This window comes from Scyliorhinus canicula, chromosome 15 (assembly GCF_902713615.1).
Source record: "Scyliorhinus canicula chromosome 15, sScyCan1.1, whole genome shotgun sequence".
In the NCBI taxonomy this organism is placed as follows: domain Eukaryota; kingdom Metazoa; phylum Chordata; class Chondrichthyes; order Carcharhiniformes; family Scyliorhinidae; genus Scyliorhinus; species Scyliorhinus canicula.
Window position 1 is genome coordinate 20,871,017 of NC_052160.1, and position 550,579 is coordinate 21,421,595.

Sequence of the window (550,579 nt, forward strand, 5' to 3'; positions counted from 1 at the left end):
CACACACACACACATCTCCGGCCCGGCGCCACCCTCCCCGCCCCCCGCGCATCCAGCAGCACCCCCCCCAGGACCATCCGTCCTTCCCTGCCCATGCCCGAGGATGAAGCAGATTTCGGCACGCTCCCGGAGTCACCGAGGATCAGACCACCACCGGAATCGCCGCCACCACTGCGTCCTCCCAACGTCACATCAAGTCCCGGACCGGCTAAACCTGTAATTGGTTCGGGACTGTTAAAGCACCTTGTACTGGACTTCAAAAAAATTTTTTGCCTCTGTATATTAAACTTGCTCTGCGGCTAGCACAATTGCTTCACAGCTCCAGGGTCCCAGGTTCGATTCCGGCTTGGGTCACTGTTTGTGCGGAGTCTGCACATCCTCCCCGTGTCTGCGTGGGTTTCCTCCGGGTGCTCCGGTTTCCTCCCACAGTCCAAAGATGTGCAGGTTAGGTGGATTGGCCATGATAAATTGTCCTTATGTCCAAAATTGCCCTTAGTGTTGGGTGGGGTTACTGAGTTATGGGGATAGGGTGGAGGTGTTGACCTTGGGTCGGGTGCTCTTTCCAAGAGCTGGTGCAGACTCGATGGGCCGAATGACCTCCTTCTGCACTGTAAATTCTATGATAATCTATGATATAGTTCTCCCGCCACCCCCGCCGGACTCAATTTTAACAGGGGGTGAATATTTAATCACCACCATTGTGTATATTAGATGTGTGGTAATACCCTGTACTACAGGTACGGGGGTAGTCCCTGCCTACTGGCTCCGCCCAGTAGGCGGAGTATAAATATGTGTGCTCCCTGTACAGCAGCCATTTCAGCAGCTGCTGTAGGAGCCGCGCATCTTAGAGTAATAAAGCCTCAGTTGTATTCAACTCTCGTCTCTGTGCAATTGATCGTGCTTCACCCCCGTGCCAATTATACCAGCATGTCAGATTCCGGGAAACCGATTATTCTCATTTCAGTGACAGGGAGCTGAAGGATCTACCAGCTTATGGAGTAAATTCCTGATCGGCATTATCATAAATGGCAGTGTTTAAGCAGAGCCCTATTAATTAGCTCTTCTCTAAATAGGGGTATCAGAGGCCACTGAAGTGAAGAAAGGGAGTAGGATTAAATGGATGGGAAAGATAATAGCTTCATTTAACAGAATGAAATAGTAACCTTGAAACTCGATCATCTAACAAATCATTAAACAGCCCCATTAACCAACAATAAACTGCATCATCCTGGGTATTCTTGTTCACCAGAGGAGGGCGCTGTGAGTCTAGTTTACAAATTACTGCTCAGAAAAAGCTGAATAAACTGGATAGCACACATTTCAGCAAAATCGTGAAGTGAGAGATGACTGAATGGAGGGTATATATAGAGAAAACGTTTCCACTTATTGTGGGGGTGGGGGGTGGGGGGGAGTCCAGTCCAAGACATAAATATAAGTTAGTCACAAATCAAACTCCTTTAGCCAGAGAGTACTGAGAAATGGCATTGCAGCTCTCCTCAGAATTGGCAGCTAAATTATTCCAGATAAATACTTGGTTCTTAAAGAAATTCTTCCTTTAATATTAAACTTGTTATGACAGGGAATGGTTGTAGTGCATAGATGGAACTGGCTCGAAGGGCTGAATGGCCTCCTCTTCCTCCTATTTTCTATGTTTTCTATATCAAAGATACACTTAAGGGGAAGCTAGGTAAGCTGTTTTTTTAGAAAGGAATAGAAGGATATGCTATTATGGTGAGTTGAAGAGAGATGGCAGGAGGGTCATGTGGACATTAAAAAGTCATTCAGCTGGTTTGTTTCAGTGCTGCAATCTTGATGTAATATACGTGGAGAGCCAGCACCGACCCAATGGACCAAATGGCCTCCTTCAATGCTGTAGCCATTCTGTGAATCTATATCAGTCCTCAACAGTGTCTGCTGTGGTTCAGTTAGCAGCTGCCTTGCCAGAGTGGCAAGTTCCACGCCAGCATTTCAGCACCAAAAGCAATGCAGACCCTCGGAGGGAGTGCTGCACTGTTGAAGACACTGAGTGGAAAAAATGGCAAAGTGTCAGGTTCTGACTGAAAACCAGTGTGTTCCTCCCCAGAGACACAGCCAGGCGTTCACTCCAGATCTTCTGACACTTTGTCAAAAGAAAGCAAATGGGTGTGTTTTGTCCTCATTCTGGCGAGGCAGGGCCTGATAGAGCCGGCAAGTCCGGCTCCACAGAGATAGGGCACCATTGTAAAGGGCACCCCAATGTCAAACTAAAGGCCCATCTGCTCCCCGCCATGGACATTTGGACCCCCAGCAGAACACCCCCAATCCAAGAAGACAGAGAGCCAACCTCCGCCCCCCCCGCCCCCCCCCCCCCCCCCCCCACCACTCAAGTTAGGATCACCTTCCCCACACCATGCACCCTCTCATCATCGCTGACATCGGGGCATCATTGTCCCATCCCATCTTTGCCACCCCATCCTCCCCATCATTGCCCCCGAAATGGCAGGGGGCTGTGTCAGGGAACTGCCTGGCCATGTCCCTCACCCACCTGGGGGTTATACTCATCTCCTATCCACCAGTGTGACCATCATGACTGGTTTCTGTTTTTGGAAACAAGTAGTGATTTGCCGGCGGGGGCGGGGGGGAACATCTGACAATCCTGAAGCAATAGCATTAAGCTGGTTAAGAATATTTAATATAGCCAATTTTATGGTTATCAGGTTCACGCTATTTATTTGCCGACAGGGAAGATCTTAAACTGAGATCCCGCTGCCACAAATCCTGTTATGGACCTCCCGTGAGAGTTAGCGGCCATAATGGGATTTGCGCCCATGCCGAGCGGGCCCAGAAAATCGCAGCCACAGTCCTCTGGATGAAACATCAAACTAAGATTCCAGCTGCCGGCTTGAGTGGCACTATATTAAAGAAGAATAGGGAAATTATCCCCAGTGTCCTCCCAATAATTATCCTTCAATCAACATCTCAAAAGCAGATTATCAAGTCCATATCACTCCCCTGTTTTGTGGGAGCTCGTTGTATGTAAATTAGCTGCTGTGCTTCCTCCATTACAACAGTGAGTCCACTTAAAAAGTACCTCATTGACCTAAAGCGCTTTGAGATGTCTGGTCGTAGTGGAAAAACACTTTTTAGTGCAAATTTTCTTTCTGTGCCTTGCGCATGTTGCCTTTGGGCTTCCCATTGGTAAATGTTATTACCTAATCACAAGCTGACTGTGGTGAGGAAAACTTTAGATACTTTGAGCACATTATTGCCCAAACAAGAGCTGTTCGGATGGATAGAGGCTGCAAAAAGTTGCCTTATTCGTCCTCATTCCTTCATAGGATGTGGGTATCGCTGGCTAGGCCGGCATTTGTTGCCCATTCTTAATTGTCCTTGAGAAGGTTTCGGTGAGCTGCCTTCTTGAACTCCTGCAATACATGTGGCGTTGTTACATCCACTGTGCTGTCAGGGAGGGAGTTCCAGGATTTTGACCCAGTGACAGTGAAGGAACAGCCGATATATCTCCAAGTCTGGATAGTGAGTGGCTTGGAGGGGAACCTTCAAGTGCTGGTGTTCCCATGTGTCGACTGCTCTTGTCCTTCTAGATGGTAGTGGTCAGGGATTTGGAAGGTGCTGTCCAAGGAGTCTTGGTGAGTTCCTGGTGCCTACAATTAAAGCAGCCTGCTTGATTAGCATTCCAAGTACATCTTGCAGGCAATGCTGCCACAGTACGTCAGTCGTGGAGGGAGTGAATACTTATGCATGGGGTGCCAATCAAGCGGGCTGAATTAATTGGAACCACATCCAATCACAGAAGCAGAGGAAAGATGAAGATAGACGGTGTGGTAGAATGGGTAGGTTGATGCAACCTGTGTGTGTCGTGATCAAAATGCATGGCATCAACTCACAGGGTGTAGGAGATTGTGCGAGAGAGAGAAAGATGTTATGTTAGTCATTGAGGTAAATGTGAAATCAGCCAAGGTGCTGTCCTTTTGACCCTAGACCCAATATATGTTGACGCAGGTTTAGTCAGATATACATAATGGTAGGACCATTTATTTATTAAGTACCAGCTGTGGCTCAGTTGGGGAATGCTCGTACCTTTGAATCAGAAGATTTTAGGTTCAAGTCTTATTCCAGAGGCTTTGAGTACAATGTCTGAAATAGTACTGAAGGAATGCTGCACTATCTTTAGGATGAGATGCTAAACTGAACCTCCATCTGCCCCCTTGAGGTAGATGTAAAAGATTACATGACTCTATTTGAACAACAGGGGCATTCTCCTCAAAGTCATGGTGAATATTTATCTCTCAACCAATATCACAAAAACAGATTTTATCACGTTGCTGTTTACGGAAATTTGCTGAGTGCAAATTGGCTTCTGTGTTTCCTACATTACAAGCTACACTTCAAAAGTACTTCAGTGATTGTCCAGTGCTTTGGGAGAAACACGGAAGGTTTTGAAATGGTTTGACATTCATCTGACAATTGTCATTGTGTTTCTAACAAGGACAATGGCCAAACACGCTGAAACAAAGTTGTGTGCTTCAACATTATATGTAACGCATTCCCTTTACCATATGAAATTAAATGAAAATCGCTTATTGTCGAGTAAAATGTAGATCCACAGTCTTTCCGAACACGATCGCTCTGTCATTTTTCATGTGTCGTGTCATTTGTGCTTTCTTCATTGAAGGCCTGCTTAACAGGAGGGGCTTGTCACTAGATAACATCTGTACTGATGAAAAGACTGACCCCAGCTTTGCGGCAAGAAGGACATATTGTCATTTTCAAACCTGAAGCACATGGAGATACTATAGTCTTTGACTTTCTGCTGATCTGTCTCAAGAGACGCCAGTTGGCAGTTAAGCCAGTCCACCCCACACACTGTGGAATTGCACCCGCTGTCTAAAATGTGAATGAATTGGCCATCAAAATACTCATCACTGGATTCAAATTCTCGGTGACCAACACAATCCTTTCATATCAGTCCCCTTATCATTTACAGCCTCAGAATTCTCTGCTTCATGCGTCATTTCAAAAACTTGGGCCGGGATATTCCGAAAATGGGGCTATGTCGCCACGCCCGCCTGAAAACTGGCGTGAAGCACTCCAGACTTTTTTCAAAAAGTCCGGAGTGAGTCTCCGGTTTGAAGAGGGATAGCAGGGCCCCGGCACGCGCCGCGCAGCTCCTGCACTTCCGGGCGCGGGTCCGCGTCTGCACGCGGCGGCCGGCTGCAGGTCGGTACATGCACGCGGCAGCCGTTTCCGCGTCGGCCCCCACACAACATGGCGAAGCCACAGAACGGGCCAGCACGGAAGAAGGTAGTGTCACCCCCCCCCCCCCCCCCCCCCGATCACGGGCCTGTCCATCGTAGAGGCCCTTCCCAGAGTCTCATCCCCCCCCCCCCCTCCCAAACCAGGACAGCAAGCATGGCTGCGAGTCCGAGCTCCTGCCGGGTGGAACCAGGTTGGAACCACGCCGGTGGAACACGGCGGGAACTTGGCTGGCCGATCGCGGAGAATCTCCGCAGAGACCACTTTCAATAGTCCCTGACCGCGTGCGGCTGACGGCAATTCTCCGGTCCATGGAGAATCGTGTCCCGGTGCCACGGGTCTGAGACCCCATTCTCCCCGCCCCGTGCCGAGTGCAATTTCCGCACGGAGGATTCTTTTACTGTGAGCAACACATGACATAATTACTTGGAATTACACCAATAACATTGATTAACCACTCTCTAGGTGCGATCTAACCGGAAAAAAACCCCTCTCTGGGCAGGATTAACGGGGTCGTTCCTGCACTTATAGCAGGAACACTATAAGCATTTATAAAAGGAAAAGACTACCTGAAAGAATAATTGGTCCTCCAGAGAGAGAGTCTGGGGAATTAAGATAATGGTGGAAGTTTTGAACTTTGCTGCTGTCTTCACTTTAGCAGACTCAAATGGCATCCCAGAAATACTTAATAATAATCTTTATTAGTTTCACAAATAGGCCTACATTAACACTGCAATGAAGTTACTGTGAAAATCCCCCAGTCGCCACACTCCGGTGCCTGTTCGTGTACACTGAGGGAAAATTCAGAATGTCCAATTCACCTAACAAGCACGTCTTTCAGGATTTGTGGGAGGAAACCCACGCAGACGTGGGGAGAACGTGCAGATTCTGCACAAACAGTGATGCAAGCCGGGAATCGAGCCTGGGACCCTGGCGCTGTGAAGCAACAGTGCTACCAAGCTGCCCTTTATCAATCAAGAGGTGAAAGGGAGGTGGGAATTTAAACCAATAAAATCACTAGGTAAATGTTACTGGGTTAATTATTAGAACAAAACACTGACAAGTCCCCAGAATCTCTTGGCCTGCATCCTAGGATCTTAAAAGAAGTGACTCCTGAGATGGATGCATTCGTTACAATCCTCCAAAATTTCCCAAATTCTGAAATGGCCCCATCAGGTTGGAAAATAGTGAATGTAACACCTCGATCCAACATAATTGGATAGAGCAATGTAGCTGGAACGACTTCCCTTAGCAGTACGGCCCTTCCTGTGTTCTCACATGTTTCTCTAAAACATAAAGGCCATGGAGTTAGAAAGAAAATATAAGGCAACTGAGGGAAAAACTATTCGGAAACTTTTGATCACTGGAACCAGTTTATGTTAAATGCTCATTTGTGGAAATCACATGTTTCTTGGTTGTGGTTACTAGGTCAGAAAACCAAGAACCTAAGTTGACAGAACTCTAGTTGTGAGGGTGTGATGTTGCCATTATCTGATCGAGTAGGGATAGCTAAACGACAGCTCATGACCCATTTTCAACTACAGGCACCAGAGAAATTCAGCTCTTCCAACACTGCCAAAACTGTTCTCTTTACACTTTTATCTAATGTCCTGACTTGTCCTGTTGTATGCTGATGTTTCATCAGGTGAATACATTCCCACAACTGAACTGTTCAGTTTATGCAAATGTGGACACTGATTTGTTCTTTATACGTGGCCCCTGAGGGTCTATGAAAAGCTATATGATCTCTACCAGGGCAGAAATGTAAGACTTGGCAATTTCCAGTGACACAGAAGATGAAGAATAGAAATGAACTTTACACACTTTTATTGGTTCTTATATGCAGAGACACACAATACAAACGTTCAGCTCCTAATTGAACCACAATTAAACACAATTAATATACAGCTAACAAGCAGTCTCAAAATGTAAAACCATTTTCAAGCTGCTTACACTTGGAAATGGTACTTTAAAAATGCCTGAATTGTGTCAGCCTTCTTTTCTACACAGAGTGCAACAGAATCTCCCAACTTCTGTAAGCTCCTCCAGCCCTACAACCATCAAGAACTCGACTTTCCTTCAATTTTGGCACGTTGAGCATCCATCATAGCCTATGCTCCACCAAGGCCATGAAGGCAATGCCTTCAGCCGTTCAGATCATAAGCTCCACTATTCTCTCTCACTTTAAGACAATCTTTAAAATATTCCTCTTTAATGTCAGAATGGCTAGAATTTTCCACCCGTTCCTCATGGTCGGAGCTTCCCATCCCTCTGCCAAAGAACCCTTTCCGCGGGTTCCCCAGGAGTCGGGGGGGGGGGGGGGGGCACTCAACAGGAACCCCCATTGGCCAATGGTGGGCCGTCTCCACTGCCGGGAAACACCCGCGGGGGCGCGGGGGGAAATCCACTCAGTTTCCACCATGACTTGTGTCCAACTTTGTTTGATAACATTCCTCTGAAGCACTGGGGAACATTTTAACGTGTTACAGCCACAATATAAATGCAAGTTGTTTTTAGCCGTTTTCTACTAAAAATGTTACTAGAAGTATGATGAAATGTAACACTCCCAGGTTAAACATTCTGTTCACACAGTCTTCAGATCTATAAGTCCCCCGATGCTTCTAATATTTGAATTTTGTTAACAAGAGAAAACTGATAATAGACAAACTGGAGGATAAAATCCTGCCTTGTAATTTCTGGCTGTGGTGTTTCGACCAGTCAGTGCTCAATCAATACTGTAAAAACAATTTCCTGTGGCTGATCATCCTTACGTGTTCATATAAGGCCAGACTTGCAGGTTGTGCCACTGTCATTCATTAGTGGATCAGGACCATGTGCAGCTCTCTAAGATTTTACAGTCATATCTGCAGTGGAGAGAACACTTTCATCCACGTTTGATGTGCTATTGGCAAGCGGCCCAAAACTGACAGAACCACATTGATTAGGTTTGGATCTAAGATCAATAGCTTTACCCCAAACTCATAAACACATAAACTTAAATCCAACAATAAATACACTAAATGTAACAAACCATAAAGCCAAGATCATCGCAAATGAAAGAAAGACACGCATTTATAAGGCACCTTACAACACCTGGGGCCCATAGCATCTTGTCCCATCTAAGGCCAATAGCACTTTACAACCAATGACTGGGCACAACAAGATTGCATAGCAATGAGATAAATGTCCAGATAATCTCTTTCAGTGGTTTGAATGATAAGTACTGCCCAGAACACGAGAGAGAATTCGGGTGTGATTCTCTAGAAAGATTTCTAAGTGTTGTAGCGAGCGGGAACGGCCACGAGCTTCCCGGTGCTCGACCCAGCGACGACGGCAATGCTATTAAATGTTAATTGGTCCACTTAATGAGGCCCCACGGGCTTCTCGCCGCAAATGAAAGCTCGCCAGCTGATTCGGCGGCACCATGTTCACCAGCCCCCTGTTAACAAGGTCCAGCAGCACTTAAGAAACACTTGCAAGGCAGCACAGTGGCACAGTGGTTAGCATTGCTGCCTCACGGCGCTGAGGTTCCAGGTTCGGTCCCGGCTCTGGGTCACTGTCCGTGTGGAGTTTGCACATTCTCCCCATGTTTTGTGCGGGTTTTGCCCCACAAGCCAAAGATGTGCAGCATAGGTGGATTGGCCATGCTAAATTGCCCCTTAATTGGAAAAAATGAATTGGTTACAGGGGCTGGTTTAGCACACTGGGCTAAATCGCTGGCTTTTAAAGCAGGCCAAGCAGGCCAGCAGCACGGTTCAATTCCCGTACCAGCCTCCCCGGAAAGGCAACAGAATGTGGCGACTAGGGGCTTTTCACAGTAACTTCATTGAAGCCTACTCGTGACAATAAGCAATTTTCATTCATTTTCATTTCATATTTATTTTTTTTAAAAGCACTTGGAAGGTATCGGAAATTTATAAGGAGCTGATGGACTGGGAGGGAGCCCCGATAGGGGAGGTGAAGCAGAAGTGGGAGGAAGAGTTGGGTCGGGAGCTGGAGGCTGGGTTGTGGGAAGATGCCCTGAGCAGAGTTACTGCATCCTTGTCGTGCGCCAGCCTTATACAATTTATTTTTTTTATAAATGTTTTTTACTTGGTTTTTGAACAAAGTATGGGGAGGTGAATATGCATTTGGGTACCGGAGAAACAATTACAGTGGGTAATGCTCGAATGGGTTTGTTGTTGGTGTTGTCTCTTGATTCTCCTAGACGGATCTCGCTGCCATCTCGTGCTCACCTCCGCTTCTGCCGTTCTTCCCGTCTTTCATCTTTATTCTCCTTGTTCCCTACTCCTGGAGATGCCATGTTCGTTATTGTATCCCGTGCCTTCCTTCCGGCTCTCATTTCCCTGCCTCTCCCCCCCCCCCCCCCCCCCCCCCCACCTCCCTGGTTCTCCTCTCTTATTCCCTATCTCTTCCCCCTCTCCCCCCTCCCCCCCGTCCTGTGATTCGCCTTTCTTACCTCTTAGGTTTGCCTGATAGAATTTAAGGTGGTCCACAGGGCACATATGACTGTGGCCCGCATGAGCAGGTCTTTGAGGAGGTGGAGGACAGATGTGCGCGGTGTGCAGTTGGTCTGCGAATCATGTCCATATGTTTTGGGCCTGTCCAAAGCTTGGGGGATTCTGGCAGGGGTTTGCCTGACGTTAAGTTGGAGGTTCTAAAAGTAAGGCTAGTCCCATGTCCAGAGATGGTGGTTTTTGGTATGTCAGAAGACCCGGGAGTCCAGAGGACGAGAGAGGTCGATGTCTTGGCCTTTGCCTCCCTGGTAGCCCGGAGACAGATCTTGCTAGAATGGAGGGACTGGAACTCACCGAAGTCAGGAGTGTGGGTGAGTGACCTGGCGGGGTTTCTTAGGCTTGAGAAAATTATGTTCACCCTGAGGGGCTCGATGGAAGGGTTTGCTCGGAGGTGGCATCCGTTTATCGATTTCTTTGGGGAAAATCAAGCTGTTGGCGGGGGGAGAGGTGGTTGTTGTCCATTGTGTTAAAATTTATAATATAAATGCCTCAATAAAATATTTTTTTAAAAAGCAGTTGCTCAGCCAACTCCAGCCCGCTGGCAACAATGGCTTCAAGGATACCGGCCCCAAGATTCGGGGATGCAGATCTGGGGAGGCTACTAGATGCAGTGGAGGCCAAGAGGGATGTCCTGTTCCCCTGTGGGTCCCAGAGGGTCAGCCATAGGGCAGCCAGTGCTGCCTGGGACAAGGTGGCAGGGGCTGTGAGTGCCAGGAGTGTGACCAGGAGGATTGGCATCCAGTGCCGGAAAAAGGTCAACGGACTATACTGGGTAGCACGAGCGAGTCGACACCAACGCCACCGCCTTCCCCCAAGACCTTTCCATCCCCACGCAAGTGGCTGTTTAGCACAGGGCTAAATCGCTGGCTTTGAAAGCAGACCAAGGCAGGCCAGCAGCACGGTTCAATTCCTGTAACAGCCTCCCTGAACAGGCACCTGAATGTGGCGACTAGGGGCTTTTCACAGTAACTTCATTTGAAGCCTACTTGTGAAAATAAGCGATTTTCATTTTCATTTCCACTCCCCAACTCTCCATGCGACCACAAACCCTCCCTCCACTCCCCTTCTCCCTTCAACCTCCCAACCCTTCCTGCACACAACCCCCACTCCCTTTAACCCCCCCAACACTTACTTCACTGCCCCCCACCACCATCACTGAACTACATGTATGGCTAATGATGCCTTCACTGTGTCTCCTCAGGAAAAGCTCTCCCACAATCGATGGGAGAGGGCCCAGACTGGTGGTGGCATGCGGACATAAGTATCCTCACCACCTTCAAGTAAAGGGCCCTGGAGGTGACTAGAGTGGCAGAGGACAGAGCGGTCACCAACGTGGAGGTTGGCAGTTGCCACAGAGATGAGGGACCACCAGGCTCCACCTGGACGACCTGTCAAACGTGAGCTGTTATTGCCTTACTGGCTGACCCATCCCTCCAACTGACCACACGGCCATTCTCCCGGAGGTCCTCCAGCCGACGGCAACGGTCCATCCCAGGTGGCTCCCTCTCCAGCCTCCCAGGCGAACAGCTTGGAGATGAGCTCCAAGGAAGACACGATCGAGGCATCACAGCCGTCATCTCCACCCTCCAGATACACACATCTCGGTGAGAAATGTTAGTGGTCAGGTTTCTGGGACCCAATCTGGTGAGCACCACACTGCTGCTGATGTACATCAGGTGGAGGCAGGAACCCCCGGGCGACGCAGCAGTCAGAGGTCTGCTGGATCCCAGGACCCAGCTGGGTACCAACCTGATGCAGAGTCTGTGGAAAAGGTCATCCTGGAGCTGATGGAGATGATAGGGAGCAGTCAGGACATTCAGAGGTAGATGTTAGCGACACTGCAGCAGGTCCATAGTTGCCTGGAGGAGTCCCAGAGGCTACAAGTGCAGGAGATGTCGCTGGCAATGTGTGGCACCGAGGCCAATATTGCTCGGATGGCGACCGCCTTGGTGACCCTGGTGCACGACGTCGGCACCATTAGTGAAGGTGTCCAAGGCATTGCACAGTCGGTGGCGGCCATAGCTGAAGGTCTCAAAAGGCAATAAGTCAGGAGTATGATGGAATGCTCTCCACTTGACTGGATGAGTGCAACTCCATCAACATTCAAGAAACTTGACACCATCCAGGACAAAGCACACGCTTGATTGGCAGCCCATTCACTACCTTCAATAGTCACCTCTTCCATCATCGATGCACAGTGGTAGCAGCGTGTGCCGACTCCAAGATTACTGCAGTAAACTCACCAAGGCTCCTTCGACAATACCTTCCCAACCTATAAATTCTACCTTCTAGGAGGACAGGGCAACCATTGCAAGGGAATACCACCATGAGGTCCTGTCCAAGTTACCCACTATCTTGTCTTGGAACTATATCTCCGTTCCTTCACTGTCTGGTCAAAATCCTGAAACATCCACCCTAACAGCACCGTGGCTGTACCTACACCACATGAACTGCAGTGGTTCAAGAAGGCAGCTCACCATTGCCTTCTCAAGGGCAATTAGGGATGGACAATAAATGTTGGCCGAGCCACGCATGAATGAATGATCGATACAGGAAATAACATTGGGGATCTGGGAGGCCAGACCCTGCTTAATTTCTCCAAGGATGGCATCTTAAAATTAATGAGACACGAAAACACAAATGATGCTCCCGAGACTCTTTTCCTGCTAGGGTCAGATGATCGAGTGAAAGTCAGGAGATTGATCATTTCCTTCCCTCATCCGTGACCTTCAAACAAAATCACATTCTTGGAAACCACATGTTTCGGGGCCAAGCTTGGCAGCCGTTTAGTCGGTGTTCTTTTTTAAGCATGAAGGACAATGGGCCGTAGCGTCCAGAGCACATTTGGACACCAGCAGCTAGTACAGATGGAAGTAGACAGGGAAGTGGTTGCTGAGAGTTGGGACTGCGAATTTGGGGGAAGTGGGCATGCATGTGGGGTGGGGGGGGGGGGGGGGGGGGGCGGTTTCAAGCAAGTTTTTAAAGGATTGGATTTGTTTATTGTCACGTGTACCGAGATACAGTGAAAAGTATTTTTCTGCAAGCAGCTCAACAGATCATTCAGTACATGGGAAGAAAAGGGAATTAAACAGAATTCAAGAAAATACAAGAAAATACATGAGAATACATAATAGGGCAACACAATATATACAATGTAACTACATAAGCATTGGCATCGGATGAAGCGTACAGGGTGTAGTGTTAATGAGGTCAGTCCATAAGAGGGTCATTTAGGAGTCTGGTGACAGTGGGGAAGAAGCTGTTTTTGAGTCTGTTCGTCCGTGTTCTCAGACTTCTGAATCTCCTGCCCGATGGAAGAAGTTGGAAAAGTGAGTAAGCCGGGTGGGAGGGATCCTTGATTATGCTGCCCGCTTTCCCCCGGCAGCGGGAGGTGTAGATGGAATCAATGGATGGGAGGCAGGTTCGTGTGATGGACTGGGCGGTATTCACGACTCTCTGAAGTTCCTTGCGGTCCTGGGCCGAGCAGTTGCCATACCAGGCTGTGATGCAGCCCGAGAGGATGCTCTCTATAGTGCATCTGTAAAAGTTGGTACGGGTTAATGTGGACATGCCAAATTTCCTTAGTTTCCTGAGGAAGTATAGGCGCTGTTGTGCTTTCTTGGTGATAGCGTCGACGTGAGTGGACCAGGATAGATTTTTGGTGATGTGCGCCCCTAGGAATTTGAAACTGCTCACCATCTCTACCTCGGCTCCGTTGATGCTGACAGGGGTGTGTACAGTACTTTGCTTCCTGAAGTCGATGACCAGCTCTTTAGTTTTGCTGGCATTGAGGGAGAGATTGTTGTCGTTACACCACTCCGCTAGGTTCTCTATCTCCCTCCTGTATTCGGACTCGTCGTTATTCGAGATCCGGCCCACTATGGTCGTATCGTCAGCAAACTTGTAGATGGAGTTGGAACCAAGTTTTGCCATGCAGCCATGTGTGTACAGGGAGTAGAGTAGGGGGCTAAGTACGCAGCCTTGTGGGAAAGGAGGTGTCAAATGGAGACGAGCAAGGAGAGGATCTGCAAGACTGAAGGGTGAAGGAGGGAATTAATATCAGGCTGGAAGAGGTTGCAGAATCGGGTGGAAAATGGACAGATATGAAGATGAAAAGAACAAAGAACAAAGAAAAGTACAGCACAGGAACAGGCCCTTTGGCCCTCCAAACCTGTGCCGACAATGCTGCCCGACTAAACTAAAATCCTCTACGCTTCCTGGGTCCGTATCCCTCTATTCCCATCCTATTCATGTATTTCTCAAGATGCCCCTTAAATGTCACTATCATCCCTGCTTCCACCACCTCCTCCGGCAGCGAGTTCCAGGCACCCACTACCCTCTGTGTAAAAAACTTGCCTCGTACATCTACTCTAAACCTTGCCCCTCGCACCTTAAACCTATGCCCCCTAGTAATTGGAATAACTGGGGTCAATTTCAAATTTTGGGTGACGACCAAACTGCAGAACGCACTAGTGTGCCCCTTCCGGCAGGCATGAGGTAGCATGCCATTCTGTGGCCCCAGGCCCTCATTTAAATCTGACAACTGAGCTATGGTGAGTTATGGGTAGAAATGGGTCATGATGATGGAGGGTAGGGGCCCTGACAAATCCTGTTCCTCCAGGAGGCCAGAAATAATTCAACCCCTACTTTTGGCCGGGCCTGTTCAGTTCCACTGTCTGTGGAACTAGTCAGAGTGTGCGTGGCACAGGTTTGAACCAGCACTTGTTGAAAGAACAAGTGGTGTCTTGCATCATAAACTACCAGCTTCTGTATTAAAACGAGCCTATTGCCAGAAACAGGCAGGTGCTTTGGATGCCCTGGCCCCTTTCAAAATGGCATTGGCCACATTATTGGTGTTAATAGAACAGAGAAGCAACCGACCCCATATTGAGACCATTACCACCCCATTAATACCAGGCGAGGACACTCAAAATGGCCACCAGTGAACCTAGACATGACAAGAGAATTGCTAAAGATTCCAACAACAGAGGGACTGAGGTAAAGGCAAATATAGGCTATGCCAGTGATTTTGATGATGAATAGGGTGATTTGAGTGGGTGATCAAAGTTCCTTATTCAGGTCTTCTATTTTTTTCCCCATTAAGGGGCAATTTAGCGTGGCCAATCCACCTAATCTGCACATCTTTTGGGTTGTGGGGGCGAAACCCATGCAGACATGGGGAGAATGTGCAAACTCCACACGGACACTGACCCAGGGCCGGGATTCAAACCTGGGTCCTCAGCGCCACAGTCCCAGTGCTAACCACTGCGCCACCGTGCTGCCCTTTATTCAGGTCTTCTTACATAAAAAACAAACTTAATACTTGACTGGAGTATAGCTTTAAAACCTGTCCGACCATCTATCGACACGCAGCTAATCTCTGGCAATAGTGGAGAAGGATTTCCTCAGAAGGAATTGCATGGAAAGCTCTTCTTGTGATCACAATGTTGGTCGTTCTGGGTGAGTGTGCTTAACACTCAATTTGGCTCTGTTTCGTTACTTAGTTCTGGAGTCGTCAGGTATCGTTAAGATACCGCCACAAGTTTCAAGGTGAAGTTCAAAGCAATAAAACCATACACCAATTAGTAAGTTCAAACAACTGAGTTTATTATAATACAATTATAATAACTACCCATGCACACGCTAAAAGGATTAAACTATTCCTACCGCTAAATAAACTAATACTTATCTCGAACGAACTGCCGGGTCAAGGAACAAGGCCTCTTGCTCTGCTCTGGTCTGCAGACTTCAGGTTGGTATAGGTTCAAAAGGGGTCAGGAGTTTCTATCTCTGGTAGCGATCGTTGTGAGACACTTACTTGCTGGCGGCTGCTGTCCCAAACCTCTCCTCTCTCTCGTTCAAGGTCTTCTTGGCAAAAGCTGGTCGAGGTGCTGTTCCACAGGGGAGGGCTGATCAAGAAGAACGAACTATGTGTGGGACCTGTCTTTTATAGGTCCCAGGGATCCGCGCCCCTTTGGGCGGACCCTTTTACCTGCTCAGAATCGATTGGGTCTCTTCCCAATCGATATGTTTGAATCCCCCCAATACTGAGACTGTTCCTTGGCTACTGGGTGGGCCTTCAGGTTCTTTGTTTTCGAACCCCACTGGTGCCGGGGTGTCTGGTTTCCCATACACTGTTGCAGTTACTTCCCCCATTTGTGTCCATTGTCTCTGGTATCGTTCCATTAATATGCTAACTATCCCGGAGATTGCCTCATTAGTATGCGGAATGTTAGTTTCGGTGCTGTCTGCTCTCTTAGCAGACAGAATCCACATTTGCTTGGTGCAGCCTGTTGGTGCTGCAAACATTGTCCATTTTAACCTGTATGCTTTGCGTTCCTCCATTTTGTATTTAGGGAATGGCCAACTTCGGTGGCTACAACAAGATGTCCCAAAGTTCTTCACAGCCAAATGGAGTACTTGTGGAAATGTACTCACTCTTGTTATGTAAGAAACACTGCAGCCAATTTGCACATAGCAAGATCCCACAAACATTAATGAGTATCTGTTAAGACCATAAGACATAGGAAAAGAAGAAATGAGGTCATAACTGTACATAATACATTCACGCCCTTATCCAAGTCATTAAGTTGTTGGTTGCAGGATAAATATTGAGCAGTATGCCAGTGATAACACCCACATCTCTTCTTTGAAAACAGCAGCCATGGGATTTTTACATGTGCACCCAAAAGTACAGAATTTCACAACATTTAAGAAGCACTTGAAACACCAAGGCTGGATTCTCCAAAAATGGGGCTATGCCCCCATGCAGGCGTAAAAACACTGCTGTTTCACGCCGGACTTTCCTTAAAAAGATTAACCCGCTTGAACACCACCCCGACCGCCCACAAGCCCCCCCCCCCTCCTCGGTACTTGATCCCCCCCCCCCCCCAACCAGGGCAGCCGCGGATAGATTGTTGTTTTCAGCATGGGACTGTGGGGAGTCCAGCCCCATAGCACACAAGGCCAGCGGACCAAGTGCTGGAAAGCGGAATTAAAACAGAGAGAGGTGCTTGATGGCTGGCGCAGACATGATGGGCCTCTTTGTGAGCGTAATGACTTAGACCAGGCCTTTGGGATTGGCCAAGTGGAATACGAGTCCCTGATTAGTGGTCCAATCAGGGAACCTCTTCTCTGTATATAACAGTGACTCATCTGAGGAAGGAGCTGCGCTCCGAAAGCTAGTGACTCAAAACAGACCCGTTGGACTTTAACCTGGTGTTGTGAGACTTCTTACTGTAAATAACTGGGAGTGTCAGATTCTCTGCAAGCTGAATGCACCTGCTGTTGGTTTTGTTACTAAAAGGAATTCTGGTGAAGGGCCTTTGCCTCCATGGACTTATTACAGTGAGCTGTAAAACTCGATCAAATCTCCGGAGTTGGGGTTTAACTGAATGGTGATCTTCTGACTAAAAGACCCACTGAGAATTGAAGGAAATCAGCTGAGCTGATAGTGATGGAGGCTGGGGGTGGGGTGGATGAGAGGTGGGTGGGTGGTATGGATTCCCTGGGAGATTAGGCAAAGCCACGGTCTGGAAATCTCCAGAGGAGGTGGCAGGGTTAGAACAGTGTGATCATTCGCCTTTCCAGTGTAGCAGAAAGGAAAGCTTTTGCAGGACTGACAGCGAAGCGCTGACACACACACACACACACACACAAAAGATTGCGGATGAAGATGACTTCATTTCAACCAATAATTGGGATGTGCGGGCGGAGGCGAGTTGACTGGTTCCCACTAGAGGTCGGGCTGGAGCTTTTAAGGCGTATCTCAGGCGGTGGAGGCAGAGAGAGGGTGGGAGGGTGGAAGGGGATGGTCACTTTGGTCGCCGGCGCAAGAATGCGGAACAAGTACAAGCGAGAGGCAGAGTGCAAGTTTGATGTTGCAGCGCTGAGCTATAAAGTGATAGACGCTTCCACTGCAAACCCCCAGGCAAAAAGCTGAGAAGTGGTTCATGATGAAATCCTAGCCGGAGCACAGGATTCTGGACAAATCCATCCTTTAAATTTAGAAAGAACATTAGAGGGGGGGGGGGGGGGGGCACCCAAGGAATTACAGCTGGTTAAGTCTTGCAAAGGAAATCCAGATTGTATATTGAGAGAAGAGTGGAGATCCTGCTGTCTGGGATAGGCATGGCGGTCGAGAGAAACAAGAGACTTTTGCAGGATCTGCTGCTGAATGCTGAGAATCAGGCGTGTGCGGATTGCGGTGCCCCGGGTGAGTACTGGGCATTAGAGACACTGTGTGTGTGTGGGTGGGGGGAGACACCAATGTGGCCTCTGCTTCCCATCTGCAGGCACCTCCACCCTGTCGAGACACCTGTGAGCAGGGAGTGCAGCAGCATAACCATTGAGAATTTCTATCACTGCAAAAAAAAGGGGGGCTTTTTTTTACACATCGTGTGTCTGTGCGTGATGGGGAATCTGCAAAGGATGGACGCAATTAAGCTGACGGATTCATTCTTTTACCCCAGCAATTCTGGGGCGTGCCTTTTGCTTTATTCTCTCTCTCTCTCTACAGTAATGATATTCCACTTTACTTGCTTAAGGTGGCGGACTAGGGTGGGGTACATCGATTGTGTAAGACCTGGGCTGTGCCAGCAAAGGCGTGTGAACCTTATTCCAGGTGATGACCCCCCTCCCACCCGCGACAGTCTCCAGCGCCGGAGGCATTAAACACGATTTTCTATTGCAGTCTATAAAACCTGGCGATGTGGACGTGGACTCTGGCCATGACTGTAGGGTTTCATTTCAAAGCCTCAATTTTCCAAGACATGTGTGTGTGAGGGGGGTGCGGGGGTTCCTTTAGGAATACTTGGACTTCCTAGTTACCCCAAATAAAGGTGCATTTTTATTTGGGTGGGTGTTGCACAAGGCCCTTGGTGTGGACTTGTGGTCAAGGATAGAGATCAGTAAAGAGCTGCCAGGCAAAGAGTAACCCCAGCAACCTCAATACTTAATCAAAGCTGAGCCACGATTCATAAAATTTCATTTGCAGAAGGAGGCCATTCGGCCCATCGAGTCTGCACCAGCTCTTTGAAAGAGCACCCTACCCAAGCCCACACCTCCACCCTATCCCCATAACCCAGTAACCCCACCCTAAGGGCAATTTTGGACACTAAGGGCAATTTAGCATGGCTAATCCACCTAACCTGCACATCTTTGGACTGTGGGAGGAAACCGGAGCACCCGGAGGAAACCCACACACGCACCGTGAGAACGTGCAGACTCCGCACAGACAGTGACCCAAGCCGGGAATCGAACCTGGGACCCTGGAGCTGTGAAGCAATTGTGCTAACCACTATGCTACCGTGCTGCCATTAGGATGAGTTCTTTTGGGGGTGGGGGGGAGTGTGGAGATGGGGAGAGGGAGGAAGCGGAGTCCAGGCAGAAGTGAGTGTTAGTTATTTTTCTTCATGCATTGATTTTTTTTTAACCCCTGGAGAAATTTGAAATACATTTGCAAGGCATGTCACATGGTGATTCTATTAACATCAGAACTGTTTGTATCAAATTAATTGAAAGAGCAAATTCACAATGATTTAATACTGAATCACTGTTAACATTGAAAGAACAATTCTGCTTGCGGAAAGCTGTCGGGGCTTGTGAATTGATGGTGCAAATACAATTCTGAGCACATGGCATACTGGGTGGTTTATTGCAGCTATAAATTCAAAATATCTAACCGGTGCGTTACAAATAGAATTAAAATGTAGTATTGGATAGCCTCAGTGTCGTCTGCTTTATGATCCTCCTCGCCATACCCTGGAGAAAAAGGATTCTCATTATACGATGACCTTGGGCAGAACTCTCCAGTCATCGGATTTCACTTTATCCACTGGCAGCGCACCCCCACCAGCAGGTTTTGAGCCAGCGTGAGGTGGTTTCAATGGGAAATCCCATTGACAAACGATGGACGGATAGAATCCTGCCATCAGTGAACGGCGCGCGGCCAAGAAACACGGGGCTGGGGGACTGGAGAATCTCACTTGTAACCTCTTGTGCATTCGCTGGCCCTTTGAAAGGACTGACCAACTATCCCCATTGATTTGCTGTTCCCAAATCTCAGCAAACTTTTTCCTTTTTGAATTAGTACCATTTCCTTTTGAAAGCTATTATTGAATCTAGCTTCCGCCATCCTTTCAGGCAGTGCATTTGCTGGGGGAACAGGTAAACCAGCAATGCCAATCCCAGCCGCCCTAATCTGTGAGTGAGGTAGTTCAAACATCTATCGCTCAAATTTAGAAAAAAGTGTTTGGAAATTCCTCCAGACTCTTAAGGAAATAAATTGTCCGAGACAGCAACTAATCTTTCAATGTGCACTAGTATCATAGAATTTACAGTGCAGAAGGAGGCCATTTGGCCCGTCGAGCCTGCACTGGCCCTTGTAAGGAGCACCCTACTTAAGCTCACGCCTCCATTCTATCCCCGTAATCCCACCTAACCTTTTAGACAGTGAGGGGCAATTGATCATGGCCAATTCACCTAACCTGCACATCTTTGGACTGTGGGAGGAAACCCACGCAGACACGGGGAGAACGTGCAGACTCCACACAGAAAGCTACCCGAGGCCGGAATTGAACCCGGGGCCCTGGAGTTGTGAGGCAGCAGTGCTAACCACTGTGCCACTGAGCTGCAGGGTATTTTCCCTCAAATTAGAACTGTCCATGCATTTTATCCTTATAGACTTAGGTGAGTCAGATCCTCAGATAACTCAAATAAACCCAAGATCATAAAATTCCAAATCCCCAAAACAGTAAAATTCAAAGAGGACAGTCAGCAAATAAGATAGACAAGTACAAATTGGGTTGCTGAGCTTCAAGGGCATGTATGTCCAAGGTTTCTTTTATAGTAAAATATGTTGGCAATACTGCATTTCATGAATTACAAATTGTTTGACAGTCACCAGCCGAAAGACAAATTATGGTGTTTGATGAGGTGCTCAAGCTCCCATTTGCCCAGTCAAGCTACAAATTATTAACTGTGTGACAAACGACGAGCCATCCACATTTCTAGTTTTACCATTGAGATCTTCAGCTTCTTGCATGCTCTGATTTTCTGGTATATTGCTGTTCTTATTACAGTGAAACCTAGGACAGGGGCCAAGGGCCGTTAAGTAGGATACCACCAAGGTTGAAAGTACTTGGCAGGCTGACAAAAAAAATGGAAGCGTTGTAGTTAGATAACTCCAAGCTCAGCTTGTATAAAGTCTGTCGGTTCTCGGGGGTAAATAGACAGGCCCACGTTTACCCTGCACACACAATATATTCTTGAACCCCTGTTTGATAAGAGGGGCAGGTTTAGCACTGGGCTAAAGAGCTGGCTTGCAATGCAGAACAATGCCAGCAGCGCAGGTTCAATTCCCGTACGGTCCTCCTCGAACAGGCGCCGGAATGTGGCAACTTGGGGCTTTTCACAGTAATTTCATTGAAGCCTACTTGTGACAATAAGCCTACTTGTGACAATAAGTGATTATTATTACCACCGGCATTTGAGGGCAGCTAGCAATAGGCAACAATTCTGGTGACACCTCTAGTGATGAGGATTAAATAAAAACATAACGTGCTGGAAATGCTCAGCAGGTCTGTTTTTAATTCAGTTTTCCAACATCAGCAATATTTTGCTCTTGTTTCTGAAAATGTTTCTTTTGGAAAGAAAATCATGTCTTTGTGTTTTTTTTAAAAACCTCCCAGCCTCTCCACTTTCCCCCTTTTTAGGAGGTCCCTTAAAAATCTCGCTCTTTGACCAGGCTTTTGGTCACCTGACCTACTGCTGCCTTGTGCGGTATTTTGTTTGATAATCACTCCCATAATGCAGATTTTGCTGCGCTGAAGGTGCTATATAGATGCATGTACCTTTTGGATTAGGGATGGCATCACCCATATCTGCCATGTGGGTGATGATGGCAGTGCTGGAGTCATGGGTCAGGGCATGGAAATTGGCAAAGAAAGCTGTTGCCTGTTTTCCACCAATATTGCACCACAGCTCCCCGGTGGGCGGCTAGTCAAGTCGAGACTCATGGTTAATAATAACTGGACAGCCACAAACCCAGGTCTCACAAGCACGCAACATGTGCATTTGAAAAGAGTTATTGACTTTATGAAAATCATTCGCTCTGCTGCTGCCTAAAAGGTTAATTATTGATGTTTTTACCAGGCGAGGTGACAGAGTGCTATGGGAGTATATTTTTGCTTATCTTTTTGCTCTCATCGGTTCAGGCTTCAGGAGTTAATGTGCAAAAATGAATTCGCCGCATACCCTGGGTAAAAGCTATACGATTGATGGCTTCTCTCTCCACGTTTGTTTAATGCATGACTCACTGTCAAATCCTGTAGCTGCTCGTGATGTAAGAATGCACACCAATCACTTGAATCTAAGAACAAGCAGTGTCAGTAGATAATGAGGAGCCTTGCATTTCTGTAGCACCTTCCACAACCTCTCAGGATCCCAAAACACTTTCCAGCCACTGGAGTGCTTTCCGAAGGCCAGTCACTTGCTGCAATGTCAGGGACACAGCAGGAAATTTGCACATGGTAAGCTCCCACAAACAACACTGGGATCACTTGTTTTAGTGATGCTCACTGAAGGATAAATATTGGCCAAGACACTGGGGAGAACTCTATTGCTACTTTTCAAATCGTGCCATGCAATCTTCCCCATCTGAGAAAAGCAGAATGACCTTGGTTTAATACAAAAGCAAAATACTACAGATGCTGTAAACCCAAAATAAAAACAGAAAATCCTGGGAAAACCTGGCAGGTCAACATCGACCTGAAATGTTGACTCTTTTCTCTCCTCACAGGTGCTGCCAGACAGACCACCTGAGCGTTTCCAGCATTTTCTGTTTAATTTGGGCTTTGGTTTGATGTCTGCTATAATCCGACCAGAGGCCACGGGGTCGGCAACATCAGAATCCCCGTGGCCTCCCCTGAATATGATCTCCCCAGATGAAGGGGAAGAGCTACACCCTTAAACAAGGGTTCCTGGGACACATTACCCCGGCACAAGTGTGGGCCAGGTGTGAGAGACCCTCCGGGAAGTAAGAGTTGTATCAAGTAGGTGAAATAAATATTGAGTTTTTCTAACAGTCATTACTTTCATGTGGTCACTCGGCTGGAACTTCACACTGGCAACGAGGGTGGGATTGGCCGGGCCAACTGTGTTCCCGGGACCTTTCCAAGAGCCATGTACTTACTCATCGTAGATGTCCATTCCATATGGATGGAGGTCCACAACATGTCCACGACGACGTCGCAGATACGATTGAGAAGCTCCGACAAACCTTCAGCACCCATGGGCTCCCCGAGGTGTTAGTATCAGGTCAACGGCACAGCTTTCATGAGCACGGAATTCAGCGTTTTCATGAAGATGGACAGGGTCCGCCATGTACGGACCACGCCTTACCACCCATCCTCGAAAGGATCGGCCGAATGGGCAGTATAGACTTTTAAGTTAGGAATGCGAAGCAAGGGCAGCACGGTGGCCTAGTGGTTAGCACAGCTGCCTCACGGCGCTGAGGACCCAGGTTCGATCCCGGCTCTGGGTCACTGTCCGTGTGGAGTTTACACATTCTCCCCGTGTCTGCGTGGGTTTTGCTCCCACAACCCCAAAAAATGTGCGGAGTAGGTGGATTGGCCACACTAAATTGCCCCTTAATTGGAAAAAAATAATTGGGTAATCTAAAATTTTTTAAAAAAGGAATGCGAAGCAGACGTCTGATACCCGGAGAGCAGTCTGGTCCATTTCTTCATCTATTGCTGCACCATGCCTCATGTCACTACTGGGGTAGCACCTTTGGAGCTGTTGATGGGCCGCTGGCTGCGCACACGGTTATGACTCGTCCAGACGGACATTGGAGAATGGTCTGCGAGCAGCAGGAACACTCCGAAGCATGTCGATCCAGGCCGCATTGTGCACCCAGAGAAAGTGGTGCGGCAATCGGGCCCGCTTCATATTCAGTGAGCGTGCAGGGGAACTAATCGAGTAGACATGTGGACCACCTCCGCAGCCATGCCCTACAGGCCCTCGAGGGAAAGCTGAAGTCCCCACACCCAGTGGTGGCCCTTCCTCCAGTGCAGCCACCATTGATACCGGCGAGGCGGACGAGCCCCTCAATCTTGAGATACGGGATGCTGACTCATGAGACTCCAAATCGGACATGGAGACTTTGCCACCCGAGGTCGCAACGGATCCTGTGGAGGCCGCGAGCCCCCACATTCAGGGGTTATAACCTGACCGGAGGCCAGGGGATCTGCAACAGCCCCGTGGCCTCCCCTGAATATGATCTCCCCAGATGAAGAGGTGGAGCTACACCCTTAAGCAAGGGTTCCATGGGACATAAATACCCAGCCCAAGTGTGGGCCAGGTGTGGGAGACCCTTTGGAGAGTATGAGTTGTATCTAGTAGGTTAAATAAATATTGAGTTTTCTACAGTCATTGCTTCCGTGTGGTCACTCGCCTGGAACTTTACAACGGCCTATCTGAAAGATGGCATTTCTAACAGTACACGGGGCAGCACGGTAGCATAGTGGTTAGCATCAATGCTTCACAGCTCCAGGGTCCCAGGTTCGGTTCCCGGCTGGGTCACTGTCTGTGCGGAGTCTGCACGTCCTCCCCGTGTGTGCGTGGGTTTCCTCCGGGTGCTCCGGTTTCCTCCCACAGTCCAAAGATGTGCAGGTTAGGTGAATTGGCCATGATCAATTGCCCCTCACTGTCTAAAAGGTTAGGTGGGATTACGTAGTGTCCTAAAAAGTAAGGTTAAGGGGGAGTTGTTGGGTTACGGGTATAGGGTGGATATGTGAGTTTGAGTAGGGTGATCATTGCTCGGCACAACATCGAGGGCCGAAGGGCCTGTTCTGTGCTGTACTGTTCTAAATCTAAATCTAAATCTAAATCCCTCAGTGTCAGCCTAGGTTACCTGCTTTGGTTTCAGGTGTCTATGGACTTATGGACTCGCTAACAATGTGGCGAGGGTGCTACCCACTGAACCACAGTTGACACCTAAATATGCCACTGTTAATTTGCTTGATAACCTTGCTTGGCAATGTCACAAAGTTGCCAGCCTCCTGTTTGTTTGTCTGACATTTCTTCCCATGCAACACAACCATGAGATTGTGTGGGTGGGGTTGGAATAATTGGGGGGGGCGGAGGACATGGTTAGTGGGTGGGCCAGTACGGTAAGGGATGGAGCACAGGATGTATATGAGGAAAATGTCTCTTGTATCCCATTGTTGGATCTGATCATCCATTTCTGCCATCTTGCAACATGAAAATAAACAATGACAAATGATAATTTCTCCCAGCCAACCCATAAAACCACATACTGTCCATTAAGCATGGGAGGAAAATAAAAACTAGCTATGGAAACGGAATAGAATATGTTTGTTCTAGGAACCTGCAGCTCATTAAGAGCATCTTCTCACAATGACAAATGGTGCTTGTGATTGGTGTAACAGCTGTGTGAATATTTTACATCTATTATGCAAATTCTGCACATTCTGCTGCAGAGTTTATTTTACATTCAGTCATTGGGGATGGGCACCACTGGCAAGGCCAGCTTTTGCTGGCCATCCATTATTGCCCTTGGAAAGATGGTGGTGAGCTGCCTCCTGCAAGGGCAATCCAGAAATTTGACCCAGTGACAGTGAGGGAACAGTGATATATTTCCAAGTCAGAATGGTGTGCGACCTGGAGGCAAACATGCTGGTGATGGCGTTCGCAAGCATTTGCTGCCCTTCTCCTTCTAATTTATAGAGGTCAAGGGTTGTGATGATGCTGTCAAAGAAGTCTTGGTGAGTTGCTGCAGTGCATCTTGTAGATGGTGCGCATGGCGGCCACACTGACACTGGGTGGAGGGAGTGAATGTTTAAGGTGATGCTCTGTTCAGGATGGTGTCGAACTTCCTGAATGTTGTTGTTGTTGTCCTCAAGTATCTGAGGAGTTGGAAAGGGTACTGAACATTGTGCAATCATTGGTGAACATTGCGACTTCGGCCTTATATTGGAGGAAAGGTCGTTGAAGAGCTGAAGATGGTTGTGCCTCAAACACTACCATGACGAACCCCTGTGGTGGTGTCCTGGGCCTGCGTTTTTTTTTGGAAATGTTTTTTATTGAGTTTTCATATTTTATATCCAACAAATTACAAATTATTAGAAAAAAAACACGCAAAAATTAACATGTATATTTACAGGTAAGCATCTTCATAATAACAACTGTGGCCGCCCCCGTTAACCGGCATACATATTTTACATTCCCCAATATGGCCGAGGCACATGTCTATAGGCATTTATTTACAATTTGGTTTTGGGCCTTAGCTTGCCATCAGACTGTCGCTTGCGGCTTTGTCCGTCCTTTTTTTTTGGAATAATTTTTATTCGAGTTTTCAACAACAAATTTTATCACAACAGAGAAAAACAGTAACCCCTCCCCTCCAATACAAAAACAATAAATTAACAAGAAAAATAAATAAGCGTAAAACCATGAGAACAAATCCCCATAACGAACCTGTAGCCCCCCCCCCCCCCACCCCCCGGGCTACCTTCCCCCGATTCCCGTCCATTTTCCCCAGATTCTTGGCCACCCGACTATTCTTCCTCTTGTTCGTTGGCCACAAACAGGTCCCGGAACAATTGCATGAATGGCTCCCACGTTCTGTGGAAGCCGTCGCCTGACCCTTGGATGGCGAATTTGATTTTCTCCATTTGGAGAGATTCCGAGAGGTCGGACAGCCAGTTTGCAGCTCTGGGTGGTGTTGTTGACCGCCAGCCAAACAGGATTCTACGGAGGGCGATCAGGGAGGCAAAGGCAAGGGCGTCCGCCCTCCTCCCCAGGAATAGATCTGGCTGGTCTGAAACCCCGAAGACCGCCACTATCGGGCATGGCTCCACCCTCACCTCCACCACTTTGGACATAGCCTCGAAGAAGGCTGTCCAGGACTCCACAAGTCTAGGGAAAGACCAGAACATGTGGGCGTGGTCGGCCGGGCCTCTTTGGCACCGTTCACATCTGTCCTCCACCTCCGGGAAGAGCCTACTCATACGGTTTCTTGTTAAGTGGGCTCGATGTACCACTTTTAGTTGCGTCAGGCTGAGCCTTGCGCACGTGGAGGTGGAGTTGACCCTATGCAGCGCTTCACTCCAGAGACCCCACCCTATCTCCATCCCCAAGTCGTTCTCCCATTTCCTTCTTGTTGCGTCCAGTACGGTGTCGTCCCTTTCTATCAGTCGGTCATACATGTCGCTACAGTTCCCTTTCTCCATGATACTTGCGTCCAGTAGGTCTTCCAGTAGTGTCTGTTGTGGCGGTTGTGGGTACGTCCTTGTCTCCTTTCGTAAGACGTTTTTGAGCTGCAGGTACCGTAGCTCGTTCCCCCTGGCTAGCCGAAATTTCTCTGTCAGTTTGTCCAGTGTTGCGATCCTGCCATCCGTGTATAGGTCCCTGACTGTCAGTGTCCCTCCCTCCTGCCTCCACCTTTTGAAGGTGGCATCAGTCAGTGCTGGTGTGAACCTATGGTTGTTGCAGATGGGAGCCTTGTCCGACATTTTGGTCAGGCCAAATTGCTGCCGCAGTTGGTTCCAGGATTGGAGGGTGGCTGTCACCACTGGGCTGCTGGAGTGTTTTTTGGGTGGGGATGGGAGTTCTGCCGTGGCGAGGGCCCGGAGGGAGGTCCCCATGCAGGAGGCCTCCTCCGCACGCACCCACTCGGCCTCTGGCTCCTGGATCCATCCCCTTACTCGCTCGGCTGTTGCCGCCCAGTGGTAGAATTGTAGGTTCGGGAGGGCTAGCCCCCCCTGGATTTTGTTTTTTGTAGGACCTTCTTTGGGATCCTAGCATTTTTACTCCCCCCCTCATACAAATGCCATGATAAGTTTGTCCAGCGCTTTGAAAAAGGCCTTGGGGATGTAGATCGGAATGGATCTAAACAGAAAGAGGAACCTGGGCAGTACGTTCATTTTGATCGTCTGGACTCTCCCCGCGAGGGAGAGTGGGAGTGTGTTCCATCTTTGCAGGTCCTTTTTTACTTCCTCCGTCAGGCTGGTGAGGTTCCATTTGTGGATCCCTTTCCAGTCATGGGCTATTTGGATCCCCAGGTAGCGGAATTTGTGTCGGGCTTGTTTGAACGGCAGCCCCTTTAGGGAGCGTTGTATAGGAGCTTTACCCAAGCGGTGAACCCTGTTCCAAGCCCGAACAGCTCCAGTACCTCTATGAGGTATTTCCATTCGACTCTGTCGAAGGCCTTTTCTGCGTCCAGGGAGACGATCACCTCTTGTGTTCTCTCCCCGGAGGGGGTCATTATCACGTTCAGTAGGCGCCTGATGTTCGAGGTAAGCTGTCTACCTTTGAGGAAGCCTGTCTGGTCCTCTGTGACCACCTCAGGTACACAGTCTTCTAGCCTTTCGGCTAGGATTTTGGCCAGTATTTTGGCATCTGCGTTCAGCAGAGATATGGGTCTGTATGACCCACATTCCGTTGGGTCTTTGTCTTTCTTAGGTATCAGCGAGATTGAGGCCTGTGCTAACGTGGGTGGCAGTATGCCCCTAGCTAGCGAGTCTGTGAACATCTCCCGCAGGTGCGGGGCCAGCGCTGTCGCGAATTTGTTGTAGAAGTCCGCCCAGGAATCCGTCCGGTCCCGGCGCCTTCCCCGTCTGCATGGAGCTAATGCTGTCCATGATCTCTGTCCTGGGCCTGCGTTGATGACCGCCAACAAATACAACTCATTTGTGCTAGACATGACTTTAAGCAGTGGAGAATTTTCACCCTGATTTCCATTGACTTCAATTTTGCTACAGCTCCTTGATGCCACACTTGGTCAAATACAGTGCAGGTCCCTTACACAACAGCCTATGCAATTCCTACACATCAGGTATTTTATGGTGCTTCTTCCTGTCCTTTCTTTCCCTAGAAATGCCGACTCTTGCTGGGGTAAGGTCCCAAAGGCATTGGCCGCATTCTGGAGCCCTTGTGTAGCTGTTCTTCATGTATAATTATGTCCAGTGAGTGTTGGGAGCTAATGCCTCACTCTGGGCACCAGGTCGAACTCTCTCTGAACTCGACCAACACATATGTGCATTTTCAACAGGGCATAAGTCAGGAATGGAAACTCTGGCAGATTTTCCCCTCCTAGTTCAGAATCACTGAACTTTTATATACTCACCTCAGCTGTGATCAGGTTAATTGTCAATACATGTAACTGCACATCAACAATAACTCGCAGTTAAGTAGAACCTAATGAAACGTCCCGACGTGCCTCACAGAAGCTTTACAAAACAAAGTATGACCCAGAGAAATGTCAAGTGACCGAAACTTCGATCAGAGATGTAGATTTTGGGAAAAGTCTCTTAATGGAGGCAAGCAAGGTGGAGTGTGTATTCTAGAGTAATAAAAGCAAAACATTGGATGCTGGAAATCTGAAATAAAAACAGAAAATGCTGGATAAACTCAGCAATTTTTGGCAGCATCTGTGGAGAGAGAAAGGGTTTTTATCCTTCTACAGAAGTGTGTTGCAAAGCTCGGGGCTGAGGCAGCTGGAGGCATGGCGACCAATGCTGGAGCAATTGAAAATGGGATTCACGAGAGGCCAGAATGAGAGGATCTGTGGTACCTCCGAGGATTGTAGTGTTGGAGGAGATTACAGAGCCAAAATCAAGACTTTGGCTGACTGGGAGCCAATTATATGGAGCACAGGTATGATAGGGGAACGTCAGCGAGCATGGGGACGATATGGGAATGGGAGTGCAAGTTAAGACACAGGCAGCAGAGTTTTAGATGACAAGGTGTACAAAGAGTGTGGGAGACCAGCCAGGAGTGTGCTGAAATAGCCATGCCTAGGGATCACAAAGGCATAAATATGCATTGAAGCATCATGTGAGCGGAGACCAGGGCAATTTGTTAAAATCATTCAAGGCGTGTTGATTTTATTAGCAAGGCCAGCATTTTATTGTCCACCCCTCATTGCCTTTGAGAAGGTTGAGCAGTGTTACAGAAGTGGAAATAGATGGTCTCAGTGATGGTATGAATGAGATTGGAAGTTAATCTCGTGGATCAAATGTGACACCAAAGTTGTGAACAGACTGGCTTAAACTCCGACTGTTTCTGGGGGATGGATGGAGTCAGTAGCCATGGAACATAACTTACAATGAAGAGTGAAAACAATGGCTTCAGCCATGCAATATATGACTGGGGGAAATTTCTCATGGTGTAAAACTGGATGTGTCACCCCCAGGTCAGTGAATAGCACACTCTCCTCTTGAGTCAGGAAGTTGTGGGTTCAAGTCTCATTCCGGAGACTTTGAGCACGCAATCTAAGATGGCATTCCCAAAGCAGTACTGAGGGAGCACTGCACTGTCGGAGGTGCAGGTTTTTGGGATGAGAAACTGAACTGATAGCCCACGTGCTCCGGGGCATACTCCCACGTGTCTTAGAACCAATATTCACCCCCCCCCCTCCCCCCAGCAAGGTCACAAAAGCAGATTGTCTGGTTACTGTCATTTTTCTATTTGTGGGATCTTCCTGTGCACAAAAAGGCTGCTGTTTATCTGCCATTACAGCAGTGACTACACTTCATGGCATTCGTAATCAAAATGTGTTGCTGTGTCATTTTAAAAATCTAAATGTTGTCAATTTTCATTGAACTGAATCTTTACACGCAGAAGGAGGCCATTTGTTCCATCGAGTCTACACTGGCTCTCTGAAAGAACATTCCAATTACACCCACTGCCCTGCCTTTTCCCCGTAACTGTGGTACATTTTTTTCTTTACAGATAGAAATCCTTTTGAATGCCTCGATCGAACCTGCCTCACCATCCTCAGGAAGTTCATTCCAAACTCCAACCACCCTCTGGGTTGAGGGGGAGGGGAATGATTCCTCACATTACTTTTACTCCTCTTGCTAATTATTTTGGATCTGTGCTCGCTAGTTCTCCATAGCCTCTTGAGCGGGAACAATTTCTCACTATTTACCCTGACCGTGCCCCTCAGGATCTTGAAACCCCCATAAAGTCCTCTCAGTCTTTTCTCTGAGGAAAGAGTCCTAACATCTCCAATTTATCCTCATAGCTACAGTTCTTTATTCCTGGAATCAGGAAAGATGCATTTTTGATTGCGGATCAAATGCTGGCTAGTCCCTTAACTTCTACTTTCTTACTGTTTAATCGTACTGTTTAAGGTTGAGGAAACTACCTCGTGAAGAAGCTGACAACCAGGCAATCATTACGCAGCGAGTCCCGATGGATTCACATGTGTTATGCCCACTTTCTTGTTTTGCTCAATTAAACTGCAATCAGTTTGCTGTCAAATGGAGCTGGCATAACGAGCAGGGAGTAAATTCAATTGATGATGGGTCAGCTCTCTTAATATGACGGCCCTTTCTGAAGCTCAAACAATATTTACACATGAATTAAGAGCAGCTTGCAGCACGAACTTTGACCTTTGTTGGGTCTATCCCACATCCCTCCCTCGCGCATATACGCTCATTTGTATTTTAATTTTTTTTTAAAAGAAGAGAGATAAAATCAGTCTGGTGCTTTCAAATTAAAAGTTTAATCAGCAATTGCTCCAAGATAAAGATCTGTACAAATGCTGTGTTAAGAAGTGATCTGGTAAGCAGGAAAGTTCTGCTGAGTCAGATTTGCTTCACTGAAAATCACCGGGTGGTTTTGATGCTGATGGTGCGTTTAACCAAAGTCAGAACTTCCTTGGAATTAAATCATCTGTTGGACCTCACCCAGGAGAGCTAGTCTAGTGGGCCGAGCCAGTGTTTTCCCACTTTTTCACCTGTCCGTTAAATCGGGATTGTTCTCCTTGAGAGAACCAAGAAGGTTATGGGGAGGTTTAATAGTGGTGTTCAAAATGATGAGAAGTTTTGGTGTGTTTGAGGGTGAAACTGGTTCCACTGGGGACAACAACCAGTTAACAACCAGAGGGAGGGATGTGAGATAGACCCAACAAAGGTCAAAGTTCGTGCTGCAAGCTGCTCTTAATTCACGTGTAAATATTGTTTGAGCTTCAGAAAGGGCCATCATATTAAGAGAGCTGACCCATCATCAATTGAATTTACTCCCTGCTTGTTATGCCAGCTCCATTTGACAGCAAACTGATTGCAGTTTAATTGAGGATCGGATTTAATGATTTAAAAAAACAGAGGTGGGAAATGAGCAGTTTCTTTTTACACACTAGATTACATGACCTGGAATGCACTTCTTAAAGGGTGGTGGGGGCAAATTCAATAATGACTTTCAAAAGGCATTTGGATGTGATGAGACCATCAATTCACGCGACACGTGGTTAGAAGTGAACAGTGGTTTTAATCGTCTTCCACCAGAGCCTGCCTGTGACGAGATGAACTCTAGATGAACTGGCAGGCAGGCTCCGACTGCCAAGCTTTATACAACCAGTGGGGGGGAGGAGTCATGGGCGGAGCCAAGGGTGGAGCCCAGTACAAACTTCCATACATTCCCAGTACACCTCCCCCTAGGGGCAGAGCCGCGCAACTGCTCGTGTGCCGAGCTTACAGAGGCATGGTACAACATGTGTGATAACAGTGTGAATTATGCTATTATGATTCACCACATTCACCCTCTGTAAAAAAAATCAAGTCCGGCGGGGGTGATGGTTTACAGATTGAGCCTGTCTGGTGGTCGTGTTGTCCGTTGTGATTGGCGGAGCACCGGGGTTGCAGTCTCTTCTGGTGGCTGGATGATCACGGTCGGTTGGGGTACGATGGCGGACTCCGGGGGTGATTCTGTCCGAGCTTCGTACCTGTCTGGTTCGACTGGGGAGTGGGGGCGCTGGGAGCTTGCGGGTGCGGGCGCGCGGAACATGTGTAGAGAACTGGTAGGCGCAGGGGCGTGGGGCGCTGCGAGCTGGGTGGGATGTAGTGTGAGGGGTCGGCGGTTGTAGTGGTGGGGTTTGATCCTGCAGGCGCTAGGTCCCGGAGGGATACGGTGTCCTGACGGCCGTCGGGGAACTCTATGAAGGCGTATTGGGGGTTCGAGTGTAGTAGGAGCACTTTTTCCACAAGCGGGTCAGTTTTGTGTGCCCTGACATGCTTCCTGGGGAGCACTGGGCCCGGTGTCTTCAACCATGCCGGGAGCGAAACCCCCGTGGTAGTACCCCTGGAAAAGATAAAGAGCCGTTTGTGCGGGGTCTGATTGGTGGCGGTACACAAGAGGGACCTAATAGCGTGGAGCGCGTCTGGGAGGACTTCTTGCCAATGGGAGATCGGGAGATTCCTGGACCGGAGGGTTAGTAGGACGGTCTTCCAGACCGTCGCATTCTCCCTCTCCACCTGCCCGCTCCCCCTGGGGTTATAGCTGGTAGTCCTGCTCGAGGCGATGCCCTTGTCGAGCAGGTACTGACGCAGCTCGTCGCTCATGAAGGACGAAACCCCGGCCAGGGTGAAGATACTATGCAGGGCCCTGATCACTGTGTGGGAGGTCATGTCGGGGCATGGGATAGCAAAAGGGAATCGGGAGGACTCGTCGATGACATTTAGGAAGTACACATTCCGGTTAGTCGAGGGGAGTGGCCCTTTGAAATCGATAGTGAGGTGTTCAAAGGGCCTAGAAGCCTTGATCAAGTGGGCCCTGTCTGGTCTATAGAAGTGCGGTTTGCACTATGCGCAGATGGGGCAATCCCTGGTGACGGCTTTTACCTCCTCGGTGGAGAAAGGCAGATTTCGGGCTTTAATGTAGTGGGCAAGCCGGGTGACCCCCGGGTGGCAGAGGTCATTGTGGATGGCTTTTAAGCGGTCGCTCTGCGTGCTGGCGCACGTGCCGCGGGACAGGGCATCTGGGGGCTCGTTGAGCTTACCCGGTCGATACATAATATGGTATTTGTAGGTAGAGAGCTCGATCCTCCACCTCAGAATTTTATCATTTTTAATTTTGCCCCTTTGCGAGTTGTCAAACATGAAGGCAACCGATCTTTGGTCGGTGATGAGGGTGAACCTTCTACCTGCGAGGTTGTGCCTCCAGTGACGAATAGCCTCCACAATGGCTTGTGCTTCCTTTTCGACCGAAGAGTGTCGAAGTTCCGAAGCGGAGAGGGTTCGGGAGAAAAATGCGACTGGTCTCCCTGCCTGATTTAATGTGACTGCAAGAGCTACCTCTGAGGCATCTCTCTCAACCTGGAAGGGGACGGATTCATCCACCGCCCGCATGGCAGCCTTGGCGATGTCCTCCTTGATGCAGTTGAAGGCCTGATGGGCCTCAGCTGACAGGAGAAAAAGTGTGGCCTTAAAGAGTGGGCGGGCTTTGTACGCATATTGAGGGAGCCACTGGGCATAATAAGAAAAGAACCCCAGGCACCGTTTGAGGGCCCTGGGACAATGAGGGAGAGGGAGTTCTAAGAGGGGAAGCATACGGTCCGGGTCGGGAGCCCAGGACTCCGTTTTCCACGACATAGCCGAGGATGGCTAGCCTGGTCGTGCGGAAAACGCATTTCTCCATGTTGTAAGTGAGGTTGAGTTTCTGGGCCGTCTGGAGAAATCGATTGAGGTTGGCATCGTGGTCCTGCTGGTCATAGCCGTAGATGGTGACGTTATCCAAGTACGGAAACATGGCCCGCAGCCCGTAATGGTCCACCATTCGGTCCATTGCTCATTGGAACACCGAGACCCCATTTGTGACGCCAAAGGGAACCTGGAGGAAGTGGAAGAGGTGGCCATCGGCCTCGAATGCCGTGTAGTGGCGGTCCTCCGGGCGGATTGGGAGCTGGTGATATGCAGACTTCAGATCCACCGTGGAGAAAATACGATACTGGGCGATCTGATTCACCATGTCTGCAATCCTGGGGAGGGAGTACGCATCGAGGAGCGTAAACCGATCAATAGTCTGACTATAGTCAACGACCATGCGGAAATTTTCCCCGGTCTTGACGACCACCACCTGAGCTCTCCAGGGACTGTTACTGGCCTCTATGATCCCCTCACGTAGGAGCCTCCGGACCTCGGTTCGAATGAACACCCTGTCCTGTAGGCTGTACCGCCTGCTGCGAGTGGCTATGGGTTTACAGTCCGGAGTGCGGTTGGCAAAGAAAGGAGGGGGGGAGATTCGCAGCATGGCTCGGCTGCAGATAGTGAGTGGGGGTAGAGGTCCGCCGGAGCTGAGGGTGAGACTCTTGAGATTGCACTGAAAATCGAGTCTCAGTAAGAGTGGGGTGCAGAGTTCGGGCAGGACGTATAGTTGAAAATTAGAGTAACTAGCGCCTTGGATCGTTAGGGTCGCGACGGTGCATCCTTGGATGTGGACAGAGTGGGAACCCGAAGCGAGGGAGATAGTTTGCCGTGCAGGAAAAACAGGGATCGACAGCATCTTACCAGATCTGGGTGTACGAAGCTCTCGGTGCACCCGGAGTCAAAAGGCACGGTGTACTGTACCCGTTGATTTGGACCGTCGTCATAGAGTTGGGGAGATGTTTTGGGCGCGATTGGTCCAGTGTGACTGCGTTGAGTTGCGGTTAGTCGGCAGCTCGGTCGGCTGTGCTGGGGTGGCCCCGCAATGAGTGCCCGCTGAGGTCGCAGTCTTCAATCAAATTTTCTGAGTTTGGAGAGGATGGAGCCCAAGATGGCCGCCTCCATGGATCGCACGTGGCGGGTGGCGAGGAAGATGGAGTCCAAGATGGCGGCCCCCATGAGTCGCACGTGTTCGGCCGCGTGGTGGGGGTCTGCCAAGATGGCGGCCCCCATGGATCCCACGTGGCTGGCGGGGGCGGAGTTGGGCTATAGGCCGCAGCGTTCCGGGGCCTGCGGGCCTGTGAGTGCGGAGAGCGGTTGCTTTGTGCCACGTGAGGGTTAGGGGCTGGGGCCTTCCTTGCCAGACATACTCTGGCGTAGTGACCTTTTCGCCCGCAGCTGCTGAAGGTCGCGTTGCGGGCCGGGCAGTGCTGCTGCGGGTGCTGGGACTGGCCACAAAAGTGGCAGGCTGGGGCAGCATGGTGGCTGGGCGGCCGCGCGGCGCAGGCCTGGGGCAGTCGCTGGTCAGGGGGCCCATGACGGGGTCGCGCAGTCCGCAGGAAACTAGGTGAAGCTACGAAACAAGACCTCCATAGTTGTAGCGAGTTCAACAGTATCTTCTAAATTTTGAGCCGCTGGCGCACGTAATTCGATCTAAGGCCTGCAACAAAGACATCGCGGACAGCAAGTTCTCTATGTTCAGCAGCATTTACTGCCTGGTAATTACAGTCCCGGGATAAGGCTTTTAAGTCTCTTAGAAATTCTTCTAGCGATTCTGTGGGGCACTGGTGGCGAGTAGTAAAAACGTGGCGCGCGTAGACCTCATTGACGGGCCTCACGTACATTTTATCGAGTAGGGCCAGGGCCTCTGTATATGAGCCGGTACAGTTTAGCTGAGTAGATATACAATGGCTCACCCTTGCGTGCAGTAGGCTGAGTTTCTGCTCCTCCGTCGTTTCATTGGTGCTTGCTTCAGCCAGGTAGGCCTTAAAACATCGGAGCCAACGTGAAAAGATTTATTTCGCCTCTGCATCCTGTGGGTCGAGTTCCAGTCGATCAGGATTTGAGGGCTGATTCCATAGTCGTTCCTTACTGTTTCTTAAGACAATTAAATTGATGAGACCATCAATTCACACGACCCGTGGTTAGAAGTGAACAGTGGTTTTAATCGTCTTACAACAGAGCCTGCCTGTGACGAGATAAACTCTAGATGAACTGGCAGGCAGGCTCCGACTGCCAAGCTTTATACAACCAGTGGGGGGGGAGGAGTCATGGGCGGAGCCAAGGGTGGAGCCCAGTACAAACTTCCATACATTCCCAGTACACCTCCCCCTAGGGGCAGAGCCGCGCAACTGCTCGTGTGCCGAGCTTACAAAGGCATGGTACAACATGTGTGACAACAGTGTGAATTATGCTATTATGATTCACCACAGGATGTATAGTTGAAAAAAATTGCATGGTTATGGGGAACATGAAGGATGAATTGGACATCCCTTCGAGCCAGAACAGGCGTGAGGGAATGAATGGTCTCCTTCTGGGCCGGGTAGTTCTATTTTCTATGAGGGCAGCGCACTAAAATTTGTTAGCTGCTCCCCTCCAATAACAAACTGGATTTTGAATATTTTAGTAGCATGTAAGTGCATGTATTTTATGTTTCTTGGACCATTTTGATTAGTTCTGAATGTCTTTAGCATATTTCTTTATCGTGTTGAAGTGGTGTCCATCGAACTAAGTATCCACGGTCTGTTGTTGAACTGACTCACAAGTGGCAGCAAGGCCCCAGTTTTAATCTGATTGGCTGTAGCAGCAATAGAATGGGTCCTAGCCCTTGGGCGTGGGAGGTGGGAGTGGTAGCCAAGGGTGAAATCAGACATATGGGTTCCTATTCCTGATTGCTATCTGATGTATGGATCTGGACTTGGGGATTTGTGGTGCCTTCCATATTGGGAACAACCTGCCAGTATTTACTGGGCATGAAGAATATCCATTGTGGCTAAGGTGCTGAAGATATGCTGCTGTTCATGGAAAACACAAATCTTTTTCCTGGACTCATCTCTAGACTTGAGGTTCAGCAGAACTATGTTTACAGAAACCCTGATCTCAGGTAGGGTTGTCAACCCTCCAGGATTACCCTGAAGTCTTCAGAAATGGCTGACGCAGACATAATACAATGAAGGGCTTCTTTTTGTGTTATAAAACTCTGACTGTATGACTCTGAGATTACTGCAGTGGGAAAATCCCAGAGGAAAACCATCAGCGAATTTAATTTGCTTTGAACAGTTTTGTTTTGGTTAGTTAAACAGTGGAGTGAGGGGAAATAAATGCCCTTTGCCACAGAAGGCTGTGGAGGCCAAATCATTGAGTGTCTTCAAGACAGAGATAGATAGGTTCCTGATTAATAAGGGGATCAGCGGTTATGAGGAGAAGGCAGGAGAATGGGGATGAGAAAGTATCAGCCATGATTGAATGGCGGAGCAGACTCGATGGGCCGAGTGGCCTAATTCTGCTCCTATGTCTTATGGTCTTCTGGTCTTTGCCTGACGATCAAGCCTTTCCCCACCAGGTAAGGGACGTCGATTCACTTTCCAATTGGCCAAGGGAAGATGGGACCCGGTGAGGATGGACTAGTGGAGGGAGGATGGGATGGGATTGTTGGAGGGAGTGGGTCATGTAATAAATCCTCTTGAAGCACGTTCACCAAGGGTGGGGGCAGCCCTATCAGTTCCTGATGCAAGTCCCAAGATCCTGGTTCTTCCGAGCATCCAAAACTGAAGAAATTGAGGTGGAAGACCTGGAATGATTGCTTTCAATTCACTTGAGTGATTACACTGGATTTGGTCTACACCAAGTGCTATCCCAATACCATCCATTTGGGAAATAGCGTGAGGAAGCTCAGCTGATGTTAAATGCTAGAGTATTCCAAAACCCCAAAAAGGAACTTTGGAACTCCTGCTCTCAACTGTAATTTAGCAATTTGGTATAATGTGAGGTAAGATGTAAAGACCAGTGAAGGATATCCCAAACTCTTGTGTTCATTTTAAACAAAATAAATATTTATTAAACAGTAAGACACAAGTCAACTAACAAATACACTTAGCTAGTTTAATGGTAGTCCACAATACCTTTTAGATTTATCCATGTCCAAATCTCTATTTTCCTAACCTCAGATCTAAACCTCCCCAAGCAAAATCACATAGGTTTGAAAACTATACACAAAATCCAACAATAGCTACCACACCAGGCACCTATATTGTTTGGACTTGCTTCTGATTTAGAAGAGAGACAACTGGCTTCTTAAAAAAAAGGCTTTCTCCAGGCACAGCTTATTGGGAATTGACACAGCTTCCTGCAGTGCGGACTACAATCTCAAACAGTTCCCTTGCATTGGGTGAAATTACCTCTAATATTTATTTCCTTTTGATCTCTACCTATCTGAACTAACCTTCTCAGAACTTACTCTTAGTTACCTTTATTCCATGAGCTCACCTTTTAGAATGTAACTGAAATGCACCCCCCATCTTCGCTATTGAACTTTTACCATCCCTACTTTAACCTTTGGCACCCCATCTCCTGTTGTTCCAAAATTGCCTTGGGTAAACATTTGCTCACTGTTGCTAGGCTAATCAGCATCTCAAAGCCCTCGTTCCATCACACCAGCCAATCTGTCTTTTTTCCAATTTCCATTTTTAAAATAGCTTGTGTTTCCTTTAAACATACAACTACCAGAACATATTCCCAATTATTGGATTTTATTGTTTTCCCATTTTATCATGATGTCTCAACACTTGACATAATTGATCTCCGTCTCTATTTCCACCTCCCCGGTTGAGGGAAATCAATGTACATTTGTGGGCGTGTTACCAGTGTTTTTAGGATCAAACTCCATGTTGTGCCTATCAGCATACAAATTGTAAATCAGTGACCTTGATTTGATTGCATATGCATGTTTACCCATGTACTCAACTTTATCTCCATTCCTTTTAGAATGTACAGGGCGAAAGTAGGAAAGGTGTTCCAGGTTGTAGCTGAGTATAAGGCAGGTAAGAGCAGTGAGGGTGAGTATAGGGGTTCTTGGGTGTCATGGGCTTAGCTGGTGCAGGGGTAGACGTTTAATAGAATGCGTGATTGTATGAATGTGTGATTGTGGGGGTGGGTGCGATCTCCCTGGGGTATCAGGGTACCAGCCAATATCAGTAAGGGGTAAAGGTGGCATTGGGCGGGAGCTGGAGGTTTACGAGTTTTGAAGGAAGAGGCTGATGTGTGGTATTCCACAAGAAAATTCTGGAATGTGTGAGCATTTGAGTGGGTGAGATAGAGCCCAGGACAAAAGTATTTTTCAGCAAATCATGGCATCTGCAGGAAACTGGACCTATTCTCAAGATGGGACTAAGACTCGAGCACTGGGGCCTTGAGGAGAGAGAGTCGGGAGGGAGACCCTGAGGCATCTAATGCTAGGGGAAACTGCCACAGTGGTGCCCACGTAGGATGGATAAAAGGGGGAATGAAGGAAGGTGCAGCAAATGGATAACATTAAGACGTGATGCATTAAAGGTTTGACAGGTAAATGGTACTGGAAGAACTTTACTGTTCCAACAGGCAATATGCGTTATAAACAGGACTATACATGTGGGAGTGTGGGATGTTTTACTATCATGTTCCTCTGTTTTTATGATGTGGCATGTGCACCAGCATAGTCCAGATCATTTCGGAGCAGAAGGCAAAATCAATCGTGGCCATATCTTATTTTCATTGGACTCGAGTGAGTTTTCCCCAAAGTGGACTGGAAAAATAAATCGCCGTTGGAAATATATTTGAAATTATTTCAATCTTTATGTCATAAAATTCAAGATTGAAGATTATCTCTTTGACAGCCCAGAGCCCATCAGTCTGGTGAGGTGCCACCTTTTATACACATAGGTAGTGGAAAGTCTACAACTTGCTCACCAAAAGGTGCTGGAGGTTGAGAAATGTATCTATCAAGGGACATGAAGCAAAGGTGGGTAAATGAGTTAAATTACAGATGGAATGATGGGTTATGTTTATGGGGTTGAATGGACCTCTGTACTTCAATCTTCCAGCTATATTTTTACTTCAATACCCAGCTTTCAAATTATTCCAAACTTTTTCCATCAATTGGCAAGTTAGGGGGAGGGATGTATGCGGCAAGAGTGGTCCACAGCTTCCTTGTAGGTACCAGAGTTAAAATTACAAACAGTTATCTGCTGGTATTCGTGGAGTGTACACCCCTCTCGCCCGCTCAATAAAGAGGGTTAAAATCACAGCCCTCAGGATGTGGTGGGATTGGAGAGGTCGTATTTTACCTGTTTTCTGGCCTGGTTTCTCCAGGAAAATATGGAGATAAAATCAGCTCTACTTGCCATGATAGCATCTGACTTAGACAAAACTAGACTGTTGGCGAATTTGGTGTCATGTTTCACTGCCAAGAGGAATTTCCTCCCACACATCTGCAGCATCACTAAGATTGCCTCTTTCTATCTCCTTAACTCATCTGCTGCTGCAACTCTCATTCCACTCCTTTATTATCCCTTCTGCCTTGGGGCAGAGAACCGAAGAAGGTCTGATCCACCGCACCACGATCTCCACCAAGGCGGTAGGTACAGAATCCACCCAACCGGAGTGGGGATTGAACCCTGTCTGTTACTACCAATCTGACCCACACCAACTGTCCAGCCAACTGAGCCAACAGGAGTCAAACTTTCTGTGGCAACATGCACGTTGTGCCTGGAACTCTGGATAACGATATCATCGACATTGGTACCACCATTACACGTGAGAACACCACCCACCAGGTACACAGTACATACTTAAGTGACTCGGCCAACGTTATCTACCTGATAGGCTGCAGGAAAGGATGTCCCGAGGTGTGGTACATTGGCGAGACCATGCAGATGCTGCAGTAATGGATGAACGGATATCATGCGACAATCGCCAGACAGGAATGTTCCCTTCCAGTTGGGGAACACTCCAATAGTCAAGGGCATTCAGCCTCTGATCTTAGGGTAAGTGTTCTCCAAGGAAGCCTTCAGGATGCGTGCGAACGCAGAATTGCCGAGCAGAAATTGATAGCCAAGTTTTGCACGCATGAGTACAGCCTCAACTGGAATCTTGGATTCATGTCTCATTACATTTAACCCCACACCATCTGGCCTGGGCTTGCAAAATGCTACTAACTGTCCTGGCTTGATACAATTCACACCTCTTTAACGTGTGATTATCCCGCTCTCCAGTCACACCATCTCGACCTGTAAAGACTTAATTACCTGCAAAGACTTGCATTCAAAGTATTATCTTGCATCATTGGCTTTGTCTATATGTGTTTGTGTAACCTAGCTCTTCACTCACCTGATGAAGGAACTACACTCTGAAAGCTAGTGATTCCAAGTAAACCTGTTGGACTTTAACCGAGTGTTGTAAAACTTCTTACTGTGCCCACCCCAGTCCAATGTCGGCATCTCCACATCATGGATAGTGATGGTAGAGACTTTTATTTCTTCCCATTCTCTGGGTGACCAGGAATCTCCCCCTCTTACTGCCTGTCACTGGTGTGAGTTGGAAGGATTAACAAGTTGATATCTGATTGGTTGTGTTACAAACATACTTTCCATGGTTATTGAACCCTGGGGTGAATTACAAGCAGCTCGCGTGGACGCCCCGATCTGGAAGTGCATGAAATCACGCGAGAAGACGTCAGGCGTGCATCCCGATGTCATCGCGCACTTGCTCAATATTTCAACCGGCAGGCGTGAGCGCAAATTGGATGGCCGCCTTCCGATAATTACGAAGTTCATTGAGAGGATTCAAACTCCAACTGACCTGAATTTTATGTTGCCCGTGCATTGTTTAGGTCGGCACATGATCAACATGGGGGGACAAACTGTCGTTACCGTTTTGTCATCCCATGGGCAGGATATGGCAAAGGCGGCTGAGTTGGCCGGAGTTGGTGAGGCCTTTGGCCAATGTTGCATCACTGGCTCAGTAATAATGTTAGCTGCTCCAAACATTTTCAGCAGGCACGAATGAGGCCAAAATCCAACAAGTACACAGGACCCTCTGCATTTGTGAGCAAAGGAGTCATTTTTCTTGATGACATTTAGTGATACAAATGAAAAACATCCAATCTGAACTGATTGGTATCTGAGATTTACAAATAAAAAAGCCGCCTGTACAAATCCATTGCAGAGCTCACGGTGCTTTAAGATTACATTTGTGGGTGTCAACGTCTAGGTGTTTCCTCCTCACTGGTAGCGGCATTGGAGGCAGATTGCGGACTGTGCTGTCTTGTTGGCCCAGATGATTCTGGTGATGGTCTCTGACCAGCAGGGCCTGAGTAAGTTCTGCCTGAGAGGGTGCGCTCTCGTGGCCGGGTATTCCTCAGTCGTCACAGACTCTTAAGGATGCTGCCCTTAGCCGGGTCAGCGACGACAGTCAGCTCTTCCACCATCATGAGGTGTGTCTGAACCTCCCTGCTCACCATTCTTTGCCCACTGACGTGCCCCACCTGCCATTGGCGTCCACTCTGGGGTCAATGGAGAGTCATTGACTTCCTCCCTCAGATGAACCAGCCAGGAAGCTAGTCAGCAATATTAGTCATATCATAGAATCAGTGTCCAGGATATGCCGCCTAGTTCAAGTGATATCAGTGACATCACTGTGACCACGTGATTGGTGCATCACTGGACGCTTTCTCAGAGATCCTTGCAAGGCATGAGAGTGCTCTACATTCTTTTCTCTCTTTGCTTTTTCCCACCAGACTCTTAACCTCTTCAGAAGCCAGCATCTCCACGACCGAAGGGCCTTTCTCCTCACTCGCTCTCGAGCTGCAGGGCTCACAGCTCATGGCTGGTGAGGATTGCCAGGTTAGCCAACCCACCAACAGTGGCAGATCTCTTAGCATTGTTATGGCTACGTTTCTGCTGTAAATAAGTGCAGAGCTCCATTCACTGCCCCACCCTCCACCTCCAGCACCATACCATGCTGTTGCTCACCCCCTTTCATCCTGCGAGATACGAGACATTCCCAATCCATTAGCACACCTAACCCTTTGGTCCTAAGCTTCAGATCTTCTCTCCAGCCTTGACACACATAGGCAGACATGTGTTCTGAGACTCTTTGATTCCTACACCTATGAATGCAACTAGGGATGGGCACTCTTCCTCAATTCTCCACACTGTACAACGCCAATTCAGAACTCGCCCTTGCTGAGTGCAGAAGATCATTGAACCCTTTCTGGTATTGTATCCGCCTGCGCCGGACCAGGACATGCCCGCTGATCTCAGCTGCCACCTTCTTGGTTAGGTGGGATGGTCTTCTCCTTTGATGAGGATGTCCAATCTGGCTGTCACCACCTCCACAAGGGCACGCAGACACTCATGAGAAAATCAGGGGTTTGTTGCTCCCGCCTGCAGTGTCTCCTGTGTCTCCTGTGTCTCCTGTGCGCTGCTGCTATGATGTAGACCTCCTTCTGCCTCCTCTGTTGTCTTCAGCGGCCTCTGGCAGCTGCCTTTAAACTTCACACGAGGGTGCTATTGGGCCTGGCACCCGCCATGCTCCCAGCCCCGCTGGCCCATCCGGACAGGCTTCACATCGACCGACACAAGTGGCCAGCCAGCATAATATAATGTCCGCTGATAGATCACCTGGAAAGGTGGCTGTTTGGGTTCTGCTGGCTGTTGGGCATAACATTCTAACTCTGGAGTGGGACTTGAATCTGGAGCTACTGGCTCAAGAGGCTGGGCCACCACCCACTGTGCCACAAGAGTTAGTTTATTATCTCCAGACTTTACTATTTCCATATAGTTCTGCCTGGCCTCCCATCCCGATTTTCAAACCCCATCATGTCCTTGCCCCCTCTTTATCATTCTGAGCCCCCCACAAGCACCCGCACCCTTCTCCCCGCCCAGATCTGTGTGCTGCAAATTCTGGCCTATTGGGCATTCCCAATTTAAACCATTCCACAGTTGGTGCCTGCTTCCTGCTGTCTAATCCTATGGTCTGGAATTCCCTCTCTATATCTCTCCATTTCTCTGACTCACTTTCTCATTTTTAAGGCACTTCTTAAATCCTGGCTTAATATCTCTATATGTGGCCCGGCGACACATTTTGTTCCATGGTGCTGTTGTAAAGTTGCCTTGGGAGGTTTTATTACATTAAAGCCGGTATATAAATGCAAATGAATGTAGCTGGCCTAGTGCGATTTGGACTTTGGTCCAGTAACATGAATACGACATCACCGTATTCATCGTGTAACTGGAACTCAGTTAAAGGAACAAAGATCCATGTGAAGATCTTGTGGGGTTTGGTGGGTGTTGCGGGGTGGATCGGAATTGGGGGGTTGTAGTGGGAGAGGTGGTGGTCGGGATGAGAATGCCAGGTGAAGAGAGTACAAAGCTGAATGTCCAGGTTTAGACTGATTTACTGACTAGGATAGCATCACATTGTTATACAACAGTTGAAAGTCTGTTCTATATCTTATCACTACAGCTTTTCAACTCTTCAATCTGTGCTACAATTGCAGCCTTACTATTGATGCTATCTAATGGAAATGTCAGCGGGGCTAAATAAGAGTGAGTTTATTGCTCTCATGTCAGAGCTGGCTCCAGACAACCTATTAATGTACTAACCCCTCTTAAAATAGTGGTGTCTGTATCACATCACAGCATTGCAAAGTTAGCAATCCGGCTATTTAAGACTGCAACTTATGCCCCAAAACATGCTTTAAATAGCCCAGCAATGGAACAGGCACAAATGAACTTCAGTTCAGGAAGGTAGCTCACCACTGCCTTCTCGAGGGCAATTCGGGATGGGCAGTAAATGCTAGCCTAGCCCGTGATGCTCACATACCGCAAATACATTTTTAAAAGTTAAATAGGGATTCCGTATGTGATCAACCCAACTCAAGTTTTCCACCCAGCACAGGACAATAAGTACAATTGAGGGCCTGAAAGCTTTAGCTGAGGTCAGTTCTGAAATGCATGCCTACTTCTTTTCCCAAATGACCCTCTGTTCTATTCCAGAAAGCCAGCAGGTGAAGAATGGAACTGGAGCCAAGCTTTTCACCCTTTTGTAGGTCAGAAATTATATACTTTATTTTTGGCAAGCACCTTGATCATGCACCTTGATCATGCACAACATAAAATTATAAGAAAGCAAACCATGATTTAAGAAAAACAATAAAGGTCAGGATTAAGATCATCAGATATTACAGCCCAAAAGAAACATGACTGAAGTAGATTTGTTGCCGACATGCAGCGAGGGGTAGTTGGAGAAGGTAAATGTAGTGTGAATATATTACAAGCATACAGCTCCTAATCCAAGAAACGCACTTTCAGTCTTGTGTCTATTTATAGGGGCTCAAATACTTGCCAGCCACCTGCATAGAATTGGACAAAATTGATGTACAATTGACACTCTTAAAAGGCAGTAGTTCGCACCGGCTTGTGGATCTTGCCATCTCTCGTGTCAAGTGGGCCTTCTTAGCATCAAGAATCGGATATGGATGAGGTGTTTGTGGGAAATCTGCTTCTTGGTTTTTGTTCCTTCTTCTTCCACCTTCCTAAAAGCGAGCACCAAGGTCAATGCTTGTACCACCACCCCCTTTAGCGTTGGTAGTTCAGACCAATTAACTTGGCACACACCAGGGTTTGACCCTCGCTGTATCCAAACCCAGTGTGGTAACCCTGTGCCTGAATGAGCTTGGCTGGTGTTTTCCTTCACAGAGAGAGGGGAGAGAGGTGAGGAAACATCTTGAGGTGTTGCAGTAGTCAAATGTGTGGGCAGTAGCCCACAATTTCCTGTCAACTGGCTTGTTGTAATTGACTCCTATGTCTAAGTGGGAGGGCCCTGCGATGGGCAGTAATTTTCTATAGGGCAGAACGGAAAGTTGGAGAGGTGTAGAGCAACCATATTGGGCTATTCAGCTTACATTACCAAGCTCCAAAATAGTAATCAGAAGGTCATCTGATTATTGTGGTAACTGTCACCCTGACATAGGAAAGAACTCGGCATGTCAGGTGATGTAATTAAAAATAAAATGCGCAAGAGAACAAAACTACTGTGGTTTGACAATTTGTCCTATTTTGATGTGTGTTAGCCTTGGCTTACTGTGTAATGCCCTCTTCTGAGATGGAAGGTTCTGGATTCAAACCTCAGTCCAGAGAATTGAGCGCACAATCAAGGCTACCGCTCCCAGCGCCAGTATTTGGGGAGTGCTGCTCTGTTGGACATATCGTTTTTCAGTAGAGATGTCAACCAATGCCCTGGCTGTTCTCTTCAGGTGGATATAAAAGATCCCCTGACACAATATGAAGAGGAGCAGGGGAGTTCTTCCTGGTGTTTTGGCCATGACTAACGTTCAACTACCGTCCCTATGTGGTCATCTGTTTTGCTGCTCTTTATGGGGCCTTGCTGTGCAACAAATTAGCTACCTTGGCTCTTGCATTGCAACAATAATTTTGCTTAACAGAAAAAAAGCTTAATTGACTGTAGAGCACTTTGGGACTTACTGAATGTGACCACGTTTATTGATCTTTTTTTTAAATTCAAGGATATGAATGTAGTTGTGTTTGCTAATGTTTAAACTTGAATAGTGAATGAGGAAGACACTTAATTTATTCTTCCAGAATGATTGTAAAGTACCCCCCCCCCCCCCCCCCCACCTGTAGAATCTAGTTGTTTTGAAAATGTTGCAAGATTTGGTTTCCACTCCCTATCATAATACCACATTGTGGAAAGAATCTGTGGGCAGAATTTTCTGATATCAGCCCCGAATTTAGAGTTAACTTGTTTGAACCTTTGACCTACTGCCACAATTTCTTTTTTATTTATTTATTTTTTAAATAGAAATTTTGAGGACTCAATTTTGTTTTCCAATTTAAAAAAAAAATCAATTTAGAATACCCAATTCATTTTTTCCAATTAAGGGGCAATTTAGCGTGGCCAATCCACCTAACCTGCACATCTTTGGGTTGTGGGGGCGAAACCCACGCAAACGCGGGGAGAGTGTGCAAACTCCACACGGGCAGTGACCCAGAGCCGGGATTGAACCTGGGACCTCGGCGCCGTGAGGCAACAGGGCTAACCCACAGCACCACCGTGCTGCTTTTTTTTCCCAATTTAGAGTCCCAATCCACCTACCCTGCGCGTCATTTTGGGTTGTGGGGGAGAATACGCAAACTCTACACGGACAGTGACCCGGCTCCGGGATCAAACCCAAGTCCTCAAGGTCGTGAGGCAGCAGTGCTAACCACCTGACAATTTATTTTTTGAAGTGATTTTTCACATTTTGTAACGCCTTATGTACCTCAAAAAATGCAAGCTGCAGCAACTGATAAATCCCCTACCTGTAGCCTTTTGGGAGGGCTGAAATTACATTCACGTGATTCAGAGGTTAGACTTTCTGCAAAGTTCTCCCAATTTCTTACTACAACCAGTGGTCAACCAAACCCCCGAGACAAAGAGCAGCAGCTCCCAACGAAACTGGCAGTGTAAGCTCGGGGGAATGCAACCTCCTCTTTATATTAGCCACTTTACAGTCTTCTGGACTCGATGTTCAGTTCAACAATTTTAAATTGGAATCTCTGCCCCATTTTGTTTTTGAGTGTGGTCCCCCCCCCCCCCCCCCACTTCGCTCATTTCCATTTCTCATTTCCGCCGCCAGATATTTGGGTTCTTGTCATTTTTCCCACGTCCTCCAGTCACATCTTTTGTTTCTATACTCGTCCAATTATCAAGGCCTTGTACCGCAAAACTTCTCTCTTCTGCCTCCTCCACCCTATCGCAGGTCTTCCATTTTGCTCTTTTCCTCCCCACCTTTTCACTTGCTCAAAACCATTGTAACTTTTCCCAGTGCCGATGAAGGGCCAGTGACCTGAAAAGTTGACTGTTTTTCTCTCTCCACAGTCGCTGCCTGACGGGCTGAGTATTTCCACCATCTTCTGATTTTATTACAAGCAGCAGCCTGTGCTGTTGGTCCTCCTTTTCACCATATCTAGAGCCGGACTTATGCAGGAGTTGTACCCTGTGGCTTTTATCTGCATTGCCTCCAACAACAATGGCTTGATAGTGCCCTTAATGTAGTAATAGGTGCTGAGGCACCGCCGACCAGGAGAGGCTGGAATAGTCAAGTGTTGAGGTACCAAAGGGGTAGATGGGGGTTTCGGCAGCAGGAGAGCTAAAGCAGACTTGAATGTCTGGCCACAATGTTCAAGATCCAATCCAATCAAACCCTTATGTAGTTTGAGCCCGACTTCCTCTTTTTTTCTTGTTTCTTGGTCTGGTTGTTTTGACTGAATTGGCGTTGCGTTGATCCTGCTGAATGTGGACTGTAGACTCCAACGTCTCAGGTTTTAGCATTTGCTAATTCAGTACACTCATGGAGTATGCGAGTCGGCCATCTTTTCTTCACTACCATGCACTTTTCTGCACTAGATCTGATCTGCTTTTCTTGTTCACTTTCCATATCTTGCTCATCACTCGTATTGTAACCTCTGAGCTGCTGCTTTTTGGTTTCACTGCCCTGGGGCGGGATTCTCCGACCCCCCACCGGGTCGGAGAATCGCCGGGGGCCGGCGTGAATCCTGCCCCCGCCGTCTCCCGAAGTCTCCGGCACCAGAGATTCGGCGGGGGCGGGAATCGCGCCGTGCCTATCGGCGGGCCCCCCGTGGCGATTCCCCAGCCCGCGATGGGCCGGAATCCCGCCGCTGTCATGCCTCTCCCGCCGGTGTGGATCAAACCACCTACCTTACCGGCGGGACCAGGCGGCGCGGGCGGGCTCCGGGGTCCTGGGGGGACGCAGGGCGATCTGGCCCCTGGGGGTGCTCCCATGGTGGCCTGACCCACGATCGGGCCCACCAATCGGCGGGCGGGCCTGTGCCGTGGGGGCACTCTTTTCCTTCCGCCTTCGCCATAGTCTTCACGATGGCGGAGTCGGAAGTGACCCCCTCCCCTGCGCATGTGCGGGGATGACGTCAGAAGCCGCTGACGCTCCGGCGCATGCGCGGACTTCGGCAGGCCGGCGAAGTATCTTCGGCCCCAGCTGGCGTGGCGCCAAAGGCCGTTCCCGCCGGCCGACGGGCGCCAACCACTCCAGCGCGGGCCTAGCCCTTCAATATTAGGGCTCGGCCCCTAAAGGTGTGGAGACCTCCGCACCTTTGGGGCGGCCCGATGCTGGAGTGGTTCACGACACTCCATCCCGCTGGGACACCCCGCCTCCCGGGTAGGGGAGAATCCCGCCCCTGATTTAGTTTTGCTACCATCTGAAAATTTGGCCACCTTGCTGACTTTCTGGAGAAGATTCATTATGGCAAGCTGGAAAAAAATTTTAAGAAACACTTATGCGTTAGGGGTGACAATTTCAAGGTGAGAGGGGGAAAGTTTAAGGGAGATGTGCGCGGAAAGGTTTTTACGCAGAGCGTGGTGGGTGCCTGGAACGCTTTGCCAGCGGAGGTGGTAGAGGCGGGCACGATAGCATAATTTAAGATGCATCTAGACAGATATATGAACGGGCGGGGAACAGAGGGAAGTAGATCCTTGGAAAATAGGCGACAGGTTGAGATAAAGGATATGGATCGGCGCAGGCTGGGAGGGCCGAAGGGCCTGTTCCTGTGCTGTAATTTTCTTTGTTTGTTAATGCTGGAAATTTGGGGAAATACACAACAGGCCTGGTGGCACCTTGGAAAATGTTTTGTGTGTAGATCCTGTGAACCAGGGTGAGTTAAGCAAATCTTTTGATAGTCCTATAAAGGGACTTCCTTATTTTAGAATCCACAATATTTGCATGTCGCATGGCAGTTGCCAAATGTTTAACAGGAGATAATAAATTCCTACCAGAATACCAATCTAATTGAAGAACCTTTTCATCTCGCTGGACGAGGCTAGAATGTGTAAGCAGAGTTGGCTCTATGGTTAAGCTGTGAAGTAAATTGATTCTTTGGGACGACATTTTAAGAAAAAAAAACGTTTTGATTGTTGCACATTTAAAAAAATATATAGAAACTTTGGGCACAGACAGCTCTCAGAGACAGCCAAGAGATCATTGACCATTAATTTGCCCTGGGTCTTAGTTGAGGGATAAATATTGGGTCGAGATCCTCCAACAGCATTTTCCTGATCAAGTTTGGACTTTTTAATTGTCTCCATTTTGCATGAAATTTTCCGCTCCAGATTTGGAACCAAGCTTCTTGATTTTTAGAAAGACACTTGCAAAGTAATTCCGAGGTTGAAGTTAGATTGAAGAATACTTGAGTGAACATCAGGTGGGTTGCACCCAAATGCTTTTTTGCAACTGTTAAAATGTTGATATTGAAGAATATTCCCAAGATGCTCAGGTTTGTTATACTTCGAACTGGCTGGATAGATTTTAGTGGAGAACCTATGATATGGATTGATGCCTGGATTCTTGGTCAATATTTACTGGCATCTTTAGCGTTAGTTTTCAGCTTTGTTGGGTAATGCCTTTGGTTCAGAAGGTCATGTGGGTTAAGGCCCATTCCAAAGACTTGAGCATAAAACCTAGGTTGACACTCTTGGTGCTGCACTGTCAGAGGTATGATCTTTCAGACATATCATTAAGCTGTGGCCTTCTTTGTGCTCTCACGTGGACATAAACGATCGCATGGTTCTATTTCGAAGAAAGGCTGGGGAGTCACTCCCGATGTCCTGCCAAATATTTATCCTTCAACCAGCATTTGAGCTGAAGAGTATAGATGCATTCAAGGGTGAAATAAATAAGCTGGGGCGATGAGGGGGGTTGCGGGGGGAGGAGGGGGTGCGTGGGAAGAGTAGGACAGGAGCAAACTTCAATGAAGGATAAATAAACACTGATGTAGATCTGTTGGATCAAATGGCCTGTTTCTCTGTTATACTTTCTATGTAATTTTAAATATTCTTATAAGTGGGATGCAAGACTTTAAATATTTCGTATAGATACTAGGGAATATCTTGAGCCAGTGCTGTTAGTGAAGTGTTTTTTCATTAAGGACTCAACATCATACCATGTTAAATAGAATGTAGCTGTATTCCTTTTTAAGGCAAGTAGGTGCAACTGCCCTGCGTTCTAGAGTGTCAGCTGTGTCTCAGTTGGTGGCACTCGCACCTTAGTCATAACAATCTGAGGGCTGATTAGCATTGTTGAGGTGCCGTCTTTCCAAACAGACGAAATAGGGGCAGGAATAGGCATTTTGGCCCCTCAAGCCTGCTCCGCCATTCAATAAGATCATGGCTGATCTGTTTGCGTTGAGTCCCACGTTCCCATCTACCCTCTTAGACTAGGGCCTCTCGTTCTAGAATGCCCCACAAGAGGAAGCATCTGTTCCACATCTACCTCATACCTTTCATCAATTTGTATACTTCAATTTGATCTCCCCTCATTCTTCTAAACTCTAGAGAGTATAGGCCTAAACTGTTCAATCTCTCTTCATACGACAAATCTCTAATCTCTGGAATCAATCGAGTGAACCTTCTCTGAACTGCCTCCAATGCCACTACATCTTTCCTCAAATAAGTGGACCAAACCTGTGCGCAATACTCTAGGTGCGGTCTCACCAATGCCTGGTATAGTTGCAACAACACTTCCTTCCCTTTATACTCTATTCCTTTAGTTATAAATGCCAAAATTCCATTCGCTTTCTTTACTGTCTGCTGTACCTGCATGCTGGTTTTCTGTGACTCATGAACAAGGACACCCAGATCCCTCTGCAACGGACCACCCCGAAGTCTCTCCCCCTGTAGATCAGAAATTGCCTTCCCATTTCTCCGACCAAAGTGCATGATTCACACTTATCCACGTTAAACTCCATCTGCCAAATTTTAGCCCACTCTCCTAAGCTATCTATATCCATTGCTATCCTGCAGAATGTTTGAGGTGAGGGACGCCGTCAGTGTCCCTGCTGATTTCATCTGTGGGAAGTGCACCCAACTCCAGCTCCTCAAAAACCGTGTTAGGGACCTGGAGCTTGAGCTGGATGAACTTCGGATCATTCGGGAGGCAGAGGGGGTCATAGATAGGAGCTTCAGGGAAATAGTTACACCAAAGACTGGAGATAGATGGGTAACTGTAAGAGGGACTGGGAAGAAGCAGTCAGTGCAGGGACCCCCTGCGGTCGTTCCCCTGAGTAACAAGTATACCGTTTTGGATACTTGTGGGGGGGACGACTTACCAGGGGTAAGCCATGGGGTACAGGCCTCTGGCACGGAGTCTGTCCCTGTTGCTCAGAAGGGAAGGGGGGAAAGGAGTAGAACATTAGTAATTGGGGACTCAATAGTCAGGGGCACAGATAGGAGATTTTGTGGGAGCGAGAGAGACTCACGTTTGGTATGTTGCCTCCCAGGTGCAAGGGTACGTGATGTCTCGGATCGTGTTTTCCGGGTCCTTAAGGGGGAGGGGGAGCAGCCCCAAGTCGTAGTCCACATTGGCACTAACGACATAGGTAGGAAAGGGGACAAGGATGTCAGGCAGGCCTTTAGGGAGCTAGGATGGAAGCTCAGAGCGAGAACAAACAGAGTTGTTATCTCTGGGTTGTTGCCCGTGCCACGTGATAGTGAGATGAGGAATAGGGAGAGAGAGCAATTAAACACGTGGCTACAGGGATGGTGCAGGCGGGAGGGATTCAGATTTCTGGATAACTGGGGCTCTTTCTGGGGAAGGTGGGACCTCTATAGACAGGATGGTCTACATCTGAACCTGAGGGGCACCAATATCCTGGGGGGGAGATTTGTTAGTGCTCTTTGGGGGGGTTTAAACTAATTCAGCAGGGGCATGGGAACCTGGATTGTAGTTTTAGGGTACGGGAGATTGAGAGTATAGAGGTCAGGAGCACAGATTTGACTTCGCAGGAGGGTGCCAGTGTTCAGGTAGGTGGTTTGAAGTGTGTCTACTTCAATGCCAGGAGTATACGAAATAAGGTAGGGGAACTGGCAGCATGGGTTGGTACCTGGGACTTCGATGTTGTGGCCATTTCAGAGACATGGATAGAGCAGGGACAGGAATGGTTGTTGCAGGTTCCGGGGTTTAGGTGTTTTAGTAAGTTCAGAGAAGAGGGCAAAAGAGGGGGAGGTGTGGCGCTGCTAGTCAAGGACAGTATTACGGTGGCGGAAAGGATGCTAGATGGGGACTCTTCTTCTGAGGTAGTATGGGCTGAGGTTAGAAACAGGAAAGGAGAGGTCACCCTGTTGGGAGTTTTCTATAGGCCACCTAATAGTTCTAGGGATGTGGAGGAAAGGATGGCGAAGATGATTCTGGAAAAGAGCGAAAGTAACAGGGTAGTTGTTATGGGAGACTTTAACTTTCCAAATATTGACTGGAAAAGATATAGTTCGAGTACATTAGATGGGTCATTCTTTGTACAATGTGTGCAGGAGGGTTTCCTGACACAATATGTTGACAGGCCAACAAGAGGCGAGGCCACATTGGATTTGGTTTTGGGTAATGAACCAGGCCAGGTGTTAGATCTGGAGGTAGGTGAGCACTTTGGAAACAGTGACCACAATTCGGTGACCTTTACGTTAGTGATGGAAAGGGATAAGTATGCCCCGCAGGGCAAGAGTTATAGCTGGGGGAAGGGCAATTATGATGCCATTAGACATGACTTAGGATGTGTTGGTTGGAGAAGTAGGCTGCAAGGGTTGGGCACACTGGATATGTGGAGCTTGTTCAAGGAACAGCTATTGCATGTTCTTGATAAGTACGTACCAGTCAGGCAGGGAGGAAGGGGTCGAGCGAGGGAACCGTGGTTTACCAAAGAAGTGGAATCTCTTGTTAAGAGGAAGAAGGAGGCCTATGTGAAGATGAGGCGTGAAGTTTCAGTTGGGGCGCTTGATATTTACAAGGAAGCGAGGAAGGATCTAAAGAGAGAGCTGAGACGAGCAAGGAGGGGACATGAGAAGTCTTTGGCAGGTAGGATCAAGGAAAACCCAAAAGCTTTCTATAGGTATGTCAGGAATAAAAGAATGACTAGGGTAAGAGTAGGGCCAGTCAAGGACAGTGGTGGGAAGTTGTGTGTGGAGGCTGAGGAGATAAGCGAGATACTAAATGAATACTTTTCGTCAGTATTCACTCAAGAAAAAGATAATATTGTGGAGGAGAATGCTGAGACCCAGGCTATTAGAATAGATGGCATTGAGGTGCGTAGGGAAGAAGTGTTGGCAATTCTGGACAAGGTGAAAATAGATAAGTCCCCGGGGCCTGATGGGATTTATCCTAGGATTCTCTGGGAAGCCAGGGAAGAGATTGCTGAGCCTTTGGCTTTGATTTTTAGGTCATCATTGGCTACAGGAATAGTGCCAGAGGACTGGAGGATAGCAAATGTGATCCCTTTGTTCAAGAAGGGGAGTAGAGATAACCCCGGTAACTATAGGCCGGTGAGCCTAACGTCTGTGGTGGGTAAAGTCTTGGAGAGGATTATAAAAGATACGATTTATAATCATCTAGATAGGAATAATATGATTAGGGACAGTCAGCATGGTTTTGTGAAGGGTAGGTCATGCCTCACAAACCTTATCGAGTTCTTTGAGAAGGTGACTGAACAGGTAGACGAGGGTAGAGCAGTTGATGTGGTGTATATGGATTTCAGTAAAGCGTTTGATAAGGTTCCCCACGGTCGTCTATTGCAGAAAATACGGAGGCTGGGGATTGAGGGTGATTTAGAGATGTGGATCAGAAATTGGCTAGTTGAAAGAAGACAGAGAGTGGTAGTTGATGGGAAATGTTCAGAATGGAGTTCAGTTACGAGTGGCGTACCACAAGGATCTGTTCTGGGGCCGTTGCTGTTTGTCATTTTTATAAATGACCTAGAGGAGGGCGCAGAAGGATGGGTGAGTAAATTTGCAGACGACACTAAAGTCGGTGGAGTTGTAGACAGTGCGGAAGGATGTTGCAGGTTACAGAGGGACATAGATAAGCTGCAGAGCTGGGCTGAGAGGTGGCAAATGGAGTTTAATGTGGAGAAGTGTGAGGTGATTCACTTTGGAAAGAATAACAGAAATGCGGAATATTTGGCTAATGGTAAAATTCTTGGTAGTGTGGATGAGCAGAGGGATCTCGGTGTCCATGTACATAGATCCCTGAAAGTTGCCACCCAGGTTGATAGGGTTGTGAAGAAGGCCTATGGTGTGTTGGCCTTTATTGGTAGAGGGATTGAGTTCCGGAGCCATGAGGTCATGTTGCAGTTGTACAAAACTCTAGTACGGCCGCATTTGGAGTATTGCGTACAGTTCTGGTCGCCTCATTATAGGAAGGACGTGGAAGCGTTGGAACGGGTGCAGAGGAGATTTACCAGGATGTTGCCTGGTATGGAGGGAAAATCTTATGAGGAAAGGCTGATGGACTTGAGGTTGTTTTCGTTAGAGAGAAGAAGGTTAAGAGGTGACTTAATAGAGGCATACAAAATGATCAGAGGGTTAGATAGGGTGGACAGCGAGAGCCTTCTCCCGCGGATGGAGGTGGCTAGCACGAGGGGACATAGCCTTAAATTGAGGGGTAATAGATATAGGACAGAGGTCAGAGGTGGGTTTTTTACGCAAAGAGTGGTGAGGCCGTGGAATGCCCTACCTGCAACAGTAGTGAACTCACCAACATTGAGGGAATTTAAAAATTTATTGGATAAGCATATGGATGATAAGGGCATAGTGTAGGTTAGATGGCCTTTAGATTTTTTCCATGTCGGTGCAACATCGAGGGCCGAAGGGCCTGTACTGCGCTGTATCGTTCTATGTTCTATGTTCTATGTTCTTATTTCAGCAGTGGCGTAGAATTGTTGACAAAATGTCCCTGCATTTTACTGACTGCGGTGTGCAGTTACATTTTTATGTGCCTTACACAATGCAACATGGGCATGAGTAGTGTTCAGTACTGCTGAGATATAGCATCGCATTATCATTGCCACCTCAAGGGGCTAGTTTAGCTCACTGGGCTAAATCGCTGGCTTTTAAAGCAGACCAAGCAGGCCAGCAGCATGGTTCGATTCCCGTACCAGCCTCCCCGGACAAGCGCCGGAATGTGGCGACTAGGGGCTTTTCACAGTAACTTCATTGAAGCCTACTCGTGACAATAAGCAATTTTCAAGTGAATGCACCAACGCATATTTGGACAGATGCTTCTATGACCATTTAGTAATCACAGCAGAAAGGGCTTTGGCATATTAAAATGGGCAGGGATCAGCCCCAGTGTGCACCTGCCCAATTTTACAATCCTCACAGTAACCATTACTGAACTGGTGGGAATGGAGAGGTCAATTCAGGCGCCATTTAATATTTTCAAAATGGACAATTGTCCAACGTCACATGATGCCGTCAATTCCACCTAACCTAGCCTTGGATGCAGGCCACAATTGCCTGACTGTTCCAATATGGCAGGTCGCCACACCCCATCCACCATCACCATGTGCCAACATGGATTGGAAAATTGTAGGAGCATTGTGGATTCCAAAGCTTTACCAAATAATCCTGGACCAGCAATGTATTTAAATATGTTGTTCACAACCTGATACAAGCACAATTTAAAAACTTAATGGAAATCCACAACAGGACTGCATTTTGAATAAAGCAACCTGAGATCATGAAAGGCTCCATGTGAATGCAAGTCCTTTCATCTTGGTAGTTCTGTAGTGATGTCCCCTCCAGTGATGTAGCTACTTGGGTAGGTTGCAGTAGTAGCTGGAGTGTGGAACCAATGGTCATAAACCCACCACATTCTGAGCTAGAGGTCAGATTGTTACCCACTGAGTCCTGGCTGACCCAAAGTCAACCTCCCCCCATGGTGGGTTCCCCAGCGGCAGGGTGGGCGAACCACGCAAAAATCCCATAGATTTTGGTGGGATGGGGAGATCTCGCAAGCGACCAATGGATTGCTACATCTGCTGCAGCAGGGGGAGAGGGGGAAAATTCCGGCCAATATTGCTGAGAGAATTAGCAAAGAATCAAGTTATGTGTATTGAGATAATATCGAGATAATGCCTATTGATGTTCTTCACACTACTGTCTTTGTACTGCTGATATTTATAGTTTCAGTTCATTCCACTAGTCACACGGTTTATAGCCAAAATCTCAACTTTTATTCTGTTATTTTCCAAAGTATAGAAGATCACAGTGTGTGTGTGTTTGTGTGTCGGGGTGACATTGTGGTTCACAGTGGGTAAGGTTATGGGAAATCTGAGGAACCGAGAGCAAAAAACACATGAGGAAACTTGAGAATTTGTCGTAACGCCACCCTTATCACAAAGGAAGCTCAAGTTAGTTTGCTTTGTGTTTTCTGTTTCTACATCTTCCAGGCTGCACTTGGATTGCTGGGTGTGGCTATGGTTCCTGAAAGCGTTGTATCCCTCAATATTTTCATGCTGCTGCTTTGCAATGTACTAAAAGTATTTGTGATTGAAAGAAGGGAGAAATTTTGCATTTATATGGCACCTTCCCTCAACTTCACAACACCCCAAAGCACTTCACAACTAATTAAGTGTTTTTGAAGCATAGTCACAATATTTGTGCACAAGAAGTTCCCACAAGCGGTAATTATATAATGGCCTATTATAATATGTGTTGCTTGAGGGATAAGTCCTCTCCTGCTCTTCTTTGAAATAGCACCATGCGATCTTTTATGTCCACCTGAAAAGGCCAAGAGGGCGTCAGCTTAAAGTCTCATCTGAGAAACTGCATCTGTGGCAGTGTGGTACTCCCTCAGCACTGCACTGGAGTGAAGCTCAATCAGATTGGCTCCATTGCAATTACTGAGTTTTGATAATCAAACTCACTAACAGATTTAAAACTTCTAAGCCCTATAATAATAATCTTTATTGTCACAAGTAGGCTCACATTGCAATGAAGTTACTGTGAAAAGCCACTAGTCGCCATATTCTGGCGCCTGTTCGGGTACACAGAGGGCGAATTCAGAATGTCCAAATTACCTAACAACACGTCTTTCGGGACGAGTGGGAGGTAACCGGAGCACCCGGAGGAAACCCATGCAGACACAGGGAGAACGTGCAGACTGCGCACAGACAGTGACCCAGCCAGGAATCGAACCTGGGACCCTGGCGCTGTGAAGCCACAGTGTTAACCACTGTGCCACCGTGCAGCCCGGTAGCTAGTCTTCATTTGACTTGATTGAAGATTCTTGTGAGTCAGGTCGACTTAATTTTACTTGCTTTAGATTCCTGGGAGAGAAAACAGTGCAGGTGGATCAGAACAATATGATTTGATGTGAGATTTTTCAGTTTGTGCCTGTAATAAGCTAGTCTACACAATACTGGATAGAAATTGCCAAGAAGCTGAACTCTAAAGTTTCATTTCTAATTTGAGCAAAGATAAATTTTCCCAGCGACTTGAATAGAACCAAGCTGTAAATAAATGCAGAGGTGGTGTTGTGCCAACTGTTGATGGTCACAGTATGTTGTGATTGCAAAGCTAGCCAAAGCATCCAGCGAATGCCTCTGAAGTGTAGCTGGTGAGGCAATCCGAAGGCATCAGAATCCAGAGCAATGGGAGCCATTTCGCTTCCAGCTGATCAAGTCTCAATATCAGAGAAATCTGAAATCAAACTTGCACTTTCATTAATTTACAGTCATACACATATACATACCGTACACCAACACTCACACACATATACACACATATACACACAGGTATCACTAAGAATCTGCACTATTTTGGTACAATAGATACATCCCGACACACACAATCCCATCGCACTGAAGGCTTGGAGACAAACAAATAGAGATATAAATGCAGCAATCACGCTGTCTGTTGTAACAGTGATACAGTGGAAATTGAATCCTGGTCAATGGGCTATTTTGTGTGTCTTGTGTGCAGTGCTGTCTTGTCATTCAATTGCCTTGTACAGAGACACCGTTGCTATTTCTCACCCCGTTTGGTGAATAAGGAATATGTCAGTCAAAAAAACAGCAAAATCTGGGTCACTGGGTTCTCGATTCTATCTTTTATGCATCCCCTCTTGAAACATAGAATATTGAAAGAAGGGGTTTGAATTTTTAGGATATGAGTTTAAGTCTCACTATGGAAGTTTGTGAATTTAGATACATTTTTAATTTGTTTTTAAAAAAGTAAATACATCTGGAAATAAAAAGCTGATATTAGTAAAAGCGACTATGAAGATGATAGATTATTGTTAAAAAAAAAACAACTGGATTGCCCGTGCCCCTTTAGTGAGGAAGGAAACTTGCCGACTTTCGCCAGTTATGTCTCCAATTCCACATCACCATAGGTGTCTCTTAATTGCCCTCTGCTTAGTGAGCCAACAGGTCGTATCAAATGGAAGACATAACGAGATCTTCACCACTATGATTGCCCACCATCTTCACAAATAACCTAGCGATGGGCAATAAATGTTGGCCTTGCCGGTCACACTCATAGAATCATCATAGAATTTACAGTGCAGAAGGAGGCCATTCGGCCCATCGAGTCTACACCGGCCCTTGAAAGGACACCCCCCTACTTAAACCCGGTGACTCCACCTAACCGTTGGACACGAAGGGGCAATTTAGCGTGACCAGTCCACCTAACCTGCACATCTTTGGACTGTGGGAGGAAACAGGAGCACCCGGAGGAAACCCACGCAGACACGGGGTGAAAGTGCAAACTCCCAACAGACAGTCACCCGAGTCTGGAAATGAACCCGGGTCCCTGGAACTGGTGGGCAGCAGTGCTAACCACTATGCCGCCCCACACTTGAATTATTATTTTTTGCTTTGTTTTGGTGCAGTTTCCTGGTCAAAAACATTTGTGCTTTTGGCCTGTTATAAAATCCAATGCTCACCTCATTCAGCCTGAATTGATGACTGTAGCTCCGATTGTTTTGCGAGCTCTTCTTCTCGCCCCCGTGTTGTGCAGGGTGTCTCTGATACACACTTGATGCTTTAAAATGTACATGTTTGCCTTTTCCAGTAGAAATTATAAGATACCAGAAGTGCTTGACATTCCCTCAAGTATCATTGATTTAAGAGGGCTATGCATTAAAGAGGTTTGTTGTTCCCCTCAAGTGTGTTTTCTATAAAGAATAAAGCCTTTCAATTCATTGTGTCACAGTGCTAAGTGCAATTTAATTTGCCCATAAAACTTCGATCGGTGTTAAAGAACTTGTAGCAGTGAGGGGAACGCAATCCAACTGAGTCCCCTTCAAACCCGAACTTGGAACATGTGGCCATTGAATAAATGATACAAAGGTCTAGTATACATGCTAGTCGCATGTCTGTATACAGGATATCCCAAAATCTATTTTTTTAATTATGATTCTTTTCTTCTTTAAGTCTGTGATGAATGTAATTCACAATGTAATATATATTATACCATGTCACTGTAAGCTCGACATACGAGCAGTTGCGTTGCCCTACCAATAGGGGGAGTTGCACTGGGAATGTACAGGGGTTTGTACTTGGGCTCCACCCTTGGCTCCAGCCACGGCTCCTCTCCCTAGATTGACGTATAAAGGATGATGCCGAAGAGCCAGACACCAGTTCATCTGGAGTTCATCGTGTTACAGGCTGGCTCTATTGTAAGAAAACCACTATTTACATCCTAAAGCACGTGTCTCGTGAATTGATGATCGCATCAAAGTCTATGCTGTTGAGTGCTGTTTTTGTGTTTCTCACATTTGTTTCCTGTGTGTTATTTCTCCACTTTCCCTGACCTTAATTACATTACATTCCACTTTTCTTCTCGCTCATTTATGTGCATTTCTCGAGCACCATTCATGACTTAAGAGGGCAGAATCTTGTGGAGGCAACGGAGTTCTCGGCTGCTGCCTGAAGAGCCAGCGAGACCCCCTCATTGCCTCTATCCGGGAAGGCCTGCCACATCTTGTGCCATGTCAGGGTCTTAACAGGCCAGCACTGGACCTTCCCTGGGATCAAGGACCCTCACGGGCAGAAGTCCTGCTCACCAAGAGCTACCAAAAAATCAGAGGCTGACAGGTCTTCTGTACATAACAGTGCCACTGGGGAGGTGGTGGCTGCTGCTGGTATTACATCGAGCGGGAGTTGTGGTGTGACTCTCAGCAGCCTCATACCCCCTACCCTTCCTAATGCCAGGTCTCTAAAACGTGCGCTGAGTGCCTTTTTAATGAAACAACCCACCCCAGCAGCCTCAAAGTTTGTTTGTCGTGCTCCACCCCCATGGCTAGCCTCCCAGCTGTCACAGGGTTATTACCAGCTGTGGTGCAATGGCATTAATTGGCATGCATTAATTGCCCATTTAAGAATCTCAGTTGGTGGTGAGCAGGAAGACCCTTCACAGGCCTTCCCATCATGGACTGAATCAGGGTGGAGGCAACTCAAAACTCCTCCTCTTATGCCTCCAGGCTCGGAAAGCCCCCCTCAATGAAGAGATCCCCAAATCTCTCAATCCCTGCCCGCTGCCACCTCCTAAAGCCCCCCTGGAACAAACCGGTGATTATCACAGATCGGTGATAATCCGGGCTTGTGGAGTACCGAGCCAGCGGGAACGGCAGGGGCGCCATTAGCAAAGCCTCCAAACTCGTACCCTTACAGGATGCCGCCTCAACTCACTCCCACACCGACCCCTCCCCCACTACCCACTTCCTAACGATTGATATGTTGGCAACCCAGTAATAGCTCATAAAATTTGGAAGGGCTAAGCCCCCCTCCCGTGCCACCATTCCAAAAGTACCTTCTTCACCCTCTGGGTCTTACCAGCCCATACAAAACCCGAGATTGCCGTGTTCATCTTCCTGAAAAAAGCCTTAGGGATAAAAATTGGAAGACATTGACAAATGAACAGCAACCTCGGGAGGATTGTCATCTTCACAGTCTGCACCCTCCCCGCCAATGACAGAGGGAGCATGTCCCACCTGTGGAAGTCTCTTTTCATATGCTCAACTGCCCTGCCCAGATTTAACTTATGGAGCTGACCCCAGTCCCTAGCCAGCTGAATCCCCAGGTACCGAAAATTCCTACCCTCCACTTTGAACGGTAACTCCCTTAGTCTCCTCTCCTGCCCCTGTGCCTGGATCGCGAACACCTCGCTCTTACCCATATTTAACTTGTAGCCTGAGAACCGACCAAATTCTTCCAGTCTCTCCATAATTCCAGCCATCCCCCCCAGCGGGTCTGTTATGTACAGGAACAAATCGTCTGTGCAGAGCGAGACTCTATGGTCCACCCCACTCTCACTATCCCCCGCCAAACATTCAATGTCTTAAGGCCATTGCACAGGGCTCTATGGCCAGGGCAAACAGTAGTGGGGAGAGCGGACACCCCTGTCTTGTCCCCCGACACAAAATAAAGACTGGACCCGGTTGGTCCTTACATTCGCCGCCGATGCCTGGTATAGCAACCGGATCCAGTCCACAAATCCCTGCCCGAACCCAAACCTTCCTAAGATATCCCACATGTACTTCCACTCCATCCGGTCAAAGGCCTTTTCTGCAACCATGGCTACTACCACCTCTACCTCACACCCCTCCACTGGCATCATTATGACATTTAAGAGCCGTCTAATGTTGGACATCAAGTGCCACACCTTCACAAATCCCGCCTGGTCCTCCCCGATTACCCCCGGGACACAGTCCTCTATACGTGTGGCTAGGATCTTTGCCAGCAACTTCGCATCTACATTCAAAAGAGAGATTGGCCTATACGATCCACAGCTCTCTGGATCCTTATGACCTGGTGATTTATAACAGTCTAATTAAAGGACATGATCTCATTCTATATATGTGACAGCTGCACATTAATATCAATTCACAACTGCCTTGTACTTTTCCAGATGTTTTAATTTATTGACTAACGTCAGAGAGATTTAAATGTAACATTATGGATTTTCATTTAACAAAGGAACTTAGACTTTATCCAAATTTCATGCAAGTGCATGAGAAGGAGTATGCAAATTAAACAGTGGGACTGTACTGTGCTGGAATCAGCATTATTCAGCTCCATTTAACCGTTTGATTGCTGCCGGTTGTTACCTTCACAGGGCTCGATTATTATGCCATGGGTAACCAGTGTACAAGCTATTTAATACATTCTCTCTGCTGTTTTGATGCCGATATCACTTCATTTAAGTTACATTGGTCAATGCCTCTGATGACAAAACAGAGAGTGAGATTTCAGGCCAGTGCGTTAGGTGTCCGTATGTTTGTATCTCAACCTGTCATTTTAAGGCCTTTCTTTTTTCAAATTTCATGAATCTATCTGATGAAAAGCACCCCATCCTGCACTAAATAAGATTATCTACTAATGATTCATCAACCTTCATGACCTTGTCTTTTTGAGCAATTCTGTGCTTGTTGCCAGTCACAATGAAGAACCTTGACACTGTCCGATCTGATTTCCCCTAAGAACCTTCTAGCCAGCACATAAACAGCTTGGTGTTTATTTGGTGTTTTTAATGTAATAAAACATTGTAATACGCTCTACAGAAGCATCATAAAATAAAACTTGACACGGAGACACTTGGGGAGATAATGCAATGTTCAAACGTTTGGTCACAATGGGAGGTTTTAAGACAAGTCTGAAGGAAGGAAATGACAATAGAGAGGTGGAACTCTGTAGAGAGGGAATTCTAGGACTTCGAGCCTTGGCAGCTGATGGCATAACCACCCCTGATGGAATGGTTAAAATCAGGGATGCTCAAGAGAACTAGAGAAGCTCAAAGATCTCGAAGGGTTGTGGGGCTGGAGGAGATCACAAATAGGGAGAAGGGCAGCGTCATGGAGGGATTAGAAAACAAGGATAAGAATCCCAAAGTCAAAATGTTGCTTCACCAGGAGCCGATTGTAGGTTAGTGAGTGTGGTGATATGCATCACTGTAAATACACAAGGGGTTAATGTAGGCACACTGCAACTGAGTAAACACTAGAGGGAGCACCAGAGACGTCATGACACACAGACATTCAACCAATAGATCAGTAAGATATGACACGACCAATGGGCAGTCAAGACACACCCAGAGGTGACACTACCACAAGGGGGCTACCCATATAAAAGGACAGGGCACACATGCTCTTTCTCTTTCCATAGGCGATATTCAGAGAGACAGGGGCAGATCAGGAAGCATCACACCCACCGCATGGATTAGAGCAGACTGGTTAGTTAGATTGAGTTATTATAGTAAGATCAGCAGGAGAGTCGAACTCAAGTAGGAGAATTGTTAACTGTTCAATAAATGTGTTAAACCTATCTCCAAGTCTGAACCTTCCTTTGTCAGAGCATACATCTAGGAAGCAGCTTATGCTATATGAAGCAGCATAAGACAATAGTGATCACAGGATAAAGGGTGAACTGGACTTGCTGTGAGTTAAGACACAAGCAGAAGAGTTTTGAATGACCCCGAGGTTACTCAGGGCCAAAGGCTGGAGGTCAGCCAGGTGGGTGTTGGAATAGTCCAAGTCTAGACGTGGCAGAGGCATGAATGAGAGTTTCGGCTGCAGGTGAAGTCCGACCATGTTACAGAGATGAATATAGGCGATCTGAGTAACTCTGCCAATATGAGGAAACCCAACCTCTGGTCAATTGTAAACAGACTGGCTTAATCTCGGGCTTTTCTCATGGAGTGAGATGGATCAGTAATTAGGGAGGAGAGTTTGGAGCAGGGACTGAAAGAAAGGCTTTAGTTTAAAGGAGATTTTGGTCCTATGAGGTTTGTGTGGATTAGCATGTCACATGCTGAACAGGCTCTGGTTTGATATTGGCAAGCTCTACTTGCACTGAATCCATCTGCACGTGGTATGAACTTTGCTCAATGATATAGAGCTGAGTATGTGTATTATTCGTTCATGGGATATGGGTGTTGCTGGCTGGACCAGTATTTCTTGCCTGTCCCTGAGGGCATTAAAGAGTCAATTGCGTTGCTGTGGTTCTGGAATTATAAATAGGACAAAAGATTTCCTTAGTGAACCAGATGGATTTTTACAACAATCATTAGACTTTTAATTCCAGATTTTTAATGATTTCAAATGTCACCATCTGCTGTGGTGGAATTCATACTAGAGTCCTAGAACATTACTAGTCTAGCAACAGTATCACTATGCCACTGCCTCTCCTTAGGCGATATCAATTTCATTACCTGCATGTTTTAGCCTCCATGAGGATCGTGAGACAACAATTAATGATCTTCCAATGGGACTTACTGAATACGAGCACCCCAGGTAGGGACGGAGACCCACCACCTGGGCCTCGTCAGACTACAGGATAAAAGCAAGCCCAGTCAGGGCCTGGTCAGATCTATCCTCCCAGTAGGGTCTACACTGGGGAGTGAGGTACAGGAATAATGTGTATAAAATATGTAAATAGATCCAGTTTTATTTATGACACCAGCACTTGGTGTAAAGCCTTTTCCCCAAGGCCCAGTGTTTGGGGGCAGCGGAGATCAGGCACCCATAATTGAGTCTGCCCCACCCCAATGCAATAGGAAAATCTACCCTATAATTTACTGAATGAATCATGAATCCACGTCATCATTTATTCAGATTGGTAAACTACCCCAGAATTCTTACAAATTATTAATCTATCTATAATTTAATATGCTGAAAATATGCTATTTTCCCAAAATTCATTCAGATCATTAAATCACCTAAGAATTTATGAAATAATTTATAATTTATTAAATGAACCATTAATCTAGTCCATAAATTATTATAAAAAATGGTACTACATTAATTAGACCTCGAGAACTCCATTACAACCACACTGAATTAGCCAAGAATAGAATGAGATGTGTATGCTGGCAGTGTAAATTACACTGGGGCTATATCTTGGGACTATAACTAAGATTATTCACCGTGCAGCTGATTAAGAAGCAGCAAGCTGTATTACAGGCAATTAAGTCATGTTGAGCATCAGTAGCTGGGGAAAAGGCAATTTACAGCTGGCAAGGAGGACCTCCTTTAGAATGGCAAAATGCTCACTGTTGAGCAGGTAAAGCTAAAAGCTGAATTAGGGTCTGCAAACACATACTTGAATTAGGACAGGTCGAATGTGACTGCTCACTTACTCTCCTGAACAATTGAATACTTTCAGTCTTCCTTGTGACCCTTTGCCCCCAATAGTTTTTTCTCCTCTGCTGGAGGCATTGGCCAACTGTGGAATGCAGATCAATGTAGGCATGTTCACTCACTCATTCATTCAGATGCACACATGCACAATTTTCTTCCAGCACCTCGTTCAGATCATTATTCTTCTAATTATGGCAGAATAAGCCTCCCACAAACAGCAGTGCGATAATGACCAGATTATTTGTTCTTTAAATGTTGATTAGCCAGAACAGGAGGGAGAACTCCCCTGCTCTTTTGAAATAATGCTGTGGGATGTTTTCATCCACCTGAGGTGGACTGCAGTTTATCAAAACATAGGAATTGGAGCAGGAGTAGGCCATTCGGCCCTTCGAGCCTGCTCTACCATTCATAGAACATAGAACAGTACAGCACAGAACAGGCCCTTCGGCCCTCAATGTTGTGCCGAGCCATGATCACCCTACTCAAACCCACGTATCCACCCTATACCCGTAACCCAACAACCCCCCCCCCTTACTTAACCTTGCTTTTATTAGGACACTACGGGCAATTTAGCATGGCCAATCCACCTAACCCGCACATCTTTGGACTGTGGGAGGAAACTGGAGCACCCGGAGGAAACCCACGCACACAGGGGGAGGACGTGCAGACTCCACACAGACAGTGACCCAGCCGGGAATCGAACCTGGGACCCTGGAGCTGTGAAGCATTTATGCTAACCACCATGCTACCCATATGATCATGGCCGATCCTTTATCTCAATGCCTTACTCCCTTGCTCTCGCCATACACCTTGACACCTTTACAGTCTAGAAATCTATCTGTTTCCTTCTTAAATATTTTTCAGAGATGGCCTCCACACCCTTCAGTGGGAGAGAATTCCACAGGTTCACCACCTTCTGAGTGAAGAACTTTCTCCTCACCTCAGTCCTAAATGGCCTGCCCCGTATCACTGCGTGTGAAAGACAGCACTTTTAAAATATTCTTTCATGGATGTGGCCATCACTAGCAAGGCCACCATTTGTTCCCATCCATAATTGCCCATGAAAGGTGGTGGAGAGCTGCCTTCTGGAACTGCTTTTGTCTGTCTGGTGCAGGTACACCCATCATGCTGTTAGGAAGGGAGTTCCAGAAGTTTGGTCCAGCAGCAGTAAAGAAACGGCGATATAATTCCAAGTCAAGATGGTGTGTGGCTTGGAAGAAAACTTGTCGGTGGTGGTGTTCCCATCCATTTGCTGCCCTTATCCTAGAATCACAGAATAATACAGTGTGGAAGAGACCTTGCGGTCCATCGAGCCAGCACCAACGCATGAAAAGCACCTGACCTGCCTACCTAATCACAGTTGCCAACACATGACCTGTAGCCTTGAATGTTATGATGTGCAAAGTACTCATCCAGGTACTTTTTGAAAGATGTGAGGCAGCCCGCCTCTACCACCCTCCCAGGCAGTAGGTAGTACTGGAACAGCTTGACTAGGCTCCAGCACATTCTGGAGCACCACAGCCAGTGTGTTTTCAGGGCCCATAGCCTTTGTAGTGTCCAGTCCTCAAGCTGTTTCTTCATATCAGGTAGAGTGAATCAAATTGAGTGAAGATTGGCATCTGAGATGTCTTTGACCTTAGGAGGAGGCCGCAATGAATCATCCACTCGGCATTTCTGGCTGAAGGTGATTGCAAATGCTTCAGCCTTGTCTTTCGCACTGATGGCTCCCCCCTCATTGAGAGTGGGGGTATTTGTGGAACCACCTCCTCCAGTGAGTTGTTTAACTTTCCACCACCATTCACCACTGGATGTGGCAAGACAGCAACCTTAGATCTGATCCGTCAGGGAGAAAATATAGGGATGCAGATCTGGCAGATAAGCATTTGTAAAGCGAAAATTGTTTGAAGTGGTGAACCTTTGTTCCGCAGTCTCCTTTCATGGATTGTTTGAGCTATCTGACCTGTGTTTGTGTGCTGTACCACACAGCAATCACATCACTGAATTAATGAGGAAATGGCACCCATGACAATGCAGCACCCCTTCAGCAGTGCACCAGATTACATGGCCAGGCCACTGAAGGAGGTCACAAACCCCTGAGAGTAGATTTGAGCATCAGCTTGGCTGAATGGATAGCAGTGTTTGGAATTCTACGAGTGGCATCAGTAACCCCATGTCAGAATAGATGTACATATGTGAACACATTGGACAGCTGTAGGACCAAAGGCAGCTGTGGTATCCTCATGCTGGCATAGTCTTCTGATATCTGTTGGCCAGGTTCAAAATATGAAGAATGGCACCTCCGCACAAAGGGTAATGAAAATTTAGCCTTCCGTTCCCCTAAAAAATCTGTGATCAATGGACGGTTTTAAAACTTCAATCAGTAGATCTTTAGATTAAGGATATTAAAGAATATGAAGCCAGGGTGATGAATGGAGTAGAGATCAGCCATGATCTAATTGAATGACAGAATAAGCTTGATGGGCTGAACGGCCTTCTAAATTCCTAATTACTGAGCTATTGCTTGTGAATCTGCTTCCCATATCCCAGTGCCTTGGGAGAAGGAGAGACTATTGATTTGGGGAAACAAAGGGAAGTATGGTAATGCACCATGGTCCCCACTGATATATTAGATTTAACTTCATGTTTGCTTTACTCTTTTGTTTTTCAGATTGCGACTGGGCATCCTACACTCTTGGAGTTTTTATCTGTTTAAATTGTTCAGGAATTCATCGAAATATCTCTCAAGTTAGCAAAGTGAAATCCGTTCGGTTAGATGCCTGGGAAGATGACGAAGTTAAGGTAAGTGTTTGAGTCAAAATTCAAGTGAAAAATCTGTCTGACTGAGATTGGGGATTCAGAAAGAAATAAATATTGGCCGGGATTCTCCCCTACCCGGTGGGGCGGGGGGTCCCGGCGTTGTGGAGTGGCGAGAACCACTCCGGCGTCAGGCCTCACCAAAGGTGCGGAATTCTCCACACCTTTAGGGGCTAGGCCCGCGCCAGAATGGTTTCCGCTCAGCCGGCCGGCGCGAACGGCCTTTGGCGACCCGCCAGCCGGGGCCGAAAGCCCTTCGCCGGCCGGCGGAAGTCCGCGCATGCGCCGGAGCATCAGCGCTGCTGACGTCATTCCGGCGCATGCGTGGGGGAGGGGGTCTCTTCCGCCTCCGCCATGGTGGAGACCGTGGCGGAGGCGGAAGAAAAAGAGTGCCCCCACGGCACAGGCCCGCCCGCCGATCGGTGGGCCCCAATCACGGGCCAGGCCACCGTGGGGGCACCCCCCGGGGCCAGATCGCCCCGCGCCCCCCCCCCCAGGACCCCGGCGCCCGCCCGCACCGCCAATCCCACCGGCACCAGACGTGCTTTGATTCCCGCCGGCGGGAAAAGATTGTCAGCGCCGGGACTTCGGCCCATCGCGGGCCAGAGAATCGCCGCAGGGGGGCCCGCCGACCGGCGCGGCGCGATTCCCGCCCCTGTCGATTCCTGGGTGGCGGAGAATTCGGGCCACGGCAGGGCGGGATTGACGCCGGCCCCGGGCGATGGGGGGTCGGAGAATTCCGCCCCTGGTATCGAGCAAAACATTTACCAGAGAGCTTAACAGCACACCACAGATTATGATCATCATAAAAATACAATCTGGAACTCACTGCCTGAAAGGGTGGTAGCGACAGGAACCCTCGCAACATTTAAGAGACAAATAGATGAACACTTGAAACGCCACAGCATGTAAGACTGTGCACCAAGTGCTGTAAAATGGGAATAGAATAGATGGCCGGCGCAGACACGATGGGCCGATGGGTCTCTCTTTGTGCTGTAAAGCTTGATGACTTTTTAGCCTGACTATGCGACTGATGTTGATGTCAGATTAATTTCGCTGCTGCATGTCTGACTCACATTCATCCCGTGTAACTATATTGTCCTTCAATCCACTGTCTGTGACAGTGGGATTATGGTTTAGGAATGAATCAGCCATGTTTTCTGACATTCAAGCCTATGGCACAGGGACTATGTAGGAAATGAAGGCACTAATGTTGACCAAAAGGCGGCAAGGTGGCGTAGTGGTTAGCACTGCTGCTTCAGGACCTGGGTTTGATCCCGGCCCCGGGTCACTGTCCCTGTGGAGTTTGCACACTCTCCCCGTATTTGCGTGGGTCTCACCCCACAATCCAAAGATGTGCAGGGTAGATAAATTGGCCACACTAAATTTCCTCTTAAGTGGAAAAAAAAGAATTGGCCACTTTAAATTAAACAAAAATAATAATGTTGACCAAATGTGAATGCTCTGCCATTGAGCATATTCAAAACAGAGGTCGCTAAGTTTTTAGGGACTAAAGGATATGGGAATAGTGGGGGAAGGTGGGCTGTTAAGCCATATCCTTATTGAATGGCGGAGCTGACTTGAAAGGCCAAATGGCCTACTCCATTCCTATTTCTTATGTGTAATGACCTCTAGTTTTTTAGGAGACGTAAAACGAATATGGTTTTAACAAATGGATTTCATCTCGGAGTTAGCGGCTTGTGTTCCCTGAATGTCACATCCTGAAGAATGGGCCTGATACCAGCTCAACATAGCCACTGATATTGAGGTTGACAACCCACCAGGACTGCCCTGGAGTCTTAAGGAGCTGAAGACCAGTCTTCGGGGCACAGCTGCGAGTCACATCCTAGAATTATTGAGACAACTCTAGTATTATTGCTTTTTGAAAACCTTTCTTTGAGTGCTTTTGACTCTTATCGGTTATAAAACTCTTGGATGTGGGAGGGGAAGGAGAAAGACGGTCTGACTGTCCAGAATCGTCCCATTGGGTCAAGAAGTAACTGTTCACTTTCTGATTGGGCATGTTGGTGACCAATGGCAGGAGTGTGGAGCCAGGGTGTTTAACAGCCAGAGGTCATGTGATTGATACCCAGCCAGAGATGGCAATCTATTTTTAAAAAATATTTTTATTCGGGACATTTTCCATTTTACAATGTTCATAACACTCATTCAACTTTATGCAACTTTACAATAGACAAGCAATCCACAGTCCCACCCTGTGTGCCCTGTTTTATTTTTTGCAAACAAATCCCTAAACATCTCTACCCCCTCCTGTTCTCAGAGACTGTACGTTGAGTCCAACCCTGCCGGGGTAAACTGTGGTTCCCACATATCGGCGCCAGCGATGACATCACCTCTAGCTTAAATTGTTGTCTAAACTGGTTCCAGATTCTCAAGGCTACTACCACCGGGCCTGTAGAGTATCTGGCCGGTGAGAACGGAGGAGGAGTCAGCACCAATGCCCACAAACCCAACCCTGACAGGAAGCTGCCACCATCTGCCCCCACACTGACCCTTCCTACACAATCCATGTCACAGCCTTCTCAATACAGTATTCACGCCCAATCGTAGTTCATCTAATTTGGCAGTGCAGAGTTGGCAATCTTAAACTGATGTAGCTCACACACTGAACTATTCGAAGAGCACTTTGCAAAAAGCTGGAAATGGATAGTGTTGGGTACGGTAGCATGCAGTTACGTTACTGGACTAGTAATCCAGAGACTGGGCTAGTAATCCAGAGACTGGGTTAATAATCCAGAGACTGGGCTAGTAATCCAGAGACTGGGCTAGTAATCCAGAGACTGGGTTAATAATCCAGAGACTGGGCTAGTAATCCAGACACTGGGTTAATAATCCAGAGACTGGGTTAATAATCCAGAGACTGGGCTAGTAATCCAGAGACTGGGCTAGTAATCCAGACACTGGGTCAATAATCCAGAGACTGGGCTAGTAATCCAGAGACTGGACTAATAATCCAGAGACTGGGCTAGTAATCCAGAGACTGGGTTAATAATCCAGAGACTGGGCTAGTAATCCAGAGACTGGGCTAGTAATCCAGAGACTGGGCTAGTAATCCAGATACTGGGTTAATAATCCAGAGACTGGGCTAGTAATCCAGAGACTGGGTTAATAATCCAGAGACTGGGCTAGTAATCCAGAGACTGGGCTAGTAATCCAGAAACTGGGTTAATAATCCAGAGACTGGGCTAGTAATCCAGAGACTGGGCTAGTAATCCAGACACTGGGTTAATAATCCAGAGACTGGGCTAGTAATCCAGAGACTGGACTAATAATCTAGAGACTGGGCTAGTAATCCAGAGACTGGGTTAATAATCCAGAGACTGGGCTAGTAATCCAGAGACTGGGCTAGTAATCCAGAGACTGGGTTAATAATCCAGAGACTGGGCTAGTAATCCAGACACTGGGCTAGTAATCCAGACACTGGGTTAATAATCCAGAGGCTGGGCTAGTAATCCAGAGACCTGGCTAGTAATCCAGACACTGGACTAATAATCCAGACACTGGACTAGTAATCCAGAGATATAATCAAAGCCCACCAAGGTAGCTGGGGAATTTTAATTCAATCAATTGATCAAAACTGGGGCAACACGGTGGCACAGTGGTTAGCATTGCTGCCTCACGGCGCTGAGGACCCGGGTTCGAATCCCGGCTCTGGGTCACTGTCCGTGTGGAGTTTGCACATTCTCCTCGTGCCTGCGTGGGTTTCGCCCCCACAACCCAAAGATGTGCAGGGTAGGTAGATTGGCCATGCTAAATTGCCCCTTAATTGGAAAATAAAAAATAAAAATAATTGGATACTCTAAATTTATAAAAAAAAAATAAAAAAAAATTGATCAAAACTGGAATAAAATGCTCCAGTCAGTAATGGCCAGCCATGAAACCACAAGATTGTCCTTAAAACCCATCTGGTTCACTGCTGTCCTTTTTTGAAGAAGAAAACCTGCAGTCCTTACCCACTCTGCCCTATATGTGACTCCAGACTTGCAACAACGTCGTTGATTCTTAACTGGCCTCTGTAATGGCCCAGCAAGATACTCAGTTGTGCTCGAGAAGGCAGCTCACCAGCATCTTTTCGAGCACAATTGGGGATGGGGCAAAAAAGGATTACCAATGATGTCCGCATTCTGTGAATGATGTTCTATGTTGTATGAATAAAAATGAAATGAAAATGAAATGAAAATCGCTTATTGTCACGAGTAGGCTTCAAATGCAGTTAATGTGAAAAGCCCCTAGTCGCCACATTCCGGCGCCTGTTCGGGGAGGCCGGTACGGGGAATCAATAATTCACGTGCCCATCAGAACTGAAATTAAAATCGATTGATTCAAACTCTTGTTTTCTCTCGTAGTTTATGGCCTCTAATGGGAACAGCGCAACCAAAGCGAAATACGAATCAAAGTTGCCGGCATTTTATTACAGACCAACGCTTCTAGATTGTCAGTAAGTAGTGCAGTGAATAAGTAAAATGTTACTCTTAACTGGTCTAGTCGTATCACATCAATGAAAGGGGAAATCTCGTCAGGTCTTGGCTGATTAGTTATCTGTCTTTTGGATAAGATGTTAGAACTGACATCTGTCCCCTGAGGAGGGCATAAAAAGGTCCCATAGAATTATTATTTCAAAGAAGGGTACGGGAGTTCTCCCCAGTGCTTTGGCCAATATTTACCCCTCAATCAACATGGAGAAAACAGATTATCTGTTCATTATATCAGAGCTGTGTATGGGACATTGTGCATAAACTGTGTTTTTGCATCACAAGAGTGACTAGATATGAAAGTACTTGATTGGCTGTAAAGTGCTCTGGGACGTCCTGAAAGGCGCTATATAAATTTAAGCTGTTTCTTCATAAATTCCCTGAACATTCCTTCCTACCGAGAGTAAATTGATAAAGACCATGTTCAGCTTTGCAAGCATCAATTTCTAATAAAGAGACTCCTATTGATTGTTAGACATGTGATATTACCGTACTACTAACACATAAAGACTTAATAGATTGGTTACCATCAGACCTGCCCTCCCTATGCCCTGTGGCTTTCAAAAGCTGTTTTCCTTAATTTAAAATTATTCTTTGAGGATGAGTTTACGGATGAACAGGGAGATTTGCTTCAAAATGCTTTCTGTTAAGTTTCATATATCATTGCCTTTATTTGGGGAGGTGAGATGTTGCAATGACCACAATGGAACTGAGCTGTGCAGAGCAGGAAGATCCCAAGTTCAGTCCCTGGACTAAGTATCAGCTGATCACAGCAGTGGTGGATGAGATGCTGCCATTCATCACATCCCATGCCTGTGTCCCCATTCGTAGTTGACAAACAGCTGGAAAATTATGGGAGATTGTGTTTGCTTCACTGTCATTGTGGATATGTATTGCTGGTCTTGTTTTACCCCCTCTGTAAACATGAATTCAACTAAAACTCTGTAGCCTGTATCCTAACTCACATCCAAGTCCTGTGCACCCATCACTCCTGTGAGCACTGATCTACACAGACTCCCAGACCAGCAACACCTTGATTTTTAACATTCTCAATCTTCCCTTCAAATCCCTCCATCGTCTCTCCCCTCCCTCTCTCCCCTCCCTGTCTCCACAATACCTTCAGCTTTTCTCTCTCTCTCTCTCTCTTCTTTCTCTCTCTTTTCTCTCTCTGCCTCTCTCTCGTCCAAACCTTTGGTTACATGCCTACTAACACCACATGGGGCCCAGTGCCAAATTTAGTTTGATACTGGCCCTAAGATGTTTTATAAATGCAAATTGTCATGTTATTAACACTGCAATCTAAATGGGCTGAATTTTTCATGAGCCTTATTATGATTGCATATAGGTAGATAGCTTAGGTTTTGACAAAATTGCCTATTTCCCTTTTAAAACATCCATTGAAGTTATTCCTGCATTAACACCGGGGCTACTGTCTCTGCTCCCTGTTCAGATTGTTCCGACCCAGTAAACGCTCAGGTTGGTCGTGTAATATCTGCTTTCATTTTGAATTCTGGAGGGGAGTGTAACATGAAGAGCGTCTGGAGTAATTACACTTCAAGTGCACTCACTTCCATCTGCAGGATCTCTAGTATTCAATTCACAGTATACAGATACAGTCCTTAGAATTTTCCCCGAGCTAGTTAACTCAGTTGGCTCGATGGCTAGCAATAGATAACATTCATGCCAACAGTATGGTGTTTGATCCCAATTCCAGCTGAGGTATATTTGAGGCCTGCTCCCTCTCCCTACCCGCAGTAAAATCACGTCACTTTGCTGTGTTTGATAAATAACCACCAAAGGGCCTGTCTTAGATTCCCCCCACCCCAAGCTGAGTGGGCTGGCTTTTGAAAATGAAAAGAACAAAATCCAACAACTATGTGATACAATAAATGTAATGAGTACCTACAGGTCAAAATGTTATGGGGATTTTCTTGACCATTGACAATATCTTTGAGGAGGATTGCCAGTGGGTGAGTTGGGAATAGTAATGCGATCAGTTGTTTGGAACAATTCCAGCCCGTTTCAATATCATCAGGTTTCACACTTTTCTTCGGGATAGGGTAGGAACATAGGAATTAGGAGCAGAAATAGGCAATTCAGCCCTGCCCCGCCATTCAATCAGATCATGGCTGACCTCTTCCTGGTCTCAAAGCCACCTCCCTACCTGTTCGCCATATCCCTTTAATCCGTTTTTTATCAGAAATATATCTATCTCCCCCTTGAAACTATTTAATGATTCGGACTCCACCGCACTATGGGGCTGCAAGTTGCACAGATTCATCACCCTCTGCGAGAAGTAGTTCCTCCTCATCTCGGTTTTAAATCTACCACCTCTCAACCTACATCCATGACCTCTTGTTCTAGATTGCCCCACAAGAGGGAACATTTGGTCTACGTTTACTTTATCGATCCCTTTTTGTATTTTATATACCGTGATCAGATCCCCTCTCATCATTCTAAACTCCAGTGAATATAAGTCCAAATTGTTTAATCTCTCCTCATACGTCAACCTTTCAATCTGGTGAACCTCCTCGGATCTGCCTCCAATGTCACCTCATCCTTCCTCAAATAAGGAGACCAAAACTGGACACAATACTCGGGACGTAGTCTCACCAACACCCTAACCAATTACAACAACACTTCTCTACTTTTATACTCCAGTCCTTTTGCAATAAATGCTAAAATTACATTTGCCTCTTTTATTACATTCTGTACCTGCATACAGACTTTCTGCAATTCGTGAAGACACCCAGATCACTCTGCCCAGATGCATTTTTAATCTGCTTTCCATTTAGATAATAATTTGGCTGACTATTTTTTTGGCTAAAATGGATGACCTCACATTTATCCATATTAAACTCCATCTGCCAAATTTTGGCCCAATCTCCGAGCCTCTCTACATTGTCTGTAAAATCTGTATCTCCTCTTCACTGTCTGCTTTCCCACCTATTTCGATATGATCTGCAAATTTTGCTATGTTACACTCTGTCCCTGCTTGCAGATCATTTATATAAATTGTAAACAGTTGAGGTTAGAGGACAGACCCCTGTGGCACCCCGCTGGTTACAGTTGATGTTTCAAAATTGGCCAGAGAAGGACCCATTTAACCCGACCCTCTGCTTTCTGTCAGTCAGCCAATCCTCAATCCAATCTAGTACTCCACCCCCTACCCCCTGTGATCTCACCTTCTGGATCAACCTTTTATGCGGCACCTTATCAAACGCTTCTGGAAGTTTAGATATACCACATCCACAGGTTCCCCATTATCCACCTTGCTGGTTATGTCCTCAAAAAACTCAATCAAGTTTGTCAAGCATGACTTTCCCTTCATAAAACCATGCTGACAATGGTGGATTGAGCTTTGTCTTTCCAAATGTCCAGTCATCTCCTCCTTAATCATTGATTCCAGCAACTTCCTCACCACATGCTCAAGCTAACCGGTCTATAGTTTCCTACTTTTTGCCCCTCTCCATTTTTTTAATAGGGAAGTTACATTAGCATGTTTCCAATCCCCAGGGACCTTTCCAGATTCCAGGGAATTTTGAAACATCATAACCAATGCATCCACTATCTCTGCTGCCACCTCCTTTAGTACACTAGGGTGCAGGCCATCAGGAGACTTATCTGCCTTTAGTCCCATTAATTTATTTAATACTTTCTCCCTCGTAATGGTTAATACACTAAGTTCCTCTGCATTAACTGCAGTTCTTGGAAAACTTTTATTATCCTCTACCATGAAGACAGAGGCAAAATATTGGTTCAGTGCCACTGCCATCTCTGTGTTCCCCATTATTACCTCACCAGTATCGTCCTCTAAAGGGCCAACATTTATTTTAGCTATTCTCTTCCTCTTTATATACTTATTGAAGCTCTTTGTATCATTGTTTATGTTTTCTGCTAGCTTCCTTTCGTTGTTCATCTTAGCTTTTTACTATTTTTAGTAGCTTTTTACTGACCCTAAAGTTCTCCCAACCCTCCAGCTTACCATTAGCTTTTTCCGTATGGTATGCCCTAGTTTTTGTCTTTATGTCCTCCTTGACTTCCTTGTTGGCCATGGAATGTTTTCTTCCCTTTTACAATTCCTCTTCCTCTCAGGAATATACTTTAATTGAGAGGTGTTTAATACCTCCCTGAACATCCGCCATTGTTCCTCAACTGTTCTGCCCTCAATTATTTGTGCCCAGTCTACTTGGGCCAACTCTTTCCTCAGGCCTGTATAATTCCCTCTGCCCAATGCTAAAACTCCAGTATACCACTCTGTCCTCTCTCGCTTAATCTGAATTTGAAATTCTCGCATACTGTGATCACTCCTTCCAAGAGGACCTTTAACGACAAGACTATTTATCAACCCTCTTTGTTACATAATACTAAATCTAAAATAGCATGTTCCCTGGTTGGCTCCATAACATATTGCTCTAAGAAACAATCCCTCATGCACTCTATGAAATCTTCCATGAGGCTACCCATACCAATTTGATTAATCCAGTCACTATGCATGTTAAAATCACCCATGATTACCGTTTTGCCCTTCTCATAAACTCTCATTATTTTTTGGTTTATGCTATGCCTCACTTTGGAAGTATTGCTCAGGGGCCTGTAAATTACTCCGAACAAGGAGGTTTTTAAAATTTCCACCCATATCGATTCAAAATCTTGACCCTTTGTGCAAAATAATTTCTTAATACAACCTTGATGTCATCTTTAACCAATAAAGGATCTCCACCTCGTGTTCCATTCTGTCTATCCTTTCCAAATACTGAGTACCCTTGGACATTTAATTCCCAGTCCTGGTACTCCTGCAACCACGTTTCAGTGATCCCCACCAAATCATACCCATTTGTCTCTATTTGTGCTGGCAGCCCATTGATCTTATTCCGAATACTGTGTGCCTTTAGGTACCAGGGGCGGGATTCTCCGACCCCACGCAGGGTCGGAGAATCGGCGGGCAGCGGCGTTATTTCCGCTCCCGCAGGGTTTTTAAATCTCCCACCGGCCAAAAACCGGCGTTGTGCAAATCCCGCCGGCAGCCTCTGAAAACAGCTGGCGCCGGCGGGATTTCATTTTTTTTTTAGTGTCCACAAATCTCCGGCCCGGATGGGCCGAAGTCCCGCCGACGTGGCCACGGGTCACGTCGGCGAAAATCACAGTTGCTTTAAAACGGCGTCAACCATTGATGATGGTTGACGCCGTTCAGTGTCAGGGGGTGGGTTGCGGCATCGGGGGGGGGTTGCGGCATCGGGGGGGGGGGGTTGCAGCATCGGGGGGGTGGGTTGCGGCATGGGGGGGGTGGGTTGCGGCATGGGGGGTGGTGGGTTGCGGCATCGGGGGTGGGTTGCGGCATCGGGGGGGTTGCGGCATCGGGGGGGTTGCGGCATCGGGAGGGGGTTGCGGCATCGGGGGGGTTGCGGCATCGGGGGGGGTTGCGGCATCGGGGGGGGTGGGTTGCGGCACGGGGGGGGTGGGTTGCGGCATGGGGGGGTGGGTTGCGGCATCGGGGGGTGGGTTGCGGCATCGGGGGGGGTCATGGGGGGGGTGGGTTGCGGCATCGGGGGGTGGGTTGCGGCATCGGGGGGTGGGTTGCGGTATCCGGGGGGTTGTGGCATCAGGGGGTGGGTTGCGGCATCGGGGGGTGGGTTGCGGCATCGGGGGGTGGGTTGCGGCATCGGGGGGTGGGTTGCGGCATCGGGGGGGGCATGGGGGGGTGGGTTGCGGCATCGGGGGGTGGGTTGCGGCATCGGGGGGGGGTTTGGGGGCAGCGGCGTGCAGATAGGGGGGGCTACGGATGCCCTGGGCCAACGCACCGTCCCCCCCCCCCTCTGTACACCGCTGCCCCCTACCCCAACCACCCCCCCTCACCACCCCTACCCCCTTCACCACCCCCACCCCCCACTAACGCCGCACCCCCCCCCCACTAACGGAGGAAGGAAGGGGGGGGGAGGAAGGAAAGGGGGGGGAGGAAGGAAGGGGGGGAGGAGGAGAGAGGGGGGGGAGGAGGAGAGAGGGGGGGTGGTGTGGGTACCGGCCTTCAGAGGGAGGGGGGGGTGTGGGTACCGGCGTTGGGGGGGGACCCGGCGTTGAGGGGGGGGGGGACCCGGCGTTGAGGGGGGGGGGGGGTTGCGGCGTTGCGCGAGATGGGGGGCGGCGTTGGAGGGGGGTAGGTGTGGTGGGGAGGGAGGTAGGGGTGGGGGGGAGGGGGGTAGGAGTGGTGGGGAGGGGGGTAGGAGTGGTGGGGAGGGGGGTAGGAGTGGTGGGGAGGAGGGTAGGGGTGGTGGGGAGGGAGGTAGGGGTGGGGAGGGAGGTAGGGGTGGTGAGGGGGGGGGTTGGGGTAGGGGGCAGCGGCGTACAGAGGGGGGGGCGACGGTGTGTTGGCCCCGGGCATCCGTCGCCCCCCCTCTCTTCACGCCGCTGCCCGCAACCCCCCCCCCCAATGCCGGAACCCCCCCCCCCCCCAATGCCGGAACCCCCCCCTCCCCCAATGCCGGAACCCCCCCCCCCCCCAATGCCGGAACCCCCCCCCCCCCCCCCCCCAATGCCGGAAGCCCCCCCCCCCCAAATGCCGGGTCTGTCTCTCTCCTCCTCCTCCAAAAAACGCCGGATCTCACCACTTCCGCAGCTGGTGAAACTGACGCGTATCGCGTCAGTCAGCTGCTGGCCCTTCCGGGAACGGAGATTGCCAGCTTAAAAGAAGGCCTGGACGCCGGAGTCATGCACACCGCTTTTTCCCGCCGGAAATGGGCGTCACATCGGTCCGCGGAGAATTTCGCCCAAGGTTTTTAAATATGTCCCACAAATTTGTCTTTCCCTTGCAGGATTTTCTTGGGCACTACACTTCTTACACATTCAGATCTCCTTCATTAATCTCTGATTACACTCAGCCTCATCCCCAACTTTCACTCCCCCAGTCCCCTTACATTTTCATTTTTTTATGTTTTCTTACCCCTCCGTAGTCATTAGACTGGCCCTGCCTGTTCATTCTATTAACTTCTACCTGCTCCTCACATGCAGACCTGCTGCTCTGGTTCCCATTAACCATTATACTTTTTGTAGTTTTACCCTTCCCTTCCCCCTATTTGCTAGTGTAAGGAAGTCTTGTGGTGCACCCCTACCTCTGAGCCCGGGTTTCAGTCCCACTTTGGGACTTGATGGCCATGGAAGGTGCATTCGTAATGCGGCCAAACAGATTGATTATCAAACGAAAAAGAAAATGCTGGAAAATCTCAGCAGGTCTGGCAGCATCTGTAGGGAGAGAAAAGAGCTAACGTTTCGAGTCCGATGACTCTTTGTCAAAGCTAACAGACAGAGAAAGTGGGAAATATTTATACTGTGGAGTGAGAATGAAAGAGGAGAGATGAAAGAAATGAAAGATTGATTATCAACCTGTAACTCCTTCTAACACCTCTATGGCAGGTGGCAAGAGTGTCAGAGTCCACGTCAGTACCTTGCGAAGCATAACCATGAACCAACACATTGAAATCCATGATTGCCAGAGTCCTCTTGGAGAGAGTATTCCAATGTACCTCACTGGTGATCATTCCTTCAAATACCTAACCTTCAAGCTCTGGAATTACCTCCATAAACTCTCTCTGCTTTTGAGATGCTCTTTAGAAACTATCACGTTGACTAACCTTTTGATCACCAGTACTAATATCTCCTTATGTGGCTTGGTGTCAGATTTTGCTCCATAAAGATTAGTTGTTGCTGTTCCAAATCTTGCTGTCTGGACTCCTAAGTAATGACCATGTCCTCGCGTGGGTTAAGGGGAGAGGAAGTTGGCTGAGCATAAACATGTCACTGCAGAACAGACTAAGATGAACCTTTTCAAATCGATGAGAATATCTGTCCACAGACAGAGAGAAGAATATTCCTGGTCACATTAATGCACTTGCTGCGTTATCTATAGTGTGCATGATCTCATCTCATGGAACACAGTTGTTTATGCACTAAATTCCAGAGCTCAGGACCTAGCTGGTTGAAGGCACGGCCACCAGAGGTGTTTTTTAGATGAGGCATTAATACCTGAGGCCCTGACAGACAGATGCAAAAGATCCCACAGCACTATTTAGAAGAAGAGCAGGGGAGTTGCCCTTGGGGTTCTAGCCAATATTTACCCCTGAACCACATCTTTGATAAGAACAGGTTTGCTGGTCATTTTTCTGATTTTGCAGCGAAGAAGTTAATTGCCACGTTTTCAACATGACAACATTGACTCTCGCTTCAGAAAGTACTTCAGTGACTGAAGCACTATGGGGCATCCTGAGGTCATGGAAGGTGCTCCGTAAACGCAAGATCTTCTTGTGGCTATCCTTTTTCTGAAATCTTGTTAGCACCAGAATGGTGCACATATAGAGACGGTGACTGTGTCCAGAGGCTGAAATGTATTAAAATTGAGGCCTGCTTGTTTAATTATTTAGAACATGGGATCATCTATATGAAATGCTTTATCCTGTATTAAAGTATTTCCTGACCAGAATTGTTTGGGGTGATGTCTGGTAAAATGCAAGGGGCCTAATGTGGGTGCTTTGCACAACACCATCTGTCTCTGATTAGCATGGCACTGGGTTTCAGTACAGAATGAAATACTACCATGAGACGCTGTTTGTATGACACGGGTGTTGAAAGAGGAAGTGGTAGAGAATTGTTTATTATCCATTGTTCAGTCTGAGGGAGCAGTCACGGTTTTATATTATTGATGTGAGGCTAAGTAATGTTTGGACGTATTGTGCGAGATTCAGTGCCAGGTTCGGCATTGCCAGAATCGTCAATTTGCAAATTCTTGAACTTGATTCTGCAGTGAATTCATTAGAAACTAGACCACAACTTGGGTGGTAAGATACTGCATACAATGCTGTTTTGTGCTGGTCAGAGATGTTATTCTCTGATAATTGTTTCCATGTGGTTAAGTGATGTAGGCCAACTCTCCATTACCTGGACCTTTCGGCTTCTCGACAGCCCAACACCAGCAGACATTTGCTAAAACAGCTTTTTAAACACATCAAGTCAATAAAGGGTTTGAAATGCTTGCAAGTAAAAATCCAGTTTTATTAAACCTCTCGAGGTTCCCACAGCTCAGGCCTTTTACAGTATTTCTTTTACAAAGCCAATGTGGGATATTAAATGAAGAATGCTCTCTGCAGTGCAGGAGAACTTACACAGGTTATTTAAGACGTTGAAAGGGAGTAGGTGAATTGCAGTCTTCTGGTTGATCATTCTCTGGATACAAAGCCAACCATGAGCTGAGGTTGCCCTGCCTTTACCAGGGGGTGATGAACAAATGGAGCAGCTTTCTAGGATGGGGGGGGGAGGTGGGCAGTGATGAAGGGAAGTGAAATGTTTGGCAGAGCAAGTGGTCGCGGTCACAGGAGATGACTTGTATTTATACAGCACCTTTTTAACATAACGTAAGGAGGATCTTAAAGGGGAGAGTGAGATAGAGAGGCAAAGAAGTTTAGAGAAGAGAATTCCAAAGTCTGGGCCCTCAGCAACCAAAGGCACGGTCACCAGTGATGAGTTAGGATCAGGAATAGGCAAGAGCCCAGAATTAGGGGGAGTGTGTATCTAGACGAGATTTCGGAAATAGTGAGAGGTGAGGTCTTGGAGAGATTTGAAAATGAGGATGAGAACTTTAAAACCAAGGCGTTGCTTGACCGGGAGCCAATGTAGGTCAGCGAGCACAGGTCAGGTAGGTCAGCGAGCACAGGTCAGGTAGGTCAGCGAGTACAGGTCAGGTAGGTCAGCGAGTACAGGTCAGGTAGGTCAGCGAGTACAGGTCAGGTAGGTCAGCGAGTACAGGTCAGGTAGGTCAGCGAGCACAGGTCAGGTAGGTCAGCGAGCACAGGTCAGGTAGGTCAGCGAGCACAGGTCAGGTAGGTCAGTGAGCACAGGTCAGGTAGGTCAGCGAGTACAGGTCAGGTAGGTCAGCGAGTACAGGTCAGGTAGGTCAGCGAGTACAGGTCAGGTAGGTCAGCGAGCACAGGTCAGGTAGGTCAGCGAGCACAGGTCAGGTAGGTCAGCGAGTACAGGTCAGGTAGGTCAGTGAGCACAGGGGTGATAGGGGAATGGGACTTTGTTTGAGTTCGGACACGGGCAGCAGAGGTTTGGAGTTTATGGCAGATAGAATAGCACAATGTAATTCTAAATTTTGAAATTGACCAATTGAAGCTTCTGTCGCCAAAAATCTCAAGTCAGGTTAGACTACTATGATTAATTTGGGACATGATGAGTTTAGAAAGGCTGGAAGAAACATGCACTCATAAGCATATGGTTCCCAAAGCTCCGAGTTTTCCCTGCCTCGTACCTGAATCTGTTGTAGACTCTTTGCTAGAGATGGATTGCGGTGATTAGGCAACAACATGTGATTTACCAGGATGGTCAAAGTGAACAAGGTTTTGCTAGCTGTTAACAGACCCATGTTCCCAACAGAATGGTCTCTCGCCATCCTGTAGATTCCTGAATTCCATTACAGCAAGTTCCTCAGCAGCTTCTATCATAGTTGTTAAAAATAATTTTTGAAAAATACTTGCGATCGCCGACAGTATTCACAGCCCATCTTAACACTTGCTTAAACCTAGAAATTCCAAGGTGTGATATCAGAAAAGGGAATATGTTGGTTGTGTTTCTACAAAACTGCTTTCTTGACTAGTTGACGTTTTAAAGATAAAGACAGCAAAGAAAGACATTTCTTATGAACTTCACGTCAGTGTACTAAAGACTGGGAGCCTGGCATGTCAATGCAGCCTCAACAGGCAACACTCTCCCAAAAACCACTCTGTACAGCCTCACTGCTGACCACACATCGCTCTTTTATCTGAAAGGAAGTTCAAACCCAAAGTACCCATTTTCAAAGAAAAAACCTTCTGTTGTGGAATTGGAAACATCCAGAGGTCAGGCAGCGGCAGTGCCGATTCTAATTATAATTCCTTTGCCGTTTAACACGCACATACTTCTCATTGTGGCTGATCGCCAATATCTGAAATATTTGATGAGTCTGGATTTCTGATGTGTAATCTCTGAGCTGGCGTTAAATAGACAAGATCATAAGAAATAGGAGCAGGGAAGGCCATTTGGCCCATTGAGCCTCCTCCACTATTCACTAATGTCATGGCTGATCTGATTGTGGCCTTAAACCCCACTTTCCAGCCTGCCCTCCAAAACTCTTGACTTCCCTTGTTGATCAAAAATCTGTCCCAACACCTTCCATAGCACCATGTTCGTAGTGTTACAGTTGGACCTAGAACCCAGTCCTCTGGGAGCCATATTCAGGGTGTCAGACTTGCCGGAGCTCCAGACAGGGGCAGATGTCTAAGTCTTTTTCTCGCTATTGGCGAGGAGACGGATCTTATTGGGCCGGAGGTCAGTTTCCCCACTCTGTGCCTCAATATGGCTGGGAGATTTAATGGAGTTTCTAAGGCTGGAGGAGGTTAAATTTAGTTTAAGACGGAATGAGGAGGGGTTTCATGAAAGATGCCGTCTGTTCATATCTCACTTTAAGGAATTAGCCTCAGTCATCTGCTAAAAGGGGGCGGGTAGTTAGTTAGTTAGGTTTGAGGAAGGGATTGTTAAATGTTAGCTAAATATGTGTAATGTAATTTATGTCAAAACATTTTTTGAAAAATGTTTATTAAAACAAACTGTCCAATTCAACTTTGAATACATCCAATGACCACTCCACTGCTCTCTGGGGTAGAAAATTCAAAAGACTCACTACCCTCTGGGAGAAGAAAATCCTCCTCAACTCCATCTTATGAAGAAAATCCTCCTCAACTCCCTTATTTTTAAACTGTGCCTGCAAGTTCTAGACTTCTGCCACGAGGGGAAATATCCTCTCAGCATCCACCCTGTAAATGCCCCATCTGTTCCATCTCTCATTCTTCTAAACTCCAATGAGCACAGGCCCAACCTGTTATTATGGTCTTTATAACATTCAACTATCTGTTCCCGATTCCGTGTCTCTTCCTCCATGTCTCTTCTTTGAAGAAAGAACTAACAAACTAACTAACTACCCGCCCCCTTTTAGCAGCTGACTGAGGCTAATTCCTTCACGTGAGATATGAACATAACCGTTCAGTTTCTCCTCTTTTTTTTTACAGTTCCGAGGGGAGTTGTGGTGTCAGAATCAGGGTAGGAACAACCAGTAGAACTCTAGTTAGATTTACATCAGATAGAGTGTCAACAAGAGTCAGAGAGCAAGAATGGCTAAAAGGCCAAAGAAAGGTGGCAGGTGCATTGTGGGACTGCAGAAAGGCATGACTTGGGTCTGATTGGCGGAAGAAGAAGGTGGGGGGAGGCTGGGTAGTGGGACTGGTACTCGGGCTAAAGGTAATTCACGTCAGCTGCAGGAACAAGCCGTAAAAGGTTAGTCAACGGGAATGGCTTGTAATGTCATTCCTAAGTGCCAGGTTGAGTGGAATGTACAGCACAGAAAAAGACCAACAGGTCAGCAGAGTGAGTTTGCACTGAAAGATTCTGGTAGGTTCCTTGAAGTTGATATTTTGTCTTCCTCTGCCGCTGTTCGCCATGAGCAGCATTGACCTGACAGGGTTTAATGCTTCCATTACACAAATGGAGTTTGTACAAATTTACTTTGTTGTCCATCTTAATTTTAAAATGCTCAGTTGTCAACGGAGATGTTTTGTGGAGACAAATCAAAATGACACCCAGTAGAATTTCCAGTTACCAATCCTCCAGGTTTTCCCCGGCCTCCTGAGACGTCAGAGGTTAAAGAATTAGTGAGTGGAGCTCGGCAACTTTCTGAGGAAACAATGCAACAGCACCGCCTGCTGGCAGTGCAGCTACAGCTGACCTGTCACAGTTGACATAGAAAATTTGACAAAAGGTTTTCCTAATGCATTTTTCGTTAAATCCTGGCAAGTCATAGGTTATACAGGAACTGCGTGCAAATTAGAAAGAGGGAATCGATAGAGACACACACAACACAAAATCTGATGCAATTAGACAACTGATATATTAGTGCAATTATCTCATTTACCAATTGCACTCAACAATGGAGTCCTCGGTAGTCTCCTTTTCCATTTCTCAGACACCTGCTTCCTTGCTTTTCAGAGTGCTTCGGGAACAATGGATTCGTGCCAAATATGAAAGGAAGGAATTTATCTGCATTGAGAAACAGGAGCCTTACTCTGCAGGTAGGAATGGATTTTTATCTCAAAGTAGCAGGATCCAAAAAATACTAAAGGTACCTGTGGTCTACTTAAATGGGTTTAGAATCTACTTGGCCGTCTTTCAAGACCATCCATTTCCCAACGTGTCATGGTACAGGACTGTTCTTTTGCAAAACCATCTCTTGTGTTAAAGATGCATAGAGAGATTTCTGAAAATGCTGGCATTGGAATGAAATACCAACATCGAGAGAATGGTTGGCCCCCAAGCATTTGTTTAGTTTAAAAAGGCACAATGTGTGGCCATGTGCCTTCTGTCTGCAAAGGACAGGACCCTGGATTTTTTTCAGCAATACTCAAGTTCTGTGCTAACAAATGACTAAATTCCAAGAGATTATTACGACTAAATTATTATAACTGTGACTAAGAACTTTAAAAAAATTATGGCTATGTCAAGGGAAATAATTACACAGAAACATAGAATCTTCCATCTCAAAGGGAGGCAATTTGGCCCATCATAGTAATGCAAACTCTTCAAATATGCAATACTATTAGACCCACTCTCCTGTTTTTTCCCCATTAAGTATATATTCAATTCCCTTTTGCCCATCTCTCTCTCTTGCCCATCTCTTTCTCTCTCTGCCGCCCCTCTATCACTCACCCATCTCTCTATCACTCGCCCATCTCTCTATCTCTCACCAATCTATCACTTACCCATCTCTTTCTCTCTCACTCGCCCCTCTTTTACTTGCCTCCCTCCCTCCCTCTCTCTCGCCCACCTCTCCCTTTCTTGCCTGCTTATCTCCAACTTTATTCTGTATCTTTCTCTTATGTTTCTCTCTCCAGCCTTCCCTTCCACTTCTCTCATCCTTCACTGTGGTCCCTCTCTCACGTGTTAATTTTCTCCTCTCCCTTGTGTATCTCTCTCTCTCTTGCTCTCTCTTTTTGCTTCACTCTTTTAACTTGACTCCTCGCTATTTATTTTCCTCTTTTCTTCTCTTTCTAATATCTCTCTTTTTTGTGTGTTCACAATAGTTTATTGTTCTCTGCAGCATCAGAGTTGGCACATGGAAGCAGCACTGAGCAAGGGAGGGAGTCGGACAGTCCACCAATCAGCTGAGCAATAAGATATTAGAGAGCTGGCTGTTTGAATAAAAATAGCAGGCAGTCTTCTGCTAAATGTTCCTCGGGTGGTAATGGGTGGGTTGTGCATGAGGCTCACAGTTACTGTGTAAACCAGGTGACTATTGTGGAGTTCCTATTATTTATTTTTGGGAATTTAATTGTCAGTGCATCCTTTGAATAATTTGACACAATGTTGGAAATTTGGTGGGATTGGCAACTGTGATCAATTTGCCAGTGAAGAAATCTCTCCAGGAGCAGTTATACAACTGTTGGTTATCACGCAAAGGATTTTCTTTTTGACTCTCTGAGATTTCTTTACGCTATAAGGCCTGGTGAAATCTGTGGTGATTTGCAGTGAACGTGAAGTCTCCACCGTTGTATCAGAATGGACCATGGGAACCATTTTGCTCCTCCAGCCAGTTCAATCATTCAGTTGGATCACGGCTGATTTGTATCGTAACCACAGACGGGGTGATCAGCAGCTGTATTTGGGGAAATGGTTGTACTCACAACGTGGTTATGTCCTGACTTTTTTCCCTGCACTTCCTCACTGCAATGAATATCTTTTTCAGGTAACCTTCCTGATCATACTAATTCAATAGTGTACCAAGACACCCGTACAATATTCCATAACTGTTAAATACAACTTCTTTTTATAGTGATCTACTCAACAGCAGGCAACATCAAAGAGCATTACAAAGGGGATTATATTACTGGCTGATCTTTATAAAGACGTACCAGTGTCATATGAGCTGGATAGCAGTGCTCCTCTATGTACTGGAGTTTTACAATGCCAGGCGGCGCTGACTTCAGTTGATTTCAAAAGAGCTATAATTGGTCTCGACATACTGGAGTAAGGAAGGAGAAATGGGCTTCTTAGTGCTATCTGGTGAACCATGCCAGAAAGCCAGGTTTTGGTGTTGGAGTGAGATCAGGCTTGGGTACAGTGTTCCTCAGAGTTGCATTGTAATTTTCTGTTCACACGCTCTGGGCTGGATTCTCCGGTCGCCGACGCCGAAATCTCGTTCGGAGACCGGCAGGAGAATCCGAGTTCCCGCCCAAATCAGCGGCGCGCTGCTTTTGCGCCCTCCGCCCCCTCTAAAGTACAGCGCACCACGTATCGACAGCCTCAGGATGTTCCGCCCCCGACCGGCCAAGTTCCCGACGGCGTGGGTCGCATGGGATCTCACCCGTCGGAACACGGCCTGGCGGCTGCGAACTCAGCCCAGCACCGACACAGTCGGGGGAGGGTCTATCCGTGGGCAGGGTGGGATTTATTCAGGGTTGGGGCAGTGTGTGGGGGGGGGGGTGTCTGAGGCGTGCGAGCCGGCCGAAGGGAGGCACTATTTAGCGGGCTGGGTTCGCGAGCGGCCGCCGCCATGGTGCACACCCGCGGCCATGGACCTAGCAATTTTCTGGGCCGTATCGTCAGCTAGAGCCGGGTGCTCTACGCTACCGGCATGCTAACCCCCAGCCAAATGGGGAATTGGTGGCTGGTTTGCGCCATTTTGTACCGTTCCCACACCGGCGTGGGGGCATAGGCCCAGAATCGGAGAATCCAGCTCGTCTTTATTGATTGTGTGTGGCAACTCATAAAACTACCAAGTGTTTTTAAAAAATGGCCCCTGCTCCATCACCAAACAAAGCCAATGCCTTGTAAATGGCTCTGAATTTAGAGTCATGACATGTGAAGACAATGAGTTACACTGAGAATGCAGTGGGACACAAGCTGGGTGTAACCAGCACTGCAGGCATACCCAACATTCCCGTACTCACTGTCCTCCAATTAGCTGTTGCATTTCCCTACATTACAACAGTGACTGCACTTTGCAAGTATTTCTGACTGTGAAGCACGCTGGGGCATCATGAGGTTCTCAAAGACGCTATGGAAATGCAGATTTTTTTTCTCTTTTACTTTTCATATGATATAGGTGTTGGGCATTTGGAGACTGCTGTTTGGGAAGGTGATTTGAAACCTTACACCTGCTTTGATATATTTACTGTCAATTTGACCCTTCCTGCAAGATCTGAACGTGTATATCATTCACCTGATCCTACTCTCACTTTACGTCATTACGCCAACACACTGTTGTCTTCCTTTTTGTTTCTATAACAACAACAACATCTAATTATATAGCAGTTTTAAAATATACCACGGTGCTTTACAGGAGCATTCTAAAACAAAATATGACACAGAACCACAAAAGGAGATACTTAAGTCATGTGACAGTTTGGTCAAAGAAGGTTTTACGGTGCAGCTTAATGAGGGAGGTGAGGTGGGGTTGGGGGGGGGGGAGGGGGGGCGAGTTTAAGGATTAGGCAAGAAGGCATGACCACCAACAGTGAAGCGAATTTTCTACTCACCCATTCATTATATGGATTCTATTTGCGTCACCCACTTCCTGTAGTGCTGAGTTCTGCATTCTAACTGTGCAGTGTTCTCCTGAATATAGGAAATGTATTTTAACAGTCGCAGCACACCTGTCTTTTCCAGACAGAATGCTGAAGATATGTTTCTCAGGGAGTACGTGGAACCAGAGAGAGCTCGCGTCTGATACGTGAAAGAGGTTTGTTAATGCCAAAGAATATCCCCATAGGGCTACATTTAAATGTGACTAAAGGTGCGGTCTTTGTCAGACTAGACAACTTCTAAATGTGTTCTTAATTTGTACACATATAAATATAGCTAGAAATGTGGGAAGATCTACGCAAGTATTACAATTGCACAAAACAGGAAGTTTTGTGTGGGTGTGCATATATGCAGGTTTGGGGTCAGTAGTGATACTCTCTCATTCTCACTCTTTAGCTCTGTCTTCAAGAACAAGCATTCGGGTTAGCTATCTTGAAGTTCTACTTTGGCAGGGTGTGAGCTGTCGAAAGGACTCAACAGGCTGGGGAGGAATTCAAACAACAAAAGCAATTTTCTGCTACACATATACTGAAAAGGATTTGCAGTCTGCTAAGTATTAATTTACTTTGTGGCACAGGTTCTGGCAGCTTACCTACAAAGTAGATTGGCGGAAACACAACTCCCTCAGTCCAGGTGGTTCTTTACGATGGTGACCAAGGAAGCAAGCTCCCAGCAAGCTATACCCTGCATTCCCTCAGAGATAATTACAGTCAGCCTAACATTCATTCAGACTCACTACATTTGCACCTTCTTCCACTGGAGTTTCTTCCTTGTTAAACTTCCCTTCCATGGCTGCAGTATCTGGTAAACCAGCAATGTGGGCTCATTGGTTTGTCTTGTGCTTTGTGATTGGACTTGCTGGAAGGAAGGTGGTGGGTGAGAGCTCACTCTCAAAGCTGCCAGCTTGAAAACTGATGGCAGATGGGAGCGGAAGTAAAGGGCACTGAATTTTCCAACCAGCAGCAGGCAACGTGGCAGGAAGCAGCGATTTGGGCAAATTATTTTCCAGTTCAGTTTTCTTGAATTGTTTTTGCCGATATCGTCCCCGCTGGTTCGGCCACCATTTATTTCCCCTTCCTAATTGCCCTTGAGAAGGGCGATGGTGAGAAGGGCGATGGAGAGAATGGCGATGGTGAGAAGGGCGATGGAGAGAATGGCGATGGTGAGAAGGGCGATAGTGAGAATGGCTATGGTGAGAATGGCTATGGTGAGAATGGCGATGGTGAGAATGGCGATGGTGAGGGCGATGGTGAGAAGGGCGATGGTGAGAATGGCGATGGTGAGAATGGTGATGGCGATGGTGAGAAGGGCGATGGTGAGAATGGCTATGGTGAGAAGGGCGATGGTGAGAATGGCGATGGTGAGAAGGGCGATGGTGACAATGGCTATGGTGAGAAGGGCTATGGTGAGAATGGCGATGGTAAGAAGAGCGATGGTGAGGGCGATGGTGAGAAGGGCGATGGTGAGAATGGCGATGGTGAGAAGGGCGATGGTGAGAAGGGCGATGGTGAGAATGGCGATGGTGAGAAGGGCGATGGTGAGGGCGATGGTGAGAATGGCTATAGTGAGAAGGGCGATGGTGAGAAGGGTGATGGTGAGAATGGCTATGGTGAGAACGGCGATGGTGAGAAGGACAATGGTGAGAAGGGCGATGGTGAGAAGGGCGATGGTGAGAATGGCGATGGTGAGAAGGGCGATGGTGAGGGTGTGCTGAGAATGGCTATGGTGAGAAGGGTGATGGTGAGAAGGGCGATGGTGAGAATGGCTATGGTGAGAACGGCGATGGTGAGAAGGACGATGGTGAGAAGGGCGATGGTGAGGGCGATGGTGAGAATGGCTATGGTGAGAAGGGCGATGGTGAGAAGGGCGATGGGTGGAAGGGCGATGGTGAGAAGGGCGATGGTGAGAATGGCTATGGTGAGAATGGCTATGGTGAGAACGGCTATGGTGAGAAGGGCGACGGTGAGAAGGGCGATGGAGAGAATGGCGATGGTGAGAAGGGCGATGGTGAGGAGGGCGGCAATGAGGAGGGCGGCGGTGAGGAGGGCGGCGGTGAGGAGGGCGGCGGTGAGGCTGGCGGCGGTGAGGAGGGCGGCGGTGAGGAGGTTGGCGGTGAGGATGGCGGCGGTGAGGAGGGCAGCGGTGAGGAGGGCGGTGAGTTGGGCGGCGGTGAGGAGGGCGGCGGTGAGGAGGGCGGCGGTGAGAAGGGCGGTGGTGAGGAGGGCGGTGAGTTGGGCGGCGGAGGAGGGTGGCGGTGAGAAGGGCGGCAGTGTGGAGGGCGGCGGTGAGGAGGGCGGCGGTGAGGAGGGCGGCGGTGAGGAGAAGGGCGGCTGTGAGGAGGGCGGCGGTGAGGAGGACGGTGAGGTGGGCGGTGAGGAGGGCGGTGAGAAGGGCGGCAGTGAGGAGGGCGGTGAGGAGAAGGGCGGAGGTGAGGAGGGTGGCGGTGAGAAGGGCGGTGGTGAGGAGGGCGGTGAGTTGGGCGGCGGAGGAGGGTGGCGGTGAGAAGGGCGGCAGTGTGGAGGGCGGCGGTGAGGAGGGCGGCGGTGAGGAGGGCGGCGGTGAGGAGAAGGGCGGCTGTGAGGAGGGCGGCGGTGAGGAGGACGGTGAGGTGGGCGGTGAGAAGGGCGGCAGTGAGGAGGGCGGTGAGGAGAAGGGCGGCGGTGAGGAGGGTGGCGGTGAGGAGGGCGGCGGTGAGAAGGGCGGTGAGGAGGGCGGTGAGGAGGGCGGTGAGAAGGGCGGCAGTGAGGAGGGTGGCGGTGAGGAGGGCGGTGAGGAGGGCGATGGTGAGAATGGCGATGGTGAGAAGGGCGATGGTGAGGGCGATGGTGAGAATGGCTATAGTGAGAAGGGCGATGGTGAGAAGGGTGATGGTGAGAATGGCTATGGTGAGAACGGCGATGGTGAGAAGGACAATGGTGAGAAGGGCGATGGTGAGAAGGGCGATGGTGAGAATGGCGATGGTGAGAAGGGCGATGGTGAGGGTGTGGTGAGAATGGCTATGGTGAGAAGGGTGATGGTGAGAAGGGCGATGGTGAGAATGGCTATGGTGAGAACGGCGATGGTGAGAAGGACGATGGTGAGAAGGGCGATGGTGAGGGCGATGGTGAGAATGGCTATGGTGAGAAGGGCGATGGTGAGAAGGGCGATGGGTGGAAGGGCGATGGTGAGAAGGGCGATGGTGAGAATGGCTATGGTGAGAATGGCTATGGTGAGAACGGCTATGGTGAGAAGGGCGACGGTGAGAAGGGCGATGGAGAGAATGGCGATGGTGAGAAGGGCGATGGTGAGGAGGGCGGCAATGAGGAGGGCGGCGGTGAGGAGGGCGGCGGTGAGGAGGGCGGCGGTGAGGCTGGCGGCGGTGAGGAGGGCGGCGGTGAGGAGGGTGGCGGTGAGGATGGCGGCGGTGAGGAGGGCAGCGGTGAGGAGGGCGGTGAGTTGGGCGGCGGTGAGGAGGGGGGCGGTGAGGAGGGCGGCGGTGAGAAGTGCGGTGGTGAGGAGGGCAGTGAGTTGGGCGGCGGAGGAGGGTGGCGGTGAGAAGGGCGGCAGTGTGGAGGGCGGCGGTGAGGAGGGCGGCGGTGAGGATGGCGGCGGTGAGGAGAAGGGCGGCTGTGAGGAGGGCGGCGGTGAGGAGGGCGGCGGTGAGAAGGGCGGTGAGGAGGGCGGTGAGGAGGGCGGTGAGAAGGGCGGCAGTGAGGAGGGTGGCGGTGAGGAGGGCGGTGAGGAGGGCGGTGAGGAGGGCGGTGAGAAGGGCGGCAGTGAGGAGGGTGGCGGTGAGGAGGGCGATGGTGAGAAGGGCGATGGTGAGAATGGCTATGGTGAGAATGGCTATGGTGAGAACGGCTATGGTGAGAAGGGCGACGGTGAGAAGGGCGATGGAGAGAATGGCGATGGTGAGAAGGGCGATGGTGAGGAGGGCGGCAATGAGGAGGGCGGCGGTGAGGAGGGCGGCGGTGAGGAGGGCGGCGGTGAGGCTGGCGGCGGTGAGGAGGGCGGCGGTGAGGAGGGTGGCGGTGAGGATGGCGGCGGTGAGGAGGGCAGCGGTGAGGAGGGCGGTGAGTTGGGCGGCGGTGAGGAGGGCGGCGGTGAGGAGGGCGGCGGTGAGAAGGGCGGGTGGTGAGGAGGGCGGTGAGTTGGGCGGCGGAGGAGGGTGGCGGTGAGAAGGGCGGCAGTGTGGAGGGCGGCGGTGAGGAGGGCGGCGGTGAGGAGGGCGGCGGTGAGGAGAAGGGCGGCTGTGAGGAGGGCGGCGGTGAGGAGGACGGTGAGGTAGGCGGTGAGGAGGGCGGTGAGAAGGGCGGCAGTGAGGAGGGCGGTGAGGAGAAGGGCGGAGGTGAGGAGGGTGGCGGTGAGAAGGGCGGTGGTGAGGAGGGCGGTGAGTTGGGCGGCGGAGGAGGGTGGCGGTGAGAAGGGCGGCAGTGTGGAGGGCGGCGGTGAGGAGGGCGGCGGTGAGGAGGGCGGCAGTGAGGAGAAGGGCGGCTGTGAGGAGGGCGGCGGTGAGGAGGACGGTGAGGTGGGCGGGTGAGAAGGGCGGCGTGAGGAGGGCGGTGAGGAGGAAGGGCGGCGGTGAGGAGGGTGGACCGGTGAGGAGGGCGGCGGTGAGAGGGCGGGAGGAGGGCGGTGAGGAGGGCGGTGAGAAGGGCGGCAGTGAGGAGGGTGGCGGTGAGGAGGGCGGTGAGGTGGGCGGTGAGGAGGGCGGTGAGAAGGGCGGCAGTGAGGAGGGTGGCGGTGAGGAGGGCGGCGGTGAGAAGGGCGGCGGTGAGAAGGGCGGCGGTGTGGAGGACGGCGGTGAGGTGGGCGGCGGTGAGAAGGGCGGCGGTGAGGAGGGCGGAGGTGAGGAGAAGGGCAGCAGTGAGGAGGGTGGCGGTGAGGAGGACGGTGAGGAGGGCGGTGAGGACGGCGGTGAGAAGGGCGGTGGTGAGGAGGGCGGTGGTGAGGAGGGTGGCGGTGAGGAGGGCGGTGAGGAGGGCGATGAGGAGGGCGGTGGGGAGGAGGGCGGCGGTGAGAAGGGCGGCGGTGAGGAGGGCGGTGGTGAGGAGGGCGGCGGTGAGGAGGGCGGCGGTGAGGAGGGCGGCGGTGAGGAGGGCGGCGGTGAGGAGGGCGGCGGTGAGGAGGGCGGCGGTGAGGAGGGCGGCGGTGAGGAGGGCGGAGGTTAGGAAGGCGGTGAGAAGGGCGGCGGTGAGGAGGGCGGTGAGGAGTGCGGAGGTTAGGAGGGCGGCGGTGAGAAGGGCGGCGGTGAGGAGGGCGGCGGTGAGGGCGGTGAGAAGGGCGGTGAGGAGGGCGGTGAGGAGGGCGGTGAGGAGGGCGTTGAGGAGGGCGGCGGTGAGGAGGACGGAGGTTAGGAGGGCGGCGGTGAGAAGGGCGGTGAGGAGGGCGGCGGTGAGGAGGGTGGCGGTGAGGAGGGCGGAGGTGAGGAGGGCGATAGTGAGGAGGGTGGCGGTGAGGAGGGCGGCGGTGAGGAGGGCGGCGGTGAGGATGGCAGTGAGAAGGGCGGCGGTGAGGAGGACGGCGGTGAGAAGGGCGGTGAGAAGGGCGGTGAGAAGGGTGGTGAGGAGGGCGGTGAGAAGGGCAGCGGTGAGAAGGGCGGTGAGAAGGGCGGTGAGGAGGGCGGTGAGAAGGGCGGTGAGAAGGGTGGCGGTGAGAAGGGTGGTGAGAAGGGCGGTGAGAAGGGCGGTGAGAAGGGCGGTGAGGAGGGCGGTGAGAAGGGCGGTGAGAAGGGTGGTGAGGAGGGCGGTGAGAAGGGCAGCGGTGAGAAGGGCGGTGAGAAGGGCGGTGAGGAGGGCGGTGAGAAGGGCGGTGAGAAGGGCGGTGAGAAGGGTGGCGGTGAGAAGGGCGGCGGTGAGAAGGGCGGCAGTGAGAAGGGCGGCGGTGAGGAGGGCGGTGAGGAGGGTGGTGAGGAGGGCGGCGGTGAGAAGGGCGGCGGTGAGAAGGGCGGCGGTGAGAAGGGCGGCGGTGAGGAGGGCGGCTGTGTGAAGGGCGGTGGTGAGGAGGGCGGCGGTGACGAGGGCGGAGGTGAGAAGGGTGGAGGTGAGGAGGGCGGTGAGGAGGGCGGCGCTGAGGAGGGCGGCGGTGAGAAGGGCGGCGGTGAGGAGGGCGGAGGTGAGAAGGGCGGTGGTGACGAGGGCGGTGGTGAGGAGGGCGGTGAGGAGGGCGGCTGTGTGAAGGGCGGTGGTGAGGAGGGCGGCGGTGACGAGGGCGGAGGTGAGAAGGGTGGAGGTGAGGAGGGTGGAGGTGAGGAGGGCGGTGAGGAGGGCGGCTGTGTGAAGGGCGGTGGTGAGGAGGGCGGCGGTGACGAGGGCGGAGGTGAGAAGGGTGGAGGTGAGGAGGGCGGTGAGGAGGGCGGCGCTGAGGAGGGCTGTGGTGAGGAGGGCGCTGGTGAGGAGGGCGACGGTGTGAAGGGCGGTGGTGACGAGGGCGGTGGTGACGAGGGCGACGGTGTGAAGGGCGGTGGTGACGAGGGCGGTGGTGTGAAGGGCGGTGGTGAGGAGGGCGGTGGTGAGGAGGATGGCGGTGAGGAGGGCGGAGGTGAGGAGGATGGCGGTGACAAGGGCGGAGGTGAGGAGGGTGGTGAGGAGCACGGCGGTGACGAGGGCGGTGGTGAGCAGGGCGGCGGTGAGAAGGGCGGAGGTGAGGAGGGTGGTGAGGAGCACGGCGGTGACAAGGGCGGAGGTGAGGAGGATGGCGGTGAGGGCGGCGGTGGTGAGAATGGCTGTGAGCAGGGCGGCGGTGAGGAGGGCAGCGGTGAGAAGGTCGGTGAGGAGGGTGGCGGTGAGGAGGGCGGCGGTGAGGAGGGCGGCGGTGAGGAGGGCGGTGAGCAGGGCGGCGGTGAGGAGGGTGTCAGTGAGGAGGGCGGAGGTGAGAAGGGCGGCGGTGAGGAGGGCGGCGGTGAGGAGGGTGGTGGGCAGGGCGGCGGTGAGGAGGGCGGTGAGGAGGGCGGCGGTGAGGAGGGCGGCGGTGAGGAGGGCGGTGAGGAGGGCGGCGGTGAGGAGGGCGGTGAGCAGGGCGGCGGTGAGGAGGGCGGCGGTGAGGAGGGTGGTGGGCAGGGCGGCAGTGAGCAGGGCTGCGGTGAGGAGGGCGGTGGTGAGGAGGGCAGTGGTGAGGAGGGCGGTGGTGAGGAGGGCGGCGGTGAGGAGGGCAGCGGTGAGGAGGGCGGCGGTGAGGAGGGCGGCGGTGAGGAGGGCGGTGAGGAGGGCGGCGGTGAGGAGGGGGGCGGTGAGAAGGGCGGCGGTGAGGAGGGCGGTGAGGAGGGCGGCGGTGAGGAGGGTGGCGGTGAGGAGGGCGGCGGTGAGGAGGGCGGCGGTGAGGAGGGCGGCGGTGAGGAGGGCGGTGAGGAGGGCGGCGGTGAGGAGGGTGGCGGTGAGAAGGGCGGCGGTGAGGAGGGCGGTGAGGAGGGCGGCGGTGAGAAGGGCGGCGGTGAGGAGGGCGGTGGTGAGGAGGGCGGTGAGGAGGGCGGTGAGGAGGGCGGCGGTGAGGAGGGCGGCGGTGAGAAGGGCGGCGGTGAGGAGGGCGGTGAGGAGGGCGGCGGTGAGGAGGGCGGCGAGGAGGGCGGCGGTGAGGAGGGCGGTGAGGAGGGCGGCGGTGAGGAGGGCGGCGGTGAGGACGGCGGCGGTGAGGAGGGCGGTGAGGAGGGCGGCGGTGAGGAGGGCGGCGGTGAGGACGGCGGCGGTGAGGAGGGCGGTGAGGAGGGCGGCGGTGAAAAAGGTGGCGGTGAGGAGGGCGGCGGTGAGGAGGGTGTCAGTGACGAGGGTGGCGGTGAGAAGGGCGGTGGTGAAAATGGCGATGGCGAGAATTGCGATGGTGAGCAGGGTGATGGTGAGGAGGGCGGCGATGAGCACCCTTCCAGCAACAGTAAAACAAGGGCGATATATTAGTCTGGGCGGTATGTGGCTCGAGGAGAACTAGCAAGTAACTATGTTCCCATGCATCTGCTGCCCTTTGCCCTTCCAGATGGTAGATGTTGTGGGAGGTGCTGTCGGAGGAACCTTGGCCGGTTTGCTGCAGCCCACCTTGTAGCTGGTACACACTTGAGGTGGAATTCGCAGCAGGTTTAAAGAGACATGCACAGAGACTCTCGGGGCCAGGCAACTGGGGCCAAAAAAGTGTTTCAAAAATCCTATTTACTCTCGCTTTGATATTTCGAGCCCCCTGCCCATGTACTTACGCACTAAAATGCTGAAAGGGACGCAGATTTGATCAATTTTGAAAGGGGTAATGGCTAAATAGAAGTCCCGAAAGACGTGCTTGGACATTCTGAATTCTCCCTCTGTGTACCCGAACAGGCACGGAATGTGGCGACTAGGGGATTTTCACAGTAACTTCATTGCAGTGTTAATGTAAGTCACCTTGTGACACTGATAAAGATTATTATTATACTTGAAAAGGAGACATTTTCTATGCTGTGGGGAAAGAGCAGAGGAATGAGAATCATTGTTTAGTTCTTGCAAAGATTCAGTACATGCACAATGGGCCAAATGGTCTCCAGCTCCGATGTAAGATTCTCTGATCCGAATGAAAGTAGCTCCTTTCTCCTTCAGGCAGGCAGAGGGAAAAATCCAGAGTTCCCATCTATTTTACTTCTTAAATTGGGAAGCTTTCTTTTAACATGATGTTTTGTTTTGTTTTAAATTTAGGGTACCCAATTATTTTTCCCAATTAAGGAGCAATGTAGCGTGGCCAATCTATCTAACCTGCACATCTTTGGGTTGTGGGGGTGAAGCCCACACAGACACGGGGAGAAAGTGCAGACTCCACACGGACAGTGACCCAGGGCCAGGATTCGAACCCGGGTCCTCAGCACCGTAGGCAGCAATGCTAACCACTGTGCCACCGTGCTGCCCTCTAACATGATGTTTTAATGACTGGGAACAACAAACTCCCTCAAACTGTACATGTTGAGATTTTTCCAGCAATTTGGTTCCCTTCCCGTAAAGGAGTTTTCTCAAAAACAGCATTATCTGCTTCTGACTGGGATTGTCGACCACAAAATCCACAGCTCCACCAGAAAGTTCTTTCCCAGCTCGGTTTCTTGCTTGGGGCTTATTTATTTGTTATTTACGTCCTCCTGTTCTGCACTCAGAGGTGACCATCAGTGTCAGGTTTCAGGGACAGCTTAGGCCTGAGGCTCCGAAACCGCTAGGAACTGGTTTGGAGATGAGACAATCTTACCCTGTTTACAACCTTTCCAGCAGCCACAGAGAGAAAACATCAGCTTGGGCTGAATTTGGCCAGACAACTGGGGCCAAAAAAGTGTTTCAAAAATCCTATTTACTCTCACTTTGATATTTCGATGAAAAGATGGCCTCAAAATAGAATTTATTCAGTTCATTGATGCGCGATCAATAACCGCAGAAACGAAGGAGTAGTCCGAATTGAAGGCTTTAATCTACAAGATGTTTCCCCAGCAGCTTGAGTACAGAAAGAACGATGGGTGCTCGGAACACGGGTTCTTATACCCCGCCTCATTGGGCGGAGCTACCTTACATCTTGACCAATGAGAAAGCAACACTTGGGCGAATGAGCAGCGAGCCTTCTCCACCAATGGTAGCTCACACTCCCAGGTACCGTAGTATCTCTAGTCATACTACCACATTCATTTTAACAGAACTATAACTGAGAGTACTGGCTCTCCCATCTAAGATGGAGAAGAGGAGGAATTTCTTCTCTGAAGTTCATGAATGTTTGGAATTCGCTGGGAGCTGTGGAGACCGATTCATCAAAAGCTAAGAGACAGATCTTTTGAACAAAGGGATGTCAAAAGATTATGAGCAACAGATAGGAAGTTGGAGTTGAGGCCAAGATCAGATCAGCCATTATCTTATTGAATGTCAGGTCAGGCTGGAGAAGCTGTGTGGCCTACTCCTCCTATTTCCTAATGTCAGCTTTCCGTCTTGTGAGGCGAGGGTTTGTGCCTCAGTGGTCAACTATATTAAACATCACCTGGTGCGGCTCAGGAGCTGCACTCTGACATGAAAGTCTCGGCCATACTTGCTGCTTTTGAAGACAGTGGGCCGAGTCGGTGCAGCATTCACTGGGCCAGGTGGGCTTTCCGTTTCTCTTTGAATCTCCTGATGCCCCTTCCAGAGTGTCACCTCAGAGGTCATGGCCGATGGCAGTTGTCTCCCATTTCCCTGGCCTGTGTCGATGTCTGGGGAGGGGTTAGCAGGTCATGACCCAGTGGCCAGTCCACCATACAAAAGACATTTGTATATGCGGCCATCATCGAGCTGGGGCCTAACCAGTACAATCGTTGTTGGATTAAATCAACATACACGTTCAAAAGCTGCAGCTGTTATGTCCAAGTTGAGTAAGAAACTATAGAAGAGCAGAAGCCTGACAGAGAACAAAAGACCACGGCTGTGTCCTCTGGGAACAGTAATGAGACCTGGACACGCTACGGTAGGCAGGAGAAAGACTGAACAGTTTCCGCCTCTGCTGTCTCAACGTATCCTCAGCGTCTGTCGGCTGGACAGGGTCACCAACTCCGCAACCCTGGAGTGTGCTGATTCTGTCAGTAAACACTCATTATCAAGCGATTGACACCCTGTTTGTTATACCCTTATGAACTTTTAACATGAACTTTTTTTTGCCAATTTCAGACCTCATCACATTGGCTGAGGAAACTGCCAGTAAAAGTCATTCCTGTCAGAGTGACCTTGAGCCTATTGGTAATTTTTTTGTGTGAATTATTAGGCAGGTAGCGAGGCATGAAGGTGCTCTTTTGGAAATAAACAATGACTCACATGAGGAGAGTGAAACCTTTCCAGTGTCAATCTAGTTAATTGCTGGGGGCAAATCCAATTAATGCAACAAAAATAATTTTTATGAATAGTTAGGTGCTGTGCACCCAGAACTGTAAGATTGGCCACGGTATCCAATGAAAATGAGCTGTCACAATTTATCTCCACAAGCAAATGTGACGCACTTCAATGGAATGGGGAGGCTGTCATTCAGCTGGTCAGATCGTGTGCTGTTTGTTAATGGTAGACCAGCTTTCGCTGTCAGACTCTGTTGTCTAGTTCATCTTTAGAGACAAGTCGTGGTAATAGCCAGAGTGCCCATGAGGCGGCAGGTTGTTTTTGCTTTTGCTTTGTTCTCTGCATGGGGGACTGGGTTCGCCTTGTGCTGACCTGATGTAGTTACAGCTCTTATCACAATTTACAAAAGGTGACGCAGACTGATGGACCTTCCCTAAACCTCCCAATTAGCAGAACGCAGGATAGCGCAAATACATCATTCAAATCGCTTTTGTTAAATGGTTGATGTCATTTCTAGGTCTCCAAAGATCCACGCGATCCCTGTTGTATTAGTGAGCATGTTGCAGGCTGTTTAAGTTGGAATGTTGGCACCCTTGGAGAAAAGGCAATTATAATGGCTTACAGATTGAGCTGTTACTAAAGGCAATGTGGGTTCTGAACGCAACGTTCGAGGATAAACTCAATCTTAGTTTTACACATATAGTCCTTGGGTGCTCGTGATTGATCAACAACTTGCATTCACATAGCACCTTTAATGCAGTAAACCATCCCAAGTAATGTCACGGGTACGATTATCAAACAAAGTTTGGCAGGTAACAAAACTTTGGTAAAAGACTTACGTTTTAAGGACTGGCCTAAAGGAAGCAAGAGAGGCCGAGAGGTGTAAAAATGAGATTCCAGAATCTTGGGCGTGGGCAAGTGAAGGCACAGCCACCCATGTTGGAGCGGGGTCGTCAAGAGGTCAAAATTGAGGGAGCTGCAGCGATCTGGGGCCTGAGGAGGTTGCAGAGTTGATGAGGAGGTTGAGGCCATGGAGGAATTTGAGGGGCTCAACTGGGAAGTGCATTATGTGATGTGGTACTGAGCTTCCTTGACCAGAAAAATTTCAGACTGGATCAGTCACTCTGGTATTTGGGTTAATGGCAAGATCAATATACCTGGCTTCCCCCTTGCTGGTGTGCACTGAATATCCTTCCTTCTCAGAATTGTTCAGTTGCTTTCCCATAATCTGATCTCTTTAATATCTTGTTTGGCTGACAATCTTGTTATATCTGAAAGGCAGCCAAGAGTAGATTGTTGTATTGGTTGCACGCAAGCAATATACTGGAGCAAACCAGATACTTCTTCATAAAGGTATAAATTAATCTCTGGCAGCACTCAGGAACAACCAATGCCTGTTGCCATCTTGATCAAAGTCCAGCTGAACACCTATGTCCATCTAAAACAAAAGTCTAATTAGTCCCAGTGACCTGGAGTTAAAAGATGAGGTGACAGGACCAGAGAGTCAGTCTCAATATCTATGGCTTCTCCGAGTTGCTGCTTTTCTGCCGAACTTCACAATGTGGGATTTCCCTCTCGGGCCTGATTGCACTGTTGGGAATTGATGCTGCATTCAGCCGTGGGTTCAAGTCCCACTCCAGAGATTTGAGCACAATATCTTGGCTGACACTCCCAGCGCAGTGCTGAGAGGGTGCTGCACAGTTGGAGATGCTGTTCCTTCTCACTGTACCCCCCCGACCCGACAGCTGACATTGTGTCTTCACTGTAACAGCCTCCTCTGGCCTCTGTGTGTATGGGTTACAGTAATTTTAACATGGATATTGATAGGCTTTACAATCTCTGTGGAAAAACTTTCAACTAAGATGTATGATTTAATGTTTTGCAGACATCAGTGTTACTGTTAGTTCCAGAATAAAGTGTAAAATCCAACTCCATCCTCTTAAAATCACTAACATCAAAACTGACTGATCCCAGCGAGTCTGAGATGTGAGCGGAATATGCAACGTCAATTTCATACAGCTGTGTGGTTTGCTGGGCCATTTCAGAGTCAGCCAAATTGCTGTGGGTCTGGACTATATGTAGGCCAGATCCTGGAAGGATGGCAGATTTCCTCCCCTACGCAGCATGGTAGCACAGTGGTTAGCACTATGGATTCCCAACGCCAGGGTTCCAGGTTCGATTCCCACCTTGGGTCACTGTCTGTGCGGAGTCTGCACGTTCTCCCCGTGTCTGCCTGGGTTTCCTCCGGGTGCTCCGGTTTCCTCTCACAAGTCCCGAAAGACGTGCTGTTAGGTAATTTGGACATTCTGAATTCTCCCTCAGTGTACCCGAACAGGCGCTGGAATTTGGCGACGAGGGGATGTCCACAGTAACGTCATTGCAGTGTTAATATAAACTTACTTGTGACACTAATAAAGATTATTATTATTAAAGGACAGTTGTGAACCAGTTGGGATTTAATGACAATCGATGATAGTTTCACGGTCACCGTTACTCTGAACTGAATTTATATTTCTCCTGTGCTGTGATGCTTGAGCTTGTGTCTCTGGATCACCTGTCCACAACTCTGGAGTTTACAAATCCAGTAACAAAACCACTCTGCTACCTACCAGACAAGATGCCACAATTACTGTGCATTGTGACTGACGACTGGACATTCCAGCCAATCATTTCAGTGGCAGCGTCGGTGTCCGTCAGTTTTGTTTTGGATTTGTTTGAATTAACTTCAATCCGGCCCACTGCACCGTTTACGCATGTCCATTCCTCCTGGGTTTTCAATGCTGCCTGCGAATGACTCACTGTTTTTGTCCGACTGCACTGCCACACAAGACAAACCAGAGGACAGTTTCAACACCTTCATTTGTGACAATTGTATCAGTAAGGATGCTATTTCTTGATGGTCCAGAGGGGTTGCAAGTCATGTGGAAGGCTGCACAATAAAGCAGTTGTATTGCAGAGAGTCATGGGTGTGAGTGACTGTGTTGGTGTGGGGTGCCACGATTCTGTTCAACACAAAACTGTTATTCAAGTTTCCAGGAACAGAGAAAGGATCCTTTAGTTGAAGATTCACAGGACTGATTCAAAAGGAACTTTGTTTGGTTGCCCAGCTGTGTCGGGCGAGGCATAGATGGAGGCCTGTTTCTTGGATTTAAACCCAGCGTTGGCTGAGATTCCAAGAATATTGCATTCATGTATATAGTCACAGCGGCGGTCAAGGTTATCACTTAGCAGTGTCAGCTATGGCTCATTGGGTACCACTCTCGCCCCGAGGCAGAAAATCATGGGTTGAAATCTCCACTGCAGAGGCGGCGGCAGAACAAGCTAGACTGGTCCTCCGAGTGCTGATACTGAGGGCACGCTGTACTGTCACGGATACTATTTTTCAAGTAGATGTCAAAAGATCCAATGGGAGTATTTCTAAGAAGAGCACAGGGCGTTATCAAACCCACCCCATGTCCAGCTCAATATTTATCCCATCACCAGGAATCTGTTCATTGTCACACTGCTGATGGTGGAGGTTTGGTGTCCACAAATTGAACTCTATGATTACACTCGAGAAAGTACTTCACAGGCATTGCAGTACTTTATTGCACAGGGTGCTACAGTAATGCAAGTTCCTCTTTGTTACAGCAAGCAGAAGGCTGCAGGCACAAGCAACAAAACAGTGGGTTGCCCTAACCTCCTGGAGCGAGCAGATGGGAGCATTTTCTGTTTACCCATTGAATTGTTGTGCAGCAGTTTGGGCAGCAGATGGGAGAATGGTGGAATCTATAATTAACATGGTAAATACCAGTTGGCCTGTGTACCCATTCACCCTCATCAGACCTGTGCCTCAGAGGGCGTTCCTTGTTATCTAATCCTTAATGCTCTGTTCTCTAAGTTAACAGGTCCTCTAGGGAGGGCCCACCACCTGTTGTACTCAGTGCCCTAGCATTATGGTAATTTATCAAATTAAAAGCAGTGAGCATCAAGACAAGTTGACCTGCCATTTCTCTATTTGAGCATTATGTCTTTCCCCTATTGATATCATAAAATGATAAAAAGAGGCCATTTGGGTTTCCTGGGGGCGATTCTCCAAAATGGAGATGAAGTGTTCGAGCCGTCGCGTTTCATGACAGCGCAAAACGGGCACGGGGAAGACCGATTCTGTACCCCACAGGGGGCCAGCACGGCGCTGGAGCAGTTCACGCGGCTCCAGCCTCCCTTCCCGGCACCAAATGGGCGCCGCGCCAACCCCGCATGCGCAGTTGGGCCGCGCCAACCTGCGTATGTGCAGGGGACTTCTTAAGCGTGCCGGCCCCGACGCAACATGGCGTGGGGATTCAGGGGCTGGGCATGCAACAAAGGGGGGGGCAGAGGCCGAACCGCCGATCGGTGGGCCCCAGAAAGAACGCTTTTCCCCGCCCCACAGGCTGCCCCCCGACCCTTCACGCAGAGTTCCCACCGGCAGCGACCAGGGGTAAACAGTGCCGGCGGGACTCTGTCGTATCTGCGCGGCCGCTCGGCCCATCCGGGCCAGAGAATCGGCAGCCCCGCTGTCAAACGCGCCGGTGCAGATGGCGCCGATTATCCGCACCTTGGAGTGTCGCGCGCCGGCGTTGGGGTGTCGTGGCGCGGTTGCGCCGATTCTCCGGCCCGGTGCGGGGCTCGAAGAATCCCCCCCCTATCCTTCATTGTCCATTTCCCCCCATTGATTTTTTTTTATAAATGCTTTTTATTGGGCTTTTGAACAAAGTATATTTACCGTCATGTACACAGGATAAGAAACATATACACACATATATATATATATACACATATATAGAAGAGAAGGGCACACCCAAACATACCAAAGAAAAGAAAATAGTAAATAGTAAAAAAAAATACAATAAAAAATAAAATGGAATAACTGGTAGGGTATTGTGCACCAGCTCAACAGCAGCAACTCTGTACACCTGGCTAAATTATTTACAACACATAAGTAGACAACTGTTTGCCGGGGGAGGAGGGGGGGGGGGGGGGGGGGAGGGGGGGAGAGGGGGGGTGGAGACTGGGGAGCTAAATATACATTTGGGTGCCGGAGAAATAATTACAGTGGGCAATACTCGAATGAGTCTGGTGTTATTGTCGCTTGCTTCTCCCAGACGGATCTCGCGCTCACCTCCGCTTCTGCCGTCTTTCGTCTTTATTCGCCTCGTTCCCTACTCCTGGAGGTGCCATGTTCGTTATTGTATCCCGTGCCTTCCTTCCGGCTCTCATTTCCCTGCCTCCCCCCACCTCCCTGGTTCTCCTCTCTTGTTCCCTATCTCCTTCCTCTACCCCACCCCTCCTGTGGTTCGCCTTTCTTTCCTCTTAGGTTTAGCTGTCCCACCCCCTCCCTCCTGGTCTATCTCTCCCTTTCATGCTTTGGCTACTTTCCCCTGATTCTTGGCTACCTGGCTATTCTTCATCATGTTCGTTGGCCACAAACAGGTCCCGGAACAATTGCATGAATGGCTCCCATGTTCTGTGGAAGCCGTCGTCTGACCCTCGGATGGCGAATTTGATTTTCTCCATTTGGAGAGATTCCAAGAGGTCGGACAGCCAGTCTGCAGCTCTGGGAGGTGCTGCTGACCGCCAGCCAAACACGATTCTACGGCGGGCGATCAGGGAGGCAAAGGCAAGGGCGTCCGTCCTCCTCCCCAGGAATAGATCTGGCTGGTCCGAAACCCCGAAGACCGCCACTATCGGGCATGGCTGCACCCTCATCCCCACAACTTTGGACATCGCCTCGAAGAAGGCTTTCCAGTACCCTGCAAGTCTGGGGCATGACCAGAACATGTGGGCGTGGTTGGCCGGGCCTCCTTGGCACTGTTTCCCCCAATTGATAATTTGACCCAACCTTTGGGTTTCCGCTAATGGGATGCAGATGAAAGCTCAACTGGAAACTTCTTCCCACACCCGATTCTTCCCAATGCCAGCAGGAAATCACGCTAGTCCAGGACATGTCTGGAACCACGAGGCGTGCAGATGCTGGGATTCACCTGAACAATGCCTGGGGCTGTGCCAGGGTTCAGGATGGAGGCCACCAGCAACCATGGACCTTGGAACACCGCAGCAGTGGGTCAGGGGAAGCATCTACAGGTGGGCCTTCCAGATTCGGTTTCCTGGAGAGGGGTCCATCTTCCAACCTCCGAATCTTCCTGGAAATCCATCTTCATTTTCTGGAGGCTGATCTTCTTTCTTCAATAGTGGGTCAGTGATGTTAAATGCCGTTTCAATAAGGCGCCTCTTCATACGAAGGGCAAACTGTGTGTCGTCAGGCCTCCGCAGTGGTAAACACCACCCAACCTCCATCTTGAGGCAGCCTCTCTTGCCTGCGTTGGCAGGCTACAGCTTTGTCATCTCGGGAGGACCTCCTATAGGTCCTCCAGGCAGGAGCTCCCCTACCATCCTTCAATTGGCCATTCCAAAACGAAAATTGCACCATGTGGGCTGGGAACACCAAAATAAAAATCCTGCCCTATATTCCAGCCGCTTTCATTCGCCCCTTTTTCCTTTTCCTTCCTTCCTCCTTACTCTCAAAGTGCAATGTTATTCATAAAGGTCATCACAAGACATTGACCTTTCTAGAACAAGTTGACAGGGAAAAGACCATGAAGGATTCAAACACTAGAATTAGAAATGTTAAACTGGTGGTTTTGGAGGAGGCAGAACCAGTGTCAGAGGAGGCAGGACTGACAGGCATTAACAGCGGTTCTTGTTAATCTGGCTGCTCTCTGTCAATCAGTTGGACAAGCAATATGGCTGCACAGAACCCAAGAAGCTTTGGAGTAATGCGGCAAGTGAAAGGAATGTACAGGGAACCTACAAAGGACTCTTGTGATTGCTGCTTTGGCACACACCAACTCCTACCTCATTATTCAGCCCAGCAACCAATACAGTGGAGAGAAAGAAAATAGTTTTGTAACTGGTTTTTATCCTTAAAGTGTCATTGAATTATATCAAAACTAAAGTCCTACTGGTGTACCCAGTGAGTATAAGTCACAGAGACCAGCTCTGACCCTGCACCCCTCCCTCTATTCCCAGTTTCCTCCTGTGAACATCATGCTTCTCCTTAAAAGCCTCAATTCTCTCTGTTTCCCCCAGTACATGTGGCAGTCAGTAAGCATAAGTTCTGTGAACTGTGTGTAAGCCGCCTGTTTAATAGTTCCACTGAAGGTGAAACATGATGCTCAATCTTCACTGTGCAAGCGATGAATTAAATGCGGCTCTGGTTTTACGCACATTACACATTCTGCAGTCCCCGGGTTGTGTCTGACTGATCATGTATTATTGATGAGCCGCAGGCAGTCAGTGGATGAGCTCAGGAGGGATCCTGTGTTATCTCATTCTTGGCAAAATGGCAGTGTGCTGGAAAGAGCTCCAGAGCAGTAATTTCTGCAGCTTCTAAACGGGTTGGAGTTAATATGAAGGTAATACGGCATTGTCGAAGCCTGCCCTATGTTGTAGGAGAGAGGCAAGTGACGCCTCATTCCTGGGGAATTATAACTAATAGACTATCTTGAAAAATCATGCAATTGGGAAAATCCCAGTTATCGTATTTTTAATTCCAGTTTATAATATTCAGGTCTGTAAATATTGATACAGTGACCCTTTATTGAATTTATCTACTCAGAGCCAAAGTATTACTTGCAATGGGTTCTATTCTTGCTTCTGTATGATAACCTCTGGTGCGCCCAAGGATCTATCCATGGCCTCCTCCTATTTCCCTTCCACATGCTGCCCTTCAGGAACATCAGCAACGTCATCCGAAAGCACAGCGTTTAGTTTTTACATGTACTCTGATGATTACTCTTCACCACCACCTCCCTCGACTCCTCCACTGTTGCTAAGTTATCAGACTGTTTATCTGACATCCAGCACTAGATAAGCAGAAATTTCCTCCAGTTAAGTAGTGGGAGATTGGTCATTGTTTTCAGTGCCCACCCCAGATTCTTCCCAAGCTACTGATTCCAGCCTGTAAAGGAATAAGGGCTAGAATATGTGGGATAGTTGCAAGTAATTACTTTTCAGTAAAACCTACAGCAAACTGCATTTTCAAAGAGCAAAATTGACCAAGCATATATACGGTCAACTCCCTATTCATCAATGTGACATCAAGATTACACACATCTGCAAGATGCTCTCATAGGGTTCTTACAATGATAACTAGCACTAAAGCACAATGCTAGTTTGGATAAGAAAAACCACATTCTGATAAAGGAAAACTAGGCCCCAAGTCTTATTATCTTACCGGACGCAATACGTTTACCAAGCAGTTTGACCAACAAGACTATCACCCAGTTTTTCAAGAATAAATTCAGAAAAACATTTCTTAGAAATTAAATAGAACAACCTAACTAAATTGAGAGGGTCTTCTCATCTAATACGGGATAGTGATCAGGGCTGATCTATTATTGAGTGAATGACCATCTTCCATGCCACCTTTTTAAAAAAATTTAGATTACCCAATTATTTTTTCCAATTAAGGGGCAATTTTAGCGTGGGTAATTTTAGAGTGGCCAATCCACCTAATCTGCACATTTTTGGGTTGTGGGGGCGAAACCCACGCAGACACGGGGAGAATGTGCAAACTCCACACGGACAGTGACCCAGAGCCCGGATCGGACCTGGGACCTCAGCGCCGTGAGGCGGTTGTGCTAACCACTAGGCCACCGTGCTGCCCCTTCCATGCCACCTTTTAATAATACAACACCAAAAATTCATTTAAATCTCTCCATGTAATTTGAACAATCAGACTTGGTTAGGGGAGAGTTAGAGGTGACTAGTTGGCTCCATACCCCATTTCATGTCCTAGAATCTAACTCTCACGAGCTAAAGTTGAGGGAGATTAGTTGAATGATACACTGGATCCTATTGACTCCATGTTGCAGTTACAATTGTAACAACACCACAACCGTCTCCCTGGAAACAGTCTGAGATTCGGTCAGTCTGTTCGCAACCTTGGTGTCACGTTTGACACAGAGGTGAGCTTCTGACTTCATATTGGTACCAGACCCAAGACCACCTATTCCCACTTTTGTAACATCGCCAGGCTTTGCACCTGTCTCAACTCATCTACTCCTGAAACAATCCTCCATATCTCCGCCACCTCTGGAGTCAATAATTCCAATGCGCTCCTGGCTGGGCTCCTACATTTCAATCCCCGTAAACATGAGGTCATAAAATAAATCTGCTGCCTGCACCTTACTTCACACCAAGTCTTGTTGCCCCATTAAATCCGCGCTTGCTGACATACATTGACTCCTGGTCAGGCAATGTCTTGACTTTCAAATTCTCCGCCTTGTTTTCAAATCCCTCCATGATCTTGCTCTCTCCCTATCTGTGTAATCTCCTCCAATCGGACAACCCCCCGGGGTATCTGAGCTCCTCTAATTCTGGCCTCTTGAGCATCCTCGATTTTAATTGCTCCACCATTGACAGCCGTACCTCCAGTTGCTAGGCTTAAAGCTCTGGAATTCCCTCTCTAAACCTCTGCACCTCACTCTCCGCCTTTAAGACACATCTTTAGCCTTTGACAAGGTCCCTCATGGTAGACTGGTACAAAAGGTGAAGTCACACGCGATCAGGGGTGAGCTGGCAAGGTGGATACAGAACTGGCTAGGTCATAGAAGGCAGAGAGTAGCAATGGAAGGGTGCTTTTCTGATTGGAGGGCTGTGGTGTTCCGCAGGGATCAGTGCTGGGACCTTTTCTGTTCATAGTATATATAAATGATTTGGAGGAAAATGTAACTGGTCTGATTAGTAAGTTTTCAGACGACACAAAGGTAGGTGGAATTGCGGATAGCGATGAGGACTGTCAGAGGATACAGCAGGATTTAGATCGTTTGGAGACTTGGGCGGAGAGATGGCAGATGGAGTTTAATCGGGACAAATGTGAGGTAATGCATTTTGGAAGGTCTAATGCAGGCAGGGAATATACAGTGAATGGTAGAACCCTCAAGAGTATTGAAAGTCAGAGAGATCTAGGTGTACAGGTCCACAGGTCACTGAAAGGGGCAACACATGTGGAGAAGGTAGTCAAGAAGGCATACGGCATGCTTGCCTTCATTGGCCGGGGCATTGAGTATAAGAATTGGCAAGTCATGTTGCAGCTGTATAGAACCTTAGTTAGGCCACACTTGGAGTATAGTGTTCAATTCTGGTTGCCACACTACCAGAAGGATGTGGAGGCTTTAGGGAGGGTGCAGAAGAGATTTACCAGGATGTTGCCTGGTATGGAGGGCATTAGCTATGAGGAGCGGTTGAATAAACTCGGTTTGTTCTCACTGGAACGACGGAGGTTGAGGGGCGACCTGATAGAGGTCTACAAAATTATGAGGGGCATAGTCAGAGTGGATACTCAGAGGCTTTTCCCCAGGGTAGAGGGGTCAATTACTAGGGGGCATAGGTTTAAGGTGCGAGGGCCAAGGTTTAGAGGAGATGTACGAGGCAAGTTTTTTACACAGAGAGTAGTGGGTACCTGGAGACTTGGGCAGAGAGATGGCAGATGGAGTTTAATCCAGACAAATGTGAGGTGGGGGGGGGGGGGGGGGCACGATGGCCTGGCCCGCGATCGGGGCCCACCGATCTGTGGGCGGGGTTGTGCTGTGGGGACACTCTTTCCATCCGCGCCGGCTGCTGTAAACCTCCGCGATGGCCGGCGCGGAGAAGAAACCCCCTGCGCATGCGCTGGGATCACGCCAGTGGTTCGATGCATGTGCCAGAACACGCTGGCGCTCCCGCGCATGCGTCAACCCTGGCCAGCCGGCGGAAGCCCTTCTGCGCCGGTTGGTGTGGCGCTAACCCCTCCAGCACCAGCCTAGCCCCCGAAGGTGGGGAGGATTCCGGGCGGCCCGACGCCGGAGTGATTCACGCCACTCCTTCGCCGCGTGGTATGGTCCGCCTGCTGGTTAGCGGAGAATCCCGCCCCTGATGTCTCCCAATGTGGCTGGGTGTTATACTTCCTTTTAAAATCTCTATAAAGTGCACTGCAATGTTATATTACATTAGAGGTGCTGTATAAATATGTTGTTGATAACTTGAATTCAGAGGAAAGCTTTCTATAGACATCACCATGACTTACTCGTCAGTGGTTATAGTTAAATGTCGCAACATGGGGTGGCATGGTGGCGCAGTGGTTAGCACTACTGTCTCACGGCGCCAAGGACCCGTGTTTGATCCTAGCCACGGGTCACTGTCCGTGTGGAGTTTGCACATTCTACTCGTGTTTGCGTAGGTCTCACCCCCACAACCCAAAGATGTAAAGGGTAGGTGGATTGGCCACGCTAAATTGCCCCTTAATTGGGAAAAAAAGAATTGGGTACTCTAAATTTTTTTTAAATCCCAACATTAAAAGCGAATCACTGACACACAGGAATAGTCCTGGATCGCCCCAGAGAAACATAAAGTCTGAAGAAGAATTGTAGAGCCTGAAATGTCAGCAATTGTGATTTGCTATGCGTTCCTTTCCTGTTTTTCTTTCCATCGTTCCTTCATTCCCTAGTGTAATGCTGTCAGTGCAGGTTGCCCTATCCAGCTCCAGCTTGATCCATTAGAGTTTCACTGAAGTGATTCCAAATGGGCTGAAGTTAAGCTGAAGACTGTGCAGGCCCACTGAGCCTGCAGTCTGTTCTACACTGGAAATATCGAAGCCTTCCCTTCAGGGCCTGCAGCAATATTTTAAATATTACATCAACATAAGTTTGTTTGTAAAATCGCACAAATCTTTTGTTTGATGTGAACAGTCAATGAACACTGCTCCTGGGTTTTTTAATTTTGCGCGTGCAATTGTGTGAGGAACGTAAAGTATTAATGCTCCAGCCACTGCAGGTACCAATTATGTTCACCGCATAAACAAAGCTGGCCTATTCTAGTGTAGAGCTCTTATCAAGCGTAGCCCTGGGCTACACACACTGGTGTATTGTACTGCAGGATGTTATCTGGTTCCTACTAGGAGTGACAAAAATGTGGTTCCTGTTAGAATACCTTGTGTTAAATTGGGTTGTTGAAGCAGATTTGTGAGACAAACTGTTTTTTTGGATCCCCTCCTTCTATTGTATCTGTCAGTACTGCATCCAGACCTTCGCACCTAGTTTCCGTAGCAACCTGGGAGCAATTCTTTTAGGGGAGGAGTTACACTTGGAAGCAGTTCAGGTTACAGCCAGGCCAAACCTTTCCTGTTATGTCTTTAAATACCCTGTTTAAGGTTGATAGGTGCATGACTGGATACCTGTATGGGAAAGGCTGCCTGCCAAAGGTCAGAACTCTTCTTCTTTACCCAGTGCACCCACTTTGTGCCGTTTTGTTTCCTTACTCTTTCAAGGGATGTGGGCCTTGCTGGCAACACCAGTCTTTGTTGCCGATTCCTAATTGCCCTTGAATTGAGTGGCTCGGCCATTTCAGAGGGTAGTAAGAGTCGACCACATTGGTATAGGTCTGGAATCACATGGAGGCCAGACTGGGTAAGTACGGCAGATTTCCTTCCCTGAGAAACATTAGTGAACCGGGGGGGGGGGGGGGGGGGGGCTTTTACATAAATCAATGATAGTTGCCATGGTCACCATGATTGAGACGAGCATTAGCTTAAACAGTACAGCATCCATGCAGTGAGATTTGAACTCTTGTCCCAGAGCATTTGTCTAGGCCTCTAGATGTCACAGCGACATTACCACTGTGCCATGGTCTGCCCCCATTACCCACCGTTGTTAGTCCTCCTCAGCCCTATCCTGTCCTGACACATTGCTTCTATTTCCATGGCACATATCTCTGCTCCTCTTCTCCTGCAACTGCAGGTTTCCCTTCAGCCTGTCTCCCACTTCCCCATTCTGAGTGCTACAATAATATGCAACTATCAATTTAACAGCGCTTTTAAAAAGTATGCAGTAGACGTTCCTGTGTACTGCTCATGGAGAGTTAGATGATTTGCTGCTTTATGGGAACATGAGACGATACCATGTAAAACAGAATGTGGATCTCTTGAGGTCAAAATTTCTAAGCACTTCCTACCTCTGTATTACTTTAAGAAAATCTGTCTCTTTGAGCAATTTTCTGATCAGCTGTCCAAATATCTTCTCATTTGCCTCAGTGTCAAATTTGATCTTATTCTGTTCTTGTAAAGTGCTTTGGAACATTTAACTACCTTAAAGTGGCTATATAAATGCTAAATGATGCTGCATTATTGAAGTGAATGGTGGTTTTGTTTACAGAGCAGTAATTTTGACATTGTTTATTGACGGGTCAATTAGACAGCGTGGAATCTGTATGTGGGGGAATTCTACTCCCATCCTCCCCGGCAGTGTGCTGGCAGCTGGGGTGAGGGGACGGGGTCTGTAGGATTGGATGCCATACCTGTCACCCATTCACATCCGTTGAGATTTTTCCAATGGTGGAGTAGGTGTCAGCCTTCTGCTTCCTTGTGCGTCAACTGAGGCCCTTAAGTGGCCAATTAATGGACATTTAGCTGTATCCCACCACCAGGATTTTACCTGTGGGTGGGGAATGTACAGGCCGCTTGGCAAGGCCGGCAGGTAAGATCCAGTGACCTTTTCTCAAAGCTGAGGGGGAGATGCTTCGTGTTCTGGCATCCTGTGTCCAATGTTCCCCCCACCCCACCTCCACACCCCACAAAGGAATACCCCTTTCACTGGCAGCTGATGGATTGGCCCCAGAGACCCCATTCCCACTGCCAGCCACCCCCAACTCGCCTTTGAATCTGGCTCTACAGTTTCTTTTTTTGGGGACTGGCTGCAGTTCCAGCATTGGCCACCGCTCCCAGTAGCACTGCTGGGACTAAACGGTTGCCGGCCGTCTGGTTGGCTAGTAGCCTTCACAGGTGGGACTTCCTCTGAACCAACTATTGCCCAAAAGGCCATTAAATTACTGCGAGGTGGCTCAGCCAAGCAAGGCTCTCCCGACTTTTCAGATTTGGGGGGGAGGATTCGGTCTAAAGGAGAGGGGGGAGATGAAACTCTTCAAAATTGTTTTTGCATCTATAACTGCAGGTGGTAGAAAGTCTAAATTATCCTCATTGTCAGAGGCATTTTTTAGGCAGTATTTGGTTATTTTTCGTTGGCTGTTACTTCCTTTTCTGTGTCCTCCAGTTCTTGAGAAAGTGGAAGTCAGGGTTGGGAATCAGCAAGGGACAAAAAAAAAATGACCCAGTCAGGTGCTTTGCAGTAAATCTGTGATGTATTAAATCATTGAAAAAGCACGCGCATCCTGTTTGACAAGATTTACTTCCTGTTGCCATCATTGCCACCACATATTTGTTGATTTGTAATTGGTGCAAAGGTAAACAGCAGGAGCAAATCAGAATGAAAACGGTAAGAAATGTACAAAGCGCCTGGAATATTTCCAGTGAGCGAGAGGTCTGGTGTAGGGCCAATTTCTAACAGCCAAAAGTGAGGAGAGACTGTTTTTAAAAATTCTTCAATGGTGTGTGAGCATCCCCGGCATTTGTTGCTCATTGGCTAATTTCCCCCCGAGTCTCATGCGAGGGCCACTTCGGAGCAAGTATCAATTACTGGGGATCTGGAGTCGCATGTCAGCCCGACCAGGTAAGGATGGCAGATTTCCTTCCCCAAAGGATATTGATAATGAACCAGTTGGGTCTTTTTTTTTACGACAATCGCTGATAGTTTCATAGTGACCTTTCAATTCCAGATTTTATTGAATTCAAATTCCGCCAGCTGCTGTGGTGGTGTTTGGAGCCACGGTCGTTAGCCTGAGTGTCTGGACAACTAGTCCAGTGATCTCATCACCCCTCCAGCACCTTTCCTAGTAGAGGGGTCATTAACCAGAGGACACCCAATTCGAGATGATTGGCAAAAGAACCAGAGAAACCCTGAGGAAAGTTTCGCTCACAGATCCAGTTGTTGCGATCCGGAATGCACTGGCTCGATAGTAACACTCAAAATGCGAATTGGATAAATAGGCTTGTGTTTATTCAAAGAGCTAGCAAGTAAAATGGTGAATGGCCTGCTTCTGCGGTGTAAAGCTTTGTGGTTTTATGATTCCTATGTTTGATCCTTGATCTGTTCTGAAGCATTTAAACATTGGTGCTTCTTCAATATCTTCATTTGATACTGACATGAAGTCTTATTTCCACCATCTCTCTGTTTCATGGGAAAGGGCAGCACGGTGGCATTTATTGTTCCCCATTTACTTTTTGTTTCCGAAAAAGAGCTGAGAGTCTTTATTTAGGGGAATGTGATGTGATATTTATTTTGATGCTTTTTCAGTCAATCCATGGTCTCCCGGGTGTTGTGCTTGGATGGGGAGAGTGAGAAAGAGTGTGATGTGGTTTGACGTCTTCACATTCTGTGTTTAGATCAGATATATGCTAGTCTGCAACCAAATGCATAAACAAATGTTTAACCAAGCTGTTATCGTTGTTAAATGGAGTCCATTTAAACTTGGCAGGAGGTCACACCCATACTGAACAAAGTGGAGCAGGAGTGTATTCTCGTACCACTCCTTTTCCAGACAGTAAACGGGGTTAAGAATGTATCATATTGAAATGTAACCTCTGCCGCCCAGTCTGCATCTGTGTTGCAGCTACTGCCAAGTTGTAAAGGTCGGCTTTGCAGGTGTCCGGGCCGCTGATTGCAGCAAATGCTGTGCCCTTTACTTGTACAGATAAGGCCGCCCTCTTTTGAAGAAACTGATTTGTATCGAATTGTGCAGAAATCCGGTTTTCCCGGCCTGGGATTACCAAGCGGTTGCCGCAGATAAAGTAGCGGTCACCTGAACATGGGAGAAAGCCTTTTTGAATACCTGGGGTGGGTATACAGGGGCGCTTCCTCCCGACTCTGCCATCCTCACTACCTCACCTGTCTGCCATTCCCACTCCCCGCCCCAACATTACCGCTCCAAACCCACCCTCCTTCGACGTATCTTGAGGCCGCTGACTTCGTTAGATCAGCTAGCAGTGGAGGGACAACATAACTCAGAACAGGAACACCAATTTTGGACTAACCAGCCTACTAGCAGTGGTGGCGGGGTTGGGGGGGACCTGATTTTGAAAATCATGCACAAAAAATGGGCCATAAACTGTTTCCACCCCATTCTGTCACAACCAAGTCTCAATAATGTGAGAGCAGATTATCAATCTATGATTCACCTCTGGATGTTTTCCCACCTTAGACGCTATTGTTCTCACTGATACAACTCCCACATTTTAATGACACGTGTGCCACTATTTTAGATTACTTTTTCCTTTTTTGAAATGATGCCAATTAAGGGGCAATTTGGTATGGCCAATCCACCTACCCTGCATATCTTTTGTGTTGTGGGAGTGAGACCCACGCAGATACTGTGAGAATGCGCAAACTCCACACTGACAGTGGCCTGGGGCCAGGATCAAACCCGGGTCCTCGGCACGGTGAGCAGCAGTGCTAACCACTGTGCCACCGTTCCCTGCCCACTATTTTAGGTTACGCACTGGGTTTCTTACCCCGGCGCATCACGGATTTGATGATGTTGCACTGCATCGGAAACCCGCTCTCTGCTATTGCTGTGCCATCTTTACTTGACTACGGGAAACTCCAGCACCTGCTTCAGCCTCTCCATGAAGAGCTTTAGATGGCGGTCCTTAATTGGCATTAGCCTCACAAGAGCTTGGGCACATAGCCACTCAGTAGCATGTTCAGTGCTGGCGGGGCCGTGTGCCAACAACATTCAATTGAGCACAAAGATTTTGTGTTGTCTGCGTCACTTTGAGCGGGGCGAAGGTCAAATGTGGATCGCAAACCCTGCACCTGTTTCCAATTTTGTAACCCTCTATTTGCATTTGAACACCAACCTTGCAGGTCTAATTACTGAATGCGGGTACACGTATCCCTCCTTGTTTGCGTCGCTTAGATAATCTTGTTTCAGTGTAAGTGTCAGCCCTGGCTTAGTGTTAGCACCTCTTGTCCCTGAGTCAGAGGGTTCTAGGTTTAAATCTGTGGTGATTGCCCCTTTAAGGGCAACACAAAATTCTAAACCCATAATCCAGCCTGACACACCAGTGCACAGACTGGTAAGGATGTTACACAATCAGAGGTCCAGTCTTTCAGATGAGATATTAAACTGAAGTCCTATTGCCCCCTCGGACTGACATAAATGATGCTGTGGCACTGCTCCCTGTGCTTGCTTGCTGGAGATCAGCGTGTAGTGAATTACAGTATCTCGTTATAATCCCTATTCAATACTGAACCAATGGTTAGGTCTTGCAATGTTCTTTTGATTAACCTTAATGAATGAATTAGTGAGATTTCATGTATTATTCAGGACTTTTATGAGTCATGAATGTGTGGGGATATTTTAATTAACAATCTTTTATTAAAAATGACTCCTTGATGACTAAAGGAGTATTTCAATTATAATAAAGTTGTAAGAGAAGTCCCTGAACACTCGATGGTGTAGGATGTGTTGAATGTGTCTATCCCGCCCTCCAATGGCCTTCAGACTTGTGCTGCAGGTGAACAGAAGAAGTAGGAGCACAAGTAGGCCATTGGGCCCCTCAAGCCTGCTTGCCAACATTCAATAGGGTCATGGCTGATCCGATTGTGGCCTTACCTCCACTTTCCTGCTTGCCCCATAACGCTGGTCTCCATATGTAGATCAAAGATCTGCCTAAATCAGCTTTGAATATCTTCAAGCCTCCACTGCTCCCTGGGATGAGAATTTCAAAGATGAACTACCCTCTGAAAGAAGAAATGCCTCCTCATCTCAGTGCTTAACGGGAGACTCCTAATTGTGAAATTGTGCACCTTAGTTCTAGATTTCCCCCAGGCGGGGAAACATCCTCGCAGCATCGACCTTGTCAAGCTCTCTCACAATCTTATGTTTAATAACGCCTTTCATTCTTCTAAACGCCAATGAATATAGACCCAACCTGCTGACTCTTTCCTTGTAAGAAAACCCTTCAGCCCAGGAATCAATCGAGTGAACATTATCTGAACTGTGCAGATATATCCCTCCTTAAATAAGGAAACCAAAACTTGATGCATTAGTCTCAGTGTGTCCTATGCAGCTGTAGAAAGACTTTCCTACTTTTATCCTCCATTCCCGTTACAGTAAAGGTCACATTACTTGTTGCCTCCTCAAGTAACTCTAATAATTTTCAAACACTGTATCCTTTATTACGATCCCAGACCAGATCCCAACATTTTCCAGGATATCAGGCAGAAACCCCAATATTTTATCTAATTTGTAAGACTGTGAGGAAATGACACTTTGCTCCAGGAATGATCCACGCACAAATAAGATATGGTATTTTAAAACAAACTTTATTATTAACACAGTATAAAACTACCTTTAACATCATAAATAAATAGCTTACAGTTACTAATCAAACAGTGCTTAACAATAAAATGAAACACTTTGGGCAGGATTGTGCCATAATCGGCGGAATCCTCCGCACCTTCAGGGGCTAGGCCGGCCGGCGGGGAAGGGGCTTGGCACCACGCCAACTGTCGCCGAAGGGCCTCCGCCGGCTGGCGCGAATTGGCACATGCGCGGGAGCGCCAGCGTATGCTGCCGTCATCCCAGCGCATGCGCAGAGGGCTTCGTCTCCGCACCAGCAACGGCGGACCGCTACAGCCGCCGGTGCCCCCCCCCCTCCCCCGAGAACCCCGGAGGCCACCTGTGTCGCCAGGTCCCACCAGTAAGAACCTACTTTAATTTATGCCGGCGGGACTGGCAAAAAACGGGTGGCCACTCGGTCCATCGTGGGCCGGAGAATCGCCGGGGGCTGCTGCCAGCAGCTGCCAACTGGCACGGCGCGTTTCCCGTCCCCGCCAAATCCTTGGTGCCGGAGAATTCGGCAGCTGGCGGGAGCGGGATTCACGCCGCACCCCGGTGATTCTCCGACCCGGCGGGGGGTCGGAGAATCCCACCCTTTAACTCCTAACTGCCATCATTTTTTCATTTCCAGTCAGGCAAAACCTTGAAGAAACTGCTTTGAGAGAGAGAGAGAGATCGATGCTTCAGGAAACATTCTGCAGATTCTTGCCTGTATCACATTACTATTTAATTTCCCAGGATCTGGCAAAAATTGCCTGTTTTGTTCACAGTAAAATCTAAACTGAAACTCAACACCCGACTGTTTCATCCATTGGATCCTGCAAATAGCTACATCATCTCTATCGCCAGGCGAACAACAACCCCGCAATTATCTAAACCCCACGGAGCCTTCTTTCGGTAAACAAAATTCCATTAGTCCAATTTAGGTAAATACTATACATAGTTGGAATTAATGGTGATCTTATGTTAATGATGCTTTAATTACCCCTTCTGTAGCCACAGTGTCTTCCTATTTATTAAACCATAATGTTTAAAATCCTTACTGCAGTAGATACATCCACTAAACCAGGCTTTTAACCATTACAACACCAATTCATTTAATACAATATATCTCTCAAATTCCAACATTCATCACACCTTTCATAAAACCACATTGACACTGATAGAATTATAATTTTCTAAATGCCTACTATTACTATCTTAATGATGGATTCCAGCATTTTCCCAATAACAGATGTTGGGTAAATTGGCCTTAAAGGCAGAAATTTCCCAAGCCCTCGCCAGTGAGTTTGATTTGGGGGGAGGAGGGGGGCAATATGGCGAGAGTTTACAGGGAAATCTTCCGCTGGTTCCCACCATAGTGGGTCGGAAATCCCACTAGAGGCTGATGTAAATCTCATTTACATCCCATTAATGGGATGCAGTTGAAGGCCTGACCCAGCCCCCATGCCAGATTCATCATGATGACAGCAGGAAAATGGGCCAACGTGAAAGACGTGTGCATATGTCAGGACTCATCTGAACAATGCTTGGGGCTCCCTCTGGAGCTCAGGATGGGGGCTCCATGCGGCCCTGGAACACTGCAACAGTGGGTCAGGGGAGTATCTGCAGATGTATGTTCCAGATTAGATATTCGGGGTGGAGTGTGGGGGGGGGTTTCCATCTTTTAGCCTCAGAATGTTCTTGGTGATCTTGGCCTATCTACGACTATTCTTTGCAGCATTGTATGCCTTTTGATGCCATCCTTAACTTCCTGAGTTAGCCATAAACTCTGCTTGAGTTTTTTTCCCGCAATGGAATATATCTTCATTGAGAGTTATGAATGATTTCCTTAAATGTCTGCCACAGCATTTCTTCATCTTACTTTTTGACCTATTTTCCCAGTCCACTATAGTCAACACTGTCTTGACGCGTTTGTAATTGCCTTTATTTAAGTTTAAGACACTAGTTTCAGACCCCTGTTTCGTGCCCTCAATGTGAAATTCTATCATGTTATCACACTTGTCTGGACTAGGATCTTTTACTATGGATAGGATTTTCTATGCAACCCGCCACTGGAAGTGGTCCACCTGTGGTGGGATCTTCTGCTCCCGCCATTGTCAACTGGGTTTCCCGTTAAATGCAACCCTCGGTGGTACATTCATGTTGGCGGGACCGAAAGATTCCACCAGCGTGAACGGCCAGAGAAAGTTCCTCACTCTTGTCTCATTACATATGACCACGTCTAAAATAGCCTGTTCCCTGGTTGGTTCCACAAAGTATTGTTTGAAGAATCTGTCGAAAACATACCCCATGAACTGGAGGACAGCTCTGCTAGCCTTGGAATGTTGACCCCAAGGAGTGAGGAATGGAAGCATAGAGTCTCTCTCTATTTTGCTCAAGTACATACCTGTTTAGGCGAAGATGCAATTGAGAAGGAGAAGCAAAGACAGAGGGAAAGAACTTGGTTGGCTCTTAATTGCCTCCTGCAGTATCCTAGCATGTCAATCGATTGCAGCTGCGGAATTTCCTCCTCAAACCTACTCTCACTTTCCTCCTTTAAGGCATCCCTGAATAAAAGTAAGCAACTTCTTCACCTATCCCGAGTATCTCCTTCTCTGACTTGGTGTCAAATGTTAACTGAAAATGCTCCAGTTGCTTTTAATTCATTAAGGGTGATATAAAATACAAGCTGCTGCTGAGAGACACAGAGTGAGCTGGGCGTGCAGGTCCACAGATCCTTAAAAGTGGTAGCACAGGTGGGACTGGTGGTAAAGAAAGCATATGGCATGCTTGCCTTCATAGGATGGGGTATCGAGTATACAAGCTCGAAAATTATGGTACAATTATATAGAACGTTGGTTAGGCCACATTTGGAATACTGCGTCCAATTCTGATAACCGCATTACCAGAAGGACGTGGAGGCTTTGGAGAGAGTACAGAAAAAGTTTACCAGGATGTTGCCTGGTATGGAAGGTATTGGCAATGAGGAGAGGTTAAATAAACTGGGATTGTTCTCCCTAGAGAGACGGAGGCTGAGGGGTGACCTGATTGAACTTTATAAAATTATTCGGGGTATAGATAGGGTGAACAGATGGAGGCTTTTTCTCAAGGCGGAAATTATAATTATAAGGGGGCACAAGTTCAAGATAAGGGGGGAAAAGTTCAGTGGAGATGTACGGGGACGTTTTTCGCACAGAGGGTGTTGGTGGCCTGGAATGCACTACCAACGTAGTATAGACGGGGTATAGAAAGATACAGGCAGTTGGTCTAGATAGGAAACGTGGGCCGTGGCTTGGAGGGCCGAAGGGTCTGTTCCTATGCTGTATTGTTCTTTGTTTCTTTGTAATAACAACTCACTCCTCGAGCAAATAAAAACTCTGGAAATACTTAGCAGCTCTGGCAGCAACTGTGGAGAGAGAAACTGAGTTAATGTTTCATCAGAGGATCATTCTGAGAACAACCATGTTGGTCTTGCTAGCATTGCTGAACAAGTTCAAGAGAATGCACAAGGTGGTAGAATGAGGGTGTTTAATTTAAGAGATCCCACTTTAACACTTGGCCAAAGTATAGAAATGTCCTTCTTGTGGTTTCCAATTCTATGGTGCAGTTTGCATCAAGGAGCTGTGTCCTGGGCTGGCAATTGCATCAGGCATCACTAGTTAACTGGATAATGACCTATGCTCACTAACCCCAGCGAATATTAAATACTGCATCAGACACAGGTTCACAGGCATTGATTAAACTGATACACTACATGAACACGGCAGTAGGATGAAGGGGCTACAGCATATTGTGATCTGGTGCGGGAGAATTCATAGCTAATTTGATGGTCCTACCAGTTAAATAGAAACTTCTCGTCTGTCAATTGGAAAATGTCAGAGGATTCCTTACTTTGTAGCATTGAACAACAAGCTCGATGCCTCAGAGGACAGCTCTCCAGTCTCAGCAGCTCCGGAGGCTGTAGTGGACAGGTTTGGAACTGCAAGCAGTCCACAATGTCTCAGTCTGAGAGTCCAGGATTGTGTGATCCAAGGTAACATTCCTGTGAGGCATCTTGGCATATTAAAAGCAGAAAATTCTGGAAATGCACAGCAGATCAGACATCATCAATGGAGATAGAAACAAAGAGGGAGTAACACATTTAGACCTTCATTCCATTAAAGGTGCTCGATATATGAAAATCTTTGTTAGCGTTGGTGAGAAGTCATGGTTGAGAAAAGTGTGGGATACAACAATTGAGTCAAGATATAAGACTGTGGCCCAATCACTATTTGTTTGAAGTAGATCATCCTTTTGTGAAATGTGTAAAATATCTATCTCTTGGAATGAAAATGATTCGTCTTAGTAAGATATTTTATGTTTCTGGTTGATAAAAGTGACTTTCTGGTTTTTAGAAAGAATGAATTTAATAGCTTCACCTTCACCTCAGTTTGGATATCTTGTGCAGTTAACCACTCGACCACCGTTAATTAATAAAGCTGCAAGTTGCCTTCTTCCAACAATCTGCCGTCGAACTTAAAATAAAAGAACCTTGATTATGTTGCCTCCACAAGCAGACCAAGCATCCAACCACAAGAGTTTGCCACTCAAGAATAAACTCACTCAGTGCACAGGGCAAGGTTTTATTTCTCAGAAGGCTGGCGGACAATCGAGGGGGGGGGGGGGGGGGGGGGGGTTGGAATCTCTGCTGGCCACAGGAATTTGGACCCAGAACGGAGATTGAAAGATCCCAGAAATATCCAACAGCTGCACTTGGGCGGGAGGGGAAATCATCGAGTTACACCGAGTCCAGTCATTGTTTCTGAAATCTCCGAACCAGCAGAAAAATAGGAACATGTTGAATATCTCCAGTTAGTTAACGGAAAGCCGTGGCTGACTAGAACATCAACCATTTACTGATGTATAGCCCTCAAGTCCAAAGGCTTATTCCAAAATAGATCACAGTCAGAAGACTTTTTCATTTCATTTTATTTTGAACACTGGGAGACGGTGGCATTGGAGGAATTGGCACTGGACTAGTAATCCAGTGGTCCAGGAAAATCCTCTTGGGTCACAGGTTCAAATCGCTACACGGCAGCTGGTGGAGTTTAAATACAATTAATAAAATCTAAAATTGAGAGCTTGTCCATGTAAGAACCCATCTGGATCACCTACCCCCTTTAGGGAAGGATTTCTGCCATCCTTAGTACTCCAGGTGGCACAGTGGCGCAGTGGGTTAGCCCTGCTGTCTACGGCGCTGAGGACCCGGGTTTGATCCCGACCCCGTGTCACTGTCTGTGTGGAGTTTGCACATTCTCCCCATGTCTGCATGGGTTTCACTCCCACAACCCAAAGATGTGCAGGGTAGGTGGATTGGCCACGCTAATTTGCCCCTTAATTAGAAAAAAATAACTGGGTACTATTTTTTTTTAAAGTACATGTGATTCCAGATTCACAGCAATGTTGACCCTTCACTCCCCACTGCAATGGCCAGCAAGCCACTCAGTTGAAGATGGGCAATAAATGCTGGCCTTACCAGCCATGCCCAGCCATGTAGGTTCCTGCCTACCCCCGATAACCTTTCCCCTTAGATGGATTTGTTCCATAAAAGAATGGAAAAAATACAGTCCATTCCTCTCAATTCAAATTCACTCATTTTAAATGAGAATATTTTCCTAAAAAGCACCACATTTTCACTTTTAAAAATTTATCTTAATTCTAATAATTGGAAAGTAATTTTTTAAATAGTGCATAAAATGTCTGGTTTATCGGCAAATTGTAAATACACAGTAAGCAGCAGCTTTTGGAAATGATGAGTACAATGTCGTGGTTGTGAGCTTTGGGTTTGGAAAGAATAAAAATAACATAATTTGACCTCCAGATGCCCCAAAGCACTGAAAGCCAATGAAGTATGAGGGTGGTTAAAAAGACGATGAATGATTTCATAAGAAAATTGGATGGGCGTATCATCAGGTTATCTGCCAGAGAAAGGGTTAATGTGGGACGGGGAAACAGTATCACCCACAGTGTGATGTAAAGAAACACATAACATGAGATTAGGGTCAGTTGCGGACTGGACAGAGACCTGCGTAGGAGCAAGCATGGAGTTAACTCATAGATTGAGCTATACCCGGGATATATGTACATAGTTGTGTAATCAATAAACACTTGATGTTCAACCATACAAGGCTCAGGACCTATTTATGAGACCCACTGAACATAACAATGGGTACTTGATGGAAATAGACCTCCAGGGCTATTGTGATTGGGAAAAAATGAGACTGGCCGACATGGCCTCAATACAAACATTTGATTTAGGAGCAGAGTAGGCCACTCAACCCTTCGAGCCATTCAATGATATCATGGCTGATCTGATTTTACCTCAACTCCACATTCCTGCCTACCCCCGATAACCTTTCCCCTTAGGTGGATTTGCCATGATAAATAACTCCTAAATATCCAAAGGTTAGGTGGGGTCACGGAGTTACAGGGATAGAGCACGTGATTGGGCCTGGGTAGGACGCTCTTTCAGAGGGTTGGTGCAGACTCGACCGGCCGAATGGCTTCCTTCTGCAGTAGGGATTCCATGATTCTATGTTTCAAGGAAGTCACCTCTTATTCTTCTAAACTCCAGGGTATACAAGTCTAGCCTGTCCAACCTTTCCTCATAAAACAACCCGCTCACTCCAGGTAAACCTCTTTTCTTGTTGGAATGTATGGGACGAATGGCTTCCTTCTGTGCTATAATGACTCTTTGATTCCATTGATCAGAACGCAGGAGAAAATTGGCTCTTCTGTGAAATCTTGCCATTGGGATCTGTCTGAGAGGACATACGGGGTCTTGATTTAACACCTCACCTGAAAGATGGCGCCACCAATAGTGCCGCACTCCCTCAGTGCTGCACTCAGTGTGCCAGCCTACATTATGGATTTAAAATCTTCAGGAGTGAGGCTTGACCCCACACCTTTGACCCCAAAACTAGAGCACTGGCATCATGGGTTTGCGTTATGCGGTTCAATATCATTGAGGGCTCACACAGGTCCTTCATTCAGAGCTGGTTTGTACGTAGTGGCTTATGTCACCCAGGAGTGATTACTGGAAGTAATCATCAGTCAGAGTCTAACTGTTGAACTCCAGTGTGTGCAATAAAACAGATCAATAATGCGAGCAGTGGTTTGCCAGAGATTAAATTCTGTGGTAACAACAACACAAATTTGCATTTATATTACACTTTTAAAGTAATAAAACGTCCCACTGCACTTCACAGGAGCAATTGTCAAGCAAAACTGAACACCAGGCAACAGAAGGAGAAATTAGGGTATACCGAAAGAGGTGAAAGAGGTAAGTTTGAAGGAGCACTTCAAAGGAGGACAACGGCAGAGATGTTTACAAGGAATTTATAATGGAATGGCCTGAGAATCTAACGGGAACCGTTGCATCTAAAATCAGCCCTGAGTTGGCAGATTAGGAGCATCCGTGCAAGATCGCAGGAGATGCCTGCTCTGATGGTTGTGGTATTAACTATAGTATCGCGGCAGAGTGGGGATGCAACAGCTGGGCTGAGTATCACCAGCCCTGCTGGACAGAGAGAAAAGAGTCGGCCGAGTTCCTAATGCCTATCCAGTTGATCCATCTGTGGTACGTGTGGACAGCTGAGGGTCATACAGCCTGTGACATTCACCACCGCGGGCTGAACCAATATCTTCCCAGACCTGCGGGATCCGATTCTGGCCAGGAAACCCAAAACCCCAGGCTGGAGGCAGGGCCATCAGGCAGGGAATGAGGAGTCAATCAAAATGATCACTGGAAAGGGCGGGTGAGATTCAGATTAAAGGAAACCAGATATGGAAGAGAGTCAGCTGGATGAGCACAAATAAAGAACTTAATTTTGGGCATTTCTAAACTGCTGGCATTGGAGACAGACAGACTGCCCAATGTGAGGGGTTGATAATTTTGGGATGAACAGATGCAGTGTTGGGTTTCGAACTCCCTTCAGCCGGCATTGTCAGAAATAACTTGGAATCTCTTGTGGTAATACGGTTCAGGGTCTGCATTACTGCAGTCTAGCTTTCACAAAAAATGTGTTGACAGTACAAAAGATAAATGGAAACTTTCACAAACTCAACACGTTGAAGGTGTAAATATTCACTTTGAGAAGAGGGAAGGGGCTGTATCATTATTCCCACTGCTTTTTCCGCACCCCTCATCTCCTCCAGGGTGTGATTCATACAGTAATGCAGTCCCACACTCCCAGCTGTTCTCCACTAGCTCAGCTCAGGGACCTGCCCTTGTGTCTGTAGAGTAACTGATGACAGGCCATTTGACCAGGGGAAACACATCTCAGCAACAACTTACATTTAACAGTAAAATAGATCTTAAGATGCTTCGCAGCAGTGTTACCGAACATAACTTGATACCGAACCACAAATTTACAGACTCATGGGGCTGGATTCCTCGGTCCCCAGCCGCGTGTTCCTTGGTGGCGCTCCGGCGCTGGCAGCGGGGTTTCCCATTGTGCCCACCCCAAGCCACTGGAAAACCCACAAGCGGACGTGCGCTGCCAGTGGAATGGAGGAATCTGCCGACAGAGAATTCACCATATGGTCAGGTTTTTTCATAAGAACTAGGAGCAGGAGTGAACAATTCAGCCCCTCGATCCCAGACCGCCATTCAATATGATCATGGCTAATCTCCTCTCAGCCTCAACTCCATTTTCTTGCCCATTCTTCATAAACCTTCAAGCCATTACTGATTAAAAATCTGTATCTCCTCAAATTTACTTAATCCACTGCATCCACCACACTGTGGGATAGTGAATTCCACACATTCATGACCCTTTGAGAGAAGCAGTTTCGCCTCATCCCTGTTTTAAATTTGCTACCCCTTATCCTAAATCTATGACCCTTTTGTTCTAGATTGCCCCACAAGACAAGCATCCGCTCTATGTTTATTTTGTCACTGCCTTTCATCAACTTATATGCCTCAATTCGATCTCCCCTCATTCTTTTAAACTCGAGATGGTATAGGCCTAAACTATTCAACCTCTCTTCACAAGGCAAACCTCTAATCTCTGGAATCAATCTAGCAAACCTCCTCTGAACTGCCTCTAATGTAACTACATCCCTCCTCAAATAAATGGCCCAAACTGTACACAGTATTCCAGGTGCAGTCTCATCAATGCCTTGTACAGTTGCAGTAACACTTCCCTACTTTTATACTCTATTCCTTTAGCTATAAAGGCCAAAATTCCATTTGTCTTCCTTATTACCTGCTGTACCTGCATACTAGTTTTCTAAGATTCATGCACAAGGACACCCAGATCCCTCTGCACCAAAGCACTCTGAAGTTTCTCTCCATTTAGATAATATGTTGCCTTTCCATTTTTCCAACCAAAATGGATAACCTCACACTTATCCACGTTAAACTCCGGCCCATTCATCTAACCAATCTATTTGCATTTGTAAATTTCTTATATCCTCATTGCAACGTACAATCTCACCTATTTTAGTGTCATCTGCAAATTTGGCTATAGTACCTTCTACCTCTGCATCCAAGTCATTAATATAAATAGTTGGGGCCCGAGGACTGAACTAGTGGCACCCCACTAGTTACATCTTGCCATCCAGAAAAAGACCCATTTATCCCAACTCTCTGCCTTCTGTCGATTAGCCAGCCTTCTATCCAAGTTAATAAATTGCCCTTAATCCCATGTGATCTTACCTTGTGTATTAACCATTTGTGCGGCACCTTATCAAATGCCTTCTGGAAGTCCAGAGAGACTACATCTACAGGATCCCCATTATCCACTTGAGTTGTTCCATATTCGAAGAACTCTAGCAAATTAGTCAAACATGATTTGCCCTTCATATAACCATGCTGGATCTGATGGTTCATGTTTTGACTTTAAGTGTCCTGTTGCGATGTCCTTAATAATGGATTCTAACAATTTCCAACGACAGATGTTAAACTAACTGCTCTATAGTTTCCTACTTTCTGCCTCCCTCCATTTTGAATAAGCATTTTTAATCCACTGGAACCTTTCCTGCATCCAGGGAATTTTGAAATATTACAGCCAATGGATGGGGTATCTCCACTACCACTTCCTTTAACACCCTAGGATGTAAGCCATCAGGTCTGGGGAACTTGTCTGCCTTCAATCCCAATAGATTGTTTAGTGCTTTTTCCCTATCGATGACGGTGGTTTTAAGTTCCTCCCTTTCTATTACCTCTGCATGACCTGTTACTATTGGGATGGTACTGGAGTTTTCCACCATGGAAATTTAGGCAAAATATTGATTTAGTGTGTCTGCCATTTCTATGCTCCCTACTATTAACTTCCTGGTGTCACGCACTGTAGCTACTCTCTTCCCTTTTATATACTTATAGAAGCTTTTACAAACCTTTATTTATATTTTTGGCTACTTTTCATTCATAATTTACCTTTGCCCTTTTTATGACTTTTTTTGGAAAAATATTTTATTGAGGCATTTCTATATTTACACATCAAACATAGCCACAAACCAACCCCCCCCCCCCCCCCCCCCCCCCCCCACCCCCACTGCTGACATCTTAATTACTCTCAAAGAAATCGATGAACGGCTGGCATCTCCGGGCAAACCCCTCCACAGACCCCCTCCACAGACCCTCTCAAGGTTTTTCTTACTTTTTTAGTGACCCGTTGTTGATCTTTTAAAAATTCCCAACCTTCCAGCCTGCTACTGGCCTTTGCAATATGGTATGCCTTAGTTTTTGTCTTTGTTATCTTTAACTTCTTTGCTTAGCCTTGGGTATCTTTTCCCTTCTTACTATTTTTCTTCCTCTCTGGAATATATTTATTTGGGAGGAATTAAATATCTCCTTAAAGAACTGCCACTGCACGGGAGAGTCCTCGAGGAGGAAAGAGAAGTAGAGTGGAGGAGCAGTTTAAGGAGGAAATTCCAGAGCTTGGGCCTAAGACAGCTGAAGGCCTGTCTCAGCAGTTGCGAGCCAAAGGAAAGGCAGAATGGACAAAAGGCCAGAATTGGAGGAGTGCAGATATCTCAAAGGGATGTGCTGATATACACCTTTAATGGACAGCAGCATGACATCAATAGATTACAGAGGGAAGAGTGAGGCCATGGATGGATTTGTAAACCAGAAGGAGAATTTTAAAATTGAGGTGTTGGTCAGTGAGAACATGGTGGGCGATATCATTTACTGGCCAGATGACCAAAATAAATAGTTTTGAAGTGTAGACTCTTGTATTCCAATTCACACCCACCCAGCCTCTTTAAATTGTTGTGCTGAAAATCCTTTCATGAATCAGAACTTCACCAAAGAGTAATTCGTAAGAGTTCAACCTCCATCAAAACCACATAGCTGGTCATTCAACTTGCTGGTTTAAAAGAAACTTGGGCCATACCACATTTGATGCTGTTTGTACCGAGTGATCTGTACCATGAACACACACATATACCGAGGGCTTCCTGTTGAGTTCTGATGGCACAGAATGAATCATAAAGAAGGCACAGGAAGATTCAATTGAGATATTTAATTGTTTGCCTGGCCAGGTGGGCCAACAGGGGGAATGTTCGAACTCCTGTCCCAGATGTGTAGAATCAAATGGGCTACAGGTTTTCCTTATCCCAATCCATGAATAGTTGTGTAGTCCAACAGTATTCGTGATGTGCTGATATACACCTTAGGCAGCAATAGAAGGAAAGTGTGACATATGACCCAGTCTCTGTTTCACTTTGGCCTGTGAGCAGAACACTCAGCACACAGCTCTGCTGCTGATGTCTTCATGCTTTTTAGCCATGGACATAAGTTCTCATGGGCCTAATTTAAGTAAATGAATCCACAATGTGTTTACCCAAACCCTTATGAGTGATTGATGTCTTTCTTTCATTATAAAAACACAAATGACTCTGGAATAACAGTGTCTGAAGATGGCTGTAGGATCCAGAGTTAATGGCGCTATTACATTCTGAAAACTAAACAATATGTGCTTTCCAATTATTAAATGTGGGGAAAAAGGTTAGAAAATAAAGAGTCTTCAACTCCGATACACAGAAATAGGCCAAGCTGGTGTTTAATGCTGTACATGAACCTACTCTTGCCTTACTTCATCTCACCTTATAAACATATCCTTCCATTCCTTTCTCCCTCGTGCTAATCTAGCTCCAACCATCATCATCCCCCCCCCCCCCCCCCCCCCCCCCCCCCCCCCCCCCCCCCCCCCCCCCCCCCCGGTGGTCCATTCATGGTATTCATCGCCATGTGGTAAGGGGTTTGACAAAGGAGAATAAATAATTTCTCTGGAATAATTTGGTTTCCAACACTGAGGAGAACGATTGTCCCAATTGTATTCAGTCTCTTGGTGTGTTTCATTCCAGGTTACAGAGAAGGTTTTCTGTGGAAACGAGGGCGCGACAATGGTCAGTTCTTAAGCAGGAAGTTCATATTATCAGAGCGAGAAGGTGTGCTGAAATATTTCAACAAACATGATGTAAGTCGGCAATCTTGCCTCCTCTGCTAAATACCCTTGTCTCCTCACCCGTGTGGCAAAATCTGAAACCTGCGTTAAACTCTCAGATTTAAGTTATAGTTTGTAAGTTTAAAAATAAGCGTTTCAAAGAGTTTACAAAATTGGGAACAAATGTCAGCATTTCTGGAAGTAACTTATCCCTTCAATAAGTAACAAAATCTAGGAGAAGTATTACCATGCAATGCAGCTACTTCAGGCTCAAATCTGATCTGAACCCCCACTGTTAAATAGACACAAGTATGTTTTTTAATATTCATTCACAGAAAATGTGCATCTCTAAATTGTCCTTGAGACGGCGCTGGGGTGGAGTGAGGTGAGGTGGGGGGTTCACCTTCAATTGGATTATAGCAGGTTTTTTTGTTGCAGTTTTCATGGAACTAAGGCCATTTCAAAGGGCAACTGCAACTCCATTGCAGTGGGCCTGAAATCATGTGTAGGCCAGACTAAAGTTGCTTGATTTTCTTCCTAAAAGGATATTAATGAAACAGATGCGTTTTTTTACAACAATCCATTTGTTACGTGGTCACCACTACTGAAGCTAGCTTTTTAATTCCTGGTGTATTTAATTAACGGGGATTTGAAAATTCACATCGCCAGATTAGGCCTCGGATCGTTAGTCCAGAAACATAACTACAATACTAATCCCTATGGGAATACTGGAGGGAGGGAGTGATTGGATTTAGTTGCACTGGGATTGGGTAGTGCAGTGAATGGAGCAGGTACTGGAGGAGGAAGAAAGTGGAATCAGTTTCCAGGCACTATGTCCAATCTTGTGGGAGTTTTCTGACCCACTGCCATCCTCCCCAAAAATTCCACTGGATACACAACTCCCTTGCTTCAAGGTCAGTGCCAATCCTGTGGTATGATTAGCTATTCAGAGGCTTGCAAGGGTGGCCTGAAATGACTCACTTCCTTCAATCTGATCTATCCCAGCCCCCCATTGAAGATGACTGTGTAGAACTGTGGGCAAAAGCCACATCCTACACTTCATAGCACGGCAGATTGGCACATCAACTGGCACTTCTGCAGTCACACATACAGCCTACATAAACTCACAACCAGCACATCTACTTCTCTCTTCCTCCCCTCAATGCAGCGTCATGCCCTCTGTGGATTATCTTGAGCATTCTGGTTTCTCTATGAAGAAAAGTCATCAGACAGTATTTTATTCAATCCAAACCGTGTACACACAAAAATTAGGAAACAAGAAGTCAGCAAGGATTCACAAAAGTAGGGCATTGCCAGCAGGGCCAAAGAAACTGAGGGATTGGCACCGTTGTACAACCCAGGGTTATAAATCTCAGTGTCATCATGAGGTCCGCTTAAGTATCAAAGCAAAGGCAAATCTAGTATTCGGTGTGTCTGTTGGCAAAGCTTTTGTGTAACTGAGCTAGATCAATCAGGTGAAGATTGAAAAGAAGGAATACAAGTTTAAGATGGGGTTCGGCAACACGGTGGTGCAGTGGGTAGCACTGCTACCCCATGGCACCGAGGACCCTGGTTCGAATCCCGGCCCCTGGGTCACTGTCCGTGAGGAGTTTGCACATTCTTCCCGTGTCTGCGTGGGTCTCACCCCCACAACCCAAAGATGTGCAGGGTAGGTGGATTGGCCACGCTAAATTACCCCTTAATTGGAAAAATAGAATTTTCCCCCAGTTTATGCTGGGGTAACATGGTTAGGTTGGGTCATTGATAAATACTCAGAAGATGCTATTTGTTTCTAGTGCTTGGGTGTTTTGGGTTATCACTAACCTACCTCTACCCAGAGTATTAGCTTCCATTGATAAAATTTACAGTGCGGTAGGAGGCCATTCAGCCCATCGGGTCTGCAACGGCCCTTGGAAAGAGCACCCTACTTAAGCCCTCACTTCCACCCTATCCCCGTAACCCAGTAACTCCACCTAACCTTTCTGACACGAAGGAGTAATTTAGCATGGCCAATCCACATAACCTGCACATCTTTGGACTGTGGGAGGAAACCAGAGCACCCGGAGGAATCCCTGCAGACACGGGGAGGAAGTGCAAACTCCACACAGTCACCCGAGGCCGGAATTGAAACCGAGTTCCTGGAGCTTGAGGCAGCAGTGCTAACCACTGTGCTGCCCTCCCTCCCCTCTCCCCCACCCCTCCCACTCCAACCATTCCTGGTTGCCCTTTGACACATTGATCAACTTTGTTCTGCCATTCATACATTCTAATCTCTTTATGTGCCAATATGAGCACCTGCCTTTGTCTTAGTCACCCCTATTCCCTTTTATATATTTAATGCGGAGCTAAAGTAGATGCCAGTTTGCCAGCAGACGGTGGCAGAAGCCATTATCAACGCACCTTTCTTAAAATAGCCTCTCATTTAACCGTCGAGAATCAGCCCAGAGAGCGAAACCACAGGCTCTGGACAAAACCATCTCTTTCTTTGTATCATTCGTCGTAGCCTGATGCAGCTCCTTATTTGGAAATAAACACTAAATAAACTTTTTTTTAAAGTTTTTTCAGGATAAATAAAACAAACAAGAGCAAAAGAATGCAAAAAATCGTAAGCAAATATGAAAGTAAGAAAAAAAACCCACATAATTAATTAACTTAAATACTAAAACTAACCTAAACCCCTTATCAGCCGAAGGTGACTACCTCCTTAAAAAAGGAAATAAATGGTTTGCCATCTGAGATAGAACCTCTCCACTGACCCCCTGATGGTGAATTTAACTTTCTCCAAGTGTAGGAATGACATTAAGTCACCCAACCAGGCAGAGGCTCTGGGTGGAGTGGGAGACCTCCAACTGAACAATATTCACCTCCAGCCTATCAGCGAGGCAAAGGCGACAACATCCCCCTTGACCCAGGACTGAATCACTGGCGAGTCCGACACCCCAAATATGGCCACCTGCGGGCATGGGTCTAAATCCACATCGAGTATCTCCGACATGGTATTAAAGCCCAGAAGCCTACAAATTTGGGGCAGGACCAGTGTGGGTTGCCGGGTCAAGAGAACAGCGATCACACCTATCCTCAACATGTGGAAAAAAACCCTCATCCTTGCCCTAGTCAAGTGTATTCTGTGCAGCACCTTAAACTGAATTAGGCTCAGCTGAGCACATGAGGATGTGGAGTTAACCCTGTGAAGGAACTCACTCCAAACCTCACCAGAGGCCCAATCCACTTTTGTATTTCATCCTAATCCTCCTTAGCGGGATGGAATCCGACGAGAGAATATGGCCAAATAGGTCCGAAATAAACCCCTCGCCCGGCCAAGCCAGGAACAGGATCCTCTTCAGCAAGGAAGAAGGTGGCGCCAGAGGAGTTGCGAACTTGAAAATACTGAAAAGGCTGGAGTTGAGCAGTTGGAATTTATCAGCTAGCTCACCAAAGTAGCAAATCTCTCCTTCAGGAACAGGTCTGTAAAATTCTCCAGACCCTTCACTTCCCAGGATTTAAATGTTGGATCCAAACCAGAAGGTAGAAAAAGGTGATTGGTGCAGATAAGGACGAGTGAAGACCGGGAAAGGAGCTTAAAATGTTGTCTAAACATTTCAATTCTGGAATATGCATGGTGGACATGAAAAAACAGGACGTCGCTATCGTTCAGGTACAAAATGTCCCAAGAATCCCCCCCCCAATCCAAGTCATAAAAGAAGACAAAGCCCTGGCCATCCAGATGGAACAAGAGATTTATGTTTGAAACAATCCAATCTAGGGTCCAAACCAGAGTTCTCAAATAAGCTGATGTGAATCAAGGTTGGAGAGGGTGGCCAGTAGGGAATTAATTAAATTTGTATCATCCCAGTTGGGGGCATAAATGTTGAACATGACGGCCGGGGTGTTCAATAGGGAGCCACAATCAATAACATATCGACCACTGGCGGCAGCTATAAACTGACAGGAGGAAAACGGAACTCATTTATTAATTGAAATCTCCGTACCCCTGGCCCTGCCGTTGAAACTGGAATGAAAAACCTGCCCAACCCACCCCTTGGTCTGGTGGAGCCTGGTCTGGTCCCTGATACGCAAGTGGGTCTCCTGCAAGAAAACAACATTGGGGTTTAAGCTCTTGAGATGGGCAAATGCCTCAACCTTTTCACTGCGCCATTCAAACCTCTAACGTTCCAGGTGACCTAATGGATTTGAGGTCTCCCACCATCCCTTAATCCGGAGTCAGACATTCCCACCAAGATAGATCAACCAAGGGACACTGAGAAGATATAGCCAAAGGAAACATCCAAAATGGCCACCAAGCCAAGTCAACAGACTGGACAAAGGAAAACCAACAGACACCATCAGCAGACTAACCCCAACCCCCACCCCACCCTCTCCTCTCCCCCTCCCAACAACGCCTTTATCATTTAATGTTACCACATCCAAAAGCAAATAAAAGCGAGGCTACCAAAGGCTTGTCCTAAAACAAAAACCTACATTTAACAAAACCAAACAAAAGCTCATTTTCTAAAAAACTATTATAATGAGCTGCAGCGAACACTCCAAAACCACTACCATTAACTAATTCCCTAATTAGCAGTGGACTCCCAACAGGAGAAAAATAAATAAAGTACCAAAACCCCGTTTAACTTGCACGCTTCACTAGCGACTAAATGTCACTTCAAGCAACAACTTTGAAAAAAGAAAGGAAACCATTTATTTCTGTAAAGAGCTAAACCTCATGTAGTAGAGAACCTCAAATCTTATTAAAGGCCATAAGAACACAACTCTTAACAAGAACAAGAAAAAACAAGAAATACAAACAATACAACATGTCCTTCAACAGATCCATAAACCAAATTACACAGCGCATAATCTGTGCCTTTTAACAAAAGAGTCTACATCTCCCGGCATGTCGAAAAAATAGTCATAGAATTCATAGAATTTACAGTGTAGAAGGAGGTCATTTGGCCCATCGAGTCTGCACCAGCTCTTGGAAAGAGCACCCTTCCTAACTGCACACCTCCACCCTATCACCATAACACAGTAACCCTATCCAACACTAAGGCCAATTTTGGACAGTAAGGGCAATTTAGCATGGCCAAACCACCTAACCTGCACATCTTTGGACTGTGGGAGGAAACCGGAGCACCCGGAGGAAACCCACGCACACACGGGGAGAACGTGCAGATTCCGCACAGACAGTGACTCGAACCGGGAATTGAACCTGGGACCCTGGAGCTGTGAAGCAATTGTGCTAATCACTATGCTACCGTGCTGCCCACCTTTTTCTCAAACGTGACTCTTAAGACGAGCTTGATAGACCATCCCGAACCTGACTCCATTCTTGCACAAATGAATGCAAATATTGCAGCATGATGTTTCACCCAGGAATGAGTTGAGTGAACATTCTCTGAATTGCTTCAAATGCAATTCTATCCTTTTTCAAAATTGTACACAGTATTCCAGATGTGGTCTCACTAATGCCCTGTACAACTGCAGTAAAACTCCAATGCTTTTATATTGCATTACATTAAATGCCAACATTCCAGAGGAAATATTTGGCTTTGCCTCTTTACTTCCTCTGCCCCCAACGCACAATGTTTCACCCAACTTGGCAGGAGGAAGAGGAGAGTGGGAGGGGAAAGAAAATCTTTTACAAAGGGAAAGAAAGAGTCCCATTTATATTGCGCCTTGCAAGACCTCCAGGCATCACAAAACCCTATACAGCCAATGGAGTACTTTTGAAGTGTCACCATTGTTGTCATGTCAGAATTAAATGTAACATCCAGCTTCACACAGTAGGATGTTATAAGTAGCAATGTGATCATGATTTTGTGATTTTAATTGAGGGATAAAGATTCGCCAGGACATGGGGCTTCACTCCCCCCCATCTTCTTCAAAACAGTGCCACGGCACGGATATGATGGGTTGAGACCATGGAGGAATTTAAAAGCAAGGCTGGGAATTTTAATATCAAAACTTTGCTTAACCAGGAAGTACAGAAACCACAGTCGAATGTGCTGTCGATGCAGAACAGAAGTAATCGGGGAAATTACACTCTGGCCATGACAGTGCCAGACAAATTGTGATTGTAAAGTGTTTAAAAATGGAAACCTCAAAAGCCCCTTCCAGTGTTGCCAATTCCAGGGTAGCCCTGCGGTCTCCTGCAATTGAAGATCAGTGTCCAAGACACTGGTGCGAACAAACTGGGGCAGCAGGGTAGCATGGTGGTTAGCATAAATGCTTCACAGCTCCAGGGTCCCAGGTTCGATTCCCGGCTGGGTCACTGTCTGTGTGGAGTCTGCACGTCCTCCGCCTGTGTGCGTGGGTTTCCTCCGGGTGCTCCGGTTTCCTCCCACAGTCCAAAGATGTGCGGGTTAGGTGGATTGGCCATGCTAAATTGCCCGTAGTGTCCTACAAAAAGTAAGGTTAAGGGGGGGTTGTTGGGTTACGGGTATAGGGTGGATACGTGGGTTTGAGTAGGGTGATCATGGCTTGGCACAACATTGAGGGCCGAAGGGCCTGTTCTGTGCTGTACTGTTCTATGTTCTATGTTCTAAACCAGGAGACAAATCATTGGGTAAATGAAAGATATTCCAGTCACCCGCACCGCTGAGATCGTCCAGTCCCGCCTAAAATCGAGTCCCAAAAACCTTGGCCTATATATTTTTTAATTATCTTTGAAAATATTTGTTGATTAATTATTAAGATATTGGCAATCTGGGGGATAATGGCTGTTCAGTTGGGCTGAAGTGTTGCAGGACTTTTGATGATGCCACCAGGACTAACTATGACCAGAGTCAGCACCCATTCTCCCCACCCCCCCTTCACCTTTTACTCCCTCCATTTTTCAGGCAAAAGATCCAAAAGGGGTTCTAAGGCTCGAACAAATCAACGCCACCTTTCAACCAACGAAAATTGGGAATCCTAACGGACTGCAAATCACATATTTAAAAGACAACAGCACGAGGAATATATTTGTTTATCATGAAGATGGAAAGGTGAGATAAAGGCATTGTGCAAATTAAAGCACCTAATTTAAAATGGATCAGTAGTGTTTATGAGGGAGGGGCTGGGTGAAGAAAATTGTATACCCTTGCTTTTTTCAAATTGTGGCTGGAGTGCTTGCAAATGGCTATGGGCCACTGCACACAGTCTAGCTGGCTGCAATGAAGCTATGAAGAGAGGTTGGTTAGGCTGCAGTGGTTTTCCATAGAGCAGAGAAGGCTTGAGGGGGGGACCAGATCAAGGTGCACAAAATTATGAGGGACATAGATAGGGTGGATAGGAAGCAACCTTTCCCCTTTGTCGAGGGATCAATAACCAGGGGGCATAGATTTAAGGTAAGGGGCAGGAGATTTGAGGTAATTTGAGGAAAACCCTTTCCACCCAGAGAGTGGTCAGAATCTGGAACTCACTGCCTGAAAGGGTGGTAGAAGTGGGACCCTCAATATTTAAGAAGTATTTAGGTGAGCATTTGAAACACCGTAGCATACAAGGTTACCGACCAAGTACTGGAAAATGGGATTAGAATAGATAGGTGTTTGAGGCCAGTGCAGACATGAAGAGCCAAAGGGCCTCTTTCTGTGCTGCAAAACTCTATGGACTGGATTATTCCGCCGCGTCTGCCTTAAGAACGCCAAGGTTGAGCCACGTACACTGGAGAACTCCATTGACCTCGGGTGGGATCCGCCGGTCACCGAGCAGACGCGACCGGAGAATCCGCCCTATGACTCAAAAATAGACTGACCATTAGTCATTTGTGATCTCCTCTAGTTGCATGCTATCTCTCAGTGCAGTGACCCACGAGCAGGTTTCACTTTAGCTGCTATTTTTGCATTGATCTGGTTCTGTTTTAACAGCAAAGATCAACAGCAGCCAGCTAGCCTAAACTGAACTGTTCAATAGCCCTGTGTTCCTGGGGCGGTAACCAACTTAAAATGAGGCTATTAACAGTAGTGGTGCCATTATAAATATGCCGCACTCCACTTGAATATCATCCCAGAATATGTGCTGAGCCTCCCAAGTGGGATTTGAATGTCCGGGCTCATATTTGACATAATGCTGTAGGATCTTTTACAATCATGAGAAGACAGGCAGGGCCTCAGCTGAACATTTCATCCAAAAAAACAACACCTTAACCCACAACCAAGGTTGTGTTCACTGAACCACAGCTCATCTTTAATGAGATACAAAATGCTTATTACACAATTTATAATCCACACAGCATTTCAATGTGGACCATGGGCTCTTGGAACTGTTTGTACTATTAGACAGAGATGGACTTGCACTTCTGAGGGCCGCATGCTCTCCCTCTTTGGTGGGGCCCCACGTTATGGCCTGCCCCCTGGTGACATGGCAGCCCGCCCCCCAATGACATAGAACCCCGCCGACAATGACGCCTTTGCTGAACTCCCGCTTGGGTGGCCGGGCCACGAGCCTCGATGACCATGTTTGCTCATGGCTGGCTGCCTGGTGGCTTGTTCTTTTTGGTCGGTTGCCCACCTGCCTTCCTCGCCCCTGGCCTGGAATTGCTCCTCTGCTCCCCTTGGGCGGCATCTGCTTGTCGTCTCGCTGAAGGCTTCACAGACTCGCACCCTGCTGTTAGGTCGGCGACATCGCTTTTACCTCAGGTTGCCCGTCAGACCAAATGGCAGAAACTTGGCTGCTGCTTTGCACTTTTACTCAATAAAAACTCAGAAACTTCACACCAATTCAGGGGATCCGTGTCTGAACTGCTTGAAGCCTCCATTAGATGGGTTTCTAACGACAATGGTTTCATCAGATTTATATTTAAATTTTACCATCTGCCAAGGTGGGATTCGAAACCGGATCCCCAGAGCATTACCCTAGGTCTCTAGATTAGTAATCCAGCAGCAAAACCACTGCGCTACTACCTCCCCTGCTAAAGTGGCATACGCTCAGCAGCTTAAATAAATAACCCACAGTCATTCAGTTCGTCCCACGTGCTAAACTCTAAATGCATCAGCTATAATTATTTTAGTTTAATGGCGCTTTATAAATAGGCTATCAGATGTATAGTGTCAGTAGGTTGCTTGGCCAGCAGATGTACAGTGCTGGTCACTTGCCTGACCAATGGTAGTGTATTTAAATAATCTATTTGCTAATTCATTCTTTCTTGCAAATAGGAAATAGTTGACTGGTTCAATGCAATCCGAGCGGCTCGTTTTCATTACTTACAAGTGGCATTCCCAGGAGCCAGTGACGCTGATGTGAGTGCCATTATATATCAAACTTCTTTACCCAGAGAGTGGTTAGAATGTGGAAAATGGTGCCGGAAGGAGTTGTTGAAGTGAACAGCTTAGATGCCTTTAAGGCGAACCTAGATAAACACATGAAGGAGATAGCAAGAAGTGTTGATGGAGTTGAGTGAAATGGCATTAGATCTCTCCCATTTAAATATTTAGCTTTTTTGTTTGTCCTACCAAAGTCGATAACCTCACATTTTCCCGCATGATACTCCATCTGCCAATGTTTCCCCACTTGTTTAACCTATCCTCTTTGTGTCCCCCTTGCAACTTGTTTTACACCAATCTTTCCATCATCAACAAATTTGGCCACAATACACTTCATCCAGTTCATTAATATAGATTGTTAATGGCTGATCTCCAGCACTGTGGCACTCCACTATTTACAGTTTACCAACTGAAGATGATCTGTTTATCCCAAGTCTCTTACTTCCTTTTAGTTAGCTCTGCCCAGACTAATATATAACGCGCAGCATCATGAGCTCTTATCTTGCATAATAATCTTTAATGAGGCCCCTTATTGTATGCCTTTTGGAAATCTAAATACATTACGGGCGCGATTCAACTAACTGGAAACAAAGTCCCATTGCGAGCGTGTTTAGCTGCATGTCTCTCGGCGCTCACAGCACCAAGAAACACACATGGCTAAACAACACTACTCACATTGCATAAGGGACCTCAGTGGAGAACATGCAGCCAAGGTCACCCATAGCCCCATTTTGTACACTGAGGAGCTCTGCTCACTGTAACCACCGACCCACCCCCTATCCCGAACACACTATGGGAGGGTTTCCAGCCCCCTGCACCCACCCCAACACCCATACAGGGCACCCTCAGCCCGATCTTGCACATGCACACAAAAAATACACAAAAGTACCCATGCCAGCTGACCGTGACTCCTGGGCATCTTGGAAGTACCAGGGCACTACCCTGCCCAAAGCGCATGCAGCTTGGGGCCTCCAAACCCCTGGGAGACCCCCATGAGTGCTTTTTTCCCCAAAAAATATACTTTATTCATAAAATCTCTAATAAACATTACAGAACATTTCAAATTGTCTAGACTGTCCATTTCCTTCAAAGTTACACATTCACTTGTTTTCTTCCATTCAATTGGTATGACATTACACACATATCCCTCTTTACATTACAATTCTTTCTTAAATATTAACATTGTCATGTTTGTTTTATACATTGGAGTGTTGAAGACCCAAACCGAGGGGTTTTACACTGTTAACCCCCCTTGGTGTACATTTGTTGGAAGACCTTACACAGTGGTCTTTCCCCATTGCGCCTTGGCGGCAGCTGCCCCAAGCTTGAGTGCGTCCCTCAGCACGTAGTCCTGGACCTTGGAATGTGCCAGTGTGCAACACTCGGCCGAGGACAATTCTTTGCACTGGAAGATCAGCAAGTTTCGGGCAGACCAAAGAGCGTCTTTCACCGAGTTGATGACCTTCCAGCAGCAGTTGATTTTGTCTCGGTGTGTGTCCCTGGAAACAGTCCGTAGAGCACAGAGTCCTGTGTCACAGAGCTGCTCGGGATGAACCTGGACAAATACCACTGCATCTCTCTCCAGACCTTCTTTGCAAAGGCACATTCCACAAGGAGGTGGGTGACCGTCTCATTTCCCCCACAGTCACTCCGAGGGCAGCGTGCAACGGTGCTGATCCTTCCGGTGTGCATGAAGAATCTGACAGGGAGGGCCCTTCTCACCACCAGCCAAGCTAGGTCTTGGTGCTTGTTTGAAAGTTCTGGTGATGAGGCGTTCTGCCAAATGACTCTGACAGTCTGCTCAGGGAACCATCCAACGTCCTCCACAGTCTCCTTTTCCCTGAGGGCCTCGAGGGCATTACGTGCTGACCACTGCTTCATTGCCTTGTGGTCAAAGGTGCTTTCTTTAAAAAATGTTTCCACGAGGAATAGGTGGTATAGCATGATCCAACTACTTGGAGCGTTCCGTGGCAATGAGGCCAGGCCCATCCTTCGTAACACCGGGGACAGGTAGAACCTCAGTATGTAGTGACACTTGGTGTTTGCATACCGGGGGGTCCACGCACAGCTTGATGCAGCTGCACACAAAGATGGCCATCAGGATCAGGGCGGCGTTGGGTACGTTCTTCCCTCCTTTATCCAGAGGTTTGTACATGGTGTCCCTTCAGACACGGTCCATCTTGGATCTCCAGATGAATTTGAAGATGGCCCGGGTGACTGCTGCGGTGTAGGGTCGGGTAATGGGCCAGACCTGCGCTACGTACAGTAACACCGAGAGTACCTCAGATCTGATGACCAGGGTTTTGCCCGCAATGGAGAGGGAGCGTTGCTCTCACTAGCCCAGTTTCTGTTTTACTTTGGCAATGCGCTCCTCTCAGTTTTTGGTGCACGCCCCAGCCACTCCGAACCATATACCCAGCATCTTCAGGTAATCTGACCTGACCGTGAAGGGAACAGAGGACCGGTCGGCCCAGTTCCCAAAGAACATGGCTTCGCTCTTGCCGCGGTTTACCTTGGCTCCCGAGGCCAGTTCAAACTGGTCGCAGGCATTCAAGAGCCTGCGTACAGACGCAGGATCCGAGCAGAAGACGGCGACATCGTCCATGTACAGGGTGGCCTTGACTTGCACGCCTCCGCTGCCTGGGATCGTCACTCCTCTCATACCCGGATCCTTCCTGATGGACTCGGCAAAAGGTTCTATGCAGCACATAGACAGGGCCGAGGAGAGCGGGCAGCCCTGCCTGACTCCAGATTTGATCTGGAACTTTTCTGATTCCCACCCATTGATTGAGACTGCGCTATAGATGTTTGTGTAGAGCAGTTTGATCCAATTGCGGATTCCCTCCCCAAACCCCATTTTGGAGAGTACATCCATCATGTAGGTGTGCGATAGTCTGTCAAAAGCCTTCTCCTGGTCAAGGCTGATGAGACAAATGCCCACCCTCCTGTCCTGCACGTAGGCGATCGTATCCCTGAGCAGCGCGAGGCTATCGGAGATCTTCCTGCCGGGTACAGCACAGGTCTGGTCAGGGTGGATCACCGACTCCTGAGTAGACTTGACCCGATTGGCGATGACCTTGGCTAGAATTTTGTAATCCACATTCAAAGTGAAATGGGTCGCCAATTTCGAATTTCTTCCCTTTCCCCCTTCTGCTTGTAGATGAGGGTGATGATGCCTTTCCTCATGGATTCTGACATGCTGCCGCCCCAAAGCATACTCTCGTACACTTCCAGCAGGTCTGGGCCCATCCAGTCCCACAGAGCCGGATACAACTCAGCCGGTAAGCCGTCGCTTCCGGGAGTTTTACTCGTCTCAAAGAACTTGACGCCCTTTGTCAGCTCGTCCAGAGTTAGTGGTTTGTCCAGGTTTTCCCGCTCACTGTCGTCCAAGACCTCCGTGATAGACGACAGGAAAGTCTGGTAAACAGTGCTATCTGTTGGCTTCAGATCATACAGTCCAGCCAAAAAGGATCTACTGATCCTCAGGATGTCAGACTGCGATGATTTTACAGAGCCATCGTCTTCATTCGGACTGCTGATCACAGGGGTCTCTCTGTGCACCTTTTGGAAGAAGAAGCGTGAGCACTTTTAATCCTGCTCCACGGAGCGGACTCTGGAATGGAAAATAACCTTGGAGGCCTCCGAGGTGTAGAGCGAGGCTTGCTGGCCCTTCACCTCTTGGAGATCCTCCTTGACATCAACCCCCATTGACTGCAGACCCCCATGAGTGCTATTCCATCTGGTCCCCATTTGTGGAAACCAGTCCAAGACAAAGGAGATGAATCCCAAAGCCTCAGGTACCTGTGGAATCTGCACATTAAAGTGAGACTAGTTGTCTCGTTTTAATATGCAGATTTGCCACAAGTGATCTCACCCATATTGCAACGTCTCGTGAGATTGCGTTAGATCTCGAGGCGCTGCAAGCCAGGTAGTCTCCCGGCTTTTGTCGACCACGCTGCGCCGCGGTGCGCTGCTTTTCGGGTGCCACTTGGTTATTTGATCGTGCCCTACATCTACTGGTTCCCCTTCATCCATCCTCCTTGTTATATCCTCAAAAAACCTGTCAAAAATTATTTCACTTTCTAAAAGCACCAATGTGGGCTATTTGGGCCAATTAGTCAATTTGTTTGTCAGTCATCCAGACTCGAAATGTTAGCTCGCTTCTCTCCCCACAGATGTTGTTAGACGTGCTGAGATTGTCCAGTATTTTCTATTTTCGTTTCAGATTCCAGTTTGCTTTTATATTATTATAGTCAATTTCTGTGCTGTAAATCATATGTCAATTGTTTTTTTAATTGGATTTTTAAAAATCCAACTCTGATATTCTTCAACTTCTTTGTCCTGCTTCACAGTGTTTTGCTCAATAAAATCATTTCTTCATCACCACTTTAATTAGGGGGTGGTCCAAAAGGGAATAAACGGATAGTTGCCAAAGCAGTGATTTCCTATAGTGAAGTGTCTCATAATCTCCAGAAGTTCCCACTGTACCAGAATGGATATGAACGTTCAGCGTGACCCAATGTTGTGACTGTGCTGTCTGAAAATTATGGGTGATAGAGGTACCACAGATCAATTATTTGTGACGAGCTCCTGAGAACTCCTTCTCCAAGTCACATACTAGGATATAGCCAAGGTCACAAACTTCGGAGCCATTCAATTGTTATAAATCAGGCTGGCGTTACAGCGGATTAGGGAGTTAGTTGGGTTTAGCTGTTTGGGAAGGTCGGACCGGGATGGAACACTAGAGGGCTATATGGAAACGGCAAATGGAGATTTCCTTGCTGCTCTGTTGGGGACAAAGACCAGGGAGTGTTGGAGACAGCTAAAAATAGGATAGATATCATAGATTCATAGAATTTACAGTGCAGAAAGAGGCCATTCGGCCCATCGAGTCTGCACCTGCCCTTGGAAAGAACACCCGACCTAAGCCCACTCCTCCACCCTATACCCGTAACCCAGTAACCCCATCTAATCTTTTAGTTCACTAAGGGCAATTTAGTATGGCCAATCCACCTCGCCTGCACATCTTTGGACTGTGGGAGGAAACCGGAGCATCCGGAGGAAACCCACGCAGACACGGGGAGAACGTGCAGACTCCGCACAGACAGTGACCCAGTGGGGAATCGAATCTGGAACCCTGCAGCTGTGAAGCAATTGTGCGAACCACTGTGCTACCGTGCTGCCCCAGTATGATCCAGGTTGGACAACTTGCCCCATGGAAATAGCTTTGTGATAAATTAAATAAGAACATGATGAGAAGGGATGGGAGCCACCCAGTAAGATGATGGTTGATTTTTTACCCAAATTTCATTTTCCTGCTGTATTGCCATGTTGCTTCATTCTGTGAGATCCGTTGGATTGTTGGATTTGTTTATTATCATATGTACCCAGGCACAGTGAAAAGTATTGTTCTGTGTACAGTTCAAACAGATCATTCCGTACATGAAAAGAAAATACACAATGTAAATACATAGACAAGGGCATCGGGTGAAGCATAGGGAGTGTAGTACTACTCAGTAGAGAAGTTGTGAAGAGATCAGGTCAGTCCATAAGTGGGTCGTTTCGGAATCTGGTAACAGCTGTTTTTGAATGTTTGTGCGTTTTCTCAGACTTATGTATCTCCTGCCCGATGGAAGAAGTTGGAAGAGTGAGTAAACCGGTTGGGAGGGGTCTTTGATCATGTTGCCCGCTTTCCCAAGGCAGGGGGGAGGGGGGTGTATAGATAGAGTCAATGGATGGGAGGCAGGTTTGTGTGATGGACTGGGCGGTCTTCATGACTCTCTGAAGTTTCTTCCAGTCTTGGGACGAGCAGTTGCCATACCAGGCTATGATGCAGCCAGATAAGATGGTTTCTATGGTGTACCTGTAAAGGTTGGTAAGAGTCAATGTAGGCATGCCGAATTTCCTTAGTTTCCTGAGGAAGTATAGGCGCTGTTGTGCTTTCTTAGTCGTAGCGTCGACGTGGGTGGACCAGGACAGATTGTTGGTGACGTACTCACCTCGGAATTTGAAGCTGTCAACCATCTCCACCTTGGCCCTGTTGATGCTGGCAGGGGTGTGTACGATACTTTGCATCCTGAAGTCAATGACCAGCCCTTTAGTTTTGCTGACATTGAGGGAGAAATTGTTGTCATGACACCACACTACTAGGTTCTCTATCTCCCTCCTGTACTCTGACTTATTGTTGTTTGAGATCCGACCCACTACGGTTGTGTCGTTAGCAAACTTGTAGATGGAGTTGGAGCCAAATTTTGCCACACAGTCGTGTGTGTATAGGGAGTATAGTAGGGGGCTAAGTACACAGCCTTGCGGGGCCCCAGTATACCTCATATACCCCGGTATACCCGGTCGACCTCAGTCATGAATATACTCATCGACTGAGCAGCCACAGCCCTCTTGGCTTAGAGTTTTAAAGATTCAATACCCTGTAACAAAATTTAACTTCCTCTTCATCCTACATGGCCAACTCCATATCCTGAGACATTGACCTTTAGGTTTTCACTCTCCAGCTAGTGGAAACTGCCTTGGGCCTAGGTAGAGTGCTCTTTTGGAGGGTTGTGCAGACTTGATGGGCCAAATTTCCTCCTTCTGCACTGTAGGGATTCTATGATTCTATGAATGGTACAGATGGTCAGTTAACCATTGATCAATCTTGTCCAGTCCAGCCAACACTGCAGTGGTTTAAAGCACAGTCACATATTCAAGAAATGTCACCTTGAAAGGTTTAAAAAACACAGGCATTTATATTATGTCTTTCACAACTTTGGAATGTACAAGCATCTAAGTGGTGTTTTTGAAGTGTAATGACCACTCTAACGTAGTAAACAGGACAAGCCGTGAGAAATGTATCAGTGACCCGTACTGCCCAGGTTTAATCAGTGAATCTCCAGTGATAGTCCATGAGCATCACCAAGTCTTAGCTCCTGCCAGCCCCGATCCCAAGTTCCCTGGGCTAACGTTGTGTTTCCCTGCACACATCAGATAGACAAAACTTCCATTTATGGCGGCTCCCTCCAGTCTTCTCTTTCCGACACCCCAGCCACAACTTTCCATACACCAAGAGCCATTTCCTCGTTCAGAACTAGCAGCTTTGACATCCTCGTTCTCTGCTGAAGGTAGCAACACCAACATCCACAGTCCCTTCGTCCGGTTAAAAAAAAACACCTCCTCAGCATCACAAGTTTGCAGATTTATACTGTTCCAGTTCCCTCTTCCGTACCTCAACAGAGATCTCTAATGCAGCCTCTAACAAGTAACATTATGGGATCAGCACCAAGTGACGCCCGTAAGGACCTGGCTGTGTCGCCCAGCTTTAGGTTCAGCCTTTGGTTTGAGCTCTCGATGTAGTATTGCCATGTGTCCTGGAAGAATATTAACAACAGTATTTTCCTTTGTGTCTCAGTTGGTACCAAAACTGACGAGAAATTATGGGAAAGAGGGATACATGGAGAAGACGGGACCGAAGGTCAGTCAAACTTTGGCAGTTAAATAATTGAAAAAAATTACTTATCTCTGAGTCATGAGAATAATCTACTGTCAAGCCAGGTACTGTTTGCTCTTCGGGTGCTTCTGTTACCGTGGACATGATCTAAATGGCCTTGTCTTGTAGGCCTCTCCGTGACACCAGTTAGCACTGGTCTCCACAAACGGGAACCTGACATAACGGCGCTTAGGGGGGTCTCACAGACGATCGGCGCCCCGGGTGGTCGGACTCTGGCCAGGGTGGTCCCCTGGCACTCCCGATGCCACCTGAGCACTGCCAGCCTGGAATTCTGGTAGTGCCGCCAGGGTACCACCCTGAAAATGTCAGGGTGCCCAAATGGCACTGCCAGGCTGGAAGGGACACAGCCAGGGTGCCAGTGCCCAGGTGGCACCTTGCTCATGCCAGGGATCGAGCTCGGGGGTGTCCTGTCCTTAAGAGGTGGGTTGCGGTGCTCGAGAACTCCCTAACATGTAAGTTGGGGAGATCCGGAGGCCGCCGTGGAGGGTGGGGGATGGGGGGGGCACGAGATAGGGACACATTTAAAAATGGCTCCAGATCTCTTCCTGCACTGGCGAGCGGAGCTCGTTAGTGCAGGAAATGGGTCCAAGTGCGGCCTCGGTGGGGCGTTCCTCGCAGGAGCCCAAAAAAGAAGCAGAGTCCCATTCCCAGCACTGCAAGCGCCAGGAAACACCCCACCAAATATGCCCAAATGTTTATTTTCCATTAAATCGTGCCCTATGTCTCCATGAAGTGAAATATTAGGTCTGATATGTAGATCACAAGGTAGCCAATCCTTCCAGAATATTCCTGATGGAACCATCAATTCACTAGACTCGAGTTTTAAGATATGAACAGTGGTTTTAATCTACTTACTACAGAGCCAGCCTGTTACCCGTTGAACTCTCGATGAACTGGCAGGCTGGCTCTGGACAAGGGTATTTATACAGCAGTCCAGGGGGAGGAGTCGTGGGCGGAGCCAAGGGTGGAGCCCTGCACAAACTCCTGAGCATTCCCAGAGCTACTCCCCCTAGTGGTCGGATAACGCTACTGCGCTTACAATGGTATTGGTAAATACAGTGTGAATTACTAAATTACATTCACCACAATTCCACCTCCACATCATACTGTCTCACCGAAGGTGCTCCTCTATTTTCTCCCCAGAAAGGCTGTTCCACGTGTTGACTGCTCTTTGTACAAGGAACCTCTCCTCTTTCACCAGTTCTAACCTGACACACTCATTCCAATAGGAGTTCTGTCTAAAAAGTAACCTCCACCCTGTTTTAGAATCCTCAGTGAGAATTGATGTCCCACTCGGTCAAAGGGAACATTTGCACAAGCCCCCCCCCCCCCCCCCCCCCCCCCCGGCCCCTCCCCTAAGTTTTCAAGATTTTGATTAAAGATTTATTTCCAGCACACTGCTGCAACTTGCCCGAGGAGGACAAAAGGGTGATTTGACCCGGTGGGGGGGGGGGGGGGGGGGGGGGGGGCGCAGAGCTGGATGGGCGTGGATGGTAGACTTTGTTCATGGGATGATACCTGCAGGATCACACCCAGCTGCTGTTGGCAATCCTATCTCTCAGCTGCCTTCTTTTCGACTCCATTGAGGTTTTACTGAAGTCTTTGATCTTAAGAGCAGCTTCCTTGTGCTTCCGTGCCCAGTTTTTGTGCCAAAGATACAGTATTCTGGGCACGGTGTGACCAGGGCCGTGTGCTGTTTCATTGTGACATTGTCTCAGTGAAGCACTTTAAAAGGTGCTTTATAAATGCAAGTTGTTGTTGCTGTCCCAGTGATTGGAGCAAATGCCTAATCAATTAAGATATGCCAAGAATCCTTTTGGCTTCACAGAAACAACTTGCACGTATATATGACTTGAAAATGTGGCAAGGTGCTTCTCGAGACTGAACGTGACACCGAGCCACACAGAGACATTGGGCGCGATTATCCGATGTCACGCCGGTTGAGAGAATAGCGTGCTGCACCGTTTTTTCACGCGACGCCGGTCCGACGCGCTCCCGCTATTCTCCCAACCAGCCAAATTTGTGTCATCGTGTTTCGCGCGCAAAAACACGGAGAATCGCCCGTTGCAGCCAAAATGGCAATTCTCCGGCACCCCCACTATTCTCTGGGCCGAAGTCCCGACGTCGTGACGCAAGGTCAAGCCGTCACCGTCCACACCTGCTTTTTAAAGTCGCCAGCCAGTCGTGCTGGCTGACGAGGAGTGAGGAGGAGAGCAGACCTTCCCGGAGTCTCCGTAAACTGGGGAAGGCTTCCCCGAGACTGCAGCGACCAGTCCGGGAGGGGCGGGGGGGGGGGGGGGGGGGGGGGGAGAGAGGGAGAAGTGGGAGGGGGGGAGAGAGAGGAAGAAGTGGGGGGGGGAGAGAGGGAGTGAGCAGGGGGGGGAGAGAGGGAGTGAGTGGGGGGGGAGAGAGGGAGTGAGTGGGGGGGGGGGGGAGAGAGGGAGTGAGTGGGGGGGGGGAGAGAGGGAGTGAGTGGGGGGGGGGGGAGAGAGGGAGTGAGTGGAGTGGGTCGTCCACCCCCGGATGCAACATCTCAGCCGCCCTGCCATGGCAGGACGGTGACGAGGACACTGCCGCTAGTTGCCCTGTGGCTGATGGCCACAGCCCACTGATGGACCGGTGAGGAGGACGTGTTGTTAACTGTCCGTTGGACGCAGAAAGTGGCCACATGTCAGCAGCGCGACCAGGCCACCGGGACACACAGGTATCCCGTGGCAGGCGGCTGCCGAAGTGTCGACTAACCTCCGTCTAACATGTTGTTTCTCTGCCCCCCACCACCCTTCTGTAGGTGACCATAATGTATTAGAACAGAACGGCTATGTTCAGCGCAGTGGTTGGGGCCGCTGCACTGCAGTTGGACATCCAGCAGCGTCCACAGCGACATCCCACAGTGGATGCAGGGGCAGCTGCAGCAGCAGAGGGAATGGCCGCGGAGTGGACCGTCGTCGAGCAGCATGGGGGGTTGGAGGAGGAGGAGGAGACACTGATGGTGGAGCCAGGGCTCCAGCGGCAACAATCGAGGCCGAGGGTGTACCGTGCCCGGCTCTCGAGACAATGCCGGACATCACCTGCAGGAGGAGACTCCGGCTGAGCAGGGAGACGGTCGCATATATCTGCCAACTCGTGTCGCACCTCGCCCCACGTGGAACGGGAGGAGGACACGCGATACCGGTTGCCGTCAAGGTGATGGTGGCACTTAACTTCTATGTGACCGGCTCCTTCCAGTCTCCGAGCGGGGACTTATCCGGGATCTCACAGGCATCGGTGCACAGGTGCATCCGGGATGTGACCGACGCCCTCTATGCCATCGCCGACCGCTACATCACCTTTCCCAAGGACCGAGCAAATCAAGACGCACGAGCCCGTGGATTTGCCAACGTGGCCGGGATACCAATAGTCCAGGGGGTCATTGATTGTGTTCACGTCCCCATGCGCCCGCCTGCAGGCAGCAGGGAAGTGTTCACAAACAGGAGGGGGACATACTCCATGAACATCCAGGTGGTATGCGACCCCCATATGAAGATCATGCACGTGTACGCAAGGTTCCCTGGAAGTGTGCATGATGCGTACATTCTTGCACAGTCATTCATCCCTGCTATGTTTGAGGGACGGCCCCCCCCAGCTGAGGGGCTGGTTGCTGGGCGACAGGGGTTATCCACTGAGGTCTTGGCTGATGACGCCCATACGGAGGCCTCAGACCAACGCGGAGACCCTTTTCAATGAGGTCCATGCAGCAACCAGGGGTGTGGTGGAGCGCTGCTTCGGTCTGCTGAAAATGCGATTCAGGTGCCTGGACCGCTCAGGAGGGGCCCTGCAGTACCAGCCTGACAGGGTCGCTCGCATTGTCGTGGTCTGCTGTCCACTGGTGGTGGAGTCGGAGGCAGAAGCCACTGGCAGTGGTGCCAACACGGAGACGGAGGAGGAGGAGGAGGTTGGTGGTGCGTCGGGCGCAGCACACAGACACGACCCGGGTGCTGGTAATGTCCAGGAGACTGCACGACGGACCCGGCGAGGACGGCAGGCACGCGACGCCTTGGTGGCAGCAAGATTCACGCGTAGCGCGCGACGTCCCCGCTGAACACCAAACCACCACCTGCATTGCCAGTCGTGCAGACGGTCAGCACACAACTTCACCCCCCCCCCTCCCCCCCGCCGCACCGTGTACACTGCTCCACTTCGAGATCACCCTTACCACTGCGGCACAATGGTATGGCACGACATTGATGGCTGTGTCAGCGGGTGTGATCAGTGCCATGTTGAATGATGACAGCCCGCTCTGCGATGAGCTGTGAGCTCAGAATCGTTAGACAAAGTCTGACCCATGGCAATAGCTGAACCATCCATCTCGGTGGTCGCTGTGTTCATCAGGGACACTCCATCACGTGCCTGCGGGGGGTAGCTGTGGGAGGGGGTGGGGGGGGGGGGGGGAAGGGACTGCACACCCGGCACTGAAGTTTCACCGCTCGTCAACCCCAGCGACACTCAGTCACCATCACGATCCCCGTGGCAACAGAAAAATCACAGTCTTACAAGTTAGGTGCAACAGTGAGTTTAATGGTGAATATTATGTACAGATGCCCTAGCCCCTACAACCAATCTGTGCCTTTCACCCGTGCCAACTTACTCTGTGTCCCTCTTCATTGCCTTACGGACCCTACCACTACGTCTAAGTGAATCCCCAGATGGTACAGCAGGAGTGGAGGCGGACTGCTGAGAATCACGCCCCGCGACATGTCTCCCTGTCGGCATTCATTTCATGGGGCGACCCGGCCTTGATGGGCCAGGCTGCTCCGCGGGCATTTCGAATGATGTGGTGCCACCTTGCTCTGCCCGCTGCCCACCTGATGCACCAGGGATGGGACGGGAGGAGGCTGAGAGTTCAAGGACGTCCCGTGATGGAGTTAATGGGACGGGCCCCAGAACCTCCTCCTCCCTCGGGGAGCCCAGTGGCTCCCGGGCCTCACTGCGGGACGGAGGTGCGAGCGGGGAGGTGCCCCGTCGCCCCACCGACACCTGGCGCTGCCAGTCCTGGAATCCTGCAACAGTATCGACCAGGGTTCGAAGGTTCGCTGAGACGGAGTCCAGGGAGTGAGACATTCCCGCCAGCGACTGTGTGACCTCAACCTGTGAGTGCGCGACGCCATCCAGCACGTGTGTCAGGCGGTCGATGCTCTCCGCGACTGACGGGACTGTGCAATGGCCTGCTGGGACTGTGCCATGGCCTGCTGGGACTGTGCCATGGCCTGCTGGGACTGTGCCATGCGTGCTGGGACTGTGCCATGCGTGCTGGGACTGGGCCATGGCGTGCTGGGACTGGGCCATGGCATGCTGGGACTGTGCCATGGCCTGCTGGGACTGGGTCATGGCGTGCTGGGACTGGGCCATGGCATGCTGGGACTGTGCCATGGCCTGCTGGGACTGGGTCATGGCGTGCTGGGACTGGGCCATGGCATGCTGGGACTGTGCCATGGCCTGCTGGGACTGTGCCATGCGTGCTGGGACTGTGCCATGCGTGCTGGGACTGGGCCATGGCCTGGTGAGACTCGGCCAGGGTCCGTAGCGCGCCGGCAATGTCGTTTTGGCTCTGGCACATTGCTGCCTGTGAGAGGCCAGCCCTGTCCAGGGCCAAGGATGACGCGTGCACATTAAGCCCAACGCCTTGCATAACCTGACCCATGGCCGATACCGTTTCACTCATTGCCTCGACCGCGGACGCCACCCGTGCGGTGTCGGCCTGGGTGGCTGCCATGAGCGGCACCACTCCCTGCTCCTGAACGCGGTTTGATTCCTCTAACTGCGTCTGCAGCTGCTGGAAGACGGCCCTTATCCCGTCATTGTGTCCCTGGGTTTCAAAATGCATCGGCTGTCCACGTGGGTCGAGTAAATCCAGGAACCCGGAAAGCGTCTGGGAACCAGCTGGATGCTGGGCCTGGGCTGCCCTCCGACCGTCCAGCCCCTCGGCTGCTCCGACCTCCATCTGCTGTACCGGCTCAGCTGCGTGGTGCACACCAGACCGTGACCCAGAAGGCTCATCACTTAATTGCCCAACCGAGGTGAGTGTCTCTGGGATGGTGGATGATGTGGGAAACAGCAGTGCCGCAAACTCTAGGTTCTCGACCGTCATAAAACCAGCAGTGTCCTCGTCCCAGTCATATCCGAGCGCAGGCTGCACGCAGCCCAAGTCTGGTTCTCCCGCAGGTGACTCTGTTGAGTGTGTCGCCGTCCTGTGTGCGTCCTGCTCGATGGTCCCGGGTTAGGAAGATGGCACTCCTGGCCGACCTTCTGCCACCCTCTGGTGTGCGGCCCTGGGTGCGGTGGTCATGGCAGATGGGCGCGTGTGTGTGGCAGCAGACGGCCCTGGACGTTCATCACCACGCCCTAGGGAACAGAATAATACGGGGTTAATTAGACACGCTCGGCTGGGCGTAGGATGGTCCAGTGGGTAGAGTGTGAGGGGACAGAGGATGGGGGGGTCCAGTGGGTAGAGTGTGAGGGGACAGAGGATGGGCTGGGGGGGGGTCATCATGCAGGGTTGTCTCACTTGGTTCTGCACCTCCAACCTCGCATTGCGCGACCTCCCGGGTGCCAGATCCCCCAGCAAGGTCCAGTGCCCTCTGTTCAAAGACTGTAAGGGGGTGCAGAATGGGTGAACCCCCACCGGTCCTGTTCCGCTCCCGGTTGTTGTGAGCAGTCTTGTCCTGTTTGGGGAGGGGGGGGGGGGGGCATGGATAGATCATCACAATTCAACAGGGAACATCAGGGTGTTCAGATATTGGCACAGGTTGGGGGGAAAGTTGCAGCCACACAATGGCATCTCTCCAGGGGGTCACAGCGCTCATGTGGGTCTGTGACAACTTTGTTAACCACCCTCCACTCACTCTCGCCCCCCCCTCCCCCTCCCCCTCGTGCCTGGGGGGGTGGGGGAGGTGGGTGATGAGGGACTGAGGGACATGGGGGGGGGGGTGGATTGTTGTGACCCGGGGGCACCCTCTTGGCACTTACCCTGGCAGCTCTGGTGAGGTCGTGGAGCTTCTTCCGGCACTGCTCCCCAGACCGAGGGGTCTGCCCCACAGCACTCACTGCCGTGCCCACCTCACGCCAGGCCCGTCGCACAACGCTGGCAGGGTGGCGATGCCCTCTTCTAGGGATGATGATGCCCCTCCGTTGCTCCACCTATTCGAGGAGGGTCTCGAGGTCAGTCTCCCCGAACCTCGGGGCGGCCCTCCGTGGCTCCGTCATTTTCACCCCCTCACTTGTTGTCGTTGCTCGCGGCCTTTTACGACGCGGAGCGGCATCACTCGGGCGTCATTCGGGGGTTGCGGGCTTTTGCCGTCATTCCCCACGTGTTTCCCGCGGCCCCTCTCCTAGCCCATTTCCGGGGCCAGAATCGATCGGGAACAGGGCCGTGTCGAGCCGTCGTGAAACTCGGCCGCGTTCACGACGGCCTTCCCAATGCCGCGCGGGAGTGGAGAATCGCGCCCATTGGGTCAACCATTAGTTTTTCAACACCACCCATGGTTCATGGACCCAAGAAGTAAACTATGTTCTTCGACAAAGTCATTATTTCACAAGAAAGGGAAGTATGTTTTCAGTCCCAAGTTTCGTTCATTTCACACATCTTTATGAGGTTTCTCAGAATTATGTCGGAACTCCTGCAGACAACCACCAATTGTTTTCATTAGAAGAGGAAGCTGAAGTCACAAGCTCCGAAAAATGAATTGACAAATTCAACCAGCTAAAAATGAACTTTAAATGAAGCTCAGCCTGTTGCTTTCAGCCTGTAGGCTCCCCCTGTTGACTGATGTCACTAAATGCCCCAAATCAGTGTCATGATTACAGTCAGATTTGAACTCAATGGTTGGTGGTTCTGAAAGCCAATTCTAAGAGTACTGAATAATCCAAAAACCCTGGACTCCCAAGTTTGAACAAACCCAATACCATCCAGCAAGTCCCAGTTCTTTTCATTTTCCCATTTTAAACTTGATCTGTCATCGCCTAAGTGCCATGCCAAAATAACCATGGTTTTCCAAATGTTATGATCATAGCGAGAATGGGTGACATCGGTGTTGGAGTTGTGGTTAAGCCAGTTGTTCCTGCTGTCCAGCTGTTAATGTTTTCCAGCTAATTCCTTCGCTGATGGCGTCTTGCAATTCTTCCGTTAATTCTTTTGGTGATGATTAGGAACGCTAATCCTTCCGCACGTCCGTCCAAGAGTAAATGTCCTGGTAGCAGAAATCAGAGTAGACACGACTTAACGCCCTTCTCCCGTTCGGCTTCTGCCCTTTTGCAGGCCCCACTCCTTCCAGAAAAACCTACCAGAAAACTTTCTTAAATTGACACAATGGGCGCGATCCAACGGCCACTCTGCGTCCGAAAAGCAACTCGCCGTGCCGCCGTGGGCCGATACAAGTCGTGAGACCCCGGGAAACACGTGGCGAAACGTGCTCGCTGTGCGACGTTGTTCCCTTTTAGTTGAATCGTGCCCAATGTTTGAATCATCCCCTAATGTTAAAAATGTTGACGGTGTGGAAATGGTGTGATAAGTAATAACAGCCAAGTGTACAGGTTGCTCATAAACACATTAAAACATTTTAGAATTTTGAATAAATTCTATTGAAAAGTTTCTTTTGAAATCTCTTGTTCAGCAATCTGATTTGAGGGGCGTTGGCTAGTTCAATTTATTTGAGTTGAATGATTAATCCAGTGATTTGCAATCCATGCATAAAAATAAAGAATTCTAACAATTTGCTGTGTATCCTCAAACTTTCCTAATTTCCTACATACATGCCACACTTTTCCAAGTCTCAAAGGCAAGTTAGGCACTGTTGCCAAAAGATTGAGAGCGATTAGAGTTAGAAGAATGTCCACAAGATAGCGTAAATATGGTCCACAGCAGCAGGCAAATAAAGTATAACAAGTTTTAGGATGGAGAGATCAGGAGGGTTTTTAACCTAGGCACAAATGAACATCTCATTCACCACCTTAAATAGTCATTCCTCCACTCCCGGTGCACAGTGGCTACAGCATAACCATCCACAAGATGTACTGCAGCAACTTGCCAAGACTACTCCTGTCGGTCTCTATCATCTAGATTCTAGAAGGACAAAATCAGCAGATGCACGGCAACACCTTCATTACAAGTTCCCCTCCAAGTCACACCCCATCTTGTCTTGGATGTGTATTGGCCGTTCCTTCACCATTGCTGGGTCAAAATCCTGAAACACCTTCCCTAACAGCACTGTTAGGTGCACCTACACCACATGGACTGCAGTGCTTCAAGAAGGTGGCTCACTACCCCCCTCTATAGGACAATCAGGGATGTGCAACAAATGCTGGCCTTTCCTGCGATGCCCACAACTCAAGAATTAATGTTAATGACAAATCCACAAAGAGTCTGATCAGACTTTATATGGAGACTTGTTAAGACTGTACCAACAAGATCGCAAATGATGATCAGCGTGAATAGACTGCTTTACATTGTTGTCAAATAGATTGCATTCTTTTTTTCAACAGTGATTTGTTCTGCTTGAAAGCTTTTCAGTCTTTCCTTTCTGTTTCAACCTCCTGTGAACATATGGAAGCACTCTTAAACATAATAACTTGTAACGTCAACAAAATGACTTTGTATATTTACTTTACAGAACAGTTTTCATCCCGTCTCTTACATCAGTGCTTTTAACCTTGCTCTGTTTTTCCTCAGCAAACTGAAGGGTTTAAGAAACGATGGTTCACGTTAGACGACAGGAGGCTGATGTACTTTAAAGATCCACTGGTAGGCACAGGACACGTGTCCTCATTTCTTACTTTTAGGAAGTTAGCTGATTCCTTGTTCTAAATGTTCAGGGTGTAATCTCACACAGTGGCACAAGATTCCTCCTCGAATCCAGTACTGGCACAGGAATCATTTTTTCCACCACTTTTTTTTTTAAAAAGGAGCGACAACATTATGCATTTTGAGAACAAGCCACCTGAAAAGAAGGACAAGTGGAATTAAATGACGCCCAAATTCAAAGCAAGCGATGTGTACTAAAGATTCTGTGGTCCGAGCAGGGACAGTGCTTTGGGGGCCAGTGACCTCCAATTGACCCAACTTACAAAATGGGGAAATCCAAGGAAGAAATTGGTCTTGACCATCAATGCAAAATGAGCTCTTTGGTGCCTCACATTCTTTTGTATCAAAGTGAACGGACGCAGTTTAGAACTGGCTGCTGATTCACCCCGAGGTCCGTTTCATACTGAAGCTCATTTCACCCCTTCCCGTTTTGCATTCATACCACTTGCCAGAATAATCAGCAGGAGGCATTTCTCTGCCAGACAGTGATGGCAATAAGCAGCAGTTTGGTCACTATATTTTTAAATTAAATTTTATAAAGGAAGTGTTAGGGAGAATGGCCCCATAATTTTCTATCAGTATGAGATTAACAACAGAGACGTCAGTCTCCCAGTGTGGTGGAATCTATGTTACTGTATTTTGATTGCAGGTAACAAAACTGGTTTTGCACTTTACTTTATCAATTCTGTACCAGGATAATCACTCACCAAAATCTGAACTGGCATTGGATTGTATGACATTGCTTTCATGCTTTGAATGTGCACCTGTAGAAACTGTTTATTAAAAGCCATTGGTGCCGTGGAAGGAACATTTGTTAATTTATTGTATTGTCAACTACCCAAAAGACCATCGGACGTAGGAGCAGAAGTAGGCCATTCAGCCCATCGAGTCTGCTCTGCCATTCGATGAGATCACGACTGGTCTGAAGTGATAATCCTCAACTCCACTTTCCCGCCTTACCCCCGTTACCCTTGATTCCCTTACTGATTAAAAATCTGTCTATCACGCAGCTGAGGATCCGGGTTCGATTCTGGCCCCGGGTCACTGTCTGTGAGGAATTTGCACATTCTCCCCGTGTCAGCCTGGGTCTAACCCCCACAACCCAAAAAGATGTGCAGGGTAGGTGCATTGCCCACGCTAAATTGCCCCTTAATTGGAAAAACAAAGAATTGGATACTCTAAATTTATTCTTTAAAAAAATCTGCCTATCACAGCCTTGAAAATATCCATCCACCGTCCACCTCAGAGACTTGGGAGAGAGTTCAAATAAAAAAAAGAAATATGAGAATGTAGGACTCCTCTTTCACTGTCCCTTTCCAAAGGACCACAATAGCTTACTCCTGTTTGGCACCTTTAACTTAGAGAAACATTCCAAGGCACTTACAGTAATCAAGAAAAATCAGGCTACCCAGTCAAAGTGACAAAAGGCATGGCCAGAGAGGTAGATTTTAAGGATGTTTTCATAAGGAGGAGAGAGGGGTGGTGAAGTGGCAGGGGAGGGAATTTAGGAGCGTGGCACATATGAAGTTGAAAGCACATGGAGCAAACGGCGTGGGGATATGTAAGAGAGGCACAGGAACGGAGGTGGTGGGGGTGTGGATTCGAGGCAGTTTTGCAACACAGATCCCTTTCCTAAATACAAATCTTATCGGTATCGGTCTTGAGATTTTCAAATGAATTCAGCATCCACAGCTTTTTGGTGAAATAGTTTCCATTCCCTTTCTATGACAGAGAGCTTCCTGACTTCACTGATGAATGGCCTGGCTCCAAACGTGAAACAAGGGGAAGAGCCAAGAAGCATTCCTAATCCCAATGCCACTAATTTGGGGAACGCCTGTGGGGGAGTAGGGACAGCTATGTTGTCTTGTACCCAAGCCACAGCCCGAGTTAAAGTGCCTGCTGCCACCCACTATTTAGGCTCAGACACGATGAGAAAGAGTTGCATTCATACAGCACATTTCACATTTAACAACGAATGCAGTCACTATTTAAATGCAGGAAATACAACATCCAATTTGTGTCCAAGGTCTGACAAATGTGATAATGACCACATAATGAGGGATAAATATTGGTCATGGCACAAGGGACAACTCCCTTGTTATTTAAAATAATGCCATGGGATCTTTTACATCCACCCGATGCAGCAGCTCCTTGTCTTAATATTTTGCTTGAAAGACAGCACCTCCAATAGTGTAGCACTCGTTTAGCACTGCCTTGGGATTGTCCACTTAGATTGTTGTGCTCAAGTGGGACTTGAACCCAGGACCTTCTGACTCACAGGTGTGTAGTGCACTATGGCTGAAGACGTGAACATGGGTAAGACACGGAATGGCAGGTGTTAACTGTGGGACTGTACTCCAGCAATGAATGGCCCAATCTTTCAAGGTATAAATCACATTCTTTGGCCTATTTTATACAACAAAGCAGAACAATGCTGAAGAGAGAAAGAGAAAAAACAACCACATTCTCTCATTGCAGGATGCCTTTGCTCGCGGTGAAGTGTTCATTGGGAGTAAGGAAAATAGCTATAGTGTTTTAGATGGTCTTCCTCCAGCAACCCAAGGAAACCATTGGCAATATGGAATTACCATAGTAACTCCTGACAGGAAGTTCCTTTTTGCATGTGAAAGCGAGAATGAGCGTCGCATTTGGATGGAAGCCTTTCAGAAGGTTATTGACAGGGCAATGTTGCCCCAGGAGTACGCAGGTAAGGAACAAAAGCCTTTGCACAAAATGTTTTTCTCTTGTGTGTACAAAGCGAGGAGCAAAATCTGCAGGAGAATCAACACTAAATTGTGTTTATACAGTGACTTTTTCCAAAGACCCACAGCCCTTCACAGGAGGGAGCGATCAATCAAACACCAATTAGCACAGAGCTACATAAGGAAACATAGCGCAAGCAATCTAAAGCTTGGTCAAAGAGGTAGGTTTTCAGGAGATTCTTAAAGGAAGAGGGAGAGTTGGGAGGTGTAAGGAATAAATTCCAGTGTTCAGGACTCAGGCAGCTGTAAACACAACTGTGAATGGTGGAGCGGATAAAATTGAGGAAAAGCACACAGATCTCGGGGGATTGGAGGGTGGGCGGAGGTAACCGAGATTGGGAGAGGCAGAGCCACGGAGGGATTTGGAAACAAAGGTGCAAATTTTCCAAATTTGAGAAGTTGCCAGACCAGGAGGTCGGCGAGGGCAACGGTAAAATATTCTTGAGATTCTGAATACCCTTAGGGTTGTGACAGAATATGGGATTTGCTGTTGTTAGATTCATTTGGAAGTGTTGGGATTAATCTGCCTGTACTCCAACCCTGTAAAGATCTGGAGCAAGGCCATCGTGAAGTGTTAGAATAAAGATTAATAGAGGCACAGTGCTGAATATCAGCTGTGATGGAGATTTCATACAGTACTGGCATTTTCCTTTTGAATAATTCATTCAATTACTCGGACATCAGGCTGTGTCACATTATTTGGTACAAATGCTTCATGCACTGAAATGAAAATTTGCAATAAAGGCTTATTTCTGAAGAATGTTTGACACCCAAATGAACCTTAACTGCTTCTGCCCTGAAGAGGCTGATGTGTTTCCATTGTTCCAGTCTTTCATCATCTGCAACATTCTACTCTTGTGGAATTTATCTTCACTTGTAGTGTTTGTTTCCTCCATTAACTTAACAGAGAAAGGAATTTGATACCAACCTGCTGCAGATTGCGGTGTTGACATCCCATAGCAAAACATCTGAGCTTGTGTCCCTTTTCTGCATTTATTCAGAATGCTTTCTTGAAAAACCTAAACAAGATAATTTACATTGGGTTTCATCTTATGTGCCAACACACTTACCCTTGATGTTTAAAACAATAATATGGTTCTGTTGATTAGCAGGAAATTAAACTTTAATGTTGACTAATTAGAATGCAAAGACATACTCTGTTCGGCTATTAGACCAATCACATTAAAGCAAAGGCAACCAATGGATTCTTATCAGTTTCTTCTTTACATGCCCCATGACCACCCCATTTTACCTTCATAATTTTGGCCCTCAGCAGAGCTCTCCTTTTTCTTCCATTCCTATCCTGTTTTCCCAGCTTAAAAGCTTCTCGGCTTGAACATCTTCCAGTTCTGACGAAAAGGCACTGACCTGAAATATTAGTTGATTCCCTCCCCACAGATAACAGCATTCTTTGCTTTTAGACCACAGGACTTATAAAAAGAATATAAAAGCTTCTTAATGTTGTCAAAAATGGATTTCCAACAAAATAACCTCTGCCTTTTTGTTTTATTTTCTAGTGGAAGCACATTTTAAACATAAACCATAGAAGGATCTTTGGTTCCTGACACCATGGGACATTTAGGACATTGCCTGCTCGTCACTGTTCTTTTTGAAATATGAATTGTTCGGTGTCTGTGCAGCAGCCTATTTACCTCTCCATCTTTGTGCCCCCCAATACTCCCCAACAATTAACAGGATGGGGAGGGGGGAGAGGTGGGGTACAAGCACTAAAAGAAAACTAAACTGTGGCAAGAAAGTGAAGTCGAAAGTGATGTGCATGTCGCTAAATTGTAAAATTGAGAGCATGAGTTTCATCTCAGCATTTCGAACGACTGTCAAAAGTTATGGTTCAATTCACACAACAACACTGCATGAGTATTTTTGTTCATTAATATTTCATCCCAGAATGTTTCCTCTGCAATAGGGCACTATAAACACAATGACATGAAAAATTGAAGTTTCTTTTTTAATTCCATCTTGTTTCACGAACCCATCTATAATTGTCCATTGCTGGTCATGTGCCAATTCTCTGTTGGTCAACTTTGTTCTACAAGTCTTCAAACAACTGTATTTATGTGTATGAAGTATTTAAATGTATGAAGTAAAAATTAAAATGAGCTGTACAGACTTTAACCGGCAGTGATTCTACATCATCAACTTTTTCCAATGGCCATAGATTTTTTTGTGTCTTAGTTGCAAATGTGCACCGACAAAACTTGAAATTGCTTTTTTATCTCTCCTAAATGTGTAATTTTCTGTAGATTGTCAAAGGAAAAAAACATACTGATGTTAGTGTCGCTGAAATTAGTCAGTATGTAGTCTCACAGTGGTACCGCTTTCTTCTGTACAAAATGTACAGCTTGAATTAAATTATGTATCTACCCTGTAGCTGTTTTCAGAGGGTGTGTTCTCAAAGGGATGTGTTCTGTGCTTGAAGTAAATGTACTGCTCAGTTTAAAGTTAAATTTTTGTGATACGTTGTGCTCTGTGATGTCTGTGCCAGATTATAATGTAATTTATAATTACCATGGTAAACAATGTAAAAAGCTTTCCCATTGCAACAACTCTTCCAAAATTGTATCCTCAGCTTTTTAATATGCATATTTTTTAAATGACGTAAAGAAAATCTGAAATTTATTTTGAAAAGTTGTTAATGAATTCCTGTAATTAAGCCACCGAATCTTTTTCACTCCAGTTACAGTGACATTAATATTACACAATGCATTCTTTAAAGTGTACCTCAACAATGGGACCAATAATCTTTTTCTGAGATGCAATCTCAACCCAAACATTGTGCATCCCGAAGGTACCTGACAAAACCGCATCCAAACGTAGAATTTCTATTAATGTACAGCAAGCTCGTTACATACAGAAAGATCTTGAGACTAAACTTGATTGTATGGCGAATGTTGTGTTTTTTAACAGAAAGTCAGTGGAAGCTTTCTCTTGTGACATGCTTGTTCAAATCTTCAAAGGCAAGGCAAATTGATATGAGATTTCCACTGTAATGGTTTGATAGTGTGAAAAGTAGATTATGTTAACTGGCATGGAGAGAAACTGCTTCTGTAGCTGTCATTGACAGCACACTTGGCAACCGGACATCTCAGCTAACCAACACTTTAAGACAACAGACTTAAGATAAGCCTCAGCAAACTTGTTCGGGCAGTAAGTGAATTAAGTGAAGGGGGAAAAAAATGATCTAAGTTATTTTCTTTATTCCAAATACAGAATGTTTTTTTTCAGAATCTAATTTATATATTGCATTCACGTTATATGTGCAATTTGCACTGTTTCAACTTCTTAATTTTCACTCACTTGCACCTCCCTCTCCCTACATAATGCAATATATGCACAGCCAGTATGACAAACTAGACTGTCGCTGAAGAATTATATATTGGAAGTAAGATAACCTGTATTTTGTTTCTTCCTTCTTTCTCATAGTCACTGGGATTTTGCAATTGGTCCTTCTGGTAATTTGTATATGTTTTTTGTAAATATTAAATGTTATGCTGCTAACAATTAAAATGAAGTATGCACTGGTAGCTATAGAGGAGCAGAACTAATATACTCACTAAGTTTTAAGATAGCGGGCAATATACTTGAATAGGAATGTAATCAAAAAAGAAAGAAGTGAATAGCCAAAAATTAAGATCCTGATGGTTAGGTGGAAGAGTAAAATGAAGCATAGGATTAATTGAAGCATAAATGTGTTCATGTTCATTCCATTTGTCTTATTTTAATACGGTGTGCATTTGGTTATGGAAATCATGTATAATGTACAGTGGATAAAATGGTGCTGAAATGAAATACTTAAAAGTTATCATGATGTCCCAGATCAGACTTTGTATGTTGATACTTTCAATTAAAAAGGTCTTGATTGTGTTGCACAAGTGAGATAAGTTGTATTGTGGTAATTGCATGCTACTCCTTCAGGTCAATTTTAATTTTTTCTTTTAGCATGGACAGCCTTTAGATGAAAGGGCGCTGTAGTTAAAACAGACTGTATTCTCAGGACATTTATTCTGCTTTCAGTATCACTGAAACATTTCTTTTGTGAAATGTGTTGCTTAATATTGTATCAGTCGGAACACCATCACCTCCACGTCATGCACCATCCTGACGTGGACATATAACGACCATTCCGTCATCATCGCCGGATCAAAATTCTGGAATTTTCCCATCTACTGGGAGCACCATCGGCACACAGACTGCAGAGATCCCAGAATGCAGCACGTCATTACCCTCTCGAGGGCAGAAAGGGACGGATAATACATGCTGACCTTGCCAATGACACCCAAATCCTACAAATGAATTTTTTTTAAATCCCCCCGATTATTAACTTCTTTAAAACCCTTGATGTAGGGCTAGATACTGTTAGTATAAATGAGACACGGTCAGATTTCATGTAAGAGTATCAAAGACTTTTTTTGTGCATTCATTATCTAGCCCATTTCAGTCACAGTGTCAGTATCAGGAACCCAGTTTGCATATGCCACAGGCTAGTTATACAACAGAATTGATTCGCTGTCTCAACAACATATCCCATGTGCAACCTGCAAATTACAGCATTTCCAACACTCTTACGGTGTCTTCACAGGCCAGTCGTCGGACTATCTGTCTAAATGAGACTGTTCCAAATTATGGCTCACTCTCCCTACAAGCTAGGGAGGCTGGGCACATTCCTGATATCAGAGTAACTTTTCTTTTAAAATGTTAGTGTACCCAATTCATTTTTTTCGAATTAAGGGGCAATTTAGCGTGTTCAATCCACGCACACCTTTGGGTTGTGGGGGCGAAACCCACGCAAACATGGGGAGAATGTGCAAACTCCACACAGACAGTGACCCAGAGCCGGGATCGAACCTGGGACCTCGGCACCGTGAGGCAGCAGGGCTAACCCACTGCGCCACCGTGCTGCCCAGATACCTGAGTAACCTGAGAAAAGATGGTGCAGCACGCTCGGAAGGAACGAGTGACTCTAGCCTTCTGATTCCCAAATCCTTCCATATTTTGGTGGGGCAGGAAGTCCTCGCAACATGCCTGGATATGTAGACAAATGCTGATGATGGCTAGTCAATAAATCCATAATCAATGTATCACGTGACAAGCATGATGCCAGAAGGTGAACTAAGATGGTCCTTTATCTTTATTCATTCATGATGTGGAGATGCCGGCGTTGGACTGAGGTGAGCACAGTAAGGAGTCTTACAACACCAGGTTAAAGTCCAACAGGTTTGTTTCAAATCACTAGCTTTCGGAGCACTGCTCCTTCCTCAGGTGGAAGACAAACTTTTCCCACACAAGTTAGAAATAATCTGATCAGGTATTGTAAAAATGCAAGTCTTCACTGCAATTACAATTGAAAAAAATGGGACTAAAAGAATAGTATCCACTTAGTTGCTGAAGCAAGCCACAAGGGTGGTGGGTGAGAAAAACGTGTGGTTATTCACTTACCTTTAGCAGCTATGATGAAGCATTTACCCTCACAAAAAACATGAACCCCAAAATTAAATTATATAGAAAATAAGGGGCAGGATTCTTCGTTTCTGAGGCCAAGTGTTGATGCCAACGGGAATCCGTGGACTTTTACGACAGAAAAACTGGCACCACAACTGGACCGATTCTGCTACAATTGAGGGGCTAGCACCGGTGCCATGTGGAACACAATCGATTCCAATGAAAAATGGTGTGGGATTCACTGGGTCTGTGATCGACACTCGGGAGGCTGACAAGCTGCAGCCGCATATACATATTATTGATTGCTTTATTGGCACATGTACCAAAGTATAGTGAAAAGTATTTTTCTGTGGCCACAGTAGACAAAAAGAATAATCGACAAAGTACATCGACAAATAGTGATTGGTTACAGTGTGGAACAAGGGTCAAAAAAAGCAAATACATGAGCAAGAGCAGCATTGCGGGGCTGAATAGTGTTCTTGCAGGGAATAGATCAGTCCGAGGGAGAATCGTTGAGGATTCTTGTAGCTGTGGGGAAGAAGTTGTTCCTATGTCTGGATGTGCGGGTCTTCCGACTTTGTGTTTTCTGCCTGATGGCAGGGTCTGGAAGAGGGTAAAGCCTGGATGTGAGGGGTCTCTGACAATGCTGTCTGCCTTCCTAAGGCAGCGGGAGGTGTAGACAGAATCAATGGGAGGGTGGCAAGCTTGTGTGATGTGTTGGGTTGAGTTCACCACACTCTGCGGTTTCTTTCAATCTTAGGCCAAGCAGTTGCCATACCAAGCTGTGAAACAACTAGATAGGATGCTTTCTGTGGCACATCAGTAGAAGTTTGTGAGAGTCGATGCAGACATGCCGAATTCCTTTAGCTTCCATTGGAAATAGAGACGTTGTTGGGATTTATTGACTGTTGCATCAACGCGAGTGGACCAGATCAGACTGTTGGTGAAGGCGACCCCCAGGAACTTAAATCTATCGCCCATTTCCACTTCGGAGTTATTTATGTAGACCATGGGGGGGGGGGGGGGGGGGGGTCGTATTTTGCTTCCTGGTGTCAATGATCAGTTCTTTGGTTTTGCCAATATTTAGAGAGAGGTTGTTTTCGGTACACCATGCAACCAAGTGATCTATCTCCCTTCTGTAGGCTGATTCGTTGTTGTTTGAGATACGACCCACCAGTCGTATCATACGCAAACGTATAGATTGAATTGGAGTTAAATCTTGCCACCGTCATGTGTGTATAAGGAGTTCAGTAGAGGACTGAACACACATCCTTGCAGAGCCCCGGTGTTGATGACTATTGTGGAAGAGGTGTTGTTACTTATCCTGACAGATTGCCATCTGTTAGTGAGGAAGTCAAGGATCCAGCTGTACAGGGAGGGGTCAAGTCCAAGATTGCAGATTTGGTTGTTAGTCCTGACAGGTAATGATGTTGAAGGCGGAGCTGTAGTCTATGAACAGCAGTCCTACCTAGGTGTCCTTGTTGAAGTGTTCGGTTGTTGATTGTAGGGTGATGTGTGGTTGCGGCGATAGGCGAACTGCAATGAATCAAGACCATCTGGGAGGCTGGCGTTGATCCGTCTCATGACTGGCCGCTCAAAGCATTTCATGATAACAGATGTCAGGGCCACCGGTTGGTAGTCATTGAGGTACGCTACCTTGTTCTTCTTTGTACTAGAATTACGGTGGTCTTCTTGAAGTAGGTGGGAACCTCGCAGCGGAGAGGTGAGATGTTGAAGATGTCTGAATACACTCGCCAGCTGGTCTGCGCAGGATCTGAGTGCTCGCCCAGGAACACCGTCAGGGGCCTATCAGTTTCCGCGGGTTCACTTACGGGGTTGGTTTAGTGGGCTAAATGGCTGGCTTGTAATGTAGAACAAGGCCAGCGGCGCGGGTTCAATTCCCGTAGCCAAACAGAAGCTGGAATGTGGCGACTAGGGGCTTTTCACAGTAATTCATTGAAGCCTACTTGTGACAATAAGCGATTATTATTACTTTGAAGAAGGCAGCACTTACCTCTGAGGCTGTAATAGTGGGTATGGGTGTGTTCAGGGCTGTTGGGGAAGGTGGCACTGATGTATTTGGCTCCAACGCCAGAGATTCCGCCTGGCCTTGCTTTGTAGCCCGTAACCTTGAATAAGCCCTGCCATAGACGTTGTGTATTTGTATCATTGACCTGGGACTCTAGTTTGATCTGGTATTTTCTTTTGATGTCCCTGATGGCTTTATGTACGTTTTACCTGGATTTCCTATATAGGTCAAGGTCGTCAGGCTTGAACGCATCCGTCCAGGACTTCAGCAGGGAGTGGACCCTTCAGTTAAGCCAGGGTTTCCAATTGGGGAGCACCCATATGGTCTGCTTTGGTACACCATCCTTGACACACTTACTGACGAAGTCTGCGACGGTGGTTGCATACCTCATCCAGGTTAGCTGCCGCGGCCTTGAATATGGACCAGTCCACAGACTCTAAGCACTTGCGGAGCATGTCCTTTGATGCCCCGGACCAGCACTGCACGGTTTTCTTGACTGGCTCAGCACGCTCGAGTTGCTGTTTGTCAACTGGAAGTAGGAGTACTGACTTGTGGTTGGATTTGTCAAAGTGTGGTCAGGGAATGTAGTTGTAAGCACCTTTGATGCTCGTGTAGCAGTGGTCCAGGGCGTTTGCACTTCTGGTGGGGCAGGAGATATGTTGATGGGAATTTGAGTAGAGCCCTCGAGGTTGGCATGGTTGAAGCTTCCAACCACGATTGTCAGGGCTTCAGGGTGATTTATTTCTTGGCTGTGTATGGTGGAGCATAGTTCGCCAAGTGCTTTCTTCACTTCCGCCTGGGATGGGATATAGACTGCTGTGATGAGTACAGAGGTGAATTCACGTGGGAGGTAGAAAGGGCTACACTTCACCTTAGGGGATTCTAGGTCTGGGGAGCAGTGACACACTAGGGACACCACATCTCAACACCAGGTGGTGTTGATGAGGAGGCAAATGCCCTCGCCCCACACACATATCCCAGCCAAAAAGATGATAGTAGTTGTGCTGGAGCGCGCCCGTAGAGTGGATGGGTCGGCTGGGGCCAGAGGGCACCCAGGGGGTTGCCCTGGGGACACCTAGATGGCCCATTGCAGCAGGTTCAAAGTGGGCTGCTAGCAGTGTGCGTAGCTGCATGGCTGCCTTGCCGGCTGCGGCAGTGGTGCTCCGTGCCCGTCCACCCCAACCCCACAGGCCATCTCATGGCCACCCCCCATTATTCCCCCAGCTCTGGCAGAAGCCCCCCGGCCAGCGGCAGAGCTTGGCGATGTTGGGACACCTTCCGTATCCTCTATCGGCAGCCGCCCCACCGGTTTCACGATTTTTAAAAGCACAAGTAAACCATGCTGTTGAGAGCTGTCCATCGGAGGCAGAGAATCACGGAGGCCCTGGAGAGTACCTGGTTGGGCCAGCTAATGATATGAAAACGGTGCCTTCTGTACATGCAGAGTGAAACACATTGACGCTGTTTTCGAGGTGACGGACAATTGCGATTTGGCGTCAAATCGGCGCCCGTCAAATCAGCACCCGCCGCGATCTTGGGGTCGGAAGCCAATCACATTTCCTGATTTTGGCATTGGATAATGGAGAACCCGGCCCATGATGGCTGGTTCGATTCCCACTGGTCGACAGCTTATTCAGATTGACTAATTCAACAAAACTGCAGATTTAGTAGCAAGGTTATTCCATTAAACAGAGCATTCAAGGAAAAAATGCAGTGAGACAGTGAAACAAAATGCTCAGCAACTATTTAAAAGGCCACCAGTTAATCCCATTGTTTTTTTAGATCAATGGTGTTATCCATTCAGGCTTTCAGAACACATATTCGCTTTGCTGAAATCTACTTCAAATTGAACTGTAAATTGCAGTCATGGAACCGAGTATTGCATATAATTCACTCTGGTTATAAATCACGAATTACCTTAAGAAAATCAACATCAAACCATTTGAAAAGTGATGGAAAGCTTTGGTGGGTTGTCTTCCACTGTATAAGCAGTTTCCTCTTTGCGCAATATTTTAGGGTGACTTGAGCAAAAAAAAAGGTAATAAATGTACTGCACACCATGTGGTCAGAATCCTGTAAAAATTATAAACCAATAAACATTTTCATTAAATAAAAAACACAATTTCTTTATACATCGCCAGTTTTAAAAAAAAACATTTATAATTTGTAAATTACATTTGAAAATAAACTGTTTTGTGTCCTTCTAATGCTATTTACTTCAATTGGATGTCACAGATTTGAATACATTTATACAAAATATATTGTATAATTCCCCTCACCATTCTTAAGCAGCTCCATTCACAACAGCTTTTTGCTTCCTGATTCAGTTTCTGACCCATTCCAAGTTCCTCGCACCACCTTATTAATTATACTCTCATGCATCAGTTTGAAGAGCAGTGCTAAAATCTAAATAGGTAAGTTTTAAATCAAGACTGTGGGGCAAGGTGGCTCTATTTTAGCTGGAAGTTTTGGCTCATTCAGAACTGCTGCCAGATATGGAGTTGGGTCAACTGGAGACACAGTTACATGTTGGCAATGAAAACTGACCTCATACTTCTCAGGTGATGCGTGCAAAGGATGGAGTTGGGCCACTGGTAGGATGCACTTGATACATGCAGTACAATGAGAGGTTGGTAGCATGGAGTTTCAATAGGGCAGGAAGATATTCATGGAGGATTAAATGGTTGATTGCATCAAAAGCAGCAGAGCCCTAGCCGCAACCTAGCAGGATGGTGCTGATGACTTTGGTCAGTGTGGCTGGTTGCGATTGACAGCGCATCAGGATGGCACAGTAAAGGGTTGGTTTGTAGTCTGAAGGTAGCTGGATATCTTACTCTGTATGAATCTGAAGCAAATAGAAGAATAGCTAAGAAGAAACCATTTCCATTGGCTGAAGGATCAAGAACTGGAGGACGTTGACTTAATGGTGAATGTCAAAAGGATCAAAGACAATGCAAGAAAAAAAACTTTATTTTTCACAGCAAGTAGTTAGGATCTAAACAGCCTGAGGCCGGCAGAGATAGATTCAATCTAGTCTTTCTGAAGAATTATCTGAAGAGAAAAACATTTGTAGGACTGAGGGAAAGGTAGGGGAAGTGGGGCTAACTAAATTGCTGTTCCAGAGGGTCACATATACATGACAGGTCAAATGGCTTCCTACTGTGTTCTAACAATTCTAAGATTCTATGCTAACAGGGACGTGGGACGAATTGGGATAGCTCTTTCAAAGAGCAGACACAGAATAAACTAAACGGCCTCCTTCAAGGCTGTATGATTCTACATTCAGTCCAAAGCTTAGTTAACAAATTGATCAAGCTGCAGCTGCGTTTGACAGTTTCGAATGGATTCAGGTTCTTAGAAAAATATTAAATCACAGATTTGCTCTGAAAGAGAAATCAATATGGTAAAACAAATACATAAACTACAATCATTCAGGCTCAGTTGCAAGATTGTGTTAAAAAATGTCACATTAGTAGGTGTGCTCAAAGATGTATCTACTTTGTATACTCGTGTAAAGGTTGACCCCATAATTTTTGGCTTAAAAACAATTTTCCATTTACCTCGTATACAAGTCGATCTTATTTTTCAGTGTTCAATGCCCATAGATTTCAGAACCAAAGTATAATCCTGGAGATGCTAATGATTCATTTTCATTGTAAATGTATAAATACTAGTCAAAATGAGCACCAGCAGATAAATGTTTTTATTTATTCAAATTAAAGTGACTAGAGTATGGATGATAATTAATTCTTTAGTGTTGTTGGCTTTTACTTTGTTCCATCCAGTCTCTTTTGGATTTCACTTGGTACCAAATCAAGCACGCATATGATCACCTGGAAACTGAAGTGGACCCACTCGCTCAAAAAGTCTCAAAAATTTGACTTTCACACGGGTTGTATGTCAAGAAAAATCAAATGCTAGCGCCCTCTGCTGAGCAAATCTAGATGTCACAGTAATGCTTGCACGAGACCCCTTTTAATAAGAGGGAATGGAAACAACAGACAAACTTCTTCCGTGGAAGCTAGCTAGGCTGGACCTGCAATGCCTTTGATGTGTTAATTCTACACTGGTCATACATTTTAACAAAATCTTTTCCTTCATGCATTTGGAACAAATGAGTTTTCAGATGGTTAATGTAAAATAAAAACTAAGTGCAATGATCTTGGAAACTTCACAGATCCTTATTTCATGTGCAACACACCAGGAAAACATGAATACTTAGCTGTAGTTATGAAAGAGTTTTATCATGTTAAAAAATGTAAACATTCCACCTTGAAGGAAAATTCTGACTTTATATCAAACAAAGAGACTAATTATTTTTCTTTAATGATAAATACAAGTATTAAAAAAAGCTACAGTCCAACTTATGCACAAAATATCACTGAAAAGGAAATCTATTCCGTTGTTTAAAAGGCTGCCATTTAATCCCCTGTAGATTTAACCTTTGTGAACATTTCATAGACCATGAGTTAAGAGAATGCCTAGTGGAAAAACAATTAGTTACAGTTACCGGATCTATAAAGCAAACTGTACAATCGCTTTAAACTTTGTGTTACCGGCTCCAATTAAATCAGGTCCTTGCATTTCACAATGAGACAAACCCAGTTCCTGATTAAGTAGTCATTGTGCAAATTTTCTTGAACAAGTTCCAGCCCTTGAAATGTCAATGCTTAAAAAGTACATACATTTCCATCATGCAAATCTTTAACATGCAAAATCAGCCCTGACAAAGTATTTACAGCATTTGGGTGGCAGCTGTATGCATTTTACTTGCATTAGAATATAATTTACCACTTCAAATAAAGTCAGGGTGACAACAACCTTTTTTAATATTGTTTATTGGTTCAGAAATAATTAAGCCCATTTTTGTGCATGATCCTTTGTAATCAGTGTGCAACAGCTACACCAATTGTGTAAGTTAAATCAAGTGCTGCTGATCCTCACAGCTTTTTTGTTCCTATTGACAATCACTCTGACGTGTTAACGAGAGCTAGTTTTTAGCAATTTGAAATGTCTCGACTCCTGTTGGCAAAATTTTCTATATGTTGAGCATCTTTGCGACGGTTTTACATCATACAGCCAAGACCATCCATGTGTAGTGCCATTTGTACCTGTTCCTAGTACAAAGCTGTAGAGTACATAAATCTTATGTAAAATAATCTAAAAAGACAAAACTTGTTACATCAGTCAACACACAGCCAATTGGAACCTGTTCTTTAAATCATGAAATATCTACTGAACATAAATAATACAGCATTTCCAATAGAGACAGTGATAGGAAACATCCTTTGCATCTTCTTCAGTAGAAAGGGTAAGAGAGCCCTTTACAGATGCTCAGATGTTAAACTGTCATATAAAATGTCCCATGGTATAGCTGTTTCTATTTCTTGTATAAGCAGATCATTCTGTAGACACCTCAGTGGAATATTGTCTTTAGACCTTTAGGTTCGAAAGTTAATTTTCTTCTTAGTCAAGATCAATTGGATTGACATCTTCTGGTCCTTCAACATCCACATCATCTTCCTCCCCTGCACCCATCAGACTGTTCAAAAGGTTTCCTGTCAAGGGAATATGAATACTATAAAAGTTCAATACTTGGCAGAGAAAATGCAGTTCATCTGGTTTTCTAATTTTTAATAATTCTTTTTAAAAAAATACATTTTAGAGTACCCAATTAAATTTTTTTCAATTAAGGGGCAATTTAGTGTGGCCAAACCTGCACATCTTTGGATTGTGGGGGAGAAACCCACACAAACACGGGGAGAATGTACAAACTCCACATGGACAGTGAGCCAGAGCAGAGATCGAACGTGGGACCTTGGCACAGTGAGGCAGCAGTGCAAACCACTGTGCCACCGTGCTGCCCTCAATTTTTGATCATTCTAATTCCCTTTGGATAAAGGGCAAAACCGCTTCACATTTATATGGTGCAAAGCATCTGTTATATTAATATATGCATCTAAAATCTATCAAAAGTCTTATAACAGTATCGACACGTTAAATGTCAGCGGCCACAATTACTTTTTATAATTTTATTTTTCCAATTAAGGGGCAATTTAGCGTTGCCAATCCACCTCCCCTGCACACCTTTGGGTTGTGGGGGCCAAACCCACACAAACACGGGGCGAATGTGAAAACTCCACACGGACAGTGATTGGGGCCGGGATTGAACCCGGGTCCTCAGCACCGTGAAGCAGCAGCGTTAACCACTGCGCCACCGTGCTTCCCAATAGACGGAAATTTGCCATGTTGTAATTATGCTCTCCCACCAGTGAAGACATTCTGTTTTCTACATCCACATGTCTGTGCTAAATTTTACAGGGCCCTCAGGAGCAGGCTGAGCAAAAAACCGGTGGAGGGAAAAGCATGCCACTGCTGTGGAATTTTATCACCGTTGGGGGAGGTACAAGGTGGTCTTCTAGCCCAAAGGCCAATTGAGACCCTCAAAACCCGGAGAGGGGGGGCAGCAATGGACACCATGGCCAGGATTCTCCGAGCGCCAGGTTGGAGAATCTGTGAGGTGGGCGCGCGCGCGCATCCCGTCACGCCGCGCCGTTCCGCTGATTCTCCGGCAACCGGTGAATCGCCGGCAATCGTGCCGGTGCCGCGGCGCAGGCCGCTAAAAGCGGCCCCCGCGCCGATTCTGCGCGCTCGATGGGCCAAGTGCCCGCCGGCATCATTTGCGTATGTTCCCACCCGGTGGGACCTCGCCGTTCTGGCTGCGGGGGCCGTCCTGGTGGGGGAGGCAGGGGGAGGGGGGGCCCCCAAGGTGGCCATGCCCACGATCGGGGGCAACCGATCGGCGGGTGCGTTAATTCCGGGGAGGGGGGTGTCTATGTTTCCCCACGCCGGGCCCCTGTAGGGCTCCGCTATGTTGCCCGCAGGCTGGCGCAGAGACGGCCGTGGCTCGCATGTGCGGACCAGTGCCGGCCGTGGCAGGCTTGCTTGTGGCGCCGGAGCAGCACTCAGCACACCGGCGCCATTCTAGCCCCCGAGGACGGGGAGAATGACTGGGCCTGGAGGCCCGTTGACGCCGACGTCAACACTTGGCCGGGATTTTGGAGAATCCCGGCCCCCACACCTGTCATAAGTGCTGGTCTGGCTGCCTCCCTGAGGCATTGCGAGGACTGGACAGCTGTCAGCCCTCTGACTGGGTGTCAGCTCTTGCAGGTAAGCTCTTTTCCCTTAAAACGACAGGAGCCACAATGGCAACTTATTAGCTGCTTCACTGCCACAGACTCTGGTTGGGATTACCCAAAATGGCTGCAATGGGGTTGCCCAGGCTCCCCGAGGAGCCACCACTGCCCCAGCAAAATCCTGTCTGTAAATGTGCATATCCTCAGAGCAAGAGTTAGGAGATTGAGAAGAAGGGCAGAATATCTGCCTTGGAAGAGAAATCATGTAGTACAGTGCACAAATATAAGTTCAGGAAGAAACATTGATCATACTTGGTCAGTTGGCAGAGGTTGCACTGTTACCCTGTTAACAGCGACAGATGGAATAACAAAAACCTATTCGACATGTGTAGATTAATCTTTTTCTTTTCTATTAAATTCATCTTCTAGAACAAGTACAATCTATACAGATGACGACCTTACCCACCACCTTACTTCTGTGCAGTTGATGAATACTAAAAGCAAAATTTCCAAGATAAAGTTTCAGAGTGTTTCTGAGACTTTATGAGGTTGCTATTCAAAAAACCCCACCAGGTTACAATCCATCATTCCATAGGTGACATTAAATCCACAACATAGTCCGAGAACACTAGGGCAAACTGTCTCACCTTCAGCAACATTTCAACCAAGTATTTTATCCACACCTTTCTTCATGTCAAAAAACTGGATCACAGCCATCCTTCATCTTTTCTCCACAAGAAACAAGTTTGAATCTGTGTTCTTAAGTATTGGAATCATTCATGGGAAATTGTTCGATGCCCGTAGTTTTCTTTTGAGAGTGTGTTCAAAACTCCATTCAATATTCAAAATGTAGTCTTGCTAAACAGCTATACTCTATGGAAGTAACCTTTTTTGATAGGATCAGGTGCCCTCAAAATGCATTCTAGTACTCGATTAGTGCTGATGTTAACGGTGTGGCATTAGCTGAATAAATTCAGTGGATGGTTAACAATCACACCTAAATCCTTTTTCCTTTTGGGAAAAGATCATTGAATCACATCAGGCCATTCAATTTTATCCCAAACTCCTTTCAATACCATCATTAAACAAATAGTAAAAATGGTTGACTCTACCACTGGGTGGCACAGTGGTTAGCACTGCTGCCTCACAGTGTCAGGGACCCAGTTTCAATTCCAGCCTTGGGTGACTGTGTGGAGTTTGTATGTTCTCCCCGTGTCTGTGTAGGTTTCCTCCCACAGTCCAAAGATGTACAGGTTGGATGGATTAGCCATGATCAATGCATGGGGATAGGGCAGGGAGTGGGCCCAAGCTGAATGCATTTTCTTTTGGAGGGTCTTTTGGGTGTTTTCTTCCAACAGATGATCCCTTATCAACAATATCAGCTCTTCTTTGTCCACACCCCCAGCGAGCTTAATTAGACTACTGTTGCACATTATTGTGAAGTATCTTTGATCAATATCTTTTCAATGTTCTGCTTGTAATTAGGTTCTTCTTAACCCAGTGTCAATAATCTTTGTCTAGCAGAGTATACCTCAACACCCTGTAGTCTATTCACAACCTACCTTGCGTAAAGGTTTGTCCTTTAAAACCTTCTCTTTATACCCCACCCCAACTCACAGTATAGAACTAACCTCCCCCAACTAACAGTCAACAGTGACCAGTTCCTTAAAGTGCAATATGAAGTACAATAGAACCCTTAATTGACCGCTTTACCGTAAACTTGATCTTCTCAAGGTATAAGGACTCCATTAAATCGCCCAGCCATGCTGCGGCGCTAGGTGGTGTCGCCTGCCTCCAACTCAGCAAAATTGTCACCAGGTCAGTAACGAGGTGAATGTCAGAGCAAGCGACCCCACCCCCTCCTCAGCTCCGGCACTAATGGGCATGACTCTGGATCCACATTCAGGATAGCCGCTATGATGCTAAAGAAAGACCCTCAAAAGACCCATCAGCTTATGGCAGGAACAGAACATGTGCGTGTGGTGAGCAGGTCCTCTCGAGCACCTCTCACACTTATCCTCGACCCCTTCAAGAAATCGACTCATTCTGGCTCCGGTGAGGTGTGCCCTAAACACCACCTTTAGCTGAATCAAACTCAATCTCGCACAGGATGATGCGACATTCTCTCTACAAAGTGACTCACTCCACACCTCCTCCTCCAAAATGGGTCCCAGCTCCTCCTCCTACCTGGCCTTCACTTCTTCCACCGAAACCAGCTCTTCCTCCATGATCCGCCCATATATCCCAGACATGCTGCCCTCCTCCAACCCCACGCAAGAGAGTATCCTTTCCAGCGAGGCAGACAACGGCGCCTCTATAAATGTCAGAAATGCTCACCGAACAAAATCCCGCACCTGAAAATACCTGAACGCACCCAAAAACCCCCACAACACCGCCCCACAAAGCCCTGCTTTCTTTTCAACTCTTCCCAGCTGGCAAACATCCCCCCCAGAAACAAGTCCCTCACGTTCTCCAACCCTCTGCCTTTCCAACCCCCCCTCAAATGTAACATCTAATTTCATCGACTCAAACAGATAGTTCCAACAGATAGGGGCCCACCTCGACACCACCCTCAACTTAAAATTTGATTTGATTTTATTGTCGCATGTATTAGTCTACAGTGAAAAGTATTGTTTCTTGCATGCTGTACAAACAATGCATACTGTACATAGGGAAGGAAGGAGAGACTGCAGAATATAATGTTAGTTATAGCAAGATGTAGAGGAAAGATCAATTTAATATGAGGTAGGTCCATTCAAAAGTCTGATGGCAGTAGGGAAGAAGCTGTTCTTGAATCGGTTGGTACGTGACCTCAAACTTTGGTATCTTTTTCCCGACGGAAGAATGTGGAAGAGAGTATGTCCGGGATGCATGGGGTCCTTAATTATGCTGGCTGCCTTTCCGAGGCAGCGGAAATTGTAGACAGAGTCGATGGATGGGAGGCTGGCTTGCGTGATGGATTGGGCTACATTCATGACCGTTTGTAATTTCCTGCAGTCTTGGGCAGAGCAGGATCCATACCAAGCTGTGATACAACCAGAAATAATGCTTTCTATGGTACATCTGTAGAACTTGGTGAGAGTCGTAGGTGACATGCCAAATTTCCTTAGTCTTCTGAGAAAGTAGAGTCGTTGGTGGGCTTTCTTAACTATAGTGTCGACATGGGGGGGGGACCAGGACAGGTTGTTGGTGATATGGACACCTAAGAATTTGAAGCTCTCGACCCTTTCTACTTCATTCCCATTGATGTAGACAGGGGCATGCTCTCCACTACGTTTCCTGAAGTCTATGACAATCTCCTTCGTTTTGTTGACATTGAGGGAGAGATTATTGTCGTCGCACCAGTTTACCACATTCTCCTATCTCATTCCTGTACTCTGTCTCGTCATTGTTTGAAATCCGACTCACTATTGTGGTGTCATCAGCAAATTTGAAAATCGAGTTGGAGGGGAATTTGGCCACACAGTCATAGGTGTACAAGAGAGTATAGTAGGGGCTGAGGACACAGCCTTGTGGGGCACCGGTGTTGAGGATGATTGTGGAGGAGGTGTTGTTGCCTATCCTTACTGATTGTGGCCTGTGGGTTAGAAAGTTCAGGATCCAGTCGCAGAGGGAGGAGCCGAGGCCAAGGCCACGGAGTTTGGAGATGTTTCGTAGGAATGATGGTGTTGAAGGCTGAGCTGTAGTCGATAAATAGGAGTCTGACATAGGTGTCTTTATTATCTAGGTGTTCCAGGGTAGAGTGCGGGGCCATGGGGATGGCGTCTGCTGTGGACCTGTTGCAGCGGTAGGCGAACTGTAGTGGATCAAGGCAATCCGGGAGGCTGGAATTGATTCGTGCCATGACTAACCTTTCGAAGCACTTCATGATCATGGATGTCAGAGCCACTGGACGATAGTCATTAAGGCACGCTGCTTGGCATTTTGTTGGTACAGGGATGATGGTCGTCTTCTTAAAGCAGATAGGGACCTCAGATTGCTGTAAAGAGAGAGGTTGAAGATGCCTGCGAATACCCCCGCCAGTTGATCTGCGCAAGACCAGAGCGCCGGTCCGGGTATCCCATCTGGGCCAGTGGCTTTCCGAGGGTTGACCTTCAAGAAGGCTGCTCTGAAGTCTGCAATGGTGATCTCCAATACAAGTTCATCCGAGGCTTCTGGGGTGGAGGGTTTGCTCTCGCTGACCTCTTGTTCAAAGCGTGCATAGAGTACGTTGAGCTCATCAGGGAGGGGTGCATTGGAGCCAGTGATTTTACATGCTTCATCTTGTAGCCCGTCATGTCTTGCAGACCTTGCCATAGTAGGCGGGGGTCCGTGTGGGACTCGAGCTTGGTCCGGTACTGTCTTTTGGCATCTTTGATGGATCTCCTTAGATCGTTCTTGTATAGGTCAGGGTCGCCTGACTTGAACGGCTCAGACCTAGACTTCAGCAAGCAGAAGCTATCCTTGTTCCTCCAGGGTTTCCGGTTGGTAAGCACGCAAATTTGTTTCTTCGGCACACAGTCTTCTACACACTTACTAATGAAGTCAGTTACTGTAGTGGCGTACTTGTTCAGGCTGGTCGCAGAGTTTTAAAATTCTGACCAGTCCACTTACTCTAAGCAGTCCTGTAGATCATCCGATTCCTCAGACCAACATTGCATGACTTATTTTGACGGATTCTCCCACTTCAGTTTTTGCTTATAAGCCGGGAACAGGAGTACAGCCTTGTGGTCAGATTTGCCAAAGTGTGGGCGGGCGATAGATCAGTAGGGATGTTTGATATTTGTGTAGCAGTGGTCCAGGATGTTTGGGCCTCTGGTGGAACAGGTGACGTGTTGGTGGTAATTTGGTAGTACACTCTTGAGCTTGGCCTGATTGAAGTCCCCAGCTACAATGAACAAGGCCTCGGGATGTTTCGTTTCAAGGCTATTTGTGGTGGTGAATATTTAATCCAGTGCGATTTTCATGTTCGCATGGGGTGGGATGTAAACTGCCGTCAGGATAATGGAGCTGAACTCCCGCGGAAGGTAGTAGGGGCGGCATTTTAGCGTCAGGTATTCTAGGCATGGAGAGCAAAAACTCGCCACTGTTGCTACATCTAGGCACCAGGAGGTGTTGATGAGGAGGCAGACCCCACCTCCCCTAGCCTTGCCTGAGGTCGCCGTACGTTCCATTCGGTGGATTGAGAAGCCCCCTAGTTGTAAGGCACAGTCCGGTGAAGCAGGAGTTAGCCATGTCTCCGTGAAACAGAGCACACAGCAGTTCCTCAGTTCTCTTTGAAAAGTGAGTCTGGCTTTAAGTTACCACCATATTTTTAACATGGAGACTACCAGCAAATTCGAAGAATATTTCGCTAGAGCAAGCGGCAGAGACGCAGTCATCAGTGCCTCGAAGTTCGTCCCTCTGCAGGGCCCCAACTTCACCACAACCAAATAACTTCTCGATCCCCAAAGCACCCCAACACCTTCACCGCATTGGCCGCCCAATAATAATACATCAAATTTGGCAGCGCCAACACTCCCCACCTGCCTCTCTCGCTCTAGGACCCCCCTCCCCCACCTATTCAACTCCAAGGAGTTCTCCCCGCCTCTATGAAACCAGTTATGAGCCGCTCCATCTTCTGAAAAAACAACTTTGGTCGAAAAACTGAGAGGTAGTGAAACAAGAACATCTGGATCACAGCAAGATATTTCATCTTAATAGATTGAACTCGGCCCGCCGACGAAAATGGGAGGCTCTCCCACCTCTGCAGATGCTCTAATCCTACTCACCAGACTCGTAAAATTTAACTTGTGAAGTCACATCCCCCAAATAATGAAAACTAGTCCCAGCCAAACAGGACGGCAGCTCCACCAGCCCAGGCTCCACACCTCGAAGGGCTAAACACAAAATACTCACTCTTCCCATCATTCAGTTTATACCCTGAAAAGGAGCCAAACCTCTTCAATATTCCCAATATATCCCCCATAGCTGGCCCAGGATTCATCCATCATCCATGTACAGGAGCACCATTTGCTCTACTCACCCCCTCCTACCCTCCTAATCTCTCACCACTTATCCGAGGCCCTGAAAGCAATTGCCAATGCTTCAATCGCCAACGCAAACAAAAAAAGGGTCATACGATATCCCTACCTCATCCCCTTGTACAGGCATCTCTTGTAACGGCCCCGAACTCATGGTGTTCATTCGCACACTCAGATAGCGTTTCATATAATAATCTAACCCATGACACAAATCCAGGACCAATCGCAAACTTCTCCAGAACCGCCAAAAGGTAGCTCCATTCAACCCTATCAAATGCCTTTTCTGTGTCAAAAGACACGATTATTTCCGGGTCAACGCGAGTGTGAGAAGTACACCAAGTAACCACCTCTCATTAGCCGACAGTTTTCTATCAAATCCCATCTGGCCTTCCCCACTACCTCCGGGCGGCAGAGTTCGAACCTTAACGCTAAGACTTTGCCCAAAAGTTTTTCATCTACATTGAGCAGAGAAATTTGCAGTACGCACCACACTCCAGTGGCATCCTTGGCCTTCTTCAGAAGGAGGGAGATGGATGCCTTCTCCAGCATCTCCAGGAGACGACCCCACGCCAGTGATCTTTAAACATTCCCAGCACCAATGGTCAGCTGATCTGCAAACTTGTCAGAATTCTACAGGGAACTCATCTGATCCCGACACCGTCCCCATCTGCAATTTTCCCATGACCCTGCGGACCTCCTCCAACCCCACTGGCGCCTCCAATTTCTCCCGCAACTCTTCCCCCACCTGAGGAAATTCCAAACCTTCCAGGAACTCTCCCATCCCCTGCTCGTCTTCTGCTGGCTCCGAAATGTAGAGTCCCTCATAAAAAGGACCGAAACAGCTCATTGACGTTTTCTGGGACAGAAACCAACCCACCCCCGGCACCTGCACGATCTCCCTGGCAGCCTCCTGTCACATTAACTGAGGAGCAAACAAGCGGCTAGCCTTCTCCCCGTGCTCATATACCATCTCCTTTAAACAACGCAGCTGATGTACTGCGTGCCCAAAGCTCTGGCATTGTGTCGTTCGCAATCTCACCCACCACTTTTTGACATTCCTTCCTGGTCTCCTGTCCATGTGTGACTTGTACAAGATGAACCCCCCCCTCCCCCCATCACCGCTTTTAACGCCTTCCACACTGTAGACGGCGAGACCATCCCATTCTCATTCCATGTAGTCCTTTATGGCCCTAGAAACCTGTGTGCAAAACTCAAGATCCGATAAAAGTCCTGCATCCAGCCTCTAACCCATATGCTGCACCCGCCTTCAACCGCAGGTCCACTAAATTGGCACATGGTCAGAGATGACCACTGCTATATACTCCACACTCTTTACCCCAGGGAGCAGTGTCCTACCCACACCAAAAAAGTTGATCCTTGAATACACCTTGTGCACCAGTGGAAACCCCCCCCCCCCCCCCCCCCCCCCCCCCCCCCGGTGCATAAACTGCAACAGATCCCCACCCCTCCATCAATGCTGCTGGCACTGTCACCATCCCAAAGGGATCAACGATTGTGGTCTGTGGCAATCAAACTTTGGATCTAAAACACAATTAAAATCCCCATCTAAAATCAGATGGCGCATCGAATTCCAGAATAGTAGCCAACAACTATCTCAAAGGTAACATTGTCACAATTTGTGGCACATACGTTCACCAGCATTACAGCCCTTCCCTCTAGCATACCTGCAACAATCACATAACGACTCCCCTGATCAGCTTCACCGTCTCCGTCTGAAAATAAACCCTCCTAACTAAACCACCCCCCCCCCGCCTAATCACTGCACCCAAGCCCACACAAGGTCAACAATCCTCTCTCCCCTTCAAATGAAAGTTAACAATCCCCTTTTTTTTTACCGTCCCTAACCCCCAGCAGAGCAAGAATAGCACAACAGAACTCACAGCAGCATTGGTACATTTTACCCCTTCATACACAGAGTACCAAATAGTCCACTTCACAGCGGTCCCAACTTCCTCTCTCTGATGAAGAGCACTGCCTGCTCCAGCATGTCAAAGAAGTGATCATGTGAGTCCATTGTGACCCAGTCGTGCGGGATACACGCACCATATCGCATGCCCTGTTGAAGGCCACGTCTCTTCGCCTGCTCAGTCCCAATGTCTTGGTATATCCGCACCATATTCCCATCCCAGTTGATATTCCGAATCTTTTTTGCCCACTCAAAGACCTTCTCCTTCCTTTCATAACTGTGAAAGCGGATTATCACTGCCCACAGTGGCTCATTCGGCCTTGGCTTTTGCCTGAGCGCCCGATGTGCTCTATCATCCCCACCCAGCAGTCGAGAAAACATTTCGGAGAAAGATTTGGTTGGCTTGGAGTCATCCACTCCCTCCGACAGCTCCACCAACCTGACATTTAGCCGCTGTGATCGATTTTCAAGATCCCCCACTTTGAACCTCAGGCCGTTATTGGTGTCCACCACCAGAACCAACTCCACTTGAGTGAGGCAAGCCGGTCCTTATGCCACAACAAAGTCTTCTCCACCCCCTTCAACGTCTCACTTTTTGCTTGCACCACGTTCGAGGTTCTCACTAACTGTTCACGGATTGGGCCCAAGCGTCCTCGACAGTGGCTTCAAAAGATTCCTTAATCTCCATTCCCTGCTGCTCCAACTGCCTTTCCATCTGCTTGCTGAATTTTTTACAGCTTCTGCGCCATTACCACAGTCAACGTGTCTAGTGTAATGGACGTGGCGGCCACCTCCCCTCCTTCACCTTCCTTTGACAAGCTACCCTCCTGAGCCTTCTTAGTGTTGGGCTTCTTCGTTGACGATTTTGACATACCACCATATGAGTCCACTTACTCAACAAGGCTTGGACTCCAAAATCTCCAAAATGCAGGTAAAAGGGATCAAAAACTAAGACCCTGCTGGCAGTCACCTTCCGTGCATCGTTTACATTATGGACATCCATCATTTACATTGTTAATGGCTTATCCCATCCGTATCTAGATCTAGTTCAAATAAATTAGTTTTCTAATACAAGTTGAAGAAATAAAACCATATTAAAAATACTGATACATTTAATTATTATAAATATAGCCAGTTCTCAGTTTTGGAATGCCTTGACGATTGTTGACAGCAAGTTATTAACATTCGCTAAGGGTGTATACAAATTTCCAATCTAGTATTAATATGAATGAATTTGAGCATTGCACTGACACTAATTTGGGAATGTTACCCAACACTCAAACGGGAAGCAAAGGATATTTATTGAAGGAGCTCCTGATTGATGTTGCAAGGAGTGTAATCCGGTGCAATGTCAAACCTAATTTACAAAGTGATCAACAATCAATCCGACCTCCACAAACTTTTTCAATCCAACTAACCTAAATTTGGCAGAGATTCTCCTTTCCATGCGTTTCAAATATTTTAAAATTTCCTCAGGAAAAGTCCATTACAATTACAGTGACCACGCAATTCAAGATAAAAGATGGCTAATTCTTACATTTAATAATTGTTTAATTATTGTCCGACTGCCCTGCGGATTCCAGCATCCGCAGTTATTTTGCTTTTGCCCTGGCCTGACCCACTTCTTGACCAGGCAACCTTTCCCCCAACACTAGAAACTGAATTGGCCCAGCCATATAAATACTGTGTCACAAGAGAGGTTAGAGGGAACTCTGACTCCCTCAAGCTTGGCAATCATCTTCAAGGCACAATTCAGGAGTGCGATGGAATACTCTCCACTAGCCTGGATGGGTTCAGCTCCCAACACACAATATTCAGAACAATGTAGCCCATTTAATTGATACCCCATCCACCACCTTCAACATTCACTACCTCCACCACTGATGCATAGTGGCAACAGTGTGTATAATCTATAAGGTGCACTGCGGAGATTCACCAAGGCCCCTTCACCGGCACATTTCAAACCCATGACCTCCACCGCCTGCAAGTTCCCCTCCAAGTCACACAACACCCTGGTTTGGAACTATATCATTGTTACTTCACTGTCATTTGAATCCTGGACATCCCTTCCTAACAGCACTGTGGGTGTACCTGCATCACATGGACTGCAGCCATTCAAGGTGGAGGCTCACCCACCACCATGGCAAGGGCAATTAGGGATTTGCAATGAATGCTAGCCTAGCCAGTGATGCCCACATCCTGCAAAATAATTTTTAAAAATTGGTCACCATGCCCTCAGTTGTCTAGATTCCAAGCTCTGGGATTTTCTTCCCTTCTCTGCATAATAGCAAAGGCATTCTGGCAATGGAATCAGTGCAAACAGTAGAAAAAGCACACACTGGTGCAGAACTGCTGAGTCTAATTAGATGGGTATTCAATTCTATCTATCTACATCTGATCTGTTAGAGCTTAATGCTAAATGTTTCTCTGAAGGGCAAATGGACAGTAATATCCTTCAATGTTGGACAATCACAAAATTCAGAAAGAAATATATGCAAAATCTTTTGTCCTTCCAATGGGTTGCAGTTTGTAGGCGTAGCACATGTACATATGTGTTGGATGTAGGTGGATTAAAACAACACTTGACTAAATGAATCACTTAATTTACAATGTAAATGGCTCCATGCTTAACTTACCTAATAATCCCCCATATGAGGATGTCTGTCTCGGTGCAACTCCAAAGAAGATCTGACCTATTCGGTCTAGATACTAGAATTAAAAATAGTGCAGAATTAAAAGCTGAAGACTTAATCTAATACAAAGGAAGGGGAAAAAATCATTAAACAATCAAGAGCTACTCAAATGGGGATTCTCTTCAATGAACCCACTCAAAATTTATTACAGTAAAGCTATCCTGATGGTCTTGTTTTGATTAACACAATTTACAATTATACACACACACACAAACTGTATGGAACTTTGGGCACTGGAAAAATCAAAACTATGCAAATTAATTTTAATTTGATTTAACATTTGAAAAGTACCTTTCTTTGTCTACTGGAAATAATTATCAATACACTAAAATAATTATAAGCATCCTAGCTTAATAGAATTTATAGAATATTAATATTTAGCAAACTAAAAATGACATGCCCATTTCAACCGGTGTTTACTGGCAGTTAATCGCAACTCGATAGTAGGCCAGGTTTGTCAGCATGCTGGACACAAAATTGAGTATATGCTGTTTTCATGTAATTGCTATATGAATAAAAATTGCATTATGGAAAGTTACAATAAAAGTACAGTGAAAGCCACATGATCTTGTTGAGGTTACAAAATATATATTTTATTATAATAAAATTAATCCACGCTTAGCATCCCTCGAATGTCACAAATTCTCCTGGTAGTATTTCAAACTTGACATGCACCACATCCATCCTGTATATCAATAGTGTTTTTGATTTTTAACCAGAAGTTTTACTACTTTAGTTAATTCACTGCCTTTCTTTGCTCCCCCACACATTTTCCACGGCGCATTAGAAAACCCACGTGTAATTTGTTTTTATCGTGGCTTCACTTCAGTTATATGTGCAATTCCATTTGACTGAATAGTTGAGTATGGCGTGATGATTTCAATGTTACCTTATTTAGCCACAATAAACTTCATAAAATAAAGAGGTCAAGAAATTCACCTTGTGCGACGTTTAAGTTTTTGATTGCCTTTTTATATTCAAATACTGGCACCAAAAAACACTCACTCTCAGCTATATGTACTGAAGCTTAATCCATAAAGGCAGCGATTCATGGAAAAAATATTCAGGGAGAAAGTTTTGTAAAATTATTCTTTCGTTGTGCCAAATCAATAAAGTAAGTTTGACCCAGTTACCTCATCAGTGATCTTACCTTCAATTAGAAAATTATGGAGGAATTTCCTCCTCAACCAATGTGTGAGAACATTTAAAACACATAATCAACAGGAAATCTTCCTAACAGGGTTCTAAAACTACTCATGGTCACAACATTGCAGTAGCAACATGACAATCCCGGGGCAACAATTTCAGCCGAACAAGAGTTTCTATCAAGGTATCTGATGAAAATTTCTATTTATCTAGAAGCAGAAAATGCACATTGCTATTCCATAGTTTAGTAAAGCTTACTTACCATCCCACAGTCCTCATTCAAAGGGAGTGACTCCTCCATACGCAAATGGGCATTTGCTTCCCTTTGCAGCCTGAAATGTTTGAATGGGAGAAAGAGGAAATAAGGGCTTCCTAATCCTCTTCATTATGCTTTCTCCCCCATTTATATTGTGGCCCAATTTTCAATTTTACCAACTCTGGGAATTCAAATAGCTTGCAGCGAGAGATGGGGGGCGAATTGTCTGTGTACATAGATTCATTCAGCCCATCGTGCCTATGCCAGCTCTTTGAAAGGGCTATTCACTCCCACTTGCCTGCTCTTTCTCCACAGTCCTGTAAATGTTTCTTTTTGAAGTATACATCCAACTTCATTTGAAAGTTACTGCTGAATATAACACCACTGTCCTCAGGCTGCACATTCCAGATCATAACAACTTGCTGAGTAAAAATGTTTGCGAAGGCCTTTGCATTGCAGAGTAAGCAATCGATTTTCTTCATTTGTTTCTCTGGTCTCCAAACACATAACTCATACTGAAAGCAGGTGCTCCACAAAATAGTATGGTGGAATGGGGGAAGAGCAGAAACAAATAAACTCTGGTATCTGGTGCAGATGAGTATTGGCCTGTATTCCGTGGAGAAGCAAAATTAAAAAGAATTAGGTCCAATCACAGAAGCAATTGGTCTTTACCTATTCCATATGAAATGCAGCATCTAATATATTTTGTTGAAATAGGGCCACTTTCCTGCCCCATGCCTCGGACAGGTACAGCACAGCTCCAAGGCTCTCGCACACTGCAGTTATAGCTCCATTTTCCCCTGCCCACACACATTCCCCACCGACCTTTTCTGGAAATTCCAGAACAATGTAGAGGGATATCTGTCATTTTTCTGATTTTTGCACTTTGAACAAACACCATTTGCGGTTAAAGGCCAGGACGTCAGCCCCATGTGCCGCTCAGTTAATCACTCACCTATTATGTGATGGCTTCAGGACAGTTTGGAGAAATGCCATTATCAATGAAAATCTCTTTGGGAGGTGGGAATGATGAAAACATGTGTAAAAGCAACTGACCTTGAGATTCCAAAACAAAAACTCAAGGTCATGTCAATCACTATGCAGTGTGTTTTAGAAAGACACTTGCTTTGCACTACACTACCTTAGTTTGGAAATTCTAACACGGTGATGTACTTCTGGGCAGAGAAAGGACGGGGAGATAGCGTATGAAGTTGGGTATCTCTGATAAAGAGATAGGGCTTCATTAATCATTAAAAACTCTTGGTTCTTATATGAGCAAAATTTGTGTCACATGAAATAAACAGTTACAAGGCTGAAAGAAAATTATATTGTACAGTCATATTCTCACTATATCAAGGAAAGGACAAGTGCATGAGGAGGATTAGGGATGCCTGATTTTCTCTTTTCTCTTCAGGTATACCACAGGAGGCAAATTTCCATTTGCGAGGGGATGAGTCCTGAGAAGGAGATAAGAACATCAGTCCCAACAGTACACAAGCTACATGGTTATCTGCATTGGAGTTCCTGCGAACAACAATTTGTCCAAAATCTGACTTTGAATTTGCTGGTGAGCTCAGCAACAACCGCAGTTCTTAGGATGATGAAAGTGTTGGCAAATTCTTCCATTTTTGATGTAGTACAGAGAGGCACCGAGTGGTGAAGGGGGTGAAAATATATATATTTTTTAATCTCGGAAGCTGATCATTTCATTGACAATGCACCAAAACAGTCTCTCACTTTTCTTAAACTGTTAGGACATCTTTTGACGTGAAGATTTACCGTATTGGCTTATAGACATGCAGGCACAAGCCTGCATAATGTTGTGAATAGCTCAGAATTTTTAAATTTTGCTTTCTATTCACATCCAAATAATTCATAAAAAACACATTAAAACATGAATCTTGGTTCCAGTAAGTTAAATAAATGCAGCAGTGGAACAGTAACTCACCTCAATGTACATTGGATCTCTCTTTAAAGATGGCTGATACTGTTCACATAACACTGTAAAAACGGTGAGTTTCCCCCTTCAGCAAGAAAGTACAAATATTAGACAAGTTTGAACATTTTTTTCAAAGGACCAACAACTTTTCTTTTAAATATAAAAACAATACCTACCCCTCAACAGCAAGTAATAAGAACCAAATAAAGTTTAACAAGGGTTGTATAAATGGAGGTCCCTTTTCTATAGAGGGATGCTTTTCTGTGTAAGTTGTGAAGACCAATGATGCAGTATTTTTATTTTTTAAGCAAAGAAATCTGAAAAAAAAAATCAGAACCATATTCAGAAATGGCATTTCTACTCAGCTGAGAAAACTATCTGTAGAAACAGCAAATGAAAAGAAAGTCACAAATGTGCAACACAAAGATCCAAGCAGTGTATCACTTTCATAAGACTGTTTTACTTGTTTTGAATGCCAATCTACCTAACCCGCAAATCTTTTGATTACTCGGAGGAAACCCATGCAGACACGGGGAGAATGTGCAGAATCCTCAGGCATTCACCCAAGATCAGAATCGAACCCAGGTCCCTGGTGCTGTGAGGCAGCAGTGCTACCACTGTGCCACCTCTTCTCATGCATTGTTGTTCTGTTACAGACATTTTTGCAAGTTGGTTCTGATGGCTGCAAGACGAAAAGTTTTGACAGCATGTCTCGCTTATTATTGGATGTTTCTTTTATGTGGCACTCAAAACAAGTAAAATGGTATTATTAACTTAATTCATTTGAAAACGTAATTAGTTTTACGCCATTTCCTCTGCCCCTCTCTTGAACATGCCAACTCTCACTGGGACACTGTTCAAAGGGCACCAATCAAAATGGAATCAAATTGTTCCTTTGATCCAAGGATGTACAAGTTAAAACACACAAAGAGTACTTTAGCATTTATGCAGCTGAATCTCAATGTACTTTACTCTTCACAGATGCTGTCAGACCTGATGACACTGTCCAGCACTTTTTGTTTTTGTTTCAGACTCCAGCATCCCCAGTAACTTACTTTGATTTGACTTTACTGCAGTGATGTTTTTTAAACCGTACAGGTGAAAGCCTGTGGCTTTTTCTACATATCTTTTCCCTCAAAACGCAAGATATAACTAAAACAAGGCAGCCTTGAGTGAAGAATTTCAAATAAACTATGACAAGAAAATAAATATATATCCAGAAATACCAATAAAAGACTTTTAGTGAATTAATCTGTCTAAACAAATTTAGGGAACGCCTTTTTTAAAACACTCATTTTCCAAAATGCATGAAGATTGTATGATGTTGTGAGTCAACATGCATTTTTGTTTTGTGGCTGTTTCCAAGTGCCTTGTAAAAGAACTCAGCAGAAGAAATTAGTCCAATTGTGGAGTACAGAACAATTATTTCTCACTTTTCTTCCTTGTAGTTCTGGCTAAAAGATAAAAGGCTTGCACCTCAAGGACAAAGAAAAAGTGAACTGTCAACACAAATCCAGCTGCATCTGATTCAGCTAGGACCATCTAACAATATAAATGCAATTATGTAGAGCTATTATTTCACTAGAAAGAGAACAACCAATAAATTTACACATTTTTTTTTTTGTTTACCAACTACTTACTGTAAGACCGCCTGAGCCACAAACATGTCCACTTCGTTCCGGTAGCCCTTTGCTGCAGAATATTCTACTAACATATTTGCGCAACCCTCCCCATCTGCTGAATGCAGGAAGTGATATCGAGATTCACTATAGTTTTGCTCTAGAAAGAGAATGTAAAATCATTGTATGTAAGCAATGAAGCTGACAAAATAATTTGTTGGCACAAACGTGGACTGAATGTCCTCTTTCTGTGCCTTAAATTTCCTGTTTCTATTTGAAGCACGTTAACTGAAAATGTAAACAGTTTGAGCAATACATCTCACTTAGACAGATACTATTAACTCACCAATCTATGGGACTATATTTTGTCCGCAGAATGAATGGCAGTCAATTTCATCACTAATTTGGCACTAATATTATATTTTAAAATTGTATTTAATAAAGTATTTCTATACTGCAACAAAATTCTTATCCACTGATTTTTTTTCTCAACGCATAATGTGCAGCATTATGAGTGAACCAAATAATTCATGCAAAATATATATCATGACCAATTTTCTACTTACTTAAAACATTAAAACGACTAAAGATTGAATTTATACTAAAGCACTCAAGATCGATCAGATTACAAACAACCTTTAAACCTAGCTTAACACTAGTTGAGAGTTATATCCTGTTCGGTATGAAGTGCGAGCTGTGTGCATTGGCTCCTGGTCAGGCTGCCACAGTGCTTGGACATCCGATGGAATCTGACACAAGTTATACTGTCACCTTAACTCATGACAGATCATCACAAAACCACAGAATAACTGCAGTTTTGGATACTGATTTAGCCTACCCTAGTCTTACCTTTCCACAGTGTGACTGCCAGCAGTTGATGCAGTTTCGGGTGACCGAGTTTTGCTGAGCCTCCACTGGACCATTTAAGCGCTCTGGATACAAATGCTGCTCTCTCAGGAGAGTTTGGATCCATTAGACTAAAAAGTTTACCAAGGTTTTCTGAAAGACATGATATGTTAACAAGTTTTGCAACTGTTTTACTAAATTCTGACGTGTGCCTAGAAGAATTAAGACAAAATAGCATTAAGTCATGTCAAAATCTGTACTTAAATGAAACAAGAAAATCATCTGATCTTTGAAAGAGGAAATGCAATTTTGCATAGGATCTAAAACGTGCCAATATCTAAACACATGCCAGTACTTAAGTGTTGCCGAAACAAAGAAAGAAATTTGCTTCCAGCTTCAATGAAGACCTGCCAAAATTTTTATTATCCTACATAGAGTATGGGAATAAACAATTACAAAGATTTTGGAAAATGGCAATTTAAGTACTTCTATAGCCAATTGTACTAGTCCAGCTATCCAGTTGGATAAATCAACAAATTTCTGTGAAGTAATGCCCAAATTATTTTTAAGTTATTTACATATTACCTGGGCAATTAGATTTTCAAAATCTACAGGTAGTTACATTAACTGGACATATCTGAGGCAGTAACTCCAAATCATTCAAAAAGCATCTGTGAGAAAAATAAGTCCTTTGTGTACAGCACTAAAGATTAGAAACAAAGCTGTGGAATGGACAATCTGAAGGAGTGAGATTACCTGTAAAAGGTTCAACTTTCAGCCATTTTAAAATAGATGGGGTTCACAGAATAGCAAAATGCAGCAGGAACTCGTGTACCAAGTTTAATTGCTGCCTTAGCTGGAATTAGCCAAGTCAAAACGGGTAAATTGCACCGTCAGAATGTAAGTGATAGTTCATGAAATCACAGTGTGAAGGTTTGAAATACATAACCTCTTCTGAAACTGTTCACTATATTGACTAACGACTGTTTAATTTTTAAAAAAAATCAAATTTAAGTGGAAGGTTTAGGTCATATTACAAGCAACAATATTAAAGGTTGAAGTCTAAGGATCACTTGGTTTTGTTACTGGTCAGCACATAGAAATTATGTTTGAATAAATGAAGTCTGAACATTAGTTATTTTGGTCCAAGGACTCTTACTGCAAAGACAAATTTTAAGCATCAAAAAATGTCTACGCATGAAGTGTTTCAGTAAAATGTGACGGGTCCAAAGGAAGATATGGAAGCTTTAGCGTAGTTTTTCAGGAGTCAGCAGCATATTCTTAGAATTAAACTAACTGTCATTTAACAAACCATTCATTAAAACCAGTTACCTACTAGGGTTGTTATTCAGAACCAGCCAGCAGGAGCTGCTAACATACCAATGTGCTGCTGCTGAATTCAGAACACAAATAATGCCCAGCCCCAACGTCAGGTGATCCCAACATCTTGCCTTAGTCCTTGTTTACAATGAGATCCAGGTTCAGTAATCAAATCCAGGCAGAATTGCTCATTCATAGATGTGTAAAATTATCACAGCAGAAAAGGAGACCATTTGGCCCATCAGGCTCTTTGAAAGAGCTACTCAGCTAGTCCAACTCTCCTGGCAGTGTTCTATAACGGTTCACCCTGCTGATTTGTATCTCCACTAAACATAAATATCTGCAATACTCTTGATCACAAAATATCAATCCACATAGTTCTCTTTCAGATGCTGATGATCCTGCTGTACATTCACAGTATTTCTTATTACATTCTCTGGGGCAGGGGAAATTTTCAAATTCAATATGCTTATTATTGCATGGCCACGAACAACACAGCTGCAGTGCAGGAAAGGGCAAGTTCCTTGCATCAACATTAACACAGGACCTACACCCGGATACATAGGTTGTTCACATTGTGCAGAACTGGCTGTTTGGTCAGTTTGTATGGTCAGACTGATAATTGAGGAAAAATCAAAATTTTTATTTGCCAGTATAAATATCCTTTAGAGCGGATACAAAGTTGTTAACAGAAAATACTGGAAAACAAGTAAAATATGAAAATGCTAGAAATACTCAGCAAACAACATCTATAAAGGGAAGAGACACATTACCATTCAGAGGTCAACCCTCCACCAGAACTGCCTAACAAAGTGTTATACTCCAGACATGAATCTACTCTTTCTATTTAGATACTAACAGACCAACAATACATTGCGTATTTTTCATAAATGCAATCTACCATGCAAAAACGAGACAAAATACCACAAAGAACAAAGAAAAGTACAGCACCTTCGGCCCTCCAAGCCCGTGCCGACCATGCTGCCCGTCTAAACTAAAATCTTCTACACTTCCTGGGTCCGTATCCCTCTATTCCCATCCTATTAATGTATTTGTCAAGATGCTCCTTAAATGTCACTATCGTCCCTGCTTCCACCACCTCCTCCGGCAGCGAGTTCCAGGCACCCACTACCTTCTGTGTAAAAAAACTTGCCTCGTACATCTACTCTAAACCTTGCCCCTCGCACCTTAAACCTATGCCCCCTAGTAATTGACCCCTCTACCCTGGGGAAAAGCCTCTGACTATCCACTCTGTCTATGCCCCTCATAATTTTGTAGACCTCTATCAGGTCGCCCCTCAACCTCCGTCGTTCCAGTGAGAACAAACCGAGTTTATTCAACCATTCCTCATAGCTAATGCCCTCCATACCAGGCAACATCCTGGTAAATCTCTTCTGCACCCTCTCTAAAGCCTCCACATCCTTCTGGTAGTGTGGCGACCAGAATTGACCACTATACTCCAAGTGTGGCCTAACTAAGGTTCTATACAGCTGCAACATGACTTGCCAATTCTTATACTCAATGCCCTGGCCAATGATAGCAAGCATGCCGAATGCCTTCTTGACTACCTTCTCCACCTGTGTTGCCCCTTTCAGTGACCTATGGACCTGTACACCTAGATCTCTCTGACAAGAGAAACAATGTTGAAATTTGAAAGAACATTGGCCAATATGACTGCCATTTGGTTTTCTATTAAAACAACACAAGCTTGCTTTGAGAAAGGCAAATCAGTTAAAGTACAATCAGAAATGGTCAGTCTCCTGCAAAACCATCAACAGCAGCAGATACCGAAACTAGGGTGCAGCAATACACTGCCCAGCACGAGATAGAGATACATGGCACAAAGTACAACCCTCATTTTTATCATCCACATCCAGCTTTCTCACAAATACAGTAAAACAAGCTTGCTTGTTGAACTTTGTGGGAAAAAAGAAAAATAAATGATTATGTTTAAGCAACATCTAGCAAGTCAGTCTGAATCTGATCCTTCCCATCAAGACTGTTCAAATTCTCTTATGTAATCATACTAAAACAAAATAAGTCAATAAAAATGTCAAAATTTCTGCCTCCATATGTTCAGTTTTCAGGCCTCTCATTTCTTCCACATTGTTTCTGTTTGCAACGCAGCCATGTCATAAAACCTCAATCTTCAAGTTTGTTAGGAGGTGGAATGGAATCTGCCATCCCTAATCCAGTTCTAACTGTCATCCATTTTATATCAGCAAGTCTCAGGGCCTCAAGCTGCCATGTCCCACCTTAACCTCTACAGCAATCAAATATAGTGTCCCATTTACAGGTTGGCTGTAAACAACAAATTCAATAGAGGCCAGTGGCTCAACCTTGGACCTTCTTGATCCATATGCTTCAACAACACACCAAGCACTTGAATTTCTGACTTAGCGATTGGCAAGATATTTACATTGTCTCTTAATAACACCCATTTGCCTCGTACTTATTTTTTGTGCTACATCAGTCCCTCCACATACAGAAATGCTCATTTCCTCACCCAAGGAGCTTAACTAATAGTAACTAGCACAAAGCTCAAAATAGAAAACAAATATAACTCATTGGAAAGATGGTGTACGCCAAGTTCATTTTCTTCTATTTCTGCCATGAAATTAATATTAAACTTATTTCATTATTAGAATATCTGCAGAAATGTTGGAAGAACAGAAAAGGGAGAATGTCAACAATTTACATACCTAAGAGTTCATCTGCAACCTTTGCTTCGGACTTTTCCAAGGACTCTAAAACTAGCATAGATAAATCAGCAGCACTGTTTAGCTGTACCAAGAAAACAAGAGCAAATTAATATCTTGGGAGAAAACTTTCATCTTCAGAAAGTAAACACCAATGGACAATAAAACAGACTCCTGGCATCTGTTGGAATGTTCGCTGATAATTGAAGTGTTCTGCACCATTTGAAACTCCTCAGATACTGAAGCAAGTCCGTTCCTGCATGCAGCAAAACATGGGCGACATTCAGGCTTTGGTTGATTAGTGGCAAGATACCTCTGCTCTACACAAATGCCAGGCAATGACCTTCTAAAGAAAAAAAATAATCTAACCATCTCCCCTTGACACTCGACATCATGGAGGGCTACCATTGACGAGAAACTGAACTAGGTCATCCATATAAATACTGTGGCTAAAAGAGCAGGTTAAAGGCTGGGAATTCTGCAGTGAGTAACCAACTTCCTAACTATCCAAAGCCTGTTCACCATCTACAAGGCAAACATTAGGAGTGTGATGGAATACTCTCCACTTGCCTGGATGACCACAGCTCCAACAACACTCAAGAAGTTCAACATCATCCAAGACAAGCAGCCCGCTTTATCGGCACCCCATCCACCACCTTATACATTCACCACCAGTACACAGAGGCAACAGTGTGTGTCATTTACAAAATGCACTGCAGCAAATCATCAACGCTCACTCCACAGCACCTTCCAAACCCGTGACCTCTATCACCTACAAGGACAAAGGCAGCAGATACACAAGAACACTACCACCTGTAGGTTCCCCACCAAGTCAGTCCTGACTTGAAAAAATTGCCATTTCTTCACCGTCGCTGGGTCAAAATCCTGGAACTCTCTGCTTAACACCAGCAGTTCAAGGCAGCACTCCTAATCACCTTCTCAAGGACAATTGGAGATGGGCAATAAATGCTGGTCTTGCTGGCAATGCCCATATTCCAAGACAAATAAAATAAACATGCAAGCTATGGTGGTACAACAACATTCTGGATGCCTTGCCAAAAAACCTATTCAGTAAACTGAATACTTTTGGACATTGACAAATTTTAAATGAAGCAGAATGACAAAATGAGGTGGAAATTTATATAACATTGCATTAACTCCTGAATTATTAATAATTTTTAACCAAAATAACAAATGATTGTTAGCATAAAATGTATGAGTAATTGTGTTAGGATTGCAAATTTTATAATTTCTGTAAACGGATGTTACCTGACTGTAACTGAAGAACAGCAACGCCCCAGAATACATAAGTTCTCGAGCCTCAGCATGTTTACTTTGTGACATATACCTGGAAAAAAGGCAAGCATTATTTTTGGAAGTAGAAATTAATATGCTACTTACATTCTAGAAGTAATGACTTCAGAGACAGATGTTCTCCCAGGTCACCTCCAGCAACGTTTACATTTTCACCAATTAAAGAGTTCTTGCAAGTATTTAACAATGTAAAGCAGGTATTATATTACAATCTTTATTCTCAGAATCAGAATGCACGGTAGTTTTTTGAATCACTAGAAATATATTAATTGGCAAAATTTGCATTTTGAAGATCAAGGTACAATCTAGAGATCAATGTTTATTATTTGGCACAATTAAGCAAAGGTAGGGCATGGAAACTTTATAAAACAGGAAATAAAACGGCGCTGAGGACTCGGGTTCAATCGCGCCCCCGGGTCACTGGCTGTATCGAGTTTGCACATTCTCCCCGTTGCTGCATTGGTTTCGCCCCCACAACATAACAATGTGCAGGTTGGGTGGATTGGCCACACTAAATTGCCCCTTAATTGGGAAAAAATAATTGGGTACTCTAAATTTCTTTTTTAAAAAACAAGAAAAAAAACTATCACAGGTTTACATGATGAAATGCAAATGAAGATCTTAAAGAAATATAATCTGCATGTTAAGGCATTTTAAACCAAGAGTCCTCCTAAAGCTACAACAAATAAAATGAGATAGGAAACATGGGGCCGATGTTTGGACATGTAGTATATTAGAAGCAAGTGTCTTTACAACTTAATAATTTGTTACAGTATCTTGGAAAAGATCATATTGCACCAGGAAAATTTTCAATATTCATGTCACTAAGGATCCTTTTCCAAGCAGGGACATATATTTAATGGCTGCTGAAATTTAACTTCTATTTAAATTTGATATACAGTACTGCCGATGAAACAATGTATCTCTGAACTTTAAAATGTTCTGGCAAAGTAACAGTAAAGCTCTTTTCTAAAGAGCACAATTACTTGGATCACATATCTATTTATTAAAATAGAGGTACCATGTTTGAAGGTCTCCATGGGTGAAAGTCTCCACTCAGTATTGGGAAATGGAATACTTTTCTTCCATTTGTGGACATTAGGAGCTGAATTCTCTGCTGGCGAGATTCTCCGTTGCACCGGCAGCGCACCTACGCCTGGGGATTTCCCGAAGGCGTGGGGCTGCCCACAGTGGAAAACCCCATTGGCTGCCTGGCGGGACGGAGAATCCCGTTGCCGGCGGGGGCACGCCGCACCAGATAATTAGTGAGGCAACAGATAAGCCCGCCTTAGGTGTCTATAAATAAAGCCCACTTCACACTAGCCCAAATCACCACACTCATTCTTGCCCAATACATCACACTCATTCTAAGATACATTATTCTTAATTTAATAGCTTTGACACAAAAGCATGAATGCTTTCCTTGATAATCTCTGTTAATTAACAGTGCATTCAGCATCAAATGGTACTGAAATATAATGCCCTATTACATTCTGGGTTCAGAGTCACTGGGAACTGTATTGAAACTATTAAAATATGTTTCAGCTGGTTTAGAACTGTGGGTATGGGAGCAATGTAGACCAGGAAAGGGTTATGCCCGTTCTGTGCTGAGTAGGATCGTTTCAACCAAGGCAATTTTAGGCCTTTTATAATTTTGTAACACACAAGAGCTAAAATTACCCAAATTTCTGAAACTTCATTTGAAATTCTGATTTCCCAAGTGAAGATGGACAGATATTACTTCTTATCCAAAATGATTGAAAGTTACATATTACGTAGAACACAAATTAAAATATTAAACCCTTAGGTTTAGAATAGGGAAATGCCTAGAATAGGGAAAAGAAAGGCCATTATGCGTGTTGGAAATGCAGAATAGAGGTCAGGACTAAGAACATTGCAAAGCTGTAATGAGAGTTCTAACCTGTATAATTATTTGTTTAATGCTAACACTGGATGCTAAAAGTAGAAGTGCTTCGTTATCCCAACATCTATTAAAGCACAAAATAATACTGGTGTTTGCCATCTTGAATAGAAACAAAAAAATGCTGGAAACACTTAAAAAGCCAGGCAGTGCATCTGCAAATTGAGGAAAGAGAAGGAATCCCTATCAGTACATTGATGGCAGGAGGGCCTGCACCTTCCATAGAATGGAATCCATAGAGTTCCTACAGTGCAGAAAGAGGCCAATTGGCCCATCGAGTTTGCACCAGCCCTCAGAAAGAGCACCCTACCTAGGCCCACTCCCCCACCCTATCCACCGTAACTCCACCTAACCTACACATCCTCGGACGCTAAGGGGCAATTTAGCACGGCCAATTCACCTCACCCGCACAGTTTTGGAATGTGGGAGGAAACCCCATGCAGACATAGGGAGAAAGTGTAAACTCCTCTCAGTCACCCAAGGCCGGAATTGAACCTGGGTACCTACAGCAGTGCTAACCACTGCGCCACATTGCCGCCGCACCTCTGCTGATGATTTGCCTTTTTCTTTCACCAGGTCTCATAGCCATCTTTTACTTTGCTAATTTCTCCCTTCACACCCCCTTTCATCTCACACAATTATCTGATCTGTAAGCTAGCTATCGCTTGTTTTCCATGAATTACTTCATAGCTTATCTTTTTTTTTCCTTGTGTAACAAGGATTTTTCCCCTCAGCTCATAGAAGCTGCTCATTTGCATTATTTCCTGGTTCACAAGAAAGCAATGCCTCAAAATTAAATCTGCTTCTCTCCACAGAAGCTTTATGTTATTGACATCTTTCACATTGAGGACCACTAAAAGATTTTGGTAGAGCTGCAGGGAGATGACTGTAATAGGAAAAATTGAGTGAGAGGGGAATCATTTTTATGTAAGATATATAATCATGAACAAATCATGTCTGCCAGAGAGAGAGAGAGAGAGTTGCCGCCCAAATAAGGAATAATCTATTGGTGTTTAGCTGGAGTTGACAGCAATCCAAGAGAGTGTTAAAGCCTTGAACATATTTCCTACTCTCAATCATATTTTGTTGTTTTACCATATTTATATTTTCAAATCTATTTTAAAAAGACCTAAGCCGCTAAAGTGTTATAATTGGAGTCGAAAAAGTCAAATAACAGGACACTTAGAAATTACTTCTCATTAATCCAATGGCGATTTAACGATGACTAAAACGTATACTGTAGGGATTCTATGAATCGTTCCTCTGCGTTGCTCCCAGCAAATTTACCGTGATTCTTTGATAGCGGGAGAGCTTAGACTTTCGAATGGAGCCTCCCAGCCTATGTTGATTATCTGGAAACAGGTAGCACTGTAGGTTGCTACCCGAGTGGTTTCCCTCCATCATAGAAGGCCTATGGTGTGCTAGTGTTCATTAGCAGAGGGATTGAATTTAAGAGCCGTGAGGTGATGACGCAGCTGTACAAAACCTTGGTACGGCCACATTTGGAGTACTATGTGCAGTTCTGGTCACCTCATTTTAGGAAGGCTGTGGAAGCTTTGGAAAAGGTGCAAAGGAGATTTGCCAGGATGTTGCCTGGAATGGAGAGTAGGTCTATGAGAAAAGGTTGAAGGTGCTAGACCTTTTGTCATTAGAACGGAGAAGGACGAGGGGCGACTTGATAGAGGTTTATAAGATGATCAGGGGAATAGATAGAGTAGACAGTCAGAGACTTTTTCCCCGGGTGGAACAAACCATTACAAGGGGACAAAAATTTAAGGTGAATGGTGGAAGATATAGGGGGAATGTCAAGGTAGGTTCTTTACCCAGAGAGTAGTGGGGGCATGGAATGCACTGCCTGTGGAAGTAGTTGAGTCAGAAACATTGGGGACCGTCAAGCGGCTATTGGATAGGTACATGGATTACGGTAGAATGATGGGGTGTAGATTAATGTATTCTTAATCTAGGACAAAAGTTCGGCACAGCATCGTGGGCCGAAGGGCCTGTTCTGTGCTGTATTTTTCTATGTTTTCTACATCTGTTCAAAATAGGAGATTTAAATATCTGGAAAGTACTGAAATTAAGGAAATAAATGATTGCATAAAAGGGGACTAAAATGAGATACTGACATTTGTACGATTTGAACCACTGACAGTTTTCTACATTGATCTAAGACTATACAATTAGAAGGTAATTGTTGGTCTTTTTGTAACCCAATTTTAAAATCCGGTTCGTAAAATGATTTTTCTGTTAGCTGACATCACTAACACTCCTGATGTTGTTACATAATTTTGGAGACATTTTTCATTCCTGTTGTCAAATGCAAAGCCAGTTAAGCATGGCACGGTAGTACGCAGCAATGGAGAAACTCACAGCACAGCTGGGTAAGTATAAACATTATTCACAATGGAGGTTTTTTTTCCCAAGTTTAAAACAGTGACAAAATAATAAACCAGCGGCCAAAGCAACCTAGCTTCTTCACACTGAACTCCAAAAGTGGAAAAGGGGAAAATCTGAGACAAGTAAAAATGCTGCCCCTCCTGGCCAAGCAAGATGTGGGAGGACGGGTCGAGCCTGCACAGTGGTGATATCTAAACATCATCTGAGTCACTGAATTGAGCCACTAAGTCACTTGAGAATGATTTAGAACATATTCCGAATCCTTTATTGCTGCCACAAAATATCCATCGTGACCCTGCAGTTTTGACACCCAACAAAATCCCCAGCCCTCCTTACAGACAGCCCAGACTATGTTTAAAAAGACTGCACTGGACCAGATCTGGGAGAGCAGACCGAGCAAAGGTTGCGGCATAGTGGTATACAGTCAGGAGGGAGTTGTCCTGCAGTCCTCAACATCGACTCTTGACCCCATGAAGTCTCACGGCACGAGATCAAACATGAGAAAGGAAATCTCCTGCAGACTACCACGCACCATCCCCACTTGGAGGAAGCATTGACAGTAGCAAGGGCACAGAATGTACTCTGTGTGAGGGACTTCAATGTCCATCACCAAATGGTTCGGTAGCACCACCACAGACAGAGCTGGCCAAGTCCTAGAGGACATATTTGCTAGTATCATGACAGTATCGGTAGGAGTGACAGTATCGGAAGGAGTGCACGGTCCTTGTGGTGACAAAGTCCCGTTTTGATATTAAGGATACGCTTAATCATGTTGTGTGGCATTACCACCTTACTAAAGGGGATAGGCTTCAAAGAGGTCTAACAACGCCAGACTGGGCATCCATGAGGTGCTGTGGGCCATCAGTAGCAGCAGAATTGTACTCAACCACAATCTGTAACCTCATGGCCGGGTATATCCCCCACTCTACCATTACCACCAAGCCAGTGATCAACCCTGGTTCAATAATGAGTGCAGGAGGGCATGCCAGGAGCAACACCAGGCATATCATAAATTGGAGGGGTCAACCTGGTAAAGCCTCACACAGGACTACTTGTGTGCCAAACAGTACAAGCAGAAAGTCATAGATAGAGCTAAGCAATCCCACAATCAACGGATCAGATCTAAGCACTGTAGTTCTGCCACATTCGGCCGTGAATGGTAGTGGATAATTAAACAACTCACTGGAGAAAGAGGCTCCACGAATATCCCCAGCCGCAATGATGGGGGAGCCGACTTCCGGTTGCGGTGATGCGGAGCTAAGCCGCACGTTCGGTAGCTCCTGCTATTTTTGGTCTTTTGGGCTCTTTTAAGGGCCCCTAGCGGTGCTGGTTGGACTTTTCCCCCGTGTGGGAACACATCCACTGTGCTTATCTGCCGGTGGATGGACTGGGCCAGGAGCTGAGCGGTCAAAGAATCGGCTTTGGAGCAGAGAAAGGTGAGAGGCAGGAAAAACAAGATGGCGGCGGGCGGGGAACCGGCAGCGTTGCAGCAGTGGGCGCAGGAGCAGCAGGAGCTGCTTCAGCGCTGCTTTAGAGAGCTGAAGGCTGAGATCCTGGAACCGTTTAAGGCCTCGCTGGACAAGCTCATGGCGACTCAGACGGCTCAGGGTGCAGAGATCCGAGAGCTATGGCAAAAGGCCTCAGAGAGCGAGGACAAACTCCTGGGCCTGGCAGTGAAGGTGGAGTCGCACGAGGCGCTCCACAAGAAGTGGCTAGCGAGGATGGAGGAGATGGAGAACCGCTCCCGTCGGAAGAACCTGCGGATTCTGGGCCTCCCGGAGGGGCTGGAAGGTTCAGATTTGGGGGCCTACGTGGCTGCGATCCTGAACTCGTTAATGGGCGCAGGGTCGTTCCAGGGACCCTTGGAGCTGGAGGGTGCCCATTGAGTGCTGTTGAGGAAGCCCAGGCCAAACGAGCCGCCTAGGGCGGTGCTGGTCCGTTTTCACCGGTTCGTTGACCGTGAGTGTGTGCTGAGATGGGCGAAGAAGGAAAGGAGCAGCAAGTGGGAGAATGCAGAGATCAGGATCTATCAGGACTGGAGCGCGGAGGTGGCGAAAAGAAGGGCTGGTTTCAATCGGGCGAAGGGAGTGCTTCACAGGAAGGGGGTGAAGTTTGGCCTGTTACAGCCGACCCGCCTCTGGGTCACTTACCAGGATCACCAGCTCTACTTCGATTCTCCGGAGGAGGCCTGGGCCTTTTTCCAGGCAGAGAAGCTGGACTTGAACTGAGGACTGAGGGGCTGGGGAATGATGTACACAGTCTGGAGGCTTTGTCCTCCTTGGTATCCTTTCGTTTTTATTGGTTGTGTTTGATGATGCCTTTTTGCTTTTCTGCTTTTTGGGGCTGTTATTTATTTATTTGGGTGCTTTTTCGTTTCTTCACTGGTGGAGGGCTGGGGAGCTGTTCGCCGTCCCGCTGGGTCACGTGCCCGTCTTTTTCCCGCGTGTTGGGTCGGGGGGGCGGAGTTTGTGATGGAAGCGTGGGTTTTCTTCCCGCGCTGGAGGAGCAGTGGTGGGGCCGGCACTGGGAGCGGGGAAATGGAGGTTGTGTTGCATCGGGGGGGGGGGGGGGGGGGGGGGGTGGTCATTGGGATGGTGGGGTCAGCAGGAGTCGGCTGACTTACGGAAGTACGATGGAAGGGGTTACGCAGCTGGGGGGGGGGCCTAGCTTGGCGGGGGGAGGGATTTTAATACTGTGTTGGATCCAGCTCTGGATCGTTCGAGGTCAAGGACGGACAAGAGGCCGGCGGCGGCCTCAGTGCTGAGGGGGTTCATGGATCAGATGGGAGGGGTAGACCCTTGGAGGTTTTTGAGGTAGGGAGTTTTCCTTTTTCTCCCATGTCCACAAGGCTTATTCCCGGATTGACTTTTTTGTTCTTAGCAGGGCGCTAATCCAGAGAGTGGTGGAGGCGGAGTATTCGGCGATAGTCATATCTGACCATGCTCCGCATTCAGTGGACCTGGAGCTGGGGGAGGATCAGCGCCCGCTGTGGAGGTTAGATGTGGGGCTTCTGGCAGAGGAGGAAGTATGTGGGCGGGTCCATAGGCATATAGAGGGGTATTTGGAAGCTAATGACAACTGGGAGGTGCAAGTTGGGGTGGTCTGGGAAGCGCTGAAGGCGGTGGTTAGAGGGGAGCTGATATCTATTCGGGCGCACAGGGAGAGGGGGGGGGGAGAGAGGGAGAGGTTGGTGGAAGAAATGGTAAGGGTGGACAGGAGTTATGCGGATGTCCCGGAAGAGGGGCTTTTGAGGAAGCGTCGCAATCTCCGAACGGAGTTCGATATACTGACCACCCGGAAGGCTGAGGCGCAGTGGAGGAGGGCGCAGGGGGCGGTATACGAGTACGGGGAGAAGGCAAGTCAGATGCTGGCCCACCAGCTCCGGAAGCGGGAGCCAGCAAGAGAGATAGGGGGAGTCACAGATATAGGAGGGAACCTGGTGCGGAGTGGTAGGGACGTTAATGGGGTGTTCAGATCCTTTTACGAGGGGCTGTACCAGTCGGTGCCCCCTAGGGAGGTGGGCGGGATGGACCGCTTTCTGGATAAGCTGGAGTTCCCAAGAGTGGAGGAAGAGCGGGTGGAGGATCTGGGGGCCCCAATCGTGTTGGAGGAGCTGGGAAGCATGCAGACAGGGAAAGCACTGGGACCTGACGGGTTCCCGGTAGAGTTTTATAAGAAGCTCTCAGACCTGCTGGGCCCGCTGCTAGTGAGGACCCTTAATGAGGCGGGGGAGGAGGGTGGCTTTGCCCCCGACGATGTCTAGAGCAATAATCTCACTGATCCTGAAGCGGGATAAGGACCTCCTCCAGTGTGGGTCTTACAGGACGATCGCGCTCCTCAACGTGGACGCAAAGCTGTTGGCTAAGATACTGTCCAGGAGGGTGGAAGGTGTGGTCCCGATGGTTATCCATGAGGACCAAACGGGGTTTGTGAAGGGGAGGCAGCTGAATGTCAATGTGCGGCGGCTTCTTAATGTCATGATGATGGCGTCGGCGGATGGGGAGGCGGAAATAGTAGCATCGATGGATGCAGAGAAAGCTTTTGACAGGGTGAAATGGAGCTACCTGTGGGAAGTTGTGAGGAGGTTTGGGTTTGGTGAGGCATTCATTAGCTGGGTGAGGCTGCTGTATAGTTCCCCGGTAGCGAGTGTGGTGACGAATGGGAGGAGGCTGGAGGACTTTTGGCTGTCCTGTGGGACGAGGCAGGGGTGCCCCTTATCTCCCCTGCTTTTCACGTTAGCGATTGAGCCCTTGGCCATGGCGCTGAGGGATTCGAAGAACTGGAGGGGGATTGTGCCCGGCGGGGGGAGGGGGGGGGGGGGGGGGGGCACCGGTTGTTGCTGTACGCAGATTATTTACTGTTGTACATCGCGGATCCAGCGGGGGGAGGGGGGGGGAATACCAGAGGTGTTGAGGATACTTGGGGAGTTTGGGGATTTTTCGGGCTATAAGCCCAACGTGGGGAAGAGTGAGCTGTTTGTGCTGCACCTGGGGGACCAGGAGAGGGAGATAGGAGAGCTCCCGTTGAAGAGGGCGGGGAGGAGCTTTAGATATCTTGGGGTCCAGATAGCTAGGAGCTGGGGGGCCCTGCATAGGCTAAACTTTTCGAGGCTGGTGGAACAGATGGAGGAGGAGTTTAGGAGGTGGGATGCGCTGCCACTCTCTTTGGCGGGTAGGGTCCAGTCAGTTAAGATGACGGTGCTCCCGAGGTTTTTGTTTCTCTTCCAGTGCCTCCCCATATTGATTCCGAAGGCTTTTTTTAGGAGGGTTAATAAGAGCATTCTGGGGTTCATCTGGGCGCGGAAGACCCCGAGAGTGAGGAGGGTATTCCTGGAGCGAGGCAGGGAGGTAGGCGGTTTGGCGTTGCCCAACCTGTGTGGGTATTACTGGGCTGCGAATGTGGCAATGATTCGTAGGTGGGTGATGGAGGGGGAGGGTGCCGCATAGAAGAGGTTGGAGGTGGCGTCCTGTGTGGGTACGGGTTTGGAGGCATTAGTGACGGCCCCGCTCCCACCGGCAAGGTACTCTACGAGTCCAGTAGTGGTGGCTTCCCTCAAAATCTGGGGGCAGTAGAGGCGACATGGGGGGGGGGGGGGTGAAGGCCTCAGTGTGGGCCCCGATACAGGGCAATCACCGGTTTGCACCAGGGAGAATAGATGGTGGGTTTTTGAGTTGGCATAGGGCAGGCATCAGGCGGATGGGGGACCTTTTCCTCGATGGGAAGTTTGCGACTTTAGAGGAGTTGGAGGGGAAGTGGGGTCTCCGCCCTGGGAATACTTTCAGGTATATGCAGATTAGGGCGTTTGTTAAGCGGCAGGTGGCGGAGATCCGGCTACTGCCGCCAAGGGGGGTGCAGGATAGGGTGCTCTCGGGGACGTGGGTCGGTGAGGGTAGGATCTCGGCAATTTATCAGGTGATGCAGGAGGAGGAGGAGGCCTCGGTGGAAGAGCTGAAAGCGAAGTGGGAGGAAGAGCTAGGGGAGGAGATCGACGAGGGGATGTGGGCGGACGCCCTGGGGAGGGCGAACTCGTCCTCTTCTTGCGCACGGCTCAGCTTAATTCAGCTGAAGGTGCTGCATAAGGCGCACATGACTGGGGCCAGGATGAGCTGGTTCTTTGGGGGGAAGAGGACAGGTGTGGGAGGTGTTTGGGAGGCCTGGCGAACCACACGCACATGTTCTGGGCGTGTCCGGCGTTGGAGGGGTTTTGGAAGGGGACCTTGTCCAAGGTGGTCGGTTCCAGGGTGGAACCAGGCTGGGGGCTCGCGATCTTTGCCATAGCATCGGAGCCGGGAGTGCAGGAGGCGAGAGAAGCCGGTACCCAGGCCTTTGCATCTCTAGTAGCCCGGCGTAGGATTCTTTTGCAGTGGAGGGACGCGAAGCCCCCGAGCCCGGAGGCCTGGATTAACGACATGGCCGGGTTCATCAGGCTGGAGAAGGTCAAGTTTGCCCTGAGGGGGTGGTACAAGGGTTCTTCCGGCTGTGGCAGCCCTTCGTTGATTTTCTGGCGGAGGGTTAGAGGGTGGTCAATCTCAGCAGCAACCCGGGGGGGGGCTGGGGTCTGTTAAGGGGGTTTGTTTTTGTGACTGTTTGTTTGCTACTTTCTTCTTTTTTGTATTGTTATTAATTTATTGCTTTGTATTGGGGGGTGGGGGGGGGGGGGGTCCTTCTTTCTGTTCATTTCTATACCTTGTTTATTTTATTGTTCGGAGAAAATTTGTTGTTGAAAAATTTGAATCAAAATTATATATTTTTTTAAATGATGGGGGAGCCCAGCACATCAGTGCAAAAGACAAAGCTGAAACATTCACAACAATCTTCAGCCAGAAGTGCAGAGTGGATGATCCATCTCAGCCATCTCCCAGAATTACCAAGGTCAGGCTTCAGCCAATTCGATTCATTCCATGTGATATCAAGGAATGGTTGAATGAACTGAAAAGTCATCACAGAATCCCTACAGTGCGGAGGAGGCCATTCAGCCCATCGAGTCTGCACCGACACTCCGAAAGAGCACCCCACACAGGCCCAAGTCACCGGCCTAGCCCCGTAATCTCACCTAGGGGCAATTTAGCATCGCCAATCCACCTAACCTGCACATTTTTGGATTATGAGCACCCGGAGGTAACCCACGCAGACACGGGAAGAATGTGCAAACTCTAAACAGACGGTCACCAGAGGTCGGATTCGAATCCGGGACTCTGGCACTGTGACATCAGTGCTAGCCACTATGCCACTGTGTCACGCCCAGGTCTATGGGCCCTCACAATATTTCAGCCATAGTTTTGGAGATTTGTTCTCCAGATCTTGTTGCACACCGCTATCCAAGTTACAGAACTGGCATTTACTCGCCAATGTAAAGAATTGCACACGAATGCCCTATACACAAGAAACAGGACAAATCCTACCCAGCCAATTTCCGTTCCATCGGTCTATCTTGGTCATGAGTAAAGTGATGGAAGGGATCATCAACAGCGCGACCAGACACCACTTACTCAGCAATAGCCTACTCATTGACGCTCAGTTTGGATGCCGCCAGGGTAACTCAGTTTCTGACCTCATTATATTGTCTACAGAGAACAGGACCCTGCGTATGAATAGAAGTAGTTTTTAGCAAGTGTAAGTGTAAATGAGCCATACTGCAAGCCTAACTCATCATCTTAATTCGGCTGTTAATGTAATTCTTAACATACTGGGGATTGTTCAGCAAATGCTGCCTAATTGTGAAATCACATCTAACATTAGATATTAAGTTCAGAGTTATGTAAACATAAACAAAAGAGCTAACTCCAGAGGTGAGGTGAGTGACTGCCCTTAACATCATGGCAGTATTTGACTGGGTGTGGCAAAACTGGAGTCAATGTCAATCAGGGGGAAAACTTTCTGCTGTTTGGTGTCATACCTGTAACAAAGGTTGTGGTGGTTGGAGGTCAATCATCTCGGCTTCAGGACATCACTACAGGAGCTCTTTTGGGTAGCGGGTCCCAGGTTCGATTCCGGCTTGGGTCACTGTCTGTGCGGAGTCTGCACATCCTCCCCGTGTGTGCGTGGGTTTCCTCCGGGTGCTCCGGTTTCCTCCCACAGTCCAAAGATGTGCAGGTTAGGTGGATTGGCCATGATAAATTGCCCTTAGTGTCCAAAATTGGCATTAGTGTTGGGTGGGGTTGCTGGGTTATGGGGATAGGGTGGAGGTGTTAACCTTGGGTAGGGTGCTCTTTCCAAGAGCCGGTGCAGACTCGATGGGCTGAATGGCCTCCTTCTATGAAGTCAGGAGTGCAATGGATACGCCCCACTTACCTGGATGAGTGCAGCTCCAACAACTCAAGAAGCTTGACACCATCCAGGACAAAGCAGCCTACTTGATTGCTCCTCCTTCGACAAACATTCAATCCCCCCACCATTAATGAACAGTGGCAGCAGTGTGTAACCATCTACAAGATGCACGGCAGGAATTCACCAAGTTCCTCAGGCAACATTTTCCAAACCCACGACCACTACCATCCAGAAGGTCAAGGACAACAGATACTTGCGAACACCACCACCTGGACGTTCCCCTCCAAGTCAACTCATTATCCCGTCTTGGAAATATATTGTCTCCTTCTCTGTCGCAGGGTCAAATCCTGGAATTCCCTCCCTACCAGCACGGTCGGTGTCCAACACCAAGGGACTGCAGTGGTTCAAGAAAGCAACTCACCCACTACCTTCTCAAGAGCAATTAGGGAATACAATAAATTCTGTTTGAGCCAGTGACCCCACATCCCGTAAATGAATTAAAAAAATTATATAACCATTAAACTCTGTTTACAACTTAATGTCAGAAATCTTTTAAGCCACACATATGTGACAATACATACACAAATCATCTGGGCAGGTAGCCTGCTAAAACTGTTATCTACTAAATTTACTTTGCATTTCACTGAGTACAACAGCAAGCAGACAACATGATATTTTGCATTAGTCATGTACAATTATGAATTACAACTCAAGAAAATGTTTCTTCCTTAATTTTACAGTCATAAGTCATTTCCACGGTTTCTAAATATTCTTCACACTGAAGTTAAAAAATATTGCACGTGAAAAAATCTTTCACTCCTTGCCACATGCTGTATGCCTGAAAAACTGAGTATCCTCCTGTACACATACATGTCAACAGATCTTAAAGTCTCATCACCATGGTAACCAGCGCCATCAGTATTACACAGAATATTGTACTTTTAGAACCCAATACTGGTCACGTTAAAACAGCATTACCCCCCCCATAGCCTTTTAAAATAGTAGTTTATTAATCACTATGCTGATTTTATTATCAACACTAAATTCATTCATAGAGCCAAGATTTCACACTTGGCAAATAAATCCAATGAATTTTCAGAGTTCACATGTTTCTGTGATCGTGTCTGTGGGTACATGCATTTTGATTTTATACTGCACCAAACCAAAGGATACTGCAGAAATATTAATACATAGTGTGGAGTAATGAAATAAATTTGAAGATTCAGTGACATTCAATATATAAAACTGCAAATTCACAAAATGTGCATTATGAAGAAATTCAAATCAACTTGCACAGTATTTTATCGACTATTGTTTGCTGGATTACAACTGATTTGATCTGCAACTTTCGGCTCTTCACATAAATTACAATTGTCATATAGTGGTATTTATTTTAATAACTGATTGTTGCGGAGTGTGGAATCTTACTTCCTTAAGGAGGCAGTAAAGACATTTTACATGAAAAGAACATTGAATTATTTCACGAGTGCAGCGCCACTCATTATCCCAAGATTTAGTCAGACAATAAGATTATCTTCACTAAATAACATGCACTGTAATCCTCCCTATTAAGCACTCTCTAGAAACTTCATAACTATAAATACCTATTTCACATAAATAAAAAGTACTCCACATACACAGAAGGAAAATTGTGTGGTTCAGATCAAATGGGTTGCAGTCCATTAAAGGAAACCATTATCAAATTAATGCCCAGGAAAGAGCCTAACAATGTATATCGAATAATTTGTTGGGCAACATCTGGACTGATATAAATTCATCCCAGGGCACAAACTGTAATCAGCGATTGGTTACACATGAAGGCGCTACTTTCAAAAGCTTAAACTCAATATTTTCCCTCCCCAATATTATTAAACATTAGGCACTTATACTTAAGTGCAGTGCTACACTGCTCCTTGACCTTTGCTGTTTTTCAATAAATTACAAACACAAGAATAGTGGATGGTGATTCCAGTATTCCATTTTTAACTTCCCTCCTGGAAAACGGTGAACCTCCACAGGGCATGCCAAACAGTCCCAACATTTGTTGGGTTTAAAGGTCAGAAATTGAATTTGGTTCCATTATTGATCAAACCCCGAACCGATCAGAAAGATTCTGCTCAATCTACCGGAAATATGTAGAAAGGTGTGCCACCAGGAGCCTCTGAGATGGACCTCAGACTTCACAATCATAGAGTGGGAGCTGTAAATAACTGACACTGCAACAGGTTTGCTGCTATTTTGAAAAATAGCAGAATCTTTTCATACTGCACTTAAAACTGGGCCCATTCAGGTGACCTTTTAAATGGAGTTTAAAGGCTCAGTTCTGTATCCTATACAATATCTTCCTCCAAAAAAGGTTGAGGGACAGAGGCATTTAAGATTGTGAAAGGTCTTGATAGGATAGATGTGGAGAATATGTTTCCATTTGTGAACACAGACCAAAATTAAGGAACCAAATTCAATTTCTGACCTTTAAACCCAACAAATGTTGGGACTGTTTGGCATGCCCTGTGGAAGTTCATTGTTTTCCATGAGGGAAGTTAAAAATGGAATACTGGAATCACCATCCACTATTCTTGTGATTGTAATTTATTGAAAAACAACAAAGGTCGAGGAGCAGTGTAGCAATGCACTTAGAAGATAAATCCAATGGGAAATTCAAGAGAAACCTATTTACCCAAGGAGCAATAAGAACTCAAGCTCACTAGCAAATGGAGTAGGTAAGGCAAATAATTTAGATTTAAGGGAAAAAACATAAGAACTAGGAGCAGGAGAAGTCCATCTGGCCCCTCGAGCCTGTTCCGCCATTCAATAAGATCATGGGTGATCTTTTTGTGGACTCAGGTCCACTTACACCCCGCTCACTGTAACCTTTTATTCCTTTACTGATCAAAAATCTATCTACCTTTGCCTTAAAAACATTTAACGAGGTCGCCTCAACTGCTTCATTGGGCAGGGAATTCCACAGATTCACGACCCTTTGGGTGGAGAAGTTCCTCCTCAACTCAGTCCTAAATCTGCTCCCCCTCATTTTGAGGCTATTTCCCCTACTTCTAGTTTCACCCACTAGTGGAAACAACCTCCCCTGCTTCTATCCTATATTTTATGTTTCTATAAGATCCCCCTTATTCTTCTAAATTCCAATGAGTACAGTCCCAGTCTACTTATTCTCGCCTCATAAACTAATCCACTCAACTATGGAATCAACCTAGTGAATCTCCTCAGCACCCCCTCCAGTGCCAGTACATCATGTTAAGGTGACCAAAACTGTACACAGTTCTCCAGGTGTAGTCTCACCAGCATCCTACATAGCTGTAACATAATCTCCCTGCTTTTAAACTCCATCCCTCTAGCAATTAAGGACAAAATTCCATTTGCCTTCTTTATTACTTGCTACACCTGCAAACCAACTTTTTTGCGATTCATGCACAAGGACACCCAGGTCCCTCTGCACAACAGAATGCTGCAATTGTTTACCATTTAAATAATAGTCCATTTTGCTGTTATTCCTACCAAAATGGATGACCTCACATTCATCAACATTGAACTCCATATGCCAGACCCCCCCACTCACTTAAACTATCTATATCCCTCTGCAGACTTTCAGCATCCTCTGCACACTTGGCTCTACCACTCATCTTAATGTCATCTATGAACTTTGACACATTACACTTGGTCCCCAACTCCAGATCATCTATGTAAATTGTGAACAAAAAGAGAAAGTTGATGGGGTTAGATGATTTAGTGGTGGAAGGGGACTCGTCAGAGTATAATTATATCATAGAATGGTTATAGCTCAGAATGAGGCCATTCAGTCCATGCTGGCGCACTCCTCATCCAGTCCCAAATCCCCACCTTCTCCCTGTATTTTTTAAAATTTTCTTTTTACTAAGGGACAATTTGGCATGGACAATTAACCTACCCTGTACATCTTTGGGTTGTGGGGCTGAGACCCATGCAGACATGGGGAGAATGCGCAAACTCCACACAGTGACCTGGGGACGAACCTGGGTCTTGCCAGTGTAAGGCAGCAGTGCAAACCACTGCGCCACCTTTTCCCTGCAGCCATGCAAATTGTCCTATTTAGATAATTACCCAATTCCATTTTGAAAGCCACGATGGAATCTGCCTCCACTGTACTCTCAGGCAGTGTATTCCAGACCCTAATCATTCGATGGGTAAATATCCTCATGTTGCCCATGGTTCTTTGCCATTCATCAGAAATCGATGTCCGCTCCAATGGAAACTGTTTCACCTTATCTATTCTGTCCAAACCCCTGATCTTGAATCTATCAAATCACCTCTCACGTTTCTCTTCTCTGAGGAAAACATAAGAATCGTACAGTGCAGAAAAGGCACTGACAATAACTACCCCTAATTTTATGCTAATCCCACTTACCAGCACTTATCCCATATCCTTGAATGTGATGTTGTTTCAAGTGCTCATCCAAATGCTTTTCAAAGGTTGTCAGGTTTCCAGCCTCCACTAACTTTCCAGGCCGTGCACTTCAGATTCTCTGAGTGAACGTTTTTTTTCTCAAATCCCCTCGGAATCTCCTGCCTCAGAAACTATCCCCTCGCTAAATCTATGCCCCCTTGTGATTGGCCTCTCAACCAAGGGGAACATCTGCTTTCTATTTACCCTGTCCAAACCCCTCAATCTTATATACCACAATCATATCTTCCCTCAAACCTCCCTGCTCTAAAGAAAACAATCCTTCAGATTGTTTTCTAATCAATCTAGATTGGCTGATCCAGTCTCTCCTTATACCTCAAACGCTCAATCGCAGGCAACATCGTAGGTGAATTTTCTCTGTACCCCCTCCAGTGCACTCACCTCCTGAGGTGAGGTGACCAGAACTGCACAGTACTCCAGCTGTGGCCCAACCAACATTCTGTACAGCTGCAACATAACCTCCTTGCTCTTATATTCTATGCCACAACTGTTAAAGGAACGTGTCCCATATGCCTCCTAAACTACCCTATTCATCTGCTCTGCCGCCTTCAGGGATCTGTGAACAAATACCCCAAGATCCATCTGTTCCTCTGAGCTTCCTATTGTCCTGCCATTCATTATATACTCCCTTTCGTTTCTTCTTCCAAAGTCTATCACCTTGCACTCATCAAGGTTAAATACCATTTCCCACTGCTCTGCCCATCTGACCAACCCATCTATATCTTCCTGTAACCTACTACCATCTTCTTCACTGTTAATCACCCTACCAATCTTGGTGTTGTCTGCAAACCTACTTATCATAGTCTCCCCCCCCCCCCCCCCCCGCCCCCACACATTCCCGTCTATATCATTAATGTATAAAACAAACGATGAGGGACCCAACAATGATCGCTGTGGTACGCTGTTGGACACCGGCCTCCAGTTACTCAGTCTTCTAACATCTCGATATGTTTCCTTGAATTGCATGTGCTTCAACCTTCTCAATCAGTCTCCCATGTGTCAACCGTGTCAAAGGCTTTGCTAAAATCCATATAAACGACATCAACTGCACTTCCTTCATCCACACGCTTGGTCACTTTATCAAAAAATTCTAGCAAATTTGTTAGGCATGACCTCGCTCTGACAAAGCCATACTATCACTAATCAATCTATGCCTTTCCAAGTGGAAATTAATCTCTCCTTCAGATTTTTCCAACCATTGACAGGAGACTCACTGGTCTGTAAATCCCTGGTTTATCTATACTACCCTTCTTGAAAAGTGGAACAACATTAGCTGTTCTCCAGTATTCTGGCAATTCTATCCCCTGCCAGGACAATCTGAGGTTTCTCTGCTTCTTCCTTGAACAGAGGCCCAACCAGCCCCCAATCATCATCACCCTCCTCTGCCTGGCTGAACCTGTTCTCACATCAAACAACATCTCCTTTAACTCCACACACTCCCAAGAAATAAAACATGCTGCACTGGGATCATCACTATGCCTGTCTTTTTGCGGGAGTTCCACAATTATTTCACTTATTCCAATGAAGATCAATAGAAGCTTGAGGAATAAGTTCATCTTTTGATTAAATACCTTTCAGACTCAACAATTAAACTCAAAACCTCTGCCCTGATTTATTTTCCAATAGCAGCACTTGGCAGACGTAGGAACAGAAAATGTTGGAAATATTCATTAGGTCAGGCAGGAGTGGAGAGAGAAAGGTTTGTGATCTTTCATCAGAACATCGAAAACAAAGTTCTGATGAAAGTCCTCAACATGAAACATTTCTCCCTCCACTGCTGCTGCCTGACCCATTGAGTATCTGCAGCATTTTCTGTTTTATTTTGCAATTATATTATCTACAATCGGGCTTTTGTACAGAAGTCAGTGATGGTGTTGCCTTTTCCTTGGACCGATCATTTGTCTCTTTACTTGTCCCATTAACCTCTCCTTTTACATTTACACCATCGCCCCATTGTCATTTAATCACCCCTGCATTCGACCCCATCACAATGTGTCCCTTTTGCTTTTTTTCCTCATTTTGCTCCCTCTGCACTTGCCTAACTTCTTGCAGCCCTGATTGGTCGTCAACATTGAAACGTTTACTTTCTTTCGCCACACACGGGCCTGATCTTGAGTGTGCGCAGCATTTTCTTATTTTACTTCAGATATCCAGCATCTGAAGTATTTTGCAATTCCAGAGCTGTTGATGCTGAGGATTCTGTAATTACCAACTGCACCTCCTCTGGACAAGCCTTTTGTTCTTTCATACATCCCACCTTCTTTTGCCTTGCACCATTTTGTCATTGAATCTCTCCTCCTTTCCGAGCCATCACCCTTTGTTCCCTTTCCCTGCTTCCCCAACTCTCTCCAAAGTATCTGCAGCATTTTTCTGCCTTTATGTACAAGGCCCGCGGCTGCGCCCTGGCTCCAAATGCTCAAGCCTTCTCCGCGTCAACGCAGCATGCTGTCAGTCGCCTTGCTGGCAAGACGGTTGGCCAATCGCAAGCCGCGCGTCACAATGGACGATCCCCACCCGTGACCAATCAGAGCGCGTCGCTGCGGAGTGGACGGGCCCCGCGGCGGCTGCCCAGCAGGTTCGGTTGTGGCTGCGCTCACGCGCGGGGGCCGTGGGGGAGAAGGATCTGGAAAGGCGCCGGCGAGGGGGAGGCCTGGCTAGCCGGAGCCGCACGCCCCGTTTCAACCTGCTCCTCCTCCTCCTTCTACTTCTTCTTCTCCATCCGTCCGTCCCCCTCCCCGAACCGTCCGGTCCAGCCTCCCCCCGCCGGCTCCTCACCGGAAGAAAAGCGTCCTGTACATCTGATGCGCCTCATAGTAATCGCCCTTCTCCACGCTGGCCCGGAGCTTGCTCTCCACCCGCTGGACTCCGCCCCGGTTCCTGCAGCACTTGGGCAGCTCGCCGTCCGCCATTGCTGCTCGTAGCCAAGGGTCAAAGGGGACAGCGGCTTATGCGCGTCGCGCGTTGACGTCATCGCCGCTGCGTCCATCCCCGCGCGCCGCCAAGTTCAAAACGCTGGAGGACAACCGTCCATAGGCCCGACCCAGCCCGCCTGCCGCTGTAACCCTGACATTAACATGCTGGAAACACCCTCCGAGACAGGCATAGTTAACATTGCAGGTCGGTGACCTTTCATCGGAACGGGGGAAAGTTAGGTTTTAAATGTTGGGGGAGGGGGAGTCGGCCGTTCAGCCCATCGAGCCTACTCTGCCTCTCCACATCATGTGGAGATGCCAGCGTTGGACTGGGGTGAGCAGAGCAAGAAATCTTACACCAGGTTAAAGTCTAACAGGTTCGTGTTGAATCACCAGCTTTCAGTATCCGAAAGCTGGTAATCACCTGAGGAAGGAGCAGTGCTCCGAAAGCTAGTGATTCGAAACAAACCTGTTGGACTTTAACCTGCTGTTAGACTTTTTACTGTCTCCACATCATCCACTTCAATGCCCCCCCCCCCCCCCCCCCCAAAAAGCCCTTTCTGCTACCAGCATTTAGAAATCTGCCAATCTCTACTTTGACTGAGCCACCACCATTCCAAAGATTCACCATCCTCTGTATTGAGAAAATTCTCCTCATCTTGTTCCTGTGGCTCACCCCTTATTTTGAAATGATACCCCCTGGTTCTGGACTCCCCATCTTGCTTGCATCTATCCCTTTTTGTAGGTTTCAATGAGATCATGTCCCATTCTTCGAAATGCTAGTGAATTCAGGTCCTCTCTCTTCACAAGACAGTCCCCACCACCCTGGGGAAAAAGTCTGGTGACCCTTCATTGCACTACCTCTAGGGCAATAATATCCCTTTTAAGGCAAGAGGCACAAAACTGCACGCAACCAAGCTTCCATGCAGTTGAAGACTTCCATATAGAACATAGACATAGAACAGTACAGCACAGAACAGGCCCTTCGGCCCTCAATGTTGTGCCGAGCCATGATCACCCTACTCAAACCCACGTATCCACCCTATATCCGTAACCCAACAACCTCCCCCTTAACCTTACTTTTATTAGGACACTACGGGCAATTTAGCATGGCCAATCCACTTAACCCGCACATCTTTGGACTGTGGGAGGAAACCCACGCACACAGGGGGAGGACGTGCAGACTCCACACAGACAGTGACCCAGCCGGGAATCGAACCTGGGACCCTGGAGCTGTGAAGCATTTATGCTAACCACCATGCTACCCTGCTGCCCACTCATATGCCTGTATGCAACTCCTCTTTCAATAAAGGCTAACGTACCATCAGCTTTCCTATTTGCTTGCTGCACCTGTGTGTTAACTTTCAGTGAATTATTGATGAGGACACCCATGTCCCTTTAAGAGATATGCTGCACATCTGCTCCTCCTATCAGAATGCATAACCTCACATTCCATCTGCTATGTTCTTGGCCACTCCTTGAACCCACTTTGCATCTTCCTCATACCACACCGAGCTTTGTATCATCGTCAACTTGGAAATATTACATTTGATCCCCACATCCAAATCATTGATATATATTGTGAATAGCTGGGGCCCAAGTACAGATGCATGCAATACCCCATTAGTCATATGCTGCAAACTTGAGGCAGGTCTGTTTATTCGTACTCCTATCCCAAGCCTTAATCTATGCCAATGCATTACCTCCTATCCCATTTGCTTTAATTTTGCTGAACAACCTACTTTCGGGGACTTTATTAAAATCTTCTGAAAATCCAAATCCGTTATGTCCACCGACTCCCCTTTATCGATTCTGTTTGTAACATCCTCAAAAAACTCCCAACAGATTTGACAAATATCATTTCCCATTCATAAGCCCATGTTGACCAAGCCCAAACAGATCATTATTAGCTAAGTGTTCATTCATCACATCCTTTAGAATAGATTCTAGCATTTCCTCTACTGATGTATGGCTAGCAGCTCTGTAAATCCCTGTTTTCTCTCTCCCTCACTTGATAAATAGTGAGGTGGTATTTGCAATCTTCCAATATGCTGAAACCGTTCCAGAATCTATAGAATTTTAGAAAATGATCACCAATGCATCCACTATCTAAAGTAGGTGAAATGGGGCAGGCCAGGAAGAAAGAGAAAATAGGGAAAGTCTGATGACGAAAGAGTTGGTGGGTCAGAGCCAATAGGAGAAACAATGGAACATAGGATTTAGGAGTAGGCTATTCAGCCCTTCGAGCTTCGATCATGGCTGATCTGACTGTGGTCTCAACTCCACTTTGCCATCTGCCTTCCATAAGTCTCGACTGCCTTGTTTGTCACAAATGTGTCTAACTCTGATTTAAACAAATTCAATGGCCCACTCTCCACTGTTCTCTGGGGAACAGAATTCTACAGACTAATGTGTATGTAATATATGTATTATATAATGATAAATAAAAATCTCTCAAATTCAAAAATGGGAAAGGTAAAGAAATAGAAGATTCCAGCAGAGGTGTGAATGGCAGAATAATGAATAGCTAACATCCAAAAGCCGCCAAAAAACCAAAGCAATTGAATTAAAACTTGTAAAGAAAAGAAAATGTGGGGCCAGAGATTACAGTTGGAAATTGTTGAACTTGGTGTCTCAGCCTTCTGCACTCAACACTGTCTCTGCATGTAATTTATTTGCTGTACATTTATTCTTTTCAGTTGTTCAAAGGTCTCTTTTTTTAAAAAATCCAATGTTATTCTTTCCTGAGACAGCACCTTTGGTTCTTTGCAAACCCACTCCATAATCCTGAGCACCAAAATCAAGGTTACCTTTCCAGTGCAGTACTGAAGTGAGTTCTACACCTTTGGAGTTACAGTTTTTAAGCTCAGACAGTTCGCTCAGATTGATGTAAAAGATACTGGGCTGGACACTCCGGTCCCCCAGCCGCATGCTTCTCGGTGGCATGCCGTTCGCTGGCGGTGGGATTCTATCTTCCCACAGCTTGTCAATGAGATTTTCCATGCCTCACCGTCCTTCTTCGTGCCTGAGCTTTCTGCCTCACCATCTAACCTACCCTTCCTCTCTATTTTTTTTCCCCATTGTAACCACCCCACGCCGCTGGGCGGTGTGCTACCGGCAGGAAAAGTGAATTGCAACGACAGGAGAATTCCAGCTGTTATTTTGAAGAGGTGTCTTGGCTAGTATTGATCCCTCAGCCAACATAAGCAAAGTGGATCGACTGGTCATTATCACATTGTTGTTTGTGGGAGCTTGCTATGCACAAAATGGCTGCTGTGTTTCCTATATTACAACAGTGACTAAACTTCAAAATTACTCCATTGGCTATAAAGCACTTGGGGACATCCATTGGCTGCGAAAGGTGATATATAAATGTAAGTCTTTCCTTTCCTTTGTCAGCATAAACATTTTAAAGATGGGGAGAGGTGGTGCGATATCTCTTCCCATTTCTTCCTCTCCTCTTGACTATGTTTTAGAGGGAGTGTTTTAAACATTTTTGTGTTGTGATTTTCAGTAATAAAATTTGCAGGCTTTCGGCTAGGTTTAGCTCAAACGGATGATTTTTATTCACGCAACACCCCAAAATATAAATGCAACAAATCACATTCATTCGCTCATGAGCACAGATGTACATGCAAGAGAACAAAGCATGTGTTTAGGTTACTAGGAAAATTAAATACAATAAGTAAATCATGTGGATGAACAGTCACTTCAGGTGGGAAGTGTTGCAAACCTACTGAATTCCTCCACTTGCTTCTCTGAGGTTAAAAGTCTCTGCGGCTGAGTTTCTATGGATATGAATCTTGCAGAGGGAGACAAATTAGCCCTCTCTGTCTCACTGGACGGATTGACTGGTTGTTCAAGCAGAGTTCTATACAGCTTGCTGGAGGATGGTTGCTCTTGTCCTGCTTTGCAGACTGACAGTCCCTCCCTGGTTCTGGGAATAAAATAATTTGTGGCCTGAAGTTGGTTTCAGTCATCTGACGCCTGCCACGATCAATACCGCCAATGTTCCTATATCTGGTTTGATGTTAGAAGCCACTGTTACATAATGGAATTTTAATGGTGGCTGCTCACAGCTGCTTGTGATAACTGGTGTTGCTGCATCATTCTTTGTCCAAGGACAAGCTCGCAGACACTATGGGCGGGATTCTGTGGTCGCTGACACCAAAATCACATTCAGCGATTGGCCGGAGAATCTCCGTTCGCGCCGAAATCGGGGGGTGGCACCTCCCCTCAAAATCGGTATACTTGAAGAGTACGCTGTAGGGACAGCCTCAGGGTGTCACCTGAAGCCCTCCCCTGATGCTCCGCCCCCGAAGGGCCAGTTCCCGACGGTGTGTAACATTTATCCATTTTTTTTTCCCGTGAACCCGGCGTGGCAGCTGTGGGCTGAGTCCAGCGCCGCCAAGTCAGGGGGGGGAATGGTTTCGCGGGCAGGGGGGGCTTTGGCGGGGGCTGAGGGCACTGATGAGGAGTGGTCCAGGGTGGCAAGGGGGGTTACTGAGCGACGGTATGATGCAGGCCGCCGCCGTGCGCATGCACAGGATGGGCCCGGAAATTCTCTGGCCAGATCCACAGATAAAACCGGGGGCTTTACGCTGCGTGGCTGCTAGCCCCTACCAGACGGAGGATCGGTGCAGCTTTTGCGCTGTTTTTTCTGGCATAAAACGCAACTGTTCCCACGCCGGCATCAGTGCTTAGTCTTCAAACAGAGAATCCAGCCCCATGTCCGGGAGGGCTATTGATTTTGAGGTTCATTAAAGTTCCAGTCAATGCAAGGTGTAAATTCACAAATAGTTACAGATTATGAATGCCTATACAAGGGAGGGCACTCCACCCACGGTCATTTAAATTTTAAGTACTTTCTGGAACTGTGGAAGGAAATGATCATAAACCAACTTTGAAGTATGCTGGGAAGTGCTTGACTATAGTTCAACACTGCTTTTGAATGAAAATAAGTAGATCAGGTAACATAAATGAAATACTGCTTAATATTCTGGTCTTGGCCTTATTATGAAAACACATTGTCCTCCGAAAGATAACACAATGTGTACTCGAGTTGTTTTTAGCCAAGGGCAAGAACATACGTACTACGTATTTCATCTTGCGTACTTTCCAAGGTCTATTTAATATAAACATGCCTGTTTACTTCCAAGCTGTTATTTCAGACTATAAAACATGCTCCCTTCAATTGAATCTCAGAGTGCAGTGCACTGGCTTTTGCAGCTGGAACACACTCTCTCCGCAAATATATTTGTGTAAATAAATTTCCTTAAATCGAACCTCGAGGAATTTGTCTTTATTATGATTTTCCAACAGGAACCGTGTTCAAACATGATTTAAACTATATCTGTGCAGAAATCACAGGTAACCTGACCCCTGGTGGCCATGTTGAGCAGAATTCTGATCCGTTTTAAGACAATTTTTCAAAAGTCAGCATCAACTGAAGTCTGCATCTTGAAAGTTAGGAATATGACATCCTGCAGGCATGACATGAAAACGTCAACCTCAAAAACAGCCTTGGTTTAAAAGACTATAACATAAACATTTGCCTGAATTGTTAATGTATTTGCATGACACAGTTGTTTTTAGCTGCTCAAGTGCTTTACTTCCCAAATGTTCCCAATGTTGTCAGTTTCTAGTTGAATCCCTGAGGATTACTACCTTCTCCATCACAGTAAATATCTGCCCCAACAAACATGAAAAGCACACAGCCTAGTAGTGTGTTCAGAACATCGGAGCCATACTTGCTTATGCACCTTCCTACAGGGCTACACTTAATAATAATAATAGCTTATTGTCACAAGTAGGCTTCAATTAAGTTACTGTGAAAAGCCCCTAGTCGCCACATTCCGGCCCTGTTCGGGGAGGCTGGTACGGGGAATCACTTTACAGGGACCACAAATCAAGGGTCTGCAGTGTGCATGAGAGATGAGCAAACGTCTTAGTACCATAAAGCATCACATTTTTTCTTCTTCACCAAAACTAGTAATGAAAATTATTTCATTGAGATGTTTACTAAAGCATAAACAATAACAGCAAGATCACTGAATGAGGTAATGAATTGACTTACTGAAACTTACAAAATCTCACAAGGCTCAACTTGGTAGATGCAAGAAAGATAAGATGTTTCGGGGGGGGGGGGGGGGGGGGGGGGGGGGGGAGTGTGTTCAGAGAACCAGGGGACATAGTCTCAGAATAAGGGGTGGAAAATTAAATTTGTCACATGTACCAAGGTACAGTGAAAAGTATTGTTCTGCGTAGCTCCAGGCAGATTATTCCATACATGAAAAGACATATGATCAATACACAATGTAAATACATACACATCAGGTAAACCTTTTTTTTAAGGACTGAAATGAGGAATTTCTTCACTCAGAAGGTGGCGAATCTTTTGCAATCTCTACCTCGGAGGGTGTGGAGGCTCAGGCATAGAGTATGGTCAAGACTAAGGTTGATAGATTTCAAATTTTAAAGACGTGAAGGGACATGGGGATAGTGCAGGAAAATGGTGTTGAGATGGAAGATTAGCCATGATCTAATTGAATGGTACAGCAGGATTGAGGGGCCGAATGGCCTACGCCTAGTTCCATTATTTCTATTTCCAGACTCTTAAATTTTGAAAGATGTGAGATCATGTGTCTCCATTTTGGTGCTGGAAACAAGTTAGGGCCCATTGAAATCATATTCAGAATTGACTTGGGAAGATCTTCCTAATTCTTGAATAGAGATACATGGACTGCTTCGATGTTACTGAAATACCTCCGCTCCAAATAGCCCAAATCTTCCTGTCTCCAGATAGTCAGAGAATTTGACACGTTGTGAGATGCACGTTAGGACCCTGCTGAGTCCTGACGCCGGAATAACGTGGCAATTGCCTGGGAGTTTAAACTTCTTATGAGCTATCCCTGCTGCCCGGAACCCTCGACGAATGTCTCCAACAGGGTGAAGCTTGTGCAGATACAGGGAAACTTATCTGTATACTTACTCCAGCTTTGACAAAGGGTCATCTGGACTCAAAACGTTAGCTCTTTTCTCTCCCTACACATGCTGCCAGACCTGCTCAGATTTTCCAGCATTTTCTCTTTGGTACCTGTATACTTACCCTGGAATGTTAAGACTGTTTGAAAATTGGTCTATTTGCTGGGTATGCCTCATCCCCGACTCGCCTGACTACTCGCCTATGATCTCCCACCTGATCACCCCAAATACAGATCCCCCCATGTCCGAGTACCCTTCAAACGCCTGAACAGACTGGGCAAACCTGACTATCCCTAACTACCCCCCGTCGACTAACTAGCCCTCCAACCAAAACCCTAACACCAACATCCCTGATCTGACTACCCACTCTCCATTCGCTGACCTAACACTTATTCATTAAAAGACCGAACCTTCAAAAGTAACTGAATACAGCAGTTAATACTGTAAAACGGGAGGGGGTGTCCCTCACTTGCCCCGACTCTAATCTGTTTTTTGGGACTAGATCGGTGGCACTGTCCTGTCCACTTCTGTGTCAGCCAAGACCGGAAGATAGCAAAGAAATGGGCAGTAACCATTTGCCCAGAATTGCAGCTGACTGGAAGATCTATGCCAATGACTCTGATGCTTTAATCACTTTTGAGGACTCCAGTAGCCAAACCAAGAGGAAGGTTGAGCAAGATACTGAGGATTCCAGCTGTCTTCTCAGCATATACAGAACACTGCCCTGCGATGGCATCTTTAATCTCTTAATGATTAGTTCCTTTGGAAACTTTACTGGTGCGTTAAAGTTGGGGTTGGCTAGAGATTTCTTCAACCTGAAACAATGCAATCTTCAGGAATCCAGTAGCTACAATCTGGAAACCGGTGCCAATCTTTGAGATAAGACAACCACGATAGCTTTCTACTTGACTGCAGTGCATAGATATACTAAGATTAATCAGTGCCATTAGCTGAATCAACCGACTCTTAAATAGAGCACCCCTTCTCGCAAGATTGTCCTTTCACTCTCCTCCCTATGGTTGGTGCTCTCCAAGACCTATCCAGCAAAGCTCACCTAGGAAGCCAAACATATATGGGCAGCAGGGTAAAGTGGGTTGGACTCATCAACTATGCAGATTCAAGTACCTCCTGCAGTAACGTTCGCTGCCAAGATTCGCATGTGAATAATTATGAGTGCCCATTTCCAGCAATTTACTTCACACCTGAGCATGCAGATCTAAAATCAGATTCAGCTTGCACAGCCATTAGTCCTCAAACTGACCCAAACCTCTTAATTTGTAAACTTCTTAATTTTTTAATGATTAAACTTTTAATTCTTGCAGGGACTGTGAATGCCCTGCCTAGTTCAGCATGTATTACCCATACGAGAATATGGTGGGTGAATGCCTTCTTGAAACTTTGTGGTGCAGGTACCCACAGTGCTATTTGAGAGCCCCCAAGATTTTATCCCAATGCATTTAACTATATCGTTTTTTAAAAATGTTTTTAACTGCTTTTGTTCTTGTCTGTACCTGTGAAAGCCCTTTAATATGATTGGATGGCCGAAAGACATCAATCCAGCTCCAGGCCCCTGTTGTAAGGACAACTATATGGCAATAGTGATGAAATGACCACCTCACCGATTGCTAATTTCTCTAAGGATTACTTCCTGGAAAGATGCATGTGCTCTTGTTTCGCTGCTGTCTGCAAACTCCAGGCCACGGCCTCACATAATTCCCGCAAATTCAATGCTGACAACTTTGAACTAAGTTTGCATTGATGTGAAGCCAAAATTAATTTGCAGTAATGCAAACTGGGCTCCCTATAATGCTAGTTGGAGAACGGTGTTAGGTTGAACTACACCGAATTCCAAAAGTATCCCAAATGCAGACATAAGCATGGTGGAAAGACCGATCAGTCAGCGAATGACTAATGATTGGAAGAAAGGAAATATTTCTTTCAAAGCTTCACGTAAAAAAAAATCGGAACTGAAATTGAGGCAACAATATAGAGTGCAGCTCGTTTATTTTTGAACATTTTACAGGCTGCTCAATTTCAACCCAATTCATTGACACGCAGCCTGACTAAAGAGTATTCCATCACACAGCATGACTATACCCCCCGCCCCTCCACCAGTTTTTCCCTCCTGCTCTTATGGAGCAAGTAATACAGTCCATATTTTGAAGTTTCTTGTTTCGATGTGTTCATCACTGGGAGATATGCTTCCAGTCCAGTAAGTGACAGCAAATGTAACTCCAGGTTTATTCTGACAGACAATAACCACTAAAGGAAAGATTCAGCAGGGTTAAAACCGCAGCCAGTTCTATGAGAGTTGTTTACAAGACTTCTGTCAAATGGACATTCCACCACACTGCTTCTGTTCAGGCAATAAGTTACCCCAAATATTGTAGTTGGCTGCATCCAAAGCCTCCTGCAGTAAAAGCAAAATACTGTGGATGCTGCAGATCTAAAATAGTGCTGGGAAAAACTCGCCGGTCTGGCAGCATCCATGGAGAAAGAAAGTTGATGTCCTGAAAATAATATGACTCTTAATTTTGAGTCCGTTGGTCTAAAGAACTCTTCTTGATTACCTCTCTACAAATGGTGCCAGCCCTGCTGAGTATTTCCAGCATTTATTTGTATTTCAGACTCGGGCTGTTAGCTTTCACCAAACTCCTCGAGGATACAAATGACCTCAGATGTGCACTAACCAGTCGTGCAGTGCAGGTCGGAGGAAACAAGAACTCCTACAGACAGTGTGGACTGGTCCATATTAAGAACTCAGCGACCAACTTAAATGAGTATGCCACCACCATCACAGACTTCATCAGCAAACATGTAGATAACTGCCAAAAAAAGCAGTACGTACGTTCCCCAATTGGAAACCATGGCTCAATCGCGAGATTGACTCCCTTCTGAAGGACAGGTCTGACACGTTCAAGTCAGGCGACCCTGACCTATACAAGAAATCCAGGTACGACCTCTGAAAAGCTATCCGGGATGCCAAGAGAGAATTTCAGACCAAGCAAGAGTCACAGACTAGCGTTACAGACTTGGCGGTTGTGGCAAGGCCCAAACATAGGTTACAAAGCAAAGCCGAGCAGTATCTCCAGCAGCAGTGCACCCCTCCCCGATGAACGGTTGAAGCAGGAAACCAACGATCCGCTGTCGAGTGCCCCAGTAGCCCATAACACACCCATGCCCACTGTCACAGCTTCCAAAATCTGATCAGCCTTCCTGAAAGTGAACCCTTGGAAAGCGACGGGTGCAGACGGGATCCCTGGTGCACACAGAGCCTGCGTGGACCAGCTGGCAGATGTGTTCGTGCACATCTTTCACCTATCCCTACTCAGCTCCAAGGTCCCCGCCTGCTTCAGGAAGACCACCATCATACCGCTACCAAAGAAAAAACAGACAATGTGCCTCAATGACTACCCTTCGATGGCCCTGACATCAGTCGTAATGAAGTGCTTCGAGAGGTTGGTCATAAAGCGCATCAACTCCATACTCCCAGAACGCCTTGATCCACTGCAATTCACATACCGCCGCAACCGGTCCACAACAGACGCCCTCATCCCTGGAGCATCTGAACAATAACGACTCCTACAACAGACACCTAATTATTGACTACACCTCCGCCTTCAACACCATACCAGCCAAGCTCATATCAAAGCTCCAAAACCTGGGAATTGGCTCGTCACGCTGCAACTGGATCCTCGACTTTCTGACCCACAGACCAAAATCAGTAACAATAAACAACAACATCGCCTCCACAATAGTCCTCAATACAGGGCCCCGTAAGGCTGCGTACTTAGCCCCCTTCTGTACTCCCTGTACATAGATGGCTGTGTGGCAGAAATTGGTTCCAACTTCATCTACACGTTTGCTGATGACACGACCATAGTGGGCCAGATCTTGATTAACGACGAATCAGAATACAGGAGGGGAGAACCTAGTGGAGTGCTGCAGTGACAAGGATATCTCCCTCAATGCCAGCAAAGCTAAAGAGCTGGTCATTGAGTTCAGGAAGCAAAGTACTGTACACACCCCTGTCAGCATCATGGTGGAGATGGTTGACAGCTTCAAATTCCTTGGGGTGCACATCACCAAAAATCTGACCTGGTCCACCCACATTGACACTACCACCAAGAAAGCACAACAGTGCCTATACTTCCTCAGGAAACTAAGGAAATTCGGCATGTCCACATTAACTCTTACCAACCTTTACAGATGCACCATAGAAAGCAAGAAACCGTAAGAAACGACAGTCATGAACACAGCGCAGTCCATCACAGAAACTTGCCTGCCATCCATTGCCTCCAGCTACACCTCCTGCTGCCTGGGGAAAGCGGGCAGCATAATCAAAGACCCCTCCCACCCGGCTTACTCACTCTTTCAACTTCTTCCATTGGGCAGGAGATACAAAAGTCTGAGAACACGCACGAACAGATGCAAAAACAGCTTCTTCCCCGCTGTTACCAGACTCCTAAATGACCCTCTCATGGACTGACCTGATTAATACTACACCCCTGTATGCTTCAATCGATGCCTATGTATTTACATATTCATCAGGCGAATGAGGCTCTGGGAATTCTTCCACTGACCCCAAGAGGCCGACAGCGAACCCAAGGAGTCTACCAATGAACCGGAACAGCAAACCGAGAGATCTGTGGTGCCGCAACTGAAGAGGAAAGAGTCGAATTGGACCCCTCCAGTAGGCCGCTGCCCTAGACCCGACATGTATGCTCAAGCCGTCAGGAGTCGCGTCAATGCCAGATTCATCAGTCGCATTCACAAGACAGCCCCGAATGTCACCCAAGCATAACGCAACGCCATCCGCGCTCCCAAGACCAACCGCAACATCGTCATCAAACCAGCAGACAAAGGATGGGCCACCGTCATACTGAACAGAACGGACTACAGCAAAGACGTATACCGACAACTCAACAACCAGGAACACTACAGATAGTTACCCGCAGATCTGATCAAGGAGCACATCCGCCAACTGAACAGACTGATCAAGACCTTGGATCCAGACCTTCAGAGCAACCTAAGTGCTCTCATCCCACGTACTCCCCGCATTAGAGATCTTGGCAGGGGAACCATGGTTGACAAGAGAGGTTGAATGTCTTGTTAAGAGGAAGAAGGATACTTATGTAAGGCTGAGGAAACAAGGTTCAGACAGGGCACTGGAGGGATACAAGATAGCCAGGAGGGAACTGAAGAAAGGGATTAGGAGAGCTAAGAGACGGCATGAAAAATCTTTGGCGGGTAGAATCAAGGAAAACCCCAAGGCCTTTTACACATGTGAGAAATATGAGAATGACTAGAGCGAGGGTGGGTCCAATCAAGGACAGTAGCGGGAGATTGTGTATTGAGTCTGAAGAGATAGGAGAGGTCTTGAACGAGTACTTTTCTTCAGTATTTACGAATGCGAGGGGCCATATTGTTAGAGAGGACAGTGTGAAACAGACTGGTAAGCTCGAGGAGATACTGGTTAGGAAGGAAGGTGTGTTGGGCATTTTGAACAACTTGAGGATTGACAAGTCCCCCAGGCCTTACGGGATATATCCAAGGATTCTATGGGAAGCAAGAGATGAAATTGCAGAGGCTTTGGCAATGATCTTTTCATCCTCACTGTCAACAGGGGTGGTACCAGGGGATTGGAGAGTGGTGAATGTCGTGCCCCTGTTCAAAAAAGGAATAGGGATAACCCTGGGAATTACAAGCCAGTTAGTCTTGCTTCGGTGGTAGTAATGGAAAGGGTACTGAGGGATAGGATTTCTGAGCATCTGGAAAGACACTGCTTGATTAGGGATAGTCAGCACAGATTTGTGAGTCGTAGGTCTTGCCTCACAAGTCTTATTGAATTCTTTGAGGAGCTGACCAAGCACGTGGATGAAGGTAAAGCAGTGCATGTGGTGTACATGAATTTTAGTAAAGCATTTGATAAGGTTCCCCATGGTAGGCTTATACTGAAAGTAAGGAGGCATGGGATAATGAGAAATTTGGCCAATTGGATAACAAACTGGCTAACCGATAGAAGTCAGAGAGTGGTGGTGGATGGCAAATATTCAGCCTGGAGCCCAGTTACCACTGGCGTACCGCAGGGATCAGTTCTGTGTCCTCTGCTGTTTGTGATTTTCATTAATGACTTGGATCAGGGAGTTGAAGGGTGGGTCAGTAAATTTGCAGACAATACGAAGATTGGTGGAGTTGTGGATAGTGAGGAGGGCTGTTGTCGGCTGCAAAGAGACATAGATAGGATGCAGAGCTGGGCTGAGAAGTGGCAGATGGAGTTTAACCCTGAAAAGTGTGAGGTTGTCCATTTTGGAAGGACAAATATGAATGCGGAATACAGGCTTAACGGTAGGGTTCTTGGCAATGTGGAGGAGCAGAGAGATCTTGGGGTCTACATTCATAGATCTTTGAAAGTTGCCACTCAAGTGGATAGAGCTGTGAATAAGGCCTATGGTATGTTAGCGTTCATTAGCAGAGGGATTGAATTTAAGAGCCGTGAGGTGATGATGCAGCTGTACAAAACCTTGGTAAGGCCACATTTGGAGTGCTGTGTGCAGTTCTGGTCGCCTCATTTTAGGAAGGATGTGGAAGCTTTGGAAAAGGTGCAAAGGAGATTTACCAGGATGTTGCCTGGAATGGAGAGTAGGTCTTACGAGGAAAGGTTGAGGGTGCTAGGCCTTGTCTCATTAGAACGGAGAAGGATGAGGGGTGACTTGATAGAGGTTTATAAGATGATCAGGTGAATAGATAGAGTAGACAGTCAGAGACTTTTTCCCCGGGTAGAACAAACCATTACAAGGGGACATAAATTTAAGGTGAATGGTGGAAGATATAGGGGGGATGTCAGAGGTAGGTTCTTTACCCAGAGAGTAGTGGGGGCATGGAATGCACTGCCTGTGGAAGTAGTTGAGTCAGAAACATTAGGGACCTTCAAGTGGCTATTGGATAGGTACATGGATTACGGTAGAATGATGGGGTGTAGATTAATTTGTTCTTAATCTAGGACAAAGGTTTGGCACAACATCATGGGCCGAAGGGCCTGTTCTGTGCTGTATTTTTCTATGTTCTATGTCCTATCTCGACTGCCTCCCGAAAATACACAAGGCCAACACACCAGGCCGTCCTATCATTTCAGGCAATGAGACCCTGTGAGAACCTCTCTGGCTACATCGAGGGCATCTTGAAACCCATCGTACAAGGTACGCCCAGCTTTTGTCGCGACACAACGGACTTCCTACAGAAACTCGGCACCCATGGACCAGTTGAACCAGGAACATTCCTCGTCAATGTGGACATCTCAGCACTCTACACCAGCATCCCCCATGACGACCGCATTGCTGCAACAGCCTCAGTACTCAACACCAACAACTGCCAATCTCCAGATGCAATTCTGCAATTCATCCGCTTCATTCTGGATCACGTCTTCACCTTCGACAACAATTCTTTATCCAGACACACGGAACAGCCATGGGGACCAAATACGCACCTCAATATGCCAACATCTTCATGCACAAGTTTGAACAAGACCTCACCGCACAGGCCCTTCAACCGATGTTATACACCAGATACATCGATGACATTTTTTCCTTTGGACCCACAGCGAAGAAGCACTGAAACGACTACACAATGACATCAATAAGTTCCATCCCACCATCAGACTCACCATGGACTACTCTCCAAAATCAGTTGCATTCATAGACACACTCATCTCCATCAAGGACAGTCACCTCAGTGCTTCGCTTCACCGCAAGCCCACAGATAACCTCACGATGCTCCACTTTTCCAGCTGCCACCCTAAACATATTAAACCTCACGCTGCTCCACTTTTCCAGCTGCCACCCTAAACATATTCAAGAAGCCATCCCCTATGGACAAGCCCTCCGTATACACAGGATCTGCTCAGACAAGGAAGAGCATAACAGACATCTACAGACGCTGAAAGATGCCCCCGTACGAACGGGATATAGCGCTCGACTCATCGATTGACAGTTCCAATGCGCCACAGCAAAAAACCACACCGACCTCAGAAGACAAACACGGGACACAACCGGCAGAGTACCCTTCGTCGTCCAGTACTTTCCCGGAGCAGAGAAACTACGACATCTTCTTCGCAGCCTTCAACACGTCATTGATAAAGATGAACATCTTGCCAACGTCATCCCCACAACTTGCCTTCAAATAACCGCGCAACCTCAAACAAACCATTGTTTGCAGCAAACTACCTAGCCTTCAGAACAGCGACCATGACACCACACAACCCTGCCATGGCAATCTCCGCAAGATGTGCCAGATCATCGACATGGATACCGCCATTACACGCGAGAACACCACCCACCAGGTACGCGGTACATACTCGTGCGACTCGTCCTACGTTGTCTACCTCATACGCTGCAGGAAAGGATGTCCCGAAGCGTGGTACATTGGCGAGACCATGTAAACGCTGCGACAACGGATGAATGGACATTGCATGATATTTGGCAGGCAGGAATGTTCCCTTCCAGTCGGGGAACACTTCAGCAGTCAAGGGCATTCAGCCTCTGATCTCCGGGTAAGCGTTCTCCAAGGCGGCCTTCAGGATGCGCGACAACGCAAAATCACCGAGCAGAAACTTAGCCAAGTTCTGCACACGAGTGCGGCCTCAACCGGGACCTGGGATTAATGTCGCATTACATTCAGCCCCCACCATCTGGCCTGGGCTTGCAAAATCCAACCAACTGTCCTGGCTTTAGACAATTCATGCCTCTTTAACTTGGGGTTACCCCTATCTCTGTATCTGTAAAGATTTAATTACCTGCAAATGCTCGCATTCTAAGCATTGTCTTGCATCTTTGAATTTGTCTATATATATGTTTCTGGAACATACCTCTTCATTCACCTGAGGAAGGAGCAGTGCTCCAAAAGCTAGTGTCTGAAACAAACCTGTTGGACTTTAACCTGGTGTTGTAAGACTTCTTACTGTGTCTTTACTTTGTGTACCTTGTGTTGCCCTGGTATGTATTTTCTTTTCATGTACTTAATGATCTATTTGAGCTACTTGCAGAAAAATACTTTTCACTGTACCTCAGCACACGTGACAATAAACAAACCCAACCAATCCAATCCTGCTAGAGTAGGAAAACCAACATTTCAACAATACATCTAATGGCCAACAAGGCCCAGGGCAAAAGTGTTGTGTGTTCGTTTTGCTTCTGAGCTTGTGCTGTATGACTTGACCACAACACCCAGGTTTTAATAGCTGAAAACTACTTGGATCAAATAACTTTTGAATTCATCACACCAGTGAGAATGGTTGCAATCAACAAAGCTTATTTGTAACTTTTCATATTGTACAAATCTTATGCAAGAAGGGATAATGTTGCAGAGGTAAATATAGTTATCCTAACATCTGCAAGTCACACCATAAATGGATAGTAAAGATGGTAGCAATGCCAGATTTAAACAGTCTGCAACAAAACAAGTCAAAACTGGAGTCTCAAACCTTTAATCAGGTCCAGATGAAGTTCTATAAAAATTAGAACTGTGAGCATTTTAATAAAACTATTTCCTCACCGGAGTGGCTGTGAAAATTAAATTTAGATTAAAATGTTTCAGAAACATAGGAATGTATAAGTCTCAAAATAACTGCCGATCCATCTACCTGGTTTTAACATTAAGCAACACAATTTGTTTAAACCGATGGATTAAAATTGAGCTCCTGTCATCGAGAGGGCAAGACATCATCTGGTGTAGTAATAAACCATACATGGTGCTAGATTATATCCCAGACTGCACAGGTTGTTCAAGAGTTCTCCCAGTGAGCCAGAGAAGACATAGCCAGAGTGAGAGACAGCTAAGAGTGAGTTTGGGAATTTGAAGCAAGGTAGGAATTGAATTAATTCAATCGGTAAGACTGTTCCTTTTAAATTTCAGGAATTTAAATTAATCTAAAATTATGCAGTGAAGGTTAACAAGGGCACCCCAACCACTCACATAACTGTTTGGCAGTTAAGTGTCATTCACCTTAATCAACTTTGATCTAAAAGCAGGTGGGGGAGGGGGGAGTCAACTCAGGCCAATTTAAAAAGAGAAACTTCTAACTCACTCCCAGTGAGCCAGAGAAGACACAGCTAAGAGTGAGTTTGGGAATTCCCTGGGGGGCTTTTTGTGACTGGTAAGTAGTTTTTCTTTCATTGGTATATTTTTTTTAGGAACTGTAGTTGTACAAGTTAACCAAAGGTTTAAGACATGGCAGGAGAACCCAGACCCGTGTCATGCTCCTCATGTGCGATGTGGGAACTCAGGGACACGTCCACTGTCCCTGGCTCCTTCACGTGCAAGTGTATCCAGTTGCAGCTCCTGTTAGACCGTTCAACGGCTCTGGAGCTGCGGATGGACTCACTTTGGAGCATCCGTGATGCTGAGGACATCGTGGATAGCACGTTTAGCGATTTGGTCACACCGCAGGTGAAAGTTACTGAGGGAGATAGAAAATGGGTGACCAAAAGACAGAGCAAGAGTAGGAAGGCAGTGCAGGTGTCCCCTGCAGTCATCTCCCTGCAAAACAGATATACCCACTTTGGATACTGTTGAGGGAGATGGCTCACCAAGGGAAGGCAGCAGCAGCCAGGTTCATGGCACCATGGCTGGCTCTGCTGCGCAGCAGGGCAGAAAGAAGAATGGCAGGGCTATAGTGATAGGGGACTAGACAGACGGTTCTGTGGACGCAATCGAGACTCCAGGATGGTATGTTGCCTCCCTGGTGCAAGGGTCAAGGATGGCTCCGAGCGGCTGCAGGACATTCTGGGGGGTGGGTGAACAGCCAGCTGTCGTGGTGCACATAGGCACCGATATAGGTAAAAAACGGGACAAGGTCCTATAAACTGAATTCAGAGAGTTAGGAGTTAAACTAAAAAGTAGGACCTCAAAGGTAGTACTGTAGTCTCAGGATTGCTACCTGTGCCACGAGCTAGTCAGAGCAGGAATGTCAGGATAGATAGGATGAATGCGTGGCTCGAAAGATGGTGCAAGAGGGAGGGGTTCAAATTCCTGGGGCATTGGAACCGGTTCTGGGGGAGGTGGGACCAGTACAAACCGGATGGTCTGCACAGGGCAGGACTGGAAGCGATGTCCTTGGGGGGGGGGGGGGGGGGGTGTTTGCTAGAGCTGTTGGGGAGGGTTTAAACTAATGTGGCAGGTGGTGGGAACCAATGCAGGAAGTCGGAAGGTAGTAAAACAGGGACTGAAAAAAAAAGGCAGTAAGGGGGAAAGTGTAAGGCAGAGAAGCAATAGTCAAGAATCAAAAGGGCGACAGTACAAGGTACAGTGACTGAGGGGAGCTCAGTGAATAGGCCCAATAATACTAAAATGAATAAAACGGGAAGTAAAGACATAAATGGTAAGCCATGCGGCAGGTTGTTCCATGAAGATATGGGTTCAACGACAAGGAAAATTAGGAGAAAAGTTAAGAGGAAATATAACTTAGGAGAGGTTACTGATCGAGGTGTTAAGATTCAAAACTAGGTATAAAAGCCAACATAAGTGTAATTGGATTGGATTTGTTTATTGTCACGTGTACCGAGGTACAGTGAAATGTATTTTTCTGCAAGCAGCTCAACAGATCATTCAGTACATGGAAGAAAAAGGAATTAAACAAAATTCAAGAAAATACATAATAGGGCAACACAAGATATACAATGTAACTACATAAGCATTGGCATCGGATGAAGCATACAGAGTGTAGTGTTAATGAGGTCAGTCAATAAGGGTCATTTAGGAGTCTGGTGACAGTGGGGAAGAAGCTGTTTTTGAGTCTGTTCGTCCGTGTTCTCAGACTTCTGTATCTCCTGCCCGATGGAAGAAGTTGGAAAAGTGAGTAAGCCGGGTGGGAGGGATCCTTGATTATGCTGCCCGCTTTCCCCCGGCAGCAGGAGGTGTAGATGGAGTCCATGGTTGGGAGGCAGGTTTGTGTGATGGACTGGGCGGTATTCACGACTCTCTGAAGTTCCTTGCGGTCCTGGGCCGAGCAGTTGCCATCCCAGGCTGTGATGCAGCCCGATAGGATGCTTTCTATAGTGCATCTGTAAAAGTTGGTACGGGTTAATGTGGACATGCCAAATTTCATTAGTTTCCTGAGGAAGTATAGGCGCTGTTGTGCTTTCTTGGTGATAGCGTCGACGTGAGTGGACCAGGACAGATTTTTGGTGATGTGCACCCCTAGGAATTTGAAGCTGTCAACCATCTCCACCATGGCCCTGTTGATGCTGACAGGGGTGTGTACAGTACTTTGCTTCCTGAACTCAATGACCAGCTCTTTAGCTTTGCTGACATTGAGGGAGAGATCGTTGTCACTGCACCACTCCTCTAGGTTCTCCCCTCCTGTATTCTGATTCGTCGTTAATCAAGATCTGGTCCACTATGGTCGTATCGTCAGCAAACCTGCAGATGGAGTTGGAACCAAGTTTTGCCACGCAGTCGTGTGTGTACAGGGAGTAGAGTAGGGGGCTAAGTACGCATCCTTGCGCGGCACCGGTATTGAGGACTATTGTGGAGGAGGTGTTGGTGTTCATTCTTAATGATTGTGGTCTGTTGGTCAGAAATTCAAGGATCCAGTTGCAGAGTGGAGAGCCAGGTCCTAGGTTTTGGAGTTTTGATGAGCTTGGCTGGGATTATGGTGTTGAAGGCGGAGCTGTAGTCAATAAATAGGAGTCTGACGTAGGAGTCCTTGTTTTCGAGATGCCCTAGGGATGAGTGTAGGGCCAGGGAAATGGCGTCTGATATAGACCGGTTGTGACGGTATGGGAATTGAAGTGGGTCAAGGCGTTCCGGGAGTATGGAGGTGGTGCGCTTCATGATCAGCCTCTCGAAGCACTTCATTACAACTGACGTCAGGGCCACCGGGCGGTAGTCATTGAGGCACTTTGCCTGGTTCTTCTTTGGTACCGGTATGATGGTGGTCTTCTTGAAGCAGGTGGGGACCTCGGAGTGGAGTAGGGATAGATTAAAGATGTCTGTGAATACCTCTTGGTCTGCGCAGGCTGAGTGTACGACCATGGATCCCATTCGGGACCGTTGCCTTCCATGGGTTCACTTTCAGGAAGGCCGATCTGACTTCGGAAGCTGTGATGGTGGGTATGGGTGAATTATGGGCTGCTGGGGCACTCGACAGCGGATTGTTGGTTACCTGCTTGAACAGAGCACAGAATGCGTTAAGTTCATCGGGGAGGGGTGCGCTGCTGCCAGAGATACTGCTTGGCTTCTCTTTGTAGCCCGTTATGTTGTTTACTTAACCTGAATACACATAGTATCCGGAATAAGGTAAATAAGTTGATGGCGAAAATCATTGTGAATGACTATGATTTAGTGGCCATTACTGAAACATGGTTAAAGGATGGTCAAGACTGGGAGTTAAATATCGGAGGGTATCAAACTATTCGGAAGGACAGAGTGGATGGTAAGGGAGGTGGTGTAACTCTGTTATTTAAGGATGACATCCGGGCGATAGTAAAGGATGACATCGGTGCTGTGGAGGATAAGGTTGAACCATTCGGGTGGAAATCAGGAATAGTAAGGCAAAAAAGTCACTGATTGGAGTAGTCTATAGGCCAACAAATAGTAACATAATGTTGGGGCAGATAATAAGCAAAGAAATAACTGATGCATGTAGAAATGGTACAGCAGTTATCAGGGGGATTTTAATCTACATGTCGATTTGGTTTAACCAGGTCGGTCAAGGCAGCCTTGAGGAGTTTATAGAATGTATCCGCGATAGTTTCCTAGAACAGTATGTAATGGAACCTACGAGGGAACAAGCGGGCCTAGATCTGGTCCTGTGTAATGAGACAGAATTGATTCACGATCTCATAGTTAGAGGTCCTCTTGGAAGGAGCGATCACAATATGGTGGAATTTAAAATACAGATGTAGGGTGAGAAGGTAAAATCAAATACTAGTGTTTTGTGTTTAAACAAAGGAGATTACAATGGGATGAGAGAAGAGCTAGCTAAGGTAGACTGGGAGCAAAGACTTTATGGTGAAACAGTTGAGGAACAGTGGAGAACCTTCCAAGTGATTTTTCAGTACTCAGCAAAGATTTATACCAACAAAAAGGAAGGACGGTAGAAAGAGGGAAAATCAAGCATGGATATCCAAGGTAATAAGGGAGAGTATCAAATTGAAGGAAAAAGCATACAAAGTGGCAGAGATTAGTGGGAGACTGGAGGACTGGGAAATCTTTTAGGGGTAACTTTGTTGCTAAAAAAGCTATAAAGAGTAAGATACATTATGAGAGTAAACTTGCTCAGAATATAAAAAGATAGTAAAAGTTTCTACAAATATATAAAACAAAATAAGAGTGGCTAAGGTAAATATTGGTTCTTTAGAGAATGAGAAGGGAGATTTAATAACGGGAGATGAATGGCTGAGGAACTGAACAGGTTTTTTGGGTCGGTCTTCACAGTGGAAAACACAAATAACATGCCAGTGACTGATAGAAATGAGGCTAAGACAGGTGAGGACCTTGAGATGATTGCTATCACTAAGGAGGTAGTGATGGGCAAGCTAATGGGACAAAAGGTAGACAAGTCTCCTGGCCCTGATGGAATGCATCCTAGAGTGCTAAAAGAGATGGCATGGGAAATTGCAAATGCACTAGTGATAATTTACCAAAATTCACTAGACTCTGGGGTGGCCCCGAAGGATTGGAAATTGGCAAACGTGACACCACTGTTTTTAAAAAAAGGAGGTAGGCAGAAAGCAGGTAATTATAGGCCAGTGAGCTTAACTTCGGTTGTTTGGAAGATGCTGGACTCTGTCATCAAGGAAGAAATAGCAAGGCATCTGTATGGAAATTGTCCCATTGGGCAGACGCAGCATGGGTTCATAAAGGGCAGGTCGTGCCTAACTAATTTAGTGGAATTTTTTGAGGACATTACCAGTGCAGTAGATAATGGGGAGCCAATAGATGTGGTATATCTGGATTTCCAGAAAGCCTTTGACAAGGTGCCACACAAAAGGTTGCTGCATCAGATAAAGATGCATGGCATTAAGGTTAAAGTAGTAGCATGGATAGAGGATTGGTTAATTAATAGAAAGCAAAGAGTGGGGATTTATGGATGTTTCTCTAGTTGGCAATCAATCAGTAGCTAGTGGTGTCTCGCAGGGATCAGTGTTGGGCCCACAATTTACATAGATGATTTGGAGTTGGGGACCAAGTGCAATGTGTCCAAGTTTGCAGATGACACTAAGATGAGTGGTAAAGCAAAAAGTGCAGAGGAGACTGGAAGTCTGCAGAGGGATTTGGATAGGTTGTGAATGAGCTAGGGTCTGGCAGATGGAATACAATGTTGACAAATATGGTTATCCATTTTGGTAGGAATAACAGCAAAAGGGATTATTGAAATTATAAAATATTAAAACATGCTGCTGTGCAGAGACCTGGGTGTGCTAGTGTATGAGTTGAAAAAAGGTGGTTTATAGGTGCAACAGGTGATTAAGGCGGCAAATGGAATTTTGGCCTTCATTGCTCGGGGGATGGAGTTTAAGACTAGGGAGGTTATGCTGCAAATATATACGGTGTTAGTGAGGCCACACCTGGAGTATTGTGTTCAGTTTTGGTCTCCTTACTTGAGAAAGGACGTACTGGCGCTGGAGGGTGTGCAGAGGAGATTCACTAGGGGGTTGGATTACGAGGAGGTCGAGTAGACTGGGACTGTACTCGTTGGAATTTAGAAGGATGAGGGGGGATCTTATAGAAACATATAAAATTCTGAAGGGAATAGATAGGATAGGTGGGGGCAGGTTGTTTCCACTGGCGGGTGAAAGCAGAACTAAGGGCATAGCCTCAAAATAAGGGGAAGTAGATTTAGGACTGAGTTTAGGAGGAACTTCTTCACCCAAAGGGCTGTGAATCTATGGAATTCCTTGCCCAGTGAAGCAGTTGAGGCTCCTTCATTAAATATTTTTAAGATAGAGACAGATAGTTTTTTGAAGAATAAAGGGATTAAGGGTTATGATGTTTGGGCCAGAAAGTGGAGCCGAGTCCACAAAAGATCAGCCATGATTTCATTGAATGGCGGAGCAGGCTCGAGGGGCCAGATGACCTACTCCTGCTGCTAGTTCTTATGTCAAAATTTTTATACCAATTGTGCTTATGTGGCCACAGCCTTTCCCCATTCTGGTTGATACACAGTCTTACAGCACAAGAGGCTATTTCCCTCTTCTTTTCTTCTCTCCCCCCCCCCCCCCCCCCCCCCCCAACATATACTCTGTTAAGAGCCATCCAATTAATCACACGTTCCTCCTGCCCCATATTCCATTGATGCTACATAACAATGTCCCATACCCTATTCATGGGCTGATTCAATGAATCCTAAAAGGGAAGTGGCATCTCTGATGGAAATTTTGATCCCAGAAAGATGTTCCAACTGTTTCGCTTTTGAATCTTAAACCTTTCTTGTGTGAGACAGGGTCAGAAGATACGAATTGCAGAATGTGCCGGTACAGGCATGATGGACTGAATGACGTGTACCGAATCAAAGAGCTTAGTCCCACTACCCTGCTCTTGCCTCATAGCCTTGAAAAAGGTGATCAAATCGGGGAAGAGAATTTCAGATCAAACTCATGCTATTTACTGACCAATTTATCCTGAAACTGGACCTCACTTTAACATAGTGCCACAATATAAAAGCTCCAACCATTGGAAATGCATCATAGTCCAAATACAAATATTACACAAAATTATGTTTACCCTTTATTATGTCTCAATTACATGCAGCCTCTCAAAAAATTAAATTCTTTATTTAAACATCTGAAAAGCATCGTCAATTCAGCGACAGCCAAGGAAATAAAAACACTTCAAAGACAGTGTGAAAAAATTTACAAAAATACATTGCACAAAGTCCTATGTTGCTCTTGAAAAATAAATAGTTATTCACAAAGTCCCTTCCCCAAAATCCCTAAATTTGCTTTACAGGAGGAAATACACCTCGTTTTATATCATATATCATAGCTTGTAATATAAGAGTGCATTCATATTCCAAGTTTTTCTACATAGGCCACAGGTTTATGTCAATATTTAAATATATGGATTACATTGGTTAATATAAGTTTATATTTAAGTATTCTCTTTACAAATACAAGGACTGTTGTGCAATATACAAATAAACATTATCCAATGTCCAATAAAATACTCTGTACATCAATTTCCATCCACTTTTTCCAAATGGAAAGACATTCGATACTCCTTTTTGCACTAAGCAAACATACCAGACATTCATCAAAATAAAAACAAGACATTCTCTAAAAAAAGATGACAAAGCCATGAACCATTCAGCTGGCAGTGTTCTTAAAGCATCTGATAGTAGGCAATTCAGCGGTACACGTTATTCATGCCACAGTCCCAAGAACAAATTCCAGTGTCCAGAATTATTCCCAGTTTTTCCAGTATTTACAATTTTTACAATATTAGTGCAGTCCACGCTTCATTGCTTCCTAGGGATGCCGTGTACTCTGAACCGATAGAGACACGTGTATTCTGGGTGGCCCCAGTTGGAGAATATTCGGAGTTCAACTATTTGGTAGCTCTTCAAGCTTTCGTCCTAAGATTTGGAGAGGAGAGGTTAGAACAAAAAACAGAAGAGAGGAGAAATTACATACTTAAATTCCTAATGGTTATCTGATCAGAGTTGCATTCCTCGAATCATTTCGCTCACAAACTAACATGTGTTTACATAGCTTCTTTAAGGCAGAAAGACTTTCCATGGTGCTTCGCAGAAGCAGTCACTCAGCCATGTGAGATATTAGGACAGATGACCAAAAGGCTCCGATAAAAGTGAGTTTTGAAGAGGGAATTCCAGAGCTTAGGATCTAGAAAGCTGAAGACTTAAAAACAAACCAAACTAATTTACATCTTTATCTTGCAAACAGTTATCTAAATCAAGTCTTGATTTTATGTACCAAAATAATATTCCTTAACTGCAAGCCACCACCGGAATGAGATAAAATGGTTCCCAATGACCTGCTTTATATTGGAACTATCATCCAGCACTGGAATGGGACAAAACAGGTTCCCAATGACCTGCAATATACTGGAATGGGATAAAACAGGTTCCCAATGATCTGCAATACACTGGAACAGACAGCCAGCACTGAAATAGGATAAAACATGTTCCCAACGACCTCCAATACACTGGCTACAATTTTCACACACAACACACAAACTGGGATAAATCCTAAGTTGAACATAAAATGCAATTGCAGGGGCAGCAGGGTGGCGCAGTGATTAGCACTGCTGCCTCACGGCACCAAGGACTCGGGTTCGATTCTGGCCTCGGGCCGTATGGAGTTTGCACCTTCTCCATGTCGGTGTAGGTCTCGCCCTCACAACCCAAAGATGTGCAGGGTAGATGAATTGGCCATTCTAAATTGCCCCTTAATTGGAAAAAGAAAATAATTGGACATTTTTAATTTTAAAAAAGTTTTGCAATTGCAAGTTATCTTACAAAAATCTAAACCAGTTCCTGAAAATATGGGGAAAAGTTTAAAAGCATTAAACTGGCAATTTAAAAGAAAACATAATTTGGAATTAAGTTACCCTGACAAGGAAAGTCTGTATCGTCCCTCCATCTTCATTGTATGTGTACTTTCCAAAAATTGTGCCTTCTTCCTGGTACTCATCATCAAGGCCCTGAACAGGTGTGCACAAGACAGGTTCTTGTTATTTATAAAAAGCAATCCATAAAAAGCCTAATAAAAGTCTGCTACCAAGGCCGATGTGTACCTTTCTTTTCTACAAGAGGGGAATTACCTTTCAAAACTACTCCAGAATAATTTTAGACTCGAAACGCTAACCTTTTTTTCTCCACAGGTGCTGCCAAACCTGAGTATTTCCAGTACTTTGTTTTTATTTCAGGTTTCCAACATCTGCAGTATTTTGCTTTTATATTCGAGAATTAAAGCTTTAAGTCAGCACATAAGGCACTTCAGACCAAAATACATTTTTTACACTAGGACTGCTCGGTCACTCTTCACGGGTGGACGTACCACAAAACCACAGGCCACTCCAGTGGAGCAATGCTTTCATCCCCTTATTCTCTAGTAATCTGCTTACACTTACATAAACGCTGAAGTCCTTTGGCGCACTGCTGATATTGCCTGCTGGTGAAAGAGACTTTGGTATATGCTCCAGAGTGAAAGCAGAAGGATAGATCTCTATGGAAAGGCGAATGACCAGGTACCCCTGGGATCCTTTGAATGCCCAGCAGTTTCCAGGGTAAACGTCTGGCTACAAGAGAACAGGAATAAGAAACATTATAAACATTCCACACTCTGCTTATTTCAAAACTACTGCAAATTTTAGATTTACATTTTCTTCAATTTTTCAGCTTCCAGATCCTAGGTTTTGACATAAAGTATGAGAATTCTGTAATGTTCCATCGCCTCATCTCATGGAAGCATAGAATGATTACACAGCACAGGCAATTCAGCCCATCATCTCTGTGCTGGCCTTTTGAAGGAGCAATTCCCCTCGTGCCTCCTCCCTGTAAAATCTAAGCACAGGGGCGACACATGGAGCAGTGGTTAGCACTGGGACTACAATGCCAAGGACCTGGGTTCAAATCCCGGCCCTGGGTCACTGTCCGTGTGGAGTTTGCATATTCTCCCCGTGTCTGCCTGTGTTTCACCCCCACAACCCAAAGATGTGCTGGTTAGATGGATTGGCCATGCTAAATTGACCCTTAATTGGAAAAGAAAAATAATTGGGTACTCTAAATTTTAACAAAAACATTTATTGACGTGTCTAGTCACTTGGTAATCATTTTTAGGTTTTAGAATGGTCAGCTGCAGAGTTCTGTTACACAAAACAATCTGAGAATATGTGTTTTGCATTACATTCCTTCCGCTGCAATATCATAAAGGTTCCACTCCCATAGTATTTATGAAAGGAGATAGCTGTTCAGGAGGTAAAGCCATCACGTGAGATATATGGAAACACCCAGACCAGGAAAGTCGCATTTCTCCACCAAGTTAGAGAATTTCAGCTGGGGCAGCAGTGGAGACAGTACAACTGGGCTCATTGCCCAGGTGATGATGGAATTCTTGGCCAATTCTACTCCCAATTGCTATGCAATTACCTTAGTTGGAAAGTGTGTTATTTATTTTGGGCCAAGATAGGACTGAGCTAGACTAGACTACAAGTCTTGCACAAATAGACCATTGATGCTCTCTGCCTCGATTCAAAAGTGAATGGCCACTCAACCAGAAAATTGTGTACACCCGTGGAATTGCTCCAAGTTGGAACCTCGAGGGGAGAAGGGTGAAGAGGGAAGGAAAATGGCGGTGGGAGCAGGGAGAGAAATTTAACAAGGATAGTGGATTGTGGTCGCTGTTCCTTTACGATATTCTTGGAGCTGAATTTTACATCACAACTGGGGGATCACAAAGTGCTAACCAGGAAACAGGTGACATTAAAACTGCAAACGTTCAGATTTTACAATATTTAGGATTGAGGCCGAGGTAAAAGTACATAAGCCCTTTAAAAAAAAAGAACGAGTCACCTCGCAAAACATCATTATCGCACATGTGGTCACACAAAAATAAAATCAGGAATGGGTAACAACAGAACATCAGGCTGCTTTGAGCTGCTATACTTTTTATGTGGAAAGTGTACACTGAAAAACAAACACGGATCCAGCAAATTTCATTGCAAAACATTTGTGATATATAGCTCAAGAGTTAGGCCTGATATTGAGCTCCTCGTGCTCAATGTGGGAGTTCAGGGACGCGGCCGATGCCCCTGACTCCTTCATGTGCGGGAAGTGTGTCCAGCTGCAGCTCCTGTTAGACCGCTTGACGGCTCTGGAGCTGCGGATGGACTCACTTTGGAGCATCCGCGATGCTGAGGAGGTTATGGATAGCACGTTCGGTGAGTTGGTCACACCGCAGATTAGGATTGGTGACGGAGACAGGGAATGGGTGACCAAAAGGCAGAGAAAGAGCAGGAAGGCAGTGCAAGTGCCCCCTGTGGTCATCGCCCTCCAAAACAGGTATACCGTTTTGGATACTGTTGGGGGAGATGACTCACCAGGGGAAGGCAGTAGTAGCCAGGCTCATGGCACCGTGGCTGGCTCTGCTGCACAGAAGGGCGGGAAAAAGACTGGCAGGGCTATAGTCATAGGGGATTCAATCGTAAGGGGAGTAGACAAGCGTTTCTGTGGTCGAAAACGAGACTCCCGAATGGTATGTTGCCTCCCGGGTGCACGGGTCAGGGATGTCGCAGATCGTTGCAGGACATACTGAAAAGGGGGGGGGGGGGGAGAAAGTGAACCGCCAGTTGTCGTGGTGCATATAGGCACCAACGATATAGGTAAAAAAAAAACAGGATGAGGTCCCACAATCAGAATTTAGTGAGTTAGGAGTTAAGTTAAAAAGTAGGAACTCAAAAAAGGTAGTAATCTCAAGGTTGCTACCTGTGCCACGTGACAGTCAGATTAGAAATTCAAGAATAGTCAGAATGAATACGTGGCTTGAGAGATGGTGCAGGAGGGAGGGGTTCAGGTTTTTGGGACATTGGAACCGGTTCTGGGGCGATGGGACCATTACAAATCAGATGGTCTACACCTGGGCAGGACTGGAACCAATGTCCTAGGGGGTGCTTTTGCCAACACTGTTGGGGAGGTTTTAAACTAATGTGGCAGGGGGATGGGAACCAAATTAGGAAGTTAGAGGTCAGTAAAGAGGCAGCAACTAAAGCCAGTAAGGTACTAGATAATAAACTCATTGTGACTAAGGGGAAAGAGTAGACAGGGAAGATATGATGAACGCAAAGGGACAGGTGGTCTGAGGTGCATTTGTTTTAATGCGAGAAGTGTAGCAGGTAAGGCAGATGAACTTAGGGCTTGGATTAGTACCTGGGAATATGATGTTATTGGTATTACTGAGACTTGGTTGAGGGAAGGGTAAGATTGGCAACTAAATATTCCAGGGTATAGATGCTTCAGGAGGGATAGAGTGGGAGGTAAAAGGGGAGGAGTTGCATTACTGGTCAGAGATGATATCACAGCTGTGATTAAGGAGGGCACTATGGAGGATTCGAGCACTGAGGCAATATGGGTAGAGCTAAGAAATAGAAGGGTGCAGTAACATTGTTGGGACTTTACTACAGGCCTCCCAAAAGCGAGCGTGAAGTAGAAATACAAATATGTAGACAGATTATAGAAAAATGTTGGGGCAATAGGGTGGTCGTGATGGGAGATTTTAACTTCCCAAACATTGAATGGGACTCATATAGTATTGGAGGCGTAGATGGAGCATAATTTGTAAAGAGCATCCAGGAGAGTTTAAAAAAAATTTTTTAAAGAGCAGTATGTAAATAGTCCAACTCGGGAACGGGCCATACTGGACCTGGTATTGGGGAATGATCCCGACCAGGTGGTTGAAGTTTCAGTCGGTGATTACTTTGGGAATAGCGATCACAATTCCGTAAGTTTTAGAATACTCATGGACAAAGATGAGAGTGGTCCTAAAGGAAGAGTGCTAAATTGGGGAAAGGCCAAGTAGAACAAAATTCGACAGGAGCTAGGAAATGTGGATTGGGAGCAGCTGTTTAAGGGTAAGTCCACATTTGAAATGTGGGAGTCTTTTAAGGAAAAGTTGAAAGTGCAGGACAGACATGTCTCTGTGAAAATGAGGGATAGAGGACTTCCAGTTGTGGCTATGCTTAGCTAGGTTGCATGTTCAGCAGCTCCCGCCAAGAACGGACTTTTGGGCCATTTTGAAGAGTCCCAGCGGCACTGGTATGACGGTTCCCAGTGTGGGAAGGTGATAGTAAGGTTCCCCCAGCACTGTATGGAGTGGACCAGGAGTGGAGCGATCAAAAAAGTGGTTTTGGAGCAGCGAAGAGAGCGGCAGAGAAAAAGCAAGATGGCGGCAGGTGAAGATCAAGCAGCATGGGCGCAGTGGTCGCGGGAGCAGCAAGAGTTCCTTAAAAACTGATCTGCGGAGCCGAGAGCAGAAATGCTGGCGCCAATGAAGGCATCGATAGAAAAGCTGATGTAGACCCAGAAGGCCCATGGGGCGGCGATTCAAGGAGTGCAGCAGATGGCCTCAGAGAACGAGGATGAGATTCTGGGCCTGGCGGTGAAAGCGGAGTCGCACAAGGGGCTACACAAGTGGCAGGAGAAGTTTGAGGACCTGGAGAACAGGTTGAGGAGAAAGAATCTTCGGATCCTGGGTCTCCCTGAAGGAGAGGAGGGATCTGACACGGGGGCATATGTAATTACAATGCTCAATACGCTGATGGGCGCAGGAGCTTTCCCGAGGCCCCTGGAGCTGGATGGGGCCCGTCGAGTCCTGATAAGGAGGCCTAAAGCCAACGAGCCGCTAAGGGCTGTAGTGGTGAGGTTCCACCGCTTTATGGTCAGAGAGTGTGTGTCCTGAGATGGGCGAAGAAAGAACGGAGCAGCAGGTGGGAGAATACGGAGATCCGTATTTACCAGGACTGGAGTGCGGAGGTGGCCAAGAAGAGGGCTGGCTTTAAATCGGGCCAAGGCGGTTCTCCATCGGAAGGGAGTGAAGTTTGGAATGCTGCAGCCAGCGCAATTGTGGGTTACGTCTCAGGACCGTCACCACTATATTTTGAGAAGCCAGACAAGGCGTGGACCTTTATTCAGACTGCAAAGTTGGACTCTAACTGAGGGTTTGTTGTTGGGGGGGGGTGTGTTTACTGCATTGTGGGGGTGTTCGTCTTCAGGTTTTGGGTTGGGAAGTGGGGACATGGGAGGGGGTTAGTGGGTATGATGTGGGGGCTGTGTGAGTGTGGGCACCGGTCCGGCAGGGACAGCTCCCCGCTGATAGAGGGGGGGGGGTTGGAGGCCCAGGGTTGGGGAGCTGGAGCGAGGTCGCAGAAAAAAGGAGCTGCGCTATTTGTGGCGGGGCAGGCTCGGATGGAAAGCGCGGGCTTTTTCCCGCGCCAAGGAAGGGATGGGCGGTGCTGGAGTAGTGCGTATATGGATCAGCAAGGGGAGGTGGGGGGGTCGTTGGAATGGCGGGAGTGGCCGGGGTCAGCAGGAGTCAGCTGACTTACAGGAGCGTAATGGGGGGAGCAAAATGGCTGGACGGTGGTCTGGATGGGGGGGGCGGGGGGGGGGGCTGGGTTGTTGCTGTATTGGTCAAAGGGGAGCTGGAGGTAGAAGAGGGAGTCAGGGCAGGGGTCCGCCGCCTGGGGGACTGGAGGGTGCGGGAGGCGCGGGCACGTGGCTGGCCTAAAAAAGGGGGTGGCTAGTCGGTGTTGGGGAGGGGTCGAGTAGCCCCCTGATCCAGCTGATAACATGGAATGTGAGGGGCCTGAATGGGCCGGTCAAGAGGGCCCGGTCGTTCGTGCACTTAAAGGGACTGAAGGCACACGTGGTCATGCTTCAGGAGACACACCTGAAGGTGGCAGATCAGGTTAGGCTGAGAAAGGGATGGGTAGGGCGCGTTTTTCACTAGGGGCTGGATGCGAAGAATAGAGGGATTGCAATACTGATGGGGAAATGGGTGTCGTTTGAGGCGATGAATATTGTGGCGTATAATGGAGGTCGATACGTGATGTTGAGTGGTAGGTTGCAGGGGACGCGGGTGGTACTGGTGAACGTTTCTGCCCCGAATTGGGATGATGCCGGATTTATGAAATGTATGTTGAGTCAGATCCCAGATCTGGAGGCAGGGAGCTTGATAATTTTGGGGGGGGGGGGGGGGGGGGGGGGGGGAAGAGAGAGAGAGACACTTCAACACGGTGCTGGACCCAGCGCTGGACCGTTCCAGGTCCAGGTCAGGCAAGAGGTCGGCTGCGGCCAAGGTGCTCAGGGGGTTTATGGACCAGATTTTGGGGGAGGGGGGGATCTGTGGCGTTTTGCCAGGCCGGTGGCCAGGGAATTTTCTTTTTTCTCCCACGTCCATAAAGCCTACTCCCGGATAGATTTCTTTATATTGAGTAGGGCACTAATCCCGAAAGTGGAGTGAACGGAATATTCGGCTATAGCCATCTCGGACCACGCCCTGCATTGGGTGGAGCTGGAGGAGGAGAGGGACCAGCGCCCGCTATGGCGCCTCGATGTGGGACTGTTGGCAGATGAGGAAGTGTGCGGGTGGGTCCGGGTGTGTATTCAAAGATACATGGAAGCCAACGATAACGAGGAGGTGCAGATGGGGGTAGTCTGGGAGACTTTGAAGGCAGTGGTTAGGGGAGAGCTAATTTCCATTAGGGCCCATAGGGAGAAGAGATAAAGAAAGGAGAAGAGATAGAGAAGAGAGAGACTGGTGGGGGAGATAGTAAGGGTGGACAGAAGCTATGCAGAGGCCCCTGAGCAGAGGCTGCTTAGGGAGCGACGAAGCCTCCAAATGGAATTTGACCTACTGACCACGGGAAAAGCAGAGGCGCAGTGGAGGAAAATGCAGGGGGTGGTATATGAGTATGGGGAAAAGGCAAGCCGGATGCTGGCACATCAGCTTCATAAGAGGGAGGCAGCGAGGGAGATTGGTGGAATTAGGGATAGAGGGGGGAATATGGTGCGAAGTGCGGTGAGAATAAACGAGTTGTTTAAGGACTTCTATGGGGATCTGTATAGGTCTGAGCCTACGGAGGAGGGGGATGGGATGCGATGGTTTTTAGATCAACTAAGATTCCTGAGGGTGGAGGAGGAGCAGGTGGCTGGTTTGGGGGCGCCGATTGGACTGGAGGAGCTGGTTAAGGGATTAGGAAGCATGCAGGCGGGGAAGGTGCGGCAGCCGGACGGGTTTCCAGTTGGATTTTACAGGAAGTATGTGGACCTGCTGGGCCCGTTGCTGATGAGAACTTTTAATGAGGCGTGGGAGGAGGCGACCCTGCCCCCGACAATGTCCCAGGCACTGATCTCGCTGATTTTGAAGCGGGACAAGGATCCATTAAATTGTGGATTGTATAGGCCGATTTCGCTTCTCAATGTAGACGTTAAGTTGTTGGCAAAGGTTCTGGCCTTGAGGATTGTGTCCCGGGGGTGATCCATGAGGATCAGACGGGGTTTGTGAAGGGCAGGCAGCTAAATACGAATGTGCGGAGGCTCTTAAATGTGATCATGATGCCCTCAGTGGAGGGGGAAGTGGAGGTAGTGGCGGCCATGGCGCGGAGAAGGCCTTTGATCGGGTGGAGTGGGAGTGTCTCTGGGAAGTGCTGAGGAGGTTTGGGTTCGGGGAAGGGTTCACAAGGTGGGTCGGGTTGTTATATAGGGCCCCAGTGGCAAGTGTGGCTATGAATCGGCGGAGGTGGGAGTATATTAGGCTGTACCGTGGGACGAGGCAGGGGTGTCCCCTGTCCCCCTTGTTGTTTGCGCTAGCAATTGAGCCGCTGGCCATGGCACTGAGGGAGTCCAGGAACTGGAGGGGAGTGGTCCGGGGAGGGGAGGAACACCGGGTGTCGTTATATGCTGATGACCTGCTATAATATGTCGCAGACCCAGCGGAGGGGATGGTGGAGGTTATGCGGATCCTTGGGGACTTTTCGGGTTATAAGCTCAATTTGGGAAAGAGTGAGCGCTTTGTGGTGCATGCGGGGGACCAGTTAAGGGGTATAGACGAGTTACCGTTGAAGAGGGCTGAGAGGAGCTTTCGGTACCTGGAGATCCAGGTAGCTAGGAGCCGGGGGGCCCTGTAGAAGCTCAATTTGACACGGTTGGTGGAACAGATGGAGGAGGATTTCAAGAGATGGGATATGTTGCCACTCTCCCTAGCGGGTAGGGTGCAGTCAGTCAAGATGACGGTCCTCTACAAGCGTTCGCCCAAAGGTGGCAACCATTCACTGACTTCTTTGTGGGAGAGTGAGCGTCAGCGGTGGTGGGGGGGGGGGGGGGGGGGGGGGGGGGGGGGGAGAGAAGAGAAAATAGAGGTTAGAGTAGAGTAGGAGGGATAAATTGGCGGGTAGTGCCGGTGGGAGAGGAGTAGGCTTGTGCAGTATGTTACGATTGAAGTATTGAATGTACGCCGATGTTTGCATATTTTTGCCTTTCTTTCGGTTGATGTCTGTAACGGTTTACAATGCCAAAAACTACCTCAATAAAATTGTTCGTTAAAAAAAGATGACGGTCCTCCCGAGGTTCCTGTTTGTGTTCCAGTGCCTGCCCATCCTAATCCCCAAGGCTTTTTTTTTTTTTTTAAACGGGTAAGCAGGAGTATTATGGGATTCGTATGAGCGAATAAGACCCCGAAGGTGAAGAGGGAGTTTTTGGAGCGTAGCAGGGACAGAGGGGGGCTGGCGGTGCCGAATCAAGTGGCTATTATTGGGCAGCTAATATAGCGATGATCCGCAAGTGGGTAATGGAGGGGACGGCGTGGAAGAGGCTAGAGGTGGCGTCTTGTGTGGGTACGAGTCTGGGGGCGCTGGTGACGGCACCGTGCCGCTCCCGCCGACAAGGTACACCAAGAGTCCGGTGGTGGCGGCGACTCTGAAGATTTGGGGGCAGTGGAGGCGGCTCACATGTGGTGAGGTGGGAGCCTCGGTCTGGTCCCCGATACAGGAGAACCACAGGTTCGTTCCGGGTAGGATGGATGGGGGTTTCTGAGCTGGCATCGGGCAGGGATTAAAAGAATGGGGGAACCTATTTATCGATGGGACGTTTGCGAGCCTAGGGGCGTTAGAGGAGAAATTTGGGTTCCCTCTCGGGAATGCTTTTAGGTACATGCAAGGGAGGGCGTTTGTGAGACGACAGTTGAGGGAATTTCCGCTGCTCCCAGCACGAAGGATTCAGGACAGGGTGATTTCAGGCATATGGGTTGGAGAAGGGAAGGTCTCGGTGATTTATCAGGAACTGCAGGAAGTGGAGGAAGCCTCGGTGGAGGAGTTAAAGGGCAAGTGGGAGGAGGAGCTCGGGGAGGAGCTGGATGAGGATCTGTGGGCTGATGCCCTGAGTGGGGTTAATTCCTCCTCCTCTTGCACCAGGCTCAGCCTAATACAGTTCAAAGTTGTTCATAGGGCGCATATGACGGGGGGCAAGGATGAGTATGTTTTTTGGGGTGGAGGACAGGTGTGCGAGATGCTCGGGGAGCCCAGCTAACCACGCCCATATGTTTTGGATGTGCCTGGCGCTGGAGGGGCTTTGCAAGGACTATGTCCAAAGTGGTGAACACCCGGGTCAAGCCGAGCTAGGGGATAGCATTATTTGGGGTATCGGACAAGCCGGGAGTGCAGGAGCCGAAAGAGGCCGGTGTTCTGGCCTTTGTGTCCCTGGTAGCCCGGCGGAGGATCCTACTAATGTGGAGGGATGCGAAGCCCCCAAGCGTGGAAGCTTGGATTAACAATATGGCAGGGTTCAAGCTGGAAAGGATAAAGTTTGCCTTGCGAGGGTCTGTGCAGAGGTTCTCCAGGCGGTGGCAACCGTTCCTAGACTTTCTAGCGGAACGTTAGGTGGAGGTCAACAGCAGCAGCAACCGGGGGGGAGGGGGGGGGGGGGGTTGGCCGTTGGCTTTTCTCTTTTTGGTTTAGATTAGTGGGGCGTTTTCCTTACTGGCGTGTTTATTTGTTAAATGGGGGCTATTGTATTTTGTTGGAAATCCCATGTATAATCTTTGCTTGTTTTATGCTTTACTTCTTTTTCTGTTTGGAGTGTTGAGTTGAAATTGGTGAAAATTTTGAATAAAAATATTTTTTAAAATAAGAAAATGAGGGATAGAAATGGCAAGATTAGGGAACCATGGATAACGGGTGGAATTGTGAGACTAGCTAAAATGAAAAAGGAAACATACATAAGATCGAGGCAACCTAAAACCTATGAAGCTTTGGAGGAATATCGGGAAAGTAGGACAAATCTCAAACACGCAACAAAGAGGGCTAAAAGGGGTCATGAAATATCTTTGGCTAACAGGGTTAAGGAAAATCCCAAAGCCTTTTATTCGTATATAAGGAGCAAGAGGGTAACTAGAGAAAGGATTGGCCCACTCAAAGACAAAAGAGGGAATTTATGTGTGGAGTCAGAGGAAATGGGTGAGATTCTTAATGAGTACTTTGCATCTGTATTCACCAAGGAGAGGGACATGACGGATGTTGAGGTTAGGGATGGATGTTTAAATACTCTAGGTCAAGTTGGCATAAGGAAGGGGGAAGTTTTGGGTATTCTAAAAGGCATTAAGGTGGACAAGTCCCCAGATCCGGATGGGATCTATCCCAAGTTACTGAGGGAAGCGAGGGACGAAATAGCTGGGGCCTTAACAGATATCTTTGCAGCGTCCTTGAGCATGGGTGAGGTCCCAGAGGACTGGAGAATTGCTAATGTTGTCCCTTTGTTTAAGAGTAGCAGGGATAATCCAGGAAATGATAGACCTGTGAGCTTGACGTCAGTGGTAGGCAAACTGTTGGAGAAGATACTGAGGGATAGGATCTATTCACATTTGGAAGAAAATAGACTTAGTGATAGGCAGCATGGTTTTGTGCTGGGAAGGTCATGTCTTACAAACCTAATAGAATTCTTTGAGGAAGTGACAAAGTTAATTGATGAGGGAAGGGCTGTAGATGTCATATACATGGACTTCAGTAAGGTGTTTGATAAAGTTTCCAATGGCAGGTTGATGGAAAAAGTGAAGTCGCATGGGGTTCAGGGTGTACTAGCTAGATGGATAAAGAATTGGCTGGGCAACAGGAGACAGGGTAGTGGTGGGAGTGTCTCAAAATGGAGAAAGGTGACTAGTGGCGTTCCACAGGGATCCGTGCTCGGACCACTGTTGTTTGTGATGTACATAAATTATCTGGACGAAGGTATAGGTGGTCTGATTAGCAAGTTTGCAGATGATACTAAGATCGGTGGAGTTGCAGGTAGTGAGGGGGACTGTCAGAGAATACAGTAAAATTGGAGAGTTGGGCAGAGAAATGGCAGATGGAGTTCAATCCAGGCAAATGCGAGGTGATGCATTTTGGAAGATCTAATTCAAGAGCAGACTATATGGTCAATGGAAGAGTCCTGGGGAAAATTGATGTAGAGAGATCTGGGCGTTCAGGTCCATTGTACCCTGAAGGTGGCAACGCAGGTCGATAGAGTGGTCAAGAAGGCATACAGCATACTTGCCTTCATCGGACGGGGTATTGAGTACAAGAGTCGGCAGGTCATGTTACAGTTGTACAGGACTTTGGTTAGGCCACATTTGGAATACTGCGTGCAGTTCTGGTCGCCATATTACCAGAAGGATGTGGATGCTTTAGAGAGGATGCAGAGGAGGTTCACCAGGATGTTGCCTGGCATGGAGGGTGCTAGCTATGAAGAAAGGTTGAGTAGATTAGGATTGTTTTTGTTGGAAAGTCGGAGGTTGAGGAGGGACCTGAGTGAGGTCTACAAAATCATGAGGGGTATGGACAGGGTGGATAGCAACAAGCTTTTTCCAAGAGTGGGGGTGTCAATTACAAGGGGTCATAATTTCAAGGTGAGTGGGGGAAAATTTAAGGGAGATGTGCGTGGAAAGTTTTTTTTTTTACGCATAGGGTGGTGGGTGCCTGGAATGCTTTGCCAGCGGAGGTGGTAGAGGCGGGCACGATAGCATCATTTAAGATGCATCTAGACAGATATATGAACGGGCGGGGAACAGAGGGAAGTAGATCCTTGGAAAATAGGTAACAGGTTTAGATAAAGGATCTGGATTGGTGCAGGCTGGGAGGGCCGAAGGGCCTGTTCCTGTGCTGCAATTTTCTTTGTTCTTTGATATCTTTGCAATATTATATATGGAGCACAAATTGGTTAGGATGCTGTTCTGGACATGGAGATTGAATCTGTTTGGAAGGGAAATACAGAAACAAAGACAGCCCATGAGGTTGCGCTGCCACAGCTTTCAAACTGCAGCCAGGATACACCATCTGAAAGGTGAATCCGAGAAGTTAAGCACACTAGTGCTTTTCACTACTACCAGATGGCTTAAGTGCTTTATAATCAATGAAGTACTAGTAGTGTTGTCACTGTTGTAATGTAGGAAATACAGCAGCTATTTGTTTTACAAAGTGACCTTCCTCAAACAGAAATGTGATAATCATCAGATAATGAGGTCATTATTTATTTATTTAGTGTGCGCACAGTCAGAGTCTAGCAACCACCTGGTCAGTGACTAGATGGGAGTTATTTAAGCGTAACTTGGGTGACAATGGATTAACGTTCTTGATGTTGACCAAGGAATAAATATTGGCCACAATACTGGGGATAACTTCCCTATTCTTTAAAATAGTGCTGCAACAGGGGCTGGTTTAGCTCAACAGGGGCTGGTTTAGCTCACAAGGCTAAATCGCTGGCTTTTAAAGCAGACCAAGCAGGCCAGCAGCACGGTTCGATTCCCGTACCAGTCTCCCCGGACAGGCGCCGGAATGTGGCGACTAGGGGCTTTTCACAGTAACTTCATTGAAGCCTACTCGTGACAATAAGCGATTTTCATTCATTTCAAGATCTTTACATCCACCCGAGAAGATAGATGAATCTTGGCTTAATGCTTCATCTGAACAAGAAGTGCTGCACTCCCTCAGCAATGCACTGGAGTGCAATCAGCGTAGATTTTTATGCTCAATATCTGGTATGGGACAGGAAACCAGAACTGTGCAATTCAGAGGAGAGGCAACAGCACTCCCTACTGTGCCACAGAGACCCACACGCACATAGTTTTAAGGGAGGAAACCGGAGCACCCGGAGGAAACCCATGCAGACACAGGGAGAGGTCCGGACTTGAACCCAGTTCCCTCGCACTGAGAAGCAACAGTGCTAACCATAATCTAGCTGGGGAATTAAGAGGCCTGGGAAAACAGGATTTGCCTGGAATTAGGCAGCCCAGTGGCAATGATCCAGCACACATCCTAATTAGTTCCTTCATTGGTGCATTAAAATCATTACTAAGCACCATTTATTTAGTATGTGTATAGTTAGAGTCAAGCAACAGCCTGGTCAGTGACTAGAGAGAGTTATTTACGCCCACCTTGGGTGGCAAATGATTAGCTTTGTGCCACTCGTTATAATCAAAAACCGCTGGCAATGTGAAAAACGGAGCACTTGCAATGTGGAAGTGAGCTTAAATACGTGTGTCCTATTTCTATATACAAAATATAGAGACATAGTATTTTCAAAACCATTGAGTCATCCTGGTTCTTCCTATGCAGGACCCGGAACCCCACAGTGCAGAGCTGCATGTAAAAAGCATAATTTGAAAACTATCTCAGGCAGTGGCGAAAACAAAATTGAAGCATGCTATGGGTTCCGCCACCAGGGGGAACAAGGACACAAATATTGTGAAGAGGTTGCTACTGGTTTGGGGACAAATGCCAAGGGGGAATAATTCAAAGTAGGAATGAAATGACTAAGAGAATGCATGTGCAAAAGTGATAGAAAATTCAGCTAAGTAAAGGATCACACAGCAAAATAAAGCATCCCCAAGATACGTTAGCATGCATATTTGCGATTCACAGAGCAGTCGTTGAATAAACTGGGTTTATAGAAGAATGAGGTGATCTCATTGAAACATACAAGATTCTGAGACAGCTCGACAGGCAGACACAGCGGTTCTTTCACCTTGCTGGGGAATCTGAAACTTGGGGTACAATATCAGGGTAAGGGGCCAATCATTTAGGACTGAGATGAGGAAACATTTCTTCACTAATGGGAGAGAATCATAGAATTTACAGTGCAGAAGGAGGCCATTCGGCCCATTGAGATGAATACTTCCAAGGGTTGTGGTTGTTCATTGTTGAAACATCTTCAAAACCGAGACAGATTTTTGGTCTCAGGGAATCAAGGGATATGGGGAGCGAACGAGAAAGTGAAGCTGAAGCCAAAGATCAGCTTTGATCGCACTGAATGGTGGAGCAGGCTGGGGGCGGGGGTCTTATGGTCTACTCCTGCTCATGATGTTCAGGGCGCATTTCAGGCAGACTTTTGAGAATGGATATTCAAATCTTCCCTGAGCCTGGATTTGTACTGCTCTGTGATTTGATCTACCCCCACTGTAGTCAGCAGAGGGGCTGGTTTAGCTCACTCGGCTAAATCGCTGGCTTTGCAAGCAGGCCAGCAGCACGGTTCGATTCCCGTACCAGCCTCCCCGGACAGGCGCCGGAATGTGGCAACTAGGGGCTTTTCACAGTAACCTCATTGAAGCCTACTCGTGACAATAAACAATTTTCATTTTCATTTCATTTCAGGTGGGGGTGTTATATAAAAATACCTCTGCCTAATACTTGCGAATCTACTTAGAGGTGGATTGCATAAGTGCACTTAAGGGGAAGATAGATGAACACGTGAGGGAGAAAGGAATCGAAGAATACGCAGACAGATGTAGATGAAGACTGGTAGGAGGAGGTTTGTTTGGAGCATAAATACCGCCATGAGCCGGTTTGGGCTGAAAGGATGGCTTCTGCAAGTTATGCAATACTACAAATGGCAAGTTATTAAACCCAGAATGAAAACACATTGACAGGATCCTGAAAGTGAAGACTGAGCTTTGTTGTGGTGCTGTTGATCTAGTCAACTTGCTTCCTATTGGACATCAGTGGCCTTTGATCTGAAAATAAACTTGCAAAAAAAAACCTACCTTTTCAATTGCCACACAATGAAGTGGCTTCAATCAAGAAACTCTCACACAGTCGAGTAAATAAATGAATCGATACTTATACAAGTGTCAATTACCTCAGAGTAAACCATCTTGAAGTGGAAAGAATCCCCAACACAATAAAAAAAAAGGACCGATTGGATAGAAAATAATTATATGTACGTGTTCTAAAGACACTTCCTTTGGAGCAGAAAGGTGTATTACAACCTTTACAACAAAATTGATAGAATCAATTTTGCTTATGTTCCAACAACTAAGCTTTCCTATCACTCATTTATGGTTCAATTTAATCCAGTATAGACAGTCGTTAGAATTGTTTGCTTAGTTACAGACATTCCGGGTGTGCAAAATTTTTTTTTTCTGGCGTTTTGCAAGTGAGCCTGAGAAATGACTCCCGGTGAACAGGGGCACAGAATCAAAACTCCAGGAGGATGGTTCTTTTGAAGGCACAATGCAGATAAAGGAGGTTTAAAAAAACTAGATGGAGCACTCTAATCTCATGCGTGTACACATTAGGAGCTCTGTGTTTCTCAAGTCTGCTGTTGAACAATTGAGCCAATATCTCATTTTGGAGCATTACATACAATTTACTGACAGATACAAGTCATTCAGCCACACTGGCGGGTGGTAGTGTTTACCCTCCACACAACCTCTTCCCAGCTTTCTGTCAAAGGTCATTTATGATACTCATCTACATACAACACCCATATGCTTATTTAGCTTCCTAAGGTTATCTATGCTACTCACCTCAACATGTTGGAATAATGCCATTCATATCCTATACAAGTTATTTTAAGGAAGACTTGTGAATTATTTTTCAATCTACCTACCTGAATCACCACTCTAGGAGACTGAGAGAAATACCAAAGTGGAACTCCAAAAAGGCTCATCACAGCTGTTGCAGTTTCATAAGTTTCAGAACAACGAGTGCTCAAGATGCTGCCACCTGGAAATATGAAGACAGATGTAGTAATCGATGGGGAATCCTATAGTACAAGTGATTTTTGGGAAGGATTGGAAAACTCCAACCCTCCTAACTATTGTTTGTCCAAGAAGCACTGAAGATCTCAAATGGGCCAACTAAGCTGGCGCATCACACCCAATCCGTCAATTTCAAATTTGAAGTAGTGTGTAAAATTTAGCATCAGTCAAGCTGCGAGCACATAGGAGCGGAGTTTTGGATGAGCAGAGGTTTATAGTGGGTAAAGGAAGAAGGGGAGGGCGAGCCAGGAGAGCTTTGGAATAGTCTCTGGAGGTGACAGTGACATGGATGAGGGTTTTAGTAGAAGTTGGAACAAGCTTTGGGTGGAGTTGAACAACATGGGTTCCGAAGTGGACACTGAAGTTGGGAATGTTATGTTTCAGGCCAATACAATGCTTGCGGACAGGAATGTAATCAGTTGCAAGGGCATAGATTTTGGGGCCAAAGATGATGCTTCCACCTTCCCTATATTTAACTGGAGAAAACTGCAGCTTAAAGACTTCACGTTGGGGAAGCTATCTCGTAACAGAGGAATTCAAGAGATGCTGGAGAGGTAGAGTTTGTTGCTGCCAATTATATGGTAACTAACCCCAGGACTAAAACATAATATTGGCACAAGACATTGGGAATGTTGTGGACGTGGCAGGAGACAGGAGGATGAGGATGCAAGGTAATGGTGCAGAAGGGCGACTGGAAATCACTGCTAGCGATGAGTGGAACCCAACATCTGTATTCAGATTTGAACAATTGAGGTGGAAAAAAAAAGGCGCACTGGAGAAGGTTTGTGTGGTGAACCTCGTCAACGGCCATAGTGCACCATGGTCACAAAGAGGATGGCTTTTATCCTTTTGGTGAAACCTGTTCAGGTGCGTTACAGTTCGTTAATTGGGGTACAAATTCACCTTTGTTGATGGGAGAAAACAGCTGATTCTACTGGTCAGTGGAATTAAAAGTTAGCTGCTGGATCTAATGGACTGCCAACCTGCTGCCATTTGTGCCCTCCACTAGAGACCAACTTCTATTCTATTTGATTTTTAAATGGGTACGATAGGAAAATATCTTATGACTGGATGGTGGTCAGGTCATCTATACCACACGATACAGTTCAATGGCACACTGCGAGTTAGCAAGATATTAAATGTATTTATCATACAACATGGTCAAGCAGCTTGCAGAAGATCCTCCCAATCCCTATAACGCAATTGCCAAGTTACTAACTCAAAATAATGTTACTGGTTCATTCACTTCTTAATATATCGGTCCCCAGCAAAGTGCAAATATCAGTAAATTCTCAGCTGAGTGTATTTGCAGCTACTTCCACTTCCTGTTGAACAAATTTATCCGTGGCCTTCCGAATCATTGAGTCACTATTCAAAACATTCAAATTTTAAAGCGATCTGAATGTACCACTTGGGAAGCGACACCTGCTCCACAGGTGTCATGCAGCAGTATGCCATGTTACGTGGCACTGCAGAAAAAACCTGCAACATTCTCAACTTATCGCTGCTGTTACTATTTTATGATTGGGGCTTCTCTAAAATAGATTATGAACACTGCACAAGCAATCTGGTCTCTTTTGCAATGCTCACGTCCCATCCTCTGCACAGGTCAAATTACTAGATTGATTCAAGTTACATCTGATGACAAATCATTTGCTTTCATAGCAAAATTGTACAGACTAAATGGAATCAAAGTGATGCATCAATTTCTTTTGCCAATAGATCACCTTGCCAGAAGAGTTCCCAATAAATTATTCAAAAGCTTAAACCACAACAAGCAGTTAACTCCTTTGCCCGATTTATATTACTGCCCAAGCATAGCAAGCTTTATCCAAGGAGTCGGCCACAAACACCTATGGATTTACTGGCTTCAATTTCAGACAAACATTTATTGAGCAGGATTGTTTCATGAAAGGGTTTAATTGTTAATTCCTTCAATCAGAAGAAAATGGTCTATTCTTTATGTAAGTGACAATCATGCAAATTGGTCATGTCACTCTGAGCTTATGTTGATTTAATAGTTCATTCATTGTAAGTAAGCCCAGAAAATGTGGACTAGATGGATTCCTGTAGTGTGAAATTTTTGTACACCACTGTAACCTGTAACTGAACTTGTGAGAAGTGCTGTTTGTCTTATCTGGCAAGCTGGAGGTTGAAAGAAACCTGGGCTATTAATAAGCACCTATCAAAAATTTTGATATGAAATTAGGTGAAAACAATTCATCTTGTTACCTTATGTAACTGTAAAACCTACTGTTCAGGCATATGGCCAGAGACAAAACAGAATATGAAATACAGAACTTGACTCTGCATCCAGAAATTATGACGGTTAAGAAGAACAGATCTGGCTTTTTCATTTGCATGTTCAGATGCACTGAACTTCAGTAATTGATTAATTTCTTTGCTTGATCACTATTAATTATAACTAAATTTGCAGAAACAGGGTTTGATAGCATATCACAAATCCAGTAAATAAACTTTGCAAAGGCAGATTATAAGAGGTTTGTAGCCAGATCAGAGCATTAAGGCTTATTGGAAACAATCTATATTATTAGACTGTTTAGCAAGAATGCAAATTTCTATAATACCCATCATCTTCTCCAATGTAGATGAAAAATTAATTTGCATGGAAGAAACACAGATCACACGGTTAACTTGTTGCTCAATCAATGGACACGAAACGTAGATAAAGTCCGAACGATAGGCTTTAATACGCAAGAAGTGGACCCGGCAGCAGACGTACAGAAGAATGGCTGACTGCCGGGGAATACGGGTTCTTATACCCCGCCTCATAGGCGGAGCTACCTTCCTCAGCCAATCGGCTGAGAGGCACATGACATACCTGGGCCAATGGGCAGCGAGTCCTCTGCACCAATGGCAGCTCACACTCCCAGGTACCGCAATACCCCTAGTCATACTACCACATAACTCAAAACGCAAACTGAAACACTGCACAGAAAATGGAAAACAAAAGCATTTATGTCTGACTTCTCACAGCCTATTCTTGTTCCCACACAAGATCAGTATCAGGTGCTTTATTTTTTGTTCATAAGTTTTTTTGTGTTATTTTTCACCCCCGCCCCTTCCCCCAGAAAAGGCAACTACTTACCACCAGATTCTAAAGCAAAATCCACCATTCCAGTTTTATCTTCACTATACAGTTTCAAAGCGTTGTCCACGATGACATGTACTTGCTGACACACAGACATGACGGGAAATAACATTAAAACCATAAGGCTGAAAAACTGCATATTTATAGAATTATGAAACAAACAATGGACACTAGCAAAGACAAAGTACATCAAATTACAGGCACCTGACGCCCTATCTGTGAAGTGCAGGGACATGGAGATTTTGGATCCGGGGCGTGTGCGCACGTGTGTGTGTGCAGAAATTCCACCGGGATGGGGGGAAAGTAGCTCAATGAGTGATCAGAGTGTGGAATGAAGAGATTGAGCATGAAGGTATAGATCAAAGTGCAGAGTACTTGCAGACATATACAGCTGTAGATCACAGATGGGGACTATGAAAGAATTTGAAGTTGAGGATGAGGATCTCCAGTTTAATTTGTTTGTATGTTGAGAGCAGCTACAGCTTATTAGGGTCAGAGGTAATGGGGATATGAGCCCAACGCAAAAGGTCACAGTATTTTATATCATTTAGTTTGTGCAGGGGAGGCCAGCAAGGAGAGCCGGCGAGGAAAATCAAGCCCCAAAGAAGGAATGGAGATTTGGGTGCAGAGGGTGGGATGACATCTAATGTCTTGAAAGTGAAATTAAGCAGCATTGGCAACAGATCATGCCTGCAGGAGGAAGTTGGGGGATGGTTAAAAACTACACAAAGTCTCTTAATGCTTTCACAGATAATACTAATGCCACAGATTTCTTAATTGCTGGACTTCCGGTTGTGACCATGGAGTGAATGGTCATATAGAGAGCTGCTCCTGCTTAAAGTCACAGAAAAGAGCTCTTTTTACACAGAACTAGGTGGAATTTTGATGAAATGGCGTAGGTGAATGTTAGACGAGTAGTTTACCCCGGGAGTGGTATGTCTGCTGGCTACCAGACCCTGCAGAAAACAGTGGGTGATTTGGCTGAAAAGTTGGAACAATTTTGTGCTGCAGCAACAGCCTCTTTAAACATGCAGGCGGGGGAAGGGCTGATGCAGACTGGAAGACCTCAGATACAGGAGCTGATCACTTTCATCAAGGAGGAATTCCATAGACAGAGGAAAGAAATGAGTGAAGATTGCACAAAGGCCATTACAGAAACTGTGGCACCCCTGAACAGTTCTCTGGAATGGATGGAGAGGTGTTGGAGGTGCAGGGGTCACAGATTTGTGAGATCGAAGTAGTGATCTCGGATTACAGTGATCGCGTGGTGGCTCTGGAGGCGGAGATGGGGCTCCTAGGAGACCTCTATAAAACGTTGTGGGCAAAGGTGGAGGAACCAGAGAATACCTCGAGATGGCAGAACCTGCGAATAGTGGGCCTGCCTGAAGGAGTGGAAGGCGTTAGTGCCACAATGTACGTCTTGAAGATGCTGTGGGGCTGGTGGCAGACGGGGTGCTAGATAAGGCGTCTGAAGTGGACCGAGCGCATAGGCTCCCGAGGCAGAAGGCAAGAGCTGGGGAGCCGCCGCGGGCGGTGATCGTGGGACTCCATAAATTTGTGGAGAAAGAGAAAATTCTACGATGGACCAGGGAGAAGGGTTCCTGCGACTGAGAGGGGAATAAAGACCAAATTTATCAGGACATCGGAGCAGAGTTGGCAAAGTGGTGGGCAGGTTTCAACAAGGCCATGGCAGTGCTGTAGCGGTGGCAGATCAGGTTTGGGGTGCTTACTCGGCGAAAATATGGGTGCTGTTCGGAGGCCAGGGGTATTATTGCGAGACCCGAGAAGTGGCTGAAGACTTCATTAAGAAGCATAAACTGGGAGAGAACTGAGCGGACAATGTTTGGGAACTGGGGTGCTGGCACTTTGTAATGGTGGGGAGCATGTGAAAAGTGGGTGTAGGGTTTAGGGGATTTTCGCCATTTTTCGGGGGGGGGGTTGCTGTTTCATGTTGAGATTGTAAGGAGTTGTAGGGGTGAAAACTTTGTGGGGATGGATGTTCCCATCCCCATCTCTTTTATGGGACTGTTTGTGTTTACCATTTGTCTGCTTGCTTTTGGAGAATGCTGCCTGGAGTTCAGGAGAAGTCCTTGTTTAGGTGGGGGAGGGCAAGGTCAGCAGGAAGCCTTCTTCCTCGAGCTGAGGAGGAGAGGTGGGGGTCATTAGGATGTGCCTTTGGGCCGGGGCATCCGCGCTAGCAGGTTATGCTGGTGAACAAGTGATGTGGTGGGGGAGAAGGCCAAGAGGGGTGGCCGGGGGGTTGCTGAAAAGTGGCAGGGAGTGAGAGATGACATGTCGGGGGGAGAAAGGGGCCATCTAGGATGGGCTAGGTATAGGGTGGAATTAAGGAGGCGGGAGTTCAGTAGGGAAGATGACGGGTGATAGAGGGGATTGGAGGCGCAAGCCTCCGGTAAGGTCGGAAATATTCGGGGACTGAATGGGCCGGTTAAAAGGTTGCGGGTGTTCACACACCTCAGGAGCTTGAAAGCGGGGGTTGTCTTTCTGCAGGAGACACACCTCTGTGTCAAGGACCAGGTTAGGTTAAGGAAGGGGTGGGTTGGGCAGGTTCTTCACTCAGGATTTGATTTGAAATCAAGGGGAGTGGCGATTTTAATGAGCAAGAAAAATAGGATTTGTGAATGCGAAGGTGGTGAAGGATCCAGGTGGAGTTGTGAGATTGCTAGTGGGGTATTGGAAGGGGCACCGGTAGTGTTGGTAAATGCATATGCACCAAATTGGGATGATGTGGGTTTTATGAGAGGGTTGCTTGCAGTGATCCCGGATTTGGCCGTGCACCAGTTGATCATGGGAGGAGATTTTAAACTGTGTCCTGGAGCAGAGGATGGATAGATCGAGCCCCAGGTTGGCGTTTTGAGAACCCAGGGTGGGAAGGGAGTATTCCTTCTATTCACACATCCTTAAGGTGTAAGCGAGGATTGACTACTTTGTAGTGAGTCGGGAGATTTTGGTTGAGGTGGAGGGCGCGGAGTATGCGGGGATAGTTATCTCGGACCATGCACCCCCCTGACTGAAGATTTGGTTTAGAAAGGGACGAGAGCAGAGGCCAGAATGGAGGTTTGACTCGGGGTTGTTGGCAGATAGAGGTTTTTGTGATAGATATATAGAAGATAGGAGGCCTTTTGGCCCTTCGAGCCTGCTCCGCCATTCGTCACGATCATGGCTGATCATCCAACTCAACAGCCTCATCCCGCTTTCTCCCCACAGACTTTGATCCCATTCTCCCCAAGTGCTACATCGAGCCACCTCTTGAATATATTCAAAGTTTTAGCACCAACTACTTCCTGTGGTAATGAATTCCACAGGCTCACCACTCTTTGTGTGAAGAAATGTCTCCTCATCTCTGTTCGAAATGGTTTACCCTGAATCCTCAGACTGTGACCCCTGGTTCTGGAGACACCCATGATGGTAACATCTTCTCTGCATCTATCCGGTCTAGTCCCGTTAAAATATTATGGGTCTTGATGAGAATTCTTCTGAACTCCAGCGAGAACTATCCCAACCAGTCAATCTCTCCTCATATGACAGTCCCGCTATCCCTGGAATCAGTCTGGTAAACCTTCACCGCACTCCCTTGAGAGCAAGAACATCCTTCCTAGAGAAGGAGACCAAAACGGCACACAATACTCCAGGTGTGACCTCACCAAGGTCCTGTATAATTGCAGCAACACATCCCTGCTTCTGTACTCGAAACCTCTCGCAATGAAGGCCAACATACCATTAGCCTTCTTTACCGTCTGCTGCTCCTGCATGCTTACCTTCAGCGACTGGTGCACAAGGACATCCAGGTCCCATTGCACACTCCAGTTTCTAAATTTGTAACCATTCAGGTAGTAATCTGCCTTCCCGTTTTTGCTTCCAAAGTGAATAACCTCACACATCCAAATTATACTGCATCTGCCATTGATTTGCCCACTCGCCCAACCTGTCCAGATCTTGCTGTAGGATCCCTGCATCCTCGTCACAATTTACCCTCCCGCCTAACTTGGTATCATCTGCAAACTCTGTAATGTTACATTTTGTTCCCTCATCCAAATCATTAATATATATTGTGAATAGCTGTGGTCCCAGCACCGATCCCTGTGGTAGCCCGCTAGTTACTGCCTGCCAATTCGAAAAGGACCCATTAATCCCTACTTTGTTTCCTCTCTGCCAACCAGTTTTCTATCCACCTCAATACATTTCCCCCCAATCCCATGCGCTTTAATTTTGCACAATAATCTCTTATGCGGGACTTTGTCAAATGCCTTCTAAAGTCTAACTATACCACATCGACTGGCACCCCCTTGTCATCTGTACTGGTTACATCTTCAAAGAATTCCAACAAATTTGTCAAGCACGATTGTCCCTTCATAAATCCATGCTGACCCTGTCACTGCTTTCTAAATGTTCCGCTATAAAGTCCTTGATAATGGATTCAAGCATTTTCTCCACTATCGATGATAAGGTGCGGTCGGTGATGAGTGTGTGGAGTTCAATGAGAATGGGGAGGTGTCGGCGGGGATTTTTTGGGAAGCACTGAAGGCAGTTGTCTGGGGCGGTGGGGGGGGGGGGGGGGGATTATTTTGTTTACGTTTCGTGCGGATAAGGAAAGGAGAGCGGAACATGGCCGTCTAGTGAGCGAGATAGTGGAGGTGGACAGGGAATATTCGAGGGTGCCCACCGTGGAGGGATTGGCAAGGACGAATAAATTGCAGGGGCAATTCGACAGGCTGACAACAGGGAGGGCGGTAGGGAAACTGCGTAGGGCAAGAGGGGTGCAATACGAGTATGGGGAGAAAGCGAGCAGCATGTTGGCGCACCAGCTGCGGAGGCAGGCTTCGTCCAGGGAAATATTGAAGATACGGAATGGGGCTGGGGATGTGGTGTCAGAGCCAGGGAAGATAAATGAGGCATTTAGAGAGTATTACCAGGAACTTTATGAGGCAGACCCAGGAGGAGAGGAGGGGGACATGGGGGCTTTCTGGACGAGCTAGAATTTCCCCAGGTGGAGGAAGCAAAGAGGCAGACGTTGGAGGAGCCCCTGGGGCTGAGGGAGGTGCTGGATAGTATCAGCGGTATGAAGTTGGGGAAGGCCCCTGGGTCGGATGGGTACCCGGCGGAATTTTATAAAGAATTTGCGGCAGACTTGGCAGCACATCTGTTCGGAGCATTTAATGAAGCACTGGAGAAGGGGGAGTTGCTGGAGACGATGATGCAGGCAGTCAGTAATCACACTAATCCCCAAAAAAGGGAAGGATCCGGTGGAATGTGGGTTGTATAGACCCATATCACTATTAAACAAGGATGTGAAAGTATTGGCTAAGTTGTTGGCGGGGAGGATAGAGAACTGTGTCCAGGGTTCGTTGCAGAAGATGAAACAGGCTTAGTGAAGGGAAGACAGCTCGCGAATAATATATGACGGTCGTTGAATGTGGTGATGAATCCGTCAGAGATTCTGGTACCAGAGGTGATGGTGTTCATGGGCACGGAGAAGGCATTTGATCGGGTGGAGTGGCGGTACTTGTTCAATGTTTTGGGAAGGTTTGGGTTTGGGCCAAGATCATAGAATTTACAGTGCAGAAGGCCATTTGACCCGGTGAGTCTGCACCGGCCCTTGGAAAGAGCACCCCACCCAAGCCTATACCTACACCCAAGCCCGTACCTACCATCCCCGTAAACCAGTAACCCCACCCAACCTTTTTGGACACTAAGGGCAATTTAGCATGGCCAATCCACCTAACCTGCATATCTTTGGACTGTGGGAGGAAACCAGAGCACACGGAGGAAACCCACGCAGACACGGGGAGAACGTGCTGACTCCGTACAGACAGTGACCCAAGCCAGGAATTGAACCTGGGACCCTGGAGCTGTGAAGCAACTGTGTTAATGACTGTGCTATCGTGCTGCCCGTGGCATGGGTGCGGTTGCTGTATGGGGCACCAAGGGAGAGGGTGAGTACAAATGATAGGAGCTAATGAAGCTTTGACTTAGACAAGGGTACGAGGCAGGGGTGCCCAATGTCCCCGTTGCTGTTTGTGCTGGCCATAGAGCCGTCGGCGATGGCTCTCAGGAGGTCGGCGAAGTGGCATGGGATTAGGAGGGCTGGCATTGCCGAATTTGCTTCATTATTATTGGGCGGCAAATGTGGACAAGGTGCGGCGGTGGTGGGAAGGAGAAGGGGTAGAGTGCGTTAGGATTGAGGAGGAATTTTGTAAGAGGTCTAGTTTGAGGGCTATGGTGACGGCAGCATTACCAATGGCTCCGAGTGGGTATTCGGGGAGCCGAGTGGTGCAGTCCACAGTGAAGATATGGAATCAGCCGAGGAGGAATTTTAGGATAGAAGGGTTGTCGGTGCTTTCGCCGCTGTGCGAGAATCATGGGTTTGAGCCGTGGGGAATGGATAGTGTATACAGGAAGTGGGGCTGGTCAAGGTGTGGTATTTGTATTTGGAGGAAGGGTTCGCCAGTCTGGAGGAGCTAAGGGAGAGGATAGAGCTGCCGAGGGGTAGTGAGTTCAGGTATCTGCAGGTTAGGGACTTTGCACGAAAGATCTGGAGGGGCTTCCCTAGGTTGCCAGGATACATCCTGCTGGGGCGACTGCTGCTTCCAGATGTGGAAGGGGAGGGAAGAATTGGGGATATATACAAGTGGCTGGGGGAGCAGGGAAGTGACCGGTGGTGAAGATCAAGGAGAAATGGGAAGCGGAGTTGGGAATGGTGATCAATTGGGGAATATGGAGTGAGGCACTGCGAAGGGTAAACGGGACCTCCTCTTGTGGAAGGATGAGCCTGATACAGTTTAAGGTGGTGCACAGAGTGCATATGACATGGGCAAAAATGAGTAGGTTCTTTCAGGGGGTAGCAGATGAGTGAGAGAGGTGTGGGCAGGGGCCAGCGAATCGCACGCAAATGTTTTGGGGTTGGGAAAAAATGGGAAGATTGTGGGCTGGAGTGTTTGTGGTCTTAGCCAGTGGTAGTGGAGGCAGAGGTGGACCCGGACCCTTTGGTGGTGATATTTGGGGTTTGAGAGAAGCCGGGGCTCATGGAGAGGAGGAAGGCCAATGTCATGGCCTTCGGCTCTGATTGCAGGGCAGTGAATTTTGCTGGAGTGGTGGTCAGCATCGCCACTGGGGGTAATGGCATGATTGGGTGACCTGTACGACTTCCTGCGGTTCGAGAAGATAAAGTTTGATTTATTTGTTGTAACCTGCTTTGATACATGTTTGTAATAAAATAAGTTCTTAAAAAAAAGATTTCTTAATTGCTCCTAGATATTTGGAGAGAACCAGAAATGGGGCAAGTACCTTCCCAACATTCCAACCTATGTTAAGAAATATTACATTAATTTTGATGCCACAATCACAATCTTATGGAGCAGGAACAAAGTCCTTTTCATACAGAAAAGGAGGTAGTGGGTGGAGTGAAGGTAGAGTGGAGTGGAATAACAATCTGAACTGTACTCACCTCCTCTGAAATGCCACGGATGCCAGCATTAGTAACTGCACATGCAGCCACCCGTGCATCTGGCAGTTTTTTTGTTTCAATCCAATGTTGAGTGAGATTTTTCAGGATTTTCATTTCCAAGTTCTTTAACAGGACGTGGAGTTCAGTTTGGCTAGCAAACTGGGAGGACATCCATTCCTTGAAGGACTCGGGTGAAGTTTCTGGTTTGTTTCCAAAAACCAGTAAGTTGACCAATTCTCTGACCCGATTGTCAACCTGGAACAGCAGAACAGCAATTTTATGTAGGGACCTTGCAACTTTTACTGGGATAACTGTTCTGGCCACTGTCACTATAAATGCACTTGCCCAATAGTGAAATATGTTTAGAAATAAGAGATGGAAAATATGCTTACACTTCCTTGTATTCCATCTATCTTCGCACAGGATGCCTTTAGCTCTTGCAAATTTGTCAGTTCTGTCTTGACAGTGGACAATTCTATATCCAGTCTCTTGAGTTCAGACAAGAGGTGTTGGTATTGTTCCTCATTTCCATTGCTTGGGAAAGAAAACAAAAAGAAAACTGGAAATAGTATCCAATCAGAAATCACCGCACACTTGATAAGCAGAATATGGTGCATCATACCTCAGAGTGTTGGCCTTGACAGTTTCAACCCCTTTGTAAACCTCCTGCAGTTTGAGAGGAAAAAGGAAAATTATTTCTGTACAGAGAAGCTGTCAGTCAAAAATAATTTAATGATTAACGAATAAAAGGTTACTTTGTCTATTACATTGGGATATAATATTCAATGGATGAGGAATTTAAATGGACATAGATTAGCACCAGTTACAAGTGGCTTCAGTTTCATAGTGAAACTAGAGAAGTTTAGTTTGTTCCCAGTAGTACAGATATAAAATAAGAAGCATGCAAAACAGTGAAAGTTTTTGACAGGGTAAATTGTTTCCACTGGGGAAGAGCTGGTAATCAATAATAATATTTATTATTGTCACAAGTAGGCTTCCATTAACACTGCAATGTAGTTACTGTGAAAATCCCCCAGTAGACACATTCCGGCACCTGTTCAGGTCAGAGGGAGAATTCAGAATGTCCAATTCACCTAACAGCATGTCTTTCGGAACTTGTGGGAGGAAATCGGAGCACCTGGAGGAAACCCACGCAGGCACAGGGAGACGAACAGGCTCCGCACAGACAGAGACCCATGCCGGGAAGTGCTAACCACTGTGCTACCATGCCGTTCTGTCAGAAGAGACAGATTTAAAATAATGGGCAGAAACAGTCAGAGGTGAGAAGCTATTTTTAAACAGCAATAGTATTATGGAGATCAGAAGTGCAGTGCTTGAAAGAGCAGTGGAGATAGTTCAATTGTGGGTGGCATGGTAGCATAGTGGTTAGCACTGTTATTTCACAGCGTGAGGGTCCCGGGCTTGATTCCCAATTTGGGTCACTGTCTGTGAGCAACCATCTGCTCCGTCTGGACCTGTAGACTTAATTACCTACAAAGACTTGCATTCAAAGTATCATATTGCATCTTTGACTCTGTATATGTTTCTGGAACCCACCTCTTCATTCACCCGAGGAAGGAGCAGTGCTCCGAAAGCTAGTGATTTGAAACAAACCTGGTGTTGTAAAGACTTCTTACTTAGCTATGGTTAACATTGTTATGCATGCATGATTAATGTTCAAAAACACAAATAAGTTCCTTTTCCCGAATTCCACCAAGCTACATACTGTTTAACAGTCAATCACTAACTACTGTCCCTCCTAAGAATGTGCTAGCATGGCTCAATCTCCAAAATCTTCAGGAACTTATTATGGCTGTGCCATATAACCTTCACAATCACACTTGGCCAAACACGTCTTTTCCACCTGGTGAATTTCGGAAGCACAGCTGCCTATTTTGCTCATACGGTCCATGAAAAAACTGTGGAAATTGCTATTCAGTACTTTGATGTGCGGGAAATCATGGTTACAGATCAGCACCTTATCTGTAACCTGTTTCACCGGCCTGAATAATTACCCATTGAAATTTGATGCAAGTTATTGAAATCATGGTCACAGCAGATGGGAAGCCAGACACAGCTTTTCACCGTGCATAACAATAAAACTGCTGTTCAGTAAAGCTTCAGTAACATTGGAAGCCAGCAATTACTGTGCAAATAAGGTCACCAGGCACATCAGATTGTCAAAATTGTGTCACTGGAATACCAAGAATTTTGCAAGGCAATTAGTCAAATTTGCTTGGGGTAAGAGAGAAAACAAGCAAGATAAGGATGTTTGACTTATTCAAGTATTTAAATAAATGTAATTAAATCTGCAACTAAAGTAGGCATTTTATCTCAATGACCCTCACATCTCTGCTCCTCCGCTAAAGCTAGGGTTAGGGAGGTGCCAGTCTCCCCGAACAGGCGCCGGAATGTGGCGACTAGGGGCTTTTCACATTAACTTCATTTGAAGCCTACTTGTGACAATAAGCGGTTTTCATTTCATTTCATTATTCCTGCAAATGATGGTTAAAAAAAGATTAGTGCTAGGCGGCAATGCAAAGCATTGGAGTAAACATTGTTTCGCGTCAGGACTTTCTCCCACATTGTAAATTATATATTGGGATCATAAAGTTCAGAGGCACTTCAAAAACGCCGTTGTATTATTAATCCAGTATTAGTTCCTAAGCTTACAGCGTATAATATATTAGTGAGACCACACCGAGAATACTTTTTACAGTTTTGGTCTCTTTTTAAAAGGAGCAAAAAACATGCACTGGAGGCAGTTTAGAGATAGTTCTCTAGGTTGATTGTTGCGAATGAAGTGGTTGTCCCAGGAGGAAATGTTGAACAGGTCGGGCCTATACTCATTAGAGTTTAGGAGGTGATCTTATTGAAACATGCTAGATTCATGGGCCTCACGGTAGCATGGTGGTTAGCATCAATGCTTCACAGCTCCAGGATCCCAGGTTCGATTCCCGGCTGGGTCACTGTCTGTGTGGAGTCTGCACGTCCTCCCAGTGTGTGCGTGGGTTTCCTCCGGGTGCTCCGGTTTCCTCCCACAGTCCAAAGATGTGCGGGTTAGGTGGATTGGCCATGCTAAAGTGCCCGTAGTGTAAGGTTAATGGGGGGATTGTTGGGTTACGGGTATACGGGTTACGTGGGTTTAAGTAGGGTGATCATTGCTCGGCACAACATCGAGGGCCGAAGGGCCTGTTCTGTGCTGTACTGTTCTATGTTCTATTCTGAAAGATGCTTGACTGTGGTTGACAGAGAGGATGTTTCCATTCCTGGGGAAAAAAATCAAGTACTAAGGGGCATAGTTCTAGATATATCCATTTAAGGTGGAGAGGAGGAGTAAATTCCTGAGAGGGATACAAATCTTTGGAATTCTCTACCTGCCAGAGCTGTGATGTCGGAGTCATTTAATGTATTCAAGGCTGAGATAGACAGATTTTTGAAATACAAGGGTGTTTCCCAAGATCAGATCAGCCATGACCTTACTGAATGACAGGACCATGGCAGATTCTGGCTCCTGTTTCTTGTATTTAACAATATACAATTTTACAAAACAATTATTTTTTAAAGCATTAAAGAATAAAATCTATTTCCAATAACTTGTGTACGGGTAGGTAGAAAATCAGTGTAAATTAATAGATAATGTTTCTGCGCTTGATATTCTTTCGTTGCTTTGTTAACTTTTTCAGAACTGCATTGGAATCTCTGTCCTAGAATCACCTTTAGCTGATTTCATGAACTCCATAACAGAAGGGAAACAATAATTGAACAGTTCTAGCTCAGAATTAGCGTGGACAGACATGTGCTTATATTGCAAACTAAAACGTCTCAAGAGTTCAAACAGTTAAAGCACCAATTATACAGATAATTATACCCTCTGTGGCTTTGTTACTGGTAACAGAACACCACAACTTTAATCATCTTTATTGTGCACTAATTAAATGCATAGTCAACCACAATTTTCACACCTGCTGTTAGGCACTGTTTTTTTGACAAACATATCTTTTAGATATGAACTTTGTGCTCCTGCAGTTTCTCTATGAGCATCAACACACCCAGCTAAGATAATATGCATATTTCTGGTGATCATTTGTTTGAGTTTCTCTTCTTTTTTCCCCAAACCTAACCCTGAGTGAAGATGCTCAGACTTATACTGACTCACAGTAATGCAATACTTTTCTCTAAACTGCATCCAAAAGAACACCTCCCTCTTCTACATTGTACAGTAAGAAGTCTTACAACACCAGGTTAAAGTCCAACAGGTTTGTTTCAAGCACTAGCTTTCGGAGCACTCCTCCTTCCCACCTGAGGAAGGAGCAGTGCTCCAAAAGCTAGTGTTTGAAACAAGCCTGTTGGACTTTAACCTGGTGTTGTAAGACTTCTTACTGTGCTCACCCCATCCAACGCCGGCATCTCCACATCACTTCTACATTGTAAATAGTGAAAATAAAATTTACTTTCGTAAAACATTTGGATTCTCGAGGTTAATAAAGTTCTCAGTAAAACATCTAGCATCCAGTTTAAAATCACGGCCATGCTGCCCTCAATTTCTCAGTGAATACTGGTTTTGAAAAGCATTGTAAACACATTATCTCCACTGTCAGAATATTTTTCATGTGCTGCAGCATGCGTCAACAAATTAGCTTCATTATACATCTAAAGCCATAACTAACCGAAGAATTGCCACTATCTTTAACAAGTAATCTCGTTAATGAACATTTACAGCCAGCTCCATTTAATATCATGACTCCATGCTGGCCTCAGTGTGTAAAACAGATATGGGTATTTAATGTATGAGGCATTGGTTCTCTCAACTTGTGGGAAAATGTGCCTTTCCTGAAAATTTGTGGTCTGCAAGCCTAACAGTGTGATGCAATGCCAATAGTCGGTATTTCAATCACCCACAATCTACTTGATTTTTCGCTCAGGAACGACTACGTTCACCAGAATGAGTAAGGATCACTTATTACAGTACCACAGCTTACAAGATTAACCACATAAAATCAGTCTGATACTAGTCTCAAGAAATGACGTCTCTCCAATTTTGACACTCCTCCTCAGGACAGTTGCCTCTTGATGGGTACTGTGTTTTGCCCAAGCAGTCATTCGTACGTGAACCTCAACATTCTGCATTCTACAATCACTCTTTCACTGACATCAATCACTCTGGCTCGAACCCATCAGGTCGCCTGGACTGCAACAATTGAATAGAAGTGTACTTAACCCACTCAACTAGCAAGGGAGTTGAAAATGGGCAAAGTTTGTGAAACTGTAATTATGTTACAGAAGGTGCACAGCATTGCAGAACATTAAAAGAGGTTGAAATTATGTCATGAACCACTAGAGTGAGCCTCAATGATTTAGCAATATATTAAATGAGAGATTTGCTATTTATCTAGCCATAGAGTTCAGTTTCTTTTTTGCTGGCTGGCTCAAACACAAGAATATCAGTTTCTAAGTTATACTCTACATCTTTACAAAATTCAAAGAATCCAATGCACCAACGCCATTTACCACAGGCTTTTCAGTAGCAAGTAGCTAAATATTCCACAATTGTCAGTTGTATCAAGTATTAAGCTAGCAGATGAATAATTACCACACCTCTGATCGGTTAGACAAACTCTGAAGGAGAAACTCCAATTCAGCGATTCGGAATTCATGCTTCTGATGTAAAGCCATAAACTGATTCTAGAGAGGAAAGAAGAAAAAAAAGATTTTTTTCAAACTACGTCGATTGAAAGTGGTGAACTGATTGTGTACACAAAATAAACATACGTAAAGCAAATAATCCCAAAGCTATTCACTGCCTCTCTGGCAGGCAAGACTACATAAAGGAACGGACATCGTAAAAAAATTTTTTTTTAAAAGAGTACCCAATTCCCCCCCCCCCCCCAAATTAAGGGGCAGTTCACGTGGCCAATCCACCTAACCTGCACATCTTTGGGTTGTGGGGGTGAAACCTATGCAGACACGAGGAGAAAGTGCAAATTCCACACGGACAGTGACCCCGAGCCGGGAATCAAATCCAGGTCCTCAGCGCCATAGGCGCTGTGCCACATGCCGCCCCAGAGGAACACACATCATTGCCTGCAAAAACAAATTAGTTTTCCCAGGAGTTCTCTGGGAGAAAAAGTTAAACTGTTTAATTGCAAACAATACAAGTCGGTTAGGGTTGGTAACCTGAGGAACTTCGCCAAAGCCAACCTTGTAATTAGTAGCATACATATATGTTTGGAAAATGGTCAGCGCACATATTGATTAAGATATTTGGATAGTGAACGATGGATCTGTGTCCATTCGAAAACCTGGATATCCGTTATCCCATCTCAGTTCCCAAATAACAGAGGTCAAGTCTGTGCTTTTTGGCAAAGTCCACTGGAACTTTATTAGTCAGCTGTGGTGCCCACTGGTAACTTTATTTTCAATACAACATTAAGAGAATTCCGAATAGCCATTTAGCAAGCTAGTGAGATTGATTGTCTTTAGCGAATACAGTGGTTGAGTTTTAAAATACAGATCGTGGTAATTCTTCAAATCATAATACACAATATAAAATTACTGAGTGATTTGAACAAAAGAAAGATGGCAATTTCTCAAAAGCAGCAAGGATATAGGTTTTAGAAAAAGATAGATTGATCCCAGAATGGATTTTTTCCATCCCGACAAGTGATTCTTAAGGTTTCGCTTTCTTTACAGTTGTGATTGGCTTTAACTAATTTATAATTCACGCAATTCGGCCAAACTGTCTGTCTATCAATTTTAAGAAATATATGTATGTGAATATCTAGGTTCCACTTTCCCATACCATTGCTTGCCAATTTAATTAGAAAAACACAGTTTTTGTTAAGAAATTATCAGTCCTAGATTGGCTGTTAATATAGAAACAGAACTACCGGTTCTTTACTGTATAACAGTGGGGCCTTTTAGCTATTTGACATCACTGTCCTTGTAACCTCAAGCTGTTTGCAATATGTAAAACCTGAGAAAGAAATTAGAGAGTGTTATCTGGATTCACCCCTCGCAGACTCCCAACTACAGTTGCACTGAATGAGTTCTCATTTAAACCTCTTATATTTGACTAGAATAGTCAATTTCTATCAGTGCAAAATAAATGGGATTGGGAAAGTGATAATTTTCTGCCAAACTTAAGCAAATTGTCCAAGCATTTTTTTTGTACTGGTGAGGGCTTTGTTTGTGGGGAAGGGTGAAACATTCCAAACGTAAGCAAAGTATGTTTCGCTTTGCAATCAGAGCTTCTGATCAAGGGTCATCAACCTGAAACTTTAACTAGGTTTCTCTCCAAGTGTGTTGCCAGACCTGCTGAGTATTTCCAGCATGCTCCATTTTTATTCGAGATTATTGCTGTTCAAAGATCGACATGCATCATTTGGATTTAAAACTAAGTAGATATTTGTTTCATTTCATCAGAATATTTAAGTATCCTCCATCGAATTGATGGCTTCTGAACTAGATCAATTGGCAGATAGCAAATAGCAATTTTGGTTGGGTTATCATGTCATATGCAAATGCCAATTTAGACTGTGATTATGTCGAGTCATGATGTGGAGATGTTTCCACACCCGAGGAATGAGCTGTGCTCCGAAAGCTAGTGATTTGAAACAAACCTGTTGGACTTTAACCTGGTGATGTAAGACTTCTTATTATGCAGAGTGACAATGGCAAATGCAACTTCTGAAGCCTCTGATGGATAGGAGCAAAAACAGGCCTCAACATAATTGCAATAACATTGTTTTTCCCCCAACAGTGAGTATTTTAAATTACCATGGGCTGGATTCTCCACCAGCGGGATGCTCCGTTTTACCGGCAGCCCGGGGGTTTCCCGACAGCGTGGGGCTGCCCCACAATGGGAAATCCCATTGACCAGCCAGCGTAACGGAGCATTCTGTCGGCAGGATGAAACAGAAATGTGGCGCGGCGGAGAATCCAGCCCCGTAGCTTTGATATGGACCCAATCTGTAGCAGGGCGCATTTCTGGAATTAACTGGACATTCTCACGGCTGCTGGGCTGCAATGATGGAATTAATTCCTCTGAATGCACCTCCACTGTTGCTAACTGAAGGACCCCATGTTATCTCTATTATTAGTTCTGTCAAACAATCAAGCGCATTTCCAAAATTTTCAGTCTTTACTTAACCGGATCAGCTCCAGTCGCAAACATGCCCGAAAAAATCCCCCTGCTACCAGCAGCTAGCTTCCTATTACAAAGCTCAGAACACCCTGGTACCTGAAATCACAGCATTTCCCCACCCTCACCTCCTCAAGTGTGGTGTTTGCAGAGCAACAGCACCAATGATCACTTCAAGGCGATGTCAAAATAGAACTCTCGATCTCAAGTGGCGCTAACAAATGTGGCGGAATATCTGAAACGTCATCACCAATTCCCATTATAAACTCAAGTTACATGTAGTTCCTTCTTCACTCCCAAGGGACATTTAAAACTGCTCAATACAAAAATCACAGGATTGTCATCTATTACTAAAGCTTTCCCCACAACGGAGAATTTTTAGAAATGTGCTCATAAAGACCTCATCTACGATGCAGCCCTCCCAACAAAGTGAAGTCACTGCCCTTAGTATCACCTTGTACCAAGTTGAAATGCTGATACATAGCTATGCAACAATGCAAATGAGACAACCCCGGAAATTAGCAAATGAGCTCAATCATTGATCCGCACAGAAATACAGAACACTTAAATATGTAAAGCCGTTCAAAATCAAAACCATGTTTAAAAATAACCCACAAACATTCTCCCAATGTTTGCGTGGGTTTCGCCCCCACAACCCAAAGATGTGCAGGGTAGGTGGATCGGCCACGCTAAATTGCCCCTAAATTGGAAAAAATGAATTGGGTACACTAATTTATTTATTTTTAAAATAAAATAACCTACAAGTGTGTACATGTTTTAAACCTGGTAGTAGCAGAAAACTGTTCCAGGAGACAGACCTTTAAATCTACAATTTGAGGTAATTATACTACCCCTGTAGCCAAGGTTACAATTAGCATGCACACCTGCCAAAATCTGGTTGCAAACATGTGGACAACTCATGCATGAATTAACAAGTGTTTAACATATCAAAATCAAATGAGAAGTAGTCAGTATTCCAAAGCTGCTGCAATACTGATGTGCCCAAAATCTGCATAGTTGAAGATGTGTTTGGTCACCTCAGCTGCTGCTTTCTCTTGAAGTTTTTTGCTCCAACAGTTTACCTGGAGAAGATCAGTTCCTTCCTGTTTCATCTCTTCCCGTAGCACATTTGAATGCTGTCTGATCGAGTTTTTGATGAGGACCATGATTGCTTCTTCATCGTTCATCTGCCCGACTTGTTCCTGTAGTTTCTGTAACAAACTGGCAAGCTGACTGTAACGTTCATCTGAAGCAAGGGAGCTCTGGGAACACTGCTCACTGAGCACAGCAATCTGCTTTTCCAACTCTGTCACACGACTCCAATCGAACAAGTGTCCAGTACTCTGAAACAGATAGTCGTACAGTGACAAAGTTGCACTTTAGTCCTCAAACCAGGCTGTGCAAAGACTCTTAGTGTTGGAATCATTACCCGTGGAAGTGGCAGAGAACTGGGAATCTCCCCATTTTTCTGGACAGTTGGTACAGTTTCTTTTGAGCCCTGTGAGATTTGCACTGCTGTCCCATTAAAGACCGGTAACAATGACCACAAGCCTGCTAGACCAAAGTACCACAGACCAACTAAAGAAAGAAGAGAAGAGTTATTTATTTTTTTTAAATGGGAATAAAATCACAATAATCAGCTTATTGGCAATAAATTTGACAAGCAAAGACTTGCTACTGATAGAAATTGGAGAACTGTTGCTTCTGGTCCAGATCTTAAGCACTATTAAATGCATTCAGCCATCACAAGGATTTCTGCTTTCTTCTTTCACATGTTCTCCTAGTCCTTTTAGAACATTACATTTTTAAATAACTTGCAAGTCAAAGCAAATTCAGACTGCTAATTTTAAAACCTTATACTTTTGATTATCTGCATAAAAACAATCTAACCATAAGGAATCTAACAAAAATTAACTGCACTATTTCGGTTACATTTTTCAATGACTAAAAAAGATTATCCACCGAAGTACATAATTTACAATCCAGTAGATGACACCTTTCTACCAATAAAAGGAATGCTAATGGTGTGTTGGGTTTATTTGAGGTACAAAGAGTTAAATTCGCTTTTTTTTTTAAATAAAGCCTTGTAAGTGGACTTTGGTTCTAACCTAATTGACTTTCATATCCCATTATACACCCTCCCACTGTGTTCTCTTTTGTTTTTGATTTGCATGCAGTGTTGGTCCCTGTTCATTATAGTGTGTTTAACTGGCCTAAATTTGCTGCTTTCTACAGAACGGAAGCTTTTATATTAAATATGTACTGATGGAATGAGTTTCCTTTCATTGACAGCGAGTCTGTTGATACAGCAGCATAGGGGCACAGAGGCTAGCACTGTTGCCTCACAGCACCAAGGACCCAGTTTGATCCTGGCACCAGGTCACTGTCTGTGGTGTTTGCACACTCTCCCTGTGTCTCCGTGGGTCTCACCCTCACAACCCAAAAGATGTGCACAGCAGGTGGATTGGCCACACTAAATTGCTCCTTATTGGATTAAAATAAAGCAGCATAGGAGATCTTGTGTAGTAGGTAGAAACCCCGCCGCGCTCAAATCCTATTCCAGGATTCAATGGCCACAGAAGGAATGTTCATGACATGGCCAAGCAGGTTGATCAACCACCTACAAATCCTTCCAATTGTTCGACCAAGACAGTCTCCAAGTCAGCCAGAACTATGTGGTAGCTGTAGCACAACAGATCCCTAATGTTAAAAAGACTCCATGCATAGGTTCTCTTCATGGAAAGCATACTCTTCATGGACTCCATGGAAAGCATACTCCTCGCTTTAAGGGACTGCCAGAAGGCAGCATAGTGATATATGCTAGTAGTGTTATACACTTCATAAGCAGGATGTTTTGACACAGCAGAGAAGTGAAGGAGCATTTCACACAGCTTCTACCTAGTCATGGAATACTGTTCCTGTGGTTAAGATGTGGTGTAATCGAATTTTACCTCACATCCTTGTTCAGATCCTCTGTGGACTTTGTCAAGTTATGAGGAAACAATGTTGTTCTTTTGGGGGTTGGATGAAGTAGAACAGATTCAAGCCCGCAATTTGTCTAAAATGGTAAAGATCTATCCCTCTTGCAGGCCTGACCATCTTTCTTGTGCCACATTCTAAGTCCACTTAGTAGAATTTCAGGTGAAGTACACTTCTCTCCACGCTGATAATAAGAACCCACAGATTGCATTTGGCAGGGAGATGAGACAGCATATTCATTCATTCATATAGTTGCCAGAGACAACTTTAGTTTGGATTTGGAACACAGCCATGTTGTGTATCAGTCTTTCAACATGAACCCATATCTTAAAATATTACACATGTTACATGTGGCAGATATGCTTTCAAGTCTTTCTAAATTACAAACCAGCTTTCATGTACAATGTTGCTTTGGCAGTTTGCTAATCCAATTTAAAAAGAAATTAATTGGATGTGGGCATCATGGCTTGCCCATCCCTGGTTGCTCTTGAACGGAGTGGCCGAGGACATTTAAGAGTCAACTCTGTGGATCTGGAGTCACATGTAAGCCTGGTAAGGATGGCTAATGTCCTGTAGGGAAGGAAGCCTGTGAACCAGATGGGTTTTTAAAAACAACAATCGACAATAGTTTCAGGCCATCATTCAACTTTTAACAAATTCAAATTTTACCATCTCCCATTTGAACCCTGGTCTCAAGAGCATTATCGCCCTGGGTCTATGGATTAGTAGTCCAGTGACAACACAATTACACCATTGTCTCTTCACTGTGCTCCAGCGCATCATGTTATACTCACTATCAGGACCACAGATCATTCAACCCTCTTGGTGTTTGCTTACCAAATAAAAGTAGTGGGATCAACAGAAATAACCATCTGAGTGATCTGGACAGACACCTGAATACACAGACAAAACAATAAATTACCAAACTAAATTATATCCAGCAAATTTTAAAACCCATAATAAATTACGAGCATTATATTTTCATTGTAAAACATTTGACATCAACTCAACATACCTGGTGAGCAAAAACACATCAAGAAGGGACATTAAAGTGATCAGCTGATACCATCCAGTCCCAAGCCACCAGAAAGCTCCAGAAGCAGCCTTTCCTGAGAAAAACAAACAAATGCACAAGATTGATGTACGATTAAGAATTCAGTGATCATCCTGGGAAGTAGTTTACGTTGGAAATCCTATGAAAAACATGCTGCATGAACTAGCCCAACTATAAATCTGAGATAATAGGAAAAGAAAATGCATGAATCCAGAGTGCAAGTACACTACATTACATTGAAGAAAATAAAGCCAGGGTTAATACTAATGAAGCCATCGTTAGAAGCACAAGATTTGGGGTGAAATCTAAGCTTGCAATGCTCTACCACTGTATAAACATGCACAATAAACACCAGCTCTAGAAAGGCCAAGTGAAAAAAATGAATAGATAGAACAGATGCAGAACAGAAATTAAAATTAAAATTAAATAACCTGGAGATACAATGGCCAACCACAGAATAGACAAGACCTTCCTGGATACAAACCAGGCAACAGCACCAGCAGCCTGCATCACTTGCAGCAATAAAGAGCCTACAAATACAAAACAGATCAATCTGCAATACATCAACTTTACATGTTCAGGCAATCCTTTTTTGGTGCAACTTTTATTTTAATAAAGATACAGCACAATAGTTAATGCACCAAATATCACAATTTTTTTAAGTTTTAGCGACAAAGCAAGGAGACAAAATAGAAGTCTAAAAATCAACCTGCATAAGCAAAGACCAGCCAGATGGTCCGTGTGACTTGTGTAAACTTCATGTACTTTGTGGACCCCACCTCTGTGGATTTATATGTATCGTGTTTCATCCCCTTACAGTCATCACCTGTTGGTTGTGGCAGTACAATACATTAGTGGAGTGAGCAAAGTGAACCCAATTTGTGGTCAAGTGCATTTTGCCCCACAAGCAACTGTGGAATGAAGTGGCAACAGCAGGTATCAAACCAAAATACTTACACAAAGATTCCCCATTTATATTCAGGTGTCCATCCCCAGTAATCAACTCTTTTACATTCATCCTTCCACAGTAACTTGAATGGGCTGCAACACAGAAACTGAACCTTAGCTGTCTTTTTCAGATGGAAAAAATATTTTGCAGAGAAAAATCTTGACTTGTCAAACCAATGAGCAGTGAAGTACTACATTTGCATGTAGCCAGGGCGACACTGTTCATACATGCAAATAAAGTTTACTTAAAATAAATAAGCACAGCGGGTGGAGGTGGCTTCGTGCAGGAGAGCGGGTGGAGGCGGCTTCGTGCAGGAGAGCGGGTGGAGGTGGCTTCGTGCAGGAGAGCGGGTGGAGGTGGCTTCGTGCAGGAGAGCGGGTGGAGGTGGCTTCGTGCAGGGGCACCAGTTTGGCAGCCCTAATCATGGCTCTCCTACCGCTGTCGCCGGCCAGGTACTCCACCAGCCCGGTAGTGCGGGCGGCCCTGCTGATATGGGGCCAGTGGAGGAGGCATGTAGGGGAGGTGGGTGCGTCTGTCTGGGCTCCAATATGTGATAACCATCGATTTGCCCCCGGGAACATGGATGGAGGGTTTCGAACATGGAGGCGGGTGGGGGTGAGCAATATGTTCCTGGAGGGGAGCTTTGCGAGTTTGAGGGGCTTGGAGGAGAAATTTGGTCTGGTAAGGGGAAATGACTTCAGGTACTTACAGATGAGGAACTTTGTCCGCAGACAGGTCCCATCCTTCCCACGCCGCCCGCCAATAGGGACCCAAGTCCAAAGATGTGCAGGTTGGGTGGATTGGCCATGGAAAATTGTCCTTAGTGTCCAAAATTCTATGATTAACCTAGGACAAAAGTTCGGCACAACATCGTGGGTCGAAGGGCCTGTTCTGTGCTGTATTTCTCTATCTATCTAATAGTCTTTAGAGGAGAAGGAGGAGAGGGTAGAGTCTCAGATATTTATAAGGTGCTCATGAAGGGGGAAGAGTCCCAGACGGAGGAACTGAAACTCAAATGGGAGAAGGAGCTTGGCGGGGGGGGGGGGGGGGGGGGGGGGGGGAAATGGAGGACGGACTGTGGGCAGACCCCTGAGTAGGGTAAACTCAACCGCAACATGTGCCAGGCTCGGCCTGATTCAATTAAGGTCGTTCACCGGGCCCACATGACGGTAGCTCGGATGAGCAAATTCTTTGGGGTAGAGGATAAGTGAGCTAGATGCGGGGGATGACCAGCAAACCACGTTCACAGGTTTTGGGCATGTCCTAAGCTTAGGGGGTACTGGGAGGGATTTGCGGGAATCATGTCCCGGGTGCTAAAAACAAGGGTGGTGATGAGTCCAGGGGTGGCAATTTTTGGGGTTTCGGGAGACCCAGGAGCCCAGGGTGAGAAAGAGACCGATGTTCTGGCTTTGCTTCCCTGATAGCCCGGCGACGAATACTGCTGGCATGGAGGGACTCAAAACCCCCGAAGACCAAGCTATGGCTTTCGGACATGTCAAGTTTCCTGGGTATGGAAAACATTAAGTTCGCCTTGAGGATATCTGTACTGGGGTTCGCCCGAAGGTGGCAACCATTCATTGACTTCTTCGCGGGAGAGTGATCGTCAGCAGGGAGGGGGGGGGGATTAGAGTAGAGTAGGAGGGATAAATAGGCGGGTAGTGTCGATGGGAGAGGAGCGGGCTTGTGCAGTATGGTTCGATTGAAGTATTGATTTTACGTTGATGTTTGCACATTTTAGCCTTTTTTTTGTTGCTATCTGTAACTGTTTACAATGCCATAAAATACCTCAATAAAATTGTTTGATTAAAAAAAAAATAAGCACAAAGCTATTTAAAGTTTATATGCCCATTCACAGCTCAACTGCAAACTGGCTTTGATCAGCCCTCCAACACAACGTGAAAACAGTGGCATGCTGCTTAATTTAACGAAAGTGACGTACAGGTAACAGTGCATGTTCTAGAAATGGTATTCAATGCCATGTACATACCACCGCAATGATTAGAAAAATTCTAAATATTTCCAATCTGCATTTTAGGAAAAGCATCTGGAGAGAGCACAACCGGTAATCTTACACCGTGAAGTTAAAAGTGGCAAAAATTTCTACAGTAGTGGAACATGAAAAAGAGAGGAATGGGCTCAACTAAGCAGCAACAGATTTAAGAACATGCAAGCACATGTTGCACCCCACAGTTAGATACCTTTAGAGTAAAAACCAGTCTTCAACAAAAGTGTTTGATATAGTTGCAAAAACCATGCGGCTGCAGTTGATACAGTATACTTGGCCACCTGGTGTGTATGATTCATGAATAATTGCACTCCTGGAAAAACAATAAGCAAATGCAACCAACTTTTTTTTAAAATCCAGGTGATACATTCATGACATTCAAGCAGGGCTGTTACACCCAGGAGCAGGTCCTATTGTAAAAATCACGTGTTTTAGGGTTTAAGATTTGTTGATTAAACAATGAAAATTGAATTCAAGCCACCAGAACACATTATCAGTAGTAAATAAAACTCTCAAAATTAGATGGCACCGTATGCTCAATTATAGTTTCTCAGGTCTACCACCTTAATGCTTTATTAATTTATATACTTGGATTTTTACTGAACTGCAGATTCATTCCAGTGGTACAAAAAGGTATTCCCATCTTCACTTACAGTAACAGCCAACAAAACCGTAGGCAAAATTATTCAGCACAAGTCCAGTATTCTAAACATTAAAATTCAGGTATTTTAGGGTGTACAGTACTGCATTTTCAACACAACAATTCAATGTTAAGCAATGAAATGCATCATGTAGACTTAAATTGTACATCTATTGGTGAACCAAAATCAAAACAGGAATTAGTTTTGTTCTTTTCCTTCAATTTCATGTTCCCCCTTTTCATGCAACTTGCAATTCTTTGACTAAGGAAGTTTGCTCCTCAGCCTTGATAATACACCATGTGTCAAAAGAACAAGTGCATACAGTTCAGGGAAACCAGTATTCCAATTTCCTGCAGACTGCGAGACATTTCAGATTGCCTGTGCATGCACACACTCTCCCCTCTTCTCTCTCCCCTCCTCCTCCCCCCCCCCCCCCCCCCCCCCCCTCCCCCCACCCACCGAGATTTCTGTTCCACATACTGTCCCTCCTTTCTCTCCATTGCCAGTGAAAGGATAAAATTGTGCTTTAGTTAATGCTGGAACTTCCCAACAGCACGACACATGAACTGCAGCAGATCAAGGCAGCAGCTCACCTGCACCCTAGAGCAATTAGGGACAGGCAATAAAGGCTAGCCTACCCAGCGATGCCCACATCCCATGAAAAAGGTTTGAGGAAAAAAAATAATGGAATCTGTGGTCTTTGGAACCTATAAAATTCCTTGGGTGCTTTTGCTGTCACCTACCCTGGACTTGGCCATTATTTAACAGGTGGCAAGCGAGGCATCCAGCCAGACACGCAATCATAAAGCAACTGAGGCCCTTCAATGCTTAAGCCTCAGACAGGACACAAGGGTGGGATTTGCCTCCTTCATGGGCCCCATTCCTGGTCTCTGGATATAGTTCTAGCAGTGGCCACTGCTCCCCAAATAGGTGCAGCCCACCAAAATGGGAGCAGGTTTCGCAGCAAAGATTTCAGCAGCAGGAATGGTTAACCCCACCACCTGTGAAATCCTGTCCACAGATTAGTACAGCACAGCACAGAATCTGTGTCAGCTTTCAAAGAGCAAATCCAGTTAGTCCCACACTACCACTCTTTTCCAATAACCCTACAAATTCTTTTCCCCTTCAAGTATTTATGCAGTTCCCTTTTGAAAGCCACTATTGAATATCTATTCACCAGCCTATCAGGCATTGCATTCCACATCCAAACCACTCATTGCGTAGAGAGGTCATCATCCTCATGTTGCCACTGATTCTTTTTACAATCACTTCAAATCAGTACTACTGTTTCTATCAAAACAGGCATAATTTTAACCATCTCCAAATCTCCTCTTAGCTTTGCTACCCCAAAGAGAAAATCACCAGTTTCTCCAGTCTATCCACATATCTGTACTGTCTTATCCCTGGGAATAATGCTATAAATCTCTTCTGTGTCCTCTCCAAAGCCTTCATGTGTTACCTAAAACATAGTGCTCAGATTCAGACAATATTCCAGCCAGTTCTGAATCTTGTTTAAATGAGAACAGTCTATTTTACCACAGACAGGGCAGCAGTAATCACAAGGACGCCAACCCCATCCTCATGCGATGTCTGCAAACACATATCAGGAAGGGAGATTCCCAACTGAATTGTCATACCACAACCTAACCCTGGAGTCTTGCAGCCACTAGATCACGTGGCTTAGTTTTATCCAGGCAGTGTATTTCCTTGGTTATGCTACACAAGGGAGTCTTCGATATAAGGGTCACTTACTTGACTTGCCTTTTTTAGTTTTACTCCTGGAGTACACGGTTGAAGAGGGTGCATGGGAGGCACAGTATGCAGTCAGAACATTTTTCCGTTCAGAAAGAATGCTGCAGTCATTACAGGTGTAACCGTTGAACATGGCTGTCTGCATTTCTCCTGTTACTATGTCCCCATTTGCTTGGATCAAAGTTGCATTTCCTCCTAAATTACAAAGGGCTTAGATTTTTGACACCATCACTTAACCAAATAAATTAGGTGTAATATTTTAATATGTCAAATGAGTTTTAACAACTGAAGATTTCTTTACCTTTGGTATCTCCCTCCTCCTCATCTAGACCTGTAAAACAAAAAGCAAAACAATAATTTTCCATAATGATCAAGTGCCACAAGTAAGTTTCTTTGCATAGATATTGTTCAGTTGACATTCTACCACACCCCACTATTTCCTGAGCTAATGCAGAGGACAATCACAAGCACCATCAAGCCTTTCACACCTATTCCCAAGCTATCCTTTACACGAATTTAGGCAGCAAATTGCAGAAGACTATTCGTCTGTACAAGTATCATAGCAGTCCCAGTCCCAACTTGTTCTTACCCATCATCCACATACACCAACCTTCCAGCAGAGGTCAACGAATAGCTATTAGCAGTCAAAACCAAAGCTAATTTTTGACCCTATAACCCAAAAGTATTAAATCAGTTGTAGCCCCTTTATTAACTCAGTAGAGGTAAAACAATCTAATGTGGGACTTACTTAAATCGGTGTAAAAATTCTATGCTGGACAGTGCATTTACCTATTTATAAACGATTAATACAAAAAAGGTATTTTTAAGATTTGCAACTGCTAAATACCTTGCTGCTGATTGACTCACTTGGTACTCGCAAGTTTCTGATCTCAGGTACACCAACCTCAAGGAGTTTAGATCACATTTGGGAGAAGATAATAAAACAATATAACCAAGGCTCAATACAACCTCAGGACTGGACTAAATTTGATATCCAGTTTCAAAAGGCAAGTATTATTCAAAGGAACATAGACATAGGACATAAAAGCACAAGAGCAATAATGACAGTTTTCAGGATTTTTGTGCACTCTGGATCAGGGGTGCATTTCAAAAATACTTTCTTCAAAAATAAACAACGTCCCATCATTTGAAAGGCAGCACTCTCACCTTTTGCTGCCATCTACACAGTTCCTGCACTTCAGTAATTTGCTGGAATAGATTTAAACGCAGGGCTTGGTGTAAACTCAAATATGCTGGTGGTGGAAACAGATCTGCTGAAATCAATTTGAAATTTGCTCCCCAAGACTGTTTTGTTTGAACACATCAAATAATATTGAGCAGTTTTAAAGAAGTATTCTTTTGCCCTTGCTTCCCTTTCTGTGGTTAAAGTGGTTTCCTAAAAGAATGTGTTGGTGGTTTTAAGATAACATCTTCAAACAGCACTTATTTCGTTTGTTAATGTCTGTGACACTCCACGGATTTTAAAAGTGAACGTTTTGTTTACGTTAGATCTAATGTTGAGTCTTTTATACACCAGAATAACGCACGTTTGCACATATATTTTAATAGTTTGACACGAACACTGGTTAATTTCCGAAGCCATCAAACATGTATCCAACTAACCCAGGGACTGATAAACACCAAATTCATACTTGAAAATTATGTTTAATGGAGCATTTCCTCATTCAAAAGAAGCTTTGTTCACTCAAAAAATGGATAATAATAATAATAACAATACCAACAACTTTTGTCACAAGTAGGCTTCAATGAAGTTAATGTGAAACGCCCCATGTCACCACATTCCAGCGCCTGTTCGGGGAGGCTGGTACGGGAATTGAACCCGTGCTGCTGGCATTGTTCTGCTTTGCAAGCCCACTGTGCTAAACCAGCCCCAAGTGGCTAAATGCATTGAAAGAGAAAATGAGCTTAAATTTTATCTGCAAAGCTGATGATCAGTTTTTGCCAGTGAAGCCAAAAATAGATTTTTACCATTCAAAATTGGACTGCAAACACACCAAGCTCCTATTCAAAAAAACTAATACTCCTAGCACGGCTCAGGAAGGTCAGGCACCAGGTGGATGCAAACTACAATCATCAGACAATTTTCAAGCTCGCTGTTGGAGTGCTCGTGCTGAAAAACGTTGCAGGAGTGCTGGAAGCAGATATTTCACACGGTGAACTTAAAAAAAAAACCACAGCCAACATTGGTGAAAAGAGGAGTTGATTTCAAATCAGTAATGAAGCATGTGAAATGTTGGACTATGCATTAAGTGCTCATTTTCAAGAGGACCACAATCCTACAAAGTCAGTTGAAGAAAGAAGCCAACAAGAGCAGTGATTAGCATAAAGAAGTGGCTTCTGAAACATCTCCTGGTTGAAGAAATAAGAGACCCTACAGTAAAACTTGAAATTGTGAGCCATCTCTGAAATGTTCTTTATCAGCCACTATTCAATGGCGGAGCATATTCGATGGGCCAAGTGGCCTAATCCTGCTCCTATGTCTTATGATCTTAAAGGAAGGATTTCCAGATAAAAATAAACCAGTGTTGGTTCCTCTATTGAAGACAGATACTATGACTAAAATCTTCAAGTGAAGTTGATAAATCTAAAAATATTAAGCATCCTAAATGAATCAGATTTGTTTCTAAATATTCTTAGTCTCCAACACAACTTTCAAGAATCTCAGAAAAATAAATTGCCCAAGTTAAACTGGTGTTATTTAGTTCTTCAAATTTCTAACCAATAAAAAATTGGAAGTAATAATCAGAAGCGATTTTAAACAGCTTGCACTTCATCCTGCTTACCCCAGAAATGGCCCAATTCTGTTTTTTCACGAATTGAAGACTCATCCAGTACTGTGGACATCATTGATGTGTCGGTCCCACAGCTGAGGATACTGCTGTGACTGGAAACAGAAGACTCAACCATGGATTTCCTTGGAGTATGTGACACAGAAACAACTTGTTTGCTTGTACTTTTGTGTTTTTGTTGCAGCTGTTGTGTGTTTCTGGAAGAGAAAGCCATTTTAAAATATCTTCAACAGATGTTAATATTTTGCACAACAGCACTGTGTCACAGTTGAGGCAAATTGTAGAACGAGAGATCCCAATTACACCCACTTTGGGAAACACCAAGCGAAGGAGGATTGTCAACGCAAGGCTACTTTTACACCTCTGGAAACCAATCCAAAGAAAAATCTGGTCTTGAACCAGATTTCCTATCTATCTCTGGTCAACTTGAAACTCCAAAGGAGGGGGAAACCCCAAATGACAACCAAACATTTCCCATTGGTAACCTTGTGATTTTATGTTGTGCAAAAGTACGCAATTCATGATCCTGGTGTAAAATTTTGATATATTTCAGTAGCACAGTTAAATAGCACAAATCATGCATTGACAGTGTTGCTCAGTGGCTGCAAATGGTGCATTCAATCTTGCCAGAAATGTGCATATTCTGTGGGCACAAATCATGATTTTAAGTGACATTTGCAATCAGGTCACCTCCAATTCTCTATCCCAGGCAGGAGGATTGTGCACGCCAACATCCGGGTTAAGAAACACTATCTGCAGAACATACTTTCTGATAAAGTAGCACAGTGGTTAGCACTGTTGCTTCACAGCACCAGTGACCCGGATTCAATTCCCGGCTTGGGTCACTGTCTGTGCGGAGTCTGCACGTTCTCACCGTGTCTGTGTGGGTTTCCTCCCACAAGTCCTGAAAGACGTGTCAGTTAGGTGAATTGGACATTCAGAATTCTCCCTCAGTGCGCCCGAACAGGTGCCGGAGTGTGGCGACTAGGAGATTTTCACAGTAACTTTTATGCAGTGTTAATGTAAGCCTACTTGTGACACTAATATCATAGAACTTACAGTGCAGGAGGCCATTCGGCTCATCGAGTCTGTACAAGCCCTTACAAAGAGCAACCCACTCAAGCCCAAGTGTCTACCCTATCCCCGCAACCCAGCAACCCCCACTTTGCCTTTTTGGACACTAAGGGCAATTTAGCATGGCCAATCTACCTAACCCGCACATCTTTGGACTGTGGGAGGAAACCGGAGCTCCCGGAGGAAACCCACGCACGCACGGGGAGGACGTGCAGACTCCGCACAGACAGTGATCCAGCCGGGAATCGAACCTGGAGAATTGAAGCAATTGTGCTAACCACTATGCTAAGCAGAATTAGGCCACTTGGCCCATCGAATCTGCTCCGCCATTGAATAGTGGCTGATAAAGAACATTTCAGAAATGGCTCACAATTTCAAGTTTTACTGTAGGGTCTCTTATTTCTTCAACCAGGAGATGTTTCAGAAGCCACTTCTTTATGCTAATCACTGCTCTTGTTGGCTTCTTTCTCCAACTGACTTTGTAGGATTGCTGTCCTATCAACATCCTCAGGTTACCAGTTCTCTGGTCAATAACTCATCGCGTGACTCCTCAAAGCCTGCCCACCACCTACAAGGTAAAAGTCAGGAGTGTGATGGAATTATTATAAGATTACTATAAAGAGTCACTGCTTAAAAGTTGCTTAACATTTTCTGTTTCAAATTCAGAGTCTTCCTTTTATCTCAGGCACTTGAGGAAAACCAATCATAACTAACAATCTAAATCTGGTGAAGTGATCTGATTCAGCTGGCTGATCTTTTTTTGGTTTTGGGGTAGGAGGAAAAGAAGAAAGGCGGAAATCAAGGAGAAAGAGAAAATCTTCAAATAAGGTGCGAGGGGGAATTCATGAAGAGATCTCCCTCCAGATGCTGCCAGACATGCTGAGATTTCCCAGCATTTTCTTTTTGATTTCAGATTCCAGCATCGGCAGTAATTTGCTTTTATTCATGAAGAGATCAGCTTATTGTATTTTTCTTTTAGTTTTTCAGATAAGAGCGTTGCGACCAGCACTTATTATCCATCCTCGTTTGCCCTCGGGAGATGATGGTGGGCTAACCTCCTGAACCGTTGCAGTCCATATAATGTAGGTGCACCCACAAAAGCTGTTAGAGTGTTCCAGGATTTGACCCAGTGATGATGAAGGAATGTTGATATAATTCAAAGTCAGAATGGTGTAGGTAATGGTGTTCCCAAGTACCTTTTGCCCTTGTCCATCTAGATGATAGATGTTGCAAGTTTGGAAGGAATTATTGGAGCTACATCATCCAAGCAAATGAGAGTATTCCATCACACTCCTGACTTTTACCTTGTAGGTGGTGGGCAGGCTTTGAGGAGTCACGCGATGAGTTATTGACCACAGAACTGGTACCCTGAGGATGTTGATAGTGAGGGGGTCAGCACTGGCAATGCCTTTTAAAGTCATGGAGAAATTGTTCGATTCTCTCTTGCTGGAGATGGTCATTACTTGGCACTTAAGTGAGAAGTAACATTCACATCATTTATCAGCCCAAGCTTCATCACTGCCCCCTTCTGCCAATAAATAAACAGGTTTACCTGGATGTAGATTCCTTATAGGACAAGAGACTTCCTGTGAAAGAATGGTTGCTTCCAATGCTCTCATTGTGCACACTCTCTGTGGTGTAAAACTCCGTGACAATAGGACGCAATCTGCGCCGTGACATTCTGGGTGAGTCGTATACCGGATGCAGCTGATGCGTGCTTTCAAAATCCACTGCCTCTGTAGAATAGCTGGAACTGTAATAAAACATACTCTGTGAAAATTTCACACATCTACTTAGCAATTAAACATTAATACAAAGAATAGTAATATACATGCTCTGGTTTGAGTTTAAAGAATTTGTGCTTGAACAGTTAACCAGTCATTAATGCAGTTTCCACTAAAATCATGCGATACATAACATGCAGGATGAGGTAATTTGGACATGGTAATCTTTTATCAATTCAACTACCAAAAGTTTAAAAATAAAATCTGGTAGTTGCTGTTCTCGATCTTTTAGTATTCTCATTTTATAGACGATCAAAATTACTGATGTAAAAATCCCAGTTTTAAGAGTATGCCAAGATTCAGTATTAAAGCACCATTACAAAAAAAGAGGGATGGTTAGATTAGCAAAGATCATCAACAACAGTCACAAAAACTTGTACGAAGTCATGCATTTTGGCATCCTCCTTGTGATGGTCATCTTTAAAGGTTCTTACATCCAGAGTTATAACAATAATCAACATTTGCAAAGAAAATAAATTCAAACATTATAGCACAGAACAGAGTTACTTCACTTATTTTTTCTACCTCATGTTCCTGCCACCACTCTAAGACAGGCAAATAGGCAAACTATTTGTAGGTTTTTCCAAACAAGCTCTCCACCCAACTGCTTGATGTGAGGGTGCTTGAGAGTCATCGAAGTTCACATGCTTTTAGTTCCTTTTTCTGGGAAAGCATCTGGACTTCTCTCGGGTACAAACCAAGGGAGATATTTTCGGGAGAGGGGGGAGAAAGAGGACGAAGACGAAAGTGGAAAGCAAAAAAAGGTATGCCGTACATGAAACGTAAATATTCAAATCAGGAAGGAATTATGGAAAACTGGGGCTCTTTTTTAAAGTTTGGCTATTCTATTTACACGGTAGCATGGTGGTTAGCATAAATGCTTCACAGCTCCAGGGTCCCAGGTTCAATTCCCGGCTGGGTCACTGTCTGTGTGGAGTCTGCACGTCCTCCCCGTGTGTGCGTGGGTTTCCTCCCACAGTCCAAAGATGTGCGGGTTAGGTGGATTGGCCGTGCTAAATTGCCCGTAGTGTCCTAAAAAGTAAGGTTAAGGGGGGGTTGTTGGGTTACGGGTATAGGGTGGATACGTGGGTTTGAGTAGGGTGATCATTGCTCGGCACAACATCGAGGGCCGAAGGGCCTGTTCTGTGCTGTACTGTTCTATGTTCTCAAAATTCTAGATTCAGTATTGCATGCCTATTAACAATTTCAATGCTATTGATTAAGACTGTATTGTGCACGTGCAAAGTAATGCAAAACAGACAAGTAGTTGATGGTAGCAAGACAACAACAGACTTGAGGAAAATTCACAGCAGGTTTCATTAGCCTGGCCTCCAAATTCATCCCAATGAAACTTAAACAGAACAAGATGCCCTTTCATACAGGGGGATTACAGAAGGCAGTATCAATTCTATTCATAACTATTCATACTGTTGGTGGGGAGGAGACAGATTTGTGCTCGTGCCAAACAATGTCAGAGTACAAAGCACTGAATTGAACCATTAGTAGTAAAACATATGAACTAAACACCAACTGGTTAAAACAGCTGAGGATTGCTTGAGTTTTAAGAGCACCCTTACAAAGTTTGATTAAACATTTTGGATGCAACCTTGTGTAGTTATGCAATCATTTGAGAACATCTGTAAGGCTGTTTCCAATTTGCAATAATGCCAAAATGAGAACTCCAGAGCAAGGATTGAACTAACTGGAATACAGGTGGTACATAAAAACAGTAAATGAGGGATGCTCCATCATTCAGCCCCACGAGCCAGTTCATAGCCAATACGTGCAATAATCCACCCATATTGGATCCATAAACCTTAACAAAAACCTATCAATCTCAATTTGGAATCTTCAATTCCCCTTTCCTCAGCAGCTTTTTGGGGAAAGAGTCTTTTTGATTTCCCCAACTGCTGAGAGATCCCCTTACTTTTTTAACATTTTTCCAATTAAGGGGCAATTTAGCATGGTCAATTCACCTACACTGCACATCTTTGGGTTGTGGGGGTGAGGGCCCCCACAGGCACGGAGAATATGCAGACTCCTTACGGACAGTGACCCAGGGCTGGGATCAAACCCTGGTCCTCGGCGCCGTGAGGCAGCAGTGCTAACCACTAAATCACCGTGTCCCCTCTAGAGAGATCCCCTTATTGACATTTCTTTTAAACATTTTTAAAAACAAGTTTGATAGTTCCCAATTTTACCTTGTGCAATTTTGTTTATCGTGGCATGTTATAAGATGAAGCATAGCCTTTTTGCAGTATTTTGAGGAAGCTCAGCTACATACGAAAACATTCAAAATGTATTAGCCGAGGAAAGTAATCACATGCACGTGTGCTACAAATGACTGTGACCCCCCTAGACCAATAATGAATAGCAACAATTTTGCACAGGACTGTTTTTCATCATTTGAAGTTCAGTTTCTGGAAAGGTTCCACATGCTGCTGCCACACATTAGTTCAAATAGTTAAATTACAAAACATATGCACAACAAAAGGTAAATAAATTCAGTCAATAGTGTTACAACTGAAATGCACATTCCATCATATCTCAACAACATAACTGACCACCAACAAATCATCTGAAACGTAGTCTCCAACCCGGAAAGCTAATTTTCTTACACAACTTCTGCAATATCCACAGAAACCCGAAAAGCCATTCAAATCATAGGTAATTTGCTGTTCCCATTTTCAACATTATGTCACAGTTGTACAAATGAACAGAGCACCACATGAGTTTTGACGTGAATGACTAAAAGCTCAAACCAATTCACATATGTAACAAACAAGTTGCTTTATCCTCCTCTTCAGTTAGATCCACAAGTTATTTAAATGTCACTTCACAAAGAATTCTATTATCAGAGGGGCACAAAGGGGTGCAAGGTGTTTCATTCAAGATCTCAAACTAAAATTAGGAGAAGAAGCAGATGATGGGTTACAGTTCCATTTAGCAAGACGACACATTATCACATAATCCCGACAGTGCCGAGCGCATTAATCTCAGTGTCTGAACCAACTGTACCTGGGGCCCACTCCCCCACACAATCCCCATAACCCATAGCCCCACCTAACCTTTTGGACAGCAAAGGAGCAATTTAGCATGGCCAATCCACCTAACCTGCGCATCTTTGGACTGTGGAAGGAAACTGGAGCACCCGGAGAAAACCCACGCAGACACGGGGAGAATGTTCAAACCCCACACAGACACAGGCAGATAATTTGATTCTACACCATGTTTCCACAAGACAACAATTCAAAATGGAGCAAGTGTAGGAACAAAATCTATGGAAAGATATATCACTGGTGAATAGGTTGGAAGAACAAAGATTTAGAAAGGCGGAAATAAAAATATAGCCCAACACAAGCAGGGCAGAAATCAACTGCGGGCCCATCTACCAGCCAAGTCTTTCACTTTAAAAAAAAACTACATGTGGCAGCCAACAGTATCTCAATGGCAGGATAGATTGGCAACCAACTGCAAAGCTGGAAGGAGGAAGCAGCAAGTAATGCCAACAAATTAAATACAATTAATGAGTGTGTATCCATTCATAGCATTAATTGATACGCAGTACTCTAAATAGAAGAAATTTAATCGAACAGGCAGTTACTAATTGAAAGAAAATGAGTGATGTAATGATGCCAAATTCTATTTAAATTCTGCAAATTGTATTTTCTTTGCACACAGCTTTACAAGTAAAAAACAATTCTTGAACTGTTCAAAATTGGAGGCCTTACTATATATCCTAGAGGAGTGCAACATACTTCAGGAAGTATTATTTATTCTTCACAAACTTTTTATTCCTTCTGCACTTGATACAGACTCATACATACAGCACCACCCAACTGTAGTCCTTTACAATGGGTTGAAAAAGCAAGAATTTAAATAGCAACATGAAAACCAGAAATGAACATTGTACTAACAAATATATTGCAACCTAGGTGTGGTAACCAAAAAAGCTCAGCTTACCTAATGGATAAAAGAAAATAACTGCGGATGCAGGAATCTGAAACCAAGAGAAAATGCTGGAAAATCTCAGCAGGTCTGGCAGCATCTGTAGGAAGAGAAAAGAACTAATATTTAGAGTCCAGATGACCCAAAACGTTAGCTCTTTTCTCTCCCTACGGATGCTGCCAGACAAGTTCAGCTTACCTAGTCATTCATAAACATTCTCAAACTGGTTGTCATGAACCACTTCAAGACAGTCAACAGTTAGAAGTTAGCATGTGTGTGTCACTGGCAAGATGAGCATATGCTGCCCAACCTTAATTGCCCACTCATTTATACAGCAACTTTGATGTCATTCAGATCACCTTACAACTCATGTCCTCTGGCTCTCGATCCTTCCATCAACAGAACTTATCCTCATCTACTCTGATCAGAGCCCTCATGATTTTGAGCACGGCCATCAAATCTCCTCTCAAACCTTCTCCAACGAGACCAGCCTCAATTTCTCTAATCTTTCTTCATAACTGAAAATTTTTAATGATTGTAACCATTCTCTTGTGCACCTGGTCAATTGTCTTCACACCCTGTTGCCCAGAGCTCGACATAATACTCCAGTTAAGGCCAAATCTGTGTTTTATACAAGTTAATCATAGCTTCCTTGCTTTTGTCCTTTATGCCCAATATGAATAGGTTGGAAGAACAAAGATTTAGAAAGGCAGAAATAAAAATATAGCCCAACATATGCAGGGCAGAAATCAACTGTTGGCCCATCTGCCAGCCAAGTCCCATATGTTTCTAATGATTGCTTTCTCAACCTGTCCCGACACCTTCATATGATTTGGTCTGATTGCTCAGACAATCCCTTAAAAAATTGGCAAGAATGGGGCGATGGGACCATATGTGGCCACTGAAATAGGTGGAAAAGTCAGATCACATCAGGGTTGTCCATATGTTAAGCTGCAGAGCTAACCAATAAAACATAGAACAGTACAGCACAGAACAGGCCCTTCGGCCCTCGATGTTGTGCCGAGCAATGATCACCCTACTTAAACCCACGTAACCCGTATACCCGTAACCCAACAATCCCCCCATTAACCTTACACTACGGGCAATTTAGCATGGCCAATCCACCTAACCCGCACATCTTTGGACTGTGGGAGGAAACCGGAGCACCCAGAGGAAACCCACGCACACACGGGGAGGACGTGCAGACTCCACACAGACAGTGACCCAGCCGGGAATCGAACCTGGGACCCTGGAGCTGTGAAGCATTGATGCTAACCACCATGCTACCGTCAGGCCCCCAAACCTTCTTTGCCTTTTCATTTATTAGGGAGTTGGGTCTAACTGACACTGACCTTGCATTTGCTTCTGGTGACAGATACTGTGAGTTGGTGTCAGTGGACATCATAAAAATGTGGGGTGGAATATGCACATCTCACTCTGCCCTATCAGAGACTCCAGCTGCCCCAGGTGGGAGCTGCTGCTGCTCTTCGTGGTTACCCAGCCCACTCCGCCACCTTGATCCCTTTACTCTATTAGGAAGCCAGTGCCTGTGGGGAGGACGAGAGAGAAGAATGCACCATGGTCATTCTCCCACGATGGTCATTCACCGCCTAGCAGCAGCAAATGTGGGAGAAAAGCAGTCCGTGATTAAAAGGGGCACCTCACTGCAGATCTTTCAGAGTGTATCTGTATTTTGAACAGGGTGTCCACGGGCTGGATAGATCATATTTTAGACTCCACCAGAGTCTGCTTTTAGGGGAGAAAGTGGCTGGTTTAGCTCAGTGGGCTAGACAGCTGATTTGTGATGGAGAACCACGGCCAAAGGTTCAATTCTTGCACCAGTTAAAACTTGCCCCTCGCTGGAGGTGTGGTGATTCTCAGGTTAAACCACTACCAGTCAGCTCTCCCCCTCAAAAGGCCTATGGTCATTTGGAATTATGGCAACTTTACTTCACCTTGTATTTTGGACAACTCTGGATTACAATATTTATGTTAAAGGTTTGGTGTGGGGCTTGAACCCATAGGCAACAAAATAAGATGAATATTCCTCAACCACTATGGTTAACTATTGGGTCAGGATGATCAGGAGAAGTTCCGTGAGGTGAGTTTTAAGCAGGGGTTTAGAAAGTCAGGTGGTGAGGTGAAGATTCTAGAACACAGGACTACCAATAATAAATGTAAAATTGAAGGCTGTTAACAATTGAGATTTAAAATAGTGTATTTTAGGACTGTGTCTTAAGGTAAAACAAAGGGGACCTGTCCTGACAACAGACTTCCATGGTTTGAATGAAAGATTAGAGGATCAGATTGTTTTATTGGGAAAAAGGTGCAAAGGATGTTCGCACCTAAAAGACCACCAGCAGTCTGTCTGCTAACAATGGAAAGAATGAGTGTCTCTAACGTCGGAGGAAAAGCGTTAAGAATAGCAGGTTGTAAATAACTCTAAATAATTGAGCCTTGAGAAGAGAGAGTTGGGATTGCAAGAATAGCTAATCAGCATCTCCAGCTGGATACGTGATTCATGCTACCATATCGGTGGACTTTAAGATGGAAAGGACACAGATGAAGCCATTGTGATAATCTGATGACAGGCTTTTCTAAAAGGTCACTCAGTACTGTATCAGACAGGTTAGTCTGCCCGGGTTCACGTAAGAGCAGCCAAAACTTATAGTCTAGTTTCTATAAATTCATTTACGGGATGTGGGTGTCGCTGATTAGAGCAGCATTTATTGCCCATCCCTAATTGCCATTGAGACGGTGGTGGAGAGTTGTCTTCTTGAACTGCTGCGGTCCCAGAGGTGTAGGTACACCCAGTGCTGTTGGGGAGAGAATTCCAGTATTTTGACCAAATGGCAGTGAAGGAACATATATCAGGTTGGTGAGCAACTTGGAGCAGAACCTCCTGGTGTTGGGGTTCCCAGGTATCTGCTGCTCTTGTACTTCTTAAGGGTAGTGATTGTGGGTTTGGAAGGGGCTTGGCGAGTTTCTGCAGTGCATCTTGTTGACGGTACACACAGCTGCCACTGTTTGTTGGTGGTGGAGGGATTGAATATTTGTGGAAGGGTAGCAATCAATCGGGCTGTTTCATCCTGGATGATGTCGAGCTTCTTTATAGGCCAGTGAGTTTAACTTCGGTAATAGGGAAGATGCTGGAATCTATCATCAAGGAAGAAATTGCGAGGCATCTGGATAGAAATTGTCCCATTGGGCAGACGCAGCATGGGTTCGTTAAAGGCAGGTCATGCCTAACTAATTTAGTGGAATTTTTTGAGGACATTACCAGTGCAGTAGATAACGGGGAGCCGATGGATGTGGTATATCTGGATTTCCAGAAAGCCTTTGACAAGGTGCCACACAAAAGGTTGCTGCATAAGATAAAGATGCATGGCATTAAGGGTAAAGTAGTAGCATGGATAGAGGATTGGTTAATTAATTGAAAGCAAAGAGTTGGGATAAATGGGTGTTTCTCTGGTTGGCAATCAGTAGCTAGTGGTGTCCCTCAGGGATCCGTGTTGGGCCCACAATTGTTCACAATTTACATTGATGATTTGGAGTTGGGGACCAAGGGCAATGTGTCCAAGTTTGCAGATGACACTAAGATGAGTGGTAAAGCGAAAAGTGCAGAGGATACTGGAAGTCTGCAGAGGGATTTGGATAGGTTAAGTGAATGGGCTCGGGTCTGGCAGATGGAATACAATGTTGACAAATGTGAGGTTATCCATTTGGTAGGAATAACAGCAAACGGGATTATTATTTAAACGATAAAATATTAAAGCATGCCGCTGTTCAGAGAGACTTGGGTGTGCTAGTGCATGAGTCACAGAAGGTTGGTTTACAAGTGCAACAGGTGATTAAGAAGGCAAATGGAATTTTGTCCTTCATTGCTAGAGGGATGGAGTTTAAGACTAGGGAGGTTATGTTGCAATTGTATAAGGTGTTAGTGCGGCCACACCTGGAGTATTGTGTTCAGTTTTGGTCTCCTTACTTGAGAAAGGACGTACTGGCACTGGAGGGTGTGCAGAGGAGATTCACTAGGTTAATCCCAGAGCTGAAGGGGTTGGATTATGAGGAGAGGTTGAGTAGACTGGGACTGTACTCGTTGGAATTTAGAAGGATGAGGGGGGGATCTTATAGAACATTTAAAATTATGAAGGGAATAGATAGGATAGATGCGGGCAGGTTGTTTCCACTGGCGGGTGACAGCAGAACTAGGGGGCATAGCCTCAAAATAAGGGGAAGTAGATTTAGGACTGAGTTTAGGAGGAACTTCTTCACCCAAAGGGTTGTGAATCTATGGAATTCCTTGCCCAGTGAAGCAGTTGAGGCTCCTTCATTACATGTTTTTAAGGTAAAGATAGATAGTTTTTTGAAGAATAAAGGGATTAAGGGTTATGGTGTTCGGGCCGGAAAGTGGAGTTGAGTCCACAAAAGATCAGCCATGATCTAATTGAATGGCGGAGCAGGCTCGAGGGGCCAGATGGCCTACTCCTGCTCCTAGTTCTTATGTTCTTATGTTCTGGAGTGAGTGAATGTTGCTGGAGCTTCATTCATCCAGTCAAATTCAGTATTCCATTACAGTCCTGATTTGTGCTGTGTAGATAGTGGACAAGCTTGGCGGGTGTGTGCGCGCGCGTCAGGAGATGAGGTACTCACTGTAGGATTCCTAGTCTTTGACCTGCTCTGGTAGCCACTGTATTTATATGGCCAGTCCAGTTCAGTTTCTGATCAATGGTAACCCCCAGAACCTTGATTGTGGGGGATTCCGCGATGGCAATGCCATTGAATGTCATGGGCCAATGGTTAGATCTTCTCTTGTAGGAGATGGCCATTGTATAGTGCCGTAATGCGAATGTAACTTGCCACTCGTCAGCCCAAGCCTGGATATTGTCCAGGTCTTGCTGCATTTGGACATGGACTGCTTCATTCCCCGAGTGAGTGCGAATGGTGAACATTCTGCAGCCATCTTCGAACATCCCCACATCTGACTTTATGATGGAAGGGAGGCCATTGATGAAGCAGCTGAAGATGGTTGGGACTAGAACACTACCCTGATGAACTCCTGCAGTGATGGCCAGCAGCTGAGATGATTGACCTCCAACCACCACAACCATCTTCCTTGGTGCCACGTATGACTCCAACCAACGGATAGTTCCCCTCGGTTCTCATTGACTCAGTTTTGCTCTGGTTCCTTGATGCCATACATGGTAAAATGCTGCCTTGATGTCAAGGGCAGTCACTCTAACCTCACTTCTGCCATTCAGCTCATGTCCAGGTTTGTACCAAGGCTGTAATGAGGCATGGAGTTGTGACCATGGAGGGACTCAAAATGAACGCCCGTGAGCAGGTTATTGCGGATGGCACTGTTAATGACTCCTTCCATCACTTTGCTGATGGAGAGTAGACTGACAGGATGGTAATTGGCTGGGTTGGATTTGTCCTGTTTCTTGTGTACAGGGCACATCTAGGCAATTTTCCACATTGCCGAGTAGATGCCAATGTTGTAGCTGTACGGGAACAGCTTGGCTAGGGGTGCGGCAAGTTCTAGAGCACAGTTTTCAGTACCATTGCCAGAACAAAGTGTCCAGTGCTTTCAGCCGTTTAGTGATATCACATGGAGTGAATCATATTGACTGAAGACTGACATTAGTGCAGCTGTGAATCTCTGGAGACCGAGATGATCATCCACTTGGCTGAAGATTGTTGCAAATGCTTCAGCCTTGTCTTTTGCAGAGATATGCTGGGCTCCTCCATCATTCAAGATGGGGATATTTGTGAAGCCTCCTCCTCCAGTGGGTTGTCCACCACCATTCACAGCTGGATGTAGCAAGACTACAGAGCTTAGATCTGATGAGTTTGTTGTCCAATCATTTAGTTCTGTCGATTACTTACTGCTTATGCTGTTTGGGACAGCAGTAGTCCTATATTATAGCTTAATCAGCTTGACACCTCATTTTTAGGTATGCCTGATGTTGCTCCTGGCATTGAACCAGAGTCGATCTCCTGGCTTGGTACCAATAGTGGAATGGGGGATATGCCATGAGGTTGCAGATTGTGGTAGAGTATAATTCTGCTGCTGCTCATGGCCCACAGAGCTTCATAGATGCCCAGTCTCAAGTTGCTAGATCTGTTTGAAGTCTATCCCATTTAGCACCTGGTAGTGCCACACGATGGAGAGTATCCTCAATGTGAAGACAGGACTTTTGTCTCCACAAGGACTGTGCGGTGATCACTTCTACCAATACCATCATGGACAGATGCATCTGCAGCGGGTAGGTTGGTGACGATGAAGTCAAGAACTTTTTTCCCCTCTTGGTCCCCTCACCACCTGCCGCAGTCCCAGTCGAGGAACTATGTCCACTGGGACCTGACCAGCTTGGTCTGTGGTGGTACTTCTGAGCCACTCTTGGTGATGGACATTGAAGCCCACCACCCAGAATCTATTCTGCAACCCTTGCCACCCTGAGGAGTGCTGATCCATCAGCGGATTGTGGACGTAACATGGTAATCAGCAGGAGGTTACCGTGCCAGTGTTTAACCTGAAGCCATGAGACTTCATGGGGTAATTTTTTGTTTAAAGCAGACAGGATTGAAATCCCAGCTACTCATGAGGAGAATACACCTGCAAAATTCCACGGTTTTAAATAAACAATAAACTTATATCGTCAGAAAAGTAAAACAATCTATAATATATACCGATAAATAGGAATTAACAGGCAACTATTGTCAAACCTAGGCGGCATGGTGGCACATTGGTTAGCATTGCTGCCTAAGGCGCTGAGGACTATTCAGCGACTCAACTATTCCAAGGTCAGGTACAGCACATATTAGTTTCTCCACTATATTAGTAGTTCGCAATAAAGAGTTGTTCCCGCCTCCCCCTCCCCCCACCCACCCCCCATATATGCACATTGTGAAAACATCTACTACTTTCTTGTTGCCAAACTAAAAATATAATTTCAAATATTTTATTAGGATAGAGATAGCATTTGAAACTGAAGGCTGGCTTGCCACCTTTATGTATGACAGAGTTTTAGATTCACTACGGCAATATAAATAAAAGCGCAATTCACTGTTCAAATTTTGAATCGAGGACAGTGGTTCTTGTTCAAATCTTTAACCCGCCAGAAATCCTCGTCTCGCCCTGTAGGATTACTTTATTTCAAAAGCTAATTATCAGCTCAAAGGCTTTTCTGAATACACGACAGTCTGCTTTCTCCATTAAACCTCCATGCACTTGCGATGTGCATCTGCCCTGTCTTCATTCTCTCCACACAAGACAAATATTGACAATGTTAGGTGCAACATTAGAAGCAGAAATCCAAAGAAGAAATGACAGCTGCCATCTTCTTGTAAACATGCAGACCAAAAGCACTCTCACAAGACAACTGGGGTATTCTTGTCTCTTCATTCTTGATCAAAAGCAGTAACCAGAAGCATAAAGCAGTGTTTGTGTTAACAGGCTTCTGGCATTTGTTTCTGAATGTGCTTACCCATCCCAAATTCTGTAACTTGCATCGCTCAAGTCAAAGAATGCAGTTAGGAGAGACTGAACAAACAACTGATGAAGTCTAAGAAACGATAATCAGGGTAGAGGATCCTTACACAGATATAATGCCAATTACTGAAACTCTTGGACGACCAAAATCTTGAAAAAGGATTAAAGTAGGTCAGTATAGTATGGTAATGAAAGTAAATAAATGCACGAATATCAGAATCTCAAAACGGCAGAGAAAGCTGCTTACACGCTGTGCAGATGGCAAGTTAACATTTTTACAGGTATAATTCTCAGCCTGCACATATTAAGTAGTTAACACAAAAATCCAAGAGAAATCTGGCCAAGCAGCACATTCAATGATGTACCAACTTTTGTTACACAAATATAAAAGCAACAAAATAGGAGAAATAGGAGTTCAAATCAGAAAAATAGAGGCCAAGTGGATTTACAAGAGAGACAAGTAATAACAATGGTGAACAAGATTAATGAAGATACCCAGTTTGAACTCAAGGTCAATTCAAGTTACAAAATCAAGCATGTGTTCTTTCTCACACACACTACTAAAAGAATTGATTACCAGTAACAGTTCTTGAAGGTGGAAAAAACAGAAACAGCACGAGTAGCAAAATGTTAACAGTGAAGCAGCAAGTACACGCCAAAACAGATGCATTTAGATTAGCATTCGGATGCTCATTTTTCTATTATAGAGATGGTCAATGCATAGACCTATATTTATCAAATCCAATATGGTATAATCACACTGTACAATCCCAATTTTGTTAATTTTATGAAGCTTTCCTCTGGAGCATGGCAGCAAGATACGCTCTTTGAAAACCAAAATTAGTTCAGGTTGCAGAATAAGAATGGTTTAAAATGTTGTTCTATTGTCTAGTCAGGAAAATATTTACAACCACATGTTTGTGTATTTACAACCATCAACAATTTACAACATTTCAGTTTGATTGAATACTCCAAACACAAGTCAGTGTTTCACTCATTCTCCAGAATACAATTTACGGTTATTTAAATAACTATTAAACATTCAAGTCGAATGAAGCACAGCTCCGGACCATTTACAGCAAAACCATGCACCTTAGCAGGAAGAATCTCACCTGAGTGCATAGGTATAGCCAGTGTTCTCTGGCACATATTGAGGAGGAGAATATGTGTGTAGTCTGGAAAAATCCATGCTGAATTGTTCTACTGCAAGGTGAATAATAATATGATGCGACACAAAAAAACCATGTACATTTCAGTTCCCCAATACACAAAAATCCATTTGTGTTCAACCTGTTTGCCTGATATAAGAAATCAAAAATGGTAAAATGCACTGGTTAAATTACTGCAGTACACATTGCCAATATTCTTGGGAATATGTGTGGGACAAACTGGGGTCTGGATGGCTGAAATATTTAAAAGTGTGGTCCATCTTTTGACACACGTCCAATTTAATCCCAATTTTCCATTTACTTTATGAAGCTTTCCACTGTAGCTAGGCAGCAAGATTAAAATGTGCTCTCTTAAACACAAAATTGGTTAAGGTTGTAGAATAAAGACGGTTAACGGTTCAGGTTGCAGAATAAGGATGGTTTAACCCCCCCCCCCCCCTAAAAAGTTAAAGATATAGGAAATCTAAGAGTTCACTCTTATCGTGTGAAGCATTTTGCACCTCAATAAACTGCACATTTGGAATTGTCCATAGGAACTAGAGGCAGGAAGCCCAGCGGTTCCCAAACTCATGAGATTTCAGGCGAACAAAATGCTGCTTTTAACCTACAAGCAATACATTTGTCACTATATTCAGGAATAAAAACAATGATAGCATGGTTAACCTTGATGTAATCGATGCTGTTTCTAAGTTCTACAGGAGGTTAAAAAGAAAACATAGGTTGTGGCCCACAGGGAAGTAGACTTTGACTGTTGATTGTTGAGAAGATCACAATGTGGCCTCCAACAAGGTTGGCTTCATCTCGTGATTCGCATCTCGTGCCAGGCTTAAAACCCATCTGTGGTAATCGCATCTGGGACAGTTCCACTATTCTGAAATAGGGAAAGGGTGAATAGACCTTGAGGAATTCAGGGCTGAAAGCACTGTTGCTTTTATCGGCACCACCTCTTGCACAGCAATTAGTCTTTCTGGGGCTCTGTAACTCAAAGGAAACAGACACTTGTAAATAGTTATCACTGTTGTTCCAGTCTGAATCTTCAGCAGAAGCAGAATTATAAAAAAGACTACTGAATGGAAGGGCCAAGCAGGTTTACTCTGCTGTTATGGTGGGAGATAATGAAACACCTTATTTAACCTTTTCATTACCTCCACTTTAAAGTAACACAACTATAGATTAAACAGTTTTTATATAATTCCAGTTTTGTTTTATGCTCTGCTGCCGAGTACAAAAACATTCCGAATCAACACCACTGTAGAAGAGCAAAGATAAGAATTAAGGAAAGGTAAATTCTGATGCTTTAATGGGCCATTATCTCCTAGATCTTATTCAATCCTTCCATGACTTTTCCAATTCTGACGATAGTTAACATTTCAGGCTGTTGACCTCTAGCCCTCTCTCCAAATATGTTACATGATCTGCTTGTATTTGAGCATTTTCTGTTATTCTTTTGCAGGCAAATCAAGGTTCCTTTTATGCACCTAGGTGATTAGTGCGACAGCAATGTGTTGAATATCCCAGAAGTCATTTCTATGTAGGGATTTCTCATGAGAACCAAAAACTGCTGCTGACAACATGACCACCTCCTGTAAATAAATACACCCACCATGCAGAAAATGCCACCCCATGGGAATCCAAACTGATTGAATGAGAAGATTGGAACTAAGCGAGGACCATCTGTCAGCAGAACATAATTTTCACACCATCAGTTGCAGTCCTCCCCAAGCATCTATCCTCACCCCATCCTCATCTACATGCTGCCTCTGACCTATCACCATAATATGGAGTCAGCATCCACATTTATGCATCACCTCCCTCAGTTAGAGTTCAGGCTTGGGAAAGCGAGCTGTTTGTGGTACACCCGGAGGGGGGGATTGGGAGGCTCCCACTGAAAAGGGCGGAGACGAGCTTCAGGTACTTGGGGGTTCAGGTGGCCAGGAGTTGGGGGGCCTTGCATAAGCTAAACCTCACAAGGCTGGTGGAGCAAATGGAGGAGAAGTTTAAGAGGTGGGACATGCTGCCGCTGCCTTTGGCGGGTAGGGTGCAATCAGTCAAGATGACGGTGCTCCCGAGGTTTCTGTTCCTGTTCCAGTGCCTCCCCATCCTTATCGCGAAGGCCTTTTTCAGGCGGGTTAACAGGAGCATTACGGGGTTTGTGTGGGCACACGGGCCTCCAAGGGTGAGACGGGTGTTCTTGGAGCGGGGGGGGGGGGGCGTTGCCCAACCTCTGTGGGTATTATTGGGCTGCCAACGCAGCGATGGTGCGTAAGTGGGTAATGGACGGGGAGGGGGCGGCATGGAAGAGGCTGGAGATGGCATCCTATGTGGGTACGAGCCTGGAAGCGCTTGCAACTGCGCCGCTGCCGCTCCCTCCGACGAGGTATACCACGAGCCCAGTGGTGGCAGCTACCCTCAAGATTTGGGGGCAATGGAGGCGGCACAAGGGGGAGGTGGGGGCCTAGATGAGGTCCCCGATACGGGGGAACCACCGGTTTGTTCCCGGGAGAATTGATGGCGGGTTCCTGAGTTGGCACAGGGCAGGTGTCAGGAGGCTGGGGACCTGTTCATAGACGGGACGTTTGCGAGCCTGGGTGAGCTGGAAGGGAAGTTCAGGCTCCCCCGGGGAACACCTTTAGGTACATGCAAGTAAGGGCGTTTGTCAGGCGGCAGGTGGCGGGGTTCCCCCTGCTGCCGCCGCGTGGGGTCCAGGACAGGGTGCTCTCGGGGGTATGGGTTGGAGAGGGGAGGATTTCGGAAGTGTACCAGGTGATGCAGGAGGTAGACGAGGCCTCGGTGGAGGAGCTGAAAGATAAATGGGAGGAGGAGCTGGGTGAGGAGATTGAGGGGGGGACATGAGGGGGGGACATGGGCGGATGCCCTAGAAAGGGTGAACTCCTCCTCTTCGTGTGCGAGGCTTAGCCTCATACAGTTTAAGGTACTGCATAGGGCTCATATGACCGGGACAAGGATGAGCCGGTTTTTTGGGACCGAGGACAGGTGTATTAGGTGCTCAGGGAGCCCAGCAAACCATGTCCACATGTTCTGGGCATGCCCAGAGCTGGGGGAATTTTGGAAGGGTGTAGCAAGGACGGTATCGAGGGTGGTAGGATCCAGGGTCAATCCAGGCTGGGGACTCGCATTATTTGGGGTTGCAGTGGAGCCGGGAGTGCAGGAGGCGAAAGAGGCCGGTGTTCTGGCCTTTGCGTCCCTAGTAGCCCGGCGGAGGATTCTTCTTCAGTGGAAGGATGCGAGGCCCCCAAGCGTGGAGGCCTGGGTTAACGATATGGTGGGGTTTATTAAATTGGAGAGGGTGAAATTTGCCCCAAGGGGGTCAGTGCAGGGGTTTTTCAGGAGATGGCAACCATTCCTAGATCTCCTGGCAGAACGGTAAAAACAAAAGGTCAGCAGCAGCAACCGGCAACCGGGGGGGGGGGGGGGGGGGGGTTGAATAATTTTTTTTTTTTTTTTCTTTTATAAAAGAGTTCGGGCTTGGCGAGGCACAATTTCTGTCACAAACTCTCTCCCCATGCCATTGATTCCATTCTTGTTCCGTTTCCGGTTCATCCCAACTGTTTGCAACCTACTGGCTGCAGCCTCAGCAACCTACTCAACCCCAAGCTGAGTTTCCATCCTCATCCACTGGCCTACTTTCACCTCAATAACATTACCCCAACCTCAGCCCATCATCTGATTAATCCCTCTTCCATGGCTTTGCCGAGCCAGACATCACGATTTCAAAACTCTCCTGTCCCAGCCTCCAATCTTACACTCTATGAACTCTGCTGCTTGTTCCACTCATCCATCACTAGCTTACACTGTTCACAGTCTTCCAACATTTCCAATTCAGAATGGTCAAACTTGCATAAAGTTCTTCATGGCCTCACCACTTCCAAGTCACCGCCCACCAGTTTTTCCTTCTTCTAATGGTGACTTTTTGTACAAGCCCCCTTCCTTCACTCAATTATGGGCAGCTGTGCCTTTTAAACCCCACAGGCCAATTCTGGAATCACCTTCCTAACCCCTCCAGCTCCACTTTAAGGTCCTCCCTAAACCTCACAAGCTTCTGTAGTACAATCTTATATAGTCCTGTCAACATATGCATGTGGGATTACACTGCTGAAGCACCTTATGGTGCATTTCTATATCAAGGTTCTATGTAAATGCAAGTTGATGTGATCCTGAATGTCTGAAGGCAAGTCTGCAGGTACAGCAGGTGATAAAGAAGGCAAATGCTATGTTCGCCTCCATAGCGAGAAGATTTGAGTACACAAGCAGGAATGTCTAGCTGTCTAGCTGCAATTATACAGGGCTTTGGTGAGGCCACACCTGGAGTATTGTGCGCAGTTTTGGTCTCCTTATCAGAGGAAAGATGTTCTCGCTGTAGAGGGAGTGCAGCAAAGGTTTGCCAGACTGATTCTTGGGATGGCATGACTGACGTATGAGGATAGAGTCGGTTAGGATTATATTCGCTGGAGTTCAGGAGAATGAGGGGGAATCTTATGGAAATCTATAAAATTCTAACAGGCCTAGACAGGGTAGATGCAGAAAGGATATTCCCGATGGTGGGTGTGTCCAGAACCAGGGGTCACAGTCTGAGGATGCGGGGTAGACCATTTAGAACAGAGGTGCTGAGAAATGTCTTCACCCAGAGTGTGGTCGGCCTGTGGAATTAGTTAGCACAGGAAGTAGTTGAGGCCAAAACATTACATGTTTACAAGAAGCAGTTAGATATAGCACTTCGAGCAAAGGGATCAAAGAATATGAGGGGGAAAACAGGATTAGACTATGGAGTTGGATGATCAGCCATTATCATAATGAATGGCGGAGCAGGCTCGAAGGGCCTCCCCTGCTCCTATTTTCTATGATTTTAGGTCTTCCTGTTTGCAGTTGCCCTCAGAAAAAAAAATCCAGATCGTCCACAAAGCAAATAATCCGGAGAGATGCAATCTCAAATGAAACAATACAAAAACATGTTTAGTTTGAGAGATCATTCTTTTTTTAGATCTGAGTTTCTAGCTTTTAGTTTTACAGCAATTAAAGTTGAAACGGAATCAGGGAAACCCATAACAAAACCAGTTATGGGTTAGAAAGTACCCACAAACCAAAATTTTGAATAAAGTATTAGGAAGTGAATATACATCAGAGCAGGGATAGTGGAGGTCAGGGACAAAGGACTGTTGTTGGTGGGTTTTTCCCTCCTTTCACTTAAAGAATAGTAATTGGTTGAGCTGACCTTGTGTTGCTGCAGAATAGCACATTGTATCTGCATTCTCTTGTGCATCTGGCTTTGGATGCTGTACTTTTCTAAAGTCAGGTATTATTGTTAAATATTAAACTTGCTTAAGTCTCAAAAAAGTAACAAAAGTAGAGGAACATCATAAGATTGAGAAGTGCAACATTCTGTCTATCGCAAGCGTGTTAAGTTACCAGCTTTAGTTTAATGGAATTTAACTGCATTCAGATAGAAAGTAATTATTCTCCTGCCAGGATGCACAACATTGCTTGAAGTACTGGAAAATAATATTCATTTTGATGTAATGTTTAGTGAAATCCCATCAGGACCTGGCTCAAGATTATCCAGTCCAACTCTTCCAATCCTGTTTCAAACAATTATGTATCTGTCACAAGAACTCCAAAATTCAATTTAAAAAGACTCCCCTGCACGTGACTGTCATTCTCACCAGTCACTATTATAAAATCTAATGACTTGAACCCACTTTCCGAGACACACCAATGCCCTCAGGAAAATCTTTTCAAATCAGACACACCCAAAGAAAACATTGCTGTAATGCTAGCCTCTATTGGTATCACATGGCTTCACTGGTCAGCAGTGATTATATATGCTGAAATTAAATTTCTATCAGGAATCTCTTTCTCTCCCCCCCCCCCCCCCCCCCTCCCCCCAGTTCTTTCAAAATAAAACCAAACGGTCAGATACAGATTCTATTTCAATCTTTTTATAATCTGGTTACCAAAAGGCAGGAGATGTAAAACATTCACTCCTACAACAGACAGCAGTGAAATTTGGTCAATGGAAATGGAGGGGGGGGGGGGGGGGGGGGGGAAGAGAAAGAAGGCTCTTCAACAGCAGCTCAAATAAGCTGAGGAATTTATTTTTTGGCCAAATGAAGTGACATCCTAGCATTCCATGACGTGTGTAAATCTGCCACCAGTTGTTCATTTATTTTAAAAGCAGGCACCTTTTTTCCCACACAAAAGGGAAGGAAACTTCAAAAAATCATAGGCTGTCCCCAGCACAGCAAGGTAATCAATCACGGTTAAAACATAGTTGGAGGTTTTACATGTTCTCGAACTGACCCATCCCCATCAAGAGCATTGAGGCACCTCACAGTGGAATATGCTGCATGGAGAAAAGTTGATTTTTATTGCACTCTTTGTTCTATAATGTAGTTTTAAACATTTTATGAATAAGTATATTTTTGGAATGAAAAAAAAATCAGATGATCGCAAGGGAAGTTGCTGTGGCAAGGGGGTGTTAATGAGTCTGTTTTTAATTACCACAGGAATATTATTTCCCCCCCCAACACCTGGCCCTTCCCGCCCTCCTCACTGTTCAAGGCCTCAAACATTCTTTTCAGATTAAGCAGCATTTCACTTACACCTCCTTCAATTTGGACAACTGTGTTCACTGCTCCCAATGTGGTCTCCTCTGCATCAAGGCGACAAAATGCAGGTTAGGTGACCGCTTTGCAGAACACCTTTGCTGATCCCGCAATCATGCATGATCCCAACCTTCCCGTTGCTTGCCATTTTAACTCAGCACCTTGTTCTGATGCCTATATATCTGTCCTCGGTCTTCTGCAGTGTTCCAGTGGTACCCTGCGGCAGTGGTCCACTGAAAACCAACGCAAACTGGAGCAGCCGTATCTCATCTTCCGATTAGGCACGTTACAAAACTCAGGAACAATTTTGGAGTTTAGCAGCTTCAGACTGTGATCTTCTCACCTCCATCTTAACCCTTTTTAAAAAATAAATATTCCATACATTTTGTCTCAATACAAAAGCCCATCTTTCCAGTTTTCCACTGGGCCACCTGTCTCTTGTTCTTAAGTTTGCTACATCTTTGTTGCAATCTCTCCAGCTACAATCTACACTTTCCCTCTCTTTTAGTTCCAACTTGTTTTCTCTCCCTACAGATGCTGCCAGACCGGTTTTCAATATTTTCGGTTTTGTTCCAGATCCTTGACAAACATTTCTTCCTCCCCAACTCCCAATATCTCGGTATCAAAATGCTCAAAGGAAAATAAAAATGGAAAATATTTTTTGCCATTTTTCTGCCAGATTATTTGAGAGATTATAATCTTCAATTCTGTGAGGTTCCAGATTAATTGGGAAGTTTGGCAACCCTATAATAGAGCGATGTAGTGGAGAACCAGACAGTGCCACAGTGGGATAGACAAGATTCAATTGCTGCAATTCCCAGTCTCAACCAGTGGTCTCCCTACAAAGTGAAATGTCAGAGGGAGTCATTTTAACAATGGCTTCAGAACTGGAGCATGAACAAGAATCATAGACATCACCTCTCTCTCTCTCTCTGGGGATTTGGATTTTGTTTATTGTCACGTGTACAGAGGTACAGTGAAAAGTATTTTTCTGCAAGCAGCTCAACAGATCATTAAGTACATGAAAATAAAACAAAATACATAGTAGGGCAACAATAAAACCGGCATCGGGTGAAGCATTCAGGGGCTAATGTTAATCAGGTCAGTCCATAAATTGGGTGGAGCAATAGGGCGACCATCAGTATAGATTAAGTTGCCTGTGGCACAACAGCTGATCCTATACTAGTGTTCTACCCAATTGCGATCATTTCAATTAACAGCTGTATTTGTACACAGCAATAATGCATCTTTCACTGTGTGCAGCAGTTATATCATTCATTGTTTGCATTTGGCAGCATTCAGAACTCAACTGCATTCACTTTGAAGGCTGTCTTTCTTCAAATTTTATTATATCAGAACCCTATTTATCGAGTAGACATTACTTGACCTTAAACATATCAATGTTTTTCCAATATCTCAAAATGTCTCTATCCTAGTAGTTATGGCAGGAAATAGTTCTGATAAACTACCAGCATGTTATTGCTTGATCAACCCCCAATGTTGATTTATGAGAAATGAACAGGAAAGCTAGAACAGCTGATAAACATTTACAAATACACCAGTTATGTAACATGTTAGCTAACTCTATTGCTTCTCCTGTTTAGCAAATTGCAAAAAAAAACTTTTGAGCACACTTGCAATCGGAATACAAGTGGCAACTGCCAGACAACGTACTGGATTTTAATACAAATGTTATATTACTGACTTTAAGAAGTCCAACATTAAGATGCATTGCAAAAAAAAAAAGGTGTGTCATACTCAGTTACCTTAATTAAATGGGAAATGCATCACAAGTCTAACAAATATTTTCAAATAGTCTTTCCTGCTGTGACCCCAGGGCAGCATCCTTCACCATATTCCCAAGCTCTGAATTGTCTGACGGTTCGTTTGCTATTTTATCCAGGTTGAACACTGTTCCTTAAAATCCCTCAATCATTAAGGTTTCTCCAGCCAAATACAGAGTCAGGAATAAATTTTAACTCATCAAACAAGGTCAAATGTTAAGACAATTAAAAGCAGGGTAACAGGCTGAACACAATATATCAGTACATCTGCATGCAGTGAAAAACAAACAAAATGTACACAACAAATTACCGACATTGAAGCCAAACATAACAGGCAAGACGACAAATTAAAATTTACTCATGCAGAACTAGAACTTTGTAGTTAAACACATTTGTCAACTACATCAAGCAGCGAGTATAAATCAGGTTAGGTCTATAACACGCAAGCAAATTACAAATATTATATTTATCATTAACTTATTGAATCCTGGGCATGTAAAAATATTACATGTAAACTATACAAGTCTGCTTTCATCAAAATGACTTGCCCGTGCAGCATTCACGGAATCTGTCAGTATATAACCTCCTGATGCAAATCCACCAAGGCAGCAAATCCAAGTATCCTACGCTCACAAATCTGCTCTACATCGTTAGACACAGGGGTGGCTTCACATTCTTGTATTCCACCGTTTTAAATAGTGATTAACGTATGCTTATAGCACGCAAACTTCCACAACTTGCCGACGTTTTCTTAGTCAACAACACAGTATTCCAAAATGGCCTCCCTGCTTCCACAAAGCATGAAGGATTGTGAATCTGGTCCACCTACTAACAATTAATGCTGTCAGTCAGGAACAACCTTTAACTCCATTGGCCACTGCAGCTGCACTTCAGTCGACTGCGAAGACAATTAACTCTTTCAGATTTCAACCTATTGCAGTAGGCTGGTCTGAATGAGCGGGGAAGAAAGGGAGGGAAGGAAAAGCAGGAACAGGATTACAATACTTGCTGCATGGAAATGTTAACCATTTAGAGTTGTATTACATTGCTTAGGGACCTAATATGCTTTTTCTAAGCATGGTATTAAATTAGTGGATTAGGCAGCATCAGAAACTTGTACACTTAAGAACAGTTAAAAAATATATTTAGACAAGTGGGAATTTAACTTCCTACATTAATGGTACCTTACAAGTTATGAAAGCTATTCCAGAACGCCTGATACTTGCGATTTAAATATGCAGTATATTGTAAACAAATCTTCATTAGGTACTTAAACATGGGATTTTGGCGGGGGGTGTTAGTGATATAGGCCAGAAATTAAAGATTTTACCCATTTTACTTATTCACAATTTTAAAAGGTACACTATTCAGTAAGAAGATCAAATGTTATGTTCATTGACTTATCCAAATATATCACTTACACTTGTGTGCACAAGAATAGGTTTCACATACCAAATCAAACTATACTAATCAAAATGCACTTATAAAGCGTCTTTAACATAGAAAACATTTCAACTTGTCTTATGGGAATAGAACAAGAATGAAAATGAAGGATTTTTTTTTAAAATTCATATTTTACAGGATGTGGATTTTGCTGGCTAGGCCAGCATTTATTGCCCATCCTTAATTGACCTCGAGAAGGTGGTGGCGAACTGCCTTCTTGAACCGCTGCAGACCATGTGGTGTAAGTACACCTACTGTGCTATTGGGGAGGGAGTTTCAGCATTTTGACTCGGCAACAGCCGATATATTTCCAAGTCAGGATGGTGAGTGACTTGGAGGGGAACCTCCAATTGGCAGTGTTCCCATGTATCTGCTGCCCTTGTCTTTGCAGATGGTAGTGGTCATGGGTTTGGAAGGTGCTGCCTAAGGAGGCTGGGTGAGTTCCTGCAGTGCATCCTGCAGATGGTAGAAACTTTACATCAGTGGTGGCGGGAGTGAATGCTTGTGGAATCAAGCAGGCTGCTTTGTGCTGGATAGTGTCGAGCTTCTGGAGTGTTGGAGCTGGCTCATCCAGGCAAGTGGAGAGTATTCCATCACACTCCTGACCTGTGACATGTAGGTGGTGTACAGGCTTTGGAGAATCCGATGGTGAGTTACATGGCACAGGATTCCTAGCCTCTGACCAGCTTTGCAGCCACAGTATTTATATGGCTAGTCCAGTTCAGATTGTGGTCAATGGTAACCCCGGACATTGATTGTGGGAGAATGTCGAGGGGCGATGGTTAGATCCTCTCTTGTAGGAGGAGATGTCCATTGCCTGGCGTGAATTGTACTTGCCACTTATCAGCCCAAACTTGGATATTGTCCAGGTCTTGCTGCATTTGGACATGGACTGCTTCAGTTTTGAGCAATTGCGAATGGTACAGAACATTTATGTAATCATCAGCAAACATCCCCACACCTGACCCAGATACAAAAGTCTGAGAACATGCATGAACAGATTCAAAAACAGCTTCTTCCCCGCTGTTAACAGACTGCTAAACAATCCCCTTATGGGCTGATGGACTAATCTGATCTCTTCACACACCTTCTATACTGTGTAGTACTACACTCCTGTATGCTTCACCTGATGCTTGTGTCTATGTATTTACATTGTGTAGTTTATGTTTGCCCTATGTATTTTCTTTTCATGCACGGAATGATCTGTCTGAGCTACACGCAGAACAATACTTTTCACTGTACCTCGGTACAAGTGAATCCAATCCATAAAAAGGATAAGTAGGCAGCATGGTGACGGAGTGGCTAGCATTGCTGCCTCACGCCGCCGAGGTCCCACCTTCGATTTGGGCTCTGGGTCACTGTGGCGTTTGCACATTCTCCCCATGTTTGCGTGGGTTTCGCCCCCACAATCCAAAGATGTGCAGGGTAGGTGGATTGGCCACGCTAAATTGCCCCTTAATTGGAAAAAAATGAATTGGGTATTCTAAATTTATTTTTTAAAAAGGATAAGTTTCGAGGGTTAAGTATAAAAGTGGTGAGCTTTATGTTGAAAATTTGTGGATAGGACTGAGACAGCCAGAGACACTGCCACCCACGTCAGCACCAATGGAGCAGATTCCTGTGAAAGCCAAAATCAGTGTTGTTCAAATAATACATCCTGGAGATCGAATGCAAATGTATTTTTCCCTAAACTTTTTCCCAGAAACATTGAACAAACCAAGATCCAGACATTTATAATGCTGAACAGCAGTAGTAATCGAAGTGTAAACAAGCTTCTTAACTCCTGATTGTATAACTTAAAGTTCCAAAAGCAAGAGAGGGGCTCGTCTGTAATTGAGATAAGAAATTCCAAGTTTCTACGTAATAACCACGTTAAAGGCAGCTCATTATTGTATGTTAATTATTTAACAGAATTAGATGATCAGGTTTGAAAAACAATTCAAGATAGTCATTTCAGGTTTCTGTGTAATAACCGCGTAACCGAGTTAAAGGCAGCTCATTATTGTTTGGTAGCCAATTATAAAAGCAATGAGATGAGTAGGTTTGACAAAGAATTCAAGATAATCATTCAAACGATCTCTCCATGCTACATAAAGGTTTATAGTTATTCAGTGTGAATTGTTGCTTTTTTAAAATTCTGCATTAATACTGCTTTGCATTCTTTAAAGTCTTCAATGAAATGAAATGAAAATCGCTTATTGTCACGAGTAGGCTTCAATGAAGTTACTGTGAAAAGCACCTAGTCGCCACATTCCGGCGCCTGTTCAGGGAGGCTGGGACGGGAATCGAACCGTGCTGCTGGCCTGCTTGAAAAGCCAGCGATTTAGCCCAGCGAGTTAAACCAGCCCCGAATGAAAATCGCTTATTGTCATGAGTAGGCTTCAAATGAAGTTACTGTGAAAAGCCCCTGGTCACCACATTCCGGCGCCTGTCCGGGGAGGCTGGTACGGGAATCGAACCGTGCTGCTGGCCTGCTTTAAAAGCCAGCGATTTAGCCCAGTGAGCTAAACCAGCCCCAATGGTGTGAGTAACCTCCATATAGCAGACAGCAAAGATTTATTTTTATTTTTTTTTAACAAACAATTTTATTGAGGTATTTTACTCATAGAAAAAATGACATTGTACAGTACAAACAAAAAAAGAAGTCAAGACACAAATTCCACATTAAACATAATGCAAACCACGTCTCTGTTCACGCACGAACCTGCCTCAATATCACTCTACTCTACTCTACTCTACTCTACTCTACTCTACTCTACTCTACTCTACTCTACTCTACTCTACTCTACTCTACTCTAGCTCTCTCTCCCCCCCCCCCCCCCTCCCCCTGCTGACGCTTACTCCTCTGTGAAGAAGTCAATAAATGGCTGCCACCTTCGGGCGAACCCTAGTAGCGAACCTCTCAAGACGAACTTGACTTTCTCTAGGCCAAGAAAGCTCGCTATGTCCAATAGCCATACTTCAGCCCTCGGGGGCTTCGAGTCCCTCCATGCTAACAGTATTCGTCGCCGGGCTACCAGGGAAGCAAAGGCCAGAACATCGACCTCCCCGGACTTCCGGGTCCTCCGAAACCCCAAAGATTGCCACCTCCGGGCTCATTACCACCCCAGTTTTCAACACCCGGGACAGGACATCTGCGAATCCCTGCCAATACCCCCCGAGTTCAGGGCACAACCAGAACATGAGTACATGGTTAGGCAACCAGCCCGAAGAATTTACTCATCCGAGCCGCCGTCATGTGGGCCCAGTGCACGACCTTAAACTGGATCAGGCTGAGCCTGGCGCATGTTGCGGTCATATTTACTCTGCTCAGGGCTTCTGCCCAAATACCGTTCCCCCCCCCCCCCCCCCCCCCCCCCCCCCCCCCCCGGAGCTCCTCCCCACACTTAAGCTTCAGGTCCTCGGTCTGCGTATCCTCAGCTCTCATTAGCTCCTTGTAGATGTTTGAAACTCTAACCTCTCCCACCTCACCCCTAGAAACTACCCTGTCCTGCCTCCCCTTCGGCAGGAGACGTAGGAAGGACGGCACCAGTCTGCGTACAAAATCCTTCACCGGCAGGTATCTAAAGTGGTTCTCTCTCATCAGCCCAAACTTCTCCTCCAGCGCCCTCATGCTCGGAAAGTTCCCCACCAGGAACAGAACCCCAATCCTCACAATCCCCACCCTCCTCCACAGTCGATACCCCCCGTCCATGTTCCCCGGGGCAAATCGGTGGTTGCCGCAGATTGGGGTCCACACTGATGCTCTTACCTCCCCTACATGCCTCCTCCACTGGCCCCAGGTCCGAAGAGCCGCCACCACTATAGGGCTGGTGGAGTACCGTGCCAGCCTAGTACCTCCCACAGATAATCCCACTTGACCCAGTCAAAAGCCTTTTCAGCATCCATGGCTACCACTATCTCTGCCTCCCTACTCTCCAGGGGCATCATAATCACGTTGAGCAGCCTTTTTATGTTGGCCTCCCCTTTACAAACCCGGTTTGGTCCTCCACAATTACATCTGGTACACAGTCCTCAATTCTGGTCGCCAAAATCTTGGCCAGTAACTTGGCGTCTACGTTAATCAAAGAGATCAGCCTGTATGACCCACAGGCCTCCGGGTCCTTATCCCGTTTCAGAATGAGTGAGATGGTGGCCTGCAACATCGTCAGGGGTAAACTTCCTCTGTCTCTTGCCTCGTTAAAGACCCTGACCAGCACCGGCCTCACTATCCCAGCAAATTATTTATTTATTTATGTTTAAACTCCACCCGATACCCATCCGGCCCCGGGGCTTTACCCGACTGCATGACCTTCAGGCCCTCCAACACCTTTTCGATCCTGACCAGGGCCCCCAGTCCATCCACCAACCCCCTCCCCACTCTTGGGAAGGTCAGTCCGTCCAAGAACCGCCTCATCCCCCCCAGTCCCCCGCGTGGTTCCGAAGTGTACAGCTTCCTATAAAAGTCCCTAAAGACCTTGTTCAGCCCTGCTGGATCACCCACTAGTTTGCCTTCCCCATCCACTACCCTCCCTATTTCCCTAGCCGCTTCCCTCTTCCTCAGTTGCTGCGCGAGCATTCTACTGGCCTTCTCCCCATGCTCATAAATCATGCTTTTTACCTTTCTAAGCTGCTCTACAGCCTTGCCTGTAGTCAGCACCCCAAATTTGGCCTGCAACCTCTGTCGTTTCCTGAGTAACTCTGGCCTCGGGGATTCCGTGTAACTCCTGTCCGTCCGTAGAATTTCCTTAATCAGTTGGTCAATCTCTGCTCTATCTGTCCTGTCCCTGTATGCCCGGATTGTAATCAGCTCCCCTCTCACCATTGCCTTCAGTGCCTCCCAAAGCACCGCTGCCGAGACTTCTCCAGTATCGTTCACCTGCAGATAATTCTGCATGCATTTCCTCAGCCTCTCGCACACCGCCTCGTTCGCGAGTAGTCCAACTTCCAGCCTCCATGGTGGGCGCTGAAAGCTGTCCTTACAAAACTGCAGGTCTACCCAGTTCGGAGCATGGTCCGATATGGCAATTGCCGAATATTCTGCCGGCCCCCCCCACCCCCCCAATTCCGGCCAGCAGGTCCCTACTCACCACAAAGTAGTAAATTCAGGAATACACCTTGTGGGCGTGGGAGTAGTACGAGAACTCCCTTGCCGTCGGCCGGCTAAATCTCCACGGATCTGCTCCCCCTATTTGCTCCATGAACCCTCTCAGTTCCTTTGCCATCGCTGGCAACCTGCCCATTCTTGAGCATGACCGGTCCAGGCTCGGGTCCAGGACCGTATTAAAGTCCCCGCCCATGATCAACTTGCACGAGTCCAAGTCGGGGATCTTCCCTAGCATCCTCCTAATAAAATCCACATTGTCCCAATTAGGGGAATACACACTGACCAGGACTACTCTCACCCCTTAGAGCTTACCCCTCACCATAACAAACCTGCCACCCCCATCCACAACTGTGCCCTTCGCCTCAAATTGTACCCTTTTATTAATCAGGATCGCAACCCACCTCGTCTTAGAATCAAGCCCCGAATGAAAGACCTGACTGACCCAGCGCCTCCTTAACCTAACCTGGTCTGCCACTTTCAGGTGCGTCTCCTGCAAAAAGACTATGTCCGCCTTCAGAACCCGCAGATGCGCAAACACACGCACCCTCTTCACTGGCCCATTTAACCCTCTAATGTTCCAGGTGATCAGCCTGGTTGGGGGGGGCACTTCGCCCCCCCCCCCCCCCCCTTTGCCGATCAGCCATCCCCTTTCCTTGGCCAGCCCCCCAGCCATGTGTCACGCTAGACAGCAAAGATTTAAAGGTCTCCCCCATCTTCTGGACAGCTCAAAGGAGTTGATCCAATAAATAAGTTGGCCATACAAATCAAAACCATTCAGCATTCAATGCCCTGACTTAGCTATCCTAGCAACATAGTCATAAAGTGACAGCAGAAAAATTGCCACCTGGCCAAATGACCAGACAGTGCTCAGTACCTGTTGAACACATTACATAAGGAGCCAAAACGTTTACGGAAAATTAAGACAGAAAAACATAACTTCCATGTGTGCAGAACCAAGAGTTCTGCTGCTGTGTGGAAAAAGTAGTCCAGTTTCAAGTCTCAAGTAAACATGGAACTGCTACTCTCATCACATCGAACAGCAAGATGACAATTTCTATGTATCCTTTGGTGAGATCCTTCATTGGCTACTTGAGAGCACCTCCAGGTAACTACAGTAGTCCCCCGTTATACCGTGCTCCGCAATACCGCGGTTCGCGATATACGGCGGGGGGGGGGCTTATGGACCCCAACTGCCAGCTTCCCTCTCTGGATCAAAGTGAGCCGGCCGCTGAAATTTACACTGCCGGCTGATTGGAGGGAGATTCAGTGAGAGAGGAGCAGCTCACACAGCGTCCGGAAGTGGATAGTGCAGAGCTACAGCTGCCTCAACCCTGCACAGCAGACAGGTTCTTTAAACCGGTGGCAGTCAGAACATATTTTTGAAAGGCAATCCTTTCCTCCAGTTTGGTGAAACACACCAGAGTTCCTGGTAAGTTTCTGTGGGTTTCCCTCTGGAATAACTCCTCATTCTGTGGCAATCAGAGAGCTTGTTTTAATTAGATCCACGATGGAGGTTTTAAATTTATTTAAAAATCTATGCATGCGCTTCCCATTGTGAGTCTACGGGGGTCTGACCTCTCCCCCCCACCCCCCGTAGACTCACAATGGGAAGCGCATGCATAGATTTTAAAATAAATTTAAAACCCCCATCGTGGATATCCGCGGCTCGGATGCAATGCGGGTGGCTGTCTTGAACCCCAACACCCGCGTTATAACGGGGGACTACTGTAATAATAATCATCATCTTTATTGTCACAAGGAGGCTTACATTAACACTGCATTTAGGTTACTGTGAAAAGCCCCTAGTCGCCACATTCTGGCGTCTGTTTGAACAGAGGGAGAATTCAGAATGTTCAAATTACCTAACAGCACACCTTTCAGGACTTAAGGGAGGAAACCCACGCAGACACGGGGAGCATGTGCAGACTCCATACAGACAGTGAGAGTGACCCAAGCCAGGAATCGAAACTGGGACCCTGGAACTGTGAAGCAACTGTGCTATTGTGTTGCCCATAACTGATGCCATAACGAACAGGCAGAACACTAGATCAGGCCACCTGTCACTTCCAAGTTGTAGGAGGGTAATTCACTATTCCCAGTGTTATCTGCTACTCAGGTTTTATGTTTTTCCGCCACTGATCCTGTCGGCCTTGTTCATTTAACATTCTAAGTATAGAAGCGTGTGTTGACTTATGTAATAGTGTTTAAACATTTATCAATCCAAGTAGAGGTGGTGTATGGTGTGTTATATACACACACACACACACACACGTGTCTTATCTACTTTAATCTGCCCTGTAAGCCCAGTTTCACAAGTTAATAAATTTTTATATTGTTTCACAGAATGGTGTTGGAGTTGCACTCATCTAGGCAAGTGTCACCCACACTCGAAACCTTAGCTCCCTTGTCTCTTCACAGATGCGGTGAGACCTGCTGAAATTGTCCAGTATTTTCTATTCTGGTTTCAGATTCCAGCATCCAGAGTAATTTGCTTTTATTTTAGTTCCATCACACTCCTGACATATGCCCTGTGGATGGTACCCAGTCTTTGGGGAGTCAGGTGGTGTGTTACTCTCTACAGAATTCCCAGCCTCTGATGTGCTCTTGTAGCCAGTATTTAAGTGGTTAGTCCAGTTAAGTTTCTGGTCTACAGTAGCAGCGCGCGCGTGCCCCCCCCCGGCCGCAAGATGTTGACAGTGGGATATTCAGTGATGGCAATTCAATTGGAAGTCACGGAGAGATGATGATATTCTCTCTTGTTGGAAATGGTCATTGTCTGATACTTGCGTAGTGCGAATGTTACTTCCACTTGCCATTCATCAGTCCAAGTCTGAATGTTGCCCAGGTCTCGCTGCATATGAGCAAAGACTCTTTTCAGTATTTGAGTCCCGCAAATGGTGCTGAACATTGTTCACTGATGACTGCACATCCGCACTTCTGACAAAAGGAAGGTGATTGATTGAACCTAGTATACTGGCCAGAAGATGTCCTAGATGAATGACCTCCAACAGCCACAACCATCTTTCTTTATGCAAAGTTTGACTCCAACCAGTGCGCTTTTCTCCCCCAGATTCTCAATGATTTCAGTTTTGCAACATGGTGACAAAGTAATTGGTCAATTTTAAGTTTCTCATGTATTTGTGAAATTAAACTTTTGGAACTTGGAAGAGATAGTGCTACCTGTAAAGGGTTTCAGTGTTTCCAGGTCACGCCTAACCTACTAGTGTTTTAACAGCAGAGATGTTGGGCAGATCACTAATACAATCTGAACAAATGAACAAGAATGATGCAAGAACGCAACCAAAACAAGGCACATTCGCCATGCACGTTCATGTCTACACTTCTACACCACCATAAATCTGCCTCGACTTTTCAGACTATTTCAACATGTTGAGGATTATTTTTTTTTTTGGGGGGGGTTACTTTTTCAAGATTATACAGATGATTACAATCTCAGTCATTGTTTCAGATGCTCATTTGTGAATTTAAAATTACCCCATTTAACAGCCACTAGCCTTTTCATGAGGGCAAAAAGCAAAACTTAGAAATATTCCAATTACAGAAAGCGCTCACTGAAGTTGACAATGAGTTAAGTAATTTCCAGTTGGTTAGATTAGAGTAGCAGCCAGTTTTGGGAGATTCCACTGTACAACATAGAAAGGCGAAGTTTGTGGTAGATGTAACAGTTCAAATTATAGGCTCCTGTTTTTGTAGGCAAGATCTTTTGGAATACTATGCTATTGACAAACACATTTCACAAGTTTGGAAAGCTAACCTCAGGCTTGTGTTAGCAGCTGAAAGAAACATCTATACTTGAAATTGTAAAAAAAACTTAGGGTCTCGCATATTTTTATTAGAATGCAGCATAGCTGGCTAATAAAGCCAACATGTTCTCATTTGATTTACTCAATACATGTAGTGTAAAATTCTCAGCTAAAATCTACATTGAGAATGTAGGCCTGGCAAAAGACTTGCTTGATGCTGTGAGGTGATGCAGTCTAACCAACAAAATTTCAAAAAGCTTATCAGTATCATGTTGAAACTGCTCACAAATGTCGGGAATGATTCACTGTTATGCAAGTCACATATTTCAACCCATTGCTCAAATTTCCCTAAAAAAAAATTTTAATTCGTTTTTCCATTTTACAAATATCCAACAAGCCCTCAAAACTGGTACAGCATAAATACTTCTGTGTACATGAATATAGAAAAAGACCAGATTAAACTTGGTGCCTCCATTAATACCCAGAAAAACGGTGAATGGGATGAACAGAAACTGGAGAATGAGAGAAGGGGATAAAGTCACGAAAACATGATAAAATGGCAGACACCATGTGTAGCGATTGTTCATACAGCCAAAGAAAATATGGAATAAGATTTTTGTGCCCCATTCAGGCGTGCATCAAACATATCTCCCTCAATTCAAATTAAAACAGAGGTACTAGTGACACTTTTATAACATATTTTTCTCAAATAAGAGACCTGCCTGTACCTTTGCAGGATCTAGTCAAGAATTCTTTAACCACAAAATAAAAATAAATATAATTGGTTCAGATTGTAATTGATGTGGTCAGGGGAGAGGGGGGGGGGGGGGGGGGGGGGAGACGGGGGACGGGACTTGGTCTTGTACCCAGGCCCCACAGTGAACAGGATAGGACATCCTCATGAACTAAATCTCAAGTAGAGTCCAGAAGCCCACAAAAGGGTGGCCTACTCTCCCGCCTAACGTACCCTCCACCTTACCTGGATAAACTTAGTTACGACTGCTCTGACCTACTCAAATTGAGCTAAATTAGGATCAACGACGTACCTGAAAAAGGAGCCAACAGGCCAAGGATACTCACAATCACTCATAACCAGCCACACCCAGGCATATACCAGTACACATTTCCCCACACTCCAACACCAGAGAATGACAGAAACAAAAACAAAAATGAAACTCAGTCTGATCTGTCTGTACTCATAGGAGATGAGGAAGGATTTCATAATCCCAAAGTAGCAAAAGTAAAACACTAACCCACAACACCAATGGATTTAAGGGAGGGAGGGGGGGGGGGGGGGGGTTCTCACCCATAATGACTTAGAAAACCATACCAACCCACCATGGTACCACTCATCACATCTATAAAGTGAAGGATACCAAAAGTAGTACTCACTCAGTATAAAAGTATGGATTACAGCACAAATAAAAACAGGTAAATATCACACAACCATCTCAGCATGATTTTCACAGGATAACAGGAAACAACGCCACTATGTTCATATACCGTACACCCTGGTCAGGATAAAAGACAATGACACAAAAACAAGGGAACAAAGTTCAGGATTAATGACGATTTGCAAGATAATATAACCATCACCGGAGCTTGGAAAGGCCAAAGTCATGACAGGATCATGGGCAAGAACCAACATCCATCCAGAGTGTCACCGAAGTCCTTACACCGCCGTCATGTCATCGTCCCGAAGCACTGATTTCCTAGACCTCGGCGGGTGGCGAAGGCCATCATGTCCGACTGCCTCCAACATTTCTCGACAAACACCAAGGACAAGACAAAGTAAGACCAGCGGTCAGGGTCGCCGACCGACCCCAGGCCTCAAAAGACCAGATACAATGTGCTCCTTCTAACCAAATACCAAAGCTTCAAATCAAGATTGTGAATTCACACAGCCAGTTCTCAAATTCAGCCAGTCCAGCCCCAACTCCATTTGGGAGACCTGCCTCATAGATACTCCTTCTCCAGCCCCATCTCCCCAAATCAACCAGGATGCTTGACATACAGCACGATTTGTAAGGACTGATGTTGAGCCCCCACTGAGAAAACTATCGATTGACACGATTCTCTTCTCCGCTTCATCCATTCTCTTCCGGTTATGTCATAATTCATCAATGAGAGCAACAATAAAACTTTTTCCGGAACGCCGAGACCATGTCCACAACTTTACTCACAGTAACAGCTATCATCGCATCACCAACGGCATGAGACATCCACAAACAAAGCCACCACTGCGGACTGGGCCCTGGCCTGGCCATGTGACCGCCTCAATCAGCCACGGATCTTCTTGACTTAAACCTCAACTCCAAATCCAACTCCCATCGCCAAAATTTACCCATGATCTTCCGGGAACATTACACAGATCATACACATCAGGATCAAATAAAGTTATGGGTTGTGCATCAGGATGAAAAAAGGGTATCAAAAGAGGAGTGATGCCAGAGCTTGCAGAAATGCAGCCTCTCCCACGCTCACAACATGAGACCCCCCCCCTCCCAAAGCTATTTTAATGGGGTCCTTTGCAATGAAGTCGGAATTTTGTTAACCTCCTTTCAGCGAAGGTTGAAAATTATCCATTGCATTTTTCTTGTATTTCACATACCGCTGCCTAACTGAAAGCATGTGAGTAGTTTTCCTCCCTCCCCCCCTCAATGTTTGTTCTTGAGCAAACCCACAGTTGCACAAGAGCTGGCTAACGCTGTTCAAGAAATGTCTGATCGCCAGTTCATGGGAACAGCAATAGTAACTCCCTTTGCTGGAGACCACAAATACTATTCTGCGATACAATGTTGTCTATTTTTAGGCATCTTATTTTATGCACCGTACCCGAGCCCCAGAGATGCATTATTTTTTTTTTATCAGTTCTCTGAACAGCCACACAAAACAGCTAACAGCTGCCCTCTGACGTTGGGTTTATTATGAAACTGAAGAGCAGATGCTCCCTGGCCCTTCACAATAATACTGCTGACCCTCACAGGCTTGTACCACAAAAAAAATTCAATCCTGCTTGCAAAGCGGACAATTTGTAGAATTGAATTTCTGTTTCTTTCCTCAGTACTCTGATATCAGATGTCACAGATTTCCGCAATTTTACCATCATATTTTGATATGTCACCAAGAGATCTAACCATTATTACTTTATTTCCTTATCCAAAAGTGAAACTGCTCTTTAGGCCAGAGGGTGCTGATCAATTTAATTTCAATTTCATCCTCCACCCAACCTGACAAGTTTTTCCACTTATGATAAAGCTAAAATAATTTATGCACCACACTCTCCAAGAAAATCTTCTGTCAAAATGAACTTTCAGCTGCAACTGCATCCTTCAGTATCTGCAGAGAACATTCAGGAAGCTGCAACTCACTGGCTGACAACTGCACCACGTTAAGCATTAAATACTGGCTTAAGGCGGTGGATACTTCAATTTTTATTCCAGTCCAACACGGCCAGCACACCAAAATGAAATCTTGTGCCACAGTGCAGATTCACCTTTTGGCAAGCATACTGGTTTTCATTATAGTACTGTAAAACTAGACCAACAAGTGGCAGCCAAAACTAAACAGGACCTGCCAGGCACAACTGAAAATTTCCAACTGCAACAGATGTCAGCGTCTGCTCTATAACAGTTCATAGATCATCTCTTGTTTTCACACATTTAGCAGACACTTGCACTCCATTCACCGTCTAACAGTTGATGGTATTTTAATTAGTCCTCATCTTTCCCAAGGTCGTTCAGGGGCAGATTTCAACTTTTGTTTTCTTCTGGGAGGGAAGAACAGAGAGAAAGCGAGAGACATACTGCAAAAACCCTGTCTGTCAAACTCTAATTTACCAATGGAGCAACACTTCTTCCAAGTTCACATTGGCCAAGCATAATACTTTTACCAAACAATAAGTGCGAAAATGGCCCAAGAAAAAGCTTGGCCCTAGTCAGAGAGTTATCAAAAAAAGGAATATAATCAGATGATTAGAGTTAACTAAATAAACCAGAGTGAGTAAATCATATTCATAACAGCAGTCTCCAGAAGAAAGGGGAAAAGACAAAGCCACAGTAACAAAGCTCATACCAATCCACACAAGGGTTCATAGTTTAAAGTCATGGAAATCAGTGACATCTTATCAACTGTATATTTACAATCTGAATTTAGAAGGAATTTTATGTTTAGTTTTCAAGTCTACAGATAAGAGACATGACTGCATTTCATGCATCCTTCAATGACTAAAAATTGTATTGCGCCCATTTTGATTATATCCTAGGCGGGGACAGTATGCCCCCCGCAGCCCCGAACAGTTAAAACAGTTTTTGCTCCAGTTACAGCAGGAATGATTCATAAGAACCTCTTCCCTATTGTTAACAAAGCAACAACGCCCATGGAAAAACTATTTTAGCTTCTGAAAGGCTTGACTTTTATGGAGTTTAGCCAGAAAATTCTTTTGAATTTATTCAATTTAAAAAACATTGAAGTAGAAAATTGAAAACAATATTAACACAAGTGTTGCTGACAATCTTCTTTTTGCAAAGAAGCTTTTGTTACAAATATATCAACAGCTTCAATTCACATTTGCTATTTCAAGTCAGTTATCATCAGGTCCTCCCGCTAACTATACTCCCTCAAGGGTAGGATGGTCTGTTTACACTGCACATGCAAATGAAGCAACTTGGGTACAACTGATACTAAACTACTTCAAATCAGAAATCATCAAAACCAATATCCTGAAAACACACCAGGCATGGTTAAAGCTGGAATCTCACCATCTGAACTGCTGGTTTTAAAAATAAAATCAAACTGCACAAAGGGGTCTGTACTTTCTTCTGGAAACAATTTAAGCAAACTAATAATCCTGCCTGCACACTGAAAGCTTTCAAAATTTACATGGGGTGGAGCAGATCTCACACCCAGAGCAGTCACCAAAAATAATGATTCACAGTCATGGGCAACTCACAACAGCAGGCTTGCCCAGTGATCCATTCTGAAGTACAAAGGAAGAGAGAGAGAGTGTGGACACCAAAAGTATTAACCACTTCGCTTTCCAGATGTATGGTCCTACTGTGCATTTCTAGCATGCCTTGTGTGTCAGTTTTACAGAGAGTTTCTAGTTTTCTCCCCATTTATTTTTAAATGAGCCGCCATTTCAGATGCAATTGCTTACTGACTCCAACACTGAAGCAACATTAACACACAACAGGCAAACAGATCATTGGGTTCTACTTATAACGCAGATCTAATAATATTCTCATCAGCACCTGCTATCCAAACATCAAGCACAAAACAGAACAAAAGCATTAACAATAACTTGCAAGCAATTTTGGAACAACTATACACATTTAACATTCAAATAGCCAATGACACGTCACAAGACCATTAACAAAATTTGACACTAAGCCACATAAGAATTTATCAAGACAGGTCATCAAAAAACTTGGTATTTGAGATTGGTCTGAGGAGCATCTTAAAAGGAGCAGGTAGGAGAAGCTTAACAAGGGAATTGCAGAGTTTTGGGCTTAAACACCTGAAGACATAGCTACTAACATTGGAGTTACGTAGTTAAAAATGTACAAAAGACTAGAATTGGAAGATTGAAGAGATCCTGGAGGGAATTACAGAGATGGTAAGACCAAGGGATCTGATCAGAAGGATGAGAAATCTAGGATTGAGGCATTACCAAGATTGCGATCTTGTGAAAGCCAGCAGGTGAATGAAACACAGTCGTGATACAGGCAGTGTTTTGGATGATTTCAAGTTTTTAGATTGTGCAAGATGAGAGGTTGTCCTTGAGATCACTGGAATAATCAAGTTTAGAAGTGACAAGAGTATAGATGAGATTTTCAACTGCACATAAAAGGTGAGGCAGGGGCAGCAACAGTTTGTGATGTGGTGCTCCTGTGGTGTAATCAATCCCCTTCCACCCCCTCTACAGGCCCCCATGTTTTCAGCTATCCTCAAATCCCTCTGCCGTTCAAAGCTCTTCAACCAGGTTTTTAGTTAGTGTTTCTTACATCTTGTTCTTGGGCTGTGTCAATTTTTTTGGATGATGCTTCTGCTGCCAAAAACATGTTAGTGCCAGATTTACCACTGTCCACAATAGGTATCTTTATTACACCAGTTTGTTTTCTAGCTTGGAGTCTAAGAACTTAGTTAGGCTGTTCCAAAATTATTTCTTGAAAGACACCAACAGCTGGCTGACAGTACAGGGAAATGTTACTCCTGGCAGTTTAGGCTGGAACAAAACTCTGGCCTGGAATTACAAGAAAAGCTTTCTAAACCACAACAACCAGTCCCTTTACAGATTGCAAGTTTAACAAGAAATAATCTGGAGTATCACTGGATGTACAATATCTGGGAGATTTAAAATACATAGATTACTCAGAGTTTTATTTGGTCTTGATAAATTACCATTCGCTACATCACATGAAGTCTGTACTTCACAACAAACATGGGAACTAGTTTGCAATATATCAACTATACCCTATATACATTGTAACACCCACTTCACAATAATTTTTTTGTGCATCACAAAACCACTCACAGCGTACCAAACCAATGGATTATTCCACATGCTTAACTCAAAGCAATTAAATCAATGCATGCAGTCATAATCCTGAATTCCTCCTGCAGAGAGAACATTTGGCTGAGGGCTGCTGCACAGAGCACTGGCGACATTTCCCCCATAAGTTTCAGTGGCTTCATGTAGGTCATTCCAGAGTATTCACAAATGTAAAAGGGTGTATCTTGTGAACTTCCACTTGACAATTAATCAGCATCAGTTCCCAAAAGGAGAAATGAATTGGGTACTCTAATTTTAAGAAAAAAAAGATTCAGCTCAATTCCAAGGTTGGGCTAACAAGTTACCTACAAATAAATACTTTAAAGCCAAGTGTTATACTAAAACATTAACTTCAAAACTTATTTCACTGGCAAATCCAGGGATTGTGACAGGGACTGGTGAGAGGCAGGACACTGGAAATCTATATTTCATACAACAGCAAGGTATTATTTCTTTACTTGCTTGAAGGTATTTTAGCAATTGCACATGAGCCACAATAATCTGCTGATGGTGTTTACATAGCCAGTAGCTGGGAGTGGCCACCAGTATAAGAATTCCCACTGACAACAGAATTCCAAACTTGCAACGGAAAGGCCAACTTTTTTTTGAGAAAGAGCGAAACAAATATTTGGAAGTGAATTAAGTGGAATAAAATAGCTTTTTAAATACAAAATCAAATTATGCTGAAGGTATTTTTTTACACATTGCAAATGTGGCTAAACTTCGGGCGGAGTGCCCGGAATCTCACTCACTGTTTAAGTAATGAGGGGATGGGTGGAAGGGCCGATCATGGGGGTGGAGAGGCCCCGGTCCCGGTCCCGGTCCCGGTCCCAGCCCTGCCCGGTCCCGGTCCCAGCCCTGCCCGGTCCCGGTCCCAGCCCTGCCCGGTCCCGGTCCCGGTCCCAGCCCTGCCCGGCCCCAGGCGGGATGCTGGGAGCCGCACTCACTGGGCTCCGAGAAACCGCCCTCCATCCGAAGCCGGACGCCCGCTGAGACTCGATCCCGGGTGAGGGACACCCCGTTCGCCCTCCCCCCAGTACCTGAGCAGCCGCAGCGACCCTCACTCCCCGTCCGCCCCTGTCCTGCCGGCTCGGCCGCCCCGCTTGAAAAATTCCCGCTCGAGCCCTCACGTCGCTCACGTGGTCGCGCGTGCGGCACGTGGCCAGGGCGCGCCCAGCCGTCAATCTCACCTTGCCGGCGACTGACAGCTGTCAATCATCGGGAGCCGCAGCCACGGGGCAGATGTTGCTGTAGGGATTTACAGACGTGCACCCCCCCCCCCACCTTTGCAGATGATTGGGGGGGAGGGGCTGCAATTTCTATTAACTACAGCTGTAGTTAATGCAAATTGCAGCTGTTGCTGCAAATTGTCCGGGAGAGAAAAGTGATTTCTGCAGCACCCCGCAGCAACATCTGTAAACCGCAAAGGAGGCGGTACGCTTTCTGCAACTTCTCCACAAATAATGTCTGCAAACACCAAGGGGAAAGCAGAGACGCTACAAATTTGGACATGTGCAAACACCAAAACCCCCTCTCCCTCCCACCCCCCTGTAAATCCAGCTCCTCGCAACATCTGTAAAAGGCAGGGTAACAGAAACCTGATTAATGCTACACTCCTGCATGCTTCACTCAATGCTGGTACCTGTATATTTACATTTTGTAACCTGTGTTGTCCTATTATGTATTTTCTTTTCATGTACTAAATGATCTGTTTGAGCTGCAGGCAGAAAAATACTGTTCACTGCACCTGGGTACACATGACGGTAAATAAATCCAAACACCCCTCAACTCTTAATATGCCTTCAGCACAGGATTGTCGCAGAGTCTACATGGCACTAACTGCAGGATGCGTGCAGCAACTTCCTTCCCACCCTCCACCCCCTCTACCAGCCATGGCAAGAGCAGCAAAATCACAGAGACTTTTTATATTAACTCCAGCACCTCCATCCTCATTTGGATTTGTATTCCCGATCCTTTATCGTTGCTGGGATAAATATTCAGGGTGCACCAGCGCCACATTGACCAAAGCAGTTTGAGAAGCAGCAGCCTAATACCACACAACATCATCGAGGGGGTGGACACCGAATACAAGTCCTGACAAAATCTTACCAATTAAAAAAAATTATATTTAAAGAGAATGAACCACCCAGAGACACAAGTGATAGCATGCGGATTTATAATATTCAATTACGTCTGCACAAAACCTTCGATAGAAACATTGGTCAAAAAGTCGCATAGCTTCATAAACAGAAATCGTGTTCTGCTATCTTCATTGATAGTTAAAAATGGTTCTATATGAGAATAATTTTAAAAATTCATTTACAGGATATGGGTGTTGCTGGCTAGACCAGCATTTATTGCCCAACCCTAGTTTCCCTTCAGAAGCTGGTGGTGAGCTGCATTCTTGAATCGCTGCACTGTGCTATTAGGGAGGGAGTTTCAGGATTTTGACCCAGCGACAGTGAAGGAACGATATATTTCCAAGTCAGGGTGGTGAGTGACTTGGAGGAGAACTTCCAGGTGGTCGTGTTCCCATGTGCCTGCTGCCCTTGTCCTTTTAGACAGTACCGGCCGTGGGTTTGGAACGTGGTGTCTAAGGGACCTTGGCAAGTTCCTTCAGTGCATCTTGTAGATGGTACATACAACTGCCACTGTTCGTCAGTGGTGGAGGGTTTGAATGTTTGTGGAAGGGGGAGCAATCAAGTGCCTTGTCCTGGATAGTGTCAAGCTTTTTGAGTGTTGTTGGACCTGCACTCATCCAGGCAAGTGGAGAGTATTCCACTACACTACTGACTTGTGCCTTGTAGATGGATAGGCTTTGGGAAGTCAGCAGGTGAGTTACTCGCCTTAAGATTCCGAGCCTTTAACATGCCCTGGTAGCCACAGTATTAATATGGCTACAATAATATAAACGCAAATTACTGTGGATGCTGGAATCTGAAAAAAACCCAGAAAATACTGGACAATCTCAGCACCTGTGGAGAGAAAAGGGAACTAACGTTTCGAGTCTGGATTTATGTTGATGAAGCATGACATTTCACAACATACCGTGAAGGGTCGATTGCCTCAGAGAAAACAAAGGCAGAATTTAGCAATATTTATGCCTATTTGGGGGTAATTTTTGATTGTTACATTTCCTTCAGACAGTGCATTAGGCTTTAAAACAAATATTTTTCAGATGAGGGGGGAGGCTCATTATAATGCCAGGGGATGACACAACACAATAATGATCTGCAAGGTTCTGTTCTTGGTGTGCAGGAAAATGTTGATTGTTGACTGACAGCAATTGCTCCCCACCCAGCCCGAGTTAACGGGTTAGCAATCGGGGGGCAACAGGCTCACAGCCACGATCTGGAATCACTGAGAACACCATCAGCTCAACAAACCACAGCTTCAATCTGACTGCCGATATATGCTGTCGCCCAGCAACCTTCAACCTGTTCAGTGGCTGCTGTTTCAAAATGGTTTATTTTTAAACGTTTCAGTCATTTGGCTGATGTTGGAGCGTGCTCCCCTTTTTGTTTAAAAAAAACGCCCACATGGGAACGTTTATTGAGGAATTTCGGGGATGGGGGATGGGATGGGGGGGTTGGCCGTGCAGTTCTGACATTCTCGCATCCAAAATAGAACAGTCAGGCAGCTGAATTCAGGTCAGCATGTGAGAGATTTCTTTAGCCTGCGGTGAGAATTAATATTGCATTCAAGTCAGATGGACCAGTGCGTGCACTGAGGTTAGTTCTGAGGGCAGGGAAATGGAGGATGCTCTTGCAACCTCTCATGTTTTCTGACCTCAGGGCGGCCCAAAGTGCGTGGCAACCAATTAAGGACATTTGAAATGTCGCTGCTGTTGTCATGGAGGATACGCTACAGCCAATTCGGGTTTAGCAAACTTCTGCAAGCAAGCAACTTGATGACCGACCAGACCATCTGCTGATGTGATGTTGGCTGGGGGATAAATACGGATCGAGATACTGGGGTACCCCCCCCCCCCTTTCAAAATACCGCCATGGAATAATTTACATCAGTGCTGGGCAATCTGGGCTAGTGAGTGGGCCGCATGAGTGGCCGTACTTCATCTCAGTGGCCACAAGATTGAACTCGGGCTTGTTCACTAATCATGAGTCCATGAACAAGATTGAATAGATTGAATACACACCAAATGTTTCATAGCATGTTATAGAAAATGCTTAATCATTCATATATTAATAGAGCTGTCATCAACTTCAAATGGTGAAAACAAAATAAATATTTACACTTTGGACACAGAGGGAGTGCAGGGATCCTGCAGTCAATGTTGTGAGCAATCAGCACGTACCCCACTTCACACGCTCTTGCTTTAAGTGTTAATGACTTCATGCCAGCAGGAAAAACTACACAGATGGAAACCAGTGGAATGTGGCAACTCAACTCCTGGGCAAAGGTCAACAAAATGTCTTGTGAGCTACACTCAAAACCCAGATGGGCCGACCGCTTGTGGACCCAGGGCCGCAGGTTGCCCACCACTGGTTTACATCCACATGGAGAAGGTAGACGGTATAATGCCTCATCCAAAAGATCTGCGGCAGGATTCTCCGCCCCTTCGGCAGCGGGATTCTCTGTCCTACCATCCGGCCAATGGGGTTTCCCATTGGGGGTTTCCTATGCTGTCGGGAAATCCCCGGGCGTGGATGCGCTCCCAGCGTAACAAAGAATCCCTCCAGCGGAGAAACCAGCCCAGCACCTCTGACAGAGCAGCATTCCCTCAATACTGCTCTGGAGTCTCAGCTCTGGAGTGGTCAGGTCCATGGAGTGGACTTGAACCCAGAACCATCAAATTCAGTAGTGAGAGTGTTACCCACCCATGATCCCCCTCATAATCCTATCATTCGACAACACTTCCATGGCATCAACTTTAAAAACAAATTTCAAGTACCCAATTCTTTTTTTTTCAAATCAGGGGCAATTTAGCGTGGCCAATCCACATAGCCTGCACACCTTTGGGTTGTGGGGGCGAAACTCACGCAAACACGGGGAGAATGTGCAAACTCCACACGGACAGTGACCCAGAGCCGGGATCAAACCTGGGACCTTAGCGCCGTGAGGCAGCAGTGCTAACCACTGCGCCACCGTGCTGTCATCCATGGCAACAACTTGACCAATCAGAGTCAACTTGCCAACTAATCAGCACCCTTTTCTCCTGTAGTATGTATTGTTATGCTCGTTTGAAATTTGGAATTATTGTATTATTTTTTTAATAAACAATTTTATTGAGGTAGTTTTTGGCTTTGTAAACAGTTACAGACATCAACAGAAAGAAAGCAAAAAAGGCAAAAATGTGCAAACATCCACGTACATTCAATACTTCAATCGTAACATACTGCACAAGCCCGCTCCTCTCCCACCGGTACTAGGAATTATTGTATTTGTCCTGATGAGTGCAAAATAAAAAGCTTTGGCAACATGTCTCTCTTTTCAACAATATTCAAGTACTGGACTACCAAGTGACAGAAAAGAATAACATTCATTTATGTACATTTTTATTCATTCAGAGGTTGTGGGCATTGCTGACAAGCCCAATGTTTATTGCCCATTCCTATTGTGAAGGGGGTAATGTGCTTCCTTCTTCAATGCTGCAGTCTGTGTGGTGTAGGTACGCCCACTGTGATATTAGGGAAAGGTTTCCAGGATTTTGACCCAGTGACAGCGAAGGAACAACAATATAGCTCCAGGTCAGCCTGGTGTGTGACAAGGAAGGGAACTTGCAGGTGGTGGTGTTCCAATGTACCAGCTGTCCTTGTTCTGCTGCCCTTGTTCTTCTCGGTGGTAGAAGCCACAGGTTTGGAAGGTGTTGTCAGAAGTGCCTTGGTGTGTTGCTACAGTGCACATGATATGCACTGCGGCCACAATTCACAGTGGTGGTTAGGGTGCCAATCAAGTGGGCTGATTTTGCCTGGATTGTGTTGTCGCCTGAATATTATTGGAGCTGCAGTCATCCAAGCAAGTGGAGAGGATTCCATCATACTCCTGACTTGTGCCTTGTAGAATGTGGACAGGTTATGGTGAGTTAATCGCCACAAAATTCCCAGCCTCTGACCTGCTCTTGTATCCCCAGTATTTATGTGGCTGGTTCAATTAGGTTTCTGTTCAAAGGTTACCATTGTCCCCCAACCCCACCTAATATGGATGATGGGGGGAGAGGAACATAAGAAACAGAAGCAGGAGAAGGCGATTTGAGCCTCCTGCACCATGGCTGATCTTATACATCAACACCATTTTCTCACACTATCCCCGTATCTCTTGATATCTTTAATATTTCACTGATGGGGACCTTGGGTGGCGACCATGAGGGAATAGGTCGCACATTTGGTGGCTCCCCCCTGCTCTGGCTAGACATTCGGTCCTTTCAGAGGCCCTGGAAGTCCAGGGGGAGAAAGAGGCCGACGTTTTGGCCTTTGCTTCCCTGGTAGCCTGGAGACGGATACTTCTGGCTTGGAGGTAGTCAAAGCCCCCGAAGTCAGAAGCCTGGCTGTCAGACATGGCGAGTTTCCTGGGCTTGGAGAAAATCAAGTTCGCCTTGAGAGGGTCGGTGTTAGGGCTCGCCTGGAGGTGGCAACCATTCATTAACTTCTTTACGGAGAATTAATCGTCAGCAGGGGGGTGGGGGGGGCGTGGAGGTGGGGGGGAGGGAGGGAGGGTTAGGGGAATGTTGTATAGGGGGTCAATTAGGCAGATCTGAGTAGGACGGGTTAGGGCAATTGCACTGTGTACTTTGTTTATTGTACAGTCCTTTTGTTTTCACGTTCTGTAATTTTACTGTTTACAATGTCAAAAAATACCTCATTAAAATTGTTTATCAAAAAAAATATTTCACTGACGCTCAGTTTGGGTTCCGCCAGGGTCACCCAACTCCTGGCCTCATTACGGCCTTGGTTCAAACATGGATAAAAGAGCTGAACTCCAGAGGTGAGGTGAGAGTCACTGCCCTTGACATCGAGGCAGCCTTTGACCCAGTATAGTATCAAGGAGCCTGAGCAAACCTAGAGACAATAGGAATCGGGAGGAAACTCTCCACTGGTTAGAGTCATTCCTGGCACAAAGGAAGATGGTTATGGTTGTTGGAGGTCAGTCATCTCAATCCAAGGCCATCACTACAGGAGTTTCTCAGGGTAGTGTCTTGGCCCAACCATCTTCAGCTGCTTCATCAATGATCTTCCTTCCAACATAAGATCAGATATGAGGATGTTCGCTGATGATTACACAATGTTCAGCATGACTCCTTAAACACTGAAGCATCCATGTCCAAATGCAGCAAGCCCCATACAATATCCATGCTTGGACTGACAAGTGACAAATAACATTGGTGCCACACAAGTGCCAGGCAATGCCCATCTCCAATAAGGGAGAATCAAACCATCGCCCCTTGACACTCAACGGTATTAGCACCACTGAATCTCCTATCAACATTCTGGAGGTTACCATTGACCACAAACTGAACTGGACTATACATATAAATACTGTGGCTATGGGGACTTCCGGTGGCAGTCATGAAGTGAATGGTCACACATAAGGTGGCTCCTGCCTGGTTTTTGGTCATTTTTACCTGTTTAACGGGTGCTGTGCAGGTGAAAAAGCCATATAGTTGAAGTTTGAAGTCCTCCTCCGGTGTGAGATGTCTGCAGGTTACCACACGAGGAGTGTGTCGAAAGAAGGGACTTCTTCAGACTCAGAAGGCCCACTTGGCGCAGAAGTGGAAAAATTGGCAGATGGCTCTGAGTTGTCGTTGTCTACCCAGTGGATGACTGAGAGGTTGGTGGAGTTTTTTGACAGAGGAGTTTAGAAGGCAGACACAGGCAGTCATAGATTATCTGGCAAAAGTGACTGAGCCAATTCGGGCAGCTCTGGGCAGTCTGGAACCGTAGGTTGGAGGGACAGAACTTGACGATCCAAAGGTGGAGGAGAGGAGCTCGGATCATGATGCTCGGATCACCTTCTTGGAGGCAGAGGTGACAATGTTGGCGAAGGGGCAAAACAATTGACGGCCAAGATCAGCGACCTGGAGAATAATTCCAGACGCAAACATTTGAGATTGGTCAGGTTGCCGGAGGGCAGAGAAGGTGCAAAGTTGACGGACCATGTGGCAAAGATGTTTGGGCAGCAGGTGGGGGAGGGGGTCTTTGCACGCCCTCCTGAAATGGACTGGGCCCACTGGTCATTGCGAAAGAAACCCAGATCTGGGGAACTGCCACAGGCAATCATAATCCAATTCCACAGGTACTTAGACAAAGAAAAGATCCTGAGGTGGGCGAAGGAAACACCAGAGGCCAGTGGGATTTAATAAGGCCAAGGTGGTTCTTTATAAGAGCAAAGTGAGAGTTGGAGTTGTGTATCCGGCTCTCCTGTGGGTCATATTTGGGGACAAAGACCATTATCTTGACACGCCAGAGGAGGCAAATAACTTTGTTAAGGAGCATAAACTGCAGGAAATTTGAATGCAACAGGTGGTTTCACCTTCTTGGTGGAGTTTCGTATTTTTCTTATTATTTTACCCATTGTATTTTTCATGCTTCTGTTATATCTGTAATCCTACATTTGGGGTATAGGCTTTGTGGTGTTTTGAAACGTTGTTGGGAATTGGTGGAAATGTTGGGGGTGGGGGAGTGGGTATGGAGAGGGATTTGTATGATGTTCAGTATTAAATTTGGGTTCAGGTACGGGGGCTGTGAATGGAATTACTGAATGTAGAACTTGCATTTTTCTCCGGGTGGGGGCCACCCTGACTAACAGAGATGCTTGTTAATGGGAACAATGTTGAGGAGAAAGCACAAGCTAGTTATTGGTGGTAGGGGGGGTTCTTTGTTTGTTGGGGTAATGGGCCTGGGGTGATTGGGTTTTCTTTGTTTGGGATGGGGAAGGGGAGGGGTCAATGGGAGGGGGTGGATTCTTAATTTGGTGTTCAAGGGGAGAGAGAGGGCCTGGGGAGGGGGGAAGGGGTGGGATTAAGGGGGGAAGGACGGGCTGCTGACGATGAATATTTTTTTGTTGAACTACTAGGTGGAGGGGGGTGATGGCAGCCATCCTAGGTGGAGCTGAAGTCTGAGTGAGGGGGGGGGGGCCCTGTTGGACTTCCTTGCAGATGGAATATGGTTGAGATCGGGGTGGGGGGGTGGGGCAGAGGCCCCAACCAGGGTAGTCACATGGAATGCAAGGGGTTAAAAAATCTTGGGTGTTCGCCCGTTTAAAAAGCTTGAAACCGGATCCTATTTTCCTGAAGAGACATATCAGAGTTTGAGACCAGAGGAGGCTGAGGAAGGGTGGGGCAGGTATTCCATTCGAGCTTTGACACAAAGACAAGTGTTTAATGGTCAGAGGGTGGCCTTTTCAGTGGGTAACATAGTGGTGGATTCAGGAGGGAGATATGTGAAGGTGAATAGGACGTTGGAGGAGCCCCTGCGGTCTTGGTGAATTGGGAAGAGGTGTTGGCGGCCATTCCTGACTTGGACTCACATTCTGTATTTGTGATGTTGGTTGAGGGATAAATATTGGCCCAGACACCAGGTATAACTCCCCTGCTCTTCTTTGAAATTCTTCTGAGGGAAGAATTACATTCAGTTACATTCACCTACAGATGGGCTTCAATTTTGGAATCTCATCTGATAGACGGCACTTGACAATGCAACGGAACTCCCTCAGTAGTGCACTAGACACCAGCCTGGATTAGATTAGAGAGTTGAAAATATTAACAGATAAAGATAAACATGGGAGAAAAAAAACCTAAATTGTTTAATTATCTAGATTGCCGAAGAACAGGAGAGGGGAGTGGCCCGGGGGGGGGGGGGGGGGGGGGGGGGGGTAACTTTGCTTTTGGTTACATGACTGAATTAAACTCCAGGAACATTGTGTCCTCAGGCAGCATCTTTGACAAAGTCATCCAGACTTGAAATGTAATTTAGGTCTATTCTCTCTCCACAGATTCTGTCAGACCTGTTGAGATCCTCCAGCAGTTTCTGTTTTAGCACCTATGGATGCTTCATCACAACGATTGATAATTATGAAATGAAAAGCTGCAGCTTTCTATCTGAGCCTCCAAAATAGGAGAAAAATAATTTTGAGGGCAACTGACCTCCAGCAGTGAGGGAACAGTAATACAGCCCATGCAATCAGATTGAAGGTTTAAAATGAGACTAGGCCCAGACACTGCAAAGTTAAATAGGCTGCGGCCAGTAGGTTGGACTTGTGATTACTCACACTGAGTTCCTGATTCCACAGCGTCATCAGGAGAGGATGCCAAAAAAGAAGGTGGAGCTCCATTGGAGGTTGAATCACCCTGACCTGCTCTCCGCCCCTTGAACCTGAGGAGTAAGCAGCAACTCGACAGAGAGTGGGGTGTGGCTGCAGACAAGCTAATTACCTGTCGCTAACAGTTCTTGTCCTTTGAACTCCTCAATGCTTGTCAGCGTTATACATGTGATACACTATCCCTGTGTCATGTCTTGGAACAATAGGCGCCAGATTTCGCATTACATGGGAGAAGAACATTTCAAGTCAAATCAATCAATTATTTTTTTAAAACTGGAACCTGCCCTTGGCGGGAACGAGAAGCTTGCCAACAATTGAATCAATTGTTGCCCTGTCCTTCAGACAAGGCTGTCATGATCTGATTTATCTTGCAGCACTTTTATGAATAGTCAAAGCAAAATCCAACTAGCACTGCAAATCAAAACTTAACCTTTCATCTGAGCAAGGGGCATTTTTGATATCATTGGGTAGGTGGTGGAAATTGTATGTGGTAACATTATATTGCAATGACTTAATAAGTCACAAATATTTCTCTTTAAAGTAGATAATTATTCTAAGATTAATTCCTGGGTAATCATATCACCTTTTTAGACAGTCCCTTGGGATTGAGGATGACTTGCTGATACTCCAGGGCAGAGCTGATACTCCAGGGTAGAGCTGATACTCCAGGGCAGAGCTGATACTCCAGGGCAGAGCTGATACTCCAGGGCAGAGCTGATACTCCAGGGCAGAGCTGATACTCCCGGGCAGAGCTGATACTCCCGGGCAGAGCTGATACTCCAGGGTAGAGCTGATACTCCAGGGTAGAGCTGATACTCCCGGGCAGAGCTGATACTCCAGGGCAGAGCTGCTTCTCCAGGGCAGAGCTGATACTCCAGGGCAGAGCTGATACTCCCGGGCAGAGCTGATACTCCAGGGCAGAGCTGATACTCCAGGGCAGAGCTGATACTCCCGGGCAGAGCTGATACTCCAGGGCAGAGCTGCTTCTCCAGGGCAGAGCTGATACTCCAGGGCAGAGCTGATACTCCCGGGCAGAGCTGATACTCCAGGGCAGAGCTGATACTCCCGGGCAGAGCTGATACTCCAGGGTAGAGCTGATACTCCAGGGCAGAGCTGCTTCTCCAGGGCAGAGCTGCTTCTCCAGGGTAGAGCTGATACTCCAGGGTAGAGCTGATACTCCAGGGCAGAGCTGCTTCTCCCGGGCAGAGTTGCTTCTCCAGGGTAGAGCTGATACTCCAGGGTAGAGCTGATACTCCAGGGCAGAGTTGCTTCTCCAGGGCAGAGTTGCTTCTCCAGGGCAGAGCTGATACTCCAGGGCAGAGCTGCTTCTCCAGGGTAGAGCTGATACTCCCGGGCAGAGCTGATACTCCAGGGCAGAGCTGCTTCTCCAGGGTAGAGCTGATACTCCAGGGCAGAGCTGCTTCTCCAGGGTAGAGCTGATACTCCCGGGCAGAGCTGATACTCCAGGGCAGAGCTGCTTCTCCAGGGCAGAGCTGATACTCCAGGGCAGAGTTGCTTCTCCCGGGCAGAGCTGATACTCCAGGGCAGAGCTGCTTCTCCAGGGCAGAGCTGATACTCCAGGGCAGAGTTGCTTCTCCCGGGCAGAGCTGATACTCCAGGGCAGAGCTGATACTCCAGGGCAGAGCTGATACTCCAGGGTAGAGCTGATACTCCAGGGCAGAGCTGATACTCCAGGGCAGAGCTGATACTCCCGGGCAGAGCTGATACTCCAGGGCAGAGCTGATACTCCAGGGCAGAGCTGATACTCCCGGGCAGAGCTGATACTCCCGGGCAGAGCTGATACTCCCGGGCAGAGCTGATACTCCCGGGCAGAGCTGATACTCCAGGGCAGAGCTGATACTCCAGGGCAGAGCTGATACTCCAGGGCAGAGCTGATACTCCAGGGCAGAGCTGATACTCCAGGGCAGAGCTGATACTCCAGGGCAGAGCTGCTTTTCCAGGGCAAAGCTGATACTCCCGGGCAGAGCTGATACTCCAGGGCAGAGCTGCTTCTCCAGGGCAGAGCTGCTTCAGAAATCCAACGCCAGGTGTGCAGCCTCTGTCACATGCAGGGCAAATGAGCTTGAAGATACGGATAGATGAGCTGTTTGGAGGCTTGTGTGTTCCCTCCGACACCGCCTCTGCATGTTCCCTGTAAAGTCTCCTGATGGTCAGCAGGGTAGCAAAGTGGTTAGCACAATTGCTTCACAGCTCCAGGGTCTCAAGTTCGATTCCAGGCTTGGGTCACTGCCTGTGCGGAGTCTGCACGTTCTCACAGTGTGTGTGTGGGTTTCCTCCGGGTGCTCCGGTTTCCTCCCACAGTCCAACGACGTGCAGGTTAGGTGGATTGGCCATGCTAAATTGCCCCTTAGTTTCCAAAAAAGGTTGGGTGGGGTTACTGAGTTACAGGATTATGGGGATAGGGTGAGGCGTGAGCTTGGGTGGGGTGCTCTTTCCAAGGGCCGGTGCAGACTCGATGGGCCAAATGGCCTCCTTCTGCACTGTAGATTCTATGGTGTGTCCGCTGCTTTCACAAATGAACCTTCTCCATTTTGCTCAGTCACAATCCTGGGAGGTTTAGCCTCTTCGGGAATGCTTTGAAGACATCCTTAAAACATTTCCACTGCCCTCCTGGGAGCCTCCTGCCACAGCCAAACTCTGAGCAGAGCATTTGCTTTGTGTGTCTGGTATCAGGCATAACAATGACATGCCTGTATCAGTAATCCCATTACATCCCTCACAGCTTCAGGTTCCAGGCAAATTAAATATTTACTTCCCCCGTCACTCAATTGTTAAATTTGCTGCTTTGTGTGGATGGGTGCTGTAGAGAACAGCAAGTCTCCTCTTGCTTTTTGATGACTGATCAGAGTGGTAGGAGAGATGCCCAGATTAACCTTAATGACTGGGATGGCAAACCGGGATTCCCGCTGCCAATGGCTATCCAATGACTCTGGATGGGTGAGGGCAAGATTGAGATCAGCAGAGATGTTCCCATATCAATTTGTCACTATAGAGGAAGAAAATAAAGAATCTTACAGGACAGAAGTAGGCCATTCAGTCCTTTGTACCTTTTAAAAAATAAATTTAGAGTACCCAATTAATTTTTTTCCAATTAAAGGGCAATTTTGCATGGCTAATTCACCTACTTGCACATCTTTGGGTTGTGGGGGCGAAACCCACGCAAACACGGGGAGAATGTGCAAACTCCTCACGGACAGTGACCCAGAGCCAGGATTGAACCCACTGCGCCACCGTGCTGCCCGCCTCCCTTTGTACCTTTCCTGACTCTTTGAAAGAGCTATTCAATTACTTACACTCTTTGCTCTTTCACCAGAACCTAGATTTTGTGCCCCTTTTTCAAGCGTTGATCCAATTCCCATCGGGGGAAGGGAAGGTAGCTTCAGGATGGTCGCGGTGGGGGGAGGGGCAGCTTCAGGATGGTCGGGGGGGGGGGGGGCAGCTTCAAAAGGGTCGATGATCTTCAGGATGGTGCCTCTGATGGACACCGGGAACCATCCCCTTCCTGCACAACATCACCCTGTGCAGTGAAAGCAATTTGATGGTTGAGATGGGTCGAGGCCCTTAAGTGGCTGTAAATTGGACATTTAAGGGCCCCAGTAGTCCCAAGGGCAGGTGGGTTTCTTGGCATCTTCCCCGTTCACTATAAAGGGGAGACAGGCTTTGGTGGGAGTGGGGGGGGGGTGGGGGGGGGGGGGGTTGGGGAGCAGGCTATGCATTTTATCTTTCAAGTTCCCATCGCCTTCAAATACAAAGGCAAGGGGCGGTAAAATCCAGCCAGTAGTGTTAAGTTCATACAGTGAGTTTAACTCTAGCAGAGTAAAAGTTTTTTGTTTAAAATGTGAAACCTCACGGTGTAATGTTTTTCAGTTAATAGCTGGGAATTAGATTTTCTATTTACAAATTACTGGTCTCCTGGAGATCAGAACACTATGTAAAAAGAAAATCTTCTCATCGCGCCACTGGCACTTTTTGCCCATTATCTTAAGTCTGTCCTCTGGTTACAGACCCTTCTTTTAAAAAAAATAAATTCAACGTACCTAATTCAGTTTTTCCAATTAAAGGGGCAATTTAGCATGGCTGATCCAGCTACCCTCACATCTTTGGGTGTGGGGGCAAACTCCATACGGACAGTGACCCAGAGCCGGGATCGAACCTGGGAACTCGGCGCCGTGAGGCAGCAATGCTAACCACTGCGCCACCGTGCTGCCCTGGTTACAGATCCTTCTGCCAGTGGAAACAGTTTCTCCTTATTTATTGTATCAAAACCCCTCATAATTTGTCTATTAACTGTCTCCTTAACCTTCTCTGCTCCAAGAATACCTGACCAATGAAAAGCTATTGAAAGGGCACGTTAAAGGGCGGCTGGTGGCCATGGCCCTAACTTTATCAGCACCCATCAAATGGAAATGAAATAAAATTTAAATTGCTTATTGTCACAAGTAGGCTTCAAATGAAGTTACTGTGAAAAGCCCCTCGAAGAGGAAGAGGAAAGAACTGGAGGGAGAAGTATAATTTTCCCGATCTGATTTGATCCGAACAACATCTCCAACAATTGGGGCAGCACGGTAGCATTGTGGATAGCACAAATGCTTCACAGCTCCAGGGTCCCAGGTTCGATTCCGGCTTGGGTCACTGTCTGTGCGGAGTCTGCACGTCCTCCCCGTGTGTGTGTGGGTTTCCTCCGGGTGCTCCGGTTTCCTCCCACAGTCCAAAGATGTGCAGGTTAGGTGGATTGGCCATGATAAATTGTCCTTAGTGTCCAAAATTGCCCTTAGTGTTGGGTGGGGTTACTGGGTTATGGGGATAGGGTGGAGGTGTTGACCTTGGGTAGGGTGCTCTTTCCAAGAGCCAGTGCAGACTCGATGGGCCGAATGGCCTCCTTCTGTACTGTAAAAAATTCTATGAATACAGTCATGCCTCAATACTACACCGCAAATGTCCGTCTGGATCGGGAACTCAATTCACTGGAAAGGAAACTTGACCCAAGAGACCTGATGTTTTGAGATGTATAAAAAACATAACTTGCTCCTTTCATACAGTAAATCTTCGAAATGTTACCGAACAAAGTTTTGCACCAAGCCACATGAGATGGCACAGTGGCTATCACTGCTGCATCATGGCTTCAGGGACCCAGGTTCAATTCTGGCCTCGGGTTGAGTGTGTGGAGTTTGCACTTTCTCCCCGTGTCTGCGTGGGTTTCCTCTGGGTGCTCCGGTTTCCTCCCACAGTCAAAAGATGTGCAAGTTAGGTGCAGGTAGGCCATCAAAATTGCCCCTTAGCATCCAAAAGGTTAGGTGGGATTACTGGGATATGGTGGGGGCGTGGGCTAAGTAGGGTCCTCTTTCCAAGGGCCGGTGCAGACCTGATGGGCCGAATGGCCTCCTTCTGCACTGTAAGGATTCTATGAGATATCAGTACCGGTGACCAAAAGATCGAGCAAAGAAATAAGCTCCAAGGAGTGTCGTTAAAGAGGAAGAGAGCGATAGGTGGAGGTTGAGCGAGGGCATTCTACAGCTTGGGCCAGGCAGCTGAAGGCATGACGCCAGTGCCAAAGCAAAGTAAAGCACGTAAGTGCAAGAGGCCAAAGTTGAAGCAGCATAGAGATCTCAGGAGATTACAGAGACGGGAAGGGGCCAGGCCTTGAGGGGATTTGAACACAAGGCTGAGAATGCCGAAATCCGGAACAGGAGCCAATCGAACAGAGAAATTGGATGAACAGGAGTTGCTGTGAATTGGGGTACAGCCAGCAGAGTTTCACAGGATAAAATAAGAAATAATAATGAGAAAAGTGAAATAATATTGTTTAGATGTGAGGTACGAGACCCCTTGGGGGTGAGCGACCATAACATGATAGAATTTTTAATCAAGATGGAGAATGAAGTAGTTGATTAGGAGACTAGGGTGCTGAATCTTAATCAAGGGAACTATGAAGATATGAGGCGTGAGTTGGCCTTGATAGATTGGGGAGAGTTACTTAAATGGATGACAGTGGATAGACAGTGGCAAATATTCAAGGACGCATGGGGGAACTACAGCAACTGTTCATTCCTGTCTGGCAGAAAAGCAAAGGGGGTAAGAGGGCAATCCATGGCTTACAAATGCAATTAGAAGTAGTATCCGATCCAAGGAAGAAGCATACAGATTGGCCAAGAAAAATAATAGGTCGGAGGATTGGGAGCAGTTTAGAATTCAGTAAAGAAGAACAAAGGGATTGATTAAGAAGGGGAAAGTACAGTACGAAAGGAAACTTGAGGGAACATAAAGACTGACACTAAGAGTTTCTATCGATATGTGAAGAGAAAGAAATTGGTAAAGACAAATGTAGGCCCCCTACAGAAACAGGGGAATGCATAATAAGGGACAAAGAAATGGCTAAGTAATTGAGTGCATACTTTGGTTCTGTCTTCACAAAAGAGGACACAAATCAGATACCAGAAATCCTGGAGAATCAAAGGTTTAGTGAGAGGGAAGAACTGAGGGAGATCATCAATAGTAGAGAAATGGTGCTGGGGAAAATGATGGGATTGAAGACAGATAAATCCCCAGGGCCTGAGAATCTGCATCCCAGAGTGCTAAAGGTGGTGGCTCTGGAAATAGTGGATACATTGGTGGTCATCTTCCGGTATTCTATAGACTCTGGAACTGTCCCTGCAGATTGGAGGGTACCTCAAGTCACTCCGATATTCAAAAAGGGAGGTAGAGAGAAAGCAGGGAATTATAGACCAGTCAGCCTAACATCGGTAGTGGGGAAAATGCTTGAATCCATTATCAAGGACTTTATAGCGGAACATTTAGAAAGCAGTGGCAGGATCAGTCAGAGTCAGCATGGATTTATGAAGGGGAAATCATGCTTGACAAATTTGGAATTCTTTGAAGATGTAACCAGTACAATTTACAAGGGGGAGCAAGTCCATGTGGTACATTTGGACTTTCAGAAGGCGTTTGACAAAGTCCCGCATAAGAGATTATTGTGCAAAATTAAAGCACATGGGATTGGGGGAAATTATTGATGTGGATAGAAAACTGGTTGGCAGAGAGGAAACAAAGAGTAGGGATTGATGGGTCCTTTTCAAATTGGCAGGCAGTAACTAGTGGGTTACCACAGGGATCGGTGCTGGGACCCCAGCTGTCCACAATATATATTTATGATTTAGATGAGGGAGCAAAATGTAACATCTCAAAGTTTGCAGATGATATCAAGTTAGGCAGGAGGGTGAATTGTGACGAGGATGCAGGGATCCTACAGCAAGATCTGGACAGATTGGGCGAGTGGGCAAATCAATGGCAGATGCAGTATAATTTGGATGTGTGAGGTTATTCACTTTGGAAGCAAAAACAGGAAGGCAGATTACTACTTGAATGGTTGTAAATTGGGAGAGGGGAGTGTGAAGCGGGACTTTGGTGTCCTTGTGCACCAGTCGCTGAAGGTAAGCATGCAGGTGCAGCAGACGGTAAAGAAGGCTAATGGTATGTTGGCCTTCATTGCGAGAGGTTTCGAGTATAGAAGCAGGGATGTTTTGCTGCAATTATACAGGACTTTGGTGAGGTCACACTTGGAGAATTGTGTGCCGTTTTGGTCTTCTCTGAGGAAGGATGTTCTTGCTCTCGAGGGAGTGCAGCGAAGGCTTACCAGTCTGATTCCAGGGATGGTGGGACTGTCATATGAGGAGAGATTGACTAGGTTGGGATAGTTCCTGCTGGAGTTCAGAAGAATGAGGGGGGATCTCATAGAGACTTATAACATTTTAACAGGACGAGACAGGGTAGATGCAGGGAAGATGTTACCAATGATGGGTGTGTCCAAAACCGGGGTCATAGTCTGAGGATTCAGGGTAAACCATTCTGGACAGATATAAAGAGACATTTCTTCACACAAAGTGTGGTGAGACTGTGGAATTCATTACCACAGGAAGTAATTGATGCTAAAACTTTGAATATATTCAAGAGGTGGCTAGATATAGTACTTGGGGAGAATGGGATCAAAGTCTATGGGGAGAAAGCGGGATGAGGCTATTGAGTTGGATGATCAGCCATGATCGTGATGAATGGCGGAGCAGGCTCGAAATGCCAAAAGGCCTCCGCCTGCTCCTATCTTCTATGTATCTATGTACGAGATACAATCTGTGTGGGTTCTTCTGACACCACACGAATGATTTGAAAAAAATATTTTTAGTGTTCAGACTATCTCATTACTTGCAGTTCCCAAAAGTACCACTGCCGTCCAACTAGCGGGCAATGAAAGTGCCAAGTTTATTCCCAAACCTGTTTATTGCATATGGAGATTGTGAGATATTTTTAATCATGTGTATCCTCAGCAATCTTAGAGTCAATGACAGAGCATTCTAATCAAATAAAAGCAAGATAGAGATTTTTCTTTTGCAACCACACTACAATATAAACATTTTGGGCGGGGGACTTTTAATGGCCCTGGTAATTATTCAGTAGAAAGGTCTCCTGCTGTTAAATTTGTAAAGCCGTTGCTGATGTGGGAAGCAGAGGGAAGACTAAGTGCCTTTTGTTAATGTCCTTCAAATTGGGAATAATTTGCCAATTTTGTGTTGTTCTGCCAGGATGTTACTGCCACTGCTGCCTAGCAACTGTGCAAGATCTATTGTGTATTTTGCTGATGAAAGCTGGAATAAAGGTACTATTTTCAATTTGCACAGCCAGAATTTATAGACAAGCATTCCAAGCACTTTATGGCACTTCAATTGGGGAAACACTGCAGGGGTTATCTAAAGGCATGGAACTAGTGAGCAAAAAGCAAGATTGCATCAATGTGGTACACTTAAAGATTCTGAGGAACAGCCGACATTCAGCAAACATTAAGAGATTTCATAGAATTTACAGTGCAGAAGGAGACCATTCGGCCCGTCGAGTCTGCACCGGCCCTTGGAAAGAGCACCCTACTTAAGCCCAAGCCTATACCCTATCCTCGTAACCCGACCTAACCTTGTGGACACTAAGGGGCAATTTTGCATGGCCAATCCACCTAACCCGCATGTCTTTGGACTGTGGAGGAAACCGAAGCACCCGGAGGAAACTCACGCAGACACGGTGAAGAAAGTGCAGATTCCGCACAGTCACCGAGGCCGAAATTCAACCCAGGTCCCTGGCTCTGTGAAAAAGCAGTACTAACCACTGGCATCAGGGGTATGGGGAGAGAGTGAGAGTATTGTGTTGAGATGGATCAGCCAGGATTGCATTGAATGGCATAGAAGGCTTGATGCACCTGTTTTCTACGTAATTTTGGAAGAGTTCCAAACATCTACCACCCATTATGTGAAGAAGTCTTTCTTATCTTTACTCCTGAAAGATGTGGCTCTAATTTTTAGACAATAACCCCAGTCCCACACTCCCCAACTAGTGGGAATAGTTTGTTTTCTCCATCTGCAATATCTGTTCCTTTTAATATCATAAAAATTTCAAGTCAACCCATAGTCTTCTAATTTCAGGCAATACAACACAGGTTGGTGATTCTCGTCTTGTAATTTAACACTTTGGAGTTCAGGTGTCATTATGGTAAATCGGCATGGCTCCCATCAAGGCCAATGTACCCTTCCTCGGGTGTCGTGCACGGAACTGCTCAGGGTATCAAGGCCTGACCCAACGAGGGTTTTATGTAGCTGAAGCATGACTTCTAACCTCTTGTTTTCCTGTCTCCTAGATCTGAAGGCTTGCATTGCATCAGCCTTTTTGATTATTTTTTGTGCAGCTCATGTTAACAAACTCTGTATCTGGACCCCTAAATTTCTTAGGACCCCTGCCCCCCCCAGTTTCCAGCTTTTCTTCATTTCAAAAATACCCGTTTTTTATCCCTTTTAAGTCCAAATCTCACATTTGCCTACATTGAAATCCTTTGCAAGTTTTGCCCATTCAGTTAATCTGTCAATATCTCCATGTAATGTTATGCTTCCATCCACACTGCTTTACAATGCTGCCTATTTCCTGTGATTGGCAAAATTGGATAACTGGCTTTCTATCCTACATCTAAGTTGTGAAAAAATACAGTGACTAGTTGAGACCTCATTACAGATCCTTGCGGGACCAGTAGTCTCATTCTGCCAATTTGGGTACCTGCCCATTATTCCTACTCTCCGTCTTTTGTCACTTTCCTGACCAATTTGCCTTTAAATCCATGAGCTGCAACTTTAACTAACAGCCCCTTATGAGGGATTTTACTGAATGCCTTCTGGAAGTCCACACAGATAGCATGCATTGTATTATGTTCTATGTTCTATAATAGTGTAGAGGGACTTTAGAGGGGTTTCACAGGATAGCGCAACATCGTGGGCCGAAGGGCCTGTACTGCGCTGTAATGTTCTATGTAGTAGACATTACTTTAGTCACCTCTTCAAAAAATTCAATCGGATGAATCAAATATGACCTAACCATTACAAATTCCTGCTAGTTCACTCCGATCAGCGGAATATTTTCAAGCTGTTCAGTCATGCAATCCTTAATGACAGAATATAGTAATTGCTCGACGATAGATGTGGGGATAACTGGTCTATAAATGCCTGATTTCCCTCCCACAGGTTCCTTAAATAGCAAAGGGACTTGTGCAATTTTTCAGTCTAAAAGAACGAGGTTCCTGAATCGAGAAAACTTGCTAAGACTATTATGAGGGTTTCTGCAATATTCTCACCTGCTTCCTTTAAAACCTGGGGATGGAAGCCAATTGGTTGATTTGTCACTAAAGGGCCATTATTTTAATCGCCACTTCCGGACATGCTGACCTTTGTCTTGACTGTAAATACTGATGCCGAGCAATTATTCACGATTGCTATTTCTTTCTTTTCATTAACAATATCACTCTTCAGTTTTGTTAGAAATATGGGTTTAACATTTTTTTCCTTGTACTATGAATTTTAAGTACTGTACTTTATATGTGTTTGCTTGGGCTTTTAGTCAGCAAAATGTTAGCTGCTGGTACGTGAAGAGCTTTTTGCATTCTATATGTTAAGCATAAATAAAGGATGATATGTGATGATTAGGGATAACATGTGTGAAACTAGACATTTGTAGAGACAAAGGGCACAATCTGCCGGCCACATCCTGCATGAACCGTGGCGCGACTGGTCGATGCCAGGAGAGCCTCCCCCAGGATTCCCGACGGCCGCTACATCTCGCGAGATCTAAGCAGATCTCACGAAACGTCATGATCCCAGCACAGCTGAGTGAGTTTAAGAATCCGCTCAATTGGGCTCGCGCCGGATCCAACGGCCATCCGCCATCTATCGACTTCACCGAAGAAGCCCCAGCCGAGCGCCATTCAGCATTGGTCCCCACAAACAATCGGTAACCAGGTGGCAAGGTGCCAGGCTGGCATTTTGCCCATGCCAGGACCGGGCCCAAGGATGCCCTGCCATGTATGGTGGGACGCAGGGGGGCTGAATGACCCACTTATAGATGAGTTGGAGTGTTGGGGAAGTGGGGGTGAGAGGGGGGTCGAGAGAGCGGGAACGTCGTTTTTAAATGGTGATCACCAGAGCTCCTCAGGGCAGGAAATGAAGCTGAGGGCGGCCGTCGGGAATCCTGGGGGAGGCTCTCCTGGCATCTACCAGTCGCGCCACAGTTCATGCAGGATTTGGCCGGCAAATTGTGCCCTTGTCTCTACAAATGTCTAGTTTCATACATGTTATCCCTAATCATCACATATCACCCTTTTATTTATGCTTAACATATAGAATGCAAAAAGCTCAGGGCACCAAAAATAGAGTGATGTTAGATAGCGGGATCATTTCAGGCGCTTGCTAATCCCGCCAAGAAGGAACTCTATTTTTTTTTACTTACATCGTGCCTAAAAATTTTGGATTGAGAATTGTTTAATGGTCAGAAAACATAGGGCGAAGATGCGGGTGGTTGTCTGGTTGGCAGGCTATGACGAGTAAGGAACCATGAGGATCTGTGTTTGGACCCCAGATATTCACAATCTAGAACAATGATTTGGATGTGGGGACCAAATGTAATATTTTCAAATTTGCCGCAGAACATGGTCAGGATGGTGATGGCGGGCGGGAGGCAGCCGCACACTGGAGGGCTCCCGTTCGGGAACGAAATTTTCAGGGTCTTAATGCCCGGTCCCAGGGGCAAAGGAGGCAGCAAAAGCAGTAAGAAGGCACAGTGAGCTGAAATGTCCAAGTTGGGGAAAAAAACAGCCTTGAGAAAAGTGGTTAATGGAAGTCCACCAGGGAGTGGAAAGGTCAGCGCGGGGACTGCAAGGAAAGCGGAGGCTGGGGCACCAGGGGAGGCCGCATTGCTCACGGCAGAAGAAATGACCAAGGTGATAGCCGTGGAACTTGAAAAACAGTTCACAAATCACATGAAAGCGTTGAAGAAGGAGATCAAGGCGGTATTGAAAGTGCTGGTGGAGGAGGCGATTGAGGGCGGCGGTATCGAGTGCAGTGGTGGAGGTGCAGGAACAAGGTGAGACACTGAAGGAAGTGGAAGAGGCATTATCGCAGCATAGTGATCAACTCACCTTTATGGGGAAGGGGTTGCGGAGTGTGATAGAGATCAACAAGGGTCTGCGGGCCAAAATGGAAGACCTGGAAAACATATCTAGGCGACTGAATCTGAGGATTGTGGGTCTGCCCGAAGGAGTGGAAGGCCCGAGGCCGACGGAGTATTTTGCCACGATGTTAGCGAAGCTATTGGGGGGGAGGGAACGATCCCTCCCGATAAGAACTGGATCGGGCTCATCGGTCGTGGTGGCCTATACCAAAGGCGAGTGAGCCGCCAAGAGTAGTAACTGTGTGTTTCCGTAGGTACAGCGTGAAGGAGAAAGTCCTGGGCTGGGCAAAGCAGAAGCGGGTGGTGCAGTGGGCTGGAGCTGGTATACGCATATACCAGGACTTTACGGTGGAGCTGGCAAGGAGGCGGGCTGCCTTCAGCCGGGTGAAGAAGGCACTGTACACCAGCATGGTGCAGTGCGACACAGTATATCCAGCTGAGTTAAGCATGACCTACAAATCCAAGGTCTTTTATTTTGGGAGGGTGGAACAGCGGAGGAGTTTGCAAAGGCAGGACTGTGGCAGAATTGAGAAATGGTCGTGTACCTATGTAGCCTCATGTAACTTTATTCTTTCACTGCGTGCTGGTGTATGTACTAAATGAGTCAACGCTGTATATATTTGGACAAGGGAAGAGATGGGACTTTCATTTGCAATGATGGTTCTTTGGGGCTTGGGTATGTATGCGGGGGTTGTGCACTAAAGGGGATTTCTTGGTTTTCCTGGGACCGGGCAAGGGGGAATGAGACCCGGGCAGGGGCCTCCATGCTGGCCAGTTTAAGCCGGCCAGTGAATGGGGGTGAGGTGGGGGGAGGGGCTGCGCCCATAGGAGCCTGGTCGAACAGGTTCCGGTGAGTCTAGCCGGGATGAAAAGTTGGGGTAAGGAACCGAGGTTGGGGGTAGGAGTTTACAAGAGGAACTGGAGGGGAGGAGTCTGGGAGGGGGTGTTTAAATTCATGGGGGTCATTCACGGTATCTTTCAGGGATTTGATGTCATTGAATATGAGGGGGGGGGGGGGTTGGGGGGTGGACTCTATATGTCAATGGTGACCATAGGTGATTCCTGATTCCTTTTTTTTCCCCCACCTTGGGAGGGTTTGTTTTATTTGATGCTTATATTGTTTGGGGGGTTGGTGGGAGGATGGGATCGTTGTTGTTAATAAAGGGATTGACATTGTATTTGTTACCATTTACTGTTTGTTGGTGGGGTGTAAATTCTGAAGAAAATGTGAAAATGGAGAATAAAAATATTTTTTAAAAAAAGAACTAGGTCAGGATGTGAGTTGTGAGGAGGATGCAAAAAGGCTTCAATGGCTAAGTGAGTGGGCAAGAACATGGCAGACGGAATGTGTATAAACATTTGTTGTTATCCATTTTGATAGAAAAATAGAAATGCAGAGCATTTGAAATGAAAATGAAAAATGAAATGAAAATCGCTTATTGTCACGAGTAGGCTTCAATGAAGTTACTGTGAAAAGCCCCTAGTCGCCACATTCCGGCGCCTGTCCGGGGAGGCTGGTACGGGAATCGAACCGTGCTGCTGGCCTGCTTGGTCTGCTTTAAAAGCCAGCGATTGAGCCTTGTGAGCTAAACCAGCTCTTAAATGGTTCTTAAATGGTGAAAGGTCAAGAAGTTTTCTTGTCCATGAGACACTAAAAGCTAACACGCAGGTGCAGCAAATAGGGAGGCAAATAGTATATTGGCCTTTATTACAAGAAGATTTGAGGACAGGACTAAAGATGTCATACTGTAAGTGTATAGCGCAGGTCAAAAGCTAGGAATCCTGTGGCAAGTAACTCACTTCCTAACTCCCTAAAATCTGTCCACCATCTACAAGACCACAAGTCAGGAGTGCAATGGAATATTCTCCACTTGCCTGGATGGGTGCAGCTCCAACAACACTAAAGCTTGACATCATCCAAGACAAAGCAGTCCCTGCTTGATTGATACCCCTTCCACAAAGATTTAAAACTTCCACCACCGGCGAACAGTGGCAGCCTTGTTCACTACCTACAAGATGCACTGGAGTAACTCACCAACGTTCCTTATGCAGCATCTTCCAAACCCACGACCACTACCATCCAGAAGGACAAGAGCAGCAGATACCTGGGAATCCTACCACCTGGAGGTTCCCCTCCAAGTCACTCACCACCCTGACTTGGAAATATATTGCCGTTCCTTCACTGTTGCTGGGTCAAAATCCTGGAACTCCCTCCTGAACAGCACTGTGGGTATACCTGAACAACAGGAACTGCAGCAATTCAAGAAGGCAGCTCACCACCACCTTTTCAAGGGCAATTAGATATGGACAATCACACAGGGTAGGGGTTAGGAGGTTGAGGGACCTGTTTGTGGAGGGGAGGTTCGCGAGCTTGGGGGAGTTAGAGGGGAAGTTTTGGCTCCCCCGGGGAACATGTTTAGGTACATGCAGGTTAGGGCGTTTGCCAGGCAGCAGGTGGAGGGGTTCCCCTTGCTGCCCCCACGAGGGGTGCGGGATCGGTTGCTCTCGGGGGTGTGGGTTGGAGGAGGGAGGATTTCGGACATATACCGGGTAATGCAGGAGGTAGACGAGGCCTCGGTGGAGGAACTGAAGGGTAAATGGGAAGAGGAGCTGGGTGAGGAGATTGAGGAGGGGACGTGGGCGGATGCCCTGGAGAGAGTGAATTCCTCCTCTTCCTGTGCAAGGCTTAGCCTCATACAGTTCAAGGTGCTGCATAGGGCCCACATGACTGGGACGAGGATGAGTAGGTTTTTCGGGGGCGAGGACAGGTGTGCTAGGTGCTCGGGGAGCCCAGCGAACCACGCCTATATGTTTTGGGCGTGCCCAGCGCTGGGGGAGTTTTGGAAGGGGGTAGCAAGGACGGTGTCGAGGGTGGTGGGATCCAGGGTCAAACCAGGCTGGGGACTCGCAATTTTTGGGGTTGCAGTGGAGCCGGAAGTGCAGGAGGCGAAAGAGGCCGGTGTTCTGGCCTTTGCGTTCCTAGTAGCCCGGCGGAGGATCTTGCTCCAATGGAAGGATGCGAGGCCCCCAAGCGTGGAGGCCTGGATCAATGATATGGCGGGGTTCATTAAATTGGAGAAGATGAAATTTGCCCTGAGGGGATCAGTACAAGGGTTCTTTAGGCAGTGGCAGCCTTTCCTGGACTTCCTGGCAGAACGGTAGGGAAATAGGCCGGCAGCAGCAGCAACCCGGGGCGGGGAGGGGGGGGGGGGGGGGGGGGGGGGTTTGGATCGGTGGGAGGGAGAACTGTGTACATGGGTTTGTGGGATGTGGCGGGTATTATCTCTTTCCCTTTTGTTGTTTGGGTGTTCTTTTGTTTTTTTTCTTTTGTTTGTAGTTGCTTTTGAAGTTGGGTGGGTATTGTTCTTGGGGTGTTACCGCGGTTGTTTTGTTAATAGAGCTGAGATGTTTATATTTTGTAAAAATTTCAATAAAAATTATTTAAAAAAAAAAGATATGGACAATCAATGCTGGTCCAGTCAGCGATAGCCACATCCTTTAAATGAATTTAAAAAAATGTTCACCAGACTAATCCCTGTGGTGGTGGGATTGGGGCAAGATTGAGGAGTTTGGGTCAGTACTCTCAAGAGTTCAGGAGAATGAAAGGTAATCTTATTGAAATATACACAACTCTTGCATCTAGTGTAGATGCAGGAAGAATGTCACCCCTGGCAGGAGAGATCTCGAACCAGGGGACACAGTCTCAGCATAAAGGTTAAGCCATCCAGGACTGAGAGGAGACACTCAGAGGGTGGTGAATCTTTGGAATTCCCTACCCCAGAGGGCTGTGGAAGCTCCGTCATTGAGTGTGTTCAAGTCAGAGATCGATAGATTTCTAGACATTAAAGACATCAAAGATATAGGGATAGTACTGAATATGGCATTGAAATTGAAGATTAGCCATCATCCAGTTGAATGGAGCTGGCTCAAGAGGCTGAATGGCTCCTAACTCTCTGTAAGTAGTTAGAATGATTAAATAGGAATTACAACAGTTTAAAGTGATCACGTCTAACTGTGGAATGTACATTTTTAACAATAAGAGACTGGAAAAGGGCAACTCAAAATGACTCAACTGTCTTAATTGTACTGATAAATTCTAATTGTAATTACTAACGGTGTTACCAGTGAACAATTTGGATTCCAAATCGAATACATGCCCGAGACTTTGTTAGTTGAAGTCCAGGATGTCGCAAGATCGATTGTCTATTGATGTAACGGTGAATGAGCTATTGATCAAATCGATGCTGCTTTCCTCCATGACCTCATAGTTGCTCCATGTTCTGGGTTGCTGCCAAGCTTAAATAGATTCGGTCGGGAAGCTGGCAGGCCCATTAAACTGACAATTGCAAGTAAAACCTGTTTCTTAAAAACATCAGTAAAATTTGCTTTACCTACAGCAATGTCATATTATGAATATTATTACATAGAAACGTAGACAATAGGAGCAGAAGGAGGCCATTCGGCCCTTCGAGCCTGCCCTGCCATTCATTATGATTGTGGCTGATCAACCAACTCAATAGCCGAATCTTGATTTCCTCCCCATATACTTTTAAAAATAAATTTAGAGTATCCAATACATTTTTTCCAATTAAGGGGCAATTTAGCGTGGCCAATCCACCTACCCTGCATATCTTTGGATTGTGCGGACGAAACCCACGCAAACACGGGGAGAAAGTGCAAACTTCACATGGACAGTGACCCAGAGCCGGGATCGAACCTGGGACCTCGGTGCCGTGAGGCAGCAATGCTAACCACTATGCCAACGTGCCGCCCCTGTGAATACAATCTTACCCGATTCAATCTCTCCTCATATGTCAGTCCCACCATCCCAGGAATCAGTCTGGTAAACCTTCGCTGCACTCGAGCAAGAACATCCTTCCTCAAATAAGGAGATCAAAACTGCACACAATATTCCAGGCGTTGCCTCACCAAGCAAGGCCCTGCATAATTGCAGCAAGATATTGTTGCTCCTGTACTCAAATCCTCCTGCTCTGAAGGCCAACATATAATTTGCCTTCTTTACTGCCTGCCGTACCTGCATGCTTACCTTCAGTGGCACCCAGGTCTCATTGCTCTCTCCTAATTTATGGCTATTCAGATAATAGTCTGCCTTCTCGTTTTTGTTACCAAAGTGGATAACCTCTCATTTCTCCAAATTATACTGCATTTGCCATTCATTTGCCCACTCACTCAACTTGTCTAAATCACATTGAAGGATTTCTGCATCCTTCTCACAGCTCACCCTCCCACCCAACTTGGTGTCATCTGCAAATTTGGAGATATTACATCCTGTTCCTTCATCTAAATCATACCACCGATCCCGCGGTACTCCAGTAGTCACTGCCTGCTAATTTGAAAAAGGCCCGTTAATTCCTACTCTGTTTCCTGTCTGCCAACCAGTTTTCTATCCATCTCAATACACTACCCCTCGTCCCATGCGTTTTAATTTTACACACTAATCTCTTATGCAGGACTTTGTCAAAAGCCTTCTGAAAGTCCAAATATACCACATCCGCTGGCTCCCCCTCGTCAATTCTACTAGTTACATCCTCAAAGAATTTTAGTAGATTTGTCAACCATGATTTTTCCTTCAAAAATGCATGCTGACTCTGTAAATCCTGCCATTATTTTCTAAGTGCTTGGCTATAAATCTTTGATAATAGATACTAGAATTTTCCCCACTACCGACATCAGGCTGACTGGTCTATAATTCTGTTTTCTCCAAACCTCCCTTTTTAAATAGTGGGAGTTACATTAGCTACCCTCCAATCTGCAGGAATTGTTCAAAAGTCTATAGAATCCTGGAAGATGACCACCGAAGCATCCAGTATTTCCAGAGCCACCTCCTTAAGTACTCAGATTATCAGACCCTGGGAATTTATCAGCCTTCAATCCCATCAATTTCCCCAACACCATTTCTCGACTAATATTTATTTCCTTCACTTCTTCCCTCTCACTAAACCAAAATTTCTGGTATCTAATTTGTGTCATTTGTGATGGCAGAACTAAAGTATGTATCTAGTTGCTCAGCCATTTCTTTGTCCCTATCACACATTCCTGTTTCTGACAGTAAGGGATGTACATTTGTTCTCACCAATTTTTTTCTCTTCACGTACCTTTAGAAACTTTTACAGTTAGTTTTTATGTTCCCTACAAGTTTACTCTCGTATTCTATTTTCCCATTCTTAAATCAATTCCTTGGTCCTTACTGCATATTGTTAATTAAGCTGAGGGGGATCCATGATTATTAATCTATTTGAAAAGGGGTCTTCAACCCAAAATATTTGCGAATGACTGATCTAGAAATGAGATCAGGAAATAGTTAAGGAACCAGTTAAATAGACAAATTCCCAAATGTTTCTATCCGGTTCAAATGTCTACAGGAAATACCTGAAGAAGGAGCCGTGCTCCGAAAGCTCGTGTTTGAAACAAACCTGTTGGACTTTAACCTGGTGTTGTAAGACTTCTTACTGTACAGGAAATAAGATTTGCGTTGAGATAATGTTGTTGACATGCAGAACTGCTGCGTCAATGAACTATTATTGAAGTGTATGAGTCACAGTTGTAGTGTAGGAACTGGGGCAGCCAATTTGCACAACAGGCTCTGACAAAACATTGTGATGATGACTGGGCATCTTGTTTTTGCTGGTGTTGGTTGGGGGCACTGAGGAGAATTGCCTTGCTTTTCTTCAAAAGGGTGGCACGGTGGCTAGAACTGCTGCCTCAGAGCACCAGGGACCCGGGTTCGATTCTGACTCTGGGTGATTGCCAGCGTGGAATTTGCACATTCTCCCAGTGTCTATGTGAGTTTCTTCCGGGTGCTCTAGTTTCCTCCAGCAGTCCAAAGATGTGCAGGTTAGTGGATTGGCTATGCTAATTTACCCCTTAGTGTCCTGACGGTTAGGTGGTGTTACTGGAATTGAGAGGCATAGGGGGAGAGGGGGGAGGGCTCTTTCGAGGGTTGGCGCACTCAATGGGTCAAATGGCCTCCTTCTGTACTGGATTCTATGAAAGTTGTTCACTAAATATTGTAATGGAATCCTTCACATCCATCCAAGAGGGTATTCCGGGTCTTGACTTAAGTTTCCACCCAAAAGACAGCACCTCTGACAATGCAGCACTCCTTCTGTACTGCAGAGTGCCAGCTGTATTTTATGCTCAAGTCGCTAGAGTGGGCTTGAACCCAGGAACCTCTGACCCTTATGAGCCACAGCTGACCCCAAAGAGAAAGGAAGAATCTAGATGAAAATTCCGGAGTGATGCAGAGCACTTACATGGGTCCAGGTTCTTGTGATAATGCAACGAGATGCAGTCATGCAGAATCCAGGGATAAGCACGTACAAACACAAGCCACATTTCTAGAGGTATATTCATCTAAGAAATTACAACTTTCTCTCGAGTATCAGTTGTGGCTCAGTCAGGTCTCACACTTACCTCTGGGTCACAAGGTCACTCCAGACCCTGAGCACCAAAATCCCAGTTGATGCTCCCGATGCAGTACTGACGGAGTGCTGCGCTGTTGGAGATGCTGTCTTTTGGATGAGTCATAAATCCAAGGCCCCTTCTGCCTGCATGGGTGGATGTAAAAGATCCCCAGGCTCTATTTCGAAGAGGGGCTGCCCAATACTCAACCCTCATTCACAGCACATAGAACAGATTAGCTGGCCATTATCACATTGCTGACGGCGGGAGCTTGCTGTGCGTAGATTGGGTGCCATGTTTCCCATATTACAACAGTGGCTACACTACAGAAAGTGTTTGCCTGGTTATAAATCACTTTGCAATGTTCAGTGGTTGTGAAAAGCGCAACACGTAGATTGAAAATTAAGGTAGTTCCACTTTTTTTGATTTTTAATTAAAACTCGCATAATAAACTTAATAAAAAGAAAACGGCAGTGAAGAAACAAAAAAGAAAATAGGGCTATCTTACTTTCAATCTATGTTGGTTGAGTAGCAGGGGTGGAGAATGAGGTTAAAGTGAAAGGGACCCATGTACCACATCAGATATGAACTTGCCTTTTGCAGAGCTAATGTCAACTCTCTAGTGACACCAAGTGATACACAACAATATTACAAGTGAATGATTAGTGAATAGGAGTAAACAACATTCTTGAGCCTTTAATGTAGCCAGGTCTCAACATACACGAGAAAGTTTAACAAACCTTGAACAGAAAATCAAAGGAGATGTTGGACAAAGGGCCGTAACAAATGTACAATAAATACTGGGCTTCCAGTGACACTAAAATCCCATTAATTAAACAAGTCATGTTTTTTAAGCAAGGTCTTAAAACAGTCAGTGCAGGATGGTGGCTGGTCGGGGGAATAGTCCACAGTACGTGGTGGCGCATCCAGGGCTGGAGGATACAACAGAAAATAGGGAGGAGCATGGTGCAATATTAAATTTGAGGCATTGAGGCACTGTGCATGGCCAGGGTACCAGCAAAAGGTTTGGATGAGCTGGAATTTGCAGTAGGTGGAGGATGGGAGGTCAGCGGAGAGACTGAAATAATGAAATACAGAGGTGACAATAGGCATATGGGTTTCAGCAGCAGCAAGAAATCGTGGCAGAGTTGTAAGTTTGCAGACGACACAAAGGTTGGTGTAATTGCGGATAGCGATGAGGACTGTCAGAGGATACAGCAGGATTTAGATCATTTGGAGACATGGACGGAGAGATGGCAGATGGAGTTTAATCCGGACAAAGTGAGGTAATGCATTTTGGAAGGTCTAATGCAGGCAGAGAATATACAATGAATGGTAGAACCCTAAAGAGTATTGACAGTCAGAGAGATCTAGGTGTACAGGTCCACAGGTCACTGAAAGGTGCAACACAGACGGAGAAGGTAGTCAAGAAGGCATACGGCATGCTTGCTTTCATTGGCCGGGGCATTGAGTATAAGAATTGGCAAGTCATGTTGCAGCTGTATAGAAACTTAGTTCGGCCACACTTGGGAGTATAGTGTTCAATTCTGGTCGCCACACTACCAGGAGGATGTGGCGGCTTTAGAGAGGATGCAGAAAAGATTTACCAGGATGTTGCTTGGTATGGAGCGCATTAGCTATGAGGAGCAGTTGAATATTTTGTTCTCACTGGAATGACGGAGGTTGAGGGGCGATCTGACAGAGGTCTACAAAATTATGAGGGGCATAGACAGAGTGGATAATCAGAGGCTTTTCCCCAGGGTAGAGGGGTCAATTACTAGGAGGCATAGGTTTAAGGTGCGAGGGGCAAGGTTTAGAGGAGATGTACGAGGCAAGTTTTTTTTTACACAGAGGATAGTGGATGCCTGAAACTCTCTCCCAGAGGAGGTGGTGGAAGCAGGGACGATAGTGACATTTAAGGGGCATCTTGACAAATACATGAATAGGATGGGAATAGAGGGATACGGACCCAGGAAGTTTAGACGGGCAGCATGGTCGCCACAGGCTTGGAGGGCCGAAGGGCCTGTTCCTGTGCTGTACTTTTCTTTGTTCTTTGTTTTATAGTTGGGTGATATTATGAGTTGCATTGAAATGATTGCAAAATGCTTCTTTTTCTTTTGAATCAGTTCCCAATTCTGATTTCAGATTTTCACAGCAGATTATTTTCACCGTTTCTCAATGCATCACAAAAGTAACTCAATAATCTGTTATCAATTGTTATCAACAATCATTGGCCTGTGCAAAACAATTGGCTCTAAAAACACTTGCAAGATAATATGCAGGTCAGAAGAAGAAATGACTATTTAGCCCATTTACTGAACAGAATCATCATCCACTATGTTGATGGAGCAAAGAGTGGGGTAATCTTGGCATTCAACTCCATTCGAGGCATTCTGTTGGCCTCGCTGCAAGTATTGAAGATGTTTCTGGAGATCCAAACCAAGGTAACAGAACTGAGCACAATACTGAGCTTGTGCAGAGACTGGGGATAATGCCCGAGCTGTTACCTTGCACGTACTGCCTAATCAGTCAGAGAAAAATCACTGAAACGCTGTCCCTTTGATATTACAGTGAACAATAACACAAGTCACATCATCTGCATTGATACTGGGAAGATAGTTTGGCCAATGGTTTGGATTCTTCCCAACATTGTGAAGCTTCACCACATGGGATCTTCAGTTGTGGTTGGACCAGTCACATCCCAATGTTCTTTTGCTTGTCTGACACGACTAGCTGAGGGAAGATCAAGGCCTGTTACCTGACTGAGCCCTGGCTGAGTTGAGGACATTGGAGGCGCTGTATTTTCCATTCTGAGCTGGAACCATCTGCCGAATTTGACGGAAAGAAATCACGAGCGAAGGAGGGAGGCACCAAAACCACTGGAGATCACCGACAGCCTGCCCATCTTCAAGCCAAAGTTTGTGAGCAGGACCGTAACACCGGGGTTAGGGAAAATGAAGAAAGCTCTTCATGTATTGATTGAAGTATTATTTACACTCAACGTACTTTCGTACAACAATGGATGCAAAAAGCAGATTGGGTATCACTGGATCACAAGAGCGGCTGACACAAATGGTGGGACAGGAGAGAAAGAAAAAAAAAATACAGTGGATGGATGTACTTTTATTCAGGGTAGTTGAAAGGAAGACCCTTGGGTTGCAGCCTGAATTTTTCAAGGATGGAGCATTCTTTAGATTTTCTCAAATGCATGCACCCCATCTTGGATTTGTGTGGGATATGCCAGATGAACCGAGAGATTTTATTATTTACCTCCCAAATTCCCTTATTTATTTTCCTTTATTAATCCACCCGGTTAGCAGGTGCACACAACTGAAACAATCCTTTCCCTCACCAACCTTAGCCTCATTGCCAAGACTTTCTCCCAGAGGAAATCCAAATATAAAAGACATTCAAGGATTCACCTGAAAGTCAGCAATTGGAAGCTCCAATCTTGCGCTGCAATATTTGTACTGGGGGATAATAATACCTTCAGTGCCATCCTTTACTTTGCACACTTCAGTCCCAGCCCCAAAAGACTTTCCCAATCTCTTGCTCATTCAACAATGCAAAATGTATTGTTTAAAATGCCGACAGCAAGTATAATTTTATTTTTTTATTGTAAAGATACTCAAAACACTCAACTCTTTGTTGAAATCTCCAATGAAAGTTTTTTAAAAATATATTCTGAAGATGTTGAAAGGCCTGTTATTTTAAATTATAAAATTTGATGTCAATATAGAACAGTACAGCACAGAACAGGCCCTTCGGCCCTCGATGTTGTGCCGAGCAATGATCACCCTACTCAAACCCATGTATCCACCCTATACCCGTAACCCAACAACTCCCCCCCTTAACCTTACTATTAGGACACTACGGGCAATTTAGCATGGCCAATCCACCTAACCCGCACATCTTTGGACTGTGGGAGGAAACCGGAGCACCCAGAGGAAACCCACGCACACACGGGGAGGACGTGCAGACTCCACACAGACAGTGACCCAGCCGGGAATCGAACCTGGGATCCTGGAGCTGTGAAGCATTTATGCTAACCACCATGCTACCGTGCTGCCCAAAGATGTAAACTTGACATAATATTGACACTGCAAACTGTTACAATACAGTAGCAAAGGCAAGCGTATTCAATTACTCACCAGAAACAAATGTACTAGCAAAAAGAAGAAAAATAATTCTTTCAAGAACAAATACTGTATTTGGTGACTAATTTTCATGGAGGAATAAAATTTAATTTAGTAGCAAAAACGCAAATAAAAATATGATTCTGGAAATGTAGACACTAAAATAATAGAACAGCAGTGAAACAACTTCTAATAAATGTTACTCGAAACAAAAATATAAAAGAAAAATTAATATACTAACTCCCCATTTAATCACCCCTGTCCACCCAGCAATAAGGCACCAGGTTTAGTCATAGGGAAATTAAATAGAAATTGCTGGGCATCGGAAATGAAATATGAAAGTACTGGATGTACACAGCAGTCCAATTAACATCTTCAAGCGCAAGAGTGCATTAGAACACGCGTTATTTTGCTTCACATGTCAACCATCTTGCTGTGTATTTCCAGCATTTTCAACCACTGCGATATTCTGAGCTCCAATGTCAATTCAGGAACAGTAAGAGCAGTATCTTCCTGTGCTTCACACATGCTCTTTTAAAGATCTCCACTCATACAATGGAACAGCACAGTTTGAAAAAAAACTTATTGCTTAGAGATTAGGGTAGCATTTCAACAAGCCATCAGCGATTTGATACAAGATGGCCTGCACGAGACCTGCGACTTCCTTCCTTGACAGGCTGAGAATTTAAACAAGCTGAAGATTTATGAACCAATGTTTCTCAGCTAATTTTACCATCAATGCCAATCTATCATTTATCGGTACTTTGTTCAAGTGTAATTTTTGCCCCTTTCACCCATTGTCTATAAATACCATGCGCATATTCTTCTACTGTGATTCTACACAGCATCTGTATCCTATCTCCAAGTGAGGTGTCAGGCTCCAGACTTAGCTGGCGTCTCCGTTGAGTGCCTGAATATGTTGCAGCAGCTGTTCACAGTAATATGGGCTGCGATGTTTGTGTTTCACGGCCTCGATCTCTTGTGTCAGCAGTGATGGAGAAAGAAAACTTCCTACTTTTAGAACATCTGTTGAGAGGAAACAGGGGGAAAATCAATCCTTTCGCATTTTTGACACAAAAATATATACCTGAACACTTTCTCAAACTCTATTCAATAAGTCACAAGAAGGAAAAGAATTAGGAGCAGTAGGCCATTCAGCTCCTCGAGCTTGTTCCACTATTCAATAAGATCATGGTTGATGTGGTTGTGGCCTGAATTCCACTTTTCTGTCCATCCTCCTTCACTCCCTTGTCGATCAAAAAACTATCGAATTCAGCCTTGAATATATTCAGTTACCCAGCTCCCACTGCTCTTTGGGGTAAGGAATTCCATAGATTAATGATGCTCTGAGAGAAACAGCCTCTTGAAAGAAAGACTTGCATTTATATCCCACTTTGAACAAGCTCAGGAGTTGCCAATGTTCTTTACAGCACATGAAGGACTTTCAAAGTGTAGTTCCTTCTGTTTTGAACAGTGGACTTAGGAACACGAAAAGGCCATTCAGCTCTTCGAGCTCGCTCCGTCATTCAGTAAGAATGGCTAATTGGGTTGCGGTCTCATCTCAAATTTGTCGTCTGCCCCCCCATAACCCCCATTTTCTTGTCTCGTAACAATCTGTCCAACATTGCCTTGAATAAATTCAATGATCTGCCTCCACTGCTCCCTGGGAACGAATTCTAAATACTGACGAGAAAAAGATTTCTCCTCATCTGTCTTAAACGGTAGACATCTTATTCTTAAACTGTGTCCCATGGTTCCAGTCTCTCCCACAAGTGGAAACACCCTCTGGTATCTATCAGATCCCCTCAGGATCTTGTGTTTCAATAAGATAGCCTCCCATTCCACTGAATTCCAATAAGGGCCAACCTGCTCCCAGAAACAGCAACGTTTTAACAATCAGATAGCCCATTTTAGTCATTTTGATTTGAGGGGTAAATATTGGTCCAAACACCAGAGAAAAGTGCTCTGTTCTTCTTCAGAATAGTTCTGTGGGATCTTTTAAGCCCACTGTTGCTTGTTTAATGGGGTGCCTCGTTTTTCCATCATTTCAGTTGATCTAACTGAAAGCATTTTGAGAGAACCATTCTTCAGCTATGACTGTGGTTAAGATGCACACTTTAACCAAGTCAAACCAATATTGACTAGTTGGGCATCACGGCAACACAGTGGTTAGCACTGTTGCTTCACAGCGCCAGGGTCCCGGGTTCGATTGCCACTTGAGTCACTGTCTGTGCAGAGTCTGCACATTCTCCCCGTGTCTGCGTGGGTTGCCTCCGGGTACTCCGGTTTCCTCCCAAAAGTCCCAAAAGACGTGCTGTTAGGTGAATTGGACATGCTAAATCTCGCTCAGTGTACCCGAACAGGCGCTGGAATGTGGCGACTAGAGGATTTTCACAGCAACTTCATTGCAGTGTTAGAACATAGAACACACAGTGTAGAAGGAGGCCATTCGATCTATCGAGTCTGCACCGACCCACTTAAGCCCTCACTTCCACCATATCCCCGTAACCCAATAACCCCTCCTAACCTTTTTGGACACTAAGGGCAATTTAATATGGCCAATCTACCTAACCTGCACGTCTTTGGATTGTGGGAGGAAACCGGAGCACCCGGAGGAAACCCGCGACACGGGGAGAACATGCAGACTCCGCATAGACAGTGACCCAGCGGGGAATCGAACATGGGACCCTGGCGCTGTGAAGCCACAGTGTTAGCCACTTGTGCTACTGTGCTACCTGTTAGGTAAGCCTACTTGTGACAATAATGAAGATTATTATTATTATTGGTAAATGCTAATGAGAACCAGTTCCATTTTACATGGGACACATTTTAGCTTCTATAGAACCAGTTTAAACCTATTTAATACAATTAATTACAAGCCACTCTGTTTCAAATCAAAGAGCCAAACAATCCCCCTTAATTGTGAATTACTGAAGTTGTGTGGAACTAGCATTTGGATTAACACCAGTGGCTAATGAAGTCCTATTTCTACAGGGATGGTGTTGCAATTCATTTTTAAACCACCTGGTTTCTGTAGTGAAACAGTAATCAATTGCATTAAAAATCTGCAGCAGAAAAAAACAAGACAGAAACATGTGTCAGCTTTTCACACAGGCATTTATGCTGAGGGAAGAGGCCAGGTAGAAAAAAAACAGGTGAAGTTCATGACACAGGTAAACAGCTTGGTGCCATACAATACCGGCACATCAGTAACTCAACAACAATTAGGGATGGACAAGAAAGCTGGTCTTGCCAGTGACACTCACACGCCATTAAATCATTTTTGAAACTTTTTTTTGTGAACAGTCAATTTCTAACTGTGCTGGTATAACAAAGCTTTCCACTAGATGGCACTAGAGGTACTTTCAAGGTTTCGGACACATGTTGAAAATTCGCAGCATGGCAAAACAGAATTCTCCGGGTCACTTCTGCAACTTATTTTAAACAGACATAAAAAAGGAAAACTCAGTCTCAGTACACTTAATCTATGACAGCCTCACGACCTGCCTTTAACCAGAGTTTTATTATTGTTCAAGTATTGCTTTACTGCCCAGCTTTCTGTCAAACATCAGCCTGGAAAATAGAAGAACCCAGTCTGAGCCACCACTTGCTCAATTGAAGTTGAGTGATTTCCTTTATAATTTGATTATTTAGAGTTCATCCGGACAGTTTTTCCGTGTCCCACAATACATCTCTTTCACTCTATGCAACCGACTGTTGGCATGTCGCACAGCAATTATCCACATTATATCTTAATGTATTCATGGGAGGCACAAAATTACTATTCAGAAGTTGATGTCTTCCAACAAAAATGCTCAAAGTTCAAGAAATTCTGACTTGTGCATGATTTCAGCTCAGAGACTAACTAGCACATGGAAACCATTCTTTTTCTGTTCCAGTCAATGAGCTTCGCTATCGATCAATCATTACAGCAGTACGAGTTGGAAGCTCTCAAGAGGTTAACGACTTGCTTCCAGTCTGAGGATGGATGTTGAGAATGGAGGGAGCGGAGGCTGAATCGGAGGCCAATTATTGCACTGCTAATGTTAACATTGACCACTCTTTAAAAAAAAATTAATTATGGAAAACACATATACATCAGTTAAAAGCAGCAGCAAAGAGTATGCTCTCAAAGCACGTTTCTTCAAACTGCAGAGTCCCTCAAAAATAGATCCAAAAATCCATAAATCTTGCTATGTTCGGTCCTTTTCATTCTGGGTCACTTGGCAGTGCTATAGAAGTTTTGACTTGTTCCAAGCAGCTAACCATAATAAAGGCTGGCGTTAGCGTGTATCTGCTTTCATCAGTGTAATATAGGATAACACTTTGACTACAGTGCTCATGAAACACTGACCCAGACGCACTCAAATTCAATGGAAACCTTGCTCGAACATGTCCAGAGTTGTCGGCAGCAAACAGCCAAGAAGAAAGAGCCTATCCATTTGCCTGACAGTACTGCTACTCATTACTGGCAGGAACTCAAAACAAGAGGACTGAGGAGCTGGCAAACATTCAGGGGACGGAAGGAAAAAATAAATCAATGTGTCTTTGGTGGTTTTAAATAAAATTAAAATTGAAATTGTTACTCAAATGTTCTCAAATCTTACTCTACAATGTCAGAGAAGAGTAAATCAAACATAGTTCCAAGGGCAAAGCATTACGTCAAATATTTTGGTCCTAAATGGCAGGCTTATGATGAATAAATGAAGAACAATTCAGATGAACAGATAATGATGTGCTTGTAAGCCAGGTAAGACTTAGCCTTCTTATTGTGCCAGCCGTGGGTAACACAATGCACTGTAGGTATTAAAAGACATGGAAGCATATTTCAGAGCAAGACAAACACACACACAGACACTTGGTAAAGTATATAGTGATGTCAGAGTTCAGACACATGGGGCTGGATTCTCCGTCGGCGGGATTCTCCCCTTTCACCAGCAGTGAATTCACACCCGTGGATTTCCCAACGTCATGGAGGTGCCCACAACGGGAACCCCCCACTGGTCGGAGTATCCTGCTGTCGGAGGGGGCGCACCGCACCAGAAAACGGGTGCGATGGGACGGAGAATCCCGCCCATGGTATATTACGTTGTACTGAATTATGCAAATGCTAAATTAGAAAAAAATAAAGGAAGAGAAAGCCAAGTTGCCAGCAAAAATTGCTGTCAATACTGCCGCTGTTAACCTACACCACTTTGGCCAAGACTGCGGTGTTTTATAGTTTGCTTAAGTGAAACCTGGCAAAGGCAAGTTACAGTTAACCATAGTGTATTAAAGGTATTAAAAAAACCTTCATTCATATATTTTATATTTTTATTGGAACAAGTATTCATGTGGAGACATTTCAGTGAAGTGTAAATATCAATTGTGAAAGCACAGGATTTTCTTAATGAAATGATTCTTCAATGGATTAATCAGCTTTTATTTAAAGTACCAAGACTCAGACAAGTACTGTTTGAAAAACTACAACAGCAAATACCACCAAGCACAATACAGTCATTCGACTTATGCAGTTTATTTATACAAATGCCACATATTTAGTACATTTAGAATTAATGCATTTTTCACAGAGATGTTATTTGCCACCATGTTCCGGTGAATGGCTGTGTACAGCAGGAGGATTGCCACCAGAACTTTAAATACTCGAGCAAAGAGCACAGTGACAGGGGGGCAGAACACAAGTTTCTGGAGGAGTTATTAATGTCCTCCCCATCTCTCCTGAAGCCAACCATAGTTTTGCCGGCTCCCTCATCCAAGTGACTTTTATCATGTACATGTCTAGACACTGAATTCGGCAGACTATTGATTCACGAGAGTCACCAATGCTGAGCATTTTCTAAAAGTTGCTGGAGCAGGAACCATGGTTCAATTCCTCGTCCAGGGATAATGCAACACCCTCTACCGTCAAACTAGTGGAGATAAGCAAACTGCACATGGGCAGGAAAACAAACCTGGTCAGGCCGGTCCCCCGTAACATACGTCAAGGGGGCCAGGCCACTTTCCTAGACACCAGCAAGGAGGTCATGCAGCTTCCCGTGACACAGGTTGAGGGGGTCAGGCAGCTTCCCAGGACACAGGCTGAGGGGTCAGGCCACTTCGCTGGACATGGCTGTCACAGCTAAACATAGCCGCCATAATGTAAGAATATTGGTCCTCTCCCATCCAAGAATGAGGAAATACCTAGGGCTCACTGAGCCTTTTCAAAGGGGAAAACACACATTGGGGTGCAGCTCACACGGTGAACTTTATGGTCAATGATTCAAAGTCCTATCTTTGGTAGAGTGCATTATGGGAGCTTATTTTTGTCCTTTCTGGGCTTTCACCTGCTGGAAGAAAAAAGTTAACCACGATAACACAAAATGTCCTGAAATAAACTCCGCAATAGGGTTTCAACATTGACTGAGAGAAAATCTGAAACCAGACAGAGTCATCTATGTTAAAAGAAACTCTGTTACCAAATACCCACTGAACCTTTATGGCTTAACAAGGGATTAAAGTGCTGTCAAGAGAGCTAAACCCAAGTACTTCCTAGGGGCAGGAAGTCACTCAGTGTGCGATAAAGAAGCAGATAAAATAGGCATGAAATGATGAGGGTGACAGTTCAATTCACGGACACAACAGGTCCCAACATGTCCATTCACAAAAAGGAATAAAAGTAATTTTGTTGCTCGGAGCCAAATCTGGTTCTGTATATTCGCAAATGCAAACCTTTCTTCATTGACATTATCTAAATACTACCACTAGTTCAACATGCAAGCTATGGTGCACCAAACAGTGGTGGTGTTTAAATCAGGTTCTTTAGAACAGTCCAACTTATGGTGCAAACATGTATTATTTGGCAACAGGAGCTAGGTTCCCCAAAACCTTGCTTGTCTTGCAATGTCAATTTGGCTCCAAATATTGCACATTAACTTCAAGAGTTAATTATCAAACACAAATGAACCATATTACGCAATGCTGTTTGGCATCTCTTATTCTGAAATGACATTAGAACGGGCAAACTTAAGAAGGAATAGCGCATCTTACCAACAGGAATTTTATGCTCCATGGTGCCAACATACTACACAGCACATCCATTTATTAATAGGTTCACTTCAGCCCCTTAAACTAATATGTTGCTAATGACACTGACATAAAATGCACAGTAGGTCCTGACAGCAATGTGATGTTTGCCACACCGTATCCCAATCCAAAAGCTTTAGTGGACAAAGAAAAACAAAAGCAAGAGAAATGGATGAACCGTTGCCCTATTTAAAACTCAAGCACGTTGTGCTGTCTTCATTCTAACAGATACATTCTGTATCAGAAATTCTTAACAGACGTCTCTTCGCTTTGTGTTCATCTTTATTACTCCTGCCCTCTCTCGTTATTACCTGCTTCCCTCAACACAGTCACGCTCATTGGTATGCCTCACATAATTTTGTTACGGTGGTACTATGGCTGTACGGAAGGACAAGCAAACAAGTTGAGCAGGGATAGGGAGAGGTTAACAAATCCCCAGTAATGTAGGGTTCAAAATGTCCCTGGCTAAACCAACCAATCTGTTAAGGTGATGGCATGGTAGTAATGTCACTGGACTAGTAATCCAGAACTCCAGCTAATGCTCCATGGCAGCTGGTGGAATTTAAATTCAATGAATAAATCTGGAATTAAAAGCTTGTCTCATGGCAATCATGAAACCATAAAAACCCTTCATGTATGCTAATATTCTTTCGGGAAGGAAATGTGCCATCCTTACCTGGTCTCGCCTACTGCAATGAGGTTGAATGAAAATGAAAATCGCTTATTGTCACGAGTAGGCTTCAATGAAGTTACTGTGAAAAGCCCGTAGTCGCCACATTCCGGCGCCTGTCCGGGGAGGCTGGTACGGGAATCGAACCGTGCTGCTGGCCTGCTTGGTCTGCTTTATAAGCCAGCAATTTAGCCTTGTGAGCTAAACCAGCCCCTGATTATGAGGTTGACTCTTAAGTTGTACCAAAGCGCTACAAAGCTTTCAAAAAGGGTGAAACTCGAAAGACCACCTGACTTCCTGTAAAAGCCAATGCAAAGACCAACCCTGTCGACCCTGCAAAATCCTCCCTACTAACATCTGGGTACTTGCGCCAGAATTGAGAGAAAGGTCTCCCAGACTAGTCAAGCAATAGCCCGACATAGTCACCCCAGACACCAGAATCACCATCCCTGTCCTATCCCACCAACAGGAAAGATCCAACAGAGGTGGTGGAGGGGCATCCAGACAGGAGGAAAATGCCTTGAGAGTCCTCAACAGTGACTCCAGGCACCAGGAAGTCTCATGGCATTAAGTTAAACATCAACAAGGAAACCTCCTGCTAGTTATCACCACCACCCCCACCCCCTTGCTGATTAATTAGTGCTCCTCCATGTTGAACACCAATTTGAGGAAGCATTGAGGGAGGCAAGGGCACAGAATGTACTCTGGTGGGGGAGTTCAAAGTCCATCATCAAGAGTGGCTTGTTAGTATCACTGCTGACCAAGCCCTAAAGGACTTAGCTATTGGAGTGGGTCTTCTAGGGAGATGAGGCAAATAACAGGGAAAAATTTACTTGGCATTGTCCTCACCGACTCACTTGTTGCTGATGTATCTGTCCATGACAGTACTGATTATGAGTGACCAATGCCCACTCATGAAGATCCATCGTGCTAAATGAGATAGATTTCAAACAGATTTAGCAACTCAAAACTGGTCATCATGCAGTGCTGTGGGCTATCAGCAGCGGTAAAACTGTATTTTAACCACAATCTGTAACCTCATGTCCAGTATATCCCCACTGTACCAGTAGCATCAAGTTAGGGGATCAACTCAGGTTCAATGAAGAGTGAGGAGGGCATGCCAGGAGCAACACGAGGCATACCTAAAAATGATGCGTTAACCTGGTGAAGCCACACACAGGATTACTTGCATGTCAAACAGCAGAAGCAGCATGGGATAGACAGATAATTAAACAACTAATGTGAGAATGAGGCTCCACAGCATCCCCATCCTCAATGACAGGCAACCCCAGCACGTCAGTGCAAAAGACAAGGCTGAAGCATCTGACATCGCCTTCAGACAAAAGTGCCAAATGGATGATCCAACTCAGTCTCCTCCCGAGGGAACCATCATCGCAGATGCCAGTCTTCAGCCAATTTGTATCACTCCACATGATCTCAAGAAATGGCTGAAGGCACTGGATACTGCAAAGTCTATGGGCCCAATGACTTTCCAGCAATAGTACTGAAGATTTGTGCTCCAAACTTTCCGTGTCCCTATCCAAGCTGTTTCAGTACAGCTACAACTCTGGCATCTACCCAGCCATGTGAAAAATTGCCCAGGTATATCCTGTACACAAAAAGCAGGAGGTTCCAACCCAGCCAGCTATCGCCCCATCAGTCCAATCTTGATCATCAGTGAAGTGATGCTTGGTGTCACTGACAGTATATCAAGCGGCACTTACGCAGAAACAACCAGTTCACTGATGTTCACTATGGGTTCAGTCAGAGCCACTCAACTCATTACAGCCTTGGCCCAAAAATCTATAAAAGAACTGAACTCCAGTGGTGAGGCAAGAGTGACTGCCCTTGACATCAAGGCAATATTTGACCAAGTATGGCATTAAAGAGCCCTGGAGGGGCCAAAATTGAAGTCTATGGAGATCAGGGTGACAGCTCTCCACAGGATGACTTTGTCTATATAAATGTTTCTGGAACATACCTCTCCATTCACCTGAGGAAGGAGCAGTGCTCCGAAAGCTCGTGTTTGAAAGAAACCTGTTGGACTTTAACCTGGTGTTGTAAGACTTCTTACTGTGCTTACCCCAGTCCAACGCCGGCATCTCCACATCATTCCTGGAGTTAGACAGGGGAGTGCTCTAGGCCCAACCATCCTCAGCTGCTTTTTCAATGACCTACCCTCCATCATAAGGACAGAAATGGGGATGTTTGCTGATGACTGCACAATCTTCAGCATCATTCATGACTCCTCAGATATTGATGCAGTCAATGCTCATATACAGCAGGAAAATGGACAACACACAGGCTTGGGCTGATAAGTGGCAAACAACATGTGTGACACACAAGTGCCAGGCAGCAACCATGTCCAACAAGATAGAATCTAACTACCTCCCCAAGCCATTTAATGGCATTACCACCGCTGAATCCCCCACTATCAACATCCTGGTGGTTACCAATGAACAGAAACTGAACTGGACGAGCCATATATTGTCGCAAGTAACCCACTTCCTGGCTCCCCAAAATCTGTTCACCATCTACAAGGCACAAGTCAGGAGTGCGATGGACTCTCCTCTTGTCTGAATGAGTGCAGCTCCAACAACACGCAAGAAGCCCAACACCCCAACACTTTCCAGATCAAAGCAGCCCCATTCATTTACACACCATCCACCACCATTCATTCCCTCCAACAGGACATATCGTGGCAACAGCATGTACTAGCCACAAGATGGACGATCTTTAGAACTGCAGAAACTCATCACACCTCCTTCGACAGCACCTTCCAAACCCATGACCAAGGATAAGGGCAGCAGATACGTGGTTTTCTCTCCAAACTACACACCAGCCCATCTTGGAACCACATAGCCATTCCTTCACTGTCACTTGGTCAAAACCCTGGTGCTTCCTTCCTAACAGCACTGTTGGTTTACCTGTATCAAATGGACTTCAGCAGGTCAAGGAGGCAGCTCACCATCTCTTTCTCAAGGACAATAAATGCTGGCCTAGCCAGCAACACCCAGTCCATGAATGAATAATTTAAAAAGGAGCAAGAACAGGCGTGCAATTAGTGCCATTTCTTTCAGTCCACTGAAAAAGCTTATTTGGCCCTTCGTGTTCGGGGAATGTTTTTTCTGGATCATTAGAACTTCTTTGATCCTTTCTCCCATCACCTTTTGTTTCAAAACAGCTTTGATCTAACAATCTTTCAAATATTTCTCTTTTATTTTTCATGCTCCTTCATCTTTCTGTTTGGCTTTCTTCCCTCTCCTCCCATTAAAGTTCACAGTGCAACATCAGTATTCTCATGCTTCTAATGGGATTTTGTGTCAGTGTCCTTGGAAGCCATGGTGAGCAAGGAGGGGCAATTTGCTATTGCGAAGTTCATATTAGAACATAAATCAGGGGTTAAATCACAAGCCACAACTTGTGAACCCACAGAGCACTTTTAAACAGACAGTGCGACTCAATAGGCTGCTGACTGGCTACCACCCGATTCACGGCCCTGCCGATTTTGTAAGCCCTGCCCGAGTTTTTTGAGGGTGTCCTGAAAAGAGTCTAATCATAGGGTGTTTGAGTTATGAGGAAGCATTGGCTGCTCAAAAGTGGCCACGAGCAGCTTCATGGGACAGAAGCAAAGAGCAAGGTAGCAGGGTAGCATGGTGGTTAGCATAAATGCTTCACAGCTCCAGGGTCCCAGGTTCGATTCCCGGCTGGGTCACTGTCTGTGTGGAGTCTGCACGTCCTCCCCCTGTGTGCGTGGGTTTCCTCCGGGTGCTCCGGTTTCCTCCCACAGTCCAAAGATGTGCGGGTTAGGTGGATTGGCCATGCTAAATTGCCCGTAGTGTCCTAATAAAAGTAAGGTTAAGGAGGGGGGGTTGTTGGGTTACGGGTATAGGGTGGATACGTCGGTTTGAGTAGGGTGATCATGGCTCGGCATAACATTGAGGGCCGAAGGGCCTGTTCTGTGCTGTACTGTTCTATGTTCTAAACAGATTGAGAGCATTGGGACTGGATTCCTGCCAGTCTGACGGAGGGCAGTGTGACCCATGCAATCAGCACCATTTTGGCATGGCCTCTCCAGCTTCTGAATCGAGCTTCTGACTGCAGACCCTCTTACTTGCAGCCTCTGTCTGGATAAGGGAGGGAACTGTTTAATGCAGAATAAAAGAATGTAAGAATTTACTGTGTTGGGACACAGTCACTGATTCAAATTTGTTGCTCAGTGGGTGGTTCAAATTTCTATCCTTCACACTCCCATACCCCAAGTACAATCAGTCCGTTTTTTAAAGACCTTTGGACTGATTTTCCACACTGGAAGAGCCAGGCTGTCAGAGTCAATTAAGCAGTGAGCATGTGCTAGCTCTGATGTGTCTCAGTGAGGCAGATTTCATAGAATTTACAGTGCAGAAGGAGGCCATTCGGCCCATCGAGTCTGCACCGGCTCTTGGAATGAGCACCATACCCAAGCCCATACCTCCACCCTATCCCCATAACCCAGTAACCCCACCCAATACTAAGGACAATTTGGACCCTGAGGGCAATTTAGCCTGGCCATTTCACCTAACCTGCACATCTTTGGACTGTGGGAGGAAACAGGAGCACCCGGAGGAAACCCACGCACACACGGGGAGAACGTGCAGACTCCACACAGACAGTGACCCAAGCCGGGATTCGAGCCTAGAACTCTGGAGCTGTGAAGCATTTGTGCTAACCACTATGCTACCGGGATTTGTTCTGTCTACCTCTAGCAATGATTAACCCTGATAACTATTTTATGCGGCACTAAGGTTCAAAATGTTTGGTCACCCCGCTATAAACAAATGCTAAATATGACAAAACTATTACCATCGGATTGGGTGTGATTTTTAATGGTATGGTCGACTGCTCTTTTGAGATTATTCCTAGTCCTATTTGTCTTTGTGGTTTAAAACATTTTTACGCATTCCAAAACAAATATTTTGGAAAAGAAAGGTAATGAGAAAATCCAAGGACATGCACTCATCATTCTTACCGAGAAGTAGTTTTTGGATGTTGCTCTCTGGATCATCCAGATGAACCAAAAGCCCACGGTACAGGAATTCAAGGTGGCTCTTGAACAGCGATTGGTCATTAAGAATCCCAGCACATTGGAACCAAACACTTAAAGCTTTGGCAGCTGCGATGCGCACTTCGTCCGAACAATCATCCAGGCGTTTTAGAAGTTCTAATTTAAAGAAAAAGGAAACACTTACTAGTGTTGCCACAGTATCTGAGCAAATATTAAAAAACTCGCCAAATTGAACATTTCTAAAAAATCAGCAGTAAGATCTAAACATCTGATGCTAAGATCTACCGAAAAACCATGCCCAAAAGAAAAATTCTTTGGATTCAATAAATGTCAGAAAGTACTTTCATCTACAACATTTCAAATTAACTTCTCCTTCTCCACAAGTAGTTCTCATGGCCAAAGAGATTTCAAACACCAAGAGACAAACCTTTCAAAGTGCAGGCTTAACAGAATATCTGCAAACGCGGGTGTTAAGGAAAGCTACAGAAGAAAAACCTATGGCAATGGTACCACTGCATCTCAAAAATAAATTATCCTGGAATATACATTACCTGGATACACTTTATTAAGCTCGTCAGGATTCAAGTGATTCCCACAAACTTTTAAAATAGAACTGACAATCTGACAAGCCAGCATTCGAGTCATTTTTGAATCTTCATCCAAAGCTGCAATCACTTTTGGCATCAAGTCCTCATATACTCCAAGAGCCTATGGAAATGACAAGAAACATGAAACTTCTCATGCAATCGTCAAAAGTACAAGTGAAACAAACTGCAATGATTTATAACAAAGGTTGTAGGCCTATGTGAATGGAATTCTGTAACGTGGTATATTCTCCCATTATACGGCTTGCCTCACAAGTTTGTCCGTGTCTTTGCAGTGTGTAAAAATGTTTTAAACCGCAAAGACAAATAGGACAAGAATAATCTCAAAAGAGCAGTAGGCCTTACCATTAAAAATCACACCCAATCCGATAGTAATACTTTTGTCATATTTAGCATTTATTTATAGCGGGGTGGCCAAACTTTTTGAACTTTAGTGTCGCATAAAATAATCTTCAGACGGCAGCACGGTGTTCGATCCCGGCCCCGAGTCACTGTCATGTGGAGTTTGCATATTCTCCCGTACAATGTTGCTAACTGATCCATGCCAACCACAACTAAAACTCAATCTAGTTCCCAAATTTAAGTTTTTCCCGCTGCATCCCCTACACGACTCGACTTACATTTTTTTTTAAAGAAAAAACATTTAGCAACTCTGTAAACTTGTAGAAATTTGTGGCAATCGGCACAATCTTTTCTAAGAGCTACTTTTCTTTCCTTTGTAACAGTTTCAGGAATGAGAGTTTTCCTATAAGGAGAGATCGAGTAGAATGGGCTTGTATTCTCTGGTGTTCAAAAAGAATGAGGGGTGATCTCATTGAAACATACAAGATTCTGAGGGTGTTTGGCAAGTTAGATATGGAGAGGTTGTTTCTCTTTTCTGGATAGTCAAGTGTCAGGGGGCATAGTCTCCGGATAATAGAACAGCCATATTGGGCTGAAATGAGCAGAACTTTCTTTATTCAAAAGAGCATGGAACCTTTGCAATTCTCTACCCTGAAGGGCTGTAAATGCTCAGTTGTTGACTACATCCTAGATGAAGATCCATAAAGTTTTCATAGAAAATTCAAGTACAGGGGCAGGGATGTCTTGCTGCAATTATACAAGGCCTTGGTGAGGCTACACAGAGTATTGTGAGCAGTTTTGGTCTCCTTATCTGAGGAAGGATGTTTTTGCTATAGAGGGAGTGCAGCACAGGTTTACCACACTGGGATAGCAGAGCTGACATATGGGGAGAGATTGAGTCGGTTGGGATTATATTAACTGGAGTTCAGAAGAATGAGAGGGGATCTCATAGAAACCTATAAAATTCTAAAAGGACTAGACAGGGTAAATTTAGGAAGGATGTTCCCGATGGTGGAGGAGTCCAGAACCAGGGATCACAGTCTCAGGCTACGGGGTAGACCATTTAGGACTGAGATGAGGAGAAATTTCTTCACCCAGCGAGTGGTGAGGAATTTGATACTGCTGAAAGTAGTTGAGGCCAAAACATTGTATGTTTTCAAGAAGGAGTAAGATATAGCTCTTGGCTCAAAAGGGATCAAAATTATGGGGGGAGGGAAGGCGGGAACAGGCTATTGAGTTGGATGGTCAACCATGATCATAATGAATGGCGGAGCAGGCTCGAAGAGTCGAATGGCCTCCTCCTGCTCCTATTTTCTATGTTTCAATCTTAAGGGGATCATGAAGATAGCACAGGAAAGTGGAATTGAGGTTGAGGTTCAGCCATGATCTTATTGAATGGCAGTGCAGGCTCAAGGGGCTGTATGGCCTACTCCTATTTCTTGTTTTAAATTCCTGATTTGTTCAACCTCTCTACCCTGCCCAGGCGGAGTCCAAATGCAATCATCCATTATTTGTTGCAGCCTTGCTGTACCAAAATATGTAACATTGGAAAGGGAAGTGCAGCACTTTAACTTAACCTCACAGCTCTGCAGAACTGGACTGAGAGGTGGCAGATGGAGTTTAATGCGGAAAAGTGTGAGGTGGTTCACTTTGTAAGGAGTAACAGGAATGCAGAGTACTGGGCTAATGGCAAGATTCTTGGTAGTGTAGATGAACAGAGAGATCTCGGCATCCAGGTACATAAATCCCTGAAAGTTGCCACCCAGGTTAATAGCACTGTTAAGAAGGCATATGGTGTGCTAGCCTTTATCAGTAGGGGGATTGAGTTTCGGAGCCACAAGGTCATGCTGCAGCTGTACATAACTCTGGTGCGGCCGCTCCTGGAGTATTGCGTGCAGTTCTGGTCACCACATTATAGGAAGGATGTGGAAGCTTTGGAAAGGGTTCAGAGGAGATTTACTAGGATGTTGCCTGGTATGGAGGGAAGGTCTTAGGAGGAAAGGCTCAGGGACTTGAGGTTGTTTTCGTTAGAGAGGAGAAGGCTGAGAGGTGACTTAATAGAGACATATAAGACAGTCAGAGGGTTAGATAGAGTGGACAGTGAGAGTCTCTTTCCTCGGATGGTGATGACCAACACGAGGGGACATAGCTTTAAATTGAGGGGTGGTAGATATAGGACAGATGTCAGAGGTAGTTTCTTTACTCAGAGTAGTAGGGGTGTGGAACGCCCTGCCTGCAACAGTAGTAGACTCGCCAAATTTAAGGGCATTTAAGTGGTCACTGGATAGACATATGGATGAAAATGGAATAGTGTAGGTCAGGTAGGCTTCAGATGGTTTCACAGGTCGGCGCAACATCGAGGGCCGAAGGGCCCGTATTGCGCTGTAATGTTCTATGTTCTAACTCTAACGTCCCTTCAGATGGAAGCCAAATTCTGAAATCCTGGTTCATTGACCCTTCCTCCTCGGTCAGATATGAACAAATACAGCAGCAGCAATGTTAGGAATTTATGATCAATATAAATTGAAGCAGAGATTTCATTACAGTTGTTCAAAATCATGAATAGTCTTGATAGTGTCTTCTTGCTTACTCTTTCCAGTAACACAAGGTCAGTGACCAGAGTACACAGATTTAAGTTGTGATGTGGAGATGCCGGCGTTGGACTGGGGTGAGTACAGTAAGAAGTCTTACAACACCAGGTTAAAGTCCAACAGGTTTGTTTCAAACACGAGCTTTCGGAGCACGGCTCCTTCTTCAGGTGAATGGAAAGGCTTGTTCCAGAAATGTTTATATAGACACAGTCAGAGATGCCCCGGAATGCGAGCACCTGCAGGCAATCAAATCATCAAAGATGCAGAGAGAGAGGTAACTCCAGGTTAAAGAGGTGTGAATTGTCCCAAGCCAGTTCAGTCGGTAGGCCTCTGCAAGTCCAGGCTTGTTGGTGGGGGCCGAATGTAATGCGACATGAATCCCAGATCCCGGTTGAGTCCGCATTCATGCGTGCGGAACTTAGCTATAAGTTTTTGCTCAGCAATTTTGCGTTGTCGCGTCTCCTGAAGGCCTCCTTGTAGAATGCTGACCCGGAGATCAGAGGCTGAATGTCCTTGACTGCTGAAGTGTTCCCCAACTGGAAGGGAACAGTCCTGCCTGTTGATAGTCGCACGATGCCCGTTTATTCGTTGTCGCAGTGTCTGCATGGTCTCGCCAATGTACCACGCTTCGGGACATCCTTTCCTGCAGCGTATGAGGTAGACTACATTGGTCGAGTCGCACGAGTATGCGCCGCGTACCTGGTGGGTGGTGTTTCCACGTGTAATGGTGGTGTCCATGTCGATGATCTGGCATGTCTTGCAGAGATTACCCTGGCAGGGTTTTGTGGTGTTGTGGTTGCTGTTCTGAAGGCTGGGTAATTTGCTGCAAACAATGGTTTGTTTGAGGTTGCGCGGTTGTTTGAAGGCCAGTAGTGGGGGTGTGGGGATGACCTTGGCAAGATGTCCATCCTCGCTGATGATGTGTTGGAGGCTGCGAAGAAGATGTCGTAGTTTCTCCGCCCCAGGAAAGTACTGGACGACGAAGGGTACTCTGTCAGTGGTGTCCCGTGTTTGTCTTCTGAGGAGGTCGGTGCGGTTTTTTGCTGTGGCGCGGTGGAACTGTCGATCAATGAGTCGAGCGCCATATCCCGTTCGTACGAGGGCATCTTTCAGCATCTGTAGGTGTCTGTTGCGCTCCTCCTTGTCTGAGCAGATCCTGTGTATACGGAGGGCTTGTCCATAGGGGATGGCTTCTTTAATGTGTTTCGGGTGAAAGCTGGAGAAGTGGAGCATCGTGAGATTATCTGTGGGCTTGCGGTAAAGCGAGGTGCTGAGGTGACCGTCCTTGATGGAGACGAGTGTGTCCAAGAATGGAACTGAATTTGGAGAATAGTCCATGGTGAGTTTGATGGTGGGATGGAACTTATTGATGTCATCGTGTAGTCGTTTCAGTGATGTCTCGCCGTGGGTCCAAAGGAAAAAAATGTCATCGATGTATCTGGTGTATAGCATTGGTTGAAAGATTTAAGTTGATTAGCAAAAAGAACCAAATGGGACACGAGGAAAATAAAATTACCCAGCAAATTGTAATGATCTGAATGCACTGCCCGAAAAGGTAAAGGAAGAAAATTAAACTTAAATTCAATTTATAAAAGGTCACTGGTCAAGGATTTGGAAGAAAAAAACTTGCAACGCTATGGAAAAGAGCAGAGGGGTGGAACTGACATCTTAGAGCTGGAACAGGGCAGTGGACTTACAGGTATAAATGCTTAAAATGGGGCTCATTAATTGCAATTCATCAAATACATCTAATCTCAGTCAGGCTAATATAGGAAGAGAATCGCCAGTAAAGCACGCAAGATAGCAAATGGCTAAATTCAGCATTGTAATTCAAAATGATACTGACACAGGTTAAAAGTTGTAAAATCAACTTTAAGCCTTGTTTCAGGATGCTTGGCACACAATGTGATCAATAGAAAAAATGGTCTTCCAAGTGTAATAGTGGAGGCAAAAAGCCTGTAACTAATTTTCGGAAAGAGCTAGATGTAAAAGAGAAACGCCCAGGTTCTTTCAGCTGGATCGGTTCAGATGGGTTGAATGGCCTTCCTCATTCATAACTATCTTGTACGTCATTAGCTACATATTGTCGCAAAGTACTTTGAAACATGCTACTGAAGAGTCTGTTATACCAGGATAACACTTTACACACAATCAATTGCAACAGCTATAATTTGGCATTTGCTATCGTTATTGCTTTGCACGCTATGATACTGCTGTACTTTTAAATCAGGTGATGCATTGAAGGACATTTAATTGCTGCTTTATTCTCTTGTATGTCACTATTAAGGCAAGTATACACCATCTGTGTTGATCAGTAAGATTTTCTTCTGCTTGGGTTTCCATTGCTTCGGGCTGATGAGCCAATTGTTTGGAGACACGAAAGCAACAAGCAGAAACATCGGAAGCTGTTTCTCCAGGTTGTAAAAGTGCACATTTGTTTGAAAGCAAGGCTTTTCTTTTTCAGGATATACATGCAGCAAAAAATAGTCTGTGAATGATATTCAATCCACACTTCCATCAGATGTTGAACTAGTAATCAAAGGGCTTTCATGTAATGTCATTTCTCAAACATTGAACCCTGAATTTACACCAGGAATTTAACCAATTTCTACTGAAGTGGTTTGAATGTCTGAAACTGGCCCACATCAAAATGCACTCTACACTGGGAACTTTCGTCTAATGCCACATGGTTTGATCCACGTTCCAAGATGATTATTTAGGTGCAGCTCAGTAAAGCACCAGCTGCCCAACCTACAAACAAGGAAGGATGGCAGCAAAGAGATGCCGTTTTAGATGGGCATTTACATTGAAATGTTTGTTTAGGAACAAAAAAGATTTTATGTGTCACAATCTGAGTGTTCAGATATTATAGCTGCCAACTCCTGACTGCCTGCTGTCTTGACCCTTGACCTTGGGGAATTCCCATTTTTCCAGGGGAAAGGGCGATCACCATTTTTATATTACCCAGGAACTTCCAGGGGTTTTCTGATGGGATGAAACTGTACCTTCTTTCAGTAGGCACGGACAAACTGTGGGAATTGAACTTAGGCGCAGTGTTGGGAAGTGAGATATGACACCGTGGCTTGCCCATGGACTGCTTGATGAATGGAGGATCTGTGGGGATCCTTTAGACCAAAGAGAGGAAAAGTAGGATTTATTTGTGTATGTTCACATTTACTTGGGACATTCTCGCAACTGATCATTACCCCCTTGGTGACCCGAGGTTTGAGGGAGACTTACAGTTCCTGTCCATTTTGCTAGCACAGATTCTGTTGCAGTGGTGCCCTTGGAATGATCCAGAAAAGGAACTCCCAATGTGCCTGAGTTTGCACAAGGCGCAGTGCGCTTTGAGTGGACAAACAAATCTTCCCACACAGACTTGTAACATCAATGTTTTTGCATGAGGAGCAAAATGTTCCAGCACTTTGCAGGTCAATGGGGCTACAGCAGGGGAATGGGATTGACTGAATTACCCTACAGTGAGCCAGCATAGAATTCACAGTGCAGAAGGAGGCCATTTGGCCCATCGAGTCTGCACCAGCCCTTGGAAAGAGCCCACTTAAGCCCATGCCTCCACCCCCATCCCCGCAGTCACGTATTCCAGTAACCCCACCCAACCGTTTTTGGACACCAAGGGCAATTTATCATGGCCAATCCACCTAACCTGCACACCGTTGGACTGTGGGAGGAAACCGGAGCACCCGGAGGAAACCCAGGCAGACACGGGGAGGAAGTGCAAACTTCACACAGACAGCGACCCAGCAGGGTATCGAACCTGGGGGGGGCGCAAAAGGGTGGAGAAATATAGGTACACAAAAACTGAAAAGGCACAAGCTGTTAGAGGAGAGGAGAGGAAAAGAGCGAGAAAGACGAAAAAAGCAATAGGTAAAGACAAAAGACAAGTATGTTTTCAAGAAGCAGCTAGATATAGCACTTGGGGCGAAGGGGATCAAGGGATATGGGAGGAGAAGGCGGGATCAGGCTATTGAGTTGATCATCCATGATCTGTTTTTCATGTAAATTTAGAGTACCCAATTATTATTTTTTCCAATTGAGGGGCAATTTAGAGTGGCCAATTCACTTACCCTGCATATCTTTTTGGGTTGTGGGGGTGAGACCCACGCAGACAAGGCAGAATGTGCAAACTCCACACGGACAGTGACCCAGCGCTGGGATCGAATCCGGGTCCTCGGCACCATGAGGTAGTAGTGCTAACCGCTGCACCACCGTGTCGCCCACAGCCATGATCATAATGAATGGTGACTCGAAGGGCCGAATAGGCTCTTCCTGCTCCTATTTTCTATGATTCTAATTTAAGCACATACGGTAGATAATAAATGAGACAGTCATTAAAGAATGAAGAAATGTATGGAGGAAGATTTGACAGACAAGCTTCACTGGAATCAATATCTGCTCCTGTCTACATGGACTTCATGGCTTAAAGCCTGAGTAAGGCTTAATTAATGTTAGCACATTTGAAATTAATGTAAGGCTAACTTTATGAGGTGCCTTGTCTACGGCTTTGCCTGACGAGATTATTGAATATTTGTCTGGTTTTGAAATAGCTTGTTTTTGAATCTTTGACCTTCTGGGATTTACCTGTTCCAGTGTAATCATCTTGCTATGCAGAAGAGCCCACAGACAGGATACAGCAGTCGTGCGGATTGCAGCTGCTGTCCTCCCAGCATGCCACAGCAGATTAGGCACCAAAATATCTCTTACAAGCATCTCCAGGTAGCTACTGAAATGCCTAAAGCAAAACAGAAGACACTGCAGTCAGCAATGGAAAACAGAGGCAGGATTAATAACTGGTACATGTGGAATTTTTTAATTTTAAAAGAGATGTGGGTGGGAAGTCAGTGCATTTCCGACCAAATAACATGGCAGGCAAGGTTTAGTAGGGTAGGAAGAATGTTTTTTTTTCTTCAGCTGACTGACTTCAGCTCATTAAGAGAGAGATTAATCTTACCAAACAATCCAACTTTTAAAGATGCAATATTAATCAAATGATGGCTTGCAATTTTGTGGGTGCAGCATTTTCCCATGTAATTTTTTTTTTCTTTTAAATCACACCACAGGTTGAGAGCAGTTTGCATAAAAAATAACAGCAGGTCAGCAAGGGAGTCACCCACTCCTCTGAATGATTCCCACTTTGGCATTCAAGCTTATAAAGAACCTGACTTTGAAAAGATGACTGCAGAGAATAATCACTAAAAAGACTGACATGTATCATCTCGTAGAGACTATTTCACAAATAGTCACAAGCTCCAGTAAGATTGCCCATTGACTACTATGATGGAAATTTATCTTCGTTGATTTTTTTTAAAGCATAATCTTTCAGGGATTATATATTCCATTATTATTCAGAGACTTTCTCGTAATTAATACTACCAAAGCAAGCCTCACAGCCCACAGGATTCTAAACTGAAGGGTTCCTCTTCCTCCTCCTCAATGTACGCCCCTTCACTTCTTCTGAAGCCAGCTACTTTGTCATGGAGAACAATTCCTCTAGAACCAAAAATCATGTAATATCTTGCTAAGTGGCTATTGCTTATATGTGAAGCTAGACGACTTCCGGTTGCGGCTATGCGGAGCTAAGCCGCATGTTCGGCAGCTCCCGCCATGAACGGACTTTTGGGCTCTTTTTAGGGCCCCCAGCGGTACGTGTTCGACGTTTCTCGACGTGGGAAGGAGCCAGCAACATTTCCCCAGCAGTATATGGCCTGGACCAGGAGTGGGGCGAGTAAGAAAGTGGTTGCAGCGCCAAAGCAGAAGCGAGGGAAGAAGCAAAAGATGGCGGCGGGCGGAGACCAGGAGGCATGGAAGCAATGGGTGCAGGAGCAGCAGGAGACTCTCCAGCGCTGCTTCAGGGAGCTTAAAGCGGAGCTGCTGGAGGCTTCAATTGACAAGCTGCTGGAGAACCAGACGGCCCAGGGGGTGGCGAACCGAGAGATCCGACAAAAGGCCTCCGAAAGAGAGGACGAGACCTTAGGCCTCGCGGTGAAGGTGGAGATGCACGAGGCGCTCCATAAAAAATGGCAGGAGAGGTTCGAGGAGATGGAGAACCGGTTGAGGTGGAAACATCTGCGGATCCTGGGCCTTCCAGAAGGGCTGGAGGGGTCAGACATGGGGGCCTATGTGGCCATCATGTTAAATTTGCTGATGGGAGCTGGGTCCTTTCAGGGGCCCCTGGAGCTGGAGGGGGCCCACCGAATATTGCCAAGAAGACCCAAGCCGTATGAGCCGCCACGGGCAATGCTGGTGCGATTCCACTGGTTTGCTGACCGGGAGTGTGTGCTCAGGTGGGCCAAGAAGGAGTGGAGCAGCAGGTGGGAGAACGCGATGGTGCGGATCTACCAGGACTGCACAGAAGGCGGTGCTGCACAGGAAGGGAGTGAAATTCGGCATGCTGCAGCCAGCGCATTTGTGGGTCACCTACAAGGACCGGCACTTTTACTTTGAGTAAACTTTGTACTTTGTGCAGGCCGCGAAGTTGGACTCAAACTGAGGGCTGGGTGCGGGGGTCTGCATGTAACTGTGTTATATTTTGTGGGGGGGGGGTTCTCTGTTTAATGTTGGTTCCATGTTGGTTCTTTGTTGTTTTCAGGGCGGGTGGGGCACTGTTTTCTGCTTGGGTTTGTTGGATGGGCTCGAGGGGGGGGGGGGGGCAGACCTGCAGTGTGGGGGGCTGATGGTGTGAGGGGGGGGTGGGGGACCCGTGAGGGGACCGGGCAGGTAAAGGGAGCTGCTGTAGAGGAGTTGGGGTCGGGCAGGTGAAAAGCGCGGGCTTTTTCCGGCGCTGAGTGTTGCGGCCACGGAGATTGGTGGAGTTAAGGATAGGGGAGGGAATGTGGTGCGAAGCGGGGTAGACATTAATGGGGTCTTCAGGGACTTTTATGAGGAACTGTACCGATCCGAACCCCCGGCGGAGGAGGGGGGGATGGGGCGCTTCTTGGACCGGTTGAGATTCCTGAGGGTGGAGGAGGGACAGGTGGAGGGACTGGGGGCGCCGGTTGAGCTGGAGGAGCTGGTCAAAGGGATAGGGAGCATGCAGTCAGGGAAGGCGCCGGGGCCGGATGGGTTCCCGGTCGAATTCTATAAGATGTATGCAGACCTGTTGGGCCCCCTGTTGGGTAGGACCTTCAACGAGGCAAGATGTCTCGGGCCCTGATTTCCTTAATCCTTAAGTGGGGCAAGGATCCCCTGCAGTGTGGGTCATACAGGCCGATCTCACTCTTAAATGTAGATGCCAAGCTGTTGGCGAAGATTTTAGCCACGAGGATAGAGGACTGTGTGCCGCAGGTTATCCACGAGGATCAAACGGGGTTCGTGAAGGGGAGGCAGCTGAACACTAACATACGGAGGCTCTTGAATGTTATCATGATGCCGGTGGTAGACGGGGAGGCGGAGATAGTGGTGGCGTTGGACGCGGAGAAGGCCTTTGATAGGGTTGAATGGGGGTACTTATGGGAGATGCTAGAAAGGTTAGGGTTTGGGGAGGGGTTTGTCAGGTGGGTGAGGCTGTTATATGAGGCCCCAATGGCGAGCGTGGCCACGAATAGGAGATGGTCGGAGTATTTTCGGTTATACCGAGGGATGAGGCAGGGGTGTCCCTTGTCCCCCCTGCTTTTTGCGCTGGCAATTGAACCCCTGGCCATGGCGCTGAGGGAGTCAAGGAACTGGAGGGGGCTGGTGCGAGGTGGGGAGGAACACCGAGTGTCGCTTTATGCGGATGACCTATTGTTGTATGTGGCGGACCCGATGGGGGGAATGCCGGAGCTGATGAAGATTCTCAGGGAATTTGGGGATTTCTCAGGGTACAAGCTCAACTTGGGGAACAGCGAGCTGTTCGTTGTACACCCGGGGGACCAGGAGGGGGGATTGGGAGGCTCCCACTGAAAAGGGCGGAGAGGAGCTTCAGGTACTTTGGCGGGGGGGGGGGGGCTTGCATAAGCTTAACCTCACAAGGCTGGTGGAGCAAATGGAGGAGGAGTTTAAGAGGTGGGACATGCTGCCGCTGTCTCTGGCAGGTAGGGTGCAATCAGTCAAGGTGACAGTGCTCCTGAGATTTCAGTTCCTGTTCCAGTGCCTCCCCATCCTTATCCCGAAGGCCTTTTTCAGGTGGGTTAACAGGAGCATTACGGGGTTTGTGTGGGCGCACGGGACCCCGAGGGTGAGAAGGGTGTTCCTGGAGCGGGGTAGGGATAGGGGAGGGCTGGCGCTGCCCAACCTCTGTGGGTATTATTGGGCTGCCAATGCAGCGATGGTGCGTAAGTGGGTGATAGACGGGGAAGGGGCAGCATGGAAGAGGATGGAGATGGCGTCCTGTGTGGGCACAAGCCTGGAGGCGCTGGTAACGGCGCCGCTGCCGCTCCCTCCAACGGGGTATACCACGATCCCGGTGGTGGCAGCTACCCTCAAAATTTGGGGGCAATGGAGACAGCACAGGGGGGAGGTGGGTGCCTCGATGGGGACCCCGATACGGGGGAACCACCGGTTTGTCCCGGGGAGAATTGATGGCGGGTTCCTGAGTTGGCATAGGGCAGGTATTAGGAGGTTGGGGGACCTGTTTGTAGACGGGAAGTCTGCGAGCCTGGGTGAGCTGGAAGGGAAGTTTGGGCTCCCCCCGGGGAACACCTTTAGGTACATGCAGGTAAGGGCGTTTGTCAGGCGGCAGGTGGCAGGATTCCCTCTGCTGCCTCCGCGGGGGGGTCCAGGACAGGGTGTTCGCGGGGCTATGGGTTGGAGAGGGGAGGATCTCGGCAACGTACCAAGTGATGCAGGAGGTAGACGAGGCTTTGGTGGAGGAGCTGAAGGGTAAATGGGAGGAGGAGCTGGGTGAGGAGATTGAGGAGGGGACGTGGGCGGACGCCCTAGGAAGGGTGAACTCCTCCTCCTCTTGTGCGAGGCTTAGCCTCATACAGTTCAAGGTACTGCATAGGGCTCACATGACCGGGACAAGGATGAGCCGGTTCTTTGGGAACGAGGACAGGTGTATTAGGTGCTCAGGGAGCCCAGCAAACCATGCCCATATGTTCTGGGCATGCCCAGCGCTGGGGGAATTTTGGAAGGGCGTAGCAAGGACGGTGTCGAGGGTGGTAGGACCCAGGGTAAAACCGGGCTGGGGGCTCGCAATATTTGGGGTTGCAGAGGAGCCGGGAGTGCAGGAGGCGAAAGAGGCCGGCAATCTGGCCTTTGCGTCCCTAGTAGCCCGGCAGAGGATTCTTCTTCAGTGGAAGGATGCGAGACCCCCAAGCGTGGAGGCCTGGATCAACGATATGGCAGGGTTTATTAAATTGGAGAGGGTGAAATTTGCCCTAAGGGAGTCAGTGCAGGGGTTCTTCAGGAGATGGCAACCATTCCAAGATTTCCTGGCAGAACGGCAGAAAAAGGCCAGCAGCAACCGGGGGGGGGGGGGTGTCGTTTCTTTGTTTTGGGTTGAAGGGACGTGTATATTTGTTCATTGCTAATGATGGGCGTTAATTGTTTTTTGTATACATGGGGGGGGGTTGTTCTTTCTTTTCTTGGTATTTATTTTGTTATTGATATTTTGTGAAAATTTTAATAAAAATTATTTTAAAAACAAAAATGTGAAGCTAGACAAAGAGAAAGTGTGCCCAAATTTACTAATGAATTAGGGCATGAACTTTGTTTAATTTCAGTGATCAGATCACACACAAAACAATCAAAACACTACAGATTTACTTTCACATTGTCTCTAATTAGTTCCACTACTGAAGGTGGACAGAGGCAATGCTTTGGGCTTTGTTATTCAGTAAAAAAAAAACTCTTAACAAAAAAACTAATGGACATGTTTCAATAGAATATGGTACACAGATATGTTGGCCTAAGGAAATACTGATTCGTTTTTGGTGAGGATGCGGATCCAGATCTGGATTCTAGATTTAAAAAAAAGGACCCATTAACATTGGGAGATGAGGCAAATTAACGTGAGGGCTGTTTTATTTAAAATGCTGTTGATTAAAATGTTGCTGGTTGCCTCAGCTGTCGTGATTCAATTTGTCATGTCTGTCAAAATGTGAGCAGAGTTTTCAGAGCAGGTTGTTGAATGTGGATTGGCCTGAAGCCTTTTCAGGGAAATGGAAGCTCAATAAAATAATTTTCTTTTCAGTTTCACAGTTGCAAAACATCATCCAGACAAGGAAAAGCCTCAAGGAAGAGCTGCGCAATTGTAATAATGTTGAGTTAATACAACATGCGCTCAACTGAGCATCTGCTTCACTTGTTAACTTACTATCCCTTAAGTTATTTATAGATGTATTCAAGAGTCCAGAGCTTTTCATCTGTACAGTAGAATATGCGAGCCTGTGGTGGTTATATTTGGAACATTATTCCAGACATGTAAAAATCGTGGACCTTTCCTCACACTCAAGAGAAGACGTATGGACACATTATTCCTCATGGATGCGAAGTTAATGTTGTTTAACCTCTCCTGTATCTATTCCTGCGCTGATCTAAACTTTTTAAATGGAGAACTCTGAGAACATTTTGGCTGGAAACCCGATTATGGGTTATATGATTAAGTACAGGCAGAAATCATTAAGTGCTGCTCCCTGAGCTGCTGGGAACACTGACTCATCAGACCAAGGAAAGTAAATAGACATGGCTGGAATTAGTGTATGGTAGAGTTTTCTTTTAGTGGTTTGCAGAGAGCAATTTTGTAGAACCTTTCTTCTGGAGATACAATGGGTCAGGTCCACAACCGAGGAGATTCTGTATGGTCAGTGCGAGGAATGAACTTGTGTTATGGGCCAGAGTTTAGAGAACCCCAAAGTGTATCATGGAGTTCACCTCACGCATAACTTTGAATAGATTGTGGTTATGGGGAACACAAGGGCCCACTTTAAAGGTGCAACAGAGATCTAAAGTACTTTTAAATTGAAACAATGTTTATTGATGGAACCAGTTAACACTTTATAAACCCACAGTAAACATCTCAACAACTATCAAAACCAATCATCCCCACAGATACAATATTCTATAAGTAACCCTTTATCTTTCCTTGCAATATCCATGAGACACAAGATCATTTTTAACACAGAGATCAGTTTCAAATTCTCTACTGAGAGCAGTTATCGCTTTGAAATCACCCAAATAATCTGGAGACAGTCTTTAGATTGCAGAGAGATCCTTATACAGCTGCTTGCTTTTCCTGCAGCTATCCAGCTCTCAAAACAAAACTAAAAACGCCCTGCAGCAGACAGCCCAAAGCAAAAGTAAAAGCAGACAGACAGCCCAGCTCCCCCCACACTCTGACATCACTGATAAACACTCATTTCTTAAAGGTACATCCACTATAGCTATTTTATAAACACCCATTTCTTAAAGGTACTCTCACACTCTTGACACTTGAAGAGACAAATGGCTTCCTTTTTATTTCACACTTAGGTTTTTTGCATTTAGTATAGCTGTTGGCCTTCGTGCAATCGGCCTATTCTAAAGAAATTTTATCAAGTCATACAAGTATTGTTTTAGTCACAACTGGGATTTAAATAATTTATGAAATATTTTGGAAACTCACAGCAGTTCAGGCAGCATATGTGGAGATTTATAAAAGAGTTAACATTTTAGATCCCTGACCTTTCATTATTTTTCTGATGAACGATTGTCAACCTGAAACAATAAGGACACAATTTTCCGTGCGTCCCCCGAGGTGTGTTTTGCGGCGGTGGAGGCAGACCACCATTTGCTAGCAGCGGGATAACCTTGTCCCACCGCAGTCAACAGGTTTTCCCACTGTTTGCACCCTACGCCGATGGGGAACCTGTGGCGGGGAGGGTGGTGTCGCCTTCGATGCAACCGGAAGATCCTGCGGGCGGGAACGGATGGAGAATTTTGGCTCAAATCTTTTTATCCACGTAGATGCTGCCTGACCTGCTGAGGGTTATTTTCAATTCTCAGCTTTTAATTTCAGAATTCCAGCACCTGCAAAATTTTGCATTTGTCAAATAATTTACAGTTTAAACTGTCCCATTATGTCTCAATTTTCATCCACAAACAATGAACACCACCAAAAACAAAAGACTGGAAGTTTGCAGGGAGAATTCAATATTGAAAAAAGATCTCATCAAGATCCAGGAGGTTGTTTTGCTGAGAAGAAGCTGAGGCAGTGAAACAACCGAGTGTGCAAGAAGTCCACTTAGAGGATGTGGCACCAGAATGGTGGTAGGGGTGGGCGTAGATTAACTACAACCCAATAAAGGATAAAATAAGAGATAAGAATTAGAGGAATGGATAAATCAGAGGGCTGTAAGGTTGGAGGAGATTACAGATATAGAGTGGATCAAGGCCATGGAGTGATTTGAAAATAATGATGAGAAATATAAAATGAAGTAATTGTTTGAAAGGAAGCCAATGTAGGCTCAGTGAGAACAGGGTGATAGGTGAATGGGACTTGGTGTGAGTTAGGAAGTGGGCAGAGTTTTGGATGGTCACAAGTTTGCAGAGGGTAGAATGTGGGAGGCCAGCCAGGAGTGCATTGAAATAGTCAAGTCTAGTGATAGTGAAGGCAGGAATGAGGATTTCAACAGCAGATGAGCTGAGATGGGAAAAGTCACAGAAATTGAAATAAGCAGCCTATGTGATGGTGCAAATAGGGTCCGAAGCTCATCTCAAAGTCAAATGAGACACCAAGATTGTGAAGAGACTGGTTTAATCTCAGACTATTGCTGGGGAAGGAAATGGAGTCGGTAACTAGGGATCAGAATTTGGAGTAGGGACAAAAAAATGGATTCAGTCTTCCCACTATTTAATTTGAGGAAATTTCTGCTCAGCCAACACTGGATGTCAGACAAGCAATCTGCTAATTTATCAAAAGTGGCGGAATCAAGAGAAATGGTGGTGAGATAGAGCTGGGTGTGGTAGTATACAAGGAAAACGTCACTACGGGTCAGCATGTCGATGAGAAACAGGAGGAACAACATGAGAGATAACAGGAAGAGAAACAATTGCAAGTAATTTGTTTGTCTATGATTAGATAGATAAGAATGGAACCAGGCAAGCACAGTGCCATCCAGCTGCATGACCGTGGTGAGGATTGGAGGAGGATGGTGCCGTAAAAATGTATCAAAGCCTGCAGTCAGGTCAAGAAGGTTGAGGGGGGAAAGTTTACCTGTGTCACAAACACACAGAACGACATTAATGACTTTGCTCAGAACTGTTCTGGTATTGCAGCAAGGATTGAAGCCTGATTGAAGAGGTTCAAGCATGGAGTTCTGGGAAAGGTGGGGGAACTGATGTTGGAGGTGACAACACGTTCAAGGACTCTGGTGAAGAAACTGGACAAGAAGCAAAAGAGCCTGCTTACATGGACCATAACCCTCAGATGCTGGGGTATTGTCTTCCTGAGGTGAAGTTTCCCTTTTGAACAAAACTAGGGTGTTTTTGCCGAAATGACATTAAAACCCTGCGCTCTGATTTATCAATAGGTAACTTCCGCTGCTGTATAATAAACAATGTTATCTGCAATAGTAGAACAGTTTTTCTTTTGATAGCTGGCAGGAGGCAGCACTCAAGGTGTGTTGTTGTTTTTGGAGTTGGGTCCCTCCATTCAGGTAAAATAAAGCTTGAAAACCACTGGTTTCAGAAGATTTTCTACACGAGCTTGGTTCCTTAAACATAAAGGAGCTGGCAGTCTGCTGCCTTCAACAAGATAGGCGTGGTGCAGAAAGTCAGGTTCGGGCAGTTCAAAACTTTGTTGTTGACTTAGCCTGCTTTACCTTAAATTTAACTTTTCCCAATTTAAAAAAAAAATCAATGTGCCATTCAAGGCCGAGTCTTTGATGTGCAGTTGGAAGACTGTGGTGCAAATGGCTGGATTTGTTGGCTGCTCTGAATGATTTCTTTGTTTGGGTATTTCCCAACTCTTCCTGGATGGTAGATAACAGATGATCCTCCTCTATTGGAAAGGTGTACAGCTTTTACATAAAAGCGCACCCATGATAAGGAGGCAGAACACTTCTAGCCAAAGGCAACAGAGAAGGCACAGCGCAGTTGGCGCAACTTAAATCCAATGCAAAACATCTAAAATTCCAGGTAACGTGCTTTAAACTCGAACAGAAGGTGTGCATGCAAATTAGAAATATTAAGTACTGCACAAAAAGAATCTCCTTATGTTAGAGAACAAATATTAAGAAGAAATTTTAAAATGAAGGATTCTACGAAACAAATGTACCCAAATCTTGCTAACAAATAATATCAGTGCAATTTTTATAAAATAATGCAGAACTGCAACTACCTCCGCAAGATAATATAAAACAGGCACAACGTAGGCAGCAAAAAGCAAAACATTGAGAAAGGTAAATAAAATGAACTGACTGAATGGCTTGGCATTTAAGGTTGTTGAACCAGAATGGGGAGATAGGGGTGCTTGTAAGGTATTTTTGATGTTTGTCTCTCATTCCCAAGCTCACTTTGCCCCACAATTTATTTATTTTTCTCTGCACCATTCCACGCGTACTTTGAGTGAAGCAAGACAGACACCATAAATATGGGGAATGAGGATGTCAGCAATACCGTGCCACATGCTAATTCGTATTTCGATACACCTCATCAATAAAGTGCACACTTGCGTCAGCAAAATTGGCTCAGAACATTCAACCAGAATCTTCCATTAGTGAACGGTACAGTAGGAACCTGCATGTTAACTTCAAAAAGCTTGGCTTTGGGGCAACTGAGAGGTGAAAATGCTTCCATCTGTGTTATAGTGCGTAGAGTCCAGAAGATGGCACTCCCTTATTACAATTGTTAAAATGACCTTAGCTACCAAAGCTACAGCTCATTCCAGTTACATCCAAAATAGCACGTCATTAACAGTAATTTCTTGCAACATAATTAAATACATCTCCTGTGATTGATGTTAGATTACCCAGAGAAGGAAATGTTGATTTCAATCCGGTTAATTATGCAACCTGAACTGACTAATGCAATTCTACAAGGTGGTCTGCATTCAATGACCCATTTCCAGTTTTGTCTTTGTGTTTGCATTATTCAGAGAGACTGTTGATAGGTAAAATGTCCACATCAAAGCACCATGTTCGTTTTGGCTTTGTACAGTTTTTCCAACAGGATTTGCAAAAGGAAGAAAAACAAAAATGCTTTTATTTAAGACCAATCCAATCATGTAAACCGGGGGGGGGGGGGGGAAGAAAACAAAATGAGAGAGAAAACAGAACAAGTGGGTGGGCCACTCAGAAATCATATGATGAGCACTTGGGAGTCTGGCAGTCTGCATGGCCAAGAAATATCCAGCACCATTAGCGTTCATTTGAGACAAAGAATTCGAGAGTGTGGCCCTTAGCCATGACAGAGAAATTGTGCACCTGTCATCTGAATCATAAGTCTGTAAAATTCCACAGAAAAGTTGAAAACATCCTGCAGTGAAGAAGTCTAATTCATCCCAGGATATGGCTAGTCTCAATAATGATTTTCTGAATCATTGCAAATAAAGCACTTGGAAACTTCCTGTCCCTCATGTCAACCAAACCTGGCAGGCACAATGAAATTAAGCTATACATACCATCAATGAGGAAAGGGCAAGCCATTCAAAGTGAAATAGTACCTCATAGGCTTCAGCTTTTCCTTTGCATTTCAATAATTATCTCCACACCGTCACACATCAATTAACTGAAAGCTTAAAACATTTGAAATGCCCATTTCCAGCATTCAAGGTTGTTTTCTTTTCAAGAAATGAAACTATTAGCTTAATGGCACATCATCACCTTTCAAGAAAGTAGCATTATGGAGCTCCCTAAATGACCGAAATCTCTGGTGGGTTGCATGCAATCCTGAAGCAAGGACTTGATACAGGAGAACAAGGATCTTCAGGTCACCCACAGTCGCAAAATTTGAAAGCCTTTTACTCCTCTTTCACTTTGCTTTTTCCAATTAATAAGGAGACATGGTGTCATCAAACGACAAATGAGTGTCTCCTACATTATAGAGGGGCACAGCTAACAAGGACTGATAAAAAAATCCATTTTCTTTTATTAACCTTAAAATTTAAAATATCAGGTGTTAACAATGATAATTTCTTACTCAGAAGAAATCTGCTATCTTGAACTTAAACCATCTGCAGTGCACCTACCCTTGAGAGTCCAGAGTTTCACTGGCATTGAGCAATAATTTTGACAACATGGTGAAGACTTTCAAACGCATCTCAGGATCTCTGTTGGGCTGAAGGCAGGTTTTCAAGACTGGAAAAACTTCATGAAGTGATTCCCCAAGTACAGGACCTACAAAACAGAGTGCAGACAACCTCAGGAAGTGATTCCACTGGAATGGCACTTATAAAACAGATGTTTTGAAAATACTTAAAGCCTAGATAAACACATTGTGCATAATGGTTACATTGAAATGAACTTGTAGCAAACTAAAATGAATTTTGTCCAGTTATTTTTACATATCTTGCAGTTAGTTAATTGAAAACATTGAGTTACAGAAACCTATCACAAAAAGAACGTTTGTTTTACTTAATTCATCATTTGCTCAACAATGTAAAATATCTTTTGTGTAACGAATGACCACAGATTTCATTCTGAGTGGGATTGGAGGTATCCGATTCCATTTAGGAGTACGGCTAAGCTCAACAAAGTAAACTCACATCTGTGATAAAGCTGTCAGTTCTCAAAGATCCTATCAGTTGCTCACCTTACACAATGGCTGTGAATTCTGGATTGCTCTGACCAATCTACAAACCTACAATATAAACAGTGCCAGTTTGACAATTTTGTTATTTTGAAATAAAAACTTCCACTTACAGATAAGCAGGTTAAAAAGTGCCTCCAAAGAAACTGAATATGAATTCAGATAGAGGTAAGCAGTTTCATTTAAACCCCTACTCAGCTCCTGCCCTGCGGCAATGCAATCCATAGATCATGCACAAAACTTGTCTGGAACATGCCCTAGTTTTGTAATAATACACTATGTAAAGTTATGGAAACTAGTCGGATCTGAATCTGTAATAAAACAAGTGCAACATTATCTGCGTTGTCTGGCTACTTGACAACAGGAATATTTTAGATGGATTTTGGACCATGAAACATCTTTGAACATTTTTTGATGGTGATGGAGCCACACAAATAGCTAATTAAATTAACAATATCAAATGTTCTTCATCAATTGCACATTGTCATATTCTCAGGTGTTGTGTTACTGCAAACTAAATACTGCAGATTAGTCTGCCCCACAATGAGAAAAGCTCTCAAATGTCAGATTTTGAAAATACCAATTTCAGGGTGCATGCTATAGATTGTTATTACTGTGCATCTCCTTATTTAAATCAATTGCTGGTGTCATCAGTAAGTGCGGTGACATCATTGGTTGTTGTTTCCTGTGCATATTTGTATTTAACTGTCGCTAGTTCTAATTCTATTCTGTGACAGTTATTTTGATTTTGTCAAGCTTGTATTTCAATTTTGTTATTTTTATACATTAAAGAAGATGAACTTACACCACATCTTTTCAACGACCTTTTGTGGTCAAGTTGCCACATCTTTTCGGTGATGCGAATGAACAAAATTAGAGTTTAAGCACATTCAACACAAAGTTGGGTCAACAGCACATTGGTTATGTTTGGATCTATTAGTGAGTTCTTGGAAGAGAACAAAAACTGGACTGAATATGCGGAAAGCTTGAAACACCTTTTCTTGGCCAATGGGATAGCAGATGAGGTTAGAAAGTGCTCAATTCATAGCTTATTATAGAATTTACAGTGCAGAAGGAGACCATTCAGCCCATTGAGTCTGCACCGGCCCCTGGAAAGAGCACCCCACTTAAGCCCACGCCTCCACCCTATCCCCGTAACCCAGTAACCCCACCTAACCTTTTTGGACACTATGCAATTTCACATGGCTAATCCACCTAACCTGCACAACTTTGGACCGTGGGCGGAAACTGGAGCACCCGGAGGAAACCCACGCAGACACGGGGAGAACATGCAGACTCTGCACAGACAACGACCCAAGCCAGGAATCGAACCTGGAACCCTGGAGCTATGCCACTGTGCCACCCACAAATTCTCCTTAGTGTGTGTGTGGGGCGAAGACTTACAAGCTAGTAAGAAATGTAACTACACCACGGAAACCAGGGGGCATATCATTTGTGGATTTAGTTACACTCATTCAGAGTCACCACATCCTAAGTCCTCAGTTACTGGACAGAAAGCTTGGACCAGGCACAGGAGCACCATCACAACATGTTTAATATGAGTGAGGGGCGTGCAGAGCCTATTTATGCTACAGCGGAGGTCGATGGACAGAAAATTAAGATGGAGGTGGACACAGAAGACTTTGCATCGTTAATCAGTGAGGAGACCTTCAGGAAGATTTGGAGCTCGAAGCAGACATCAGCCCTTATTCAGGCAGGAATCAACTTTCGGACATACACCAGTGAGAATATACCATTGCTTGGAGCATTACAGGTAGACATTGCATGTAACAGCTAAGAAACAAGAGCAAAGCTCCTGGTAGTTAAAGGGCATGGACCCAGTCTACTAGGTTGATTGGTTCAGGAGCAAGATAAAGCACACAAAAGAGACAGATGACATCATTCAGAAATATCTTGAGGTTTTCAAAGACGAAATGGGTACATTGCAGGGTACCACAGTTAAATAGTTTGTAGATCCTCAGGCTACTCCTCGCCTTTTCAACCCAAGGACAGTGCCCCATGCCATGAAAGGCAAGGTGGAGGAGGAGTTGGAGCGACTGCAAAAGCTAGGAATCATTGAACCCATTCAGTTTTCACTTTGGGCAGCTCCAATTGTTCCTGTTCTTAAAAGTGATGGTACTGTGCGCATATGTGGGTATTACAGACTTGCCATTAATCAGGTTGCTGAGGGTAGAAGATCGGTTTCCAACTCTTGCAGGAGATAAGACGTTTTCAAAACTGGATATGAACCAGGTCTATCAAAATCTTCAGGCAATGCACAAGGCTGATTAATTGTGGAAGGGAAAAGTACAAGCGATTAACAAAGCTCTGGAACCCAGGAATGTGGCTGACCTCAGGTCATTTGTAGGTTTGATAAACTATTATGGAAAGTTTGCCAGACTTGTCTACAGTGTTAGCTACCTACTTATGCACAAAGAAATGAAATGGAAGTGGTAGTCTGCACAGAAGAAGGCTTTCAAAGATGTGAAAGTGCTGCTGTAATCAAAAAATCTGCTTGTCCATTTTGATTCAGACAGGGAACTTATTCTGTTGCAAGATGCCTCGCCCGAGATTGTGGGGGCGATACTTTCTCACGTAATGGAGAACGGGTCCGGAAAACCCATTATTTTTGCAACCAGAACCCTGACAAAGGTTGAAAAGGGGCATTCACAGTTGGACAAAAAGATCTACCTATCGATTTGCAAGAAAAAGATTCTATCAATACCTCTATGGTTGTTCGTTCGCTCACCATATGTATCGACCACAAGCTGTTGATGAGCCGCTGCAGCAAGTCAAAATGTATTGCTCCCATGGCCTCAGCAAGAATACCGCATACATTGTCAGCATATCAATACAGCGTAGTGTACAGGGCGGGGAAGGGCAATGCTAATGTGGACACATTAAGTCATCTCTCTTTACTGGATTTACCAATCCAGGTATTGATACGATTTTCTTACTAGAGAGACTTACCAGTGAGTGCTAAGCAAATAAAGCAGTGGACGGATAGAGATTCTATTCTGCCACAGGTTAAAAGATTTCTGATGCAAGGATAGAAGATTGTGGGTTGAAGCCTTATGTGAGGAGCTGAGACAAGTTAAGTATACAGGATGGTTGCATGCTGTGGAGGATGAGAGTGCTTGGTCTACCCCCTGGTCAGTCGCAAGTAATGGATGAAATTCATGGGGCTCATCCAGGTGCCTCTTGAATGAAGGGCCTAGCAAGGTCGTATATTTGGTGGCCTAATATGGACCAGGATTTGAAGAGCAAAGTGAAATCTCTTCTGCATGTTAATCTAACCAGAAGATGGCACCACAAACATCCTTGGTCAAGAATTCATGTGGATTTTGCAGGTCCTTTCATGGGTCACATGTTTTTAGTCATCGTGGATGCACAATCTAAGTGGTTGGAAGTGTACATCATGAGCAACTTTACAGCTCCCAGTACCGTAGAGGAGATGCGCCATGTCTTTGTAACTCATGGGTTACCAGATTCTCTAATTTCTGATAATGATATAATATTTACAATTGAGTTGTTCAAAGATTTTATGCAAAGGAATGGAATATGCCATGTACGTCCCACAACATTTTAACCAGCTTCAAATGGTTTGGCAGAGACATTGAAGGAAGGATAGAAGAGGATGGCTGGTGCTTTATTTCAACATCGTATCACACCACAAACAACTACGGGACTCTCACCAGCTGAATTATTGATGGGCAGAAGACCAAAGTCTCCTGGATCTGCTTCATCCAGATTTCAAAGCACAAGTGGGAAGGAGACAAGAAAAGCAGAAGGAGACACATGATTATCATGCTAAGGAAAGGCATTTTAACCTGAATGATTGTGTTTATATCAGGAATTCTGGCAGTAGCCAGCATCAGCAACCTGGGGTTACTCTTAACCTGAGTGGTCCAGTATCTTTGGTAGTGAAATTGAACAGTGGAAGAATTGGTCACAGGCACCAAGCTCATATTTATCTACACCACAACTCGGAGACAGCAAAAGTTCCAGATAAGACAATAGAAGGAAATGCGGCTGTGGAAATTCAACAAGAAGTGGTTCCTGTTGCACCAGTGGACTTTACCTTCAGGAGAGGGACATTCATGCACAGACACTCAACCTACTCCTGCGCCCACAAGTTCAGTTGAACTAAATCAAGCATCACCAGAGTTCACGGAGTCACCAGTTGTACTGCGATGATCACAGCATAGTCGCAAAGCTCCTGAAAGACTGATGTATAATTAAGACATTAGTTTCATTGTACTTCTGTCTTTAAAGGGGATTAAAATTTAAGGGGGAGAAGTGTAAAAGAGGGTTATTGTTGTGCATCTTCTTATTTAAATCCATTGCTGATGTCATCAGTAAGTGCTGTGATGTTATTAGTTGTTGTTGTACCTGTGTATACTCGTATTTAACTGTCGTTAGATCTAATTCTATTCTGTTACTTTTGATGTTTAACTAGCTGCTTCTGTTTTTGTATCCATATTGTAGTCTAAGCTTGGTTATTTTTAGATATTAAAGAAGATTAACTTTCACCGCTTCTTTTCGACTACCTTTTTGTGGTCAAGCTACCACAGTACAGGATTACAACTACTAGTTTGCACCATGGATAGACATCAATAATACACTGTTTACGATGGTTCTGAGGATCTTCATGATCACTCACCAAAACCTATTACTGAAAACTAATGTATGTCCAAGTCGAGCTTTTGCTTTGAGGCATGGCAGAACACAATTGTTTCAAGTGCACAGATATGGGCTCAAAACCTTCACACAAACATCCTTTAACCAGCCGCAGACCAAAAAAAGGACACTTTTACTTTCATGCTTCAACCAAGTGTAGACAGGGTGCATATCGGGTACTTAACTTCACAGCCATGCCAGATTGCAAATGCTTGTTGAGCCAATCACCCTATATGAGTTAATCTGGAAACCCAGATTTGAGTTGGTGCATTCATTGTAGGTTGAGAGAAATGTGAAATTATCTCAAGGTTCAGAGACTGCAGTAGAAAAATGATAAATTGATAAAGGAATGGGAATATGGTCATCCAAATAGTGGGATGTGGGTGCAGAGGCTTGGCTGGAAGGTGTGGCAGAGGAATGTTGCTTTTTGATAGAAACAGCTTGATTGAAAGCTGGAAGCTGAGCAACGAAGAGAGAGGAAAAAATACCAGAAAAGACCAGCATAGAAACCAAATATTTACCTAGTAATTTCAAAATTTTATGAATAATAAGAAAGAAACCGGCCAACAATATCAGTTTAAATACAACAGAAAATAAGAATGTTACTTGGCTCCTCTGCCCAGGGAGTAGATTATGTGGTCCGATATGCCAATTTAAAACAATGATTGCAAAATATCCAAAATACAGAAATCCAAAAACATCTCAACATTTTGATGAAATATATATGACCGCAAATGTTAATCTGCCCTTTCTTCTTTCAGATGATGATGCACATACATTTCAAGCATTTCTCTTATTTCAGATTTTATAGTGTATGCAGACTATTTTTCTCTTCATCTGTGAATAGCACAGGAGGCTTGCAAATAAGAAATATTTGATCCAAACTGTAAAATTACTTTGACTGCATTTCCTCACAGACCACAAACAAAATCTAAAATCATTCAATTAATGCTCATAACACCAGCATTTGACCCTCCTTTTGCTTTAGCAACAACATTGTGGTTGTCAGTGATCACTGTTATTCTGGAGTAAATCAGATAGCAACTTCAAAAAACATACATGTGCAGTTAAATGATGATGAGCCGCATGGTAGCACAGTGGTTAGCACTGCTGCTTCACAGCACCAGGGTCCCAGGTTCGATTCACGCTTGGGTCACTGTCTGTGCAGAGTCTGCACATTCCCCCCCGTGTCTGCGTGGGTTTCCTCTGGGCGCTCCAGTTTCCTCCCACAAGTCCCAAAAGACGTCCTTGTTAGGTGAACTGTACATTCTGAATTCTCCCTCAGTGTACCCGAACATGTGATGGAGTGTGGCGACTAAGGAGTTTTGACAGTAACTTCATTGTGGTGTTAATGTAAGCCTACAAGTGACACTAATAAAGATGATTAAAATCCGGAAGCTTTGGTCCGAGTTGCCCTGTTCCACAACAGGCCGTGCTATTATAAAACCTCTCCAATAGGCTTAGTTTTGAAATACACGCAACTGTGTGAAGTTGCGGTACTTGCTCAATAAACATGACTGAATAGATTTATGTTGGTGCATTCATGAGTAAATAAACTTTTAATGGCACGCGACGTACTCGCAAAAGACCTCTCAGGCCCTGAAAATTGTGGAGTCACATTCCTTCAGAAGCTAGAAGTTGGAAATTTTAAAAAGATTTTTTGTTCATTTTTTCGCCCTAGTGCTATTTCTCACAATCACACCTTTCTGTCCATGATTCAAATCTAAGTTATTCTTCCTGCTTTAGATTCTGTACACTTCAGGGGAAAGTTAAATCTGAAGAGCCTTGCTGCTTTGCACTCTGCTCACAGATGCTACCAGATGGCCTGTAGACAGCGTCATGCTGGATCAGAAGCTGGATTAAAGGTCTGTGCTCTAAAGCATGCAAATAATTTGTGGGCAGCTGTCAGACAGAGGAATGGCGAGCACCAATCCTTCAATGCTGACCGCAAACTCCAAGCCATTAAAACTAATAGGCGACAGTTCATAATGCTCCGCTTGAAAAGTGTACAAAGGAACTGACTGACACACTGGATAAGATCTGGAAACCCAGAGCTTGAAGTTGGCCAAGATTAATGCAATGAAAGTCTTCTATCTCAGTCAGCTGTGAAGCTGTCAAATGAAATGGGGTCAAAAGATGTTGCTCTCTCAAAAAGAGCCTGCTTAAACTCTGCAATAGGGAAGACATTTGAGGGTTTACAAAGTTTCAAGCGGGAGTGAAAAACAAGTCATTTACAGTTGAGAAATAGATCTTTAGTAAATAAACTTTGGCTTCTGTTTATGTGTCAAGAAAGATAATTTGCTTCATCACCAAACTACTGGTGTGCGTATCAATATTCATCACAGAATAGGGTTTGGAACTGTAGCATAAGATTATGACAATATAATAGCCAGGTTACTGCAATTATAATCTTGGGTACAGAATTCAGCAAGGACTGTATGAAATAAAGTGCAGTTTCTGGAATGTGACAGAACAAGGATCTCTGCTGTATCAGTTCTGCACTATACTTGACATGGGACAGTAGGATTCAAAGAGTTGAAAAACAATTCATGCCCCCAGCACTTATGCTTCTCAACTCATTGAGCAAAAAGACTAAAGTGCAGCCAGCTTGACTATTTCTGATTTTTAAAAAAATGTGCATATTAAATAGATGAATATAATGTACAAAACGTATTAAATTTCCTTTCATTTTTCTCCCTGTAATCTGCACAAATGTCTTTCTTGAAAAGTGTGGTACTCCAGTAGATGTATTGTTATATGGGATACTTTGCCCAGTACCCTTGCTTTCTCCACCCAGAAGACTTGATGGTTTCTGGATGGAGGTCTTAATTCCTCCAGCAACTCCTCCAGGTCTTAATTCCTTACCAACAGTCAAGCAATGCAGTTACCAAAGACGCCAACTATAATGTATTTCACTGCACTGCAATAATTCTAGTCTTGTTACTTTTATAAAAACAATATTTGTCCAAGCAGGAAAGGGGAGAAAAACTTTTTTGTTGGAATGTTATTAAATTTTTAGCATTTTATACATAATCACAAAGCGTACAAAAATAATCCTTAATCAAACACAAACCCCAAACAACTCCCCACACAACCTTTCAACAAGCCCCCCCCCCCCCACTTTTCCCCCTCGAACAGCCAACAGTGAACCAATTCTCTGAAATGACACCATCTTCAGTAGAACCCCTCAATTAGTGTATTTGACCTTCCCGAGGGGCAAAATCTCCATCAAATCCCCATGCCACGCTGAAGCACACGGTGGTGTCGCTAACCTCCAACCCCCAGCAGCTTCTCGAACAAGTTCTGCTGGCGGGACCTGTTCTCTAGGTCCTCCACCTTCTCCAGGAGCTTTTTCTGTTGGTCTCTCAGCATCCCCACTTCCAACTCCACCACTGTCTGATGGTCCCCCTGGTCAGCCAGCAGTTTCTCTACTTTCTGGATCGCCCGATCTTGGGCATCCAGTCTTCCAACCAACTTTTTATTGCGATGGCCGTGAATCAAACCCGGGTCAACTGCTTGGAAGGCAGCTATGCTCACCACTATACCACCATCGCTCACTCTGGGCATCCAATCTAAGCTCTAGCCGCGCAATTGCCTCTTTAATCGGGTCCAAGCAGTCTTGCTTCTGCTTGGCAAAGCCCTCCTGGATAACCTGCATCAGCTGCTCCGTTGACTGCTGGGTTGACAAGCCAGAGGTCCGGTCCTCCGCCATGCTGTCTCCTGCTGCAGCTTCAGCCCAAGCCTTCTCTGTTCTTCTGTTTCTGGCTGTGCGAGCACTTCTAGTCCTCTTCTCCATGCACCGATGTGGGAATCCAGTACACAATTGCCTCTGTCATAGATTTTTCAAATCAAGTCCAGTACAAAATCGGGGGAAAGGGTTCAAAAGTCCAACCCAAGCGGGAGCCACCGAATGTGCGACTTATTCCTTCATAGCTGCCACTGGAAGTCCCCAATGCCTCTTCGATGGTTGCTTTGAACAACTCTTTAATCTCCTTCCCTTGTCACTCAAATTTCCCATCCATCTGCTTTCCTAACTTCTCCAACTCCAGCGCCATCACCATGCCAGCGTCTCTAACGTGATCGATGCAACTGCCTCCACCATCTTTTCTCCCCCAGATTCCTTTGTCGGATTACCAGCCGGATTTCATTCTCGTGGCCTTTTACGTTGAGGGTTTTGACATCCCTCTGTCACCTTTCTACTCTCCACACCAACCGACTGGGTTTGAACCCAAAATCTCTCGGAAAAGAGATCAAAATCGGGTTCCTGACAGCAGCCATCATTTGTGCGGCCTGCTCTCACATGACATCACCGGAAGTCCCCAGGAGAAAATCTTTCATAAAAGTCTGTGAGCAGGGTAGATAGCCATTTTAAATTCGTTATTACAGAAGTGCAATTAAGTTCACTTTATTCATTCTGGATCGATTTATTCGATTCAAAGACACATTCAATTAAAATAAACCCAGTGTCCAATTGCAATCAAATTGAACAAGTGTGCAGCAGAAGTAATTCTTGACTCATTAAAAGAACTGAAAAATAAAGCACAATTGAATATTAACAAATTGGATTTGTTTGCAAAAAGTGCTTAAAATTCATTAAAAAATGTTAATAGATTGGAGCAGTCATTACAAACCATAAGGGAAGGAGCATTCATGTTGGACACTGGAAACAGGAGTGCATTCAAATGGCAAATAGCCCTGAAATTTGGTGGAAGGTGAATAATTGAGTGTAGTAATATACGCTCTTACTACAATTACATAGAATCATAGAACTAACAGTGCAGGAGGCCATTTGATCCATCGAGTCTGCACTGGCCCTTGGAAAGAGCACCCTACTTAAGCCCATATCTCCACCCCATCTCCTTAACTCAATCTAACCTTTTTGGACACGAAGGGAATTTAGCATGGCCAATCCACCTAACCTTGGTGAGTTTTGATCTTCCTTAAGGGGCACAATATTGCCTTCCAGAGTTTGCAACAAAGATTGACTCGACTGGTTGCTGGAATGAGGAAAATATCCTATGGGGGAAGGTTGAGTAGACAAGACCTATATTTTCTAGAAATTAGAAGAATGGGAAGTGATCAAATGGAAACATAAAGATATTAAAAACCTTCATTGGGCAGATGTTGGGACTATGTCTCCCCAACTAGAGAGTCTAAAACTAGGGGTCGGTCATTTAGAACCAAAATGAGGCTGCATTTCTTTGTTCAAAGGATTGTCAATCTTTGGAATTTTCTACCCCAAAGAGCTATGGATACTCAGTAATCAAGCATATTCAAGACAGAGCTACTTGGGCTGATATGTAGCAAGCAACATTCGCACCAAAAAAATGCCAGGCAATGACCATCTCCAATGAGAGAGAATCTAACCATCTCTCCTGACATTCAATGGCAATGCCATCGGTGAACCTCCCAATATCAACATCTTGGGGGGTTATCATTGACCAGAGTCTGAATTGGACTAACCATATAAATACTGCGGCTACAAGAGCAGGTTAGATGCTGGGAATTCTATGGTGATAACTCACCTCCTGACACAACAAAGCCTGTCCACCATCTACAAAGCACAAGCCAGGAGTGTGATGGAATACTCTCCACTTGCCTGGATGAGTGCTGCTCCAACAACACTCAAACTTCACTCCCTCCACCACTGACACACAGTAGTGTGCCTGAACCACAGAATGCACTGCAGCAACGCACCAAGGCTCCTGCAACAGCACCTTCTTAACTCACAAAATCTACCACCTAGGAGGACGTGGGCAGATGTTTGAAGTTCCCACATGCTTCAAAAATACCATCATCATACCGGGGCCAAATAAGAAACAAAGAAGACCCACAGATCACAATCAGCAAGGATAAATAACAACACGTTAGTCCTCAATACCGGGCTCCGCAAGACTGCGTACTTAGTGCCCTACTATGCTCCCTATACACACACACGACGGTGTGGCAAAATGTGGCTCTAACTCCATTAACAAATTTGCTGATGACACGACCGTAGTGGATCGGATCTCAAACAACGATGAGCCAGAATACAGGAGGGAGATAGAGAACCTAGAGGCATGGTGTAACGACAACAATCTCTCCCTCAACGTCAACAAAACTAAGGAGCTGGTCATTGACTTGAGGAAGTGAAGTATCATACACACCCCGATTGCATCACTGGTGCCGAGGTGGAGATGGTTGACAGCTTCAAATTCCTGGGTGTGCACATCACCAACAATCTGTCCTGGTCCACCCACGTTGACACTACCACCAAGAAAGCACAACAGCGCGTATACTTCCTCAGGAAATTCAGTATGTCCACATTGACTCTTACCAATTTTTACAGATACACCATAGTAAGCATCCTATTTGGCTGCATCATAGCCTGGTATGGCAACTGCTCGGCCCAAGACCCTAAGAAACTACTGAGAGTCATGAACACAGCCCAGTCCATCATGCGAACCCATCTCCCATCCATTGACTGTCTACACCTCCCACTGCCTTGAGAAAGCAGGCAGCATAATGAAAGACCCCTCCCACCCAGGTCATTCTCTCTTCCAACCTCTTCCATCAGGCAGGAGGTACAGAAGTCTGAGAGCATGCACTAACAGATTTTAAAACAGCTTCTTCCCCGCTGTTACCAGACTCCTGAATGACCCTCTTATGGTTGGAACAGATCTCTCCATGCATCTTCTCTACAGACTACACTCCGTATGCTTCACCCGATGTCTGTGTCTATGTATTTACATTGTATATCTATCGTATGTCCTATGTTGTTCATGTATGGAACGATCTGTCTGAACTGTACGCAGAACAATACTTCTCACTGTACCTTGGTACATGTGACAATAAACCCAAATCAAAATGAATGGGAACACCAGCACCTGCAAACTCCCCTCCAAGCCACTCACTATCCCAACTTGGAACTATATCACCATTCGTTCACTGTCGTTGGTCCGGGAACCCCCTACCTAACAGCACTGTGGGTGCAGCTGCAGTGGTTCATGGCAGCGGCTCACCACTACCTTCTCGAGGACAATTAGGGAAGGACAATAAATGCTGGTCTAGCCAGCAACTACATCGTGCGAATGACTAAATGAAAAATAGATTTTTCTGTAATAACGGAGTTCAACTACATTGAATTAGTGCAGGTGGACTTGAGATACAAGATCAGCCCTGATCTTATTTAATCGAGGAGCACGTTCAAAGGGTCAAATGGCCTACTCTAGCTTCGATCTATATTCCACTGTGTAGCATTTTATATCTGGATGGGGCTTGATATTCTGAAATTTACCATGACTTTTCGAGTAGCGGAAAATTAATTCACATGCGAAACATATGAAAATTAAAACTGCAATATGTCAGCGATATAAAATTTGACTGAGTAACAATCTATTTTCCTTACCTGATTGAACAATAATAGTTTCAAACTGCAAGTGCTGTACAGAGTAATTGGTCCACTGGTGCTGCTTGTCAGCCACCCATCCAATCAGCTCACTTATATGCTGTCTATACAGATCCAAAAAGTTATCCAAGTTCTGTGCTGCAGCAAGGGAGGCTAAGGTCTTCTCTACCTGTAATCAGTTCAGAGATTTCATTTTGTAATGTGTTAAAGAATAGAAGCTCATTATGTTGGCACAAGCAATTTGCTACAACAGTGTAGACAATTAATAGCAGACTTCTAAGCGCAGACCCAATTTGCCCTCCATATCGGATATCTGTTGCCAGCAAACAGACTGGGTTTGTGAGGTTGCAGCGCTGGAATGAATGATCACAAAACTGCTTAGTTTGATAGTTACACAGTCAGCAGACAAGTACAAAAGAAGGAGACCTGAATAGAGATCCAGCCCTACATTAAACCAAAGTGCTGTTGGAGAGCAGGCAGCTAAAACAAACTTAGGCCTGCATGAGCCACTGTTTAACCAGATAAACTGATAAATCCAGTGGAGAAAAATAACACTATGAATCTTGCTCATATGTTGGACTTACATATGGAATGGACTGTCTGAAAGGTTGGTGGAAGCAGATTAATAATAACAGTCAAGAGGGATCTAGATATATATATATATACACACACATGTGAAAAGAAAATCTACAGCTGCGGGGGAAGAGCTGTGTTGGGACTAATTGAATAGTTCTTTCAAAGGGACAGCACAAACATGATGGGAATGGTCTCCTCCTGTGCTTTATGATTCTATGTAATGTATCTTTCCAGATACACCTGCTTCCAGTATCTGGCCTGTGCCCATCCCTACTGCATACTGCTCCAGCTGCTAGTAAAGGACTCTGGCTCCAGTCAATAAATGGATTAAAAGACACTTGCATTGAACAGATCTGGAAAGGTTTCACTGCACATTAAACCCATGTTAAAATGTGAGATTTTTAAATAATTACAGTTCATGCAAGGAAGAATTTGTGCTCATTAAGGTACAGTATCTACAGTGAAAATGTTTTTGTCAGTATGAAACACTCCTATGACAGATACCATAAATGAAGCATAAAACTCCCTCAGTTCTTTTTAAGTTACTTGGTCTCGTAATGATCACCCACTACTTGCATCAATGTAAATGTTTCCATTTTGCACACCATCCGTCCTCACAGTTTTTCAGAGACAGATTGCCAATTTGTGTGTAATTACAGAAAATTCCGTGCTGTGGCCGTGTTCCCATTAGGAAACGGATGGAGACTGCCCAAAATTTTTTCACACACGACCCCTTACAGCGGGTCCAGAGAACAGACTCCCATCTCATCATTATCGGCTGGATTCAAACCCAGGGTAAGAATGTATTAATTGTGCTTCCAAAGTCCTCAGATTCTCAGCTTTTTCCAAATCTTTGATTTGCTCACGTTTTTACAGGACTAAAACATCTTATGACATAGGTGCATTTTTAAAATTCTACTTGAGAAATTGTAAACCAGCACCCCTGCCTCACTGTGCCAGGGTGCACTTTCCATGCTGTTCCCACAGAGGCATAGCTCAGTGAGCAACATTCTTGCCTTTGAGACAGAGGTTGTGGGTTTAAGTCGTACACCAAGGACTGGAACACAAAATCTAGGCCACTTTTTTCCATTGCAGTACTGAAGGAGTACCACACTATCAGAGGTACCATCTTTCAGATGAGGTGTCATCACAAGTGGATGTAAAAGATCCCATGGCACAATTCTGAAGAGAAGCAGTGGGGTTCTTCCCAGTGTCCTGACCAATACTTATTTGATTGACATCATTATAGCAGATGATCTTTTCATTATCACATTGCTGTTTGTGGGGGCTTGCTGTGCATAAATTGGCTGCTGCATTTCCTACATTCCAACAGTGACTTCACTTCAGAAAGTACTAACTGGCTGTCAAGCGCTTTGATATGTTCGGAGGTTATGAAGATGCTACATAAATGTACGCCTTTCTTCTTTCTAACTGAAACAGACAACTCGTGCAAAACCACCTGTGTGGCTGTGAAGGTGGGAGGGAAGGAGGATGGGGAGTGGGAGTGATTTGTGATGTGGGACCAGGCCCATCAGAAATTTGATTGAGACTGCTCCAAGTTGACTTCACATGTGACGTCAGCAGCCTTTTATTTTCTAGGTTGGATTCAAAGTCAGGTTCCAGAGTTCAAATCTTAATGTCACACAAAGAAGTTCACTTCTGAGAACGTCATCAGAGAAAGGTTGGCACATTTTAAGGGCTACAAAGGCAATTCAGAATCTGAGCTATTAAGGCAGACCAGACCTGACCTCCTATTGAATAACATAGTCAATCTAAAGGCTCCTGCATGAATAGACGCTTTGGTGTGAGGTTTCAAAAAGGAGGTATTGTTTTTCAATGATTTGAGAATAAGTGGTGCAATAAACAAGAGTGGGACATTCAACCCAGAGTTTATTTTGAAGGGTGTGAAAATTATTCGAAATGTATTTTTCCAAGGTTCTCACCACACAAGTTGAACAAGTGCATTGCCACCTCGGTGGCATGGCACACTGTTACTCACTGAGCTCCAACACAAAGTGGCAGGATAAAGGTTCAAACCTGTAATTCTACACAAGTCAAGACCAACCATTTTACCATAGGGAAGGGAAGAGCACTGGAGGTGCCTGAACTGATCTTGCGTATCACCCTCAATGGTTGCTTATGGTACTGAGGTTTGTCAACTGTCTCTCCTTTCTGCAAGCAAATTTTGTATTACACAAGAACACCCAAGAAAAGGTGAGAGAATCTCCAAGTGCACTTTTTCCATTTTTTTCTATCCCTGCTAAGGTGTCTCCCTAAAGAGCAACATTATCAAAAGTAAATATCAGACTTTCCCACACAAACAGTGTTTCACCTCGAATTGGAAAACTCTGATTCATTCTGCCCACTCCAATCAGATCAGGAAATGGGACAAGCTGAAAATAGCTACAGTGTTTTTTTCCCCCCTGAAGGAGGCAAATGGAAACTGAACACTTCTTATTTATTTTGCTTCATTGCATTTTTAAAAAAAATTAGCCGTTGGAATCAGCAGGAACAGTTATCACACAGGATCAGAGGCTAGATTTGTTCTCTGAAACATTTTCAATGACTGCATATGAATACATTGGACTACAAAGCAGCTCCTGGCATTCACAATCAAAGATACTCAGAAAAATATTTGCGCACACGTATGGTGTCTAAATATTAATTATTTTTCTTGAAAATATTTTATTCAAGACATTTTCCGTTTTACAACTTAAGCAACAAACACTTTGTACAATTTATATAATTTTAAAAACTCAACAACCCATTACATATGTCCCTCCTTTATGCAAACACCCCCGCTTGCTGATGTCGACCAATTCTTAAAGGAGATAAACAGCTTCTATCTCGAGTAGAATTCCTCCTCCCACCTCCTGAATGCCCACAGTGGGGTGTAAACAATCTAACCACAATGAACCTAGGTCCAAAGCTAAACCTCGCCACTAGCTCAAAAAGATACTCCCATTCCACCTGCTCAAACATCTTCTCCGCGTCCATGAAGATTATTACTTCTGGCTCGGTACCCGACGAGGGCAACATCACAACATTCAGGAGTCTTCTTCTGTTGGCCAACAATTGTCGGCCCTTCACAAACCCTGTCTGATCCTCAGTATGGGGAGAAGGCGAGCCGCCTGTTGACGTATCAACTGAGGTGACATGGGAGACAGTACAATTGAGGGATGTGGAGGGTGAGTTGGTGCCAAAATGACGACAAAGAGAATTAATAAAGCATTTGAGACTTTTTATAGAGGGCTGTATCGGTCTGAACCTCGGTGGGAGGGGGCACAGATGGGGCAGTTTCTGGGCGGGCTGGTGTTCCGGGAGATTGAGAGGGAAAAGGGGCAGGGATTGGAGGCTCCGTTGGGGCTACAGGAGGATATAGAGGCGATTGAGTCGATGCAGTCAGGGAAACCGGCAGCACCAGATGGTTTCAGGTTGACTTTTGTAAAAAATCATTTGCGGTGGAATTGGCTCCACATCTCCTGAAGATATTTTCCGACTCTTTAGCGGTTCAGTGCAGAAGGCGGCTATTTGGCCCACTGAGTTTACACCTTGGAAATAGCACCCTACTTAAGCCCACGACTCCACCCCATCTCCGTAACCCCACCTAATCTTTTGGGCACTAAGGAGCAATTTAGCGTGGTCAATCCACCTAACCTGCATCTTTGGACTGTGGGGGGAAACTGGAGCACCTGGAGGAAACCCACGGAGACACAAGGAGAAAGTGCAAACTCCACACAGTCTATCACCCAAAGCCAGAATTGAACCTGTGTCCCTGGAGCTGTGAGGCAGCAGTGCTAACTACTGAGTCACCGTAAAGTCTTGTTGTATGCAGATGACTTGTTGCTGTATATTTTCAATCTATTAGAATGTACGGATAGGATAATGGGCATGTTGGAGATGTTTGGCGCATTCTCGTGCTACACGTTGAACATGAGCAAAAGTGAAGTGTTTCCGGTGAATGCCCTGGGGAGAGGGGCAGGTTTCAGTGCTCCACCATTTAACCTGGCCAGTCGGTTCAGGTATTTGGGTATTCAGGTGACTCATCACTGGGCCACGATGTAGAAACGGAAACTGCCCGGCTTAGTGGAGGGGGTGAAAGGGGATCTGAAGAGTTGGGATGCCCTCCCACTTTCGTTAACAGGGTGGGTGCAGATGGCCAAGCTGAACATCCTGCCGAGATTTCAGTTTGCGTTTCAGTCCCTCCTGATATTTCTGCCAAAGGCGTTCTTTTGCAAGATGGACAGGTTAATCTCGGCTTTCGTGTGGACTGGCAAGGCACCTTGGTTTCAATGGGTGTTTTTTCAAAGGAAGCAGCAAGTGGGGCTAACACTCCCGAATTTGTTGTAATACTACTGGGCGGCAAACGTGGAGAAGGTCCAGTGGTGGTGGGAGTGGAGGGGCAGAGTGGATGCAGGTGGAGGAGGCGTTGCGTGTGGTAGTACATTTGAGGGCTCTGGCTTCAGCCCCCATTCCATTTGCCCAGAGGTGATGTACGGTGAGTCCTGTGGTGGCTTCATCCTTCAATGTCTGGAACCAGCTAAGGAGGCATTTTGGTGTGTTGGGTATGTCAGTGCTGGCTCCTATTTGTGAGAATCACAGGTTCTAACCAGCAAGGATGGATGCGACCCAGTGAAAACAAGAAAAACACAAATCCAAAACTTCACCACAGGTGAAACCACCCAATACATTTTTTTAAAATTCCAATTAAGGGGCAATTTAGAGTGGCCAATCCACTTACCCTGCACATCTTTGGGTCGTGGGGTTAAAACCCACGCAAACACAGGGAGAATGTGCAAATTCCACACAGACAGTGACCCAATTCTCTGGTGCCGGTTTTCGGGTGGGGGCGGGGATCACGCCCCATCGGTCAGGGGCAGTTGGCAGCGGCAGCCCCAGCAATTCTCCGGGTCCAGGTGGGCCGAGCGGCCGCCCGTTTTTGGCCAGTCCCGCCGGCGTGAAATGGACATGGACCATCCCGGTGGGACCTGGCTTGGTGGGCGGCTAGCGGAGTCCTCGGGAAGGGCACGGGGGTGGGGGATTCGGGCCCCCACGGCAGCCTGGCCCGCAATCGAGCTGCGCCGATGGGGCACTCTTTCCCTCCGCGCTGGCCTCTGTAAGGCTCTGCCACGGCCGGCGCGGAGAAGAACCGTACTGCACATGAGCAGGAAACATGCCACCGGCTCTGCGCATGGGCCAACTCCCATCGGCCCATGGCAGCCCTTCTCCGCCGGTTGGCGCGACGCCAACCACTCCGGCGCCTGCCTAGCTCCTGGAAGTGTGGAGGATTCCACAATTTCCAGGCGGCCAGACGCCAGAGTGGTTCGCGCCACTCTTGGCGCCGGGCCGTCCGCCAATTGCGGGAGAATCCCTGCCCTTAACTCTTCCACTGACTTTTTCACCTGTACAGCACCCGTTAAGCAGGCAAAAAGGGCCAAAACTCAAATCCTCAGGCAGGAGCCACCTTTTGTGTAACCTCTCACTTCATGGCAGCTATCAGAAGTTTCTAAATATTAATTATCATGACAGTTTGCACACTAACAACTGTAATCCTGGAAGCTACTCCCACTCCATTTCAGTCTTCAAATGCCTTGAAATTTGAACCTCAAAATATATGCACATCATACGCCATTTAAGTGTCTGAGTCAAGCACTTCATGCATTGAATTATTAAAACCATTATATTTTGATAATTCTGGGTGCATGATAATCCACAGTCCAGCAATTAGTTTACATTAGTCCTGCATTGAAAATCTTAAGAGCATTGCATTGAAAATCTTAAGAGCAACCACTTTCTCCTCTTTATATGACACTAAAGTCGGTGGAGTTGTAGACAGTGCGGAAGGATGTTGCAGGTTACAGAGGGACATAGATAAGCTGCAGAGCTGGGCTGAGAGGTGGCAAATGGAGTTTAATGTGGAGAAGTGTGAGGTGATTCACTTTGGAAAGAATAACAGGAATGCGGAATATTTGGCTAATGGTAAAATTCTTGGTAGTGTGGATGAGCAGAAGGATCTCGGTGTCCATGTACATAGATCCCTGAAAGTTGCCACCCAGGTTGATAGGGTTGTGAAGAAGGCCTATGGTGTGTTGGCCTTTATTGGTAGAGGGATTGAGTTCCGGAGCCATGAGGTCATGTTGCAGTTGTACAAAACTCTAGTACGGCCGCATTTGGAGTATTGCGTACAGTTCTGGTCGCCTCATTATAGGAAGGACGTGGAAGCTTTGGAACGGGTGCAGAGGAGATTTACCAGGATGTTGCCTGGTATGGAGGGAAAATCTTATGAGGAAAGGCTGATGGACTTGAAGTTGTTTTCATTAGAGAGAAGAAGGTTAAGAGGTGACTTAATAGAAGCATACAAAATGATCAGAGGGTTAGATAGGGTGGACAGCGAGAGCCTTCTCCCGCGGATGGAGGTAGCTAGCACGAGGGGACATAGCCTTAAATTGAGGGGTAATAGATATAGGACAGAGGTCAGAGGTGGGTTTTTTACGCAAAGAGTGGTGAGGCCGTGGAATGCCCTACCGGCAACAGTAGTGAACTCGCCAACATTGAGGGCATTTAAAAGTTTATTGGATAAGCATATGGATGATAAGGGCATAGTGTAGGTTAGATGGCCTTTAGTTTTTTTTTCCATGTCGGTGCAACATCGAGGGCCGAAGGGCCTGTACTGCGCTGTATCGTTCTATGTTCTATATTTGTTATTGAGCATAACTTTAACTTGGATTGAATTTTCACTTCAAAGGCCTAAAAGAATTTAGCAACATGCACCTTTTATTTGTAATTTTTAGGGTATTCAGTAGAAGCAAGCTGTCCCAGTGCTACAGACAACCATATCCCCCTTAACCTACTTCTCCTTACCATACCCCTCCAATCCTCATCTCTCCAAAAATGTATTCTACTGTCTTTGATCCTCTAAATATCCCAATATCATTCGCCTATTAACTTATTCTTGCAATACAACAGTGTTATCAAAAGCACTTAATTAGTTGGAAGCATTTTGGGATATTTTGATTTTGTGAAAAGTGCTGTACAAATGCTGGTTCTTCCTTTCTTTATTATTCCGTAGCTTGATCGCCCTTGGGTATAAACGTCCACCTAATCTCCTTTCAGAGTCCTAACCACTCATCACTGAAGAATTTGTCTGAGTTATGTTTGCCAATTCCTTCCATAATCTTGAAAACCTCAGTCAGGTCACCTCAAAGGATCCTCCTTTCCAAAGTAAACAAGTTGAACTTTCTTAACCTGCCCCTAGAACTTAGCTTGCTGATAACCACAATGATCTTCATTGCTCACCTCTCAAAGACAATGATGCTAATTCCTATAAGAAGTTCTGGCCAGTGTTTTGAAGGAGTCTGCACAAAATCTGCTGGATGGCAATTTTACTGCTTCTAAATCTCTACTCTAAGCCTCAATAGTCCAACCGACCAGCAATTTTTCTATTTCTAACGTACCGTGCATATTTAATAGATCTACCCATTACAGAAGGGGCTCATTTGTTATAAGGTGGTTTAATTTAAAACAAGCTTCCTGATTAGATAAAGGCTTACTCCTTTAGCGTCAAAAAAGCGGAATCCTTTTGTGCCTCACAATCGACCAACTTGCCAGTTTTACTTTCTATATCCTCAACCAAGGCGCAGACATTAAAATAGCAAAAGGTCTCAACTGAACCTCCTGACTGCTCATAACTGCTTAATTGGAGATATGGAATATTGCCAAATGTTTTCCAAAAATCCAAACATACATTAACTGCACTTATCCAACTCACCATACCAGAAATCATTTGGAAATTTTGCCAGGTTAGTCAAACATGGCTCGTCATTCCTGAATCCATGCTGACTGTCCTTTAACTAGCTACGAAAAGTACAGTGAAGCTGAAAATATAAGCAAAACCACAACATAGAAGGGGGGGGGGGGGGGGGGGGCAGAATCAAAGCACAGTCTTTACACCATAATATAAGCAACAGCAATTTTAATGCACCTTTTCTGAGAAATCGTCAACTAGATTGGATAAGAGAAGGGACGGATAAAGATAGGGCATAAATAATGACGCAAGAGAGAAAATACACCCAGAAACAAACTTTACTATGGATGAGTGACTAACATTGAATTATTCCATTTCAGAAAAAAAAAATGCCTTTCAGGACCAGCAGAGTCTCAGAGCTCTTTACAGTCAAAGTATTTTTGAAGTGTAGTCACTGTTGTAATGTAGGAAACGCAGCAGTTTGCACACAGCAAACTCCCACACAGCAATATGATAATGATCAAATATCCTGTTTGTGATGTTGATTGAGACATATATACTGTCCGTGATATCAGAGATAGGTCCCCTGCTCTACATTTCAAAGAGTGCCATGCAATTTTTTACATCCATCTAAAAGGGCACATGCGGCCTCAGTTTGAACGTCTCATCCAAAAGATGACACCTTCAACAGTGCAGCACTCCCTCAGCAGCGCACTGGAATGTCAGCGTTGATTTTGGGGCTTAGCAGAAGAGTGGAACTTGAACCCCCAACCTACTGAGAGACAAGAGGGGTACCAACTGGACCACAGCTGACATTCAATGTTCTTTCCATCAGATTTAAAAATTGGGCTGAATTCAACCAAGTCAACATTTTGTCCATTCAAAGCCACTTCAACTCAGAAAAGTCGAACACATTTGCAAGATGGAAATTCAACTATAAATAGGCATGTACGTAAAATGAAAGCTAGAAGAGTGAAGCCATTCAGGCTTTTGAAATGGTTGGCTAAAAAAGGAAAATTGCTGAGTTCCACATGAACTTTGTTCAACTAACTGATGTGCATGGGTTTGCACTTTGTAATACCTTGTTTTCCAGTTCTTGGTCAGACGTTAAGGACGCAATGGTCACCAGCACTTTAAGCAGTGGCAGATTGATTTCACTGCATTGCTTACCACAGACAGTAATTAAGATCTGCACACATTCAAGCAAATGTTCCAAATACTCCACCTACAGTATCATAAAGAAGAAAATAAAAGAATCAATATTTTTGCACCAGAAATTCACATCCTATTTCACACTTGCACTTATGATTATTGTTGTGCGTATGAATAGAATCTCATGGGAATTTACTTGGCCTTCATGGAAATTTGTTGCAACTTTGATTCCAAAGCTATATTAAAAAAATTTACATCATTATAAAAATGTTTGTGCTTTTTATACATTAAAAATGGTATGACTCTTCTGGTGGGAATAGAACCTACACGCTTCCCACAGGTCATCAGCTGCTTCATATACATCAACTTCCTGCTAGGAGAAGCAGCAGGCACAAGATAAAATTTCAAACCAGTTTCCTGGTATAACATTGCTAGCTGGTAAACAGTTTTGATAAGACTGACTGACACTGACAGATATACTTTTCTACATCATCTTTGGATCTTTATTTTTTTCCCCCCATATTGTTTTGTTGTGTAGTTCAAACCCTTTATTTCCATTCATTTGATTGCTGGTTTTATGAAACTGCCAAAAGATTATTGCTAATCTAAAAGAGAGATCAAGACCCAGTATGTGTGACCTCAACGTGTTCCAAGCACTGCTCCTTTTGTACAAACACAATATTTTCTCCCCGACTTGTTTAGACAAAAGCCGCAAATCTATTTTCTCATACCATTTTCTTGTAGGCTGTCATTAATGCAACAGATTTCAAAGGCATGGATCCAATTTCATTCAGCTGGGCTGCCAGGTGCAAAATTTGGCTAAGGACACAGGGGCAAATACCTCCAGTGAAGACACTGAACACTTTTTGAAAGGAGTGAATTTCTTTTTACAACAAAGAATCTCAATTTGCAGTTCGGCTGATCATCATATAGTCTCTTCAGCAGTCATTATTAACACCTGGCTCTGATCAGTAGAAGGAATTTGTATCCAGGTCAAATCCATACAAATTATTTGATGCAGGGAAAATTCTCCCCTTTTTTTCTCAAAGAAATGGTTGAACAAATGTTAGTGTTCAGTAGTAACTCTTGCTTTGTCTAGAGATAGTAGTTGCACATTCATTTACCATATGAAGTATTTTTAAATGTGCCCCTGCGGCGAACTGCATGTAATACATTTGATGAGGCTGGCAATGAAAAGAAATACGAAAAAGTTGGAAAAAAGATAAAAACCATATCAGAAAACAATCAGTGGCAACTATCCTTCCTGCAATGGTGGTGTCCAGTTACTACCTGTGTGTGGTGCCGAAGTCTGGATCCTGACAAAGGCACAGTAGTAGCGGGTGGATGCTTTGCTTAACAAGTTGTGTGTGTTGGCAGCAGCCTGACAGAGTTAATAGTCAATATTAAACGGAGAAGTGGGGTGTGTGCCATCTGGCTTTAGATTGGTAGTCTTGGATAGAAAGAATGTCAACGTGCATGGGAGGCCAGAGCCGAGATGATCAAACTGTTTATATAAAGACTTAAATGGGAAAGTTACAATAGACAAAGAGGTCGCAAGAGGTAGCAGAAAGGAAAATGTGATTCTGAGGTAGTATGGCATTAAAGGCTGATTAGCATGAAAACAAACTTCAACCGCTCCATGGCATGGTACTGCTGTAAAATCCCTATTAAAGGGGAAAGGATGTATATCTCAACTGAAAGGCATTATTGCACATGAACATTGCTGGAGCCTGAAGTGCATTGATTCACCACCCAACCAGGAACAAAGTTTATTCGGATACAAGACACCTTCACTTTCATTAGTGGAAGTCACGCCATGCAACGGATGTTCTTAAAGTCAATTTCCTTCTCAGCAATGGGAACTGCTGTAAATTGATCAAAGTAGTATTGACTTGGTCCTCAGGTGATCAGCAAGAGGATTGGCCACATGAGCTAAGGGCTGTGGTAACCCATTAAAACTCTCAATATAAAACAGTATGTTTTGGAAAATTAAGGGAGGAGCACAGAGATGGCAGGCCACTAGAAATGAATGCAAGTTAAAGCAGCAAAAAAAGGGATGAATTGGGAAGGCAAAAAAAGTAGAAATGAAGTGCTCAACATGTTTTCATCTTTATTTTAGTAGTACAAAATTATTATAATAGCAAAGATAGGTTTGACATCTGACATTTGGCATTAAGAGTAGCAATCCTTTCAATGTGACCATAAAGCTGGTCCAGTAAATTCCATAAAGCGGTCAGTGATTAAAAGGTTAAGGTACAGCCTATAAACGTAAATAAGGAAACATTTTACTGTATGAGGAGTAATCCCTCGCGAGTAATTTTGTAATGTTTCACTAAAGCATTACTTGCATTAAAAATATGGTCTCAGTTCTTTTAGGTTTCCAACAACCTCATAGCACAGTGGCTAGCACTGTTGCCTCACAGCGCCAGGGACCCGGATTCAATTCTGGCCTTGGGTCACTGTCTGTGTGGAGTTTGCACATTCTCCCTATGTCTGCGTGGGTTTCCTCTGGGTGCTGCGGTTTCCTTCCACAGTCCAAGGATGTGCAGGTGAGATGAACTGGCCATGCTAACATTGCCCCAAAGTTAGGTGGTGTACTCTATCTGAACAAGGGCTGGTGCAAACCTGATGGGCTGAATGGCCTCCTTCTGCACTGGAGGGATTCTATGAACCTCCTCAGACAGCTAGTGCCTAGCTAGCAAGTAATGACAACTTGTTACAAACAGGGCTTCCAGAAACCACTAAGAGTGTCCCAACTTTTACTTTGCTTATGGACACCATATAAGCATACTCAAAACACATTAACATTTGTGTGATTAAGTGAAAGAAAAACAGGGCTGTTTCATATGATGAGCTAGAATGGTGGCACTTTAACCAAACTGCTTAATTAATGCAGACCCTCTGCTACATTCACCACAAAGTACTTTACATGAATTTTAATACAATCCATTCTAAAGGTTCATGTATTGTTTCAAGTGCAAGCAAATGGGTTTCTGACGTATGCAACAAGCCAAACTTCTCAATGTCTGAAGGTTGAAATGTCATGAGGTTGTCCAAATTTTCAAGCTCATCAGAAAATAATTATTAAAATCAGAACAAATCATGGTAACAAATAACAAATCATGGTAACCTGATTGTGCAAATTATTATGTTCCAATTGGGTTCAATTATTGTTCCATATAACGTTGGTCGAGGAGGAATTACAAAGGGTGGAGAGATCAGTGTAATTTATGTAAGCATTCTGATAGTCTGATTCATTGTTATTTTAGTTTGTGACAAACCTTTCAAACAACCTGGACTACAGGTTTGGCTCAATGCCCAGTATGACACTACTTCAGGCTCAATGCTTCAGCTTTTAAAATTAATGTAAACTTTTAAATACAGAGATTATTACCGTAGAGTTGACAAAAGCATTGAAGTGTTTTGAAAATATGGCTGTTTCATTATTAATTGGATTATCTATGAATTTAGAAATGACAAATTCAAGACAAATAATGAGGTCAAAGCAATTAGCAGGACCAAAAATTCTCAATGCTGTCTAATTTAATGATGAAGTCAGTGGTGCGCTGCACTGGCTGAACAGAAAATTATTAGAAACATTACATCAGAAGAAAAATGGTTTAACGGTCGACAATGGTGAGCTAAAAAAAAACACATTACTTGATCTTCTCTTTCACTTCTGTCCAGATGCCCATGATTTTGAACTCCTCCCATCAAATTTCCTCTCGATCTTCTCTTCTCGAAGGAGAACAGCCCAGCGTCGCCAATCTGTTCACTTCAATCTTTTCTGTACCTTCTCCAATGCCTGCATATCCTTCCTGAAGTGCGATGCCCAGAATTGGACATAATACTCAAGTTGAGGCTGAATGCATTTTACACTGGTTCATCGTAACCTCCTTGCTTTTGTACTCTACGCATATATTTATAAAGCCCAAGTAACCACATAGCTTATAAAACACTTTGTCAACCGTAAAACGGTTCATGCATACAAACTCCAGGACCCCCCTCTGCTCCTGCGCACATTTTACAATTCTATCCTTATTTCATACTGCCTCTCCTTGTCCGATTAAAATGAATCACTTCACAATTCTGTGTTAAATTTAATCTGCCACATATTATTCACCCATTCCACCAAATGTGTATGTCTTCTATAGTTTATCACTATTCACAGCTCACAATACTTACAAATTTTGCGACATCAGCAAATTTTGAAATCGTGGCAAAGTACACACAAGTCTAGGTCGTTAATATTTAAAATAGTGATCCCAATCCATTCCCTTGGGAACTCCACTATATACTTTCTACGAGAAACAACCATTCACCACTACTCTGTTTCCTATCACTCAGCTAATTTGGAAACCATGCTCTTTTTGGGATTCCTTCTTCCCTATTGCCTCATCCAGGAAAACACAAAAGTGTCACACATGCTTAAAGAAAGTGCCACAAAACAGCCGGGCACAATGCCCAGTCAGTGGTTAGTGCTGCTGCATCACAGCACCAGGGAACCAGGTTCGATTCTGGCCTTGGGTGACTGTGTGGAGTTTGCACCTTCTCCCAGTGTCTGCGTGGGTTTCCTCCGGGTGCTCCGGTTTCCTCCCACAATTCAAAGATGTGCAGGTTAGGTGGATTGGCCATGATAAATTGCCCCTTAGTGTCCAAAGATGTACAGGTTAGTTCGGGTTACGAGAACAGGACAGGGGAGTGGGCTGAGGTGGAGTGCTCTTTCAGAGGGCCAGTGCAGTTTCAATGGGCTGAATGGCCTCCTTGTGCACTGTAGAGATTCTATGAATGCCCAATGCGCCATTAAGATGCTTATTTTCTGAAAAGCAGTTTGGCTAATCCAACTGCAAAGTTCATGAATTCCCATCAATTATTTTCGGCTCTTTCGTTAGATCGGTATGGAAAACCTCAGTATAGTAAAAAGCTCAGCTGACAGCAATAAATAAACCAGCACTGAACATTTTTTTTCCTTTTGACAAAAATTGCCCGCTTCCTAGAATGTTTTCCCCCCCCTTCCCATCCCTTCTTCTAATAATTAATAGTTAAGCTTCACTTTTCATGCCAACCATTTGCAGCATTGACTTGCATACTTCACCCCAAACGTCTTCTATAACATCGTCATTCCATACTTTGCACTGCTAACATCCGGCAAATTGAAAAACATACAACAGCTGCAATATTGTACTGCACTCCTCACTATTTGCCAATCCCCCTACTCCTGTTCTGGGGTGGTTAGGAGCCTTACGTACCCAGCTGCGCCGGACACCAAAATGTTTGATGAACTTGTGAACTTAGTGGGGCAACATTTTAACCCAACCCCGTCCACGATAGTTCAGCGTTACCGGTTTAATACTGCTGAGGGGACCCCAGGAGAATCCCTTGCCGATTTCCTATCCAGGCTAGGCAGGATTGCGGAGTACTGTGACTATGGTGAGACCGTGTCAGAAATGTTACGTGACCGTTTGGTTTGCGGTATTAACAATGCGGCCACCCAGAGAAAGTTGTTAGCTGGACCAACATTGACTTTTCAACAGGCCACTCAAATAGTATTGTCCCGAGAGAGTGCAGAACGGGGAGTGCAGGAGCTACAGAGAATGGAGGTGCATGCCTTGGGGCGCAACCCCTTCCATCCAAAAGCGTCCCCCGCACCTCTGCGGTACTTTGGGCGAGGTGACGTCCAGATCGACGCCCGTGGCTGTCGGACATTCCTCCCCGAAGGGCGCCTTCCCCAGAACCAATGGATGAGAAGCTACGTCCGTGTCAGATTTGCGGGCGCCGACCCCGATCCTCAGGGTGCCAGAGGTGCCGTCGTTCCAACAGAAACTGGGGCCAGCCCAGGGGCCGTACTTTCCATTTGGATGAACCTGCGGTGACTGCTCCCGAGGGCGTGGAGACGGAGGATGACTGCCTGCAGCTGCATTGTGTGGCACCTCCCCGTGTGGCCCCCATTAAGGTGACAGTACGGGCCAATGGTCACCCGCTTGAGATGGAGTTGGACACTGGCGCAGAGGTCTCTGTGATCGCCCAAAGGACATTCAACCGCATCAAGCAGGGTATACAGACCCTTACATTAACCAACACACAGGCCAGGTTGGCCACCTCTACGGGGGAACCATTGGACATTGCAGGAACTACGATGATCCCTGTTGTTTATGGACGCCAGGAGGGGCATTTCCCACTTATCGTGGTGCGTGGCCACGGGCCCAGCCTGTTGGGTCGGGACTGGTTGCGCCATTTGCGGCTGCAGTGGCAGCACATCCTCCAAACAGATTTGGGAGGGTTGACTGAGGTACTAAGACGGTACCCAGATGTATTGCAGCCCGGTTTGGGGAAAATAAAAGGGGCCATAGTCCTATCCATATCGAACCAGGAGCCACGCCGCGCTATTTCCGGGCGCACCCGGTGCCTTACGCCTTGCTCAAGAAGGTAGAAGGGGAGCTCACTTGTTTGGAGACTTTGGGTATTATCAGGCTTGTCCGTTTCGCTGACTGGGCAGCACCAATTGTACCTGTAATGAAGCCAGACGCCACAATTCGCTTGTGCGGCGACTATAAACTTAGTGAATATGGCTTCCTGGCTCGACCGATATCCAATGCCTCGCGTAAAGGACCTCTACGCAAAGCTTGCAGGCGGACTCTCGTTCACAAAATTAGATATGAGTCACGCCTACCTACATTTGGAGCTGGACTCTGCCTCCCAGCATTATGTAACGATTAATACACACCGGGGCCTGTATGAATATACACGGTTGCCTTTTGGGGTATCCTCTGCCTGCGCTATTTTTCAATGCGTCATGGAGGGCATTTTGAGAGGTTTACCGTGTGTCGCTGTCTACTTAGATGATGTTTTGATTACAGGGATATCAGAGCAGGAACATTTGGAAAATTTGGAGGCTGTCCTTTGATGCTTTTCGGAGGCTGGAGTCCGTTTACATCGCACAAAGTGCGTCTTTCAGGCGAAGGAATAGTCTACCTGGGTTATTGGGTGGACCGCGAAGGTTTGCACCCCGTCGCAGAGAAGGTGCGCGCAATTCAACAGGACCCCGCCCCGACTGACACTTTGCAACTTTGTTCTTTTCTCGGCCTCGTAAACTATTACGGGAAGTTCCTCCTCAATCTGGCAACTACGCTGGCCCCGTTGCACCTTCTGCTAAAGAAGAATCACACCTGGGTTTGGGGTCAGCCGCAAGAATCCGCTTTCCGGCGAGTAAAACAACAATTGTCGTCATCTGGGTTACTAACCCACTATGATCCTGGAAAGCCTTTGCTCATCACGTGATGCATCCCCGTATGGTATTGGGGCCGTCCTGTCCCACAAGATGGAGAACGGGGACGAGCGGCCGATAGCTTTCGCCTCCTGCACATTGACTGCAGCAGAAAAGAATACGTGCAGATCGAGAAGGAGGGCCTGGCAGTGGTCTTTGCGGTGAAACGCTTCCACCAGTACGTGTATGGCCGCCACTTAACTAGCGTGACTGATCATAAGCCTCTGCTGGGACTTTTCTGAGAGGATAAGCCAATACCGCCCATTACGTCCGCACGGATCCAGCGCTGGGCTTTGTTGCTCGCTGCCTACGAGTATTCTCTGGAGCACAAACCAGGAATCCAGACAGCGAATGTCAACGCACTGAGCCAATTGCCTTTATCGACCGGCCCCATGTCAACCCCCATGATTGGTGAGGTGGTTGCACCCCTAAATTTTATGGACACCTTGCCTGTCACGGCATCACAGATCCGTGAATGGACCCAGATGGAGCCAGTCCTGTCAAAGGTTCGGCACATAGTCCTGTATGGTGGGCAGCATAGACAGCTCCCAGGCGTGTTGCAGGCATTTTCCTCCAAGCTGTCAGAATTTAGCGTGGAAGACGGTATCCGCTTGTGGGGGACGCGTGTGATTGTACCGGAAAAAGGACAGGAGCTGATACTTAGAGACTTGCACAATGGGCATCCGGGTGTAACCAAAATGAAAATGTTGGCCCGGAGTTATGTCTGGTGGCCAGGCCTCGACACCAACATTGAGAAGGTGGCCCAAAACTGCTCCATTTGCCAGGAGCATCAGAAGCTTCCGCCGGCCACGCCCCGACATCACTCGGAATGACCAGGGCAGCCTTGGGCACGCTTGCATGCGGATTTTGCTGGCCCTTTCCAAGGATCCATGTTCCTTCTATTAATCGAAAGGGAAAATGCTGGAAAATCTCAGCAAGTCTGGCATCATCTGTAGGGAGAGGAAACAGCTAACATTTCGAGTCTGATGACTCTTTGTCAAAGCTTTGACAAAGAGTCATCGGACTCGAAACGTTAGCTCTTTTCTCTTACTACAGATGCTGCCAGATTTGCTGAGATTTTCCAGCATTTTCCCTTTCGTTTCAGGTTCCAGCATCCACAGTAATTTGCTTTTCTCCTTCTATTAATCGACACCCAGTCTAAATGGCTAGAGGTGCATAAGATGGGAGGCACAATGCCCTGCGCAACAATCATAAAATGCGTTTGTCTTTCAGTACGCATGGCCTCCCCGAGGTGCTGGTCACGGACAACGGCACTCCGTTCACAAGTGAGGAGTCTGCGAGGTTCATGAAGATTAACGGCATACTCATATCTGCACCGCCCCATATAACCCGGCTTCAAATGGGTTGGCAGAGTGCGCAGTGCAGACATTCAAACGAGGCCTAAAGGAGCAGTCTTCCGGGTCAATGGACACGAGACTGGCTCGTTTTTTGTTTTCATATGGGACCACCCCACATGCGGTGACTGGGGTATCTCCCGCGGACTTTATGGGCCGGAGACTTCGTACCCGCCTTAGCATGGTTTTCCCGGACATTGGAGCAAAAGTACGCCACACACAAGAATGGCAGGGATATGGGTTTTCTCGGCATCGGCTGATTTGGCAATTTACGCCCGGTGACCCAGTGTTCGTTCGGTATTTTGCTGGTGGTGCCCAGTGGGTCCCTGGCGTATTCTTTCGCCAAACGGGCCCCATCTCTTACCAAGTGCAAGCCCAGGGTCGACTCCAGCGCAAACATGTAGACCACGTTCAGTCCAGAAGACCATCCCTTCCAAAGATTCCCCGCCCCCGGAGCTCATTTCTACAGCCACAGAGACCAGACACAATGGAAAATATTCCTCACAATCTTCCTCTGGTGCCGCACTTAAAGCTTGCGCAGGTCGTTGCAGAACCGCGTGGAGATAGAGACGCCGAGATGACGGAGGCAGCGGACTCCGACTCAGAGATGGAGACACAGGACACCTCAGAGGGGGAAGCCTCGGGCCCACGGGCTGTGGATGTACAACTGTTATGCCGTTCATCACGGAAGCGCCATTCTCTGTCTCGTTACAGGCCGCCCAATCCAATGCCTCATGCAAATGGTGTCTGGCCTGCGGCAAAACAAGTCCGACGCCCTCCTTCACCAGGGTCTACGGTGAATTCCTTGGACTTTTTTGGGGGGGGGGGGGGATGTTATAACCTGCCTGCTTACCACTGGCTGGGGACTAATGGCAATCCCACAATCCTTTGGGAGTATGAGCTTCCCCAATGAGGGGCACGTAGATATCATTAGCAGATTCCCTGCATAAATAAAGCTGGCCAGATTGGAACCGGCTAGAGGAGAGTGAGCAGCAAGGAAGTTGCTGCTGCTGTTGTATATATATATATGTTATTGTAAATAAATGTTATTTCTTTCTATCCTTCAACTCGTGCTGGATTCTTCATGGCCCTCACAAAATATACATACATGTATAGTGTAACAGACAACAGATAGTGGCATTCGGTCTCGAACTCCACACAGATAAGAGCTCTGTTGTTTCTATTGAAAACTTTTTCAAAATTATATATGAAGAACATGAAAACAGAAAATTCTGGAACTACTCAGCAGGTCAAGCAGCCTCCATGGAAAGAAATACAAGGTTAGTGTTTCATATCAAGGACCTTTCATCAGAACTGGAAAAAATAGAGATGTAACAGGCCTTAAGCAAGTATTGAAGCAGGAAAAGAGGAAGGAGGTGGCGAGGAAAGAACATGCGGCAAAGGTCTATGATAAGGTGAAAGGCAGAAGAGATTAAATGCCAAAAGGGTTGATGGAGCAAGGCAAAGGAGGGCGGTCATGGAGTAGAAAACAGACAAAATATGGGTCTAGAGGAGCTGTAAATGAGACCAGCAGAATCAGTACCAACGGCCTTTGTACTTTCCTCCCCTCCCACCTTTCTCGGACGCCGCAACCTGTTTAGAACTCACCACATCTATCAACTTTTACAAGTTCTGATGAAAGGTCAGCAACTAGAAATTTTAACACCAATTCTTCTTAACAGACACTGCCTGACGTGCTGAGTATTTGGAGCATTTTTCATTTTTCATTCAGATTGGCTTTTGTAGGAAAACTGTGGAACTTTGCTAAAACAACACTGCAAGCTTTCTAGGTGACAAACCTTCACTCCTTTAATATTTACCTTTTGGGATGCTTGGCACGTGTCAGGCATTGCCAGGCTTGCTCCAATTCGTAGCAGATGTGGGTGAAGCACTTGCGCCGAGCTGCCTCTGATGACTGCGCCCAGCACTATCAGGTGAGCAGTGCTGGCCGATTTTTCCAGGGTCGTCAGGATCAATTTCAAAAAGACCTCGGGATCCACAAAAGTTCCAATCAGCTCCGCTGCCTTCACAGACTGCAATGACAGGAGTATCAAGAAGTCAAAGGTGGCAACAGAAAGCTTAATCCCAACGACCTGATGCACTTCAAAGCCAGGAAAGTATCCGATTTGCTTAAAGTAAATACTGCACTGCAAATGTCACAAAATAATTTACAACTTCCTATTTATCTACAATATTTGACTAAAACTAGATTGTTATTGCTTGAAGTTGTATATAATACAAAATACCACAGGCCAAAAACACATCTACACGGCTAATCAATGATTTCTGACTGTAGAGGCTGTTATTAGTAATGTAGAAGTAATACTGCTTACATTGAGCCAGAAACAAAACATAGCATTATCAAGAAAGAAATAGGTTTAATTGCAATATGATCACTGTTCTTCAAATAAAATTCTTCTTGTATGTATGTTTGTGTTAGATACATAGAAGATAGGAGCAGGCGGAGGCCTTTTGGCCCTTCGAGCCTGCTCCGCCATTCATCACAATCATGGCTGATCATCCAACTCAACAGCCTAATCCTGCTTTCTCCCCATAGCCTTTGATCCCATTCTCCCCAAGTACTATATTCAGCTGCCTCTTGAATATATTCAAAGCTTTAACATCAACTACTTCCTGTGGTAATGAATTCCACAGGCTCACCACTCTTTGTGTGAAGAAATGTCTCCTCATCTCTGTTCGAAATGGTTTACCCTGAATCCTCAGACTGTGACCCCTGGTTTTGGACACACCCATCATTGGGAACATCCTCCCTGCATCTACCCTGTCTAGTCCTGTTAGAATTTTATAAGTCTCTATGAGATCCCCTCTCATTCTTCTAAACTCCAGGGAGAACAATCCCAACCTAGTCAATCTCCCTTCATAAGACAGTCCCGCCATCCCTGGAATCAGTCTGGTAAATCTTCGCTGCACTCCCTCGAGAGCAAGAACATCCTTCCTCAGAGCAGGAGACCAAAACTGCACACAATACTTCAAGTGTGGCCTCACCAAGGCCCTGTATAATTGCAGCAACACATCCCTGCTTCTATACTTGAAACCTCTTGCAATGAAGGCCAACATACCATTAGCCTTCTTTACCGCCTGCTGCACCTGCATGCTTACCTTCAAGGAATGGTGCACAAGGGCATCCAGGTCCCACTGCACACTCTCCCAATTTACAACCATTCAGGTAGTAATCTGCCTTCCTGTTTTTGCTTCCAAAGTGAATAACCTCACACTTATCCAAATTATACTGCATCTGCCTTTGATTTGCCCACTCGCCCAACAAAGAACAAAGAAAGTACAGCACAGGAACAGGCCCTTCGGCCCTCTAAGTCTGCGCCGACCATGCTGCCCGTCTAAACTAAAATCTTCTACAATTCTGGGGTCCGTAACCCTCTATTCCCATCCTATTCATATCCCTGCATCCTCGTCAAAATTCACCCTCCCACCTAATTTGGTATCATCTGCAAACTTTGTGATGTTACATTTTGTTCCCTCATCCAAATCATTACTATATATTGTGAATAGCTGGGGTCCCAGCACCGATCCCTGTGGTACCCCACTAGTTACTGCCTGCCAATTTTAAAAGGACCCATTAATCCCTACTCTTTGTTTCCTCTCTTAGGATATGCTTATGCCTCAACAATGATTGGTATAATAATTCTTAAAAACATAACAAGTTACCTTTAAGGAGATGAAAGTTATTGTCATTCCTTGTCAAACAATAAACTACATATAGCTGCTTTAGCAATCAAAGAAGGCAGAGCCTTCAGCCAATCTGCCTACCTATCAATCTCTTTTGCACTGTACCTCTGTGCGATAATTCTGAAAAGCCAGTATAAAAAGAAAAGGCTACACCTTCAACTAAAACCATTTTGAATATGTAAACATGATTATTTCTCACTTATTTACAGCACTCTTTGTATGAATGGGAATCAACTGTGTTGCGTGCAATCGGGTCTTTGTTAATGCACCTGGTTTGCCACCATGCCGCCCAACTGGCCCTGGTACTGAATTTTCAGCAAGTTCACCGAGTACCTCAGTCCAGTATGAAGATCAGCCATTCAGAAATAGATTTCTGTTTTCCATCCTTCAACCAATTTTGTATCCATGTTTCTATTGCCACTTTTATTATTACTATTTTATTCCATGGACTTCAATTCTGTGAAAAAGTTGAGGCATTTTTTTCTAGTTTTATATGCCAAGATTTTTCACTGGACATTTTACTGGAAATAACTTCTGCAGTTATGTGGCATGCAGTTAGAGACTAATCGTTGCAGACAATAGTGAAAGGAGTCAAAGCCTTTCAGACACCTCAATATGAAGCAGTCATCAGTGCTAACTGAAATATTGCTCTTGTGGGGCAGCAGTAGAAGGCAACTACATACGTTCTGAACCACAGATGTCTCCTCATCTGAACACGACCGATACATGGTACTGAGCAGTAGCTCCATGTGCTGCGTGATGTGATCTTCAGCATGGAGCAGCAACAAAATCAAGAGCTGGGATGCTTTAACCCGTGTTCCAGGAACCCAGTCAGTCATGTCTCGGCTCACAGCTGGCAAAATCTTGGACAAGTTCCGAAACACCAGCTCTCGGCACCCAAGGCAAGGACGTTCCACTAAAAGCAAAAAAACAAAATCAAGTCTAAATATCATTGCCAGATTACAACCTGCAGGCGTAAAAGAATTGTCAACCTTTGTATGAAAAACTAACGGGTGGGTGGAGGGTGGGCAGGGGTGGCAGATTATGACAATAATAGTCACCCTCCTCAAATAAGACAAAAATCAATGCAACATATTTAGCGGGTCTCCATTACCGACAAGATTTGAAGATAACCAAACTTAATAGTAAGTACAATTAAGTAGTAGTAAGGACGTGGAATGCCCTGCCTGCAACAGTAGTGGACTCGCCAACACTAAATGCATTCAAATAGTCATTGGATAGGCATATGGACGATAAGGGAATAGTGTAGGTGGGCTTTAGAGGGGTTTCACAGGTCGGCGCAACATTGAGGGCCGAAGGGCCTGTACTGCGCTGTAATGTTCTATGTTCTAATAATGAAAATTGACCAACACAAATCTGATGCAGTACACAAGAACCCCACAATTATGCTGTTTGGTCTTTAGCACGAAATATTGAACCTGAGCCATGTTTGCTCAAGTTGATATAAAAGCCATTTTCTAAAGAGGAGCCGAATTTTTTTCATTTCCAATGCCCAAGCCAATATTGACCGTCAACTATCATAACTAAAGCTCATGATTTAGCTATTATTTCATCACTGCTCGAGAGGTAGCACTGTACATCATTTAGCTGCCACATCTCCTACATCACAACAGTGACAACATTGCAGAAGCACTCCACTGGCTGTCGAGAGTCTGTGAAAGGTTGCACTAACACTATATAAATACAAGCGCTTTCTTTGTAATAAATGAATTTTCAATTGAAAGCTTCAGAGCACACACCTGGATTAAATATAGGTGATTTATTTCAGCTGCATTCCAACCCTGCAATTTTTTTGAGGTCTCAAATTGTGGAGCGCATGCACCCACAAACCCGATAATGAGTTTAACCTCTGCGCCTTCAACGACAAATAACAGACTACAGCGCTCAGACAGTACAGAATCTTCTGTTTAATGATTTGCGGCTTTGTAATTATAAGTTACACCAACACAATGAAAGCTTTCCTTGCACCATTCATGGTTTTAATACACAGACAAACTCATGTCTAAACTGAATTCACTAGCTGCCAGTCAGATCATTACTGTCCACTAGCCTTCTGTTATTTAGGGACACTTCATCGCAAGGTCATGTCTAACAGCCTTTTTACCTGAACAAATAAGTTAACAAAAAAAAATCAATGAATACTTGACAGACTAGAAAACAGTGGCATACAGAAAAAATTACCAATTACCAGGACAACTATGGCCTGATTTCCAGTGGGTCAGGAATTCCTAGCCCATGCACAGTAATTATTGAAGTGAATTTAAAAATATTTTTGCATTATCAAAACTTTCAACGTATCCCAGTTTTTTTTAACAGCAGCTCCAGCAATGAAAATCTGATGAGAACAGACATATTTTTGAAAAGTATGGTAGAAACTAGGACCATTTAACATAAATTGCAAGTTTTTTTTAATTACTTTATCAGAGTCACAAAGCCAGAGCTCAGAGTGTGGACAGGGGCAAACCCTTAATCCAGCTCCTTGCCTGCTCCAAAAACCAATTCAGATTGAATCTAATTCATGGTCACCACAAGAGAGACATTACAGATCCAGGCACTACACCTGACCTCACGCTCATCTTAGCCAAGTTAATACTCGTGGAAGTCATGACCTCTGACTTGCATAGGAACAGGCATAGGTCATTAATTGCCTTGAGCCTTTTCCACTACTCAGTAAGATCATGGCTGATCTGTATCTCAACTCCAGCCCCTTGACTTGCCTCCATAACCATTTATACTCTTGTCTTACAAAACGTTTCTAATTTAAAATTAAGCTAGCACCCACTGTTTTTTGTGGATGTGTGTTCCACATTTCAACTGCCCTTTGTATGACCAAGTGTTTTTTAATTGTTCACCTAAATTACCTGGATTTTAAGTTCATGTGTCCTTGTACAAGACTGCCACACCAGTGGAAACATTCTCCCTAGCTGTCCCAGCAGTTCCTAGCAATTGCTTTCACAGAATCATAGAATCTTGACAGTGCCGAAGGCGGCCGCTCAGTCCACCGAGTTTGCATCGACCCTCAGAAAGAGCACTCCACCCAAGCCCACTCTCCTGCCCTATGCCAATAACCCCTTAACCTAACCTTTGGGCAGTAAGGGGCAATTTAGCATGGCCAATCCACCTAACCTCTACATTTTGGACTGTGGGAGGAAACTGGAGCACCCGGAGGAAATCCACGCAGACGCAGGAAAAATGTGCAAACTCCACACAGTCATTCACCCAAGGCCAGAATTGAACCTGGATCCCTGGCGCTGTGAGGCAGCAGTGCTAACCACTGTGCCACCCCCACAGGATAATGAAAACATTATTTTGTCACAATCTGTTTGTAAGTGATGAGTTTTCATTTCAGGGGCGAAATTCTCTGCAGACCGTCGTAACGCCGATTTCCGGCGAGCAAAATTGGTGTAGATGACTCCGGCGTGGGGGCCTTCTTTTAGGCGGCGATCCTCCGTTCCCGGAGGGGCCAGCAGCTGACTGACGCGATACGCGTCAGTTTCACCAGCTGCGGAAGTGGTGAGACCCGGCGTTTTGGGGGGGGGGGGGGGAGGAGGAGAGAGACTGACCCGGCGTTTTGGGGGGGGGGGGGGGGGGGGGGGGGGGGGGGGGGAGAGGAGGAGGAGAGAGACAGACCGGCATTTTGAGGGGGAGGGAGGAGGAGGAGAGAGACAGACCGGCATTTTGGGGGGGGGGAAGAGAGACAGACCCGGCATTGGGGGGGGGGGGAGAGAGAGAGAGAGACAGACCCGGCATTTGGGGGGGGGGGGGGGAGAGAGAGAGAGAGAGAGAGAGAGACAGACCGGCATTTGGGGGGGGGGGGGGGGGGGGGGAGAGAAACAGACCGGCATTTGGGGGGGGGGGGGGGAGGAGGAGGAGAGAGACAGACCGGCATTGGGGGGGGGGGGGGGGGGGAGAGAGAGAGAGACCGGCATTTTGGGGGGGGGGGGGGGAGAGGGGGAGGAGGAGAGAGACAGACCCGGTGTTGGGGGGTTTGCGGCGTTGAGTTGAGAGGAGGGGGGGGTGGGTTTGCGGCGTTGAGTTGAGAGGGGGGGGCGGCGTTGGAGGGGGGGTGGCGTTGGAGGGGGGTAGGGGTGGTGAAGGGGGTAGGGGTGGTGAGGGGGGGTTGGGGTAGGGGCAGCGGCGTGCAGAGGAGGGGGGCGACGGAATGCCCGGGGCCAACGCACCGTCGCCCCCCCTCTGCACGCAGCTGCCCATACCCCAACCCCCTCCCCTCACCACCCCTACCCCCTTCACCACCCCTACCCCCCTCCAACGCCGCACCCCCCACCCACCCCACTAACGGAGGAAGGAAGGGGGGGAGGAGGAAGGAAGGGGGGAGGAGGAAGGAGGGGGGAGGGGAGGAAGGAAGGGGGGGGAGGAGGAAGGAAGGGGGGGGAGGAGGAGAGGGGGGGGTGTGGGTACCGGCCTTCAGAGGGAGGGGGACGGGGTGTGGGTACCGGCGTTGAGGGTGGGGGGTTGCGGCGTTGCGAGAGATGGGGGGGGGGCGGCGTTGGACGGGGGTAGGGGTGGTGGGGAGGGGGGTAAGGGTGGTGGGGAGGGGGGTAAGGGTGGTGGGGAGGGGGGTAAGGGTGGTGGGGAGGGGGGTAAGGGTGGTGGGGAGGGGGGTAAGGGTGGTGGGGAGGGGGGTAAGGGTGGTGGGGAGGGGGGTAAGGGTGGGGGGCAGGGGGGGTAAGGGTGGTGGGGAGGGGGGTAAGGGTGGTGGGGAGGGGGGTAAGGGTGGTGGGGAGGGGGGTAAGGGTGGTGGGGAGGGGGGTAAGGGTGGTGGGGAGGGGGGTAAGGGTGGTGGGGAGGGGGGTAGGGGTGGTGGGGAGGGGGGTAGGGGTGGTGGGGAGGGGGGTAGGGGTGGTGGGGAGGGGGGTGGGGGTGGTGGGGAGGGGGGTGGGGGTGGTGGGGAGGGGGGTGGGGGTGGTGGGGAGGGGGGTAGGGGTGGTGGGGAGGGGGGTGGGGGTGGTGGGGAGGGGGGTAGGGGCGTTGGAGGGAGGTAGGGGTGGTGAGGGGGGGGTGGTTGGGGTAGGGGGCAGCGGCGTACAGAGGGGGGGCGACGGTGCGTTGGCCCCGGGCATCTGTCGCCCCCCCTCTCTGCACGCCGCTGCCCCAAACCCCCCCCCGATTGCCGCAACCCCCCCCCCGATGCCGCAAACCCCCCCCCCCCCCCCCCCCCCCCCCCCCCCCCCCCCCCCCCCGGACACTGAATGGCGTCAACCATCATCAATGGTTGACGCCGTTTTAAAGGTACTGTGATTTTCGCCGACGTGACCCGTGGCCACGTCGGCGGGACTTCGGCCCATCCGGGCCGGAGATTTGTGGAAACAAAAATATAATGAAATCCTGCCGGCGCCAGCTGTTTTCAGAGGCTGCCGGCGGGATTTGCACAGCGCCGGTTTTTGGCCGGTCAGAGAATTAAAAACCCTGCGGGAGCGGGAATAACGCCGCTGCCGGCCGATTCTCCGACCCTGCGTGGGGTCGGAGAATTTCGCCCCAGGTTTCAAGACGCATATTCTTTATAATTACTAAAAAGCTGCAAACCGTTAGCCAGGGTTCCGAGATACAGGATAAAAGAAGTCCGCACACAACACGGAATGCTCTATTGCAGCCCATTTGAATTCTGCAACACCAGCGTTATTACCAACTCCCAAGAATTTGTCAGTTGTTGCTTAGTGGTAGCACTTTTGCCTCCTAGTTAGAACGTCATGGGTTCAAATCTCACTCAAAAGACTCAAGTCAAAATCAAGGGTGACAATCCAGTGCAGTACTGACGTAGCATTGCACTGTTCGAGCCTCAAAGTGTATCAGATGTTAAACTGAGGCATCACTCTCTCGCTCCGGTAAAAGATCCTCTGGCACTGTTTTGGAGGGGGCAGGGAAGTTATCCTTGGTGTCGTGGCCAGTATTGATCCCTCAATCCACATCACAAACATAGATTATCTGATCATGACCACACTGCTTTTTTTTTTAAGATCTTGCTGTGCTCAAAGGGATTGCCACATTTCGTACATGACATCAGTGGCAATATTTCAAAAGCATTCCATTGGCTACCACGTACTTAGATGTCCTGAGATCATGAAAGGAACTATATAAATGCAAGATTTTCTTTTGCATTATATATGAAATAACAGCTTATAACTCAGGAAATTTACTTGGAATCGTGTATGACTCACAAGATGAGCTTCCAGTCTCATATTCGCACCATCACTCAGGCAGCCTATTTCCAGTGCTATAACATTGCCCAACTTCACCTCTGTCTCCATTTCTCTGCTGCTGAAATCCTCATTAATGTCCTCTTCACTTCTAGATTTGACTATTCTGACACACTTCTGGCTCTATTTCCACATTCTACTCTCCGTAAACTTGGGCTTGTTCAAAACTCTGCTGACCGTATCCTGACTCGCACAAAGTCCCATTCACCTGTCACCCCTGTGTTCATTGGATCTTGGGGTCCCTGTCGAGCGACGACTTGACTTTAATATTCTCAACCTTGGTTTCCTCCCACAGTCCAAAGACGTGCCGGTTAGGTGGATTGGCCATGCTAAATTTCCCTTAGTATCTAAAAAGGTTAGGAGGGGTTATTGGGTTATGGGGATAGGGTGGAAATGAGGACTTAAGTGGGTCGGTGCAGACTCGATGGGCTGAATGGCCTCCTTCTGCACTGTATGTTCTATGTTGGTTCTATGTACCATGTGTATGTCGCTGTTATTGTTATTATAAAAACTTTAAAATACCCTAACAAAAATATATTTTTAAAAAAGGGTCAATGCCAGGGTTCACCCGGAGGTGGCAGCCGTTCATCGACTTTCTCGGGGAAAATGAAAATATTAAAATGCCAGCAAAACCAGAATTGAAAAAAGTGTGGGTGGGCTGGGGTGGTGGTGTTTGGGGGTGGGGGACAGATTGTTGTTTTAATATAGGTGGTGTGAAGATTGTGATGGGCGTGGAAATGTTTATTGTGCCATGTTTATGTCACTGTTATTATTATTATAATAAAAATTGCAAATACCCTAATAAAAATATTTTTTAAAAAAATAACAGCTGTGTCATATTTTGTTTTATAATGCTCCTGTAAAGAGCTTATTATGTTAAAGGTATACAAGTTGTTGAAATTTAGGTTTTGTCGACTGCACAATTCCCCACAGATAATTCAGTATTCTTAATTTACTGATGTGTTGCAATCCAGAAACTATTTTAAAGATTGTATTAAACTCCTATCAATCCCAAACAGACAGGATAAAAATGTGCACCCACAATATTCCAAAATGCGAAGTTGCAAGTGATGTGCACCATTTCACCATCAGTGAGGAAGCAAATGGGGAAGTAACCTCAAGGAAACTTCAACTCAGCTTGTGCTCTCTCGCTGCAGGCAACTGAGTACAGCAGCACGCCTTTTTGGTTGGGAAGTGGTGCGCATTGTTGGTACGGTGTCTAAAATGAGTGAGGCAAAGAAACAAAAATGTGCTGACACACCAGGAGTGAGTATGGGAAAAAGAGAGAAGAAGGGGGTGGCGGGAAGGAAGAGAAAAAATCTGAACAAAAACAATTCTACTGTATAATTACATGTCAATAGATGGTAAAAGGTTAGGTAATAACTAGTGCTTGAAAGAAAAATATGGACAAGCACTCCCCTTTTGTCCTAAGGCAGGATTTTCAGATTCTGACCATTCTTCTAAACATTTTCTTCACTTGAGTCCACTAGTTCAGCCATTTGCCTCCCAGCTACCTGTTGTCAAAGACTGGCTATTAATTGTCTGCACCTGTATCTCAAGGCGACAACTGCTGCGCTGGAAGAAAAATCATTCCATTGCCTGGCTACAACTAAGGACTCGGACTGCCTTCACTTTTCCTCTAACCTTCTACAGCTGTCACCCTGATCAAAGAATGGGAAGGCGAGAATGCCAGGTTCATTAACTTGAAAGCAGGCCACGGTGGTCAATGAAGAATTATTATAAAGCTAAAAGTTGCCCCAAGGTTCACAAAAAAAATCTTTTACTTTGAGCTATAGTGTAAAACTACTGGGTCACACACCTATATTCCTTGTTATTTATCCAACACAGTACACAACACACACACACACAACTGCAGTGAACTAGCATACCACATCAAAGCACAATATTCAAAACGAAAGGTAGGTACAACATTCTTCACAGCAAAACCTTCATTTTAATTGTTACCTCAGAGAAAAACAAATGTCAAAAAGACAAATAAAGTTAGACTTAGAAGATCGAAACAACTTTAGATCAATTAATTAGGAGCACAAACAAAGTCAATTTAAAGCCAAGATGGGCAGCAGGGTAGCATGGTGGTTAGCATAAATGCTTCACAGCTCCAGGGTCCCAGGTTCGATTCCCGGCTGGGTCACTGTCTGTGTGGAGTCTGCACGTCCTCCCCCTGTGTGCGTGGGTTTCCTCCGGGTGCTCCGGTTTCCTCCCACAGTCCAAAGATGTGCGGGTTAGGTGGATTGGCCATGCTAAATTGCCCGTAGTGTCCTAATAAAAGTAAGGTTAAGGGGGGGGGTTGTTGGGTTACAGGTATAGGGTGGATACGTGGGTTTGAGTAGGGTGATCATGGCTCGGCACAACATTGAGGGCCGAAGGGCCTGTTCTGTGCTGTACTGTTCTATGTTCTATGGGAGAAGAGATGTAAAAGCTACCATTTTCTCCTGCTCTCAGGGGCCATGTCACGTGAGTGTAAGGATCTTACACAAACTTGGAATCCAATTTTACAGGTTGCAAACTAAACAAAGTTGCTCTGGAGAAATTATCTATGAAATATTCCAGCATGGAATGGACATACATTCATCTATTTCTTTCCATTGGCTGAAGGGGAATTGAAATTATGCAAAAGAAAAATGCCTCATGCAGTTTCACCATGAAGGACTCCATTCAAACTGCTGGATAATTTATCTTTTTCCACTCAGCAAAAATGGATTTCGAATGAATAGGTATGGACTGTATTAATAATTTAAGTAAATCAATTTTTGATGCCCAAGCTAATTCTAAATTCCACTTAGATTTTTATCTGCCTGTTTCGCTATTTATACAATCAATATTTATATTATTGCTGTTAACATTGATTTATACAACATTCTCCCCTTGAAAGTAGCTAACATGACAACTTAATTTGACTCTTCCCGGTCCAAAGATTGAGAGATCATCAGGCATGGGGCGGCATTCTCCCCTACCCGGCGTGACGGAGGGTCCCGGAGTAGGGGAGTGGCGCCAACCACTCAGGGGTCGGGCCTCCCCAAAGGTGGGGAATTCTCCCCACCTTTGGGGGCCAGCCCCGCGCCGGAGCGGTTGGCACCAGATGACTGGCGCATAAAACCGGCGCCCCCGGCAGCGGGGCTGGCCGAAAGGCTTTCGCCGGCAGTGACGTCAGCGGCAGCTGGCCGCTGACGTCACTGCCGGCGCATGTGCGATGTGGGGTTCTCTTCCGCTTCCGCCATGGCGGAGGCCGTGGCGGCCGCGGAAGGAGAAAGAGTGCACCCAGGGCACTGGCCCGGAGTCTGAGCGGGGGGCCTCGATCGCGGGCCAGGCCACCGTGGGGGCACCCCCGGGGTTCGATCGCCCCCCGCCCCCCCCCCCCCCCCCCCCCCCCCCCAGGACCCGCTTGCGCCGCTGATCTCGCCGTTCCAGAGGTAGTTCAAACCTCAGCGGCAGGAGAGGCCTCCCAGCGGCGGGACTTTGGCCTATCCGGGCCGGAGAATCACCGCAGGGGCCTCTCCGATCAGAGTGGCGAGATTCCCGCCACCGCCACTTCCCGGGTGGCAGAGAATCTCTGCCACGGTGGGGGCGGTATTTTCGGCGGCCCCAGGCGATTCTCCGACCCTGCTGGGGGTCGGAGAATTTCGCCCATGATGAATGCAATTGGGTGAAATTAGCTGTTGGATTATTATGGTTTAACAGATAGAGTGGTTTTGTTGCACTGAAATACAAGACTTGCAATGTATATTTATGTATGGGTGCATTAGAGATATTTGATCTTGAGAACGAGGTTTTTGAATATGCACAAGCTAGTATGAACGTTTTGTTATCCTGTCTTGGGCATGGTAATTGGCTGACATGCGGAGTGCTTAATGGCTGGAGTACCGCAATAAGCATTATGGGGGAGTGTCTAGATAAACATTATCCTCCTGATTTTGAATGCTAAAATGTAATCCACTAGGATTGACTCATGTGGCACTATCTTGAAGAGGTGCATGGGGGTTTGCCAGTTGCCCTGGCCAACATTTATCCTTCAAACATCGTCACCAACCTTCCATCTACAAAAGGCGATGCGCAGCAACAATCCATTGTTGTCAAAGACACTTTCTACCAGGAAGAAGTCACACCCCTCAGAATAGGGTCTTCTGATTTGGTCAGTGGTAAGAGACAGGAGGGTGTCATTCTAAGTGAAGCAGGTACAGGGACCCAGAAGGTAGAAGTGGCAGAGACTCACTGCTTGTACAACAGGTTTGAGGTTATTGCAAACTGCATTAATGAAAGTAGGGGAGCAGGGCAGATGAGCACCATGGAAGCCATTCAAGAGAGAGGGGAATGTTGTGGTAGTAAGGGATATAAGTCAGGGAGAATAGACACAGTTCTCTGCTGCCAAGAGCAGGAGTCCAGAATGCTGTGTTCCTGCCCCGATACCAGATTCGGGACATCTGCTCTGGGCTGGAAGGAAATCTACAGTGAGAGGGGGAGGATCCAATGGTCCATGTAGTTACCAACAACAAAGGTAGAATCAAGAAAGAGGTTCTGCTGAAGTAGTACAAGCAGCTAGGGGCTAAATAAAAAATCAGAACCTCAAAAGTATTAATCTTACGGCCTTAGAATTTGATTATTTATTCTTAATTCTGGGGCTCCCAGAGGAGAATTATTGATTCTAATGAAAAAAGGCTATATAATATCCTAACTTTTGCCATACAGAAGAACATCCTATGCTCCTGGATTAGCAAGAAACATCCTTCAATTCACAATTGGCATGAAATTATCATGGAATGTCTCCCTATGGAGTTTCTAACTTGCATATGGTGTTCTAAATCGGATGCATTCCGCAAAGTATGGGACCCCTATCGCACATTTATTGATTCCATTATATCTGATTTACTCCTACAAAGTTTTCCACAAGTTAAGTAGCACCATCTTGAACTCACTACACGTGATGATGTGCAATATATTAACATTCTTACCCTTTTCTCCCTCACCCTCTAGCTTACCGTTCATTGTTTTATTGTATAATCGGAAGCACCAAGCTTAATGATCAAGCTGAACCAACTGTGTTGGTGTTGTGTTCTTTTCTGTATTCATGTATGCAGAAGCATTCATACTGTGCTGTACCGGATTTCAGGGTTTGCTGCGTTATTTGTAAAAATGGACAAACTCTAATGAAAATATATATTGAAAAAACAGATGATCTGGTTATTTCAGTGTGCGGGAACTTTCTACATGTAAATTGGTTGCTCAGTTTCATGGAGTGATTGCATTTTCAAGTAATTCTCTGGCTGCAAAGCGTTTCTTAAGGCTGTGAATAGCACCACTTATTGCAGGTTCTTTGGGTTTATATGAATTCAAATAGAAATGGCGCAAGCATCCCTGTTCGGAATTTAACTGACAGTGCGCACAGATGTGTGCATCCTTTATGCTGCTCTGTCCCAAGCAATTTCTCTCTTCTCCCCTGTGCGAGAAAATCCAGACACCGAAATAAAATTCATGCGAAAGCTATTGCTGCGCTCAAGTCAAAAACACAGCAATAGGTTTCAGCAGGATTTTGAAAAGAAATGTTCTTTCATTCCATAATTGCATTTAATTATACCTAACAACATTCATCTTTACTAATTTACAGCATATCTGCTTTGCCAAGATTGCTTTGCACAAAGTTTGAAAAGTCTATAAGCACTCAGAGTTAATTAATCTTCAAATTTGCCCGTGTAAACAAGAGCTTAAGTTACCACACACACAGCTGTGAAACAAATTCTCAGTTTACAATGCATCTCAAATGATCCCAAAGCCTTAAATATGAACAACCTACATTGTCACTGCCCATCAGGCAGGCTCTCTGGATGGCTGCCTAATTCTTTAATTGCTCAATCAGCACGGTTCTCATGCACTCCTCTCAAACGAGACAAATTTTGATATTCTTGTCCTCAATATTCATAACATATTTCAACACATGTTGCAACCAACAGAGAACTTTGAAATTGATTAAAATGGCCTGCAGAAAACGAGGGGATCTGGTCACCACTTCAAAGTTGAGAAAGTAAATTAATTCAGTCAAATGGTTGTGGTCTGAGCCAATACTTTGGAAAGTTGCAAAGAATTTGAGAAACATCTGGGTTATGAACACTACATACACACACCCTAAACTTATTTACTTTGAAAGCCATTTGCACATTGCACACTGCCTTTTTTTCTGGATACAAGATGAGCTTCCTCAGAAGTTCCATGCCTCAAGTTATTTTTGTGGGAAACTGATGCAAACCATTGAGAGTTTAAAAAAAACCTTATGCCAATACTACATGTTCCTGTCTTTGAGGAACCTGCTTGCTATTGTTTCTTTATCTTACTTACTAATGGATAAATAGTTACAACTTAAAAAGACCGTGGAGAGGAAAACATCCTACCGAAAGCATCCTTTTGAATGTGCAAGAAAACGTACACTTCAAATGCAGAGAATGGACACTTGAGGCAGTGCAGAAGATTATACTGACAGTGAGCACCAGCAGCTGTGCACTATTGTTATTGGTCTGCAGTTCATGTTCCAGCCAGGCGGATCCCTGTTAATGCTGCATCACTCCTGCCCAGATGGAATAATATGCCCATGTCTGGACATATGTATGTGCAGAGGGGTTTTTGTGTGTGTTGGATCTCTTTGTTTAAAAAATGTTTAAAATATTAAAATTATAAATGCCTCAATAAAACATTTTCTGAAAAAAAATGTACGTTTCCAAAATTATGAATTTGTTTTATAAGCAATAAAACAAATTCATAATTTTGGAAACGTACATTTTTTGGAAGCAAAGATGGCGAGGGTGTGTGTGGAAATCCCTTTTCGATGGAGTATTTTAAAAGTGCTCAGGCGTTTAATTGAACCTTGAAAACTACGTTTGACACAGCACTGAATTGGTATTCCGGGTTGGCCTCTGAGTCTGGATTTGCACTGCCTGTCAGCCTTAGCACAAAGTAGGAATAATTCAACTCAGTAAACTAACTGTGCAAATGTATCCTCACAAAACACGCAGGCCGACATTCCTAAAATTTGTAGCACATGGGCAAGTCAATTCAATCAGAACCAATGAACCAGAAACTGGTGAGCTAGTCTGTGCAAGCCTACTTGCAGTAATATTAGCTACTCTATCAGGTGAAAAGTTCCATCATTTAGAAAATGACGCTCATTTTTGCAAGCATTGGAAGTTAAGAATATATGTCAAAGACAGAGGTTTTAATTGTACAGCAGGTGGGATGGTTCTCTTTGAGGCCCTGTCAGACAACTTCACTGTTCACTCTTTTTAAACATTTAAATCTGTTATTCACATTTGCGTGGGAACAGTGATCATTTTGTAGGTGGGAGCTATCAGCTGCAGTATAGTCTGACACATCTGTTCAGTTAATTAAAGTAAAGCTATAGCAATATTACTCCATTGCTATTAACACTTCACACATGGCATGACATGCAATGTTTTACACAGAATGTAGTAATGTTGATATATTGCTAACTCATCCTAATCTGTACATGGGAACGTTGATTGATTAGATTGGATGATTGATTAGATTTGAAGAGCGTATTGCTCGAAAAAAATTAACTCAACGTAAATTTCTCATATAGTTTTAATCAACATTAAAAAACAAACTGTCAGCTACTGTTTAGTGTCCAAGAGCTCTTTTAATCTTGAATTCTGGCACCTCCACAGATGACAGGAAATGGAAACATTCCATCATACGGTGGAGGACAATTTCCTGTGCGAACAGAAAAAGTAATGCAGGCTTTCTCTCAATTCTTTGTACCATTCAATACTCACTCCATTGCCTTGTTTTTCCTGTGGAAAATATGTTCAGGCAACATCATAATTCAAGGTCAATAATCAAATTTGCAAAGGATTAAATGGTTTCTACCAATTATATATCTGAACACTGCATTTGTGTTCAGTGCGCACGTATCAGTCAATGATTAAATATTTAAAGCATGAACGTGTGCAGACTTATTACTGACTGAACGGCAGCAAAGAAGGATACACGACAGTAAAAAGAGACTGTGGCAGCAACTGGGATGAAGAAACTGGCAACAACAGTTTTCTAAATTGAGCGATGGGGCGGGGGGGGTGGTGGAAATCAAGTTGTAATACAAGCTTAGACTGCCACTGACCTGATTCACCCAAGCAAATACTGGTACAATACTTGTCCTGGAGGTGAAATAATGTAACAGTGGTACTATCAAGGCTGTGAAACACATGGCAGACAAATTACGTGTGTGTCAATCACAGATGAGAGCTTGCCAGTATTTGTATCCAGTGTCTACTTGCCATCCGAATTCTGCACAGGACTTAACCTTTCTGTCCTTCTTGGAGCCCACTCTTCAGTTGCAACAGCAAATTCTTCTCTATGTCCATTATTACACCTGTTATCCTGTGCATCATATTTCTCCAGTCCCAGGAATCAGACTATAAATCGACCAAGAGGCAAAGACACAAGTAGCAGGACAAGACACATGTGTTGCAAAAACAGGTGGTACCCTGAAAGGAGTCTTGCTTAAAAAACATCAAATTATTTTTCAGCAGGACCCTCATTTATGCTCCTAGATAGGCAAAGATTACCCGATGACGACGATTGCAAACCAGGGACTTCCAGTGGCAGCCATGAGCTGAGCGGTCGCACGAAAGGTGGATCTCTCTTGGAACTTCTCAACAGGCCATTTTATCTAGTCAAATGGAAGCAAATACGGAACAAAACTCCGCCCCTAACCTCAACCCAACTAACAATCAACCGGCCAAAATGCTGTTGAACCAGCCATGGAGCCAGAAAAACAGTAAAAGTCGAGAAAGGATGACACCCCCCCCCCAAACCTCAGAACGAGGGGACGCATGGGGCGAAGCAGAGCGGAGCATAGCGGATCGAGCACGGTCACCAACAGAAAGAAACACTGGCCCACCTGTCGATGGAACAGTTGGTCGAACTTCTCTCGATAGAGCTCCAGAAAAAAAGAGACTGAATAAAAGAAGACCTTATGTCGGCCAGGGGTTTGGCTATAGAAGCCGCACTGGCTCCCACAAAGGAGGCGATAGAAAAAAAGAAGCGGAGACTGGAGACGTAGGAAGCAACGTGCGCGACCTGGAGAAAGTGGCCACCAACCAGGGCGAGCTGATCGCCTTATTCAAAGTCGAAGTAGCAAGCTTGGTAACAACCCAGAAATCACTCGAGGGGGAAAGTTGGCGATGAGGAGAAAATATCCCGTCGTTAGGATGCTTGAGAAACTGATCGGAGAAGAAGGCTTTGTCAAACCCCCAGAGGTGGACCGGTTCCACAGGTTGCTCCAGCAAAAGCCCAAGCCAGGAGATCCACCAAGGCCAATAATCGCAAAAGTTTCAAGATAAAGAGCAGGTACCTGACTGGGTGAGAAGCATGCGGTCGTGTGGATGGGAAAAAACAATCTGCATCTACCAGGACATTGCAGCTGTATGCAAAACTACTTACAGGTGAACGATACGGGGAAGGTCTCAGCAGCGACCCTGTGGGAGGCGCTGAAGGCAGTGGTGCAGGGAGAGCTGATCTCAATTGGGGTCCACAGCCAAGGCGGACAGAGCAGAAATGGACAGATTGGTTAGGGAAATGTATCGGATAGACGAGGTGCTCGCGGAGTCCCAGGGGGAGGACCTACTCAGGGAGAGGCGGAGACTACAGGCGGAACTGGGGGCGTTATCCACGAGTAGGGCCGAGGAACAGCTTAGGAAGGCGAGGGGAGTGGTGAATGAGCATGGGGAGAAGGCCAACAGATTGTTAGCGCAGCAACTCAGGAAGAGGGAGGCGGCCAGGGAAATAAGTAGAGTGATCGATGGGGAGGGGAGCAGAGTGGAGGACCCGGCAGGATTGAATAATGTATTCCGGGACTTCTATCGCAAGCTGTACACTTCGGAGCCCCCGGAAGAGCAGGAGGAGGTGGAAAGGTTTTTGGACGGGCTAACATTCCCAACAGTAGGGGGCAGCAGGGTAGCATGGTGGTTAGCATAAATGCTTCACAGCTCCAGGGTCCCAGGTTCGATTCCCGGCTGGGTCACTGTCTGTGTGGAGTCTGCACGTCCTCCCCCTGTGTGCGTGGGTTTCCTCCGGGTGCTCCAGTTTCCTCCCACAGTCCAAAGATGTGCGGGTTAGGTGGATTGGCCATGCTAAATTGCCCGTAGTGTCCTAATAAAAGTAAGATTAAGGGGGGGGTATAGGGTGGATACGTGGGTTTGAGTAGGGTGATCATGGCTCGGCACAACATTGAGGGCCATAGGGCCTGTTCTGTGCTGTACTGTTCTATGTTCTAAGTAGGTGGGGGGGCGAGTGGATGGGCTGGGGGCCCCGATTAGAGTAGAGGAGGTATTGGGGGGCCTGAAGGCCATGCAGTCGGGGAAAGCCCCGGGGCCAGATGGATACCCAGTAGAGTTTTACAAGAAGTTCTCTGAGTTAGTGGGACCGGTCTTGGTGAGGGTTTTTAATGAGGCAAGGGACAGAGGGACCCTGCCGCCGACGATGTCGCAAGCCACCATCTCGCTGATATTGAAGCGGGGCAACGACCCGGAAGCGTGCGGGTCATACAGGCCAATCTCCCTGATCGATGTACATGCCAAGCTCCTGGCAAAGGTCCTGGCGATTAGAATTGACGACTGCGTACCGGAGGTGATTGGGGATGGCCAAACTGGGTTCGTGAAAGGCAGGCAGCTGTCGGCCAACTTGAGAAGATTACTCAATGTGATTATGATGCCCCCGACGGGCAAGGAAGTGGAGGTAGTGGTGGCGATGGACGCCGAGAAGGCCTTCGATCGGGTGGAGTGGGGCCCTATGGGAGGTGCTCGGACGGTTTGGGTTCGGGGAGGGGCTGGTGAATTGGATCAAACTACTGTATCAGGCCCCAAAAGCCAGCGTCAAGACGAACAGAGTAGTGTCAGAGTATTTCAGACTATATCGCGGGACCAGACAGGGTTGCCCACTCTCCCCGTTGCTGTTTGCGCTGGCCATAGAGCCGTTGGCGATGGCGTTGAGAGCCGCAAAGGGATGGAAGGGAATGACCAGGGGTGGGGTGGAACATAGGGTCTCTCTCTATGCGGACGACCTGCTCCTGTACGTGTCGGACCCATTGGCCGGGATGGAAAGTATACTGGAAACACTGAGGAAGTTCGGCCAGTTTTCAGGGTACAAATTAAATATGGCCAAGAGTGGGATGTTTGTGGTGCAGGCAAGGGACCAGGAGAATAGACTGAAGGAGCTGCCATTTAGGCTGGTTGAGGAAAGTTTCCGGTACTTGGGGATACAGGTGGCGCGAGACTGGGGCAGGCTGCACAAGTTAAATTTGACCAGGGTAGTGGAACAAATGAAGAGGGAGTTTCGGAGATGGGATGCACACCCATTGTCGCTGGCGGGGAGGGTGCAGACTGTAAAGATGACATCCTCCCTAGATTCCTGTTCCTTTTTCAATGCCTCCCGATCTTTATCCTACAGTCCTTCTTCAGAGGGATTGGCAAGATTATCATGAACTTTGTCTGGGCGGGAAAAAACCCGCGGGTGAAGAAGGCGATGCTTGAAAGGAGACGCAGCGAGGGAGGGCTGGCATTGCAGAGTCTGATCAACTATTACTGGGCGGCTAACATTGCCATGATAAGGAAGTGGATGGGGGGTACGGGGTCTATCTGGGAGCGGGTGGAGGCGGCTTCGTGCAGGGGCACCAGTTTGGCAGCCCTGGTCACGGCTCCCCTACCGCTGCCGCCGGCCAGGTACTCCACCAGCCCGGTAATGGGGGAGACCCTGCGGATATGGGGCCAGTAGAGGAGGCATGTTGGGGAGGTGGGTGCGTCTGTCTGGGCGCCAATATGTGACAACCATTGGTTTGCCCCCGGGAGCATGGATGGGGGGTTTTGAGCATGGCGGAGGGTGGGGGATATGTTCCTGGAGGGGAGCTTTGCGAGTCTGAGGGGCTTGTAGGAGAAATTTGGTCTGGTAAGGGGAAACGATTTCAGGTACCTACAGTTGCGGGACTTTGTCCGTAGACAGGTCTCGTCCTTCCCACGCCTCTTGCCAATGGGGATCCAAGACAGAATAGTCTCTAGAGGGGAAGGAGGAGAGGGTAGAGTCTCATGAAGGGGGAAGAGTCCCAGACGGAGGAACTGAAACTCAAATGGGGGGAGGAGCTAGGCGGGGAAATGGAGGACGGGCTGTGAGCAGAAGCCCTGAGTGGGGTAAACTCGACCGCAACATGTGCCAGGCTCGGCCTGATTCAATTTAAGGTCGTTCACCGGGCCCACATGATGGTGGCTCGGATGAGCAAATTCTTTGGGGTAGAGGACAAGTGCGCTAGGTGCGCAGGAGGACCAGCGAACCACATACGCATGTTTTGGGCATGTCCGATGCTTAGGGGGTACTGGGAGGGATTTGCGGGGATCATGTCCCGGGTGCTAAAAACAAGGTGGTGATGGGTCCATGGGGTGGCAATTTTTGGGGTTTCGGAGGACCCGGGACTCCAAGGTGAGAAAGAGGCCGATGTTTTGGCCTTTGCTTCCCTGATAGCCCGGCGACGAATACTGCTGGCATGGAGGGACTCAAAACCCCTGAAGACTGGGCTATTGCTTTCGGACATGTCGAGTTTTCTGGGTATGGAAAAAATTAAGTTCATCTTGAGGGGATCTGTACTGGGGTTCGCCCGAAAGTGGCAACCATTCATCGGCTTCTTTACGGGAGAGTGAGCGTCAGCAAGGGAGGGGGGATTAGAGTAGAGTAGGAGGGATAAATAGGCGGGTAGTGTCGATGGGAGAGGAGCGAACTTGTGCAGTATGGTACAATTGAAGTATTGATTCTACGTTGATGTTTGCACATTTTTGCCTTTTTTGCTTTCTTTTTGTTGATGTCTGTAACTGTTTACAATGCCGAAAAATACCTCAATAAAATTGTTTGTTTAAAAAAAACCTACACAATGTTTGGGGGGGGCAGGGGGGACTCGGAGATTAAACAGTTTCTCGACGGGTTCGACATACCAGTTGTGGGGAAGAAAGGAAACAGGGATTGGAAGCACCACTAGGGCTGGGGGAGGTCACGGAGAGCATCAGATGCCTGCAGTCAGGAAAGACGCCGGGTCCAGACGGATTCCCGGACTTCAATAAAATGTTCACGGCAGCATTGGCCCCCACCTGCGGGAAATGTTCAAAGACTCACTGTCGGGAGGGGCCCGCTTCCCACGCTGGCACAGGCCTCCTTGTCACTGATCCCATATATGACCCGACGTAGTGCGGGTCATGCAGACCCATCTCACTCCTGAACATTGACGGTAGTCCTGGCGAAGGCCCTGGCGAGGTGACTGGAGAGTTGTGTGTCAGAGGTAATCGTGGTAGATCAGACTGGGTTTGTCAAAGGCTAACAGCAAACATCAGACGCCTGCTGAACGTGATTATAACCCCACTCGGGGAGGAGACACCAGAAATGATCATCTCCCTAGACGCAGAGAAGGCCTTTGACAGGGCCGAATGGAGGTTTGGGTTTGGGCCAGGGTTCACCTAGTGGGTGAAACTGCTGTACAACACTCCCATGAGTTAGCGCACGGACAAACACCACCAGCTCTGAATACGTCCAGCTACACAGAGGGATGAGGCAGGGGTGCCCATTGTCCCCGCAGCTATTTGCCCTGGCAATCGAGCCACTGGCTATTGCCCTCAGGTCGAAGGGGTGGAGAGGCACCAAAGAGGAAACAGAGAGCATAGAGTCTCACTCTATGTGGATGACCTACTCCTCTATGTCGCAAACCCGCTAGAGCCAGCATGGGAGGAATAATGGAACTCCTGAGGGAGTTCAGAGCCTTCTCTGTTTACAAATTTAACATGAGCAAAAGCAAAATCTTCTCCGTGAACCCCCAGGGGGAGAACCAGAGCTGGGGATGTTGCCGTTCAAACTGGCCCAAACAAAGTTCGGCTACCTGGGGATCCAGATAGCCCACGACTGGACACGGATCCATAAGTGGAGCCTGTGGAAGTGGCAAGGAGAGACCTGCAGAGGTGGAAAGAGTGCAGACAACAAAAATGAACATATTGCCAAGATTCTCTTCCTATTCAGATCCCTCCTGATCTTCATCCCCAAGGCCTTCTTCAGCAAGGTAGATAAATTCATTATGGTGTTTGTGAGAGTGGGAAAAAAAATCCCACTGGGTGGCAAACACAGAAAGGGTGCAAAGGTGGATAAAAGAGCCGGAAGGCAGAATGGGTGCCAATGGAGGACACGTCCTGTATGGGGACATCCCTTCGAGCACTACTCACGGCCCCACTCCCATTTCCCCCAGGCAAATACTCGAGAAACCCAATGGTGGTGGCCTTGCTAAAGACCTGGAACCAGCTCAGGCCCCACTTTAATCTTGGTGCAATGTCTAGTATGGCCCCCATCTGCAGATGCCCTAGCCTTTGCCTCCTTGATCACCCACCAGAGTCTCCTGCTCAGCTGGAGATCAGCAATCAGCAGTGTCTCCCAAGGCGGCAGACTGGCTGTCCGACTTGGCAGAATTCTTTAAATTGGAGAAAATAAAATTCGCCATCAGAGAGTCAAAGACGGCTTCCACAATACATGGAAGCAATTCACCAGCCTCTTCGAGTACCTGTTTGTGACCAGCAACCAACTAGGGGGAGGGGGGAAGAACAGGGAGGGAGGTGCAGGAGGGGAGACAAAACTAGATAGGGGGAACAAAGATGGTTTTTGGGGGGGACAACACCCAGAGGGCAAGAAATGCAATTACAGAGGGACCAAAAAGGTGCTGGGGGAGGGGGAGGGGGGGAACAACCCAAATAACCATTGGTGCTGCTATGGTAACTAGCAGGCTATGTCTCTGTGGCCTGAAAGACACCCCTGATATGTTTTAATACTATGGGGCAACATGCATAAAGCGAATAATATGGCTGTTGTAGCCAACCGCTCAGTTTCCCGTTGGCATGCCTCATATTTATGTATATGTTTCCTGTATGTTCTTGCCTTTTCTGTTTTGATATAAATACAAATGAAAATCAATAAAATATTTTTAAGATTGCATAACCAGCCATCTAAACATTCAACACACATTTGAAGAGAGCTTTATCAACAAGTGGCTTTTCCAAGGACATTCTGGCAATGCACCAGTGATAGTTCTAACAAGTAAGGGATGTGGAGTAATAAATCACTCAAACATTTTTAACCTGCAACATTTGAAACATATTGAAATCCTCAGGTCACTATTTGGTTAAAAACTTTAAAGGGTTTTGGATATCTTTGGATATTACAAAATAACTGGTTGCAAAAACTGCTTTACTGAAACTTGGCTGGAAAAAGGGCTCTAGCTTTGCTGGCTCAAACAGGTGGTTAGTCCAAATAGGGGCCAACTTTGACAGAGAACCAAGCTTAAAATGTTGTCTGAACTGTCTCCATATCCTCAAAGTGGATATGACCACCAGACTCGTGGAATATTTTGAGGCAAAAACAAGAACAAAGCTGTCACCAGTGCGGCCAACCCAGACTCTCTGAATGACCCCGCCTCAACCGACCTCTGGGTCACTACACAAATCCAGTACCTGCACAAGGTTGACCACCCAATAATAACAAAAAAAATTGGGCAACAGCAGGCCCCTCGATTTTCTGTCTTTCTGTAAAACTGTCCTACGAATTCCCAGACATTTGCCGCCCACATAAAAGCTGCTATCAACTTATTAACCCTTCCAAAAAAGGATTTAGGGAGACATTAAAAAGAAACAGCAACTGTGGAAGAATATTCATTTTGATAGGCTGGACCCTGCCTGCCAAGGACAGGGCAACTTATCCCACCTTTGCAGACCAGATTTGATCTTGCTCCATAAACCCTAACAGCACCTTCGCTACCCCTTAAGGAGCCAACGGCTTTGCCTAGAGCAGTCTAACTTCAGCTCCAGCACACAGTTCAAATCTCCCTCCCAGGATCAGCTGATGTGTGTCCAAATCCGGGATGGATGTCAACAGCTTCCTTATAAATGCCACATAACCCAAATTTGGAGCATATACATTTACCAATATTACCAACATACTGGCCAATGACCGAGTAACAATCACATACCTGCCACCCAGGTTTGCCGTGACGTTAATTCCGCTCGGAAGCACGTCCGCTTTTCGATTGAAATTGCGACCCCCGGGCTCTACTGTCGAAGCCAGAGTAAAATACCTGACTAACCAACTCCTTACAGAGTCTGGTGTGGTCCCTCACCAGCAGGTGAGTCTCCAGAAAAACACAACAGCGACCTTTAAATTCTTCAGGTGAGAGAAAACTCTCCATCTTTCCCCTGGACCCCCCCAAAACCCCACACGTTCCATGTGACCAACCTGATCGCGGGTCTCTCTCTACCCCCCACCCAATCAACCTGGAGCCAGCTAACCTCAGTGTGTCCCAGTGCCTCCAGAGATAGTGTCATGCCTTTGCTGATTTTGAAACACAGCCACTGTAAAGAAGGCATGAGTAGCAGCCAGGATGATTTTCTTGGTGATTTAAATCACTGTACATGGGCTTTGATTGAACTCAAGGTGGCAGAAAGGTGTGAAAGTTGAAGCTTTGGCATCAGAAAGAGAAAAAGATCAAGATTTAAAGTGGAAGTAATCTTGAGCCGATCAGCTTGCAATATTTTTCCCACAATGCTGTCAACAACCCTTACAGTGTAACATAAAAGTTGGAGGCGGGGGGGATAAGGGGAAGCAGGTGAAGATGCTCTACAATTGTTTACAACAAAGTAAATTTGAATTATTTGTCCATTATTGGAGACAGCAGAAAATATTCAATGTAAATTTCACAACTGCACATCTGCCTGTATTTTCTTCTGTTTGATTCACTAAATAAATAGTTTCAGTTGAGATTTTTTGCAGAGATCGTTCATTCCCCTTGTCAGAAGTCAGCAGAAACAAAAAAGATTGAAGAGCAGATTTCTGATGAATTTACTTCTTCTGAAACTCACTCAGGTCTCAATTTAGCCACAAGTTTTCATTGCCAATGCGCCTACATATTTGACTCGGTGCCTAAAATTTCTCATCCAGCTGCTACCCACTCGTTAATTCACAGCAACCTGTGACGTTCCATAAAAAATGTTTGGCAGCATTGTTTTCTTCCTCACAAACTTATGCATTTGCTGGATCCAAGTGCTGAGAGACCAATTAACTTTTTAAGGGCTAACAGAAGAAGCTGACCGACAAATAAGCTAAAAATGGAAAGTGAGGGGACATCGATATTACTGATTGTCTAAAAAATACCCAATTTTGTTTTTGACCACTGACCGCTGAAAAATACAGTTTGGTCCCAGTGGCTGGTCACTAAAAATGCAGGCAAATCACTAATGTTGATCCGTAAACAAAATGTTAGCCGAGTCCCGCTGGTTATGGTTAAGAAATATATGCATTAAAATTAAACATTACACCAGATATTATTGCCAATGTCAAGTTTGCACTTGGGATGAGAACTCCAGATGTAAAGGAGTGGCATGCTTTCATTGATGTTGCTGCCAACAGAATCACTATATTTCCAGTAATAATCTACAAATTAGAGCATTAGAAGGCACTCCACCATTTCTCACTAATGAGCATACAGCTGCTCGTTCTCTGCCACCTGTATTGTGAGCCTATTCTCAACATTGCGACAGCGCCTGCACTACAAAGACTGCAGTAGTTCAAGAAGGCAGCCCCTCTCAGGGCAGCTGAAGAATGGACAATAAATGCAGGCTTCCCACTGTCGTGCAGATCCTCATGTTCAGCTTTTAATAAGCATTTCATACAACATTAGCCATGACATCAAACCAATGTTGATTGTCGTAAAAACCCATCTGGTTCGTTAATGACCTTTTCGGGAAGGAAATCTGCATCCTTTACCTGGTCTGGCCTACATGTAACTCCAGACCCACAGTGATGTGGCTGACTCTTAAATGCCCCTCTGAAATGGTCCAGCAAGCCACTTAATTCAAGGGCAATTAGGGAGTGACAATAAATGCTGGCCCAGCCAGCGACGCCCACATCCCCTGGACGACTAAAAAGAAATGAAAACAACCTTTTGAGAATGCACGTCATTTATTTGAAAGGGGATGACAAATTAATCTTTCAACTGAAGGCTTTGAGAACTCACTTTGTTGGTAGAAATCCATTAAATATCTGGTCAGGTTATTCAGAGGACAAATAAATCTAATCTGTCTGTACAAATTTACTAAAAAGATGATCCATCAAGTCTGCCCGTTCAACCATGTTGCAAGTCGGCAATCTGACCCTCAACATTTCACCAACAAACATAGGATTTTAAAAAATTCCTCCAGGCCAATTTCAGGACAAAACATTTGCAAAACTGCCCCTTGATGTCAATCAAAAAACATGTTACAGGAGGTAAGTGACCACAAAGTGCACCACCTAACATTTAAAAACTTCAAGTCTTTACCATTAGAATAAAAAAACTGCCCCCACATTCAGGTACAGTAAAGAATCCTTAAAGCATTCTGCATCTCTGAATGAAGAAAGGCTTCTCTGTTCAAAATAAAAGATGCTTCTAAGAGCCGGGATTATCTTGTCCTTAGAGTTTCTCTGTCGAATAATCACTGATACAGAAGTCATGAATGAACTTGTTAATTTCAACACTGGCAGTATTTACTGTCAGCTGTTGACCTGAGGAACTCTGAACTGCTTTCATTCGAATCTCGTTCCTGCACAGTACATCTTCGGATCATAAAAGTTTAAACAATAACTTTCATAGGCATGATCTTCGCAGTTTTGGTTCTCCTTATCTAAGGAAGGATGTTCTTGCTATAGAGAAAGTGCAGCAAAGGTTTACCAGACTGATTCCTGGGATGGTGGCACTGACGTAAGGGGAGGGATCGAGTCGGTTAGGATTATATTTGGTGGAGTTTAGAAGAATGAGGGGGGAAACCTATAAAATTCTAACAGGACCAGACAGGATAGATGCAGAAGGACGTTCCCGATGGCAGCAGAGTCCAGAACCAGGGGTCACAGTCTAAGGATACTGGATAAACTATTCAGGACTTCGATAAGGAGAAATTTCTTCTCCCAGAGTGGTGAGTCGTGGAGTTCACTACCACAGAAATTAGTTGCTACCACTGAGCCAAAGTACGTTGTGATGTACTTGAATGACTTAACGTTGAGAGGGAGGAGGTATTAACAGTTTTAATGAGCCTAAATGGGGATAAATCCCTGGGGCCAGCTGCGATGTATCCCAGGTTACTGTGGGAGGCAAGGGAGAAGATTGCAGTGGCTCTGACAAAAAATTAAAAATCTTCTCTGACCACAGGAGGGCTGCCAGAGGACTGGTGGACAGCTAATGAGGTGCCATTATTCAAGACGGGAAGTAGGGACAAACCAGGAAATTACAAGCCAGTATAAGCCACTGGAAAAAATTCTGAGGGACAGAATTCATCTCCACTTGGAGTGGCAAAGATGAATCAGGATAGTCAGCGTAGTTTTGTCAAAGGGAGATCATGTCTTACACCTTTGATTGATTTTTTTCTTTGAGGAGGTGACTAGGTGTGTAGAGGAGGGTAGTGCAGTTAATGTAGTCCAAATGGACTTTCGTAAGGCTTTTGACAAGGTCCCACAGGGAAGGCTGATAAATAAGATCCGGGCCAATGGGATCCAGGGCAATCTGGCAAACTGGATACAAAACTGGCTCAGTAGTATGGGGCAGAGGGTGATGGTTGAAGGTTGTTTGTGTGACTGGAAGCCTGTGTCCAGTGATGTTCTGCAGTGATCGGTGCTGGGTCCCTTGTTGTTTGTAGTATACATTAATGATCTGGGTGTGAATGCAGGAGGTATGGTAAGTAAGTTTGCAGATGACACAAAAATTGGTATCTTGGTAAATAGTGAGCAGCAAGGCCTTAAATTACAGGATGATATAGATGGACTGGTTAGATGGGCAGAAGAGTGGCAAATAGAATTTAGCCATGAAAAGTGTGAGCTGATGCATTTAGGGAGGACTAACAAGTCAAGGGAATATACAATGAATGGTTGGACCCTAGGAAGTACAGAAGGACAGCGCATGTTCACAGGTCTCTGAAGTCAGCAGGTCAGGTAGACAAAGTGGTTAAGAGGGCCTATGGGATTCTTGCCTTTATTAACCGAGGCACTGAATATAAGAATAGAGAGGTTATACAGGAGCTGTATAAAACGCTGGTTAAGCCCCAGCTGGAGTATTATGTGCAGTTCTGGTAACCAGAAAGAAAGAAAGTGATTCCACTGCAGAGGGTTCAGAGGAGATTCGCCAGGATGTTTCCTGGGCTGGAGCGTTTCAGCTATCAAAATTAGTAATTTGTTGCTGTCCCTGGGGTAGAGAAGGTTGGGGGGGGAAGGTGCTTTTCCCCTTAGTGGAGGGGTCAATAACCAGGTAGTAGAAATAATATTGGGAAAGCAGATTGAAATAGATAGATTCACGGTAATGGGCAAGAAGTTTAGAGGAGATGCGAGGAAAAATATGCACACCCAGAGGTTGTTTGGAATCTGGAACTCACTGCCTGAAAGGGTGGTAGAAGTGGGAACCCTCACAACTTTTATTTGGATGAAATGTCATTGCATACAAGGCTACGGGCCAAGTGCTGGAAAATGGGATTAGCATATTTAGGTGCTTAATGGTCGGTGTGGACGTGATGGGCTGAAGGGCCTCTTTCTCTGCTGTAAAATGCTATGACTAAACTGTATATTTCAAGAAGGAGTTAGATATAGCTTTTGGGGCGAAAGGAGTCAAAGGACAGGGTGTGGGAAGAGGGGAGGAGGCGGGAACAAGTTACTGAGTTGTATGACCAATCATGATCAAAACGAATGGTGAAGCAGGCTCGAAGGGCCAAATAGCTTATTCCTACACCTGATTTCTATATAACACAAACCATTAAGAAATTAGTAATTTGTTTGCAAAGTCGCACACCTATTCACTTTGTATTGGTTAAATACAATTTAGGGATTTTTTTGATGGGAGAGCAGGGCAATGAAAAAGAGGAAAAATAAAAAGAAAGAAATCGTGACCTGGCTCACAATATCTTAAAGGTGAAGTTCAGAACAGGAAAAATGAGATTACCAATATATTGCAAACTGGTTGACCAAAGTCAAAACCAGAATGCACACTGCAAATGCAGAATGAGAAACAAACTGGGCATATATTACATATATAGAATTTACAGTGCAGAAGGAGGCCATTCGGCCCATCGAGCCTGCACCGGCTCTTGGAAAGAGCACCCTACCCAAGGCCAACATCTCCACCCTATCCCCATAACACAGTAACCCCACCCAACACTAAGTGCAATTTTGGACACTAAGGGGAATTTATCATGGCCAATCCACCTAACCCGCACATCTTTGGACTGTGGGAGGAAACCGGAGCACCCGGAGGAAACCCACGCACACATGAGGAGGATGTGCAGACTCCGCACAGACAGTGACCCAAGCCGGAATCGAACCTGGGACCCTGGAGCTGTGAAGCGATTGTGCTATCCACAATGCTACCGTGCTGCCATCATTTTGTCTTGCCAACTAAGCATAGTCATTTGGCTGATCTCATGTTGCAATCAGACATTTTACCACATTCACAAACAAGGTTTGGGATGTGGGTTGATGCTCACAAGTCTCCAAACTGCAAGCTTATGCTCTAACCAGGCAGGGACAAAGTACAGGATTGACAAGTCCATGAATGGGCTTGACCCTTAGTTGGTGAAAAAGATGTGAGATGCAGGAAAATCTAAGAAGGGGTGTAGAATAAAAGGAAACTACAATTTTGAAAAATAAAGCACAGCGTCTTTAAACTGGACTTTAGCAGAGAAAGCAATAAAGGGAATATGCATTACTAGAGAAAATCAAGGGAACTCTCTCCTGTTACTACAACGAACACAATTCCAGAGATGTCTTTGAAAAGTTTCAATCATCAAGTTTAAAGTGCGGCCATGATAGGATGCAACAAGTTAATTTATGATAAAATCTGTGCTTTATGGCATAATTTAGGAATTGAGCGAGCATTCCTTATTCTGAAAAGAAAAATCAGATTGAGGTTTGTATGACCAGTAAAAAACACAGAGCGAAGTTACAATTGGCTTCTGAACAGGTGGTAAATGCAACAGATCCTGCTTCTACTCACGAGACAGATTTTCCTTTCACAAAAAGGAGAAATAGAAAGTGTACTGGACCAGATTACCTTTGTAGATTAATTTGAAAGGTCAATTGGACATGAATATTGCCAATTGCCAGAGGCTTGCAAATTGGTTAACACACTCATTGTCTCAGCCAAGAGTGAAAAATTACAAAATTACTCATTCAAAATTGGGGAGTGGGGAAAATAAATAAATACAAGTTTTGAGATTTGTCACTGCAAAGCTATCTGATACAGACAGAAAATAAACATTTTCTGCAGGACATTCTTTATGACACCACAAATCAAACTTCAATCTCCTGCAAAATTCCTCGGCTTTCTTTTAATACACCAGTTTGCTGAAAACAAAAATATAGTTTTTAATCTTGAGGCAAAAGTACCAGCCAAGAAAGCATCTTGTGTCTAACCAAGCACAAAAAATAATAACTTTAGTTAAGATCAAAGTCACCGAAAATTCTGAACTACTCAGAACTTCAGATAGCAGCGAGGTTTGAGGAACTGCAGCACACAATATTCTGCATAGCGTACAATCATAGAAACTTTGTGACGTTAATGGAATGCCACAACTCAGGGTCATTCAACATGTGTGGCCAAGAACTGATAAGTATGTTTCAATTCAAGGAATATTCCAGGGAAAGCAAAAACTTGAACTTGTGCAACTTTCCTGCCCATCCGGCAGTTCCCAAGATCAAAAAAAGGTGCAAACTTATTCGATTTTGCTTTTTAAACATTCCAGTGGCCATCCATGTCTTCAGCAAAAGCCAATCACTAGGCTCCTTTATACAGCCCATATGACATGGAAACATTGTACAGATGAACCCCAGCATACCCAATTTTAGCTGCTGCTTTCAAGTTGCTTATGAGCGAGAGCAGTTTTATATGGCTCCAGGATGTTTCCTTGATACTCCATATTTTTTTTTAAATAACTAGTTTATTCAAGAAAATCGAGATCGCAAAAAAAAACTCAGATCACAACACACAATACCCCTAAACTAAAGACGGTACAACATAAATTCTTACTTTTTACACGATTACCTTTACACCCAAACCAGCCCAACTCAACAACCTGACCTAATTTGGGGTTTCTAAAGGCTGAGATTATACTCACTGCTCCTGGGGCCGGTTTAAAAGGCACAAAACGTCTTCTCTACTTCTTCTTTAACATGGCTGGATCTTTTTAACAGTGTCTTCCTGTAGTTTTCTGTTTGTCTTAGTTCTGTTTAATTCTTCTTGGACTTTTTCGCAGTAGACGTTTCTGGCAAAAATCTGTTAGTTTCTTTCCTTCCTTGAAGTCTTTTCATTGTAATAGTCTGAAATCTCCTTGAAGTAGCCTTTCCTTGTAGTCTGAATGAATCTTCCTGAATGAATCTCAAATGAATCCCTTGCAAAGAATCTCTCCTGAATGAATCTCCTTGATACTCCATATTAATATTTATTTTCCGGTCTTCACGAGGAATGGCCTTTGCAAGTGCAAGTGGCTGTGATTCTCACTGTTTAATTTATTTAGTCCATCAATCAATTTTGACTTTAATTACTTTGGGAAGGCAGATATGTAAATGAAATGAAGTTGGAACCACAGCACCTCCTCCAATTCTGTTGCACAGATTGCAGCCCAGTGCCCCATCCACCTCTCTTGTTTTGGCACCATGTTTTGGCTGCCTGGAACCATTGCAATCCGTATGTTGAGGGAACACCAACAGTGCTGTTAGGAAGAGGATTCCAGGGCTTTGAACCAGCGACACCACACCAAAGGAATGGTGATTCAGTTCCAAGTCAGGAAGGTGTTTGGCTTCAAGGAGAATGCTCAAGGTTACAGGAAACAATGATGTCATTTACAGGATTAATCTATAGATTTGGCAAAGTATTTGTAATCTGCAAAATCATTTGAAGATATAACAGATGCATATGCAGCTGCATACTGTAAAGTGCCTTTTTGGCCCTATATGTGAAGCATGGTTAGAAAATGCCAATATCAGGTAGAGTTGCTTTTTTTCCTCCAAATTTATTTTCAGGATGCAGGTGTCACTTAACAAACTGGCATTTATTGCCCAACCCTTGTTGACTTGAGATAATGGTGATGGGTTTTCTTCTTGGACCACTGAGTGGTTTGCTACTCAAGGGCCAAGCGAGGCAAGGAGAGCAGCTTTCCCAGCTTTTAGCTTTAAGATTTTTTTGTTAAGAACTGAAGACAGATTCTCAAGTGCGCAATTTAAAATCATGTTGCTGGATTAGAACTCCATTAACAAAACCACCACACTACCATATTCATACAGCCCAGATATAATCTGCAGCTTTAGTTTTGAACGTTCTTCACTGTTACATTTGTTTATTGAAGTACACATCAGTTACTAACAGATGCTTGTTCAACTGGTCTCATGCAATGAAAATATCTGGACACTAACACAATGGAATTATACGACATACAGGGAGTTCATTCAGCCCATTCTGTCTGTGCTGGCTTTTGAAAAGACCCATTCAATTAGTCCTACTTCACTGCTCTTTCTCCATAGCATGGCATTTGTAGTCTTTTCAAGGACATAGAATCATAGAATTATAAAAACGGTTGCAGCAAAGTAGGCAGTCATTTGGTCTGTTGTGTCTGCCCTGAGTCACCGTAAACGCTACTCAGCCAGTCCTACTCCCCTGCCTTACATATCCAATTCTCCTTCTAAAGATACAATCGAGTCTGCTTCCACCCGTTTCAGGAAATGCATTCCAGATCACAACTCACTGCGTACAAATATTCTGCTCTCACCCTGGATTTTTGCCAATTTTCTTGAATGTGTCCTGCGGCTACCCAACTCTTCTACCAGTAAACAATTTATTTAATGCTACTTCTATTATATAAACACATTCCGTAGGACAATTCCTCTTCCAAAGAATCTTGTCTTTGTCCAGTGACCTGTCTCAGGTGCAGGAACCACCCTGTAGACACAGGACTGGATATTTAACTAACAAGGCGTTGTTTTATTAACCTTCCAAAACAAGTGTTATTAAAATGGTGGCGGCATGGTGGTTAGCACTGCCACTTCATGGCGCTGAGTACCCGGGTTCGATCCCGCCCCCGGGTCACTGCCCGTGTGGAGTTTGCATATTATAGAATTTACAGTGCAGAAGGAGGCCATTCAGCCCATTGAGTCTGCACCAGCCCTTGGAGAGAGCACCCTACTTAACCTCACGCCTCCACCCTATCCCTGCAACCCAGTACCCCACCTAACCTTTTTTAGACACTAAGGGTAATTTATCATGGCCAATCCACCTAACCTGCACATCTTTGGACTTTGGGAGGAAATCAGAGCACCCGGAGGAAACCCACGCAGACATGGGGAGAATGTTCGGACCCCACACAGTGACCCAAGCTGGGAATTGAACCTGGGACCCTGGAGCTGTGACGCAACTGTGCTTACCACTGTACTACCGTGCTGCCCATTCTCCTCGTGTTTGCTTGGGTCGCACCCCTACAACCCAAAGATGTGCAGGCTAGGTGGATTGGCCACGCTAAATTGTCCCTAAATTGGAAAAAGAAATGGAGTACTCTAAATAAATTTTTAAAAGATATGCAAGTGGAAGATTCTGCAATCATCAACTTTCATACAGCCAATTATCCTCTTCCCTCTGCAAACTGCCAGAGGGGTCAATTTTACACTATATACTTTGCATCAATGTAACATAACCTGCTGGTGTAGTTCAAATGTGAAGTTGTTGACATTCAATTTAATGAAGAGCTGTTCTAGAGATTAGCAGCAAGCCCAATGATTGCCGCAGCAGCTGTGAGGATATGGAAGATACATGAAGACAACTCATGGAACATTATACAATCCAATATTCTAAGATGACACCAGGTCGCCTATCATTGCTCCTGCCCACAGATGGGCAAAGAACTCCCAGGTCTCTGTCAGCTAACAATTCATCAATTTGTTTCACCCTTCCCCCCAATAAATTGCTAAAAAGAGGTTTCAGACAAGTCACTTAAGTCAAGTTAAAATGAATTCAAAAAGAAAACAAACATTGCAATGCCAATCTGACTCCATGAAACACTGTAATTTATAAATGTTGAGATTCCACAAAAGGCTAACATTTCTAGCTATGGCCTATAAATTCTGTGCGAGGGAACTAAATACCCAAGATACCCACCTCTATTTATTACCCTTGATGTATGTACAGGCTGCCCAGCTCATTTTCCAATTCAAAACACAGGGGTCTGACCCAGAACAGCATAAATCTTAGTTTCTGGTTTGAGAGTAATGAGCTTGCACCTGTTTGGTCTCAATGACCATGAGGTCTGAGCTTTTTTTTGTTGCATGGTTGGCTTCTCGTGTTTTCATTTCAAATTCCAGAATTGAAAAAATAACAAGTTTCTTCATTTGCTTTATGGAGGCAGGTATATTATGTTACCCCGCAAGGGATTTCCAAAAGGTAGTGCAAGATAAACACTTCAAGAAATTGTTTGTATCTTCTTCCATATTCTAATTTTCACTTCCTAAAACCTACATTTTAAACCCTGGTGCAACAGCAGATCTAGCTGTAGGAATAAGTGCTGCAAAGCCAAGTTGCCCATCTTTGGTCTTCTTCCTCACAGTACAATGATGGAGAAATGAATTAGACCGATTAAGCAGCGCGCAAATATGTACTTTAACAAAGGGAGAATTACAAAGGATGTGCAGCACAGAAACATGCCATTTGGTCCAACTGATAAATGCGGATGTTTATGCTGGATAAGAAACTCCTCACATCCCTTGTCGTCTAACCACTTATTTCAGCTCAGAACATAGTCCTGCAGTGATATCCTGTGGATGAGATGATTGTCCTCCAATAAAACAACCATCTTCCATTGTGTTAGATGTGGCCCCAGCTAGCGGAGAATTTTCCTCGATTTTCAATGACTTAAATTTTACTGGCTTGCCTCGATGAACACTCGGTCAAATATTGCTGTGATATCAAGAGCAGTCTTTTCTCACCTCTGGAATTCAGTTCTTTTGTCTATATTTGGGCCAAGGCTGAATAAGTCCAGAGCTTGTGCCCCAGCAGAACAGATACTGTGCATCACGAGCAGGTTATTGCCGAGTAAATGTCAGTTGATAGCACTTTCGATGACACTTTCTATCACTTCACTGATGGATCTAAAGTAGACTGATAGAGTGGTAACTGTATGGTGTGGAATTGTGTTACGACCTCCTGGGAAACTAGTATGCATCAATTCCAGACCCACTTGACCCGGAGTCGCGACATAATTGAAATGAATAAATAATTCTTAGAAAAACACCCAACGTCTTTGGCTCTTGGCTGCCCAATAACTACAGTCACCAGGTTTGTAAATTTAAACACAATCAATTTTATTAATAACTATAACTACTGATTAAATATACAGGTTTAAATACAGGTTTAACTGTACCCACCCTCTACACACTCACAAGCCAGAGTTGAGAGAGAGAGAGAGAGAGAGAGTGAGAGAGGAGTATCCAGGAACCAGCTGTGCTTTCCGCTTTCCTTAGTTCTCTGAAAAATCATCCCTCTCAGGTACGATCCAATCACTACCTGTTACTGGGCAGTATAGGGCCTTTTGGCCAATTAATTGACATCGGCCAACCAATCGAACTGAGTCCCACTGATCTCTTGGTTGCCGAAAATTCTGAGTTCTGCTGTCCTAAAGCTAGCACGGTGTTCCTCACTTCCACTGCACAACTTAAAGATATATGTCCATTAAGCATCCAGGAATCAAAGTGATAACAGCAAAAATAAAGAAATGGGAATAAGGAAATCAACAGGAAGGACCCCATACAATTGTCCTGCTTTATGTGGACAGGCTATGCCTGGGCAATCTTCCACATTGTCGGGTAGATCCCAGTGTTATATCTGTGCTGGAACAGCTTAGTTAGAGGTGAGACTAATTCTGGAACACAAGTATTCAATACGACAATCGGGATATTGTCAGGACCCATAGACATTGATGTATCCAGTGCCTTGAGCCATTTCCTAATATCATGTGTCATGACTCAAATTGCTGAGGTTTGTGATGCAGGAGGAGGCCGAGTTATATCATCCACTCGGTATTTCTGGCTGAAGGTGGTTACAAATGTTTCAGCCTTGTATTTTGCACTGATGTGCTGAGCTCTGACTGTCACAGAACAAGGTGCCAATGTTGGATAGCAATGTGCAGGCGTATCCAGATTTTGCAATTTAATAGTTGAATACTTCCGCTGAATGGCATGCACAGCAGTTGCTGGCACAGTTTGTTTCAGAACTGTATTTCAGGTGAGAAGGATGGCAATTTGGGAAACTCTGCAAACAAATCGCTCAGGCACAGCAAAAATTCAATTTGCACACAGCTTGTCTGGTGATTTGGGTCTAAATATAGGTTTGCTCAATTATCTTTCATTTGCTTCCTACCTTGGTATCAAGGTTGCATCTCTCAGAAGTCACAGGAAAGCTATTTGAAACTCACAGCAAGGTATCAAAAAGAAATACAGATCAGAGAGTAGTGGGGGAAAAAGCAAGAAAGAACACAAGAAAACTTACATTAGATTCATAAACTGCTCCTGATAAAGTGTTTAAAAGTTTCACTCACTATCAGTACAATTACTCAATGTTGATTGAACACTGTAGACACAAGGGGCTTGTACTCAGCTAAAACATCCTCCAATTTGAAATGTATATCAAGCTCCTTTGATCACTGCAATAGGGTTTTTATGTAGAGGATTGCACAATGGTTGAACACATGCAAATATTGGGCAAGACTCTTTATTTCAACAATCTGATCGTTTTGTTAAAAGATTAAGGATGAAAAACGCCAGTACGAATAATGCACTCAAAAAAAATCAATGGGTTGTAATCACCTCCGTAAAGATAAAACAATGACTGCACAACAGAAACTGTAAATTTTCATGTCTCAATTAGCTATTAATACTTCTTGCACATACATCTATTGCTCTGATTGATCTTAACCAATTTTGGGCAAGACCAGCATTTATTGCCCATCCCTAATTGCCCTTAAGAAGTCGGTGGTGAGCTGTCTTGTTGAACCACTGCAGTCCATGTGGTGTCAGTGATTTTTTTTCTGAAGCAGTTTGATTGATCGAGTGGCTTACTCATCCATTTCAGGGGACAGATAAGAGTCAACCACACTGCTGTGGATCTGGAGTGACATGTTGGCCAAGTTGGGTAAGGATGTCAGATTTTAAGGGGGGCAGAAAGCAGGAGTTGAGACCACAACCAGATAGGCTATAATCTTATTGAATGGTGGAGGAAGCTTGAATGGCCTACTCCTGCTCCTAAGTTCTCACGTTCCTGTTTTCTTCACTGATAGATATCAATGAAGCACAATTTTACAACCATATCAATGAAATTACTGGAGTGATGAGACTAGTATTTAACTCCAGATTTATTAATTAAATTCCTTAAAATTTTACTGACCCCCATAGAGTCATAGAATCACACAGTACAGAAAATGTCCTTCGGCCCATCGCATCTTGGCCGGTCAAAAACAATCACCTAACCATTCTAATCCCATTTTCCAGCACTTGGCCCATAGCTTTTATATGCCTTGGGATTGCAAGTTCTCATCCAAATTCTTCTTAAATGTTGTGAGGATCTCTGCCTCCACCACCTTTTCAGGCAGCGAATTCCAAACTCCCACCACCCTCTGGGTAAAAAGGGTTTTCCTCACATCCCACCTAAATCTCCTGCCCCTTACCTTACTTCAAGGCACCCTGGTCATCGATCCCTTCACCAAGGGGAAAAGTTTATTCCTGTCTACTTTATCTATGCCCCTAATAATTTTATACATCTCAATCATTCCCCCCTTCCCATCCCCCACCCCCTAATCTCCTCTGCTCCAAGGAAAACAATCCAAGTCTATACAATCTCTCTTCATAACTTCAACTCTCCAGCCCAAGCAACATCCTGTAAAAATCTCCTCAGCACCCTTTCCAGTGCTATCACATCCCTGCTGTAACGAGGATTCCAGAACTGCACACAATACTCTAGTTGTGGCCTGACCAATGTTATATACGGTTCCAGCATAACTCTTAAGATCTATGCCTCGGCTAATAAAGAGAAGTACACCATATGCCTTCTTAACAACTGTATCCACCTGCTCTGTTACCTTAAGGGACTGGTGTACATGCACACCCTCTGATCCTCAGTGCTTTCCAGGGTCCTCCCATTTATCTTCTTTACTCTTGCCTTCTTTGTCCTGCTCAAGTGCATCACCTCACACTTATCCGGATGGAATTCCATATCAGCCCATCTGACCAGTCCGTCCTGTAATCAAAGGCTATCCACCTAACAATGTGTCACCCTATCAATTTTCGTATCATCTGCAAACTTACTGATCAACCCTCCTACATTCATATCTAAATCATTTTTTTAAGCCACAAACAGCAAGGGCCTCAACACTGATCCCTGCAGGACCCCACTGGACACAGGCTTCCAATCGGAAAAACATCACTCGACCATCACCCTCTGCTTCCTGCCACTCAGCCAATTTTGGATCCAATTTGCCAAATGTCCTTACATCCCAAGGGTTCTGACCTTCGCTATCAGTCTCCCATGTGGGACCTTATCAAAAGCCTTGCTGAAGTCCAAGTAGACTATGTCAAATACATTTCCCTCATCTACACACCTGATCACCTCTTCTAAAAAATCAGGTTGGTCAGACATAGCCTCCCCTGAACAAAACCATGCTGACTGTGTGATTAATCCCTGCCTCTCCAAATGCAGACTAATTCTGATTCTCAGAATTGCTTCCAATAGTTTCCCCACCACGGAGGTCAGACGGACTGACCTGTAATTTCCTGGTTTATCACTTCCTCCCTTCGTGAATAATGGTACCATGTTGGCTATCCTCCAGCATCTCTCCTGTGGCCAGAGAGGAATTGAAAATTATTACCAGCACCCCTGCTATTTGCTCCCTTGCCTCACGCAGGGGCTGGTTTAGCTCACTCAGCTAAATCACTGGCATTTAAAGCAGGCCAGCAGCACGGTTCGATTCCCGTACCAGCCTCCCCGGACAGGCGCCAGAATGTGGCGACCAGGGGCTTTTCACAGTAACTTCATTGAAGCCTACTCGTAACAATAAGCAATTTTCACTCAGCAGCCTGGGATACATTTCATTTGGCCCTGGAGATTTGTCGACCTTTAAGCCTGCCAGATCACTCAGTACTTCCTTTCTGTCAATATTAATCTCGTTCCTTTTATTAGTCCTTCTCCCTGATTTCTGTACCCACACAGTCCCTCTCACGAGTGAACACTGACACAAAGTATTAATTTAGAACCCAACCTACATCCTTCGGCTCCACACACAAATTACCACTGTGGTTCTTGATGGGCCCTACTCTTTCCCTCGTTATCCTATTACCCATGTACTTGTAAAACCATTTACGATTCTTCTGTATTTTACCTGCCAGCATCCTTCCATGTCCCTTTTCTGCTCTCCTAATTTCCCTTTTAAGTTCCCTCTTGCCAATTTTTTACGCCTATAGGGCATCTGCTGTATTGAGCCCTCGATATCTGCCATATGTTCCCTTTTTCTCCTCATCCAATACTTTTTTAAAAATGTATTTTATTACAAACGTATATCAAAACAGGTTACAACAAATAAACAGCCCGGGAAACATACTTCCCAACAATCAACTATACAGTTTGTACGGATTTTTCCCCTTTTCACCCCACCTCCCCCATGACAAAATCCCCTCAAACACAGTCACAAACCTTTCCTCAAACCTCCATGAAGAGCCCCTTAACTCATACTTTATCTTCTCTAATCGAAGGAAGTCTTACAGGTCACCCAACCGAGCCGCTACCCCTGGTGGCGATGCCGACCGCGACTCCAGCAAAATTCGCCGTCGTGCACTCAGAGAGCGAAGGCCACATCAGCCTTCCTCCTCTCCATGTGCTCCAGCTTCTCGGAAACCGCAAATATCGCCACCAAAGGGTCCAGGTCCATCTCCTCTTCCACTATACTGGCTAAGACCGCGAACACTCCCGTCCAGAATCTTCCCAATTTTTCATAACCCCAAAACATGCGCGCGTGATTCACTGGCCCCCACCCACACCTCTCATACTCATCTGCTACCCCCTGAAAGAGCCCAATCATTCTTGCCCGAGTCATATGCACCCTGTGCACCACCTTAAACTGTATCAGGATCATCCTTGCACAAGAGGAGGTCCCATTTACCCTACGCAGTGCTGCACTCCATACTCCCCAATTGATCTCAATTCCCAACTCCGCTTCCCATTTCTCCTTGATCTTCACCACCTGCTCGCCTCCCTGCTCCCCCAGCCACTTGCATATATCCCCAATTCTTCCCTCCCCTTCCACATCCGGAAGCAGCAGTCGCTCCAGCAGGGTGTATCCCGGCAACCTAGGGAATCCTCTCCAGATTTTTCGTGCAAAGTCCCTAACCTGTAGATATCTGAACTCACTACCCCTCCGCAGCTCTACCCTCTGCCTTAGCTCCACCAGACTTGCAAACCTTTCCTCTAAATACAGATCCTTCACCTTGACCAGCCCCACTTCTTTCTACCTCCTGTATACACTATCCATCCCCCCAGCTCAAACCCATGATTCTCGCACAGCGGCGTTACCACCAACATCCCTTCCATCCTAAAATGCCTCCTCAACTGATTCCACATCTTCACCATGGAGTGCATCACGGGCTCCTTGAATACCTACTTGGAGCCATTGGCAATGCTGCCGTCATCATAGCCCTCAAATTAGACCCTTACAAGATTCCTCCTCCATCCTAACCCGCTCTACCCCTTCTCCTTCCCACCACCGCTGCATCTTGTCTACATTCGTCGCCCAATAATAATGAAGCACGTTTGGCAACGCCAAACCCCCCCCTGCTGCTTCTGCCTCTGCCGCAGGGTCCTCTCCACCCTCGGCACCTTCCCCGCCCATACAAAGTCAGAGATGATTGTGTCCACTTTCCTAAAAAAGGCCTTTGGTATAAAGAACGGGAGAGCTTGAAAGATAAACGAGAACCTCAGCAGAATATTCACTTTCACCACTTGGACCCTCCCAGCCAACGTTAAGTGGAGTGTATCCCACCTCTTAAGATCCTCCCTGGCCTCCTCCACCAGCTTCGTTAAGTTCCACTTATGGAGCCCCGTCCATTCTCTCGCCACCCGAATCCCCAAATACCTAAACCTATCCCTCGCTACCATAAATGACATCTCCCTAAATTAGCCCGCTGTGCCAGCTCATTCATCGGGAATACCTCGCTTTTCCCTACATTCAGCTTGCACCCGAGAACCCTCCAAACCTACCCAGCAGCCCCATAATCCTTCCCATACTCTCCAACAGATCCGAAACATATAGCAAAAGGTCATCAGCATAAAGCGACACCCGATGCTCCCTCTTTCCCCTCATTATCCCCTGCCACTTTGCCGACCCCCTGAGAGCTGTCGCCAATGGCTCTATGGCCAGCGCAAACAGCAGCGGCGACAGCGGGCACCCCTGCCTCGTACCCCTGTGTAAGTCAAAGCTTTGTGAGCTCATATCATTCGTCCTCACCCTCGTGGTGCCCCATACAGCAATCGTACCTATGCCACAAATCTCAGCCCAAACCCAAACTTTCTCAAAACCGCGAACAAGTACCACCATTCCACCCGATCAAATGCCTTCTCCACATCCACGGACACCACCATCTCTGACACCAGTGCCCCTGACAGATTCATCACCTCATTAAACAGCCGTCTTATATTAATCGCGAGCTGTCTGCCCTTCACGATGCCTATTTGATCTTCTGCCACCACCCCCGGGAAACATTCTTCCATCCTCCCCGCCAACAACTTAGCCAATACTTTCACATCCGTGTTCAATAGTGATATAGGCTATACAACCCACATTCCACCGGGTCCTTCCCCTTTTTCAGGATTAGTGTGAGGGGCTGTTTAGCACACTGGGCTAAATCGCTGGCTTTGAAAGCAGACCAAGGCAGGCCAGCAGCACGGTTCGATTCCCGTAACAGCCTCCCCGAACAGGCGCCGGAATGTGGCGACTAGGGGCGTTTCACAGTAACTTCATTGAAGCCTGCTCGTGACAATAAGCAATTTTCATTTCATTTTTCATTAATTACTGCCTGCGCCACCGTCTCCGGCAACTCCCCCTTCTCCAGTGCTTCATTAAACACCCCCCAACAGATGTGGTGTCCAGTCCGTTACAAATTCCATACAAACTTCCGCCGGATACCCATCCGGCCGATGGGCCTTCCCCGACTTCATACCCCTGATACTATCCTGACCTCCCTCAGCCCCAGGAGCTCCTCCAACGCCTGCTTCTTTGCTTCCTCCACCTGGGGAAATTCTAGCTTGTCCAGAAACCGCCCCATGTCCCCCTCCTCTCTTCCCGGGTCTCCTTATCCAATGTTGTATAGCCCTTGATATTCACTGGATTTGTTGGTACCGCCTTTTTCTTGTTTGGGACATGTTGGCCCTGCACTCTCCCCATTTCCTTCTCGAATGCATCCCACTGCATCCTTGATCAAAATTGTGACATTCCCTCCTCTTTTGCCTCCTTCCCTATCTCGCCTGAACATCCTGTATCCTGGAATATTGAGCTGCCAATCCTGCCCCTCTCTCAATCATGTCGGAGTGACAGCAATGCCGCCATACACCCATGATTTAATTTGTGCCCTCAATTCATCTGCCTTGTTTGCCAGACTCCTAGCACCTTGCCAAACTGCCTGGTGTTATGGACCAGGGTTTAGAGAATCACAAAGTGTTCCATGGAGTTCACCTGACCCACAACTTTTACTAGATTGTGGTATGGGGAGCACACGGCCCACTCTACAGGTGTGGTACAGCAGAAATGGAAAAGTATTTTTAAAGCAAAATAATGTTTTATTCTATGAACTCAAATTAACCTTTTTAAAACATACAGTGGATATCTTAGCAACCATTAATTCAAATACAACCCCCAAAGAATACAACACTAAGTAATCCTTAAGCTGTCCTTTTAACATCCATAAGACTTAAAAAAGAACTTTTAACAGAAGCACATCAGGTTAAAGTCACTACTGAGAGCAGTTATTAGTTTTAAATCACCAAAGGATCGATTTACCATTTTTAGATTACAGAGAGAGAGACTAATACCCCTTCTGGCTGTGACTGCAGCTATCCAGCTCTGAAAACTAAACTAAAACACACCTGCAGCAAACAGCCTAAAACAAAATTAAGAAGCTGACAGACAGCCCAGCTCCACCCACACTCTGACATCACTGATAAACACCCATTTCTTAAAAGTACATTTCTTAAGCACCCATTTCTTAAAGGCACACTCACATGACACTGGTGACTCAACTTCTATGCCTTCCTGACTCACTTGATGTCTCCTCCAATTTTGGCTGTGCATCTATCCCTGCTGAATCTTCTCTCAGGATCCCAGGCCCCTGCCAAACTGGCTTAATCCCTCCCCAACAGCACTAGCAAACGTCCCTGCAAGGCCACTGGTCCAATTTCAGTACAGGTCCAAGCCGTCTGCCATGTACAAGTCCCACCGTCCCCAAAATGGTCCCAGAAATCTAAAGCCCTCCCTCTCGCACCATCTCTTCAGCCACGCATTCACCCGGACTAACCACCTATTTCTATACTCACGAGCACATGGCACCAGAAGTAATCCAGAGATTACTATCTTCTGGGTCCTGATTTTTCATCTACTTCCTAGCTCCCTAAATTCTGCTTTCAGGATCTCAGCTCTTTTTCTGCCTATATCGTTGGCACTAATATGTACCACGATAACCACCATGTTCGGAATTGAACTCGAGTGTCCAGATCTTTAGTCCAGTATGGTAATGCAACTGTATATCTTCTACATACTGTACCTTCATGTTTATGTTGTGAATGAAAGCAACATCACACTGCTATTTTATAGACAGACATATTGTCATATGCACATAATTATTCAGATCTCGCTCTTTATATTTAAGCCAAAAATCCTCACCTGGGTTAGCCACTATATTCAGAAAACATGCAGCATTTTCACAGAAATGGTACTGCTAAGCTTTGTATCCACAATGATATGTGTCATACTTCTTGATGCAAGGAAGGGGGAGTTTCTTCCACTGATTAATAGTTACTTGAAAATGTAAAATTATCCACCTACCACCTGCAGGATAGCGAATAGAGAGTTGGGCTGACCAATCAAGCTTATCCTTAAGATCGTCCTCATTCTCTTGTTGCCACTGGAGTCCAATTTTCCTCCAGTAATCAGAAGCTAACTCCCTGTATTGCAAACGTAGATAAAGTAAGATCAAAACAGTACAATTTAATGTATTAAAGTGTTATATCTTGCTATCATCAATCTAAGTTTGTTTTCAACCAGATGACAGTACATCATGTACAAGTTAACTTTCATAGGTCAATTAGGGTTGAAAATTCCACTTGACCAAGGTCTGGAGACCAGTGTGTTTTGAATCTGAGCCAATACAAAAATGAAAAGCCTCATGAATGAAAGGAAATACTGTGTGATATCTCAACACTGTATTACTTGTTCCCACCACTAGAAGCTGCTAGTGTTTATGTGCATAGTTTTGTTCTCACTTTTTTTTCTCCAAAAATATACACGCTTATTTATTTGAGTGCTTTTCCTCAGTCATCTTGTGTTTTTTGAAAACTGCTTGCCGTAATTTCTTGGCTCCTCAAGGCATGTGATTTCCACACTGAATAAGCAGTGTCTAAGACCAATGTCTGAGCACACTGCAGTCATGGTTACTTTAACACATCCTTCTGATTTTGTATGCAATTTATTTTTGGCCACCTAACAGATGATTTCACTTAAAAAACATTTTAAAAATCATATTTCTTTTTATTTCACAGTATTTTGATCGCCACCAAATGAGTCTCCCAAACTGCCTGATGTGGAGAAACCTTCTGAATTCAGCAACGACCCAAAGGTGTCCTGACAACATGAAGGAAACAGTGCAAGTCGTTTTGAATTCAACCAGAGTGGAACATGTGCAACATTGACTTGGCCACTGATTAAACACCTCGCCTGACTGTGGTTTCAACACAACAGAACTTGGGGGAGAAGTATTTAGCAGATGGCTGAGCTGATATCACGTGTTACACACAAGTAAAATTATCCTCTGTTTCTCTTACCATTTGCTCTGGTTTCACTGGTTTTATGGAAAGTTGTTCCTGAACAAGCATTTTGCAAAACAAAAATACTGCAATTAATTCAGACTTTTTCTCAAAATATAAGGGATCTTGCAATGTATGTTATTTTTGTTTCTCAGTACAGTGAGAGGGACTCGGCATCTGGAGGACACTCTTATTGTACCCCTTGTGCAGCAACATTTATTTTTCTAAGCCTTGCACGTAGTTGTATCGTAATCTATTATTTATTTTAACAACTGCTGCAGCTAAAACATTGCCATTTTTTTTATCCGAGCCAAAAATATATCCACAATTAAAAATATTGTTCTTTTAGTAAGAAACTGAAACCATATTAATATGAAGTAATTCATTCAGAACAGAGGAAAGAAAAGTTTTTGAAAACGTGATCTGAGCTTCAAAGTTCTCCGTAAGTAGATTCAAACCCTGGTTTATCCTGACACAAGGTCAGACAATATTTCAAAGTTTTTTCAGAACACAAATAACATACATGGAATATCAGAAACACTTTATAAACATTAGTGGATTTCAACCGTTCTCCAAAGTCCAGAAAGTAATGTTCAGGCCAGCCAACACTTTGGAGTGTCACAATTTCCAATGTAGAAATTTAATGAAGCTGAATGTAAATATTTATTTACATCTGTTTGCATAAAGTGGGGAAATGGAACATCTCACTTTGAACAGTTATTGTTTATCGTTCCAAAATCCATTGAAAAATTAAGTAAAAAAATGGTAATCCGAAAATCTAAATATCCAACAAAAATCCAAAGAAAATTATGAGGTCTTTAAAGAGTAGTTCAGTGTTTTTACCTGATGGAAGGAATCTCATCACTGCAGCTGCTCAGCAAAAGAGGGATGAGCTTGTAGAAATAAGAGTACCGATCTCTGAGCTCCAGTAGCCAGCTCCCCACTACTTGTGTAACGGCTTGGCGTACCTGGTTTAGTTCCAAGGTGCAAAAATTTTAAATTAGAATTCACTGAATTAACTAGAATTTCAAAACATGTGATCCTATCTATAGTATCATTCCCCTACAAAGGTTTGCAGAACTAAAATAAAACCTGCATCCTTCCCATGAATATGCCCAACAGGTAAAAGTCACTTACCCCAGCAAGGTGACACCCTACCAAGAGAGATAGATTGAGTAAGATGCAGATCAACCATGATGTTACTGGATGGTGAAGCAAGCTTAAGGTACTGAATGGTTTGTTCCTATTCCTTTTCTGTTATCATTTACATTGCCCAAGACACGGAGGCGGCAGGCAAGTTAATTACTAACTTTTGTAAACACAAGACAAATATAAACCTGTCAGAAGTAGTTTAACTTTAAAACTTCGACGTCACTTCACCGATGCATCTTACCGTATTATCTGAATTTGTTTTCCAAACTATGTAGAAAACAATTATTGCTATTGAACAGAGAATAATGAACTGGTCAGACCACATGATCTGTATGGATTATAGTTCAGGAATCACTCCCTTCCAGTAGCCATTGCAAAGTTCATCATTCCTACTTGAAACTGTGAAGAAATGTATTCTTGATTGTCAACAACTGTACATTTTGCTGCACAATGGAAGTTATTTCCGGCCTAGATCAGCAAATTGTGATAGAAGGGCACTGTTGGTAGCAGATATCATCACTATTTTATCACAATGACTAACCAAGGGAAGAAGTTAACTTAATCACCCAACACAAAAACTGTATATACTTCATATTTTTAGCTTTTTGTATTAGTGCAATGCAACAGTCAAGAGGATAGAAAGATAAAGTAAAGATGACTTATTATTGGTAATTAATCTGTAGTTAGTCGGTGCAGAGAGATTAGTGCAGTAAGACAAATTTATGTAGATGCTTTGATGTAAATGTCTCTATCGGCATTTATAATAGGAGTGCATAAAAAGGGCAAATGTGTGATGTTAAAATGGGGAGTGAATGTCCTGGTTAAATTACCTCCTGACCTATGACACCTTAAGAAAACATAGTCTTGGCACCTCCATGCAATGACATGGGAAATTGATACAACAATATATCCAGCCAATCAAGGTGTTGTTCCACATGCTTTTCTCTGCTTTTGAGCTTCCTTGTCCACCTCTCTATATCTCTTTTAATGTTTTTCTTGGTCAACTTTTATTTTTACTTACCCTCATCCCCACCATCTCAAGTACATTAAAAGCAATGGACCCAGAAATAATGCACTTTCAATCACTGAAGTATTCTCAGTTGGATGGCAAATTACGAGAATTGTGACAATAAGCAATTATTATTATTATTATAAGTGGACAAAATGGTAATATATACAAAGTCAGATTAAATGTCAGGGACGGAGAGCTTATAAAATGACAAGACACTCAATGTACCCTCACAGATTTAACGTTAGGAAGAATATGTCCAACTACAGCCGACTTTGTGATCCATTAGACAGATTCAATGTTTCATTTTGTATGAGGTGTCTAACTTCTATTATATGAACACTCATTTTTACCTATATCCAACTCTTGAGTGTCGATGGAGCTGCACTCATCCATGCAAATAAGGAGTATTCCTCCACACTCCTGACTTGTGCCTTATAAATGGTGGACAGGCTTTGTTGAGTCAGGTGAGATACTCGCCACAGAATTTCAGGCCTCTGACCTGCTCTTGGTGTCACAGAATTTATATGGCGAGGCAAGTCGGCATGATAGCACAGTGGTTAGCACTGTTGCTTCACAGCGCCAGAAATCTGGGTTTGATTCCCGGCTTGGGTCACTGTCTGTGCAGAGTCTACACGGTCTCCCAGTGTCTGCGTGGGTTACTTCTGGGTGCTCTGGTTTTCTCCTATAAGCCCCAAAAAACATGTTAGGTGAATTGGACATTCTGAATTCTCCCTCAGCGTACCCGAACAGGCGTCAGAGTGTGGCGACTAGAGGATTTTCACACTAATTTTATTTCCGTATTAATGTAAGTCTAATTGTGACACTAATAAAAGATTATTATAAGTCAGTTTGTGATCAATGGTAACTCTCAGGATGTTGATAGTGGGGGAATTCAGTGATGGCAAGGCAATCTAATGGGGAGATGGTTAGATTCCCTCTCGTTGGAGATGCTCATTGTCTGGTACTTGTGTGCTATGAATCAAGTCTGAACATTTGGGGCCTCACGGTAGCATGGTGGTTAGCATCAATGCTTCACAGCTCCAGGGTCCCAGGTTCGATTCCCGGCTGGGTCACTGTCTGTGTGGAGTCTGCACGTCCTCCCCGTGTGTGCGTGGGTTTCCTCCGGGTGCTCCGGTTTCCTCCCACAGTCCAAAGATGTGCGGGTTAGGTGGATTGGCCATGCTAAATTGCCCGTAGTGTAAGGTTAATTGTTGGGTTATGGGTATACGGGTTACGTGGGTTTAAGTAGGGTGATCATTGTTCGGCACAACATCGAGGGCCGAAGGGCCTGTTCTGTGCTGTACTGTTCTATGTTCTATATTGTCTTGCTGCATATGGACATTGACTGCTTCAGTATCTGAGTTTTGTGAATGGTGCTGAATATTGTACAATCAAAGATCCCCACATTTGACGTTATGATGGAGGGAAGGTCATTGATGAAGCGGCTGAAGGTGGTTGGGCCAAGGACGCTATCCTGAATTAATACCTCGAAATGCAAGGGTAAATACAGTACTTCAATTTTGCACTCCTGGGCATGGAGTTTCTCCTGCTAGAAATACATTTTGTGAAAATGCTGGACCCTTAGCTTTCTTTTTATTTGGCTTGGACAGTAGAAGATGTATTATTTAATTCTTAAACATAGTGCAACATGTGTAACTTGTCTGCAACAAGACAGATATTTTTTGAGATAAATAAAAGCAACACTCACATTCTTAAATTTGAACATCGACAACTAAATGATGAGATAAAATTTCCCCTCACCAGTGGTGCATCATCAAAAAGTCGCTGTGCCAAATGTGAGAGAACATCATCAACAGATTTTCCATTGCCATATTGAATGACTGTTCCTGTTGCCTGTATGACGGCCACACGGACCTTTGAATGCTGGTGGGATATGGTCTGCATCAACGGTTTTATTAGAGATTCAGCCTGCATGTGAAAAATTTCTACAAAAAGGAAATAAAGCTGAACGATTAGTAGAATTTTATCCAGAAGTTATGATGAAAAAAATACTCTTTCAACTAAAATCTTTTCCTGTGACTGTCTAGGTCGAGAGAAAACAACAATTTTATACTGTGAGAAGAGAATGCAGATTGGTTGGTCACGGCGTTGCCCTGGAGAATGCAGCAGTTGATACTGACAGACACAAAACTGCCAAGCACTGTTGGAAATTTAAACGAGGCTGCTTGACCCTGATTGATTAAGGTATTGCCCTGGGGAATGAATCAGCAAATGGCTGTCACTTATTTTGTTTGGCTGAAACAGGCGCAATGTGTGTACATGTTATTTCTTTCTGCAAATAACAGGGCCATGTGTATTTATATATGTAGCTTCCAATACATGCAAATGCACCACACTGGGAGCCCAACTAACAATCTTAAATTGGTTGTCAGCGCAGGCCGTATGTTCCAAAGGCTGGCAGATCATATCAAACAGCATGCCCCTGCTGCTGTTTGCAATGGGCAAGGTACAGGCCATACCCAAACTGCACTGTGCTAGCAAAATTCAAAACACATTGTCCAACATTAGATGCGATTCCACAATTGGACAACATTTGCTGAACGGTCCTCAGTGCGCTAAGAATTAAAATGATAACAAATTTAAGAGTCAATTTGCCAACCAATCAGCGTTCTCTACTCATACAGTACAAATTGTTGTTTTCCCATTATACTGGTATTCTTGTGAAGGGCCCTGATGAGTGCAAGGGAGAAAGCTCTAACATGTAAATAAACTGCAGTAAATCCATTCTTATGAAGCTCTTCCTATGTGGCCTCACCGGGTGTGTGCAATAGAATCATTAAAGCGCATTCACAGGCTCAGCATGGAGACATTTGGAAGAATAGCAAGGATTCTAATTCTGCTACTGCAAAGTGTCAGTCACTTTTATGGTGGTTAAAAAAAACTTACCAAAACACACAAGCATGTTGTACGATTGTTTGCCATGGACACTGCAAGTTTTTGTCATCAGGATTTGATTTGAAATTAGATTTTTAGTTCTACAACACAGGACCTTATAGGGGCTATAGGAGAAACAGTAAACTATTTGAATTAATATCCGTGTAGGATAAATAGAGTTGGTGCAGATTCAATGGGCCAAATGGCCTCCTTCTGCACTGTAGGGATTCTGTGAAAGGTTGCTCATTTGCCTGTAAACCAGAAAGAACACTTCAATAGGCTCCCTGAACATTTATAGTACCTTACTGTCACAAACTTGGACATTTTGCAAAGGTGCAGTTCAGCAAATTCAAACGCTTTTTAAAATTCTCAACATTTGCTGCCAGAAGTATCATAGGGACGTGAATGCTTTGCAGTTGCTATGCCATTGCAGGTTCTTGGAAGCAGCTAGCAGTTTCTAATACATTGCTATTTTTTTGGCACAAACCCAATAATTGTAATCTATAATTATTAAAATGAAAAAAAAAATTATCTTGGAATCAAGTTTCTCTGCCAAAACTGTGCAGTTTGTCCCATTTTTAAAAAATGCTTTCAACCCTTCTCCAAGCAGGCAAGGGACACTGTGCCAAGCCACACTCCCATCAGAGTACCGAGTCCAGAAAACCAAGCTCTTGGAAACACAGTAATGGCCCTGGCTCCACTGAGAACTGTGGGACTTTGCCACTAGTTGTGAAGCAGCTTTGTCAACACTCACCGCTCTGAACTTTCACACCAGTGACTGGGTGAACTGCCTATTTCTAGAGTTTAATGATGATACATTTATGTCTGCACTCACGGACCATGATGTGGAGATGCTGGCGTTGGACTGGGGTGAGCACAGTAAGAAGTCTTACAACACCAGGTTAAAGTCCAACAGATTTGTTTCAAACACTAGCTTTTGGAGCACTGACTCCTTCCTCAGGTGAATGGAGAGGTATGTTCCAGAAACATATATATAGACAAAGTCAAAGATGCCAGACAATGCTTAGAATGCGGGCATTTGCAGGTAATTAAGTCTTTACAGATACAGAGGTAGGGGTAACCCCAGTTTAAAGAGGTGTGAATTATCTCAAGCCAGGACAATTGGTAGGCTTTCGCAAGCCCAGGCCAGATGATGGGGGATGAATGTAATGCTACATGAATCCCGGTTGAGGCCGCACTCGTGTGCGGAACGTGGCTATACTTTTCTGCTCGGCGATTCTGCGTTGTCGCGCGTCCTGAAGGCCGCCTTGGAGAACGCTTACCCGGAGATCAGAGGCTGAATGCCCTTGACTGCTGAAGCGTTGCCCGACTGGAAGGTAAAATTCCTGCCTGGTGATAGTCGCACGATGTCCGTTCATTTGTTGTCGCAGCGTCTGCATGGTCTCGCCAATGTACCACGCTTTGGGACATCCTTTCCTGCAGCGTGAGGTAGACAACGTTGGCCGAGTCGCACGAGCATGTACCGCGCACCTGGTGGGTGGTGTTCCCATGTGTAATGGTGGTATCCAGGTCGATGATCTGGCACGTCTTGCAGGGTTGTGTGGTGTCGTGGTCGCTGTTTTAAGGCCGGGTAGTTTGCTGCAAACAATGGTTTGTTTGAGGTTGCATGGTTGTTTGAAGGCAAGTAGTGGGGGTGTGGGGATGACCTTGGCAAGATGCTCACCTTCATCGATGACGTGTTGAAGGCTGCGAAGAAGATGTCGTAGGTTCTCCGCTCCGGGAAAGTACTGGACGGCGAAGGGTACTCTGTCGGTTGTGTCCCGGGTTTGTCTTCTGAGGGGGTCGGTACGGTTTTTTGCTGTGGCGCATTGGAACTATCGATCGATGAGTCGAGCACCATATCCCGTTCGTACGAGGGCATCTTTCAGCGTCTGTAGATGTCTGTTATACTCCTCCTCGTCTGAGCAGATCCTGTGTATACGGAGGGCTTGTCCATAGGGGATGGCTTCTTTAATGTGTTTAGGGTTGAAGCTAGAGAAGTGGAGCATCGTGAGGTTATCCGTTGGCTTGCGGTGAAGCAAAGTGCTGAGGTGACCGTCCTTGATTGAGATGAGTGTGTCCAAGAACGCAACTGATTTTGGAGAGTAGTCCACGGTGAGTCTGATGGTGGGATGGAACTTATTGATGTCATTGTGTAGTCGTTTCAGTGATTCTTCGCCATGGGTCCAAAAGGAAAAAAATGTCATCGATGTATCTGGTGTATAACGTCGGTTGAAGGTCCTGTGCGGTGAGGAGGTCTTGTTCAAACTTGTGCATGAAATGTTGGCATATTGAGGCGCGCAAATCCGACCAAGGAACACATCCGCCAACCCAGACTGATCATGACCTTGGATCCAGACCTTCAGAGAACCCTAGGTGCTCTCGTCCCAAGTACTCCCCGCATTGGAGATCTCTACTGCCTCCCGAAAATACACAAGGCCAACGCACCAGGCCGTCCTATCGTTTCAGGCAATGGGACCCTGTGTGAGAACCTCTCTGGCTCATCGTACAAGGTGTGGTGATCTGCATCACTGTAAATACACATGGGGTTAATGTAAATACACCTAGACTAGATAGACACTAGAGGGAGCACCAGAGACATGACACGCAGACATTCAACCAATAGGTCAGTAAGATAGGACACGACCAATGGGCATTCACGACACACACACAGAGGTGACACTACCACAGGAGGGCATTACACCAACCCATATAAAAGGACATAGCACATATGCTCAGCCTCTTTCCAGTGAAGACACTCAGTGAGTACACAGGGTTGATTTGAAACACATCACATACACCACCTGGATTGTAGCAGACTGGTTAGTCAGTCTGAGTAGCTATAGCAGGATTAACAGGAGAGTTGAATCCAAGTAGGAGAATCGTTAACAATTTAATAAATGTGTTAAAGCTATCTCCAAGTCTGAACCTTCCTTTGTCTGAGTGCACATCAAGGAAGCAGCTTATGCTGCGTCAAGCATAACAAAACACAAAGTACGCCCAGCTTCTGTCACGACACGACGGACGTCCTACAGAAACTCAACACCCACGGACCAGTTGAACCAGGAACATTCCGCGTCACAATGGACATCTCGGCACTCTACACCAGCATTCCCCCATGATGAAGGCATTGCTGCAGCAGCCTCAGTACCGGCAACTGCCAATCACCAGACTCAATTCTGCAACTCATCCGCTTCATTCTGGATCACATCATCTTCACCTTCGACAAGTTCTTCATCCAGATGCACGGAACAGCCATGGGGACCAAATTCGCACCTCAATATGCCAACATCTTCATGCACAAGTTTGAACAAGACCTCCTCACCGCACAGGACCTTCAACCGAAGTTATACACCAGATACATCAATGACATTTTTTTCTTTTGGACCCATGGCGAAGAATCACTGAAATGACTACACAATGACATCAATAGGCTCCATCCCACCATCAGACTCACCATGGACTACTCTCCAAAATCAGTTGCATTCTTGGGCACACTCATCGCAATCAAGGACGGTCACCTCAGCACTTCACTTTACCGTAAGCCCACGGATAACCTCACGATGCTCCACTTCTCCAGCTTCCACCGTGAACACGTTAAAGAAGCCATCCCCTCTGAAGAAGCCATCCCCTATGGACAAGCCCTCCGTATACACAGGATCTGCTCAGACAAGGAGGAGAGTAACAGACATCTACAGACGCTGAAAGATGCCCTTGTACGAATGGGATATAGCACTCAACTCATCAATCGACAGTTCCAACGCGCCACAGCAAAAAACCGCACCAACACCCTCAGAAGACAAACACGGGACACAACCGACAGGGTACCTACCCTTCATCGTCCAATACTTTCCCGGAGCGGGGAAACTACGACATCTTCTTCGCAGCCTTCAACTCGTCATCGATGAAGGTGAGCATGTTGCCAAGGTCATCCCCACACCCTCACTACTTGCCTTCAAACAACCCGCAACCTGAAAACAAACCATTGTTTGCAGCAAACTACCCAGCCTTCAGAACAGCGACCACGACATCACACAACCCTGCCATGGCAATCTCAGTAAGACGTGCCAGATCATCAACATGGATACCACCATTACACGTGAGAACACCACCCACCAGGTACGCGGTACATACTCGTGCGACTCGGCCAACGTTGTCTACCTCATATGCGGCAGGAAAGGATGCCCTAAAGCGTAGTACATTGGCGAGACCATGCAGACGCAGCGACAACTAATGAGCGGACATCGCACAACAATCACCAGGCAGGAATGTTCCCTTCCAGTCGGGGAACACTTCATCAGTCAAGGGCATTCAGCCTCTGATATTCGAGTAAGCGTTCTCCAAGCAGCCTTCAGGACGCGCGACATCGCAGAATCGCCGAGCAGAAACGTATAGCCAAGTTCCGCACACGAGTGCGGCCTCAACCGGGACCTTGGATTTATGTCGCATTACATTTATCCCCCACCAGCTGGCCTGGACTTGTGAAATCCTACCAACTGTCCTGGCTTGAGACAATTCACACCTTTTTAAACTGGGGTTACCCCTATCTCTGTATCTATAAAGACATAATTACCTGCAAATGCCCGCATTCTAAGCATTGTCTGGCATCTTTGACTTTGTCTATATATGCTTTGGAACATACCTCTCCATTCACCCGAGGAAGGAGCAGTGCTCGAAAGCTAGTGTTTGTAACAAACCTGGTGGACATGAACCTGGTGTTGTAAGACTTCTTACTGTGCTCACAGACCAGGTTTGGAAAGCCTCAAGATATTTCTGATCTATTTCAAACAAAAACAGAAAATACTGGACAATCTTAGCAGGTCTGGCACCATTTCTGGACGAGAAGGGAGCTAATATTTTGAGTCTGTACACTCTTTGTCCAAGCAAGAGAGAACTGGAAATAGGGTCGGATGAGGTGCTGTTCTTCCAGTTTGCGCTGGGCCTCACTAGAACATGGCAGCAGGCCAAGGACAGACAGACATCTGGACTTGCGAGGATAGCGAGTTGAAATGTCAGCAACAGGAAGGTCTGGGTCAAACTCCATTATGATGCCACCTCTAAACATATCTTCCTTTCACTCCCAGTCAGCATTTCACAGGGACCGTTCCCTCCGGGATACCAGAACTCCTCCATCACCCCCAGCACCTCACCTTCTTCCCACTGCGCCTTCCCATGCAAGCACAGAAGGTCTAACACCTGCCTCTTTACCTCCTCCCTGCTCACCATCCCAGAGCCTAAACACTCTTTTCAACTGGGGCAGTGCTTCACGTGCACCTCCTTTAATCTGATCTACTGCATTTGCTGCTCCCAGTGCGATCTACTCTACATTTCAGAGATTAAACACAAACTGGGTGACCGCTTTGCAGAGCACCTTCAGTCCGCCAACCAGCAGGACCCATATCTTCTGTTGCTTGCCATTTCAACTCACCATCCTGCTCTCACATCCACATGTCTGTGAAGCCCAGCGCAAACTGGAGGAACAGCCCCATATCTTCCGATTAGGCACGTTACAGAATCCTGGACTTAAGAGTTCAACAATTTCAGACTGCAAACTCTCTCTTCCACCTTCTCCCCATTTTTATTTCCATCAATTTATTTTCATTTCTTCCATTACTCTGATTTTTCCTCACCATTGTCCAGCTCTCCCCATCCAACTTGGGCCATCCGTTCGCTGTCCCCAGTTGCCCTTTGACACACTGCTAACCTTTGTTCTGCCATTAACATTAATCTTAGCCTTAATCATGCCCTGATGTGGAGATGCCGGCGTTGGACTGAGGTGGGCACAAGTCTTCCAATACCAGGTTAAATTAAAATGGTTTGTTTCGAATCACTAACTTTCAGAGCACAGGCCTTCCTCATTCACCTGAGGAAGGAGCTGCGCTCCAAAAGCTAGTGAATCGAAAAAAACCTGTTAATCATGCTCATTTACATTCCTTTTGTCTTTCTGTCCACATCTTTGTCAATCTCCACCTATCACTGGTCCTCTATCCAGCCCACCCCCCAACAGTATAAATCTGACCCTATTTCTAGTTCTCACCAGCACTGACAAAGAGTCATCCAGACTCTTCTCTCTCCACAGTTGCTGTCAGACCTAATGAGATTATCCAGCATTTTCTGTTTTTGTTTCAGATTCCAGCATCCGCAGAAATTTTGTTTTTATCTTTCTGACCTATTTGTTTGCTGCAACATTTGTTTCATGCCATAACACAAACTTACACAAGTATTTTTGACAAATCTGGATGCTAGAAATATGAAATAAAAACAGGAAATTATAACGAGATAGCAGATCTGTCAGCATCTGTGGAGAAACAAAATTGATGTTTTAGCTTGACAACCCTTCAGAGTTCCATCACAGGGACACCAAGCTGAAACGTTAACTTGGTTTCTCTCTCTAGATTCTGGCAGAGTGGCTGAGTGTGCCACAGTTTCCCTTCAGGATTCAGTGTTCTTAAAACAAACACTTATTAATAAACATGAACACATATGTGTATCAAACACACTGATTTTATCTGCTTCAATCTGCAAAATGAAGTTAAGGAATTGATTCCAATGTTAAAATTGTCGAGGACGAAATGAGATGCAAGGTATTATATTCTGCACTTAATAACTTCATTTCAGAGTTAATGTAAGCCTACTTGTGACACTAATAAATATTTTTATATATACCCAAAGCACAATAGAAAGCAAGAAAAGCCAAAATAAAGCAGAACCATGTTGGCAAACAATAAATATTAGTTACATATAAGAGTGAGGGATGGGAGGCAATCAGGCCCAGGTCATCTGGACACTGGATCAAAATCAACATTGAGATGTTTTCATTCTGTGTATTACTTTCAGCTGGATCATTGCTCCCCCTACCTCTCTGCCATTTCAACAATGAAAACAAGTCCCCTTTGTGGTCCATCTGCATGTCACTGCATCGTTTCAATAGCTGTTCAAAATCAGATATCATATGTACTCAAATAGTTCCTTCTCCGTTGCTCTCTCAGCCTTTTTCAATACTTTACATTCTTGGATTCCCTCCAACACATGTACACACCTAAAGGGCTGACTGGTATCTCTACCTCTAGGAACCTTTCAGTCTGATCTGGAAACACTAACTAGACCAGCATTCACATATATTTCTGAAGTACTATATTAACATGGACCTTTAATGTAGAAATCTATCTCTACAAGTGCTTTTGTAAAGGCATGAAGATAAACCAGGCAGAAAGTCAAAGGAGATGTTCTGCATACAACTGCATGGAATAGAGTGGAAATAAATAGATGGCAAACCCGTCAAGCTCCAGAATGGAGAAAACACCTTGGAGGAGCGGAGGATGTGGCGGTGAACTGCAACGTGGAGGAGGAGGGATAAGGGACAGTTGCCAATGTCTTGTAAAGTTGTGAACAGTTTTGGTCCCCTTATCTAAGGATATACTGGCATTGGAGGAAGTCTAGGGACGGTTCACTAGGTCGATCCCAGATACAGAGGGATTTTCTTTTATAGAATTTACAGTGCAGAAGGAGGCCATTCGGCCCATCGAGTCTGCATCGGCTCTTGGAAAGAACACCCTACCCAAGGTCAACACCTCCACCCTATCCCCATAACCCAGTAACCCCACCCAACACTAAGGGCAATTTTGGACACTAAGGACAATTTATCATGGCCAATCCACCTAACCTGCACATCTTTGGACTGTGGGAGGAAACCGGAGCACCCGGAGGAAACCCACGCACACACGGGGAGGATGTGCAAACTCCGCACAGTGACTCAAGCCGGAATCGAACCTGGGACCCTGGAGCTGTGAAGCAATTGTGCTATCCACAATGCTACCGTGCTGCCCCAGGAGAGGAGAGCGAGAGTAGGATGGGCCTGCACTTATTGAGTTTTTAAAAAATGAGGTGAACCTATTGAGAAATATAGGATTCTCAGGAGGCTCAACAGGGTAGATTTGGAGAGGTTGTTTCCCCTTGTAGGAGAGTCTAGGACCAAAGCTCAACATCTGAGTAGGGGGTCACCCATTTAAGACAGGAGGAGGAATTTCTTCTCTGAGGTTAGTGAATCTGTGGAATTCTTTACCAAAAAGACTGGGTTAAGTATGTTCAAGGTTGAAATAGAAAGATTTTTGGGGATAAGGTGGGAAAGTAGAGTTGAGGATTATAATTTCAAATCAGTCATGATTGAATGGCAGAACAAACTTGATGGGACGAATGGCCTACGTCTTATCGTCTTAAGATTTGTTCATGTAAATTGTTAAGGGGAACAGATGATGGGTAATTGAACATTTAATAGGGAATTTAGCAAAATTTCCTTTGAAGGTTTAATTTGTTTTGGTGACAGTGCCTCACAAGGGGCCCTCTCCCCTTTTAAATTGCTTATTTTATAGATAATTTGTTCCATTTAAAAGAGTATTAATAGGGGATAGCTGGGACACTGGGTGTGCGTAAGAACTGTTGACACTGGGCAAAGTCAATAAACTAGTGAGGAAAGACTCTATTTTTTTCTTTCATTCATTCATTTATGGGGTGTGTGCGTGCTGGCTGGGCCAGCATTTATTGTCCATTCCTGAGGGCATTTAAGAGTCAAACCACATTGCTGTGGGTCTGGAGTCACATGTAGGCCAGACCAGGTAAGGACGACAGATTTCCTTCCTTGAAGATGGAGTTTTTAAAAATAAATTTAGTCTACCCAATTCTTTTTTCCCAATTTAAGGGGCAATTTAGTGTGGCCAATCCACCTAACCTGCACATCTTTGGGTTGTGGGGGTGAAACCCACGTAGACACGGGGAGAATGTGCAAACTTCACACAGTGACCCAGGGCCAGGATCGAACCCGGGTCCTCAGTGCCGTTGACAAAGTGCTAACCACTGTGCTGCCCTAACCAGATGGCATTAACAACAATCAACAATGGCTTCATGGTCATCTTTTCGACTTTTAATTCCAGATTTTTATTAAATTCAAAAATTTCACCATCTGCCATGGTGGGATTCGAACCCAGGTCCCCAGAGTATGACTTTGGATCTCTGGATTACTAGTCTAGCAATAATACCATTACACCACTGCATCCCCACTGTCTTTTTTTGTCTTCACCAACTGACTTGAACCTTGTTAAACAACAGAATGTTGTGTGTCAAAGCAACGTGGCTACGAGACATATGTTTGCAGGATACAATAAAAAGCAGCACGTAGATGATGATGAGGAGGAGGAGGGCATCAAGAAGAGAAATGTGGAGATGGCAATAATGAGGGACAGGGTGAGAATTCATTGCTAAAAATGGCTACATTCAGTCAGACAGGGGTGGAACCTCAAAGCTTGTCTCTTATAACCAGTCAATGGAAAAGTAGCAGATGAGGATGACGTAGTCCACCTTGTCAAACATTAGAGAGAGAACAAAATTTCAAGTAGAACTATTTCAATGCTGAAATGTAGGGTAGAAGTTCAGAAGATGAAGAAATTCAAACAGGAATTTTTAACAGACATGGGGACTGGTGAGAGGTCGAGAATTTTGAACAACGATGAATCAACAGTTGGACAAATTATATTTAATTGGAAAAGGGTTATGATAATAGTTTCCAAGGAATGGTAACTATGAATTATGCTAGCTAGCTGGGATGTAGGAAAGGAAGTTGAGCGGTATGACAACCAATGGAGATAAATAGTGGCTTAGTTGGATGGAGGAAAATCGGCAGGGTTGGGAAAACCATAGTTGGAAGTGGTGTAGATTCCTGGTTAATTTGCTGTCAGTCTAGATTCAATAAAATCTGAGATGGATTTGCAGGTATCATATCATTTAATAATAACTAACTTGCAAGGCTGACTCAATCCATAGGACCTCAGGACACACACACTGTCTTCTGAGAGCCCAGAATAAAGAGAGAGAGTATACAAAGAAACTTCTGCTGATATATTCAAAATCACAGTAAGATTCACATATAAGCTTCCCATTGGTCATTCTATACACCTCCTGACCTGGCCCTATATCCTAATTGGTCACTTTGCATTGTAACCCCAGCATCCTTTTCACCTTGCTCACCATGCGGTCACCCTCCCCCGATGGTTTCAAACAGGCTTTGGCTAAATCTCTTTGTCCTTTGTCTGTGAGCTCACGACCATCAGACCGGCCCTACTAACATCGGACCGGCCCTACCATCTATCCTATCTTAACTAATAATTCTAATTTTATCACATTCATTTATTCATTTCCTCAGTGGAAGTGGGGCAATAGAATGTTGGGAGGAGGCTGCAGTAATAGGAATTACGAGCAGCTGCACAGATTAAGAAATTAATTAGGAAAAGGGTTTCTGAAAGTCATTAACTGTGAAATAATGGAACTTTGGGCTGTTCTTGCCTTGCCCTCCTGGAGTAGTAGGCTGTTTTGGTTAAAGAGAGATACTTGATAATACTCAAGTGTGGTGTGCCATAACTACCAATGGATGGCTCGATACAAATCCAGCAAGTACATTGTTTCTTCAAACCAGAGGATTAGAAACAAAGATGGCACCTATTGCGCACCAAGCTTCAACAGCAATTAGGCTGATGTAGCGGCACAGACCCACTACATTACAATGCTGGAATTAGGCAGCCTAACTGAGCCCAAAGTCAAACAGGATGTTTGGATTGCAAACAATCCAGTTCCATTGGTCAGGGAAAAGGTGTATGTCTGTGAGTAGAGAACAATGTCTGTGCTGCGATAAATGAAAACAATGGTTTCAATCTTGCAACTATTTTGATCTGTGTGTGGAGTTTGTACGTTCTCCCCGTGTCTGCATGGGTTTCCTCTGGGTGCTCTGGTTTCCTACCACAGTCCAAAGATGTGCGGGTTATGTGGATTGGCTATGCTAATTGCCCCTGATGTCCTGGGGTGTGCAATTAGGTTTTGGGTTACGGGATAGGGCGGGGAGTGTAAATGGGTAGTGCTCATTCGAAGGGTCGTTGCAGACTCGATGGGCCAAATGGCCTCCTTCTGCACTGTAGAGATTCTATGATTTTAAATTTTAATTGAAGCAAATTGCACTGGTGAGTTTGAGCTGAACATAATGAACGTATACATGGAACATGATGATGTGATTTTCAGATGTCATCAAGGGTCAGCAAGTTGATAAGAATGTGAGGGGACAAAGAATAGACCCTTTTGGGTAAATCTGGAATAAACTTTGCAGAAGAAGGAAAAACCATTTCACATGATTCTCTGGCTATGACAGATGGATGGGAATGGAATTGGAATCAGACAAAGGCAGACACAAGGTTTATTTTAAAAAAGGAACTCGAGGATCATTCTGAAGCTGTAGCCAGTTGGAGAACCATGATAATACTTGAAGTGCCAGTTCTGACAATGGAGGAGCAGACACAGATCAAGAATGTTCACATTTATAGCCCTCTGATTTCATGAAACAAAGATGAGCACCAGATTGGGGAATGGCAAGGTTGGGGGGATAGCGAGAGTGATTTGAAGGAAATACGAGAAGTAGAGACAAGGAAGAAATCAACAAGCACACAATTAATTGCATCTGCTATGGTGGGCGACAGAGAGACCCAATTCACAGAAATTTTATTTCCTCTTGGGATTGTGACAGAACACTATAATTGGGCTACCAATGGCAGCCACACCTAGTTATCAAGGCTTTAACCATGGAATTCTCTCCTCTAAGAAATCGAAAACCGAGCACTTTTCGGCCGGCCAAGTTTTTGGTTATCTGTCCAAATATCTCATGCAGCTGTGTCAAATAATGCAATGCATATAGGGACAGATGAAAGTGGGGGAGACTGGAATGGTCAGCTTTTGTAAGTGCTTGATGATTTTCATTGTAGACCACCTAGGTGCCTGATTTGCAGCTGCAAATAGTAGAATGAAGGTTTTTTTTAAAATGAAAATGGGAATGTTGGGATAACCGCCTTTGTGCAAGGTGGCTTGTCATCGTCACGTGGCCTCCATTGTCCTTGGTAGCCATCCTACATCAAGTATTACCATGTTTCTTCACAATTGGCCGCTGCCAATCATCCTGGAGGCTCGGACCCAAGGTTCCTTTTGTTTTTGGGAGATAGTCTTTCAGTTCGTGTTGTTATGAAATCAACATCTTCCTATTCAGCTGCCTGCCGCAAAGGAAGAGCTTCTCCACTTGTACGCATTTACAACAATGTATGTAGTCGCTCGTTTTCACCATGTTTGATTGAGGTGACAGCATCTCGACATGGGTCCTAAGTTGCCAAATGGACTGACATTTGAGAGCGCTGAATGTCTGCTAATGGTCGGCTCTCCAACTCAGCTTTCGCAGCAGTTTGGCAGCTGTATAAAGTGAAATTTGGCTGACATTTCAATTTGATATTGTCATTCACTCCTGTTAGTACTTCTGGCTTCAGTAATGTTTCAGCTAACAAAAGATTTTTAAAAAGAGTAGTTTGACATTAGGCACTGAACTGGACTGCTTTCCATGCCTTCAGTAGGTGTGTTCCTCCACCCTAGGATTGCCTTGTGCACATATGTGCTGGATCTATTTGATTGTTTGGTGGTCTTTGTGGCAATTTTCACTGGCGCCGCAACCTATTTGACTGGGGAAGTGCAGTCATACGTAGTGTTGAATTTATTCATTTTTGAACTGAGGGCCGTTATCACTCATCACCTCGTCAGGAATGGCATAATGACTGAAGTTTTGTTTGTGCTTGATGATTTTCAGGTATTCTATGATCTCACTGATGGTCATTGACATCAGATTGTCCAACTTCCAATAGTCTGATTAGTAGTCAAGATGATCATTTCCAGTGAGAATAAAAAACAATTATTACAAGCTTCATCCCTGGGCTGTCTGGGATGTTATGAGCAGTTCTTCAATTTGCTGAGCTTGAAGTTCATTACACAAACTGATATTGTCCTATTACTCATGCTTGGCCGGTAAAGCAGTTCTCTTTCCTTCCTCAGACTGGACTCGATTCCTTGATGGCTTGTATGAATGTTCTTCAGCATTTCTTTCCTCAACTCCTTAGGGATGATGACTCTAGTTCCTTTGAACAAGATGCGATCTAGGGTAATCACTTCATCCCTGTATGTCCAATACTCTCTTACAGCAATAGGTGGGCACATTAAGAAGTCTTACAACACCAGGTTAAAGTCCAACAGGTTTATTTGGAATCACAAGCTTTTGGAGCGTAGCTCCATCAGGTGAGTGAAGAGCTAGGTTACACAAACACAGCATATATAGACAAAGCCAATGATGCAAGATGATACTTTGAAAGAGAGTCTTTGCAGGTAATTAAGTCCTTACAGGCCCAGACGGTGCAACTGGAGAGAGGTGTGAATTGTCTCAAGCCAGGACAGTTGGTACGATTTTGCAAGCCCAGGCAAGATGGTGGGGGGTTAAATGTAGTGAGACATGCATCCAAGATCCCGGTTGAGGCCGTACTCATGCATGCGGAACTTGGCTATCAGTTTCTGCTTGGCGATTCTGCGTTGTCCTGCGTCGTGAAGACCACCTTGGAGAACCCTTATCCAAAGATCAGAGGCTGAATGCCGTTGACTGAAGTGTTCTCCGACTGGAAGGGAAGATCCCCGTCTGGTGATTGTCGCATGATGTCCGTTCATCCGTTATCGCAGCATCAGCAATAGGTTTGTCCCTGATGGTTTCCAGCCATCCCTCCATCACTACCTCCTGTCGCACCTGGGAGGGTTTCATCTCATTGCGTGGTTTGCTTGAGCCGAGCAAGATGTTTGTCTGACAGATTCAAAGTCTCTGCTAGGTTGATGACCCCTAGAGCATTTCCTGCTGCAACTTCTTGTCGAAACTGGAAGATTCCACACTCTGCGTTCAGTAGCAACTTGCTTCAAAGTAGAGTTCTTGACAGTATGTCAGCGATGTACATCTGCTTTCCCTGCTTGTACTCCACTTACATGTCCTTCACTTACATATTTCTACAAATGAAATAACATCCTTCTCAGATGCTCTGGAGCAGATAGAAGTGTTTAAGAAGCTTTAGAGTGGTTTGTGGTCAGATTCTATTGTCACCATCACTCCCAAATAGTTACTGAATAAAATACAAGCAACAACAATAGCCAGGTATTCTATCTCAATTTGTATGTAGTGTGTTCAGTTTGCATTAACACTCCTGAATACAAACACATTTGGTTGTCATTATTGTTTGAGAATTGCCCCAATTTTGGCTCACTAACATCACACTGCACAGTGACATCATCATTATCATAGTACTTCAGCAATGGCATTATGGTCACTTATTTGGTGCGTGTGAAAACTGCTTCTTGTTCTCTGGCCCAATACAATTGGATATCCTTCACAGCACGTTTGCTCAAAGGGTAACACTCAGGTGACAAACTGCAAAAAATACATTTTCACAAATCCAATAAATCATTGTACTGCCTTCACATCTGTTGGTTGCTGCATCTCTGCCATAGCCTTCACTTTATCAGGTGCATGGCAAACTCCTTTCCCTATTAGTACATACTCGAAGTATTTGACTTCATTCATCGTCAATTGCAGTTTCCTCTTATGCAGCTTCAGATTAAACTACAAGCTCTCTCTCGCAGTTTCACTTGCAGTTTCACCAGATTCTGGTAATGGTCTGCAATGACTTCTTCCATTGTATCTCCACATCCATAGACTAGCAGATCATCCACAATCACTTCCACTCCTGCAAAATTGACTCTCTCATGCTGTCGGACACTGAGACTCTTCCAAAGCAGCATATAATCCATAAAATACCGACAGTGCAGGAGGTTATTCGACTCAGCAAGGCTGCACAAACTCTCGAAAAAAACACCCTACCCAGTAACCCCACCTAACCTGCACAACTTTGAAGTGTGGGACGAAACCAGAGCACCCGGAGGAAACCCACACAGATACAGGAAGAACACATAAACTCCCCAGGCACCCAAGCAGAAATTGAACCTAAGTCCCTGGTGTTGTGAGGCAGCAGTGCTAAACACTGTGCCACCCAGTAGAAGTGGGAGAGGGAGTGGCATATGGTGTTTTTATGAAGTCAGGCGAATGGCATACCTACAGTCAGCCACTTAACACAGCACAAAGTTGTTTCTCCAAACTATGTTCCTGTGAAACACTATGGGACATTGATCACATTAACGGATCTCAATAAACATGTGTTGTAGGTGTCACAAGAGAATTTATCAGATGATTGCCCATATCTCAATTATGTTTTGTGTTGTGGAGCCTTTTACTGATGTGAGTGTTCAGCAGCACCAAGGCAGAGAAGGACGATCCATAATGTTCCTTCCACCGAACCTGGTCAAAGGAGGTCAACCTCTGCACTTACCGGGTGTGCATTTCGCATATTTGGCCGCGCACTCGCAACTCATCTTCTTGACCTCGGGAAACGGGTCCACGATGGTTCTCTGCAGTATCTTGACCATGTCCTCCAGGTAGGAGGCCAACTTCCTGCCGCACACCTCCACGGTCAGCACCAGGAGCTGGAGCAGGACGAGCCGCAGCTCCTCGGCCGGCTCGGTCAGGTCCTGCTGGCCCAGGCGCTGCACGGCGGTGGGGATGAGCTGAGGCAGGGCCTCGTGGGGCCGGGGCACGGCCCGCAGGAAGTCGGCCAGGGTGAGCGCGGCCAGCTCGCGGCAGCGCTCGGCCGGGTCGGAAAGGGAGCCGAGGAGAGGCCGCAGGAGGGAGGCCAGCAGCCGCTGCTGCACCCCGCTCGGCAGGGGCTGCTCCACCGTGCCGGCGCGGATACACTCCAGCGCCCGGCGCCGGGAGCTCTTGCTCTCGTTGCCCAGGCAGTTGATGTGGCGGCTGAGCGCCTGGCACACAGTAGCCGCCTGCTCCGCCTCGGCCATCTCCCCCTCTACCACCGCCATCTCCCCCTCTACCACCGCCGCCATCTTCCCCGTTACTAATGGTGACCGGTCGCTTCTTTACGACCGTTACCAAGGACGCGCTTGACGGCAGTTTGAACAAAGCCAACTTTATTGCCACTCTTCCTTTCTGCCTTTGACATGAACAATCACAGTGGGGTTGAGGCAGAACCATGGAGAGGCAAAAAGGCCAAAATTAGAGACAGGTCCTTCAGGGGTGAACCTTTTCTTCATCAGGGTCACAAAATGCTTACAGTGCAGATGACACAAAGTGTTATACATTGTGAGGAGAATAGTTATAGACTGCAAGTGGACATAGCCAAGCTGGTGACAGATGGAATTTAATGCAGAGAAGTGTGCAGAGGTACATTTTTGTAAGACGAACGAGGAGAGGCAATACAGAAGACACAATTCTAAATGGGATGCAGGAGCAGAGAGACCTGGAGGTGTAGGACGGCACGATAGCACCGTTGCTTAACGGCTGCAGGGTCCCAGGTTCGATTCTCGGTTTGGTTCACTGTCTGTGTGGAGTCTGCACGTTCTCCCCATGTCTGTGTGGGTTTCCTCCGGGTGCTCCGGTTTCCTCCCACAAGTCCCAAAAGGCGTGCTGTAGGTAATTTGGACATTCTGAAATCTCTCTCAGGTGTACCCAAACAGGTGTCGGAATGTGGTGACTGATGGAACCATCAATTCAGCGAACACGTGTAGTTGGATCTGAACAGAGGCTTTAATACACTTACAATAGAGCCAGCCTATTCGTCGTTGAACTCCATGAACTGGCAGGCTGGCTCTAAGGCACTGATCTTTATACATCGGTCCCAGGGGGAGGAGTCCTGGGCGGAGCCAAGGGAGGAGCCCAGTACAAACTCTCGCGTACTCCCAGAGTGACTCCCCTGGTGGTCGGATAGTGCAACTGCACTTACAATGGTGGATAGTGAACATATATACACGGAGTTATATTGGCAACTATATACAGCATTGATCTTACAACGGGTAGATAACGAACATATATACATGGAGTGATATTGGCAAGTATATATAGTGTGAATCACGTTCACCACAGTGACCAGGGGATTTTCACAATAACTTCATTGCAGTGTTAATGTAAGCTTACTTGTGACCATAAAGATTATTAGTATGTATGCAAGTCATTGAAGGTGGCAGGACAGGTTGGGAAAGCGGTTAATAACACTACGGTATCCTAGACTTTATTAAAAAAGTGGTAATTGCCCTCGAGAAAGTGGTGATGAGCTGCCTTCTTGAACCGTTGCATTTCATGTAGTGTGTGTGCGCCCACAGTGCTGTTGGTGAGGGAGTTCCAAGATTTTAACCCAGCTACCGTGAAGGAACAGCGATACGATTCCAGGTCATGGTGGTGTGTGGCTTGGAGGGGAACTTGCAGCTGGGGTGACATTCCCAATATTTGAAGGGCACCATTCTACAACAAGGTACCATTTGATCCAATTAAACTGGAGGATGCTTGAAGTAAAATAAGAAAGTCCCATTTCAACAAAATCCTAATTTTTGCCTATTGAAGTGCCCACCAGCGAGAGAAGGCAAATCAGCATGTGGAATTGAAAGCAACAATTTTGAGGCTTCATAACATGCACAAAAATAGGTTTCAAACTGTATGAGAATGGAAAAGTACACACAATATAATATATTTGGGAAAGACAAAAGATAAGAAAAAGGGCAGAATGACAAGTCATTTTAATTGAGGAAATACACTGCAAAGAGGGTTGATATGGTATAGGGAATAAAGGGCCATAGACACCTAATGATCGAACCTCAAAACAGTCTTATATTAAAAGGTGTGCATTATAGACCCCTGAATTATAGGATAGAATAAAAGAGAACTAGCAGTTAGAGAAGGGTAGGAATAACACAATTATCAATATGTATGTAAAACATTTGCTTAATAAATGTAATTGGGAACCCACAAGATTATGAACAATGCAGATTATAAAGCTCACACGATAACCACTGCTGATATATCCAGCTCTATGAATCATAGGAACAGGCGGAGGCCATTCAGCCACTGAAGCTTGTTCCAACGTTCAATGAGATCATGGCTGCTGTGTATCCTAACACGTCCTTCCATCTATCTCCATGTCCCTTAATATTTGTGACTAGCAAAAATCTTTCAATCTTAAATTATTCATTGCATTTGCTTTGTGTGGGAGAGAATTTCACAATTCGCCCACCCTTTGTGTGTTGATGTGATTCCAGTCTTCTCTCCTAAATGGCTTGGCTCGCATTCTTGCTTTTTATATTTCAAAAATTTCCAAATCTATTTTTTTTAGTCCAAAATGGGTGACCTTCACTCACTCCGTCTATCAATATCTCTTTGTAATTATGTGCTCCTATCTAATCTATGTATTTTGTTACCTACCTTGTGTAATTAGCAAATGTGGATATATATGGCTCTTTATTGTGTTATCCAAGTAATTAATAAATATTGTGAATACTTGAGGCCACAGCACAGATCTTTGTGGGGTACCACTAGTCACTTCCTTCCAATTTGAGTACACACCCATGCTCAGTGCAGCTGTTACCACAACCAGCCAGAAGTCTGGCAGTGCATGCACAACCAGTCACCAAGGGTGGTTTCAGCATTGTGTGGTATTATGGGGGGAGTCTGCCACCAACAATTCAGCAACTCTATTTTTGGTCTCAAATGTCATTTCAATCATCCTTGAACACACCCAAAAAGAGTGGGGAATTATATTTGTAACCTGCAACCCGTTTCAGGAAAGTTAGGCAGAATTGCACAAAATCTATATCGTAGACCACAGGGCGTACGACCCAACGAGTCTATACTCGCATGGACTTCCTCCTTCCTTTAGCCCTCATACCAATCCAATCCTTTTTCCATCATGTATACAGCAACCCATCTTAAATTTGTCAGTGGTATCTGTTTAACTATTCCATGTGCCAGCAAGTTCCACATCCTCACCACTTTCTTGTCTCCTTGTGCAGAGAAATTCTACATGATGCATTATTTGATGTGTTTGTGACTATATTATAATTCTACCCCCTTGTTTCACACCATCATAATTTTAAAAACCCCCAACTAAGTCTCCTTTTAGTCTTCACCTATCTAGAGAAAAGAGATCTAGCCTGCTCAATCATCTCTGATATTTGCTCCTTCTCAGAATTTGAAACCGTCCTTTCAGTTCTTCATATATTCTGAGGTTTTATCTTATTTTGACCCTTTGTGCAGAAATAAAAGGATTAGATTTATTGGTCTTGGTGCTTTTGCAGTGATACACTGGAGTGGGACTGGTGCTGAACCTAAACATTAACTTATCATTTATCTTTTCAAATGCTGATTGCAGTTCGTGTTTTAGGTTTTGTTAATAATAATGGGATATTTGACGAGACTGGTGATGTAGAAAGCACTGAATGAGTGAATAGTTGACGGGTATCTGCATGATCTGCAGTGTTTTTGATCCTGGTTTGTGCTCCTCAGCATGTGTGGCATTTTTTAGATGTCAGCTCAATGAGTAGCACTCTTGCCTTTTAATCAGCAGGTTGTGGGTTCAAGCCTCACACATGAGGCTTGGGCAAATATCCAATCGGACTCTGCCAGAGGCTACTGAAGGAGCTTTCACCCACTTGAAACCCGGTCAGAAAAAAACAGCACCAGGTGGGAGCAAAGCAACCTCAGACTGGGAAGTCAAATCATAGAAATCTTAACAACTTGTATTTATAAAGCACTTTGTGAAACAACCCAAGGCACTTCGTTAGGAGCATAAACTAAAATCTGACACATAACCATATACAGTGATATTAGGGCGGCTGTCTAAAAACTTATTCAAAGATGTAAGTTTTATAGCTTGTCTTAAAGAGGCCAAGAGAGGTAGAAAAGTAGAGAATTTAGGGAAAAAATTCCAGAGCTTTAGAGTTCGAGACTGCTGAAGGCACGGCCACCAATGGTTGAGGGATTTAAATCATGCACATTCTGGATACCAGAATTAGAGCCAGGCAGAGATCTGAGGGTTATGGGATCAGAAGAGGTTACTTAACCAGGACTCAATGTAGGTCAGTGAACACAGGAGCGCTGGTGAACAGGAATTGATGTGAGTAAAGACAGACTTCTGAAAAGTACCAATCACACTGGGTTTGGTGGGTGGTGGGGTGTGATGTGGAGACCAAGGTAGCACTAATTTCTCCAACCCCTGATTGCCAACAGGTAAAATATATGTAATCAGCAAAGGGCCACCACAGTTGTATTGCTTCCATCCTGTTCAGCAAAATCACATCGTAAAATATATTTCCAGTCACACAGAAACATTTTGCTAAGTGGCTGGTCTAGAGTTAGGAGATATGTAGCTATCGTAGCTATGCTGATGGTTATTATTAGCCAGGAACGGGAAGGAGGTAAAGTTATTCAGGGCAAAGAGATGTTTGCAAATGTAAGAAGAATAAGAAGTGCTCAAGGGATAACTTCAAATGTAAAGAGAGCTGAAGGAATAGCAAGCATGCACAGCTGGCATTATTGTCATTATAGAAACATATCCGAGAGCCGAAGATGGACAAGAACATGACCTGGGAGGGGAAACATATTTTGCAAAGATAGCCATTGCAAGCTCAGCAGAGGAGAGAAGATTAAACAGCTATCACAATCGTAGAAACAACAGCAGAATAGATGCTGGAAGCAATTTGGATGGAGGCTGAACATCAAGGATCAAAGTAACAACAACTGCTGTCAATCGACAGTTTAGTTCAGCAGTTTAATATTGCGTTTGCTGACGCATGCAAAGCAGTATAGTATGTAGGAAATCAGTGTCATAATCGTGACCAATTTTAATATCTTAGAGGTAAGGTGGAGAGATCAGGGACAACTGAAAGGGAGAAGTCAAAGGATAAGCAATTTTGCAAGTATAATAAGAAACATGTTCTTAGTTAAACAGGTTACAGGATCAAATGATATTAGATTGAATATTTAACCATTCTTGCAATGATGAATAAAGTGGAAGTGAATGAATGCTTAAGCTCCGGTGATCACTGAATAGTTGTGTAATTTATAAAGAACAAATTAAAATTGCTAGCATTCAGGATTTTAGAATTTAACATTTTGGAGCTTTGGGAAGAGCAATGGGGGAGAATCAAGTGGGAGACTAAATGAAAAAATAAAGCTCATAAAAAGCAAAGGGCTAGTGAAAAGGAAACATGGGTGGAATTCTCTCACCCCGGGGCCAGGCCAGAGAATCACCGCGACCGGCGCAAATCACGCCACACCGCCCCAACGCTGGGACACGATTTTCCAGAGAGGGGAGAATCGGCACCATTGGCACTGGCACGGTTGACCGGTTGGGGGCCGCTCACGAGGCCTCCCCGGCGATTCTCCTCCTGGGATGGGCCAAGTGGCCGTACCAAAAAACCAGAGTCTCGCCGGTTCCGTTCTAAGCTGATCTTACCCAGTGGGACCTCGGTGTGGAAGGGTCTGGGGGGTGGGGGGTCCTATTCCAGAGAGGCATCCGTGTGAGCTGGCCTGCGATCGGGGCCCACAGATCAGCGGTCCAGCCTCTCAGGCTGGGGGCCTCCTTTGTTCTGCGCCGGCCTCTGTAGCCCAATGCCATGTTGTGTCGGGGCGGAGAAGGGAGACACCACGCATGCACGGAGATTGCCCCGGTGCCACTGCTAATGTGCGGACCTGCGGCACCCAACTAGCGCTGGGATCGGCAGCTGGAGTGGCGTGAGTCACTCCAGTGCCGTGCTGGCCCTCTGTAGGGGTCAGAATTGCTGCTCCTGAGGCCACGTTGACGCGTTGCGTTTACGACGGCGTCAACACTTAGCCTCAGGATCAGAGAATCCTGCCCCATATTTCTGAAAGAAAAGGAGGAAACTTGGGTTACTAAAGACCGCAGCAGCAAAACAAGATTATTATAGCTGAGTATTCCCTGCATATATGTTCAATCAATGTTGTATTGCTTGAGGAGGATTACACAGGTGAGCTGGACATGGGTGCAAAGGTACTTTGCCGATTCACATCTCAAGGCTCTGTTTCATGCATTCGGTTCAATATCTGTATGTGATAACTTTGGAGGGAAATTAACACAGCACTGAACAATTCCTGAGGCTAATAACTTCCATGTGCTTTTTTAAGTTTGGGAGGTCACTGGCAAAGCCAGGATGTGTCATCCTTTCCTAGCTGCCATGAGGAAATGGGAATGGATCATCTTCTCATATTCCAGTTAGCTCCAGTTTCTTGTACAACTGAATGTCTTGTTGGGCCACTTCAGAGAGCTGTTCAGGATCAGTAATATTGGTGTGCGTCTGGAGTCACACAGGGGCCAGACTGAATAAGGCTGGTAGGTTTTCTTTTCCAAAGGATTTTTATGGCAATCCAACCCCTTCATGCTTATTTGCACCGATATCAGTTTTCAAAGCTTAAATATTGTTAAAACTGAGCTCAAATTGTCATCGTGGAACTTGAAGAGGCCTCTGTTTAATTAGTGCAGCAACACAGCAATTATAAAATCTTAATTGGCATTGATTTAAATAATGTAATCAACGCAGCACCATGACTTTCATTGCATTCCTCACGAGTAGAAATAAAGAGAAATAATAATAATCGCTTATTGTCACAAGTAGGCTTCAATGAAGTTACTGTGAAAAGCCCTGTAACCATGTAAAATGGCCACCTGCAAAGAACCATGGGAATTATGGTCAATTTGGGACACGGACAGGTGCACAACCTCTGTGTTGCGCAAAGAAACCAGACTTGGCTGAAACTTGTACCCATTAAGAGTCGATCACCATTTCCCCCAGGACAATAGAGTTTGAATCAAGGAGTTACAACAGTAGCAGACTAACCGGCGCCACCTCCCTTATTTGGAAAGGCCTACGTGCCTGGGACAATGATAGCTGGGACCCACCCAGCTTTCGAGGTATCTGCCCCCTAATTGGCTGAGATCGATGAGGGTGATTGAAAACCCTATCGATCCATTGGACCTTGAGTAAGTACCGCGCAAAAGGGTGCGAAAGAGACAAAGGATAAAAAGCCCTGCGCACTAGAGATCGGTCTCTTTTGGGACCCGCCTGTGTGCGACCAACTGCAGCAGAACAACCAAGTTCAAGGACCCACGACCATTCCTGAAGGACAAGCCCAGCTGAGATGAACTCAACAACTTCCAAACCGACCACCTAGACCCGGATAAAGGCCTTATCTCGCACAGTGCCGGTCATTTGAAGTTAAGTAAAGGTCATCTTAGTCATGAGGTGTAGTTTAGCATGGAGCCGCGTGTGTTATTGCATAGAGATACAAGTCTTGTGGTATTAATAAACTGTGTTTTTGAGCTAACATATTGGTTGTGTGGTCATTTGGTCGATAAAAGAAACAGCTTGTGGTTCACCCCAAAGTAAAGAAGGCAAGAGCCCCTAGTCGCCACATTCTGGCGCCTGTTCGGGGAGGCTGGTATGACCGCACTGCTGGCCTTGTTCTGCATTACAAGCCAGCTTTTAGCCCACTGTGCTAAACCGGCCCTTAGTTCTGATGGAAAGCGAGGTCACACAGAGAATTCACTTTGGTTGTGTTTTCTTTGAAATGTGGGAAATAGGAATTTAAACAGTGTGAGTGGAGCAGAAATCATCCAGAACTGATATATACACCATTATAAAACATAACGAAGGCCAACAGCTGTTGCCCTTTGCTTACAAACTGTCCCTCATCTATCGCAGTGATAACAGGAAATAGATTTTGCCACTTCTGTGGCTCAGTACCAGAGTTTGCTTGTAAACTCCCTGGTGAATTGCAGTTTTACTACATTCATGGACCATATAATTGAAAGTTGTTGTTGAAACTTCCCGCGGCCGAGGAAGGAAGTTGCTTGAGAACTGACCCGGAGCCACCCTAGCAGTTTCCAGTGACTCAGTTCAGAGTGTGGCCCATAGAGTTCAGGGTGTAGATCTGTGAGATCCCCAGGCAATCGGAAAGGAAATAAAACTCATCCACGCATACCTATATCAACCTCCTGGTGAAATGCACATAATTTATCAAAACAGTGTTTTGAAAAGTCCGAACATTTTTACCAATTATCATCTTTGCACAACTTTTTCCATTCTGTGTTGGTGCTAAGACATATGAAATTGACAGAAAAGACCAATGTGTGTTCTTCAAGCTTGCTCTATACACCTTTATGGCTGTTTCAGACGAGACATTAATTTAAAATTGTCTTCCCATTCCTTTCTCCCTTCCTCGATCATGACCCCAACCTGGCCCTAAAACCAAAAATACTTAACAGGTCTGACAGCATCTGCGAAAAGGAAGCTAATGTTGCGAGTCTGGAGCAGTCTTTGTCAGAGTCATCCAGACTCGAAAGATTAGCTCCGTTCTTTCCCCACAGATGCCGTCAGACCTACTGAGATTGTCCAGTATTTTCTGTTTTTGTTTCAGATTCCAGCATCCGCAGTCATTTGAATTTACCCTAAAAACCAAGTTGTTTTCCACTAAGCTTCATGCTAATTGATTTTATATAACAACTCTGGTCATCGTGTCTGTTGTTACTATATGCTAGATTTTACAACTTTGAATTCCCAGTGTGAATTCATAAAATATATCCGTATCATCAATGCCTTTGGTGTAATCCCATTGGTTTCAAGACCTGGTAAGATGCTCCTGTTGGTGGGAAAGGTCCCTGGTGGCACACTGTTGGCAACATGTCCATGATGAAGTGACCCTGGAGACATGTACGTGGTGATATGTCCCTGGGGTCACACCCCTGACACTCAGTAACTGCATTTCCAGTATTTGCTCAAAGATGTAAGCAGAGACTGCAGATTTAAGAAATAAGACTTTTATATGCAGAAATCATTTATTTTCCACCCCAGCAAAGAATCCCCAGTCTCCCAACACTTTTGCAACAACAGATGTTCTTCGTCATGTTAAAGCCAAAGTTTTATCAGCCACTTTTCACAACTTGATCCATTTTGTGCTGGTGCTAAGACATAGGTTGAAATTCCTAATTTCCTCCTAATGAATGGCTCTTGGCCTATTGCAGGGCTCACCCTGTCCAGGTAAGGGGCATTCCTTCTTGGAGAAAGATGACAAAATTGGGAAGGACAAGTCAACTCAAGATTATTCTCACCTGCAGTCAGGCAGCCACAGAGGACTTCAGAGTAAGTATCTTCCAGTCTTATTCAAGGGGGAATAGAAGCCAGATAGGAAGCAGAGAAAAAAAGTGCAGTACATTTATATTGCTCTTTTCACAACCACCAGACAATTCAAAGCATTTTATAACCAATGAAGTACTTTTGAAGTGTATGATTGTGTAATATAGTTTAATGACCAGATCGTCTGTATTTATGATGTTGATTCAGAGACAATTATTGGCCAAGACACCAGGAATAACTACGATGCTCTTCAGCAGCATTATGCCATGGGATCTTTACATCTACCCAATAATGCTGACGGGATTTCATCCAAAAGACAGCACCTCCAACCATGCAATGCTCAATAATAATAGTCACTACGATGCTGGAGTGTCAGCCTTGGATGTGTGTTTAAGCCCGAAATGGGACTTGAACCGAAGAACTTTTGAATATTATGGTATAGCTGCTGTGCGCAAATTGGCTGCAGCGTTTCCAACAACAGAGGGCTACTTGGATGTCAAGACAGTCGAAGCAGCAGTCAATTGACAGAGCCAAGTGATTTCGCAACCAAAGGATCAGATCTAAGCACTGTAGTACTACATTACTACATCCAGTAATTAATGGTGATGGACAATTAAGACAGCTAACGGGGTGAGGAGGAGGCTTCACACAAATATCCCCACTCTCAATATTTGGGAAGCCCAACATATGAGTGCAAAAAAATCAAGGTTGAAGCATTTGCTATCTTTGGCCAGATGTGCTGGGTGGGTGATCCATCTTGGCTTTCACATGATCAAGAAACGGCTGTAGGCAGTGGACACTGCAAACACTATGGGCCCTGACAATATTCCAGCTGAAGTACTGAAGATCTGTGCTCCTGAAATAGCCATGCCTTCTCTCTAATCACCACAGTGCTGGTTGACTCTTTAGATACATATCTGGGTATAATTAACTAATCAATGTATTACAGAAAAGAGGTTAAGGATTGATCTCCTGCGTATAAAAGACCTTAAACTACTAGGTATTTAATACCATCAACTGAACTTATTAGATACTAACAGATTATTTTCTTTAAATTAAATTGATATGCAAACAAAAACTGTTCATCGGAAAATATACAAAATGATAATGCTTTGTCTTAGTATGCAATCAATCTTTAAAATACTCTATTACCCCATCTAAAGTTTATAACATAAAAATTTCAGTATTCTTATAATCCATTCTAACAAAAGGCTCGAATTTGAAGATATCCAACAATTGCTGTGGACGACCAGTTATTTTTGTGAAACAATCCAACAATTGGTTACTTGTGTCAACCCATTTTACTTTGGAAATTTACTTCCTTTCCAACATCTCTTATACTGACGAGATCAATTATTAACTCCTTTTCTGTAATGCAGTTTGTCAAATGGACATCATCCCGGAATGAACAGTTATTGCCTCTTATATAGGAGTTCCTTTAAAATACATCGCTGTATCGATCACTTTTACCAGCGCAAGTGTCTCCGCAGCTAAGGTGCTTTTAACTACTCTCTATTTTCTTTGATTCCCATGCTAATGGACAACATTTATCATTTCTGTATGCATAGTTTAGCTAGTAAACACACTCGGTCAGCCTCTATAATTTCCTCTATCCAGCTTCAAAACTTTTCTTAGATATTGGTGCCTTGCAAAAAGTGCTGTTTTGACTGAAATGGATTTACATTTCAATGAGTATGTCATTAAAAGTGCAAGGGAAATACTAAAGTTTACTTTTCCTGCTGCTAAATTGTCTACAACTTCCTGGTTGCCCTGTTATTCCTCAAACCCCAAGCTACAAGTCTAGCTTTAGTTTATACGTACCATCGGAGAGTATTTTCTCCATACATACCCATCTATGGAATAACACTGGCTATCCTTTGTTTAGCACCTGCATGTAAACACCAGGGGCTGGATTCTCCGCCATGCCTCACCACATTTCTGTTTCGGTACGCCGTCGGGATTCTCCATTACGTCGGCTGGTCAATAGGGTTTCCCATTGTGGGACAGCCCCTCGCCGTTGGGAAATTCCCAGGCTGCCACCAAATTGAGCATCCCGCTGGCAGAGAATCCAGTCCCAGATTCTCTCCAACTGTCAAGTTCTTTTTGTTTGCCATTTTACCATCTAACTTGTAAGTAGCCAAGACTCCAGGATGGTATGTTGCCTCCCTGGTGCAAGGGTCAAGGATGTCTCGGAGCGGCTGCAGGACATTCTGGGGGGTGGGAGGGTGAACAGCCAGCTGTGGTGGTGCACATTGGCACCAACGATATAGGTAAAAAACGTGATGAGGTCCTACAAGCTGAATTCAGAGAGTTAGGAGTTAAACTAAAAAGTAGGACCTCAAAGGTAGTAATCTCAGGATTGCTACCAGTGCCACGGGCTAGTCAGAGTATGAATGTCAGGATAGATAGGATGAATGCTTGGCTCGAGAGATGGTGCAAGAGGGAGGGATTCAAATCCCTGGGGCATTGGAACCGGTTCTGGGGGATGTGGGACCAGTACAAACCGGACGGTCTGCACCTGGGAGGACTGGAACCGATGTCCTAGGGGGGTGTTTCCTAGAGCTGTTGGGGAGGGTTTAAACTAATGTGGCAGGGGGATGGGAACTGATGCAGGATGTTGGAAGGTAGTAAAACAGGGACAGAAGCAAAAGGAAGTAAGGGGGAATGTGTAAGGCAGAGAAGCCATAGTCAAAAATCAAAAAGGGCGACAGTACAAGGTACCGTGACTGAGGGGAGCTCAGTGAATAGGCCCAGTAATACTTAAAGGAATAAAATGGGAAGTAAAAACATTAATGGTAAGCGACGCGGCAGGTTGTTGCATGAAGATATGGGTTCAACGACAAGGAAAATTAGGAGAAAAGTTGAGAGGAAATATAACTCGGAAGAGGTTACTGATTGAGGTGTTAAGATTCAAAACAGAGGTAAAAAACCCAACATAAGTGTACTTTACCTGAATGCTCGTAGTATTCAGAATAAAGTAAATGAGTTGATGGCGCAAATCATCGTAAATGACTATGATTTAGTGGCCATTACTGAAACATGGTTAAAGGATGGTGACGACTGGGAGTTAAATATCCGAGGGTATCAAACTATTCGGAAGGACAGAGTGGATGGTAAGGGAGGTGGTGTAGCTCTGTTATTTAAGGATGACATCCGGGCAATAGTAAGGGATGACATCGGTGCTATGGAGGATAAGGTTGAATCCATTTGGGTGGAAATCAGGAATAGTAAGGCTAAAAAGTCACTGATAGGAGTAGTCTATAGGCCACCAAATAGTAACATTATGGTGGGCCAGGCAATAAACAAAGAAATAACGGATGCATGTCGAAATGGAACAGCAGTTATCATGGGGGATTTTAATCTACATGTCGATTGGTTTAACCAGGTCGGTCAAGGCAGCCTTGAGTTATAGAATGTATCCGTGATAGTTTCCTGGAACAGTATGTAATGGAACCTAGGAGGGAACAAGCGAAGGGAAATTGCAAATGCACTAGTGATAATTTACCAAAATTCACAAGACTCTGGGGTTGTCCTGGCGGATTGAAAATTAGCAAACGTGACACCACTGTTTAAAAAATGAGGTAGGCAGAGAGCGGGTAATTATAGGCCAGTGAGTTTAACTTCGGTAGTAGGGAAGATGCTAGAATCTATCATCAAGGAAGAAATAGCGAGGCATCTGGGTAGAAATTGTCCCATTGGGCAGACACAGCATGGGTTCATAAAGGGCAGGTTGTGCCTAACTAATTTAGTGGAATTTTTTGAGGACATTACCAGTGCAGTAGATAACGGGGAGCCAATGGATGTGGTATATCTGGATTTCCAGAAAGCCTTTGACAAGGTGCCACGCAAAAGGTTGCTGCATAAGATAACAATGCATGGCATTAAGGGTAAAGTAGTAGCATGGATAGAGGATTAGTTAATTAATAGAAAGCAAAGAGTGGGGATTAATGGGTGTTTCTCTGGTTGGCAATCAGTAGCTAGTGGTGTCCCTCAGGGATCAGTGTTGGGCCCACAATTGTTCACAATTTACATAGATGATTTGGAGTTGGGGACCAAGGGCAATGTGTCCAAGTTTGCAGACGACACTAAGATAAGTGGTAAAGTGAAAAGTGCAGAGGATACTGGAAGTCTGCAGAGGGATTTGGATAGGTTAAGTGAGTGGGCTAGGGTCTGGCAGATGGAATACAATGTTGATAAATGTGAGGTTATCCATTTTGGTAGGAATAACAGCAAACGGGATTATTATTTAAATGATATATTAAAACATGCTGCTGCGCAGAGAGACCTGGGTGTGCTAATGCATGAGTCGCAAAAAGTTGGTTTACAGGTGCAACAGGTGATTAAGAAGGCAAATGGAATTTTGTCCTTCATTGCTAGAGGGATGGAGTTAAGACTTGGGAGGTTATGCTACAATTGTATAAGGTGTTAGTGAGGTCACACCTGGAGTATTGTGTTCAGTTTTGGTCTCCTTACTTGAGAACGGACGTACTGGCGCTGGAGGGTGTGCAGAGGAGATTCACTAGGTTAATCCCAGAGCTGAAGGGGTTGGATTACGAGGAGGGGTTGCGTAGACTGGGACTGTACTCATTGGAATTTAGAAGGATGAGGGGGGATCTTATAGAAACATATAAAATTATGAAGGAATAATAGGATAGATGCGGGCAAGTTGTTTCCACTGGCGGGTGAAAGCAGAACTAGGGGCCTCACGGTAGCATGGTGGTTAGCATCAATGCTTCACAGCTCCAGGGTCCCAGGTTCGATTCCCGGCTGGGTCACTGTCTGTGTGGAGTCTGCACGTCCTCCCTGTGTGTGCGTGGGTTTCCTCCGGGTGCTCCGGTTTCCTCCCACAGTCCAAAGATGTGCGGGTTAGGTGGATTGGCCATGCTAAATTGCCCGTAGTGTAAGGTTAATGGGGGATTGTTGGGTTACGGGTATACGGGTTACGTGGGTTTAAGTAGGGTGATCATTGCTCGGCACAACATCGAGGGCCGAAGGGCCTGTTCTGTGCTGTACTGTTCTATATTCTATAGGGGGCATAGCCTCAAAATAAGGGGAAGTAGATTTAGGACTGAGTTTAGGAGGAACTTCTTCAACCAAAGGGTTGTGAATCTATGGAATTCCTTGGCCAGTGAAGCAGTAGAGGCTCCTTCATTAAATGTTTTTAAGATAAAGATAGAAGAATAAAGGGATTAGGGGTTATGATGTTCGGGCCGGAACGTGGAGCTGAGTCCACAAAAGATCAGCCATGATCTCATTGAGTGGCGGAGCAGGCTCGAGGGGCCAGATGGCCTACTCCTGCTCCTAGCTCTTATGTTCTTATGTCACCTCTAGGGCTTCTCTATTGTAGGGACTCCAACTTTTTTATTCATTCAAGGAACATGGGCTACACTGACGAGGCCAGCAATTATTACTCATCCATAATTGTCCTCGAGAAGGTGGTGATGATCTACTTTCTTGAACTGTGCAGTCCATGTGATTTAAGTAGGAGTCTTACAACACCAGGTTAAAGTCCAACAGGTTTGTTTCAATCACTAGCTTTCGGAGCACTGCTCCTTCCTCAGGTGAATTGCCTTGATTCACCTGAGGAAGGAGCAGTGCTCCGAAAGCTAGTGTTTGAAACAAACCTGTTGGACTTTAACCTGGTGTTGTAAGACTTCTTACTGTGCTCACCCCAGTCCAACGCCGGCATCTCCACATCATGTGATTTAACTACACCCATAGTGCTGTTCGTGAGGGAGCTTCAGAATATTGACCCAGCGACAGCAATATATTTCCAAGTGATAGGTGCTGTAGTCCCCAACCATCTGAAGCACGTTTTTCACATATATTGCCCACACCAGAGCAATGGTCAATTTACAATTCAATTGGTTATCTGAAATATTTCAGAGCATTTCATCAATCACCGTGAATTTCCTTGTATCCTGTTGCTGAAAGGACTTTCTGCTGTTGTGTGCATTACTACAATGTTCAGATTTTCACACATCTTCAAATTCACCTCATCCCGAATCATTCTTTCCATTACCTTATCAATAATTCTTTTTCTGTCTGTACTACAAATTACTGCTGCCAGATTAACTCTAGTCGCTGCATCTACAAAATGTAGAAGAAAAATATTTTTTCTTTATCTCATATTTTGCGGTTTACTGCTACAGTTTCATGAAAGTCTGTCACCAATGGAAGACTTGCTGGCATTCTTTGTACTTAAAAAAAACCCAAATATCATATTTTTCCACTCACACCCCCAACAAGCCTAGTGTATTCCTCATCCATTAACCCTGCATCCTTCAACAAAACCTTCAAAGAACGGCTAAGGGGATGTGAAAATTGGCAGTGTAGTTTGGTAATAATTTGCTTCATCTCCTTTAAATCCCTCCACCCAGCTGCTATTAATACCTCTTTAGCATTCTGTCTAGACATGATAGGCCTTAAAGGAATACAATAACGTCCCGACTGTGTAAATTACAAATCTGCAGATCTCCCAAAGACAATTGCTTTGCTATGCTCCACGTCCAACTGCATTTGGGCCCTTTTCATTGAAGGCTTACTTAACAATAACGGTATTTCACACGATACAGCATCAGTACTGAAGAAATGATTTACTTCAGCCATTTTACATGGGTTTTAGTGATAACATGCTACCATCACCGACCCTCAAACAAGTCATAACCTTTGACTTTACAATTGTTCTTCTTTACTTATATAATCAATGCAACATTTTAACTTGTCCATTCCACGTCCCGTGGACAATCACACACTATCTGGAACTGCACATTGGAACAAATCTACAGCTAGGATATTCATTGCTGGACTGAAGCATCTGGTGACCAATATCATTCTTTCTGATTGGCCAGTATGGTCCTCCTCACCTTCCATCTCAAAATCCCTGCTTTTAATTATTGGGCAATTCAACAAATAATTGTTCTTAAGCGTCGCATCTGAAGTACTTATTGACCACTCCTTGGTCATTCCTGGGATTTGTTCTCCTTCCATAATTCCCCAACTCACAATACCTGTTATATCTACCAAAAGGGTCTCTGTTTGTAATTCTTTTTTCATGCAGATATTTGGGCCCTCTATTCAAATGTCCCAAAATGCTGCCGACATTGTCTGCTCCAGCTTTAGTGTCACTGCTGAAGAGCCCATTTGTGCCGCAAAAGCAGCCAGGGAAGAATGCTTTCAAGAATTTAAGACTTCAGACATTTGATCCAAAATCACCTCTTCCCCCTCAAATCTAACTCCGGTTGAAACCAAGAGCTTATCGAAGCTTTATATCCTAGTACAGGCCAATAATTTAAACACAAATACTGATTTAGGAATTTCCAAATGGAATCACTGCAACCTCATACATAGTCAGTTAAACTCGACGATGTATTCTTCTATGGAGGAATCAACAATTTTCTCAATTCAAAATCTGACAAAGCCTCGGACATTAATTCATCTTTCATATATATTTTATCCATGAATTTCAAGACAAAGTACAAATCTTCTTCATTGTCCAGTTCCGAGAATACTTTGTAGCAGCCCTTTCTTCTGGTAGGAAGCCAAGGACCCAGAGCCATCCCTTGCTTCCTTTTTGGTGGAAACATTTTAATAAGGACACGGAGTCCACACCGAGTAGAATGAAAAATTTTGATTTACTTACAAGTACGGTATATACACTTCCCAGTAGATCCCTACCAGTCCCTTTCTCGGTCAATGCCTTTCTGGCTGACCTTTTATACAATGCGAAATGGAGTTGCCCCACCCCTCAGCTGGGGAGCTCATAATCCGCAAAAACCACGGGCAAGTCCAGTGTGGGATATTACAGACATAACCCATATCCATACATTGACTGTATTTTTCCATTGATCTGTTTCACAAAATCATTTCCTATTCCTTGTCTAAGTCATCTTTCTTCAAAGAGTCTCTAATTAGAGTCATCCCTCTTTAAAAAAAAACACAATTTTAACCTTCTTTCTGGCTCTTAGTCTCCATTCTTCACTTTCAGTCAACCATTCTCTGCAACCAAATGTCAGAGAAATTCCCAAGCCTGGTTAAGACATTGGGATGAGGCTGTTTTGGTAGCATGTCTATTGCTTACCACAGGGCTTATCTCACACTCACCAGAGTGCTGGCTGACTCTTCTTTATATACACATCTGATTATAATTAACATCTATACTCAACACCTGTTCACCTTATTACCTTTAACTACTAGGCATTTAACATCCATCAACAGAATCTATTAAATACGACAACCACTCAGTTCCTGACGTAATTAAAGTCTCGGTCCAAACATGGACAAAAGAGCTGAACTCAAGAGGTGAGGTGAGAGTGACTGCTCTTGACATCAAGGGCGGCATTTGATTGAGCATAGCATCAAGGAGCCCGAGGAAAATTGGAGTTAATGGGAATCAGGAGGAAAACCCTCCACTGGTTATTTTATACCGAGCACAAAGGAAGTTGATTGTAGTTGATTGTAGTTGTTGGAAGTCAATCATCTCAATCCTCGGACATTGCTGCCTGATTTCCTCATGATAGTGTCCTAGGCCCAATCATCCTCTGCTGCTTCATGAAGACCTTCCAGCTATCGTAAGAAGTAGGGATGTTCATGATGATTGCACAATTTTCAACACCATTTATGATTCCTCAGTGAAGCCGTCCGTGCCCATATGCTAAGGACCTGGACAACATTCAGGCTTGGGCTGATAAGTGGCAAGTAACACTTGTGCCACTCAAGTGCCAGGCAATGACCATCTTCAACAAGAGAAAATCTAACCATCTCCCATTGACAGTCAATGGTGTCAGCATCACTGAATCCCCCACTATGAACATCCTGGGGGTTACCACTGACCAGAAACTGAACTGTATCAGCCATATTCATGGCGACAAGAGCAAGCCAGAGACTGGGAATTCAGAGGCTTTTGCAACTCACCTTCTGAGCATAGGTATCTGCAGCCCTAACAACACTCAAGAAGCTTGACACCATCCAGCACCAAGCAACCCACTTGATTGAAATTCCATCCACCAACAGCAACATTCACTCCTTCCACCCCCGACGAACAGTGTGTACCATCTACAAGTTGCTTTGCAGCAACTCACCAAACTCAATAGCACCTTTCAAACCCGCAACATCTACCAGATAGAAGGACATGGACAGCCGATATCTGGGAACATCACCACCTGCATGTTCCCCTCTAAGTCACACAACATCCTGACTTGGATCGATATCATCTTCCCTTTACTTACCCTGGGTCAAAATCCTGGAACTCCCTTCCTAATAGCCCTGTGCGTGTTACTACACCAGACGGACTGCAGCGGTTCAAGAAGGCAGCTCACCATCACCTTCTCAAGGGCAATTGAGGATGGATGATAAATGCTGGCCTAACCAGTGACCCCCATGAACAAATTTTAGAAAAAGAGACGAGTGCTCTCTATCGAACCGCAGCTGATACAGAAAGCGAGGAAAATTATTTTTCATTAGTCCTGGTCTTGTATGACCTTGGATGGAACAGCCTGTGAAAGTAACTTTTATAACAGTGAAGCTATTTAATCCGAATACAGTGAAAGTAATGACCAGCAAGGGTGGTAGCAGCAGTTGGTAATGAAGGTTTGGCAATGGAATATCTTGTTTCCTTTCACCAAGTCCCAAAAATATCTAGAAAATATCATCTTGATCTGAAGTTAATAAAATCGGAGAATAACTGCGGTCTGCAAGCTTTGTGAGTTTGGTTAGTTTCGAAAGCAGTTAGAAATGTTTATCCCGTTCCCGCTTTTTCTTTCCTCTTCTATGCCATCACAATTTGTGCAGAAATACCATAGAAGCATTTCAAGCTAACAGTTTTAATTTAGTTTATTGTAATATTTTATTTTCCTCCCTCCCTTCATTCATGTTCCCACCTTTATGACTAGCCAGGAGCTCTATGTGTTCAGGCTTGCTGCCCCATATTCATTCTCTCATGTTTGAGATTACAGTGGATGTCTCGGCTAGAAATGCTCCCCCTTCACTCCATTTATTCACACTTAGTGATTGTCTACAGGGAGCTATATCTGAGTGAGTGCGAAGTCAATTTTCCAGGGCTAGGTTTTGACCTTTCGCATTGCCAGCCGGCCAGAGAATGACAAAATTGTCACTGTTGAGGAAGTCCCAAGTATCAATATTAGGCTATTGTAAGAAACCTTCAGTGATGGCGTAAAAAAAAGAGTTGCCTGAATTGTTTGGCTTGTTGTACATCACTAACACACTGGAGAATAAATCACAGGTAGCTTTTTGCTACTTATTTTCTTACTTCCTTTCTTGAAGGCACTGACGTGCTGAGTTTTGGCTTTGTGCCTTCTGTACTCTATCCAAGTAGTCAGTATTCATACTTGAGTCTAGATAATGAACATCAATGGGTTATTCAGGTCTGGGAGCATCATGGCCAAGGTCTCTCAAAGGAATGCCAATTCGTGGTGGTGTGCTCAATGATCCATAACCTGGTCACACAGTTCAAAATCAATGAAGAATGGGCCCATGTTATAACTTTGGACAAAGAAGGACACATTAATCTCTTATTTTAAAACTTGGCCCACTGACTTCCTTCCTTTCCTTATATCTGCTCTGCAATTGCCCTGGCTCTACCAACTTACTGTAGCTCCTACAAATTCACATAAACTATCTCTGTAACTTCTTCTAGTCCTGTGACTCTCTGAGATCTCTGAAATCATCCCATTCTTATCTCTTGGACATCCCTGATTTTAAACCCTTCAACATTGGTGGCCGTGCTTAGCTACTGAGGCCCTAAGTTCTAGAATTCTCTTCACAAATCTCTCTGCCTCTCTTCTTGTCAATCCTTCTTTAAGACACCCCTTGAAAACGTCTTTGTCCAAGCTTTTTGATCACCTGCCATAATGTGGCGCAATATCAAATTTTATCTGGTGTGAAGCACCATGGGACATTTAACGACAATAATGACACTATATAAATTCAAGTTATTGTTGTTCAGGGAATGGAAGAATTCTGTCCTGAAAATCTGATGAGTGTTCATGTGGTAGCAAATCAATCTTGTTTATTCATCCACATGTCTCACTAACTGTGGACTTGAACACTGTGGCATGTCAATATTTGTGGCCTGTTTACGTGTAGGAAGACATAGTGTTCTACAGTATTTACAGCACAGAAGCAGGCTATTTGGTCCATCAGCTCCATGCTGGCGTTTCTGCTCCACACAAATTTCATCAGAAGCTTCTCCATCCAATTCAATGAGCATATCTCCTATTCTTTTCTACGAACATACGAATCAAGAGCAGGAGTAGACCATTCGACCCCTCGAGCTTGCTCTGCCATTCAATAAGATCATGGCTGATCTGATTGTAACCTCAACCCCACATTCCTGCCTAGCCCCGAAAACCTTTCATCCCTTGTTAATCAAGAATTTATCAAGCTCTGCCTTAAAAATATTCAAAGATTCTGCTTCCACTGTCTTTTGAGAAAGAGAGTTCCAGAGACTTCGAGGAAAAAAATTCCTCATTTCCGTCTTAAACGAATTACCCTTAGTTCCAGATTCTCCGACAAGAGGAAACATCCTTTCCGCATCCACCCTGTCAATACCCACTCAGGATCTTAAAAGTTTCAATCAAGTCAATCAATCAAGTACTCTTCTAAACTCTGGCGGATACAAATCTAACCTCTCCAATCTCAAATTCACTTGCTATACCCTCCCCTGCACTTTGGACTTTATTCAGCTGGGACACATTTTGTCCACTACTTTGAGTTCCTCAGATTGCTACATTTTCCTTCAGCGACTTTCCTAACATGATTGTCAGTGTAAAATCTGTTCCTTTATGATTTTCTTGTCATCTATTAAAGGGTCTCCATGTCATTCTGTTTGTGGCCTGTTGCCTTCAAGTCACCAGTCAGTCCTGTCAAGTACCGAAACCACATGTCGCAGTTCATGCACCAGGTCAAGAAGGCGTCCCGTCATCATCTTCTCGAGAGCAATTTTGGAATGCGCAATAAATGGTAGCCTTGCATAGCCTTGCATAGAGAGGACAGCAGGGTAGCATGGTGGTTAGCATAAATGCTTCACAGCTCCAGGGTCCCAGGTTCGATTCCCGGCTGGGTCACTGTCTGTGTGGAGTCTGCATGTCCTCCCCCTGTGTGCGTGGGTTTCCTCCGGGTGCTCCGGTTTCCTCCCACAGTCCAAAGATGTGCGGGTTAGGTGGATTGGCCATGCTAAATTGCCCGTAGTGTCCTAAAAAAAGTAAGGTTAATGGGGGGGGGGTTGTTGGGTTACGGGTATAGGGTGGATACGTGGGTTTGAGTAGGGTGATCATGGCTCGGCACAACATTGAGGGCCGAAGGGCCTGTTCTGTGCTGTACTGTTCTATGTTCTATGTAAGTGATGTCCACATCCCATGAACAAAAAGCCCCCTGGCTAGTGAATTGACAGGAATGGAGTCCTACAGTAACTCTTCCTACTGCATCTCTCCTGGACACAATCGCCACCATACGTACCACTTCCATCTCTGTGAAGTGGCTTTTCCTGCTCTTTTGTGCCACATTCTAGAATCTTCCAGTCAACTCTGCCAAGATCATTACTGCCCAGAGGAGTTTGCTGATCAAGTGGATGTAGGTCTTCATGTTTGTTGATCCCAGCAGCAAATTAAGAAAAATTCTGAAGCCTGACAAAGACTGCTTAGGTAAGAATGGCCACTGATTCACTGCTGCCTCACGGCGCCGAGGTCCCAAGTTCGATCCCAGCCCCAGGTCACTGTCCATGTGGAGTTTGCACATTCTCCCCGTGTTTTCATGGATCTCACCCCCAGAACCCAAAGATGTGCAGGCTAGGTGGATTGGCCACGCTAAATTGCCCCTTAATTGGAAAAAATGAATTGCGTATTCTAAATTTATGAAAAAAAAAGAATGGCCACTGTTTGACACCTGAGATCAAATCATATGCCGAAGCAGGCTTGCTTCAAGCACCATAGAAGAAACAGGAAGTAACGTCGATGGAGAACGAAAAACACTGTTCATTGAATTTCATAGAATTCCTACAGTGCAGATGGAGGCCATCCGGCTTATTGAGTCTGCACCGACCCTCTGAAAGAGCACCGTAACCTAGGCCCACTCCCCACTTTATGCAGGGGCTGGTTTAGCACAGTGGGCTAAATAGCTGGCTTGTAATGCAGAGCAAGAACAAGGCCAGCAGCGCAGGTTTAATTCCCGTACCAGCCTCCCGAACAGGCGCTGAAATGTGGCGACTAGGGGCTTTTCACAGTAACTTCATTGAAGCCTCACTTGTGACAAGCAGCAATTATTATTATTATTCTCCCCGTAACCCTACCTAATCTTTGGACACAGGGTCAATTTAGCCAATCCAACTAACCTGCACATCTTTGGACTGTGGGAGGGCACCTGGAGGAATCCCACGCAGATACGGGGAGACTTTACAAACTCCACACAGTCACCCAAGGTCAGAATCGAACCCGGGTCCCTGGTACTGTGAGCCAACAATACTAGCCACCATAGCGCCCCACCGCATCCATCACTGTTTTCACAGTCTGTGCTTCAGCAGGGAGTTTGGCATGGAATAATGCTGACCCTTCCTCTGCCCCACCACCCCTGACATTCCACCACAAGGACATCCGTGCCTGTGGCTGTGAGGACTTTCCCAGCATTTTTCTTATGCCAACACATCCATCCAAGTTACCGCTGGTCGGCATTGCAGGAAATGAATCTGCAGTCCACCAGTGCCCAACGGGATTTCGATGTTGAACGTTATGCTTGTTGCTTAGCAGTGCTGTGGGGAAAAGGATTTGCAAATGGAACTCTGCACTACAAAATACCAGCAGCAAGCAATGCATTCAATGTCAATGCAATTGCAGCATGGTCAGTTCATTGTAATGAAGCAAAAGAAAAATTCCAGAACTATAAGTGAGCGGCTAAACTGCGAATCACTTCTTTAAGAATCAAACTCCTTAAGGTCAAAGCAGGATATCCCAGCAATATCTCTCGCATGGGCAAGGAGCACTGAAATAATGAACAGATGGAAATAACTAAAGGTTTTGACTTGGGACCAATTTAGATATGACGTTAAGAGGTGTAGGGAGCCTCATATATCCTGCACACAAGACCTCCAAAAAGTGAAACTTCCTGGAGCTGGTACACCACGAGTTGGACATTTAAGCTTACTCCTTGAATCAATGAGGAGTACGCCCAGAATATAACAGGGCACTGTCTGAGAATGCTATCATTGAATTTGTTCTTAAGCACTGCCATCTATAAATGAGTATTATATAAACAGGCCTTCATTTGTAAAAATTCTTCTCCACTCTAGATCATGAGCCCATCAGAGCTGTCATAATTTACAATTTTTTGGTTTGCTCAGCCAAAGTAAAGCAATAAATTACACTTGTATTGACGTAGCACATTATCACGTGAGAATGTCTGAAAGCACTTGACACATTGAATTACTTCTGGAGTCCAGTAACTGTTGTTATGTTGGAAAACATTCTGTACCAGCCAAACACCAATTTTGATGGTATTACTTGTGGCAGGATGTTTGGTTAGCAGATCTGGAGGAACCGCCAGCTCTTCAAATAATGCTGTGCGATCATTAACAGACTTGCAAGGGGGGGAAAAAAAAACAGACAAGAGCTGACTTTAATTACTCGAGCAACAAAAGCAGTTGTACTGCATGAAGTGTCAGCCAATACTATACGGGCCTTGAGGTCCCCAATCTGCTGACCCAGGGGTGAGAATGCTACCTGCTGAGCTGAGCTGACACTTGATCACGTTGCCAGATAAATCAAGGAGGAACTGCATGATCAACCTATGGTGATTGCATATTTTGGATTGTTAAATCACTAGACCAAAACCTGTTCTTTGTTTCATTTGCTGCCTGAATTGTTCCGAAAATATGGACAATCTGTTGTGTGTATGCATGTTCTGCATGAAGACTTCATTGTTTTATATATGAAGAACAAACCACAGTTATGTTATGTGAGTGTTGAGGCATGCAAAAACCATTTATCATTGACAACAGACATGACCTGAAGCACAATATCATTTTTTTAATGCAACATTCCAATGGCTTCATTTGATCTGTGTGACATTAAGATGAGAGACATCGTTTATCAAAATCCTTGATTCGCTGTAATGGATGACATGATGCCTTATTTCAGAGCTATCGGATGACTGTTGAAGCATAAGCAAAACCAGATTTAAGTGTTTTTGCACATTCATTGATCTTAGCAACACAACTGTTAGAAAGGGTATGCATGACAGAAAATAATATAAGGTTTTGTGTGAACTATGTTATGCAGCGTCTAGTATTAATTTTGTGAGCAAGATGGTCAAAACATCGCCTGGGAAACTTGAATCCAAAGCTAACCAACGTTACATTCTTTTCATAGTTCCAAAAGTCGAGAGACATCTGGATTTTAAAATTAATTTGGTGTAAAGGTTTTATGACAGTTCAGGTTATGTTCTGTAAATTTGCCAGAATAATTTGTTTTAATTTATCATACCAAGTAGCTTATGCGAGCGGAAAAAACCCCAGCTTTGGTAGGAAAAAGATAGGCACGGCAGCCTGGGGGTAGTGGATTTGTCTAATCATGTGCTCCATTACAGCACGGCAGCATATTTGTGGTCCAGAAGTCACCATTGCACCGTTTAAAGCAATTTCAGGAATCTTAAAATAATTCATGGATGCTTGTTTGTTGTAACAAAAAGAAAGCAGAAGGTTATAACATGAGAATATAAAAAATAGAATCAGTAGAAGACCGTTTGGCCCCTGTAACCTGCTCTGCCCTTCAGTACGATCATGGCTGATCTGAGTATGGCCACAACTCCATTTTTTCACCTGTTCCCCATAATCCTTGACTCCCTTGTCAATCAAAAACCTGTCTAACTCACGCTCGAATATATTCAATGACCCAGCCTCTACTGCCAGTGGCGAAGAGAATTCCACAGACGGAAGACCCTCTGGGAGCTGAAAATCCTCTTGCTCTCCATCTTGAATGGGAGGCTGTTTATTTTGCAGCAGGTCATTTGTGTTGTAGCAGCAACAAATGAAACAGCACATGCTTCTGAGATCTGGAATTCCCACACTGAACCTCGGCACCTCTTCCCCTTCAAGATGTGTCTTAGAACATACCTCTTTGACCAAACCTTTGATCACCAACCCTAATATCTCCTTATGTGGCTCAGTGTCACATTTTGTTTGATAAAAACTCCTGTGAAGCGCTTTGGCATGTTTTAACATGTTGTTGAACTCCATATTGTTATGTGTGTATGTAAACGTAGCAGCCAGTATGGAAGCAGTCGAAGCTTCACAAGCTGTAGCACATGTGTTTCTAGGTAAGACTGGAATCCAGCATGTGTGCTCTGCCCGAAGGCAGGCCCTTGGCTCATTGCCTGTTGATGCCTCATCGTGAGCCATTTTTCTTGGCAGTTTTGTTGTGAGTGGCGGCTTGCCATTGCCTTCCACTCTCGGGGCAAGGCAAGGAGGCAGGTCTTATCTCGACAGGAATCAAATCCACATTGTTGATATTAATCTGATCCACACGCTATAGCCAGTTTGCCAGCTGAGCTAGATAACCCTCGAAAGTCTGAAATATTCGTTGTTTTTGGTGATATTGGTTGAGGGTGAAATGTTGACCAGGTTACCAAAAGATCACCCTACCTTTTCTGAATAATGCCATGGGATCTGGGACTGCCAGATAATGCCTCAGTTTAATGTCTGGTCCAAAGGACAGCACAGCTGACAATGCAGCATCCCCATTAGATGAATTGAAGCACCAGTCAGGGTAATGCACTGCAGTCACCAAGCAGCAGGTTAAATTCAATCCCATTAGGGTGATAATTCCGCATTGCTGGAAGATGTCATCACCAGTGTCATCAACAGCAGCACTTACGTTGCAATAATCAACTCACTGATGCTCAATTTGGGATCCCACCAACTGGAGGTTCCCCTCCAAGTTACATACCACCCAGATATGTGTGGTGAACGTATTGTATTAACCATTCACCATGTATTGCACTGTATCACACTGTTGCCCATGTGGGCTCCACCTATAGACCATTGTACGATATTACATAGAATGTATCAGGTTGGTGCCCTATGGGCTCCGCCTCTGGCGCCGCCCCTTGAGAGGAGGTATAAAGAGCAGCAGCCATGTAGGCGGCAGTCACAGGCAGGTACTGTTCTAGTCGATTACAGCTACTGTTCACTTCAACTTTGTCTCGCGTGAATTGATGGTTGCATCAATATGGAAATATATCGATAATTCATTCATCGTTACTGGATCAAAATCCTGGATAACCCTACCTACGAGCATTGTGGTAATACCTACAACACAGGGTCTGCAGCAGATCAAGTAGGCAGCTCACTACCATCTTCTCAAAGGCATTGGGGTGGGCAATAAATGCTGGCCGAAAGCAACATTCACATCATAGAATCTGTACAGGAGGCCATTCGGCCCATCACGTTTGCACCAACCCTCTGAAAGAGCACTCTACCTAGGCCCAATCCCCCGTCCACTCCCTGTAAATCCACCTAAGCTTTTAGACACTAAGGGGCAATTTAGCATGGCCAATCCACCTAACCTTCACATCTTTGGACTGTGGGAAGAAACCGAAGCACCCAGAGGAAACCCACGCAGACACGGGGAGGATGTGCAAACTCCACACAGTCAGTCGCCCAAAGTCGGAATCGAATCTAGGTCCCTGGCACTGTGAGACAGCAGTGCTAATCACTGTGCTACTGTGACACCCACACACATATTGAATGACTAAAAAAAGGACTTGGAGATTAAAGAACTACCAAAATTAACCAACTTGAGAATAGAATATTGTTACAAAGAATACCTGTCTTTGTTCTTGTGTGTAGTGACAGAAATCCAGATGTGCGATATTACCTGTCTTATTTGCTTCTATGGCAGGTGGTCACGTATAGAGGAGGCAGTGGCGTAGTGGTATTATCACAGGACTAGTAATCCAGAGACCCAGGGTAATGCTCTGGCGATATGGGTACGAAACCCGACAGAGCAGATGGTGGAATTTGAATTCATTAAAAAATCTGGAATTAAAAGTCTATTGACAACCATGAAACCATTATTGATTGCTGTAAAAACCCATCTGGTTCACTAATCTCCTTCAGGGAAGGAAATCTGCCATCCTTACCTGGTCTGGCTTAAATGTGACTCCAGACCCACAGCAATGTGGTTGACTCTTAAATGCCCTCATGGGCAACATATGCTAGCCAGGCCAACAGCTCCCACATCCCATGAACGAATAAAGAAAAAAAAAAATACCAGGTTCAGGAAAATCTGTGCCCACAACCCCACTGTTATTTCAAAAATAACATTGCGTGAAATAATCCTGGAATGGTGTTAAACCTCTTGAGTGTTGTTGGAACTGCACTCCTCCAGGCAAGTGGAGAGTATTCCATCACATTCCTGACTTTGCCTTGTAAATGGTGGGCAGGTTTTGGAGAGTCATGCGATGAGTTACTCTCTGCAAAATTCTTAGCCTCTGACCTGCTCTTGCAGCCACAGTATTTATATGGATGGTCCAGTTCAGATTATGTTCATTGGAACCCCCCCCCCCCCCCCCCCCCCCCCCCCCGCCCCCCAAGGAAGTTGATAGTGGGAAATCAGGACAAGTTTATTTATACCAAAAAATAATACCAGAAGATGCTTATGTAGAATTTGCAACACAGAAATAGACTATTTGGTCCAACTGGACTTTGCTAGTGTTTTATGCTCCCCATAAGCCTCCTTGTACCTACTTCATGCCACCCTATTAGCCTATACTTTTTCCCTTCTTCATGTGCCTATTTAGCTTAACCTTAAATGCATCTATGCTGTCTGCATTAGCTACTTCCGTGGTGGTGATTTCACATTCTAATCACAGCCTGGATAAAGATGTTTCTTCTCAATTTCCTACCGGATATATTTGTGACTGTCTATTGTTTATGGCCCCTCGTCTGGCCTCCACAACATCTCTATGTTTAACCTATTGAATCGCTTCATAAATTTCTAATTCTATCCCTCTGTCTTCTCTTTTGTAGAAAAAGAGCCCTGAACATCTCTTCAATAACCTAACATCAATCAGTTCAGGGTGCAAACAAGTTTAGTAGGTTTGGGTGGAGTAATTAAGGAGAACAGGGTTCAACAATTATTTTTACGTCTCATATTTACTGAGCCAAATAAATTACTGAAGCTGGAAAGAACAGGAAGAAATAGTGAAGACTGTCTCGATGGAATCGAGCCACTGCTGGAGTCTTCCCCTTTAATGGGTTAATTATGCATTGGTAAATGCGTGATGCCTTGTGCAGACAATATCATGAAATCATAGGGCATAGAAGTTGGAGCGGGACTGGACGATATGATCCCTCCAGCCTGCTGTACATTCAGTATGACCATGGCTAATTTTTGATCTCAGCTTAATTTTCCCATCCAATCCCCACATCCCTTGATTCCCCTAAAAGTCCAAAAATATGCCAATCTTAGCCTTGAATGTACTCAATGACTGAACATCCACAGCCTTTGGGGTAATGAATTTCAAAGATTCACTCATTACTGAGTGAAGACATTTCTCCTCACCTTTGGGCACCAGTTTAGCTCAGTGGACTAGACAGCTGGTTTGTGATACAGAACAAGGCCAGCAGCGTGGGTTCAATTCCTGTACCGGCTGAGGTTAATCATGAAGGCCCTGCCTTCCCACTTTGTCCCTCACCTGACACCAGCAGCCAGCTCACCTCCTCAAAGGTGAAAGAGCCCATGGTCATCTGGAATTATGACGACTGTACCTTACCTTACTCATCCTGACAGTCTCATTCTGAGACTGTTAGCTCAAGTTCTCGATCCTCGAGGCCGATGAAACAACTCTCAGAATCTACCCTGTCAAACTAATAAAAGTTTTATTTTCGACAGGAGTACCTATCATTCTTCTAAACGCAAGAGAATATGGGTCTATTCTACTTAATATCTCCTCATATGGCAACTGTCATCCTCGGAAGCACCTTCATAGCACTTCCTCTAATGAAAAGTATCTTTCCTTAGATCAGGAGATGAGAACTGTGCACAGTATTCCAGGTGTGGTCACACCAATGCTCTTACATTGGGTAGAACAGTGGTTAGCACTGCTACCTCATGGTGCTGAGGTCCCAGGTTCGATCCCGGCCCTGGGTCACTGTCCACGTGGAGTTTGCACATTCTCCCCGTGTCTGCGTGGATTTCACCCCCACAACCCCAAAGATGGGCAGGTTAGGTGGATTGGCCACACTAAATTGCCCCTTAATTGAAAAAAATGATTTGGGTACTCTAAATTTATCAGAAAGAAAAGATTATGAGGGGTATTGACAGAGTGAATAGGAAGCAGCTGTTCGCCTTAGTTGAAGGGTCAATAATGAGCGGGGCATAATTTTAATGTGAGGGGCTAGAGAATTAGAGAGGATTTGAGGAAAAAGAAATCCACCCAGAGGGTGGTGGGAGTCTGGAATGCACTGACTGGGCGAGTAGTAGAGGCAGGAAACGTCACAACTGCACCACTTAAAAATCATCCACATCCCTGGGAAATCAAATGTGATTGTGGACACCTGTACAAACCTTAAAGAAGATCAGTTGGAACAGAAAAAGATTAAATTGACCATTGCTAAGAGAATGAATATGTGTGTGAAAGTGTTTGATGATTTGTGATTGTTTTTCTTTTTTTAATGAAATAAGAATTAAAAAAAAATTTTTTTTTTATTCTCCTCCTTTTTCACATTTTCTCCCAAATTTACACCCAACAATAAACAATAATCAGTAACGAATGTAATGTCAGTCCCCATATCAATTACAACAATGAAATGAGAATTAATCAAATTTCATTCCAGTGAAGAGGCGAAGTGTCATGATGATGAAGGAAAACACTAAATTATGTCCGGAAATATTGAACTTTAAATAAGACCTGCGAGTTTTAAAAATGGACATAGAAGCCAAAGGTGGCAGAGGATGCAAACTCAGTCACTGGCTGAATTACCGCCGGGCAGTTTTACAAGAGACAGTGGAACTCCTCTTTTCTAGACCGGGTACTTCTAAAACATCCAGAGACCTATTGCCATCTTTGGTGGAGACAGTGGGAGATAATGGAAGATGAAATATCCTGTGTGGAATATCCCAGACGGACTTGTGAATTTTGCCTTCCAGGAACATACAAAGATTGGGATCAAAGCCAGCTGCAAAGCTTGGCCGGGTGTTGACAAGCTCCAAGTGTGTGTGTATGTGAACTGGTGCTGGAAGTGTCAGAACATGTGTGACACAGAAGCAAAAAGCCAGCCAATAGCACCCCTGCACACATTTTTGCATGTATATCTCTCTCAGTTGACATAAACGCTTGAAGTAAATCAAAGCAAAGACCACGGCTGAAAAGAAAACAGGGAAGCTTCTGCACTAAACAACAAAACACTGGAAACTCAAAATTAACTAAAGTCAACATGACTGGAATCTGGAAAATTACTATTCATCTGCTGAAGTCAGCACCACGAGAATCTCAAATCTCAATGGCTGCAGCGTTCAATCACTACTCCTCACAACTTAAGGATTGTTTAATATACCTGGCGCGATTCTCCGCTTCCCACGCCGGGTGGGAGAATCGCGGGAGGGCTGGGCGAATCATGACACGCCCCCCCGCGATTCTCCCACCCCCCCCCAAAATGGCGTGTCGCAAAATGCGACACGGCACTCGGAGAATCGCCGCTCGCCGTTTCTCACGGCGACCGGCGATTCTCCGGCCCGTATGGGCCGAGCGGTCTGCCGAACCCGACCAGTTCACGCAGGCATCAACCACACCTGATTGCTGCCGCCGCGACCGGTAAGTGTGGGGCCTGTGGGGGGCGGAGGGAGGATCGAACACCACGGGCGTGCTCATGAGATGTCTGGCCTGCGATCGGTGCCCACCAATCGTCGGGCTGGCGTCTCTAAAGGACGCACTCTGTTCCCTCCGCCGCCCTGCAAGATCAAGCCACCATGTCTTGCGGGGCAGCGGAGGGGAAGACGGCAACCGCATGTGCACAGGTTGGCGCCGGTCAACCTGCGCATACGTGGATGCGTGGCTGACGTCACTTAGGCGCCGCCAGCTGGGTCATTCCCAGCGCACCGCTTTGACACAAGCTTGGGATCCACACGCCGCCGCTCCTAGCCCCCCCCCCCCCACCCCGGAGACAAGACAAGATGGCCGCCCGCCGCGCAGCCCCGAGGTTCCAGGAGCGCGACATCGAGGCGCTCCTGGACGCAGTAGAGCAGAGGAGGGAGGCCCTGTACCCCGGACACGGCCGCAGGGTTGCCCCACACCTCAGCCGGCGCCTGTGGAGGGAGGTGGCAGAGGCCGTCAGCGCTGTGGCTGTGAAACCAAGGACAGGCGCACAGTGCCACAGGGTGAATGACCTCATCAGGGAAGCCAGGGTTAGTAACCACCCCCCCCCCCCCCCCCCCCCCCCAATGTGCAGCACACTCCCAGGTGCAATTAACCCTAACCCTAATGTGCTGTGTACCTATGCCATTATAAGCACAACCCCGGGCCTGCATGTACATCCCTGCCTAACACTGTTTTCCGTTATCCCTGCCACCCACCTGCCCGTCCCCCACAGGAGAAGCGTGCACACAACAGGGAGCGTGAGAGGACCGGAGGGGGCCCAGCTGATGAGAGACCCCCATGGCCCGTCCCCTTCCCCCATATCCCCCTCCCAGATATCCCCCTCCCTGATATCCCCCATATCCCTCCTCCCCATATGCCCCCATATCCCCCTCCCCCAACTCCCCCATATACCACCTCCCCATATACCCCCTCCCCCAAATACCCCTCCCCATATCCCCCTCCCCCATATCCCCCTCCCCCATATCCCCCTCCCCCATATCCCTCCTCCCCCAAATCCCCCATTCCCCCGATCACCGCCTGTGTGTCTAACCATGTATGCTGTATTGTGTATTGCAGGACCAATGGCACCCGTCCCCGCAGATGCCGACCACCCCCAGGACGCCCCAGGGTGGACACAAGACAGGGACAGGCCCAGAGCAACACGGAGATGATGCCCCCGTCTCGTGCGAGTGCGGCGACGCAGGCGTGTGACACCCAGGGACGAGGGCAGTAGCCACAGAACCCCGTCGCAGCTGAGCCAGGACGCCCCTACCCAGGACACCCCTACCCAGGACACCACTACCTAGGACACCCCTACCCAGGACACCCCTACCCAGGACACACCTACCCAGGACAGCCCTACCCAGGACACCCCTACCCAGGACAGTCCTACCCAGGACAGTCCTACCCAGGACAGCCCTACCCAGGACACCCCTACCCAGGACACCAGTACCCAGGACAGCCCTACCCAGGACAGCCCTACCCAGGACAGTCCTACCCAGGACAGCCCTACCCAGGACACAACTACCCAGGACAGCCCTACCCAGGACACCACTACCCAGGACAGCCCTACCCAGGACACCACTACACAGGACAGCCCTCCCCAGGACACCCCTACCCAGGACAGCCCTACCCAGGACACCACTACCTAGGACAGCCCTACCCAAGACACCCCTACCCAGGACAGACCTACCCAGGACAGCCCTACCGAGGACACCACTACCCAGGACAGTCCTACCCAGGACACCACTACCCAGGATACCCCTACCCAGGACAGTCCTACCTAGGACAGCCCTACCCAGGACACCACTACCCAGGACAGCCCTACCCAGGACACCACTACCCAGGACAGCCCTACCCAGGACACCACTACCTAGGACAGCCCTACCCAGGACACCCCTACCCAGGACAGCCCTACCCAGGACACCCCTACCCAGGACAGCCCTACCCAGGACAGCCCTACCCAGGACAGTCCTACCCAGGACAGTCCTACCCAGGACAGCCCTACCCAGGACACCACTACCTAGGACAGTCCTACCCAGCACAGTCCTACCCAGGACAGCCCTACCCAGGACACCACTACCCAGGACAGTCCTACCCAGGACACCACTACCCAGGATACCCCTACCCAGGACAGTCCTACCTAGGACAGCCCTACCCAGGACACCACTACCCAGGACACCCCAACCCAGGACAGTCCTACCCAGGACAGCCCTACCCAGGACACCCCTACCCAGGATAGCCCTACACAGGACAGTCCTACCCAGGACAGCCCTACCCAGGACAGTCCTACCCAGGACAGCCCTACCCAGGACACCCCTACCCAGGACACCCCTACCCAGGACAGCCCTACCCAGGATAGTCCTACCCAGGACAGCCCTACCCAGGACACACCTACCCAGGACAGCCCTACCCAGGACACCACTACCCAGGACACCCCTACCCAGGACACCACTACCCAGGACAGCCCTACCCAGGATACCCCTACCCAGGACAGCCCTATCCAGGACACCCTACCCTGGACACCCCTACCCAGGTCACCCCTACCCAGGACACCCCTACCCAGGACACACCTACCCAGGACACCCCTACCCAGGAATCCCCTTCCCAGGACAGACCTACCCAGGACACTCCTACCCAGGACACCCCTACCCAGGACACCACTACCCAGGACAGCCCTACCCAGGACACCCCTACCAGGACACCCCTACCCAGGACGGCCCTACCCAGGACAGCCCTACCCAGGACACCCCTACCCAGGACACCCCTACCCAGGACACCCCTACCCAGGACAGCCCTACCCAGGATAGTCCTACCCAGGACAGCCCTACCCAGGACAGTCCTACCCAGGACACCCCTACCCAGGACAGCCCTACCCAGGACAGCCTTACCCAGGACACCACTACCCAGGACAGCCCTACCCAGGACACCACTACCCAGGACACCCCTACCCAGGACACCACTACCCAGGACACCCCTACCCAGGACACCCCTACCCAGGACAGCCATACCCAGGACAGCCCTACCCAGGACACCCCTACCCAGGACACCCCTACCCAGGACACCCCTACCCAGGACACCCCTACCCAGGACAGCCCTATCCAGGACACCATACCCTGGACACCCCTACCCAGGTCACCCCTACCCAGGACACCCCTACCCAGGACACACCTACCCAGGACACCCCTACCCAGGAATCCGCTTCCCAGGACAGACCTACCCAGGACACTCCTACCCAGGACACCATTACCCAGGACAGCCCTACCCAGGACACCCCTACCCAGGACACCCCTACCCAGGACGGCCCTACCCAGGACAGCCCTACCCAGGACACCACTACCCAGGACACCCCTATCCAGGACAGTCCTACCCAGGACAGCCCTACCCAGGACACCCCTACCCAGGATAGCCCTACCCAGGACAGCCCTACCCAGGACAGCCCTACCCAGGACAGTCTTACCCAGGACAGCCCTACCCAGGACAGTCCTACCCAGGACAGCCCTACCCAGGACACCCCTACCCAGGACACCCCTACCCAGGACAGCCCTACCCAGGATAGTCCTACCCAAGACAGCCCTACCCAGGACACCCCTACCCAGGACAGCCCTACCCAGGATAGCCCTACCCAGGACACCCCTACCCAGGACAGCCCTACCCAGGACAGCCCTACCCAGGACACCACTACCCAGGACAGCCCTACCCAGGACACCACTACCCAGGACACCCCTACCCAGGACAGCCCTATCCAGGACACCCTACCCTGGACACCCCTACCCAGGTCACCCCTACCCAGGACACCCCTACCCAGGACACACCTACCCAGGACACCCCTACCCAGGAATCCCCTTCCCAGGACAGACCTACCCAGGACACTCCTACCCAGGACACCCCTACCCAGGACACCACTAACCAGGACAGCCCTACCCAGGACACCCCTACCAGGACACCCCTACCCAGGACGGCCCTACCCAGGACAGCCTTACCCAGGACACCCCTACCCAGGACACCCCTACCCAGGACACCCCTACCCAGGACAGCCCTACCCAGGATAGTCCTACCCAGGACAGCCCTACCCAGGACAGTCCTACCCAGGACACCCCTACCCAGGACAGCCCTACCCAGGACAGCCTTACCCAGGACACCACTACCCAGGACAGCCCTACCCAGGACACCACTACCCAGGACACCCCTACCCAGGACACCACTACCCAGGACACCCCTACCCAGGACACCCCTACCCAGGACAGCCCTACCCAGGACAGCCCTACCCAGGACACCCCTACCCAGGACACCCCTACCCAGGACACCCCTACCCAGGACAGCCCTATCCAGGACACCCTACCCTGGACACCCCTACCCAGGTCACCCCTACCCAGGACACCCCTACCCAGGACACACCTACCCAGGACACCCCTACCCAGGAATCCGCTTCCGAGGACAGACCTACCCAGGACACTCCTACCCAGGACACCATTACCCAGGACAGCCCTACCCAGGACACCCCTACCCAGGACACCCCTACCCAGGACGGCCCTACCCAGGACAGCCCTACCCAGGACAGCCCTACCCAGGACGGCCCTACCCAGGACAGTCCTACCCAGGACAGCCCTACCCAGTTCGGCCCTACCCAGGACAGTCCTACCCAGGACACCCCTACCCAGGACGGCCCTACCCAGGACAGTCCTACCCAGGACAGTCCTACCCAGGACAGCCCTACCCAGGACAGCCCTACCCAGGACAGCCCTACCCAGGACAGCCCTACCCAGGACACCCCTACCCAGGACACTCCTACCCAGGACAGCCCTACCCAGGACAGCCCTACCCAGGACAGTCCTACCCAGGACAGCCCTACCCAGGACAGCCCTACCCAGGACACCCCTACCCAGGACACTCCTACCCAGGACAGCCCTACCCAGGACAACACAACCCAGGACACCCCTACCCAGGACACCTACACAGGACACCCCTACCCAGGACACCCCTACCCAGTATAGCCCTACCCAGGACAGCCCTACCCAGGACATCCCTACCCAGGACACCCTTACCCAGGACACCCCTACCCAGCATAGCCCTACCCAGGACAGCCCTACCCAGGACAGCCCTACCCAGGACAGCCCTACCCAGGACACCTCTACCCAGGACAGCCCTACCCAGGACACCCCTACCCAGGACACCCCTACCCAGGACACCCCGACCCAGGACACCCCTACCCAGGACAGCCCTACCCAGGTGAGCCCTACCCAGGACAGCCCTACCCAGGACAGCCCTACCCAGGACAGCCCAACGAGGAACACCAACACACATGACACACAGGACACTGACACACATGGGACGGGTGGACAGGAACCGCCACCCCAGGGGACGATGGACTCTGGGTCAGACGATGAGCATGACACAACGCCACTGCTATCTCCAACACCCTCCACCATCGCAGAGACACTCACCTCGGTTGGGCAATTTAGTGATGAGGCTTCTGGTACACTCACTGGTGAGCACAACACAGCCGTACCGGTACAGCAGGTGGAGGTAGGAGCAGCAGAGGGGCTGGGAGGTCGGAGGGCAGGCTGGCCCCAGCAACCATCTGCCACCCAGACGGGTCCCGGGTTCCTGGAGTTACCACACCCACCCACAGACCCGATGCAGTCACGGACCCAGGGACGATCGAGGGGGGTGACGGCCGGCTTGCAGCGGCTGCAGACGTAGGTGGAGGAGTCCACCCGCGTCCAGGAGCTGGAAGTGGTGCCGGTCATGCGTGCCACCCAGGCTGACACGGTACCGGTGGCGTCGCGGTGTAGGCAATGGGTGCGACAGTGTCAGACATGGGGAGCAGCATGCAAGGCCTGGGGCTTTGAGCCATGAGCCAGAGCCAGCGGCAGATGGCAAATGGGAGTAGATTCAATGGCGTGGCCCTTTCTCAGCAGGCCATGGCCCAGTCTCTGCAGGCAGTGGCCCAGTCTCAGCAGGCAGTGGCCCAGTCTCAGCCGGCAGTGGCCCAGTCTCAGCCGGCAGTGGCCCAGTCTCAGCCGGCAGTGGCCCAGTCTCAGCAGGCAGTGGCCCAGTCTCAGCAGGCCATCGCTGGGGGCATCGGCGTCATTACCCAGGTGCAGGCCGGCGTCGCCCAGGCACAGACAGGGATGGCCAACTCCCTGAGCTCCATGGCTGCGAACTTGCAGACCCTTGTCGATACCGAGCCTCCAGGACTGGCAGCACTAGGTGTCGGGAGGGTGTTGGATGGTCGGTCCGTTCGCATCCCCGACCCATGCAAAGGCCCTGGGGCCATTGGGCACCCCGAGGGAAGAGGAGGTGCTGGGGCCCGACCTGGCGCCCCCTGTAGGGCAGGCCCCGGAACACCTCGGACTCCCCCCCCCCTTCCGTCCCAGGTGCATCTGCTGGACAACGGGCAGGACAGGCTGGCAGCTCACTGACCCAGTCGCCAAAGCCGCAGCCTGGCCCATCTAGGCCGGGCCGCCCCCGGAAACGGCCGCCAAAAGGATCCCGAGTCACAGGACAGGAGTTACAGGAGTTCATCTCCAGTTCTGCTGTACCGTCTGGGGAACCACCTAGACATAGTCAAAGGGCCCATAAGGCCAAACAATTAGACACTGAGTAAGTTGGCACGGCAGCAGGTCACAGACGAGTTATAGGGGCTAGGGCACATGTATGGACTGTTTGTCATTAAAATCACTTTCACACGTACAGAAGCTGCCTTTGTGGTCTGTCCAAAGTGTGCTGGGGGTGTCGTGTACATTGAGCGCCAGTGTGTGTGTGAGAGGTGGTATTACGTCGGGGAGGAGGCAAGTGCCAGGGTGAGGGGGCAAGTGCCAGGGTGAGGGTGGGAGAGGACAAGGGAGGTCGTCCACTGTCGTAAAACATCCCAAAGCACTTCACAGGAATATAATCCAGTAAAATTTGACACCAGGCCACATAAGGAGATATTAGGACAGATGAACAAAAGCTTGGTCAAAGAGGTAATTTTTATGAAGTATCTTAAAGGAGGACAGAGATGTAGAAAGATGGAGAGGTTTAGGGAAGGAATTCCAGAGTTTATGCCCTATGGAGCTGAAGGCACAACCACCAATATCGGATGGAAATTGCGGGTGCTCTAAATATCAAAATTGAAGGAATGTAGAAATCTCGAAGGGTTGTTGGGCTGGAGGAATTTGCAGCGGTAGTGAGGGGCAAGGTCATGGAGAAATTTCACGGTCAAACTTGGGCCAATGAAGATCAGTGAGCACAGAGCTCGTAGGTGAATGGGATTTTGTGCAAGCCAGGTTGCCCAGTTTTGGGTGAGATCAGGTTTGCAGAGGTTGGGAGGTTAACCGCGAGCACATTGAAATAATCAAGGTAACAAGAGAATGGATTAAGGATTCAGAAGCAGCTGACTATGAAACGGCGGGGGGGAGGAGGCAATATTGCAGTGATGGAATCAAGCAGTCTTGCTGATGGAGAGGGGATGTGGGGTCAAAAGCATGGCTGAGGGTCAGGGGCTGTTTAGCACACTGGGCTAAATTGCTGGCTTTGAAAGCAGGCCAGCAGCACGGTTCAATTCCTGTAACAGCCTCCCCGAACAGGCGCCGGAATGTGGCGACTAGGGGCTTTTCACAGTAACTTCATTTGAAGCCTACTCGTGACAATAAGCAATTTTTTTTTTTCAAATAGAATGCCAAGATTGCGAGCAGTCTGTTTCAATCTCAGAAAGTGGCCAGGGATATGGACAGAATTTGTGTTTAACCAGAACTTCATTTTTTTTGAAAAGATGAAATAAACTATAATATTCTTTCATAACAAGGTACATTCCTTGCACTGTGATTTGTCTACAGTGTGCTGACTACTGTGTAGTAGGGGTGCACATGCATATATCACTGCATTTCATTCAAGGTCAAGTGTCAGTGTTCAGTGACAAATTAGTATCCTATTACTATGTTTTCCTCAACTGGGGCCAAGGTTACTCACTGGGCATTGTGGCTGACTGTGAAAGGTCATGAGTGTCAACTGTTGAAAATCACCCCAATGCAATTTATTTCCAATAGCATTTCAATGTATGTCAGAGGCTTGCTTTTATGCAGACACCCATTTGCTAAGAGTATGGCATTTCAAACACAAGATCTATGCAAATCACCAAATGCAGTGGCAGACAACTCTGCCGCTCAGTGTGGTCTGCCTGCACTTCAATTGTTGATTCTACTCTAATCTGACCACAGGGGTTGTCTTCATGAATACATTCATATCAATCTAGTGCGAACTCCCTTTTCTAAAAGATGAAATGCCATGAAGAATACATTGTAAGAAAGAATACAAACCAACAAAATAAGCAAGGCTTATTTCAAATTCCATACTTTGGCTTTTGGGAAGAACAAAAGAACGTGGATTTCTAATCGTGCCCTTCACAACCTCAGTGTCATGATATGCAGACACACACATAATGATATACAGGCAGGCACAGACAAGCAGCTAATGGACACAGAGAACAGGACATGACCAATAAGCAGGCAGGACACTCAGGGGTGGGATCTGACTACAAAAGACACGAGGCACTCACACTCCGCCTCTTTCCACTGATCACCATCTAGAGAGTCAGTCAAGGGTGTTGTTACAATCTCACACCTCCAGCACGTGGCTAAGAGCTAGTCTGGTTCTGTCAGACAGAGTAATCACACTTAAGTTAGCAGAGAGTCGAACTCACAGAGAACTGTGCTATTAGTTCAATAAACCTGATTGAACTAACTTCAAGGTCTGGAGTATCTTTTTGATCTAAGCTGCATCCAGTTGCAGCCAGTATTAGGCCAGTGTACCTAACATGGCACTCAGGACATCCCAAAATGTTTTACAACCAAATGGAGCCCTTTGAAGTGTCACTGTTGTAATGTAAGAAGAGGGCCAGCCAATTTGCACGAGGCAAGGACCCACAAACAACAATGTGCTAACGACCAGATCATCTATTTTAGTGTTGACATTGGTTGAGAGATAATAGTGGCCAGGACACTACCAAAAACTCTGCTCCTGTTCTGCATATATTTGCGTAATATCACCACATTTAGAAGCTTTTTTTCATCCTTTCATTTATGTCCAACTGCTCTTAGTTAGAGAATCAGGCAGATATATTAATCAGACCTTGATAAATTGTTTTAAAATCAAGTGCAGTTTAGAATTGAGTGTATAGCTGTGAGTTTGGTGGGTGGGGGAGTTAGGTGAGGAGAGGGAGGAGGTGTCCCTTTCCCTTTGCTTATCTAACTTTTTCACCCTGTCTGTAGGAATTTTTTTTTACCCTACTACTGGGAAACATAGAAAGTAGGAGTAGGAGTTGGCCATCGGCCCTTCGAGTCTGGTTGCCATTCATTATGATCATGGCTGATCATCCAGTTCAGTAACTTGTTCCTGCTTTTCCCCCATATCGTTTGATCCCTTTAGCTCCAAGTGTTCTTTCTAACTCCTTCTTGAAAACATATAATTTTGACCTCAACTGCTTCCTGTGGTAGAGAATTCCACCGGCTCACCACTCTGCGTGAAGGAATTTCTCGTTATCTTAATTCTAAATGGTCTACTCCCATATCTTCGGACTGTGACCCCTGGTTCTGGACTCCCTGACATCAGGAACATCCTTCCTGCATCTACCCTGTCTAGGCCTGTTAGAATTTTATAGGTTTCTGTGAGATCCTCCCTCATTCTTCTAAACTCCAGTAAATATAATCCTAACCAACTCAATCTCTCCTCATACGCCAGCCCTGCCATCCCAGGAATCAGTATGGTAAACCATTGCTGCATTTCCTCTGTGATGTATTGTACTTGCAATGTAAAAGAATGGAAATGCTGAAGCACGTGGGTTGAACGCAATAATCAATAGAGTATTAAATGGTTGGTAACTGTACAAGGCCTTGGTCTAGACTGACTCTAAACCAATGATGTCACGGACTATCATGTGACTAAACTATCATGTGACCATGCAACAACACTACAATAACAACCCACAAACTTAACATCCCTCCCTCTTTGTTTCTGAGGTCAAACACAAAAAATAACTATAGTATTTTTACATAGTCATTAACACATGTATACAAGGGCTGGCATGCAATTATTACACAATGGTAATACAGTCAATAGGAAAGACAATCTGGTGAGCATCTATACTGCCTTGGTGGCGTACCTACTTCAGGGATTTGATTGTTTTGGACCTTAGATATATTCTCAGGTTTGTCTGTGGATCTTTGTACCCTGGAAGGTGTTGCAGTCTCTTTTGCAGAAGGAAGACTAAACACAGCAATGGATTCTTTGTCAATCTCAGCTTCAGCAGATTGACCAGAAGTTCCAGTCACTCGATCTGATTGTCTGGATGGTGTTTCCACTTGAGGTAGTTTTATTGTACATGGTACTGGCATATCTGCATGTCATCTCTACACTAACTCATCTCCAGTTTGTACGATATGAGATTGGACCAGTTTGAGCCAATACAGTTGCAGGAACCCACTTCTCACCAGTGGTATAGCTGCACGGCAACACTTGCTCTCCTTGTTTAATCAAGGGTTTACTCAAATTACCTTCTCTTTTCATGATCTCTGACTGCTGGCTGCGTTCTACTACCTTGGACATCTCCTAAGGTAAGAGTAGATCATAGGTAGTTCCCAGTTCTCACTTCATTGGTAGAAAAGCTATGGAGTGCTGCTTAGCCACATGTGCGGTGTTGCAATATGTTGCCAAGAAACTGTTTAAGCGGTGATGAGATGAACCTTGGAAGCTTTCTGTGCATGCTTCAAGAACTGAACACACTTTTCAGCTAAACCATTCGCGGATGGGTAGAAAGGCGCTGATTTGGATATCGCTCTTTTTAAAATAGTCCTCGAACTCCTGAGCCGTTAATTGTGGACTGCTGTCCCTCACGATTTGTCTGGGTTTCCCAAATCTGGGGAAAATCTAATCAAGTTTTTCAACGGTTTGTTCTGCGGTTGTTGACTTCATAAGGACTACCTCAGGCCACTAAGAGTGTCCGTCTACCGCTTCAATGAAGATGGGCCCCTTGTATGGACCAGCAAAGTCATATTTGTAGACGTTGCCGAGACATTTTAGGCCACTCCCATGAATGGAATGGGGACAACGGCAGTGCGTTCCTTACCCACGCACATAACTGGCACAGGCCAGCTTTTTCTTCTATCTGGGCATCAATTCCTTGCCACCAAAAGTAGCTCTGTGCAAGTTCCTTCATTTGAGCTATACCTCAGTGTCCTTCACGTAATTGTTTAGATACTCTTTGTCGCAAATTTGGGAGAATTATTACTCTCATCCCCACAACAAGCATCATCCTTGTACTGTCAACTCGAGATTCCTGGAAATGTATGGCTTTAATTCAGGATGTATTCCCACTATCGTCCCCTTTAATACCACTGCCCTACATGCATCAATCATCTTTGTGACCTCCTCGAAAAACTCTATCAAGTTAGTGAGACACAACCTCCCCTTCACAAAACCGTGTTGCCTCTTGCTAATACGACCACTTGCTTCCAAATGGGAGTAGATCTTGTCTCGAAGAATTCCCTCCAGTAATTTCCCTACCACTGATGAAAGGCTCACCGGCCTGTAGTTCCCTGGAATATCCTTGTTACCCTTCTTAAACAAAGGAACAACATTGGCTATTCTCCAGTCCCCCGGGACATCACCTAAAGACAGTGAGGATCCAAAGATTTCTGTCAAGGTCTCAGCAATTTCCTTTCTAGCCTCCTTCAGTATTCTGGGGTAGATCCCATCAGGCCCTGGGGACTTATCCACCTTAATATATTTCAAGACGCCCAACACCGCGTCTTTTTGGATCTCAATGTGACCCAGGCTATCTACACACCCTTCTCCAGACTCAATATCCACCAATTCCATCTCTTTCCCAAAGAACATGGCCTCGCTCTTGCCACGATTTACCTTGGCACCCGAGGTCAGTTCAAACATGTATTGACCAGTCCATGCACCGACAGCAGATCCAAGCAGAATCATATAATAGAATCCCTCCAGTACAGAAGGAGGCCATTCGGCTCATTGAGTCGGCACTGACCCTCCAAAAGAGCACCCTAACCAGGTCCTTTCCCCCACCCCATCCTCACAACCCTGTAAGATGGTGACATCATCCATGTACAGCCGACATTTTCAAGTGGGAATCGTAACCCGCTGGTGGGTCGCAGGCGGGTGATGGAAGGGTGGCTGAGCCATCCATCGTGGCGTTCCCGATCGCGTGAATTCACCCGCAACAACTTCAACAGCCGACTTTTAAAATTGCCGGCTGCGAGCGGCTTTAAAAATGACGTCCGCACTGCGCATGCATGCCCACTCATCAGTGCTCATGCCCGGAGCCCAGAGAGAAACATCACCTCCTCCTGATGCCAGTGCTCTGAGCCAGGAGAAGATTTTTTTAAAAATTCAATTCAGTCTTCCCGCATCTGTCTTGATTATGTTCAATGGCTGAGCCTTCAGAACTCTCTTTGATAGTGAACTTTAGAGATTAAAAAGATTCTTAATACTTTGAGTTAAGTAATTCCTCCTCATCTATGTCTAAAATCGTCGCAGTATAATTTGCAGACGATATCCCGAGTGTAATCTGAGGAAAACTTACTTTCTGCATCTGCTCTGTAGAGTCCTGAGAGAATAATGCCTGATTCAGTGAGGTCATTTCTCATTCTTCGCTGCTCTAGACTATAGAATATAAGCCCAGGCTCACCTCTCGCAATAAAGGTAAGAGGAAAATGTTCGGCACAAAGATTGGGCGGTGTGGGTCGCGAAGATTGGCTGGCATGGGTCCCGAAGGATGGTTGGTTGGTAAAAATGGGTCCTGGGCAAAAAAGTTTGAAAAACACTGATGTACAGGGAGACTTTGACTGGAGTACCTCCACCGCCTGAGATTGTCATTCCTCTGATGCCAGCATCCATCCTGAGGACTCAGTAAACGGTTCAATACAATACATGAACAGGACGGAAGAGAGACAGGGAAGCTCTGCCTGACTCCAGATTTAATTGGAAAGCTTTCTGTTTCACACCCGCTGATTAAAACTGCACTACTTATGTTTGTGCGAGCAGTTGGACCCAATTGCGGATTCCCTCCCTGATGCACCATCAATTGGACACAAGACGAGGATGAGATCCAAACGATAGGCTTTAATGCACAAGATATGTGCCCGGCAGCAGACGTACAGAAGAAAGGCCGACTGCCGGACAGTACGGGTTCTTATACCCAGCCTCGTAGGCGGAGCTACCTACCTCTCAGCCGATTGGCTGAGAGGCACATGACTACCCCAGCCAATCGGCAGAGAGGCACATGACTTACCCGGGCCAATGGGCAGCGAGTCTTCTGCACCAATAGCAGCTTGCTTCCAGTATTATAGGTAATATCCCTAGTCATACTACCAGTGGTGGACTGGATCTAAAAATATTGGTTGCCAGAAGACAAAGGGGGCCCACCCACAACTCCAACGCTATCATTTAATTTTCATAACGAATAAATAAAGTTTTCAAAAAATACATATGGAAAAAAGGGTACAATTAAAATTTCTGTGGAAAAAATGTGTATTTCTTTGTAATTACAGTGTACATGTACTGTACATATTACTGGCAGTAGATACCAAATGTAAATACAGAATGTTATAATTGAATTTTTTTAAAAATTTTAAGTAATTGGTTGATATTTTTAAATAGTTTACTGCACAATTTACACATTAACAGATAGTTCAAAAGCACAATAGAGCATTGCATGCAGTCCACTATATTAAGAGCAATTGTTTGTGTTCGCTAGATGATTGTGCAAATCTGCCAATAATTGCTTCTGCATCCAATTCATCTAACAATTCCTTTTCAATGGATAGCAACATGTTTGATTCCAAATTCTCCTCAGACAGTGAATTTCTTAACCTTGTCTTTATGATCTTTAGCTTTGAAAATGTCCTCTCACATTGGACTTGAGTAACTGATAGTGTGCAGATGACTTTATAAAGTTCATAAAGGTTATCATATGCCTTGTCATGAAGTCTGTTGGATGCCAGAATTTTTAGTACCCACGATGGGCAAGTGCTGCAAATTTTACAATTGTTGCAAAAGAAAACAATTCCAATATTACTTGATCTTTGCTGATTTGTGGAAACAGCTTAATAATACCTTCCAATGCTTCATCTTCAAGGCCCTTCTCTGCAATAGTTTTAAACTTTGCTGGGACCAAGCAGGACAAATCTTTATACAACTGTTTGTGTTGTACAAAGCGTGATTCTAGTGACTGGACAATGCGATCCATTATTAGGTTAAACACATTTACTCGAAAATCAGCTGGAGAATCTGAGGAATTTCTTTCATCATCAATAAGCTCATCTGCCATTCTTTTCTTCTTCCTCTGCCTCTTAACTGGCAATGCTGTTTCCACGCATCAATTTCCAATGTTTGATTTTCATCCATATTCATCTGTGAAATCCTGTCATTACATTTATTTACAAATTCCAAAGCCTTGCTGTGAACGTTATCAAATGTTCTTGTCTGTTCCTTCAACTTTGTTGTAGCTGAATCTACCAAACTCCATGCAGTAAACATATCTAAACCACTTGTCTGTAGATGACTTGATAACGGGGTTGTAGTTTCAAATATATACAAGTAAGTAAATGCTGTCAATATGGTTTCAAATTTTAGAAGACTGAAGTAAAACATTTGCTTCATGTTTTGTTTTTGCATCAAACTTTTCTGAATCTTGTATCATTGATAAGCATGTCAATAGATTTACGAAAGTACTGGCAGCGGCATCATCAAAACGTCCAAATATAGTTGTTGCTGTATTGGATTTTTCTGACCATCTGGTCTCACCAATTAGCTTTAATCATTTCATTTTTTCTTGTCCTAGATGTTTTCCAACAACTTCTATCCATACAGCCTTTCTCTTGTATGATGCTTTCACAAAAGTTGCTATATTCTGGAGCAAATTGAAAAAAGAAACTGCAGGCACACAACATTTTGTTGTTTCAAATTCACCAAATTCACCAAATTCAAGACATGGGCATAGCACCATATATGAACATGTTGATCAGCCACATCAGCAATTTTACTTTGTAAACCATTATACTGGCCATGGTAGCTTGCAGCGCCATCTGTGCTATCAGATAAACATTTTTGGGGGTCAATTTTAAGATGCTGTAATGTTTCAATCAATAGATCAAAAAGTCCCTGTCCTGTACCATCATTACTTGGCACAACTGAAAGTAGTCGCTCACAGATAATACCTTTAAGCACACACCGAATAATAATGCTAAACTGATCGATGGATGAATTATCTTGCGTTGACTCAACCTGAATAGAATAATATTTTGCTTGAGAAACTTCATGACTAATTCTTTCTTGTATCATATTCTTCATAATTTTGATTAACATGTTTATAGTTGTTTTACTCAGGTATGTAACAAGTCCACCACGGCCTTTACTTTGAGCCTTTCCTTGTTGCTCTAATCGTTTGATTCTTTGTTTAGACTTGTTTTGCACTGCAGAAACGTGAGCTGCCATAATGGGATCATATTTTGCCATCAACTGCACAATAGCTAAAAAATTGGCATGATTCAGAACCTCATTATCTAGAGTGTAGGCCGATTCATTTCTGTGACCTCAAAAAGGAAGTGCTTGCTTGCCTAACATCTTTATGATGTCTATAATCCTCATGACAATACATCTCTGCTTCAATACTTCTTCTTTCCTTTTAATTAGTGATGCTGCAAAAAATGTATCTAAGGTGCCATCATTAACCACACTGATATATTGCTTAACATTTCTGACATGTGTTGTTGTCGATTCATGTAAAGTCAAGCTCTGGCTAATACGCCTGTAGTCACTAAAGCCACGTACAAAGGGTGATGGATTACAAGTGTTGGGAAACTCAAAGGCTAAGCAGTATGAACAATATAGGCATCTATTTTCTTTGTTATATGTTAGCCATTTTCTTGGGACTGAGTCATTCATAATTTTACTCTCATACAAACGAGCATCAAATGGCAGATCATCATGTGGCTGAAGTGGATGTTCAGCAAAAAATTGTTTTAGCTTTGCTCGTGATGGATATTGGAAGATTCCAGTAATTGATCTTTCATTTTCTTGCGTAGGTTCATTTACAGGATGTGCTTCAGAAACCAAGTCATTTATGCTTGAAGGAATATCTGATTCCCTGACACTAGTTGACGCTATGTGTTCAGATGTACAGATACTGGAACAAGGAAGCCAGAAGAAATATTGGGCCTGGGTTGATTAGTAATGGATACACTTGTATTTGTCTCTACATTCAAAGTAGCTCTTCTCTGTTCTTGTAACTCGCATGTCATTGCATCATCACCATGAGCATTGTTTCTTGCTTCTTGATTATTTGTTGCAGAACTGGATATTGATGTGGATTGTGCTTGTGGTATTATAAACTCTGTAATAGGCCTGCATCGCTTGGCTGATTCCTTCCTTTCTGCTTCTTTTTGTTCTTTGCATTTTAGTGACCCAGATTTATGCTTTTTCTTTTCCATGCTGGTAGGGGTAATATTCCTGAAATAAAAACTTAATTAAAAATAGCCCACATTGGGAAAAACGAATATTGATGATTGCAAGAATAACTTGAAGGAAGGCCAGATAAACCCCTACTTGATAAAAAATATAAAATAACTTACTTACATTTCAATAGGCTATGTTCATTAGTCAATACTACTGTGGCCTATGCAGCTTCAGAAGAGGAGACAATCCATTGTCCAGTGTTCACACCAGCAAGCAACTGAGACAACTGTTGAGACTTAGAAGTTTGGTCCGACTATAGTAAGACATTAAGAATGGTCCCACGACCAAAGTTAACATGTCCAGTTTGATACCAGTGTAGTGTTACAAGTCGTAACCCTTTGCGTTTACCGATCATGACTTATCACTTCAATATCTTTGACCTCATGATTCACGGTCAAAGGTACCGCTTCTCCTTTTCGGTGACCTCACGACCCTATGTAGTGCTTGATATCCTTTCAAGTTGCCGACTATCTCAAATCACGAACTGTAACTTTATCTTTAAATTCACACACTGTTGCTGAAAACGTGGATTTCCAACTATGTCCGACCCGGGTGAACCAGCCCCCCCCCCCCCACTCCTTTTCACATCCATTTAACACTGCTTTGTTCCTTCATACACTGAGTGATTATTTGTTTGTTTCTTTATTGCATTTTTATTTGGTATTGCTCTTTTTAAAAACAATTATATTTTATTAAGTTAGAATACAAATCTCAGGAAAGAAGTTGGAGATTTATTTATCTAATTAATTATAATTTTTAAGGGCCCTTCAGAGATTCACGGGCCCCTTCTTGGCTCTCCGGGCCCCGGACCGATGTACCGGCTGAACCAAGACTACTGCTTGATATCCTTTGAAGTTGCCGACCATCTCAAATCACGAATTGTAACTTTATCTTTAAATTCACACACTCTTGCTGAAAACATGGAATTTCCTTAATTATGCCTGACCCGGGCCCTATTCCACATCCTTCCACTACCTCCCCTGCTTCGTTCCTTTTCATGCACTGCTTATTTGTGTCCTGTTCTCTTTTTTTTCTTATTCCTTTTTATTACTAAAACAGTTGTCTGTGTTTGTTTCTTTATTGCATTTTCATTTGATATAGGGGGCCCACTTCATCAGGGGCCCACTTGCCATCGGGCAAGCTGACACTCTGGCCAGTCCGCCACTGCAAACTACCACACTCCCCAAACCCCATTTTGGAGAGCACATCTATCATGTAGCTGTGTGATATTCTGATAAAGGCCTTCTCCTGGCCAGGCTGATGTGGCAGATGTCCACCCCTCTGTCCCACACATAGGTAATCGTATTCCTGAGTAGTACAAGACTATCAGAGCTTTTCCTGCCAGATACAGAGCAGGCCTGGTCAGGGTGGATCATCAACTCCAGAACAGGCATGGATCGGTTTGACTCTGAGCTAAAGCTCCTCAAGCCGCAAAAACTGACTGCAGATATGTTTGCCCTGGATCATACTGACATCCAGGAGCTCCCACATGCTGCAGCCATGGCACATCACCTGTCCTACTACCTTTAATGTGTTTTAATTAACTGCTTAAATACAATATACAATTCAATTTTTTATTTTCCTTTTCTTATTAGCACCAGTTCCTGAACTATTTTCAACCTGACAACTAGGATAGACCATGGTCACTTACCAGGTACTCACCAAACAATTAGCTTCTTAAATAGTTAGAGCTGAGAAAAACCAAGGGGCAAAAACTGTTAATGGGGGCTGTATATAGACCTGCAAACTGTAGTGGTGATGTTGGGGATGGTATTAAACAGGAAATTAGAGCCACATGTAATAAAGGAACATCTGTAATTATGGGTGACTTTAATCTGCATATAGATTGGGCAAATCAAATTAGTAACAATACCACAGAGGAGGAATTCCTGGAATGTGTACTGGATGGTTTTCTGGACCAATATGTTGAGGAACCAACTAGAGAAAGGGCCATCCTAGACTTGGTATTGTGTAATGAGAAAGAAATAATTGGCAATTTAGTTGTGCAATGCCACTTGGCGATAAACAACCATAATATGATAGAAATCTTCATCAAGGTGGAGAGGACGTAGTCTCATTCTGAGGCAAGGGTCCTGAATTTAAATAAAAGGAATAACAATAGTATGAGGCGCGAGTTGGCTGGGATGGATTAGGAAGATTAATTGAAGGGATGCTAGTGGATAGGCAATAGCAAACATTCAAAGAGCAAATGGGTGAACTGCAATAATTGTTCATTCCTGTCTGCAAAGGTGCTCAAATTATGGCTTACAAGGAAAATTAGTGTTAGATCCAAGGAAGAGGCATATACATTGGCCAGCAGACATGAGGATTGGGAGCAGTTTAGAATTCAGCAAAGGAGGACCAAGGGATTGATTAAAAGGCGACAATGGATTATGTGAGTAAGCTTACAGGGAACATAAAAATTGACTGTAAAAGTTTCTATCGGTATGCGAAGAGAAAAAGGCTACTGAAGACAAATGTAAGTCCCTCACAGTAAGAAACAGGGGAACCTATAATGGGGAACAAAGAAATGACTGACCAACTAAATACATACTTTGGTTCTGTCTTCACAAAGAAGGACACAAATAATGTACCAGAAATGTTGGGGAATACAGGGTTTAGTGAGAGGTGGGAACTGAAGGAAATCAGTATTAGCAGGGAAATGGTGTTGGGGAAATTGATGGGATTGAAGGCCGATAAATCCCCAAGACCTGATAATCTACATTCCAGGGTACTTAAGGCAGTAGCCTCAGAAATAGTTGATGCATTGATGGACATCTTGCAAGATTCTAGACTCTGGAACAGATTGGAGGGTCGCTAATGTAACCCCACTATTTAAAAAAAGAGGTAAAGAGAAAAAAGGGAACTATAGACCAGCCAACCTGATGACAGGAGTGAGGAAAATACTAGAGTCCAGTATGAAAGATTGAATAGAATCCCGCCATCAGTGAGCCTTCTGCAAAAACTGTTAATCAGGTCATAACTTTCAGAGAACTAATCCAACCTGACCGCTAGAGACCTGTCTCTTCCCATTACTATACAATCTTTATCTCACTCAAATCCCATGGTCTAATTATTGAAGTTTAAACAAAAGGTCTCTATTTATCTACTCCCCAGAAATCAAAAATCCTAATAAAAATTAATTAGGCCTCTCCTTTTAAATAATATATATATATGAAATTCCTACATTCAATACACCCAATAAGGTTTGTGGAAAAGCCTTCAAAACGATTTCCATAACTTAATTTTATTTCTGAGATTCATTCAGGTTTGTCACCTGGGAAGGCTATGGAGCAAATTTTTGGTAAATATACTATTAATCTAATCACAAGCAAAAATTAGCGCATAAATATATTAGATATCTCAATTCTCAGTCATTTTGGTTTAAAAATGTAATCTATTTTGACAGGACTGACTTTAACAAAATTTATGTTTAAAAGGTTTGCAATTTGCCTCATCGTTTTTGATGATAAATCTCATTGCTAGGAGAATATTAGATGATTGAAAGATTAGTTTTGTTCCCCTGTATATAATTAATTCACAGCTGTCAGCAGCAGGGAAATGTCAGGAGGGACATTTGTCAGGAGAAATAAGAATTCCAATTGCCAAATCAATGTGCATTTATATATCACACAAAAACATCATCAGTCCTTTATAGAGATGTAATTAATAATCCTTAATGTACAGGGTTGTGAACTCTGGTTGGGTATATTCCTGGAGGTTTTGTCTCTTGACGACCCATCTTGAACCATCTTACCCCAAACTCCTGCTGTTGGTCCATTCACCAGTTGCAATGCCAGTGGGAAGGGGATCTGCCTTTTGGTTATCATAGATTGTCATAGAATTTACAGTGCAGAAGGAGGCTATTCGGTCCATCGAGTCTGCACGCACTCTACCCAAGGTCAACACCTTCACCCTATCCCCATAACCCAGTAACCCCACCCAACACTAAAGGCAATTTTGGACACTAAGGGCAATTTATCATGGCCAATCCAACTCACCTCCTGACCCCCTGCAAAGCCTGTCCACCATCCACAAGGCACAAGTCAGGAGAGTGATGGAATACTCGCCACTTGCCCGGATGAGTGCAGCTCCAACAAGACTCAAGATGCTTGACACCACCCAGGACAAAGCAGCCCCGCATATCCAATTGGATTCATGTTAACTGTTGGTCAAACAACTTTTCCTTCCCAATCATCAATATTTTTACAATTATAATTCATTATAAACAAAAAAGTTTGAAAACAAAATATTTCTGTTTAATGTTCTTCAAAGCAGTGTTCTGGACATTAATCTTCAATTTCCATGTACTTCAGGACACTATAGGAGGGTTGTCAATCCCTACTAATGTAATGAAAATAGGAACTATTATCAAGGGTTAGGAAAAGCCTGTTCACAACAGAGATATGGATAGGCAGAGTAATTTGTGGATGGATTTTCAATTGCTAACTTATTTTAACATTACCCATGGAGAAGAGCAAAGAAAAGTCTGAAGTAGATCTTCTAAATAAGAAGAAAGCTAACTTTAATGGAATGAGAGGGTATCTAGCCAGTGTAAAATGGAACCAAAGACTGACAGGAAAAGCTTTAATGGAACAATGGCTGGTTTTTAAGGAGGAAATGTTTCCGGGATAACAAGTGCCAAATACAAGGGAACTAAAGCTATGGCTCCATGAATGACAAGGGTGATACAGAATATGATTAAACAAAAAAGAGGGTGCCTAATGCCATGTGACTTCTTCAAGCCAGGCCACATACAATACGTTTAGAGGGGAAGTGAAGAGGAAAATAAGACTGGCAGGTGCCAAGTAGAGAATGTGAGAATTGATTGGCAGTTAATATAAATGAAATGCAAACATCTTCTATCGACATGCAAATAGCAAGTAGGTAGCAGAGAGGGGTGGAGTCTATTGGGACAAAAAGGCTGATATTTGCTTTGAGGCACAGGGAAAGGCTAAAATACCGTATATACTCGCGTATCCTTCGATCTCGCGTATCATGCGACCCCTAAATTTTCGTCCCCAAAACATGATTTTATGGTATACCTCATGTATCATGCGAGTGACTTTTTTGGAAATTAATTTTGGAAACTAAAACTTCCAAATGGTATCATTGTGTGTGGTTTCTGCAGAGTTGATTCTGCTGTGAAAGCTGTTCGCGATTCGAACTGGCTTTACTCGCGTTGTTCAGCCACTTGCCGTTTCCATTCATAAAAACATGAATGGAAACGTCAAGTGGCTGAACATCTTCCCATCAGAATGCTGTGGTCAAAATCTGAAGAGTAGTATTCTGATGGGAAGATGTTCAGCCACTTGACGTTTCCATTCATGTTTTTATGAATGGAAACGGCAAGTGGCTGAACGACGCTAGTAAAGCCAGCTGGATGCTATGTGACTTATCTTGGCCAGCATTTCACACCCGCGATTTTTGTACCTCGCGTATCATGCGACCCCCGAAATTTAGGCTTCAAATTAGGTGCTCAAAAGTCGCATGTTACGCGAGTATATACGGTACTTAAAGAGTACTTTGTATCGTCGAAGTGATAAATGATAGAGGTAATGGTTGGGGTGATAAGTGATAGGAAGCCTGGAAAGACTGTCTGTGTTTAGAGTGGATAAGCCACCTGGTCTGGATGGCTTGCATCCCAAGTTGCTAAAGGAATTTGGAGTGGAGATAGCAGATGGCTTGCCATAATCTTTTAATCTTCCTTTGATTCAAGCGAGATGCCAGAGGATTGAAGAGTGGCAAATGTGATATCCTTATTCAAGGATGTGTGTAAGGTAATTTCCTAGTAACTACAGGCTGCTCAGTTCAACATCAGTTGTGGGTAAGGTTTTAGAAACAAGAATCGGGGGTGGGTGGGGGAGGGGCTCAACAGGCACTTCATAGAATTTACAGTGCAGGAGGAGGCCATTTGGCCCATCGAGCCTGCACTGGCTCTTGGAAAGAGCACCTTCCCAAGGTCAACACCTCCTATCCTATCCCCATAACCCAGTAACCCCACCCAATACTAAGGGCAATTTTGTACACTGAGGGCAATTTATCATGGCCAATCCACCTAACCTGCACATCTTTGGACTGTGGGAGGAAACCGGAGCACCCGGAGGAAACCCACGCACACACGGGGAGGGTGTGCAGACTCCGCACAGACAGTGACCCAAGCCGGAATCAAACCTGGGACCCTGGAGCTGTGAAGCAATTGTGCTAACCACTATGTTGGATGCATGGATTTGTAAAATACAAATCGTGCTTGATTAATCTAATTGGATTTTTTGATGAATTAACAGAGATGTGTAATGAACATGGACGTTGTCTATATGGATTTTAAGAATGTTTTGTGATAGAGTATCACGTAAAAGACTGGTTAACAATATTGAGGCTTATAGAATTGGGGGGGGGGGGGGGTCAGTGTCAGCTTGGACAATAAATTGACCTCAGGTCAAAACACAGCTAGTCATGGTAAATGGTTGTCTTACAGACTGGAGGATGGTAGGCAGTGGTTTAACCAAAGTCCACTGCTTTCTTGATATATACATATTTATATCTATGAAATGACTTGGACATTAGAATCCAGAGTAAAATTTCAAAATTTGCCAATAATATCAAACTTGGAAGTGTGGCAGAGAGTGACGCTGATACCAATCGATGGCAGCAGGACCTAGATAGGCGAACAGAATAGGCAGCCAAGTGGCAGATTAAATTTAGTACAGAGAAATGTGAGGTGATGCATTTTGGCAGCAGGGATAAGGAGAGGCTATACACATGAATTGGCACAGTAATAAAGAGTGCAGTGATCAAGTGACTTGGAGGTTAACTTGCATAGATCTTTGAATGTGGCAGGACATAATAGAGAGAGTGATAAGCAAAGTAAATTGGATCTTGAGCTTTATAAATAGAGGTATTGAGTACAAAATTAGGGAAGATATGCAGAACCTTTGCAAAGCCCTGCTCAGCCACAACTGGAGTAATTGTATCCATTTCTGGTCAGCGGACTTTCGAAAGGAGATGATGGTCCATGAGAGGGTGAAGAGGAGATATGCCAATATGTTTTTAGGGATGGGGATTTGAGTTGCAATGTTAGGTTGGATAAACTGGGATTTTTCTCTTTGGAGCAATGGAGTTTGAGGGGAGATTTGATAGAGGTGTCCAAGATTATGACAGGTTTAGATCAGATAGACAAAGGAAACATGACTCAAGGACTAGGGGATAAAGATTTAAGATTTGGGACAGCAGGGGGTTTGTATACTCAGTGTGGTAACAATCTGGAACTCGCTGTCCACAAGGGTGGTAGACACAGAGAAGATCAATGATTTCAAAAGGAAATTGGATGGGCACTTGAATTGTTTTACAGAGAGCACGCATGGACTCAAATATCCTCCATCGAATATCCTAATGACTCCATTGTCTATGACTTTATAACTTAGGAGGGATAATTTTATCGATTCACACACTGGGATTGACCTTTGCCTTCTGGAATTACATAGCAGAAATTTGCTCCCTTTCTGTGTTAATTTTGCTGGACAGATAACTACGGAGTGTGGCCAAATTCCAGACGATAAAACATTGCACAAGGAGTGAAAATTTGGAAAATTACCACGATGGAGATTTGTGTATGGCGATGCATTTCATACCAGCGAGAATCAGAAATGTTAATGTGTTGGAAATATTGAGAGCGAGTTTTCTGATCAAAAGCAATAGCATCCACC

The 550,579-nt window shown here is 45.7% G+C and overlaps 4 protein-coding genes, 1 long non-coding RNA gene and 1 other non-coding gene across 20 annotated transcripts; 2 read left to right on the plus strand and 4 right to left on the minus strand.

Moving 5' to 3' along the window:
• The first annotated feature begins 17,569 nt into the window (after positions 1 to 17,569).
• On the plus strand, positions 17,570 to 164,831 carry LOC119978506 (arf-GAP with dual PH domain-containing protein 1). 3 transcript variants are annotated; one of them, XM_038820185.1, is made up of 12 exons: positions 17,570 to 17,985; positions 39,203 to 39,258; positions 68,857 to 68,987; positions 73,370 to 73,461; positions 86,555 to 86,637; positions 131,521 to 131,633; positions 138,440 to 138,586; positions 140,735 to 140,818; positions 148,245 to 148,307; positions 158,044 to 158,115; positions 160,654 to 160,882; positions 162,455 to 164,831. In XM_038820185.1, the coding sequence occupies exons 2-12, from the start codon at positions 39,204 to 39,206 to the stop codon at positions 162,481 to 162,483; spliced, it is 1,098 nt and encodes a 365-aa protein (XP_038676113.1). In that variant the 5' UTR covers positions 17,570 to 17,985; position 39,203; the 3' UTR covers positions 162,484 to 164,831. The 3 variants fall into 3 exon arrangements, with proteins under 3 accessions (XP_038676113.1, XP_038676112.1, XP_038676114.1); XM_038820184.1 differs by lacking the exon at positions 39,203 to 39,258; XM_038820186.1 differs by lacking the exons at positions 39,203 to 39,258; positions 160,654 to 160,882.
• Positions 164,832 to 172,729: 7,898 nt separating this feature from the next.
• On the minus strand, positions 172,730 to 216,823 carry get4 (guided entry of tail-anchored proteins factor 4). 4 transcript variants are annotated; one of them, XR_005463407.1, is made up of 10 exons: positions 216,637 to 216,823; positions 197,276 to 197,354; positions 196,010 to 196,091; positions 191,991 to 192,140; positions 191,163 to 191,301; positions 189,699 to 189,839; positions 189,532 to 189,607; positions 187,590 to 188,189; positions 186,125 to 186,197; positions 172,730 to 173,981 (listed from the first exon to the last, which is right to left on the minus strand). XR_005463407.1 is itself a non-coding variant. In XM_038819712.1 (9 exons), the coding sequence occupies exons 1-9, from the start codon at positions 216,768 to 216,770 to the stop codon at positions 173,890 to 173,892; spliced, it is 966 nt and encodes a 321-aa protein (XP_038675640.1). In that variant the 5' UTR covers positions 216,771 to 216,823; the 3' UTR covers positions 172,730 to 173,889. The 4 variants fall into 4 exon arrangements, 3 of the variants coding, with proteins under 3 accessions (XP_038675640.1, XP_038675641.1, XP_038675642.1); XM_038819712.1 differs by lacking the exon at positions 187,590 to 188,189; XM_038819713.1 differs by lacking the exon at positions 187,590 to 188,189 and having other exon boundaries at positions 172,730 to 174,001.
• Positions 216,794 to 284,198, plus strand: LOC119978241. The gene is made up of 3 exons (XR_005463409.1): positions 216,794 to 216,978; positions 283,829 to 283,914; positions 284,009 to 284,198. It is a non-coding gene; the product is annotated as an uncharacterized LOC119978241 (long non-coding RNA).
• Positions 240,460 to 331,025, minus strand: LOC119978238 (SUN domain-containing protein 1-like). Of its 10 annotated transcripts, none has more exons than XM_038819704.1 (23): positions 313,639 to 313,857; positions 304,595 to 304,685; positions 291,808 to 292,008; positions 289,176 to 289,378; positions 286,673 to 286,702; positions 286,372 to 286,566; positions 284,172 to 284,291; positions 281,982 to 282,065; positions 281,734 to 281,850; positions 281,456 to 281,554; positions 280,986 to 281,079; positions 280,808 to 280,863; positions 278,421 to 278,569; positions 278,074 to 278,334; positions 274,447 to 274,533; positions 269,471 to 269,514; positions 269,241 to 269,382; positions 268,849 to 269,103; positions 261,384 to 261,468; positions 258,124 to 258,239; positions 242,847 to 243,014; positions 242,325 to 242,417; positions 240,460 to 241,329 (listed from the first exon to the last, which is right to left on the minus strand). In XM_038819704.1, exons 2-23 carry the CDS (start codon positions 304,669 to 304,671, stop codon positions 241,213 to 241,215), a joined length of 2,793 nt encoding a protein of 930 aa, XP_038675632.1. In that variant the 5' UTR covers positions 304,672 to 304,685; positions 313,639 to 313,857; the 3' UTR covers positions 240,460 to 241,212. The 10 variants fall into 10 exon arrangements, with proteins under 10 accessions (XP_038675632.1, XP_038675633.1, XP_038675629.1 ...); XM_038819705.1 differs by having other exon boundaries at positions 286,381 to 286,566; positions 313,604 to 313,857; XM_038819701.1 differs by having other exon boundaries at positions 313,604 to 313,857.
• Positions 331,026 to 364,357: 33,332 nt separating this feature from the next.
• LOC119978236 (dynein assembly factor 5, axonemal-like) lies at positions 364,358 to 495,397 on the minus strand. Its single transcript, XM_038819696.1, has 13 exons — positions 494,840 to 495,397; positions 478,449 to 478,633; positions 475,367 to 475,491; positions 473,547 to 473,665; positions 431,797 to 432,029; positions 429,229 to 429,441; positions 418,719 to 418,862; positions 409,318 to 409,486; positions 396,691 to 396,838; positions 385,185 to 385,335; positions 377,599 to 377,755; positions 377,012 to 377,203; positions 364,358 to 365,297 (listed from the first exon to the last, which is right to left on the minus strand). The coding sequence occupies exons 1-13, from the start codon at positions 495,381 to 495,383 to the stop codon at positions 365,158 to 365,160; spliced, it is 2,520 nt and encodes an 839-aa protein (XP_038675624.1). The 5' UTR covers positions 495,384 to 495,397; the 3' UTR covers positions 364,358 to 365,157.
• trnag-ucc lies at positions 405,413 to 405,484 on the minus strand. Its single transcript has one exon. It is a non-coding gene; the product is annotated as a tRNA-Gly (tRNA).
• Positions 495,398 to 550,579: the final 55,182 nt, after the last annotated feature.

What these genes read in the sequence shown, in the direction of transcription:
- LOC119978506 (XM_038820184.1), top strand. Translation starts at nt 17,901, where the DNA reads ATGGCGGTCGAGAGAAACAAGAGACTTTTGCAGGATCTGCTGCTGAAT. An exon ending in TGTACTTTAAAGATCCACTG is followed by an intron (nt 158,116 to 160,653) that starts GTAGGCACAGGA and finishes CTCTCATTGCAG; the next exon opens with GATGCCTTTGCTCGCGGTGA. An exon ending in GTTGCCCCAGGAGTACGCAG is followed by an intron (nt 160,883 to 162,454) that starts GTAAGGAACAAA and finishes TTTATTTTCTAG; the next exon opens with TGGAAGCACATTTTAAACAT.
- get4 (XM_038819712.1), bottom strand. Translation starts at nt 216,770, where the DNA reads ATGGCGGACGGCGAGCTGCCCAAGTGCTGCAGGAACCGGGGCGGAGTC. An exon ending in GGTTGCAGATGAACTCTTAG is followed by an intron (nt 192,141 to 196,009) that starts GTATGTAAATTG and finishes CATGTCTTTCAG; the next exon opens with AAAACCTTGGTAAACTTTTT. An exon ending in GGCAGTCACACTGTGGAAAG is followed by an intron (nt 191,302 to 191,990) that starts GTAAGACTAGGG and finishes TTCTCTTTCTAG; the next exon opens with AGCAAAACTATAGTGAATCT.
- LOC119978238 (XM_038819704.1), bottom strand. Translation starts at nt 304,671, where the DNA reads ATGGATTTTTCCAGACTACACACATATTCTCCTCCTCAATATGTGCCA. An exon ending in AGAATTGGGCCATTTCTGGG is followed by an intron (nt 286,703 to 289,175) that starts GTAAGCAGGATG and finishes TTTGTTTTACAG; the next exon opens with GTCTAGATGAGGAGGAGGGA. An exon ending in GATGTGTTTTTGCTCACCAG is followed by an intron (nt 280,864 to 280,985) that starts GTATGTTGAGTT and finishes CTGTGTATTCAG; the next exon opens with GTGTCTGTCCAGATCACTCA.
- LOC119978236 (XM_038819696.1), bottom strand. Translation starts at nt 495,383, where the DNA reads ATGGCGGTGGTAGAGGGGGAGATGGCCGAGGCGGAGCAGGCGGCTACT. An exon ending in AGACATCTGTGGTTCAGAAC is followed by an intron (nt 429,442 to 431,796) that starts GTATGTAGTTGC and finishes CTGTCATTGCAG; the next exon opens with TCTGTGAAGGCAGCGGAGCT. An exon ending in GCTTAATAAAGTGTATCCAG is followed by an intron (nt 377,204 to 377,598) that starts GTAATGTATATT and finishes TCTTTAAATTAG; the next exon opens with AACTTCTAAAACGCCTGGAT.